General features: G+C 41.1%; 4 protein-coding genes and 4 long non-coding RNA genes across 13 annotated transcripts; 4 read left to right on the top strand and 4 right to left on the bottom strand.

Moving 5' to 3' along the window:
* Positions 1–3: 3 nt before the first annotated feature.
* On the top strand, positions 4–16,019 carry NUS1 (NUS1 dehydrodolichyl diphosphate synthase subunit; the record flags this gene model as incomplete). Its single annotated transcript, XM_057423595.1, has 5 exons — positions 4–364; positions 9,983–10,105; positions 10,947–11,099; positions 14,969–15,068; positions 15,787–16,019. Coding segments are annotated over 5 exons (828 nt in total), but the record flags the coding sequence as incomplete, so codon positions are not given.
* A 55,768-nt stretch (positions 16,020–71,787) lies between these two features.
* SLC35F1 (solute carrier family 35 member F1) lies at positions 71,788–309,196 on the top strand. The gene is made up of 8 exons (XM_057423596.1): positions 71,788–72,218; positions 209,517–209,692; positions 260,168–260,295; positions 273,564–273,723; positions 277,984–278,140; positions 282,215–282,267; positions 287,513–287,667; positions 307,645–309,196. Exons 1-8 carry the CDS (start codon positions 72,013–72,015, stop codon positions 307,867–307,869), a joined length of 1,260 nt encoding a protein of 419 aa, XP_057279579.1. The 5' UTR covers positions 71,788–72,012; the 3' UTR covers positions 307,870–309,196.
* Positions 305,792–307,819, bottom strand: LOC130606953 (uncharacterized). Its single transcript, XR_008974113.1, has 2 exons — positions 306,623–307,819; positions 305,792–306,000 (listed from the first exon to the last, which is right to left on the bottom strand). It is a non-coding gene; the product is annotated as an uncharacterized LOC130606953 (long non-coding RNA).
* A 3,142-nt stretch (positions 309,197–312,338) lies between the features above and the next one.
* LOC130606954 (uncharacterized) lies at positions 312,339–317,574 on the bottom strand. Its single transcript, XR_008974114.1, has 3 exons — positions 317,390–317,574; positions 315,995–316,030; positions 312,339–312,551 (listed from the first exon to the last, which is right to left on the bottom strand). It is a non-coding gene; the product is annotated as an uncharacterized LOC130606954 (long non-coding RNA).
* A 48,213-nt stretch (positions 317,575–365,787) lies between these two features.
* On the bottom strand, positions 365,788–505,116 carry CEP85L (centrosomal protein 85 like). 6 transcript variants are annotated; one of them, XM_057423606.1, is made up of 14 exons: positions 473,661–473,913; positions 456,866–457,031; positions 440,757–440,804; positions 430,149–430,803; positions 394,354–394,475; positions 381,601–381,718; positions 379,356–379,532; positions 377,051–377,203; positions 376,636–376,790; positions 374,933–375,050; positions 374,557–374,607; positions 369,113–369,220; positions 368,561–368,774; positions 365,788–367,126 (listed from the first exon to the last, which is right to left on the bottom strand). In XM_057423606.1, the coding sequence occupies exons 1-14, from the start codon at positions 473,707–473,709 to the stop codon at positions 366,963–366,965; spliced, it is 2,298 nt and encodes a 765-aa protein (XP_057279589.1). In that variant the 5' UTR covers positions 473,710–473,913; the 3' UTR covers positions 365,788–366,962. The 6 variants fall into 6 exon arrangements, with proteins under 6 accessions (XP_057279589.1, XP_057279591.1, XP_057279588.1 ...); XM_057423608.1 differs by lacking the exon at positions 473,661–473,913 and adding an exon at positions 469,936–470,085 and having other exon boundaries at positions 430,149–430,915; XM_057423605.1 differs by lacking the exons at positions 440,757–440,804; positions 473,661–473,913 and adding an exon at positions 504,990–505,116 and having other exon boundaries at positions 430,149–430,915; positions 456,870–457,031.
* PLN (phospholamban) lies at positions 411,523–419,655 on the top strand. Its single transcript, XM_057423610.1, has 3 exons — positions 411,523–411,672; positions 416,708–416,742; positions 419,319–419,655. Exon 3 carries the CDS (start codon positions 419,442–419,444, stop codon positions 419,598–419,600), a length of 159 nt encoding a protein of 52 aa, XP_057279593.1. The 5' UTR covers positions 411,523–411,672; positions 416,708–416,742; positions 419,319–419,441; the 3' UTR covers positions 419,601–419,655.
* Positions 505,117–532,119: 27,003 nt separating the features above from the next.
* Positions 532,120–533,527, top strand: LOC130606959 (uncharacterized). The gene is made up of 3 exons (XR_008974116.1): positions 532,120–532,158; positions 532,285–532,362; positions 532,951–533,527. It is a non-coding gene; the product is annotated as an uncharacterized LOC130606959 (long non-coding RNA).
* A 2,270-nt stretch (positions 533,528–535,797) lies between these two features.
* On the bottom strand, positions 535,798–538,181 carry LOC130606958 (uncharacterized). The gene is made up of 2 exons (XR_008974115.1): positions 537,598–538,181; positions 535,798–537,359 (listed from the first exon to the last, which is right to left on the bottom strand). It is a non-coding gene; the product is annotated as an uncharacterized LOC130606958 (long non-coding RNA).
* Positions 538,182–549,972: the final 11,791 nt, after the last annotated feature.

Raw genomic sequence — 549,972 nt, 5'->3', positions numbered from 1 at the left:
CACGCCGTGCTGCGCGCCCTGCTCTGCCTGCAGCGCGCGCTGCTCGCCTGCCTGCGCGGCCGCGCCGCCGCCGGACCCCGCGCGTGGCTGTGGCGCCGCGCGGCCTCCGCCGCGGCCTCCTGCGCGCTCCTCGCACCCGCCGGGGCCTTCGCCTTCCGCAAAGCCGGCGCGGCGCGGCGGCGGCCTCGAGGCGCGGCTCAGGGCCGGCAGCGGTGGCGCTCGGACGGGCGCGCCCTGCAGAAGCTACCGGTGCACATGGGGCTGGTGGTGACCGAGGAGGAGCCGAGCTACGCGGACATGGCCAGCCTGGTGGTGTGGTGCATGGCGGTGGGCATCTCCTATGTCAGCGTCTACGACCATAATGGTGAGCAGCGCTGGTGGTAGCGGGATGTCGTTCGGCGTGGTGCCCCGAGGTCCGGCGCGGGCGGTCCCCTCCCGGCAGGGACTCGTTACAGCACCGGTGTGAGGCCAGGGGCCAGCCCTGCCCCAGGGTCTTTCCGAGCCGGGTGCCAGCCTCGCTGTGGCAGCTCCCTGTGCGTCCCCTGAAGTTGCCTGACCTCTGAACAGTCTCTAGCCATAGTAAGCTAGGAGAATGTCTCTAGCGCCTTCCTGGCCCGACTCCTGGGCAGGGGGCAGGTCTTGGAGCCGGTCTAGGGTCTTATTCCCAGCCCTGGGCTGACAGGAACTGCTGGTATCTGAGAGTCGTGACATTGTACAGGCTGTTAGTAAGAACTTTAGGCTACGTACTTTTGGGAGCTGAGTTTATGGACTATGTCTGAACTGCCAGAAATGGTTGAATGACATTAGCCGTTTATTTTCGTGTACTCTTCCTCATGTGAACAAACAGGTAGCTAAACATAAGCACGTGTGTTCTGCATGCTGTCAATTTTGTAAAATTGAATTACATTGTCTGCATTTGGTATAATGACTGGTGCTATTTAATGTTTGAGTTTCTGAGCTGGTGCCTGTGAAAACTTTTTTTTTTTTTTTCATGTCTGCTGTGTGATTTTTATTCATTACTGGATCTCAGTTGTAAGACTGTTGAACTCACTCTTGCAGATACATTGATTCCACATCACTGAATATCTCAACTATAAGGTCAGGGTTTAGATTTAACATTCTGTGGAATAATCATGGTACAAATCTATCTTCCTAATTCCTGTGCTTTCCTGTTGAGGTGATGAGATCAACCATATTCAAGGTAGTCTTGGGTGAAACTTTCTACCCAGCTGTTGAGAGATGATCTGCGAGAGTACTCAAGCTGCCAAATCGGAAGTACGAATAATACATAAGATGGACTGTGTCCTGTTTCTGTCCTCTCGGAGGAGACAGCTTCAAGCTGAAGATCCCATGCTCTTGTTGTCAGTGGTGAGACTGCAGGAGACCAGTGTTTAGCTGTTTTGAGCTGCTTCTTATGGCTGTCTAGACATGACATGCACATTAGGTTAACTGCAAATTTATGCCAGGCTAGAGGTACAGTCTGCAATACTGTTCTAGTGCTCTTTCAGGAAAAACTCCACAGTGCATCCTATGTACGTAGGTGGAATCTGTTGTCATTAACTGTGCAAATGCATCTGAGATATGCAAGCCTTTCCTGGAGCTTAGGCATTAGTGATTTTATTTATTGTTTAAACCACTGCCTCTGCTAGTTCTGTTTCATATTTGTTCTTCATGTGAGATACAAGACTCAATTGGCTTGACTTTCACTAAATTCTCCAAGATCTTTTTTAAGAATCTAGGCTTAATACTAGTCCTTTAGCAGCTTAAACTGGCCATCTGTGCAGGGCTGTTGTGGTTCTTGGTTATGTTGTGTTTCAGTGAGAGAATACTTCCTCATTTGGAAGTCAAGGAATGTTATGCTAATATTTTATACCATCTCAGTGACACAGAAAACAGAGCCTTCTGAAAATCCATTCATGTGTTGATATTTTTTGCTCTCAACTTGGAAAGCATTAAGCCGGGTTAAGTGCTGCAGAGCAAAATTTAGTACCAAACAAGAGTGAGAGTTATCCTCATAGCCTGAAGAGAGAGATTTTTACCACACAGTTTCTGTCCAGCCTCAAATAAGCTCCCCGCAGCATTGCCTAATATGTTACGTATGCATGCTTAGTTCCTTTTTAGATCTCTGCATTTTGCTGCAGAAATCCTGAGCCATGCTTCTTGGTTGTCTTGGTTTTCAGCTTGTTTGCTGTGCAACCATTCAACGCAGAAGAGGGAGAAGGTACCAGTCAATGCTTAGGCAGCCACTGTCGCTGAGATCCTGTCTGGCATGGGGGAGCAGCTGCTGTAGTAGTGTCAGACATCGTTGTGTGTCTGCTTCTTCAGCGCGTGTTGAGGTCCTATCAGATCTAAGGCTGGCTGTTACAAGACTGTAAATATGATAACCAGAAATTACAAGGTTATGTCCTCTGAAGAGCAGTGGAACTGAAATAATGTTGCAGAACAATTGTCTTTGTTAGCAGTTTGGAAAGAAATATCTTGGAGATTATTTGCTGCTGTTCCTGTGTATTGTTACATTCATGCTAAATTTGCATGCTAAGAAGTTAACACCTTTGAAATCTGAAAATACAGCTGTGATCTTATGGCGTTAGTGTCAAAACATAATGCTTTTCAGTAGTGCATTCTTCTGTTAGTCCTTTGATACCAGAATAGGCTGGTTTAATTGCCAACTTGAATTCCAGTTTGTTGGAATGTAGTTGAAAAAGGCAAGGCAGTGCAGAGCAACTGAAGTGTTTTAAATCAGTGGCTTTTGTCAGACTTTCAGAGTTGATGAGAGTAGCCTGTCATTATGCATGCATGTTCTTCACAGGTGTTCAGTGAGTTATCTGGGAGAGTAGCCACAACTGCTTTTTTGTGCACTATGTTGTCATCTGAGCCTTTTAAATGGGTTTCGGAGGGTGAGCAAGTAGTCATTCATATTGCTTAAGTATATGCTTACTTCTGGTAATAGCAGGTATGTCACCTTTCTTTTGGTGCTAAGCTCTTTATGGTGTCTGGATTGACCATACAACACTTTCAGATAGAGCTGTCATTGAGTAGGATGTTGCAGTTGTTGTGAAATCCTGTTCTGAATAATAGTGATGTCTGGAACCTGCACTGGTTAGTGAGGGTGAATAAAGTCAGGTATAGCTTGCTCTTATCAGTAACAGAGGGTGAACCTTAATTATGTTGTGCACTTATTTTCATCTTCTCAGGTGGTGAGACTTACTTTTGCTCTGTTGAGCTGCTTCAGTAAGGTTCTGTGTTCTTACCATTTTACCAGCTATTGACTTGCCAAAGATACCTTGTGCCTGCTGGTGCTGGCTGTGGTAAAGAAGGAAGCAGTGTTCTGAATTGTTAGGTACACTTTAATTTGTTTTTTTTTTTTCATTGCTTACTTGTAGTACTGAGATTCTCCTCATTGCAACAGGAAACTTTGATTATAACAGTGGTCTTCCATGGTTGTGTTTTCTGAGGTGAATACTATTTTCTTGCAGAAGACTTGAATTAAAAATGTGTCCTTAATTGCCCTTTCTGTAGGAAGGGATGGAAGCATGAAGTTCTTTAAAGAAGCGTCAGATAGGCAGTGTATTTGTTTATAGTAGTTAATCTGTATATTTTATATTGGTCATTAAAAAAATGACTAAGAAGAAGGTTTCTTCTGTATTCTTCAGGGTCAAAATAAATAGCTGCATCCCCACTGACACTAGTATGTTAACAGCAGCTGCACCAGTAACCATAAGGGCAACTTGTGAGGAGTTATGCTAATTCTCATGGGCAGTTACAGACCCCAGTATGTTACAACTGTGTTGAAACATGATCAAGTATTTGGCTGTCTTATCTGAATTCATGATGCTCATTACACCAGAAGACTCAAGTAAAAAGGTCTTTGAAGAATGCAAGAGGACAGTTGGTAACTGTCTTGTATTGTAATGAATATATGGTGATATGAGTTGTAATGCTTAGACCTGAGATTTCCCCATCCTGCCCCAGCAGGTTTGGAAGCCTAAGGTGTCATGCTTCTACTGCTTATGATGTGTAGGGGCCATTTTCATTCTCCCAGTTCTCGTTGATAAGCAGCAGAACAAACACATAATAAACTTAATGATACAGTATGCACCATTAGGGTTAGTAAATCCAGATTGACTAAAAGATTAGGGTTTTGATCAAGGATTTATTTCTGTGGACTTCTGTATTGCCAGTACTGTTACTTGGTAGAAGTCCAGCCATGCTGGTTAAGACATTATCTCTGAGGAAATAATGCAGCCTTCTGTCAGTCAGAAGGCAGTGATTATGCAATTCTATAGTTGCATATAAAGTATCTCCTGGGGAGCAGCAACCTTTGCCCAGCATTACATATTTCAACTTGCTTCTGTTACTTTGTCACCCGAGAGCCTGCTTGAGTGTTACTTTTGTCCATCAATGAAGCTTTCCTGAAATAGTTTGTGACAAGTCTAGGGTGCTTTTGGAGAGCTTCTTGAATCTTGGCTTTTGAATACTTTGGGTTCCTGAATAGATGCTGTGGGTTGAAGGTTACTTAAAGCCCATAGTACAACTGGTTTACAAGTTCAGCTTTCTTTGTCCTGGGTTTGGTTTTCCAGAGCACTGCTTTACTCCTGACCAATTTTATCTTGGAAAAAACTTTGAAAGGATAGGGTACTATAGTAAGCAAAATAAATCATTTCATTGCCCCCAGTTGTACGCTTTTAGTCTTTTCCAAATTAGTTGGTAGTTTAGCCAGTCTGATCAATCCATAAAGCTTTCGGGGTGTGCAGTGTTTTCACTAGGGAGATAACATATATTGTGGTTTTGTGTCACACACATTTGTGAGTATCACGTAGCATCTGCTGTGGGCGGAAACCTCATGTACAACACCTGCATTTTAGTGTTGAGTTGAGAGGAGTCCTCAGACCACATTTATTAAAAGGGCTAATGCTAACCTGCTGAAGGTAACCTCCTTATGCATATGAGTAATGTGGAAGTAGTATCTCTTCTTTCAGTTGTTTCTGAGCAATTGTTCTCCTGGTACAGAATGTCCTTCCAAGAAGAAATGTGGGAGGAACAGGTCACCTATGAGATTATAAATTCTATCTTGAATTCTTCTTATTTGGTTAGTGCTAACTTAAGTGGCTTTAAGTGGTGAAACCTAAGTGACTTCGTCCACTTTCAAACTTGGTTTATGTTTTTTCTAGGCTCTTGGAATAGATAATCCTAGTACATTTTTCTAGCTCTCTGTATCCTGTGAGGTCCGGTGTAATGTTGTTCAACGTCTTTGGTGACATGGACAGTGGGATTGAGTGCACCCTCAGCAAGTTTGCCAATGACACCAAGCTGTGTGGTTTGGTTGACACGCTGGAGGGAAGGAATGCCATCCAGAGGGACCTCGACGCACTTGTGAGGTGGGCTGATGCTGACATTACGAAGTTTAACCATGCCACATGCAAGGTCCTACACCTGGGTCGGAGCAACCCCAGGCACAGCTACAGGTTGGGCAGAGGAGAGATTCAGAGCAGCCCTGCGGAGAAGGACTTGGGGGTGTTGGTTGATGAGAAACTGAACATGAGCCAGCTTCAGTGTGTGCTCGCAGCCCAGAAAGCCAACCGTATCCTGGGCTGCATCAAAAGGAGCATGACCAGCAGGTTGAAGGAGGTGATCCTGCCCCTCTACTTTGCTCTTGTGAGACCTCACTTGTAGTATTGTGCGCAGTTCTGGTGTCCTCAACATAAAAAGGACAGGGAATTGTTGGAACAAGTCCAGAGGAGGGCCACGAGGATGATCAGGGGGCTGGAGCACCTCCCGTATGAAGATAGGCTGAGGAAGATGGGGCTGTTCAGCTTGGAGAAGAGAAGACTGCGTGGAGACCTCATAGCAGCCTTCCAGTATCTGTAGGTGGCCTACAAGGATGCTGGGGATGGACTCTTCATTAGGGACTGTAGTGATAGAACAAGGGGTAATGGGTTAAAACTTAAACTTAAAAAGGGGAAGTTTAGATTGGATATAAGGAGGAAGTTCTTTACTGTGAGGGTGTGAGGCACTTGAATGGGTTTCCCAGGGAGGTTGTGAATGCTCCATCCCTGGCGGTGTTCAAGGGCAGGTTGGACAGAGCTTTGAGTGATATGGTTTAGTGTGAGATGTCCCTGCCCATGGCAGGGAGGTTGGAATTAGATGATCTTAAGGTCCTTTCCAACCCTAACTAATCTATGATTCTAATGATTCAACCCCCACTTTCCTTGTAATATCAACTAGCATGATCCAACAGGATGTGTTAAAACAGTTTCTTGCTGTACATTATTTCACTTGGTTTACAGTTTGATGTTTCTCAAACTGTTAATGCTTGGCTTTAAACAGACTTGTTGCCTTATGACTCTTCCCTTGTTGACACTGGGAGGGAGTTGAGAAAAAGGGAATAACTGAAATGCTATGGAGATGTGTTATTTCCTGAGCTTAACTTTGATTAAGTTGTTCCATTGTAAGGAAGAGCTGACTGTATTCTGCATATTTGCTAGGTTTTGCTGCTTTAAAAAGCAGAGCAAGCGAGAATGTTGAATGTTGAGATGCTCCCAAGGCATTAGCAGGTGGTGGCTGTGGCAGCCTGGCAGGCAAACAATTGGTTGACACCACCTGGTGTTTCTCTGTGCCAGTGTTCCCCTCACAGTGTGCAGTTCCTGGCAGTTTCGAGCCTTTCTTCTGCTGAACTTGCAGCCCCTTAATTACAGATTGCATTTGTCACCCTCTAGCCCTAAAGTGCTACAACACCACAGTTGACTGTGAAGGAGTATGGCTTGTAGCTGTTGTAAAACTGAGTAAAAGGCACGTGCCCTAGAGAAGATCCATGTAAATGGAGGGCTACTGTGGGAAGCTAAATCACTTGTGGTTTGCCTCAGTGTAATGGAGATTAATGATCAATAACAGGCTTGCAGTCTGTGTTGTAAAAACAAGAATTATCCCTGGAAACAGCTCACAAGTTCTCAGTGGTAAAAATTAAACCAGAAAAATACCAAAACCAAACACCCTGAAGTCCTATACTCTTGTTATAGGAATTATAGTGTTTAAATATGCAGAATTCTTAAAACTCTATTTGCTAGAATATACATATTTGCAACCCGCTTGTTGTGACTGAACAAAACTGCTTCTGCATTACAAAGCCAAAAATTGCTTCTAATGAGAAATAGTGTCAATTTCATGTTTTTGTTCTGTATTAGAAACACAGTACTAGGGCTGAAATTTTCCCCATTCAACAGCAAACAGCTGTTATATTGCTAAACTTCTAGACCTTCTGCCAAAAAAACTATCCATAATGTTAAAATCAGATTATGGACTTGCTTTCAACTTATGTGGAAGACTATGAACAAAATTGGAAGGTAGCGTTAAATAAAGATTTAAGTCTTGCTGCATGAGAACACCTGAATTCTGTTAGTGAATTGATCTCATCACACACTCTTCTTTACTTTATCATGTATAAATTAGCAAAAGCATCTTCCAGAAGTAACTTGGATATATTTTAAAAGTTTTAAAAAAATGCACCTTCTAGACAAATGGGGTTTTGAGATCCTGTAAGAGAAGGGAGTGTAAGTCTGAGACACAACTATGTAAAATCATTTTTAAAGTTAAATATTAATTTGGCCTGTGTACATTCCTTCCGGCAGGACTGTGTTTGCTATCACAAGCATTCATAAGAAAAGGACTCTTGTGCATTGAGCGAGGGGCAAAACACTGAAGGAGTAAAGTTCCCAAATGCTGTTTGTTTTAAATGAAAATCTCAGTTAGTTTGAATGTTTACAACTTTCTGATGTGCTTCAGGATCTCCTCTGCAGGAAAATTGTAGGTGTGTCAAGCTTGGCACATCAGTTGGAATTTCATTGAGGAGGTCTTTACAGGAAAGACATATTACAACTTTACAGTACAATTACAGTACTTTCCAGCTACTTTCCAGCTTGCGTTAAACTGTTGTTACAAGAGCAACGCAGGACCCTGGTTTTCAACAACTGAGGAGTTGAGTTGGATATATGAGTAGAAGGGAAATGCTCATGATATTCAGATAAATCTCAAGAACCCATCCAAAGTGTCTTCAATATCTGCTGTGTGCATTAAGAATCTTCACTTCAGAGCTGGACCAAGTCCTTTATCTGTTACCCTATTTTACTGAGCAGTAAGCACCTTAGTCTATTCTCTACCTGTTATCCTCAATGTCTTCATTTACTTGAGAGCTGGAGTGCAGATTCTTAGATCTGCTCTTCTGAACTTTGACAGGAATAGGCATCAATTTCTCATGAGAAAAAAAATGACATCATTAGGGTTGAGTGGGGAAGAAGAGAGCAGCTATCTTTTTTTCCATACTGGGAACCTCTCGTAGTTATGCCAACTCTCGTTCTGAATATTGAACATAGGTTGGTTTTTTTTTTTTTTCACATCTTGGAAGGTGGATGGAAGTCAAGTGACTCTTAGAGATGAGGCGCACGTAACCTTGTACGGATCTTGACTGAAGGTGGTGTGGGATTAGCAATTGCAGTAAATAGCTGTACTGCTGCTGACCTTAAGTGTAAGGAAAACAATCAGTGCTAACTGGAGCACTAAACAAACTTAACCAAGCAGAGTTGTATCAAGCAGTATTATTCAAAGCAGCATTCTCAATTTCCAGTATGTATGGATATACACTAGTAAGCAGGAACATAGCATAATGATTTAACTTCAGTTTAGACTTAGTATATTCTAACGCTCTTTTTGTATCAAGGTTGCTGCCTTACTGAGATTTACTGGTCTGTCAACATGTGAAATCAGTTATAAGCATCTCTAACACTTGTGTAATGAAGTATATTTTTTTGCAGAAAGTATCTAGGGTGGGAAGCACACCAGATGCTTTTCCACTTGTTAAAACCTCTAATGAAGCCTGTATAAAAACTCACCAGGCCTAAAAGGCTAGTGTGTAAATAAATGCATTGTGTCACTTCATGTTATAAACTAAATCCTAATGTGTTATGGTCTTAACCCAATACTTATACACTGTTTGATTGTTACTGATCTGGAAGCTGATCTGTTTGTTAGCATTTTCTCATCCCAGAATCAGGTTGAAGTGATGAGTCATAACCCTGATATAAAATGTATACAAGTTAGTGATTTTTATAAGGTTATTGTGTGGGCATTTTTAGACTGATCAACGGAAGTGCTTACCGTAGGATTTCTGAATGGAACTTAGGCTCTTGATAGCAAGCCTAGAATACAACATGATAAAAGCATTATCAGTTCCTAAGTAAATATGCCTAGCCATGCTTTTGCACTGGAAATATTTAAGCTGCTGAACTTAATTTTTCCTGTGTTTTTTTTGATTAGAAACAGTTTTACTCAAGGGCTAGAATTTATTTTAGAACAGGAAAACAAGTATGTTTGGTTAAGCAAATTTTCATAATTCCTGCACTCAAAATGTGCCTGCCATAAACATATGAGTATAAAAAGGCCTTGAAGACTGCATTAATTCCTTGGAATATACAGTTTATGAAATCCTTTTATTAGGAAATCCATGACATTTGCCATAGTGTAAGAGGGGATAGTTACTGTGGCCTGAAACACTGATTTAGTGGTGACGTGCTTTGTTAGCCTGCAGCCTTAGTGGTGTGGCAGTAAGTGGTAGCAGACCGAAGATGTAAATCTACAGGAGCACGGGTATTAAAGAAACTTGATGTTAATGTGACTTGGTCCTGTGGTGATAGGGTGTTGCTATCTCAAAGTATTGCAAGCATACTAAGGACAATGTACTATCCCTTATGCAATAGTAGCTTACTACTTAAATAAGGATAAAGAGGAACAAAAGCATGTGGGTTGTCTTTCCAAGGTCACTGGAAGTAGTCACGTGCAGTATCATTTGCTATGGATTCTTATCATACTTGTGAACTCCAGTTTGAAACCAGTACTGACTACCCTCATTCTTTTTCCTTCCTGCCTAGTGTCAGATTTATGTTGTAGCACTCCTATAAAGAGTTGGCTGACATGCAACTTTTTTTTTTTTGAGGTATTTTCAAGAGGAATAATTCAAGACTGATGGATGAAATCTTAAAACAGCAGCAAGAACTCTTAGGATTAGATTGCTCCAAATACACCGTGGAATTTGCAAATCAGGACAAAGTTGATCAAGGTAAGATGAGCTGCAAGGGGGAGATTGATATGACTTTAGCTTTATATAAAGCATAACTCTGCTTTTACTTAAAAAAATGCCTGTGTACAGTGACCTTTCCTTCAGTTTAGTAGGCTTCAGCTTCCTTGGTAAGTTTACCTCTTAGGTACCTTACTACATGATTTGAAGCACTGTCAGCTCTCGTATGTGAAGACTGTTACCTCACAATAGTGTAGACGATAAGATTGTTGCGTGATGTCCTCTGAAGTCAGATATAATTACACATTGAGTGAATTCTGGTACTGTTATCTGGTTCCTGGTGTCTCTGTAGTAATCTTATATCAATATTGTAATTCTTGCATCAATTTTGAAGTCTTGCTGAAAGATTCCTTGATCATGCTCAGGGAGGGCCTCAACTTAATCACTGTGTCACATGAATGTTCATGGTAGCTGTTCAAACACCTTCCTCTCTTAGGGTAGGGATTAGATCTTCTTTCCTTTCCCTGAAGTGCAAGTCTTTCCACACTACTTACCACCCCCAAAGTTTGTCTAGGCACCTTCCTCTCACTGCTTTGCCTGATGTCGTAAGAACAAATGCAAATTTCCCAGAAGACTACATTTCAAGACTGATATTAATTAAATGATCTTTCACAAGACTTCTCAAAATAGTTACCTTAAACTTGTGTTTTAGTAATACAGCAAACACACCTCATCCATCTCTTACAGAAATAGGTATCTGTGATTAGGTATATAATATGTGAAGTACACTGCAAATGGCTTTCACTCATATCCAATTAATGTCTAAAGCACACTCAATACAACCATATTTCTATTGCTTTTAAACTGTGTTTTGTACTTTCAGTTTTAAATTGCCAGTCTACATTGAAGGTACTGTCTCCAGAAGATGGAAAAGCAGACATAGTAAAAGCTGCTCAGAACTTTTGTCAGTTGGTAGCACAGCAGCAAAGAACATACACAGACCTGGATGTGAATGTGTTAGACAGCTTATTAAGTAGTAAGTATGACATGGTCTGGGGGAGGGAGGGGAAAGAGAATTTGATTCATAATGGATTTGGTTTCTAGTATATTTATTGCTTAGAATCTGTGTGTCATGATGCTTAGTCTGATTATTGCTTTGAGGCTTCTGCTGTTTCTTACTGGTTTACTCCCTTCTTGAGCTTTTCTTTTACACGTAAAATTGAAACATTAAGCTAAATTGTAGTCTCAGATTTTCAGAGTTGATAGCCTCTATGGGATGTTCTGTGATGAGCTTTCTGGGAAAAAAAAAAATACTGCTGGGGTCACCTGAAACTAGACAGTTAACTCATTTTAACTTCTTGCAAGTTAGCATGCTGCAGTCCTGGGTATGGGCAGAGTCTTTCTCAGATCTACTTACAGCAATTAAAGCTGTTGCCGCCTAACTATCACCCTGAGTGCAGATGACAGAGCACTTGCTCATCTTCTGTTGCTGTATAACCCACAGTAGTTTAATTATCTTCATCACTAATTCATGCAGATTAGTGATTCTGTACTGAAGCAAATGGCTAGGTGCAGTAGCTATGAAAGGGGCAGGGCTGCCTGATATCGCTTGCATCTGGGAGAAATAGTGTAGAACAAGCCTCTGTTACTCCAGTGGTGCTGTAGAGCTGTAATACTTGCTCAGCTTTCTTAGGTCGTCCATGCATGTTAATTGCAGCTGTAATTAGCTGGGGCAGGGTTCAGGTTTCAAACTGCACACTTCAGCTTGGATGTATGCAGGCACGTTACTGTAGCATGGCTCTCAATAATTGGATTTTTGAGAGTGTTATGTTGTTGTTTGGTTTTGGGGTTGTTTGGTTTGGTTTGGTTTTTGTTATCCCCAAGTAGGTGGTCAGTTGAATTGCTTGGCAGACTCGCCACTGTGGCAGTTTAGACACTTTAACACTTTAATCTTAATTTAAAACTGAATTGTGTGCCAGTTGTTAGCATACTGCATGATAGGCTCTCACTGTAATGGAGTTATTAAACATATTTAACAAAGCACGTGAAGAAGTGACTTAGACATCTATCCTGTTATATCCCAAAGGCAGTTTAACAAGAAATGACTAACTGCTGCTTTAAAACAGGTCACTGTTTTTGTAAAGAACTGGTGACAGTTGATACATGTGCATTTTGGTCAGTGGTGTTTAACTGGAGCTTCTCAAACACTTGTTCATGATCTTCTGTCTGTGCATGTAAGTGCCCAGATATAATGAAAGTATTGGGTGCAGTCTTAAATTGAGCAGATCTATTGTTGTGTGGGACACTTTGAAAACAGGCTGCTTAATCTGTGTGACTAATAACTAAGGGTAGTATCTGTAACTAGTACTGCTTATTAATTTGCTTGGTTTGAATTTTTAGGACAGTTGGGAGTAAAGAACAATCCTTTATAATGACTTAAACATCTGTGAGTTACTGATCTAAATTGAGAGCAAGTTCTTGAAAAGCAGTACTTGATAGATATTTTTAGGGTTTGTGTTTATAGTGACTTTATAGTTTCTGCGTTTTCACATACTGTCTCTACTTGCCATCTGCCTTCCCAATAAAGAACACGACTATCAATTACGGCTGTTCAGGTTGCCCTATAAAATTTATGTGGAGAAGGGTAGTGCTATCAGCTCTACAAATTCCTTTGTGTTGCCCTTGCAGAATTCCTGATCTAGAAGGGATTTTGCCAGATTCTTGTCCCTTGAGCGTCCAAGTCTTTTGGCCTTTTTTTTGGAGTCTGCTCCTAAATCCTTGTATCTTGTGTGGGCTAAACTTGAGCACTGTAACTCCAGCAATTCTGAGGGAGAGAGCTTCCACATGTGAAGTATGTGTAGTGGTAATTATGATTATGTAGAGAAATGGATGCAGAGTGGAAAGCACAGTACTGTGTTTTGAATAGGCTGTTTTAACAGTAATAATACTACAGTGTACATTTTCATTTTCCTTCAGATAGGAACCAGAAGGAAATGTTAGCATTAACTGGGCTCTCTGAAGGTCTTTTCCTGTTTGAAAAGCCATTGCAGTGTTGAAGATCCTGTCGCTGAACTGGCCAGCTGAGGAGTACTCAGCTACTGAATCAGCTGATGAGTAAAGCTGTCCACTGCCTCCAGAGCCCCCACTTCTAAGTATCCACTACTTCCCTGCAAAGCTCTTTCATACTAACATGCTAGCTTCTGAACACATAAGTAGCTTTTGCTTTAGAGGTTTGGTTTGTTTTTTGTTCTTTTTTTTAACTTTGAGACAAGATTTGGACTGTGGCACAAGGCACATGTATCTAAGTACTTCATACTTCCTTAGAAATGCAAGTGCTTGTGAAAATAACTTTACCTCTGGTAAAAGGATTACTATTGTGATGATTCAGTGGGGAGGAGGATGTGAACTTCTTGCAAATCCTGGATAGAATGAAATCTAATAGGGCTTTGGTTTCCTCTTCCGTTATTCCCGAAGTTTCTCCACGACTAAATTTAAACTTGTAAAAGGCTCTTGACTGGCTTGCATTTGTTTTTTGGTGTGATATTTTTTGTTGTTGGTTTGAGTTTTGGGGTTTTTTTTGTTTGGGTTTTTTGTTGTTTTTTTTTTTTTAAGCAAATGAGAAATAATTGAGAAATAATATCTGAAGCTCAGAGCAAATAGTATTAAATTCTATCTGCTAAAGGTAGGCATTATGCTGTGCAAGTACTCTTGCAATTCACTTGTAGATTTAGTGAATAATGGAAGGGGTGACAAGAAGTAGTAACATGCAATCATTATGACTACATGCAACATTGTAGCAAAGTAGGGTTACAGCTGCTGAAATGCTTTTCAGATGAGCTAGGTAGGCGCACAAAAACCAGCTTTTACTTTCCTGGGTCCCCTGGGGATACTATACTGGATTTCAAATGTCTCCCTAATCAACTAGGGCTAGAATTATCAGGGGAAGTTGGACATGACTGTTCTTTCTAAGCTTGTTGCCTGGCTGTCAGTTTTGGCCTTGAATGGCTCAGGCATGGCAGAAGCATGTGAAAAGAGAGACAGTATCACTGGGCCACTGATGGCCTTCAACCTTGAGTGGTCAGTAAGGTGCTCTCAGTAGTGGAATGACAGTGTCTGGGGTTTTGAGGTATGGGTAGTAGGAGTGTGGGCATCTAGGGAAGTCCTTCAGTGTTATCTAGCCCTGAGATGGGTAATGCTGCCTACTTAGTAACTGAGGGGGAAGAGGGAAACCATTGCCCTGTTTTTCCTCACTCATGTAACAAGACAGATGTTACCTGCAACAGTTTGTCTGAAATTTCATAGTGAAAGTTGTTTTTAAGATTGCCTGTCTAGCTTCTCACTGAGAAAGAGACAGCTCATCTGACAGGGTATTTTTTTGTACAACTTGTTTTCTTGATTGTCTGTGAAACCAAGCTTTTCTTCAGTGGAACCTCCATAAGGTTTTTTTGTGCTAATGGTCCTTCTACTCTGCTGCAATTACACATAGTTGAGTTAGGATTGTAATGGTTACAGGTCAGGGTACAGCATGTTCTACAATACTAAAATCAAGTTTGCCAAGACAAAACTAGAACAAGTCAGTTTAAACAGCAATGTTAAGGTTTGCTGTTACTCAAAACAATGTAACTGATCCTATCACTTCCCTTACCAAGTTTTTTAAAAGCACCTGACATAAAAACAGCAGTCCAGCTGGGCGTGCAGTGGCTGTCTAAGCTTTTGTTCAGTTGGTGCAAGACCAGTCTGTCCTCTTGGGCGTTTAACTGTTAACATGTCCTCAGGAGCTTCACTTGATTTAAATAAATAAATAAATAAATGCATTTAATGAAAAAGCAGATGCCTTAAGGTTTAGAATTAAAACAAGTCTTGTGGTTAATTAAGAAACCCAACTAATTTAACTTGATCTTACAGGTGCAAATGGATTTCCTGATCCTGATTTGGTCTTGAAGTTTGGTCCTGTGGACAGTACATTAGGATTTCTTCCGTGGCACATCAGACTGACAGAGATTATGTGAGTTACCTATAAATACTGCAAAAGAGGTGGGATTAATAATCTAACTAAACAAGTCTTTATGTGACTTACCTCATGGAAATAGCCACGAGGGGAGATAAGTCTAAACAAAGGTGCCTGGAGGTTGATCTGAGGGTGTTTAAAAATTGTTTAATTAAATCTGTCAAACTTTCATTGTTGTTCCTTCATCCATGATGAGGCAACAGCAGGCTTTATTTACTGTTCAGGTTTAAGGAACAACTTCTACCATTGTCTAGTCTTCGCAGTCCAGTCCTAGCTCTGTTGGTGTTCCTTATGTGGATTTTGAGTCACTTACAGTTTTCTAACAGGAACACGGGATATAAGGGAAATGGAATAATGTAAGATGACTGTGCCTCTGGGTTACTTTCCAATTTTAGCAATAAATGAACTGACTAGTGTTGCTGTATTTATTAAATCTGAGAACATTTATATGGCACTCAAACATCTGGGCAGATGTGTGCTTCTCCAGCTTTCTTAATAGCTTGAAGTGTCCTATGTGCTCTAATGGGTAAGCTTTGATTTAGAGCATGACGAGATACTAAAAGCTGGTTTAGTTACTCAAGTTGAGTGACAGCAACAGTGTTGAGAACAGCTTCAAAAGTTTACTTGGACAGTAGTTTGGTTTAGTTAGTGATATACCTGGCTGGCCATGGAATCATGTGGGGTAATAAAAGCTTATTTTAACTTGCCTTCTCAGTTCTTTGCCTTCCCACCTGAACATCAGCTATGAAGACTTTTTCTCTGCCCTCCGTCACTATGCAGCCTGTGAGCAGCGCTGGGGGAAGTGACTTCTGGCTGAGCACATGGAGTCATGCTTCCTGTGGGAAGGAATTGATGTCTGTTTACAAGCACCTGTGACCCATAAGTCTGGTTCATAGTCCTTTCTTAATTTATCAACAAATTCAATAAAGTGTCTTACCTTTCTAGAGAGTCTGTGTGAATGCGTGAGAATCTATGGGGAGGGGGAAATTCAGATTTCCCTAACGAAAAATACACTTCTTGCAAGGAAAGCTGTTCAGAGCTGAGTTACTCTCACTTTCATGACCAAAAGAATATATAAAAATTCAATCTGGTGAAATCTACAGGACAGTATAAAGAGAAGTTCCGTGCCCTGGAGGTCCTTAAATCCAAGGAAAAACTCTCATGTCAGCTTGTTTCTTTTTAAAGTAGGTGTCAAGTTCTAGAAATACTGAGAAGGCTTCATAAAAAAGGAATGGAAGCTTCTATGGTAAGTGGATTAGGTGATCCGTGTGGCACACTCCATCCTCATTTTGTTGCTGGTGGTTTGTTGTTGTTTTTTTTTCTTTAAGAGGTAAAATCAAAGTATTCCTACAGTCCTGAGTGAAACTTCTCATAGCATCAGGTCAGTTTTCCATAGGGAATAAGCACAAACAGTACTATGTACTGTTTGTATACCTATTTTCCCCATAAAATTCTCACCTAAGGTGACAAGCTGGCTCTGGCATCACTTGAAAATGCCAGAAAAAAACTGAAAATGGACCAGGTCCACTTCCATGGCTGATGCAACTTGCATGTTGTGCTCATATACCTGACAGGGGAGTCTGCTTAAGCCTTTTACTGGGTTTGTTCTCAACTGCACATTAGAAGTTTGAATCAGAATCTGCAGCAGACAAGATGAAGGTTCTCTACAGTATCTCTGAACTGAGATAACTAAATAGATTCATTAACTAAGAGGTCTTCATTGTGGAATGCCCTGTGTGAGTTACATTCCTATTGTTGGACGTAATTTGAAAGTCTTTATAGCAGTATTTGGACAAAGCAATATCTTGAGAGCTGTGTTGCTGAAGACAAACATTAATATTGCAGCCTTCTGCCCTGCAGGCTGTAGAACTATTGGACACTTCATTCTGGAAGTGTTTACTTTGTTTTTTCCACCTCTTCAAAATAAGTCTGGCTTTACCTCCTTAAGGATAGGCATGTCATTAGAAGGGAAAACTACTGCTTTTAAGAGGGAAGTGCCAGATTTTAAATGAATGCCTGCTTCATTGTGAAACAGTGTATTTTAACTGTTGTAGCTTGATGTAATGTTAAAAGCAGATTGCCTAAACTCTTAGCTGCAGTGTTTTGTCATACTAAAGTCAGATTGCAGTGACAGGAGAGGAGGACTACAATCTACTTTATCTTGTAAAAGAGAAAGGGATATTTAATCAATTAACTAATGGTTTTGACATCAGCTAACATTCCATATGAGCTGGAGCGCTCAGAGTACAGTTGGCTGCCTTTTGTGGTCTGGTCTCTGATGTTTTCCAGTTACCATATTGCAGAGAAGATGAACAATTGTGAAATGTTTCCTGGTTCTGTCATTGCTATAAGAAATTTTTCTCACTGAATCTTAACATTTTTGTGGGGAGTTGATAATCTGTTGGAATCTTGAGTATTAAGTATAAAATTTCACTTTATTTGCATTAAGTTTTAAGGTTGTGTTTAAATTACCACATGCAAGTTAGTGTGTCACTGAAGCAGTTCTGGTGCTGGCAGTAAAGATATAAAATGGGAAGAGTTTAGTTTAGTCCTCAAAATCAATCTATTTTTTATATTTGTATTAAACTGCCAAAGAATACCTCTCATACCTGAGCTCCCCTCAGTCCTCAGACTTCTGCATATCTCAACTAAAAAGACTTGACTTATACTGGAGACAGATCTCAAGGTTTAGGATTTGTCTATAGAGGGGTGCTTAATGAAACTGATTAGTTCAGCTGCATTTGATCCAATTTAATCAAATCTCCTATTATAGCTTGTTTAATTGTGATTGAAGTGTTCCTCCCAGAATTAATGTAGTTGAACTAATCTGTATTATCACTTAGTTGGGATTATTTTACTGTCCCTGTGTGGGCAGTCTTCAGCAATCTGTGCCAAATGCACTGTGCATAGCCACAACTTGATCTCTGAATGTATGTCATTGCAGTTAGTACCTCCCCGGCTTGTTCTGTGTGAAGGTCTGTGGTATAGCTGTGACATGCTGTATGGCTGTAGTCTCTGGGTACCTGTACATATTGTGTAAAACAAGTTTTTATGATTAGGGAATCAATTTATTGAACTTTATTATTGAAAGTTAAATCTGAATCTGTAAACCAAGAAATCAATAAAAGACTATAATCTTTCTACAGGCTATGGTGATGCATGAATACATTTCCAGGTTTGACTGGGGATATGTAGCCTTACTGATACTGCTACATCGCTCTGGGGAAGTAGTAGATCACTTCAAATGGTGTGTTCCTTTGTGCTGCTCCTTAATTGCTTTCTGTATTGCAAAAAAGTGGACAGTTTTTATCTACCACGTCCAACTTCTTAGAAGCTCTTATGAAATCTGTTCTAGTAAAGCATTTACTGTAAAGATACTTACACTATAGCCCAGGGAACTTGTTAAACTTGTTCCTGGCTACTGAAAAGCTTGCTTCCTCTCCCTGCTGCTGAGTCATGAACAACCTGGGCCTCCTGCCAGCTCTCCCCTTGGAGATGGGTTAAGTGAGGGTGTGGTATGGAAGAAACTTATGCAATTGGAGTGACACGTGGGTGCTAAGAATGACCTCTGTTGATGGGGGAAGGTGGTGTGCAGGCAAGCTTTGAAAAAGCATTGGGGGACATGGTAGGTAGCAAGCTGACCATGAAGGCCAGCATTCTCCCAGCTTGCATTAGGAACAGTGTTACTATCAGGTGAAGGGAGGTGAGCAATCCTTTCTCCTCAGATCTGGTAAGATAGTTGGAGCACTAGGTTCAGTTCTGGGCTTCCTTATCATCCTCGTGGCCCTCCTCTGGACTTGCTCCAACAGCTCCATGTCCTTATGTTGTGGCCCCCAGAGCTGAACGCACAGTACTCCAAGAGGGGTCTCAGAACAACAATAGGGGGGCAGAATCTCTCCTCCTTCCTTCCTTCCTTCCTTTTCTCTTTTTCTCCTTCCCCTCTAGTGCTGCTGGCATTCTGTTTCCTTAGATATGCAAGTTCCTGGTAGGAAAACTGTGGTGTTGCTGAAGGTAATTCTTTGGTATACTCTAGACCTTTCCAGAAATTTGTTACCATGTAACTTGGTGGACAGTCATGTAGGTGAACTTGTATGATGTTCTGTCAAATTATCTTATGCATAGTTTCACGCAGGCATTAGGCTGGCTCTTGGAAAGCTGTTTGGGTTCCTCTGGTGCATTTTGTGTTACTACTTGCACAGATACAACCCCCTTGTAAAAGTTAAAACAGTAGCTTCCAAACTGGAACTGAGTCTCCTACCTCATGGTTTTTGATGGAGGTGGTGATGGCTGCTCGCGGCAGTTGATTTGTAAGTTCAATACCAAAGAATACTACAACTGTGTGGTGGAAATTTCATCTTCACCTGCCCCAGTGTGAGAGCCCCTATTCACAGTAACTATTACTCTCTTAAGAAACAATTAAAGCTTCTACACCTTTCCTCCTCTTTTTTCCATTCCAGTTGTTGATGTTGAGTAAAGGAGCTGGATGAGATTCTGGAATAGTTGCTTTGCAGCAGGGAATTTGGGGACATAGTCAGTAACACAGCTGTAGCAGGAAATAGGTCTGCAAAGCAGTTGTTGAAATTACAGTGATTTTTAGAACTTCTTGTGAGGAACATGCGCTGAACAACTGTACAGCATAGCAGGCTGCACTGAGTGAAGACTTGTAAGCAAGTAGAATGTAATGGTCATTCTTTTTAGAGGAAAATAAGTGCGTTCTGAAATACTTCACAAAAATGGCAAGAAAAAATAATCTGTTGGTTGGATTTCCTGTATGTTTCCCTGAATTCACCTTGTGTGTGAAATCCTGTTTCTGAATAATCCCAGTTGCTCCGATTGAACATTTTCTGTCTTTACAATTGATTTAATGTTGCACTATTAATTGTATTTATTCATTGGCACTGACAGGTATATACACCTATAAAAAACCAAAGGGTACATGCTGGTAGTTCTGTCCTGCCTGCTGACCCCCATGTACTATCTGTCTTTCAGGACAGCTCTGCCCCGTGTCGCCAGCCAGGACTGTGCCGCCCAGCCAGCATCTTTGGCAGGAGGAATGCTGGGGACACGGGTACGGCTCTGCTCTGGCCTGCTGGCTGCCATCTTCTCCAGGGTCACAGCCTCTGCTGTGCTCTGCTTGTTGGGCACTTTCTTGGAAAGCAGCTTCAGCTCAGCAGTGAGGAAGAAACTGGACTGGAGCGTAAGGCTGAACCATAGCCCACCCTGTGCAAAACTGTCCAGCTAGTCTTGCTGTGAAGGTTACCACTCGTCCCAGTTTTCAGCACACCATGAATGAGTACAAACAACTTCTAGCTGTCTTTTAGGAGCTAAACTACTTTGGTAAGCTTGAAATGCTAAACCAAATGAATCAAAGGCCACGCTTTAAACCCCTACAGAACTTCTTTTCCTCAGATCTGCTACATTAAAAGGGAGAGAGGCTTGCAAGCCCTTCGTTTGCTGTATGGTTGCATTAAATGGTGCAAGACTTCCCTGAATTTTGTTGAATCACTGCTGGGAGCCATAGGATTATTCCTTAATTGCATCCAAACCAACTTTTTTAGATGATGAGTAATGTTATGTATTATGCAGAAGTATGCTCAACCTTAACTTTGAAGCACTTCACAAATTAATGTTTAATGAAACCGTTTGCCTTGAGGTTTTTGCTGTACTAACTGGCTGCCTATGAACACAAGCTAGGGCTCTTTCATCTCCCTGACAAGCCTTGCAGCTTTAATGCAGCATATTTTCTCTGACCCTGTGTAGCCAGTCAGTTTTCAGTGCTGTTGTTTTCTACATGCACCTCCCTGGTCTGCAGAAATACTGCCTTCCCCCCTCCCCAGAAAAACACAGCCGAGATTGCGGGAGCTGGGCCTGTTTAGTCCAGAGAAGACTGAGAGGGGATCTCATTGATGCATATGAATATCTCAAAGGTGCTGTGCCAAGAAGATGGTGCCCGACTTTTCAGTGGTGCCCAGGAGCAATGGCCATAAACTAAGATACGAGAAGTTTCGCCTCAACGTGAGGAAGAGCTTCTTTACACTGAGGGTAGCAGAGCACTGGAACAGGGTCCCCAGGGAAGCTGTGGAGTCTCCTCTGGAAATACTCAACCCCCCCCTAACGCATCCCTGTGTAACCTGCTCTAGGTGTCCCTGCCGTGGCAGGGGGGGTTGGACTAGATGATCTCTAGAGGTCCCTTCCAACCCTAACAAGTCTGTGACAACCCTAATGGATTGATCATATGGAAAACATGTTTTAGGGTAATGTTTATTGAACTAAACACGACTAGTACAACAGTTTTGTGATACAGCTCACGTTGTAAACATGTAGAAGCTGAGTAGCTGATAAACTGAAACAAAACTTTTTGTCTTGCTCTTTGGCTGCGGGTGCTTGTTGTAGTTTCTATGGAAAATTTCTCCAAGTCAACTCTCCACATTAAAAGCTTCTCATTAAGCTTTGAATTCTATAATTCTGCAGAAGCTGCCACTTTGTTGGCAGGGTGCTGAATATTTTTTGTGAGCACAAAGGTGGCTGAAAATGTCATTTTGAAGGGACTCTCTAAATCTGCGATGCAGTGACTTTTATTGTTAAACTGATGTCACAGGTCATTTCAGCAATATGCAATACTTAAAGTTGAAATCCAGGTAAAATGTGTCGCGACGAAGGAGTCACACTGTTGGAATCGGGAACCCAGGAGAGCATATTGGCATTATGGAAATAACAATACCTTACATAGAATTAAGCACTGTGCTGGCCTCAGTTCTTGGTAGTGCAGAGGCGCTGACAGAAAGCAGAGTAAGAGTGATGAGAATTACAGAGTTGCTGAAAAACATTGCTCAGGAGGAGGAGGAGGATAGCTGGAGCCTTCTAATCCAATCTCAGTCCTTTTCCAGCGCTCTGTCCCTGCAAACTCTCACTTGCAGAGCTGGGCTGCTATAATCCAGCGTCCCGAACTGCCAGCTTTCAGGTGTGAAAGCAAGCTCTGGAAGGTTTCAGAGATGAGGCCAAGTGTTTGCTGTGGGTACTGCCAGACCAAGGCTGCCACATGCTTCTGGGGTTGGAGAGGAAGCATCGAGGTGCGGGGAGCTGCCCTGGCAGGAACCCTTCCCCTTTGGACAGAAGTGGCTGCTGGTCCCCTGTATCTTTCAGAGCAGAACCTTGCATTTTCACAGACTCAACTTGCAAATGTTATGAGTAGTTTATATATTCAAAAGTGCTTTTAGCTGGTCAAAACATCTGTCATTTCCCTCACACACCAGCTGACAACCTGTGCAGCTGGGCTCAGCTCCTGTCACAGGAGTGCTGGCCAGCACTGGAGGGTAGGCTCAGCTCAGTGCCCAACCCGTTGCTTCACACCAGGGGCAGTGGCACAGGACTAGCGGGACTTTCCCCATGTTGTCTAGCAATACAAAGATCATTTCCTACCCTTATCCTCATTGCTGAAGCTCTGTTCCATCTGCAGGAGCCTCTCTGAGGGTAAATTGTGCAGGCATAAAACAGCATGTCTGATGATGATCATGGCCTTGCAGTTCTCTCCATGTATTTGCTTCTGACCATGTTTTATTTAGCTGGCTGACTATGGTAATCTCTATCCTTAACACCTGCAGCTTCCTCCAGCTCAAAGCAATTCCAGACACTCCTCCGAAGGTTGTGTTGACTTAGTTCTCTGTCTGCTTGTGCCCAAGAAGAAGCTGGGCACAGCCAGGCTGGCCCACCTCAAGGGGAAGGCTGAGGTGAGGGTGGTGCCTGCCAGTGTAGCACCAAGTTGCCCTTCATGCCTACTTCATGTCTCCCAGCTACGGCTCCCCTCCCGTAGCTGCCTATTGCTGAAGTGCCAAACCCCACTTCTGTGTGGGCAGGAAGCCTCTACCTGACCCTGCTCATGCTCCCGCGTGACTCAAACCCACTTGACAAGAGAATGTGCTGAGCACCAGCTTCTCCCTTGGAGGCCCCCCATCCTGCAGGGTCCCCCTGTGCAGGCAAAGGCAGGAGGGACGCTTCTCTCCACGCTCCCAACAGCAGCTGTGTGCCGCAGCTGCAGCCCTCACTTGAAGGCATTCAAGTTCTTGATCTCCAAATCAAGAAGTCTGTCCTCATCAAGGAGCGAGTTTTTTCCCCAAAATAAATTAAAATTGGCTCACTTTGAATGTGAGTGTGTCATTTATTCATAGTGGATCTTTAAAGTACGTGAAATATGTGGGAGGTGACAGCAATGCTGGAAGATGAGGTTTGGGGGGGGTATTTTCGATGGAAAAGATTTCTATTTATGCATCATCTCTAGTATGAATTTAACAGTGCACAGGAATGGGAGTAAGAAGATAAAACTTCTTAACACTGACACCAGCTCAGCTGCATTGCACACACTGATAGTGCAAATCGAATTGTGTAAAACCATCTGATTATTACCACAGCAGTTGTGCAATATAATAAGTTTAGTACTGCTGGGATTTATTGCCTCCTGCTCACCCTCATTTTACTGGTGGTGGCATTTAAATCCTAATACACTGAGACTGTGTTGTCCCAGTTTATCCTATGTTTTTATTGTGACCAGGGAAAATTAATCCAACTTTCCTCCATGAAAAGCAAGACCTGTGATTGTCACTGGAGGTGAGATTTGTTTTGCCTTCACAAGGCACGCACAGAGCTGAGAGCAACCATTGCAACTGTTGTTTGCACTGCATACAAGCCTGTGCAGCTTGTGAAGAAGGTTGCGGAGACCTGCAGGTACAAGAGACGGCAGCTTCCGGCCTGAGAGTCTGGCACTCACATTCAGAGACCTTGTTGACACTTCTGTTGGTATTGTGCTGGTGACCACAAACCTCAAATAAGCTTGCTGTTTGTTATCCTCTGTTCTTTTCAGCGTCTGTGAAAGTGCTGGTTTTCTAGGGGAACAGGGAAGTGGAAGGCGCTGCACACCAAGCTCCTCACAGTTGTTAGTTCCCTATGTATAGACTTAGAAGTAAATTAATTGTCTAAATAATCAGTGAAGCATCTGCTAAAGCTTTACTAAAAGTGATTATAAATGCCAGAGGCAGCGGACAGTAAAGTTGCAATGCCGGTTGTAATCCAGAAGCTATTTCAGTTCTTAAGGTGCTCTGACCCTGCTGAGAGGGCAGGTGTAACCTACAAGAGCAGAGTTATATATCAGAATATCTTCACAAGAAAGGAGTTATCAGCTCTGAAAAATAAATGTAAGCTTTCAGAAAGCTCCTTCATCATGTTTGCAGCCCTCAGTAGGCCACCAATGCATTACAGTAACAGCTCTGTTAAACTATGGGAGGCTAACTATCAGGACAAAGGGGGCACCCACCTCTGAGGCTCACTTATGTTTTATTCATAAAGTTAACTCTTTCTCCTAGTATATTAAGGAGGCAAAAGAGAAATGAAGGGCCTATGGGAGATGTGCCCCAGCTTTAAGACAGCGTTCTACACCATGTCTCAGATGTTGACATTCAGAGGTGGTGCTAAGCACAGCATGGACAGACATGGCACTAGCAGAGGGCAGGGTAAGGCTGCTCAGGCCCACTGCACTCATCACCCCGTCGGCCTCCTCAGCCCTTTTTGCAGTTCAGGCCCAGAAGGATCAATGGGAGTGCCCAGCCCTGCACCTGCAACTTGTCCTCTCTAGCTCCTCGCTAGGGCTCACCTGCAGGATCACTGGAGCATGGCGGTGGAGCAGTGTCTCCTCCTGACCTCTGGAAACGTGTGACAGGTCAGGTTTTGGTTCCTCAGTCGAAAAAGCCAAGCCTCCGCTAACCAAGGGCATGAAACAGGAGAAGCACAGATCCTCCCCGAACACACAAGGCGAATAGTCCTGAGGATGTGGTGTGCTTCAAAATGTGCAGAGCTCCCCAAAACCAAGCAGGCTGGTTTTCTGTATTGATTTATCACAAGCCTTTCTTTACATGATAACATGATTTGATTTTGTTATAGCATCTTAAAAAGCCCTGGAAATGTAGTGCAACTCTGTGTTTTGGCTATGCTAGGAGATCTTTTTTTCCTTGCAGTATGCAGCTAAAATGGTTCTTAGGAAGATGTAACTGCTATTTAGGCAAAGCTCACCCACTTAAAACATGCTGCAAAAATCCATCTGAGCCATCACAACCCCTGCTGCTCACTGTGTTGTCGTTTCTGGTACGGAGGCTAGATTTATCTATCTAGTCCAGCTTTTAGGAGCTGTGCCTATTCTAATCACAATTTCATATCACCTTCATGTTCATTCGTATTACTTTCAACAACAGTTGGTAAGTTCAACATCCCACTTGGTACAATGAATAGAAATAGGTCTGCTTGTAACAAAATTTATCTTGTTAGTTGTTTTTTTCACTGCCTTAAGAACAGAATCTCCTTCAGTATCAATACCTGGAAGTATATTAGATGTGGTTTTGGAGGAGAAAAATGTGAAAGAGAGTTATCATGCCTTTCCAGCCGAGTCCCATTTCCTCACACTGCATCCATAGTACTAACAGGGCAGCATAACTGCTTCGCACCTATTTCTATTAGCTAGGGACTGTGCCTGGTTTGAATTACTGTGTGAGAGCTCTACAGGGTGGTCACTGGTCCAGAAAAAAACAGTCAGATGGAGGAAGTGCCCAAATTCTGCTTGGACAAAGTAACCAGAAGGAAAAAGAGGGCATATTTGGGAAACCTGCATGGATAGCCCCAGTGTTACTGTGTCCTGAAAGACCAGCTCTTGGTTTGACCCGAGGAGAACATCTCCTCTTTAAATCTTTAGCATTTTGCTGATCAATGTGGAAGAATCAATTCTGCCTTCAATTACTGGTTTGCAAACAACTAAAAGCTAGAAAATACAGGTCATCAGGTCTTTTACAGTAAGACATCCACTACCAGGTAGCATCAGCTTTGACATTAAATCTGTGAATGGGAGACATAACCTACTCTTATTCATTTTTATTACACTTGTAATAAAGATGGCTCAGGCAAATCGAATCTCCATGGCCAGAATACATCATCTGACAACAGGCCCACGAGCGATCTATTATAACATTATTCTGACCTTAAATTGCTCACAATATGATTCCTCAGGGCATCATGTCAGCTTATCTTGATCATTACGCCTCTTGAATTGGGTATCAATTAAGTGTCATCTGATCTCCCTAATCTGTAGTATGCAGTTTATTTTAATGCAGGAAATAAAAACTGCAGCATGATTGTATCACTTCAATTTCCACTGTATACAAATACTGAATAAATACTGCTGCTTTGATGTGTTTAGAACAATACTTTCCAAAAATACATGCTTGTTTTCAGTGGCCTAGCCCAGTTCTCCAGGTGAAAAAAAAGCCACAGTTTCAATTGATGCAAAATTGCAGTATTCCTAAACAGTGTGATAACATGATCTTCTTTAATAATTTAGATTATCAGTTGAAGAAGATTATGTCTGAATGAAGAGTAAAAGGGTAAATTGTGCACCATGTGTTAAACAAAGCCTCAGCTTTCTAAGAAAGCATATTTGTGAATAAGGAATTGCTAATGTTGAAAGAGTTAATGTGAACATAGGGGGCACCAGCATCCATCTAAAAAGAAGAAAATCTAGGAAGGTTGTTGAAACAAATTGAACCATAGTATGCTGAGAATAAAGGAGCATTCAAAATGAAAATCTTAGGTTTAGATCTGTACCGTTTTTTTAACACACAGGATTCTGCAAACTACAAGTTCAGCCAGAAAAAGCATAAATGAGAAGATACAAATGTTTAGATGTGAAACTTTTGTTGTCTGACCTTAGGGAAGAAGCCAATGGCTGCAGAGCTACTGCTCTGGAGGGAGCTGGATCTCTGCAGAGGTGATTCTGAAGGTTACAGTATTGTTGGGCTGAAAGAAGCACAGAAGAAATCAAGAAAAGGAAAGAGCATCATATTGATTACAGATCATACTGGGCTTGGGGTTTTGTTTGGTTGGTTTGGTTTGGTTTTATTAGATATATATATATCTCTTTCTAACAAGAGTGGTGATGAAAGTTCACCTGGGGCTGTCCTGTGGGAACATGACATTACATGTGTGAGCTTAATTTAATAATCTCTAAGTTTTTGCAGTCCAGCTCTACTGTTCTAGGGGATAGTGCCCAGTCCCCAGACTATTAAAAAGTGAATCTGGATTCCTTTTCCTTTTATCTTTAAAGCTTCTTTTGTTGTTTGCAGGCTGAGAGAAGAAAGTCGCTTGCAAAGGGATGGGGCAGGTTTTCTAACATCAGAAACAAGGACAACAGAAGGACATCGTGTGCTGCAGAATCTGCAAGCTGCAAAAAACAAAAGTCAGTGATGTTAAAAGGGAAAAAAGGAGCGTGTTCAAAGCAAATTGCTCAGTAACATGTTTTTTTATCAACAAGTGACTGTGAATGGGGATGGATATAGGAAGATGTTAAGTTTGCAGGTAAGTCAGAAATTTAAATAACAAAGGAATGAATATTTTCTGACCAAACAGAAGCTGCAGGTGCACTACCCCCCACCTCCTCCTCATTCCCCGCAAATAAAGTGGAAGAAAAACCCAAAAGGCATTGTTTTTTCCATGACTAGTGCATAATACTTTTTTTGCATTCAGCGCAATGCTGAGCCGGCATCAAAAAACCTTCACTTGCAGAAATGACCTGCCAAGACCTGCTCATGCTCTCAGGGACCTCGCCTGGAATAAATACTGTTTTTTACAAAGTGCTGAGCATCTTCCTCAGGCCTTTTGGGACAGTGCACATTACTGACCACTTTTCAAACTTTGGTGCAGAGTCTTGGCTGTCCTTAACATAGCACCTTTACACTGCATTAGTGTTAGTAGCTAGTTCCCTTCTCCAAGGAGCTGTTAGCTTTGGATACTGCTACTACAGCTCTTATGGTTCAGTACTCAGCTAAGTGCACCTGAGCACTTTTGGTCAATGAAGGGTTACAATAGTAAAATATAGGGGAGAAATAAAAGATACGAGTGTAGCAGATTTCAAAGCTATGGAGAGAATATGCTGGCTCTACAAGGAAGCTTGGGAAATATCTGATATTCCTGGTTTTAAAAATAGAATTTCTAACGCTATGAATCAACAGTATGATAAAATCAAAAGGCTGCTGTGGGTATCAGGAGGATGGAGACTGTTGTTTTGGTGTCTCTCTATTGTAAAAGCAGAGTCAGAAATTCTGGGCTACTTTTCCTACAGAAAAAGGAAGCTGTGGGCCACTCCATGCAGGAAAAACTCCTCCTAGTCCAAAATGGTTTTCAGCTTTCAAAAGCATCCTTTTAGAAGAAAAAAAATCAACTTATTGGTAGTCAGATGCCAATAGAAGATACCCTTTGATTTTACAGCCATGACTTGTCCCCTAGCTGGGCATGTGTGCTGTGATTAGAGTACAGTGGCCTCCTAGGCCAGTTTTACCTCTGAGTCATACAAAGAGGGACAATTCTGTTGATCCTGGTGTACAGGGACTTGGTCTTCCTTACCTGGCCTAAGGTCATTGTGAAATTTAAAACATGCTTTTGAACAAAAATACCAGTTATTCCTTGGATGTTGTTTCTAATTCATTTGCACCAGGTTGGTGGTGATTTTGCTACACCAGTCTGCCTTTCTGATGCTCAGAATCATTCTACATGTGACTGTTCAGAACAGTCACCTGTACACTGTTTTGTCTATGTACCCACTCAGAAATACCCATACCAGCCCAGGTGGTGGTGGCACACAAATGTATCACTATTGTGGGTATGACCGAGAGAGAGCTGACAATGCCAAATGTCTGTAGGAGTTTGAAGAAGGAAAATCACAGAAGAAAAACCCATTGTGGTCTGTAAAATGCAAAGAAAACACCTCTAACTCAGGGGCTGAACACAAGTGGAGGCTGGCAGAATACCATATACTGTTACCCAGGCCTTATGCTCTTCCCTAGTCAGCTGCTGCAGTCTGCCACCAGAGGCAACATACTGCATGATCCTGGGTTTGACCCAGTAGGGCCATTCTCAGTTTCTTATTATAACAAACCTAGAAATCTCCTTAAGCCTATGAAACATTTGTCTTGAGAGATCTGGCATACAGTGCTGGCATACTTTGCCCCCCAAGAGCAACTCAAGCTGTAGCTTGCAGTCAGTAACATCCAGAAGGCTACTTCAGTATTTTATTCCACTAGGACAATCCTATTCCCAGTGAATAACCATTTGGTTAATGCCTTCTTTTCAAAAGTGTTTGTTGAGAGCACACTACATTTCCAGCATGGGATGAAAGCTTATTAGCCATTTCTTATTTTGACCATAGGAACTGAAATAAAAGCTTGTGCAAGAGATGGATGTTGGGTGGACAACAGCTAGATCGTTTGGGCTGGAGCAGGTACAGAATGGCCTCTTCAAAAATTGCTTCCCAGGTCCACACACACCTTCTGGAATTCTGATAAGACGAGGAATTTTTCATATAAAAAATAAAAAAGTAATATTGGTTGTGGCTGTTATCTGGGCTCCACTGTAAAAAAAAAAAAAAAAATCAATTTTAGCTCTATTTGAAATTATGTTCAAAAATTTATTAGTGTCTTTTTCCACTTGAACCTCTTGTACTGAGGCAACAGAGAAGGAAACTTAAAAAACCAAAGGAAGCCTTGAGCATTATTTAGGAAAGAGCAGCAGACAAAATTAATATCCGTGTACCTTAGACACTTGATTAGATTGTATTTCTTATGCTGTATAATTTTGCCTCTAAGCTCCCTTCCTCACCTTTCCTTCCATCTGCATAAGCAAAAACTTGGTATAAATGTTTCTAGGAAGTACAGCTCTGACAGATGTTCAAGTGATAAATATTTGCAGACAGGGTAGTTTGCAAAACCAGTGTCATTTTGTTGATATAGGATCTCTCTGTATTTATATTTTGTGCAAGCACATAACTCTGGGAAATAAATTTGTCTTAATCAAAGAAAAAGTAATTAAAAGGGTTGTAGCCGAAACTGCTGGTGTTGCTTCTGAATGTCACAAAATTGGGATTTCAAGCCAGGCACGCTGCTTTTCAAATGTACTCAGGATATACAAATTAATTGAAAATTATTTCTATGTTTGAAATTATATATGTAATGGAAAGCATGCACACTACTTTAACTTACCACAAAAACTAGCTAAGCAGAAAGGAGAAAAATTAGATAGCTAAAGCAATAAAACCACCAGCACTGAAAGAGATGAGAAGGCAAAAAGGACTGCCTTTTAAAGCCAAGAAACCTTAACAACAACTTGCACATAGAGAAAGTGCTGAAGGAAATACACACACGTATTAGGGATGGGATCACTGCTGTGGGGCACTTCCCGGTCACCCAAGCTGTAAATGATTCAAAAAAGAGGTTGCTTTTACTTTGTGGTTTTTTTTTCACTTTCTTCTTAAACTTACTCTCCAAAGAATGGGGTGTGGGGAGAGAAAGCAATCTCTCCCCAATTTCCTATAGGAAACTTGTGGTCTTCCTATAGGAAATAATTAATCCCTGCCTAGATGTTTTATTTTCATTGTTCCTCACCTTCCAGACTCCTGGCTCTAGATTAAGCAGGAGTGGTTTACACCAGCTAAGATTTGGGTGGAGAAAACTTACCTAAGATGCTGACTAAAACCTCCTGTGGGCATTATTCATCATGGAATATTTCTGTGCACTGGAACTGAAAAGGCAAGGAGCCTTCCTTTCCAACTTTTTAAGTTTTAAAACCCTCTCTTCCTTTGGGTCTAGTTTCTTAAGGAAAATCAATCACTGGTGGATTCATTCTGTGGTGAAAAGAAAATGTGTTCTTCACCTTTTCCTTGCCAAAGTGCTTGCATTTAGAAGTGTGCAAGGCCACACAGGCAGAAAACCATCGTGTCCACAAGAAAAGTGATCCTGCCTTTGCTGTGGAAAAGCTCCCCAGGTAATGAAAAGGTTTCCCAGGTAATGGAAATGAATTAAAACCACCTCAAAGGGATAGAAAACTCTGTATTCCCAGCTGCTTTATTACAGCAAACAGCACATTTCACACTCAACACATTGGAAATGCTGTGTGAAGTGTGGTGAGGATGATACCTGAACCCTCATCAGGCAGCTACCCAGCCTTCTTCCATCTGAAGCCTCAGGTGTGGAATGTGGGGAGCTGCAGTTCCCTCCTCGTGGGGCAGGAAGGAACAACCTCCCTCTTCCCAGGTTTGCTAGCCTCTGGCCCCATTGTTCCCACCAGGGGCCAGTGGCTTCTGAGGCTGTCCCACCTCACCCCAGGAACGCAGTGCTTTCCTCCCTCTCCCTTTCAGCCACCAGCCAGCTGCCCTTCTCAGTGCTAGTCCCATACACCTCTAATCCACAAGGCATTCCACAAGCTCTTTTCAACAAGCTGTCCCCAAGACCCATTTCAACAGCATGTCTTTGAGAAGGAAAAAGAGAAGTTCTCTTTTGTCTGGGAGCCTGCTGTTATATTAATGAAAGAGTCTATCTTGCTGTGCAGCTGCACGTAGGACAGAAGGCTGCACCCTCTGATGGGTATCTTAAGGAAAGGGGAAGAGTACTCACATCCCTTCCTTTAAGTAATGCTTTTTTCCAGACCTCCACTTACCCCATAGTCCTGAAGGTGCTGGGGAAATAAGAACATTGTATTAACAACATCTATGGCATGCCTGTTCTTACAGGTCGTACCCTATGCTGGGGCTGCACACATATACTTAGCCAATACTGAGCAGGGCTCATTTGGAGAGCTTTAAACTAGATTCGAAGGGGGATGGGGTTGTAGCTGGGCTTGCCCCAGTGGGGCAGCGCTCCAGAACTGATGAAGACTGGGAGGCCTCCTATAATCCTAGGGTGAAATCGGTGTGCTCAGCTCGCTCCCTGGAATGCCTGTGCACCAATGCGCGCAGCATGGGAAATAAGCAGGAGGAGTTGGAAACCTGTGTTAAGTCAGGAGACAATGATCTGGTGGCAATTACAGAGACGTGGTGGGACAGCTCACATGACTGGAACGTAGTCATGGAGGGCTATGTCCTTTTCAGGAAAGACAGGCCAGCCAGGAGGGGTGGTGGGGTTGCTCTTTATGTGCGGGAGGAACTACAGTGCACCGAGTTCTGTCCAGGGACAGATGACGAGCGAGTTGAGAGTCTGTGGGTGAGAATTAAGGGGCAGGCTGGCAGGGGCGATGCTGTTGTGGGTGTCTGTTACAGACCACCGGATCAGGGTGAGGAAGTTGACGAGGCCTTCTACAGGCAGCTGAGAGCGGCCTCACAGTCACAGGCCGTGGTCGTCATGGGGGATTTTAACTTCCCTGATGTTTGCTGGAAGGACCACTCGGCAACCCAGCCGCAGTCCAGGAGGTTCCTCCAGTGTATGGATGATAACTTCCTCCTGCAAATGGTGGATGAGCCGACCAGGAGAGGAGCGCTGCTGGATCTCATCCTCACTAACGAGGAGGGTCTGGTCGAAGCAGTAAGGGTTGAGGGCTGCCTTGGTTGCAGCGACCACGAGATGGTGGAGTTCAGGATCTTGTGTGGTAGGACCAGTAGAATAGCAAGTAGAATTGCAACCCTGGACTTTAGCAGGGCAAACTTTGGCCTTTTCAAGCAATTGCTAGGGGAAAACCCATGGGCAAGGCTGCCCGAAGGTAAAGGGGCCCAAGATAGTTGGTTGGCATTCAAGGATTGCTTTTTCCGAGCTCAAGATCAGAGCATCCTGACACGTAGGAAGTCAAGGAAGAGGGCCAGGAGACCTGTGTGGCTAAATAGGGAATTGCTGGGTGTGCTCAAGTGGAAGAGGAGAGTTTACAGGTCATGGAAGAAGGGGCTGGCCACTTGGGAGGAATATAAGGCTGCTGCTAGAGGATGTAGGAAGGCAGCTAGGATGACTAAGGCATCCTTAGAATTAAACCTGGCGAGAGGGGTCAAGGACAGCAAAAAGAGCTTTTTCAAATACATGGCGGACAAAACTAACACCAGAGGCAATGTAGGCCCACTGATGAACGGGATGGGTGCCCTGGTAACAGAAGATACAGAGATGGCAGAGTTACTGAATGCCTTCTTTGTCTCTGTCTACTCTGCCGCAGGCAGTCCTGAAGAGCCCTGTACCCCTGAGACCGCAGATGAAGTCAGGTCAACGGAGCAGTTTGCCTTAGTCGATGAGGAATGGGTTAGAGACCAGTTGAGCAATCTGGACATCCATAAATCCATGGGTCCAGATGGGATGCACCCGTGGGTGCTGAGGGAACTGGCGGAAGTCATTGCTAGACCACTCTCCATCATCTTTACCAAGTCTTGGGAAACGGGAGAGGTGCCTGAGGACTGGAGGAAAGCAAATGTCACTCCAGTCTTCAAAAAGGGCAAGAAGGAGGAGCCGGGTAACTATAGACCAGTCAGCCTCACCTCCGTCCCTGGGAAAGTGATGGAACACCTTATCCTTGGTGCCATCTTAAGGCATATCAAGGATAAGAGGGTTATGAGGGGCAGTCAACATGGCTTCACCAGGGGGAGATCATGTTTGACCAATCTCTTAGCCTTTTATGAGGAAATAACACGGTGGATGGATGATGGCAGAGCGGTGGATGTGGTCTACCTTGACTTCAGCAAAGCATTTGACACAGTCTCCCACAGCATCCTCACGGCTAAAATGAGGAAGTGTGGTCTGGATGATCAGGTAGTGAGGTGGACTGTGAACTGGCTGAAGGAGAGAAGCCAGAGAGTTGTAGTCTATGGGGCCGAGTCTAGTTGGAGGCCTGTAACTAGTGGAGTGCCTCAAGGGTCAGTACTGGGACCGGTATTATTTAATATATTCATCAATGATTTAGATGAGGGAATTGAGTGTACTATCAGCAAGTTTGCTGATGACACTAAGCTGGGAGGAGTGGCTGATACGCCAGAAGGCTGTGCTGCCATCCAGCGAGACCTGGACAGGCTGGAGAGTTGGGCAGGGAGTAACTTGATGAAATATAACAAGGGAAAGTGTCGAGTCCTGCATCTGGGCAGGAACAACCCCAGGTTCCAGTACAGGTTGGGGAACGACCTGTTAGGGAGCAGTGTAGGGGAGAGGGACCTGGGGGTCTTAGTGGACGACAGGATGACCATGAGCCAACACTGTGCCCTTGTGGCCAAGAAGGCCAATGGCATCCTGGGGTGTATTAGAAGGGCGGTGGTTAGTAGGTCGAGAGAGGTCCTCCTTCCCCTCTACTCTGCCCTGGTGAGACCGCATCTGGAATATTGTGTCCAGTTCTGGGCCCCTCAGTTCAAGAAGGACAGGGAGCTGCTGGAGAGAGTCCAGCGCATAGCAGCTAAGATGATTAAGGGAGTGGAGCATCTCCCTTATGAGGAAAGACTGAGGGAGCTGGGTCTCTATAGTTTGGAGAAGAGGAGACTGAGGGGTGACCTTACAAGTGTCTATAAATATATAAAGGGGGAGTGTCACGAGGATGGAGCCAGGCTCTACTCAGTGGCAAACAGTGATAGGACAAGGGGTAATGGGTACAAACTGGAACACAAGAGGTTCCACTTAAACTTGAGAAGAAACTTCTTCTCAGTGAGGGTGACGGAACACTGGAACAGGCTGCCCAGGGAGGTTGTGGAGTCTCCTTCCCTGGAGACATTCAAAACTCGTGGGGACACATTCCTGTGTAACATTATCTAGGTGTTCCTGCTCTGGCAGGGGGATTGGACTAGATGATCTTTTGAGGTCCCTTCCAATCTCTTGTATACTGTGACACTGTGATACTGTAAATTCCCCTCCTGCTCCCAGCCAACCTGAAGAAAGTCAAATATTTAAAATAAAAATTTGCCTTTTCTTAACTAACCTCAAACAACCCTGCTTAGTCTACTGAGGATGTAACATCTCTCCACTTATGGATGCCCATATCATATCCAACTTTCCTCCTATACTAAGACCTTAAACTTTTCTGGGCAGTAACCATCTCTTTTTGATGTGCCTATTTCATGGTTTGGTGCTTCTGGGCACTCCTATGGTCATGAAAATACATTTCTCCTAGCATGTCCCAGGTGGACAACTGAGTATATTGCTGTCTCTGCCACAACAAGTGTTCTACAAATCTGGCTCTTCTTGCTCCCCATCAGGCCCAGCATTGCCACACTGCTGCTGCTGTGCTCCCATGCTGTGCTCCCATGCTCCCTTCAGCTGCGCCCCATGGAGTGCAGATGGGACAAGGGATCCCTAAATACACAGTGCCATGGAGCAAAAGTGCTCTAATGCCTGAGAATCCCTGGGGGCTGACTGTACCTCGGAGTGTGCTGGCCCTTGCACATGTGAGGAGTACAGTCCTGCTTCAGTGCCCCTCTCTGCGATGCGGACATCAGTAACATTCTTAAGAACCAGCTGGCACCAAAGCACCTTCATGATTCCTTGGAGACCATCTTTCCTCTCTTTCCCTCTTGCTTAGGGCAGCTGGTGCTGTGATCCCTGAGGGAGCGGTCTGTGGCAACCAGGATTTCTTGTGGTGGAGCCTGGCAAAGCCAGTGCCAGTGTTCCAGCCTGCATTGCTTGGCTGCATGGTATTTCAGAGCAGGGGTGAGGGAGGCTGCATTCACTCTGGCCGGGGAAAAGTGGTCCAGAAGAAACAAAGAGAAGCTCTAAAAATTGATGGTGCAGTTTTGAAATCAGCACAAAAAGCAAGTTGCTGAGTAACGGAGATCAAGGTAAGAGTGTAATCTGAAGTGTTGTTTCAGCCTTTCCTGTAACAAAGAGAAACAACCTGTCAGTGCTGGCCAGGCATACTTAAATCACCTACACCTCAATGAAGCCAAAGCATGGAAAACATCCAGTGGGATGAAAAACACAACTGAAGATATTTATGTGTGCTCACATTTGGTTTGCAGGAACCTGCTCATGTGATGTTCCAACTCTTCAGAGCAACGGGTCTGCACGGCCATTTCCACCCACATGTGACACCACTGTTCAGTATCAAAATCACAAGGGCTTTTCACCCAAATCTTGGTTGGTACCTGCCTTGGATCTGTACCTCCTGCATGTTCCAAATGCCTTGCAGAAGCCTTGGTTCTTCTTTGGAAACATAGGCAAAAGGAGTGCAAGGGGGAGGATGCCTTGGATGGCAACCCGGTCCCATCTGCCCTGCGGTGCGCTGCCAGGTTACACTGGCCACTGCCTCAAACCCGCCCAGCTTTGGTGGAAAAGCAAGTTTGTCCCAGATTTTCCAGAAGATGGAGCTCAAGAGTCTCCCGTGTGAACAGCCTGGTCTGTGCCTGGGGAGTACGGGAGGATAGGCGTCACTCCTATGATCTGAATCATAGTTTTGTAGCAAAATATCGTCCAGAAAGAAAAAGAAGCACTGCCGCCCCCCAAGTGTGTCTAGGAATGATGCAGATATGGTGAATTTTAGTCTAACGTAATATGGAGTGATGACTCAAATATAAATGAAAGAGAGCTTGAGAGAGAAACAGAAGAAGGTGTAAACCAAGAAGATGCCAACTGCTGAAGTAGGAACTAAAACATTAAATACCATATTCTGGAGTATTTTTGTGATCTACACCCCCCTTATTTTTCTCACTGGCCAGAAAACTGTCTTTTCTGAGAAAAACACGGGGAAATAAGGAGGAGATACTTTTTCTTGGGTCTGAGCCCACCACCTGAAGTCTATTTCCAGAATGGCTTAAAACATCTTCCGAGTGTTGCAAAAGGAATGACAGAGGAGGCAGACTGAACCAACTCTTAAGGAGAGAACTGTAGGTGCACAAGTAGTCAGTGGGAATTTGCAGAGGTTAACAACTACAGCCGTGTGCACTCTGGGAAAAATCAAACCCATACCATACCTTGTGTGGGAAATCCATGCAGTAGCACCAAAATCCCTGGGTGTCCTATTAGTCAAACCACAAGATAACCATGAGAAAACAGTTGAAATGAAAATTATTAGCAGCTTGCTCTCTTAAGCAGTCCTGTTTAGGATCACCATAGAGTCTTCTAGGATAGTTTTTGAAAGAAAAAGATGAGGTAATTTCTCTTTCAGCATTGATAACAACTTCCTCTGAACCCAGTCAGATTTTTATATCATGTCCCAGTTGCCCAGTTCCATACTTACACATGCACATGCCAACCTAACTGAGATGATGTTGAAGTAAAGCAGTAAATATTTCTTTTTAAGAGTTATGGCATCCATATATTATATATATGTAAGGAGAAATTTCTTTAGCTTAACATTTAAATAGATCAAAGTAAAATTGAGCTAATAGAAGTTGGAGTGAATTCTGCTGCTAGAGAATACCTGAAGGCCAGACAGTAAGAAATTTGAAATCTCCCCGTGTTCATTTTGCAGCTGTGAAAAATACTAGATATATATAGCTATAAACAAACCCCATAATGCCGAACTGGCTGCTGTCACTGCCTGGGGTGAGGAAATTCCCAGACTTACTTCAATCCTGTTTCATTCCTGCTGCTAGACTGGGAGAACACAGAAGTCTCTGACAAGTCTGCCCTCATGGATTTCTTTCCTCCAATTCCTTCCTCCTTTGGGTTTTCCCATTATAAAAGACCTGTCTGTTTTCCTCCTTGAAGCCTTTTCAGACAACACTTTGGGGTACATCAGGAGATAGGCTGATGGCAAGGACATCTGAAGGGTCTACCACTGTGACCTGGCATGCTTGGGAGAAATCTGCTTACCAGCTTCTGCTGGAAAATCTCTGTGTGGTGGTCTGGGTTCCTGAGAGTTTAGGGCTTTTTTCTCACTTTTACTAGGACACTTCGAACATAGATGCCTAGAATTAAAGCCCAAGGTGAGCCAAGACACCTATATATTTAAGAAATTAGATGGAGAGGCCACTTTAATGAATGGAGCAAGAGAGATCTTCTCATCATGTAGTGTTGTTTGTGCAGGAAACACTAAAAATTGCACTTTATTAATAAGACTCTTTTTAGGCATGTGAATAACTCTTTGTTACATGCTTTTGAATATATACAAAATCTAAACATCTATGTATGTACGCTTGTACTTCGATGACTCACTAGCCTCTCCATTCAGTAACTGAATTAAATAAGAACAAGCCTCATAATAATAATTCTGGCAACTGAAACCTGAAGCCCCTTTCTCTAAAGGCCCTTTTTTTGCAAAGAAGGGTTTCATGCATTACACTGAGTCAAGTCCAAACCTTGCAATGAGGGAAAAACCCCAACACACACAAAAACCTGGGCATGTTTTGTTTGCTTGTTTGGAACCCACCACCTCAAGACACCTTAGGTAGATTGAATTTAGCTTTTTATCCCAACCACTGTCAAATAAACCAATTAAACAAAAAATCCAGGAATTAATTTTTCTGTATCTAACCCAGTAGCTGACTACAAGAGCATGACTCAGGCATGCCACAATCCCACTGTGTGATGGACTTCTCTTTTCAGCAATATCAATCATCTTCATAAAATCTTTTACTGGAAATTCCTGACAGCTTTGCAAGAATACCTTCGGGGTCTTAATATATATCTTTATGTAGAAGTAGCTAATGGGGTGGATGAAACAGGAGCCAGTTAGTTTATTGCAAAGAGGAGTGCAGGCACTGCTGCCACAGAACAAAAAGATGTCTGAGAGTAGGGACAGTGAATAGACCTGTGGAAGAGCTCCTTGCTCAAGGCTACATACAAAGAAAGCCCAAAGTATTGACTGAGACAACAAACCTTTAGACATAGCCAGAGGGCAGAGGCCCTTCTTTCCTGGTTAGAAATGTCCTTTTCCATGTTCTTAGAACTATTTTTATTATTGGACCTTTTATAAGCATCTGTTTGATGCAAAGGCAACTAAAGACAAATCAGTTTACTTTTACTTTCGTAGCAAATGGCTCTTAGTTGACTTTGCTATTACACTTTCTATTCAAAAATTAGTTTCATATGCAAGACTTTCACCAAACTTCTTAAATTGGCTGTTGGAGGCCAATTTCTGTGAGTTTATGCAAAGATCAGTTTGCAGAAGCAGACTATTCCCGAGCTACTGAATAAGCAGTGCACTTTCAGGAACACTGCGTAAAGATAAACAAGGCTGAGAGCAAGGAAAAGTCTGAGCAGGTTTTTCCCTGCTGAAAAGCAGCTGCTTTAGATAGGGTGGAAGGGGAAAAAAAGCCTAGAACAAAAGCATAATAAAATGGGATTTGGTAAATTCCTTTCTTGTAACTTAAGGATAAAGTGCATAAGACATATAAATCAATTATCACAGAAAATTAAAGCATTAGAATAAAATTAATCAGACACTGACAGTTTAGGAAATCAATTAAATGAAGGAACCTTTGCCTTTGTGTGGTTGGAAAATGATTTGTATCAAATATTTAGTAAGACACAAGCTCAGAATTCTACTCTAGTTGTGTGAAAATGCCCCATGCCCTACACCTGCAAACATAAATATATTGCTGAAGAGATCTGTTGACAATGGCAAACCAAATTCTGCCAGAAACTTGACCATCTTCACCTAACGCTAATGAAGAGTTTCCCATTGAACATACTTTTCCCTGTAAACCACAGGTTTAGGTTGTAGCTCAGCCACCAAAGCATTAATTATCTTCCTGAAAACTGGTTAATTAGACCTATTGGGGCAACTGTGCTTAGCTGGGTAAAGAAAAATTTGATTCATTGCTCTGTGTTAGCTTGTACCTGCAGGAGCTTGCAGTTAACTATGCCTTTCATGTAGCTAACGATAGTAAGGTCTGCTCTTTAAACACCTTTATTTATTTTCCTTTCTTATTTTCCTTTTTTTTTCAGTAAAACTCATGTGGTTTGGTTAATCCAGATCAATATTCTGCAATACCTTGGGGCGGACACATGCAGTAACCCTCCCCGCACAGTGGGCACAACAAGCTGTTCATGCGTGTGTTGTGCTCAGGGACACGGGGGTCAGAAGAACAATATCCTGCACTAAAAGTCTCTGAAACTACTTCAGATTTCCTGTTAGTGTGCTCAAGATGATAGATAGCTTCCTTCCTTTCAAAATTATGACCTATTTTTCTACTGTCACTGCAGAATGCATTATCATAAACCATAGTTTTCACATTTATTGCTCTGGACCACGGAATCATTATTTATAAGAATTATAAGGTTGTCTACATGTTTTATTTTCAGCATTAAACATGACTGAAGTTTAGAATGAGCTATTTTCCATTCTTTCATTATTTTGTAGGCCAGAAAAGCTCTGTGTAGGTGTTAAAATACAAGAGGTTTCACAGTATTCAAATTATAGCATTTTCCAAACTATTTCCAACATTAGGCTTTGAAATAAGGGAAAATAACACTTCACATGTATATACTTCTTTCCTTAAAAATTAATATCTGCTTGCAGGATGAAATAACTTCAGTATAGGTCTTCAGGTTGGAAGAGATCTGAATACTACAGCAGAGCAATAATTCTGTACTTTAGAAAACAACATATTTTGACAACGGAAGGGTGGCATTTAAACTATACATCTTCATACTCTTGAAGTATTCAAATAACCTCACCTCTGTCTGTTGCAAGGCCAAGCTCTTTTTCTCTCCCTCAGATATGTTTGCCTGTCATTCAGATTCATGTTCTTCCCTTGCAGGAAAAAGAGCTCTTCCACTGAATGACCTCTAGACTAGAGAAAACTTGGCTTGAAATTTGTCTTTATTTGCTGATATCTAATACTAAAAGAAAGCCTGAAGAATGAGTCTTGTTCTTTTCTTGGGAGGAAGTTGAGAAGGATATACCTAACTCATCCTGGGTAGAATTATAAAAACACACTCTACAACTATGGATCTTAACACTGCTAAAGGAATAAGGTCCCTCCATCAGGGGAGCAAAAGGGTGCTTTTGGTCTAGGTAGCATCACTAGCCTTGTCTTTTTATAAGCCTATCTGACACTTGCAACTAAGTAATTCAATAATTCTGAAGACAGACTTTCCACAGATAATCCCTAACTGATAAGACTGAGACCCTGGTACCTGACTGGAGAAGTGCTGAGAACTCATGTCTGCCAACATAATGGAGACAGATAAGCTGTGCTCTGGACACAGGAGAGCTTTACATATTGCTAAGAGTTCTGAGAAGTCACCTTTTAGACTTCTCAGACTGAGCACCCCAATTAATGTCCCTGTACATCAGTCTCTCAACAGTAAAACCTGACTATCCAACTCTTTTCCCTCACACCTCTGAAGTGCTCTGGAAAGATAACTTTCAAAATTATTGAGATTAACCACAGTGAATAAAATAGTAAATTGGGCTTAAAATGAATAAAGATTACTGTTTACTAAATAAAGCTGAGAGTTTCAACTGTTGTTCATGGGAATACTGCATATCCTACATAAAGCAACAGGATCTGTGGAAAAGAAGGTGTCCTGAAAAGTCCTGCTGTGGTGAGCTTCACATGTAGCCTTCACCCTGGCCACTCTTCCTTTCTTTGTGCTTTCCCTCACACCCTGTTGCTCTTCTAAGGTCACTCCTGTACATCCTGCTCTTGAAGCTGTCACTGCTGTGCTTGGCTTCACTTGTCCCTGGTAGTGTTCTTAAGAAAAAAAATTCATTTTCTCTAGTTCAGTGAGCACATTTTGAAGCAATGAGTCAAAGCTGGCTAGGAGGTTTCCTCTGCAGCTAAAGATGAAGTTTTGTATGGGTGGGATGTGGCATCTTTTGGAAATATCTGAATATCCATATACATGCTGGCTAGAGAAGGTGCTTACTAGCAAGTAGGTAGGTGAGACAATGTCTCTTCTCTGCCTTCAAGGTAAATTATGCTTGCCTGTAGAAGGAATAGGAGTAGGTGGGGTGTTTTCCTCCTAAATATTGTTTTTGTGGGTGAATAAGTGAAGGAAATGTCTCAAGATCAATTCTCTGGAGACAACACAAGAACAAGTTCAAACCAGCTGCTTCATCGTTGCTGTCAGGTACTTTTGGTCTTGGTTGTTGGTCAGCTCTATATTATGACCAGCTGAGAAAGGCAACATGTCACTGATAGGCTTGAGTTCACTTTTCTTTCACTGAGCATTCCCATGGCTCTGTTTTCTGTATGTTTCACCAGAAATCCATGGCTACAGAAAAGTCCCAGACTTACTCTGGTTTTACGAACCATGCCTCTCTTCACGGTCTACAGTTCTACACAGAGGCCACGAAGGTTTTTCATGGGACATTTAACAGATTCTTTCTCTGAGTATTTTGTAAAGTTTAAAAACATGTTCCCAAACTGTGGTTAAATAAAACAAATGGTCCTCCGAATGGATCCTGCACATTGCAGCACACTAATGAAAATACCACTTCTAATTGTTCTTGTGTGTGCCATACTTTGACAGCATGCTTTTCTGACAACAGACTTGTTTAGTTAAAGTTAACAGTCAAAGAGTACTAAAATATCTGGAGCTCTCAGACATGCTGTATTTATAAAATTTGAGAAACCTTTCAGATTTGTCTCCATTGGACAAAAGCTTGAGTAAATGCAATATATCAGTGCTAAGAAGAGTTCATATACTCCAAACCACAATCTGACATTTACTCTCATTTATTTTGAAATGCAAATGCATCTAGTTTATTCAGGATTCTTTTGCAGCTTACTGTCTTATTAGTGATCATGCTGATAACTTGAATTTCTGAAATGTTGTTGCTAAGCAATGCAACTTCAGGCATGTAATGAGGCTTTCCAGTGGCTACTTGAAGATGAAGAAAATTATCTCAGCTTCACAGGTTGTTTGATCATCAACCACATTATAATGCTTGGGTGATAAATAAGTTTTCAGCTTGCCCTCATTCTCCTGCAGATAATTTATTTTTGTATGGTGATTGAAGATCATACAGTATCAGGAAGAAAGCTGTATATTTTGGGATGCAAAGGCAGAACCAAAGAACTTGTGTAGCTCCTTTGTGTAACTTTCTATAAAAAGAAGATTCCTTCTTACAGCTCACTACTTGAGGAAAAAGTACAGGAGAACTGGGGTCCAAGGTTGTAGCAATGGGACCCCTCCCCACACAAGGCAATGGTGCCCCTTCACCCCATGCAGTGCAGATCTCCTGACCCTCCAGCTGTCACAGGAACAGGCAGCTGTGCTGAGATGTGTGATGCATCAAGTCTTCTCACATGGGCTTTGTCTTTGGGAAGAAAAAAACAAGCATCACACTGGGACAGGTTAAATTCCTCTGATGTGCCCCAGCCTGGTGCTGCCCAGTGCATAACAGCAGCTGACGCCTGGCAGAGCTTCTGTTACAGGCTTTCTGTAGTGCAGCAGTACCAGCTGGAGGCTGGCTATTCTTGAATCATCCTTTGATTGTTCTTCTTCATCACTGCAAAGTCCAGTCACTTAACCTACCGTCATGAATTTGCCATTCCCCTTTCTCTATGGGATCATCCTGGAGCACTTTTTTTCCCCTTTTCCCCTCTGTTGTAGATATGATAATACGTGCAGCTGAAGTATAAGGGAGCAATGTCCTGAACAGCTAAGCTAATGTCCTGATTTCAGGTGGGATAGAGTTGTGTTGGGATACTCTTATATGTGCAGTGCAAGGGAAAGCAGATGGAGCTTCCTCAGTCAGGCACACAACACCCCGACCTTGATCTCTCAATGCCTCAATCCTCCACCCATTAAAAAAGGCAGTATCTACAATACAGTGCAAATAAGCCAGTGCCTGAAGCAGTCAGAGGTAATAATGATGAAGGCTAAAGAAAAGGCCAGGGGAAAATAGACACATCTTTATTCAGAGCTGGTTTGAAAATTCTGCAGTAGACAAAGCGTGGGGCTGCAAGCTGCAGAAAAAAAAGGAAATAAAATAAAACGTTGGCCATCTGCTCAACAAGTGCCTTACCTTCTCTCATGTACCTCACAGGGCAGGGGACCAAGGGAGAAAGGTTGTCTAAGGCTGTGCTGTAACACAGTCATGCAAGTGGACTGAATTAAAGTTGTCCAAACAACTGCCACATTGCCTTTTCTTTCCAGTGCCTGGTTTTTGCTTCCTAATGTTTTTGAAGTAGCTGGGAGTTTTGTGTATGTCCATGGAATCAGTGTGCAGTGTCTTCCTTGAGAATGAGGACTTTTTATGCCTCCCACCTTGCAGCAGTAAAGATGGCTCCTACTACAGAGAGCTGCTTTTGCAAAACTACAGAGCAGTCTTGCACTGAGGAGTGAAAGTATAGTGTAAGACAGTGAAGTTCTCACCCTGAAGGACTTACATTTATATACCTTTTTTCCCTGAGCAGGTCAATGTTCACAGTGAGGCTGCAGTTTCAGAGAAGCCACCCACCCACCCACCCAAGATATATTTTTCTGTGGGTGAAGAAGAGATATTTTTCTGTCCTCATGAAGGAGGACAGTTTGTCTGTTTGACAATTAACAACTTAAGGATTTAGCCCTGAAAAATAGAGAACATTTTAAAGGTTGTGTTTTTGAGACTCTTTGATTTCATTTCTGGCCAAAAAGCCACTAAATCCGTACTTACAGTGTGTAGACACGAACCTAATCTAAACATCAGATTAATTTCCTTCTCTGTGGGCAAGCAAGCCTTAAAACACATGCAGCCAAACGTTTCTGTAATATTCAGTGTGCTGTTCTCATAACTGCTAAAAGTTTGAGCACCAGGAGAGATTTCTGCCCATTTTGCTCCTGCACATACTCTGGACACCTACTGACACTGCCAGTCAGTAGGTGCATCGTTTGCTGCATCTTGTTGGCAGTTGTAGCAAGCTATTTGTTGATGATACAAGGAAGACGAAAGCGTGTGGCAAAATGTAGGGTTGGGGGATGTTTCATTACTTTTAAGGAAGGAGAAGAAATTGGAAATTGCAAAAATGAACAAACAAACAAACAATAACAACAAAAAAGCTTAATTCAGAGCTGTTGTAAATTTGATATGCTTGGCCCCTCCATATGTGTCTGTCTGAGGCCCTGAAGCTCAAAGTCTGCATCGTGTCCATCCCAGCAACTGCATCAGAGAATCCAAACCAGAGCTGTAAACTCTAGACAAAAGCTAGCACCTGTTTTCTTGCTGCAGCAACAAGGGGTATTCTTGCTCCCATAAACCTGGCATGAAAGCACACAACCTTGCTTTCCTGTGCTGAGAGAGCCAGCTGAGGGCACAGGTGCTAAGCAGCTCCTGAGAAAATCACCCCCAGGTAAGCAGCACACGGCATATTTCAGCCCTGCAGCATCAGCACTGGCCAAGGAGCTCAGCGACTTTGATCCTTATAATGATTTTTGTCTTCTCGCTGCTGTTTGCTGGTGCAGGGGCAATCAGTTGTTATTGGTTTGTGCAGTTCCATTCCTCAATGGCACACATGGTTTGTGACTCTCTGGGAATGGATTTATTTTCTGTATCTGCAATAAAATGTTCTCAGTTAAGTCATTAATCTTTTAGCTGATGTTTAACCCTATACTGGCTCAGCATTTCAGCAGCTGTAATTCTCTGTGTGAAAAGGTTGACTAATTAAAATCTTCTATTTCAAGGCAATTAGGAGAAATATCTTCCCTAAAACAGAAATAGCACTGTAAAAAAAAAAAATAATATACAGCTAACATTCAGTCAGAATAAACTGATAATGTAATCAAAGATTCTTTCTAGCATGGCAGTTAAACATTGTGAACACTGCATAATGTTTCCATCTCTTAACAAGTTCATGAATACCTTAACCCCCAGCAGCTTGGCTAATTTCAGGATGCTAAGCTTGTTTGTCATGGTCTAAGTCACACATACACACACAAATGCAGGAAAAGACAATGCATTTTTTAAATAAAAATTTCCTTTCTATGTTGTTCTATGCTTTCTGTTTGTTTTTTACTCCCACTGCCAGCACCTCTGTGTGCTGCTCTGCCCAGGCAGCCTGGCCATGGGGAGCTCTGGCAGGTCTGTAAAGGAGATGGGGCAGAGAAGGTGATACTGGTAGGATGCTGTTGGCTCCCCAGGCTGAAGGCTACCCTGAGAACAACTACAGGGTTAATAGGGAGTGGAATATGCAGGGAGATGTAAGAGAGGAAGGAGCCTGAGGAAAAAAAAGGATCCTTAGCAGCCTGAGCACTGAGTTTAGCAATCTGTGTCCTGATACCACTGGCCCACACAAATGCTTCCTCTGCACCATATGGGAGGGAGCGACTTAAGTAGTTCAGGCAGGTCTTGCTGAGGGCTCCTCATTCATGGGGAAGCTGATCAAAGGAGTCAGGCAAACGGCTTCTAAACTTGGGGTGAACAAGAGGATTTGTGTTGCCTGTGTCACCTTCAAGGTCACCGATTTCATTACAAGGTCAAGCTCATGACAATGATCAGTCCTCACTGTGTGAATGACAAAGGCTGGGTGGAAGAAAGTTTAGCTTCTGGTCCCCTTGTGAACGGACAGAAATGCTTTTTAGCCATTGTAATTCAAGAATCTACAGTCAAGAAGGGGACAGTGCCTCTAGAAATAAGATTAACAGCTAGTGTGCTTCACAAGAGGGCTCAAGGATTGATTAATACACTGCGACTGCTTGGTAGCAGAGAAGTGCTACGTATCAACTTACCCAGGGAATTGCCAATGCTGCATGCGATTAGAGCATGAGTCCGCGACCCTCAGATACACATCTTGCTTGAAGTGTTACATGCTATTCCTTGTAACAGAGTGAATGCAGATGAAGATGTATGTAGGGCCAACCACCCAGGTGAGGGGGGTAGGGCCCTCAGCATTTAAACCAGCAAACCTTCAGCTAAGGAATAGTAATGTGTGCATATGTGTGTATTTCCTTTTGCATAGGTAATTGATAGCTCATTAACAGCCTATTAGGGTGAAAGCTCCTGGGATGAAGAGCTTATTCTCTGTTTTTATTTGAAAACCTAAACCAAATATAAGATAAAAACCCCAGTGTTAAAGTCTGCCATAGTTGACTGCTCTGTACCTGGGTCTTTTTCTGGCTTCCAACTATATGGTCACCTGACCTCAGGGAGATAGAGGAGTTTCCATCTCGACCATAGGTGATCCAGCTCTACTAGGCCCATAATGTTTTTGCAGTAGGCTTTTTACTGGTTTGCAGTATACTGTCCTCCTTGTCCCCCCATGGTCCCAGGATCTGCTCTTCGCAATGGCATAACATGGTCAAATTGTTTGCTTCTGGCTGAAAACCTGAGAGCTGGTAGAAAGCTTTTTTTTTTATTCAGTGAGTTAAATTCAATGTTTTCAAGTACATACATGAAGGGGAACCACTGTGTTCGCTGTTGTGTCAGGCTTGGGGAGGGTTAGAGACTAGGGAAACAGCAACCTGAACAGGAAGCACCTAGTCATGATACTGTCAGCAGGAGGATGCTCAGGGCTGACAGAGAGAAAATGCTGACCACAAGGCTGAATCCAAGAGCCTGCATCTCTTTGGCAGGTACCTTTATCTACAGGTCAGAGCTATGCAGTGTATGGATGCTTCACTGACATTATTAATATCCAAAGGGCTGAGCAAGGTCCTTATCTTTCAATAGCATAGTTACGCAGAGTTTGGCATAGTCGTCAAGGAAATGGACTTAAAGGATGCAAGTTACACCATGCCTTTATATGCACTAACCATTTTATCCTGGAATTACAACATCATAAGCTCTGAAACAACACAGGGTGAAGGACCCAAACCCAGCTTCCCCCTCTGTGACCTGCCAGTGTCCAAATGGTAGACTGTCACTATTCCCACTCTCTTCCTCTCACCAGAGCTCCAGGCATCTTGTCCACGAATGCAGTGCCTTCACAAGTACAGCTTTCCAAAGATATGGATTAATTCTGCTCCGTTATACATCTGACCAGCCAAGGTATCTCGTTTGAAATACATTTGACAAATAAACTAGAAAACAATGCTGCTTTTAGGTCAAAGCACTTACTTTGCTCTTATGTTTATTTTGCAGCAGATCAGGACTTAGGGAAAGACTGATCAAAGACGAAACAAAAATGTGTACCTTGAAATACGTCAGACCGAAGGTTTGTTTTTAACGAGTCTTGCAATAAAAAAGATCATCATGTCTTCCACTTTTCTAGCATGTAGTTCTTTTTCAAGACTTAGCATAAATAAACTCTGCATAAACAGATTTTTTTTTTTTTATTGGCACAGACTACGTCAGACAAACAAGACATTTAACAATTATGGGAAAATTATTCATTTCTTCTGACAACTTCCAAAATCAAAGGCATGTATTTTGGAATAATACATACTAACTAGCAAAATAATTTTAAAAGGTCTTTTATAAATGTTACCAAATTAAATATAACCTTCCATGCTGTTTCTGAAACATATATTTTTTTATCAGAGGCTCCCTGTGTTCAGTTTATTCCATTATGTTCCTTCTACATCATAGCAATGACAAATAAATAGTCAACAACTGGAAAGCACACATTTATGCAGGAGAAGTAGGTGCATCAACACTTTCTTCTGAGTGTTTAAATGGTCTTTATCATTGTATTTAGCAGACAACAGTAACTTCTCCTTCATAACTGGGGAAACTTAACAAAAGGCAAGCAGATGTCATTGCTACTTGATACCATAAAATATTTAAATGGAAACAGTGAGTTGCAAAGTCATGAAAATAATCTTCATCTTACAAAGAAAGGAAATGTTACTTTTCACAATTGGACCAAACCCAGTAAAACATGTATTCTGTGAGGAAATGTGACAGGGCAGAACGGGAAAGGTCAGTATGGACCACAGATCGCTTGGCATCATGAAAACAGTAGCATTGTGAGGGGGAAGCCTTAGCTGAGTCATGCACAACAGGCGTATTGGAGCCTGAGCAAGGCCCCAGAAAAAAGCCAGCAGTGGGCAGTTTCCAGCTGTTGGGCCTGACCAAGGCTGCATGTGCATGCAGATCTCAAGCTGCACCATCCTACACCTGTGTTACAGGACCAAGGGCAAGAAGTGCTCTTCCTCCCCAGAGACAGGTATTTCTTTTGAAACTGTGAAAGATAAATACAGAATTATTAATGATGAAGCCTTCAGCCTGCAGGAAAGGGTAAGGGCATCTACCTTAGAAGGCTAAATAGCCCTGGAGACTTCTAATGAAACAGATGTGGCTGCCCTGCAGCTGTGTACTAGTACCCAAGAGATAAGCAACACAGGTTTTTCATCTCAGCCCCTTCCAGCCTAAGAGCCTTTTTCCTGAAGCTCTCCTTCTGTTATACTGAGCACTGTTCTAATTTTCAATACAGATTTCATATTAAGCCCCATCTGAGATCATCACCAGCAAAAGCATGCTGAGTGCCTGGAATTGGGAAGAAATTTCCCTTTCGTCAGAAGTGATTCCACATCTATCCATTATTCAGCCATCTTCTCAGATCAGTTTTGATCCCAGGGAGAAACCAAATGAGACAGATCATCACTCTGATCAAGCATGGCAATTTTGACAGTCTTGCTAGTGATGTTAATTCTCTACAAATCACACAGATTTGTTTTTTAAAGGTATTTAGTGACCTAACTTGCACTGCAATAAACGTAAAGGTCTCTGAATAAATTCATATGCAAGAAATTCATATTAGAGAAAGAATTATTGTCTTTCTCACTTTAAGTGAAATCAAAGATCTAAAGTCTGCTAATGAGCAGTGATATCTTGAGTGTCAATTTAAATGGAAAAAAATTGCTTTCATTATGCGGATTTTGATGCTGGCCATGTCATGACACTGCTTCCTCCAGAGGATTAATTTAAGTCCAGTAAAGCAGAAAAGAATCCCCTTGAAAGTGATAAAGTGAACAAGAAGTGAAATTGATTTATGCAAAGGAAGAAAGTCCTGAAAGTGTTGTAGATTATGCAAATGGTTACAAAAAAAAAAAAAAAGAAACAGGACCAAGGTAATTTGAAATTTTGAAGGAAAAAAAATCAAATTACATTCCACAAGAACTAGTTACTCTTCAATTACAAAGCTTATTATTTGATTCTGTAAGTGGAATAAGTTAATAGTATCCTTAAAAGAAATACAGAATGAAATGCATATTAAAACGGGCCCCAGTCTTGCCTGGGACTAGACCTTTACCAACTCCGTTAACAGAAATGTTGAATAAGAACACCCATGTGCAGTTATTTTAAAATAGCATCACTGCCAGCTGGCAGACTGAACAGTGCTGCTTCAGAAAGTGCAGAAAGAGGAATCTGATTAGTATCTAGTACAAGGTGCAAGTTCAGGCTCATTAGCCAGCGGTGATGAAAGCATTAACGCTCTTCAAGGAGTGCATTTACTCTGAACACATTTGCTCATTAGGACGATGAAGGTCTCTTTCCTCACAGCGCATCTGAGCTGTGAAAGTGTCTAAGGAAACTCTCTGCTTTATCAGGAGCTTCACCTCCTCCTGCTGAAAACTGAAGGCAGGTCCCAGGGCACTGTGGCTGGGGATGGCACTGACTTCTGCAGCCCTGTTTTTCCCAAGGTGCCAGCTATATTTTCACTGTGGTACATAGAGAGAAACCAGCACTTCCAGGGTAAGAGTTATCTCTGACGAACTCAGTGAAAAAGCTCACTTTAGAAAGAGAAGACTCATTGACAAAGTGGGGTTTAGACAACCAGTTTGCAGGGAATTGTCCACATTATACTTGGGTGGATGAACTGCAGCCCTTTGCCTGGCACAGAGCCATTGTCTCTCTGGTACAGCCAGTGGTGCAGCGCGAATTATTTTGCTGTGACTCAAGTTGACATGTAAAGCCAACATGAATGGCATAATGGCAGCTTCCTATTGCATACAGCCATGGAGGTAGAAGGAATGATGGAAGTTATTTGAAGGTGGAGACATCAAACACTATTAGAGGCAGTCATGAGTTTCTTGAGAAAACAGCCTGATCTGTTGTAACAGAAATGCTACTGGTGACTGCACACATTTGAAAGATACTTTTGCCCCAAGATGCTTGCCATCTTTGAAGTAGAATCCAGCTGTACAGAAAAACAGTCAATTAATTGCTCATGGAACATGCCCTTGTTCCTGTCCTCACCCTCCTTCAAATAAGAGAATCTGCTTCTAGACCCAGCTTTGGCTGACTACCCTTTTCCTCCAGTCTTCCAGAAAAGAATTCAAAAGTTATCGGTGGAAGTGCACCTATAGAAAAGGCTCTTTCTTAAATCTCATTCTCAGCAAATATAACCAGAGCTACTGTGTTTGTTTTCCATCACATGTTGGAGTTGTTACACACATGGCAGAAGTACAAAACAAGGGAAATGTTCCATGTTCTCTCAAAACTACTTAAAATCTCTTCCCCCTCGACAGCCCTTCATTGTTCAGGGAAATGTGACATACTGACATGCCTTGAAAGCAGCATCAACACTTGTGCACAGCTTTGTTAGCCTGTGTGCAAGTATTTCTACAAAAACTTTAACTTGTGAAGAAGGCCAAGATATAGATACATTTGCTCAGTGAAAGTTTAGAGAAAAACAGAGAAGACTGCAGTCGATGCTCCAAGAACAAAGTGCTCTTTTTTTCTTAACCCCCTCTTTCACAGGCTTTCAATGTCCTTGATTACAAAATCTTCTCTTTAGACATTGATGAACTGCCAGCCATTGTGTTAATATTGGGAAGGGCTCTGTCCTCACTGGGTATGTCAATCTTTTTCATTGTGAGTTCCATTACACATGGCAGAAAAATATGTGGAGCAGAGAAAGATGCATATATATGTAACACAAAATCCCTCTAGTGTACCACACCAAAAAAGGGGAATTCTGATAACCAAGAAAATGATCCTATTTCCAATTGCACAATTGTACTTTTCATCCTTCTAATCTTCTATTAACTATGCATGGAATATATCAAGGCATTTTATTATTAATTAATTAATTCATCCTCACCGGCAGTATAGCTACAAAGATGGTCACTTCATAGGAATTGTCACAACAAGCAGCTATTCCAGTAAGAGATTTCTAATGAAAGGGAATTACACTGATTATTAATGAATGCCAAATGAATTCAAGTCCCATGGCAATGGTATGCCTAAAATAATACACAGGCCAAAAATACTAGCTATGGGAAATGGATGGTCTGATCAGCGTTGCATTGAAATGGACCTTCAAAAGAGTAATCACCCAGAATTGAGCCAATTTGACTTGAGAAAGCAATTATTTTGCTTATGTCATATGCACCTCTTAAAAGGTCTTCATGCTTCACAAATCCATTGTTTGTTTTTTTTCCTACCTTCTCAACAGGCAAATGCAAACAAAAAGAGGGCAAGAATTAAAAAGAGGGTTGCACATTCTGAAATGAGGAAGAAAGAGTGAAAGAGGAGTAACAGACACCCCAGGGACAGTGATTATTCCAAAATCACATGAAAAGAAAAGAAAGAAAGCACAGTATGGAGGAGGCTGGACATCCCCCAAAGCACCCCAGTGAAGCCTGAAGATAAATGCAATGTATTGTCTGCACAATGCCTTCTTATAAGGAAAATGATGCCTTTGTTTACCACCCTATGTTGTAGGCACTCAGAGAAGACAAAGGCAATGGAGACAAAACTATTAAAAGAGGTCACATAGCGTTTTGAACAGAAGAAATACTAGCTTTCTATTCTGGGAGGTAACTTATGGCACTGTAAAATTTGCATCACTCGCGTTGCTAGGCACTACTATTACTGTGAATCCTAAGGTATAGAAGTGAGTCAACAAAACTACAGAAACAATTTTGGCCAAAATAAAGCTGAAGTTGCTGGTACCCAGAATTCCTTCTTCAGCGTAAAATGAATTTCTGCTGCCTCTGTTCCTGTGCTGCAATGTGAAAGGCAAGCTGTTTTCACTGCTGAGCCTTCCCCTACGCAGGATGCACTGTTGGACTTCAAGTGCTAGGAGCCCTCCGTCTGCCCCACAAACTGCTGCCAAGAGAGCTTTAATGACCTGAAAGCAAAGTTAGAAGAAATTAAAAGGAAGTTTGCTGGAATGTAAACAGGGCAAAAACAGTCCCCATAACATAATTTTTTATTTTCACCTGTGGCCATGCTCCATTAGGCCTCCCTGAGGTAGACAAGGAGTAAGATGCATCCCTGCCCATGGGTCTCATCCCTCAAAGACACCTGCTTCTATTTATGTACTTCTTACAGTGGCAATGCCTCTTGAAGCATCTTGTGCTTCTTTCCAGGATACCCTCCCCATCCCTTGTCCTGCCCCAGGTCAGATGTTGCAGGTGGGCCAGCAGTGGGATGGGAGCAGGAACTGCTTCCTTACTGAGATTTATTTCTTGTAGTGGGGATTAAGAATGGCATAGGGACAAATAAATTTTAATTGCTATTTTCTCATGTGGTTCCTGTAAAGGGAGTGGGTTGCGTTGTTTTTCTGATAATGGATGTTCTAGTCCTCTCTACCAAAAAAGGCACCTAGAAGAAAACAGCCTAAATCAAAGGTGGGGAACTTGTTAGGGGAAGATTAATCTACTGCTTTAATTAGGCTCCATCTATCACCTGCACTTCAACTGAGCAAAGGCACACTGGGGACAGGACAGATTACTGTGGGGTTTAACATCATGGATAAATTCATTCTTGAAAAAATCCCTTGAAAACTCACTATCTCCTTTGTTTCCACTCCCAAGTTACTCATCCAGCAAGCCTACACGTGAAGAGGGCATACCTGTGGACACAGAGGCGCTGGGTGGATTATAGCGAAAACTGGCACCCAGTAAGTTAGATTGTTAAAGATGGCATTAATCTCTGTTGGTGGTGTAAGTATTCCCAGGTAAGAGTGTTGTGTCAGTAAACTTAATCTGCAATTAACAGACTGTGCATCCTTTGCTTCTGATGGCATTCACAATTTGGATTCTAATGGCTTATGAAATACAGGTAAGTTCCTCCCTTTTGTAGCAAAGGATATTTCCAGTTTGTCATTAATACTCAGTCTCTTTGAAGTTGTGGGATTTCAAAATCAAGCAGATGAGTGTCCTGCAAGAAAGCCTCATCTTCCCTTGGTTTCTTAATATGTGCTAACATTTTCTTTCATTTAATAGTGGTAGCTCATCCCTTCAGTATTACACGAGATGCCAAGAGGAATGCTTGTGACTGCTCAATAGCACTGCAAATCCAGCTGTCCCATGGGGGATCAGGTAGTTTTAAGTATTAGAAATACAGGAAATGTCAAGAATCTGAGCTTTCTGAAGCACATACAATATATGCCAGGACACGTAGCTAACCAATAATGATGGGTGAATACAATAAACCCTTCAGAAAGCACTATTGTACTGAAACACATTTTCATTTCCATCCAGCAGCAGCATCTTTTCTCACCTCCTAGCAGATAAACAAGACATCAGGATTACATTTTGGCGTCGTGTTGACCTGCTTCTCTGGTGTTTTGTGTAATGCCTAACAGGCTGGCATGGTTCATGCTACTGAAGGAACGGTGTGACCTTCCTCTTCTTCAGAGAAGCACAAGGCTAAGGCTAGGATCTGTTCATGGCTGTGTGCAGTCTCTGGGACTGCCTTTCACTATGCTCATCTTCTCCATAATGCATCCATCTCCTTTTGCACTTCATGGCACTATTAAAATAATCTGCTGATATGGACAGTAAGGTGAGAGACACAAGCCTGCAAGCTTCTTGGTCTTTACCAGTCCTTTGACATGGGGAGTTTTGTGTGGCTGCCACTGGCATTTTTGCAATATCAAGACTAAAAAAGCAATTCAAGTGCTAGAACAGAGGGAACTCATGCTGTTTCATGTACACAAAACATCTGCACAAGGATGAAAGCCATGGCACAAAACTTGCTACATAGCTTGGACCAGCAGCTGGAGACTGGTGTGACACTGCAACAGCTCAGGCAGCCCTACAGGGCTATGGTTAGGTCATGTGAATTGCACTCTCTGAATAAAACTTGGAAGAGACAAGATTTTGCAAACATAAAGCTGAAGATTTAATATTTCACTCATCATTGCTCTCTCTTGCTTTTCCCACATTTCACCTCATAATTTGAATTTGTTCCTCTGAGTATTTCCTGACTCAGTATCATTGGGGAGTACTGTGGGCAATCAAAGGCAAATTGAATATCTGCTTTGTGCGCGATAAAATCTTTTTGAAGAAAAAGATTAATTTGTATAAGGAGAAGGAAAACTAGACTAAGAATCTGATACTCCAGATGTCTGTTTCCCACTTACATTTAATAGACACCTTGCAGTTCTTCTACATATATTTAAATATGAATTTTATTTTAATAACATTTTTTAAACCATACTTTTATTAGTAACTTTTAAAAAATTAACTTCTTTTTGCCTCTTGTCAGTCTTTTATTGCTGAATATGAAATACTAGTAGTGATATTCTTAGAAGTGACTTATTTTCTGACGTCAGCAATTTATTTTTTCGTTGAGAAAAAACAGCTTTTCCATAGCTATTTCAGAAGCTTAAATTAACTAGGAGAAGGACCAGTGATTTTGCAAAATAAAGAGTCAGAAGGAAGTTAAAATGATGAAAGGAAGAGCGTAAGTAAGAAATAGAATGGAGAATGAAGGAAAGAAGTGAAAGTTAGGGGTGCAGTTTAGGCAATATTTATAAAAACCTCTGTTCTGTCACAGTCTTGTTTCTACCAAACGTTATTTTGACAGATAACAAAATTTAAGCAGGGTATGGAGGTCTGCCTTTAGCTCTTCTGTTCAGAAGTTATGCAACTTTTTCTTACAGAAAAGATAGAAATGTCAGCAATTCTATATTTGGGGAAAAATGAGAATTAACAAGGTGACTTGTCACAAGATCAGTCATCATTACCACTATCTTGCTTGTATTCCCCAAGCTGCTTCTGAGCTTTGTGTCCATTTTGTGATCAGCTCTCACAGAGATACAGTTTACTTCATGCGCAGGTAACTCAAACCTTCACAGACCTGTCCCTGTCCCTTCAGTATCCACCGACTGATGCCTTGTGCAGGAGCTGTATCATGCCACATGACATACCTGCTCCACAGGTGGGCATCACTGTTATTTTTAAGCATCCTCAAGAAAGATGGATAAACTGGAGGGGGTTCAGAGGAGAAGGAGTGAATGGGCAGAGAAAACATGAGCATGTCAGTGAGCTTGGCTGACCTGGGCTCATTTAGCAGCTGGGCTGTGCTAGCCAAAGGGCAACTACAGGCCAAGAGGAGCAGTTTCTCCCCATGGCTGGGCCTTTGCAAGACCATAGCTGGAGCACCAGTTTTGTCCCCCAGTACGAGAGGGAGACTGACAAAATGGAGAGGATCTGCTGTGACAGTTAGGGGTGACAAATAAGGAAAGGCTTAAGAGGACTGGATTTATTAGCCTTTTATTCGTTGTTAGAACTACACATTATCACAAGACAGATAGTTTAAAGGGGTGTTTAGAAGACTTTTAGATGGCTCTGTAACAGGCACACCTTGGAGTCTGAACTCTATCCTTTCCCTCTTGGTGTTGTGCAAAACTACCATAATGCACATGACCCACACTATAGACATGTTTACTGTTTGCACATGGAAATGCTACAAGATGAAGGTGGCTAGTTGCCATCATTTTATCACACTTGTATTGTCAAAGCTGGTTTTCATTGCTGCTTGGTGAGACAGCTGCTGCCAAAAGGGGATGAGCTGGAACCTGAGGGTGATCCTTGTGCAGGCCATGCCCCCACCAGTGGGTGTCATCCCACAGGTTCTGGCCTGAAGTAGGCAGAGATGATGGCTATAGGCATCAATTGGCAGAGATGATGGCTATAACAAGGTCTATCAACAACATCTGAGATGGAAAGTGAAGAAGGGCCAGAGGTTTCCAAGAGGAGCTAAAGGAGAGGAGGATGGAGGCCAGAACCAGAGACAAGGGTGTGACATACAACTGAGGGATCCAAACATACAACCAGCACTACACTGGGGCAGACACTGATGGCCCCTGACATCTATGTAGCTGACTGCTTGCGTAGCAGGGGGATGTATGAAAGCTGCTCAGTAGTTGCTCATAGTGCTGCATGGCTTCAGGCACACTAGCAGGAAAAAGAAAGCAGGTCTTTTCTCTCCCTCAAAGTTTTCTGGTGGATGAAAAATACAGGAACCTATTTTTGGAGGTGATCAGGTAATGAGAGTGGGCAACTCACTCCATTGTGCTCATTGCATGGGAAACAAGAAGTCTAAACCCTACCCTTAGCTCACCAGATAGCTAACCAAGAACATGCATACATGCTCACCATCTTGTTCATATTTAGCTTCAAAAAAATCCCTCCCCTTCAGATTTTGGGTAGGCTGCACTCAGCTCCATCTTTGTGCCCGTGGATGCACAGAAGCTGTGGATGCTCTTGGTGGCTGCCAAAACCTCACCTTGAGCAGTTGCTGCGCCCTCTTCCCTCTCTCTCCCTTCTTCCCTCCCTTCCTCAGCCCTTTCCAGCAGCGCAGTGTGTGTCTGGGTCTGAGGTCTGCCTTTAGAAAAACAAACCTGCTGGCTTGGACAGCGGGTAGGTAGGTACTTCCCAATGAATTATGAATCCCCTGCCCTTCCCTGGGACAGAGGCCATGCCTCAGCTACATCCAGAGCCCTGAGCATGGTTTGGGGATCAGTGGGGGCCATCTGGCACCATGGCTCAGTCCAGCTTTCCCGGAGCAGCAGGAAGGGGGTGGCATGGCCAAGCCTGCCTTTCCACCCCACTGTGTGCCAGCCAGAAATTAAGCCCTTTGTTGATTAAAATAAACAGAAACCCAGTGGTGGCAGGTCCTTTATTACAGGCTCTAGGCAAGAATCCCTTGTTTTCATGATCACATGGAAGCCTATGATAACAAAGTGGGGCAAACTGGGAAAATGCCTGCACAACCCTTTGATTAAGGCTATACAGCTACTCCTGCCCCCTCCCCACACTTCCTCTTGCTGCTCGCCTGAATTCATAGAGCTAATTGAAAGCAAGAGATAAAGGGCTTGTTATATATCTGAGCAAGAAAAAGTAAAATAATGACCTGGTTAAGCTAGGCTCAGGTACGCAGCTTCAAAGGAGTGAGGGTATCAATGTCTGGCTCTACCCAGCCAGGCTGGGAGACTCCTCCAGTAGCCAAGCCTGCTTTCAAAGGAGCCCCTAACACCTCTGAGATTCCAGAAAAGGGCAGGGGATTACATGAGACAGGAAAAGCTGACAGGATAAAGGTATATTTAAAAAATCAAATAAATTAATCAGGGAAACCAGACTGCAAGTGTGATAGCTTTCAGGTCTCCATACTGGACAAAAATGCCAGGTCTGCCTAAGCCCCAGCAAAGAAAGTTGAGTAACAATGTGTAAAGCACCTCTTACATTTTCGTAAGAACTGTCCAGTTTTTGGCAAAATAGATCATATTTTAATGTCATTTAGGCTGCTGTTTCTGGCTACCAGAAGGAGACCTTTATGTGTTCTAGTGCTGGCAACCCCACTTCCCAAATTCTGGGGTAAGAATAGCAGAATTTCATGAAGGAGGCATCTCCTAGCATCTTGGAGATAGAAGAAGAGAGAGGGGCTGCTTAGAGAGGCCTAGAGCAGAGAGATAAGCACAGCTAACCCAAAAGCACCAAAGGAAAGGATTTAAAGGTATCCTGGACTGACCTTGTATGTGTTCTGCCTAGGCCCTCCTGGATCCTGCAAAGACTGTCCTTATAATCCTACATTGTTGACTAAGTGATCATTTTTTTCCCTTATAAACCAGCCTGTAGTTCCTCCTAAATCCATCTTGCTGTCTCACAGATATTGCATTGACTTTTCATTCTTCACTCCCTGTGGCAGCCTACGGTTAGAAAAAACACTGTGGTGAGCTGGTCGCGCTTCAACAGCCCGCTCACAAATGTGCTCGTCAGTAATTAAATTAATATATTTTCAGACAAAGAAGAAAATGTTTTCAGCTGAGCAGTGAGCTAGCAGCGCTCTGCTTTCAGCGTAGTTTGAGACCACAAAGGCCACTGCAGGATCTGAACCCAGCACAGAGAAGAAGAAAAAAAAACCAACTGAATTTCCACAGTCTTCATTAATTTACTTTAGCCTGAATAATTCATGTAGTGCTTTTCTGCAGTATATTTTATCTGGAGACGCAAAGGCTCCTTAGAAAGTTGGGCAGTGTAATTATCTTTTTGCAGGTGAGGAAGCAGAGATAATCTCCCTACTCGAACATCAAGCAGCAGTCAGGTTTTTCCTGAAGCCGACACAAAGCCTCTTTCTACTGGAGTTTGTTCCGCAAGAAAACAAATCTGGGTCCATGCATTAGGAAAGTACCTCCAGAAATTTGGCTTCCAACCCTGAATGTGACACCAGTGGCAGCTACGGTTCTGCAAATGAGTTCACTTATTGACCTTAATAGTCAAGTATTTAATTTAGTGCCACTCTGTGTAAACTGAATGAGTGGAAATCTGAAAACCACAAGTGATGGGGGATCACAGCAGGTTTTCTGTGTGCCTTTGTAGTCTGATGGCACCAGATCTTTGGCAGTCCTTTCCCCAGCTGTGGTTTCATGACATGAGGTCTCCAACAGCAGCACTACCAGCAGAGTTGAGGGGCTGCTGCCCCACTCGCCACTGCTTGCCCAACTCCCCTCAGGCACCAGACTTTCATGCAAACTCAGTATGAAACTGGACGGCTTAAAAAATGACCCACAAAACCCATCCCTCCAGAAGCTCTGTTGATTCCTTCATCATGTTCACAGTGTTGTGGGAACAGCCATCCCCATACACTTCAGGTGGCAGTTTGTTTGAGTGGAGTGGTAGGAAAAGACAGGGCAGTGGGGAAAAGGAGGGGAGGCCATCAACACCTTGGGCTGTTACTGCTACCAAAGACCTTGTCTAACAAAGCTACAACTTCAGGGTCCAACTTTTAACAGCCCCTCCCTCCTTTGAAACAAAGTTTTCAATTAAATTGAGTTTACCCCTGCAGCATACCCAGATTTGGGCTTGAATTTACCAGTTCAAACTTTTGGAGCCCAGCTGGACTGAACTGTGCTCCACCTGTATTTTCTTAGCTGTTGTCAAGAGCCCTAATAGTTGAGCCAGTGCCATACCTATTGACTGGTGCAGGAGACAGTGCTCTCCAAATCCAAACTCATCATTTCTTATGCTCTGTAACCTCTTTGCTGTAAGGGGTGATGCCCACTCATGTAGCTTGCTGTTAGTCTTCTGTCAGCTCTAAACCCCTGACTTTTTGAGAGACTACTACAGTTAAACAGCAAATTACTGTAAGAGAGCTCTTAATATGTTTGAAGACTATTTCATGGTAAAGGAAAACAGTGAGAACCTTTCCCTTTTTATCATTCTAGGCAAAATCTTGGTAAAACTTTAAATGCATACCACATAAAACTCAAGCTGGCAGCAGCTGTTTGTGACCTTTGCTATGGCAGACAAAACCATCTGATCCTAAACTGCACATTGAAAAAAGGATAAAAGAAGCAAACAGGACACAACAAAAATGCCTGATAGGAGACGATGGAGAAAAGTGTCACACTACTATTGCAATAGTAGTGGCCAATAATTAGGAGTCTAACACTACCAAAATGTACTTATTTGTAGTGAACAATATAATGGGCAATCTTGAGGAAGCTCTGTGACATCAGTTCTGTGATAAAGAGAAGGAATTATTAAACACAGTCAGAGGATCGTGATACAATTGCAATACCAATGATCTCCTAGACCTCTCTTCTGCTTTTTATGCCTGTTTTACCAAATATTTTGCATTATTGTTGCTCAAACTCCCATCTTGTTTCTTTTGCTGTTGCTCATACTGTCAGTGTAGCAATTAGCTAGACAAGACAGGAGCTATTTGCCATGATGCGCTGCTTAGACATAAGGAAGACTCTGGAGAAAAAAGCAGAGTCAGAAATCAGACAGGAATAAGTGGACCAAATAAAATGAGACCCCTGAATTTTAGAGATTAAAAGAAGTAGCTGTATGAGAACTTTCTACAGAAGAAAATTCTGTTAGTAACACAGCTTCAGTGTCTGATGTGAGCCCCAGGGTGGTCTCAGTGCAGGCATATGCCAGCAATAATGACATGTCAACAAATCATCTTCATTGGAATGGAAGGGCTTGAAAATGATGTTTCCTTGGAGGTCACCTGTGGAATGGAAAGAAAGGATAATGAAGAGTTTTCCCATAAAGTCATTCTTTGATTGTAACCGATGAGCTCTACAGAACTGGGTTTGGTAAAAATTACACTGGTCCCAGCCATAAGCAAAACATTCTCCATGGAAAGGGCAGGGCTTCATAGGCTACACTTTTCTTCTATGAGTGCTTCAGACGGGTATCTCTGGTGGACATTTTGGTGTGTCCCAATACATCCCATGACACAGAAACTTGTAAATGACAGTCTACTTGGAAGTATTGCAGATAGGCAGCAAAGTCTAGGCCGGCCTAGAGGGTTTAGAAGACTCTAACTACAACTTAGGAAGTTCACACTAATTGTCTGAGCTCAGCTAACTGCCCAGGTGCCTAAACTGATACATGTTTTCACATAAAACTCATACACTGTATTATTCCACCTTCCCCAGGGTGGTATGCAACAGTGAAAGAAACCAAGTGGTTTAAAGCGGAAAGTGATTTAAACCAACAAATTTTACCTTGTGAAAGTGGACAGCTAAGAATATGCAACTATGAGTTATGCTGTCTCTGATCATAGGAAAGGGCTTTTTGCTTTCCTTAGAGGTGACCGTCTGTCAGAGGCAAGGGTTACAGAGGTATCGATAATGCACAAAGTTAACAATTCAGAGTAATGATGATTACTACACCCCACTGAACCATAAGGGAGATATCTTCACTCTGATTCATTTTCTTCTTCCAAGAGCACATCCAGCCATTTTCATATGTCTCCTTCTCCATGACATTATCAGCCACTCATCATCTTGAACTTGAAAGTCACCAGCCACCCCTTTTTTGTTACTTTAATCCAGTCAATGGATTGAAGTTGGCATACTGTAAAGCCTTGTCTCTATCAGAAAAGTGAGTCAGTTTAATTAAATTGATTTAAACTTATGTAAATTACTATGAAGCTGGTTTAACCCATGTTCATATTGATTTATCTTGCATCACTTCTGCTCCTGCCATGAATGACAATCATGCTTATTAACCAGTGCACTTGTCTAATACTGGCAAAGTCACAAGCAAGGAAAGAAAGTCAAAGCTTAGGTTTTCTTCCTTTGTTGGAGCAAACTGCAGGTTGTTGATACCATGTTGTGTGCTACAAAGAGCACATGAAATGGTGGAACAAGGGAAAGAAGGCAGCACAGAGGTAGTAGAAGCAGGCAAAACACACATAGCTGGACAGTGTTTGGGGAGTAGGAAAAAATCAGAGCAGTAATGATAGTCATAATCCTGTATTTTCCAACTCATAAGCACTGCTCATTTAGCTGTCATGTCTCATCATTATTTTTTCTTTACACAGTCAATTCCCTGTGCTGGAGAATCCTTTTAATCTACTGTGGAAGCATTCCAAAACACCATGAGAGACTTCTGAAGACTTCCCTGTGTCAGAAACGCCAGTGGTGATGACCGTCAAGCACATGGTAAGGCTTGGGAAAAAAAATATGGTTGGGCTTCCCCAGTATGCTCAGGGGGTCTCCGGGTTTCACGATGAAAGCCTGTGAAATTGTCACACTGGCATTATCTGGGTATGTTTTGTTGCTGTAATGTAGGTTTTAAACCCTCCAGACTTTTCAGAAAGCTGCTGCAGCTGCTTACACTGAAGTGCAACATAACCTTGCAGCTGGTAAGGGGCCTGCCAATATTTCTACCTTGTTCTATACACAGATTGCTGCTGCATTACCATTGAACGCATCTCCAGAGCTCATGTCCAGCTACTTGGTGTAAACACTTCCTCTGAATCCTGCAGCCTTGAAGTAGTTTGTGAAAGAAGAAGACATTGTCTCGTTCTGTCTGAAATCCAGGCCGTTGGGAAGGAGTGGCACATAGCTTGTGTTTTACTTGCACAATATTTTTAGTTTAAGTAAAATGACTGGAGTATATAATCTCTTGTGCTCATCTCCTCATACAGGGATGAACATCACCCATAGGGACTGCTAGTTCAGCAGGTGGTCCAGCAGGTGGAAATACCATAATCAATTATGATAGTATTCCTTGAATTACTTTCAGTTCAGCTTTTGTACATTGTTTGACATGAACTCACTGTGAGTGCACAAGTTACTGTGTTGACATGAAGCGTGGCTTGGATGTTCAGCTTTTTGAGACCCAGAATTTCCTCATCTGGAGAAAGTAAGTATCCTATGCACAGCTGTGACATTGACCACTTTCAGTATTTTGGAGAATGGAAGCATCAACTCTCTTTTTACCTGCAAAGCAGTAAACAGCTTGCGGTTTGTTTTTTCCTAGACCACAGTACTGAGCCTGCTTCTTGCATCAACCCCTCTGCTCTTCCTTGTAATTTCAAAAGCTCCTGAACAATTTCAGAGGGTCTCAAGCATGGGGATGGGTCCTGGTTTTGCATAAGAGATTTCCATTCTTCACTAAAAGTCTTTGATATAAAATTTGAATCATGTTTTGCCATTTCGTAGACTTTGAAAGGACACTCACCCTGCAGTAACTTTGGGCTTTTACTGGCCATTTTTCTTTCTGATAAATCCTTTGGATAGGTTGAGGTGAAGAGAGTTGAATCTGAATCTGTAGATGCTGTCTGTGCTTCTCCAAGGAAAGGGAGGACTCAGCAAGCAGAAGGACCAGCAGTATCTGGCAGGCTTTTCTTATGACAGTAGGCAGTAGTTTAAAGGATTAGCTGTCAGGCAATACATTTTAATGGGTACAAATCAGCCTTTAAGTCAAGCTGTGAAATGTTTTGCATCTATAGCACTCTTCTGGTACTTGGTCTCCAGTACTCCTGTGCTGAGCTACTGAGTCTGAAAAAGCTAAGAGGCAGTCCCAGTCATCGCAACTGGATTTAAACTCTGTTACCCAGGCCTTGCTTCCTTTTGAAGGATTTCATAGTATGTACAGGAGCACATTATGATGGGATTTACTAGCTTTTACTTCAACATAGGCATTACATCTGTCTGCTAAGTATTAGATATCCTTATTGCTGAGGACAGCTCTTGCTTCAGTTGGCATGGCAGTTAAATCTTTAAATACTCACCAGAATATGATAGGCATGTTTATTAATCCCAGTGTAGTATGGAGCAAATCTGGTTGCTTGTATATCAGGGCAAGCACATTCTTCATCCTATTCCTCTGCTCTTTGCCCTAAGTGCAGAGCAGGGCAGGGCTCCTGCTCTGCAGTTACATATAAACGTGCATAGGGATAAGAAGAAAGCCTGTGTTTGGCAGAGCAGTTTATGCACCTGCAACAAAAGGATGGAACCAGGTAAAATTTCTCCTAAGTCCTGCATCTGTTGTTTATCCTGGGAGCTAGTTGAACGGGATCTGAGAAAAAGTTAAAAGGAGCAAGTCAAAAGGAGCTAGCATCCCAGTCAGCAAAAAGAGCTGAATTTGGTCCAGTGCTTTCACCCACAGACTCTGATTTCCATATCTCTTTTTGAAATTCAGTGTTCATTCAGAGAAATCTTTATTAGCCATTAGCATATTCTCAGACTGTAAAACTTCCTGTAGAGGGTACTGTGGGACATGACTTCTTTGATCATCAAATCTAACCTCTGGAACCAAGCAGGATTAACCACTGAAATAATCCCACTTCCCATGTATCCATCTTTACCTTGAACACTCCTAATGATGCTGACATAATGAGCTCATTAGGTGATACCTTCCTAAGCATGAGTCGTTCTGTTAATCATGTCTGCTGTGGCTATTTCAGTAATTCAGAACTAAAATAATAAGAGTTGAAGAAAGCCTTGAACCTGATGGTAACTTCCTTAAATTGCCCAAAAGGCTGAACTATTTGCAAAGTGTGAGTAGTAGGTGTGACTCTATTGCCCCCCAAAGCAATGCTTTTCACCTTCATTTCTAAGTCCTTCAGAACACTAGCCTTTGGACTTGGTTCAACATCAATCCCTCCTCTGACTCCCTTGCAGAATTACAGTTGTCTTGCCAGTGAGGCCTGCAAAACAGAATGATACATGGAAAAAGATAACATGAAAAGACACTTTGCACTTGACAAGGAGAACGTGTTAGTATCTGGAGAACAGCCTTTACTTTTAAAAGATTAAAATATTTTGCAAAAATATGCCAGACATAAAGAATCACTGAAAACCAACAATAAATATGCCCAAATGGTGTTGCTCCTGAAGGAAGTATTCTAATTTTTGTCTGTTTTTATTAGCTGTGACCTCTATTAATGGATACCCTAAATGGTCAGTTGGTCATGGACACTTTCAATTCTTGACTGAGGCAATAACCCCAAGAGGTGCTCATCTCTCCAGTTCAGCAAGGAGAACTCTATTGCAAAAGAGCTGAATCTCTACTGTTTCTACCAATAAATTTGAGTAATTAAGAATTTCCTTTGGTCAAGCACTTTGTTGTTGCTTTACATTAATTTTATTTTCACTCTTGTACAATGCCATGTGGGAATAAGTTACTTTATACTCAGACTTTTGAGTTTTTCTGTAACTTTGTGCTGACAAAGTGAACAATAGTGAAAAGATTACTCTTCCTAGCTGTTTTGCCTTCCAGAGTTTTCTGACCTCACAGCTACACGTGCACAGCCTGTCAAAATACAACTCACCACAATGAACATCATAATTCATAGGACTGTGGGATAATTTTCCTTGAAAGGGAGCTCAGGACGTCTCTGGTCCAATCTCCTACCCATGGGAGGGTGAACCATGAGTTGAGACCAGCTGCCTCAGGGCTTTTTCCAGTTTGGTCTTGAAAACCTCTAAGGATGGAGACTTTCTATCCTTGGCAGTCTGTGCCATTGCTTGATGGAATTAATAAAGCAGCTGTGAGTTCTTGTAGCCTGTAACCTAAAGATGCTATGATTTGGTGTCTTCAGAGCATCATCGTACTAGAAAAAAAGCCTGTTTGTTCTTGTATATCCCAGACTTTAGGGCAGCCTCAAGGTGTAACCAACAGCTCCTGACAGTCCCAGGTGGCCCCAGGAAGTTAGAAATGATAGAAAGCCATTTTTTTTTTTTTTGCTTCCAACAGGATATTCTGCCTTCAATATAGCTGATCCAAGTACTGTACCAAAAAAAACCCACAGAAGGCCGCACAAAGGTCAGTTGTCTTCCTCCCCCTATAGAATTAATTAAGATGTTGTTGTGTTATCACAGATGTATGGATCAGCTCTGAGAAGGCAGCTCTGTGCAGCAGGAGCCAAGGCAGGTGGGACTAGAGGTACACAAGGCCAGAAAGTAAAACCATGAGAAGTCTGAATGAACATGAAAGGCAGTAGAGATGCAGATGTGGTCACACCAAATGGATGGACCATGCAGACAACATGAAGAGGGAAAAGCTGAACCTGTCAGCACTGCCACAGCTACTGCTTGAAAGCATGACCCTTCTGCTTCTGCCTCCTGCAGCCTGTCCATGACCAGGGACTTCTCCCCATAGTCAGATGCCACTCCCCATGGCCCCGGGACCCTGGAGAAGGACCGTGATGCTCTCACCCTTATCTGGGCTGGGATTGCCGTCCTTGGGGTCTTCTTTGCACCTCCAAGAGGTTTGATTTAGGTTTTGTTTCCTCTGGGAGCTTTGACAGCAGTAATTAGAAACCCAGAGACCTCTGAAAGTGAAGCGTTATTAACTAGGACAAAAGTCTTTCAATGAAATGTGTTATAATAACACTAAGGCATACAATATGTATGGCTGGGTTTCCCTAGAGTTTAGCACATTTGCTGTTTGGGAAGCCCCTTTAATTACTCCATAGGCTGTCTAATGGCTTTCCTGCCTGACAAAATGCACTCCTGTTCTTCTGATGTGAATTGCTTTAGATGTTGAAACCCTTTTTCTAAATGTAATTCTTGTCCAGCAAAACTGCTCTGTCACCCTGGAGTCTGGCAGTGTGTCTCTGTCCTCTCACCTCAAGAGAGTGATGGGCCAAGAGGACCTCAAGATCAACTTATGCAACCTCCTACACATTGCAGGCCTCTACATTTCACTGAGTTACCTCTGTATTGAAGCTGTGTGATGAAACTGGAGCAGTGAAATGGCTCTTATCCAAGGGCAACTTCCTTCTTGCAAACCTCTGCTTGGCAGACTGTTGGTTATCTCTTGCAAATGGACTAATAAACTACCTCTGCTGTGAAGTGTGTCTCCCTTCCCATTTTAGGAAGTCAGTTTCTAGTTATCCTTGGGCTAGCATGCCTAATTCACCATAAGGCACCTAGATATATGGATAGCTCTGCATGCAGGAGGGACAAGGGCAAGGCTTATTCCTAAGGCAGGGAAAAAGGCTCCTAGACAAAGAGAATGGCTAAGTCTACTGTGTTAGACCCGAAAAATGTTTCCCAAGTTGAGAGTCAAAGTGTGCCTCTGACCTGCTCCCTGGGTCCCAAGGCAGAGAAGAGCCCTCCTCTGCAGCCTGACCTTCCAGAGGCATCAGTCAGAGCAGTGCCCTTTTCACATGGCAGGCAAAGGGTTTCCCAAGTGTGGGCACGAGAGCTAGGGATGATGCAGGAGTGAACTAAGTCTGCAAGACTGAGTGTTTTCTGTAAACAGTATGGAGAAGTAAAGAAATAAACCAGTATTAGATTGTCATATTCCCTCTGGAAAGGACTTCTCAAGACTTGTTTCTTCAGTCTCAAGGGGAATTGGTTTGATTTTTCACATCTGTGTATCACGTTTTCTGATTGCTGAACAGTGAGAGGGGTACTGTTGAAAAGGGTTATTGTTGTTCCATAGAGGAACAGGGTTATTTTAAAAACTTTTTGTTTCTGGATAAGTAGAGGCACTTAAATCAGAGTGCACATAACTGACATTCAATTATGTAATGAGGATGGAGAGGAAGCACACAATAAAACAAATACAAGTAACTTTAAAGTGGAATATTGAAAAAAACAATTGGATTGAAAATGCTATTGGGCTGCGGAAAAAATAGCATCACATGATTATTACAAATTCATTTCTCTTTTGCTAGGATATTAGGGACTTCTTCACGCTTGCTTTTTTGGTATTGAATATTGACGAGGGAAATAACAGCCTGCCTCCCTGCAGCTTTCTGAGCTGATGAGCTGTTGTTGCTTTCTTTTGAGATTCAGCTTTCTTTCCAGCCTGAGGTTTTCAGTCTGTTAGTGACCTATGCTACAAGCAAGGCAGGAAAGTTAATACACTTCTTAATTAACCTCTGCAGGATTCATTTATTTTTACACAAATTAGGAGAAGGACAAGTATGAAACGCTTGCAACTGCCTAAAATCTGCTGGTGAAGGCATGGCTACTACGAACTCTGCTGAAAAGATAGCTGCAGCAGTGAAGCAAGTGAAATCTTGAAGAAGAGGCAATCATAAGTGAGACAGGAGCTCTCCCCATCCTCCTCCAGAGAAACTGAGCTGCTGCAGATGTTCTGGTTCTGAACTGCTTGTGAACCTTGTGCTAAGGCATTCATACTTGTTGCTCACCCCAGGTGATGGAAATGAATAAACTCTATTTAATTTTACCCTTTCTGTATTGTATAATGTACTTTTTTATATGAACTCAGCTGCTTGGATTCAGGCTCCAATGGTATTGCAATGTAATTCTCCCTGTCTCTTTGTGTGTGCATAAATATTCCCCTACAAGAGCAAAAATTATTACAATCAGTTGGTATATTCCCTCATGCAACTAACAAGAAATATAAAACATTTTTATGATGCATGAGAAAAATAGGCATTGTTGCCCACAACCTTCCTACCCCTCGTGAGACACAGCTGGGGTGCTTCTCCTTGCTTGTGCTACAAGGGAGTGAGGAGCCAGTGGGAGGACAGAAGTGGAGGCCAGTGGTATGAGGTTCAACAAAGCAAAGTGCTGTGTCCTGCACTTGGGCCACAACAACCCAACGCAATGCTACAGGTTCGGGAAGAGTGGCTGACCTGGGGGTATTGGTCAACAGCTGCTGAACATGGGCCAGTGGAGTGCCCAAGCAGACAAGAAGGCCAACAGCATCCTACTCTAGAAACAGCGCAGCCAGCAGGGCCAGGGCAGTGATTGTCCCCCTGTACTCAGCACTGGTGAGGCTGCACTTTGAATACAGTGCCTGGTTCTGGGCCCCTCACTGCAAGAAATACATTGAGATTCTGGAGCGTGTCCAAAGCAGGGCAATGAAGTCAAAGGATCTAGAGCACAAGTGTTATGAGGAAACGCTGAGGGAACTGGGGTTACGTAGCTGAAGAAAAGGAGGCTGGAGAGGAGGCTTCATCATGCTTTACAACTACCTGAAGCGAGGCTGTAGTGAGGCGGGTGTTGGTCTCTTCTCCCAGGTAATAAGCATTATGAGGAGAGGAAATGGCCTCATGTTGTGCCAGGGGAGGGTTAGACTGGATATTAGGAAAAAATTTCTTCACTGAAAAGGTTGCCAAGCACTGGAACAGGCTGCCTAGGGAAGTGGTGGATTCACCATCCCTGGAGAGAATCAGGCTGAGTGCTCAGACTGTGTGGGATACTGAGCAACTCGAACAGCATCTTGAGTAATTATTAAAATGTTAAAAAATGCTGCTCCCAATCAGTCACTGGTGATTGTATGATGCAGTCAACTGCTGATATTACTGAACAGAATACGTCCAGAATAATTGTTCCTCCCAGTAATTTTGTCTAATCATGGAAAAAAAACAGTGAGGATAAACTGCAACATTAAACACACGAAGCTATGGGATGGTGTAATGCTATACATGAGGTATGATATTGAGACAAAGTGAAAAGTAAACAATTTTATTGGACACAGCAAACGTTTGGCATCGTATTTATGATAGACCTGCGTGTGCAAGAAATCCACTTGTCACATCGGCAGCAGGGCTGTCTCCATGGCACGACAGTTTCCCTCCACATCGGTAAAAAGGGGGCTGCCAAATAAGGGGGCTATCCCGAGGACAGGAGCTCCCTAGAGCCCCCCAATATTTATCAGCAGACTGCAAAACTGGACTTCAGGTATGCATCCATTTGGTTCAATCAGGAGGAATAAAGCTACACAAATACTGTTCTGATCCACTCAACTGCCAGGTTAGTCTGAAATGGTCACTGAGCGCCCAGAAGCAAACACCCCTCTTACCCAACCGCTCTCACACTGGCACAGGGAGTATTTCCAGAATACTTGCAGTCATCATCCAGCTGCAGTCTGGAGAAACACCACGTTTAATGACAGGCATGGAAGTGTTAGCACATGGGTGCTGGAGGTACCTAGGACAGAGGTGAGCATGTGAGCTGAAGGTGCTGCGGCTGGACCCACGCAGTGAGGGCACACAGCAGTGATGGCTGCATGGAGCAGCCAGCCCTCCACCTATATCCTCGTAGTGCCCCAGCTGCAGACACGGTGGCTCTGGAGGCTCTGCCCCTTCCACTTCCAGGAGCTGTCAAGGAGAATGAAGCTCATCTCTCCTCTTAGGGAAATGTGGTTGCCATGGGGGGGAATAGGAGAGAGGAGAATCTTGTAGTAGCATAATCTGATTCAACTGAGGTTCGGTTCATGCTGAAAACAGCTGGAATTTTGCCCAGAAGAGAGAATGAACTTTGGAGGATTTCGAGTGATCAAGCCCCATCTTCAAAAGCATTCCTCTGGTACAGCAACATGCTCCACTGGATGTCGTCTGCAGACCTGTTAGACTGAGGCTGCTGAAGTACTCAGAGTAAACCGACATATTAAACATTAATACTGGCAAAAGGAATAGTTCCTATAAACAGACATCACCGACCTGAAATCTAGTCATAAAAAAAAAGGCAAAAGTAATTTTGAGTATTACATCCATCTGATTTCCCTGGGGGACACTCCACAGCTTTAGAACCACATTTCCCTGCCTTTTAAGAATGTTCCTCTCACCTTCACGGCTCTGTATGAGGTTCACACAAACAGGAATGTAGGGAAGGGGTCTTTCACAAAAATAAGTGTAGGGGGAACAATGGAATGGAAAAGGTGAAATTTTAAATTTATTTCACTTAAAGGACTTTGCAAAATTACCATGTAATAGGTTTCAAAGAGACACGGTCAATGTAAAAGATACAGACACTTTTCACCTCCTCCGAGCCCAGTTCAATTTTTAAAGTGAAATATCTTACTCTTTAGAATATGAAATATTATACCCACATTCAAACCACATCTTCTGAGAGACAGTCCCGTATTTGAAAGAGACTCACACAACACTCTGTTACAAGCTTCACCCTGGCATGAACTTGAAGTGCCCCATCCCTGAAGAAAATGCATGGAGCTCTGAACTTGGTGGCAGCCGCCATCCCTCCTGCGGTCCCTTACGGGCTTCCCTGGCAGTGTAAGAGCAGGGGTGGTGGCCCGGAGCATTTTTTATTGCCTTTTTCCAATTCACTGGAGCCAATGCAGGCCACACCACGTTTCAGAGGGCAGATGGGTGGCAGTTCCGAAGTGCTCGCACCTTCCCGGCCAGCCGAGGAGGAGGTGCCCTGTTGCCTGGCTGTAGGCAACAGTCAGTGGACTACCAAAAAACAACCCACCACAAAGTCTGCTAAACACCCCAGAGGAAAAACAGCGGCTATTTAATGAGGGAAAGTTTGGGGATAAGCAGCGCTATCCTGCCTTCCCTTTGCCGCCCCAGAGGGAGGGGACGGGACGGCGGCACCAGCCTGCCTGGAGGTACCCCCCATCCCGAATCCCCCCCTCCCGAATACCGCTCCTCCGGGGATCCCCCGAATCCCGACCGACCGCCAACACGCCGGGGAGCGCCCTGCGTTGGGGGGGCGGAGGAGCTGCCGCCGCCACCGGCGCCCCCTGGCGGTCTCCGCCGCGCTCGTCCGGCGGAGCCGCGGAGTGCAGGGGCGGGCGCCGCTACACACAGCTCCGAGGGGACTCCGCCGCCTCCGTGACGGGCCGGGCCGGGCCGGGTCGGGTCGGGTCGGGAGCCGTGCGCTGGGGGTGCGCGGGGCGGAGGCGAGCCGGGAACAAAGGAGATCGGGGCGGCGCAGCGGCGGCGGCTCCGCTGGGGGGAGGCACCGGCTGGCTGGGCGCTGGGGGTGTGGGGAGGAGGAGGAGGAGGAGGAGGGTCGCCAAACTGCTGCCACTTCGCCGACCGTGAGCGGCACTCGCTGGAGGCGGTGGCGGCAGCCCGCCCCTCGCTGCATGGCAGCCCAGTGAGGGAGGAGCGGGCGAGGGTCTGGCGCTGCCCGGAAGCCGAGGGAGCCAGCGCCGGCGGCAGCAGCGCCCCGCCGCCCTCCCGCCGGGATGCGCCCCGCTCTCCGCTGAGGCGCAGCCCCGCAGCGATGCTCTCCCCCGAGCGCCACCGCCACCACCGCCATCCCCCGCCGCCGCAGCCGCCGCCGTCGCCGCACCACCCGCCGCAGCCCAGCCATGTCGTGGCCACCATCGAGAACCTGCCGGCGGAGGGCGGCAGCGGCGGCGGCGGCAGGAGCGGCATCTCCGCGCCCTCCTCCAGCGTGCGCCAGAGGATCAGGAAAGTGTTGAACAGGTGAGGCCGGGATGTGCTCGGGCGGCTCTGCGCAGCTCTCCGCCCCGCCGCCGCTCGCCGCGGGGAGCGCAGGTCCCGGGGGCGGCCGTCGGGTGAGCCCGGCCCGGCCCGGCCCCTCGGCGGCGTGGGCACGAAGGCTCCGGCAGAGCGGCTCGCTCTGCTGCGCCGGGCGGGCAGCGCCTTTCCCCGCAGGAGCCGCGGAGGCAGGGGGCGGTGGCGCGGAGCCTCTCCCGGCCCATTGCTGCCTCCCAGGCGGCGGGGTGAGGGGCGGCTCCGGCCCGTTCCCTCCTTCCCCTCCGGGGCCGGTGCTGGTCGCACCTGTCCTGCCCGCAGGCACATCCCCACACCGGGGCCCCTGCGCCTCCCGCCTGTCTCGGCTTCCCTGCCCAGGGGCACGGCGGGGAGGAAGGACCACACGTAGCCGGTACCGCAGCCCGACCGGTGGTGGAGAGTTGGAACGGCGGCGCCGGGCGGGAGGGCGGCAGGGAAGGGGCGCCCCTCGTCCCGGCGGGGTCCGCCAGCAGCCGGGCTTTGCCCGGACCCGATCAGGTGTCGCGGGCAGCATGCTGTGGCTGCGGGAGCGGGCTGCCGGCGGGACTGTGGCTTGTCCCCTCGCCTGTGCGTGCGGCTCGGGATTGCCAGCGCAAAACGAGGGAAGCGCAAGGTGCTAGGGGTAAATAATCACCGAACGCACAAGGAAACACTGGAACCACCCTATTCAAATCCTTTACGCTCTTTGCCAGTTGATTCTTTTGCACTACATTTGATTAGGGCTGAGGTTTTTGCCATAAAACTTGTCTATCCAGAGCCTAACCGGTTGCACTTCTCCAAAAGGCGCTCCTGCCTGAAAAGCCGGCTGAAGCTATCCCTTTCTGCCCAGTGACTTTTATGTGCTGAATAGAGCGGTTGCAGGGTTATGGGCAGCAATGTGATGGTGCCTATCAGTGCCGGCCTCTTTGTCCCCAGTTTAGTATCAGACACATGTATTTATAAGCTAATAAGAAAAACGGCTGTTCTATCTGGATACACTAGTTTTGAAGGTGAATGTCTTTTACTCTTTCAAGCCTTTAAACATTAGGAAATTATGATTGTTACTATCTTTGTTATAGATACCTGAAGGTATTTGATTGTTCGCAGATCACTGCTGTTAGATGCAGCTAATTAACTGCAACCATTGTAGGAGGATCTTCAAACACATCAGTAAGGGAGGAAATATTTATCCTTTGTTATTCAAGCATGAGCAGGATCGAAAAGAAGTTTAAACAAGTAAGAGCTGCTTCAGCTCAGTTATACATTTCCTTATACATGCATGTTAGTAACTCTCACCATAGTCAAATTCACTCAATTCCTCAACCCAGCTGTCTTGTGTCATTTTGGCTGTCGTGTGCTTGCAAAATCCTGCTCTCCTTCTGCTTGGTCATCCTGAGGTGTGTGTCCATCCTGAAACAAGACACTAGAGGAAAGAAGTTTTCTCAGGGGCAGTAAGAAAGGGATTAAGATGTGGTGAGGGGATCAGATAAGAAGCAACATATACTCCTGTTCAGGGGTGGTAATAGTGAGGGAGCCATCAAGTTGACCATGGTCTTCATGGCTAGAAGATGTTGGATTAATTCATATAGGTCAAGCATTTACCATGCTTATGCATGTATATGATTCTCAGCCATAGAAAAGAGTCAAGTAAGTATTATTTTAGATAAATGATTGAAATGAGAATATAGAGTTTTTTGTTGTTTTTTTTTTTTTTTTTTAAGGGAGAAAGGATAGAAATTGGCTCCAGTGACCGAAGTTCAAATCTTTGTCTGTTTCACAAACTTGAATCTAGAAATGAGATCTCCCATTGCCCAGAAGAGCACCCTAATGAACAGGAGCCCTGTCACTTTTTCACAGAATCATAGAATGGTTTGGGTTGAGTTGGAAGGGACCTTAAAGATCATTGAGTTCCAGCCCCTCTGCCATAGGTGGGGACACCTCACACTAGACCAGGTTGTTCAAAGCCCCGTCCAGCCTGGCCTTGAGCACTGCCAAGGATGGGCAGCCACAGCCTCTCTGGGCAATCTGTGCCAGTGCCTCACCAATGTGACAGTAAAAGATTTCTTCCTAATATCTAATCTAAATCTACCCTCTGTCAGTTTAAAACCATTACTTCTTCTCCTACCACTACTAACTCTTATGAAAAGTCCCTCTCCAGATTTCTTACAGGCCCCCTTCAGGTACTAGAAGGCTGCTGTAAGATTTTCCTGGATCCTTCTCTTCTCCAGGCTGAACAAGCCTAAGTCTCTCAGCCTGTCTTCATAGAAGAGGTGCTCTGGCCCTCATGAACCTGTTCATGAACATGTTCTTTTCTCCTCTTCAGGCATGAAATGAAAGTCATTTTTTTCCAAATATATGTGATTTGTGGAGTGGGAGAAGACTTGTTACTGTGGTGTTTTAAAGCAGCCTTTTCCTTGTGTAAGAGAATCCTCAGCACATCCAGAAGTCTGTATCAGGGGAAATACTGCCTGAGTTAGGTTTCCTTTGTCTTTACATGGGATCTAATGATACAGCCCATGTAAGGTCATGGCTTTCATGCAATATTTCTGTTGATAGAGTGAAGTGACACAGTGAAATGGATGCTCACACAATGAAAATGTTTTCATCTTCTGTGGGAACAATAACATGCAAATGTGTAAGGGAAAGGAAGAAATATATGTGGTATATTCCTAAAGAAGCAGGAGCCCAGAACAAACTAAGCATTGGCTTCTTCAGTTAATGCTGTTCTGCTAGAATAGGGTAGCACTTTCTCCGTGCTATCTCTACCATTTTGTGCGCTATTTGCTTGAGACCCATTTGTGAAAGATCTCTGATTGACTCATTGGGTTGAGCTCTTGTACGTCTGTTTTCTGCTAGACAAAATGGGGGCTTCTCAGGAAGATGAACAAAACAAAAAGCTTGACAACAGAAACCTGCTTGTAGCTGGTGGAATCATAGAATGGTTTGGGTTGCAAGGGACCTTTAAGGGTCACTGAGTCCAGCCCCCCTGCAATGGGCAGGGATATCTTCAACTAGATCAGGTTGCTCAGAGCCACATCCAACCTAACCTTGAATGTTTCCAGGGATGGGGCACCCAGCGCTCTCTGGGCAACCTGTGCCAGTGTTTCACCACCCTCATTGTGAAAAATTTATTGCTTACATATATGTAGTCTAAACCTACCCTCATTTAGTTTAGAACTATTACCCTTTATCCTATCACAATGGGCCTTGCTAAAAAGCCTTTCCCCAGCGACAAGTCAGGGAGGAAATACGACAGCAGGAGAATGGGCACAGACGCTGGCAGAAACTGAGCATCATTTCTCTCTCACTTTATATGTAAGAGTTTGGTCATCCAGGCACTTCGTGATTCCTTAATTGCCTTCAGAGGCTTCTCTTAAAGTTGCTTTACAAGCTATGAAAGCGTATCTTAACTTCACCTCCCAACCTCTCCTCCCTGTTCACTCAATAGATCCTGAGGTAATAGAGAAACACTGGAACACCCCCCTCCACAGGGTATTTGAAAAGAGAACATACTGAAAGCAGAGCTGGTGGACTGTAACAGTCTGTTTCAGTGATCGCAGCAAACACTGAGCTCTGTGAAAAAGTTGGCCATGAGAGAAAAGTAAACCACAGAACTGAAGGGTCAGAATCATGGAGGACAGGAAATGCTTGATGAAATTGTGGGATTTACTGGAACAGTTTGGATATAAATCCTGAGCTGCCAGTGGTCCTGAAGGGGACCTGCTGCAACAGGAACAAGCTTCCTGTTATCCTTGAAGTCTGGGAAGGATGGCTTGGAATTGCTGTTGCGTTAAGAGGAAATGCAGATTACATACTGCAAATACGCTCCTGGACCTGTGATTCACACCCATGGTCCATGAATCCCAACTGCAGGGTGCTGCCTGGTACCTTCCTTGTCCCTGGCTGACCCTACCCTGCTACATTGCAAGGGAGAGAAAGAACAGTGTTGGCTGTTTGATTGCTTGCTTGCTTCCACACAGCCTCTGCAAAGACAAAATTGGACTCCACCAACTCTGCTTGCAGAGGACCACTTGATGAGCAGTGACTCACCTGCTCCTCATTGCCTCCCACCTATAGCAGGAAGCAAGAATAAAAGGAGAAAATCATGTGCTTTGGAGTTCTGCGATTCTCCGTGCCTCCACCCCAGCAGCTGCCTGTTTCAGAGGTACCTGTTGGTGGGTCAGCGCTTGTTCTGTGTCTGTCTCCCAGCACAGAAGGGATCTTGTGTCCCTTCCCTGCTCTCCCTAGCTGACCTGAAGGCTCAAGAGCACAGAATCACCTGTCAAATGTTGCCAGTGGCCCCTGAAGACTTCTGAAGCATGGATCTCTTGTTGGAAAGACTGGTCATCACCTCTGCAGAGGAACTGCGCAGAGAATAAACATTGCTGAAACACAGGGGGAACGGGTTGCCACATGATCTCTGTGGGGAATTCTTAAAAATTATTTATCTAAATGAGAGCCAGCCGATGACTGTGGACGTGGGCATGATCTCTTTAGTCCTAGGCATCAGGACAAGGAGGGGAAATGAAGTTTTTCCAAGGAAATAAGTTAATATGTTTGGATAGTGTAACAAAGTTATTTTACCTAAGTAAATGTGAATATTCTGGTAAACAAAAAATACCATAGCCTCACCAATGAACTCAGGTCTCCAAAGTAACATCTGAGGCTCTGCTATTGTGTTGCTTTCCCTGATGAGAAAGCTGGATGGCACATACAGTTTTCTGGGTTTACCCACTTCTATCTTATAGTACTTTCTTAAGGAATAAGATCTAGCCATGCCTTATCTTGCTGTTTCAAGGGTATCTTCATATGCTTCGTATTTTTCAGAAGTTTCCTAAAAATCACATCAGAATATTAGAGGCTTATTCAACTTGATATGAAAAAATGGAGTAAGAGTAATATGAAGCACTTAGTCCCATGCCATCTTTTAAATAGATTTGTAGTTGTCCTAGTGAATTGTGAAAGCTGTCTCTCGAGCAGTGTGAGTCTTTCTGTACTTCTTTGTTCACTTACTCACTTTATCCAATAAATTTCAGCCTTGTGCATAATGCCAGTGTATGCTCTAATTGCCACTTCTTTTCTTAGGAAAAGAAAGAAAAAAGAATGTTGCTAATAACTTTAATTCATTAAGCTAGGTAGGGATTTATTGAGCAAAATTATATGAAGAAAACCAGTTTAGATTCTTCTTGTCAGAAAGCCTGCTGTTTGAGTACAGTCTGTGTGAAACTTTTGCCTTTTTAATATGCTACAGGCCAAATTCATCCCTAATAATGGAGTTGAGGAAGAATTTGTCCCACTAGCTGACTAACTTTGAACTTGAATTGTGTGTCAAGGCTACTAAATTCAGAAATGAGAGCTGTTTGAATGACAGTGCAAGTATCAAAAGCTATAACCCTATGATTTTTTTCCTAATAACATGTATCCACATAGAAAATCAGGCAGAGGGAGTTTATATACTTAAAAAGAACCTGAAACTGAATAATAATGAAATTGAGGTAACGTATTTTGTTGCCCCAAAGCAATACCGTCTTTCAGTTGACTGATCAGAGAGGCAAACAAATCAAATAATTTATGGCATTTTTCCTTAATGAAAAGCAAGTCAAGGATCAAACATACCATTTTGGGAATCCAAAAAAAGAGTGAGTATTCATAACCTTCAGTTGCTTTGCTTTCTTCTTCAAAACAAAAGGATTGGCTTCCTTTGGGATTTTTATTCTCAAAAAGTATAAATAGCTTCTCAAAGTCCACCCAGAATAACAGTGACTGTAGAAGAATGAGTCTGAGCCCAATTCAGATAGCTGTAGCTCTCCTTTTAGGTAAAAATGCTCATAACATTCTGAAATAAATCAAAGAAAATGAGTTCATAGCATAGATCAAGCAACTAGGTTGTCTTTCTTGTGCCTGTTAGTACTATTCTTTTTGGTCGGGGAAGTGGGAAGGTCATATCTGCCCATAGGAAAGCATCCTAGCAGAGGATTTAGAACTCAACTGATGAAAAATTGTCCCCCTCACCTTGCTTTTGCTCCTGAGAATTTGCGTCTTAGGAGGTAGCAGCCTTGCTGGTCCTCGTCTGAAATAGTGATACTGTAAATGCACTGCAGTCTGAACCTGACAGCGGACATACTGATTGGGACTGGGAAGAGACTTTTCCTAGGAGGGTCAGTGTGGCAAGACGAAATATGTGGGTGTCTTCTGTCTACCTATGACATTCAGAAGGCTGGTACTTACTGGGTGTCTGTAAGTGGGAATTTTTGACACTGGCTGTGCCGTGGGCTTTGGGAAGGGGTTACTGCCTCTTGAACTAGGGGGTTTCAAAGGAGCAGCACTGTAAATGGCTCCATAGAGAAAGCTAGCGGAATGGACAGAGTGGCTCTTATGGAATGGACAGAGCAGCTTTAATGTGCTAATGAGGGGAAGGCCAGATGCCAGCACTGATCATAAGAACTCTTTGTGGCTCTGTCTCTTTAGAGATGGCTGGAGTCTCTGTCCTTATCGAGATTGTTTCTGCAGGCAGAGGCAAACACTGGGTCTATTAGTGAGGTGTTCCCTTCCTTAAAGTCAGCAGATAGCCTTACAGATCAGCACTTGAATACCAATTAGGGCTAATTACCAGGAAAGCTTAGGAAAAATAACTTATTAAAGAAGCTTAACTTTAAAAAAAACTACAAAAATTCACCCCCCAAACCCAACAACAAGAGAGTGCTCGTGCTCAAAGGCTTGTGAGCTGAGCTTAAACTCAGCCGAAATCACCTGTTGCAAGAATAGCAGTATGGGGACTTGTAAATTGCTACGACTGCAAAGTGTGTACGTATTGGTGGTTGTGAAATTCATGCTGTGAACCGCCTAACCTACCTGTCTCTGCTTATTTATATCTGTCATCTGTCCCTCTGGGATTTTTGCTGAAAACACACCAGTTTCAAAGCTTGTCTTTCAGCTTTCTCTGACTTGGTTTCTCTTGTGATTTAAGAAAGCATTCTTCAATAAATATTCACTCTCTGTCATTTTGTCCTAGAGGCACCAAGTGATTGAGTTAGCAGGTTTGACCCCCATGCATCACATTCTCCTCCTGGTGGCTGGAACTAAAGAGCAAGAGGAGGGAGAATCTGCATCCTGGCAGTGCTCCCTGAAAGCACCTGTGTGGCAATACCATGCCATACCTCTGCAGAGAGTGTGCCTGCTTTTTGGGATGTGCCATGGTACATGGCGCTAGCCAGATAATTTCCTAGACAGGGTGGATGACCCTTGGTCTCACAAGAAAGGTCTGTCCACAAATGACACCATTTGGGTGCCACCATAAGAAATTGTGACACTTATTAAGCCAGCCTTCTGTTTGCAGCTGATACAGTCATTTTCCCTTGGTGTGGTGGTCAGTTGCTTCCTTACACTGCCTTTTCCCATGGTGATGTGGAAGACAATGCTTCACCTTCAGGCAGGTCTGACCTGAGGCAGCCTGTAGGAACTTAGAGGCCTATAGTGAATCTTCTTGTTTGCTGTAACTTTTATTCCTGTCAGAACATGGAGATGAGTCAAAATCTTGGCAAGAAGGATTGGGTTTCTCAAGACTGCATGTTCAGCAGAGTTTCTTATGTCCAGACTAGATTTTTTTGGATGGAAAGCAAGTAAGACTTAATGGTAGTCTAGTGATGGGAACAACTTATGTTGGAGATCAGGTTTAACTGTGCTCTGCTTTGCATCCCTGAGGGCTGCTGCAAACACATGGACTGTGATGTCCTCTTGAGATGAAGAACCTCAAAGGTTGTGGTTCTGTCCTAATGCAAAATTTTGAAAATTGAAAGTTCGGGACAAGAAGATGCTTTTTTTGTTCAGCTCATCTCTCAAGGCATTTCCGGCTTCAAGGTGTTCATTTACAATAGCATGTTATGCTTGAAACAGATTGCTGCATCTCTAATACAGATAAATGAGGTAATTTCTTATCAGTAACACAACCATAATTATTACTTCCCAGGCCCTAATGTTAATAGCAACCTGTGAGCCAGTGTTAAGTGGTGACAAAATGAAACCAAAATTTGAAACATTTATAGTGATGGCCATTACTTAGCCCTCTCTGGTGGTCATTTGTCAAAGAAACTGTTGCACGTGTGTTCAGAAGCCTGCTTCACTGTCTGTTATTGGGCTGCATTGATTTTAAAATGGTGCTGTCTTCCGTGCCACATTCATTCTCATTACTTTTCTCATTTGGCAAATGTTTTGATGTGACCCGATGTGGAAATCAGTTAAGTGTGGATTAAATTTTTCACTATGAAGATGGAGAGGCCCTGGCACAGGTTGCCCAGAGAAGCTGTGCCTGCCCCATCCCTGGCAGTGTTTAAGGCCAGGTTGGACAGGGCTTTGAGCAACCTGGTCTAGGGAAAGGTGTCCCTGCCCATGGCAGGGGGGTTGGAACTAGACGATCTTTAATGTCCCTTCCAACCCAAACCAGTCTATGATAAATGTTTCCTGCCATTTGGTGAAATGGAGAGGAAGCCATCGGCAGTGTTGGAGGGAGATACCAGAATCTGTTCCTGCTTTGGTACTTCATCAACCTCAGTGAAGAGGAAGAGAGCTCCACAGCTCCACTCCTGGATATATCCCACCTAGTAACTAAAATCCAGATCTTTAATGTAGCCTTGGGGCTGCTAGCTCAGATGCTTTCAGTGGAAGGGGAAGTTTGGGGTATATTGGCTGAATGAGAGTGATGGCTACAATTTAGAAACCATGGAACTTATCTCTGCCTTTTACTGAAGAGAGGAGTTAGATGTCTAACTCTTGAAGTGGAGGCCTGACAGGAAGGGCCTAATAATTCAAGATGGATAAGGCATAAGCTGTACCCTATCGTATGCTTTCTTTTTTTCTTTTACCAGGGTGCAAGATTCTTCTGTGTGGATCTTTGCTTTCCCCCCCCTCTATGATGATCAGACAAATGTTGGAAAATACTTAATAAAATTAAATTAATTACCTTTTGGCTATCCTAAGTCCAGGTATTTTATGGAGCCACTGTGTTTTCAGTGGTTTCTGCAGCCTGATTTAGGCTTTTTACCTTCTGAAATCTGTTCTTACTGGAAGCTGAGTGCCATAATGAAACTGAGCATTTCTTTCCTGTTGCTCTTTTCCTTTTCTCTCTCTGCTACAGACATGAAATACTTTTGATTATGTTTTTGTTTTAACTCCCTGTTGCCAGTATATTGAGGTCTGTAGGGACTCTTCTGTATAAATTGAAAGTGAGGAAGGACAGCAAATAGCGAGTAGGTTGTGAAGAGTTGAGGAGGGAGCTGGGAAATATTTTCATGGGTATGGGATTTGATACTTGAAGGAAATAAAACTTTAATATTGTAGAGATGATTTTCATCAGGCTGCGTATGTGGCTTAAGTACCATCAGTCTCCAAGCTTCATCTAATGTGGTGGGGAAAGAGCCGGCACCCAATATATGTAATGATCAGACTCAAGTGCCTACTTTGCTGCATGACCTACCTGATGTGCACAGGTAACTTCCAGCTAGATTTGGATACCTGACCCCTCTGTTGAGTGCCTGGTGTGCTGAGGGGGCTGCTTTGTAGAAGAAACTACTATTTTTCTGGAATTTAGTGATCACCATTTGCAGAAGTGTGGTCCAGCTTGTCCAGAGCAGGCAACACCTGTGCTTAGCCCTGGAGACCTTGCTCTGTTGCCTTCTCTTCACGTTCTTCTACCAAAGGTGCTTTGCTTTGGTTTTAGCACTCACCAGCAGGTTTTTGACAGTATACTCTTTGTCCAGTTTGTGGTGGTGGTGGATATGGCATCTTTGAATCATAGAATCATAGAATCGTTAGGGTTGGAAAGGACCTTAAGATCATCTAGTTCCAACCCCCCTGCCATGGGCAGGGACACCCTACGCTAAATCATATCACCCAAGGCCTCGTCCAACCTGGCCTTGAACACTGCCAGGGATGGAGCATTCACAACCTCCCTGGGCAACCCATTCCAGTGCCTCACCACCCTAACAGGAAAGAATTTCCTTCTTATATCCAACCTAAACTTCCCCTGTTTAAGTTTTAACCCGTTACCCCTTGTCCTATCACTACAGTCCCTAATGAAGAGTCCCTCTCCAGTATCCCTATAGGCCCCCTTCAGATACCGGAAGGCTGCTATGAGGTCTCCACGCAGCCTTCTCTTCTCCAGGCTGAACAGCTCCAACATCCTCAGTCTGTCTTCATACAGGAGGTGCTCCAGTCCCCTGATCATCCTCATGGCCCTCTTCTGGACTTGTTCCAACAGTTCCCTGTCCTTTTTATGTTCAGGACACCAGAACTGCACACACAGTACTCCAGGTGAGTTCTCACAAGAGCAGAGTAGAGGGGCAGGATCACCTCCTTCGACCTGCTGGTCACGCTCCTTTTGATGCAGCCCAGGATACGGTTGGCTTTCTGGGCTACAAGCGCACACTGAAGCCAGCTCATGTTCATTTTCTCATTGACCAGCACCCCCAAGTCCTTCTCCTCAGGGCTGCTTTGAATCTCTTCTCTGCCCAACCTGTAGTTGTGCCTGGGATTGCTCTGACCCAGGTGCAGGACCTTGCACTTGGTATGGTTAAACCTCATGAGGTTGGCATCAGCCCACCTCACAAGTGCGTCGAGGTCCCTCTGGATGGCATTCCTTCTCTCCAGCGTATCAACTGAACCACACAGCTTGGTGTCATCGGCAAACTTGCTGAGGGCGCACTCAATCCCACTGTCCATGTCAGTGACGAAGATGTTGAACAAGACCGGTCCCACCAACGATCCCTGAGGGACACCACTCGTTACTGGTCTCCAGCCAGACATTGAGGCATTGACCACAACTCTTTGTGTGTGGCCATCCAGCCAGTTCTTTATCCACCGAGTGGTCCATCCATCAAATTGATGTCGCCCCAATTTAGAGACAAGGATGTCATGTGGGACAGTGTCGAATGCTTTGCACAAGTCCAGGTAGATGACATCAACTGCTCTACCCCTGTCCATCAGTTCTGTAGCCCCATCATAGAAGGCCAAGCCCCATCATAGAAGACCATTGAAGAGGTTCAATAGAATCCAGGACATTTGAGGACTTAATCTAGAAGCACAGGGGCAAGGTGGTATGGTGGTTGTCCTACCTGTCTGTGGAAGGGTTATGTCGCATCTATGTTAACCAAGTAAAAATTGTTTAAGACACCAAGTAATTCCTTAATAATTCACTTGAAAGAAGGACTCTGTGTCTGTGTGTGTAAGCATGTGAGATCTTTTAGGATGAACTGCAAGTTACCTAAATTTAGCATCCTGTTATAAATAAATAAATTCCAGCACATTCTAACTCATAGAAGAATTTCTGCTAAATTTGATGTCTGAAATTGTTCATACATATCGATTTGATAGGTATTACCATGTTAATGGAACTTAATCATTACTCTGCTAGATTAATTTATTAGATTTATTCCTACACTTTTAGAATGTATAGATGTATTGAGACATGAGCCTGCAAATCAATACCAATTTCTTTTCTCATTTATGAATCCTCTTACTAACATCCAAAATACTGTTACACTTTAGAGTATTTAGCTGCAATTTATTTTGAACCATACACTCCAACAATTGTGTCTTTCTTCTTTGTTCTCTCATGATTCTTTTTGACGTATGTGGGCTCTGTTTGAGCTAAATGCCATGCATCAAGCATCAAACGAGTCATGACCATACTCTAGTCACTGGGGCAACTTAGTGTTTGCGAGATTCAGGCTCTGAGACCAGACCTAATCTTTGAGATGTGTTTTGGCTGCTGTTCTGCATGGGAGGCCCAAAGCAAGAGAGGAAACAAAGGTAAAAATGCTATTTACAACTAAGTTGTCTACCAAATGTAGTGTATTTGCATGTTTTTCTTTGAGCAGTGGCCATGTGTGCATTATCCTTCGGAAGCAGTGGTGTTTGAGAGGTGGTAGCAAAGACCAGCCAGAATGAATAGCTGATGTGAGGCTTATTTGCTTGCTTCCAGAGCATAAGCGTCAGGCAGAAGCTATTGAAAGTTTGATGGGAAGTGAGGAAGGTGGAGGCTACAGCAACTATGGAGGAAGAAAGTGGTTTGGTCACTTTTGCCCATGCCAGCATTTCAAGACAGACAGCACTGATGGTAGGGAGAGATCAGTTTTCATGTGGTCCAAGCATGGGCATTTCTGTTCCCATCACGGCATCGGTAGTGCTTGTAGATGCCATCCTTCCTTCCTTTGGATGGACCAGAAATGTTCTGTAACTCTCAGGAAGAGAATTGCAGAGACCTCAGCCCAACCTCATCCAGAGCAGCTCATAAACATTTTGGTGAGAAATCTCCAGCAGCTGCAAGCGAGATAATGAGAGATAATGTTCCATCCAGAGGTCTGCGAGGTGAAGCTCCTTAAAACTAACTCTTCTCTGGCCAGCCTTTCTTTGTTGTTTTCCAGTAGAAGTTGCTCTATACACCCAGTATGCTGCTCATCTTACCACTTTTTGGTTTGTACTTACCTCTTGCTACTGTAGCTGCTGCTTGTGCACCACTGCAATTGCTGGGCATTAAAAGCTCAAGCCTGATAGACAAAAAACAACATGTACAAAAGGACCAGTCAGGTGAGAGAGGGAAACTGAGGGGAAAAACCTCACCCCCAAAACCATCATGATGCAGAAGTAGGCATTGGAATTAGAGAGATGGGGAGATGCCCTGTGAATACTGTCTGATTCAGCTGTGGGATTTGGGACGAAAGCCGGAGAGTTATGGTTTGTGGTGTGCTTGACTAAAAGTTACAGGAGACCTGGTGGACAAAGAGCAGCTCAACCAGCCCGTGGCAGTGAAGGGCAGGGAGGGGTGGGCCTTTTGCCTGTTTTGTTTTTGGAAGAAGCTTGTATTGCAGCAGCAGATAAAGGGAAGTACTGTGTTTTGAAGGACTTGGGAAGAAGTTACATACAGTAATAGATCCTGATTTATGGTCCAGGATTGGACACCAATTGGTTTTTCAGCCTTGGGCAAATCTCTCAACCTTCCAGGGACTGGTTCAGTACCTGTAAAATGGGGATAGTTAAACTTAACTACCTGAAAGAGTTGTTGATTAGTTAATGCTTATAAAATGCTATACAGTGCTATAAAATACAGCATAGTGCTCAGAAGCATCTGCTCTGCGGTTACTGTAGTGCTCCTCTGAAACTTTATGGGCAACCGTTTGCCAAGAAACAAAATGACTGATGCATGCAGTACGTGCAGGCTTTGGGAGACAAGGGGATGGCATCCTTTCAAAGGCATCTAACTTCCCTGAGGTACCTCGTGTCAGAATACAAGGGGAAGTTTCCTGAGCATACCTGCAGTGGTCTGGCACTGAAACTGGTGTCGGATGAGTCTGGGACTGCAGTAGGGGGCTCTGACCGGTGATAGAAGAGCACTTTGCTCCACTCCCAGTTGCTCATTCTTGTCCCTGTCTCCAGCCTTCTTCCCCTTTGTTGTGCTGGTGGAGGTGTTTGCATGGTGGCGTGGAGAATCATGTTGGTGGCTTGAAGCACAAGGGAAATAAAATGAAAAAAAGTTTCTGTTGCTGTTGGTTTGTATTTCCAGATGTATCTTCTCTCCAGTGGAGTTTATCATGTGGTGACAAAAACATGGACTAGCATGGAGAATAGGGTGATACAGGGGTGAGAACAAGCATGGAGAAAAAGCAGGGCTGAGGCTGCTGAATGCTTGCTGACACTGGAGATGATACCACAAACCATGTTACCCAAACACAGAAGATGCTGCCATCACAGGGGTTAGGAGGTGTGTTAGTGAGCTGACCTCCTTTCCTGCCTCCTGAGATATGTTATGCCGGTTTCACTGGAGATGTGTGTATGGCAGCATAAGAGGTGGTGAAGATGTGATGCTGGCTGGAGCTCACCATGTTGCGTACGAAACTGCCAACGAGGGGGAAGGAGCTGAAGATGTGCCAGAGATGAGCCTGTAATAATTTCTGAGGTTTGCATCTTGATGCTATTATTTGGGATACTTATGACATGAATGTATGGCACTATGTGAACAATGCACATACACACACGCATACTGATTTGGTTTAATAGGGGACTATTAAGAAAAGAACAAGTGTGCGTAGGAAACCATTTCCTAATCAGCCACTCCTGATTTAGTAACTGGAAGTTATTAGGAGAGGGTAGTGAGTTACCAGGTGCAAAGATTCACCCTTTCAGCCATTTCACAGGACTGGGTAAGATAAACCTGAGCAATATGTTTGCTCTTAAGTCACCGTTTCACAAACTGCCAAAAGGTCTCACTTCTGTCTCTTTGCTGCTCCTGGCCAAATTGCTGCTTTTGCTAAGCCAGGTCTGGTTCCTGTCACATCTCACAGTTGGCTCACTAAAACAGCAGAGAATTAACCTGGCTGAAAAAGGTTGTTGTTGTTGCTGGGTCTTTAGCTAGCTTTTGATTAGACTAGTGCCTGAACTGGAGAAAGGAAGGAGCCTGTGGGCAGGGAACAGGGAGCAACAGGGACAGAGGAGATGGAGAAAGCAGGGACTGGAAATAAATTGAAAAGAAGGAAGGGAAAATATCTCTTTCTATGTTTTTTGTCTCATCTGTACTGTAATAGCATGCCTGAGCTAACTGCGTGTTGCCAGGGTCTTTAGCTTCCTGCTGTCCTACCTTGTCCCTTGTTATAAACTTTAGTGCTGATGTTCCTGAGAAAAGTGGTGATGACCCCAGCTGAAACTGGTGGGTATCAGCAGTTGGTAAACAGCCAGCTGTAGCCAATTCCCCACTCAAATAGGGGTAAGTGATGTGATTGTAGAGAGGGAAAAGAGAAGGTGGTTTGGTATTTGATAGTATAGATCTGGATGGAGCTGGTGGAAAAAAAAAAAAATGCATGTTGTAGGTTTGAAGTCTGTAAGTACTTGCTGTGCTGTACTGTTGGAGGTGATGGTGGAGGTGTGATGCAGCCCTGAATGGATATGTCTTCCTTGTTGCACCTTCTGTTTGTTTGTTTTTAGGCTGGACTGAGTTCAGTGGGGATGGGCATTTCTGCAAAACCTTAATATATGTATGCTATGTGTTTCTGTTTTAGAAGATGGACTAGAAGTCTTATCCCTGGTACCATTTTTTCACAGTAACTGAAAGAGAAGTGTATGTTCAGCAGGTCTAAAATCACTGTACCCAGTGTGTGGCAGTGCCCTTGTGGGCTTTATGACTCACTTTTGTCTGGTGTGGTGTGCAGTAACTTTTCTGCTGCTGATGGTTAGAAAAACAGCAACTGATCAGCGATCACTGAACTGGTTCATCTAGCTTTCTGTGACAGCATGCTCTGTATTTCAGCTTTCTCCTATAATGCACACTGTGAATAGCTGATGTGATTTTTATTTGGCCAGTGTCACCTTGGAGATGTATTGCTGCTCCCTGGCCTTTATTTTTCTCTTCTTTCTTTACCTAGAGCCAGCAGTTAGGTGCTTGCTTTCCCAAAAGCCATCCTTAGACGGGGTGCTCTGATCAGTAATCCAATGGCTTCAGTTACTGAAAGAATTTCTTAAAAGAAAAACCTCCACCAATTTGGGCACTTTGGGAATGGTCACGCTAGGGCTCCTTCTGGGTAGAGAGATTGTACTGACATATAAAGATAGTTTTCTGTGAGTGTTTGTTTATTAGTCCTGCTTCCCAAATCAGTCCTGTATCATCCTAGCATACTGTTGTATTCTCTTGAGGGAGAATACAACATAGAGTCACAAGAACAGTTTGGGTTAGAAGGGATCTTCAAAGGTCATCTAGTCCACTGCCCCTGCAGTGAGCAGGGATATCTTGAACCAGATCAGGTTGCCCAAAACCACATCCAAGCCTGGTCTTGAATGTCTCCAGGGATGGTGCATCTACCACCTCTTTGGGCAACTTGTTCAAGTATTTTACCATGCTTATTGTAAAAAAATCTCTTCTTCAGATCTAGCCTGAATCTTCCCTCTTTTAGTTTAAAACCATTATCCCCTCATCCTATTGCAGCAGGCCCTGCTAAAAGTCTTTCCTTGTGCTGCCCAGCTCTAGTGTATCACTTCACAGCACCCTCTCCTCTCCTGCTGCAGGTAAAACTGTTGTATTTAGAGCACCAAAAGCACAGGCAGAGGTAAGGAGGAAAATAGGTATTGTAGAAAACAAAAAAGCATGAAAAGGTATGGTTGTATACTGTGCCTGGAGAGAAATAAAGAATTAACAAATCCAGACAGAGGATGTCTCTCATTGCTTAGTTCTTCATTATGTTCCTATTGAAAAAAGATGGAAGTGATAATAGAAATTCCAGATCAGGACTTAAAGCTTCTTTAGGTTGTGACTTTCTCTTCACAGAAAATTAAAATAAATAAAGTAGGACATTGCAGTTTATTCAGCTTTTAGCAACTGTGAGGTTGTACTGGAGTTTCTTGGCAAGTTATTTTCATGAGTGGTGGTAGACAACCACTTTCTGATCCCCAAGGTGGAATTTTAGGAGGTTTTGGTTTTGTGATTTGGGTCAGAGGACTGTGTTTCTGTCAGTACAAGCTGAATATGTCGCTGTGTACAGGTCTAGGTGTTAACACCAGTAGTTTTTTTGCAACAATACTAAAGGCAAGTTTGGCCATGGAACAACTGCGATACTTTCTTTTTGCCTTGAACTCTAAAAATTTCTCTGGTTTGCGGTTCCCCACTATCCTCTGGATTACTGCCCAGCACCAACTCAGATTGTTTGCTGGGGCTGGTCTTGTTTTAGGGAAGCTGAAACCATTGCCACATATCCTGCTCTCAGTTAAAGCTTTAACATTTGTAAATAAACACAGTCCAGGTTGGTATCTGTGGGCTAGTCAAGCAGTTGTGTTCAGACAGGGAAGGTCTCTATTACTAGAAGTACAGGCTATGTTGATTAAAAAAAAAAAAAACAAACACAAAACAAACCAAAAGTGCTACAGGACAATATAGAGCAGTTCCTGGTTTAATACCAAAATGAGTGAGCAGGAAGCCAGGGAATAAGCAGAAGCTTCTTTGTGGCAGGTAAATCCTGCCAGTGTTTGAATCCCTGTTGTTTGAACTGGGGAGATGCAACAGAACTAATATCTCTGCCTCATTTCATCTCTGTGTTTGAGTATGCTTCTGTGGCATAGACATAAATTGTCAAGAGGGAGGAAGGACCTATTACTTTGCCTTTTGTGTGATCGTAATGGATATGGCTTGACTTCAGGCAAGCAGAGACTGTCATGTGGCTTGCCATGAACTAGCTTGCATGTGTGGATATAATATAGAAACATTGGCTGTTCTTATAAGTGCAGTGGTGGTGATGTACTGAAAGTGATGGATCATCTCTTTTGTCTGAAAGACCTACTGTATGAGTGAAGAAGATATAGTAGCATTGCAGGAAAAAGTGACACATGAGTTCTTAACATGATTTTCTACTTGGATCCTCAAACACATGGTACCCCCAATTGTGTCTTCTTTACATGGCCAACATTTCTCCTTTCCTCATTCTCCCTGTACATGCAGCCTGGGTCCAAAGCCACAGCAGCACCACAGTTGGAAGATTTCCTGTAAAGGAAGGGGGAGTATGGGCAGAGTCTCCCATTCCCAGTGGAGAGGGTCTATTATGAATGATGAATTGTGCCCAGACAATGCAGCCCCTCGAGGAGCTCATGACCTTTTTGAGATGCTTGTGTGGGTAAGAGGGCACTCTGCAGTCCCTGTATCCCAGCCGAAGTGCGGGTAGTGTGATGCCCTGGTTGTCATAGCAATTAATCACTGCTTTTTTAAGGGCTGGTGTCGACTACAAATCCCTGTAAATTGCCCAGAACCTGGTTTAAGCTGCTCCTTAGGCACCTTTCTATTTAATTTACCCCAAAAGGTGGGATGGAGAGATGTTTGGGTTTTTTTTAACCCCAACTAGTCAAAAAAAAAAAAAAAAGGAAGCCAGAATAACTGTGGTACATGCTGTTGGACTGGCTTTCACCTTCCTGGGCTTGCTGAGACACAGGGAATTCCTGTGAAGAACAACTGCAACATGGGGGGAGGGTGTGTGTGTGCTGGCTTTCAGCTCAATGCATGTTGTCTTCACACGATTGTGTGTACCTGGAAATGTAAGAGACATTGTCTTTGAGAGGTATGCATGAATTTTTTATTGTTTGTTTTTTTTTTTCCCTTATTTTAGTTATTTATTCTTATTATGGGAAGATTTATACCAGACAGTTAATGTGTATGTCTCTGGCTTTTCTTTGTGCCTTAAAAAGAACAGCTGGGAATTACTGTTACAATGATGGAAATGAAAGCCAGCTGCAGCAAGATTGTACTTGGTATTTGTCTGTTTGCGTAAGTAATGGGTGAGAAATAGGCAATGTTTACTATATCTTTATTTCAGAAACCTGAATAGTAGTGAACACAAATACTTCTTAGAAGTCTTTCTGTAGGTTAAAGCCCTGTTCACGGGAAAGGCAGTCTTAATTTCCTCAGTACATTATTAGAAAATCTGCCCAGAAGTCTGAGAAGGTTTTTTTCCTCCTTCCTTAGAGGCACTGCAGTCTGTTGCCTTGAATATTGCTTCTCAGAGAGAAATCCCAACAAATCCACAACAAAACCAAATGCCATGAAGGAAAACAGGTTTAAAAGGTTAATTTATCAAATACACAATATTTTCTCTTAGCCTTAAGGACAGCTACAATTCAATATAGTCTTCTTTGTTTGTTTGTTTTTAATGAATGTCATCTCGATACATACACATTTGTATACACAACATATGTGTGTGGAAACTTGCAATTAATTTTACTGGAGATAACGGGTAAGATGTTGGCATTCCTTGGTATAACAAATCAGAATCAAATGTGATAAAATAGATTAAGTAACTTTGATTATCTGCAACGTTAATAGTTGTGCACACTCAGTGCATGCTATATATCCTGGGTTTGGGTGATTAGCTTAGTCCTGTTAGTCACAGACATGGGAATATACCTTTTATAGAACTATAGAAGCATAATATTGGCTTGCTGTATTTTAACAAGCATCTTGTAATACTGTTGATAATTAAACTGTGGTTGAAGAAACAGTCCTGCTTCATCTTACGTATGGCACTTCTCTACAATCTTTCAGGATTGGTCAAGCTGGAGCAACTAGAGGAGAAGTAATCCAAAAGGACACAACCCACATCTTGTGGCTTTGCGGCCATTACCTCTCCCCTATCAACGAGTTATAATCTGAAAGTGTGCAAGATTGCTGTTCAAGGACTGCAGGCTAAGCTCTTGTTTATTAAGTATGTATCCCCCAGGGTCAGCTTTCCTGTGTGGAAGCATAATAACCAGTTAAAGAAAGCATTCTTTTCCCTCCCTCCCTCCCTTCCTTCCTTTTCATGGGGCCTGTGGAAATTCCTTTACCAGGTCTGCGTTGTTCCTGGTCAGCAGAGACTCATCAAAGACACTGAGGCAGATGGTGTTTTTGGGGTGCTACCTGTTCTCTTTGCTAGTAGTCCTTGTAGCAGATACAAGTGGCAAAAGGTATCATTGTCCAGGTTTTGGAAGCCCGCTTTTAGCATCCAGATCAAGGGGGCTTAAAGGGGGTGGGAGATAGAGTGGGTTTCAATTCCTGCCATATTTATGGCGGCTCTTTATCCGGGATGGTTCTGATTACCCGTCAGAACAAGGATTTGAACTTGGGAATGCCCACATCCATGCTGCTGCCAGAACTACCAGGCTGGTTCCTTATTCTTCCCAACAAATGTTGTTGAAGCCCGTATTTTTCATTTGTTTGTTTGGTTTTTTTTCTTTTGTTTTGTATTGTGTCCCCCCCCATACAAGGTGGTGGTGTGTTCCCTCTCTCCCCCTTCCCTCCCGCTCCCCCCCCCCCCGTTTTATGCAATATAATATTGTGATGGTATTCTCGCTTTACTAAAAGTATTCCAGGCAGCCTTGTGTACATGAGCAGTGCCTGTCTTAAATACGTCTGTGGTTATATGGGTTCTGGTGTGGTGCAGAACCTGTATAACTGTATTGTATTCAGCAGTTGTCCTGAATTCTTGCAGAAGCCCTGAAAACTTCCTTTCATCCTTCTCCATCTGTGGCAGTGCTAGGACTCCCCTACGTGGAAATGGTGGGCCAGGTTCTAGGGGCTTTTTCTTAGGTGAAACTCCCCCAGATCCCAGTGGGACTGTGCAGAGAGGCTGGGAGGAGATAACCCTGATGTGATAGCATAAAGCTGAGGCTGCTCTCTTTAGTTACAGTATCTTGAAGCCCAGCAGAATGACATGTAACAGCTTCTTGCATTGATGGCAGAGGCGAAGAAGAAGCTTGCTCTTGTTTGAGAGTTGTAGATGCCATCCTGTGCTTTCCAGCCTGGTAGCTCCCAGCAGCTTTTGCAGCAGGGCAGCCAGCAGGGCCTGGTGTTTAGTGCATGCATGGGCTTCTCCAAAGTCAATGGGAAGACCTTGCTCACATCTCTTATACTAGAAAGCTACTTTGTGAGGTGCTTGCATGTTGAACGCAGTAGAGCTGATAGCTCCTAATTTTATGAAGATGTATGATAGGGGAAAACCAACTGGTATTATACGATAGAGCAGTAACCATGGTATGGTATGAGTGAGCTGGCAGCCGCTTGTTCCCGCAGTCTCTCGCCAGCTGAAGCTGAGATGTGCCAGGGATGGTGGAGAGCAGTGCAGCCTATGTGGCGGGAAGAGAGATCTCAGTCTTGTGTGTTGAGTGGTCCATACCTGAGTCTTCCGTGGTAAAAGCCCTGGGTCCTTACCATCTCTGGGCTGCCAGATGGCTGGCAGGAGCCACCATGGTGCTTGGCAGGAGCTGCTGCTGGCTGTGACCCTGCCTGCACCTTTCACATGGCATGGCTTTTGCACTGAGCTCTACGCATGATGCCTGCTCTGCGTGCCCTGGGGCCAGTGCTGAGGAGCAATTTTACTTTGCATTTGTCATTTCAGTGCTGTGTTTTTGTGAAGCAGTAGTTGGTTGTCCCTTTTCCTCTGTTCTTTGTGGCTGCTGTTCCCTTCACCCCCTCACCTGCAGCTTCCCTGTCTTTCTTCTCCCCAGCTTGGCTGCCTCTTTTTCTTGCCCTTCCCACAGAAGAAGATATTCTTAGGTAAGGGTCAGATGCTCAGGTCTCTTGGGGAAAGTAGTTAGTTTTGAGACTGAAATAGTACAGCTGCTTTTTTGGTGCCTGCTGGGAGGAGTTTGCTATCCTGTATCCTCTACCCCGACTCTGGCCTCTTGTGGAGGTGGTTGGCCCTGCTTAAACATGTGTGGGCTTGAAGGGGCTTTTAGAGCAGAAGTCATCTGGGTCTTTTTTTCCCATGGCTTTAATCTGTTCAGCATGTCTCACAGAAGCAAGATACCTGGTTAAAAATAAATGCAAACTTAGGTTAAGATTTGGTTTCTGTGGTTGAGATTTTTCAGTATGACAATAACCATTGGACTGGAAATGATTTATCGGTGGCAGCAGCTTTACTGTTGCAGTGTGCAGGGCTTCGGATTGCTCTTCTGGTGTCATGCACTCGAGGCTATGGATCTTCCAGCCACGAGAATTACATGAGGCACAATGTCCCCTCTAGTGGAAGAGCGGTTCTGATTTCACTTACACCCTTGTTAAGTTATTTTTAGCTGTCAAGATTAATGCTGTAATGGGATAATTACAGTGTAGTGGTATGAGCATAGAACAAAGCTTCTTTAGTTTTAGCCCACATTCTGACATGAAGTCCCTGCCTCTTCAGCTAGGCAATTCCTTGGTTTGCTTCTGGTTTTCCAACTAGGATGCAACACCAGCCCTACCATCAGGAGACTTGGACTGTTTAATGAAGAAGAAAAAAAGGGGAGAGGGGAAAGAGATTTATAAATGCTTCTAATGTGTATTGTAAGTACGAGGGAGAGGAGCAGCCACGATGAAGGAGAGTAAGAAACTATAGAGGCCATGTCACAGATATGGAAGTGTCTTTTCCGTATCTTGCTACAGCTCAAGAAAACATAGAAGGGCAATGTAATTTGGGTTCTGTTGACTTATATGTAATATTGGCACTGAGTTCTCGATTAGTTATATTTTGGTAATGCTTTCTTTCTTGCCAACAGAATAGTCTCTGTAAGTAAGTTGCCTCCTCATTTACTTGCATGACCTGATTATATACAGTTATCCCTTGACTGTTATGACTCTTAAAATTAATGTTGAGCTCAGCTGGGTAGGTATTCTAAGATTGCATCTGAAATACTTCCCTGTGTTGACTGACCACACAGATGCCCCACATTGGGATAAGCCGTTCTGCTGACAGCTTTGTTGTCTTCCTTCAGTTCTCTTACCATTGGAATTACTTGTCACAACAATATGAGTGGCCTTCAACACAGTGTTAAATAGACTACGCCTTCTTAACAGAAGAAAACTAAGAGTAAAATGTCGTATGAATGTAGTACTTCTAGAGCTTTTGCATCCTAAAGTTGACCTGGAACACTAATACCAAACCTGAGCAGAAGGTTTTTGTCCATCCCCAGATCCAAATGTGTCTGCAGCTGTATTTCTTTGCCTACTTTGCAGCTCATGTCCTTTGCATCACCTCCTCCATGTCCTCCTTAACACGAGGAAACTGCTGTTCCATATCTTGGCTCAGTGTCTCTGAGGCACTGGTATCTACTGCTTAAGCAACGGAACATGATCTTTTTTTTTCCCCCTTGTCAGAGGCAAAATAGCCATCTACAAATACGAGGTCTGGCTGTGGTATGATAGCCTAATAATATGTGCATTCATAAAGCCAGATAAGCAAAAATGTTTGAGATTCAGATTCCGGGGAACGCAAATCCACAGGTACTTGGACGATAGAGAACTGTTGACAAGCTAGCATTAACTGCAGTTAATGAGTCTGAAATTTCTGTCTTAAAAAAAGACTGGCTTCTGCATGGAAAATAAAGATCGATATAGAGTGTGTGTCAGTAAAACAGGTGTTTTCTTGTAAAGATTGTGGAGTTTTGCCCTGCAGAAGTAGGAAAAAAATCAACAATCGCATCTTGTGGTGTCTGAAGAAAGTGAAGAAATCACAGAGATTATAATCCTCAAGTGTTTCGGTGTTTGTGTAGGGTGTCATGACATAAGCATGAAAACCAGCTTCTATGCAAAATGTTCCTGTTCATTCTGGGCTGTAGCAATAATGTAACACAAGATGTGCCAACTTCCTAAGTAAAATATTACTGCTTCATGTGGCAACTTGAATTTTGCTGGCTGATTTAGGAAAAAAAATTAGCCCCAAAATGCACTGAGGGGACCTGTACGCTCCAGTACATCAAAGGGTGACTTAGCCCCCAAAAGCTCCCTAGGTCTTAATCAAATTTTCTCTTTTCTGTCTTTGCTAGACATTTTTGTGATACCATCTTTTTATGTTAAGTCCTACCTCTGTGTTATCTTGCAACATGCTCTTAGAAAAAAAGATTATATTAATTTTTGAGGTAGGAAGACTGAAGAATGTGAAAGAATGTGTACTAGCTAGCTTGCATGTGCTACTCATTTCCATTTTTAAATAAAAATCTTAGTCTTACTTTCTGTGCTGTAGCAGAAGGAGTTTGTGACTTCTCAAAGATACAATTGGGACTAATGGGATAGGTACAAAAGCTGGGTTATAGAAAACAGGACTTGATGAGATATCTGTTTGAATGTGAACTAACATTTCATGGAAAAAAAAGAGATCCTCCAAGGTAAATAACAGAAAGCTCTTTCAAATCCATGTGGAGGAAACAGTTCTTTGCTGATGGGAGGAAATGTCCTTTGTAGCTCTGATTTCCTTTTTTTTTTTTTTTTTAGCTCTTTGTCAAGGCTTCAATTTCAGAACTATCAAGGGAAGAGATGAAGGATTTGCATTCAGACCTAAGTCTTGTTATATCGCTATGATGTGCCTTTTTTTAATTGTTGCCCTTGGTGCAGGGCTGCAGCGTGTCACAAGCTTCCTCCCTGTGCATGGGCAGGTAGGAGACCCTGAGCAATGGTTTCTGGTTGTCCCCTCAATCCAAGCAGTGAAGGAGATCAGAGCAGCACCTCAGACCAGGCTGGTCACCCCCTGCGGGGGTTTCCCATGATGGGGAGCAGGGCAGCACTGCCCTTCTTGGTGGCTGCTGCTGGCTGGGAGAGCGTACATGAGAGCAGGCACAGCTATAGCTCCTGCTTCTTTGATGTGCTGCTGAGCTGCTTTGTGTGCTGCAGTCTTGTGGTCCTCTCCTTTGTGGCACCTAAACTGTGATTAAATCCTCAACGAGTGTCCCTTTGCTAGGCAACGGGGGAACAGCGCCTGGAATTTGCTCAGTTCATTGATAAAACTCGAGCCTGAAAGAATGATGATGCCTTTGTGTGAGTGCATCCAGGCCTCTGCAACAGGCTGGCTGATGCCAAATTCTGCTGCCCGAGCCCTCTGTCCCGTAATCCCAGCCGCTGGGCAGTTGCCTCTTGTAAAACCTCAAAGCAGGTCCCATCTCTTGTGTTAAAATAATGTATTGGCACAGAACGTTCCATGAACTTAGGGGCCCTGATGGCTTTTCCATAGAACTGGGGGCAGTTCTGAAAGCAGAAATGTAGCAGAGACCTGCTGCATGAGGAGGGGAAATAGCATTTTGCAGGCTGCTTTGAAAGATGAAACAAACAAAACAAGGGTGTTGTGTTATTTTTTATTTTGATTTTCTCCTCAAACATAATGCGAAGCAATGGCTATGTCCCGGTAGTCAAGCAATAAATAAACTGAGCGTGAAGTGAGTATGTCTCTGCCTACTGTCCTGAGAGCACATACTGCATCTGGAATAAATGGGTGAAATTTCATTGAGTTAGTGGAGTGGCAGCAGTTTGGGTACATTCTCCCTATTCATTATTTCTTTTAGAAGCCCCAGTCGCACTTTGAGGCTGTGAATGAGTGGAATTTTTCTTCTAAAGCAGATAATCCAACTGCTTGGTTATGAATGGGGAATGGCATGTCTTTCAAATTACCACACAAACTCCGAGCACATAATGATTTTCTGAGATTTACAAGTGGAACTGTTAAATTAGTTTGTGATTTAAAGTGAATTTTAAATTTTGCTCCTTTGGGAATTCTCAGGCTGCTTCCTTTCCATGGGCTAAGCAGAAAAATAATGCAGAGCTTGCACCTTCTTTTTTTTTTTCTTCCATTTCTTTTTGCTTTTTTCTTTGCTATAGTGCCTGAATGCATGATGCTTTGTTTGACCTTTAGCCTCCTGATGCTGGTGGATAGAGGCTTAAGAAGTTTTCCCCGTAGCTGTTTTTTTGCTGATGCAGATATAGAGCTGTTGCTTAGAGTAGGCATCTTCATACTGGAACAGAGGAAGAAAACTTCAGTTCCCCAAGGTTAGCCAAACTAAAAAATGCATAGAAGGAAAAAGAGGAGAAACTTATGCTCACTTCTGGGCTATCTCAAGATACCAAATGTAATGCAGCCATCAGTTGTCTGTCCTTTCTTCTTGTGCAAATGTTGTATTTTCCACCTAAGCAGCCTTGTCACAACTGGGCACCTGAGTTATAGCTGTGAGATGGAAAGTGCTGAAAAGTGAATAATTTCCCTGATAAATTGCCAGCGTGATTCCTTCCCCTCCGTCCCCAGTAATGTATTCTTTTAATCTCTGGGTTTGGGTACATGTTTTATTACCATATGTAAGTTTCTAAAACTTACACTAAATCTGGCCAGTGGGGAAGTCACAGATCCCACTTTTGTACCTTTCTGTGCTCTCTGTGTGACAGCTTAAGCAGCACTACGGCTTTTGCAAAATGAGGTTTAGACTCCCAAGTGATTTATGCTGCTTCTGCAGTTTTTGCTCCTAGACTTCAGTGATCACCAAATGTTGCCAGGTTTCATGGACATAGTGTTAAATCTGATAGTGAACCCATGTATAAAGAGTGGTTTATTAATCATAATGTAGATTGGGTTTTGTCTTGCTGGATGTTGGCCATCTCTAGATGGGGCCTTTGGTAATACATTGTTTCTTTGTGCTCAGTGGGTGAAGATAGGCCCTCCCAGAGTATTATCTTGTCCTGTCTTAAAATGGTTACTTGCCCTCTGAACAAGCTTTTCCCTCTTCACTGAAGAGTGGGAAGTGACCTGACAGGTAGTTTCTGATGGCTTAAATTCGTTGGGAGGAATTCCACTCCTAAATTAATACTAATAGATTGCCTTTTTGAACGCTACCTGATTGAGACTTGGTCTACCTCCTCCCCAACATACAAACAAGGAAAACCTATGTTATGCAACAGAGCACTTAAGTTAGATGAAAGTACACACACCTATCCGGAATGTTTGAGCGCTATCCAAAAAAAGTTTGTTGTAGAATATGGTTCCTTCTGTACTATTTGAATTGGAGAAGAACATGTTACTTGCTTTAGTAGGAATAGAGAAGGGTAGAATGATGCTGGCAAAAGCATAGGAAACCAGAATGCTGTTTTTGTAAAACCTTTTAATTGATTTTAATGTGTTGCTTTTAATAGCAGCACTTGGAAGTCTTTTAGTAAATAATCTCCTTGGTACAGACATTTATTTGGGGAAGAGACATCTCCATGAGAGATTTTTAAATGGCAGTGCTTTGTGCTATAGGTAAATCAACTAAATGGTGTTTTAAATACCCATCGATTTCCTTCTCCTAGCTCCTGTACTTCTGCTATATTTCATGCTGCCATGTTTTGTGATAATACTGCGCTGTTGTACAGCTAATACGGGCTTACTGCTCTGAACAGTTGCAAAAATAATCCCATGTTTTGCCTTGTACTTGAAGACAGCTTTGAAAACATCCTGATCTGGGTAGCACCAGGGCAGTTCTGCGCCATTCATGCTGATGAGTGAATAGTTGTGGAAAGCTGTCAAACCTATCCTTGCTGCTAATATGTAATGTGTTCTTTCCCCTTTCATTTCTCTCAGCTTTGGGTAATTTTAGGTGAGTGTCTGTGTTGTGGAAAAGCAGCAGTAAGTACTAGACCTACATAATTTAATAATTCTCGTAACTTAATGAAAGCTTCGTATCAGCAGAGCCCTTTAGATCTTTCAGAGATACCTGAACACTAAGTGGGTGTGAAGGCTGAGGAGCACCATCTACTTGTTTTATGAAAACTTGCTCTAATTTGGCCAAGTGTTACGCTTTCAAAAAACTCACAAATTACATACAGATGTCCTATAATACAGCTTGTGCTGGCAGCTCACCAGACTTCAGGTATTCCTCTAATAAGACACAGGTATATCTTCTACATTATTGAAGTAACCCTGCCATACAGCCACCTAACAGAGCATGAGAAAAGTGGCATCTTTCTCCTCTTTAGCTTTTCAAAATAATTGTTAATATTGGGAAAGAGGTAATAGTGAACATGGATAGTCCATCATAACCCATAGATACCATATCCCAAATTGCCTTCATTGTCAATATGATATTAATGTATCACTGCCATTTTACTGTTATCTATCAATTAAAAAACATCAAAATACCATCGATTGATATCAACATGTTTTTTTGATAGATGTCTGGCATCTATCTGTTGAGATGATAGAATCTTTTTCCTGGGAAATGTTTCCCATTCTCAAACCCCCTTAGTTCTGGCAGAGCATGGATCACTTAAGGATCAAGCCTGTAAATTAATGTTTTGAGAGTGTCATCTGCAACCCCCAGAAGTGTGTCTCCTACATGGAGTTTCAGGGCTCTGTAAATATGCTTCTGTCTTCAGGAACAAGACCCGAGTTTGGGAAATCTGACTTGGAACTGTGGTACCGTAAATGTCAGCATCAGAGTTGGAAAAGAAAAATACATTCAGATCTTCAGATTTCCTATGGACAAATAAAAGATATTTTTACTTTATTTTTTATTTAACAGTGAAGAATATAAAATCTCCCCTAGTGCAACAGTACCATCCTTTGGCCTGCTAATGGAAAGTCTAGAATCTTGCAAATAAGCAGCAAAGTCTCATAAAGAAGATGATTGCTGTACAACATAGCTAGATAAAATTAATTCAGCTTCTAGAAAAATAACGCACATATCTGTACCTCAGTGACTTTGCAGTAATTACCCTCAGCTACAGCCTGCGAAATCTTGGTTAAATCTTAATTGACATACTTGAGTATAAAACTGTAAATTTGGGAAAGGAAGGGCCTCCCTTGTCTTTAGCTGCAATAATGCAGCTAATTCTAATAAGGGTTTATCTCACCAAATACATTTAGCAAAAGATTTCTCTTATAGTTTAATGTCACAGAATCATAGAAGAGTTAGGGTTGGAAAGGACCTTAAGATCACCTAATTCCAACCTCCCTGCCATGGGCAGGGACACCTCACACTAAACCATATCATCCAAGGCTCTGTCCAACCTGCCCTTGAACACCGCCAGGGATGAAGCATTCACAACTTCCTTGGGGAACCCATTCCAGTGCCTCACCACCCCAACAGGAAAGAACTTCTTATATCCAATCTAAACTTCCCCTGTTTAAGTTTTAACCCGTTACCCTTGTCCTGTCACTACAGTCCCTAATGGAGAGTCCCTCCCCAGGATCCCTGTAGGCCCCCTTCAGACACTGCAAGGCTGCTATGAGGTCTCCACGCAGCCTTCTCTTCTCCAGGCTGAACAGCCCCGACTTCCTCAGCCTGTCCTCATACGGGAGGTGCTCCAGTCCCCTGATCATCCTTGTGGCCCTTCTCTGGACTTGTTCCAACAGTTCCCTGTCCTTTTTATGTTGAGGACACCAGAACTGCACACAATACTCCAAGTGAGGTCTCACAAGAGCAGAGTAGAGGGGCAGGATCACCTCCTTCTACCTGCTGGTCACTCTCCTTTTGATGCAGCCCAGGATACAGTTGGCTTTCTGGGCTGCAAGTGCACACTGAAGCCGGCTCATGTTAAGTTTCTCATCAACCAGCAAGATGCCTCTGCAAGAAAAAAGAATATAAAGCATATGATTGATAGATCAAGTTAATAAAATTAATTCTGTTTGTCAGTACAGGGAATGCGGGGTCTTCTGTTCTTTGACATTGTAGTGGCTCCAGATCACAGAATAGTAGAATGGTTGACAGCTGGTGAAAAAAGCATGGAGTTAGTCTCTGTAAACCTGAGATATGGGCTGGGAACAATTCTCCTTTTATGTCTAGAGAAATCCAGATTTCTGTGGCCTCTTTTAAGTACCAGTACAAGTTTTACAAGTGGGATTTTTCTTTACTCTTTGGCTTAAAGCCAAAAGACAGCCAACCACAAAACCAACAATGCTTAAAAAAACCAAACATTAAATTTAGTGAACGAGTTTAAAACCTCATTTATAGTTTTTGCAATGGTCCTGTAAAAGATAGTTGTTATCATACCCTCTAGAATATTTAAAGTAGCAGCTTCTGTTGTTATCAGAAGTGAACATTGTTTAGCCTTTAAGGAGGCTTTGCTGATGCCAACAGCTTTGGAAGAACATTCCCTTGGTTTGGGGTATTTCTCTAATGGGTCTTTGTTATGTGTTTTGAGGAAAGAGACATAACAGACTGTTTCTATGTTGTCCAAGTATCCTAAGTAAAAAGCTGTTATTTTTCAGGAAGGAGAACCATAACTCAGCCCACTTGTTGGCTCTTGTCCTCTGGATACAGATCATATGATGTAAAGTTTACTGAAAAGAAAGTTGTGTATTGAGAAGACATGTCTTTGAAGAGAATAACTAGTGAACTATAGACACCTGCATGTACTCAATAAATGACTAAACATGTCTCTTTATGCCTGCACACAAGTTTTGGGTACTGTAAAGATCACAAAGCAACCCTGTATAATCCAGTGTATCATTCTGGGGATCAGCATTCCACAGAGGAGGTTTTACAAGATGAAACTTGCTGCTGCTTCCATCTGGACTCCACATGCACATGCTCTGAAGTGCTTTCTCCAGACTTAGCTGTCCAAGTGGCCGCCAGGTGTGGCTTTGAACTTCCCCCCTGCTCTTCCTGTCTTTTGGTTTTGGTGCTTGTGAATCAGCATTCAAAGTTTAGGAGTTATGTGCTGCCAGGCTTCAGTGCTGGTGTCTGAGGTCCAGTTCCTGCAAACAAGATATCTCTGGTGGTTATTCAGGGGGGCTGTTGGTGCCTGGTACCTAGAGTGGGAGCTAGAACTTGATGCAGTGATGTGATAGAGCAAACGAGGGGGTGAGCACCTGCTGTACTGTTACAGGCAGCATCCCTAGCAAAAAGCAGTAATGTGTCTGAGTAGCCAGATCCTCTGTTAGACACAGGTGGGCTGTGGGTTATATTGAATTCTGAATCTGATTTATGCGTGCAATTTAAAATAACTTAGCTACAGCTGCCTTTTTTTAATCTTGAAAGGCTGCACAGGGGAACAGAGATTCTTTTTACTGAAGTTGGCATCACCCTTTTTTTTACTGCTTTCTACGTGATTTTCCACAACAACCATAGTGGTAGTTTCCAGCTGACTTTCACGTGAACTGGACAGAAGCAGGAAGAAATTCTGTCTCTGGCATTTATAGCTGATTTCTTGGCATGGGAAAATGAGAGACCATGCAGACCACAAACACAAGGCAGTATTTCTTGAGATGAGTTTGAACAGCAGCAGCATCTGATGAAGTGGAAAAAGGAGCTTTTCTGTTCCAAAGGTTTCATATTTTCTAGGGCAAGGCAGGAAGTGTTCTCTTCCAGAGGGAAAGGAAATCAGAGGGAGGCTGATGAAGTGGTATGCATGCTGACAGAGGAATAAAAGGCAAATAATACTTCTAAGAAATACATACCCAAAAGCATATTTTTTTGGAATTTTTATAGTAGGAGTGATTTGCTGTGGTTTTGATGCTATTAGAATGCGGTAGATGACGTCAAAACCATTTGTAATCTGAAAGGACAATTGTGTCCTCTTCCCCTCGTTGTTTGTTCCGATATTCAATTTTGTGCTTTGTAACAGAGAAGATAGACTTTGAGCTTTTTAAGCAAGGACCATGTGTGCAGGAAGCATTTGCCATATTGCAGTAGCTGTCAGTAATAAATAGAGTACTGCTAGAAACCTTTACGAACTGGATGCTTCTCTGCGTATCCAGTATCCTCCCACTAATCCCTTGTCCTGTGGGTTCTCCCAAGTTACGCTTTGCTGTGGCTGAAATAATGCAGAATGCCGTTACTTAGCATTAAAGTTACTGGGCACAGAGGTTGCTTGGTCTGTAGCTAATACAGGTCTTCAGGCTGCTACAGATCCCAAGGCGTCAGGATAGTCAGCCTGCGCCAATGGGGAATGGTGATTTATTGTAGTTGATACCTTTTCCAAATAGTTGGCCTTTTCATAAAGAATCTGTTTGCCTAGATATACCTCAGCATTGGCTCCCTGGTTTAGTAGCTAATTATAAAATGCCCTGCAGTTCACTTTCAAAGCAAGATGAAGTTAAAAGGGCTTTTATGTGTTATATGGGTGGTTTTTTTTTTGTGCAAGGTAAGAATTTAAAGCACTCTCAGCTTCAGGGGTGTCTGAAGGGACTTGCAGAGGCAGCACAGTCAGTGCTGTGGGGCAGGAAGCTGGGAAGGGGTGCAGGTCCCATTGTCCAGATAGGAGCCTGGGACAAGGTTTAAGTCAGTACCATGTTTTCCTTCTGCTTTTCAGACTTTGTTTGTTGTGATCATAATGCCACATTGATCAGCAGCAGCTTTTCCTCAGCTTCAGTGAGGTTTGGGTTGGGTGCAGTTTGATTTGCTTTGCTTGCACTGACTGTGTGGTAGGAAGATGTGATTCCTCACCCAGGGTGCAACCAGGAAAAGTTGCAAGTGCTGGATATCCTTTGTCAGGGTGCAAATAAGTAAGACTGGATCAGTCACTTAAGTTCTCAGTTTGTTGGAGAAAGCCACCTGCTGCGAGAAGCTTGTCCAGTGGTTGATGAGGAAACCCTTCCCTGGGGTCCTCCCTGCTCAGCAGAAGGGTGGACGCAACGTGGGGCATCGCGTTCAGTGAAATTTTCTTTCCGATGTTGTACCTTTTGGCTGTCTTGTGAACCGGTCTCGATGTGCTCTCCACACGCTCGTTTCCTGTCTCTGTGCCAGACTTTCTACCACTCCCTAGGTTCTCTGGTCCTTTCTAGCATGCTTCTTGACCACCTCACATCTTTGTGCTTGCTTTCACGCTCCTTTTAGTTAATGAATTTCTCATAATCTTGTTATTCTTACTCCTACACATCTCTTTGCTTTACCAAAACCAAGCTGTTTTAAGAATAATAACTTCTAAACAAAACCAATAGGCAATCAGTCTTTCTTTTGCATCTTTCATAATACAGATCTCCCATAATTGCACTGCATTTAAAATGTGCACAGTTATGCTAAAACTACACTTTCTGCATTTGAAGCATGTAGCTTATATCACTGCAGGTGAGAAAAATGACTTATATTTTCATTTGTCTGGGTGATAAATATAATCCCTGTCCATGTGGGAGCGTTCAGAGGTCACTAGAAGCAGCTAGAGCTGTCTCCCAGCCTGTGCTCCTCTGTCATATTAAGGAAGACTGATTATACTTTTAATCATTGGTATGAAGTGGGGTTAGTCAAGATTTTATTGTGTGTAATTTATGGGTTTGATGGAAAGCTTTCTGGAGGAGGTTCTCTCCGTATATGTGTAGAACTTCAATGAAGTTCTTTTTTGAGAGTACACACATACGCACAAAATTTACACCATTTTCCCTGTAACCGCAGGGAGGAAAATGAAAACAAGCTAGTATTGCTGAATGCAGCTTAAGGGCAACAGGACACATCTCAAAGTAATTACTGAAGCTGGATTTGGGCCAGGACTCCAAGCCGATAGTCTACCACAGCCACAAATTCTGTTTTTGTTTTTTTTTTAAGGATAGTAAGTGATCTGGAGATTTTTTTATATTTCTTTTATTTTGGAGGTGAGTGTTAGAAATAGGCGCAGACAGCTGTCACACGATCCAGTTTAGGAGAATGCTTGCATATCCAGCCAGCAAGGCATCCCTGCAGCTCGAGGTTTTTCCTATACATTTAAAAAAAAACCCAGCAACCTGTCAACAGCATATGAAAAGACGTCAGTTGCTTTAATCTCAGAACTGTCTTAAACTGTGCTTTAGGGAATATCTGCTAAAAATAATTGGTTTTCCCCCCTCAATACTCACTAAAGGGTTGCACAAACCACAATGCAAAACGCATTTACATTGATACCACTTCCTTGTGAACCTCTCATGTTATTTTAACCAAGTAGTGAAAATACTGTATTAGGTATGTGTTCTCATAGTTCCTTGAGTTTGACCTTTCCTTTTACTACCAAAGCATTTCATCGATGCATGTTTCAAATGTCAGTCAACTTTCTGTCAAAGGCTGTGGTGAAGAGGAAAAGCAACAGATTTTGCAAGAGTACATGTTTATACATCTTACATCTTGCAGTTATGGGAATTTATTCTATATGCTATATTTTAATTGTTCCTTTTTGTATTTTATATCTTATTTAAATGAAAAAAAACTGGAGAAATGCAGTGTGCATATAAATATATATGGAGAGAGACATAAAGTCAGTATTTGGTTACTTTTTAGCTCCTTCTCTCTGCAGTGGAGCCATCTTTTTACAGACTGACCTTTGCATTGCCTTGACTTTAAAAACAGTAAAAAGAGTCCTATGCTAGATCAAGCCTCAAGTTTTCAAATAAACTTTTCCAAGTCATCAATATCTTTTTGTCTGCTTATTTTTCTTTCTTTTTTCTTGTGTGTAGTACAGGTACAGTTTATTCTTTAGAAAGCAGCTAGTTCAAGTTTGAGGACTTGACTTGTCTTTGCTTTTCTTTCAGAAAGACTTGCTGACTTGCAGTCTCAGAGTACTGATATATTTGCAATTTTAGTCTGCAAGGTAAAATTGTTCCGTAACATCACATGTAGCTGCAAATTAACTTCTCTGTGACATAAATTTGCCTTGTTATGGCTTATCTCTGCAAATTTTAGGCCTAGCAATCATAGAGTGGCTTGAGTTGTAAGAGACCTGAAAGATCAGCTTGTTCCGCCCACCCTGACACATGCAGAACACCTTCCACTAGACCAGGTTGCTCCAAGCCCCATCCGACCTGACCTTGAACACTGCTAGGGATGGGGCAGCCACAGCTTCTCTGGGCAGCCTGTGCCAGTGTCTCAGCACCCTCACAGGGAAGAACTTCTTCCTAATATCTAATCTAGATCTGCTGTCTTTCAGTAATGCCATTGCCCCTTGTCCTGTCAAAAAATCCCTCTCCAGATTTCTTGTAGGCCCCTTATCCCTAAACTGATACAGCAAAGGCCTTAGATTTGGTGGGGAATGGTATGTTTCCCATCTTCATGTAATCTGAGAAATGGCATTATTAACTGCTTCAAGAATAAGTACCACGACAGCATATGTGTATTTTGGTTTTGTCTATATTTCATTTTACTGCTTCTTTTTACTACTAGCCATAGTACCAATGACTAATTCTGTAACTAGTGAAAAAAAAAACAGCAGAATGATGAATGTGGTATTCCGTAGTACAGTGAAATCCTACGCGTCTGGGTTTGAGGAGTACGTAGCAACTCCATCATAATAAGGGGCTATCCATTTACTTCTAGAAATGCAGATAAATCTTTCACGTTGCCACCACATCTGAGTAAGAATCACAGACCTTAAGGCTGTCCTTGACCTCCTCACCATGCTCTTCCAGTGAGTGCCTGTACTGTTTGAACTCGGTTCTGCTCCTTCGTCTTGAGCTGTGTTTGCCATAACTAGTACAGAGTGTGAAAAGGAAAAAAATGCAAAGTTAAAGGTTATTTCTAGCAAGCAGAGCTTCCACCAAGCTGGCAGTGTGTGGAGTGGAGAGGCTGCAGGTACAGTAGAGTGACTCCAGAGGCATTGGTGAGTTTGGTGAGGTCTGACACCTCTGCCTGTGATGGGGACCTGGTACTGACCCCTTTCTTTTGATCTGCTATATTCTGAGACTTGTTGCTGCCCTGTGGTGAGCCTGTCTTCCCCAGTGTGGTGTGGTTCTCCCCCACTTTGAGCAGTCTGGTCTAGTGGAGGGTGTCTGTGGTGGGGGTTGGAACGAAATGATCTTTAAGGTCCCTTCTAACCCAAACCATTATGTGATTCTGGTCATACAATCACATGCTGCAGATTCTCTGCCCAAGTAAGCAGGAGGAGTTGCTCAGGATGGTGTTGAGGTATTGTACTACAGCTTTGCTGCCCTGGTCCAGCAAACAAGGAAATTGCATGATGGCAGAGGAGTGTTTCAGCAGTTTGGGGTGTCAGAGGCTGCCTTGAAGAATGAGTCATACAGGCTTCAAAGTGGCAAGCATTCAAGCGCTTATGGATTTAGTGTTTTAGCTATTAATGCTAAATACAGGGTCAGGGTGGACATCCGTTGAGCTATCAAAACTTGCTGTTTACAGGCTAAGCTGCTGCTTAAGAATCTCCATGGAGAGAACTTTTAAAAAGAAAAGGTGGGGAGAGGGGGGAAATTCCTTCTGGCCATGGAAAGTTAGCTTAGGCAGTCAGTAATGAAGCACATTTGAAGTTTAAGAATTAACCATGGAGGTTAATTTCCTAACGGAAGGGAATTTCTGTGCTATTTGTGACATTATCTGGTTTTGAAAGATAATGAGCTTTTTATCCTTTGATGAAATTTTAATACTACTGTGAGTAGGCAGGTAAGCCTGTTACACTGTCAGATCTTCAGAACCTCTCTAGGCAACCTGGTCCAGTATTTGACCACTTCTGCAGTAAAAAAGTTGTCTTGTCTTGAGATGTTTCATGTGTTTCAGTAGTTGCCAACTGCCTCTTGTCTTGCCAGTGGGCACCAGTGAGAAGAATTGGTACCAGCTGGCCTCTAACTGCTTGCTGGTGGGGTTGTGCTATGCACACCGAATTAAATAAATGCTCTAGTCTTGCCTTTTAGTGGCGATTAAAATCAGTCTTGTCACTTAACCTTCTCCATCTCTTGCATTGTCAGGGCATGCTTACTCCATTTTAAAAGACTTCCATGTTGTCAAGCAGGTTACAGTGTTTCAGGGGCAGGCATGGAATGTTTGGATTCTGTGAAGGACTTGTCTGATACCTATTTCATCTTTTTACTTAGAAGTTGCTTAATTCCTTTAGAAAAAAGTATAGGAATGCTAACTTTAAGAATGGTTATTTGAAATGAGTCCTGTCTCTGAGTGCTGGGGTTGGTGTTTTTTTTCCTGTCAAAATGGTGGTTTAAGTTGCTTTTAATTCAGAGTTGAAGATTGATGTTAGGTGAAGGTAAATATTGTTGTACTGACACTGAGTAACACACCCTATGTGTGAACAGTCCCTTGGGTGGTTTTTTTTTGTGAGGTTCTCATTTGTTTTAAGCCAACTTACTACCCCACTAGATGTCACAGCATCCTGTTCAGCTGAACCTTAAAAACGTCCAGTATTGGGGGCTCCACCTGGGAAGATGATTCCAATGGCTGGTATTTCTCATTGCAAAAAATTTTCCTCTTGTGTCCAGTCAGAATCTCCCCCGGAGTAATTTTTGCTCATTACCTCTTATTTTTTTCCATGTGACTCCTTGTAAGAAAGGACTTGGTCATCTTTGTAGCTACCCTTTAATTAGTGGAACATGGTGATAAGGCTTTTACGTATTCTGCAGTGTATCAGAATCATGACATGGAGGCTGGTGGGCTCCAGCCTGTGAGGTGCTGGCACTTTGGTCTCCCCTCAGTAGAGCACTTTATTTTGTGCCAGGCTGGCTGTGCTTAGTAAGTAGCACATACTGCCATGCATTGCTAGAGAAGGGCTGGCATGCTCAGCACCCTGCTGTATCAAGCCCAAAGCAAGTGTTACATATTAGAGGGAGAGAAAAAAACCACATTTCACTCCAAAAATACTACCTTTTTGCAGGTCATACTTCTCTCTGTTCCTTTTCAGGTCTCTCTAGTAGTTGATATTATTCAGCAGTGGTAGATAGAGAGGCTTGCTGGACAAGTGCAATGCTTTTATAAAAAGGGGCATTCTGTGATTTTAGATTGCTCAAAGCTTTTTCTCTTCACTGTGCTTGGGGGGGGGGGGGGGAGGGAAGGGATTCTAAATGTACGAGGGCAGAAATAATTTCCCTTTTCTTTAACAATTGCACCCATGATGTCAGCTGCTGCCAGTAGTGTAGAGTGATAAATTGACATTGAACTTGAACAGAATTCATGGCGTGCTGGAGACAATAAGGACCTCTGAGGAAATAATTATTTTGCTGCCAGGAGCTCATGCATCTCAAATTGGTTGGTGCAGGGACTTTAGAGTAGCCTGCCTGCCTATTGACTGGAGTTGAGAGCTGATGCTGCCGGCTCTATGTTAGTGCAAGAACTTAGGCATTGTGGTTTGCTCACAGCGTGTCAGAAAAAAGAAGAGAGTGACAGAGGTCTGATGTTGACCGCTGTTGCTTGCTCGCAGGGAGAGACAGTGGGTATTGAAAACCAAGTTCAGTAATATGCTTTTCCTGTGAATATAGTGCTTTGGTACTTTCACAGTGGTACCGCAGATGCTGGGGTGTAGCACAGCTGCTGGAGAGTGGGAGGTTGCTCACATGTTGCAGCAGCTACAGTTTAATACACTGTTCATGTGGTTGATCAGTTTTGGGAGGGCAGAGTTCCTTGTATCAGGTGACCATTGTTACTGATTGGGGTCACGGTAATTCATTTTCCCATTAAAGTGGTCAATTTGCACTGTACCCAACACTTCTATTTATTTGTTTGTTTTGGGGGTGGCAGTTGTAACTTAAAAGCCTGATCAGACTGTTCTCCTCCCACCCTCACTGAAGTCAGTTTGAGGGTTGAGGGTATTCCATGACTACCTATAATTAAGCTCTTGCTTTTCATTAGAATGAAACATAAATGACAATCTGGCACTCAGTTCCTGTTGACTTTCACTGAGAGTCAGGCATCTTGGTGCCTTTTCTGCCTTTGGAAATTTCACTCTCTATTCAAAGGTCATGTTCTTGCAGAGAAACAATCTTTCAGTATGTATTTTGCTTTTCCTAAAACTATTACTACCTGTGAGGGGAAAAAAATGAAACAAAACCTCCCAATGTTTGTGGCTTTCTTATGTCTCAAAGAGATTTCTCAGATGACTTTTAACATCTTCAGTCAGGATCTGTTCATTTCCGTGGGTCATAAATTCTTGTAAAGTTGCAAATTAGTGTATCCCTACCTAAATAGCAAAACTAACCATATATGAGTTTGGTTTTTCGTAGAACCATAGAACAGTTTGGATTGGAAGGGACCTTCAAAAGTCATCTACTGCAACCCACCTGCCATGAGCAGGGGCGTCTTTAACTAGATCACTTCATTCCAAGATGCTGTTGTAGTTTGCATCACAGAGCATGGATCCTCAGATTCATCTTTCTTTCTCTCTCTCTAGCTATGCCTCTCAGCCCCTAATTTGAGCTTGGTTGTGTCTTAACAAACCTCCAAAATGTGGGATGTGCAAAATGAAATTTTCTTACATGAAAATCAACATATTGTGTCATCACACCTTCAGTAATAACTTTCACAGTTTTACAGTTCTGTATTTTTCTTGGGTATAATTTTCAACAATGAAATTGTCAGACATCAAGTGTAGTGTGAAGCGGCAGCTTGGACGATAAAGTTGATGTCATTAGTGAAATTAAGTTAAAAGCTATGCATGAACCACCAAACGAAGGGTTGCCTCTGATGATATCTATTATTTCAGTGTTTGTAGCTTTCCAGTGATTCATCTCTGGCTATGTATGGATTATTTGGTCTTATCAGTTACGCTGTTATGCTATTTAGGACTAATTTTTCGGTCCTATTGAAGCATGTAACAGTATAAAATGAAGTATAATAGGTATGTTCTGTGGCAGTTGAGGGCAGTATCTGGAGTGTTGGTAGTAAAGAAGAGCCTGCCAGTAAGGCTTGCACCAGGATAATGCTGTATATTTCATCTCTGACCTCTTTGAGGAGTTCCTTTCTTGCTTGGTGGTTTCAGAGAAAAGTCTGTGTTCAGTATCCTTCTTGTTTTCCTGCATGGCACTGGGGTCTTTAAATATGGAAGAGGTGTTTCAAAGTTTGTTACCTGTACTAATGATACAGGTAAATTAAAATGTGAAATAAAATAAGCTGCACATCGTGTGCAGTGAATTGGTTTGGCTAGCTGCTAGTGAGGCACCGTGGTGAACTTGACTGATGTAATGTAGAATTTGGTCTTGAAACTGAGGCATGAATGAAAAGTTTAATGTCTGAAATACCTTCACCCAAGAAAAGTGGCCCTAGTGCTCTTTTAAGAGAGTTTTGACCAATCACTGGGAAGGAAGGTTTTGATGGCACTTGTGCTTCAGGGCAGTACTTTGTGGCTAGAAAGTTTCAGTACCCTGTTTGTCCTACCCATTCTTTCAGCTGAAGCTACAGTTCACGTAAAAACTTTTAACTGCTGAAAAATTAAGTGCAAAAAATCCCAAATAGCATTTCCTGGGGAGCTCCAGTTATTGTTGTGGCAAAGGGCTTTGTCTTCAATCGGAAACTTACTGAGGTAGTTATTCCAGAGTAAATATTCAGATATAATTAGTCCAGGAAAAAAAATCACTTTTTGTAGAGCCTTTACTCTGAAATGAAAGCATATTTACAGTTTTGGCTATAAATTAATAACAGGGGGATTGATTTCGGAAAAAAATGACAGTGTTCCATAGTAATTATTGCAGATCAGATTTTCTGCTGAATTGCCAAGCAAATTGCCAAGTGCTAAAGCTTTCTATTGCTGATACAAATAAAGTGATCTCTTGGTATTGCTTGAAAGTCTAAGCAATAAGTAGTGCCTTGATTTTTTTTCTATATAAAGCTTTGTGCAAACACTCCGGTGTGAACTCAGAATAGGATAGTTTTAGTCACAATGGGATAATAGACAGAGGGAAAATACGGGCTTGAGTATTACGTATGTAACTTGAGTTGTTTAAGGAGTAGTTATAACCACTTCTCTTTTCCTTTCAGCAGTATCCCATGCAATGCCAAAGCCATAAAATGGGCCATAAAATAGAAAGGTGAAAGGGTTCCTTGTCCTATATAATTACTAGACCTTAGCTCCTGTTCACTTACTTCAATTGTAGGAACGCTTCGTCTCTGGTTCCCTGCACATATTCTTTAATGAATCGCTGGCATTTATATGGAAAACAAAAAAGGAGAACCCTACCCTTTAAAACTTCTATTTTCATTTAACTTGTGCTATTTACAGAGTTAAAAAATATGAAAATCCAGATCTGCTTTTTTTCTTCTCTGCCCTGTAATGAATGTCTGGGATGCAAGTCACTAACAGCACTGATACTGATAGGAAATTGTTTGTTAGTTTGACTGTCTCTGGTTCTCTGTTCTTTAGACTGTCTGAGATTAAATTTCTCTGGAGTCTCACTGGTGACAGCAATATAAAGAGTTTTTGCACACTCCATTGTACTGACCTATAATTGCTTACTGTGGCTGCGGGGTGTCTGAGAGAGCAGGGGCGGGCTTGCAGAGCCCAGTGTGGGGTTCTCATTTCTGTAGGGGAGAGAAAGCATGTGCTAACATTAAGTTCTTTTTTTTCAGCGTTACTTAATAACTAAAAAGTGAAAAGTGTTGGGGCTGGCAAGAGCCTCATCTGAGGCATGACTGTGCTGGAATGTAAAAAACTTGGAGAGGCACTGACCACATGTAAAGAGCTAACTCCTGACATCTGGCTCCTGCTCACTTCTCCTTTACCCCATCCTTGCATGGGAAATGTCTCCCTTGTTGCAGTGTTGTGGTCTTATTAAAAAGAACATGGGCTGATTAAAAACTCTGCAGCGTTTGGGGAAACTTGACCCAGAGGTTTTCTCTTTTTCCTACCCTGTTTCATGTAGCCTGTAAAGGCAAACTGGGTTTTTTGGTGGCTGTTGAAATTATCGCTTTGAGTTTAAAAGGCTCTTTAGCAATGAAGAATGCTGTAGGCTACCACTTGACAGAGTAGGCCCAAAATGAGAGAAGAAATCCTAGTGTCAGAGGGTTGTAGCAGGCAATAGCTCAAACAGGCTGAAGTACGCCTGCAAGCCAGTTTTATGAGCTCCCTTGATAACACAAGGGCAGCTGAAAACATGACATTCATGAAACATCAACTCCTTTGAATGGCTACCTCTGTAACCCCCACAGCACTAACTTAAAAGTTCACCAACCTCTTGAAAAGAGATGGACCAAAGGTCTAAACTTTTAAGTGCCAACCTAGCTAAATTACAGAAATTTGCTCTAATTGATGTAGCTGTAATTAATACAGCTGCAGTAGTGCTGTAATGAGTATCTTTCAGCTATGATTTGTGCTCTGGAAACCAAATACTGTGTAGTATAATTTTGTTTACATTGGATACTTTTAATTTAGCAGTTTGGGGGGGGGGGTGTTGCTGGTGATTTTTTTTTTGTTGTTTGTTGTTGTTTTGGTTTTGTTTTTTTTTTTAGTTTATGGTAGGAAGGAAGCCCTTTAAAGATCTTCTCAATTTTAAACAGCGTAATGGGATCTATTGCCTTCAGTAGAACCCCAGTTTTGGTGCCTTCCTAGGTTGAGCATAGGTTAGCTGTAGTGTTTGGGTAGACAGGCAGCAGACCTCTTGCATGCAATCAGAAGGTAATTGCTAGAGTGAATATCTACTGTAAATCTTTTACAGTGATGCTAGGGTGGCCGGAAACTAGATAGGGCTAACTTGCCATGTACAGTGTCCATAGATTTGGGGATAAATTTTCTGGTTCTTTGCCCTGTGCCATAGTGAAGGATGTCCAGTTAACACCTGTCCTTAAATGGTTCTGTAGTATGGCCACACCTCTTTTTTGGTATTTTATAGAGTCCTGCAGGGAACCACATGCCAAAATAAATAGAAGAATTGTAAACTCAAATGCCCTACTGCAAACACGGAGAGTTACAGTTTTGAACATCTGCAATAGAGGATTTTTCTAGCAACAAGTGAGAGGACAAGAGGAAATGGCCTCAAGCTGCACCAGGGGAGGTTTCGATTGGATATTAGGAACAATTTCTTCACTGAAAGGGCTGTCTTCACTGAACAGGCTGCCTAGGGAAGTGGTGGAGTCACCATCCCTGGAAGTATTTAAAAAACATGTAGATGTGGTGCTTAGGAACATGGTTTAGTGGTGGACTTGGCAGTGACAGGTTAACGGTTGGATTTTATGATCTGAAAGGTCTTTTCCAACATAAACACTCCATGATTCTATGATTCTTTGTCTTTTGCTGAGGCACCTAAGCATCAGATGTAGGATGCACACAGGATTTTAACTCTATACCGGCTGTGGTTAACATGGCATTATACTGTTGTCTGGAGATTTCTGTTTTGCTGGGTTCAGCCTGGTTGTTAGTAGAAAAAACATTTCCTACTCACTGTCAATTAGAAACTTTGTATTTGAACAGGGTTAGTATCATAGACTAATCAAGGAAAGTTTAAAGTACTAGCCTGTACTGGAGAGGGTCCTGACAACACTTTCTTTCCCCTGATGTCTGTCCTTCCTAATAAAAAAGTGTCCTAATTAACCATGCTTTTTCACTGTAAAGCATTTTCTTCATCAGCTACCTTGCCCTAGCATCACTTTTGCAGTGTTTGAGGTGTTTTTTTCCCCAAATAATGTTTTTCTATTTAGACCATATCTGTGGCTGAAGAAATCAGAAAACTGTGGTTGTGGTGGTGGTCTGATTCCTTGCTAGTACATGGGGGTGCTTCTGAGTTACTGTTTTGTCTAACCTAAAAAGATGTCAGTAGTTTCTGAAAGAGGGTTTTCATACTCTACTGCCATAAGATTTGAAAATAAGGAACTCTGTCGTATAACTCAATGAAAGTATTGAGATACAATTTATAATTAGCTTTTTTCCTGTAGCTGCCAGTGTAGATACTCATATGAGTCACATTTTTTAAATATAAGGCATAAATAGAATTAGAAAATTGCCATAGATGCTCAGCTTCCTTGCTTTCAGTAATGAAATAGTTTGTGTTTAATTTTTTTCTTCATTTTGGAGATGATCTATCAGAGTACAGTTTAAAGTGATTTTCTGGATGTTGAAGTGAAATTGCTGAAGCAGGTCAAAGGGTATTACAGAGACAGCAGAGTAATGAAAAATTCAGTTTCTTATTTTCTGATGAACTGTTATTCATCACAGGAGTCATCTCCAGGTATGTTCTTGCTCATTTTTGGGCATATCTTTTAGATTTGCCTAAGGTTCTAACTCAAAGACACAGTATTTTTTTCTTCATCCCCTGCCCTGGATGGCGTTAGTCCATGCTTCATTTCTGGTCAAATAACACAATAATGATGTGACTTGTTCTTCCGTAAAAACTTGTAGAAGTGCAACGAACATCTGTGCATAATGAATCCATTCATGCAAAGAAAGTGAAGTGACTTATTTATCACACTGGTTTTGCAAGAATTTCTCCTTTTCTACAGGCAGTTTCAGAAGTTTGCTGCCACTGAGGGCAGACCCCCTCATCCCATCCATCTAATGAGCAAGGTACAGGATAGATCCGCCTGAATTGTAGATGAACAGGTAAATGCTTGCACAGTGAAATAAAAGAAAGAAGGACAGTTTTTCTTTTTTTTTTTTTCCTTTTTTAATTTACTTGGTTTTTGTTGTTTTTTTTTTTTTGATATTGTTACATGCTGAATTCCTGCTGCATCCACAAAAGCACTGCCAGTGCCTCCTGGAGGACACAGCAGGTATAACTTGGGTTGAAGCGAAGACACCTACGTTGAGTATTGTGGTGTGTACTGAGTGCCAAAGTCAGTAAAGCTTGGAGAGCAGTGGTTCAGTTATTTACTAGTATGGGCTCAATTCAGTTGTCTAAACAGAGATGTATAGAGGTATTTGAGACACACTAGAGAATATGAGATGTCATTGTGGGTGTGTAGGTGCCATAGAGGATTGCAGGAGACCTGCTACATGTCCCTTTGGACGGGCAGCTGGGAGCTAGAACAGGTATTTATGTTATTATGAAATTAGACAGTTATGTATAACGAGTTGTCTATGTCCTATATTTGACAAGTGGATTGTACCTTAGATGTGGACTTAAACATAAATTGAATCACTCTCTAGGCTCCACTGATTGTATTGGCTAGGTCTGCATCAACTATAATCCTAAACTGTAGCTGGTACCTCTGTGGATACCTGCGCATGGTCACCTAAATGAGTCTTACTCCCTTTACAACATCTGTTCTACAGAACAATATATAGTGCAAAGGGTCAAGATGGACACATTTACATTGCCACCTACCTAATATTTTAATTTATACATCATAGAAGAAGGGCTTACTAATCAATTTGAAGTTGAGAAGAGACAGTAGTGGCAACTGAAGTTAGTGGAAGAGGGAATCTATGGATAGAAATTTATCTTCCAGAAAGATATAGGGCAGTGTTTGGATATGGCTTCAATGTGGTAGACCCAAGAGGGCAAGAACATGGAGAAGGTTTCTTGCATACTGACTGAGTGGTGGTAAAAGTGATCCGGGTGCAGTTAACTCTGTTAACACTGAGAATTCTGAATAGAAACAGGCTAAAATAGAAGCACAAAAAAGTAAATCCTGTTCACTCTGTCTTTGCAGCATCAATCTTTCTCATTTTAGTGACTTCCTGGTTTCAACAGTTTCTATAGAATTCCTTGCTGCTCTAGGGAAAACCTCTGTCTTGGTGTTACCTCTGATTCTCACCAGGCTTCCTACCAGCTTCCTGTTTGTCTTTTACTTTTGCCTGTCCTGTGGTCTGGAAGGTTTTGCCCCCAGGGCAGCACAGCCCATTGCTTTTGGGGAAGGAACAGCATCCTGCTCCCACCAGTGACTTCCACCCCCTGCAATGTACCACAGCTGGAAGCAAGTAGGCAGAGACCTTCCCTTTCTGCATCCCACTCAGCTAGAGCGGAACAGCCTTACAACATACCCCACAGAAAACCAAATAAATAAAATTGAAACTATTCATCCCAGACTTAAGTGGGTAAGAAGGAAATGGAGGAAGCAACAAAGTCATGGTGCTTTATAGAGAAGTGTAACAAGAATTGTTAGACAAGAGGCTGGCAGTGCAGTAGCACAAGGAGAGTAGATAGTGTGAATCATGATACTGTGTTGAATCTGGACTGTCAAATGTCATAAATCGGCTAAAGGGGATGGAGATTAAGTTGAAACCTCAAATTTGAAGAAATTGCTGGAGACTTCAATGAGCTCAAAAACCAGTAAAAGGGGCAGTTGTGAAATTGCTGGGAACAGCAGATCCAATGCGAGAAGTGAAATGTAGCTTTTTACTGTTGAATTTACCTTATAAATGACAGGAAGAAGGAATATGAGAAGCAGTGAAGAAGATAGATTGGGATCAAAGGTGGGGTTTTGGCAAAGGTAGGAGGTCCCAGTGGACTGGCACTTTAAATGCAGCTTCTTTGGATGTATCGAATCAGTGTGCTAATGCCTTCACTTAGTTGGCAGCAAAATTACTGGATTTAGGATTGTATTTCTCCACCAGTTGTTAACAAAAGCCCATTCCTGCTAAGTACCAGTACCTCTTATTGAAGTCAGTGTCTCAGGGGACTAGGCCCAGAAAGGACAAGGGAAAGGTGTCTTTCTGCTCGGACAGAGCTGCCTTCAAAGCACGGATGAATAGTACAAACCTCGGCACTTTCATAAGAGCTGAAGAAAATAATAATATAATATAAATAGAAATATAATAGAAATAATTTTCTTCTTGTTACATTGTTTGTTTTATCCACAGTTTGCATGAGGCTGTTAGATCTCGTATGGCAGAGGAGAATTTCTCTATCATAAAGAGCTTTGTTACTGTAGAATTTTGAACATGTAGGTAAATTGTTTAGTTTATGTTTGTGTGCTGCACTGAAAGTGGCTTTCCCAAATTCCATGGATGGATTTTGGGCAAACCGACAGTGAGTGGTGGTGTTATGAGAGCAAAATTTTAGTCAAAGGAAGCAGCACGAGTCACTTCTCAGCTATACTGTTCCTGTTAGCTTTACTGCACTGCTGTAGTACAGTGCACAAATGTAAAATGGACTGCAGTGAGACAGGAATGAAATCAAAATAATTTTCATTTTGGTATGCTGAGGAACATTTGGTGTGCAAATGTGCCAAGAAGCTAAGCTGGCTATGGCCTAGGGTTTTAGAAAAGAGCAGTGATTTTTAGATGCATTGGTTTTTACAATATATTAATGTCTGTCCCTGTTCTGTATTTCGAGGCAGACACCCAGAGCCACCAGTCACTTGGGAACTTCTAGGCACAAGGATAATATAGGCATTATTCCTTTATTCTGATTCTAGGGTCACAAAGGTTGTCTGCATCCTGATAATTCACACCAGAAATAGGAAGACTGGGTTAGAAAACTGCTTAAGGGGTTCACGTTTCATGAGATTGAGGCATTGGCGTTGTCAAACACTGATTTAAAGTTTTTCTATGTTTTCCTTCTGTGGCAGATGATTTCTCGAAAGAGCAATCAATTGCAAGTTCAGGCAGCATGGAAATAAGTATAAATAACTATGGAAGATTCTACTCTGCTACGCCAGCGTACTGCAAAATCAGCCATAACTTCTCTGTGTTCCAGTCACCCTTGGAAGGTTTTATTTCATCACCTTTCTGAGCTGAGAAACACTTCTTAATATAAGGAAAGTCAGATGGGAGGGGTAACACATGGTTTAAGGCTAGCAGAAGTGTTGAGGAATCATCAGTGTCGAGGTAGACACATCTCAGCTCATGTCTGGACTATTCCATGGAGTAAGTGCAGAGAATCTGGGATTGATGCATATCATGCAAAATGGGGAAGGAAAAAAAAATAAAAGGATTTTAATGAGTTGTTCCTTGAAAGTACTTTTATAGCCACTGAATTTAGAAGGTATCTTAAAATAGCTCATTTGTAGTTGTCTCTCCCTTGTCTGCATTTAGCAAGAAAACATCTCAGAATCTGAGAGCTCAAAACAAGAGCTAAGAACAAGGTCTGGCTATTGATTTTTGGCTGCGTAAACAGTGAGGGGGAAGCTTGAACTGCTCAGTTTCATTGACTTATTCTGTGTTAAAAAGCATATGCATACACATGCTCTATATGTTGATTGCAGGAGAATTACACAGAAAGGTGAGATCATATATGGCTCTGAACAGACTTATTACAAACCAGAAATCTTGAAGCATTCCAGAATCTTTGCTGAAATCTCTCAGCTGCAGTGTGACCAGGATGGGACATTTGGAACATTATTTAACTTTGATGTTGTAATAGCAACTGGAGGGTTCAGAAAAATAAGAGCTTATAGAACAAAACCAGACAAAACAGACCTATCTCAAAGAATTTACAGTATACATACATTTCTCAGGAAGAATAATACAAAATTTAGGTAATAATAATATGCCACAGAAAACTGCAGGATAGATTAGGGATATTATCAGTTACCTAGAGCACTGCAATAAAAAGTAATTTGATTGAAAAGTCTGATTTTTTTAAGAATGGATCACTCCTTTTATTGTAAAGACAGGAAAAAAGAAAATAGAACAAAGGGTCCTGCTCAGCCTAGCCTGGAGGATGCTCTGTGACACTGAGTGGGCATAAATAAGATGCAACGCTAACAATGGAGAGATTTTTCAGTATCTTTAAAAATACTAGTATAGCTTATCTAATTAGCCATGACTTGTATTTATAAGCCCTGTTTTTGAATCTATCTTAAGAGAACAACTTTTATTTATTCAGTTTCAAGTATTTAGTAAAATATTGTTTGAGAATAATAAAAGAGCAATCATCCTCAGTTGAAGTCTTGTAATTGCCTCGTGTATAATGGATTTAAGGGCACTTAGAATCTTTGTGCAATTTCTGTGCTATTTAGGGGTCAAATCTAGGGAAAAGTGTGTCAGAAGTCACTTGTAACTTGGGAATTTTTTTTCAGGAGACTAGGCAGTATATAATGATGGCAGTGTTGAATGGCCCTCTGCTTGGTATAATTGCTGAAGGCAGTTATCAGTAAATCCACACGTATAGAGTCTCTTTAGTGGCAAATTATATGTAATTCAATATTGATAGAGATGTATATTTACTTATGTTAGCTGTCTATCCTTGAGTTAAATATGCTATACTCTTAAGCGGTAAAACTCAAAGAAAGAAATTCTGTTGCATATTCATGAACTTCTGTGAGTTAAAACTCAAATGTAGTGCTTCTGATTTTCATACATTAAGGTCTATTTTTATACACTATCACCTCCCCGCTGCACCCCTGTCCTTCCAGTTCCCTGCAGCAAGGAAATAAGATTGTAAATGTAAATGGAGGTGAAGGCAAATATATAAATATTTGGTTAACTTTTTTTAACATTGGCTGATTCATCCATCAGTGACAAACTCAAATTGGAGAATGTGTACAAAAACACAAAACTTGACTTTTGGAGGACCTTATAGGATCACTGAAATATTATGTTGAAAGGGACCTCTGACAGTCCCTCCAATTGCCTGCTCAGACTGACTGAAAACCTGTATCAGGTGGTTCATGGCCTTATGCAGTTCAGGTCAAAAATATCTGCAAGAGTAGGAAATCCACTGCCTTTTGGGACAACCTGTTCCAGGGTTTGCCATCTGCAGTTCTTCACTGTTTAACAAGGAAGTTGCATAGTCTTCATTTTACTTTGAAATTAATCCACTGCTATTGAGAAAGTTGCTAAGGGCTTACTTCCAAACTGTGTTCCTTCTTCACTAGTAAATGACCTAAGGAATCATAGAATAGTTAGGGTTGGAAAGGACCTTAAGATCATCAAGTTCCAAACCCCCTGCCATGGGCAGGGACTCCTCACACTAAACCATGTCACCCAAGGCTTTGCCTAACCTGGCCTTGAACACCGCCAGGGATGAAGCATTCACAACTTCCTTGGGCAACCCATTCCAGTGCCTCACCACCCTTACAGTAAAGAACTTCTTCCTTATATCCAATCTAAACTTCCCCTGTTTAAGTTTTAACCTGTTACCCCTTGTCCTGTCACTACAGTCTCTAATGAACAGTCCCTCCCCAGCATCCCTATAGGCCCCCTTCAGATACTGGAAGGCTGCTGTGAGGTCTCCACGCAGCCTTCTCTTCTCCAGGCTGAACAGCCCCAACTTTCTCAGCCTGTCTTCATATGGGAGGTGCTCCAGTCCCCCGATCATCCTCGTGGCCCTTCTCTGGACTTGTTCCAACAGTTCCCTGTCCTTTTTATGTTGAGGACACTAGAACTGCACGCAATACTCCAAGTGAAGTCCTCACAAGAGGGGCAGGATCACCTCCTTCAACCTGCTGGTCACTCTCCTTTTGATGCAGCCCAAGATCAGAGTGCAGGTATGATAAATGTATTAATCTGCATGCACTGAATTTTATTACAGGCCACTTTGCAAAGAGGTTGTGGCAGCTGTTTGAGCAAGACTTTTGTTTGAGATGCAGAAAATAGCAGCAGCAGATGCAGGCGAGTGGTTGAAACATGCAGCTAGAGGGAATTCTCTCTGAACTGTTAACACCCCTTTTAAAGTTGTTTTACTTGACAAAGCCCTTTGTAGAGGTTTGCTGATTTAGTTCCTTGGCAAGAAGAGCCTAAGTGAGGAGAGCTGGTTTATGTCTGCACAAACTGACTTTCTTTGGAAAGTACTGATTCAACAGAACCACTGCACCCTGGGGAACACACTACTTCTAGCATCACTTTCCCCAGGAAAGGCTTTTGAAGTGCCAGATTGACTATCTGGTCAGAACAGATCTGTGAAGAACCAGGATATTCGTCTGTGGTGGATACTGCTGTGCAAGACAAATGAGAGGAATTATCCTCTTCAGGTTCCTGTCTCACCCATGAACTGCAGAGCAAGCCCAGATGCAAATCTTAGATGAGATGAACCCTTCTGCAGGGCTAATGTCAGAGAGATGCGATTCTTTTGTCATTTTAAAACAGTTGGTGTCTATTCCTTAAATCTTTTATGGATATAAATTGCTTTGGAAATCTATGTTCTAGTTATATGGAAAGGAAAGAAACTGATGCAATGAGCTTAAAAATTACGTGTTACGTAGAGTTCCCCCTCCCTAGGAAGGGCACAGCTGGACTTGGTTGCACATCTGTGCCATTAACCTGGCAAATGATCATTTGCACCCTGTTGAGCAGATCAGATCCCTGTCACTTAGCGAAGTATAACCACTTGTTCTGTTTTGAGCAAATCACTCATGTCGCAGCGTCTTGTCTGTTGCACTTCTGTGTTGAGTTTAGCCCAGTCAGTGGTTAGAAGCACAGAGGCCTTTTTTCCACTCAAGTTAAACTTGCAAACTTTCTAGTAATTGGTGGGTTTTTACATAAGCATTTTCTCAAACAAACCAGCAGCTCTTCACATAGATGACTGAGCCAATTTTATCTAGTACTGTTTAAATTCAATCCACAGCTAGGAGAGATTGAATATGATTTCTTAGGGATGAGTCATGGAATCATATAACTGTGCTCTCATGAATAAAGCAACTTGGATGGTTGTTTCATGTAGAACAAGGTCATGGAGCCCAAATGAGCTCTGGTGCTACTTTAAATTCATTCATGGGTTTCCGTGATCTTGCTGATCTTTTAGTCCTGACACCCCTGATGCCGAATCGGGTGAAAAGGTAGATTATCAATGAAAATTAGATATATTTTTTTTTGTTTGTGATTTAAGCTTTCCTTAGTGAAACAAACACAACACAGAAGACACTGTCTTGTGAAAAGTGTTTTGTGTTAGCGTGGACTTCTTTTATCACTCTCTACAGCCATGGTAGAGCTGGACATGTGGCCAATACACGTGTTTTCAGATCCTCACCCTTCCATCTCCTCCAAACATAAGATGCTGTGAGAATGGCTTCAAAGTCAAGAGGATTCAGAGCTACACCACAGAATCAATATGAAAGTATTGATGTGTACTATGAAAGTGTGTAATACGAAAGTATGGATGTGTGCACAACCCTTTATTTTGTTGCTCAGTATAGAATTAAAGCAACTAATTCCTGGAGTTACATCTTTTATCTAACCCAGCCTGTTCTTTTGGGAGCGTCCATCTTTCTCCAAACTTCTGCAGTGCAGTTATGTTCTTTAGAAACCATTTGTTCATTAGCGCAGCAGTAATCATGGAAATAGGTCACAGCCTCTTTGGAGTTAAGCTGTTATGTCCCTACAGAGAACAGCACTTAAATATCAATAGCGTAACCGGGAAAACTCGGCAGTTATTTCCCTGTTTTCTGCAATTCAATGAGGAGTTGTTCGATGCAGACCCCATTGCACTCCAGATGAATGGCGGTGATTGTGAGAAAATGATCTCCTATTAATGCAAGATGTCACACTGAGAACAAAGATTAGTTCTTACCACGATGGGATGAGCTCACTCTAATACCCAGTTTGGGAGACTTTGGTGCTTGTCCAGGTGCCAATTTTCCCATATATAACATACCAGAAGAAACTGTTAAAAATGCTGAACAGGGCAGCGTTGAACTGATTGGCTTCTGAATCCTAAGGTCATATTGGGTGAGATGTCATATAATTACCTTCTTGCATGCTATTTCTGAAGGAACTACCTCCCCTGTGAACAGCTTAAACTTTCAGGGTGCTAAGAAAATCACTTGTATTAAATTTATCATCACAAGTAAGAAAATGTAGGCCTGTTCTTGAGATCCCCCACTGTTTCAGTTTATGCTTGCATGAATGTCTAAAGTATGTCAGTTTAATTCAAACTAGCTTTGCCTCCAGTCTTTTTGTACTGAGGAATTTCACATCCCCATCCTGGGCTTTTGGTGTGCGGTCAATGAAACCCTGGGAAGATTTGCTGTGCCTTCCTTATACATTGTTCCTGTTCTTGCAGTGTCTCTTCTGTCAGAAGGGGAAGAACCAGAACATAAATGAGTGCTCTGTTTGATGAGCTATTATGGATGCTGTGATAACTGGAGATTTTGTATCATATATTAGGTCAAATTAGTTTAATTTATTTAAAAAAAATGAAACAAACTGAAAAACAGCAACAAAAACCTCCACCCCAAAAATATTCCAAACAAACAAAGCCCAAAACAAAACAAAAAAGACCTTGGACATTTAGAAATACTGAGATAGCCAGTAGGATTTCAAAACCCAATAATCCTGTCTGCATACTGTTTTCTCTCTTTGTTTCAGTAGTATTTCATGTTGGCTTCTCTATTTCATGAAGGTACCAATTCTCTTGGTCCATTATCTCTTTGGCACATAGCTGTCTTTTGTCCAAGATCTTCAAGAAGGCATTTGGAAAGTCAGGCAGCAAGGTCTTATAAAAAAAAAAAGAAAAGTGTATTGCTCATTACTCCAAAGGCACATCATCACCCCAAACCTTTTCCCTCATGATCTGATGTAGATGGCAAACAGAGAAAGGTCTGCTGGGTGCTCTCCCAGCATCCTGCACAAGATTGTCCTCCCTTTGTACCATGTTAGAATGCTTTCTGCAGGGAAGGCTGGGGAGTGCAGAAATATTTCTTACATTGTATATCCCACCAGAATAAAATGTGAACATTGTGTAAGCAATAGTATGAAAGGTCATTAAAATCTGACAGAAATAGCATAAAACTAGAAGGTTGTTTGGAAGACTTTTTTTTGCAGGGTGTGTACAAGATCCCAAGAGAGTAGAAAATGAACTCCCTAAAGAAAAAAGAAAATATTCAAAATAGCGTTGGAATTGCCAGGCTCTCATTCTTTAGGGAGCAGAATTTTTTATTCTGCAGGCTGCTTTGTAAAGACTAAAACATCCAAAATTTCTGATTTCAGTCATGAGTTTATTTTAGTGTATGCATGCGATGATGTAAATTAGGAGCAAAGTAAGAGAACTAGGCTGATGTGCCAGAAAAATGTAACATTTAAGCTAAAAACCAAAGTAACATTCTTTATACCAAGTAGAGGCCTGTAAAATTCCAGTCTAGATTTGCAGAAAATCAAAGACAGAGTCATTGGAGGTTCAGAAGCACTGTACTGGAACAATGTAGCACGTTATGAATAGGGTAACATAGATTCAGAAGCAGAGAAAAGGTGGCAAAGACATAAACATAAAATAAATCTAGTATTTACCTCAATTTTAATGGCAACTTTGAGTTACAATTTGTGTTTGCATTACTAAAGGTACACGGTAAATGAAATGCTATAATGAGTCTGGCTACATCACTAATTTCTGGAATATGCTTTTGCGTTCCCTGGAGGTTATTCTTTATTTTTCCTATCTTTCATTAACTCTGGATGCAGAATCTTTGTGGAATGTTATTGAGCTTTATCTCCGGAACTTTTCTGAAGATTTTGTAATTGTCACCTTTAATGCCATTGGAAAGATCATCAACAATGGTAGCTAACACCACAATAACCAGGAAATCATGAAAATGCGCAATATTGCTTTGTATCTCTTCTAGATACATGCCTGTTGTTCTTCTGAGGTGACATGGAAGGAATTTGACAGCTGCTGTGGTTCCAGCCCATACTTGTGATGCCTGGCAGTATAGCAGTGCCTCTTGAACAGGCAGATAAAACTCTTCCTAGAGCACGCACATACCCTCCCTTCTCAGTGTGCTGCAATGCTTCATGTGATAAACATAGCTTCTGGCTGCCACATCTCTTAGCAGCGGTAGGGCTCGGTGTGTTATCAGCTAATGAAATCCCTCTGATTTCATATGATTGTGAGCTCTTCTGGGGCACTCTTCCTTCAGTTACTACTGATTCTCAAATTCAGAGTATGTCAAAAGCCTAACTGTAAGTATAGAGGGCTTTTCTAAATAATAGTAATTTAAGCGATGCTTTGAACTCGTACTAATTACATTTCTATCGTTCATCAACAGTAGGCTTTTTTGTGTTAGTCCTAATGTGGAAGTGGTGTTATTTTAGCCCAGTGGTGTTACTTTAGTGCTCTTCTGTAGAAGGTACTCATTGACTGAAGTACTTGAAATCAGCTCTTTTTATGTTGTTTTGCTGAAGCTGTTGTAGTCAAAGAAATGAGACGTGAGCCACAGCAAGGAACAAGTGGCTACTTCCACTATGAAACTGAAGGCCAAGCACAATTTAAATGCAGAAGTAGGTAAATTAATGTGCTGAAGTCAGAGCTGACAGATGAAGAAGCATAAGTTACATGTAACTAAGTGGATATAAGTGGATCTGGCTGAGTCTGAAGGAGCAGAAATTATACCCCAAAAAAGAGGTCCTAATTACAGTAATGTAAGTGATGTTAGGACAGTTTTAAGCACTAATCATGGAGAACATTATCTTAGACAACAATATGTAGAGGTTACATACAGTTGCTGGGATAGAGCTACTTAGGAACGTATTTATCTTAGTCGCTTTTATTACTGAAACCTTCTTTCCTGTTTTCTTTATTTGGAGTGCTGCGTGCATGGTGTGCAGAAGATGTCTTGTGCATTCCCTGTGCCTCATCAACTTTGTCTTATGGATAACTTTCTTCTACACACATGCAGGATGCATGCTTAATGAATAGTAAGGGCTGCTGCTCTGCTTTCAGGCATTCTTGGGGCAGCAGCAGAGCACGATGTGTTGCTTCTCTCATGCTTTTTCCTTATCTCATGTCAACTTGACCTCCTGAGCCTTGCCGTTTCTGTGTTACGCACTAATATTGCAAGCATCTCAGCCAAGACAATATACAAGATAGTAGATAGTATCTAGGATTTTTTAAATTCAGGCAAATGATTTTACACACACAGTCTTAAGTGCTAAAGAGCCAGTGATGGAAGAGTTGAATTAGACTGTGGTCTTGCTTAGTGAGAGCCCATGAAACTGACAATACTGCACTGTCAGTACTTCTGTATTGACTGTGTGACCTTAATAGATCTTTTCAAGGCTTCGTATACAAGATGCTAGTTTTCTACCTCATGCAATTTTTTTTCTTGCTTTTCTCTACTTTTTTAATGTAATAATAGTGTATTTGGATGGGAAAAGTAGTTCTCTTTGTTTACATATGGCAGGTCAGGAATCAACGTTGTTGTTTCTGCCCCAGTGCTGTTCAGTTCTAGTTTATGCAGCATTACCTGAAACTCCTGTGTACATTAGTTGTTAATACAACTCATTTTCTCCACTTCATTGCTTGACTAAGTTCTTCTGCCTCATGACACCAGCCCTTGGTTAAGATTGGATTTGCTTGTAGTGGGGCAGTGAGCACTGAAGAGGTGGTTATGCCCAGACAAACACGTGCTTATCCATGGGTCACTGATGCGTTTCATTCGTTTGGCAAGATTTTGTTTTGGGTGAGTTTGGGGGATGGAGATTGTGCTTCAACTGCACTTCAATTGTGACAGCAAAGACAACAATAACCTTGGCAACTAATACGCTGAAATACCACTTAATCCTTGCTCATAAGTCAATAGGGCTTTGCCTAAGCAATAAATAATGAAGCCTCTCAGCATGTGAGTGGAGAAACTATGAAATGAATAGGTTGCTGTTGTTCAGATAAAATATTCATGCAGCAATTAACTGTGTGGCTGTGCAATCGAAATAAACTTGGTCAGGAATTTTCCATCAAGGGTTTCTTCTATCAGCAAATGTTGATTCACAGGAACCAAAATTGTGGGGGAAGGTTGACCTTTGAAGTGCCCCTTTTCAAATTGTCCATGTATCTATCTTTGACATTTTCTTTAACTAAAATGTTAAATGCTTCACAGAAAAATCTTTCATTAGGTAAAAGTCTATAAAAGCCTCCTGGTAAGGAAGGTAGTGATTGAAGTTAAGCTGGTGCAGAAGAAAATTTTACAGTGGGGTGAAGATATTTTGCCCATATTTACTGCCTCAGTTATTCTTTAGCTCCCTTTTTTGTTTTTATTTTGTGTTTAGACTGTTTTCCTGCATTTGGAAATGTTCTCGGTCATCTGTGGAGTCCTATTCCTCTGGCATTTCCTGTGGGTGTGTGTATACATACACACACGTATACAAAAGAGAAGTTACCATTGTAGTTTCAGTCATGTCATCTTGAAAGGTATTTTCAAGGCCAGAGAACAAGATGTTTCATCTTTGTCACTGTTGTACGCTCGTCCTGCCTTGTGAAGCTAATCCATCTGCTGCTTCCTGTTAGCATGTTGGTGTACGTTTCACTTTATTCCACTTAGTCTTTCTCTTTTAAGAATCTAATAGGAATGCAGTTCAGCCAAGCAGGGCATAGTAAACCTTGCAATGCTTTGCTGTATTCATTTGGCAAGCTCAGTCGAGGTTACAAGCGATCCAATATTCATGTGAAAGATTTGCCTCCTGCAGGAAAATCCGTAAAAATGTAGCCAAATGTTCTCAGAAGCCAGGGAAATAAAGCTGGGATCTTAGAGCAGCTAATTGGATCTTGTGCTATCCCTGTGGTTGGTTTTCCAGCAACTGTCAGAAGACCATAAGCGTTTTTGTATGTTTTGGATTTGCCTGTTTTTCCCTCTTGGATCCCTTTCTTGGCTTAAGAAACAGGGTCCAGAAGCTTTAGGAAAGAGTAATAGCTGCTACCTAAGTCGTTTCCATTTATTGTGCATTGAAGGCCTGTCAAGAAAGGATTTATCACTTTAAAAGTCGGTGCAAATAGAGACGAAGGAATCATTTCACTTTTGTAGGTAATAAGTGTTAAAAATAATTTGTGGCGATCGTAAGACTTGCAAGGATGATTGTGGTGTTGTGACAGATTTATTTATTTTTTTTTTTTTTAAAGGAAAGAAAAAGAAGAGAAAAGCTGGAGGTGTTCACTGAAATGGAAATCTTCAAAACCTGTTAGGTGAACCTTTCCAGTTGTGCTATTCAGATCCTACACAGCCTTCCATCTTGCTTCCAAGATACGTTAGCGTTGGAGGGGAAGACTGGAAGTGGTCTCTCACACCCTACCCTCTGTCCAGTCAGGGTCTCCTTGCTTTTGGGCTGTTTTCACTGTTCCCATGCCTGTGCATTGCTGGATGCCTGGAGGCTGCTGCTTCTGTTTTCAGGAGAGCCAGCAAAGGTTTCAGTAGTGTTCCCCCATTCTCTTCAAGGTTCAGAGGGTGGGAAGGTTTAGTTTACTTTGCTGGCCCAACTGGTTGGTAAGGTTGCTCTGTGTGTGGTTACTTTGGCTTCATGCTAGTGTAACTCTCAGGTTTGTAGCTGTGCAAGTCCTGTCCTTGCCATCTGAGGAGGTCCTTTCCTCCTCCCTGCACTGTGGACATTCAGTGCTTGTGTTAAACTTCTGTTTGCATGGAAAACTTTGAAACTGAGGGGTTTAGATCTCTGCTGAGGTGAATTCTGTTCTGTTTAATCCTTACCTGAGTTGTAATGTTACTTTGTGCAGTCAGGAGTAGTTTAACTAGGCCTCTGAATCTTTAGGGCTGTCTGCAGCAGTACCTCAAGCAAGATGCTGTAACAAAGGGTAGCTATCACTCTGTAGCATCCCTCATCCAAATGTACTGTTATATTGAATATATTTGCACTTGCAGCAGGAACCACAGCTTGAAAAGAGAAATTTAAGGAATGGCAACTATTAAGAAGGCAGAGGTGGGCAGGGCACTATTCTGGGGATGTCTTATTTCACAGAGTCAATTTTGTCGCAGCCCTTTCAATGTCAGAGGCTGCCCTTAAGGCCAAGTCAAACTTGGTAGGCTTTAATATAAGCAACAGCGCTGATCTGGAGCATGTTGGTTTGTGGTTGCACTCCTTTGAATGTGCAGGCAGCACTGGCTGTTGTTTCCCGTTTTCCGGCAGGGCTGGGTAGTGGAAAGGGAGGCTGCAAATATGCTGAAGAAACCCTGATAAATACCCCAGAGGAGGAAGAAGACCACTAGGCACTGTTTAAATATGGACTTTGGCATTCAGCTGTGCCTGCCTCAATAGCAGTACTTGTCCTCCTTTGCCTGGAGTGATACATCAGTTTGGTGCATGAGATTGCTGTGACATTAAGTTCATTGCAGATTTTTAATCTTATGCTGCAGATCTAAACCACATTTTTATGATTTTGCTTTTGAATGAAATTTGCTTTTTTTTTTGGTTGTTAGTTTTTGTGGTTTTTGGTGATTTTTCTGCCATTAAAATCACCTTATTGTTTTTGCAGTATGCTAGCTACAGGACTTGGAGTTTTGTCATTTTTAACAAAGATTTATTTTGTTTTATTCCATTTCATGCAGAAAGATGCCTATTTTGTCACTAAATCAAAGGCTGAAATGAAAATGAGAACTGGTGACTTCCACAACACACAAATCATAATTACAGTTTCCTTGATGATTGCTTGGACTTCCAATTAATAGAACATTTAAAAGGAGCACTGATGCCCATGAATAATGGAGTAAAGCATGCTAGAATTAGGCAAAAGGAGCATTTGTAGAATTTTAATGAGTTTTGAAGCAGCTTGTGGGTGTGTGAAATTTCTGTCTAATCTCTTTCTTTAAATGAAAAGTGACAGGTAGGTATTGTGTCACATAGCAGTGTCGCTCTGCTCCAAACAGTCCTTCAGTAGTCATCAATCCTGCATTAGGCAAAACCAGCCATCCAGGATGCAACCTTATTTTTCTGCAGGTATTAGAAAGGCCTGTTGGCTTCCCTCAGCTAAGTAGGATGTGACGTGGAGCAGCAGTTGCAGCAGCTCAGACTGGACTGCCATGGATTCAGGTATTAAGGTAATGAGATGATGATCCAGGAAGCTCACAGGTGGTTCTGGGTTCACAAGCTTCTGGGTGGTTTTCAGCCTGAGGGACCTAGATCTATTTTACAGGAGTGTAGCCTGACAACTGATAGTCCTTTACAGAGTAGGGCCACCCAACAGCCTGCAGAAGAGGCTGCTTCTGTAGCTTCATGGTTACAGATGTTTGTTTGGGATGGAGGAGCCAACATCCAGCTTCTTTTCTTGGTTCTGTCATTTCGCAAATTTCTCTGCTTTAACTTACACCTATTAAATGATCATGCTATGAATGCCAATCCAAAATACCTAGATAAAGGTTATCACAAAACAAAATGAATTAATCCGTGGCAAATGTAGTGCCACCTAGCTCAGATCTCTTCCCTTTCCTGTTGTGTGTTGGAGTTTCAAAGCCATCACTTACTCCCTTCAGCCCAAGTGAGAGACTTCTGTAAACACAGCTACTCAAGGTTTTTCTTCAGATAGATTTTAGTGTGCATTTATAGATGCTGCTTGTGAAGTAGTGAAAATGGGAAATCTGGAAAGCAAACGCCAGCATATGGAGCTAGCAAATGAAGATGGGAAAGATGAGCTAAATGTTGCTTCGGGGAGGTGGGATGTTAAGGGTTTGTCTTTTTAGTTTTACAACCTAGACTGCTTGAAGCTAATTTATACTCTTCAATCCAGTGACGTCTGTCTTCTATCTGTTTATTAAAAAGATGGTCACAGATTATCACAGTTTATGTAGATGGTTTCATATGGTTAATGCTTGGGAAGAAGGGGATAGCATATCTCTCCCAAAAAAATCCCTTGGCTCACAATCACTTTCCACATTTTCCTAAAGATACATTGAATGTTTTATCTGTTTTCTGTGTATTGGAGTATCTGACTTAGGTGCAAGATTACCAGAATCCATCATAAGGCCCTTTAATACTCTTAATGATACAGATAATATAAAGTGGTGGGCAAAGGAAGAAGAAAATACTTTTTTTTCTTTTTTTTTTTGGTTCTGATTATTGGGCCATCTTCACACATTTTCCTCGTCTTCTCAGAGTATCAGTAACGCTAATGCTGCTCTCTATTATTTTTTTATGGAAGTTTGTTTTATTTCTCTTAATTCCACTTAAGGAACAACTAGTTTCCTTTTTTAATAAAGGTGTTCTTCTCCAGCTGTTCTCAGTACAGAAAGCTAACAACATACTTTAGTAGGCCAAGTCAGAGGGCCATCAATGATTATGAAGAGGGTGGAACCAAAGTGAAAGAATTAAAGCAACAGTTGATCAGACTGGTTTAGTCAATTTTGTTTGTTTAGACTTGTCCTCTTTTTTTCTACCTACTTGGCATTCAAGCATTTTACTGTGCTGCTAGCAAAATGGTTCAAATTAATGCCACTGAAAAAGCATATAATACAATATCATTTCTTGGTAGTGGTTCAGAATTACTAAAAGGTTATAGTGTTAAATGCTTTTCAAATACTGGAAAACAAAATAAATTTGTTTCCAGTAATGGGACATAAAGTGAACTTGCAGGTTTCCCGGAGCTTTATTATCAAGTACTTTTATTGGCATAGCAAAGAAGAATGCATAGGTAGGCTTGAAAGTAGTTACCTCCCCTTATGTGTAGAGGATAATTGGGTCTCACATGAAGCTTAGATCTGTTATTGTATGCCTCTTCAAGTTTCATTAACATTGATAATATCTTAGCAAGCTTTCAATGAGTCACAGCATACGGATCTGCAAATCGTAATTTAGAAACAGATATCAATTTAAATCACAGGAATTTGATTCCAGCCACCACCCCTGCTGATAGCACTGTGCACCCATGAAAGCCGCACTTCGCGGGGCTGGCTCCTCCTTAGGAAGCATCATGGTGTGGCTGCCTGCAATCCTGTAGATGGGAAACACTTCGTGTGAAATGAAAGAAAAGCTCTGTTTGAAACACTGTGACTTGAGTCTATCACCTGTTCTTCAGGATTAGAAATCTGCTTGAGGCCATAGGAGGTTCAGTCACAAGAGTGGTTGCATTTTTGCAGCCATCCACAAGCTGTATTGAAGTTTATAGTTGGATTTCATTAACCACTGCTCAGTGCTGGATGGTTTCTAGCCGGTGAAAATATTAAATATAGTTCCAGAAAAATCTAATTTTCTCTAGTAAATTACCTGGAACTGCCTTGGGTAAAATTGATAGGCTTGGCACAAACTCCTCTAAGAAGGTTTGCCCATGGCTATTGTGGCCAAGACAGACTTCCCCTGAAGGAGACTCTGCTTCTTACAAAAAATAAACAATTCAAATCTACTGGAAAAGAGCCCAGATTGTTTATTCTTAGGCTGAAATGATGGTCTTTCATAAAAATCTGTAGACAATCTGCATATTCAACTGGGATTCACAATACAAGTGAGCAAATGCAAGTCCATATGTTTGTTGCAAACCCCTGAGGAATTACAAGAGGACTTTTGGTTTTGTTCTGCTAGTAGCAGTAGCTTTCCCAGGAATCTGACTCCTTTATAGGTTGTTTTGTTGGGTTTTGGGGGTTTTTTGTTTGGTTGGTTTCCCCACACAGGGTTTGCTGGCCTTGTGACAGTGGCAAGGCTCCTCCTTCCTGCCCAAGTCAAATAATGAGCGCTTACCATGAGCTCTTACACTTTCTGGTCTTGCTGTCACTCTCTTCACTTCGTTCTCAGAGTATGGACTGCTCTTCTAGTATCTAATTGTTGGATGGGATCTTTATAGACAGGATCTAATACATACTTGCTGGTTTTACACTCTCTCATGGGCAGCATTGCCAGTTGTGAAGCTTTTTGCAGATTCTTCAGCTTCTCTGCTGTTTCTGTTGTTCTTTGCACGTTGGTGGCCGTTCCTTCTTCTCCCCCTCCAAAACAGGGGCCATATGACTTCCAAAATTGCTTCCAGGTATTGGGAAATGAAACATCTCATTATAAAACTTACAACTGTATACCTGGGTGTTTCAGTGTACAAGAGAGAATGCCAAGCCATGCTACGTAACAAACCTTTCTTACCTTTACATTTAGTATGTGGCATTTTAGGTATCTTGAATTGAAAGCTGGGAAGGCTGACATTGTCTGCAGGCAGGCAGCTTTGGACCAAGCCTAATGAGAGACAGTAGCTGCTGTTAGCAGATAAGTATTTTGCAAAAAGCTGTAAGACTAAGTACAGCCCTCCATAAACTGGCACAGCCTACCTCCCATAGACTTAATGGGCTGGGAATGGTCTGGTCCTGTCCCATCTGCTTCTTCAATAGCTCAGGCTTTGAAATAAAATGACATCTCTTAAGTGGGCTGGGCACCAGGTGACAACAAAAATGGAATTTATCTGAAATAAGCTTGATTTTGTTTTTTCATTAGCCACTTAGATGCAGCAAATAGATTTGTTTTTTCTTGTGCAAGCCTAGAAAAATAGTTTATATACCATATTTTCAGTATAAATCATTAGCATTTCATGCTGTTCTAAAGCTACTGTATTCTCCTTCATCCTTATTGTTCTTTTAAAATGGATCCATCTGCTTCACATAGCCCTCATTCAATGCTTGATGTCCTCTTTGATCATAAACTATTGCTGTGGCACGTTTGCAAAGGATTATTTTTCAAATGGATTCTTAAATCAATTTCATGGGTACGTTGGAAATAAAAAGCAAATCATAGATAATAGATAAATTGGTTCCCACATGACTCTGTCAAGGATTTTATGGAAACATTGCTTACTTGATGATTCACTGGAAAAAAAAATTAACAAAAATAAGCAGCGTTGGTGTCAGTACTTGATCTGCCTCAAAACTGGTGTTACCTTCCCTTGGTCTTGATCTCTTATATGCTTACCTATTTGAGAATAGTGCCAATACAAGAAGGCATGCAGCAAAATTTGGATTCATAAATCTTCACACAGTCCAGGCTGTAGCCCTATTCTGTTGGTGGCTGAGCATTCACACTAAGGACTCTGGAATGCCCAGCGTTGGTCAAGGGTCAGAAATTAAGCTGTTTCTACAAGAAACAACTGCTGAAGCTGGACCCGCTCAGCCTCAACGCAGTAGTGATATTAAACTGTTAATGTAACACTGAGATGAAAAGGCAGATCACCAAACATCAAAAAGTGAAAGTTCCAGCAAGAGTATTAACATTGTCTTATTGTATGTATTGCATATATTACAGTATTTGTTAAATGGTGTAAAATGCTAAGCTTTATAATTAGAGAAAAGCAAGATGAAAAATATTAAATACTAGTAGTAAGATTGAATTAGTATTGCTAAGAGAACAGTTATTGAAAGTGTATTGGCATTTCTGACTTTTATGAGATTATATTAACACTTCCTTTTCTATTTAACTTCTAATCAGTAAAAAAACCCAAGTGTTCTCAATAATGTATTTGATGAGTAGAATATTGGAAAAAAAAACCAAACCCAACGTATCTCACTCCTTTTTAATTAACGTACATGTTTATCCCTGTTAATTAACATACGTGTTTATCCCTTTTTAATTAACGTATGTGTTTATCCCTGCTGTACATTCTCAAACTGCCATGTAATGATCCAAGCATTTGAAGGACATGAAATGCTTACCATGACTTAACTCTTTCCATCGTCCTGAATAGTTGGAGCAGTAATCAGATGATTTCAGACAGACTGACCATTTGAACTGTCATGTGGAGTTCCTAGGCTTTGCAGTCATTTCTCTCTTTCCACGATGAGTTCAGAGGATGGATCCATGACCTTGTGTTGCTGGGTGGTGCATAGGCCACACAAGACTCAGGATGTGGTAATAGGGGGATATGTCTGGACGCTTCAGTCACACAAGCCTGTAGCAAGATTAACAGGTTTGACTTTGAGGAAAAACCTCAGCATGACAAGCTTCATAAATCAGAAGATTTACAGTTAGGAAATATGGTTATATTTTCTTCACCAAGTGTTAAAGGGTTGAAAAGCCCCCCACCTCTTACCTGTGCAGTTTCGCTCTGCAGATAAAGAATACAATTCTGAGCAGAAACTAACCATGGAAATTTTTAAAGCTGAGACAGATTTCTTTTTGAAATTTGCCAGTGTGTGAGTAGGAGCGCCTAATGGAAATTGCTTTGTAAATGTCATACCTACTGAAAGTGATAGCGAATGTCTCACTTAAGTTTCATTCAAATTGTTATGGAGAAATTGAAAGAGGAGAAGATTAGTGATGAACCTGCTGGAACAGGAAACTTCCATTCACATGGTGCATCCAGAAGAAATAATTTTGAATTCACACTTTTCTCTGGCTGGACATGCACAGAGATTGTGGGACTGTTACCTGTTAAGTTATGGCACTTGCATTCCTTAAGCTTAAAATTGGTCAACATTCAGAAACTGCTTTACGTAAAAATGTGTGTAGATGTAGTTTTTGTCACATGCCTGAGAAAATCAGCCAAGTTGCTGGAATGTTCAGGAAAGCTGTGATAGAAATAGAGGTTATCTGCTAAAACTGATGGATTGTGGTGAAGGAGCATCAATGACAATTTAGAAGTGTGCTCTTCACTATTTGCGTATAGTTGGGGGTGTGTGTGCATGAAATAGGAAAAGTGTTGTAGTGAATTGAGAGGACAAAAAAAATAAATAGTAGAAATCAAGGTTCTGATCCTGCTAAGACTCCCAAACACTTTCTTCAATATAGTGTATATATGTCCATTACTATCTTAAAAGAATAAAAAAACTCCAAAGAAAATCTTTCCTACATCAAGAAAATGTGAAGTTTCCATGGTGAGGCACATGGGATCAGTCAACATCCACCATTAAGGCTGTGTAGAGTTGGTATCCAACTCATAAGATTGTTCCTTCCTAAGGTTTGAATTTTGTTTTGATGTTATTTATCATCTTTACAAGTGTTTCCTGTAGACAGAGCTAGAATTAGATAAGCATGTAAAAGACTTGAATAATATCTTTGCAATGCATTCTTTCTATTAGTGAGCCTGATGCGGAATTATTTTTCAGGTTAACAGTACAGTGCTAAAGCAAATGATACTGCTTGTCCTTGTTGTGAAATTTTGTCATTCTCATTCTAAGCAGCAGAGCAGTTCTAGTTTTGGCCTCCTTCAGGCAACAATTTTTTTCCCTCTGCCTTCTCATTCTCAAGGCCCATACATTACCAGGTAATTTTCTCATATATTGCATTCTAAGGCAGTACCAATTTTTCTTTGCATAAAATCGTATACTCTGCTGGTGGCAGATACACGCACTTATTACCTCCCGACTCCCACTAGCTAGGCACTTAAAATAACTTTTTTTGAGAGATCTTCTTGAAGGCTACAAGTACAACTTACATGTTTGGGTTTTTTTTTGGCCCTCATTACTGTATTGAGACTCCTTACCTATTTATCAAATTGTTTTGACGGATTGCCGTCAGAGAAGCATCCATAAAATGCCAAGTGTGATGGAAGTTGGCAAAGACAGCTGGTGCTGTGTTGGAGCCTGTGCTGCGCTGTTCAGCGTGAGGTGTCACAGAAATGGATTAAAGCAGCTTGTTTGTTGTGGGGGTTCAGCCAAGCAGGTGTGTGATGGATGGAAGGCTCCTCAGGAATCAAATCACTGATATGCATGGAGTCTTGCTACTGTTCTCACCACCCATGTTGTCAAGTGAAGGAAAAAATGTTTCACTGTAGTGCTTTGATGGAAAACCTATGCAGGGATCACTGTTTGGGTTGCTGAAGGTAGCTAAAAGTCAGGACAAATCTTCATGAAAGCAATATATGGGCATTGAAGCAAGAATTTTCATATGATGTGAGGTTACTTGACGTGTTCATAAAATCATATCATAGTGTTCATGTTTTCTGTGAGATTTAAAATACTCATTTGTTTGTTTGCCTGCCTGTCTTCTTGGGTCACTTTCTTCCCACTCCCTAGTCTCCCTTGAATTTAAAATTGGTGAAGCTGTGATTTATGTTTTCATGAAAATCTTGGATGATGCATTCATGTCTCCACTGGAGTCCGCCAGCAGACTCTTCAGCTGCCTGCAGACTGCAGAACAGCATTAAGAGATCCCAGGACCTCAGTATGTCTGTCTCCTTTGATGGAGATGGGAATTCAGGTGCTTTTAGAATGAAATTTCAGAGGCTGTAAGCAAAGTTTATCAGCAAGCTATTTTTCTTAGGACTGGGAGAAATACTGGCTGACAGCTCTTCTGCCCCAGCTGGTTGTCTGCATTTTAACAAGTCTCAAACCAGTAACACCTTGCTGACCCAAGATACAAACTTGCTTGTGGGTGATAGGAAAGAAGGCGGAAGATGGTGTTGATGAGCCTCATGGGTGGGGGTACCTGCCCTGGGCATAGGATGATAAGTTTTCATAATATGCTATTACACAGGAGAGTCAACAGGCACTGGTTAATTTGCTGATAAACTCTATCTTTCTGCTTACCAAATTTTCACTACCGGCATATGTTTTCCATTTTTCTGTGCCATACATTTCTGCCCACTATAAAAGACAGTATGTTCTGCCGCATTATGATGCTTGACACTTTTTTTCTCTGAGTTCCAGAAGCTCTTGTGCTTAAAATCTCAAGTAACCCATTAGCGAGTGACCATGCAGCTCAACTGAAAGCCTGGCAATTGACTCTGTTTATGAAGGTCTGAATAAAAGGCTGTCAAATGCTTCTAAAACTTCTAAACATTGAGATTGTTGGTTTGTATCTGAGTCAGTGTCCTGTCTGTCACTAACAAATTCACCGCAGCGCCACCCTCTTGACCCAGACTTTGCAAGTTGCAGAAGTGACTCATGCTCCTGTATAGGTCAGAAGCAGATTTCTGGGTCACTCTTGCAATGGTACTGGTTGAGTGCGTTAACTTCATTGTGTCCTCGATAGCTCCTATATTCCGTGGCACAAAAATACTGAAGTTGCAGTTTCACAACGGTGTTTATTCTACACTTCATTTCTCTAATGTGCAGCAGACTAATTCTGTCCATCTTGTGTTTACCAGATGGGGCTGTAAACGATTGACCAGAGTTCTTGAATGATGTTTCAGCGCTTTCGTTTTAGAGTCTCTGGGGGCTGTTGCTGCCTGTATGAGCTCTATGAAGCTCAGTTCTGTAGCCACCCTTGTACACTGCAGAAGTGTGAGAGAAGCTGCGTGATGGAGGTGTCTGGAAACAGAGCCAGCAGCTTCCTCATGCACCACATCTGCAGAAGAGCCAAACTCTGCATTTGTGCTTCATTTTCTGTCTTCTCTTTCGCTTTTCTGTTTCTGCTAGAAGGTGCTATTAAGCAACTGCTTTGCTAGAGATTTAAATTACTGGTGATGAAGAGTTGCACCTAAGTAGGCGTGATAATGTTTGCTGATATGTAACATTAGATGGTTTTCCTTATAGCTTCTCTGATGTCGGTGATTGCTTTTAAACTATATTCTTTACTAAATTTACCCTTTCCTGTTAGCACTGACACATATGCAGGACAGGATCTGTGCTGCTTGTTCCTGACTGGGATACAGTAATTGCAGACAGCAGAGGATGAAAAGGGCTCTTTATTGGCTGCCCTAGCTGCCCTAAAAACTGTGCCAGCAGCATTTTATTGGTGGGATTAAATGTCAGGTACCCTGCTTTAGACCTGACTCCTTCTGTGTTTTGATGAATGCATGTACTTTCCCAGCATACAATAAAAGAGTGCCTGAAGTACACCAGTGCTTTAAAAGCTAATACTTGAAACAGTCTGTGGCATCATGAGGCTTTTGTCATCTTTCCCATATAGCCCACCTCACCTGAAAGAATTGCTGCCTTAGAGCAGATTCTGAGCATATGTAAGAAATTAGCTTGAGCTCTACAAAACCAAGCCATGTGTTCTCTGCACAGAACATTTGCAATAAAAAACAAGTTATGAGAATAAATAACTTCACCTGTCTCTTGAGCACAGTGACTTTGTACTAATTTTCATATAAGCAGTGGCAAAGAAAGCTGTGAAAATGCAGTCTTCTGAGATGTGAGCATAAGCTATAGGGCAGAGATTCAGGGTTTAGGATTGAGATTGTGATTTCCCTCTCCTCCACGTTACTAATTCCAGATGCTACTACTCAAAGCGGACCCATCAGGAAATGTATTCTTCCCTTTCCAATAGGAGATGGGCTCTGATGGTTGGTGTGCACTCCCACCCCAAAGATCCCTTGATTTCTCCTCTCCTGTCCCCTAACATGTATTTCTCCACTGTAGAGAAATAAAGATGTGCTTGTATTTCTGGTACTCAGATGAGAGCATAAATCTCAAGGATTGCTTTAGTTCCACGCTTGATGGTGTGAACTTCTGTCAGTCTGCAGTGCGGATACTGTAATTGCAGAGACACAGAATTACATCATTTTTCCAAGCGCTGTCTTGAAAAAAATGTGCTTCCTTATCTTGTTCATGCTGTATTTCTGTTAGATTCATTAGAAGAGCTGCAGGGAGAGGGTATAATGCCCTAGTGACCTTTTCACTCTTCTCATGAGGGCCTCTTCTGAAGAATTGATATCAGTGACTGATCTTGCTCTGCTCTGTACCTTGCTTTGTCGTGGATGTGGGATGACGGTTTAGGTCTCTCACAGCTAGACGCTATGGGAAGAAGGGTTTTCCAAGGCAGGCAGGTATTTAAACAGGGTTATAGGTATAAACTGTAACCCTGTTACTGGTGCAGATAACTTGATATATAAATTGTAGGGTCAAAACAGCCCAGTTGAGCTTTTGTCACCAGATCCTTCTCAGGTATAATAGCTGCTGGTGCAACAGTTTGCACTTGCAGCTTACCAGTGGTCCAGAGTGGTGGGTGAAAAATGTGTCTGCAAGAGAGACCATGCTTTTCAAAATGTGACTTAGCGGTTGTCTGAAGAGATCGGTAAGGAAGGTGTTTGGTATGCTTTTCTAATGGTACAAAGGTATATCAATTCATTGCTTGAATTAAATAAGCTGTAGCCAAATACAAACTGTTAGGCACGCAAGATTCAGTTTTGGGTTTTTTTTTTTGGTAGGTTTTAAAGGAGTTTTGAGTGCATTAATGTAAATTGCTATGAAGCAGCTGATTATTTTGCAGACTATTACATAATGAATTAGTATGCCTATTTTTTCCTGTGATTATGTCATTAATGTCTGCATGCCATTAGCAAATTATGGAGTCCAGTTAACAAATACATTTACACATTAGAAACCTGACCATGGCAATTTGCATTTGTTCATCATCTGATTTTACTGAGCTGTTGTGTATTGAGATGTACCCATGGCATTGCTAGAATCAGTCAGGCATTACACACATTTAATGGAGAAGAGTATTAACAACCCTGGTATGACACATCTCTTGGAAAGTCAGCATCATCCTCTAAGTCTTATGGATGAACAAGGGAAGGAAGAATAAATTTGACCATCTTTAAAAGCTATATAAAACAAATGAGATGTTACTGACTGTATTAATTCATTCTTCTCTGCGTAGTCTGTATAGCTTCCATCTAGGAATGTGTCCTGAAAGAATAATGTTTATCTGTTGGTTTAGATTCTGTGTTTTTTTTTTTAATAAAAGAAAATTAACACCTTTAAGAAGAGGTGCCCAATTCAGAACCCTCCTGGACATGTTCCTGTGTAACCTGTTCTAGGTGGCCCTGCTTTGGCAGGAGGGTTGGACTGGATGATCACCAAAGGTCCCTTCCAATTCTAACGTTTCGGTGATTCTGTGATTATATGCTGTTATTACTTTCAGGAATATTTTTGTCATGCCCTTCTTAGAGTCTTTGGTTGATTGTCTGGTATGCCAGTCTGTAATGTCTGTGGAAATACTGTGTGACAGGTTAGTCAGGTGGTAGATGACTTAAAGTTGCTTTGTGCATTGGGGTAGATTGCAGGCTCATGTAATTCAGTACCACTCCACTGAAACCATTGCTGTGCTATGGCCTTTTGGGGCTTTTTTACATATCATGGCTCGTGACAAATCTAGTTGATATTACCTAATGGCTTAAATTTTAAGATCTTGTTTAAGCTAGTTTTAACTACTAGGGTGTATTTTTTTGACCAGGTAGGCTGAAGTGTTCCTATCTAACTGCCTCTGTCTGCAGGACTTATTTCTGGGATAAGAGGGAGTTCCTGGGAGAGGAATACATGCTTGCTTTACTTCTACAAAATCTGTATCATGAAGGGAAAAATGGAAGACCCGAGATACTACAGACCAGTCAGTCTCACTTCTGTGAGCTGGCAGTGTGCCCTCGCAGCCCAGAAAGCCAACCGTATCCTGGGCTGCATCAGAAGAAGCATGACCAGCAGGTTCAGGGAGGTGATCCTGCCCCTCCACTCTGCTCTTGTGAGACCTCACTTGGAGTATTGTGTGCAGTTCTGGTGTCCTCAACATAGAAAGGACATGGAACTGTTGGAACAAGTCCAGAGGAGGGCCACGAGGATGATCAGGGGACTGAAGCACCTCCCATATGAAGACAGGCTGAGAAAGTTGGGGCTGTTCAGCCTGGAGAAGAGAAGGGTGCGTGGAGACCTCATAGCAGCCTTCCAGTATCTGAAGGGGGCCTATGGGGATGCTGAGGAGGGACTCTCCATTAAGGACTGTAGTGACAGGACAAGGGGTAACGGTTTAAAACTTAAACAGGGGAAGTTTCGATTGGATATAAGGAAGAAGTTCTTTACTGTGAGGGTGGTGAGGTGCTGGAATAGGTTGCCCAGGGAAGTTGTGAATGCTTCATCCCTGGCGGTGTTCAAGGGCAGGTTGCGCAGAGCCTTGGGTGAGGTGGTTTAGTGTGAGGTGTCCCTGCCCACGGCAGGGGGTTGGAACTTGATGATCCTAAGGTCCTTTCCAACCCTAACAGTTCTATGATTCTATACAGCTATATCTTAGAATAGATTTAGAAAAGAACCCCAAACTTCACAGTTACTGAAAATTCTTGTAATTCTAGGGTCTGGGCTAGAAACTTGAAGCTGTGCAAGGATATCACACATGCACACAATTTTTTAAAGTAATACTCTGTGAATAATTACTTTTTGGTGTGAATTAGCTTACCCAAGTGTGAAAAAAAGTCAGGTCAGAAATGGAATACTGTTTTATTTCCTTGGCAAGCTGGATAAGAAAATGGCTTTGGATAAATGTTTAATTTAACCTGCCGTGCTTTAGCTGTCATGTTTTTAATGTTGGAAAGAATAGTAAAATTTATTTTCTTTTACAGTTTTTGAAAAGCCCTTGCAAATTTAACAAGTATTTGTTGCTCAGGCACATTCGCTATGTTGCCTTCTACAGGTAGTGCTAAGCAGATGCTATGGTGTGGTGTCTGGCAGGCTCACTTGTGAGTAACAGGTGGGCTCTTCTTTCTGTAGATCTCCAACTCAGCAACACACAGAGCTTATTTTTAGAAGCTTCTAAAAATGATAAGCAGTAGGGGACTTTTTCTCCTGCATTTTTAGAAGACGCTAGTGTTTACATGGTCCAGGTGGTAGCACCGCTGTCCAAAGGCTCCTGCATTGTTGCCTGTGGCTTGAACTCCTGGCTAAGTTCTAAAGGAAAGTGGGCTATGAAACGTGATAGCAACAGCTTCTTTAACTCTCCAGACCACTCAGGGCAGCAGCCTGAAGCAGCGCACCGGCTAATACCAATGGGCTATTGTACAGAGCCATGCAGGCAGCTGCTGGGCAGCACAGAGGCATCAACAGCGGTGCCCACCTGAAGCAGAGTTGTGCTCTGCTGCTGAGGCTCTAGCCTCCGTTTTGAGTCTGGTCCAGCCTTGGTTTCTCTGTGCTGTCTTTCCATACTGCAGCGATAGCTGTTGATGTACTGTTTGCTATGGACACATGGAGCAATGGAACTTGGGAAAATAGATTGCTAACTGATAAAATTTATCATTTATGGTTAAACAACACATACTGGAACACTGGCAAAGAGCACACTAGTGTTTGTATTCTTTATAGGCACTGAAGGTGATCCGATCCAGGGTATTACAAATTAGTGTGTCCCATCTCAGTAACCAGCAAACTGATTAAACTGAAAAAGATTTAAAAAAATACGGCTATCAAGCAGCTGGAAAATCGTGCTAAGATGAGGTCAGAATAGCATGACTTCTGCAAAGGGAGCCTGATTTATCTTCTTGAACTGTTTTAATGTAGCAATAGAGGAGCAAATAAAGGTAAATGGTTGGTACAGTTTATGAAAATAAGAGAGGGTCAATGAAGCATAGAGCTGTTATAGTAGATAGCAGAACAAAAAGGAGTGAAGGCAATTATACCAGCAGTGATAAGGCTGTAATTGATGCAGAACAGCAGCTACTTTGCTTGAAATCTCGTTAAGACTTTCAGGTTCTTCCTTATTCCTAGAAATTATAACAATTATTAACAGTGGTCATAGTATAAAAAAAAACAACCCTCTGAAAACTGTAAGAGGAAGTCTATTTAAAGAAAAATTCCTAACATTTGTGAATAGAAGCACACAGATACTCAGAGTGAAATTTTGAACTCTGTCCCTCTATTCCACTCCAGCGAGACCCCACCAAAGTACTCAGTTCAATTCTGGCTACTCTCCCTTCCCCCCCCCAAACATAAGAAGGATGGATATGTTGGAGTGAGTCAGAGAAGGGCCGTGAAGATGACCAGAGAGATGGACACCTCTCCTATGGAGATAGGCTGGGAGAGTTAGGCTTGTTCAGCCTGGAGAAGAGAAGGCTCCAGGGAGACTTTAGAGCAGCTTCCAGTGCCTAAAGGGGGACTAGAAAAGAAAGCTGGAGAGAGACTTTTTACAAGAGCATGTAAGGATAGAATAAGGAGGAATGTCTTTAAACTGAAAAAGGGTAGATTTAGATTAGGTATTAGCAAAAAAATCTTTTTTGCTATGAGGGTAATGAAGCGCTGGCACAGGTTGCCCAGAGAAGTTGTGGCTGCCCCATCCCTGGCAGTGTTCAAGGCCAGGCTGGATGGGGCCTAGAGCAACCCGGTCTAGTGGAAAGTGTCCTTACCCATGGCAGGGCTGGAGCTGGATGATATTTAATGTCCCTTGCAACCCAAGCCAGTCTATGATTCTCAAATAGGGTAGTAGCAATAGGGTGCTATTTCTGCATTTATACCTGTGAACTCTTTTTTTTTTTAATCCCAGAGGATCCATTAATGAAAAGATTATGATTACATGCTTGTAATTCTGGAAAGTAAGGGATTTATGTAAGTACATGTGTGCAAGAGCACTGGATTGTGAAATATCTCATTAAATAGAATATACCTTTACAAGGGTCACTAATTCAGTATTTTACATGCTGGATGTTAATTTAACTTAGCAAAAATTCTTAGTTTGAAAAGATTTGCCACAACTCTAAAGCTGCCATCTAAGCACTCTAAGATATATATATGCCATGAGGTCTTACGCAGGTCCTCTGCGTAAAGGAAGTCAAGGTTTGATGGATATATCATCATCTTTCTACAGCTCAGCTAAATTACTAATTACAAAGCTAAGCTGAAATCCAAAGTCAGATTTTGGTTTGAAAAATGGGAGGGAAGATTGTCCAATGCAACTTTGCCTCTAAGCGGTGTATACCAAGCGATCTGTTGTCAATCTAAATGAAGATCATTGATCATACTGTTATTGTTCGAAATTGAGAATTTTTGTACACCCACAGAAAAAGGTCTTCAAATACTCTGGGGTTCCCTTCCTCTTGGATATTTGTCAAATGCATTGCATCTGGTAAATCTCCTTACAAATTACTGGTTTGAATTACATCCTAGTGCATACCCAGCTTTTTCCCCCAGTAACTTCTCCTGCAGCATCATGATGCAAATAATGTCACAGCATTGCTGCTGTGCAGAGGAAGTCTAGTGTCTTGTTTGATCCCTTCAAGATGAAATAGATACCCCACCCCCAGCCCCCTGAGACTGATGGATGGAGTTGATTTACTTTCATCTGCAGCCAAGGCTCCTTTTCCCCAGTTCTCACTTGCTAGAAACAGCAGCTGTTGGAATGAAGTTTTGGCTTTTACTCTGAAATGGTGTGGTAAAAATGTGAGATACAGGTGTGTTATGCTCTGTTTTCCTTTTGCTTTGCCTGGCTGCCACTGCTTGAGAAATTTTGTGCACTCATTAGAGGCATAACATGATGTTGACAGAGTATTTGCTGGTGAAAAAAACCCCTCCTGGTAAGATTTCACTCTAAAGAAGATCTTAATATGTGACCAATACACTTTGATGTCTCATCATCTGGCATTGGTATTCCTACAGAAGCATGATCTTGCAGTACAAGCAGAGATACCTTTCTATTGCTGCTGCAGTCAAGTGCTACAACTTTAATTTTACAAAATTGAAAATGAGTTTACTTAAATACTCTCAGTTAAAACCCATTTCTGATATAAACCCACTGAATTCTGACTGAGGACTGTATCTGATCACAGTAATATTTGGTTCACTATTCTCTAATCTGCAGCTTGTAAACTGGTTGTCTTCCTGGGACGGGGATGTATGGTTCATGGTGTATAACTGAAGTTAATGTTTATATTGAGTTTAGTGATTTAAGTACAGTTAAATCTCTTTATTAATGCTTATTAGTAGTTGTCCTGGGTTCAGCAGTAGCAGTCATGTTTCTCTTCCTTGGTAGCTGGTGCAGTGCAGTGTTTTGACTTTCGGCTCGGGAACAGAGCTGATAGAGATGTTTTGGTTTGGCCAAGGACTTTGTGAGCCTCATGCTCTGCCAGGGAGGAGGGGAAGCTGGGAGGAAGCAGAGACAGGACACCTGACCCAAACTGACCAAAGAGCTATTCCATACCACAGCACGTCATGCCCAGGATGTAACTGGGAGTTAGCCGGAAGGGCTGGGAGACTGCAGCGTTGGAGGAGGTATCGGTCGGTGCTTGGTTGGGCTTGGGGGGCGAGTTATCGGTCGGCTGGTGCTGAGGTGTTGTATTCTCTCCCTTGTTATTTCCTTTATCATTATTATCACTGGTGGTAGCAGTAGTGATTTGTGTTATACCTTAGTTACTAAACTGTTCTTATCTCAACCCGTGGGAGTTGCATTCTTTTCGATTCTCCTCTCCGTCCCTCTGAGAGCAGGGGGAGGGCAAGAAAGGGGGGGAAGTGAGAGAACGAATTACCTGACTGGGTTTAAACCACGACAGTAGTCTACATGATTGTGTTTTCATTTCTAGCTAACAGAGAAAGAACATTTGGTTAATTACGTGGTGAAAGCAAGAATGCCTCTTTTTACCCTAATTACAGCTATTTGCAACAATGGCTGGTGTTTTTATAATTCACAACAGGAACAAATGATGGAGAAAAAACCTATATAAAGCAGTTTAGACAATTAGCATGTATCTCAATATTACCTTAATTCGTGGAACTCTCTTCTGCAGCTTCATGGGACAACATAATTAAAACCAAGTCAAGTCAGCTTACTATGCTCTGCACAATATCCGTGTATGCAAATGAAATAGCACCAGATCTTCCAGTCTTCAGTCAGTTCTCAGCTGATCATAAGGACCTTGGAATTTCTCCTTGGCCTTTTCAGTGCAGACATTACGTTCAAAGACTGCCTGGCACAACTTTTTCTGTTTGGAGCAGGGTTTTCTTCCCCCTCTGTGTTAAGAAGTAGTGTGGAGCATTTTGGCAAAGCTGCTGACTCAATTAAGAAATGCTGTCAGTCTTGCCTTTCTTTTTGAAGAGACAAATTGGTACTTATAAAACTGGGAGCAAAACCAATATAACGTGTTACTGAATGTTAAATTTTCTGTCTGAAGATTTATTAAGTGTTCAGAAGCGTTTTGCTTTCGTTCTGAATATTAAAGGGATAATTGTATTTGTGGAGTTGCCTGTGTTTGAGCTACAAATCACCGAGTGGTTTTATTCAGGCCAGGTAATTGTGTCGCTTTGATTGATTGCATATTTAAGGCAAAAGAGTGGTTTTTAATCCAGGCTGAATGTTTTAGTCAGTTTGCTCTTCTTGATTAAAAGTGCCTCATGGTGACATATTGTCAGGAGGTTGTTTTTGTTTTTTTTTCACAATCTTGGCTAGTAAAATATCACAAAGTAATAACACTTCAATATTTTGTCTGCTTCTTTCCATGGGAAATGTATTGGGAAGATTGCATGCCCTCCTAAAATGGCCCAAGGGGAAACCTAGAGATGTGTCTGTGTGCAATTATATAAATACACAATATACCCCTTTTCGGAGGGGTATGTTTGCATATACTTTGAACAGAAACATCCCTGGCAGCCTATCAGTTGCAGGCTATGGCATAGCCCTGCTGCCATACAGCAGCTGGTGGGAGTCTCAGGCTGTGCCAATGGAGGGTGTCACTACCACTGAATTCACCAAGTCTTGCTTTCAGCACAAGTTTTTACCTTCTTCACACAAGTAACTCTCCTTTTGTCTTCCACGTTAATCTGGATGTGTGCACTCACTTTCCTGGCTGCCACGTAACATACGATTGTGATTAGGCGCTAGCTTTGGCTGGGGAAGTTGCATCATTAGGAGAAAGACGTGGGAGGTTTCTGTGTTGCTTTCTTAAGCTGGTGGCGTCAGAGCATCACAAATCCTGCTGTGACCATGGGAAGGCCCAAGTACTAACTGATCTCATCGTTTGCAGAGCTTGAGGCCTCAGCCTTTCACATTGCAAGGCTGTAGTAAGTGTATGAGATTATGGTGAGGGTGGGAGTTATTGCAGCAGATACAGGACAGAGCAAATGAATGTGTAACTGCAAAAGCCCAGCAGTGGATAATAGAAGTTGAGCAGAGGACTGAACAAACGACCACTATGTAAAAAATGCCACATTTGGAAAAAGGGAGCAGTGTGAACAAATGCTGATGTTAAAAATAAGTGGTTAGAGCAGGCAGTCTTAGGGAGATGCTGATGACCCTGGACAGACTGAACCTCCCCCATTTGAATAGTATATTGTGCTGTCGTAACTGCTGTAGCCAGCCAGTGTGCTAGGCAGCAATGGGAAGGAGTTTTCTTTAGCAGGCTCTTGCAAGGGATGGAAATTGAGTGATAAATTTCAATGGCCAGGCACTAGTGTTTTCAAATTATGCTTTCTGGCCAATGATCTGTGCACAATTTCTATTCCTGGCTTCAGCAGTCATCATCCGTAAGCATTTTTATACCAATATAAATACAGAATGATGGTAGTGCTTCACCTGCGCTCTTGTAGTTCAAATGACAGGCCCGCAAGCATAGAAGAGATGAAAGTAACTGACGAGTGCAGCTGGCTGGTGATACAGACGTTAGCCTCCAGGCTTTGAACACGATGTTGATCTGCAGAAAGATAGCAGCGTGATGTGGGAGAAAGGTGCAAGAAGAATAAGGCCCAAGATCTTACGAGCTGCAGTCTAGAGCCTTTGTATCAATAGCTAGGAGAAGCGATTTCAATGTGTCTGCCTCAGCTTCTCCAGATGTAGAGTGGAAACTGAAAAAATATTTTGTGTGATGAGGCACTCCCCTTCCTGTGGAGAGGAGGAGACTTTTAATACATATATTAAATATTAGTTTGGTCATAAACATGTTTCTCTTGTGCTGTGAGCCTTCCCTACTATCCAAGAATTGAGTGTTTGAGGAGATTAAATAGCAGTTCTTCTCATTATTCAACAAGTTTGATATTTCATGTCTTCCCATTGCTGGAGTTCATTTTATTTCATACAGATGGATTTAGCAATAATGTGGTAATTACATTTTCTGGTGATTAACATTGCCCTGGTGTAAAATATAAGAGCCACAGCCTCCGAAAGCACTGTCTTCTGAAGTCATCTTATCACATGGCCCATTGGCAGAGGCAAATGAAGTTAAGTAATTTAATTAGCTATGATTAGCATTTAAAGCCATCTTCCCAGAAACCGATGAAGAGGTTCACAATTCATCCTGTATTATTTTACATAAGGCTTTAACAATATTAGGGGAAGGCAGTCTAGTTCAGGGGCGTAGTAATTCAATTTGTCTTTCTGCTCTGAATTCCTGGTTTAAACCAGTAAGTAACAAAGATGGTTGTTGTTAGGCAGCTGGTAAAGGTCTGGTGGCGAGTGAGTAGGTGACAGCAGTCCAGTTGCTCCAGGACAGCTGCATAAATGACAGAAAACATTGCCATGGCTGGTGCTGAACTGCCACCTTGGTTGTCAGAAGCAGCGTTTGCCCTGGCCAGCCTGGTGCCTCTGGCTGGTGTCAAAACGTCCCAGGAGACGGTGTGGGAAAGGCTGCTTTCCTTCTGCTCCCCTTGTTTGGGCTGCAGCTAAACACAAGTCTGGTTCTAGCATTGCAAGTTTTGGCCTCTTCAAAACTGCTTAATTCACTTAGGAAAGCAAACACCCTCCATCCCACCCCATCTCAACTTTAAAGGATATGCCAATTGGGCATGCAGCAAAAGCCATTTACAGTTGGAATAAAGCAGGACCTGGGGTGGCAGTGCCAGGCCCAGCTCCTTTTGAAACCCCGGGAAGGCTGCCATAGCATGGGTACCCTTTTGTGCGTTTACATACGTGCCAACTGGGTGAGTGCAGGCAAGTCTTAATGGCACACAGAGCAAATGTCAGCTAAATAGGCTTTCTTAATAAGTAATGTCATGTTGGCTACAGTACAGCTGTGCTGCATTGTGATCCAGTGGTTTCCAGCTCTGCTCTCTGCCATCCATCCCAGCCAGGTGCTGAGGCATCCCTGCCTGCCCTGGTGTCCCCCTCTAACCAGGGGCAGATCTGCACACCCTGTCAAAAACACTCAGCTGCCTCAGCAAAATTGCCTCCAGAAAGCCTGTTTTCACTGTTTTCAACCAGGCCTATTACCTGACCTGAATGGCACCTTGATTTTTAGGTTTAAATGCACCAACTACTAGAAAAAAATAAGGTCAAACCATACTTTAATTCTGTTGGGATTTGTCACCCAGAGAAAATACCATCAGTAGAGATGCTGGTCAAGGTGTTCATGAACTTTTTTAAAGCATTAGTGGAAAATCCATTATTCTTAATGCTATTTTTGACTTGCAGCCCTTCATACAGCAGGGAAATAAAGCAAGCTGCTTCTGCTTCTTCCTTTTTTTGAGAGAGAGAGTTTTCCAGCCCTTTGCACCAGCTCTGGCTTTTGTTCATTTCTCTTCCAGTATGGGGATACTGGGGACGGTGCATGTTGTAGCACAGATGGACACTTGGCATATGGGTCACGCCAGTGAGAATTAAGAGGGGGAGTGAAGCGTAGACATGTTTATCTTGACCACCTCAGTGAGAGCTGCTGTTTGGATTTGTTTATACCCTGATGGATTGGCAGCAGTGCATGGTACAAAGCCTTTCTCTAATTTCCCTTGCCTATAGGAGAGGGGTTGTCCCTTTTTAACAGCCCCAGAGCCGTTTTTGTAATCCAATACACCTGCCTGAAAACACCTTTTCAGTAGCTGTGTGCCTTATTTTTGTAAAGACTGTAAGTATCTTTAATAGCTGATGTGCAAAATGTGCCATTTGTCTTTGTAATAATGCTTTCTTTTTTAATCGCGTTCCCTCTTTGCTATTTTTCTGCCAGCCCTTGGCAATGTTTCATAGCTCAAAGTGAAAGAACAGCCTCTTAAAATAGACTGTAATCCTCAGCTATCGTTTGATCAGTTTTAATTTAATTTCACTGCAATGAAAATACAATGGGAGGCTGAACTCCAGCATATGCAATTCAAGGAAAATTCACTGTCAACATTACTGAATCTGCAACCAATCTTTCAAAACAGAATGGGGGTCTAAGCCCAGCAGCTCTTTACAGTGTGGTCTGCACCTCTGCAATTAGCAGCGCAAGTACGAGGCATACTTTTCAAAGTTTTTCTCAAGTCATCTCTAAATTTTGAGTGGATGCCTTTTGGGATGCTTCTGTGAAATGCCTTGGGTCTGCCTCACTGATGGGCTGCCTGCCTTTCATTTTCATTTAACAGCAGCGCTCTTTGTCCCCGAGCCTGTTTATCAACAGGCTTTGAGAACTTCATCAAAAACTTAGCACTTGTGGGCTTTGGGTGCAGCTATAACTCAGAGATCTCTGATTATCAGGACTGCTTTGCTTTTTTCTTCTCTTTCCTAGCTCTGTGTAGGAGGGGAAAAAAAGCCTTATTCTCCCCCAGACTGCAGATACTTTACCTTGTCTAGCTCCTCTGATTTTCAACAGCACAGTAGTCGTGACTGCTCTGTCTCTGATCTACTTGTTCACCATCCAGCTTCAGCCTGTCTGTTACTCTGTCAGGATTCAAACAGTTTCTCTCTTCTCACAGGAATTATTTTTGGAACTTTTAAAATACTGTGTCCATAATACAGCATTCCTGTGCAGCTGCAGCCATCTTCCTGTGTCGGGAGGATGACTTGGAGGAAGGGAGAGAGGCTACAACCTTCCTAACGAAGCTGATACAGTGCTGCCTTTGTATCTGGCCCCTATTCATGCATGACTGTGGCGTAAGAGAACAGTCCAAAACTAGTCTTGCTCTTGGGCCTGGTCCAAGACCTTCCTGGAGGTGACAGGGAGGTCTTGGGGGGAAGGATTCTTCACTAGTAACCTGTACTCAGCCCCATTTTACAAGCAGTTAAAGCTTTTGCCAAAAGATGCAGGGGTTAGTGCTTGGAGTTGATGATGCTTATTAGTTAAGCTTGAAAGTAGTCCCTGAGTAAGATGAATGGTGGCAAGGCACATGCTATTTCCATCTTTCTTTGTTTTTCTTGCTTTTTGTATAGCTTCAGCCAGAGACGCAAAGATGAGGTCAGACACTCAAGAAAACTATTTGTTCTTGTGAACTCACCAGTGGTCAGTATGTCAGCCTGGGAAAGTGTCCCTGTTCCAGCTGGTCTGAAAGCCCTACCATGCCTGGAAATTCTGAAGATGCTTCTGCTGCCTCCAGTCTGCATAACAGTGGGATTTATCTTGGCAGTCACCAGGTAGACCTAGAAACATTCCTTCATCTTTTTCAGCTGGCCATAGCAGCAGGCCAGGTACAAGGACTGCTTGTGCCATTTCCCCACTTGTTAATATCCTGAGTTTCTTTGTTAAGCATCCATTCGTGCCTTGATTCACGAATAGAAATTAATCATCTCTCCGCCAAAGGCAGATACAACAATAGTGTTGATCCATTTAAGTAATATCTTTTGGTCCTCATATGATTTTATTTTGGGTTATATAATATGTGTGTGTGTGTGTGTGTGTGTGTGTGTGTGTGTGTGTGTGTGTGTGTGTGTAGGTATATATATATGTATGCAGGTTTTGCAGGATACTGTTTGTGTGACTGATCATTGTTCCTGAGCAGTTAAGAGGTTGGGGCGAAAGAGAATGGAAATCAGTTTTCTAGAACAGAGGGCAGAAGAGATAGTGTTCTTGGTGAGATAGCAGGGTTCAAAAAGATAGCTTGAAAAAAGGGTTGATTGCAGAAAATTGATTGCAAGCATTTGTGATCCCCTAGTACCATGCAGGCTATTGCAGTGTGTGGATCCAGTTGACATTTCTCTCAGCAGACCAGGGGCACCCACAGGTCTGTTGACAGCTGAAGTTCCCAGTTCAGAGGAGCTGATCAATGGGTCCTAGCGCCCTGTCTGTAAAACTGTGATAAATCAGGGCGTGCAAGCCCAAGTGGGTTATGTGTGCCACAAGCCTGCAGTTAACACTTTAATTTTCATTAATTTATAGAAGGACCTGGAAGTAAAATTTACTGTGGGATGAGATTTACTTTCATGAATTATGCTTGACTCCAGCCAAAAAGTACCTGTGACAAGAAGATGCTTATCAGCCTTAGAGAAATGTCATAACACTGGAGGAATATAGGATTCAAAGGTTATGGCCCCAATGTGCTCCCCTCTCTCAGAAGGCTACATAAGTATTCACTTAACTAAGCTTGCACTGACATTCTTTTCACTTCAGAGAGATTTAAGCACATGCTGGAATAATTTCCTGAACTCATACTGTCCAGATGCACAAAGGAGAAGAATCAAAAATTTAAGATAAGCAGTTCTTTATTAGTGCTGGTTGATTCTTGATAAGTATTTCTAATGTCAGGTCATTGGTACTACTTCAAAGGTAAATTTAATGTCTGTACGTGTAGCGTGCATAGTCTACAAACCTGTCCCATGCTTGCAAAATCGGAAAGAATTGCTCTTTCATCTACTTGCCCAATCCATTTGTGAACTGTCAAATCAACCAACAGCTATTAAAGCATCACCGGTTGCTCCATTGGGAAAGCATGGCTGAAGGGTGTTTGTCTCTTAAAATTCAAAGAACACACAGAATTTGTATTTATTTGCCACCAGTATGGAGTTGGCCTAGTTTGTAGGGAGAAGGCTGATGTTATCAGCGACCAGTTTTTCCATTTCAAAGGGGAGTGTAAGTATGTGCTTGGAATCTGCCTCTGCTCCAGACTGGCTGGAGGCTTCATCATCTATGCGTCAATTGGAATTGTTAATGCGTAGCAATTAGATTTAATTAAGGGAAGCTGCTGATAGCTTAGACATGCTGGCAGCCCTTCTGTTAACTTTTTTTTTAGGGGACTGGGCTGTGAACCTGTTGGTATGTTTTGGTTGGAGCTGTGTTTCTGTTTTCATTAACTGCTTTTTTGAAATGGGTTTACTTCTTTCCAACCAAGAGCTCATGTGCAGTCAAAATTAGTTACAGGCTTGCTCAAGTTATAATGTGTTGTGTTTCCTCTTTCTGTGCAACAATCATGGATTTGTCAGCCCTGTTCTGGCGAAACGGGAGTTTCCCATCCACAGCAACTGTCATGCATCCTGTTCCTGACAAATCTTTTGTGCATCTGCTGCCTCCATACCTTCCTCACTGTGTGGCTCATTCAGCCTTCCCACTTGCTATTTGTCCTCTGTTTCCATGACTGATTTTAGGTGGATGTCACTTCCTTGCTTGTGTGCTGGCTGCCAGGGTGGACAGCCATTGCCTGCTGTCAGCGGGAGAGCCTGTGCTGAGATCACCTGTGGACTGCGTGGGGGTCACTGCCAGGGGTGTGGGCTCATTCTGGGGAAACAGCATGTAGGGGGTGCACAAAACTTACTGTGGGATGTCTGGGGAGAGTACCAAAAGTGGGAAAAGGGAGTGACTGGGAGAGAAACCAGCATGGAAAACTAGAGGAAGAGGATTTAAAGGGGTCTGGTCACATGTAAACAAGGGGTGGTTAGTGCTTGTATCTGGACAGGCTGTAAATGCTGTGTGTCTTTGAGTTAGTACTGTATTCATGGGCTGGATCAATGTGTGTGGCTGCACACAGATATATCTATACACTGCGTGAATATGTGCACCCTTGCCTTATTGGGAAGACCTGCTCAGCCTGGCTTCTGCCTGGGTGTGGGGACACAGATATTCAGCAGCCTCCCCTTTATTGGGCTCCAGATTCGGCAAGCCTTGACAGCACCACGACCACCTGTGCTGCCCTCATAGAGGCCAGGAGCTTTGGCTGTGTTATAAGAATGCTGTTCGTGGCTGTCTAGTTACACTGAGATAGGATCGGATCTACCTGGGATCTCTGAATTTCTGCCTCACAGAGGTTTTCTCTGCTTCGGGGAAAACATTAGGTTTTACTTGTACAGAAATCAGAGGTAAATAATGTTTTTCAGTTATCAGAAACAAATCAGTACTTACATGTTTTTTTTCACATACCTGGTTCTTGTCATTGCTTAACTTGGCCTGGTTAGAAAGAATCACTTCTTGAATCACTTATTTTCTGTCTGTCTTGTTTCACAGGCATTTAAGTAGCCCTTTCCCATCCTATTGTTTATCACATTTGGATGCTCAATTCTTACAGGTTGCACAAATTGCTCATATCAGCTGTTAAGCTGCACCGCTTAACCATGTGCTTCATCACCAGCAAAAAGAGAATTATATTGGACATCTCCAGATGTTCTCATTTAAAAAAAGTGATGTATCTATATTTTCTTTAAAACTTGTGACTGAGACTGTTGTGGCCTTTCCAGATACTGGAGTAGCTTGAAGCAAATTTGTCTGCTGTATGTTGCACCAGCTTTCCTTTCTGTAGAGCCAAAAAGCTTTGTTAGTGTTAACGCTGTAAGGAGTAGTTACAGGATGCTTATGTGTGCATTCAGGCTCCACAGCTCCTATGGGAGGTGTGACTGCATGTTGATAGAAGGTCCTGCCACTGTTGTCATTATCATCTATGGTGCCAATAGGGAAGAACTTAGATCTTGTCAACCTGTCAAAGAACACGTGGGTACCATTTTGAAAACACTGGAGGCTATCACAGCATATATTCCGTGAAAGCCGCAGCCTCAAACCTCATAGCCTTAATCTTCCAGTATGTATTGTAGGATTAAAAATGCCCTGTGCACCAGGTATGAAATACCTTAATCTGTCTGTTTCTTCCTACCATCCATCTCTGAGGTCCTCTTCTTGGGTCTCATAAAGGTCATATACAATACTGTGAGTGGTTGTTTTATCATAAAAGGTAGGTATTTATCATCAGCCTTAGCATTTCCCATTTCTCCATTTATCTTTCAGTGTGTTAAAAGAACATTCCACCAATATTCTTCAGATGCTTACTCACCATCTTCTTGTCTAAGAAATAAGAAGAAACCACATGCAAGAAAACACAACTCTTAATACCACCATGGAACTTTTCTATGGAAGAAGACAGTCCAGACATCGTAAAAAGCTTGGCTTTATGGTTGTTTTCAGACTATCCCAAATTAATATTAGTAAACCTTTCACTTGTAGTTTGTCAAAATAACCCTTTCTATGCTGAACTCTGGGATATGTGTGCGTGTGGATAAGAAGTGAAGAGTAGGTATGTGGGTCCGTCTGTGCAACCCCATTAATAACCTTCTTCATGTCTCCCATGAAGATCTCCATGAAGATGTTTCTGATCTACAAGGACAGCTGCTATGGGATAGTGATGCACATGTCTGTGCACCAAAACCCCTATAGCGTAGCAGTTAATCACTGCACCAAAGGATGCAGTCTGACCAGGTGCTCAGTGCTTATTTCCAAAGGCTGCAATGCTGCAGGGCTGGACAGGTGGAAGGCAAGAGGAGCAGTATGACAGAGCTCATGATGGGCTAGTGCATTGGTCACGTGGGTCACAGATTTTGCTGTGAATCACGTATCGTGCAGTAGATCTGCAGCATGTTTCAGCTGTAGATGATTCCATGTAATTGTTTTATGACTTAGTAAATAGTAAAAAATTTTATTTCTAACTGGTGACTTATTTAATTCCTGATTGCAACAAAAGTTATGCTGATAATCCTAAATGTCTGCAAACAGATAGTTTTTAAGAAAAGCAAATAGACCATAGGAGTCTCCTCCTTGTCTGAGTTCCTAGATTATCTTTACAAAAAAAATAAATTATTTGTGTAATTTATAATATTCACAAGTTGCTTGTAATTATTAGAAGCAAAACTAGCCATTAGAAATAGAAGCTTGGCATTGTAATTCGGTGGATGATTTTTATCCGAGTTCCTGAAATTAGCGGAATAATAGCATGTTACAAGCGTGATTTTTTTTTCTTTTAACCTATATACATCAGTTTTATTCAGAAAGTCTATTAAATTGAATGTAATAGCATGCATTTATCAATGCAGATACGTCTGTCAAGCACACACGTTCACTAAGTTGTCCTGGTCATGATGGAAACCTGTGTATTTCAGATATCCCACCAGAGGTTATTCAAACGTATCTCAGTATGGGAGGTTTGCAAATATTGACAAAATCTCTGTGAAAAATTATGAGAGGCTAATTCTTCAAAGCTATGCTACATGTGAACAATGATAGACCTCCAGGGCCAGAAAACCTTTCATCTGAATTTTACCACTTCTTTAAGGAGGTTTTAGTAGGCTCTTGAAGGATGTTGATGCTGTTTAGTTATGGCAGGAACTTCCTTGGGCTGTAGCAGAAGAAACTAGCGATGTTTTCCCTGCTGTTGAACAAAACTTTACCTTTGCACTTGTTATGGACCTGTATTATAGCAGAATTGTGATATATAAAGGTTTCTACAATTAATTTAGTGAGATAGTTGCAGACTCTGCTTTCACTTTATACACTGAGATACACTTAGTTCACTTGCAGGGCTTTGCTTCTGTCTGGAATAAAGAAAACATTGGACAGAAGAGATTTACAGAAACACATGAGAAAACAGTTCCATGTGTCTGTTCTTTAATGGAACTCCAAGGCTTTGCTAACATTTGTATCCAAAGTAATCCTGGATTGTCAGGAAGTGAGAATATTGGGTATGCGTTATGTCAGTCAGGTGGGCTAGCAAGAAGATATTCCAGACTCTGAAAAGTCATTTCTCCAAGACATTATGGGCTAAAATAAGTAACGCGTAAGGTACATATGAATGTAAATTTTAAGCAGCCCTGAAGACCTGTATGATTTGGTTGTCAGGTGGCTACAGTAAATGAAATATGAGGGGAAATGTGCAATCTCTTGTTGGGAAGGCTGATTGGGCTTGAAATGGATGTTTTGCCAATAGTTTGCATGTTTCTAACGTATCTTCTGAGCATTCCAGATTAAAGCCTGTCAGTAATAGCACAAGGCTAGAATTCATGGGAAATTTAAAAACAAAACATTAGGAAATACAGAAGCCTAGTTTATAGCCATTAAGCAGCTTGGTCTAATCTTTCCAAGTATTATGGGTTTCTATCACTCTGCCAGCTCAAAGCAACAGCAAGTCAACCCAACACTGAATTTTGGTGATCTTTAGTGTAAATCTAGAGATTTGTTTGTTTCTATTCTGCCAGTTACTGTAAATAATCCTCATTTAATCAAATTGCACATCGAGTCTTGAGATTAGGGGAAACCATTATATGAAAGCTGAGTAAATACCTGTTCTCTGAAAATCCTTTTCTACTTGGTTTGTGCTACATCTCATCAGCTGCTTTCTAGGGTAGGGATGTATATGTTTATCTATATAGAGAGAAAGCACTTGAACAGCGGTCTTAAACTAGCTACTGAGGTTTTAAATGACTACATTTAGATGTTACAAAGGTAAGATGGATCCCACCCATTTAGAGACATCAGAGTTAACTTGAACTGGCAGTTCTTCTGTACACTTACTACGTTCAAGAAGGTGGCTATGCCTCTCAACTTGGAAAAGTTACTTTATAAATTAGCCATAGTTGAAGAGGTAAACCTCTGATTGGAAAAGAAAGCAAAAAAATAACTATGAACCTTTTTAGATTAATTTCTTGACAAAATAGCCTGTTCATGTTGGGATGGAGAAAGAATTTCTTACAGTTGTAGTTAACATGATAAAAGTTAATTGCTGCAATAAACATGATGTCTCTCTCCAGTCAAGTAAATAAACATACATGTAGATTGAATGAGTATAAATGCTAATGAAATTCTAATGAAAGAAGAGATTGTGTATATTCCTGCTTTGACATTATTAAATTGTAGAAAAAATTAAGATGGGGATTCAAAATCATATTACAAGTTGCATATAATCAAGTAACACAAAAAGTACTTCTGTGGTTGTTTACACAATGTATTCTGTCTTATGGGTACTTTTAAAAATACTCCCTGCATCTTGCGCTGTCCAGGTGCACAATACTTCTCTTTTAATTTTAATTTTAGTATTTAAGAGTTGCTAAATTATCTTTGGGCAGTTATGGGCTCCATTACAGTTAAACTCCAGCACTTTTAAAGTGAAAAAGTTATTTAGTGAAAAGAAGCTCTGTAGGCCTAGGCCCCAAAGCTGGAATTTTGGAAGTTGTAACTGTGTTTTTACAAAAAAAAACACCCCACAGTATAAAATGCCAGAGGGCAACCCAGCTCGATGCTAAACTTCTCCAGAAAGTGAAAGCCCCTCTGTCAAACATGAATTAGTGCAATCTTTAAAGGTATGCTACAAACGTTTCTAGTTTACTTTAGGGATCAGATTAAGCCAGACTATATATATTTGTAGTGCATTACAAATGTTTGGGGAGAGTTCTGACTTGCTTTTTCAAAGATGTCAAATAGCTTCAGTTAATTGGCAGTCATTTAATTTGAAATAAAAAAAAAGAAAATCCCCAAAGAGTGAACAGGAATATCTCTAAAGCAAAAAGACTTAACTGTGAGAACGTGCACTAATAAAATCCCCAGAAGATGTTATCTGCAAAAAAGGAACGCCTGGGAGAAACTTCCCCAGGGTGATAAGTCATGTTTGGTACTCAGTTAAGTGCTCTAGCATTTCATCAGGATTTCCGTTGGTTTTATGGAAGAAAGGAACCTCTAGAGAGAGAGAACAACAAAACTGTCTTGGAATATTTATCTTTTTTGTCTTTTGGAAAAAGCATTCACACTAGTGCTGACTGCCCTAACCCTGTCTGTGCATAGAAGAAGGGAAGGATTTGCTCAGTCCCTGTTGCCCCAGTCTCAGATCCCTGTTTCTGTCACATTTTGAATTTTTGGACTGCTAGGGACAAACTGAAAACAGTATGGCCAATAAGAAGTGTGTGTCTATAAGATGTGCTTAAATGGTTACCAAGTCATATGGTTTGTACAGGGATGGGATTAACTGTAATGCAGTTATGCAAGAATGGCTTTGAGTGGAGCTGGTTATAGCTTCCAGATGATCCTCAAGTGACATATTTACATTGTATGGGAAAGAGAGATGTTGGGTGAAACTAAGGCTCATGGGCAGGGAAGCGAGCTGAAAAGGAATCATTTGCATCCAGAAGAGTTTCCAAGTGGTTTTGTTTTGGTCAAGTCAGACAGCGTTTCCCTGGCATTTTGTCTGGCAGAGAATGATAGTACACATTCATATTGATGAATGGAATAGAAGGAAGAGAAAAGTCAGGACCCCGATATGCTTGTGAGGGTCTTCATACTGAGCACTCACTTCAAAAAGTGGGATGTAACTGATAAAGAGAGGCCATGGGAAATGGGAAGGGGTTGTCTTTCAGAGGTTACATTTGGAAAGATGGAGTATGTGCTGAGATTCATCCCCTAGAGAGACAAGCCCCAAGAAAGAAATCTGTGCAGCCACCACCTCGCATCTGAGTTTCAGGTTGATTGCCTTTATAACTTTTGCTGCTTTTCCTTTTTTATTGTAGCTGTTTCCCATTTTATAGTCAATTGCCTAAGCTGTACTTGGCTATATTTGAGATGATCAATCTTAAATGTCATCTCATAATAACTCCTCTCAAGGCAGAGGGCACTCAGGTGGCAGTGAATATATTTACAGAGGTATGCCAGGTACCTGGAAAGCACTTCACCTGGAGTTTGGCAAGGTTTAAAGGTCTTCCTCTTGCATGAGTATACTATCAAGCTTTTAATGTGCTTTACGAATGTAAGGTCAAAGCCTCTGTTCCCACTGCAAAGCCATAGCTGTGCAGCCAGCATGGTCTGGCTGTGGAGCTGCAGAAGGGAGGTGCTAGGAGCAGTGACCCTCGCAAGGATGCAGGTGCAGATGAGAGGAGGCAACCATTACTGAGATGTCAGCTAGTTGGCCTTGAGTGGAAAGATGTCAGAGCAAACTGTACACCTAAGAAAAGATGTGACTTTATTTGTCCCTTCAAAACAGAAAGCCTGAGGATTCATTTTCTTCCAGGTTGCTTCTCTGCAGGTTATTTCCCTCATCTCTGAGGTACAGGAGATGAGCTACATCCAGAAACACTGCTCACCCAGCTCCTCCCTTTACCATACTTCTAATAAGTAGAAGAAAGAAGCAACTTGTCGTGGTTTAAACCCAGTCAGGTAACTTGTTCACTCACTCCCCCCCTTCTTTCCCTCCCCCTACTCCCGGGGGGACGGAGAGGAGAATCGAAAAGAATGAAACTCCCACGGGTTGAGATAAGAACAGTTTAATAACTAAGGTATAACAGAGATCACTACTGCTACCACCAATGATAATAATGATAAAGGAAATAACAAGGGAAGAGAATACAACACCTCAGCACCAGCCGACCAATAACTCGCCCCCCTCAGCCCAACCAAGCACCAACCGATACCTCCTCCAACCCTGCAGTCTCCCAGCCCTTCCGGGTAACTCCCAGTTACATCCTGGGCATGACGTGCTGTGGTATGGAATACCTCTTTGGTCAGTTTGGGTCAGGTGTCCTGTCTCTGCTTCCTCCCAGCTTCCCCTCCTCCCTGGCAGAGCATGAGGCTCACAAAGTCCTTGCCCAAACCAAAACATCATTGTTATCAGCTCTGTTCCCAGGCTGAAAGTCAAAACACTGCACTGCACCAGCTACCAAGAAGGAGAAAAATGACTGCTGCTGCTGAACCCAGGACACAACTGTAGACAATAATTTTATTTAGAAGTATTTTTTTTTCAAGCTGATAATCCAGTTCTTTCCCTATAGTTATTGCTTTGAGAGGTTTTGTCTCTACACATAAGTGGTTCTGGCTTTAAAAAAAAGGTTGCAATTTATTCCTTTGCATTGTGATTACAAATTAAGTTCATCACAGTAATATATACTGTGGATATGTGATTAAATGTGAGTTCAGCTACACTGCCACAGAAATATGTTTCGTATGTTTTAGCATACAAAAAGGGGTAACCCACATTTGTGTAATTATATCTGCAGCAGAGAAATTTTACAAGTTGAACCCAGCACAAAGAATATGTATAGACAATATTGCACTTGACCTTGAAATATGAAGACATATTTTCATGTTATGAGAAATCAAGCTGGAGAAAAAGGTCTGAATGTCACCAGGCAAAAGGACTTTAACAAATGAAACCATACATAAAATTTGTTGGTGTATTATTTCATGGTTGGGACGTTGCTCTTTCTTCCTGCCTTGCTGTCAGCTGGCTTGGTATACTTTTGGTCTGATTAATAGTGGCACCCTTTCTAATCAGACAGTCATTACTGGTGGAGGCTCGCTAGGATATCTAGGAAAGAAAATTTGCAGTTGCTGTCTGAACTTCTAGGAGCAGGGATTGTATGGTGTAGGATGGAGAAAAAGTCATCTGCTGATGCTTGATTCAACAGACAGTATTTGTTGGTCTGTCCCATGATATGGCTGTGCTGGCTTCCCATTTCACTGCTCTGACAACTGGATGGGAAGTATCTACAGAGAGTGATGGGAAACGTAGGAAATATTTTGAATTGTCTTGATATCCTGAACATATAATTTTATGATATACAGAACTTTTGGTCAGAGCTCAGACCGGGGTGGCAATGTTTATACTAGTTTACAGGGGAAATTTTTATCCTTATTCCTTATGGGTATTTTAACTTCCATTTTATAGTTCCTGTTTGTCCCACAGACCCCCATAAACTTTGCAGGCAGTCTTGCATGGCTTGCCAGCTTTCCAAGTGCTCTGATGGGACTTAAAAGTCTTTTGATTTTATTGTAGGAATGTGTGTTTATAGTGAGTGGCAGAGGGACATTTCGGGAGTGGGTTGCAACTTAACATCTACACCAGTAACTAAGCTGCCAGATAATTATTACTTGTTTTCTGCAATGATTTATACTTCCTATGGCTCTGTCACAGAGCAAGATCTGATCTGGGTTTAGTCGAGAAGAATTAAAGGGGATCTGGGCTGCATGTTCTGTGCTGGGAAGAAAAATCCTACACAAAGCAAATGATCCGACTGACAAAGGATTAGCTCAGGGAACCATTTGCTTTAGAGCCTATCTGAAGCATCCTGAATTGGCCACAAAGATTTTTATTTTTTTATAACTTAATTAAAAAAAAAAAAAAAAGAACAGTGACTGATTTCTGCAGTGCCTTGGGGCTTCTTTTAATTTCTGATATGAAAATGTTCATTTTCAAAAGTGAAAAGTGTGAAGCAAGATTATGAGCCATCTTTTGAATGGGGCTGTACGCTAAGTACAATGTTACTGCCCATTTTCCTCCTCAAGTTCCTAACTGTACATGTCAGCATCATCACTCTTCCCCAGCCTCTGGGAAGCTGTACATTTCAGCCCAGTATGATCAAGTCAGTGAAACAAGTCCAATTTGAATTGGAGGGAAAAGATGTATTCTGCTTCTTAAGCCAACTTGCCCAGAACATGTTGATGGTGTGTCTTTCTATTTTGTTATTAATGACAGAAGTATATAAGCTCTTCTATGAATGGGTAGCTATTCATGTGTACTCCTCTGCCCATTGGAAAAAGAATGAGCAATATGAGTAAAGGCTTTTCTGTATTCTTGCAAGACTGGATTCCAGACAGTGTTATGCCGGGCCAAACCATTGAAATAAATTGTGATTCCCAATGATGGGAAAATTGTAAATATCCATGTGGGGAAATGTGATGCATCCAAATGAGTCAGTAAAAGCAAGTATTTAACAAGAAGAGTGGGAAGTGTCACTGTTCAAAAGTATCTCTAAATATACATAGAATGCAAATTTGGAGGAAATATTTTTCTTGTTGGCATGAAAAACATTTGGGCTGTTTACAAATTTAAGTGGGGAATCACAGGCTTTATATGTGGTAAACTAGGTGGTAAATCTTCACAAATTTGTCTGTAGGAATAGCTTCCCTCTGTGTTTTTTCCTTCTACTAGGCCTTTGTAAACGTGTGCACAAGCCAAGAAACCATTTCCCATAGTCTCTCTGTCCAGTTTTTTGCCTTTATGACAGATTGTCATCCATTTACTGCCATGAGCCAATATTTCAGCTTATCAGAAGTTAAGTATCAGGTTAGTTTTCCACATCCATCCTTCTAAGTTTAATTTGTGAATACTTACTTTTAATGAGTATAAATTAGGTATAAATAGCATTAACTAAAATACTGCCAGTAAAGAAGTGACATCCCAGCTTAGATTTGTGCTGCTTCATGGTCCTGGCCTGCAGTGCTGAACTGCTGCATTCAAGTTAGAAAAGGAAGGGCTCATTCTCAAATCAGAATCAGTTCAGCTTCAGTCTGCAGCTGTAGTTATTTGAAACCAGATGCTTTCACTAGCTCTGCTTCACAACACTGGCCTTGTGGGTAAACACCAGTATCATAGTGTCAGAAATTACATGGAAAACCGAGCTGGTGGCTTAGGCAGCAGTTCCCTGCTCTGATTTTTTTATTTTTTTTTTTCCTTTGGGATTCAGCCAGGTTGAGGAACTCCCATTGCCTGGCTTTCCCTTTTCAATGAGGAGGAATGTCCACTCTTCACAACCCTGGCTGCAGGTGGCTGTCCCTTACCTATGGTAGTTGCATCATTTCTTACCCATGTCCTTGACCAGAACACTAAACTAAACCCTGTTTGGTGTGTGCTGTGGATCAACCAGGGCAGGTCCCATGGCGGCAGGATGGCGGTGGAGGAGATATGGATAGCAAAGTGTTTGTGCCAGAAGCTATTATCCCAGTTAATGAAAGAAAACTTTTTCTTTCTGAAGGGTGTGCGTGCAAGTGAGAAGCTAGAGCAGGATGATTGATCTGCCTGGTCATCTAGGCTTTGTGGTCATTAGGGGTGGTGGAGGTTGGGCAGTTCTAGAAGAGAACAGATAATGGCTTAAAGCAGCTTATGCAGCACCAGAGACACTGACTGCAGCAGGGCAACTGGGCGGAACAAAGGCATAAGACAGCATCCCTCTCTGACTGACAGGGAGCAAAAGAAAACTTGGAGGAAAAAGGGGTGTTCAGAATCTATTTTTAATATTTTAGGGAGGGTATTTTAAGATAAGGAATGTGAGTGGTGAAGAAAGAGGACGTAATGCGAATAAAGCAAAAAGGAAGTAAGATGTCTATGCAGAAAATCTATTTTTATGAATAACGTAGGCAAGAATTAGAAAGGCCATAAGGTCACAGAAGTCGCATTTGGAAATAAAAACGTGAGCAGTGAGGGGAAGAGAGAGTAGATTTTAGGCATATAGGAATGAGCAGTAAATAGAAGACAGGGATGTGTGGAGCAACTGGAACTGAAGTGGCTGTGGAGGTTGGAACCTGCTTTTGTGGTAAAGAATGAGGAGGTAAAAAGGGAGTATCTGTACTCTTCCACAGTGGAAGCACCCCAGAGCATTTTGCACATGCTCTCCAAGCTGGGCCTCCTCTTGGGAGATACAACACTTGTTTCCTCAGGCTTTTCAGTCAGCTGTTTTTGCACTGTATGGAATTAAATGGGATGAGGGAGGTTTTTTGATGCCAGGTGTTGATGTTGAAGCCCAGCACCAGTTTGAAAGTGTTCACTTTGTAGTGAGTTGAAATTACAGAGCCTGAAAATACTCCTTTTGATACAGAAAAGTAACTGAAGTCTTATTTAATCAAACACCACCAGAAGAGGTTTCATTACACTGGCTGAAATACAGTCAGTTTAGAACTGGCTCAACATTTACTCTCTCAGGATATTTATCATTAGCACCAATAGTAATTTGGATTCTCTGTTGGATCATAGAATGGGCTACTGAAAGTTAGTTTCAGCAACATAATAATAATAGAGAAATAATTGCTTGAACCCCCATTAAGTGGAAATGTAATGCTCCCTTCATGAAAAATTTAGTCATTAATTTTATGCTGGTATTTTTTTAATGTTATTAAACTGTACACTGGAGACAGTGGTCCCATAAACCACATTTTTCCAGTAGGAGCTGTATGAGTGAGATGACTGCATCCCAGTATGTATTAGAAAGAGTAATGAAAATGTTAAACTGACTGATGCTATAATTAGGTGTGCGAATAACACCAACAGGAAAACTCTGGCTAATAGAGTATGTGTGTTTGTGTGGATGTATGTACATTTATAATATATATTAATTTGTATATTTGGTTGGTTGCATGAAGCTTTTAAAGTCTAATTAGGGGATTTTCTAAATATTATTATAATCTAGGTATGTACTTGAGTATTGTGGTGAACTGAGGTCTGTATACGGACATGCATTTCTTCTTTACACAGCGGCATACTGATTCGGAGAAAACTCCAGGAACAAAGTTGCCAACAGAGTTTTCAAGCTGGCAAGCAGGTATTCTTTATTGTGGCACCGGGAGACAGAGGGGATAGCTCCTCCTAATGTGTGTCTCTCAATTGCCACACAAGCCGTCCTTTTATAGCCTCTGGGCATACATACATATTCATGAGGCTACGTATGGATTACATAATTTGCCAGAAAGTTCCCCGCATGTGTACAGAATTGTGGTGCTGGTCTCTGAGGGTCGTTTACTTCCTCCAATGATCTTCAACACTTCTGGCAGCCTTTGAAGCACACGCAGTAGATGCTCATACCAGTTTAATTGGTTCGTTAGCACCAGAGACATAATAATCCTCCTATCTTCCTACTTATCAGTTAGTTTAACTGTAGCCCACCCTGGACACCTGCGGTTCCCAGATACTCCTTATCCCTGTGTCCCGTTCTTCTAGGCTGTTTTTCTTAAACTATGTCACAACTATAATGATTTATCCTGTGAGAATTCTCAGTATGTTCTCTAGCTGTACTCTATTTTTTTCTCAATGTATCATGCACCTCAGTAATTTTCCATTGCTACTGTTACAAAGCCATCAAACCTAACATTACTTAAAGCTAATTCTAAAGGTTTCCATATTCCGTTTTGTGATTTTGTGCCCCCATGTTTCAATACTTACCCAGAATAAAATAGCTGCATTGCATTTCATAGGGCGTAAGTGGAAATTTGTTCTACAATGTATATTGGGTTTGATGGCATAAATTATTTTTTTTTTTTGTCTGAGTGAATATACTTCTATATGAGTCTTGGTAGATCATTTAAAGGGATTTCTAGTTCAGTTTTGACCCGTGCAATTAGAAGAGGCAGAGATATGCTTCTGCACTGACCTGGGTTCAGAGGAGCACTGATAGATGATGTCTGGGAATTTTAAAGCTCTAAGTTGGATTTCATTGATGTTATCAGATGTCAGGTTTTTTATTTGGTAGGGTTGTTTTTTACATTGTCACTCTTTCCTTTCTTTTAGGTGAAATAGTTATACAAAAAGTCTCTTCAAGGTCAGTAGCCTAGAAGGCTTCTTTTTAAGGTATTTTCACTTAAATAGTGATAGAAAAAGAAGTAAGAGATATCTATAAGGATATTAACAAAAAGAAAACTGTAGTACAGACAGTCCTTGGAGAAGTAAGCCTAGGCTCTAAATGGATCAATCAGTGAATAAAATTGCAGTGAGTGCTAGAATTGTCAAAGCTGTTGTTACAGTAACTTGGAAGTCTTGTTGAAACTGCAGGCACTGCATTGTAGCTTGTAAAACTGGTCTCGCTCAAAAATGTTTTTATGAAGACACGGTATGTTGACCTATGACCTGGCCACCATGTCTCACCTTAGAGGACCACGCTCTTTTGAGTCTTGCTCATACCAGGGCTGTTATTTATGTTGCAGAATCTATATGCAACCATTAGAACATGATTCTTTATTGTGAGGAGCTTAGATACAAACAGGAAGTTCTTTACTGTGAGGGTGGTGAGGCACTGGAACAGGCTGCCCAAAGAAGTGGTAAATGCTCCATCCCTGGCAGTGCTCAAGGCCAGGGGGACAGAGCCTTGAGCAACATGGTCTAGTGTGAGGTGTCCCTGCCCATGACGGGAATTGTAGCTAGATGTATTAAGATCCTTTCCTACCCTAACCATTCTATGATTCCATGATTCCAAACGTGCATATCCCTATGTATTGTGCCCTTGCTGGACTACAAAACGTTATGAAGTAGAATAAACCAGATACCCACTGGAGGGAGCTATCAAAGTCTATGCTGGTTTTCCTTCTGATGGAAAATGGCTTTTCTGGTCCTAATTAAGCTGTTAGAAACTGAGCCAGCTTTGAAATACCACAGAAGTGCGTGCAGCATATGCTGATGCTTGTTCTATGTATGAAATGGTGATTAAGAAGTTGGGAAGGTCTTCAGTTTTGCCTATGTTCCTAATCATTTCCATGCTTAAAATGTAAGTCTGTAGCCAAAGGTTTATACAAAGTCTACCACTTGGTCTTTGCAGCATTTTTTTTTTTCTCAAATGGAGCTGATCTGCTGTTACCAGCATGGAGCTGATCTGCTGTTACCAGCATTTGTGGTATATTGACTAAAAGCATTGCCACGCAGTGAAACACAGACTTCTGTAAGAGTGGGTTACGTTACAAAAGGCACTCTGTGTCTGGGATAGTCAGAACAGCACTGATACACTGCCACTGGAAACTTTGGGTTAAATCAGTTTTGAGCTCTGGAAGTATGAGAGCGTGTTTGGTTTGGTAGTGCTTGTTTTCAAGCAGGCTGTTAACAGAATTCTTAAAACATTTGCTTGTATGCATTTGTCTGGAGACACTGTTATGGTCAGGAAGCTTCAGGTTTGCATGTACTGTGATTGTGTTGCTCCTGGGCCATGTGAGCCAGCCTGGTGTGATCTGCAGCTGCCTGCAAACCGCTTTGGAGAGGGGTTCACCAACAAAAAATCCTTATTCTAGCTTACTAAAACATTTTGTAGAAATGTAATGATGGTAATTAGATTTGTAGAAATAAACTACTCAAATAATTCCTTGAGATTCAGTGAGCTCACGTAAGCTGTAATGTTTGGATACATTATACTGTAGTATTTTTTATAAAATAAATACTGAAAAAATATCCAAATGAAACACTCTTGTGGATTCAGAACTGACTATTTTGCAGTTATTTGCTGTGTGAAAATTCTGAGCTTTCAAAATTTCTAAATCTCACCATTTTCTGGGGAATAAATATGCTTCTTGTTGACCAACTGCAGTTATTCACTGACTATGTTAGTCAAGCATTGAAAAAAGGAAAAGCAGTAGATAGGCTGGACTGCATGATCATAAACAGCATCCCTTCTCCACCTTCAGTATTTTTTCTATAATATATACATACTTTAATTATTTAACAGATATATTGGGTATGCATAGACTACTTAAGTGTGCTAAGCATTAGCTTGAGTGTGAACTGTTGCACTTATCTCTGCTGCATCTGTAAACTGTTTATCTGATTAGCAAAAAAATTATAATTTAGCAACAACTTTTGTGTGAATTGGTTTTTCTGAAGGATCCTCATTTGGTAGCTCTTTCCTGCTCAGCAGAAGACTTAAACATGGACTTAACCGTAGTCATTCACTTGAATTTAATAACAATGAATGCTGGTAGATACTGCTGGTACTTCCTTGAGGATCTACGGTTATACCATAGAGCCACCATGTATTGGTGACTTGATACACAACAGTCCTTGTTCTATTACTAACCAAAGAATATTTTCTTATTCTTGATAATTTGTAATAATAGTCTCAGTGATTTAAAGAAATAGTAGTTGTACCGAAACATGGTATGGATACCTGAACATTTGGTGTAGAAACAAGAGTAAAACCAAGAGTAAAGTTTGGTTTATAAAGAAAACTAATTTTCTTTAAAAAAAAAAAGAGAGAGAAAAGTGGACAGCGTTTATTAGTGGGATATTTGCCATGACAGACAATATACCAAATCTCTTACATCTCTCTCCAGCCTCTGCCAGGATTTGTCAAAATTATTGGCAGATGTTAATTACATATTTTTTTGAGCATCCTAAATCAGATGAGTGAGTATGCTACTGCTTGTCTCATCTCTTGAGTCAATGTAATACATTTATTTATTTTAGATACTTGCTGTAACAGATAGCTTTTCAACTTGTCTGACAGAATGAAAATTAAAAGTTTTAATACCAGACAGGAAAGCAATCACTCCATACCCCTACACATAAGTAGAAAATGTTCTGCAGTTTATAACTTGCCATAATTTGAGAGATATATTTACGGTAATCTTTTTGTAGGGGGTGAGTTACACTCCATATGTATTGCTACTTTTATTTTTTTTCCTTGATATATTCAGCCATTTCTTCCTTTAATTTGTGTAGGTTTTTTGTTTTGTTTTAACAAGGCTGAAGAAATTGTAGACACCCCACCCCCCACCCCCTCCCCCAAATTAATAGAGGACAAAAGGACCACTGTACCTGAAATTATGTTTCACTCATTCTTTGTAATTGAGCTGGTCTCTAATTGATTGTGCCAGTTATTTGGTGTGGCAAAGAAGCAAAGTAATTGCTGAGCTCTCACAGAGCAAAGTGAAAGAGGAAATGCCATTATATTGTCAGACTGATGCCACTCATTTTGTGGCAGGTCCACAGTCTGGAGGTTCTGAGGTCTGGATTCATCTCTTTTTGTGAAGTTTGAATTAAAGATTTTACATGAAGGCTCAAAGCAATGACCCACCAAACTTGTCACCCTGATTTTGGGTATAACTCATAATTTGGATGCTTGGTGTTAGAAATACTGTAGAATAAGAAAAGCCATGTTGTTCTAGTAGCTATTGTTTCTCTCACTTTGTTTTATTTAAGAATATTTTCCTACTAGCATTCATAGTTTCCTTTGCTGCCTTTTTTCTATGCATTAAAAAAAGCCCACTACATGCATTCCTGCAGGCTGCTTTGTATTTTTAACTAATCCCTTGTTTATGGCCTGAATGTCAGATGGGTGTGCACACACAGTTCACCTACCAAACAAGTGATAGCTTTCATGGAGTGACACTTCTGTATGTAGTTTTACTTACATGGGAGAGTTTGTATAAACCTCATTTACGGAATTATTTAGCTGGCAGCAAGTCATAGCTGATAAACTTGCAACAGGAATACTTGACACCAGCTATGCAAAATATGCTAATCTACAAAATAAACAAATAACCCCCATGTAAAAGCTTTACTAATCGTCAGGAAAAAAAATACCAATTACACAGTGCAGAGTGCAAATGTAAACCCTGTTGTGACAGCATGGAGGCTTCATGTATATACCACTAATGGAAGTTGTTGCATAGCTCCAGGCTGGTGTGGGCTGGAAGCAGTGACCTAGTACTGTCTCCAGCTGCTCCTGCCATGCCTCTCATCGCAGGCTGTCCTTGTTGGTGAGGTGGCCAAATATGTGCCTCATCACAGCCAACTTCTTTGCTCCAGCATGTGACTGCTGGCTCCAGTGGGCTCAGGAGGGAAGGGGGAAGCTCAGGGGGTCCCCACTGGTGGAAGCTGTGTGCAGGCTCTGGGGGAGAAATGCAGTGGCAGGGGGAGTAACCAATTACACTGGGTTGAGGAAGCGCTGTGGGCAACATGGGGAGTGGCAGCCACACTGGGTGTGATAACCAACAAGGCTCGTTTCCCCACCGGCAGCACAGAGCTGGGTTGTGTGGCTGCTCACGTCTGGACTAACGTGGCTGTATGCATGATGCTGATCCCTCAGCCTCTGGGACTGTCCTTCTTTCCACTATAGAGACCTACCCAGTGGCTGCCCAAGTGAGGGTATACTTTAAAATTCACACAACAACAACAGTAATCAAGACTCTTCAGCTGGCAAGTGGAAATAAAACGCAAAAAACCAAAACAGAACTGCAGATTACCATTGCCACGAAAGTACCTTTTAAAAACTCATTGTTTGCGAAGGAAACCGCCGACACGACTATTTATCGTAGTTGAATCTTTTGTAACAGCTTCAGCTCTGACAGCCCTTGTGGTTAATTGATTCAGACCTCAAGGAAGACCTCAATTTAGACTCTGAGGCTGTTTTCTGTTTCATGCGGCTTAGTGTGCTTCTGTCAGAGAGTCCTTAATTTTATTTGCTTGGCTTTTGGAAGCCAGTAAAATCTGCTGTAGGAACAGAATTTGCGAATCAGCTCACTTGGCAGAGTGAACATAAAAAACTCATGCAAGTGTGCAAATGTTCAGGGCTGATGCTGGGATGCTGCGGTATTTTTTGGCCTAGCCATGTTTTCTGACCTGTCCACAAACTAGGAACTTAGATTGTGTGGGGAGGTGAAATGTAGAAGGCAGGGCTTAGGGTGTCTAAAAGTGCCCCCTTCAGCCAGGGCTCACACACTGCAGCAGGTGGAGGAATGGGACCAGGCCTCCAAGTACCAGTGGCACTGTAACTCTCAGCTGTATGCGACTGTTTCCAGTGAGCTACAGTGAAGATTATTAATAAGATGTTGCATAACCTTCAGCTAGTAGTGAACATGCTCCACCAATGACTGACAAGCATAAGATATGGAGATGCGCGTGGTTTAGCGTATCTTTCTGGAACAGGTTTGTGCAAAAGAGTCCAGCAGACTGGATCAGAGTGGAGGGTGTGCTGGAAGGTGTCTGGGATTGCTGTATGACATCTGTGAGAAGCTGCCATGTCTGGGTCACGTTAAATGTCCTTCAGGAAATTGGTTTTGAGGACAAGAAACTGATGTTCCTCCATGTTCTGTGTATCTGTCCCCAGAATAAAAGGAAAACAGGGTGGGAAGAGATCATGTACTGCAGAGGTTCCCAATGCCTCATCTGCCTTTTGGAGTCACTAGCAGAAATAGCAGCTCCTCCTTATCCCATACAGCTGCTTTGAAATGGGGGGAGTGTCACTGTTTGGGGATGCTTTCTGTTGCCTTTAATCTTAAAAACCTTGAATGATGAAGATTCTCTAGCCTTCCTAGGAAATCTCTTCAGCTGCCTCTCCTTGCTTATCACCAGAAAGTTTTGCTGTTGAAGGAAAGTGGAGATGTGCCCAGAGGGAAGAGGAGGGGGTGCCTGGCTGTGGGACCTGTGAAGGTGGTTCCTGAGGAGACGACTAGGAGCTTAAGCAGGCAATAGGAGGTTGAGAAACTGAGGCTGGCCATGGAACCTCTATGCAGGGTTGAATTGATTTGTGATTAGGTGGTCACACCGCTGTTGTTGACAATACTGTGACTATTTTTACCCATCCTCTCTCCTTTACCTCCATGTTAATCTCTTTACCTGTATCTGGCTTCAGCAATGGCAGGGGAGAGAGCCAGGAAGCCTGCTCAATGGGATTCAGTCTGGTGGTGAATGCAGGTGACTGCTGCTGAAGTCCATGCTCTGTCAGCTTTGCCATACCCAACCTACAGCAAAATCGCACTTTAGTCTCTTTTCCCCAATTTCCGTGCTATAAAATAATGATAGTCCTGCCCTAACTGATGGGAGCTTTGCTAGGTTAAGCGTGTTGAACTTCCAAGCCAGTGGTAATGAGGAACTTCTAACAGGTGGAGTGTGGCTGCCTGAGAAAAGGCAATGGCTGTTTGGCTGCTAAAAACAGTCTGTGCAGTGGCATCTAGTGCACAGCAGGAAGAATTACAGACGTCCAGTGACCCTCCTGCTGAGCTGGGTGTCACAGAAGGACCACAAGCTGCCTTTTGGGGAAGCTCTGGGGCTAGGACCCTGCTTCTTCCTTTCTTCTCTGTTCTCCAGAGTGGAGCAGGGGACCACAAGTTTTAGGCTAGTTAGGAGCACCAGCAGCCGCTGTTGTGCTTTTGTCTGTGAGCACTCAGTCATCCAAATGGAGGGTTTTGATGTGATTAAAGAAAAAAAAAAAAAGGTCATCTCGGATCATCTAGTTCAGGCATTTATAGAGGAGAAGGGTGGTGATCAGTGTTCCTGGTGGCCGGAGCTGCTGATGGGATAAAGAAGTTGTAGGTACTTTGACTGACAGGGGGTGTCTGGGCATGCAGAATCTCAGCCACAGCAGTTGCACATGCTTATCTCTGTCCCTCCTTGAACTGAAATGCACTGAGTGCCAAACAGGCACGTCACAGCGTCTGACCTGACTGTACTCAAAATCCAGTGCAATGCCAGACTCTAGTCTTGTGTAAACTGCCAGAGATGGTATCTCCCTTCTGTTCTTTTTTGGTGGGCAGGAAATAGCTGATGAAGTATTCAGACTTCTTTACTCTCCATTACTCTCTTAGCTTTCAAAACACAGCTTTATCTACCAAGCTATTGAACACCTCTGGTCCTTTCACACTGTTCTACAAACCCATTTCTCGACCACCCTAATATACATGGCCTTTCTTCCTTTCTGACAGGAGTAAAGGAGTGGAGCCTAAGCTGAATATTGCTTTAAAACAGTTATTTCCTTGGGCTGCAATATTTAGTTAAGACTCTATTGTTTCAAGACAGAGAATGCTCTAAAGAAGATTACCCACATCTGTTTCTCTTGGCTGTGCACATCTCATTCATCTGATCTGGATGATCCATGGAAAATTTAATAAAAGGGGGATGTGTTTTTTTGGGGGAAGTGTCTCTTCATCCATGCTGGGTGAGATGTACTTGAAGGCAGGCTTTGCTTCTGGAAGCAGGGATCAGACCCAGATTATTCTGTTTCTTTGTCCTTGTATTAAATGGTTATTAAAAAAATGGGGTTTATGGTAAATAATGGGTTTCTTGTGAGGTCTTTGTAATCCCTTTGGCTATCATCAGATTGGGTTTTGCAATAGCAATGCTGTAAGAAATTACTTATGAAATGGAAATATATTTAGTGATACTAGCTGCACAGTTGAAATGAGTGTGTAGTAGAAAAAACATTTAAATGACACTATGGTTGTGAATTGAAGCTTGTTTGGTTTTTTTTTAAAGCTCTGCTTGAGATCACAGGTAAAATCTTTTAATTTCTCAGGCAGAAAATAGCGACAGCTCTGCAAGAGGACCTTGCAGAGCAGTTAGCAATAGCTCTTGGACAAATTGTTTTCAGAGCCTGCACAACTCCAGTTCACAGTTACCATTACTATTTGAAGCCTGTCCTTGGAGCATCTGCTGCTGCCTGTACATTGCTTTTGTCTGCAGTTAACTAGAATAAGAAAATTAAGTGGTGCTGGATGCTAAATTCATTATGTGTGAAACTTCCCACTGCCTCTGAGTGTAAGCACCAGTTACTTCACATATTCTACACCTCCTTTCCTGTTGTTGCATCTACCAAAGGAAAGTTCTTTATAACCAAGTAAGATTAAGTAAGTTTTCATCGTTTAAAAAAAAAAAAATCAAATTAAACAAAGCACTGTTCTTTAGTTAAAGAATAACCCATTCATCATTTCAACAAGGAAGTGGTCCACTTGTAGTTATTTTTTATTCTGTCCATCTCAGCCATTAGCAAATCTGAGAAGGGCAGATATAAGATGGGGTACAGTGTGCACTGCGCCATCAGGGTAAAGCCCAGACAGAGCAGAAAGGGAGGTGCTCACTGAGCTGTGGAACAGGAGAGGCTGTGTGGCAGGGAGTCTGAGGGGGTGTGAGAAGACCCCCTTTTGGATAGTAAAATGCAAATATATTGTGCTAATGAATCTGCATTGCCTAATGATCTCTAGGTTTGCTTTATAGTGGCTTCATACTTGGCTATTTTGAACCCTTTTCATAGACTTATAGAACGGTTTGGGTTGGAAAAGACCTTAAGATCATCTAGTTCCTACTGCCCTGCCACAGGCAGGGATGCCTCACAGAGAACCATGTCCAGCCTGGCCTTGAACATTGCCAGGGATTGAGCATTTACCACTTCTTTGGGCAACCTGTCCTAGTGCCTCACCATCCCACAGTAAAGAACTTCTTCCTTATATCTAACCTGGACTTCCACTGTTTAAGGTTAAACCCATTATCCCTCATCCTATAGCTAGAGTCTCTGATGAAGAGCCCCTTTCCTGCGTCATAGACCTCTTCCTTTTGTAAAGGCAGTGTGGGTATTAGGGTAGAAGAAATGGCTGTTTGAATAGCCCCTGAAAAAAAGAAATAGTGAGAGAAGTGTTTAGAAAGACCATTTCTCTGATTCCTTTGAAATTAATTTCTGTGCCTGGAAATTATGATTTGAACTGTAAGAGGATTGCAGATTACAGTGTTGTCCATTTATACAATGCAAGTCCAAATCAAAGCCTACTAAAATCTGGGCAGATGCTTGATTACAGTTATAATTTCATACAGAGAACCAAATTCTCTGTTAGCATAATCTGATGCTTCTTCAGTGTTGTTGGGTAAGTAATGCCATTTATGTTCTGCATAATTTGGTCCGTAACTGATAAGATTATCCCCTGACTTTTGTTTGTGAAAACTTGGAGGAAGTTACAGCCATGTGGAGACAATATAAAGGGGAGGAGAGCCAGTGTTTTTGAACAGACTGTATTCACACTCATGGGGCAAAGGTAGAGATCAAGAGCTAGCAGAGTAGCACTGGGCAGAGGGCTCATCTGTTCCTAAGGAGAGCTCCAACAAGGTGGGACCTGAGATGGTTCCTGGTTGCCATCAGAGTAACATAAAGGCACTAGAAACAAAATAGACCCTAGTCACAAATTTGCTGCAGCTGTTGTGTGGACAGAGTTAAGAATAAGAGGCATCACCATCATGAATTTTGCTGACCCATGGAATGTTGCTGTGAGAGCAAAACAGCACAGCAGCTTGACTCATTGTTTGGGTAGGATGGTAGGGCAGGGCAGAAGCATAGTTGATGCAGTTCTACTGTTCATTATACCAGCAATGCATATTGTTCACCATATGCTGTCGAAAGCAAGGTTCAGCCGCTGTATCTCAGTGAGAAAACCACAGAATCCTAACATGCAGTGGCATAAGAGGCATTCTATTAGAAATGTGCCAGTGCCCATCATAACCACCCAATAGCTGTGCTGTTGCCTGTGGTTTCTTTGTTGTTGTCTACTTGACTGATGGCACCTGACAAGGGCAATGCAGCTACAAATATCATGGCTTTTAGTGTGTCTGTTAGCAGTCTGCTGTGATTCTCGGGACCAATGTGTCCAGTCAGTTAGGATTAATACTCTTTCAGAAGCCCAGGGTGTTTCCTTCCTAGTTCATCTTTACTTCTTTGTCCTCTTGTTAGACATTGTATTCCTGCTGTTTTCTGTCAGTTGGTGACTACTGGTTTTTCTATGCTGTACATGATACCCTGTCTTCTGTTGGGCACTGGTATAGTGCAATCAATTGATTCAGGGTCCATAGCTTAGTAGCTTATAAGTAGGGCTATTGTCCGTCAGTGGGGCTGTGCTGTTGCCACAAGCTCAAGTAGTGGAAGGGCACCACAATACATTTATAAGGCTTTTCTTGATTCTTTTCCTCCAATTTTCCCTTTCTTTTTCTTTCCTGTAAATGCTGTTGAGGATGTTGGATGCTTGGATGCCTTTCATCCTTCTTCCTCCTTTTCTTTTCCCTTACTTTATGCCCTGGGAGAAGATAAAATTACCAAATAAAAAGTAATAATGCATTCCATGTATTTGGGCCTGCATATATTGCTAACTCATGTAATATGGAAACAATGAAAATGTTTTTTTCTCAGGATTCGCTTGAAACAAGCCTTAGTTTGTTTAGAGCTGCTTGGGGTTTCCTTCAATCTGTAGCTATTTGATTAAACTGTTTTTAGTCCACATGCTGCAGATGACCAGTTTAGTGGCTTTCATTCAGGTATGTTTGGCCAACTCTTACTGTATTTGAAAAAGAGTTTTGCTTCCTGAATTCTAATGAATGTATAATTTTTTTGCCATAGTATGAAAATTATTCCTATAATAATATCAAGTGGTATTTTTTGTTTATTTACTTCATTTCATTAGAAATCAGGGCCCTCCCCCATGCCTGCCTGCACACCAGCTCATCAGACATTTCTGCAGTGTTGACTGCTGTAGCTTGCTTTGACTGTGAGATCTTGAAAAGGAATGTCTCTTGGGTGTTCTGGGGCTGTTTTGTTTTGTTTTCCTGGCTAGTCTGAATGCCCGAGTACAATCTGGCTCCTCGTCATGATATTTTATCTTGGTGTTGACAAGTGCCATCTTCTATGCTATTGCAAGATTTTTCTTTGGGGGATGCAGTGAGTAGATGAGGCTGTCAAGCTGCAACTGCCAGAGCTGCTTGTAGATACAGTAGCTGCCCACCAGGAGGGGGAAGAAAGTGGGTCCCTTTTCACTGCACGCCTGTATAGCATAACCAGAGAAATAAATAGAGGGCTGTTTTTTTGAAGCCCTTTCTGAATAGTGGCAATGTGTACTGGCCATGAATCTTAGGGCCCCAGAGGGTTTGGGCTTTAGAAATTTAACAGTAGCTGTGTTTAAAAAGTGATGAAACCTCTTGTAATGTAAAACTGGAAGTAGGGAAGAATTTCTGAAAAATAGCTGCTTTCAGGAGAAACTGAAGTGGTGGAGAGGAGCCAAGGTTTTGTATGAGAACAAACGTGATACAATTTTGGTCTGAGAAGACATAGTGGCTTTGCTTTCCTATTGTTGGTGGTTTTTTCAGTTAGAAAATAAAGGGCCAGTGACAAGTGCCTGTTCGTTGTGGTTACCTGTGTAGTGGTGTTCTTTAGGGTTACTTAATGACTGCACTCTGAAAATGAGTGCAGCTTATGGACCGAGACCGATATCTGCTCCCCACAAGTAACAGAGGTCAGGACATAACACTCCAGGCCTTTCCTGCCTGCCCACCTCTTCGCTTTCTTAAGCAAAACCACTCTGGGTTTCCTGTCAGCATGAGTTGGCAAAAATGAATGTTTCTCTCCTGATTCCTTTTACCTAAAGTTGTGTTATTGCCTGTAGACCCACCACAGGCTGCCTACCTGCCCTCTGAATGGGCTATCCCAGGTGCCCCAGGGCTGCAGCCAGACCCCTGCAGCACTTCCATGTAGCAATAGCCCACTGAAAAACATGCTTGGCAGTATGCAGGTGTGTGTGTAACTCCTGTTCGGCACCCACATGCCTCCCACCATCTTTATTTTGTCATTGCCCAAAGTAGATCCAAGCCTAGCTACCCTTCTTTACACAGTTGAAAATAATTCAGGGATGAAGAAACTGGGTTGTTGGCTGCGAGCTGTGATGCTGTGCCCATAGCACCCATAGTATTGTCTAGTGCTGAAACTGCAACAACCCCACTGTTACAGACAATGTGGGAAGACAGGGGTGAAACTCCAAGGAAAGATTAACTGAAGCAGTGTGTCTTGTGAAGCTTCACATCATTAATATTGTTTACTTCCCATTGTTAATACTTTAGCTGAAATGGTTGGAGTTTAAAACTTGATTATTGACCGCTGTGATGCCTTCAGTCTCATCACCCAATTTGCGACTTTCTAGGGAGCTTCTCTGGGAAGGTGCAAGCAGAAGATTTCTGCAGCAATTTCTCAAATGTTAAGCTGAGCACAACTGAAAAGCAGGCCACCTGTTGCCTCTTATGAAGGTGTTGACCCAGGCATCTCTAACCCATTGCGAAGGTATACCATGCAAACCTTCCAGTCTTCTTTCTTTTTTCTATGTCTAGTAGTTTCATTTTCTTAATAATAGCACAGGAAATTCAGACAATATCTCTGGACAATTGCAGCACTTTTTGGATAGTTAAAGTTTAATATCTGATCCTGCCATTTATGGTATGATACTGATACCCGTGAGTATACTTCTGATATGTCTTATTGCTTGATTATATCAGCTGTGACTCAGCCAAAAGAAGCAGTAGAACAGACATAGACTTAATTCTTAATTTAGATAGATAAAGGACTAGAGAAAAGCATAAGGTTGGTGCTCAGCTTCTTCTAAAGCTAGCTGGTCACTCACAGATAACTAAAGGGCAGAGACTGTAAAATGACAATTTAAAAGTGAGTTAAATGAGGCTACTATGCACAGTTGTCAGAATGCTAGATTTTTAAAGTTAAATCTTCTTCCCTATCGAGTATATTTCAAACTGCAGATTTTTTTTTTTCATAGTTAAGTATAGTGGTCTGGATGTACAAATAGGATTTATTGTGTAATATACCAAGTATACAAGACAGAATTTAAGATCTCGATACTTGGTTCTTCTGTTACATTATTGTTCCATGTTATCGCTTAAGTCTTCATGTCTAAGCTCATAGAAAATACATTATTTTGAAGGCTGGGTAGTAAAAAAGCGGTTCAGTTTCCTGGAATGCGTCAGGTTGAGATACGTATTTAGAAAGGAGAAAAAAATATTTGTTTTTGGTAAGAGCAGTGCAGTACATGCAGTGCTACCTGCAGAGAGGAAGGGTTATAATGATCACATTAAAAGGAATATCAAATATGGTTTATAACCTATATAACCCCATGTATGACTGAAATTTTAATGTACCTAAGTGAATACCCTAGTCTCCTATCACTGTAAACTCTCTCTTCAAGTTTTCCCTATGTGTGCCTTTAATTGCTGTATTATGCCGCAGCCTCTACTATGGCATAGTAGAAGCCCATGTCCAGGAAAGGAAGTGCAGGAATGCTGATGAGGATTGTACTCTAGTCTTTCACATCGTACATGTGTGCTCTGACCTTTGACATTTCGACTTGAAGGTGCAACTAGTAAATAGGGATTACCTAAGTGCAGAACTCAGGTTGCCTAGAAAGCTTTGAAGATGAACAAGGAGGTGGGACGTGATGTTGAACTTCACATAAACAGGGTGGGATGTGGACTAGGACATAAAGTAGTTTGAATAAGAGCATTCACTTTTGGCTAATCCTGCTTCTTAGACGTACAAATATCACTCCTTAGGCCTGATCTGGAGGTCCTACAGCATCCTTACTGCATACATTGTCATCTTAAAGTATCCGACCCAAAGGATTTCTCCCAAGACCCTCAGCTGCCCTGACTGCCTACTGAGACAATTACTTCTACTTTGCTAGTGCCCAGGGTAGATCTAATGAGCAACGTCTGCCCCACTGTGACGGCAGAGCCTTTACAGCTTAACGCAGAGTTTCAATGCTTGTTAATAGGACAGGTCACCAGGGAAGTTGTGCTCCCTTGTTACAGAAGAAAAAAAAACTGATTTTCTTCTAACTTTACGTTTAAAGGGAATGGATGGCACCAGAGACACAAAGACTGTCCTTCTTAGCAAATGGGGAATTTGACATGGAGTGTTTCTTTCAAATAGTCTATGCAGCAAGTGTACACTTGCTGAAGTCCAGATTCACATGTGAGTCCTTCAGAGCACACGCACATTTGAAGCACATGACAGAAGTATCATTATGTTCCTCTATTCTGTGCTTAGGGTATAAATGGTGTCTCCCAAGGCTGATTACTATGTCAACAAAAGTAAGAAAGTACAATATTCAAGTTGGTTGAAGTTGAAATAATGTACCTGCAATAATGGTACTCCTGTAATGGAGTGGATCACTTGCATGTGAAGCCTAACAACCTGGCCCTACAGTGTTACAGTTTATAAATTGTGGGAAAAAAAAAGCCAGCTGTGTAGGAGCTGTGCTATCTGCCAACAAAAGTACACCCTTGCTGTCCATTGAAATCCACCCCTGCACTGCTCTGAGGGTGCCCTAGAAAAGAATATATTTTCAGTGTGTGAACTGCACATAACACATATCACAATCATTTTTGCCAGAGTATGAAATTAGTAACATTTTTTCTAGAAATAGTTCTTTTAAGGTGAAATTTTCAAACCATAGTTTGGGCTATTGGCATGTTTCTACTAAGAGTTACTTTTTTTTCTATATTTAGTAGTTTGTTTTTTCCTTTTCTGGTCCCAGTGTGAAAGGACATTCATGTTGGTCTTTTTAATAATGAGATTTGGACTGCAAAACAGGGGAAAATAAATTGGATTTACATGTAGTGTACATATAGAAATGCATAAACACACATATATATTGTATTCGATATCAAGCAGAGAAACATGACCAAACAAATCTGGAGATTGTAAAAGATTGGGAAGTAACCCCACAACAATATTAGCAGAGAGATTATATTAGTGTAAGGGAGAAAACTTGATAAATAATAGTCAACAAAGCAGAACTTAATTTTATTGATAGCACATGCAAGTATTTGTTCATGTCTCCAAGGCTTTGAGTACAGAATTTTCAAGCAGCCAAGCTGACAGTAGCTGATAGTGGAGAAAGCAGGTAAGCTGAGGAGTAAAAAGGTAGGAACAAGTAGGAAACTAGTGGTGGTATAGCTGACAAAATTTCTTTATGTGGACTTCTCAAAACAGTGTCCCTGTGCAACATGTATGGAATGGTTGTAGGAAGATGGGAGCATTGACAGTCAAGTTTATTAATAAACTCTTGTGATCACTCATCAAGTACGGGTGGTTTTGCAGACTATTTCAAAGCATGCTGTCTGATACTGGCAAATTATCAAAGGAGAGCTTCTGTATGCGGTAAGATTCTAGAGCAAATCCTCATCCTACATACTTCACGCCTCCTCCAGGGCAGAACATATGACAGGAGAAGCCTTTCAGGGACTGCGTGCATCTTTCTCTAGGGATGGTTTAACATGTTTCTTTCATCCTAAAGTGCTGAACAAATAAAACTGTGTGTAGGAAAACCAACCTCCTAGATAAAGGCAATGAAGCATGAAGAGAAACCCTATTCCTCAGATTTATTGAGGATCAAATGTAGATATCTTTCTTTATGTCAGATAATGCATTCCCATTCTCTTTGAGCAATCATGATAGAATAAATGTTTCCAAATAGAAGTCATAATGCCAAGCGCTATGCAATGCTGTCAGTAGCCTGACTGAATCTGGCTCTCATATTTAAATATAACATGGTTTGGAAGCATATGCTTGATTTAATATACAAACCATTTGTATCAAGATAAATGGTGAGGTTAAGCTAACCATCAATGATAGCAAAGATTCCATAGAAAGTATTTCCCTCCTTTTTGCATTTAACATTATCCACTGTTTTCCACATTTCTTTTTCATTTTTAAGTGTATGCATATGAATGTACAATGAATTGCTGTGTAGTGTTTTGCTCTATGCGTATTTTAAGAACTTAAAAAATAGATGTGCTACTGCACCCTGCTGCATTTTCTGTGCTGTCTCTAACACTTCTGGGAATTCATCTTGCACTTCTGTAAAAGAGATTTACTGTTCCCACTAGGACCTCTGAGAAAAAGAGAGATTCCATTTTAAAGCAGGTTCTTCACACAGTGAATAAAGCTCTAAGGAACTGCAGAGCCAATAGAAGGGTCTCCTACTTCCCCTTTTCAATGCCAGGCAGTGATATTATTTTTTTTTTATTTGGTGTCACATCCACAACAAAATTAGGCTGCAACAGTGTCTTATAATAAAATAATAGTCAAATTTGTTTTGTAAGTGCAATTTTCCTCCAGTCTCCTCCTTTTTTTTCCCCTCTCCTGTACATAGGAATTGAAGTACAACAATACTAGAACATAAACTGTTACTATTTGATGGGTATCAAGAATCACACACAGCAAAGATTAAAGTAGCCTGGCAGCTTTGCTCCTGCTCTCTGGTTATGCTAGATATACTGGCATTAAAGATTCAATAAAGGGAGAACAGCCAAGATTCATTGGTTTGCATAAGTAGGGGCGCCTTAGTGCCACCTTTTAGGGAGTTAGACCAGTTCCTCCTCTGTTACTGAAGAAGACACAGGGGCTAAGGCAGGCAGGAATGTTGTCCTGGGTTCAGCAGTAGCACTCATGTTTCTCCTTCGTGGTAGCTGGTGCAGTGCAGTGTTTTGACTTCCAGCCTGTGAACAGTGCTGGTGATACCGATGTTTTCGGTTGTTGCTAAGTGGTGTTTACCCTGACCAAGGACTTTGTGAGGCTCATGCTCTGCGAGGGAGGAGGGGAAGCTGGGAGGAAGCAGAGACAGGACACCTGACCCAAGCTAGCTAAAGAGGTATTCCATACCACAGCACATCATGCCCAGGATGTAACTGGGAGTTAGCCGGAAGGGCTGGTAGACTGTGGGGTTGGAGGAGGTATGGGTCGGTGCTTGGTTGGGCTGGGGGGGCGAGTTATCGGTTGGCTGGTGGTGAGGTGTTGTATTCTCTTCCCTTGTTATTTCCTTTATCATTGTTATCATTGGTGGTAGCAGTAGTGATTTGTGTTATACCTTAGTTACTAAACTGTTCTTATCTCAACCCGTGGGAGTTGCATTCTTTTCGATTCTCCTCTCTGTCCCTCCAGGAGTAGGGGGAGGGAAAGAAGGGGGGGAGTGAGTGAACGAGTTACCTGACTGGGTTTAAACCACGACAAATGTCCTGTCCTGCATTGCAGCTGAATTCCCCTACCGTTTCCATTATGCATAGCTGGACGTTTTCTTTCTTACCTGGTTTTGTAGTGCTCCCCAGAGCTGTTCAGTAGCCACAGGGTTTCACATTGAAGCTGGCTAATGTGAATGGTTTTTAATAAGTGATGAATACTTACGTATGTTTCCATGGGCTGTTGCTGGAAGTATTTTGTGTTCCAATGGATTAAAAAATAACTATGCGGGCCTTAGTAATAGGGTGATCTGGTGGTTAAAAAAAAAAAGATGCGTATGCTGGTCAAATGCTGTAGGGGATGGGGAGACCTGGAGCTTCCTGGCACGTCTGTGGATGTTGGTGAAACAGGGATTTTGGAAAAGCCAGAACAGCAGGCCAGGCTGCAAGTCCCAGAGCCATACCCACCTTCTGGGAGCTGCACCACATCTCACACAGGCTTTTGGAAAGTGACTCAGAAAAGACCCAAAAGAAAGGCTCAGAGAATTGGGGTTGTTCAGCCTGAAGAATACTCCAGGGAAACCTTGTTGTGGCCTTTCAGTACCTAAAAGGGAACTATAAGAAAGATGGGAAGAGACTTTTTAGCAGGGCCTGTTGCAATAAGACAAGGGGTAATGGTTTTAAACTAAATCAGGGCGGATTCAGGCTGGGTGTGAAGAAAAAATTTTTTTACAATGAGCATGGTAAAACACTGGAACAGGACGCACTATCCCTGGAGTTATTCAAGGCCAGGCTGGATGTGATGCTGGGCAACCTGATCTAGTTGAAGATGTTTTGTCCCTTCCAACCCAAATTATTATATGATACAATTCAATACATTCAGCTTAATTTTTGCCTAGACTCAAGAACTGTGGAAATTCATAGTATAACTAAAGTGATCTTACTAAAAATCTGTGGGAGTGTGAAATATCATTAAAAGGTGAAAAAAGGGGAAGAAGATTTTTCCTTATTTCATATCATATGTTTGCTGATATATGCTGGAAGGGAAAAGCCATAGGGAGAAAAGATGGTAACCAACAAAGGGCTAAACAGCAGGAAATAAATAGTGGGGAAATCTTTGGTCTACCAGAGGTGGGCAAGATCCAAAATCAGGTGAATCTAGGTAAATGCAAATTAGATCTTGGGCACATCTTTTGAACAGTGAAAACAATCAGATACTGATACAGTTCATGGCAGTTATAAATTATTATCATTGGAAATTTAAAATTCAAGACTGGATTTTTTTTTTCCTTAAACTAAAACCTTTACATATGTAATACTGTATTTTTATACAGTATTATCCACTTGGTACAGATAGCTCTATTCAGCTCTTGCTGAAACCTCTGCATTTCTTTTTAGGAATCTTGTATCTTCAAAAATGAGTCACTTTTTCTAATTACTGGTAATTAATACTTCTGGTAAATGAATGGCATGTCTGATTATTTTTTGTTTCTTTGCATGCTTCTTTTTCCAGAAATGTTTAGGAGAGATGTAATGCATTCATTAGCAAGAAGTTAACATTCATTTAACATAATTACCACCCTTTTTCCTCAGTGGAAAGATTCCCTTTTCAGACCGTGATTTGATGAGCAGATCACAACATGGGAAAATTCACTTTGGTGAGGCAGAAGAAGGGTGCTAAGAATTGCCTGAGGAGGGGATGCCAGAGCTTAGCATCAACCAGGGAGAAAATGGGGGGGAACACTATATGCAAATACTTCTCTCTCTTAAACATTAAAATGTCAAAGGGAATTTCATCTGGTAAAATCACCAAGAACAAAAGGAAAACCTATAGTTTTGCTCACTGAAATATTGCTGTGTTCCACACAAAGAGCTATTGTTGCTCCCCAAAAGGAGAGGGCTTTATGGCTGAGTAGGATTCACATCATGCAGGGAGTGTTTTGGTTTCATTTGCTAATTCAAGTTGCCAACTGCCAGTGTCCTCAAAAGTCTGTTCACTTTTTCTGAGGTGGTCTAGAGCATCCATTAAAAAAGCTAAACAGAGGAAGCCTAGGCACCATTCAAATCACACTTGAAAAGTCCAGCTGGGTTATAGACTTTGTGCATGCAGGTGGGTTTCACTCACTGTTGCTGCTAATTCATTCAGGACATGGTTAATTAATTGTCTTTTCCATTATGTCTGGTAAGTCTCTTCATGTTTGCTTTTAGTTATACACCCAGTGTCAAGAGGAAAGGCAGTAACACGTTGCTTGTCCTTAGAAAGCATGGGTCACGTCCCCTTTTCACGGTGATGCTCATGAAGTGGAGGGTAATGTTCCTGAATTAAAAAAGGGCTTGGAGCAGATAACCCCACGGGACAGGGATGTACCCAGTCAGGCTTCATCCTCCTCTGGTGCTAAAGGTTGTTACTGAAATGGATGAAGCACAGATGACTGAGTTCCCATTTCATCACATGCATTTTAATATCCTTTCGTAGTTCTTGCTGCCTTCATTTTCAGCACCCCTTTTCTAGGATAAAGATATAATGTTTGTTAAACTTGTCCTGCAGGCATATCTCTTTTCATTATCTTTGTTCAGCTCAGGGCTGATAGAAATGGCACACTTATTACAAACGGAGCACGAAATATAGCAGGAAGTAATGGCTGAGGAAGGCCTATCAACCCAGATGGCAGTGACAAATCCTATGTATGTATATGTAGACTTTCATGTAGCTGAGAGTATTTAGAGGGGATATTTGCTTCCTGGGACAGCTGAAATCAGGAATATAAATAATTCTAATTACATTCCAAATGACAGTATTATGAGACTTGCATGGGCACAGTTTGGTTCATTTCCTTGCTATTTTTTTTCCACCATTTACTGCTAGCCTTGTATACCCTTGTAGCCGTCACAGTTCTTAAAAAAGGAGGGGAATAAAGAAGCTTTTTTCTTTTCTCTTCCCATCAGCTAAACTTCCCATAGAAGCTGAACAACGTCCTCTTTATCAAGTTTATGGGTTTCCACATCTTGGCATACTATTTCTTTCCTTTAGTGCATGCCAGCAAGCTGAACTAAGAGTGATGAAAAGTAGACAATAAGATGTGTATAGGGCCATACTTACTTCCATCAAGAGCATTTATTTACGTAAGGCAAGTGGGATATATGTTGCGTTTTGAACATGAACAACATGTGTTTTGAAAGATGACACATTTCTTAACATTTTTGTACTTGAAGAAATTGATAATATTCATAGAAACCTGAGTGAAAGAAAACTGCTGTTAGTCTCTTGAGCCATTTTAGAGCAAATACGGAGTCCAGCCCTGCATCTTACCCATAGTGCAGCTTTGACTTGCATGTCTGGGGAATGTAGTGCTTAGACCTAGCTGTTGCGTAAATATGGACTCGATAGGCTTTTGCATTATTCACGCTAAATAAGTACTGCTGGATCGTGGAAAAGCCACTGAGAAATCAAACACTCTCAGCTAACAGTCTGAGTGGTTTTAAATTCCCATTGATTTATGGGAGGGTATGGCAAGCAGTGTCCTGTGACATCAGGCACTGTATTTGGTTCTAGTAGAGTGAATTGGCTGGAGCTTCTACATGAAAAGCAGCAGTAGGACAAGTTGTGGCTTGGCAGGTTTGGACTGGACATTAGGGAAAGCTTCTTTGCCAGGAGAGTACTGTAGTACAGGAACTAGTTATCTAGGGAAGTTACAGATTATTTATCCATGGGGGTTTTTAAGTCTAGGATAAGTAAAGCCAGTCTGATCTGCTGGTGGTGATAGTCCTGTTGTGAGCAGGAGGTTGGATTAGGCGCCCTCCAGAGATCCCCTTGAATCAACATTTCTATGATTCTGTGGCTTTCTCAGTAAAAATATATGAACTATGCTCTTGGCTTTACTATATACGCTTTCTCAAAGTATAAGCCATTATTTTTACAGGAGAAGTAAACCAGAATCAACACGTATTTTTTGTTTGATAAAGTGCCAGCCTTTTTTACTAGTGAAGATAAGGTTTATTCCTTTGGATCACTAAAGAGCAATACAACTGTTATTTCAGTGAAGCAGGAGGGTGAATGATTTTAATTTGAATCCAGCTGTTGTTACAGTGAATTTCAAATGGTAATGCAGGCCATAATAAGGAGCTAAAAACCTGTGATTCAATAGTCAGTATTGATTTCTCTCTTACTGATTTCAGGGAAATCAAGATTTCATTCTGTGGCATGAAGAGCCTCACAAGGACTTTCCAGCAATTAATTTCTTTTTAAGTCCTCCTTTGATGACACAAACAGCATTTTAAAATTAATTATGCTGGTTCTTTGGTCAAAGATGATTTTTTTTTCCATTTGTAATAGATTAGAAGAAGTATAGACTTCTTGCATGTTCAGGTGCAAAAGAAAATGAGTCTTTTATTACCAGAACAGATCAATTAGACTCATGTAACTCTAATAAGCTATCTCACAGTTGTAGCAGTCTTTACCTGCTGTGGGGAATTATTAAAAAAGTGTTATTCTTCCCTATCATGAAAAATTTCACAGTGTAAAAGCTCATTCCTCACTGATCAGTATAGCAAAGTATTCATCCCTATGCAAATTGTGTTTGGAAAACAATATACAGTCCATATAGTGAAAGATCAGGACAAATGAGTAACAGTGGAACTAAATTTGACTTGAAGACTTGAAGGTTGAAAGTTTCTTGATATTTAGTGGAGCTGAGAAATTTTTACTTGCATTTGTTGTTTGTTTTTTTTTACGTGCATTACTTGCACTTTGAACGGATTTCTCTGATTGAGCACAAACATTCTCTAGATGTTTTTTGGGTATTCTTTGAGTACCTCTTTTTAGTTTTCCTGACAAGTACTTCAATGTATTTCTTAAAAGAACACCCAAAATGCTCCTCCTTCCCATAAGTTGTGCTTTCATGATTAGATTAAAAAATTTAACAAAAAAAAAGACTTAAAATGGATGACCAGTGAAAGAAAAGGAAAGCACATGGAAATTTACATGCTGCAAAGGCCAAACACTGTTGAAAGTATGTGAGGGGTGGCAAGGCAGAAAACAGGAGGAAAACTGATTTTGCTTTGCTTGGGAGTTGATGGTGGTGTCCTGTAGGGAACATAGAAGTTGTTTTCTGATTTTGTTTCAAGAGAAACATTAGAAAAGTAGAAGGATTTTACTAGGTGGTGTACTGTATGGCAATGATTAAATACTTTCTGCTCCAGCAGTAATTAAGGAAGATATAAAACCGAAGGTGGATGCTTGTAAGTGAGCAAGCTAATGCAGTCTGCATCCATAAGAGCACTCTATGCTACTAATGCTGGTTTGCAGTAGGGAGGTTCCAGAGAAGAGTAGGTAAGCTGGTGTTGTACTGGTTTGTTAAGGGCCTAACAGGTGATCCAGATATTCATTGTCCTGTCACCTTGCTACTGATCTGAAATGGTAGCACAACTGGGATCTGATTAATCAAATATCAAGGAAAGGTTAAAATAATTAGTTCTAATCAATGTGGATTTATAGTTAATACCTTTTGTCAAAATAGCTTCATGCTCTTTTTTGAGGTGGTTGCTAGTTTAAGGATGGTCTTGAAGTTGCGTATTCAAATCTCAGTCTTTTCAACTTGGTGTTACACGATTTTTTGATTAAGGAAGTCATATGATCCAAAATCTAAATCATGCATACATTAAATGGTTTTTAAACCAGCTTAATGGCAATTTCTAAACCTAAATGTGTTACTTGAACAAACAGGATGATGAATTGCATGCTATTTTACAATATTTTCAGTGGATATGGAAGAAATCAGAAAATCATTCCACATAAAATTTGCAGATGATGCAAAATTAAAGAGAGTGATAATAGTTAACAAGTTACTGTACAGAGTGGTCTGTCCTGATTGCTGTGTACAAAATGAAAGAAAGCAGTAGGAGTTTCTATGAAGCCAAATAAAAGAATTATATAGCAATAAATGTGGGCCATGCTGATAGGATTGTTGGCTCTACAACAGAATCACAGAATCAAGTATGTTGAAAAAGACCTTTAAGATCATCAAGTCCAACTGTTACCCCAGGGACTGCCAAGACCAACACTAAACCATGTCACTAAAGGCAAACTGATCTCCCCTTATGGCTGTCCCTCATAATCTCCACTCACAGTCACCCCTCACCTGCCCCCCATAGTGGTCCACACTGCATAGCGGCCGCCTTTACCTCTCATGGCCACCCCTCACCCAGTTGCTGCCCTTGATCTCCCGTCATGATTTTCCCTCATGGCCACCCATCCTTTCCCCTCATGATCTTCTCTCATGGCTGCTCCTCCTCTACCCTTATGATCTTCCCTCACCACCACTATTCACCCCTCATAGCCACCTCTCATCTCCCCTCACAGTTTCCCCTCACGGCTGCTCTTTTCCCCTCATGGCCACCCTTCCTTTCCCCTCATGATCTTACCTCATGGCTGCCCCTCCTCTCTCCTCATGATCTTCCTTCATGACTGCCCCTCCTCTCCCCTCATGATCTCCCCCTCATGGTCATCCCTTTTTTCTCCTCACTGTCTTCCCTCATGGCCTCCCTCCTCTCTCCTCACGATCTTCTCTCATGGCCACACCTTGCATCTGCACACTATATCCACTCATGTCCACCCTTTCTTTCCCCTCATGATCTCCCTTTATGTCCGCTCCTCCTCTCCCATCACGATCTCCCCTCATGGCCGCTCCCCCTCTCCCCTCATGATCTTCCCTTATGATTTCCAGTCATGGCTGCCCCTTCTTTCCCCTCATGATCTCCCCTCATGGCTGCCCCTCCTTTCCCTCACAATCTCCCCTCATGGCTGTCCCTCCTCTCCCCTCGTGGTCTCCAATAATGACCACCACTCCTTTCCAGTCACGATTTTCCCTCATGGCCTTCCCTCTTCTCCCCTCATGATCTTTTCTCATGGCCACCTCTTATCTCCCCTCAAGACTGCTATTCACCCCTCATGGCCACCCCTTGTCTCCCCTCACAGTTTCCCCTCCTGGCTGCTCTTCTTCTCCCCTCATGATCTCCCTTCATGACCACCCCTCCTTTCCCCTCCTGATCCCACACAACTGCCCCTCCTCCCTCATGGCCACCCTTCGTCTCCCCTGCTGATCTTCTGTTATGGCCACCTGTTTTGGGAAGCAGTAAGAGTTGAGACATTGCATGTGGATTTAGCAGGGCATAACCGCCTACTGTGAGTGTGTGGTGCATAAGGGATAATGAGATTTTTTGCTATGTGAACAAGGGAATCTTGAGGAGAGATACTACACTGGCGCACAGTGTGACTGGCTTGGGGACAGTGTGTCCCATTCTGTTCAAGATTGAAGAATAGTGATAAACTAGACAAGTTTACTAGAAGATCCACATGAGCCCTAATAGGAAGAATGCTTATAGGGGACGACTGCATTGAAGAAACTCAGCCTGTTTAATTAAACAGAAATAAGACTAGAGGATGACTTGGTAGAGTTTTGCATATGTTAAGCAAAAAATGGTAATAGAGCATCAGGAAGCAGTGGTAAATTGAAAGCTGATTCTAGACAAAATCCACCTAGAAATAATAGATGCAGATTTTTAATAGGTAATTAATCTCTGGAGCAACTTGTCAAGTCTCTCTGTTGCTGGACGTTTTTAGGGCAACATTGAATGCCTCTATAAAATATGTACTCTGATTCAAACAGGAATTAATTCAGAGAGGTCTCATGGCCTGTGTTATGCTGGAGGTGAAACTAAACGGTCATGTGGATCCTTGCTGACATTTTAGCTTATTATATCTATGTTCATGTGTTGGAACTTACACACGGCTCAAAGTAGTCAAGTGCAAAAAAAGAAAAAGGATAGAATAAGTACCTGCAATAATTACACTCATTTTAGGTTTCATTTTATATCTGTTAACTGTCACTGTAGCAGACAGTTTCACAGGAAAAACCTTTGTTTGAAAAAAAGGTGTAGCTTCCCAACCAGAAGCAGCTTAGCCATTATGCCAGATCGCACTGAGCACAACTGGTTATGTGGCCAGCCAGCCCCTGGTACCTCATAAAGCTTTTCAGAGAAACTGATTTTCCTGCAGTGTATTTTGAGCTATATTCAGATTTTTCAGCTGAACTTGAAGTTTATAGCTAGGGTTTTTTTTTCCTTTTTTTTCTAACTTCTTTTTGTATAATAGCTGACAAAAATCAAAATATTGTGGTAGAAAGTTGAAACTATAAAAATTCATGCGATAAATAAGGTTCAATAAGCATTTCTTCAAGCAGCTTAATTAGGAATTTGACAGGTTCCCATGTCCTGAAGTCAAATAAAAGATGGATATCTTTCTGAAAGAGGCTTTTGTTCAAGACGTGCTGATTTCAATCCTGAATTTGTTCTGTAGAGTGTTAACCCAGAGTTAGATTGCATGAATGGATTGTTTCCGTTTTAAAGTCAATATCATGGCATGAAAAGTACCGAGCTGTGTATTTTTCTAAATACCTTGTGCTACTCAGGTTAGCTGTTTAATGTGAAGCTACCTGAATACTAGCATTGGGATCAGTAAAGGAATTCAAACAGGCAAATACTAAACTTGTTAAGGAAGTGACAGGAATTATGAAAAAATAATGTTAGGATAATTTGAAGGTTGCATTTGGTCTTACCTACATCTATGCTGTGATGGTTTACTCTTCTCAAAAGGGATTTTAGGATTAAATATTACATTGTGTTTGTAAAGTTAGTGCAGGAGGAGAGTTTGAGAAGACTTAGTAGCCAGGTAACAGTGAAAACCTACTGCAGTATGAAAATATGGAAATGTTACTTCTTGGTATAGATGCAAGTTAACTGATATATGAAAAATTTTATTCTTTGTGTGTTTCTTCTCAAATTGTGATTCCTGTGTACTTTTAATATGAAATTATGCCTGACATTTGTTTTCTTGATAATGAAATAGAAGTGCACTTACCCTTACAATTTGCATTGCCACTTTCTCTAGGGATTTCTCAATGACAAGAAAAATGCTTGGCTGCTGAGGCTTTCAAGCCTGACTCAGATTTCTCTTTAAAGAGTCTGGTTTTCTCTGTGTCCTTTAAAAATGGATCGAAGTAAGAAACAGAGACACAGCACCAGGTTCACCTTCAGTGAGACTGGACAGGCCATCTTTGAATTTTGTCAGTGTGAATTTCTCCTGCGAGTTACATTCTAACCTCAGTACCTGTGTATTTGTAAGGAAGAAAATTACATAAAAAGCCCTATTGGTGGTCAGAAGGAATCTTTTAATATCATCTAGTTCAACCCCCATGCAATGAGCAGGGACATGTTCAACTAGATCAGGTTGCTCAGAGGCCCGTCCACCTTGACTTTGAATTTCTCCAGGAATGGTGCATCCACTACGTCTGTGGGCAACCTGTTCTAATGTTTCTACACCCTCAGTTGTAAAAAATTTCTTCTTTGTAGTCTGAATCTACCCTCTTTTAGTTTAAAACCATTACCCCTCATCCTGTTGCAACAAGCCAATTTTCTGCAAACAGGTTCACCAAGGAAGGGGTTTGCTTTTAAAACACATATTCTGAATTTCATTCAGTTCCTTTCATGAAACACCAGGAGAAAAATGGAAGAGATTAAAAGAATGGACAAAATAGAAGGCTTGAGCTGAACTGGTATAATTTTTAAATGCCTGATGAGTTTCATCCAGTTTCCTCAGAACTGTTTCTTCAGTCAGGAGCAGGAAGGAAATGGGTTTGTAAGACTCAGCCTAAGCTGTGTCAGCAAAACCTTAGAAGAAGGAAGGCATAAAGCTTCAGGAAACTGAAGATCAATATAATTGGTCAATGAAAGCATTTTTATTACAAAGAACCAAAAGCTGTCACACAACAAAAAGTTCACTGAAAATGGAAACAAGAAAAGTTTAAGGCTTTAGCTTTTCCAGGTAACTGTGAAATATAAACCGTAGTTACAAAGACAATATAATACATTTATCTTTGAAGGATGAGAAAGCCTTGTCCACAGGGAGTTAAGAGGTGTGGAACCACTGACACTGGTGGGCACCTTCTGCTGAGTTTTCTTGTGGAAACCATTTTTGCGTTGCCTCTCAGTTTCTAGTCTGTTTCTTAGGGAAAGGAAGGCTTTCTGATAGGTGCTCATTTAATGTATGAGAGTCCTTTCCCTGAGATTTTATGACTTCAACAGACACAACAGTCATTACTGGAGAGGAAATAGAGGCAGGGAGAGACAAAAATATCCATGGCAGTTCTGTCGTAGCTCTGGGAATAGAACTTAGTGAAAAAATCCCACAGTTAAACCTTTGCCTGTTTTTTTCTGATCCCCACTGCAAGCATAAGACCTTTGGACCAAGGACCATACTTTCCATCCCACAAACCAGGCTGGACTACAGGAGTGTTGCTTCTGTCCAGCCTTGCAAAAATAGACGCAATAGAAAGCCGAACAAGCTCACCAGGGAAGTCAGAAGATGCAGGGTTGCTTTTCTTCTTAACTGTTTGACACTGTTATGATACAAGTTCAGCAGGAAGTGGGGCCTTAGCATGGTTGCTGCTACACCTTCCAAGTTCCTGATGTTGGACGAAGGCAGAGGGAGGGCAGAAGTGTCTCAAGGTGAGACTTCTTTGCACCTGTGGTTGTGCGAGGCTTGCTGGTGTTCCCCCACATCCATCCACAACAAAGTCTCCCCCACCCCTGTGGCGGGCTGACCTTGCCTGGCTGCTCTCCACCAAGCTGCTCTCTCACTCCGCCCTCCTCAGCAGGACTGGGGGATAAAGTAAGATGAAAAATTATGGGGTTGAGATAAAGGTACTTTATCCCAACTGGACCCAGTATGACCCCCAAAGACGCAAGAGGTTGTTCTCATTTTAGCAATTTCTTTCCCTTTTCACAGCAGTGGCAATTCCCAGCCATTCTCAATTCCAGACACTCCTGAAATACAGCAGTGCACCCTCCCAGCTGAGTAGTTCAGTGGTGCCCTAAACATCCATTAGACTAACCCAGAGATTAAGCAAGCAATTTAGCAGAGATTAAACAGCAATTATTTTGATGTTTCTCATCTCTCCCTATGCTCGGTCAGCAGCCGTCAGCACCCCAAGGCATCCCATCTCCATGTTTGGCCATGAATTATTTTGAGTAGGTGGTGCAGTGAAATTTGTAGATGTATTATTGTGTAAATCTCATGTTCTTTTTTTGCTCGGAATATCATATGTATAGAGCTGTAAAAACATTGACCTTTGGGGAAGGTTTGTGTTGAAATTAATATTACTTTTGTTATTTCTTCCTTCTTGAAGTCTTGTTTGAGGAAAGAAATGAAATTTAGACTCCCATAAATAGTTTGCTCCACAGCGTAAATCAGATTTTTAATTCTGGGTCCATTGTGCCACAAATGCTCTTTCTTGAACTGAAATACTCTTCTTGAAGGAGTGGTTTCTGAAGCCAGAGCTCTTGAACTAGGAGACAATAAATTGATGATGTAATGACTCTTCCTAATCTCTAATTTCCATAGTTTTATGAATTTTGGTATAGCATGTTTCATTAATATTATACACAAAAATGATTTGCAGGCAAATTAAGTGGTTGACACAGGTACTAAATAATAAAAACAGATAAATTCAAGCACACGATTAATTACAAGATAAATCTCTCTCATCTGGACCCATGATCTCTCTCAAGTATGCCTGCATATGCATAATCTTATTAGTCAAGCGTTTCTATGTATACCGTAATATGATACTGGTGATATTCCTCACCTCACTAGTTGTATAGTACACACAGGTGAAGTGTGAAACTTCCCAACAGTGTAAACTGAAAACCAGGAGATAATAGTATCTGGTTCTCAGATTGCTCTTACGTTTGAAGGGCATGTACTACCTACTCTTGCATATGAGGCCTTCTCTGATACCACCCTGTCCTGGGTTCAGCAGTAGCAGTCATTTTTCTCCTCCTTGGTAGCTGGTGCAGTGCAGTGTTTTGACTTTCGGCCTGGGAACAGAGCTGATAACAATGATGTTTTGGTTTGGCCAAGGACTTTGTGAGCCTCATGCTCTGCCAGGGAGGAGGGGAAGCTGGGAGGAAGCAGAGACAGGACACCTGACCCAAGCTAGCCAAAGAGGTATTCCATACCACAGCATGTCATGCCCAGGGTGTAACTGGGAGTTACCTGGAAGGGCTGAGACTGCAGGGTTGGAAGAGGTATTGGTTGGTGCTTGGTTGGGCTGGGGGGGGGGGGGGCAAGTTATCAGTTGACTGGTGCTGAGGTGTTGTGTTCTCTTCCCTTGTTATTTCCTTTATCATTATTATTATTGGTGGTAGCAGTAGTGATTTGTGTTATACCTTAGTTACTAAACTGTTCTTATCTCAACCCGTGGGAGTTGCATTCTTGTCAGTTCTCCTCTCTGTCCCTCCGGGAGTAGGGGAAGGGCAAGAAGGGGGGAAGTGAGTGAACGAGTTGTCTCTCTGGTTTTAAACCATGACACACCCTCATACCTGCTGGAAAGGCAGCACAGCTAAACACACACAGTCCAAGAGGCTCCTGCAAAACATTGATGATATTAAGATGCATGCAGTAAGGAAGCTGTAACAGCAATGTGACATGATTGTGGAAGCATGCTCCCAGCTCACGACGAGCCCCATTTCAGCCTCAGGTCACCAGTGGTGGAAGCTCCCAAAGAAGTTGCATCTGCTTAACTCAACAAAAACGTGGAACTGTGTGTTCAAACTGGGCTTTGTAAAGAAAAACATTTGACTTATACAGAAAAATTTAATTACAATTGAGTTAAATTTTAATTTAATCTGTAAGTAAACTAAGTAAGGAATTTAAAAGCTAATTTATTTTTTTATATCTCTGAAGTGTTTAGGTGCCTTACAGCCCTTTATGGTCCTTGTCAGATAATCCCTTCCACACATAAATTAACAAGTGCATGTTGCTCAAAAGCAACATGTAAGATGCCTACAATCATGTCATAGTATGGCCTACATAAATATAATCCCTTAACCCAGCGTGTGTGCTGTATATGATAGGTATATCATTTGATTCACTCTTGTGTCTTACGAGAAAATTTCTGTCTTTTCTCCATTTGTGTTTCTTCTTTCTAGAAGGAAAATAAAAATCAATGGAAAATGAAATTTATATTGTTACAGTGAAATCCTATTTAATGGCTAACTTAAGTTCTGAAAGGCAAGGAAATAAGAGCTAAGGCTGGGATTTCATCCTTCAGTGATAACTACAGCCTTAGACACATTTCAGAGGGGTGATTTTTGGAGAACAAAAGCTATTGAATAACACAGAAATTCTTCCTCCTTTTTTTTTATGCTAACGGTGGGTTTATGCATGTATTTTTTAACAGTAGCTGTGTAAAGCTTTAAACCAGAGCTTCTCAAATGTCATGTGTGCACAGAAAATGATTTAATCCCTGATTTTTCCTCACACTTTTCATTTCAACTGTCAGACTGACCCCCTGCTCTCTTTGCTCCAAGCATAGATCTAAACTGTGCTGGGAGAGGAAATAAAACAAGCTTAACATCTGCAGGTTCTGACCACACTTGTATATGGCTGGGAGGCAAAAGATCCTCTGCTGAAGAAAAGCAGCTGATCAGTAAGGAAGCCTCCCTGTGCCTCAATGGACTTTTTATTCTGTTTTTGAGAAGCTGTCATTTGGAGAGATGCTGGAGCTGGAGTATCATCCTGCATGGCTATCTTCAAAGGAGACAAGCTTCTTCAGAGGGCAGTTTCAGCATGTGTAGGTAGCTCTCTAATCTGTGCACATGAAGGTGAACCAATACAAGTGCCACCCGTGAGGCACTACACATAGAGCAACCCAAGGGATAATACAGGAGTGCTGTTTTCCAGTACCAGTAATGGGGAGGTTGGTACATCTGAAGGCTAAGGAAAGAACAGAGCTATGCCTCCTCTGTACCCACCACCATCAGGAGGGTAGTGTGGTGCTGATTAACTTCACAGCATAAACTGGGAAAGCATCATGAGGCTGATCTCATGTACTGCAGCTGGACATTGATTCCATGTTCTCCTGGTTCAGGAGTGCATTTTGGCCTGTCATCACACTTTGTACGGGAAGGAGATGGCGTATCAGCCACATACACTGAGGAGACCCTCAATCACCTGGTTATAGCCACTTGTCACCTTTCTGTGACTCCATAGTTCAGTGCTGGGAAGGCAAAATTATACCCAAATCTCACTAAGAAAATCTATTGAGTTTTCTTTTCTTGCCTATCTGAAATATAGATGCCAATATTGTGAAGAAATTGCAGTAAAGCAAGTTGGGAGTCAGGGAGCATAGGCAGATCAGTGCTATGTCAAAATGTCAGACTCAGATGATCTCCTGCAACAGGACCTTTCTTCACAAGTTTCATTTTACTTTGAGTCATGATGCTCATCCTTTAGGTCATTGGTGGCTTTGGTCATACATTTAGCACTGCATCAGGATCCTATAGGCCTGTCCTGACCTTCTAAATATCTGCAGCTGATACCTTCCCAAATCACTTTCCTTTTTTTTTTTTTTCTTCTTATTTCAAGCACTATATTAAACCAGCAAAAATGAGATCAGTGCCCTTATGTTTTTTCAGCTGAGCTTGTTCCATCATTGTGTATCAGGTCTTTAGTAAATTTATAGCACTGACAGAGGTAGTCACACTTTCACTGAATTGAAAGGAAGAGAGGAAGGATGGAGCCTAAGAGTAGGGCAGTAAGACAGAGCCATCACACTCATACCTAAAAATGAACTTCGTGTTGCAGATAGTTGGAATTTTCAGTTAGCAGGAAGTGAATTGTCTTTTGTTGTAATTTATGCTCAAAATACTGGTTTTAGCTGTATGGAATAGAAATTTAAAGGTGCTGGAGTTTGGACCTCCTGTGTAGTTTTGGCTGGGTAATGGCTATCGTTGTGTGATGAGCAAAGAGCAAAAGCAAGGAGAGGGGGAAGCACCTGTACTCCACATCCCTTTGAGGAGGCTGCCTTCCTGCACGTATGTTGCTGTATCACAGAAGTAGAGGGGCAGAGAGGATCTGTGAAGGCACATACAGGGTTATCACTGGGCACCCAGTATCAGTTCTGGGCACTCGAAGTGCCTTAGAGGTACCTTGTTTTAGAAGGGACCGGTAGCAGAAATAGAAGAAAACACAATACCTTTGAAGTCCTGTAAGCAGGGCCCTCAAAATTGATCCAGCTGAGTTCTACTGAAAACCCTTATTGCTGTAGTCCCCAGGTAGTTACCTACATAAGCCAGGAATTCACTCTCCAGCTGTGTCTCCACAGTTTCACTGGAGCACAGAGTTCTCTTCCAGAAGGGGGTAACCAGCTCTGTGAAACAGCCAAACCTTTAAATTGTTTGCCTAAGTGGCTTCAGTGGTCTCGTTCTGAGGACTCAAACCCACATATTCTACGTCATGTAGTGTATTAATCACCAGGTTAATGGTAGATCTGATGTGGATGATTTCTGTTCCTCCTTAATGAAGTTGTGCCACCATGAAACTAAATATGCAGGCTTCACAGGAAAGAAGAGGGTGGAGAAAGATACCCAAAATGGGAAATCCCTGTCCTCCATTCATTCAGGAACTGCTGGGCAAAAAAAAAGGCATAAAAATTTAATGTCCTTACATTTGTCATAATATCCATGAACAAGCAACTTTAAAGCATCACTTCTGCCTGAGGGGTTGCAGAATGAGGCAGCAGCAACACTAACCCACAGTGGGAAACAGTGAAGGAAGGTCAGGGCCTTGATGAGTCAAAATCAGAATGAGCCACAAGCACATGAGCATCTCTCCTTTGAAGTAGCTCGAGATTTGGGAAAGTGTGCAGCAGATTAGTGCCATCCATGGTGAAATGCTAATGTGGATATCCTTTGTCTTTCTGTACAAGGGGTTCAATTAAAGGGGCTATATGCAGGGGCCAACTTCAGGACTATTTTTTTTAATGTTTCTTTTATGTGTTCTAAGCATGTAGATGATAGCTGGAGCTTACTGTAAAGAAGATTCAAATTTATGGGAATTGCACATGCCTACCTGGGGAGAAAACATGGCCCACTGAAGCAGGGATTTTTCATTTCTTCTCTGTTTCAGTCTTTCTTACAGTAGTTGGGTTGTGAAGCTTTCTTTAGAGATACAGAGTTAGTTTTAGTCAAGCAAAAGATTTTTCAAAATCCAAGCAGATCAATTTGATTTTTAAACTTTTACATTAGATATTAAATGTTCTCTAGAATGAACATTCACTGTTATTTAATATCTGTATTTTGCAGATGTGCTCATATAAAAAAAAATAATTCTACATCTTGTAATAATTGAACTAGTAGCTTTAGTTCTCCAAAAGCCAGCCATGATCATCATAGATGCACCTTTGTACTTTCAATAGTCATACCTGTAGCCTTTTAACTTCTAATTTTACTTTGGAAACAAATAAATTATAATTGTTTTAGATGCCCAGTTGTGGATGCACAGCCAGTGCTCAGAAGGGTGTATGCTTAGAGTTATGCATTTTACAGGGACATAAATCCAAAACAACTTTTGCAATTTTTAGTATCATCAGGAATAAATCTGAAATCATCCATCATACCATCATACTGACTCACATAAATACCATTTTCTAGGAACACTGCCTATTTCCCAAGCCCCTGAGTCTTGTTTCTGATACCACTGAATTAAGTTACAGTAGCATCTATTACTTGAGGAATCTTGAGTCGTTTAAACTTGTTTTCCATCACAGCATTCAGTCAGAATTGGCATATCAGTAGCAGGGGTATCGCAGGAGCTGTGATGCTTTCCACATCCTTTATCAGATGTCTCTCAATAGCTGTAAGATTTGGTCCATAAAACCTCATCAGTTTAAACTGTATTAGTACTGTACAGTAATGGCAAGAGAGCAATAAGAAATGATGTTGCACTTCGTAGGGCACTAGTGAGCCATTTTTCTTGATGCTGGGAATCATCCAGATCTATTACTATACGCTCTCAGCTCCTCTGAGAAAACTGGGAGCTAATGATGATCTTAACTGACCTGAAACTTTTAAAACTGTTTCTCATATTATCTAAAGATATTCATCACTGTATTTATAATGTACCGAGCCTCAGGCATAAAAACCACTGCAAGTGAGATGAACTAATGAAATTTGACAGAGAACTTTGTTTTCTCCGAGACAGAGAGCTGACAGTCCTTCCGCATCCCAGGTTCTTCCAACAACTGAAAGCTCAAGCTGGTGCATTGGAACAGAATAAGAAAAAAATATCTATTTTGTGAAAAGACATCTATTGTATACTTTATTCTTGAGTTATAAAAATAAAAGTGAACAGCAGCCCAATGACTGTCTAGCTTTCATAGGCTAAAATGTATTTTCAGCAGCTGTCATATTTCATAAGGAGCTCTAGCCTGAGAAATTACAGCTCACTCTTAATGCATCCTGGAATCCCTTATTCTGTTTCTAAGACTGTAAGTATCCCTTTTTGAATTAATTTCTGGAAAACTGTGGAAGAAGAGATACTTGTTTGAAAGTACTGTGTTCCTCAATTAGGGTTTCTAACTAGTTTTGTAAGCTCACATATGGAAGTTAATTCTGCAATTTATTATTCCAGTCTAGATCAAATCTTTAGATCTAGGAGCCCTAATTTCTTTAGTCATAGCTGGGTAGAGAGTGACTATTTATAAAAATTTATGGGCTGCAGCTGGCTTCAGTCAGTTTATATGGCCAAAATGACCTGAAATACAATTATTTTATTGCATGGTCATCTGTAACTATATTTTTGATTCCATCAGAAATATTGGAATATTTTCAGTCTATCTGGTGCTCCCTGGTAAGCTGTCAAGAACTGTATATGGAGAGACCTTCACTCTCAAAGAGAAAAAGCCTGTGGTGCTCCAAGTCCTGTGAATTGTAGCTGAAAAAGCACTGAGAAATAGCTGGTTAGAAGGCAGCTGGTTGTTTCAAAACAGGCATGTTTTTAGGATAAACTTCCTTTTTTTGTCTTTGTTTGCTCGCTGGTAGGATGAAGCTGACTTTTAGGAAGTTACACCAACACTTCCCCACCCCTCCAATTTACCTGTAATGATTTATCACTGGACTCCATCAAGATAATAGCGTGGAAATTTTGTCACTACACTTTCCTTTGCTATTTTTTAATGTATTTATTTAAGTGCCTTAAAAGGTGCCTTCTTTGCACTTATAATCAGTGCAACGAATTGTCTCAGCACTATATACTTATACGTTAAGTGCAGAGGTGTGTTTTATCTGTTTAAGAATAGTCTTTAAAAAATTCCAGTTCCTTTCATATTAAAGACTTGTAAACCACAAGTATTCGTGAGCATGTGTGTGTGAAGCCTGGGTAAAAGCTTATAAATGAAACCCATTTCAAGAATTGCTGTAATCAGCAATATACGAGAGCTAGGAAATTTTTTAGGTAAGATCTCATCTTAAATACTCCTCCAGAGACTCCCAAGACTTGCTGAATATGATTCTGCTTTGTTTTCGTCCAAAGCCAGCAATCTCTGCTGGTCCCTCAAGCTGTCACTTAAAAGTAGCAGAGCCTGAGTCAGCCACAGCTTTGAGGCAGATGTACCTAGGCCTTGAATTTTCGTGAGCTCCCCAAAAAGCTTTTAAATTCAAGCCCAGCTGTACTGGAATAGAAATTAGAACCTTAATGCTTTAAAAAGAAAATGCTCAAAGCAACTTGGAAAGCCAGAAGGTGAAGGATAAGAAATGCACACAGCTCTCCCATTGGCCAGTGTGACCTTCCAGTCAGGATGGTGACTGCTGAGGCTTCTCCAGCTCTCGGGAAGCACCAGTCACATGGCCAAGTCTGGCTGTCCCTTCTCTGCTTCTCAGGGCCATTCATCCCTGGGATGCTGTGTGAACTGAAGTCCTTGGCTTTGCGCAGTGTCCCTCTTCTGCCTACTCAGGCCTTGATGTCCCCACAACCTTCTCTCTGGGGCCATTGAAGGAGACCACAACTCCACTTCCCTCCTTTGGGACTCATCCAAGTCAGTGACATGTTTTGGAGACATCATGGATAACTGGGACATGCCAGTACAGCTTATACCATGTAATAGGGAGCTTCACTCCAATGAGAAAAATATCTGTAAAGTTTAGTTCAGGGCTGCAGTGTGAGAAAGGAGGCAGTGGGGAGCTGGGGAGTTGGCAAGAGAGGGTGATGAGAACAAGAAGGTCCAGAGCTCTTCTCTTCTCCCCAAGTTAAGGCATAAAGACTTTTAAATGCAGTAAGAAGAAATTAATTTTGTACTTCTGGCATACCTGGAAGGGCTCAAAGCCCTTAATATTTGAGGTTCTGACATGTGTGCTATTCCTGCTTTTCCTATGGTAATGTGTGTTAAACATCTTTCTTGGTAGGTGTTTAAGATAGATTTCACATCTACCTTTAAATTTTTAAATAAACCTGACTGGATTCTTACAGGGGTGTAACTTCAGCTCACTTTGAATCAAAGTAAAGTTTTTAAGACCTTGTTTTATTTTTCCTTGTGCTTTTATAGAAACACACTAAACTGCACTCAAGTGAAGAAGCTTGGCAAACCCACAGTGCTGTGACAGACATCATCAACTTCACTATGTTTAGTGATTACATAGCAGTAATCAGTCTCTAAATGAAGTGTATCTTTTCTTTCTCTTTTTTAAATACAAGCTTGGAACATTTGGAGCTATAACTTTGTATAGCAGTTCATTACCATCACAGAGAAAGCATGGTCCTGCCTGCAGGCCCATAGCAGTGCTATGGAGAAGGCTTTACAGATGTGTTCCTCTAGTGAAATCTCAACTCAGGAAACAGACTGCTAATCTCTCATCTGCTGGAGCCTGTAGCATGCTGAAGGATTAGGATGCCTCATGCTGGAGATAAAATGTAGCCATAGCCTCTGTTCTTTATCATCTGAGATACTCTTTAATTGATGCAGTGGGGACCTATCAGTGGAAAGAGACCAAATAAAGTGCAAAATAGAGGATAGAAGGCAATTAAGTTAAAAAAAAAGTGACATGGAGAGTACTTTAAAACAGGATTTAGTGTCAGAAGAAAACAAGCCTGTATGTTTAAATCACTTGGCCACTGGCAGCATGTTACTTATTCTCAAGCATTCAGCAGCTGTAATTGTGCAGCCTCCTCTGAATGTTGCACTGTGTTGATTCTGTGTTCTGAATGGTGTTTCATTGTTGAGGGTGGGGGGCATGGAACTGAACTAATAGTCAAAGCTAAATGTTTAGCTTTATCGAAAGTAATTACAGGGGAACCTGAAGATAGCTGTTTAGTACTTCATATCACAGCAGCGTGTATGTGCTGAGAACCAAGCAGTAGCTTCAGAGTTCTTTGATATAAGAATGTCAGAAATTTAGTGGCATTACTGTGTCTGATAAACAAGGAGAAATGCAAGTGACAGAAATTTCCATATGCCTGAAGGAGTAAGTAAAAATGATGCACAGCAGCTACCAGCCCAGGCATTTTAACAGAATGAAATGGCTCCCAGTGCGAAAGTGAGACTTTGTCATCTGGCTCCACTTCTAAAGAGGCAATAAAGAAGTATTGTTTAATTTCTTTTAGGATATCATGAAAAACCATGATAGATGCCTAGCAGTGTAACACCTGGAGGTCTAGAGCTAATTCTGACCTACTTCTTACTTCAAAATACTCATCTGACGTAATAGGAAGCATTGGACAAATTAACTAGCAAGTTTGGCTGCAGTGGGATGAATTTGATTGATTCCAATGTAGGATTTTAATTGAAGCAAAAGAATTCAAAGAGCAGGCCTTAAACTGATATTTTGCAGAAGAATGTCTTCTATTTGCTCTGTATTAGTGAATGACTGTCAACAGCATGAGAGGAAACGACCTCGAGTTGTGCCAGGGGAGGTTCAGACTGGATATTAGGAAAAGTTTCCTCACCAAGAGAACAAGCTGTCCAGGGAAGTGGTTGAGTCACCATCCTTGGAGGTAGACATGTAGATGTGGTGCTTAGTGACATGGTTTAGTGGTGGACTTGGCAGTGCTAGGTTAATTGTTGGACTTGATCTTAAAGTCTTTTGCAACATAAACTATTCTGTGCATTCATGAGACTGAAGTTTAGAGAGAAGCTGAAGATTCCTATTTTAACTTGGCTTTCAAAGTCATTGTTGATCTTAGTAAGGGAAAGTGGGATTTATGAAGAATTGCTTTATTTGATTTAAATAGAATACAAGTAGAGAAATAGAATAGCATTCACCTAAAGAGAAATTTGACTCTGAAAGTCAGAAAACCTCACTTTTATGAAGCTTTTTGTGAGACTTTTTTATGTTCTGTTTGAAGGCCCTCAACCATACAGCTTTTCTTCAAAATAGGAATGAATGTTGCAGCCTCAGTGAATGAATGTACTACTGAATACAGCATGATAGACCAAAGGCTTAGGGAATAAATCATACTTTGTGCCAGTCTTTGAGTAGTGAAGGGTATGAAAACCAACAAGGAAAGTGTTGTAGATAGGAGCTATGTTGCATGCTTCAATGGTATTACGGTATTTAGGAAAGATACTCAGTGCTGGAGATGACAGCAGTGAGTTAGTTGCTTTTTATTGTGTACAAAGGAAGTAGTAGGTTTTCCACAGATATTGAAAACTTCTTTTAAATGTTTTCTTGCTGCTTTTTCTTGAAAAAGAATGGATATGTTATTATTCTTATCCAGGTATTAAGGGCTCAGGAGCTAAGACTCTTGTATTATTAGATCATTGTTGGCAGGAAAAACAAAACACAGATAAGGCTATCAGGCATTTTCTGTACAATTCAGGCATCTTACATTAGTTATTAAAGTTATCCAAGCAGTGTATTCTTTGCTGCTGACTTTGTCACTAATTAAAAAAGAAAAAAAAAATCATTTAAGATTTTTTTCTACATTTTCTGCTTGGAGAGAGCTGAGTTGTTCTCTTCCATTCACCCAAGGCAACTATCAGCATTTTACTGATCTTCTGCTTTGGTTTCTCTTATCTGTTCATTTCATCCATTTTCTTTGGTAGTCATTATTGTCTGTTGCAGTCAACACTGATGAGAGAAGGGGAGCATACCAAATCTCCTTTGCCATTACATATCATTCATGTCTGTAGTGGACATATCTTTAGTAATGGCAGGGTATTTTAACGTGGACATTGAACAATTTTAGGAATAACCATACTGTATAAAATGTATCTTCTTTCCTTGAAGTCTGAGTACTTCATGGACGTTTGAATTAGTTCTGCTTAAGCATCTAATGTATGCTACTCTTTGCACTGACTAGATAAGAATAAAAGATGGCTCTTTTTATGTCATACATCATCTGTGAACCGTTTAACTAAGTTCTGACTGGAGGAGAAATAGAACTGCTTGATTTCAGAATGAGTTTTTTTACACAATTAAAAATACCAAATGTGTGCAAAAATCAGAGACAAGAAGTACGTATTCAATATCATTTATGCAGTCATTGTTTTGAAAGCTGGTGGCATTGACAGTACTGCTGGCACCGGTCTTCCACAAAGTAATTTTCTGCATTTTTTGTATTCTATTGTTATCCAAAGCACAATTCAAGCTACAGGGGTTATACTTTGATCCATATCCAGCCTTTATCTACATACTTGAAGGTGTTCAGGTTCATAGTTGTGATTCTTGTTGATGTCTGTTTTTACTGAACTCCTACTTACCCTTTGTCTTCATTGATGACTTGAGTAAGACAACAGTGAATGGAATTTTTGACATTTTGCAATTGGTCGAAGACACAGAAAACTGTTGTAAATGACTTCATAGGAAGAAGACCATAAAGTTTGAATTGCCTTGAATTACATTCTTATTTGTATGTTTAGGAAATGTAAAATACAGAAGCTGAGGACAGCCTATATATGTAAGGCTGTAGACAGCTGCTTGAACTCTTTAGGAAAACTGCCGCTTTTATATGTGGTGACTTGCCAAAGAATCAACTATAAAAAGTATGTCCAATTTATAAATTGCAAAATGGCAATGACAGAATGAAAATGTACTTCAAAGAGAGCTGTAGTTATCATACAGAGCCTTGGAAAATTACCTGGTGTTTTTCATTGTTTGTTGATTAGATTTTTAATACATAGGTCAATACTGCCTGGTTAGGCCTGGTGACACACCAAACAGCTGAGATAAAAACATTATGCCCTTTATAAGATCTCGTCAAACTTTCCACCAGTCTGAAAAAAATGTAATGATTAGTGATGTCCAACAGCTAGCTGTCACACGGAGCATGGAATGTATTATTGCAAAAATCCCTTCACGAGTGAGGATGCATTTAGCTTTCTGTAAGTCTAAGTAGGATCCAAGATTCTTCTCTCCAGAACAGGTGCAGTCCCACAATGGTTGTAATACAACATTTGCTCATGGGCATAGCTGAGATACAGAAAACAGCTAATAACTATTTACATCCCATGTAAAGTAGGCAACATATTTAGAGATACAGATTTGCAAACATTTAGTTTACTAATGAAATAAACCTACAAAAGCTGCAGTAGGTAAGAAGGCAGCCCTGCGTGAAACTTTATTGCAGGAGAAAGACATAGGAAACACCATCCAACTAAATGAATAGCTGTAAGCATGTTTACAAGATTAATATGTGGATTTAAATTTCAATCACTATTCAGATTTCCTATTCCATGTCAACAGTATAGCAGGTAACAGCAGGAACTGAGGATATATAGTTTTAGCAACATTTGCATCATAGTGTCAGATATCATCTCCGTTGAGTGTGTTTGTTTCCCATGGTTATGTTTCACAGTAGAGTGAGTAATGTGAAAGGGGAGGCAGCAGTTGTGGAGTTTTACTTGCTATTTATCCAGCAGCCTCCCATCAAAACATGGGGTTTTAGCACAATAAAGTTTGTTCTCTTACTGTCTGTGTTAGGCTGTTTGTCAGTGAGATATGTTAGCTGAACATAACTACCCAGCCTCCTGTGTTTTACAGTGTGTGGTTGAATCATGCCATGACTGACACCAACACACATCAGTGGGAGGATTGTTTATGGAAAAAGTGAAAATAGATTTGACACTTGAGTTTACCAGGAAAGTCATTGCGAGAGCACAGATGCTCATCATTGCCGAATATGCGCAGCCGAGGTCAGGGAAATGTGTCAGGGAAAGCAAAGCAGCCTTGAAGCATTTTTTTTTAACCATCTGGCAGAGGAGAACACACATAAAATACAGTTACAGCTGAGCAGAGTGTGCTCCCTTTCCTCTCCTCTCTTGGGATTGCCTAATCCCCTTTCCTCTTACTAGGCTTTAATGAGACATTGCAGAGTGTGCTCCTCTCCCACCTTCCCTTCTCCTTCAGTGGTTTCCCCAGGGATCTGCAGCCCCTCTTTTCTGGGGGCTGGTGACCGCAATAGCAGCAGCTGGCAGGGCTTCGGCTAGATGTCCCCTTTAGATGTCCTCTTGCTTTCCCTTGCAGTCGTGCTTGCTCCTCTTCCAGGCCAGCAATTTTGCATATCATTCTTCTGCATGAGACAACGTAGCTCTGAAGCAGGCCTGGTCAGCATGAAAGTACTGACACATGGGGAACCTGGATAACCTCTTAAGTTATTTAAAAATACACATATTTATGTGCTGTGGGTGTAGGAAATCTATGACAAAAATTGGAAAAAGAGTATTGCTTGGACTGAATTGGGTGGCGTGGTTAGATAATAAATCTGTGAGAAGAGTAAAAAAGATAAAGGTAGTTGGAAGTGAAAAGGGCTTTCAGATACAGCGGGTTCTTGCATAAAGAGATGAAAACTATAGGAAGACAGAACATGCAGGAAAGGAGCAACTATTGGAGACCTGTGGGAAGAGAGAGGGGGAACACTGTAAGAAGGGAATGCAGAGGAGACTGGAGATTGAAGTCAAGAAAAGCATATCAAAGCAAGAAACCAAACCAGGGATACATTTTTCAGAAACAGAAGGAGTTGGGAAAGGAGAAAGTGGAACCTCCCGCTCCTGGCAAAAAGAATAGGAACTAAGCAGTAACAAAGTTGAAAAGATACATACAGTATCACAGTAGGTGGAAAGAATAGTTTCTATGATGAAATGGAAATGAAATGAGGGGAAGGAAGTTATAAGATAAATTCATGTTGATAGTAAAATAAAATGAAATCCTTTCTCTGCTTTTTCTCTGTGGCTACTAAGGCCTGGAAGAGCTGTGATTACTGCTCTGTCTGAATGATTGTCCTGGGTCTTTCTGTTAGAGAAGATGCTTGAAGGAAGCAGTGCTGTATTTTGGTTGATTTAAACTATCATTTGTCCTTTGTGAAATGTGAAATTAAATGGTAGAGATGTACCATCTTCTGTTGTTTAATATGTGAATAAAAGTTAGTGTGTTTGGGTAATGTTTAAGCTCATGACAAGAGCACAAATAATGGAAATGTTATGTCGGCTACACCCAACAGCTCCCTCATTGAGTGAAACATAGTGTTTCTTCCTGTGTCTTAGCACTATTGAGCACGATTCCTGGAGGAGGATGAGTGTTTCTTCCTTGGCAAGGAGGCTGAGTGTTTTATGTCTGTGTTTTTCTCATTCATTTTAGGGATCTCTTGCTGTCTGTGGCACTTGGCCAAGTACTCTCCCTCCTTATCTGTGGCATTGGTCTCACAAGCAAGTATTTGTCAGAAGATTTCCATGCCAACACACCTGTTTTTCAGAGCTTCCTCAATTATATTCTTCTGTTCTTGGTCTACACAACAACACTAGCTGTCAGACAAGGTAAGTGCATCTCTGAAATTATTTTGTGGAAAACAGCACACAATGTAATTTATACTCATATCCCATTAACATGTGCTACATGTTTACCTGGTAATACATATCTGATTAATTGAAAAAAAAACCCCAACAAATGTTCATCAGCAAAGAATGAATCCGTAGATGATGGGGATAGTGATGCAACCTGAAAGGAAAAAGAAACATCAGTACTTTTGACTTTCTAACTGTTCTTATGGGAATGTTCCTCCTATACCTACCAGTGACACCAGAACCACACACGCAGGGTTCATTTTGGATTTCACTGCATGCCTTGCTGGGAAATACTAATATGCTTTACATCTTGTGTAGGTTAAGGAGATCACAGATGCAAACAAAGAAGAGCTTGTTAGTTGTAGTTTCTGGTTACAGCCATTCAGTAGTTCACCTGTTGTTAGAAAAAAATAGTCAATTTTTAGTTGTTGGGAAGTAGGAGATGAAGGGAGGGAATTTGGGGTGTCATCTCCCTGAGGTGCTATGTGGGCAGAGCAGCTCTACAGCCGCCACTGCTTTGCAACAGGCTTTGTGTAACCAGCCTGACCTCCAAAGTGACAAAAGCATTATAGTACACTTTGAAACTGCTTGACAGTCTATGTATAATACAGGGGGATTGTACCTTTCCCGCCTATCCCTCCCTTCTTTGAGATTTCATGTCTAGATAAGGTGTGGGTGGTGAACATGTTTAAATACGTTTCTTACCCATTCATTTTTAGTAATGGTTTTATTTATTCACCTTCACAGAACGCATGGATTAGAAGCAAAATAAAAGAACAAAAATATTGTGTGCTTTCCTCACTTGGCTCTCCTGACATAAGTAGGGAAGGGCTCTATGGAGGAGAAGAACCACAAAATGTATTAGGCCATGATGTATTTATCAGCTTAGTGAGAGGTTCACACTTTCTTACGGGAACAAACATTTTGGATTGTTCTTTGATGTTACATTTTTTAATGATTTGAGAACCCTAAAGCTTAAGTTCCTCACTCATGGTCCAGTCTGTGATACAATACTGTAAAGTGATCCAAAACAGCAAGGACTTAATTTCCATGCAAACAATGAACAGTCAAAAATATACCACTGTGCTCCAGTACAAAGCACTTAAATGTATTACAACTTAAGTTTCATATACCTTGGTCTCCATTGACATTTTTCGGAAGCAATGAAGTTCAGTCTGTGGAGGAAATGTCAGCTCTTACATAAGGAGAGGTTGTTCAGGCAGTGTTTTGCTGTCTTGGGATTTTAGTTTTGGGGGGGGGGAGGGGGGAACATCACCATATGCTTTGCTCTGCAAGAGGTTTAAAACTTGTATTAGTAGCATCTTTCTGGAGAACTGGATTTAAAAATAATTCTTCTGAGTGTAGGATTGCCTAGATGTTCCCAAGTTCTGTCCCAGAAATGTCCTTCTCAGGATTGATTTTGAAGCTGTGGAAGGCAAGTTCCTGTGACTTTTAAATAGATTTTACTTTTTTGTAACTGCTAGCTTGTGAGAGGATATAAGGGCCAGCATACTGCTGTGCATTACAGGGGTTTATTTAGAATAATGTTTGACATCTGATATAGATTGACATTTCAAAAATGCTATGAAGTGTCCTGTTTTACACATATAAAAATATATATGAAAACTGTACTTTATAAATAATTTTCTGACTGTTTAAAAATACAGTGGTGGACTAAAGAGAGGTTGTCAGAGCTAGTGTCAGAGCTTTCTGTTGTGTCAGTAAGATATATCTAGGAAGCAAATGGGGAAAGTGTTAGGGATACGTGCAAAATACTTTCTGGACAAGTGAGGAAGGTTGGGGAAGGTGTTTGAATGGGCCTGTGGTTGAATACTGACCTTACAAGCAACCACAGCACAATATAAAGCTTGCCAATGAAATACTCTGGAAAAGAAGCTGTCAGAAAAAGAAAGATGGTTTGGTAAGGAAAAAAAAAAGGGGGGGAGAAAAGAAAAATCCAGAGCAAAACCGGCTACTGAAGCGATGAAAGCAGTGATCCAGGCACTCAGCATAACATTGCTGCTGGATTCTATAGCATTACACAGCCAGCTCATTTACTTGGCGTTTAATATTGCCAAGTGATTGAGCCTGACATTGTCTTTTTGCTTGTGTATTTATTCAAATTCATTATCTGTGTTTGTTCCACTAAGGCTTTTCTAGCAGTTCTAGTCATTTGGCATCGCTAGCAGATGGAAATCACATAATAATGCTATTAATTTTATATGGGATAATTCTGTTCTGAGTGCTGAGAGCATCAGAAGCGCTTTTTTTTTTTTTCAAGTGTGGTTCTTGTACCCTGTGTGCAAGATTTAAGATTCTTTAAATTATCCTCTTTCTCCTTTAGAAATCAAACCATCATAAGCTGGCTTGTAGTCAAAAATAGCTGAATCCTTTTGTCTTTTTCTTTGCTTTCTTCTTAATCTCTGGGTTTTTTTTCAGAAATGTACTGGCTTAGGAGGTGTCACTTGAGATAGCAGAAAAAACACCCTTAATTCACTGTAGAACTGAAAACTATAATTTTCTGAGACATAAGGAACTCCCCTTTCTCTAGAGGCTTCTACCAAATTTTGATTTACTGTGGATCTCCTTTGACTTATCTTCCCTTGCTGTTCATCTCACCCCATATAAGCTCCCTGAATGATAACAAAAAGGTAGAATTTGCAGTGGTCTCTGAAAATCACCATTAGCAGATGATTAAAGCTCCTGATTCTTAAGCTCTCCTGACTAAAGCCTTCTGCAGTGAATGCCCAATTTCCAGCACCTAAAATTAGTCCATGGGAACCAGCAGCTTCCACTACATTTTTATATTGTGGATCAAGATGCTTTTACTAAAATAATTTTATCACAGTCCTTTACTGGGTGCAAAGATTAGCACTACCACTATGTAACAAATCTACATGTCATCAGTCAGTGTAGGACATGCACAAGTCCTGCTAGTGCCAGAATCTGTGAGTACTGTTAAGCTTCATTCCCATGTCCTGTAGTTCTAAATGTGGAATCAGTTTGAAGACAGTAAAAGTGCGGAAGTGATAAAGGAGGAAAGATCTGTTCTTGTGAGATTTTCATATAAGCCTTAAAATGTAGGTGCTACTCAGGTAAAGGGCATGAAAAGGAAAAGAATTTGGACAAACTGAGATTTTTCTGGTGCAAAATCCAACCACATTTTCTATCAGTCAGTTGAATTCTAAAGTTTCCGTTAATTTGTGAATTCGGTATCTAGGAAACTTTCTCTTTTGTCCTGGATATTTTTAATGCTAATTTTGATTTCCTTTGTTATATGTAAATTTAAGGTGAACTTACTGTTTACCCAAAGAGGTGAGTGCAGAGGTTCTTTAGTTAGGCATGCGCACACCCAGGCATGCATATAGATGCCAGTAGCCACTTACCTATAAAGACTATCCACTAGAGCTTCCAGGCCAGTGCTCATTAATACACCAGTGCTGACGTCTGAATATAATTCATTAGGGGTTTTTTGTATGAGAACAGTGCTACAAAATTAATGTCACTACTGCAGCATTATAAGGCATTGAACGTCATTATGTTTTATCTGGCTGATATGCCAAAAATTTAATAGCTAATAAGGATCCCCTCAGTTCTTTCTCTTGAGGTAACTTCCTCTCATGCCTGTTGTTTTCACAGCCAAAACCTGTATTTGTCCATGGTAACACCTCTGAGTTGAGAAGAAGATTTTAACACTTATTATCACAGCTCAGTCCCCTCATCAACAGAGGATGCTGGTTAACAAAAGCTTATCAGGACGCTTTCAGTTGCCTGTTATTACTCATTGAGGAAAAGAAAAACCTTGGCTTCCAGGAAGAAAAGCCTCCTATCAGTGAAATGGAGCTATGGGAAGTAGAGCTGGTAGAGATTAGTTTTAACACCTTAAAAAGCATTAAGTGGGAAATTGTCCACAGTGGACCAGAAGGTGTTAATTATTGGTAGTCAACATGGGTGCAAGCATCAACAGCTTGCCACCAAAAATGAATTACGTCTAAAAGACACCTCACATATGCTACGAATGAAAACAACGCATCTACTAGACATCATTAAAGGGAAAAAAATATGAAATTGCTATTTTTTTGTTATTCTGGAAAACCAGAAATGAAGGAGCAGTAGAAATGTCTTTTGAACAGAAGGGAACCATAAATCCTTAAGGGACAGATTCTGTGCAAGCAGGGCTCCACATTGGCAACTGTTCCCTTAATTTTACTGTAACAAGTTACCGAGTATTTTCAGCCCACCATTACTGAGGGCTGGAAATAATTTGCTAGTTCAGAAAAGTTTTTTTGAATCTGTCTGGATGAATTCTGCTTCTAAGCTAAGTGATGAGGTTGTAGCATATGTCAGTGGAAATATGGTTTTCCTTAGAGTAACTGAAATGTCTTCGTTTTGACATGTAATCAAATGTGATCTGTGCCCCTGAGTCAGCCAGAGAATCCTGTAGGACTATTAAGGATTGAAGTCCTTTTACTGGAATATTATTTTTTATGGTTTTTTGTCTAGGATTGTTTTATGACATTGGTATCGCACTCATATATAAATTCCTGATTTATTTGCTATTCAAATACGTATCTTCATTTATATGCATGACCCCCCACTCCAAATATCCTTCCTACTTACTCAAAATCGACTAAGTGAGGCTTCTTGAAGGAAAGTGAAGCATTATATAGGAGTTTTTATATAGGAGTAAATTTATTGAATGATCAGAAGGGTAAATTTTTACTCAGTTTTATTCCACTAGCAATGTTATATTGGCACAAACCAGTACTACACAGTTAACTTAGGTAGACATACCAGAATTTATTCACTATTAACACCTTTTTTTTGTCAAGTGCCCATGAGAATATGCCTAGGAAAGAAAGACAGTACATGATTTAAGGTAATCATGCTGTATTAGATATCATGTACTTTGGGCAATATGTGTTGTACCATTGACATAAAGTGTCTTCTGAAAAGGCATTGATCCCATCAGCATATTCAGTGAGAAGCCTCCAGGAATATGACACTTTCTCTTCACTGAGGATGACAGGGTGTTATTTTGATTAGAAAAGATGCATTTCATCATTGTTTGATTTCCTAAATAGTCTTATGCCTCTGCTGTACAACAAAGAGCTTGGTTATCCCTTCAGTGGTGTACATAACCTGCATAAGCTGCAGCCAGGCAGCCTTATGGCCTTCTCTGCCTGTGACAGAAGTGGTCCTCAGTCCCTCAAGGTGACCACATGCTGGCCTGCAAATGCATGGCAGATGTTGCAAAGAACAACAGCATTCCACTTGAAGCATGGGGGAAGGCACATCAAGGTGGCCCAGATCCTTTCAAGGGGCCAGGCTAACCCTGGGTTGTAAAAATGCAACAAAGCAGAAGCATAGCTTGGGACCAGTGAAAAATAATGACGTTCAGGTCTTTGGTATTCTCATAACAGCACTGCAGAGTCTCCCTGCTGTGTGGTGCTTTGCAGTCTGCAGTGCACTTTCTCCTAATTGCTCTGGGCTTCTAATTAGAGATGCCAATCTGTGTGGAATATGTTTATTATGAAAATGGTGAGCCAAACAGTCCTTTTGTCTGGGTTTTGAAGCGCCCTTTTCATATTCAGAGGGAATTCTGTGCTTTAGGAGAAATGAAACTAGAATGCTGGATATTTATATGCGCTTCAAATTGCAGGGATCTTTCTGTAACATGCAATATTCTGGTTTGGATAGCATGCTCACAGGAGCAAGAATTATGACGTGTTATGTGTTCAGGATTTGCCTATCAGATCATGGGCACCGCAGCAAACTAGCTAGAAAAAGACAGTATGACCAGAGCCAGATTCCTGTTAGGTGCCATCTACATAATCACTGTGTTTGTGTTTGCATGTTTGCATTTTCCCTCTACTTTAAATCGAGTTTTAAAAATTCCCTGCTCTAAAATGCTGAATGCTGCTGTGCTCTATACTGCATGAACCTTTATTACTTTACTCCGTAGGTGGTTACAGTTCAGTGAGGTGTTAAACTTCTCCTGTGTGTATAGTTTCAACACAGGACCTTGGGATCTTCTTCTTTATGACAGTTTCCCAAACCCATAGAATTTCTCTTCCCAGTCCAGTGAAGTCTTCTCACATTCTTAGTCATAATACAGAAACAGGTGAAATTTCTACAGGGTACAATTTATTCCACATAGCTGGTAGGAAGACAGGGTGAAAATCTGGTAGACCATATTGGTGATACAAAGGCAGGGTTAAAACCCACAGACTTGACCTTTCTCTTTTGTTTTGTTCTGTTTTGCTATTCCTAGTGGAGAGGTTGGGTGGGGTATTTTAATCCTATGGGGTTTTCGCTGTCATCTGTCCTTGTTACACTTAACCAGCAGACACATGCTTTCTGCTTTGGCCGCGCTGCTCCTCTCCACACACACAAGGGACCAGGCATCTCAGGGCATCCCAGGGCTTAGTCAGTTTTCGTTTTCATCAGGTGCGTTTGCTTTGCCAGCTGCACAAATAAACATTTATGGAGAGAAATCCTGGCCCCAAACATAGTGAAAATACATTGGCAGGCAAAGACTGAAAGGAAGCCTCAGTCCTTTCTTTGTATGTGTTTTCATTTCTCAGTTCTGTGCTCCTGAGTGTTAGGTCAGACATCTGCTGTCCAAACCCACAGCAATAGTCCTGTGTTAGGAAATATCTGTCCTTTTAATCCTGGTCAAAGCAGCACAGTCATTGCATCATATCATTGGAATAAATGATGTGCATCCCACAGCACATACAAACTGAAAATTGGAAAGTACTGTTCCTTTAGGATGCAGGGGGCAGCAGTTAAGCATGAGCTCTGTGTGTCGTGGTTTAATGATGCAAACACTAATACACTCATGATGACCCCAAAGGAGTAACGGCCAGGCGTAATCAAGCATCCATGCTGTAGCATTCTCTGTAGTAGCATCTCATGATCCCTGATGCAACTCATTCAGTCCAGAGGTGCCTCTTGTTTTGCTAGGTTTCAAAATAGCTTTGCTGCTCAAAGAAGTATCCTTTGTGCCATCAGAGACAAAAGCTGCAAAAGGGCATCAAGTGAAAAGATTGGAGCACCTAATTTTTTTTGGTCACGTTTCTGGCTGCCAGGTTTATGTCCTTACCCGGTTTCTTCTAGAAACAGATTCAGATTTGCACCATGGTTCAAAGACTGGTGCATGTTTTATGAGAGAAAACCTTACAGGCACTAAGTGTAATGAGCATAAAAAGGCTGCCAAGCTTTAGGCTGGCTGAAGCTGTGGGGGACGAACCATATTTGCATCAAGATGCTGCATCATCACTGTGAGGCAATGTCTGTGCTGAATATACTACTTGAAAATAAGTCAGTTTTACCCTGGAGGTAGATCTACATACAGTTTAGGAACACTTAGCCAGATGTGGCCATTCCATGCCAGTAAGCCCATAAATAGAAACTACAGATGCAATAAAATGGAGGTCATGCAGTTATTCAGCTCACAGCTGCAACATCACAGGTAGCGAGTGGAATTTAGCAAAATCAAAAAATCATCACAGTGTGCTGTTTTATACTGTGATGCTTTTCTTGGTGATTCCAGCACCCAAATCTGAGACTTGGGTCAAATAGGCAACACATATTTGCAAGCATGTATGTTTGGATCAGCATTTAGATTTTTGTTGCTGACCCCAGGAAACTCCCTCCTCTGACAATTTTCCAGGAGCCATACCAGCCCTTCAAACCCCTGAGTAATCTGAACACAAGTCTGTGAGTACCTGTTTGGGAAGATAAACCTCATTACTAGGAGGATGAGTAGGCAGGCTCAGGGAAACTCTGAGGATGTACAGTTTGAATACTCGAGCATGTTGCTGCTTGATCTGCATCCCCATCTCTGCAGCTGCCATTATGTATTTGTACCACACATTCAGGTAGGGGCATAGATGTTGCAGGTAAAAGAATCAAGTCTTTTAAACGTGGAGAGGCAGGCGTTGTATGGTACAGCCCTGGAAGTGCTCAGATACCATGGCAGTGAGCATATACTGAGCTTTGTAATTTGGTCCACGGTATCAGAGTGTTGCACAGGGGTGAATGTGGCTCTCAGTAATTTTATTTGAAGGTAAAGCCGCTCCCTATCTAGCCCATATTGCCTCACAGTCTGTCAAATAATAAATTGTCTCTTAAGGGTGTGAGCTGAATCACAAGCAGTTGATTTTCTGTAGAATTAAAGGATAACTGTCCTTTGTAGTATTAGTATACGAGTCTGATTCATCTTAATACATAAACATCTCAAGTGCTGTTTACAAAAGCAACCATCCCTTCCCACCACAATGAGGAAAGTTAATGTTTCTGATAAAATAGCGTACCCTTGATCCTACAGCTGTATGCAGAGTACCAGGGTTGTCTCTGCCACTTCATGCAGTATCAGTATTTGCCTGTGACTTATTGAATACTTAAACATTCATCAATTCAAGCAGCTAGCCAGGGTAGCAAGATCCACATTCAGCGCACGTAGCTCCAACATTCATACGGGAAATTTGAAATGTGGCTACAAGATGATAACTGTATTGCCTGAAGGAGGTAAGTCCCACTCTGTCAGAATGGTGCTTTGTATGTAATTAGTGTAAAAATTCAGAGGAATAGAGTTTATCCTTGTGATCGCCTTTCTCATTAAAAAAAGAATCATAATGAAAGAACAAAGTGGTTCCTGCAGTGAATTGGATTGCCTTCTGAAGTTTTCACTAAATTAAGGACTCGCCAGCATCCCATTTTGCAGACCCCAGTTGTAAACTGTACACAAGACTTGCAGCACAGTCCTTTTCGAAGGCTTGGAAGTACAGTATATTTCTCTCACATGGGAAATATCCCACCTCTCCATTTTCTTTTTTGTATTTCATTAGTTTCTGTTAACAACGTATGGGGACAGAGGAAAGAGCAAAGAGAAGTATGTGATGTTTCAGGTAACTCACAGCCACAGCTTATAAAGTAAGCTATAAAACTTACTCTAAGTAAACCACCTTTTCTAAAATACACTCTATGAGACAACATGAATCAAGGAAATAAAAAGTTATGCTAGTAGGAAAAAACTCTGCTTTCAACTTACTCTTTTGGCTCACACTTAATACCAAGCTGTAACACAAGCAGTAAGTTTCTCTTCCTTCATCTCCCTTATTACCAGGTAATAATTATTGTTACAATTAAATACATCTTTAAGGCAAAAATATACAAATGTCCTGTAAGGTTTTCCACCATTTTGTAAGCATATTTTTTCTATTTAGCTGAGCTGTTAGCCATTGGCATATGGTTACTTTGAACTCCTGTTGCATTTCTGGATGATAGTGCTATAATACTAATCACAGCTTCATCTGAAGAAATGTGTACAAATTTAGTACTCTGTATGCAAGCTGCAGTTGTGCTGTATGCTCTCCCTTCTTGTAAGATCCAAGCACAGACAGGAGCAGCAAGTCACTTCTGGAAGATGCTCAGAATTCAGGGTCCTGGGGAATCACCTCTTGACTTAGGTCTCCCTTTGGCTGCAGCTTTCCTTCACAAACACCGGGGATGCTTTAGAGCCAGGTTGCTACTCAATAGAGTAGCTCAGGATCATTAGCAACCAGCTCTGTTAGAACTTATCCCTACATCAGCTTCCCTGAATTAACATTAGAGAAAAGGAGAAGGATAACATATGCCGTCTAGCAGCCTCCTCCATTTCTTGCACACATTTCCCTGATGGGAGAAGGAATTTTTGATGGAAGGTGGGAGCTTTGCTGACAGCAGTAGTGAGCGCTCCGAATATAAGGAGAGGGAGAGACCACGTGCATGTCTCACAAGAACACTTATCCTTTAGTTTTCAGTTATATGACAGCAACAGTCAGTTCATAGGGATATTTTTGTAACTGATGCAGAAATATAGCAAGTGAGGTTTCAAAGAAAAATTATGCATTTGTACCTTTTCTGAGTTAAAATATTCATGACTTTGCTTCTGTGCAGTTACTAGAATGTTTAAGCAGTGTCATTTATCTTTGCTTCTCTGATTATCTGTCTGTGATCTGATACTTTGTTTTGTTTAATTCTAAAGGAGGTTTTAATATCTCAGGGTAGAGGTGGGCTATTACTGCTTTTATAAAATGGATCTGCACTGATTTCCACCATTGATGATATAAGTGAAGGAGTTGCCGTAATTTATGATATATAGGTATGCTATAAATAATCAACTAATGTATATATGATACATAATCTCATATATCTATTATATATATATCTATCATGATTAATCAATCATATTTTAACCATAAATTAGGATATGCTGTTTGTTTTCATTGGTATTTGAAATCTTTGGTTTGAACATGTTCTTGAATGTCCTATTAAGATTTCAGCTGCTTGGTGTTCAAGAGGGACAACTACTTAGTGCCCTTATTTCCTATGTTTGTCATGTAAGACGTTTGGCTCCATTTTAAGGGATCTGTAGTGGTTTGCCCTAGTGTGAGTGATCCTGAGAGTGTGTACATGCACACATAGTTAATTATATACGTGCACACACACACATATATATGCACATATCCAAAAAACCCTATCTATTATCAGTAGAATTTATTTTTAGTATTATTTTATATTGCTTATCATCTCAAGATCCCAGTGAACTTCTGGTGTTCCTGAGCTAGGCTTCATGCTTATTCAGGCAGGAGTACGATAACAGGCAGGCCATGGTGTTACGAGGAACATCTCATGTCCACTCACAGCTTTTATAACAGTTCAAAGAGCTAAAATGCCATGAAGGGGACAGAAGCTTGCAAGTAACAAGGTTTTCCAAGCAAACCAAGTTGACAGTGAGCTCTTCCCAAGCAAATCCTGAATGCATGGACGCTGATGAAGGATCTTGTGGAGTCTTTTGCAACAGCATACTAAAACTGTGCATTAAATTTTGTGTTAAAAGATGTCTTGTGTTAAGAATTGTGTTCCAGAGCTGAAGAGAGCAGCAAAAACATTTGAAGGACTTTAGTAAATTTCTGATGCCTTCATCACTGAGGCAGAATTGATGTTGTAGAAATGTTTGCTGCGATCTGCTCCCTCCTAAAGAAGAATGGACTTGACCGTGGAGCTAGTCAGCCAGCAGTCACTGGGTTGCAATCACTGGTTTGAGCGCTTTCTTAGAAAACCATCTGGCTGAGGGGGTGGCAGGTTGGCAGGAGTTGAAGTTACAGGGGCAGCTTCACAGTCAGAAGTCTGAGTGAGAAACACATTTTTAAGTAGAGGCTGGCTATGGTGCACACCTGAATGCTGGTACGCAAGGGACCACAGCATGTCAGGTGGGCAAGGTGGCGCATGTGCTTGTTAAGGGACAAGCACATTGTACCAACAAGTACATGCCTGGGTATTTTAGCTCCTGTTCAGATGATAATGTGGTTGGTATATATCACTATCACATCCCAGGTGACGTGGTGTTTTCTCTTCCTACAGCAGATTGCCTCTCTCTGTGGGAAAGTGCCTTATTGAGGATGTATGGGGAAAGTTACTGAGCTGAAGAAAGACTAAAACTTTACTTAACCTTTCTCTCCACACTGCAGCTCTAACACTGAAATTGCATGGATAATGCTACTTCAAAATCCTTGTGGATCTGCAGTGTGTGATGGTCTGAGATCTGCATGCACAAAACTGCTTGCTTTTTCTCTGGTGAATGGGGTATTAGAAATGTGGCAATCCAGTCACTTTTAATTTAGTGAGGATTTTGAATGTGTTTGTTGTCTTCAATTGTTATTTGCTTAGTAAATACAAAATAGTCTTTATCAGAATAATATTTTTCTGAAGCATGAAGGGAAATGAAACTCATGAAAAAGAAATTAGGGTTCTTTAAAGGATATGGGATACTGCAGAAAAGAAATGTGATAGTGTTTCAAGGTGAGGGAATTCAAGACGTAGCTCAGAACAGCCTGCTTTTAAGAAGACAAATGACTGTGGTATTTATGATGACATTTATTTTTTTTTCTAATACTATAACGACTGCTGAAGAGGATCCATTTTCCAAATAGAGATCACACTCACCAAGATATTTTCATAATGCAAACCACTGAGATAAATATAAGATACAAGGTAACACAGAAGTTTGGACATGTCTACATAACTACTTCTTGCTGCTTATGTTTGTCTTTCCATTAACAGAAACACATGATTGTAAGGAAGAGCTCCTAGAATGTCTGTGAAAGAATTGCACCATTACTATGCCTTTATGGCCTTAATGTTAGAAACATTTCTAGCAGGGCTGACAGAATCACTTCTAGCAGGGCTGACTTATTTCATACGTGGATTGTATTTCAGTGTCTCTATCTCTAAGGATAGTATCCATGCCTAAAGCTGCGTAAAGACATGTAATCTTTATGGAGCATTGATTTTTATTTAAAATCATCTAGATGTAAAAACAATCTTTATTTAAAAGCAAGGTGCTTGTTTCATTTCTCAAGCAGTAAAGACAGTGATAGCCCTCTCCATGGAAAAAGGAGGAGGGTCTAAAATGTAGAGGTACTGTGTCGACATACTTGTATGGAAAAGCACAGAATGCTTGGTTTCAGTATTTGTTTGATTGAATCATAGAATGGTTTGGGTTGGAAGAGACCTTAAACATCATTGAGTTCCAACCCCGCTGACATGGACAGGGACACTTTCCACTAGACCAGGTTGCTCAAAGTCCTGTCCAACCTGCCTTGAGCAGCCAGGGACGGGACATCCACAGCTTCTCCAAGCAACCTGTTCCAGTGTCTCACCACCCTCACAGTAAAGAACTTCATCCTAATACCTAATCTAAATCTGTCCTCTTTCAGTTTAAAGCCCATTTCTGAGCAAGTCTACACAACAAACATTTAAGTGCACATTTAAAAGTAGGTGCACCTAAGTCCTGGGTTAAAGTGAAATAAACACAAGCCAAATGACACAAGAAAAAAAAAAAATCACATATTTCAGTTTTAAGCAGGATGTTTCTTTCTAAAAGTTTCACAATTGCCTTCAATTTCTGTTACATGTGCACTTGATAGTATAGCAGCAACTCATTCCTAATTGGAAGATGCTTACTGCAGATTGTCAGGTTCTATCAACTTGCCTTCTCAGTTTTCACAGAAGACTCATTTTTTTAGTCCTTGCTAATGTATTTCATATTTTGTCAGTAGTGTGACGAAATGTCATCTCCTTATTTCTTAATATTTTGAACAGTAGAATAAAAATGGAAATTCATTGTCACCTGTCTGTCATATTTGGTGCAGAGGCATTCCTTCTCATGCATTTGATGAGGCTTGTGTTTATTTCCCTGATTTCCACTAATCCTGCATAGGTGGGGGAACAGTCTATTTTCTGTTAATTATAATATTAAGAGATAATCTCCTTTACTATATTTCTTTAAAAAAATAGGTCTATCATAGTATTAATATTTCCCACTGATGCTTTTGCTTTGTACTGTCTTGATCTCTGTTTAATATGTTTTATGGATTTAATCTGTTATGTACTGAAGAGTATTTAATGGACTTGATGGGTTATTGGTTACAGATGTAAGCAACACTGAAAAGAAGCAGAATTTTTCATTAAAACCCAGGTGTTAAGAGAGAAATTATTGACAGGTCTGAAAAGATGTAGAATTAAGAAGTAGCAAGTAATAGGATCAATAGCACTGATGTTTGTCATTGCCTTTTGCAGTCTTACAGACAAAGCTTCATATTTGTTAGTTGGAACTAATGAGTTGTAGAAGCCAAAATATATCTATATCAAACAGTTTTGAGCAAATCATTGATGGTGATTTTCAACCGAGAATCATATCCCATATCAACAGTTTAGCTGCAAAGTAGCATTGAAGAGTGAAACATTCCCTTTCATGGAATTTAGTAATCTAATTTCGTCATTACAAGTTATTTTTGTTACCTATTAACATTGCTAACTTCAAAACAAGGACTATAATTGTTTTAATAGATACACTGACAATAAGAATTTCAGAGCTTTAAATGATTGCAAGAAGGGTTTTTTTTCTTCACTTTCTTCCAAAATTCTATCACTGATGGTTATATGGTCATAAAAAGTAAAAAAAAAATTGAAAGTTAAACTTGCAGAGAACATTATGCAACCCAGCTGAACCACTGCATCAGCAATCACCAACTAGTTTCAAGAACCAATATCAGAAAAATACCTTTTATAGATAATACATAGATACAGGAAATCATCTTGCAAGGGGATTGATTAGGTGATTTATATTTCTGTAAATCTTTGGCCAAACACAAACAGTGCTTCATCTCAAAGGAGGATATCATCTAGTAGGTAAGGAAAATAGAACATGAGAAATTGAGTTTGATGAGACTTCAGGGAGACATGGTCAGAGAAGGAGTTTTTAGGACAGTTGTCAGACATCAACAAGGTTGGAAAGCTCAGGAAATGCAAATATTTGCTCTGGAGACTGCCCTTGCATCACAGGAGCATCCTTAACTTGCTATGCCCTAAGCACCAGGCTGACAGGTTTGTGACAGTCATCCCTGGCTGGGTTATACAGTCACAAAACAGGTATCCCACAGACTGTGGTCAGCATTTTCTTTTAAATAAAGAAAACACAGAAGTGTTTCCACCAGTACTGTCCAAGTCCTTCCCCAAGACCTGCCTAGGTCATTCTTCCCCTCTACTAGTCAAGTGTTCCCAGCATGGGAAAGCAATACTCAATTAGCTGTATGTCACCATGAGGAAGATATGAAATCTGACTGCTGGAACTCTGCTTTTGCTGGTTTGGTTGACAAAAAGACTGTGAGGAAACTGCTATAGAAACGGACTGCAGACAGGGGCACAAAAGTGGACTAGTTCCTCAAGGACACTTCCCAGAGTACTGATCTCTGTTTTCCCAATTCAGAATAGCACCAGAATCACAAAGTGACATTGGTCAGTGTTCATCTGTTGTAAATGCTGGCACTCTTTCCAGTAGTGAAATGGCCAAGAGGAACAGAAAGGGTAGTGATTCCAACATGTGGAAGTAGAAATCTGATTCTATGATGTGTCTGTGCTTACCTCTGTCAGACCTAACAACTGGGCACAGGCTGATACCTTATGCTCTGGATGTCAGAATTTGCTGATGGCACAGTCTCCAGATGGTTACATGGTGGCTGGCTGTTTGGACAGTCAGGATTGGGTTTTATGTTATTAAAAAGCAGACCATCCCTATCCAAACTGAAAATTTGTGGGTGGTTTTGGCAGTAGCTCAGTTTGAGGACAAGAGCTGATGGCACTCCTTTCTAACTCCCTGACTCCCTAAGGGAATAGTTGTACAGAGAAAAATTGTCTTTTGACCCTGTCCAGTTCCAGCTGAAAAGACAAAATGAAATTGAGGCTGAGATAGAGGTGGCCATGAGTTTAAACATGGGATCTAGGTTTAGGGTTTGGACTGGACCAAAAGTGAAGTACAGCAGAAAGTGATTTATTATCTTACGTTCAGAACATAAATACAATATGGTCTTCATAGAATCACAGAATAGCCTTCTGGGCAATTTTTGAGATTACATACAAAGAAATCTGTAAAGGGTTTGCCTGAACAGACAAACAGACACATAAAACAAGAAAACAAAGTTGTAATAAGCAGTGGGAACTGAGACCAAAACATTGATGTAGGCTTGCAGAAAGCTGAGTGAGTCAGTATGCCTGGAGAGCAGCAGTTCTCATCCTCTGCTTAATTTGGAAGCCTTGTGTTGCATCTGTGATCAGAGGAATTCCCTGTTGATTCCATTTTCCCCCATCATACCAAAATGCTGCTTGTCCCTACTATCAGTGACATCCAAAGCTTTCTTTCTCATTTCTCATGTTCTGATTTCCTTTTTTCTGAGTCCTTTCAGTAGTGTTAGGCTTCACTCCCTGCTTCCCTGCCTTATCCTATAAGCCTTTTTGTAATTTACTGTGAATATTGCCTTAAGATGGAAAATGCTTCTCAACTGATCATATAGCTGAAATTATCCTCAAATGATGCATTTGATTCTGAGTGAGACTGTCTACTCCATGTTTAACATATCAGGAATAATTTTTATTCTAACACATTTTCATATGGATGCAACTTGTTTACTGTTTTTAGGAGGGGAAATGAACATCAGAGCAGCTATAGCAGGTTGTACAAGGCACGCTGTTATCAAAAGAGATGATACAGTAAGGCCAAATTCTGAGGCAATTTATCAGGGGCTTTTAAGGAATCATAGCATGGAGGAGAGCAAGAGAAAAAGGAAAAGAACCTCCATTTTAGAACATAATGTTTCTTTGTTACAAAGGTGCTTTTTCACTATACCAATAATGGATCACATCCACATCTGAAATACAGACAGACGTTGAATGACATTTCACAAGGATTTGATTTATGTTTAAGCTGTAATGAGAATTTCTCAAGAAAATGAATTTTGAGAAAACAGACTATTTTGAAGTCAGGCATTTTACTAATGTAGAAGATACAGAGCTTTTGAGCTCTCTGTATCTCTGTCTTTTTGAACTATAATAAATATAAATACAGAGATTTGACGATTAAACCTTATATCACAAATATTGGTCCATTTAAGTCTGAGCAGGATAACCTTTTCATAGCTGCTGCCATGGTAGTAAAATTAATGAAGTTACGTTTGAAAGGTATGCCCCTTGTGGTTAGAGTTCAGTCAAGCAGAGTTAGGGAATTTTCAGTGTCAGTGCTGTACAGGGCAGGTTCCTGCAAGGCAGTAAATCACATCAAAAACACACAGCGTATCTGCCTGTCCACCTGTCCATTACTGTAGCACCTGAGTGCCTTTAAAAGCTATTTTATTTTAGACTCCTTATATTCAAATATATTACAAAATGCATTTAAAATAGCAAAATTCTGTTTCTAGCTTTTGTTCTGTGTGTTACAGTGAACAAGTTGTTTAAAGTATAATCTTATTCTTGTTTGTCTGCTGTGGACTGGAAAAGAAAATCAGCAGAGGCAATGAAGTGAACTGCCAAAGACTGTGTTTTGTAAGTAAAGTAATGTTGCCAACTTTTATAGAACAAATTTGTAATTTAAAGAGATTCATGATAATAAACATGTCTGTTTTTTTCTTAAAACCCTCATTTAGTTTTGTAAGCTGAGTGCATCTCCTCTGAGTTTTATAAGAAGTAAAGAAGCATGTTTCTTACATGTTGGCAAAGAAAAGTGTTCAAACATGGAATCACAATTTATTTTTTTTTTTAATCTCAGAAAATAATGTGGTTCTTTAAGGTCTCTCTAAAATTTTTAATAAGATATCTCATTCAAAGAAATTTTTGAATGCTTGTGGTTGGCTGTACTGAGAGCAGTACTTGCCTGAATGATTGTTCAGTAGTTTGCCGCTCCAAAGCGGAGACTACATTTGCCTGTGCTCTTCTCGGCCCAAGCATGAGAAAATAGTGTCAGACCAGAGAAAAGACTGAACAATGCTATTGGTATTTTACCCATGCCCACTGATCTATTACCCCATACCCATTAGTTTGCCCTCTGATCCAAGCTTTTAGAAATATAATGGACTGCACAGCCTCCACTGAGTGCAGAGGAGTCCCCTGAAAAAGCACACAACCTGCTCCATCTGCTTGTAAAGGAAAGAAAGCCTACTGGCATCAAGTACAGAATATGAAGGAGGACAAGGTGCTATTTGCCACTTTTGATGGTTATCTTGTAGAACAAACTCTTAGGAACATACTGAAGCAGTTCTGTTTTCCTACATGACTGTTATGAGTTGCTTGGTACTCCAGCTGGAATCCAGTATCAAGAAGCCCCTGTGGGTTTGCAGCCTTCGTCTTGCGAAGAGTAATGTGGATGCAGATATGCACTGAATGACATGCACTTCCCCTCCAATTTAAAAGATCCCTTTCAGTCTTTGGTGGCCTGATGCCCCAGCAATGGCCCCAGTTGTTCATTTCTAAAGCCAGCTGTAATGACTTTACCATCTCACCCTCCCATTCAGCAACAGTATGTGGCAATGTGTTCCTTCCAGTAACAGTTGAATCCTCATTTCCTGATTCTGGATCATCACCATCAATATTTTTCTGCCTGGCCTTGGCAGACTGCCTTGGCAGCTCCTCATTCCCTGCTGTTCCCAGTTGCCTTGTTAAATCCATCATATTAAAAAGCTCAGTTGTTGCGATAACATGGAAGAAAAGCCACCTGATCAAGAGGCACTCCCATGTTTCCATTTTACACTTTTCTGCTTGGTTCAAATGCCCCATTGGCAACTACAGGTAGCTTGTTAGAAGGTTGTTTTCCCTACTGATGAAAAAGCAACTATCCATTTTTTGTAGGTTTGTTTTGATACAGAAGGTAGAACAGTGTTGAATGAACTCAGAGCCTTCTTTCTTAACCATATAGAAATTTTGAGATTCAGTTCCATGATATTTTGCTTTCACCTGCCTACTTTTACTCAAGAAGCTGAAATAATCTCAAGGAAGATTTTTTGATTTGCTGAAACCACATAGCATCATTTTGTGATTTCCAAATTTATCTGTAATATGGCCTAGAACGTATGAAGTATTCAACAAAGCAGTATCATTAAAGGTGGTGTATATCCTGCCTAAATGAATCTTCTGCCATTTCTGAGTCTAGATAAAAGTAGGGTCAAGTCTATTAATAAGAACAAAATCACAGAGTAGGAGATTAGAGAGTTTTTAATTTTCCAGTTGAATATCTCTTGATGTCTGACAGGGTTGGGCACAGCTGAAGTAATGCTGCTGGGATTTCAAATGACTGTAGAAATGAGAAAAAACTTTTGGTCTTTTCCCTCTCTAAACAGGAATCCAGAGTGATAGCGTGTTTTACTGTAGCTGCAGGATTAGACATGACTTAAGTTGGCACTTCAGCTGGGTGGGAATGTTTCTATATCCTATTGTCTTCACTAATTGTTTATGAATTTGAGTGAAAATAGAGCACATGGAGGTGGCTTTTGTAATGCTTCCTTTAGACAAAGCCGGTGTCATGGTATGGTAGTAATAATATTGAAATTTATACCACCCATAAACCTTTTATAGCTGTGTAATTAGTTGGGCTATTAATGCTACCCAAGCTTAGCCTTGTTTTATTGCTGTGAACACAGCTTGTAATCACATAAATGATAATAAGTAATAATGCTTAAGGGCACTGTGTAAACCCAAGCATTTTAGTCTCTCAAGTGAGTGCTCTTTGTGAACAAAAGTAGGGGTCCTACAGCTTTTCATCTCCTGTGGGTACTTAACTTCCATGCTGTCCTTAGAGGGTTCTCTAATGGAAAACAAGGTTGTAAAACTCCTATTTTTCTCTCACTTCTCTAATCTGATTCCACTGTGCTAATGCAGGTGCAAATTAGGCAATAAATGGCAACAAAGAGCTGGATTCAAAGAGTTTGGGGACTGTTTCTGTAAATCAAAGGTGTGCTGCTTCTTACAGTGTTAAGGTGCTCTCAATAACAGATTATTCAAATCAGTTTCTTATTGTCTTGTGTTTCATGCTGGTTTATAGAATTAATATTAGTTTATGAACAATATTTTGGAGAAGGAAAAGACTCAACCTGTTTGTAATTTGTACCTTCATGAGTAAAAAGAAGAAATGCCCCACAGTTAAGGAAAGCGTAGTCCACTTGGCAATTCAACATGTTTCTAGGCTGCTTCTGTGTCCTGTAGAAAGGAGTCTGGATGGCTATTCCTGTTGGGTATCACTCTCCATCTCTAGCATCCTTCTCAGTGGGCCTGCACTACTATCTAATGATGTTCCTTGCTGTTTTTGGATCTCTAGTGTAAGTCAGCTGGTGCAGCATCAATTCTGTTGTTTAACTCTAGTGAGATTGGGGTTCACAAAACCAAAATGGGATATTTCCTTTTAGTGTTAATAGCCAAAAGAAGGATTCATTGTGCTAGTGAGCAGGTATTTGAAAGGTGTGAAATAGGCGAGGAGCTAACTGCAAGCAAATTGGTCAGTACTCATCATCCCACCAGAATTAAATTAAATTTAATGAAGCAGCCTGGACTTACTGCATATTGGTCTTGGGCATTCTTCCCAAATTAAGAATCTAAATACTTTAGGGAGGAAAAAGAAGTCACTACTGATGACTCAATTTGAAAGGAAATTAAAGGCATGTTTTAAACAAAATGAAATGTGAGAGGCAGAAAATGACCCAATCTATTACACCAACCTTGATATCACTCCCTGCTGTGGCAGGGCAGTAGTGCCCTCCCCCCCCAGCTTTTGTATGAGCCCTGTAAGGGCAGGGCAGGGCTGAGCCACAGTTTCAGAGGGTGCTTTCTGCATCCCTACCCTAGGGGACAAGAGCTGCCTTCCACCCCCCCACCCCCTCCTCCACCCCCCTTCCCGAGGGGCCAAGGGAAGGGCTCCCCTGCTCCCTGGGAGCTGGCTGGCTGCTGGCATCTCCAGTCTGCTCCACTCTGGGGTCACTTTTAGTTGAGGGGTGGAAATGAAACAGCCAAACTAAGCTCCCATGGAGTCTCCCTAAGCACCCATGGTCTTTTCTGCTCTTCTTCACAGCTCAGGGTGAGATGGCCTTAAGCAGCAAACTCATGTTTAGGGAGTATATTTGATTTATCCACACTGAGGAGATTGTCTCTTAAAACCTAAGCAATTTCTAGTAATCTTTGTTTAATGCTTTTGAGCTAAAGCCGTAATTGCCAGTAGCAGCCCAGTTCTAGCTAGTTCACTGGAAATTTCAGCAATGAGAACTTCCCTTAAGCTTTTATTGAAGGAAAGTTAGGAAGCAGAAGAAACAAGCAGTTGACTTTCATCTTTGGCTGTTTATTTAACAGTTTCCGACACAGTCCTCTCAGGACTGCTTCTAAATCTACCAGAAAAAAAACCTCAGATCTGTGTGAGAGTTCAATTTCTGTTATATTTAAGAGCACCATCTTTACAGTATTTTGCATAATGTTGTGATAAATATTAATATCAAAGAACATAGTCACTGCCCTTTATAGATTTCTGACTTCTGAGGTTATTGCTTAGTTGCATCAATACTTTCATAACACTCCATGTGCCTGATATCTTCTATTCTTAAGGGCCTTTTAGAACCTCCCAGTCAGTTCTTTAATTTTGTGTGGGTATGTGAAACTAGTGATACATGTTTCTTAAGAGCATCATCTCTAGTTGGATCAAAAAATTAGAAAACTGTATTTAAAACATAAATATATTTGACCATGATGCAACTAGTTTTCTTAACATCATAATCAGTATTATCACAACAAAATTTGTAAGGGGGAGTTGAACTTTTGACTTCAGTGCATTTGCTGAATGATTACAGTTAGCACCATTTCTTCCTCTGCCATGGTGTCTACTGTTCAGGCTCTTTCAGTGCTTGTGGATTTAAGGAGATTTTATTTGACAGCTTGGATAAAGATCAGATTTTGGCCTTCATTTCTATTACCTAGAGCTTCCTAGCTCTTACAGAGTATTGGTTCTGTACTGGATGAAGGGTTAAGTCCCCTGTTGTTGTCAAGCTTAATATAGTCCTGCTTTTTGGCTCTTACATGGGACCATTTAATTTTAAAGCAATTTTTACTGTTTCTCAAGAAAAAGCCTATTCTTGAATCACAGAGTACTCTGCTGCTTGGAAAATAGGGCAGAAATTTTCTCATTTTGAATCAAGCTCCAAAAGCTTTAATATTTTTAAATTGTTTACTTTTCTGTACAATTTCTAGTTCATTACAACCTAAGCATCATAAATTGGCCTCATGCTAAGACATCTTGTAGCTGCTCAGGGCCTCCTGATGTAGCCAATACCATAATTGCTTTTAGGGTTAGGGTTAGGGTTCCTGGTGCACTCTAACAAAGCAGTCAACCAATTGTGGTTGAGAGAGAGACAGTCAGTTATGTCCACGCACTTGTTAGGTGGTGCAGTTGCTCTCACCTGAGAGACAAAAATGTAGTGGAGGAGAGATTAAATGAAGAGCAAAATAGATGTCCTGTTTGAATTTTCCAAGACAAAATGCTTATTAAAACCAGATATGTTTCTCAGACAGGTATTCCATGAAGCCTGTTGACATAAGTGCACCAGCTGCGGTATATTTACAAATAGGCAGGGACAGACTCCAAAAAACAGTTACTCTTGACTTAAGGTTCATCCATATTTGCATTGCAAAAAATATTCTGAAACTTTCCTTCAGCATTATTAGTGGTTTGCAGTTTGGCAGCTTCTTTTTGGAGTTTGGTTGTAGAATGGCTACTTAATATACTATGAATTTTTATGAGCACAGAGAAGAAAGCATTTTCTGTTTGTCTGTGTAGTGGATCCTTGGACATACTTAACTCAGCTGGGCATAAAATTCTGTGGGTAGGTTTCCATTCACAGATGTCCCATCAGTTAAGGCTCTCTGAGACGAAAGCAATAAAAATTGCTATCCTCATTTAAAATTTAGATCATTGGCATCTAAGAAATATTGCCCAACAGCAGATACATACCAAAATTTTTTAAAAGTGCATTTGTTTTTATAATAGATATCAGAAGTGCTTGTTTGACCAAGAAAATGGAACTATCCTATTCAAAAATAGATTATTATGTCATAATCTAACAGACAGGGAATATGTATGAACGTATGAATAGCAGACAGGGGATAATATGAATATACTTCAGGCAAGTATGTCTGAAATGCAAAGACGCCCATTCAAATAATGCTGTGAAACACTTTGACTTCTGTCTTAGTGCAGATTTATATAATGTGGTTGTATAAGTAGATCATTCACAATATGGTTCTTCACATCATGAGTGATAAGTCACATAACACCATACAAGCAAAGCAGTGTTCAATAAGGGAGCATTAAGGCATTTGGAGGACAGGAAGATGATGCCTTCCTTTCAGGATAAGCTGTCCCACATCAAATTCAGTATTGCAGTATCTTTTCTGTTGCTTGCAACTTTCCTTCCCACATGAAATCTTGGATCAGTTAAGGTTATTCTTATCAGGAAGAAGCTTCATCTTCTGTTTTGATATATGTGTGAGTGGGATCCTGCAATTTAGAAGCAGGAAAGACAGTCTCAAGACTGTGTCCAGGCCTGGCTTTGCATATCCTTTACCAAATGCAGCCTTCATCTTGTAGTGGTAGGTCCTTTAATCACCTGTTCAGCAAAGAAACTGTCCCTTTGAGGTAAGAAAATAAAAAGGCCTTAGATTTGTTTGTTTAACATTCTTACTAAAATGATCATTTATTGATACTAGTTTTGTGCAGCTTCTCTGTCCACAGAGATTACTCAGAGCTTTGACTTACTCATGTTCATCATAGAGGTGATGACAGTTTTCCTATAAGGATTGTTTTTTCCATTGGGCAACAAATCGTCTTGACCCTTGATTTAAGAATCACCTTCAGCCAACCCCCTTTTTTTTTGTAGTTAACACTAATTACAAGAACAATTTGCACATACTGATTTTTGGAGGCTGAGTTACTTCTGTTCACCTCTTTAATTTACTTCTGTGTGCTTGAGTACAATCAGTTGTGACTAGAAACAATTCAAATGAAAAATTGCACTTGAAGATATAAGCAGGTGTTGCCTTAAATAGCAGTTCCTTCATCTCCATCTGGTGAAAACCGAAATTGCTTTTGCAGCTGTATAGGAGAAGTAGTATTTTATATATCTGGTTGGTTTGTATTGTTTGTTAGATTACATTTCAAATTTTATTTATATACATATAAATTGTTTTTCACTTCTCTATATTTCATTGAGCTCTTTACTTAAAATTTGAATTGAAGAACAAATTGGAATTTCACTTTGCCTCAGTTCAAAGGTATTTGGGTTTGAATAGAGTTTTTTTTCCCAAAAAAAAGTTCTTACCATACAGAAAGTTTATTGATACTATCGTGATCATTCCCAATGCTCCCAAAGGTCATGATTTCTAGAAGGCAGTGCTTATTTCTGTTTCTCTTACAAACTTCAGGGTATAATTCATTTATTCAGTAACTCTTATTTATAGCCTGGGGAAACATGATTTATATTTCTGTTGTGTTTATGGTACCAGATTTGTCAGTCTTTACTTTTCAAATACGATGCAGCTGACCTTAAAAAAATAATAATCAAACAAACAAATGAAAAACCCTGAATTCTAAGAATAATACTTTCCAGATGCCTTTTGGCTGATGGCAAGTTTTAACTTCTAGAATACATGTAATCCATACTTTCAAGTTTTGCTGTGTGAAGTGAGTGCTTGGGTTCAGGTTTTAATGGAGATTCCAATAGAAGCAAGTTGAATTGATGGCAGAAACTGTATGCTGAGGAAAATAGCAAATACTGTAAGTAGAACTGAGGGATGGTTTTGTTCATGCAGTGTTTTACAAAGAAAATATTGGTCAGCAGCAGTGAAATGTATTAGGAATTTGTTATTTTTCTCAAGTGTTTCACACTGTAATTCCTTAGAAGTCCAAGAATACACTTTCAATATTTTTCAAAATGAAACTATTTTTTTCTTAAATGTGACAGACATTATTTTTTTAAATAGTTTACATGTATTTTAAAACACTTGATGAAAACAATCAAAGCACTTTAAGTAACGTTTTCCTCAATTGCAGATACCCTCAAGACCATTTTCCTGACATTAGAATTTTTTGTGTCTTAAATACAAATTCTTTTTTTGTTCTTGTCTAAGGTTGCTCACATATTTTTTTAGAAGAAACTGTTCATTGCCTTATTTAAATCACGAGATACATCAAAATGGTGAAACTTCAGAGTGCAGTTTCAAAGCAAAATATTTGTTTTCTAAGCCTTTTGCATTGCAATATGTTGTGTCCCTGCCCATGGCAGGGGGGGTTGGAACTGGATGATCTTTAAGATCCTTTCTAACGCAAACCATTCTATGATTTTTACGTAAATATAAATTGCAAGCAGGTTCTTTGAAGTCATATGCTGTGAAGCCATGCATGATATAGTACCACATGTCCTTGGGTTACATACTTAACAATGGACTAAAGCATGAATTATTTAAGTTCTTATCACTTCTCAGTGATTATTTACAGAATTCAGCACTAACACACTTCTTTATTTCCTACAAGAGGAAATGCTACAAGGCTGCTGTACCATAGAGGTTTCTAAGGCAGCTGATGGTTAAAGCAGCGCACATACTGAATTCTCTATTCAAGTTTTCAGTAACTTTTAGCACTGATAACAAACACACCTATCTGTGAAGATTTTGCCGGTTACTGCTTTTCTTTTTATTGTTAGGGGTTTGGGTTTTTTCTTGTTTTCCAAGCTCCTGTCTTTCAGAAGTGATGGCTGACACTTCAAGCATCTAATCTGGACCTTGTAAGGCTGATTCTGAGAGAACAAGTGTCTCTTGGGGTCACAGTTGCAGAACCAATCCTCACTTCTCTCTGGCGAACAAAGCTGTGCCAGTGACTCTCTTTCATTGAGCAGCAGGTTTGCTGAAAGTTCACTAAAAATCTCACTGATCAATCCGTTACCTCCCTTTCCTGACACAAGCCCTTAAAAAGACTTTTTCCACCCCTCAGCCCTCCCCCCTTCACTTTATCCATCTGCCTGCTTCATTTATCTCCTCTTACTGGGCAGCCAACTTTTAATTTCTTTAGGATACATGTCAGTTATTAACAGTCATACTAACCAGAGACAGTTACTGAATCTTCATCCCTGCTGTGGGCTGTGATATTCTTGTGTTTCATTGTCATTACAAAAGCTCCAAGGTTTTGATTCAGCAGTAATGACAAACTATAATGGAAACCTAGATATATATTTTTTTAAGCTTATGCAGAGGGAAGTTTTGTTACTATTCTCACTGCTTACAGAAGGATTTAAGTTTAGGACTTCAGGACAGGTAGGAATTAAATACACACTTAACCTAATTTAGCTACAGTGGTTTGTATGAGCTGAGAATTGGGTGTTTTGTGGTGTTTACAGGAGATCTGTTGCAAGCAATCAGCATCACAGGCCCAAGAGCACTGAAGTTGTTGCAGCTCTGTTTGTCAGTGGACTGGTGATTACAGTTATCTGGAAGCATTATTCCAGCTAAAACAGCCAAGAAGTCACTGGCCAACAGATAGTATGAGCTTACTGGTAGGAATACAAGGATAGATTAAATGAGTATAAGAAATGTAGGAATTTCTCTAATGAAAAGGGGGAAGGATGGCAATGTAAAGATGAAATAAGAATGATTTTAACTCTACAAGGAAGGCTCAGCATGAACCGTGAATGTACAGTGACATGCCCAGATACTTCACTGACTTACTGATTTCTTTAAATTTTGTCTGTGATTAATTGGAATCTTATTTCTGTGTTACAAGGTCCTTGAAGCAAGCCCTGCGTAAACACACTCATCAGACAATGGCACTGTCTTTGTCTTCCTCCCAGCAATCACTGGCAGCAAATCAAATAAGCCTCATCAGACCTACCTCCATACTCTGCAGTACTGTTTCTTCTGGTATTTTAATCATTTTCATGTCTATTTTGCAAATTATGGTCTTGAAGTTTAAAAAACATGCCAGTTTAGTGTTAAAATGAAAAAGTGAGCTTTAAGATCATAAATGTTAGAAAGCAGAAAGCAACTAAAGAGCATTGTGCTCAACAATTATGAGCAATAGTTAATTATGTTTATTCTTACTATTGCAAGGAGTCCCCATTGTGATTTTAAAGGAATGGAAATGGTGAATCCTTCTTTTTCACATGTATGACCTACAGAAGTTCAGCAGTGTTGGATCTACAGTAGGAGTAAAGCTTGCTCTTTAATATGTGTTTACATCAGTTGTACTTCACTCATGCAAACTCTGACTGCCAAGTGCTAGAGTCCTAAATTCTAAAAAGTAATCTGATAACATTACTCTTCCCTTAAATCATCTCTACTCCATGCTCAGCACATTGACATATGTTCCAAACTGTTGTAAGAAAGTAGAAGCAGGTGCACACTGTTTGAACATCAGTATTTCATCAGTTTAAACTACATGCTTTCTAGATTACTTGTGAGACTAAATAGGAGGTCTAGATGCCAGACTCAGTTGACCATCTGTGGGCTAACTGCTGCAAACTAGTGCATTCTTTCATAAGCAAAATGCTGGCCAAGCTATTGCTTCAGTCAGCTATGGCAGCAGAGCAAATAAAAAGATGGTCCTTAAGCATTTTGCTTATTTAGAGGTCTCTGTGTTCAGTCTGTCAGATGCACATGTGCTCTGGATGAGGCACAGAGAGAGGGAACAGCAACCAGGAGAAGTGAATGATATCACTGAGAGGTATACTTTTATTCTCTGCCAGAGTCAGTCGAAAGTGCTGTCAATAACAAGCACCATAGGAGAGTAATGACTGCAGAAGACCTGTCTCCCACAGTGAGATGCTGCAAAGTCTGAATGCCAATCAGACCCCTCCTCTTCTGGCTGTGCAGCAAAAAAAAATCCCTTTGTTTTATGCATGTGTGGCTGATTGAAGCTATTGTTGTTTAGCCTACCTCCCTTTGCTCTGTGGCTCATGTGGGGAAAAGCAAGAGTTGAATTGGGGCTTTCTCTCCTCTGAGAACAGCTATGAAGGAAATCGGTCCCATTCCCAATTAAAGACTGCAGTCCCACATGAGGCCAACTTAGCTGTTGCTTTTCATAGCATTCCATGTTGGGAATAACAAGGAGATGGAGAGAAAAACTGCACAGTAGCTTTTTGATCTCACTGCTTATGTTTAATGCAAGATATATATAAGGTTTTTCTAATTTCAGAAACCTAGCAGATTTAGGGTATCAGAATTGATGATATTCTGTCATTATGGGCTGCAGAACAGACTAAATGCTCACACAGAGTATAGAGATGCTCTGCTAGGGGAAGCTTGGTCTGGGCAGCAGCTGGCAGACAAGAAGTCAGTCTGCTGAACAATTTAATACAGGTTAAGGAGACATAGCACTGAGCAGAACAGAATCTGTGGATAAATTACATTAGTCCTTAGCTGCAAAACAGGTCTCTGGTTCTGTTGTTTGTCTTGATGGAGACCAGCAAAAAAGCCTATCTCTGTGTCAGGCTTGCTTCTGCACTTCAGTTACATGGGCTTACGGTGCCACTGTTGTCAGGTAAGCAGATAGACGGTTGTAATTTTCTATAGAGAAATAGAGCAAGTGTGTGGAGGTCCACTCAGAAAATCAGAGCTGAATCAGGCTGGCTGCTGGCTGCTGGCCTGATGTGAAGGTGTTTCAGCTAGTGCTCTCTAGTCTCTACCTCTCTAGCCAATACCTCTCAAAAGAAAACTTGTTTGTTTTTATTTCTCCTTTGCTTTGCTGCTGTCACATCCCAAAATAGGTGGGAATGTTGCCTTGGCCCCTGAGTGACAGCAGGGATGACAGTAATGCAGGTGGCCCTGTTTGGGCAGCAACCAGGTTACGGTACTATTTGCCGAAGGATGATGTATCCTATGGCACAGTCTTTGCAGTGAGAGTCGCCCTCTTGTGAAGGCAGTGTCGCAAATGTTTTCCTAGTTAGTGGTCCCCACCATGTGTTAGAATACTGTACTCATAGCTTCACATCATTGTAAGCATGCCACAGCCCTTCTCATCCCTGTTGTCTTTTCCTACGTTGAGAGATCAGTCCTGCGTCTCCCACATGTCCCTTATAGGGGCCTCCCAAAGAAAGGAAGTTCACTCTCCATCAGAGAGGGACTAGGAACAGTCTGGCACCATCTGCTGTGGAGTTATCACTGAGACCTTCCAGTTGAAGTTCAGGTCCTGCACTCAGGCTTGTTTTGTTTGTTTTTTCCATCTTCTTGTATTGGTGGCCAAAATGTTCTTTAATTGACCTGCAAGTATTTGACCTGACTCTTATTTTTTTTAATGCTTTCACAACCCACATCAATAGCTATTTCTGAAGGCTTTGTTCTCACCATTCTGGTGTGCAGATGAGATGTAGTAACATATACGAAGCTTGACATACTTGTTTGTGAGAGCCTTGTCTGAAAAAGTAACAAATTCTGTATTATGCCTATGGTAAACTTGTTAGAAAACAATTAGCCCTTGAAATGATCATGTTAGGAAGGATATAATGAAAACTAATCTTTCTTTCATGATTTGGATCTCTTACATATGGATTTATGAAGTTGCAATGTATGCCATGCTGGTAATTACTGTATTGGAGACAACACCTTGCTGATTTCTGTTCAGCATCAAGTCTATTTTCATAGGGCTGTCCAGAGTAAAGAAAGTTAACAGTAACCCATCAACAGGGTCCCTTTTCTCGTGATTTTTTTTTCTACAGCTTCTTAATAATTTACGGCTAAGAATGCACCATGAGATCACAAAATCCTGTAGTTATCACCATCAGCAGGCATTATTGTAGTTTTACTGCTGGCTATAGCTATCCAGGTTTCACTCTGCTTGAGCAGTTTCCCCACCATGGGGTAAGTCAGTGTGAGCGTATAACTTCTGCAGGAAGCTGATCTCCCTACAGGCCCATGATCTGTGTCTATCACTAGCTTCTTAAAGAACTTATGAAACTATTACCCCAGTAAAATACAGAGTAACAAATTAGCATGAACCATCAAGAAGAAATAAACCAACCTTAAAAGGGGAATGAAGATCAAATAGAAAAATACAAAATGGCAATATGTTCAGAAAACCAAAACAAATTAGATGGAACACAAATCACTTTTATCTGCTGTTGAGCTTAAAGGGAAGTTGATTTTTTTATTTTTTTTTGGTGTAGCAGTATAAGACTTTTGCTTCCTGCACAGTAACTTGTAAGCCTGGCTGTTCCATGCACAGTACCTTCTATTTTGTGTTTTAGAGTTGTAATAGTACTAAAATCTGGCTTAATGTTTGACTTCAGTATAGGTGAGAGGCTTCAATCAGTTGTGAAATTCAGCTGCCTCATATTCAGTATTAGCAAGCTCCTGTTATTAGTTAAATGTTGCTATTTCCTTCCTACACAGTAAGCTCTTCAGAGATGTACAAGAAAATCCACACCTGCCCTCCAGGTAAACTGCGCTCTTAAATGAGTTCTGATGCTTTGGTACTTCTGAGCTGTCAAACAGCTCAGGACAGAGCACCATGCTGCAATCAGTGCTGGGCACTACCTCACCCAGTGGCCTTCTGCTGAGCCAGTGTCACTTCACCTGGCTTACCATCCATTCAGGAAGGGTGATTTCAATTACTGGGACCTGAAAGACTGACATGCAGGGGCTTTTCACTGAGTGAAAGGGAGTGGCCCCAGAGTCTGAATGTGGTCCTGCTTTTTATTTTCCTATTATCACAGAATTGTACTTAGGAAGAAAAAAATGAACATGGTACAGGAATCTGTCAGGAGAATAAAGACAATTTCTCTGTGACTGGCTAGACTTAGAGTTCATCTATCCTTCAGTTACTGTATTCTGGGATCACATTTCATCAGCTCATCTCAATTCAGCAAGCCATTTAAGTATGTACTTAAGCTTAAGTCAGGAGTTCAGGCTTCAGTTGTATTCTGGAGTGCTTAAAGTACGGTTGACAGAAATAGGATTCATGTGCAGAGGTGGCATTTCTGTGTATTTTAATCACATTTGTCATCTATGTATGTAGGTATGTATGTTCATACATATGGGTCCCCAGGTCAAAATATCACTCAAAAGTTTAGCTGCCACCTCAGCTGAGGCCTGTACTTTTAACTCTTTAATTCAATATTAACTCCTTCAGAGTTAATTACTCCAAGATTTCTCCTTTCCTCATTCTTTTTTTCATGTTTGTTTTTAACATTAAATTGTTACCTCTTTCTTTCTTAGCTCTTTCCAAATGCATTCTGTTTATGAAGAGGAAATTTTTCCATGTGCTTTCATTAATTTTGACCTACTGTTACTTCAAGTTGACTTCTCTAATGAGACAATCCATCCGATGGACCTCAGTAGCATTAACTGTTCTCTTCATTAACACCTTTAACTGCAGGTGTTCCGGGTAGGTGTGCCAGTCTGAGGTATTGAATTACCTGTCAGTTCTCAACTATTTGGTTCACATAGCTCTTAATCAGAATTACTGTCTTCTTTCAAAGACTGGGTAATGCACTTGGAATTATAGGATCTGTGCTCCTGGCTGTTGAGTTTCATTATCTAATGGCCGCATCTTGCTTCAAGGTGGTCCAGTTCAACTGTGAGTGGTTCTACTGTTCCTGTTCCTGTTCAAGCTCTTCCTGCTTCTCAACCACTCAACCAGCAAGAGCTGGTGAGACCCTAGAGCTTCAGCGCAAGCACTGTGACCTTTCCATGCTGTGTCTCTTCATCTGTACCATTACTAGAGGCACGAGCCTCTAGGAGGCTATACTATATGTGTGCAACATGAGAGGTGACTTAAGAAGCCTGCCTAGAGATACAAGCTTACGAAAGGTGGACAGTTGGAAATATTATTATCATCTGTTTTACAGACGGGAATTTGAATTGATTTGTGTATGATTACACTGTCTCTTGCAGAGACAGAAAAACCCTCTGTTTTTCTCTCAGATTAATATTTAATAAAGTGACTAACAATATTAATTTAATATAACCAACAGTCCTGGCTACCATTTGCAGTGCTGGTGATTTTCCAGGATAAACATTACTTCTCCTACAGGCTGACACTCCCTTCAGCTAGCCATTCTGCCTAGGCTGCTGAAAACCTGGTAGTTATGAGCTGTTCTTGGCTTTACTTACCTAGGCTGTTGGTGGACTTCTGGCACTGATGAGAGTACAATATTGCATTACCAATCTGCTGGGCACTCTAGTTCCTTCAGCCTTTCAGCTTTGATTAACAGGAGTAATTAATCGTACAACTGATGAGGCTTGTGGTGACTAAGCCTGCAGCAGTTAGGGGAGCAGCATGTAGATGCTGGGGAGCCAACTGTGAAGAAAGAAAGAGAACAGAAGAAAGAAGCCATGTCCAAAAGGACTTTTGTTCCTTTGAAGTGACCTTTCAGAGCAGGTTCTTTACTTTTTCATTTCCTTTATTTTGTTCTTTTTCCTATTTGTTCTGAAAAGAGTTGAGCCCTCCTTGTAAAGCAATTCATATGTAAAAAGTTTTCACATTGGGATTCTTCTGATAAGGTCTGCAGAGGGGACTTATTTACACTGACAGGTTGGCAGCCAGACAACTTCTCCATTTTCTAAATGAAAAGAAAGTAGCAGCAGGACATCTCCTACCCTCTGCCTTTCAGCACTGGAAGAGAACCAAAATCTGGCCAACAGCAGTCTGGGGAAGCCAGCTATTTAGAAGCTGCAGAAATACGTGGACACTGGGAATGTAATATACGGTTTGCTTGCTGTGAGAACCAACGCAGACAATTGACATTTGGGTTGGTGATTTTCTGGGATGGGGGATGGGAAGCTTGACCTAGCAGATGCAATTCATTTGCCCTTTTTTTTTTTTTTTTTTTTTTTAGCACAACAGTTCCAAATGTGAAATAATTTAAATGTATTTGTAATTCTTGGTTGTAAAAGAAAAGGCAAGCATAAAGACCAGATCATTTTCTCCACTGTTCAGTTTTATATTCTAGCATGTAACCACTGTGGGGTCACTTTCTCATTTCCTTCAAACATACTTGTGGAGAAAGACGATGAAGGTGCCTCAAAAGCCTAGCTCCCTCCCATATCTCTGTGGTATGAGTGTCAGGTTAAGAGCACTAAGGTGAGGAACCCTTAGTCCTGTGTTAGCAGTATGATGACTTCCTCCGTATTTATCCATATACAGTAACATACATGTGCTATGTATTTTAATCCAGGACACATTTGCAGCCGTATCAGGGCAACAGAAGAAAGTAATCTCTTTATTCCTGCCTTTGCCCTCAGTTAGTCTGTCAAGCACCAGTAAAATTACTTTGTAAGCTACTACCTAGGTACAGGATATAACATACTGAAAAAGAGCATGCACCTTTAGCTGCCATGGGTGACATCCCATGTTGAATGCTTTAGCATATGGAAGCCTCTGAAGTAAGACCCACTTCTGCCTGGATGAGTTTTAAGTGTGATTTTTAGCTGCCATTAAACTTGGTATTCCTCTTAATGATGTTAGAGCATTGAGAAGTTACTTGGTTATGGAATCATTAGCTGCATTGCAAAATGTTCTCGAAGTGGAAAAAGTTTTAGTGTGGAGATGATAACTGCCATCGTTGCTTGTATATGTACCTAATTCAACTTTATCTTCCAGTCATTCATGGGTAGAATACTGCTGATGCTACTTGCAAATATGTCGCTGCTTCTTATCTGCATACTTGACTGTTTGTACACTTGTCTTAATGGCCAAGGTCTCTGTTGAATCTAGATCTCTTGCCACTGCCCTGCTTTCCTGCTCAGCACACGCACCTGGCAGTTCTGCTCCACTCCTTGCTATTGCAGGTCTTTGTGAGATCTCACATTCTTGAAAGATGGAGAGCTGATACCTGTGGTGTTTGTGTGGTCTTAAAAATCAGATAAATGAGTAAAGTGCCCTGTAGAAGGTCACAAGTTACTTCTTGTTTGCCCAAATGGCACTGAAGACTAGTAGCAGTAAAAATAACTAATACCCATGTCCAAGCGCAGTGTTTCTGTGGTGCCAGTAAAAGCTGGCACTTTAATTTTGCAGATTTAGCTAGATTAATGGCCTGTTGCCTTTCACTCAATCTTTATTAAATATACTGGTGTGCATTTTATAAACATGTTTTATAGTAGTTCCAGTAATGGTAAAGTAAGTTTGTTTTCCATAAAACAGAAAGGAAAGCTGTTTACTGTCTTCTGTATAGTTTCTAGGTTATTTATCTTGAGAGAAGTGAATGTCAGACATATGCCCATATGCCTAGCCCATATGCCTAAAACAGTACCATTTTCGACCGAATTAATTTATAGTGCCTAAACAACCTCGCACTGGTGATACCCACAACATGAGCTCACCTGCCTAACGCAAGCAGATCACAAATGTGTCTAACGGTTCAGGTGAACATTTCTCAGAGGGGACACGTGTCATGATGAGTTCATGCTGCTAAATTGGATCCATACATGGGTGTAAATCCCTGTGGGAAAACATGACCTGGGATCTTATCTGGTCCAATTGCCAGTTTTCTCTTTTTTAGGTGATAATAAACTGAGCATTATAAATATGATTGACATCTGAGACCCAGTAAATAGTGCCTACAACAGCTTTCACACCACCTCTGAAGGAAACAGAAGGAAGGTCCTTTCAGTATTGGAGAGGGAGGTTTTGGTCAAGGCAACTGGAGAGGGAAGACTGAAAACTTGAAGATCAGTGTTTCTGTAACAATTTTACATTAGGAAAACAGTGATGCTGCAAGCTACAAGAAAAAAGCAATTGCTAGGAAAAAAAAAGAGATATGGTATCTTTAAGGCCTATAGTAAAGTTATCAGATTAAAAAGTCAAGTATTGCTGCATAAGTCCTTATTATCCAGTGTCAAGCTCAATAGTGAGTGAATCACTGCATAAGAGATGATGAACTACTTAAACTTTGACTAATGCTCTAGGAATAATAAAGTTTATGAGAATTTTATGTACAGAAGTTTTTTTAGAGCAATATCACTGCGGTTTTTTAAAAGATGTTATTAAAGGAAGCTAACACACTCATCACAATCCTTTTTTTCTTTAAATATGACTCTTGTGGTTAGAGCTAACTGTGTCCCTCTAAAGAGCAGCTAAGCTGTAGTAGTAGCTTGTCTATAAATTACAGAAGTTCATTGAAATTGCACCTTGATGCTCAGGCTGGTGGTTAACAAGGTACATTGGAGGTGAAACAGTAAGGGATAGCAATATTTGGGAGTATTTCTGCCTCATATTGGAGTGCTAGATATGGAGACGGACAAGAAACAGCTTAGTCTGGCGGTCTAAGATGCTCGTCTGGTGGATGAGACACAAGAGCTGCCTTGCTTGTCAAAGGAGGAGGAATTAAACATGCATACTGTTTATGAGAAAAGGATACTGTGAGTAGCTGAGTCATTTGACCCCTGCTGGCTGGAAACTTTATCATTTTAATTGATTTTTGAAAAGAGCCCTGAATTGCTGTCAAGTGTCAGAGAAGAGAGGATCAGCTGCATAGCAGTGAGGGGAGGAAAGAGGGATACGGGAAGAAGTGGCAGCTGGCAGCCCTGGCAGAGTAAAGTGCATGAAGTATGGTCTGTCTCTGCGTTCTACTTCTGGGCTGCACCAACTGTGTTACAGGAACGAGTGCTATTGCAGGAGGACAGAAAAGGACCAGATGTGAAGGCACCCTCAGCATTATGTGTGTGGAGAGCTCCCTGAGCAGTAACATGCCTGTGCTAACCCATATGTGCATGCACACAGAAGTATATACGCACTCATTCCTCCCTGTCTGCCAGCTGCAGCTACTCAGATGAACACCAGCCAAGAGAAGAAACAGCTCTGTTACAGCTAGTCTTGAGAGGAAAAGACAAAAGCATAAACTAAATGATTCCAAGCCAAGAGTTGAGACTTAGAATTACAGAAATACTGAAATTGAAGCAGGTTGTGCTTGTTTTCTTTGGGTGAGTAACTGTGTCCCTATTGCTCTTATTTGTGTGTGTACACATATAGCATGTAGAGGATCAAACAAGTAATCACATCATATGGGGCATAATCTGCAGTTGCCATTAATACCAACTAGTGCTCAGCATAATTCCTGCTATCTTTTGTGGGAGGGCAAAACAATCTGTTCTGGTACTATATTAGAGGTGACTAGGACGAAAATAAATCTTTGCATGAAACCATGTGCATATGCAGTATGAACCAGGCCAGGAGGTATTCATTGCTTTTAGACCTCTGAATGAGAAGCTTGGTGGCTGCTTTCCCCTTTCAGGAGCAAGGGGAGATTCTGCTTTTCTTGTAGAAGCTGGATGCTGCTGGCCCTGCATTTTTTTTCTGACTGAGGAAGGTAATTTTGCCACAGTTGTGAGCATGACCTTAAGGACATGCCTGCTCCTGACCCAGAAGGAAAAATGTCTGGCTCCAGGCTGGTGTCACTCGCTGAGGGGAGGCATGGTGGAAGGTGCTAGTCTGAATTGCATCAGGCTGACTGCAACAGCAGCCATGTGAATATAGGATACATTGGTATTTGAATCTAGTAATTGAAATAGGTTGGAAAAGCAAAAGTAAAGTTGCAGTGGGCATGCAGGGCAAAAAGTACAAAGAGGGGAAGTGGTATGAACAGGAAAATGAAGGAAAGTGTATAATCATTTTGAGGGATATTTTGCATTTGAATTCTTGAATTTCCCAGAATGCAAATCAAACCAACACTTGGAAACATCAGTGTGTGTGTTTCCAGCTCACAAAATACTCTGATTGAAAGAGCTGTTAAAGGCCTGTTGGTATCAAACCCTCTTTCCAGAAAGTGTCTTTTCTAATTCTAATAAATCTTAATTATTTACCTATCACTGTATTTGCAGTAAGTAAGGTTATATATGATATCACAGAGTAAGATGATAACAAATAATACTGTGACTGATGCCCTTCCTGCCCAGGCAGAGCCATCCACATTAGCCCTTTACTCTGACATAGGACTGCACATTTCAAGGCAGGTTTGAAGCAGGAGCTGAGAATGTACAGCCACATCTCAGAATATACTCATTGTGCCTAGTGATTATTTGCAATATTATTTTATTTCATATTTGTTTATTTTGATACCTCATAGGGGAAGCTTATGCTCTTTTTTAAATCAAAGTTTCTCTATTTAGTCTTTGTTTTATTAAAAAAGGATCATGTGATAAAAATAGTATTCCAACTATTAGGTTGATGGTACCATGAATCAATCAGTTCACATTGCTTCTCCTAAAAGTATGTAAATAATAAAACCATGAAAAATTAATTAACTAAAAAAAAGTGAAATCTCAAACTTGTAAAACAAATATTTTTAATGCAGAAATTTTTATATTTTCTCCTCACTGGAGTTGTCATTGAATTTTCATTAAAATTCTCATTTTGTCTAAGCAAATTTTATTGCTTTTTTGACTGGTGAAATTTATGCAGAAGTCTGAATCCCAGGAATATTTTTTTCAACTTTCCTTATTTGCAAATTATATAAACTGGTAGGTAATTCTAAATGCAATAATTTATTTTGAAGCAGGATTTTTTTTTTAGAGAAGATGTGTAAGACAGATCACAGCAGACATGAATAGTTACTATGGATCTGGGGCTGAAAAATAGAAAGAGAGTTTGTCAGGAGTGCTCTGTAGTCTTTTGCTGTCACAACATGAGAAAGAACTGATGGTTTCTATTTTTGAACTAAAAATGGCTTGTTACTAATTCCTGTCTAGAAATCAAAGCCATATAAATCATATGTCTGAAACTAAATTGAATTGTAATTAATCCCATAAACAGGCCTAATCACCCCATTGGTGTTGTCTTCTAGCTCACTTAGGGGTGGCAAAGGTCTTTTATGATCCATATTGCCAGGCTGAAATGACTGAAGATATGTGTGTGTGTGTTATTGCTTATGCATGGGAGATGATTAAAAGCATAATGATAAGCTGATCCATTCCATGAGACTGTGAAAGGCTTTTTGTGGTTTTCCATGAAAGTCTGGAGAGCAAGAGAGAGAAACAGAACAGGAGAATGAAATAAAAAGAAGGGATTTTTGAACTCCTACTAGTGCACTTGAGACTGCAACTAGCTACAGCACTTGCTTGGGGATTGATAGAGATCTCATGATCAGCCTATAAATCTCAGGGGCTCACAAGTTTATACTTCCTACATAAGCCTAATGTGACTGCCAGCAAAGTACGCCTTATTATGCAGGTATTGCATGTATGGTTTTAACAGGTGAATGCATATGTCCAAGCACAATAGTTATGTCTAAATGCTACTTTCATTTTCTTCCTTTGCCATCTGTCTGGCATGCTGAATTTTATGCCATCAAATATTAATTGCCTCTTGGGAGTTTCTCACTAGAAGAGCTCAGCTTGGTGCTTGCAACTAGAAACTGACAACTGTGTGAACATCCCAAAGGATTTAATTCACTTGGGCTGCCCTGCATAAATTTCCCCTGAAACCTGTGCTCACGTTGCACAGCTTGTCTTACTGTTGGAGGGCTGAGCCTTCACAGCAGGAATATGTTTTACAGTTTATAGATCTGCTGTAGAGGATGTGAGCTGGAGATACCCAGTGCTGCTTCCACACCACAGAGAGCCCAAACTCTCTGCTGTTGTGCGCTTCATGTGCACTACCACACTGGACAAAGCAGGTGTAACTCATCCTTATCCAGGTTGCACTCACTGGGCACAAGACAGCAGAAAATCAAGGTCATAATTTAAAAAAAATCTGGCTATGTATTTAAGTATCACAGAATGGGGAAAGGTACTTGATGTTCAGAGGGGGCTTCATTCTTGTGTGCTGGGGTTGCAGAACCCTTGGCTTTCTCATCTATAGTTCAGGGATCAGTGGCAGGTACTACCTCTTTTTCCCATCAAATTCATGTTTAGGTTCATCATCTGTGAATTGGCTTCCATTAAAAAAAAGGTAAAAAATCCATCCAGTTTATCTTTAAAACCAGTGGGTTTTATTGATGCTAGATGCCACCCAGTGTTTTATGAGAATTATTATATTAACTGAATTTCCTGAAAGCTTATTATTTCACTTCTCTCACAGTCTGGGGCTGTTTTACTGTTACTAACAATTTCATACTTATCCATCATGGCCTTTATGATGAAGTACACTGAGGTAACATCTCTTCTCTGAGAAGGTTGTACAGCCTGCTCAGGCTTTCTGACTGCCTCACCTTTTGTGGTATACCTTCATTCTGCCTGTGCTGATGAGGTTTCTGAGAGGTGGGATTGCCAACGTGACCCCTACTCTGGGGATGGTTTCCTTCCCCTGAAGTATTGTTCCGATGCATTGTTCAGCATTGGATGCATCAATACAACACTCTCACATATAAAATACCAAAATGCTCTCTCTTTCTGTGCTTTGCAGCCTTCAGTGCTCTGTCACTTCCCAGCAGCTTGTGCTAGGAAGGTGCATTGACTCCCTTTTCTCATGCGCTGAACAATTGTTGCATGACTGAACTGCCCCCGGGCTTCAGCTGTGGAATAGGAGAAAGGGAGAAAAATGATGACTCTCTCTCAACTGGATTGATTAAATTATCAAAGAATGTCAGTAGTGTTTGAGTCAGATACATATGCTTGAGAGCATAGGATGATGCACTCCTGGACAAAATGATAGGTGGCAGAATAGTAAAGGTTTTGTTGGTGTAACTAACCAGCTGGATGTGCAAGGAGGCATCCTGTTGTTGTAATACATGGTTGTAATTCACACATTAATGGTTGGATACCTCATCAGTTGATGGGATTTCTGCTTGGCTGTTAATTGCACATGATGCAAGTTTCTCCTATTCTAAGCCTGCTGCTTCACATTATAGAGCTTTATGTTGCAGTTATCAGGCAGAATATCTTCCTAACACATTAGTATTTCTTATCCTAAAAAAGGACTTGGGCATATTTCTAAATAGGTGTAAGGTCTTCTTAATGTTGCAGAAAGGCTACAGTGTCAGTTGCTGTTAAAGCACAGGCAACATGGCAAGATAAATGACAGTGACGTATTCAGCATTTTTCTTATAAATCAGAATGCCTGTAAAGGAAATACTTGCCTAGAATAAGGTTGCTTATTCTGAGTATCACTTCTTTTTTATTCCTGGAGATTTTTTGAGCTTTGTGGCAATCAGCTTGGACCAGGAGAGGAGCGGTCACTCCTCACAGCTGGTCTGTCAAGTCTGCATACCTCTCAGTAGTGTTTTCAGATAGATGTTGAGTCGGTGAGGAGGAGTGTGCCCTGCTGAGCACTATATGACTCAGTACCACATGTTACCAGAGAGTTTACAGAAAGTGACAGTTTCAGAGATGACAAGTACCAAGTGCTGATTGTTTTAGAAGGGATCTTAATACATCATTGCAATCTACTTGCATTTATCCTGAAGCCAAAATGGGGGTGTTGACCACTTCTTTCAGTGGCTGCCTCCCTCACTGATCTCTTCGTGCCCTCCCAGGACTCAAAGCTCTACGGGAACTGGACCCGAGTGGGCACCAAACTGCCCCTGCTTATGTGCTGGTTCCAGATTCTGCCTCTAGCACCAGCTCATCCTAAAACCACACTTGGCTTTTCCAAGAGATTCACAGTTCAGCTTCACACTGGCTGAATTAATGGAGTTTCTCTATTACACTAATGCAGTGAGTAGTAAGTGTCACGTTCATCTTTCACTGATTAAGTAGCAGCACAGTGGCATTAGCTTTCCTGCTACGTGATACCTGAGGATCCATACTATACTGCTTTATTGTGTATATTTGACGAGATCCTGGATTTCTCTATCATACTTTTATTGACTATCGCCTTCTACCATGGAAAGATAAGGCATGTTAAATTAATTACGTTTTCAGTACCTTAAGCATGTGCACAACCTCCAGTCATCAGTAGCACTAGATGCGTATTTCAGGTTATACACCTACTGAATATCTCCCAGTTTGTACATCTCACTGCAGGTAATTTTTGCCAGACTTTTAGGGGACTGCAGACCTCCAGCATGGTAGCATAGCATCTAACTGCTTACTAGTCCCACTCTCAATCTCCTCATTATTTCAGTTGCACAGCTACAATAATCAGATTCTATATTTTTCAGGCTTCATAAACTAGCTTAAGACTACACTAAGCAGGGACACAAAATTTCCTTTATTTATAGATCTTGGTTGTCACTTTGTACGGCAGTCTTTATTTTGCTCAAAAATGAGACCAGGTGAGGTTCAATCCCTGCTACGAAGCTGATTTGACCGATTTACTGAAGCTAAGCTGGTACAAACTGAGCATTTAATTAACTTTTAATGTTCTATGTAGAGCAAAACAATGTCTGAACTGCATTGGATCATCTTGCATAGCTCTCTACCTTTCTGGGTACAAGTGCACTTATGGGCTAGTCCTGACAACTGTGCTTGTGAAAACCGCAAAAATACAGGAAGATGTAGTACTGACAAGGAAAATGTACTACTGACCGTACATGTACTAGAGGTGCTTCATAAACCTGTAAGCTGTCTTGTTACAGTTTGAATCATGGAGAAAATGTGTTGTAACATTCAGAAATGCTACGGATGTGACTTCATTGTAAGGTTTTTCTAGCCCAGTTCTGCCAGCTCAGGAGGAGAGAAGTGCATGCCCTATGGGTACCCTGAATGGAGGGCTGCTCTTCAGCATTCCTGTTGTCTTCCAGATTGCTTGCTCTGTTATGTAGATACATGGATGTGTAATGCTGTTTATCTGATAATGACATTGCTACATTTCCAAAGATCACATTGAGACCCCGTTGTTTTAGGTACACAACAGGTATGCAACGAAATACCACCTGTTCCAAAAACTTGTCATCCAAAAAAAATAACTGGCCTGATTTCTATCTTAACTGTCATTCTGGGTGACTCATTCAGGATTATGTGATAACGAATCCCCAGCATCTTCAGCAGAATTGCCTATAAATGTCAACTTGACCCCGTACCTTTATGATGCCTTGTTCCTATTAATTAGCATAGTTTTGTGATTTTTTTTTTTATGCTTTTAGTGACATACGTCAGTTGTATTTGCAAAGGATATAAACAGGGAGGGGGATTAAGTACTTTTGATTATTATAGATGCAACACTGAGATTTCTGGTGTGCGTGACTCTGATAGTATCATGAAATAGGCAAATTATTGAATACACCAGCTCTGAGTGTTACTTGAAGCCACTCTGTTTCATGTATTTCTATGTGCTCATGCCTGCATTTTCTCCTTTCTTTACTGGGTTCATTCATGCCTTTTGGAATTACTGCCATGCATAAAACAAGGTGCTCATGCTGTGGCCAACAATGAAGGAGCCACAATGGGTTGGTGTGTCTTACATGCTTCTCTTGAGCCTCTGCAGCTGGTCACCTTGGAGACAAGTGTCCTGGGCAGGCCCCACAATTGCTTTAATCAAGCGGCAGCTCCCACATTTTCTGCTTCATGTGTTATTAGTGGCATTTCTTGAATAATCTGTGGTTGTTCCAGACTGAGGCTTTTACTATAAGCCATGATGGCAACATGTTCCCAAAACTTGTATATTCCTCAAGGGATAATATTTAATTTGGAAGTTTATCAAGCCTTATTCCAGTTCACCAACAGCGGTGTGAGGAAAGTCCCAGAAGGGGAATCACTCTGCTAGTTTTTTCCCATGGCTGCTACCACAAATAGATACTCCGAGAGGACTTAGCACATATTTGCAGCCTCTTAACACAGAAGAATAGGAAATCCCTCTAGAGATCATGAAGCGTCTGTAAAGCTATAATGATTTTGAGCCAGCCAGCCCTCATCTATTTTGAACTCTTTGGCTCTCCTCTTGGCCCTGGGCAATGATGTGAAATAATGCTGGGTATTAGGATTTTATGTATTATTGGTTAACACTGTTGACTCCAGAAGTTTTAATTCTGCCAGCAGTGCTTCTTTAGCATCAGCTTCCCATCTTATTCTACTTAAAACAGCCCTTTTAAATGTTAGTTTAGTTGTTGCTAAGCTAACAGAAATCGTCACAGTATTGGAGTGCTTGTGTGTGCCTTTAGGGCTCATAACACAAAATACAACACTCCCATTTTCATTTATTCACCAGTAGCCTCTTTCCTCTTAATAGTTCTGTCCTCTTAGTCATCAGCAGACAGATTTCTTTATTAGATATCTTTAGGTTTCATAGCTTGTAAAAGGCAGGTTCTCCTTCATGTTTACTGCATGTTGCGTACAGTCCTTGCTCATATGTCAGCACCTGCTACTAGGTAGTTGGTGAGTCCCAGAACTGGTGTCACCTGATCTCTTAGGAATTTATGTCTCTTATTGAATGAGCTGGTGCCTAAGAATATGCAGAGTCCAGGCTCTGGTATCTAACTGGGTTTACCGTCAAGCTTATACTTAGTGTCAGTGATGTTAGGTTTTCTTTCTTCTGTTCAGTCACCTATTCACAGTAAACCTTAGGAGCAAATATCTTTGCACTCTATCAGATTAGTTTTAAATTGGATCAATATGTTCAAACATTACTGATGGAAAGCAGAGAAAGATACACGCTCCTTAATTTACTTATTCTCTTCTTACTTTTTTCTAAAGGCAAGGCTAGAAATTCAGTTTCAGCTGGATCTGCTTGATCTCTGGGTGGTTAATAGTAACAACAATCTGCATCATGGGGTGGGGTTTTTTGTTGTTGTTTTATTTGAGGGGTTTTGTGGGGTTGTTTTTTTTTTGGTTGGTTGTTTTTTGGTTTGTTTTCACTGTCTCAGGCAAATCTTGTGCTTTGGGAAATAAACTGTATAGGGATCAGAAGTAATAATTCATTGTTCATATCTGTATGGTGGGGGAAAAAATGTCACAGAGTGAGTAGGTGCCTAAACCAACTTTAGTTGTAATCAGTTGATGAAAGGGAAAAGAAAAGCTCATGGACCCTAACTTATTCCTTGGCCTTAAACAATGAATATTATTTCTTTAAGATTATTTGATTTTAGGTAAGTCTTGTGAATATGATTAACATGCTCAAGATTATCCAGCAGGATAAAATATTCATGCAAATTTCAGATTTATAAATGATGTGCAGAGATACATACGGATTTATTTAATTTCACTTAATACCCTGATAAATTTGAAAATGAGATTTTTTTTCTTCTCAAAATCTTTCTTTGCAGTGCTGTAAGTAGCTTCATAGCAGATAAAATAGGATAAACAATGAAAAAAAGGGTCTAACTGCGGAGTTCATGGAGTAAAACGATAGGTTTATTTTAGAACAGCAGAGAATATTGTTTCTTTTGGAAGGACTAACCTATAACGATGATCTCTTCCAACTACTTGTTTTGAAGTAGTTGTGCATGAAAGGGAGCCAGATTGAATCCCAAAAGCTGACAGACTACAGTATTAGCTCAAGAGGCAACTTAAATCTGACAGTACGTAGATCAGAAATTAATTTTGAAAATTTAATGCATGAAGACAAAAGGACGTAGTTGAATCTCAGACTCAAGGGAAGACTTTGGCTTCTCAGTGTGGTCCTGTCCTGCATTACGGAGGTGTAAGTGCTTCTCCCAGGACACAATCTGCCATTTCAGGAAAGGTGTTTGCCTAAATTTAGGCTGGGAGATAACTTAAATGAAAACTGTACAAGAAATATCAGTGGTTTTTATCTTGGCATTTTAAAGGGCTGGGAGTTTAGATGTCTGGTTTTCAAAATAGTGTTGTTCAGAGCTTTCTTCAGGTTTCTAACAGTACTTGTCATCGTCTGTTTCTCGCAGTAATCTCTGGCAGTAATATACAGCGCTGTGTCTGCCACCAAAGGAAAAACTGTATGTAATCAAGTGAACAGCCAGGTAGAGAGAAACTGAGGCATCAACAAAATCACTGACTACTTTATTGTTTTAGTTTTAGTTGCAATTTACTCATAAAAGTAAATTGTATGACCAGTAATCTCATGAAATAAGAAGACGTCTGAAGGTTATCAGATCTTACCACAGAGCTTAGGCTGGATCAAAATCAAGGCACGAGAAATTAATCCTTTCATGCTATTTGAAAATGCACGTTCAAGTTCCTAGATCTGACTTCAGCTATTATGATTTACATCCAGAATCGAGCCAGATTCATCTGCAAAATCTCTAAAAGGAATTAAGAAGTCTAAATACCTCAGATAAGCTTGTGATTTAGTAACTGGAAAGCATGTCCTGTTAATGGTCTAAGCATATTATAGAAAGGAGGAGGCTCAAAATTACAAAAGTAGCAGACAGAGGGGTTATAAGCCTTACCTTCAATTTGTGCTACTCCTGTGGTAATCTGGAGATCAGAGGTTATATAAAATACCTTTTTCCAGAATGCCAGCCAAATAAATGTTAGTAGGATAACTCCTAAATTGAAAGGGGTTAGTTTTAGATTAGATACAAGGAAGAAGTTCTTTACTGTGAGGGTGGTGAGACACTGGCTCAGGTTGACCAGAAAAGTTGTGGCTGCCCCATCCCTGGCAGTGTTCAGGTCCAGGTTGGATGGGGCTTTGAGCAACCTGGTCTAGTGGAAGGTATCTCTGCCCATAGCAGGAGGTTGGAACTGGATGATCTTTAAGGTCCTTTCCAAACCAAATCATTCTGTGATTCTGTGATAGGTAGACGTTCAAACACTATGGAGTTGAAACAGACAAGAGTAAGAACCCCTTCAAAACTGAAAAATTCTGTTGATTGAGACTGTTAAATAAGATTTACTTCCTAGAAAGTTGAAAATACATTGCCATGACATAGCTCACCACCAGTGAGGTGTGTAGCCAGCTCACATCCTGTGAGTTGTCCTTGTGTGGGTCCACTGTTACTCAGTTCTCACCTCCTACAGGACTAACATTAATTTGGTCACAGATCACTCAGGACATGGTATGAAAACTGATCTGAAAACCCAGAGCCTTTGTTTCCGGTCAGTTGTTTGCTCTGGCTCACTGTGCAGCCCCAAAAACAACAATGCTGGCGAAGGACAAGCAGCAGGACCACATGGCCAGCAGCTGGAAGGCACTTGGCAGCAGTGACTCTGAACTGTTTGCAGCATGTCTGTGGGTTGCACAGTTTTCCCACCACAGGAGAGGAAGCAGAAAGGAGGTCTGGTTAAGATCAGGTTGGATAAAATCAGATGTTTTGAGGAGGCAGAAGGAGCTGAGTTTATCTAGTCTAGCCAAAGATTTACTGAAAACATGGTATAGAGCAAAAGCAGTGCAGCCTATAAGCAGTCATTCATAAGGTGAACACAGTATATTCAGGTGTTTTGTGAAGCCAGACTGGAGGAGCGTTCCTGTAGGAGAATATTTTCTCTATTGCATAAATAATTAAACAGTGATGTTGTTTTGCCTTTAGGCAACAGTATTACCATAAAGTATTTATCAGTAATACAAGCAGATATGAGGAAATAAGAAGGGTCAGAAGGTTTGGGCCAGAAGATTTCTAGTCACACAGAAGAGGGACAGGTCTCTTGAGCTTTGTGGAGAGCTGAAAGCTTTCTATCACAGGTTTTAAGTCCCCTGAACCAGAAACTTGGCCAAGCAGGAGATAAGCAAAGTTTTCTGTTTCTGCCATGGGAGCCTCTTGGCATAGTAATACAGAGAAGATTTTTGTTACCCCTACATGTTATTGCCCCATTTGACTGCCTCCTTCTGCTTCTCCTGTGCAGGGTCTGGAGGACTACAAAGTCTGTAGAGAAGCAACACTGGTACTGGTGTAGTTCTGTGTCTGCAAAGTTTGCTACAATGGGTGAAAATGGAAAAGAAACAATTATCGTATAATTGTGTTTTGTAACTGAGTTTCAAAGGAAATGATAATAAGTAAATTCTGGTATAATTTTAATCTTCTGTGAGACTATTGCTTCTTTACCATGTAGCACTTGACTTTAGCACTTCTATTGGTAGGGGAAGGACCAGTGTGCCCAGCAGCCCTCCCTCTCCTCGCTGCCTTCCCCTAGCAAAACTCGTGCACACATTTAGATCTCTTCATCCAAGCTCTGTAAAACAGAAGGAAAGCACAGCTCCTTTAATGATCTGGATCTAAATAGCAAGTTGTTGTCTGAATGAAAAGAGAGAGACTGCAGGGGCTGAAAGAGAAGCAATATGCTTATTTTCAGGTCTATCAGTGCTATTATTCTGCCTGTATCCCAAGCCCATACACAAAAAATTGGGAATATGCTGTCTTAATAGCTGTTGTTGGGTTTTTTTATTGTACCTCTGCAGCTGTGCAGGTGAATGTGAAAAGGGTTTTTCACATTTATATATGTATTTCTGGTAGGCACTGCACAGCCAAAGCCTCTTTTAATTTTCTCTCTAATTTATTTTTAATTTTGTAACCCCCCAAGGGTAAATCCTTATTATATGATGTAGAACCATCTCTTCTATAAAGCAGCTTATTTGTTGATTTCTAATTTCAGCCAGCTGAGGCAAAGCTGTAGCTTTCTTCCAAACACTGAGAGCTCCTCTGTATATATAACTGTCAAGTGTGTCTTGGTGCAAAATCAGTAAAAAATGTAAAAACCTGAACCTATCCTTCTAGAAAGGGCAAAGAGGGGGATTCATATTTCTCTGTGTTAACAGCATGCTAGATTTCTGAATCTTAAAATATTCTTAATACGCAATTTGCTTTTAAATCTGCATTACATTTGGTTTAGACTGAATAGGAAGGCTTATATTTTCAAAAGCTTGAGAAGTTAGGGGTTTGTTTTTTGAAGGGGATATCCACCAAAAGATAGCAGTGTCTGAAGATGGTAATACTCTGTGCACTCATATAAATGCATGTTCACCGACATTAGTATGTGCTTTGGCTCCCTGGAAATGTTTTCTTTAAGCTAACCTGCACACTTTATGGTTTGATATTTGTTTATATGACTGGCTGGTAGCCTTACTCAGAGTCCTATTGAGATAATAACAAAAACACATGATCTGATGTAATCCATCTTCCCTTTGCATTTAGTGGGAGTGGTATTTATTTTCAAAATGCTGGTTATCTTGTCCTAAACAATTAATCTGAAAGATGTTAGGAGAAAAAAGGTTTAAAAATGCCTTACCAGCTATTTCAGGTGTAGGCATCTGCATTCAGTCCATTTGGCCTACGATGCTTACAACTCAGACGACTTGCGTAGTTAGTTTGCTTTGAGTTGTCATCAAAGGAAATAAAAAACCACCACAAACAACAGATTGTCTCTTTTTGTTTTGTTCTTAATTAAGTGTGATTTTTTTCCCCCACTTTGTTTTTATGCAAAGGTGATGTTTCTATTCAGGATGTAGACTTTTGAATAAAGCTCTTGATTCCTGTTTTTTATTTTAGTCTTCGCAAGTTAAGTCAAGGCTTTCCCCTTGTCTAGGTATGACCAGCAGGTTGAAGGAGGTGATCCTGCCCCTCTACTCTGCTCTCGTGAGACCTCACTTGGAGTATTGTGTGCAGTTCTGGTGTTCTCAACATAAAAAGGGCATGGAACTGTTGGAACAAGTCCAGAGGAGGGCCACGAGGATGATCAGGGGCTGGAGCACCTCCCGTATGAAGACAGGCTGAGAAGGCTGGGGCTGTTCATCTTGGAGAAGAGAAGGGTGCGTGGAGACCTCATAGCAGCCTTCCAGTATCTGAAGGGGGCCTACAAGGATGCCTGCATAAATCTATTTTGGCATTGCTTTTTGCTCTGCCCAGCCTTCTCAGCTGAAACTGATCTTCTGCAGTTTGGAATATCTCAGAGCTGTTAATCAAAGATAAAATAGTGCTTGCCAAATATTTTTCTTCTGTCATTAGCAAAGAATGGATGGAGAAAGCAAAAGAGAGAACCCCATACATCAGTTAAAATTGTGGATTTCGTTTCCATCTCTGGAAACTCTGGCTTTACTTGCTAGCCAGAGGTCATGGCCGTACATTTGTTTTTAAAGCAAACTTGTTTGGCCACGTCTGAGCCGTACAGTGATCTGTGGTTGGAAACTGAAGCTGGAGAAAGATAGTGCTAACAAACCAAAGGCACCAAAAGAGTCCTTGATGTATGTCAATAGTCCTTGCTCAGGCAACCTAATGTCTGTACATTTCTTGAGCTTGCTGTTACTTTCTGCTTTGTAGGTACCCCCAAGATCCTACTGTAACAAAATCAGGTAGGATTTTCACTACTGAGATAGAGACTAGAGTTTGATGTCTGAAATCTTTTAAACTTTCTCTTTACAATTAAAAAAAAAATTCCTCTGAAATGTTGACCATGTTATTAGATTGAACTGCTGGTTTCCAGTTGGTGTTTTAAAGGTGTTATCTGTGCAGCATTAAAATTAGAGATATAGTTTCAGTACCTCAAAAGGATCTGTGTGGTTTACACTGGTTTTAGTAGGAATTAGGACATCCAATCTCAAATGCTTTTTTGAAAATACCTCCCTAAATGTGTCAAGACAAAAGATCTAAAATATTTCTGCATGCTCAAATCATCATAAAAAATATGTAAATGCAGCCATAATTAATATCCAAAGGGTGGAATTTTCTTTTTCATGAGTTCTGCTGTAAGTTGGTGGTAACAGTAAAGTTTGTTATGGTTGAATGCACCGACTTCTTATTTAGGGTCTTAAATAGCCCGCTCACCACATTATTTCTGCTATTTCTCTGCTGCTTATTGAGAAAGAAAGAGAGAGGGGAGGGAAGGAAGGAAAGCTTTTTAGCATTTACGGTTTTGCACTCAGTGTCATTCTCACTTTAACAAATAATTAGGTTGTTGCCTAATAATATCCCACTGGAAGCGTATTTGTGTAAGCACCTGTTAATGAACAAACATCAAATGATTCGGATTTTCTGTTTAGGTAAATCCTAATTCAAGTCACTCAGTGGGGCCAAGATTTAACATGTAAGATTTCTGAATCAGCTTCTGAAGTAATTACCTATTTTTCTACATCTTACAAGTTCTGAGATACTCCTGTACTATAGGGAGCCTGCCGTTTCTAGTAGTATGGAAGCTCCTATATCACCAGGTCTGTTTGAACCAGAGAGCAAACACTCTTGTGATGAAGGAAAATGATGAGAGAGAATTGAGAAGCCTGAGTAAGTTTTAGTGGCAATTGACAATAACGTTCCTTTTCTTCTTCACCATTAGTTTTGATGATCCCAGGAGCTTAGAACGGCTGCAGCAACATGAACAAATCTGAAAATAGTGGGTTTTTTTTTAAACTTAAAGATGGTTCAAATTCCATTTCTGATACTTCGGCGGTACAGGTCAGCCCTACTTGGATTCCTGTTTAGGCTCCAGTTGTACTGCATTCAGCCACAGTTGGTATGTCCAACCCCTTTCCCAGTGGGGTCTCATCATGTCTGGAGCTTACTGTAATGCAAATAAGTAACAGTCTGCCCACCCTCACTAATGAGCTGGTTTCTTTTGAACAGAGAACAGTAATAATTCCTAGCATGAGGAATGCTTTGACCTTTTGAAGGTTGCAGGTTTGATCTGCAGGCTGTATTGTACTGTCAGTCTTCATGGTGGAAATTAAGTACTTGGGTGATTGACATGGCCCCCATAGAACGTAGCACACATGCCTCCCTCAGAAATCGATCCTGGTAGCAGAACAATCTGTCACGGAGAATCTGTCTCAGTACAACCTTTCTCTAAACAAGTCTGATAGTTTGAACCTCTCGGATCAAAACCATCCTTGGAACATGGTTATTGTCCTAGAGGATAATAACCATCTTTGGAACAGGATCTGTAATCTGACCAAAGGTGATGCTGTAATATTCCATCATATTTGCAAATACTACAATCTGCCACTCTGGAAAAACCCTCCTGTGTCATGTGTGATACAGCATTCGTCAGTGTGTATGGAAAGTATAAATGTATGTAATAATTTGCTCTATTCTTTAGCATTTCATATGTGTATATATAAAACTAAGAACATATTTACAGTAATCCCAAACTGCACTTGTTTTTCCCAGTGTTGTTTACATCTTAAGTGAAGAGTCAGTCTGACCCTCATGTATTACTTCACCAAGCTGGCTTTTTTAATGTCTGCAAGACAAATAGGGCATGTTAGTCTTCACGTCCTTGCAGTATCTCTTTGTTTATGGTGCTATTGAAATGCATATTGTAAATGCAAGAGATGTGCTAGATAACTTTTCTTGACAGGCGGATATTTTGTGCATTGAAACCTAACTCTTACATAATTCTTCTTGTTTCTTACCACAGGAGAAGAAAACTTGCTGGCAATTTTGAAAAGGAGATGGTGGAAGTACATGATTCTGGGAATAATAGATATAGAAGCCAATTACTTGGTAGTCAAAGCTTATCAATACACCACTCTTACTAGTGTACAGGTAAGAACTCAAAGGATTCTCCCTTTTGAGGTAAGATAATAAGGTCACTGGTGCAGTGTCCATTTGCTGTGGTGCACTAACAGTTAGTTACTATGTCTTCTGTATACCTTTTAATGCTGTTTTATAAAACACATTTTTTAATATTGGACCATTTTTATTACTCAGTGTTTTCCAAACTGTACAAAAACATACTGGCTTTCATTTTATTTTCCTGTGCTAAACTATTAATGATCACATTTTTAGCATTATCTACTTAATTTGGTCCTTTAAGGAAATATTTTCATATGGGCTGGAATGTTTTTCTCACTTTATATTGTACTTGAGGAAAATATAATGACTTCTTTTAGGATTCCGTAATTAGATCTGAGTGCAAATGTTGTGTGGTGGGTTGACCCTGAGTAGAAGCCAGGTGCCCACCAGAGCTGCTCTGTCACTCCTCCCCTGGACAGGAGAGAGAGAGTGTCATGAAAGACTTGAGATAAGGACAAGGAGAGATTACTCACCAGTTACCGTCAAGTGCAAAACAAACTCATCTTAGGGAAATCAGCTCAATTTGTTACCAATCAAATCAGAGAAGGGCAATGAGAAACAAACCGAAATCTTAAAAACACCTTTCCCTCACCCCTCTTTTCTTCCTGGGCTCAACTTCACTCCCAAATTCTCCTCTCTACCAGTGGCACAGGGGTACAGGGAATGAGGGCTGTGGTCACACATCTCTGCTGCTCCTTCCTCCTTGTGGTAAGGACTCCTCCCACTCTTCCGCTGCTCCAGGATGGGGTCCCTCCCACAGGAGACATTCCTCCATGAAATTCTCCAACGTGAGCCTTTCCCACAGGCTGCAGTTCTTCGTGAGCTGCTGCAGTTCTTCGTGAGCTGCTCCAGTGTGGGTCCCTTCCATGGGTGCAGTCCTTCAGGAACAGGCTGCTCCAACGTGGATTCCATTGAGGGGTCAAACTTGCTCCAGTATGGGCTTCTCTCTCCACAGGGCCACAGGTTCTGCCAGGAGCCTGCTCCAGCGTGGGCTTCCGATGGGGTCACAGCCTCCTTCAGGCATCTCCCTGCTCTGGCGTGGGGTCCTCCATGGGCTGCAGGTAGAGACCTGCTTCACCATGGACCTCCATGGGCTGCAGGGGCACAGCTGCCTCACCATGGGCTGCACCACAGGCTGCAGGGGAATTTCTGCTCTGGCATCTCGAGCACTTCCTGCCCTCCTGCACTGACCTTGGGGTCTGCAGGGCTGTTTCTCTTGCATATTCTTACTCTGGGTGCAATTCCTGTTGCATGGTAGCTATTGCCTCTTCTTAACTGTGTTATCCCAGAGGCGCTACCACCATTGCTGATGGGCTTGGCCTTGGCCGGTGGTGGGTCCATCTTAGAGCTGTCTGGCATTGGCTTTGATGGACACAGGGGGAGGCTTCTAGCAGCTTCTCACAGAAGCCAACCTGTAGCCCCCCCCCCCCAAACCCTTGCCATGCAAACCCAATTCAGGCTTTTAGAAATCCATAATTATATCTGAGTGCAAAAATTGTCATTAAGTAAAATGAATGTAGTTATGATGAAGAATTCTTACTTTAATGCTACGTGTTAGGTGGTTTATGTTATATAACAGCTTAACTTCAGCTGTCAAAAAGTGTACTCTCCCTTAAAAAATTATACATGCAGTGAACCAAAGCTAGGGTAGCGATTTCTGCAAAGATCCAACCTGTATATTTTAAATACAAACACAAAAGAATCAGGCTTCTTCCAATTTAAGCAGAGAAGTGAATAATAGAGACATTTTCAAGAGCCTGGAAAATGTCTGCCTTGGGAAAACATTGCATACTTCATTGCTACTTGTTGTAAAGCAAACCTACTCCCTTTTTACATTGTCTCTACATAGCTAGGCAGCACTGCATCGTGTTCAGTTTATTTTACACCCTATTTTCCTGAAGTTTGTATTAGAGCGAGTAAAACAGAGAAGCATCAGTCAGTGTTCTGCAGAAACAAAGCTAATTTAGGTTTTTATCACTTCCATAGCTGAAATGTGATACTGGAAAATATTGAGCTTGTTTAGCTGAATAAGAAGCAAAAATAAAAGAAAAGTATGAATTCAAGGAATCTGAGTATGAGGTTTATGCTAAATATTCACAAATGCTTCTGCCATCAGAATGTTGTTTTGAGAATTCTGATATGTGCCCAGACAATGTAATATTGCTTTTTAACACTTTTTCAAATCAGATTACTCAGTATAAAGTAAAGCATAAATCCACTAAGTCTCACACTGTCTGATTTTATAGCTATTAAAAGCCTCAAAGAGAAAAGCAAAAGCTGATTTGCTGCTTTTGTATGTTCACTCATAGCAGGTAGAAATAGCAGACTGAGCAAGACAATGCAGGTCGTTAAATCCCATCTCCTACAGCCACCAGCAAGCACATATCAGAGGTTTGTTTGGCCAGACCCATGAAACTCCAATTCCAGAAGATGTTCTTCTGCAATGAACATAGCCATTAGTGTGAGCAATCAAAGCCTACAGTGTGAGGAGGAAGCAGGCAGGAGAGTTCAACAGCATTACCTGTGTCTTGGCAGGGAATTTGTTAGCTGAAATGAACCTCAGTCTCTTTTCATATTGAGAGAGAGGAAGGGTGGAACAGAACTGTCATAGGGCATTGACAGCATCATGTCCATTTTAGACCTCTTCCACATAAAGGTTACAACAGAGTTTGGGTCTCTTTCTTATGTAGCTTGAAAGAAGGAAGAGGTGGAAGCTCAAATGCTTGCTTTCAGGAGTATCTCATTTTCCCACAGTTGTCCTGGATTGCTTGGATATACATGGAGTGACTGGGAATACCTATTGCATTTTAAATTCAATTCATGCCTTAGTTTGAATAAGCTTCTAAACATAGACAAGCACAAAGATATGGTGAGAATGGGATGAGTATGAGGTAATCCATTAAGATGTTGAATCAAATGACACTTTTTATGAAATGTAGCCAAACACCACCATATTTAACAATGAAACCGAAAAAGCTCGGGGGATTATTCAGCCTTAAGCAGCATTGGTCAAAGTGTGTTATTGTATGAAAGGAAGACTGAATCATAGAACTGTAGAATAGTTAGGGTTGGAAAGAACCTTAAGATCACTTAGTTCCAACCCCCCTGCCGGGGAAATGGAAAGTAAAAGATGGAAGAGAGAAAGACTTTCCTAGAATCTGATTTCTGAAGAATCTGACGGGACCAATCTCTCAAGCATTTTCTGAAAGGCCTGGTCCTGCAAGAGCACTACCTGTGAGGCCATAAGTGCACGCTGACACTTAATAAGGAGAGTTCAAATCCTTTCAGAACTGAGACCTGAGAATCCATTGCTGCCTACCACAAATCAGCATGGATTTGACTGAAGGCTGTGGGAGCTGTCCCAGTGTATGCATTGGCTGAGAATCAAGTCAATTTAGTAGGATATTATTCTCAACAGGCTTTACACCAAGGCATTTTTGATGGGGAAAATGTAAGATGTTTCAGAATTTTCACTTCAGTAAATGAGAAATCTTGCAGTATTTTTATGGTGGTGGCACATGGACCATTTCAGTAGGAAATCACGTTTACAGCATATATATTTTTTTCCACATGATATCTGCTCCATCATGCAAAACTAATATGCAAGTGTGTTGGGTTTGTGGTGCTTTTAGGCAAAAAACATTAAGTTGCTCCCAGCAAAAAGCTGAAGTTTAACTGTAAAAATATACCTTTATTGCAATTGATTTGCTCTTCTGCTTTCACAAAAAAGCTCCAGGGATTCAGCAGCTTTAAAATCTTAGGACTGTTGAAGTTTCTAGTTTAAACTCCATCCGTTTTCTTTTTTTAATGGACATTATCTCATTATGATTCCAGGAAAAGATGGAGAATGGTGCCCAACTTTTCCCCACTGTTTCACACTCTATCTTTCATATACTTTCCTTTAAAATTCCCTTTTGGTTTGGGTCTGGGAAAACAGAATTTTTTAATAAACCTTCCTATATGTCTTTCACTGGGTGCTTTCAGAACCACAGTGAATGAGGACACAGAGGCATAAATCAGAGGTTAATATGGTACTTTTTCTTTTGGACGTGCTTTTGATTATTTCAAATCCTTGTGGACTCTATAATTACTGTCTGAGAATGTGGTGCTCAGCTCCATCGTAAGATGAAATCAAAGTACTGTGAAGCCTAAAACTTGTGATTTTCCCTGAAAAAAATAAAAAGGAAACAAACTGAAAGACCTCCCATATAAACTAGGTGACGTAAAAATTACATTGAAAACCAATGCAGTGTTTATGTTTCAGGCATCAAGGTGTAGGCTAATTGCTAAGGATAAAATCCAAGTTAGCCTTAGGTACCTGCAGTGCAGCCTGGGGGCAACTAGATTTAACAGAACAATCCAAGAAACCACATCTGCTTGTCTACATATCTAGAATGTTGTAGACATCTAATTTTCCTGGTTCTATGTATATTAACCTGCTGCTCAGAGCACAATCCAGGGACATGAGAACATGTGTTTCAGCCTCTCAGGTTGCTCCTTCTTTGGTAGCTTTAAGTTCTGGTTCTTTGCCTGCCCAGAGCGCTTCTGTATTGAAGAAGACAAATGCCTAAATACCTGCCTCCAATTTAAATTTCAAAAGCCACATATTCCTACATCAGAGTACCCCAAGGAACTCAGTTTGTTAGCTATGATCTTAGGATGCCTCAAGTGCTTACAAAAAGCCTGCAGTGCTCTCCAAATTGCAAGGATGGAGCCACCTTTTACATGAAGTCATACCCGTGAAAACAGTAGCCCAAAGAAAGGGCTTGAGTTAGCTCCACCTTAGCTGTGGGGATTGAAACTCAGGCTTCCCACAGCCATGAAAATGCTCAGGCTAGTAAGTGAAGACTGTTCTCGAGAGGGTACATTTGAAAAGTGAGTATATGCCAGGTAAAAGGCACAGTAGTTTGTGGATGGATCAATTTGATATTCAAAACCATGTATTTCAAGAAGTGCCAGAAGTGCAAGAGGTCAGTCACACTTCATGCTCTGACACATGTCCCAATTCCCAGATGGCAAAAAACTCACAAAATTCTCTTTAGTTTCTCTTTGGTGCATTAATATGACTTTGTAATGTAATGTAATGTAGATTTTACAGCCTTCTTGCACATCAGTTCTAGCAGGTGCAGAAAGTACATTAAACACCCTTGTGTGTACACCAGCGCCTGATCCCATGGACTATATGCTTAACTTTCAGGACTGCCTGTGGTAATACTTTCCATATTAATGCAAATGGTTTTTAAAACAACCCTGATGCAGAGCTGTGGAAGATTTAATAAATATTCAATAAGGGCATCTTAACCACGGTTAGGGACACGTTCTACACAGCAGATAAAATCAGAGGGAATTTAAAGATTGCAAAATTTTTGCTGTTATTTAGATCTAGACGTTTGATTTCTTTAAAACTATGTTATGACTTCCCTGTACAGCATTTACAATGTACCACACACGTACACCACACACGTACATTCTACCAAGTCCATAACGTCTTCCCATTAAGCCTATTATGATGCTAACATTTATAAGCTTTGCTGCTAGTTAAGTGCTTTCTCATTGTACGAAGCTGTATTATGAGGCAGACTGCCCTCTCCTTTCTCCCTTAGTGTCCCATTAATTAGCTCTCCTTGCTGCAATCCACTGTTCTACTACCTCCATATTACACTGTTGTGTTGCACTCTCCAGAGGAAATACTATCCTTTTTCTGTGTTATACCACATAAAAATGGGACTATTTCTGCAGAGCCTTGCATAGTGGTACTGTAGAATATGCATACGATGTCACTAGTAAGGCACTGTCCGAGAGAGAGCTGTGTTCCCAAATAGTGATTTATCTGGTAATTGATGCTTTGAGCAATCAAGCCTTTGATTGGCATGATGAAAACAAAGTTAGTAAAAGCTAGGATTTATAGACACCAGGAGACAGACAGTAAAGACTACAATGCCAATGTTTTCATCTGCTCTTATATCACTGTGACGCTCGGCAGTACATCATACTTCCAATTACCTCTGGCAGTTTTCGTACCTCAACAACTGCCACTGGAAAAGGAAAGGAGTCAGCAGTAAGTGCTTATTATAGGAGTGCTGGATGGCAATACATTTTGCTTTGTGCTCAGTCCCTATGGACTAATATACGTTGAAGCAGAAGTTTTGAGATAATTTTGAAGCAAATCTGGTAGGTGAGGAGCAGGGGATGTGCAGTACTGAAGTTGTTGATCCACCGTTTCCAGTGCCCACTGAAGTGGGCAATATCTCAAAAACAGAGATAAATTTTACTCCTTCCCTTCCTCTCCCCAATCCTATGCATGTAAAATTGACCATAGTTTCCTGTTTTGCTTCAGGGTGGTGAGAGAATAGTGTAATGTTAAGGTTTGCAGATAGATCAGCGTTGTGCACAAGTCTTGCATACCATACATTTATACTGTAGGAGTCTGTGGGGTGTATCTTGCATCTGGTTAAGTATCACACTTCGAGTTGGTGTTCTGTCTTTTAACTGTGTAACACATCTGTGGTTCGCAAACCAGCCCCTCAGTATGCTCAGTCTCTGTACGTGTTTTTGGAGTCAACTGAGCTCTCTGTATCCAGAGCTCCTGCCTCTAATGGTAAAATTCACCCTGAGCCAAACTTTTTGCTAATGAAAATACGCAAAATCTCATTAAAGTCAGTGGACCATTACAACAGCAGAGATTTTGGTGTTCTCTGCTTATTTCACATATTCTTACTGGTGAAATGCAGAAGCAGAGGTTTTTCTGCAGGAGACATCCATAATTTTTCCTGGCCAGGAGAGAAGGGAGAAGTTTCTAATAAGTAACCTTGAGAAAATGGTCTTCAAAGCTCATATCCAGCCATCTTACTTAGAGAGAAGCAAACAGAAAATAGTTCTGCAGAAACATGTGGCTGCTGGCAGAGCTGTCTGCTGTCTTAGGGTGATCTGTTTCTGACAGTAGTATGTAAAATCGGAGGAAGAAGGCAATTATAGGAAAGGCCATTTCAGTGGTCAGTTTGCTGGTAGATCTTACAAGTATTTGAGCAGACCTTGCATAAGCACAGCTGCAGTGCATGTAATAAGAGGAGAGGATGAAGAGTTGTGTCCTAAGGAAGGTTTTTGTCAAGAGCCAATGTGATTACTCATGTTGGTAGTAAAGCATGTCCATGTGTAGAGTTGAGAGCAGAGGAGCTGTGTGTTGGATGTGACCGCCACCTTTCATTTAACGTAACTTCAGGAAGTTGGTGAATTCCTTGTATGTACAGAGAAAGCTGGAGCTGTGATAATCCCCATCTCAGGTGTTGGTGCATGCAAATAATTGGTAGGGGAAGGTCTTTCAATAGTAAAAATTTTGAACAGGTTTCTGTGTTTGCAGGGAAAATCCTGAGAACAGATGAAAGGAATGATGGGAACAGTTATAGAACCATTGGTCCTGTGGCCCTAAGAAAAAAACATAGAGGTATTTTGAGCAAAATACTGTTTTAAAGAGGCTTCAGACTGGGAGCAGCCTTCTGGCTTTGTTTCCTTCATGTCATGGAAATTAAATATTTTCCTGGTTTTTTTTTTTCCCTAAACAAATGACATCACTAACTGATTCTTTCACCAATCTCCCTACCCAGAACACCATGTATTTTGGCTGAATGAAAAAAGTAATAGTTTTTAAATCAGTTTAATGATTATATAAAAACCATGCAAAAAAGTAAGTGTTGATGAAACAGTGAATAGAAACATGAAAGGTAAAAACAATGCTCCCTTTTTATTTGACTTGCTTGAAATAACTGTCAGAAATGCTGCCAGCATCCACACCTTCCCTGCAGAAGGTTTCAGTCACAGGGTAGAGTAATTGCCACACAGTTCCCGTGGCAGCCAGCAGCCAGCTCTGTGAGGGTTCACATCATGGCTGCTTTTGTACAGTTGAGTCAAGTGTATGTGGTATTGTGAAGGTAGTGTGAAAATTGGAACAGAAAGCCCTCAAATAGGCAGCAAACCCTTTCTTCCTTTGAAAAACAAACTAAATGTCAGAAGGTGTGTCTCTTACTGGATATAACACTTGCTGTTGTATTAAACTTACCACATTGCATGCTGAAATTCAGTATCCATCACATGTACTTGACCATGCAACACTGGATGAATGCGACAGATATTACTGATCCTTCTGCTATGGAAAGCAGGCTGAGTAGAGGGTGCAGCTGATTCTCTGTATGATTTGCTGGAGGGCAGCACTAATGAGAAACCCCTAATGTGAAAAAAGGGGCTTATAACTGGGAGAAAAAAAAAAATCCAATGAATCCTTAAAAAGGGAAATTCAGTTCAGCTGCTCCCATAGGGAGTTTGCTGCCCAGCTTTTTTTTTTTTTTTTTTTGGTATTACTTCAGATCAGCAGTTCAACCTCTGTATTACAGACCTTCCTTTTAAAGCTTTCCAGCTCTCCTTCCCATTGACTAACAGAACATTCTTGCTATAGATGTGCAAACGCATACTGAATTTGTGAGATCAGAGACTGGATATTCACTGGTAGCAAGAGAGTCCCTGCCCAGGGAGGGGAGTTGGAACTTGATGATCTTAAGGTCCTTTCCAACCCTAACTATTCTGTGATTCTATGATTCTGTGATTCTATAATAAAGTCAATGTAATTTAACAAACAAGTCATTGGAGGAAATACATTTCTACATTGTGTATCATCAACAGACTTAAATGCAGTGTGATATTTTTTAGAGTCAAATAATAATCTTCATTTCCTACAATAGCACAGCATTTTTATAACAGAAAGGAGTTTCTGTGATACATGAATAGATTATCTATTTTTTTATCCTGCCTTATAAAGGAGCACAATTTAGAGCTGTAACTGCAGAAAACCACAGACAAACACAGTAGCTCATTAATTTAACATAATGACAGGGTTGTCAAGGTCAGAAGGAAAATATCAAAGGTGATTCTTGGGGAAATACTGGTAGACAACTTACCTTTATGTACTATCAATGAAATTCAAGCTAAGCATAATTTACCTTTGTTATTGTAAAAGCTTTATAGTGAGAAAAATGACAATTAGGTATAATGGGTTTTTATAAATAGCTGAAATAACTAATAACAAACAAAAGAAATAAAAGGAAAAAAAAAAAAAAGCCCGACTGCAAATCACAATCTCACGTCTTTTGTCTGTAGAATGTATGCACATTTTTCTTCCTACTAGGCAGATTATCTCAGGAAAAAAAGAAAGTCAGGGGGAATTTTGTCCTAAAGAAATTAAATGTAAAGCAATAACTGAAAAATGCATAAGCAAGATATACTAAGTTATCTTATTGCTTATATTGTAGCAACCTAATTTATTTCCTTATATCCCATTGTGTAATTATAGGTCTAAACTAAGCACAGTTCAAGAACTGTATAACGTCAGTGAATATTACCTACATTTAATATTTATATCTATTGATGTTACAGTATTCCAAATAGCAATTTGTGGATTAGACCTTGGACTACCAGCCCCAAAAGGGCGTTTTCCAGCTGCTGTCAGTGTCGCTTGTTTGTGACAGGTTCTGTTCATGCATCCCTTCATGTTAGCACTAAAAGACACATCTTCACGTACTTGAAAGCACAGGTATGTTTAAATATTTATGGAATGAGAGGAATTTTAAAAATCTTCCACTGAAAAACTGTGAGAATCTGCATCTTGAAGGACACATGCTGCAGGTACAAACAATCTAAAACTGGCTATTGAAATCACACTAGGACTCTAATATATCTCATATTCACAATAAAATCTTCTTTTTATGGGCTTTGTCTGGAGTAAGTAAAGCATCCCTCGACAGAACTCCTGTCCCACAAAGAACATACAGAGTAATGTCTTGTGTGTAAAGATGAGTCAGGGTTTCCAGATGTTAGATGTTAAAAGTGTTCACTGAGTCAGTTTGTGTTTCTTGAGAGACAGCAGTTAGTGGCTGAAAGGTGACGTCTTCATACTTTTAAATACGTTCTTAAACACTCTTTTCATGAGTGACCAGAGCTCCTGATTTTGCAAAATCAAATCATCCAGTGATGGTTAAGGTTCACTTGCCTTTGCTTAGAAAAGAACTGGAAAGATGCATGCGGCTGCTTACTGTCTGACTTATGAGTGGTTTCTTAAAACACCTCTGTGCTTAACTGTTGGTAAGGCTTTCTGCTCTGTTTTGTGCAGCGTCGTCTTTGAGGTGGTATGTAATGCATGTATGGGAAAGAGGGTGCTCAAATCTTAGGTACTCGCCTGAGGAAGGCAATGGCAGACTGTGCAGTACTTCTGGCTCATCCTGCTTTACTCATTTTCAGCTTTGAATCAAGGGTAAGGGTGCTGCTTCTCTTCTCCAGTACAAAGTTAATAGAGTTGGTATAATCTGCTGGTTACTGGTGACTCCAGGAAGACAGTGGAAGGGAAACCATGTGCACTGAGCCAAGTGGCTCTTACTGGTGATAGATTTTGTTTGCCTTCTCCAAGAAGATACAAGTGCCTGCTCATGTACTTCTCCACCTTGTTTTGGTGCCAACTGCTGGTGAAGTTAGACTCGTAGAATGGGCTAGCTTGGAAGTGACTTCCAAAGATCATCTGGTCCAACCTTTGCTTGGAAAGATGAGATTATTTAGCACCCTGTCAGATCACATCTTGGTGATGTGGAAACTCTGGTGATGGGGACTCTACCACATCCCTAGGGAGTTTATTCCAATGATTGATTGTTCCTAGTGTAAAAAATTTATTTCTTACATCAAGATGAAACCTTCCTCAGTGTACCCATTTCTCCTTGTCTTCCCCATGAAGGCTCCTAGTGATGAAAGAGCCTTCGTCTTCTCATAACCACTCTTTAAGTAGTGGAAAACAATGATAAGGTGAGAAAACTGTTATTTAAGCTCACCTGTTCGGTGCTGCACAGTAGGGGAATGGGATGGAGGTATTTACACTGTTAGGGATAACTGTCAGCAGTGTAAGGAGTAACTCCCCCCCTGCTGTTTGGTACCACCTTCCCTCCATCTTCAGCACAGAGGATGGGTGCTCTGTCTTCCAGTGCAGCTGATGAAGAGCACACATCCAGCATTATGACACGAGCTGTGGATTGAGAGGGGTGGTGTTAAGTTTTGTCCACATCCCATAGGTTACACTGAAGAGTGAGCTTCCCTCAGATGTGCCATCTATTGCCTGTGCATGCTGGGGCTGCACTAGTAAAGTGCTGAAATCCACAGCAAATGAGAAATGTGCAGAGGATGTTATCCTTGCAGCAGTGACCATCTGTTCTGGCTAGATTGGCCCTGTCCCTCCTTGCAATGCCAGGAGAAGGCCATGTGCCACCTCGCCTGCACCATATGCCTGGGATTTAATGAGTATGCCCAGGAGTCCTGCCATCATCTCTCCCTGCCCCAGGAGACAGCTGCTGCCAGCCGTATGGCTTCTGAATTTGTTCTTGTGTCTTGTGTATGCATGGTTTTGCAAAGGCTAGTTGCTATTAGATGTGTTATATGCCGTACACATTACAGGCTTTTCAGGGGCAGAACAGATGTCCTGTGCAGATGAAGGATCTTGTGGCAGTTCTGTCAGACCTTCTCCCTTTTCACTTTTGGTCTGTGAATGATGGCATTTTGAGGACTGCTGAAGGAAGATTTCACTGTAAAGAGGCCTGTCCATGCCTTTTATATTATTAGCTCTCATCTTAAAAACAGAACTTGCTTTTGGCATGGATCTTTCCCATTTGTAATTTCCTTCATCTGTTCTGCAGCTCTTCAGAGCTGCTTGAGCCTCCCAAGAGCAGCATGGTCCCGCTGCAGAACTGGTTCTCTTCTGAAGGCTTTTGCCACTCACTGTCTGGAGAATCTTTGAAATGGGTGGCTTTCCACTGCACACTCTTGTTTTTCAAACAAAGTTTCAGGCAATTTTTCCTCTGTCCAAAAATTGGCTTTTATATTTTTGCAGATCCCCCAAATTTAATATTTGTTACATAGGTATCTCACATGTAAATAATAATTTTCTAAGCACTGGAATTCTGGAATTCTTCATATCATTCAAAAATCTTGTTCTCTTCAGACAATGTGTGAACAGACAAAGAAGTTAAAAGGGATGCGGTCATTATTTGATACCATTTAGTGTGCTTAGTGGTGAATCGCATTGAGAGAGCAAGTCACAGGTAATAGGCTCAAAAAGAAGAGAAACCAAATTGCATCATCGAAAATCAAGGTAGCAACATCTGGGGCAGTTTTCCAGAACTATGAACATAGTCTTCTCCTTTGGCTATTCCAGACATTTTCATTAGGAAAAAGATGCAATCCTATAGCTCTAGTTCCTGCTGTACAGTTGGCATTGAACAGCAGTGTGCCCTGCACAATTCATTAAATCCTATTGTTAGTCCACAAAATCACAACTCCTAATTATCTGTATCCTTTTTAGGAAGTAAGATTAAAGTCAAGTTTCTTTGGATGTTTCTTACCCATGATTTTTGTTTCCTGGTAACATACTGGTAGTTTCTGAAACATCTTTTAATTTTAAAGTCTCAAGGACCTCTCACAAATATTTGGTGCTTTTCTTTTTTATCACGGGTTCTCTGGGTTTATTGATGAGTGCCTCTTTATAAAACCCAAAACCACAAACCACAATTAAAGACTGTTTCATAATACTTTGAGAAATCTCTTTCCTAGAGTCTATTGGCAAGAAGATTTTGCTTCTTGTACTGCAGGCAATGTGTTGTTTTGTTTTTTTTTTCCTTCAGAGGCATATGGGGCTATATTTTCAAGGAGTTAACAGTCCCTCCCCACAGGGGGCAGATTTTCCATAAATATTCTACATGCAGAACCTTCTTGATTTCTGGTCAACTTGCACATTATGAACATTCCTGCTATTTGGGTGTGAAATTACTGAATTAAAGCATATGTCTAAACTGCAGGAAAACTGCCCTCAGTCTTTGTCTGTTAATCACCAGAGGTGAGGACCAGATGGAGTGGTGTGGCTCTCTTTTGGCCCAGGTTTTCTTCCCATGGATTTGAAATATGCCTCTGAATCCAAGAGTAAAGCAGTGCTTTTGAGTGTTACTGCAGAGCAACAGGTCTCCTGAATTTGTGGAATGGTCATGAACAGAATAGCCCTGCCCTGTCTGATGGATGATACAATCCTTGAATATACTTTCTCTCTGGTAGAAAATGCCGTTACTAACTAATAAAACCCTGCTCCTCTCTGCTGGAATCTATCCTAGTATTTTAAGCAAAGTGTTAGCAGGTTGATTTGTTGGTGTTTATCCTCTCTTTCTTGACAGCTCCTAGACTGTTTTGTCATCCCAGTGGTGATACTGCTCTCCTGGTTTTTCTTACTGGTACGATACAAGGCAGTACATTTCATTGGGATTGTGGTCTGCATTCTGGGCATGGGCTGCATGGCAGGAGCAGATGTCCTCGTTGGGAGACAGCAAGGAGCAGGTAAGTAAGGATGGTTGGGTTGTATGACCAAGCACTGTTCAGAGAAAACATTGACCAGACTGGAACAAAAAAAAAAAGGGGGGGGGGGGAAATCGGCAAGAAAGCCTGTGCCTTCATGGATCCAAAGCAGTATTTGAAGTTCCTTCTTTGTCAGGAGGGACAGAGAACAAAAGTGGGTCAACACTTAAAAGTCAGCACTGCTGCAAATGGACTTCATGAGCTCTGTGTCTTCAACACAGGTCATCCTCTGTTCAGGCAGGGGGGACAAGCTAAATACTTGTAGTTTTATTCTGTTTTGGCTTAGTTGTTTGACTGCAAATCTCAGTTGCTTCCTTTCCAAATTGGCTACATCTTTGAGTCATAAGCACCTCTTTTGTCTACTGTGTACCCTAAATTCTCCTCAACTTTGCTCTGTTTTTTGTACAGAGGCAGGGTCACTAGGTAGATGCTAAGAGACACTGAACCTGCATGCTGACTGTACCAATTGGGTTTTGCAAGCAGTCCCAGAATAAAAGGTTGGGATTTGCCTCTGTCATTGTTGAAGAGAACCTTCTTGTGTGTAAAATATTCTTTTTTTTATGTGCAGCATCATATGAATAATGTGTGTGTAGCTTTTAATGCAGACTAGAGTTAGATTTCATTGAGCAACTTTCCCTGTCAGATTGATTTCTCTAGTGCCAACCCAAATGATGTGGGAAGGCTGGAAATTCTTTTCAAAGATTGTCAATTAGGCACAGTTTTCATTCTTAATTAAAAGCACTGAATTGTGAGCTGCGCATAATACACCGGGATTTAAAATTCTTGACTCAGCTTTCTGAATACAAATGCAAGTGCTGTAAGAACTGCATTTGCCAGGATGCTACTAAATAAAACAAGGGAGTTTGTGGCAGTACTCACATATCTCCCTGCCCCCTTTTATCCCTGTCCTTTATCCTGAAAGGGGACTTTCAGTTCATTGGTCTCCTCCAGAAATAATCCTGCCCCAGCTAAAAAGGAAAGAATATACTCTCTACTGTGAAATCAGCCAGCCAAAGCTGCATTCGGAATGACTGATTTCAGAGAAACTGGGATTTCAACCCTGGGTTCCAGAGGAAACATCCTGTGCTCAGTAATCTAGAGAGTAACATGGTAGGGCAGGTGAGTTCTGGATCAGCAGCAGTGTGTGGACCAATGGACCTCAGCAAACAAGGAACAGATTGAAGAACACTGACACTTTGCCATCAAAGTGCAATAATTAGGTATTATTTTCCATATATTGGTTACTAAAGCACAGGTATAGCTGTTAGGTAAATTTGCCCAAAAAAATCTGTTAACATACATTATTGCCTTTTAATTCAGACCTACACATGAAAAACTGTATCCATGCTTATCACTATGTGGAGAGACTGCAACTTTCTTTAAGTGGCAAAATAGTGTTATTAATGTTGTCCTTAGCAAAGTAAAATAGATCAGCTGGTATAATTTATCTGAAAGGGTAAAACTGTACATTAAAAATCTGTGGTAGCTTACCTCATTTTATTGTATCCTGACTGATGTTTTACACATTATTCAATAAGAAAAGCAATTACTTTGTGCTCTGTGACCTTACGTGTCCAGTATACCTTAAAATAACACTTTCCTCAAATAATACCATTGGTACTTGTGCTCCTGTAATGCACAGGGGTCTAAAATACAGAGGTCTGAGTGTTCCATCCAGATTTTGCAAAGCACTTCGTAGCTCTTGCTTACCACAGTCTCTGAAAAACAGTCCCTTCAGTCCTGTTAATAGGTATATTAGCGTATGTTTTGTCTAAGATGAGACACATTGAGTCTGATATTTTGATATTATGATAATTACAAGGAAAAGCAAAGAGAAACACCTCATAATGTTGGGTTTTAAGGTAAAAATGTGGCAAAGTGGCCAAGTGAGAGTATGAAAAGCAATCATGTCAGAACATAGTTCACATTGAAATTATTTATGCTACACTATAGTCCACAAAACATTAACTCCTCTCTGGACTGTATGAATTCTGCTTCCAGAGAACATTAAAAATGCTAATAATGATTAATGCAAGATGTGTTTTGCCAAGCTATGCCTTGTGTTTCTTCACAAGAATGACCTACACCATTAAATTGGTCAAGTGCAACTGTATTAACCTTAAAGTCTTTAAAATGCCTCTAGTCAGTCCTTAGCAATGTAGACACATGTAGATCTTGCATCCATGAAAATACGTTTGTTAGGATATGTCAGGTTTGGGGGAAAGTTCCGAAGTCAGCCCCTTGAGGAACAAAGAAAAGACATTTGACAAGCAGGATGCTAGGAACTTTTAGTAAAGAAACCAAAAATATAAAACATTTTTATACCAGTATATAAAGTTTTGATACACTGACTTCCTGAGTACCATATATTGCTCTAGTCACTGCATCTCAAAAAGAAATGACCAGAAAATAAGCCCATAGAAGCAATAGAGAAAAGTGAAAAAGCTATTCAAGGGCCTAAAATGGTTTCAGGGTGAAGAGACGATAAGCAGACTGTGACCTTTTATCTCTCAGAAAAGGCAACAAAGAGAATAAGATAAAGGTACACGAAGTTTTCACTGGTATGGAGAAGGTCAATAAAGACTGATTCTTAAATATTTCTCATAATCAGGAAATTATGGGATCACCAATATAATTTTGAGGTACCAGGCTTAAAAGCTGAACACATGAAATCCTTTTTAATGATAGACTAAAAATATACAGACTTCACACAAATTAGTGAAGAGTGCCTCAATTTCTGTGAAGTTTAATGGTTTAATGCAACTTCGTTTAATGGTTTAATGCAACTTCCATCTTAGAAAAGTCCTAATCTGCTGAGAACTGGCTGATAAATATCTCCCTGTGTTTCCCTATTTCTTTATGCTTTCTTCAGCCACCCTGTGCTGCCAGAGGAGGGTTCTGTGTTAGGCAGACCCATGCTTTGACCAGATCTTGGCTTCCTCTTCTGGGAGAGCCCTGGAGGTTGAGGCTTACACTCTGATCATGAGTGTGCTTTGGAGAGGGCCATCACGGTGTGGTGCTTGGGGCCATCCCATTTCTATGAAAATGCTCAGCCTCTGAGCTTTGTTTCACAGATGTAAAAGGATGATATTTTTGTCTCAGCAGTTCAGCACATCCAAGCTGTAAGGTCAAAAGCTTTTTCAGCATTACTTCCCCAAAGTGTCAGTGAGCAGCTGTAATAAATACCAAATGAGTGAGCTCAGTGAGGGATGATTGGAGCCTCTTTTGGAACATCAAATGCATCAGGGATAGGAAGAGGTTTTGTGAAGTGCTGATGCTTATTTTAAATTAAGGGCATCTTCTGAGGCTGACTGCAAAAGCAGGCTAAAAGGAAAATAGCTACCAAATCTTAAAAAGATAAATTGTCAAATATAAACATGCTGTCAGTCGAGGTACATGTGAAACAGAAATTCAGTGGGAGACTGGATGAGTACGTGAAAGAGAAATCTAGTGATGTTTGATAAATACATAGAAGCCACATCTCCTCTGAGCTTAAAAATGGTGAAGACTAAAACATCATTAGTGGGGGTATTTTAAACTTTACCTCATTCCTATTTGTCCCTAAACAACTTACACTTTTCTGGCTCTTATAGCCGTTTTTAGAGACAGGATACCGGGTAAATGAACCCTTGGTCTACCCTCTTATAACTGTACTTATTTTCATGAGTTTCTTTTCACTGGAAATTTCAGCACTGTAGCTTGGAATGAAAACTGAAGGCTTAAAAGAACACCATAAGGAAAAATGTTGTAAAGGTCATTTTGAACCAAATGGAATGTTAAGCTTCCATTTTTATTTACTTCAGTGTGTATTTTACAAATCCATAATAACAAAAAAGGCAGGAACTCGATAAATCAAGAGGTATTTTTAAGGAATAAAAGTTTTTTTGCTCTATATAGGTGAGTCACATTCTACCTGCAAAAAGAAAATAATAGTAGTAAAATAAAAAAGAGTAGTCACTGAAATGTGCCACTTGGTTTCTATATTTTTTTACAAATTTTTCAGGTTCTTTCACATTCTCTTATCTACAGCAAGAATGATGCTTTCCCTTCACTTCTGCTAGATTTTGCTGGGGTATTGAATGACAGCTGGTGAATTGATAGGACATTTGCATTCAGTTTATAACCCAGATATGTGCTACTTAATGACTGAGGATTGAAATCTCCAGCAAAGATTTTGCAATGGTTCTAGACAACACATGGTTGTTTTGAGGCATTCTGATTTTTTCCCCTGTTTATTCCTAGGTGAAAATAAACTGATAGGAGATCTCTTAGTACTGGGTGGAGCAACACTCTACGGCATCTCAAACGTTTGTGAAGAGTATATCGTCCGAAATCTGAGTCGAGTGGAATTCTTGGGCATGATCGGACTCTTTGGCTCTTTCTTCAGTGGAATTCAGCTGTAAGTGAGCAGGTTTGAGCCCCAAGGTCATTCAAATAAGAGCAGATTTACCCTCCTATGAGGTGCTGTAACCCTCTCTTTGAAGGTAGCCATAACCTGTGGAGAATAAGTGTCCTGTAATTCCGAAATTTTCATTAGTTTTCATATTTCTGATTGATGGATTTGAATAATAACACAAATTTCTACATAAGTACTCTAATTCAAGGACTGGTGTCATTGAGTAGTCACATGTGGCAGGAGGAATAGAAGATACATCCTACCGTCTTGTTTATGGAGGACAAGTAGATACTTCACATGTTGGTCTGATCTGTGAATAACAAAATACACAGCTCTCTCTTTCATAGTTCTAAAAAGTCATTTAGATTTCTAAACAGGTAGAAAATATGTCCAGTCAGAAGGCATTTTACTAATTGGCTTGTTCTGTGTAACTACATTATGATATGGCAGAAATAATTAAAATGCCTTTAAGAAACAGGCCTTTTCACTTCAAAATGCTTAGTACTCAGGTGATTGTCGCAGAGATTCCAGGAACCGCTGAGACCTGTCTATACTGACACGTAACTAATGAGCAACTCACCTGCAAGCCTAACAGTTAAAAGGTAGTTCCCAGTGCTGTAATGCTGTGACTGATGAAAGTATAGCAAATGTCACCATGCAAGATTGCCACATTTTATGCAGATCTCTCACTGGTTCTTGTCATACAGAATAACTTTTGATTATTAGTCAAAACCAAGTTGCTCCTCTGCATATCTGAGCTATTCAGCTTCTAAGAACAGAGACTGATCAAAACAATGGCCCACCAATTCCCACTTGGTTCCATGTAGCCATTCAACACTTCCTTACTTTTACCTATAATGGAGAGCAGATGTCACATAGTTATGTGTTCACAGTTGTTTAATCTAACTAAATATATCAGTTGTTTGAAAGAGAATCCAGCTCCCCATGTTAAAATAGCAGACTCTTTCTCTGAAACACTACTGGCCATTTTGATGCAACATAGAACCTTTAGGTCCTATAAACTGAAGTAGTCTAGGGAAGGAATGTCTCAGAAACAGGGCCATTTCCCAGCATGCTAGACACAGCAAAGTTTGGTTAGCATCCACAAAGTGATTGAGGATGGGGAAGATGTGTGCTAGTATCACTGGAGGTTGAAGTCTTATGTTTACAGGGAACAGTACAATTCTGAAGAAGGGAAAGCATCAAAAAGTATGTAGGGCTATGCTGCTTGTATGAAACACAAAACAATACCCACAGGTGAATGTCCCTTTTATTGACACGCACTGATCTCAAAATATATAATTGCAAAAAGCTGTGGTATTTGCCTTTTATTCCATGTATATTTACGAATATCTGCATACGAGTGGGTGGTTTATGATAGTTCGTGCTTCAACCCTAGTACAGGGTTATGTCTCCATGAAGACTTTCAAGTAGGCTGTTGTTTCCTGGACCAGTTTAGCAAGAGTGCTTAATATTAGACCGTAAGGCAAAATAAACCCAGTTAATGCCTGTTGGACAGCAAATGAAGGGCTAAGGTGTCAGGGCAAACAGTGGAGGAAGGAGTTGGCTAACTACCCAGGCATGGTGGAAAGAGAAGTTTAGTGGGTTGAATGTGATTAAAGCAGGGAAGAACTGTATATTAAAAAAGAGTAGAAATTAGTTGACTGGATTTGGGGATATAGCAACTACCTAGCAAATGGAAATGATGCTGTCTGATGGAATCACATAATCTTAGAATAACCTACTTTGTAATGGATCCCTGAAGGTAATCTGGTTCAAGCTACTACTCAACTAAAAGCTAACTTCAAAGTTACATCAGGTTTCTCAGGAACTTGTGCATTTGACTTCTTAATATCTCAAAGAACTGAAATTCCAGTCCTGCTGGGCAACCTGTTCAAGTGTTTGACCAATATTTTTTTCCTTATAACTAATCAGAGTTTCCCAAATTGCAACGTGGGTCCATTGTCATCCATCCTATCTTTTCAGTAACTACCCATAAAGTAAAGATAGCAGATTTACCGTTTCACCTGCCTTTCCCTTGGCTTAGCCTTCTCTTCTTCACACTTAACAAACCCTGCTGTTTCAGCATCTCCTCTTACATCATGTGCTCCAGCTGCCTGACCATTGTGATGGCACTCTGCTTTACTCTCTCCAATTTGTCAATGTCTGTCTTATTCTGGGCAGCCCAAAACTGGTTACAGTACTCCAGCTGCTGTCTCGCAAATCATGTCCTTCAACTTGCTGTCCAGACTCTTACTAACACAGCCCAGGATGCTGTAGGCCTTCTCTGCTCCAAGGACACGTTACTGACTCATGTTCAGGTTGATGTCCACCAGGACTCCAGGGTTTATTTCTAAAAAGCAGCTTTCTGTACAGTCAGCTCCCAGCCTGTGTTGTTGAATAGGATTATTCCTAGGTACAGGCATTCATGTTTGCTTTTATTGAACCCCACAAGGTTTCTCTTGGCCCTTTTCTTCAGACTACCTTGTGGGTAGTCCACCCATCTAGTCCATGCTTCTTTAATCTCTAAGGATCTTTCGTGAAATCATGCTGGAAGCTTTTCTAAAGTCCAGGGAGGTTGTATCTCATCCTCTCAGTCATTCCCTCCCCTTTATTTACTGAGCCAGTCATAGAAGGCAGTTAGCTTGGTCAGGTACAGTTTACTTTTGAGAAGTCTGTGTTGGCTGTTTCCAGTCATATCTTCTTCATTTCATGCAAAGTCGTCTGATGAGATTTGCTCCGTAATCTTCCCAAAGGTTAGCATAAGGCTGGCCAGGCTATAGTTTTTGCTCCTTTTGAAACTGGATGTTGCATTTGTCTCTTTTCAGTCATCAGGGACCTACTCCAATCACCACAACCTTTCAAAGATCATTGTGGTTCCAATTCTACAGTGAATTGCTCTTACTCTTCTTTATTTCACAGAGCATAATGAATCACAGACTATACTGTATTATTTTATATCTCTTTTGTATCAGATAAGCAATGTTCCTACGTTTAAGTTATAACAAAACTTGTTTGCCAGAAGAAGAGACGTTGCAGTATGTTTTCAGGAATTGCTGATAAAAGAGACGTATATGCCTTCCGCATCAAAGACACTTACAATTTAGTTATTTTTCATACAAAATAATATTATTATTCTGTACACAGTATTAGATTCACCACAAATCAGCATCAAGCAAATTAAAATTTCCAGTATGCAACTCTGTAGACTGTATTAATCTGGAAAGCACTGAGTTCCTGCAGTTTTACCATTAGACTTGGTCTTCCACATGCCATCTTCTGTACTTTGTTTTTCAGTCTGAGTAATTACATGTTTTATACTTGTTTAAAATGATGTCCAGACTAGCATGCAGAGTTGTGCACAGCAGGAGTTACCTGGAAACCACAGATCAGAGAAAGTGATTAGCTGAGTGAAGACCTAGATCACGAGATACCGTATCTCCAAGGGTCTATTTGCCTGTATTGGGAAGAGCTGACTTGTTACCACCTTAGAATTTTCTGGATCTGGGATTTTGATGTGAACGTATAATGCAAGACTTGCAAGATGTTGAAAGTGGACTTTTGTGGTTTGGCCTATCCTTTGCTTTGTTTCCTGACTTTCATTGCTGTGACTATTCGATCTCTCTCAGTGTGTAACAAGTAACAGTATTCTCACCAAAGCCAGCCTGTAATATCTATTTATGTGACACAGCAGAGCTGCTCTGAAGGGTGAATAACTCAGACAGATACATTATTAATTATTGAAGTTCAAAACCTTTCAGAATATTAAGTCAGAAGAGTACATGAGGATTGTACATATAGGGGGATAGGCCCTTTGGGCAGGTATAGAGAGTTGGAAATAAACCTGTGGAAGTTTTATTCTATCACATCTGATTACTGCCCTGAAGATCTTTCAAATACACAGGCACAGGGATAATGACAGAGTGGATTAGCAAAGTCTGATTGCATTTGGTTCCTACTGAGATTTTTTTGTAATAAGGTTATTTATGTTGTTTTGTCCAGCATTTGAATTGAATGAGTGGAAGTAATTTAACTTCAGTTCTCTTCCATCAAATTTTGCCTTCTCTTCTCTTATAGTGCAATCATGGAACACAAAGAGCTGTTGAAAGTTCCCTGGGATTGGCAAATAGGTAAGAAAACACTTCACTTCACTGCAGATAGTTGCTGAAGGAGGCATGGAGACATCCATCATTTGGGGAAGCAGGCACAGAGTTTCACAGGAACCGATGTTTGTCACTTTTCCACCAGTTACTGCCAAAGGTTGAACCACATGCCTCATCACTGTTCTAAAATGATATGTCCTCCCACTGCCATCCTATGCCTTCCTTGCACCATTAGGTTAAGCATATGTATGCCGTAAGATAATTATGCAGAGAGCTGTGAAGTTAAACAATAATAAGGGTTCCAGTTCTAAGATTCAGTGCAACACATGGGACAAGTAAACGAGGTAGTCACTAAGAGCCAAACCTTTTTCAATGAATGTCAAAGAAAGAAAATGGAACCTAACAAAAAACCTAAAAAAGTACTTCCATTGCATATTATAGCCTCATAAACTCATTTCCAAGGGGAGCATTTCTGTATGCAAATGGTTAATTGCTTTCCAAGTAGTTTCAGTGGAATATAGCAGATGTGTCTTTTAGACAAGTTTAGGCAGCATTGTGCACAATGAAGCTCTTAGAATGTTCTGCTATGCAGTGGATTGAATTTTCCCATTTCAGTTTGGAAGCTGAGTTTATGATCTAAGACTCCCTTCTTATTAGTCCTACAAATTACTTGCTTTAAAAGCAAATCAGCATTTAGGACAGTCCTTATAATCACTTTTTTACTATTTATAACAATGGAAAAAAATAAAAGAATACTCATGGTATAGGGCTTATGTACTTAGCAGAGGATTCAAGCCTTGGTAAAACCTTGACAATAGTTTGTTACCTAGTTTCAGAAAGAGCATCAAAATGACACCTCAGAAGGCAACTTGTTACGTGGGGAATCCCTGAGGACAGGAGATACATGTTCTTTTCTTTAAATTTATTTCACAATTTCCTCTCATTGTCATAACCCTTAATAAAAACAGTGCATCTTTCACAAAACACTGCACCTAGAAGTCTTGGAGATTTGATGGTTGAGCTATAAAACTAAATGACAAATCAATTTAAAGTATCCATGGAGAAACACACTCAACTGTGTACTATAAGTGTATTGGCCGTCTTTAATCTGAGATAATTAGCATAATTGCATCAGTGTTTATTTATACTTCATGATAAGGAGCTCAGGGACATAATTAATCTGGTACTGATGGAAGTAGCAGTGGTCATAGTGAATTAATCTGCTATTCACGTAAACTTCCATGGGAGTTCTGTTGTTACTCAGTATCAGTTAAATGTACAATTAAACTAAAGTCTTACTTGTTCCGTGATGCCATTAAAATGTCACTGAAAGTTAGTCACTAATTCTGAAGAGTCCCTATGCTTTATAAGGAGGAGATCATCTTGGCAAGAGCATCATAGATATGTACTTGTTTTGTTAGAGCAATAACTGGATATGTAATGTAGTTGAATATGGATGAAATGGTGACAATTATGTGCGGTTGTGTGTTCTTCCCTGGCTTCCACTGCACTTGGTGTGCTTTCCATTGCATTGGCAGTGATACGAGGTTGTCAGTAGTGACTGACAGATCTATGTCAGGGTGTTCACAGCCTTGTCCTGAATAGTTATCCACTATGATAGACTCAAACCTGCAGTCCAGCAAAGTTAAATCATCAGCCTTCTGAATGGTAAAGTCACTACCTAATAAACAGACAACCTAATAAATAACTCAAGGTGGCCTGTTGCCATCTGCCATAATTGTGCTATTAAGAATGGATGAGCTACCTTTCAACTGATGTAAAATGCAAATTATTTTTTAATATAGTGATCTAAAGCTGATCTGTTATGTCTGTCATGTTTAAAACAGGCTGTGGCCCTCCTGGTTTTAATTTTTGAAATTCCTCTGATATATAGCATAATCTTCACACTTAGTATAAATCAGGGTAGCTCTGTTTGAAACCTTGAAGGTTTAAGTGTTAATACTTGCTGCCAACCTGACTGAAAGGAGAATGATTATACTGCTCTGAGTGGTTTCATATGAGACCATGACGTGTTTTGTAGAGTGATAGGTGAAATAAGAGCAAATAAACTAACATCAGTTTTATTTAAGAGAAAAGGCAGTTTGAATCTCCAAGGAAGTGTCCCTTTTTACAGGGCTGTTGAATATTTCTGGATGGTCTTTATTTGAAGAAGACAGTGAAAAATCATAACTGATTCTGTTTTATCCCGATGTAATGATAGCTTTTGGAGTAAAAATGTGAAAGCTAAAACATGCGACATTCAACCAGCATGCTCAGGAACTAAACAAAAGTTCCCAAGGCAGGTTAATTTTGGTGGTACTTGGGCTACTTTAGAGCAGTCCCTGCAGGCAGATCCTGCCCATCTGTGTGGAGATGCCTGGTTTTAAGTGGGGAAATACTGAGGGTCTGGGGCTTGTTCAGCCTGCAGAAGAGAAGTCTTTGAGGAGTTACCTACAAAGCAGTTATCAAAAGGACAGACAAGGTCTTCACAGCAGGGCATGGCAGGAGGATGAGGGACAACAGGTGGAAGCCAAAATGAGAGATTCAGACTGAATAAGAGGAAAATCTTTACCTTGAGGACAGGCAGGCAGTAGAGCAGCTTGCTCCGAGAGGTCTTGTAGTCTTCATCCTCAGAGGTTTCAAGACCAGGCTGAGCAAAGTCTTGAGAAATTTGTTCTGATGTTACAGCTGAGCCTGATTTGAGCAGGGTTTGAGCTATGGCTTCCTTCCAGCCTGAATCACCGCACCTTTTTCTAAGTGCCCAATACAGACACTTGTGAGACATTCACACCCAACCAAGCAAAATTGGTGACCTTACCTACTAGGGTGAGCACTGACAGACAAGGCGGGATTCCTTCCACCAACTTTAGATGCCTGGGATGTAGACATCTTACTTAAATTAATAGTCTCCCTTTACATCAGCAGCGATAAACAGGCATGATACAAATCATACTATGCTAAAGCTGGCGTCTAAAAGAGACTGGACAGTCTGCACCCTAAAATTTCCCAATCGCTTCATTGACCACCAATCCTCAGTATGTGTCCAGAGTTGCGTGTAACGAATCCCACTCATAGCTGCCTTTATGCCCATTAAGCCAGTTCAGGACAATGCCAGGACATCTGAAAGGAGACAGTTATGCATTATGAGCCTCTCAGCATTTAAGACAGACCAGCTGATCAGCAGGTCATTACAAAAGCACCTCCTAACTTACCACGTTGCTTCTGTTCAGTGTCTGAGCACTGAGTCACTTGATACCAGTGACTCAGTGCCTGGGTAGACAGGCCCCAGCACCTGGAACTGCAGCAGTAGTAACAATTCCCAAGGCTGCCACTTGCAGTTCTCAAGGAAGCTGACGCTCCAAGCCTTTGACTTCAAACATATTTTAAGTCTGAAAACTGGCTGTCTAAGAAGCATTATCTGAAAATCATATGTTGCATTCCAGTTTGCTGTTGTCACCACTAAATGCTGTCCAGCTGGCGGATGTTACATGTAATTTAAGATGTAAATGAATGACACTTTATATTCACCCCTGACAGGACAGCTATGGTTTAAGCAATTTTCCACTGGAACTGAAATGCCCTTTGGAAAAGCAGCCCATGAAGTGCATGTAGTTGGCTGGCAAATAATGTGAACATCAAGGCAGTACCATGAAATTATACTGTTGGTTGAGAGGGCAACCCAGCAGAGCGCTTGAACATATGTGTTAAAACCAGGCTAACAGGAGCTCTGTGGACCAGCTGGTGGTTTGCAGACTGTACTTTGAGAATGCTGACTTTGGGTCCAAAAGGTCTTTTGTGCCTGATCTGTTCTTGATTTAAGCCTGGAAGAAAAGCTGACTTAATGCTCATGTATGCAGGCAATTTTTCATTTATCAAAACTACGCTCCATTTGATGCAATTGTTTGCCTACTACAGAAGAACTGCAGATTTTGCATAAAGCAACTGTTTCAAGCACTGCCAAAGACTGATTCTGTTGTTACCCATATACATTGTACACCTGAAAAAATTGCTACCTGTTAGTAAAAGCAGTTCTTATATTATCCACATTCTGAATATAAATATAAATTCAAATGCTTTATCATGCCGTAACAATTGATACGTAGACACTTGAACACTGACATTTTGTGTCTGTTGTGTTTTTTTCAGATGAATGTACACTTCAGATGCTTCTAAGGGACTTAAGCTGTTACAGCTGATTTTGTCTTTTAGATACCTTTTCTAAAGAGTTTTTAACTAAGTGGATCTTCAAGCAGATACAAATCATATGGGCTTTTTTTTGTTTCTTTTCCCTTCTAATCCCTTTCAGGACTTTAGCAATCAGATTTTCTGCAACTTTTAGTCGATAACAACATGCTCTGAAGAGTCAGAGTGAATCTAAATTTAGGTTTGTGCACATATCAGCTGGGAATTCCGCAGCATACAGCAGCCTAAGAAATATCATTTGCATGAGAGCAGATGAGTGGAGTGTTTGCTGGTTTCTTAACTTCATATTGATTAATTTGCCTTGGGATTTATCAAGTAATAACTGAAGCAATGAATTCTTTCCCAGTAAGTTATTTAGGTTTTTAAATGAAATTAGATTTCTGCTGTAATGTATTTTTATTATATTAGTGTCTAACAATCTAATTTGTGTGAGGCAGTCTGTAAACATGTAACAAGAAAGACTCTCAGCTCTGGAAAGCTTTATTAAGGAAGGCAGACAAAACCAGATAGAGGAATAGAGGTGCAAAACTGTGAAGTGATTTGTCAGGTTTGGTGGCAAAATAGAACTAGGACCTCTGTCATTTGAGTGCTGTCCTCATGCATCCATCCATTGGCTCATTAATTTGTCTGCACATACTTTTGAATTCAATTTTTGGGTCCGTTCCCAGAAAATATTATGTGCTCCATCCAACTCAGCTGAACACAGTCGGTGTTGTGGACACTCATCTCTTTCAGGGACTAGATTTGACATGTCTGAATGCATAGTTTCATTCAAATTTATGCTGGAAATGAGGTATTCACTAGTAGTGAAAAACACCAATTTAAAACTGCACTGCTGTTATGGAGAGCATAGAGAAAGGACTTCGTGTCCACTGCTGACATGGTTTTCACTATTTTTCTTACAAAATTAGAATTATGTTCTTAGTCTCTCTCTCTATATGTGTCTTAATAATTTGAATCCGTGTTTCTTTGAAAATGCATTATTCAAAAACACAGCCTTCTTCCTACCAACACAAGTCATCTCTATAGGCTGTGAAGGGTCACTCTGCTTCTTGTTTCTCTTCTGCAGGCTTGTTGTATGTTGGCTTCAGTGCCTGTATGTTTGGCCTCTACAGCTTTATGCCAGTGGTCATAAAGAAAACTAGTGCTACTGCCGTCAACCTCTCCCTACTCACAGCTGACCTGTACAGCCTCTTCTGTGGATTATTCCTCTTCCACTACAAGGTATGTGGAAATGACAGATGCATTTGGGTAATAGCAGTATGCCTGAAGAAATGTCAATGCAGAACAATGAAACAAAAGAAGCCTCCAAGATCTGTTGGATCTGCATGGTAAAAGTGCAGATTTCTTTTATACTTGAGGTTTCCCACACCAAAATGAATTTTATTTTATGATTCCCATTTTTTAAAGAGGGCTTATTTGGTCTTATTGATGTGAATTTTGAGTACCTGTTCATCAGCAACTGTATCACTAATTTTATTTTACTTATCAGAGGTAACTTTCAACTGCTGTGACCAGACCCAGGGTGGCAGCATGAAGGCAAGGACTCTTCTAAAAATCCCATAGGATTTTTTTTTTTTTTCCTGAGAACAAGGGACATGCTGAATTCTGAAATATAACTCATAATTATCCATGAATTGCACCTTTCCTGTCAACCAAACCACTGGCTTTCCTGTTAGTGTAAATGCCAAATTGTGCAGCAGATTTGTGTTGAACTTTTACCTCTTAGGTGTTCTAATATCTAAAACATCTGGCACACATTTTGTCTCCAATTAAAAGAAATGGCACTTCATTATTCACAAGTATCCCCCGAGTGTCCATTGCATGCAAGTAGCATCAGGATGCTGGAGGCGATTGGTTTACACCATCAGTTGTTCATAACAGGGAGGTTACTTGATAGATAAAATGGTGGTCCAGAGAAGTGTTAGGTAAAGGAAAGCCTTAAAATTCTGAGTATCTCACCAACTGAAATCAGACTTTGTGATAGTAATGGTACCTGAGTGAATCTGAATAAGACAATGAAAGTTCAAAGCTTCAGAGTTCAATACAAAATTAATTTTTTTCACTATTGCCTTTTGTTTTGTTTTTATGGCTTTAAGAATTTTGCAGAGGCAGGAAAAGCAAGTATAGAAACAAAAATTTGACTGACAAAACCATATAGAGGTTGTCTGCTGCTTCATGGGTCTCTCATGGTGATTTGATTCCTTGTTCTTTCTGCCTGACACTTCGAACCCAAAGTGTTTGACATTAGGTATTAGCTGAATATTGTTTTCTCCTGTTAATAATTTCATTTGATACCCATAGCAAAATATTTTTAGCTGTGCTAGTTCACTGTTTCTAAGAAAAATGGCTATATTACACTGTGAAAGACAGGCAAATCTAATTCTGAAAACGGTGGTGGTGGTGGTGTTCTAGCAAAGTCAAACTCTGTTAGAGGGAGAGACTCAAAGGCAGTGGGGGTTGGACAGCTTTGTGCTCAGCATTTCCCATACCTAACAAAAACGGCAATTTAGAAAACCCAAACCTTAAAATTCAGGCCAGAAGAGAAGACACAGAATAGGCAGGTTTTCTGATTGAAAGCAAGGTTTCATCATCTGTCTTGATAACTGGTTGAGTTCCACCTCTGAAGTAGCTGGTGGTCTCCTCTGCCACTTACTCATCTAATTAGAAAACTGAAGATCTTTCTGCCATGGTTAATGTATGTGTCATGCAGTCTTCTTCATGAACTCTTATCAAACTCTTACTTCAATACACGATGACTACATCAGTTACAAACCTTCTTATTTTCAGCATAAATTTACTTGTGGCTTTTGGTCCACTCATTTTTGTGCCAGGAGTATCCCTCAGCATAAAGAATGCCCCTGTCTCCTTAGCATTTTACTCCATTGACGCACCAATAGGCAGCAGTTGTATCCTCTCCACGCCCCTAGTTCACTAATCAGAGCAAACCCTTCTCTGCACCTATCTGGTTGTATTTCATCGTTCCTGAGGTAGTTTCTTCAACTCTAGGAGCAGGAAAGGTCCCTCCAGCACCTGGCGCAATGCTCTTGTCTCTCCATTTCTCCAGGAAGCCTGTTACCCCAGAGTAAAACTATATTTACATTTTTCATCACTGCTTTTCCTTCATGGTTTGTACTCACTGTGCAATTCATATAACTCACGTGAGCCTCCCCTTTGTTCTTCCCAGCTGAAGCGCTGATACAGAAAAGACTTCTGTCAGGACTTTGTGAAAGGGACTTCACCTGAAATGTAGTATCAAATTCTCAAGCTGTCGGCATCTCCTTTCATACAGTTTCGATTGCAGAAGAAAGAGAGGCTATATTCAGAGATGATCGAGATTTAAAAACCCACTTAGTTATGTGGTTCCTTCTTTAGTTGCCATGTTTTTATCCTTAGACAGGTTACCTCCTCCTTTTCTTTCTGGTTTACTATCAGGTATCATTTCATGTGAGGAAGTAGAACTGTGAAATGTGCAACTTGCAGTCAGTAATGAAGTCTATCCCTAAATGCTCTAAATTCCCCTCCTAAGACTCTGTACACTTGCTTGTTTTCCAGTTTCTAAAAAACAGTGGCGTTCCCAGCTCAGCTGTGCATCTCCTTTAGGCACACAGCTCTTTCTGCTTATTGCTGCTCTGGCCAATGTGCACAGCCCCACTTCGCTGGGAAGCAAATGGCTTTATGTTGAATTAGGATCAACTGAGTGGTTTAGTACCCCTTGAAGAATACAGTTTTATGAGTCTTTCAAGAAACAGTTATTATTTTTTCCCTGTGCTGCTACCTTTATCACCAGGTGGGTTTATTGCACCTATAACAGGAAATCTGTGAAAATCCATAGAAAATGCAAGAAATTACTTTAACTGGGCTTTAGAGCCTCTGAAACCAAACTGGGAAAAGACTGTGCTTGAAGTGTTTGGATTTGCTAGCATTTAATTTTTTTATCATACAGACTTGCAGCGTCATGACATGCAGGACAATGAGTTTATATTTATATTCTTACCGCATATGCAGGTATCTTTGTAGTGCAGTGTACATTTCCCAGGCCCACAGAAGCTAGAAATACAGCATGTTAACTTGGCAGGTATACAGTTAACATATAATTCAAGATGTTAACTGTTCAAGCTTTTATTGCATTTAAATGGAATGATTTATGACTTTCAGTTGGAGGTAGATGACTAAATTGTAGTGCATCATTCTTAAAATTATCTGCATCCCCCAAATAAAAGCTCTCTTTTTAGTTCTTCTGTAATCAGTAGCTGACTCCAGATACCCCAGTGAATGAAGGAATGTGTCTGGCCTCTTTGGTGGCTGAATATTTGCAGCTGCTGTAGGATTTAAGTATAAACCTCCATATCTTCAATTCTTTGTTAATATTCTCACCGTATTGATATATTTTATAGAGGTTTGATATTCAAAACTTTCCTAACTAACTGTTTTCTTTTCACCTTCTTCTTAGCACAATTAAATTATCTTCTGCTTTGAGAAACAAACTTACTATTATTGTTATTGTTGATGTTGTTGTTATTATTATTATTGCTGCTGTTATCCTCTACATTCATCTTCAACTCCTGTCTTTCAGACTCATCTTTTGTTTTGATTTGCCCTGGTTTCTTGGTTTCTGTGAACTTCAGTGTTCCCAGGAGTACTAAAGCCAGTCTGCATAGGGTTCTTTCCCACCCTACACAAGCAGGAGGGAATCCACAGTGCCCTCCCCTGGTGTGGGAAATGAGTCTGCAGAGAAGACCCAAGGGGCTGCTTTGCTGGATGGGTTTCATCCATGCTTTTTGCCTATAGACATGGTGGTAAACAGCTTTGGAACGAGAAGGATGCCTTATAAGTGTGACATATGCTGTGTAGAGGGATGTCTCAGCGTAGCACGGAAGAAATTTCATGTTCTGAGTAACAGGACTGGCCTTGCCCTGTCAGAGACTGCAATAGCTGTTCTTTGTCATGCATATGCTGACACCAGTGGTGGTGAGAAACTCAGGGCCAGTTCTCTGAGTGTATGGTTTGACACTTCTGTACAACTTCAGTTGGTTTTTGCCTATGGCATGTTCCTTTTTTCGTTTTAGTTTCAGTCTTGGCTTCATTTTTATGTGAATTTTTAAAGTTCATACTTTTCATTGGCAAGCTGTATGTTGTGCTTTAGTCATTCTAAGCAAATTGGGTTCTCACTAAATAATCTAAGCAGTTTATTTTAAGTTTTCCACCAGCTAGAGCATGCATACTGATGGTGTTCTGCACCAGCAGGTCGAGTCACACTGTATTATATCATTACCTAACAAGCCAAGCACAATCAATTATGTTCTGCCTTGGCACATTCATTCATTATTTTATCCAAGATGAGCTATAAAAATTCAGAATTTCTGGTTATAGTAGCAATTTCTAAGTGGAGAAAACATATATTTTGTAATAAATCAAGGAAGTCTCATAACTTGATTTAGACTCATGCAGAGTATCTGTTCAAAAGACTTGGATACACAGCCAAACATGATACTCAAAACCTTTCAGCACCAGGAATCTGAAATTATACTAGCTGAAGCCCTACTTGCTGATACTGACGCTTCTAAAAATGACTTTTCAATGCTAATTCTAACAGCAGAGTCCCTCCAGTGGAAGGGAGCAGATAACAGCCTTCTGACTACATCAAGGAACAGGCCATGAAGGAGACTGGATTTCAGCATAATGGAGAAGAGAGGGTACAAGTTGGAGGCAATAGTTTCCAATTTAATTTTTGCCAGCACAGATCCTAAGCAATGTCCATGAATTGGGGATTTATGTGAGCTTCACTGAGAAACAATGGTACAACATTATTTCTAGTAGAGCAGGCAGTGCAAGCTGAACTGTAAAAATATATTTTTTACATTATTACTTCCTCAGTCATAAGATTTTGGATATTTTCCTGATGAAACTTGATATGCAAGCTGCTTGACCCATAAACTCTGTTTGAATGGAATTTAATCTCACTGGGCTTTTATCCTAGTAAAGGCTTCTAAGCTTTTGATAATGAAGGTAAATCATATTACTAGTTAATTCTTTATGCCATTGCTAATGTTCAGAAACCGATCTGTATGTTTCTCTTTCTTTTCCAGCATACTAAATTTCCTACAGTGGGACTCCCTCTCAACAACTGTGTTCCCATGAAGCTGTACTGTCCATATGCCTTTCATCTAACTGGCATTTTAAAGTGCTCTTTTTCATATTTCTTTACATTTATTTCTTTTATTTATCTGCATTTCTTCCTTCATATTATAATAATAAATTAGAAAATAGTTAGCTGTGTATGTTTAAAGATCTGCCTTGAGGTGGAAATGAGTTAGGTCTGTCTTTGGTCATACTTGAATGTATATTGCTCTGATAGAAAGGGCCACATCCACTCACCCTTTGTCTGAGGGTGCAGGATGCTGTACAACAAAAAAGCTATGAAGTAAATGATGAGAAATAGTAGAAGCTGGAAAATTAGATTACTCCTACCAAGATGTTGCACAGTCTGGCAGTAGATTTTTAACAAAACAGCACAGATATGGCAGCTTTGTGAAAATATTTCATTGTTGAAAGGATATCTCTTCCTTTCACAGTGTTATCTTGCAATAGATTCGTTAGTTACAAAGCATGAATAGTGAAACATTGATACTTACTGTTTTGAAGCTGTCAGAAAGAGAATAAAGGATGTGGCATTCATACTGCAAAAGTTATGATGAAAGCTTAAATTTCAATTTTATTTTTTCAGACACTAGCTCATCATAAATGTCAAGTTCCATAGATTGTTTTAATGGCTCTTAGCTTGGGATTTTTATTTTGTCTCATGTTAAAAGACAGCTCACACCAGAGCTGGTTGGGAGTTTTATAGCAAAATTCATTTTTGTTGGAAACGGCTAATTATCAAAAGAAATTCTAAGTGGAAATAATCCTGTTTTCAGGATGCTCCCAAGGAAACAGAAGCTGGCATTTCTCAGACCTTGACTGTTGTTTTGCCCTCTCATCTAAGAGATTGCAGCAGTGCACATTTTCCAACATTTTCAGACAGGTATTCTAGAACTGGAAGATCTGTGGCACAGAAAACACAAGTTATGCAGGTCATGAATACTGGAAGGTGGAGAACAAATCTCAGTTCTGTATTAGGCAGCCTAGAACCCCAAGAAGGAGCTTTTAAGGCTTCCAGGCATCCGGCATGGAGATAATCCTGTCAGTTGCAGTCAGCAGTTGCCAGAGTTTCCAGTAGGCAATACCATTTGGTTTCCTAGCCAGGAACTAGTTCATAATTACAGCAAGGAGCTTATCTACCTAACTGTCCATGGGTTTATATTCTCTAACTATGTAATTTAGATTTCTTAATATTCGTAGTGAATGCCTGGTTGATAAGGTTTACTGACAGCACCACTGTTCTGTGCTTTGCTACTCAACACCTGGTTGTCAACTCAGAGTATGGTTTTAGGTTTTTTGTATGAATGCTTAGATAGTCATAATATTTCTTTTCTTTCTCCACTTTTCCCCCCTTTATATTGTGTGTAATGTTTGAATCAAATCTTTTTATGTCTCAGTATCACATCTTCCTGCAGAGCTTAAGTATTAAAATGTTAAAAGATTTCTTAGCGATTTCAAAAGAGCTTTTCAATTTGATGTATTTCTACTCTTTTTAAAAACATGCATAAGGTAGGTATGCAAGTACATTTTCATTTGTAGAAAATGTGTTTGAGGCCAGTTGAAACTCATGTAATCATTGAATAGAACCAATTTCAGACTGAAGTAGTTTATACTGACAATCCAACCAGCTAGGGGGAAAAAAAAAAGCCCTACTACATGACTGAGTTCTGCCTTTCATCATATGGGATAGCAAATTGCCTAGTGGATATTGACTACTCAAAAGAAAACATGAAATGAAAAAAGAATGTAAATGTTAACTGTAGCAAAAAGATGTGTAAAATCAGCTCATTCACAGACAGTCCCCAGAGAAAGAAAAGAGACAGTATATCTGCCTGTGTAATCTATTTAAATTGATTCTCAGACTTGCTTGCAATGAACCACTTACGTGCTCTGACCCACAAGACACTAGGAAAGTGGTTTACTTACCTTATAGTGAGAAGTTGTTATTTTTCAATCAAAATCATAAACAAAAGTTTTAAGTCCTAGCATAGAGTCTATTAGTTTTCTCTAATATTTTATGCAAAATAAAGAGGAACCACAGGATTACAGATTTCCATCCTTGACATTTCTAAATACAGACAATGTTATGCTGAGGTTCAGTATTGCTTTCAGTTATTATAAAATACTCTTTCTATATACTAATATATATAATATTATGATAATAAATATATAATATACAATATATAATTAATATAAAATAAATAAATCTAATAGAATATGCACTATAATAATAATAAATATAAAATACTAATAAGAAATAAAAAGAATTGTCTTCAGAGAATGATTTGAACATGGATAAAAAAATAAGAATATGCTTTGACTACTTGAAAAAGGTAATTCACATCACTGTCATGAGACTTGAATTTTTAACACCTTGCAGAATGCTGAGTCCATCATCCCTAAGTCTTCACTGCTTTTTTCACAGGAGTAGGTAAGGGAGAGCGATGTTTAAGGAACAAGGGAGAAATAGGTTTCTCACTAGTGAGAAATGGTTAGGGAATTGTATTTCAGGATACTGTTTTATTTTGTATGTAGTTTGAAGTCTTCTGCCCACAGACAGAAGAGGTGATCCCACTAGTCTCTTCTGTCCCCACCTCTGCCCCCAGGCTCAACAATGATCCAGACATGGGCACTATAGCGACCAAAGGGAGGCAATGGCATTGTACTGGTGGAACATGCAATGGTAACCTTACATTTAGCATAAGGCCTCCATCCATCGTTTTCATTTGGAGTTAATATTTGGATATTATTAACTTGAAGAAATGCAAGAAGGCAGGTATGGTAACAATGGCCTTTGAGAACTTGGAGACAAATAACAGTCAACACACATTACCTTGTTTGAATTAGTTTTTCATTTCAATATGAGGAAAAAGTTATTCAGAGATCTCTTAAATATACCACAGAGTACATGATGAAGTTTAATTCTTAGACTCTGAAGGAAGTAAATAGTGTTTTGGATAAAGTAGTGAAGAGTCATGGGAAAGGTAAAAGTGAGCTTATAATTCCTACCCAATATGAAAACAGACATATTAACAGAAATCTTCCTGTTATTGGAAATAATTAACTCTTGGATGATAAATCTTCAACAAAACCATATGGGTCTTAAAGATGCTGTTGAGCAGGGGCTGAAAAGAGAAATTTGGGAGAGTGGAGCAAGAGAAATGCGTAACAACAGAGAACAATAAAATGGTTTGAATGAAGTGCAGAAAGCAAAAAATATTGTAACAAATACTGCCTTTTTCATCATTATAAGAAAAAGTGCAGACAAAAAAAAAACATAACAGATATGCTATTAAATAAGCTGGATCTTATCACAACAGACTTTTTCTAAATGATACTCAGTGAATATGAAAACAAAGACCAGGAGGCTCAGTTTCATAATTATTTGTGGGGAAATATTAAAAAGTAAATGAGGACTTCAGCATTCCGGAGTCAAGCATACTTTTAAAGACAAGTGAGTACAATGAATCTGTCGAGCTACATACCTCAGCAGTAATTTGCAACCCAATGGAGACAACAAAAAAAAAAGTAATGAATTAGCAAAGCAGCAGCTGCATTCAAAAGCTTAAATAAGGCTCAGTTACTGTGCATCTACAAAGATTTTCAAAATATGATCCTTCAAGTTGAATGCTATTTCTATCTTAGCATATGGAAACAAAGCCTGGAAGTTCCCCAGAGATGCGGAAAGTAAATGGTAGGGTTAAATGCAATAGCTGCATTGTAAATTTGGAGATTTCTCACAGTGTTGAGTAAGTCCTTGTTTCCAGAAAAGAAGAGAATATTTAGGAAGTGTCTTAAGAATTGTGCCTTGCCATCCACATGGTCTATGAGCCACCATAAAGAAAAATAAAATTGGAAATTAATTAATTTCTCTGTTTTGATTAACTAACTGGATTGAAGTGCTTACTCCAGTTGTGCCTTCTAGCAGCCAAATTAATGAATGTTACAGACATGAAGGGTTAAAGCATCCAAATTACCTCTTATTTCCTACCAAAAAGAAAGAATGGGCCAACACGCAGACATAATGTCAGTCAGAAGTCATCGCTTCTACATGCTTTCAATCTAAGTAGTAAGATATTTTATTAACCGCTAGAACATCTTCAAAAAGCATCTTCTTTGTGCCTAAACTCCCACTTCCCACTAAACTGTAAGCTTTCAAACCCATAATATGGGATAGGTGCTTGTCATCAGAACTGCTGCTAAGCAACTTAATTAACTGGACTAAACTTCTGGAATTATTTCCACTACTGGCATGTGTTAAGTTTAGCAAGCAAGAGTATCTGCTCCTTCAGGTGTTCCAAGGGATCATAATCAGTCTGAAGGAGATTTAAAATAGATCAAAGGATCTAAAGTAATATGGATTTTGTATCTTAAGTACAAGAGCAGAAGTTGTAGGGGAGAGTTCCAGATGCAACTGGGCAAATCACCTTTTTAAAAAAATAGCTAGAAATAAGTAGAAAACAGTGAGTACAAACTAATCACAAAAGAAAACTGACACTATCCAGGTGAAAAGGAAAAGAAGTAATTGCTGTAAAAGATGAACCAAGCTTGGCAACGAAGGTGACAGTGAAACAAACAGCTAAAAGTTATTTTTGTATATGAAGAAATACTTTCACTATGGAAAGACAGCAGAGACTAAAGTTAAACAACCTTTAGTTTGGAACCAAAATGAAATCAGGACTTTTGGTCATATTCAGGAAGAACAAGAGTTAAATAGGAAAGCAATGCACAGTAGTTAATAGAAATATAAATTACTAAGTCAGAAGTAGAAACAGAACACAATAATCTGAGTTCTTTCAAGCGTGGGAATATAGACAGTTGGAAGAGTTGTATATGAAGTAGGCAATAAACTAAAATCAGAAGTGGACACCAGGGAGAAATAATTAGGCATATGGAGAGAAATGGAAAATTGGATAAAATGCGACCTGGTACACATGAAGGTGAATAATCCAATCTAAATCTTGTGTCTGATAATTTAACAATTTTTTGTAGACAAAAGGCAAATGTAGATCTAATCTGTAAGGCTTTTATACAATGCAGTGTAGAAAATTATCAATTAAACTAAGGAACAGGATTAGCACTGTAATGATAGGAAGCTAGGTGAGAAACTTGTTAATGAGGATAAAGGACAAGGCAACATGCTGAGAGAGAAACAGCTTGCTTGAAGGACCTCTTCGCTGATGGAAGTCACAAAGAGTTGGTCTGAACATTCGCCTTGTATAGTGAAATGCAATGAAGCACAAAGTGCAAGGTAATGTCAGTGGCAACAGAGGAGAGGAATTTAAGCACAATTGTGGCAAAGCTGTTTCCAAATGCGACAATCTAGGTGTTTCTAGCATTGATAGAGAGGTGCTAATGCCATAGAACAGGACAACTTACCATATAAGAACAGCATTTTTTCACTGTAGCTACACACTTTTTTTTGGTCAAGTTCAAGAGGGCCAAACAGAGCTTTTTGTCTTACCTGCCGCAAAGCCTTGACAGAATGAGTTTGTGTCTGCTAAGAATGTATTGAATGTGCAAATCCTAAAAAATGCTTGTTGTATATAGCATAGCTTTGATTTCTGATGAACTGGGAGGGACTATGGTACCTCAACATATATAAATTGAATTGTAAATTCACAGGAATGAAAGCAAAATTATTCGAGCTAAAGATGTAAGAATATGTGGGTGGAATCTGAGAATGCGTACATTTAGAAATTAGGAGGGTTTTTTGGCTATTTTAGCAGAGAGGCTCCAGAGCAGACTTCGAATAGATTAGAGGGGAGTGGACAAAAGCCCTTATAATGCTTGCAGGAGGGCAGGGGGTATTTGCTAGGTGGAATATGTGATCTGACTACGTGGTAAGGAGGGGGTGGGGTTGGATTCAGTGGCTTAGGACACGCTCTCTGTTATGGCTTCCTTGTGTGCCTGACTTGTGAGTTGACTCAGTTGAGAGCTCTTGGAACTCCTGAAGTTTGGCCTCATGTTGCTGGCAGCAAACATGCTAGACTATGGAGAACCCCAGTGTGAAACAGCTGCATCACGCTCCCTTCAGACAGCTTACAAAGTCACTCATGGTAAGGGTAACTGCAGCTGTGTATTCCTCATTTCTCAGGGTAGGAGTGCTCCCTGTTTTATGGCTGAGAGAAAACAATTACATTCTGGAAGACTGCTGTAGGAATATATTGTTAGATTCAGCAGGAAAGCATAAATAATCCAAGATGGATCAATTATTGTACCTTGGTTTTGAGCACACTGAACACAATTAGCCACATACACATTATTTGAGAATCAAGTAGAGCAGACAACTGCTACTATATTAAATACTTGCACACAAAACCAGAAGGACATGGAGCAACTGGGAGCCGATAGGGCAAACCAGCAAAAAATATTGAAAGCTGAAAGTGGAGAGGGTAAATTGATTTTATTTTTATAATCTCTTCTATTGTGTTCCTCCTTTTTAAGAATATTTAAAAGGATAACTGCTTTACCACTCTCTTGCCAAGTGATTGGTATGAAATAACCAGAAAAGTTAACCAGAAATAACCTCGTCCCACAGTAAGGATGCTCACAGGAAATTAGAGCAGTGTAATATGAGTGTTTTAACTTCACATAAAAATCTCTGTCTTATGTAGGTAAGATTAAAACAGATTGCAGGATTCATTCTACCTTGCACTTTTTAATTAGATAGACTGCTGGTACCACAGGGGTACTGAACATGGGCTCATTTTGCCTCTACATCTGATGGCAGAGGCAACAAAGGAAAACAGAAGACAAAGCAGCATTCCCATCTCTCCTGGCACCTAGGAAATGAAGATAAGGCTTTTCACACAAATATGTTGCCCTAACAGGCACGTATTTAGAAAGGACAATTATGATTTTTTTTCTAATGGTATCTTTTGAGACGCGTGAAATCATGCAGATTTGTTGTAAAACCAGTATTTGCCTTACAGCTCAGAGATTTTTCTCCAAATGCTATCAGTTTTTTATTCCACCAATGAACTCTAGGAGTACTATGAAGCTTCACAAATTTTAACAATATGTGGTGACAGTTTTCTGGTAACCACCTCATTTTTCTCCTATATAGGTAACCTCATCATTTGAGAGGTTAGGACTTTCCCATTGACCACTGTCTTACCAGTTGAACTGTGCCCATCAGCAAATACCATGCAAGGACTAAAATAGAGGGTGCTGCTGTATGACAGAAGGCATGGACCACTATCTTTTACCTACAGTAAAATATGAACGCACTAGGACAAAAATCCTAGATACTCAACTGGAAAATACAGAAAATGTGCCATATAATTACTTTACATCACGATTTCTATGCAACATTTGTGATTCAGCGTAAGTCATAGTAATAGCATTTCATCTGAGTTAGAGCATGCTGAGGATGCAAGCAGGCAGAAGGAATTGAGAAGTATGGCCTTTCTCTCATGCATGAAATGACAGAGAGAAAACTTCCTTTAGCTTCTTTGTTTTCACTAAATGACACTGAGGCCAATGTCAGGTTTTCACTGCCATTGAAGCAAGGCAGATGCTTCTTGCTTTGGGTTCTGACCGGCATAAGTAACAATGATGTGTTGAGACATGCCTGCAGTGCAAGCCTCCTTCATCCAGTGAAAATTTTCTATGTGACTGCCAATGGGCAGGAAAGAAAAGAAAAAAGATGTGGAAGAACTAGCTACAAATTTCACCTTGAATCCCAGCTGCGTTGGGAGGGCCAGATAGGAGCTTAAGTCATCACTTAAGATTGTATCTTCACAGTTTTCTTTGGAAATAGATGGAGGTTGTTAAAGTGTGAAGGTGATGCCATCCTGCCTGTAGCGTACAGACTCACTGCCCAGAAATTATCATTGTTACTGAAGCTGTCCAGTGCCCCTTGGTACCCTTCTCAGCAGGGGAACAACACTCAAGCATTCAAGGTTCTGCAGTTGGAGAGCTGGGAAGGCATGCTAAACCGTATCCTCAGTGGTTTGGGTCCCTTCAGAGATCTCTAGATTAAAGATCTGAGAGATATAACAGGATGTATAAAGGTTCTGGTGGATGAGTTTTATCTGTTCAAATGCAGTCTGGAAAACTCAGCAGCTTTTCTGGTGTTTGGTTCTATTTGGGTTTTACAGAATGGCTGCCCTAATTTCTGTTTATGACAAAGATGTATCATCACCTGCCTAGAGCTTAGTTCTGCAGTCCACTTGGGAAAATGTCTGCCTATTCCTAGGAAATGTTCTGCCCGTTAACTCCCACCTGGGATGAGTGATCAGCCAAAGGTCAGGTCTTTGTCTCTCATCCCTGAAAGCAGACAGAAGTAACTGAGGCTGAACCAGAAGATTGTTCTCCTGATAAAAAGCAGGGCAGACCCTGAATCCTGAAGGGACATCTTCCTCAAAGGCTGGGACAAAACCAGTTTGTCATAGTTTCAGTAAATCACAATCCCAGCCTAAGATAATTTTGTCCAGATCCTCATGGGTCTGAGCCGAGGGAGTTACCAGAGCATGATGAGCTATGACTAGGATGCTGGCTCCCATTTCTATTGATAAAATAATATGTTTGTAATATCCAGCTACACAAGTGAAAGCACTGTGCAAATCCGTAGCTCTCAGAGCCCTCACCCTTCCTGGTACTGCTGCTGACTGGAGAGTGTATGCATCCCACAGCACAGCTTCTGGGCTTGGTCACAGTGAACTTCATTTGCTATACCAGAGGCGAAAATAGAAAAGAGTGTGAAAAGAAGCTGAGTCTTGCAATCAGTTCATCAAACTGAGTGGAAATATCTGTGTGCTGTACAAAAGATAATGACAGAAATTTGGTTTTAACTCCCTTCGCTCATCCTGCCCAGGTACTCATGTGTGAAATTACCCAGGGGGAAGAGGTATAAGTCAGTGCAGGAACCCCTACTGGCCTTATCTTTGATGGGCTGCGCAGCATATGCTACAAACTGAATTAGTTCAGAAAACAGAGAAGTTCATCAGACTGTACAGACCCACTGATGGCAGTAGGAAGGTGATAGGAACAGCCTGCCTGGAGAGCATGGGGAGTGTCAGCAGAAATATGGAACTAAGTGAATTTCACCTGATACGTACATTTTGTTCCTCTTCATCGGTGTAATTCTGAGGAGATCACTTCTCTGTAATATTTAAAATTTGAATTAATAGACCTGATTTTTTTTTTTTTTTTTGTTAAAATGTGGAGAATTTCTAGACAAGGTTAAGGGAGAAGGTAGTTAATTCATTTCATGACAATTCTAAATTTTCATTAGTCCTATAACAAAAAAAAATTAATTTTGAAGTCTTAAAAAGCACAGTTGGTTTCTGTAGGCTAGGGGCTGGGCTTCATGTTACCGACCAAGAGATGCACTCTGTGGCTGCTGTTGTCAAATACAACTAGAATTGGAGCACTGCAGCTCCAGTAGTCTGCTCCTGTAGACTATTTTCAGTTCAATGGACCGTGTAAAAAAGAATTTGCATTTTCATAACCATTGTAATAATGGTCATGATCATGATAGCTGAGTGATAAACCAAAATTAGCAAAACACTGAGTTTCTTTGTCGGTGTGGGCTTTTCTGCAGACTCGCATCTGTCTCTTTTTGTCACTTTGAATATTGTTTTGCCCTAGTGTCAGTGGTAATGTGGATGTGGACATCTGTGACAGTCAGAACTAGTTGTCTGCAAATTCCCTCTGCAGCAGGCAATGGTCAGTGCAGCATTTCCTAGCTGTGATAACAGTAATTCCTCTATGCCCTTTCCCCAGGCTTTCCCTTCTAAATTCCTGACCTGTGTACTGAAGCACGACTCTCTCTCTCAAGACCCAGGCATGAATTTACTGCTTTCTGAACAGCTTTTCTTTCTTTTTCCTTCTATCCTTACAGTCTTATCACTGTTCAAGATGATGAAATCAAATACTCTTTGCTCCCCATCAAGAAGTTTCTTTTGCACCCACCTTCTCAGGTGGATTACTTTAAAGCATAAGAATATCAAGTGGAAATAGTAGAAGTGTTTTAGCCTAGTGGTTTGATGATGTACGAAATACAAGTTTTCAATGGAGATATAATAAGAAGTAGAGGACAAGAACTAGTGGGAAGTCAGTTTTGAAAAGTTGAATAATTCATTCTAGATTTTTAAAATTGTAAGCATTCAGATGCCTACATATTCATCTTTACTTTAGGCATCTTGTGGTGCTTGACTTCCAGAATGCACAATCTTGATCCACTTGCAACAAAAATGCTGTGTATAAACTAAATTTCAAATGAGTTTTGTAAACTTCATTCACAATTGTATCTAGCATTGTTGTAAGGTATTTCATTAAAAATTAAAAAAAAAAAAAAACAGATAAAAAACCACAACAAGCCACTGCAGATATGTTTGGTTTCTGCTCTTTTTTAATGTAAAAGATTTTGTGCATGGATAATAGAAAATCAAAATGATTTCACCATGTATTTAGTGTGGTCAACTAGACCTTACTGCAGCAGTGGTTTTCTGGCAGGGTTCTGCAGGAGCAAGCCGCCTGCTCCTGCAACTAAAAGTTACCAGATGCCATTAGCTCTTCTGCTAAGCCTGACTGGCGAATACATTCAAGTACTGGGTCCCTAAAGAATGTCTTTTAGATAAATACCAGAAACATCCACTCACCTAGAATCAGTGCGGGTTTTGATACACTGAACAAGTCCTTGTTACAGATGTTATCTTGTTGCATTTGTCTAGGTTTTGCTTTGTTTATCTTCAAACTGACAGGCACCTAAAATTGGCTTGTTATACACCTAAAATTAATGGTAGTTTAGTGTAAGCTATTTTCACAGCAGGTAGTAACATGTCTAGAGAAGAGATGGTTTTTATGTTTTCCTAATTTTTTAATGTTTGTAAATATTATTGTGTGTTCCATATTGAATACTTCCAGTTGGGAAAGCATTTATAGACACCCAGATAGCAGAGTGGAGAATCCATCGTGAGATGTGTAGGGCCGATTTAACTGCTTGATTTGACTACTCCATAAGTTTTGTCAGATGCCTTTCACATCAGTGATGAAATCTGAAATGTTATGGTAACTGGGACACTTACTTAGGTTTTCTCTGCAAAAGGAAGTCTCTGCCTTCTCCTTAGAGGATGATATCCCTATTTCCCATTTTTATTCTGTAATCCCATCTTTATTCAGTAACAAACTGTTACTGTCTCTTTTAAATGGAGAAGAAACTGAGGGTTATCTAAAATCATTTTGATTCACAGAAAGAATTCATAGGCTGATAAACAGTCCCAGGACCTGGGAGTGTTAGATCATTGGTTTAATCATAAATCACATAGTCTCTCAAGAAACTGTATGATAAGCAAGAGAGTTGGGCTTATTCACCCTGGAGAAGAGAAGGCTCAGGAAGACCTTAAAGAAGCCTTCCAGCATCTAAAGGGGCCCTATAAGGAAGGAGAGGGACTTTTTACAATGGCATGTAGTGACAGGACAAGGGATAATGGCTTTATGATGATAGAAGGGAGATTTAGGTTAGATATTGGGAAGAAATTCTTTACTGTGAGGATGGAGAGGCCCTGGCACAGGTTGCCCAGAGAAGCTGTGGCTGCCCCATCACTGGCAGTGTTCAAGGCCAGGTTCGATGGGGCTTTGAGTAACCTGGTCTAGTAGAGGATGTCCCTGCCCATGGTAGGGGGGTTGGAACCAGATGAACTTTAATGTCCCTTCCAACTCAAACTGTTCTATGATTCTTTGATGTACATATGTACCTATCTATATAGCTATGGGATCTATAGTAAAATTATTTAATGATACAAAAATATGAGTTATTATTTGGTTGCCTACTGTAGGGTGTGTGAGACCCTTTAGCTTATCTGAGCTGAACAACTTCTACCCATGCTACTGTTTGAACAGCTTAGAGTTACCCTGTTTAACATGGAGGGAAGTGGGATTTGGAGAGATGTACAGATTTGGATATTTTGAAAACATCTTTTCTTAGAGGAAATATGATTTGTTGAAAGTAAGAAACAAGTCAGAAAAATGAAGCACAATATTATTCTTAAGTAGCTTTTTCGCCAAAGAAAGGAATTGCACACTTCCCGAGATCCTGCAGTTTGATACTGCAGTTTTGTGCAGGGTAGCAATTAAAAACTGATCTTCCCTTGCTCAGTTTCTTAGGAATAGCTCTTTCTGCTGGTTTTGAATGTCTCTCTCTTGCTGTCTCTTAATAGTGAATCTTACCAGGTCAACCCTTCAAAATGTACATGTAGACATAGCAGTACAGTGTGCCTGTAAACCTTACCTTCAATAAACTGTGAAGATTTCAGCTAGAGGCCAAGGAACACAGTACAGTGAACAACAGTTTTTGTATTTGATGAACTAAGTCTGCATCCTCCCATCACACTGCGGGCTTCACTGCCATACTAATAGGAGGAAAATACCCATTGATTTCAAGGGGCTTTGAGTCAATCTGACAGAGTATTGAGAAAACCCAGAGATCTCTCATATACCTACAGTATGTACTCCTGTATTAACCTTACTAGCAGCCCTTCTACACCAGTGCTGCGGAGAGCTGCTAGAGAAAACAATTCAGCCTTAACCTTGTTTCTGAAGAAGCTAAAGATGGAATTGTTGTAGGACTTGCTATAGGATGCAGGTCTCTGCACTAGCTGTGCATAGATACCAAAGACAAATGATTCACAGGCCTTTGTTTAGATTTCCCCCGGCTTTGTCCAAATCCTTTCTCCCAGGCTGGAGAGCTGCCACTATGGGGGACACTGCCATGGAAGGAATATTACCAGGCAAAAGAGCCCACTGGCAGGAAGCCCCAGAGAGGAATGAGAAGTATGGCCAGGAGGAAGGATATATGGTAGAGCTGGAGCCATGAACTAAAGCAAAGTGAATTGGTTTTGGCTAGGCAGCTACTAGAGCAAGAAAGAAGAGCACATTTAGCTGCTGAAAGCCCCACAGATTCCTCACAGCAGGACACAAGGCAATCACAAATCTGGCTGGCACTCTGGTTATACAGTAAAGCAAAGCCAACTGGCTGTTCAGGGTGAGAAATTCAGGCATAAGGTGGGAAAGAGGGACAGTGGGAAACTAGGGAACTAGTTCCTGGCTTGGGAGACTAGATGCAGTTGGCTTCTGAGTTTTGCTATGGCTTAGTCAAATCCACTGTTGCCAAGTGGTACACAAGTTCACATGCGAAGAGGAAATGGGGAGGAAAGTGCTGAGAGCAAAATTGAACTGAAAATGGGGACAAAAAAAAACCTGGAAAATGCTTTGAAATTATTGACTTGGGTTTGATTGCCACAGGGGGGAGATCTAAGCCTAAACAGGCCTTTCAGGGCAGTGTCATGTGGGAGGAATTCAGCAGAAGCAGGGTGAGGTTCCACACTGTCTTTGTGCCTGATGGGACAGCTGGATGGTTATTACATCAAATCATACTGCCAGATGACACGTGAAGACCTAGTGACACTCCTGGAAAAAAGCAATTAAGAGCTGATAAAAAGCAGCACTCTTCCTACCCTGCAATCATGACACAATTTAAACTTTCCCCATTACTATACTAGCTGTGGGAAACAGAACCACATACAGATATATCACCATGGGTTCCATATCCAGTGTAACACCATGGGTTCTATGTCCAAAGCTTTTAAAGATACTGTGGATTCTGTAAAAAAGCCAAACGCTTCCTTTTGTAGGTTATTAAATGACAACAAATTAGCATCACTAAAAAGTTAGCTTTTTAAGTAAAGTTTTAAGTAAAATTTGCTTTCTCCACCATGATTATTTCTTTAAATACAAAAAGCAGAATTGCTAAAAGCTTCCAAGATAATACAGTCCACCCAGTCTATCCATTTTGTGCCATGCTAAAGTGATCCAGAAGAAATACATGGAGCATCCATCAAAGCATAGTCATTTAGGATTGAAAAACAGACTTGCAGATACCTTCATTTAAAATAGTGAGGTACTTCATGAAGCAGCTAGTAACAGGTTGCAGCTGGTTGTTGATTTTCAAGTACAGATCCCTGATAGTTGCAGAATACAGACACGTTTTAAACTCCCACTGAATACAAATCAGTTCTATATCCCTACCAACCTGTTGGTGAAGCAATTTGTCCTTCATGGCTTCTCACACACAGCATGCAAGAAGAAATAACTTTTCGTCTGTGATCAGGAAACAAGTCAAATGGTCTTTAAAGCTGTTTATGTGTCCCCCATAGAAGGAACCCAGTATTGAAAGATAATATACAGTGGTCTGTGCTTTTGAAATCCTGCCTTTGCCTTTACTTTTATCTTCAAGAACTAACGTACTGCCAGAAACGTTATTTGTGTTGTATTTTTAGTCCAGGCACAATGAGTCTGTACATGTCAGAAAATTCCGGCTGACCTCTGATCCAGTGAAGCTGTGTGCCAATATATGTGTACTTGAGCTTTTGGTTAACTGCCATCCATATATACTTTCAAATCTCTTGAGGTCAGCCTACAGCATATTTCACAGCTGAAATTCATCCTGTCCAAACTCACATTAAATCTTCTAGCATCTGCTTTCTTTTTACAAGCCAGAGAACCTGCCTTTATGAAAATAGGGGTTTTTTTTAAGTATATAGGTTTTCAATGCTTGTTTAATTGTTTATTTAATTATATTCTTATATTACCAACAGCATGTTACACTTCACAGACATGTGGTTTAGGGGTGATCAACTTCAGATTTGTCTACTACCTGTCAGACAACTGTAGATAATAGTACCCCACACTGGAGCTAGAGAAACTTGAAATCAGATAAATAGTTGGCAGAGAAGTAGTTTTGTCTAAAAGCATGACAAAATTGGCTTTGGATCTGTGACCAGAATCCAGCTTTCCCAAGTCCCATCTACTTAGTATGCCTGGGCCATGGCAAGGCATTGATTATCTGTTGGTTATGGAAGACAGGAGAGTTGATGGGAGCAAAACAACTTTCAGAGAGACATTCCCATAAAAAGTCATCATTGCTGTGGTAGGGGGTTTGTTCTTTGCAGTGCATTCCAAAACAAGAATCTGTGTGTACCTCTGCTTGTGGGCCTTCGTGAGCTCAAGATAACTGGTGCTGTGTCTAATGACTCTCTTCTTATTTCTGCTTAGTTTTCAGGACTTTACTTGTTGTCATTCTTCACCATCCTTGTTGGGCTGGTGCTCTACTCCTCCACATCCACCTATGTAGCCCAGGATCCTCGGGTGTACAAGCAGTTTCGAAACCCTTCAGGACCTGTTGTAGACCTGCCAGCGACTGGCCAGCTGGAGCCTTCAGTAACATACACCAGCCTGGGGCAGGAGACAGAAGAGGAGCCTCATGTTAGAGTTGCTTAAACGCAGGGCCGTTGATCACCTACTGATGATTCAGTGGAGCTCGTATATCCGCTATCTCTGTATTGTACATAGAGAAAGGTATTTACCAGGTGCAGTTACACCGGTGAGCTGCAAGGTAGCAAATAAGGAAAGCTCATAAAAATACAAATTACTTATTCCAGAGTGTTCATTGCAAGGAGATGCCAGTCCCTCATTTATGATGTGAGCAGCATGTTTGCAATACAAACTGCTGTATATGAATCAGTTAATGTCAAAATGCCTGTGAAAGATACTCGGTATCTAAGATGAAATTACATAAAGAAGTTCACAGAAGGGTGTTTCTGCACCCACTGAGCGATATTATGTCTAAGCCACACCAGTTGTGGAAAAGCCGCCTTTTTACAGCAAATACACTTGTGCAGTCCACTGTTAATTTCTCTCTAAGAGTTGTTTGCATAAAGTAGATGGGTTAGTCAGGGTAGCAACAGCCTGACACACTTTTACTAGCTCCTTGGATCTGGTGAAGAAAAGACAATTAATTCATCTGTAGTATCTGTCTAGTTGACCTTTCTAGGTAATCTGTTCCATGAATCCAGAGAAGGGACAACTTACAATATCTGTCTCTATTCTAGGAATAGGTATAAGGCGAGCATTTTAGCCTTTCTATATTTGCAGAAGTGAAGTACGCAAGCATTGACCTCTCTGTGAACCATGGCAGATTTCCTAGCAGCTGAGGTTCTGCATGAGGTGATGGGGAGTTAGTTTCTCTGTAGTCGTGACTTAACACGGATTTCTTACTTTTTAAACTTTAATCTGTAAAGAGAAAAACACATTTTCTAGTTTCCTATGTATTGTACCTCTCCATGGTAAGATGACAAACCATGTGGATCAGGGCACTCATTTTAGATACTCAGTGCATCGAGGGCACTTTCTGCTGTTCCAGTTTGCTGAATCTCCTGTGGTTCACTATTCTAACAATTGCTATTTAGAAATGTGTCTGCTTTTTTTTACCAAAACCCACAAATTGTAAAAATCAGGAAGATTAAGGAAGGAATTCATGAGCTGAAAGTGTGGACCATCTGCTGGTGTTGCTGCAGTAGCTCAAAGGCAGTCATACCAGCAGGGTGCAGCCAGTTATTTTTCACCAACTACAAAACTAGCAGAAGAATTCACCAGTTTACTTACATTCCTGGAGACATGTGAAAATTGTAACGGTGTGCTCCACAACTGTACTTCTACCCCAAGAGCCTTATCAGAATGGGGGATATCAGTCACCACCACAAAGGATCCATCTCTGCCTGTATGTTTGCTCTTCCGAGAGCTCAATAAAAGGAAATTATTATTTCAATATCCATCACTTATTTGCAATTTAAAATTAAGGAAGGAAGGAAAGGTGATCTTAGGTCTAACACATAGGAGAGGGATCCAGGAGAGCTCAGTTTTGTTCACAGATCTGCCACATCTCTGCATGATCCTTGGGCATGACTTACCTTCTGTGTGGCTGTTTCCCAATCTCTATAGATGGGAATAATCATATTTTACCTACCTCACAGGGGTGCTATGGGACCAAGTTATTTTAAGCTGCTTCGGGATCTTCAGAAGGAAGGAGTTTAAGTACACAATAGCACTGTAAAAGTGTGTATACATTCATTGTATTTGAAAATTGAGTTTATGACAGGGTTGATGAATATTTAGCTTATGGGCATAGAAGATGAATTTGATTTGAATGCTGTTCTGCTGAAGAAGCCTGTCTGAAGTGAAAATGTAGGGCTTCACGTTTGAAAAATACAACTTACCTATTTCTGTTTTAAAAAGAAAATCAAGCTATCTGTACTCTGGAGATTAGAAAGGCCACACAGTTCAACCAAGCAGGATCAATTTCTGCTGAGGTAACATTCATCTTTTATAGTCCTGTTCTGCTTTAATATAGAAGGGACTTCCCTGAAGCAGACTAGGAGAAGTATGTATGCATAATATACAAGAAGTGGCAAATGCCAGAATGCTATTGAACAGCAGAAGTATGTTGTATCTTACTGTCACTGTGGAGGAGAAGAGGAGATTTCTGTCCCACTGTGTTTAGGCTGCCTGACACCATCCTGCTGCAGCTGAGGGAAGGGTCTGCAGCATTCACAAACTGTGCCCAAAACTGACCCAAAAGCTTCAGTTAAGATGGCTTGGATTTAAACAAATACATGACTTTTTTCCACCCAACCTTCTGTTTATTTAATCTTTTTAGCGCTGATGTTTCTAAGCTTTTTTCTCTTAAATCATGGAGGATTCAAATCAAATAAAGCTTCCTATAGAGAAACAAGAGTCCATGTTTTGGGGATGCTAAGAAAGTCTAAATCGTGCAGGATTTAAAAAAAAAAAAATAAAAACACACGAGAAACATTAAGGTCCATAGGGTAAAGTCCAGGTGGGCAGTGCATAGTGAGGTGAAGCCCTGATGCACAGGGGCCAGCAAGCATCCTCCAGTCAAGCCTGGCAGAGCTTCGACTTGAGGTGGGTTTTGCACATTTCCCAGGAGCAGGGGTTCTGGTTACAACCACTATGGCTCCCTCAGGTACTCAGAACCACACTGATGGGAACCTGTCGTTTCAGTCTTTTTTGCTACCTTTATACCAATTAAATACCTTTCTCTGAATGTTTGTCCCTGTGTTGGTCTGAGAACCTTGAGGATTGTGTGTGTGTGTGTTTCATGTTTACAGTTCCTTCCTTTTGCATAATTGTTTTGGTTTATTCCATTATTAGTATTTATTTTTAAGCCAAATGTTTGTGGTCCTTCTGCCTCCCCCTCCTCATTTTTCTGACCCTAACTTGTAGATGTTTGTTAGAGTCTTCTCAGAAACAGCAGGGCAGGAGGCATCTGCCGACCAGGTCACTGGGCTGGGAGTTTCTACTTAGAAGGGTTTGTGATCCACAAGTGGCTGAGAGGTGCCATCTGAAGCAATTTTTACAGGCTATCTTCAAAGGCTCTGTTGTACGGAAAGAAGTTACGAATGATTCGGTGTGTACTCTGCACCCAGCCAGCATCCCCTGTGATACTCATGCAGGAGGAGTCTGATGTGCAAAGTGGGGCTGCTACACTGTCTGTGTCTCCTGTTGAACAAGGTGGATACTTGAGTTAGCACCAGTGTGCTCGTGCTGGATGAACTGTAAAAGGAAAACGGTAGTAGAGCTTTACCAGTGACTGTGTTGACTGAAAAACTGAGGTCTAGTAAAGGAAAACATTACTTCTACCTGCTTGTTTTCTGCAGTTCAAGACCTGTGTGCACCAGCAAAGGTTCTGCTATCTAACCGGCAGCTATCTACTCTCTGTGTCACGTAGGACGTCTCTATCTCTGTATAGCTCCTTGCCTGAACAAACTGAAACTCTTGTTATACTGCTGGCCTTGAGCAGCCTTTGGCAAGACTGATGTAATTTTCTGCTACTGGATGAAAATCTTCACTGGGAGACAGACCTTGTCTTTGTTCCAGCTATAAAGTTTTGAAACACACAACGATAGACCAAGCAATTGAAGATTTTGCACCACTGTGTCATAAGAAGTTTCAATGTATAGTGTAGAGATTGCTAACTTGTGCTATTAACACTTTGACAAGCGTGTAGTAACGTTTTCTTTCCTTTTTTTTTTAACCGTTTAGTATTCCTGAGCTAGCTACAAATACAAATTTTACCCCATGGGTAGGATTTTATTGTTAAATGCCATAATAAAGCACACTAATCTTGACAACGCAGATGGAAATATGAATCAAAACCAAAACTGAGCAAACAGAATCCCAACCCCAAGTCCTGCATCAAAAAGCTGAACAAACCTTTCTCCATTTTTATATTTGCATGCACCTATATGGACTGGCTGTGGCAATGTAATGCCTGTATAATGTTTTCAAATAAAAAAAAATAAATGCTTTATGAAAGCAGGGTTATTGGTTTCCTTGCCTGTTTCCTTTGTATTTTCTTAGCCTGAAACAATTTTTCTGATGGTAAATCTTACTGCAGGACATAATCTTTTGCTGCGTTGAGGATTTCTTTTTGTTGTGATGCGGTTCACCTACAACTCCATCCAAGATGTCTTGGCATTGCTGCCATTAGGCACCGTCAGGTATCTTGTCTGGCCTCCAGTTGCTGTTCCAGAAGGCTAAGAGGTTTCCTGTGCAGGATAACAGGTCTCCTGTGCACCCTCTGTTGTAAACTGCCATTCCCCTATGGCTAGCTCAGGTATCCTGATATTTGTTGGTCTCATTTGGACACAAAAGCACTCCCCCCACTGCCTTACAGAAATGATTAATCCATCTAGAATTAATGTGGGGCAATGCATGTGTATGATGTTAAAGGGCTTATCTGGCAGAGGTTATTGAGTGTCTACGGCTGCCTTGCCCAGCCCTCCCTTCTGGCTGCCCTGCCCTGCACTGCAGCACTCTTCACAGCAGAGTCCTGAAACAGAGACAAAACTTAGATACTGGGGGGGGGGGGGGGGGGGGATTGTCAGGAGGCGCAGAACTGAGGAAAGGAAGAAAATGAGACTTTGGCTCATTTGAAGTCCAGATGGGAAGAAAGGAAAGGAAGATCCTAAGTGTGAGAGCAAGGGATTTTGTGAACATGCATTCACCTCTAAGAGTGTTTGCCAGCACACCCATTTGCCCATCTCTCCTTGCCTGATGTCTCTCGAGAAGTTTCTCATTGGTATTTCTCACATACTTCATTGCTGAAAGTGAAAAAAGGGAACAGAGACTGGTGAGCTCATTTCTAGCCTTCCTCTGCACCATAATTGCGTGCAGCCCCTGACATTACAAAGCCAGCAGTGCTGCACAAATGGGCTGGTTTATGTCTGATTTTCCAGTGGGAATGTTTCCTAAGCTATCAAGAGCTCCAGAAACTGAGTTGGTGTGCATGGCTTTGTCATCCTAACAGTTGGATTTGTATTTTCCTCTGAATCTGCTCAGGAGTCTCTCTGGCATTACAAAAATCTCCTTCTGTTGCCTGGCTGGAATTCAGCATGGGTGCTTGAGTCATATGAATAGTAATTGCTTGGAATTACTCTAAAAATACATCATAAATAGGCATTAATGGATCCTTCTGTGCTTAAATCAAACATGTTTCAACACTGAAGGACACTCAATCAGCTTAAACCTACCCATCTCCCTTTTGTTTTTTGTTTATTTAGAGCTAGTTCTCCAAAAAATTACAAATCCGAAGCTGAATGTTTAACAGCAATATGCTATGGCATACAAATAAGAAAGTGATGCTTTTTTACAGTCTCAAGAACTGTTTTGTTAAGTCTGCTCCACCATTTTAAGACGAAAAAAATGCACCAAACCTTTGCAAAAGGGAACACTTATGCAGCCATAGACGGGTTTCACAGCAGTTGCAATGTGGGTACCAAATGTTAACAACACAGCAGTGATGATGATATTGGAATAAGAGTGTTGGCCATGTCATCATCCTCCTCCAATTTTAAGTGCAGGGTCATGGACTGACTGTGGTACTTAATAATAAAAAATCCTGCTATATGGAGGACATTAGTTCCATAGGGCTGGGATCACTAACCAGCGATTAGTTGCCACCAACAGGAGACAAAACCCCACAAATTGACTACAGAAAGGCAGTTGTAACCCTCAGACATTGTTACTTGCATTGCAGCTGCTATTTTAGTTTCAGTAAAAAGCCCACAGTGTTTCTGCAGGCCACATTGCTGGCACGGAGCAGCCACCACAGCCTTGGAAAACACCATAGGTGCCCTGTGGTCTCATCAGGTCCCTGCTGGGTGAAGGGAGGAACCACTGCACTGCCTGTCACTCCCATTTCCCTTGGCAAGCAGGACCCCCTGCTACCACTGCTACTGTACAGCAACCAGGTGGAAGAAAAAAATTTGGCTCAGAGTAACTCTTGAGGCTCAGAATTAAATGATTAAATGTCAGCACTCTGTGCAGTCCTTTCTGTTGTAAAAGTGCACATTTGCTATTATTTAGAGGCTTTTTTTTTTTTTTTCTTAGAAGTTCCATTTTTAATTGAAAATTTTGTATTGAGTTCCTCTGGTATTCATGAGGTTAGAATTTGCCCCTCTATGCATAGTCTTATGTTGGCAGAATCTCTGTAAGAGTACAGGTAATCATATATGCTATCCAAATATTTTTAAATCAAGACTAGGTAGAGCTGATTTTAGTGGATTTCTAGATTTTATACTACTTAGGTTCTGATTTATAACCTTCATCTATAGTTAAGTTTTTGTGCCTCCTTATTATGTACAATGCCCTCAGGCAATTGCCCAGTGCTACCCTGATCTCAATGCATTATTAATTCCTTACTGGCAAAAAATACATTATTTATACTTACTATTGCATTTTACTCCCCATGTCTCAACAGCAGTGGACTCATCCAATCTGAACATAACTACAAAGCTGTCCATATGAAATCTTCCCCTCCTTGCCAAGTGAAATACAGACTTGCTTGTCAAGAACAAAGTATTTGACTTACCATGGATAAGTAAAGGACTTTTTTTATTCGCACACCTTACCAAAGCAGACAGATAACGAACATGTGCTGAGTTTACGTGATCACTGAGCTCTGAAACACTATGTGATTCAACTTAAAATGCTAGAGACGCTTTGCATACAAAATAGCTTGGACTTTTACAGGTGCAGAATGCCTGTGAGCCCACAGATCAATGTTATGTGAGGTCACACATATTTAACTTCACACTGACTATAGTGGCCACTGTCACAGAAGCCTGGCTTTTTCCCACATCCATAGGAAACAGGCAATCGGCGTATGCATATTCTTAAAATGACTACTTGCCTAAATGAGCTTCCTAAGTGAGAAGGGGGAGGGGAATGGGCTAATCACGACAACAATCTGAAAAGTCTCATTACGTGACTCCCTCTGAGCTTCATCTTGAATTATCTGATGTAGTTCTTGGCATTAAACAACTTTGCAGATGGTAAATAGGTCACACATGTATGCAACCAGGGGAGTGTATTTCAGAAGTCTTTATGTCCCCACACTTCCTCTGTGAGCCTACACTTTAATTAAAAGAGAGTACCCACGAAACAGGATGACAACATTAGTCCTGAACTGTTGCAGTTCAGCACTTCCACCCTTCAGCCTCGCTCAGCAAGCTTTATTTAATGAGCAAGTTGATGAGGAACATTAGCACTGCAGGCCCTGCTTTGACATTGCATCCTAGGAGCACACCACCTCCTGTGGTAGGGTGCACCATGCAAGTGGGCCACACTGGCCAGCAAAGCATTTGAAAACCCAAAATTTTATCTTTAGTTTAGTCTTGAGCCTTAATACAACAAAAACCAAAAGGAAACGGTTTTAAAGTGGAACAGGCATGTATTGAATGAAACGAAGAGGATAGCACCTAGCTTCCTCATCTGACAAACTTTTTCCCCAAGTCAATCACCATCCGCCTATTTCCACATGGCAAAGACAACTGCTAAGCTCATCTTCTCTGCCCTTTTGCTCCAAGTTAGTCACGCTACCTTTTGCAGCTCTGTCCTAAATGAATTCACACACATCCTCAAGACCCTTAGCTGTCCTGTCTCTCCCTCACAGTCTGCCACCATGGTGTGGGTCCTCTGCCTGCTCTGTGACCCCTCAAACAAACATCTTTCTGCCTTCTTGCTTGTGTAGTCCAGCCAAATGGGCTTTTGGCCATGGAATATTTGAATAGGAGCTTTTGATATCTATATGAATGTCAAATTCCAGCCCTGCTCCATTGCAACTGGAGGGGTTTTTTTTGGAAGGGGGATGTGTGTGTGATTGAATTTATAATGCCCCTCCTTCCAATCTACCTTATGGTATGCAACCAGTCATAAGAGATTCAAAATACTCATGTCCTTTTGCCTGCCATTTGACCTACAGTGAAGGTGAAAACTTGTTTGCTAAAGCTGTCTCTGACTTTTAAGTTAAGAGGGTTGGCTGGTGAAGGATGATCTATGGGTATCCTTGAAGTCACTGACAAGTCAGTAACAAAGGAAGCTGTACACATTTGGACTAAGCAACTGATGGTAACCTAGGTTAACCTTTCCTGATTGAAAATACAAGCATAAAAATCAAAATGCTTCTCCACCTTGTAATTACTATAATTATTTACAGAGATTACATTGACAATCCATTCACTGGCTGCTTCTTCCCACATCTCACCTGCAGCTTGTGTTTTCCTCTCCAGCCTCTATGCAGCTGGTCATATAAAGGAAAATCTTAATTCTATTAATTACAAGAAAAGGCAGCATTTATCCAAGGTATAACTGTGCTTGAAAGCTCACAACTTCTTTTTCTCCTTGTACAAGTGACTCCTTTGAGCCATATTTGGTGCAAACATGAACTGTGGCTGAGCTGGTGTTTGTCATGGCAGGCTGGGAGCAGGACTGTGGATACTCAGCCCCCAAACCTAAATCTTCACTTCTACCTCAGACCTCAACTAATGAGAGAGGGTGCGGAGACAGACGCAGCTGAGCTTTTTTTATTTCCCCTGGGTGAGGGAGGGAAGGACATGTGCTCAGGACAGAGAGAGAAACCTTGGGCTGCTACAGCTGCTTGATTTCAAATTGTGTCTAGACACAGGGCCATGCTCAGCACAGCCAGCAGCCTGGCACCTTCCACAGGTTTACTTTAGCTGGAATTACTGCTGTAAGCTGCTGAGCTAAAGAAAGTAATTGCAGCAGCTGCACTAGCAACGGCTTGTCTCCACTGCTGTGGAAAGGGAAACATCACTGCCAGCTATAGCACAGGTATTCTAACATGACAAGGGAATACTGATGGACTTTGCTTTGAGCGTGCCTCATGAAATATCAGGGAGAGGCCACATGTTCATTAGAAAAACAGCAGCATTCCCACTTTAACTTGTGCATTTTCCTTGTGAGTTTGCCATGCTTTTTGCCCACACATGGCACCAGGAGATCTTTTCCACGTTGGTGTTGGAGACTTAAGGTAAAATGCAGATACAGAAAGGCTAAAAAAAAAAATCTTTGGCAGCCCAAGACACTTTCAGTCACATGAAATTCAGTCCTGCACCTCCTTTGCATAGTAAGCATTCCAGGCAAGAAGGCATCTGCAAGGCCAGGTCCAGACTCCTGCAGCTCCTTGTGATGGTGAGGTACCTTTACAGTCATGAAAGGTAAAGGCACGGCAGTGGGGAAGAGAGGCAAGTGGTGATTATGGGCAGAGGGGGAGAGGGGTCTCTTGGGATGGAAAAGGTCGTAGGATGAACATGAATTGTGAAGGAAAGAAAGGCTGGGGGCAGAGGGGATCTTGTCTGGGGACATACTTAAGAGGCTGAAGAGGGGTGGTAGAGAAGTTCATCATCCTGCCTGCTATGAACACTGAAAAATCTGAGGGTCTAGCTCTCCCCTTGACCAGCAGTGGCTGCAGGGGAAACGTGCTCTGTCCTCATCCTCACCTCCTCCTGTCACAGGAGCATCTGCTCCTTGCTTCAGGCAGCTGTCTCTTGATTTTATAAAGCGGAGAGTCTCTTCCACACCACAATGTCACTTCTGTTGACTTCTACTAACACTAGAAAGTAGGGAGTTCTACTCTTACCTGTTCCAACTGGCTTTTACGGGTGCTATGGCATGGCCTGCCTTACCACATGGCAGTGCTTTGCCTGCGGGGCTCCCATATGCATACATACCATACCTTCTTCTGAAATCAAGGTGGAAATAGAAATGAGCTGCATGTGTAGGTGGCTCCTCTTTAGAAGCTGTATCTTAAACTGCTTGCGTTGGATGTGTGCATACCAAAAAACGTTGCCAAAGTCAGAAGAAAAATTGCTCAAACAAGAATGACAGTGTGGCAAGGGACTTTGTCCTCGTTGTCAGACGAGGTATATTCTTGTTGCCCTGCTTTTTGGCATTTTTTTCCTACCAATGGCCCCCACCTCAAGCTAACTCCTAAAAATGTGTGTCGATGTATGAGGAAATATTGTTGCTGTACTAGGTGTTTGTATGATGACCTCTGGAGAGAGGTCATCTTTGTGAACCTGTGAGATGGCCAGTATGTCTGAGCAGAGGGAAAATAACCCACCCTAGTCTGCTATTTTTCATTTCACATTGTTGATACTGCCTGTCTTCTGACTGTTCTTTGCACAAGCTGAATGACAACTGGGGAGTGTGTTTGAGGTACTGTAAGAGTAGTGCCTGGAGTTTGCCACTGACACTTTAATGAGAAGTGATGGTTACTTTCTGTTAGTTATTTCAAAATATTTTGTTTGGAAGAATTTTAAGACTTCTAAAATAACTCAGTGTTGTTAGCAGCAGTTCTGGACAAAAACAACTCCCAGATCTTATGTTCAGTGTTTCCCCTCCTGCGTATCTCCTTACTTTGCTTGCAACAGAGCTAGGAAATAAAGGTGTCACTTCTTTCATTGCTCATACTGCAGGAAGAAGGAATAATGAGTGGAGAGAAATAAAGGGAGAAAAAACTGTTTTGGCTCTGTGGGCCTCTTGTGTGACAGTTTCATCTCTGTAACTGCAGGTTCATAAGGCAGGAAAGCTATGACTACCCTGTGCTCTTCGTCTCCCTAGGCCTAGTGGTGTGCCAGAGTCATTAATAGCAGAGCCAAAGGGGTCCATTTTGATTCACCATAAAGAAAAAAAAGCGAAGCAGCACCTATGAGAGCACGCTGAACAGAAGCTGGCAACCACTGACCAAGACCTTTTTGAATCTGTAAATGTCACTCATGCATTTTGAAGAAGTAACACAGCTAAAATGCTTGGGCATTCTGACTTCTATGAAATGAAAGGTGTGGTGCTCAGGAAATAAACCAGATGGTCACATCATCAATTGACAAGTGCAGAAGGAATGATCCCCAAATGGAGGATGTCTATGCAGAATTGCCCTCAGATTGAAATAGCACCTGCTAGGGATCAAAGCACATCTTCTGTGAGAGCTGCTGTACTTCTGAGGCAAAGCCATCAATCCACAGCCCCAGTGAATAGATTTTTCTGTAAGGACCTTTCAATTGCAGCTGGTCATCTAAGCCTGGCCTTTGCATGTACAAAGTTGATTTTCACTTTAGCAGTTTAACATGCAACTATTTGTAATTATATTACCTAGACACAAGCAAAACTCTTTTCAGCCTGCTGAGGATGTAACAGGTGATGCTCATTTGCATACTGGAGGTATTTGTGCTACCCAGTAGTGCTTCAAAAGAAAGAATATTTTACTTGTCTCTTACAAAGTCTAAGACTTTGACTTGTCACCTGGAGAAACATGCTACTTATCGCTAGATCTGAATGTTTCTATGTGCTTGCAAAGCTATATGTAAGAGCTTGTATACAGCATAGCTGTACACACAATATTGCTCCATATATCTTGTGGGTGACACGTGTACTATGCCCATTTGGCTTTCATACTTTCTTCCTACTGAAGCAAGTGATCAGTGCTAATTCTGAGTGATGGCAGAGCTAAGTCTTGTTTCTGGGTCTTGCCACGGTGATGATTTAATAATTTAACCTGCCATGATTTTATATCCTTTTTTTTTCTTTTTCTGCTGTATTTACATCGCTGCTCTGAATATCCTTGGGATAGAAGAGCTCTTGAGGGAGCCTCAAGTCCTCGACAGGACCTGCCCAGGAGCCGGCAGCTCAGCTGACGGGAGCGAGCAGCTGACACACAGGGGGCGGAGCCAGGAGCAGTGGCACCAGCCCTGAGCGGTTAAAAACCTGCCCCAGGGAGCGCAGTGAGGCAGTTACAGAGCGGGGTGGTGAGCACCCGTTGTATGAGCAGGGCCCGGTCTGGGAGCTCTGCTCTGGCTGCCCCGGCGGCGGCCAGGGTATGCACCAGACAGAGCCGGTGAGAGGGGAGGCTGCAGTGCAGAGCTCGGGGTGTAGAGAGTGCCTGAACTGGTCTGATGAGGGGAGGGTGCACAATGGGCAGGGCTGCACTCGGTGCTCCCTGGTGGAGGTCCTCCTGCAGCAGGGGCCTGGGAATGTCAGGGAAGCTGGGAAAGCTGGGAATTACTGACAAAAAAAAAAAAAAAACCCCAAAACAAAAATACAAAAGAAAAAAAAGGAGGAAAAGGACAGCTAAAAGCAAGGGGCTTCCCCCTAAATCCCCTGTCCCCACGCAGAACCGCTTTGCTGTCCTGCAGGGGGCTCATGAGGAAACGCATTCCCGCCAGAAACAACCGGCTGATGCCCTGGTAAAGAAGATCTCTACTGGTGCTGCCAGGAAAAAGCAGCGGGTCGTAGTAGTAGGGGACTCTACACTGAAAGGGACAGAAGTACCCGTCTGCCGGCCAGACCCCGTCTCAAGGGAGGTGTGTTGCCTACCAGGGGCATGGATCAGGGATGTGGCAGAGAGGCTGCCTGCTCTAGTAAGTCCCACTGACTGTTACCCACTTCCAGTGATCCACGTGGGTGCTAGGGATATAGATAGTAGTAGCCTGGGGAACATAAAGAAGGACTACAGAGCCCTGAGAGAGCTGTTTAGGGGCTCTGGAGCGCAGATATTCTTTTCATCAATTCTCCAGGGTGCAGGGGAGGACCCTAAAAAGGCTAGGAGGATCACCCAGGTTAATAAATGGTTGAAAGGGTCGCGCCATAGTCAGGGGTTTAGGTGTCTTGAACACGGGACCCAAGCTTGTAGGCCGGGTCTAGTGGGGGCTGGTGGAGCTGGTCTGATAAAGAAGGGAAAGAGCAGTTTTGGTAGGAGGCTTGCCAGACTGGTCAAGGAGGCTTTAAACTAGATGTGTGGGGGGAGGGGGGCATCATTCCATCCCAACACACCCAGTCAGTTGCCAGAACCTATAATAAATGGTCGGAGCAATGTAGAGATATCCCAGCCACTCCAGCCAATGAGTCGGCTTCATGTGGAGCTCGACTCAAATGCCTCTATACAAATGCCCGGAGCATGGGGAACAAAGAAGAGGAATTAGGGATGTGTGCACATCTACGGGGTATGATATAATGGGAATCACAGAAACCTGGTGGGATGGCTCCTATCACTGGAATGCTGGAATGGAAGGTTACAGGCTCTTTAGGAAAGACAGGCCTGGCAGGCAGGGAGGGGGAGTTGCCCTTTATGTTAGGGATAGGCTGGAGAGTATGGAACTCTGTCTGGGGACAGGTGAGCAGTCCACAGAGAGTTTGTGGGTCAGGGTTAAAGGGAATATAGCTATTGGAGATATTACTGTGGGGATCTGTTACAGACCACCTGATCAAGGAGAACCTCCAGATGAAGCACTCTGTAGACAGTCAGGAAAAGCCTCACACTTGCAGGCCCTTGTTCTCATGGGTGACTTCAACCACCCTGACATCTGTTGGAAGGACGGTACGGCCCAGCACAAGCAATCCAGGAGGTTCCTCGATTGTGTAGAAGACAACTTCCTTCTGCAAGTAATAGAGGAGCTGACAAGGAGAGGTGCCATGCTTAACCTCGTGCTCGCCAACAGGGCAGGGCTCGTTGGACGTGTGATGCTCCAGGGCAGCCTTGGATGCAGCGATCATGAGATGCTCGAATTTGAGATCCTCAGGACAGTGAGAAGAGCGTGCAGCAAGTTCATTGCCCTGGACTTCAAAAGAGCAGACTTTGGCCTCTTCAGGAACCTGCTTCGGAAAGTTCCATGGGATACAGCCCTAGAGGGCAGAGGGGCCCAAGACTGTTGGTTGATATTCAAGGATCACCTGCTGCAAGCTCAGGAGTGTTGCATCCCAAGGAATTGCAGCAGGGGGGCCAGGAGACCTCCATGGATGGATAAGGAGCTGCTGAGGAAAATTCAAATGAAAAAAGAGGCTTATAAAAGGTGGAGGCAAGGACAGGTGGCATGAGAAGAGTACAGGGATGTTGTGCAGGAAGCTAGGGACCAGGTTAGGAAAGCTAAGGCCCAGTTAGAATTAAACTTGATTAGGGATATTAAAGATAACAGGAAGGGATTCTACAGGTACATAGCAAATAAAAAACAGACTAGGGAGAATGTAGGCACCCTAAGGTAGCTCTTAGGAGAACTGGCTACACAGGATTTGGAGAAGGCTGAGGTTCTGAATGACTTCTTTGCCTCGGTCTTCACTGGCAAAGGCTCTGACCAAACCACACAAGTCTTGGAAGGCAGATGCAGGGACTGTGAGAATGAAGACCTCTGGCCCACTGTAGGAGAGGATCTGGTTTGAGACCATCTTAAAAATCTGAACGTGCACAAGTCCATGCGTCCTGATGAGATCCATGTGCAGGTCCTGAAGGAGCTGGCGAATGAAGTTGCTAAGCCACTGGCCATCATATTTGAGAAATCATGGCAGTCAGGTGAAGTTCCCGATGACTGGAAAAAGGGAAATATAACCCCCATTTTCAAGAAGGGGAAAATGGATGACCCGGGGAATTACAGACCAGTCAGTCTCACCTCTGTGCCTGGCAAAATCTTGGAGCAGATTCTCCTGGAAGGCATGCTAAGGCACATGAAAAACAACAAGGTGCTTGGTGACAGCCAGCATGGCTTCACTAAGGGGAAATCCTGCCTGACCCATTTGGTGGCTTTCTATGATGGGGCTACCGAACTGATGGACGGGGGTAGAGCAGTTGATGTCATCTACCCGGACTTGGGTAAAGTGTTCAACACTGTCCCACATGACATCCTTGTCTCTAAACTGGAGAGACATCAATTTGATGGATGGACCACTCGGTGGATAAAGAACTGGCTGGATGGCTGCACACAAAGAGTTGTGGTCAATGGCTCAATGTCCGGCTGGAGACCAGTAATAAGTGGCGTCCCTCAGGGATCGGTGTTGGGACCAGTCTTGTTTAACATCTTTGTTGGTGACATGGACAGTGGGATTGAGTGCGCCCTCAGCAAGTTTGCCGATGACACCAAGCTGTGTGGTTCGGTTGATACGCTGGAGGGAAGGAATGCCATCCAGAGGGAGCTTGACGCACTTGTGAGGTGGGCTGGTGCCAACCTTATGAAGTTTAATTAAGACAAGTGCAAGGTCCTACACCTGGTTTGGAGCAATCCCAGGCACAGCTACAGGTTGGGCAAAGAAGAGATTCAGAGCAGCCCTGTGGAGAAGGACCTGGGGGTGTTGGTCGATGAGAAAATGAACATGAGCTGGCTTCAGTGTGTGCTTGCAGCCCAGAAAACCAACCGTATCCTGGGCTGCATCAAAAGGAGTGTGAGGAGGAGGTCAAAGGAGGTGATCCTGCCCCTCTACTCTGCTCTTGTGAGACCTCACCTGGAGTATTGTGTGCAGTTCTGGTGTCCTCAACATAAAAAGGACATGGAACTGTTGGAACAAGTCCAGAGAAGGGCCATGAGGATGATCAGGGGACTGGAGCACCTCCCGTATGAAGACAGGCTGAGGAAGTTGGGGCTGTTGAGCCTGGAGAAGAGAAGGGTGCGTGGATACCCCATAGCAGCCTTCCAGTATCTGAAGGGGGCCTATAGGGATGCTGGGGAGGGACTCTTCATCAGGACTGTAGTGATAGGACAAGGGGTAACAGGTTAAAACTTAAAGAGGGTAAGTTTAGGTTGGATATAAGGAGGAAATTCTTTCCTGTTGGGGTGGTGAGGCACTGGAATAGGTTGCCCAGGGAGGTTGTGAATGCTCCGTCCCTGGCAGTGTTCAAGGCCAGGTTGGATGAGGCCTTGGGTGATACGGTTTAGTGTGAGGTGTCCCTGCCCATGGCAGGGGGGTTGGAACTAGATGATCTTAAGGTCCTTTCCAACCCTAACGATTCTATGATTCTATAAATACTTAAAAGCCTTAAAGGACACAACTGAAAATGACAAAGGAATTAAGTATTTGAAACACATTTGTCCTTCTCACATTTTATATGGCATAGCTGTTGTGTTTAATGCCATAAGCGCTGGATTGCTCTTACTGAAGTTTCTACTTTTATCCCCAGTGAATGGGTGGTGTTTGATGTGTTGTATTTGAAAATATGAGGAACCTAATAGATTTTGCATTTAAGCAGAGAAGAGGACTGCTGCAAATATAGATTATTCTTGAAATGCATTCCTCCCGTAAGCTGTTAGCTTCTCATTTTGGATGCCACCCTCCAATCTCCATCCCCTGATGATGCCTTCAGGCATTTGTGCATATGGAACAACTTCTGCAGAAAGCTGTTTGATAACAGACAGCTGCAAATTCTGACCTTTTCTGGAGGTGCATTGTGCAAATGCTGGCTAGGCAGCAGCTAATCCCTTTGCCTTCTGCCCAGCTGCCAGATCTTGCTGAAGCTTCAGGATGGCTCCTGCCCAGCCCTTGGGAAGATCTTCATGAACACGTTTGATCCTGCACTTTCTGTCTTCATTCAAACTGGCAATAACTTTGAGATTATACAGCAAGTCTCTTTGGCAATCACATGCTCCACTGAGATCTCGAAACTTGTCATTCTTCTGGTTTGCCTCTTCTCAGCTTCACAACTGAATGCTCTTAATTGTGCCACCTCCAGCTCTCTTCTAAGTCTTGAAGAGTTTAATTCCTTGGTTGCTTTCTCTCTTCATTCTGCATCTTATACATGAGTAAACTTGTTCATACACCATCTGCCAGGTGAATGCTAATGACTCCCAAACCTTCCTCTCAAGTTCAGATCAGCCCTCTCTGGCCGGACTAAACTGTCTGCAGCTCTCTGACATCATTTTGTGGGGGACAGTGTGGCTTAAGCCTTGTTCAGCCCTTTCCCATCGGATCTGCTCATCTCTGTTCTTAATTAGATTGAACTCTAGTCCTGAAGCTGCTCCTTTCGATGGGTGTGCAGTCCTGAAGAAATGCTGCTGCTCATCCAGGTTTTAATTAAAGTCGTTTCTCCTTAAAGGTTGTTCTCTGGGCACAGCGCTTAGGAGATCAATTCCACTTCTGTTCTGCTTCTGCTGCAGATAAGGAGGGGGAAAAGTAATTAGCACAAGTGTCTCCAGCAGTAGAAGCTCCTCATTATTTTATCACTGAAGTGTGCATTCAGCTGGCATCAGGCAAGTGGATGTTGTTTTGGGGTTCTTTTTAAAGGTTTTCTCAGTATAAGGAAACTAGTTACTTCTTTCATTTCAGATAGAGCAGTCCTCAAGTACCTGAAATCTTGTAGTAAATTCATGTAAGAGAAGTCTGTGTAAGACCTTACAGAAGGTAAGGAGATACCTTAAGCCGCTGCCACCAGTCACACTCACTGTCTCATAGACTGTAATCATTCACACCCATCACAAGCCATCCAAGATCAGCAGCAAACAACACCAAGAACTATGATTTCATCTTCCAAGTCCTCAACACATCTGTCAGGAGAGAAAATTCATTTCTGAACAGACTTGATGTGAGGACTCAACCGTTACCATGGGACAAGCTTTTGCCTCTGAACTGTACTTATGTTGTTTTCTACTAATCTTTGGAGCAGTTCCTGTCCATTGCCTTTACTTCTTTGTTTTGGTTATGGTTCTGGCTGTAACTTGACTTCTGGTTGGATGACAGGGGCGGGAATGGCACATGTGATGTAGTCTTGTTGCCATCCTCCTGTTTACATCTAGATGAGAAGACCTGCACCCTGACAACAACACATTCCTCCCTGTGATTCCTGTCCCCTCATGTATTCAGTTATCGAGTGCTATCTGCTATTGTTTTAACCCTTAATTTTCTGCTGGTGCACTCACACACAGGCAGACACATTCAGACAAATCGTGCTGTTTCTATACCTACAGTCTACTGCAAAGTAGAGCTAAATTTTTCAATATGATGGTTTATTTTGGTCATTTGGACTTTTGCTAATATGAATATTTAATACCACAGGACATAAACCAGATGTACAGGCTTTCAGTTCTGTTTTGGGTTTTACATGACTGGCTTATATTTCCCCTATTGTGAGGGCCTATAAAAAAATCTCAGGATGGCAACACAAACGTTAAACAAGTCACCGTGGCCAAGAGACTGAAAATGCCAGAAGTTCTTTCTACAGCACAAATAATTCTAGCATCTGTTTCATAATTTTCCAGTTCAAGTGCTTTTTTCCTGAAGTAAAAAAGCAGAGGGACACTGGTGATTTTATGCAGATAGCTAATTTGGAAAATGAAGTGATTAGTATCCTTTGGCAGAAGGTCAGCTGCATCTGTGTTGATGAAGTAGCTGCTCAATACTGACTGAGCCCCCGAGAGTCTGCCTGAGGAAGAGGACTGTAGTTTTAGTGATGATCAGAGGGTGGATTCCCTGTGAGTCGCCTTTATGGCTCTCCCAAAGCTTACACTGTTTCAAATAGGTGACGTATTTGTCATCAAAAGAGTATATGATAGGTGTTCATGTGTGGAAGAAGAGAGAGATGTTCATTATCCAGTGTCCTGTGCTGTGCAGCATTACTTCCCCATTCCCTCCAGTGAAATAACTCTGGTTCTGAGCTTATTTTCCACAATTAGCAAAACCAATTTTGATAGAAAAAAATGTACAGTTTCTCTTTCCAACCCAACTTTCTTATGCTATCTTTTTGCAAGTTGACAATACAGTCTTTCCCTCAAATCCAATACTTTTATTATTGTTCTGCAGGTATGAAGAGCACTGATTAAAAGACCATTTAGACTCCTCCTTCCTGTATGTCTTAGTTCTAAACCTCCCAAGGTCTTGAATTTTGTCTACATGAGTTTTAAGGCCTGATTTTTTTTCTCCTTACTAAAATGCAACCTTGAAGTTCCAGCTACTAACACAAGCCCCAAATTCAGAGAAACATTAAAAGCAAGAGTAGTTAAGGTCTCTTTTGTCACAAGTTCTTTCCACCTTTGCTTTATCCCACCAGTTTAAAGCTTTCTCTGCTCCTATCTACTAGGCTGGGTTTTGGCTTAACAATGAAAAAATATCTTACAGTTCTATTGACCAGTTTTGGAGTCTATGTATGTAAGAAATAGACTGTAATCCCAACAGCAATAGCACATCTTTCACCTAGTTCAAAACAAAAGTCATTAATTCAGGAAATCTTTCCATGTTTACCTCTCTCCCCAGAACTCTCTATTTCTGCTTGGTCTATCTGCAGCATTGACTGCTGCAGTCTATGGGGTGGGGAAGAAACTGGAAATTGCCATGATGTGGCTGTAATTACATTACTGTTTGTCTAGTTCCTACAACAGCATTTGAGATTATAAATCCTTGCAGTTACTGCATCAAAAACACCTTTCCTGCTCGTGCTACACAAAGGAATTGGCAACAGCTTTCAGTTCCCTTACTTTAATATCTGTTCATCTTCTTACCTGACCATGGGAAAATGTGTAGATTGAGAACACTGCTGTGGGTTAATGAAAGCCTTCTGTAAACCTCTGTCCATCAGCTGGAACATTTTCAAATTGTCTGTGGATTAAAGGCAGGCAAGTGAGGGTTAGATGTGAGTTTGTGTTTCACTGGTTACCATGCAGTGGCTGTGATGGGACCATTCTTCACTATGCGATCAAATGGTGGCTTTTCATCTGTTTTGGTTTTGTTGTTGAATATTTTTGTTTTGATGTCAAAATCATATGGCTTGTAATCCACCATTCATTTTAAGCTAACATAGGGCTACAATGGAGATTACAAATGCCAACAAGATGTGGTACTTGTAAGAGAGAAATGCTTGTGCTGAATCTGAAGTTTTCTTTCTCCATGGAGATTACATTGCTATGTAGATTTTCAGTTTTTCTAATGTTTTGGTTATTAGAACATTGTGGCCTGCAGTGAAAACTCACACTGAAATTGAATTTCAGCATTTAACTTTTCGTTTACAATTATTCAAACAACAGATTTATTCCTTAAGAAATTTCTGAATGAGTGCCTTAGTGCCTTATAGATACGACTGGTTTTAATAGAAATGCCATAGAAAACTGAAAGACTTTGGTGCAGAATATTTTTGTAGTGAAGTAAGTAGCTAGAGCCTTTCTGACAATTGTCATTTAGATGTGAGTCAAAAAAAAAATTGTTTTCCTAACTGATTTTGAAATTTAAGTGTGTAAGAAAGCCTCAGGAAAACACAGCAGATCTTGAAAGCAAGGTCTTTTGCATTTCTATGAGATGCAGCATCTATCATCTGATTTTTATCTTGGCTGTCATGGGATAAGGCTAGGAGTATATCTTTTATACAAAAGGATATGTATATACACGCGTATCTCTCCTCTTCATTTATGCAAAGGTATGAAGTAGCTAACTACATGGATATATACTCAACATGTGCACTTTAAAGACCACATTACTGTTCATGAAGGGGCAGAGACATAATGAAGAGCCAATAACAGGAGGTGGGAGGTAAGAATAAAAATGCAGGAGACAGAAGGGAATTAGCAGTGGAAGGTGGAAGGAGGATCCATCTGACCTGGAAGCCAGAATTGCTGTGTTTGCTTGTGTGCCCTACCCACACATCAAATGATGTAAGCTCGGAGATGTACCAGTCCTCTCTGGTTATGGTTTCCACACAATTTACTTCAACAGGTCCCCAGTCACAGTGAATGGAGTCCACAAAACATAGCATAATCCAAGTAAGAGAAAGAGCTGAACATAACATACAAGGCAGAAGTTGTAGCTACATGCATGCTGCTGTTAGGAAGAAGGCTCTGATGTGTGCTCTGGGAGCAGTGGCAGTAGCTAGGACATCACATCTGTTTCCTGAACTGTTCAAAGTAATTCTTGCTAAATGCTTGTGCTCTTTTAATTAATGATGCTTGTGGCTTGCTGAAGAGCTCAATGACTGCAGCATAAAAATAGGGTGTTACTGGAGCTGTCTGCTTGACTTTATTAAATAAAGATTAATTTATCCTATGTATATAGAGTACATTGCAGGGTTATGTAAGGCTACGGTCCTGAGTTAGAGTTTTTGACAGTCTCCTTAAATAACAACTTGTCATAGCCATCAGTGTCAGATTTCTACAGTGCATATTCAGGACAATTGATCAACTGTCTTTTGCTGATACGATACACACAGGACCTCTCAAGCTGAGGGTTGAACTGCTACCTGCAGTCTTATATTACATGCACAATGAAGCATATAAGACCACTGAACACCTTTTGTACAATCCTCACGTTTGTCTTCTATCTTCTTTTCCAGTACACACATTTCAGTTTTGAGGTTTATTTAGTTTCACTCCATAATGGCAGCTACATCTTTCAGAGAGTAAAAATTTGCTGTTCAGTTTCAGACTGTGAGAAAAACAAGGGAGAAAAAAAAAGGTCTTCTCTGTGAGCAGAATTCACTTTGATATAATAATAATAGTAATAGTAATAAAAGTAATAGTAGTAATAATAATAATATCTGAAAGATTTTTTTACTTCCTCAGATGTCTGCTGTATTGTGTGATTAAGCAGAGTTCAGCCGGTGCTAGTTTATGTACAGATGCACCAAGCCTAGCCTTTGATCTCTGACTTCCAAAGAATTGGCTCCAGCAAATCTGAGTAATTGCAGGAAGGGTCAGAAGTCTTCAGAAACTGTCAGGAATGTCTGAAATGTGGAAAGATTGGGTTTGGCAAAAAAAGAAGCTTTATACAAGTAGGTGAAATAGCACTATCTGTCCATAACTGTGAGTTTTCTTGAGTGTCTGGAAGGCTTGACTGTCAAGTGGGGAGAGATATTCTGAAATCAGTTATATTAAACTAATTAACAAAAAAAATAGCCTGCAGGTAAAGTTTTAATTATTACTTATCAAATTAGAATGGCTATGACAAAGCATGATGAGAAAGCTGCGTTGCCTGAGGTGTTTAAAACAACGTAAGAAAAAATGTCAAAAATAAAAATAAAGATGATAAGAAAATCTCTTTGGTTAGAGCACACTGTCAATAGCCTACCAGGTGCTTGTTGTCCCTCATTTCCAAAAGTGGCGTTTGGCAATAATAACATTTGTTACTCAGGAAGCAGTTCTTCCTATGCTAACTAATGCTGTATAAAAATATCAGAAGCTTCGGAAAATTCTTTGCTACTCTGCTAACAGTTAAATTGATATGAGGTGTTTAGACTGTCTTCACTGGAAGTGGTATTCCTTGGGGCTCAGCTGAGCAGGTCTCAAGAGCCTCAAGACAGTTTCCACAATGGAGGTGGGTACTTTCTGTTTAAATTTATCTCCAGGGCTGACTCACTGAAAATTTCAGTTACTAATTTTCTGGTTTAGATTTGAGTGAGGGTTATTGCAGTCACATCAAATGGAAATTACAGCTGCTAATCACATTATGTTCAGTGCTGTTTATCCCAAGATTATGGCTGTCAAAATAGATATTACAGTGTTAGATTTTGTAGAAGCTGTCTCTAACAGTTGTGGTGTGCATTAGCAAACAATAAAGAGCTCAGAGTTCTGCTCCCTGGTTGGGTAGCGTCTTATGGCAAAATTGCAAAACCTCATGAGAAGTCAGCACTGAGCCATGATTTTCAGATTATGTGCATGATGTTCACTATAATTCATACCCTAATACAATATTTGCCTTCCTGTATTAGTAATGCCACATCACTGCTGCCTGAACTTTACCAATTTGGAAAACTCCTGCAGTTTATTGAGGTTAATTATTGCCATCAATAAAAAAGACATAGACCCTAGTGACCATCTGTTCAATATGTAGAGCTGCTTCTGGATCTATACACCTGAGTCCCTTCATTCCAGACTCTTCAAACTGGAAATAAACCAGTGGCTGATCTAATGGGACTAAAAGCCTAAGTATCCTACTCAAGATGTCTGGCAAGATGTCTTTTTTCAGTGCAAGCAAACAAAATTGATCTTTAGCCCATAAAAGTACTTTCTTTGCCTTCTCAGCTCTACAGTCAGTGTTCAAATGGAAGTGTGCAATTTATGATCTTACTCAATATGTACCCTAGTTTCTTGGAAACAGCTTTGAGATGGAGTTCATTATGTTTGTTTACACTCTGTAATTCTTATCAATGTGGTATCAGTCTATGACAGCCTTTTCAAAGGCTGCATAAAGAAGATTTGAGAGGGGGAATGCTGAAAAACCCGAGGCAAAACAAACACAAAGCTGTAGATGACCCCATTTGAGTCAGCATGGCTTATCTTCCTGTGAGCTCTCTCACTCCAGAGAACGTGCAACTTCTTTTCCTCCCATTCAACATCTACAGACTTGGTCTTTACGTATTATTTTAGAGGACTTCCATAAAATGCATGTCACCAAAATGTCAAAGGAGCCAATGAAAGGTGAGCTGTAAGTCAGCACATTCCAAAACAACCCAGCAAAAAGCAGCACAATTGTGCTCAGTTTCCCACACTGTATGGATGTCGGAAAAGATAACAAGCAAACCAGTCGGGGAGAGATTACTGTCACTCATCCTAGTCATGGGAGAGTTGTTTGCTTGTTTGCTATTTAATCTATGAATGGATAGATGCTTTTTGTGACTATGCCATTCACTGCCTGGGGACTTTGCTTGGAAGCTGAGAAAGGTGTTGCCTTTTTTAATATTAGAAATTTAGAAATCAAACTAGCCCTTTAAATTTAGGGAAAAACCCGATCAACTGGTATCATGCTCTCTTTGACAATAAAGCAGGGGTTGTATGCATCATCAGCACTGGCATTTGGGATTCCTAAAGCTGTTTCCATACTGTTTGTTTAGTCTTTCATAATCACATATTGGGCATCTGCAGACAATCTGCCCTTGATAAATAACAGTCAGTAGGCAGAAGGTTGTCTGCAAAGAATCTCAAATGCGATGTTCAGTATTTGTAACTGAAATAACAAGTGAGGTCAATTTCTAAGAGAAACCAAACAAAAAGGACGGGGAGCTTAGCAAGAGAGATTAAATGAGGGACATGAGGGCTAGTTTGTGACCAGTTACAGAGCAGAGGGCTTTCTGGTTTGTGACCTGCAGATGCTATTTATGGATGCCAGCATCTCTGCTTTATTTCTCTGTGGACCGAGTGCCTGGACTGTGAAAGACGTTGCATAAACCTTCTGCTGTGAGTGGGGACAGTAGATGATTTCAGGTTCAGACAGGGTAAAAAAATGAAATATAACCAGAGCAGCAAGTAAAGCAGAGGTTTCAACACAGAAGTGTTCATCCTTGTCCTGGGGAGCCAGTACAAAGTGTTTTCTTTCTCCATTTAGAAATGTAACTTCAAAAGGCTGACAAACACATACTGGGCTCCTTTCCTCAAGGAGGTAAGAGTCCCTCTGGGTGCCATGATATCTTGCCAGTACTCCCCTGCCTTGTAGGTGGACTTGAAAAGCACTACTGAAACTAAGAAACTTCTGATAACCTAATGGCAACCACAGTGTTATCATATAGTACTGCCCTGAGGGACTTTCCCTTCCAGGACATAGGTTGGAGTGCCACAGACAAAACTCAGAGACTTGTCTTTATGGCACACTTCCTCTTTCAGCCAAGGCAAATATCGGCCTAGTTTTCTCTTATCTGCCTTCTCAGAAACATACCAAGGTGTTCTTTTCTTCTCTCAGTGATTTGCTTCCAGACAGAATAAGCCTTAGCATGAGCCAGGTCTCAGGGTAATAGCACAGGAGCTGTTCTGCACAGACTCTCTAGCACGGGGTTTTGACAGGGAGGGATGGCTTCTGGGGCTTTTTTTGGTTGTAATTATCAGCTGGGTGAGCTTGTATAAACCCTGCTATTGTACCACTTGGATTAAATACAAATGCAAACCACCTGCTGTTCTGCAGCCTGAAGTGTGAAGATCACTCTGGCTTTTGTCATCCAGTGTTCAAAGTGAGAGAGGGTGTCACTGTGACTTCTGAAGGACTCACAGCCAGACGTGGTGACAGTGGCACCCTCTGAGTCATTCCTCTATTTGAAACAAGCTGTGTTGTGGCTTATTTTGGAATGATGTGGAGTTGCTTGCCCTCAGAGAGTGTGATTCAGGCCTGTCAGGAAAGTTCTCCTCCACATGAAAATTTATCTAATACTGAGTCTCCACTGCTTATCATCTCTGTTTTCTTAGAGAGTAATTTTTTAGTGTCTGTAGTCCATCAGCTGAATATCTGCTAACAAGTAGCGCAGGTTCAGATCTTTATGTTTGCCTAAGGCTGAGTGCATTGAGTAAAAGGGATCTTTAATTACTGGCAACTGGTTGAAATATAGGCTCTCACTATAGCTTACTGATAAAAGCCTGATTCAGTTTCATCTGGAGCTCTTCTGTATCACCAGCTCACATGTGAGGGAATCTCTACTCATGTGAAAAGTCCTAAAGAGTTTCCTTTTCTTCATGGTCACAGGTGGGCTGATGCCCACATTTAAGAGCTGGTTACCCAGTGGGCAACACATCTGCAGTATAAAGATCTCAGGTCTCTAGATGCTGACATGCACAGGCCGCTTATCTCTCAAACTGTGCATGTCAAAGCAGTTGTTATTTGGTGAGAAAAGTCATGTTTTGGTTTTATCTATTAGTCTCCCAAGAAAGCTATCTGATAACAGGGCTAAATTCAGAAGAGTCCATGGCTGTGCTGTTCTTAACATTCCCTTTTTACAGATCACCAGCAGAAAATAAGGAAGGGGAAAAAAAAAAACAAACGCAGAAGCGATTTCACAGGCAAACGCTATTCCCAGAGCCTGTGAATTAATCGGTAAAAGGATGATTTTGTTCCAAGCATTGATAAGTTGTCATTATAATTCTAAAAGCATTTCAACAGCCTTTCACCAGTTATATCTTTGAGAGTCTTGTGACTTGTTCATTGGAATAACTGTACCACGTGTGCAGCTGTTCTGCTTTTACAAGATAACAAGGCATCAAAAGATGCCAGGCACCGTGCCAGATAATGAAGCCATTAGAGCAAGGCGACCACAGCACTTCTGCCTAAACACCTCTGTTTGTTCTAAAATCATCAAATGGTCACAGCGGTGAGCAGATCTGCCTCCTGTGAGGGATACCTCTGCCAAAAGCGTCATCTTGAACTATGCTGAGATGTGTGACCCTGAAGTTAGAGGGAACCATTAACTAACTCTAGTGGTGAAAGAAGAACATTAAACAATTTCAGGTCAGGCTCAAGTGGACTAATATGGGTGGAAAAATAGGTGTTCATATTATTAACGATATGACTACAAACAGGAGGTTATAAGAGGGCATTTTCCACTGCTTCAGTGGTACATTAGACCTTGCTTTTTTTGCATTTTGCTGGCTTTTAGAATAAATGCAGATACTTCAGCCTGCTGCCAGCAAAGCATTAACTGCCAGCTTCTGCAGTCAGCTCTCTTTAGTCTGAATGGGTTTTTCATCCTTATTCTCTTCCCCTCCAATTCCAAGTAAATATTTGGTGAGTGAATTTATATGCTATAATTCAGTATTGGAAATAATTATTTACATTTATTAACAGAGAGGATAATGTGGTTGACCTGGGGTTTTTTTTTCCCCTTTTTTTTTAAATCTGCAAAGGGTATCCCAAATCCAGCTTATTCTGGGGCACTTTAAAGGCCAGGTAAATGTAAAATTTTGTGACATGGGAGAAGGAGAACTGGGGATGCAAATACCAGCTTGTTTGTGTGCGTTAAAAGAGAATGAGAAATAAAGCCTGTAGTCAACCTCAACCTCAAAGCAATCCTTTACTGAGACAATAAAGCTTGCGGGAAAGAAGCACCCTTTCCAGAGCAAGAAAATGTAACAGATCTTAAAAAACATAGAACTACAGAATAGTTTGAGTTGCAAGGGATTTTAATGATTGTGTACTTCCAACCCACCTAAAATTCACAGGAACACCTTCCACTAGAACACAGGAACACCTTCCACCAATGCACAGTAACACCTTCCACCAGGTTGCTCCAAGCCCCATCCAACCTGGCCTTGAACACTGCCAGAGGTGAGGCTGCCACAGCTTTTCTGGAGAACCTGTTCCAGTGCTGCACCACTCTTCTCATAGTGAAGAATTTCTTCCCAAGGTCTAATCTAAATCTACCCTCTTTCAGTTTAAAGCCATCCCCCATTGTTTTATCCCTACTTGCTCTTATAAAAAGGCCATTTCCAACTTTCTTGTAGGCCCCCTCTAGGTACTGGAGTATCTCCTTGTCTTTACTTTCTTCCTACTTTGCATTACTTTGCTTCAGTCCTGCTCCATGTTACACAGCTGCATAGAAGTACAAAACAGCTATAAAAAATGAATTTATTAAGTCAGTGGTTTCATCTTACTTATCTCTGTGAAATGTGTGTACAGCTACCCCTGCACACAGTGATATATTCATAGACTACATGAATAAAGTTACACTTGAGAGAAAAAATTGATTTTGAGTTCAGTAGCTGGGGCTGGCACCTGGCCTCCTGACTGAGAGGGTTTGTTGCTGTGCTTGCACGGTGTTAGTGTAGGTGATATTACTGACACAGGGTTGGGCTACTCAGATTATCTCAGTATGAAAATTTTAAATTGGTATAACTGAAAAACATAATGCAGTAGCTCATGGCTTTTGCATTTAGTTTAGAGCTTTAATTTTAGGTTTATGAGCTCTTCACAGAGTTGAGCGGGTTTTTAAGATCAATTTTCTGGGTCTCCAGTTTTAAACTCTGCTTTAAATTCACTTGTGAGTGAAATTAATTGCATATTCCCTGCTTAGCCCAAGCAGATCAAACTTGTTGGGCTTCTTTGTGAGTGGGCAGATGTTGCCTTGAGTGCAGATGATAGGACCCAGCATCCCACCACAGGCATCATGACTTCTATTTAAAGAGACAGTGTGCCATTGCCAAAGCCATTCCTTAACTTTCATAAGATGGGGTTTATAAGACATGTAAGCCTTTGTGCACTTTTTGGGTGGCAGAGAAGAAGAATGGCCTTGCCCAGAGCTGCCATCTACCCTTGGGGAGTGCAGAGTGAGGGGCTCTTTCTGCCTTGCCCCATGCTGGTCCCCTTGTCCCAGCATTCCCAAAGGAATGTAAAATAAACCTGCTGCAATGGTTGCTTGTTCACAGAGCACATGTTTGCCTGTCTCTCGTAGCCTGTGAAGATTTTGCACGCAGACAATACAGATCAAAGAAATCAAAATTACTGCTTGTGATGATCACTCCCCAACAACTCTGACACAAACATCAGTTGTATTCAAGCTGAAAGAGAATATTATAAACATTTTCAGCTTCTACATCCCCAGAAAGTAGCGTTCACTACACTCAAAAGACTGCTGATTGCCCTCCTTTAGGAGCTAATGTTCTCCAAAAGGGACTGCAAGGACATGAATGGAAAGCCAACTGCAGTAGGTCTGTTGTTTCAACGTGTGTATCCTGGCTTTGAAATCCAGGTTAGCTAAAGACTCGTGTTGATTGACGTATTTCCTGCATATGCAAATATTAGTTTATGTGTTGGGGTTTCCATTCACAAAAAATGCTCAGTTTTGGGGCCAGTGTGGGGTGGCCTCCTGGGAAGACTGCTCTCCTTGTGGTGCCTCAGAAGCAGGTAGCCAGCTCATATTCCTGCGCAAGGTATCTTCTGACAGTTACCCATGGTGGTTCGGAGGGGCTCAGCTGGAATAGTAACAAAATCACAATAACTTGCTACTTTCAGCCTGAAAATTCAAGACACCCTCTTCCCCTAAACATCCCAACAAGTGGAGAAGATCAGACTGGTGCTAAGGAGGGGCTGGCAATAAAGAGGGTAAACATTAAAGACTTGGCGCTCTTTTAAGGGATAATAATGCATCTGATCAGCCTCTTTATTATAAAGAGATCATCCTACAATTTGAGTTTGTGCGTGTGTTTCAAAACACAGCAACGTTAAAATTAGTGTGCAAGAATGTAAACACTACACAAACATTAAATAATGGCGAGAGCAGCAGAATGAGAGACCACCACTGTCTGTTCACAATGGCTTCCCTGAAATAGGGAGCCAAAAAAACAACAAAAAGCTTGTGTTCATGCAGCTGCCTTGTATATGAAAAAGGATGAAACAACAACCATCTGTTTCAGTGCTGAGCAAACCCTACAATACTTCTATCTTCTTTAATCTGTCTTTACTTGGAAACAGGATACGTATTTCTGATACAGGAGTGAACTGTGAATGAGGCAGGGATATGGCACAGCAATAGCTGTAGATGTTCCCAAGGCATGTCAGGTTCCAATTCAGTTTAAATTGAGGCATGGGAGGATCAAGAAGTCCACTGTGCACAGGTAGCTTGTGGCTAACATCTTGCATTGAGAGATGCAGATGCTGGGCTCAGAGCATAACTGTGTAATCACCAGCAGGATGGTGGAGCAGCTCTGTTAACAGCTGGTGCTGGGGACAGCGGGAGCTTAACTACATTGCTCGTGTGCATAAAGGAAGAGGTGATTTCTAATTGTGAAATTCCCATGAAAATCATGTTCTTGTATTGCTGAGCAGTGTCTTATACCACCATGTGCATAGGGAAGCTAACAAAGGAAGGATACATATTCGCTAACACAGCTTGACTGTTACCATATTACCTAAATGACACTACTTGCTGTGCTTTCTAAATGTTGCTCCATTTTCTGAGAGCTTTAAAGGAAGTGTGTGGGTGGCTGATCAGCATGATTTTTTTTGTTTTTTTTTTAATGTGAAATGATGCTGTCATTTACCAAATAAAAAAGAATGATCTTTCAAAAGGTGATGATCCTCCCCATTTCTGCTTTGCTTAGGTTTTGTTTTAAAAATAATGAAACAGATGCATGAGTTGAGGTGTCGAGTGTATAGGTTATCCAGTATGTTCCTGCTTACTGTGGTTTATCTAAAACCATCCAGTATTCATGCTAACAGAAAGCTATTAAAATCTAAGTTTCTTCATGGCCTTACTCATGAAACAAACTAAGGGTTCAGATTAGCTTGTACCACAAAACATTGTAAATACCAGATGCTGCCAGTGCTGTCAGAGTGGTTGACAATACACTCTGACAATACAGGCTTTCATGCAGTCATGGACTTAATTATGTACTTCAGGTTAAGCCTGTGAGTTATCCTGCCTCTTAATTATCAAGTCCTTAAACATCTGAATGGTCACAGAGACTAGGTTAACCTTTTCCATCTTCCCTAGTAGTATCTTATAATTAGTTACGGTGCTGTTCAGAATTCTTTTTCCTCTCTGATCTTCGAGAAGAGATACCTACCTTCCCCTGAGAAAATCTTGATTTAAGGACAAAAGAAGTACTGCTGCCGGGGTGGCAATTGTTAGAGACACGTAACATCACAGATGTGGCCAATGTTCTTAAGCCATGAAATAATACAGATTCTTTTCATATTACCCACAAGTCTGCTATTTCTAATCACTGATGCAGTGTCTCTTCTAAGAAAGCAAATTGCACAGTCAAGACCAGGAGGGGAAGCTCACCCAGTCTCATATCCACTGTATTTTGGGTAGGAGCCACCTCCACATCCTCTAAGTGCTCAAACGGAGCAACATAGGAAAAGGAGGTATGTTTGAAAAATGAATATTGAGAAACCAGGCTGACAGAGAAAAATACCACAGCCCTCACTGTGTCTGCCAGCCTGTTGTACTTGCGACAAACCTCTCGTATTTGATGCCAATTTAATTTAAAAGACCTTGAGACTTCGTGTCAGCTAGAATCTCTGTCCCTGGCACCAGTGCCAAATTTGGCAGTGGATCACCATCACTGCAATACTGTGAATTCTGAACTAAAGCTTCTGTTTCCTTGCCAGCAGTGAAGGGAAGAAACTGAGAGGTCAGATACAATGTAACCTCCTCAAGAAGGAGGACTCTGAATTAAATTGAAGGTACACTTATTAAATCACATTTTCCATCCCATTTTTAAGTGATCAGTACTGTTGGTAGACTGGCTACAGAAACTCCATGACTGTAGCTCCTTAGAGTACAAGAAATACAAACCAGCAAGTACTGCGTGATAGAATATGATAAAAGATTCAGAAAAGAGATTAGAAAAAAGAGACATCTGAAAAGAGATTAAAAAAAAGAAACACCCAGTCACATTCTCTACCAATATAGACAACAGCGCAAGAATCAAAGATAAAAGTAAATTTAAAGAACTAGTAGTTTTCTCATAACTATGTCTTTAATTGCAGTGTACATGACAACCTGTGAATACTGCTAAGCACAGGTTGAAAATACAGAATACTGAATGATCAGCATGTGAAGTAAAATGTGACTTTTCAATTACATGTCATTGACAGTAGCTCAGGTTCCTCACTGTTGCATTTGAAAGCATTTCCCCCAAAAAAAGAATGTGTGTTAGGATGGTAAATGCTCTTCTTGGGGTCCACGAGCAAGCCCAGCTGTGACAGAAGAGGATCTGCTCACAAAATAACAAAAGGGGGAGAAGATTTCAGCATCCCCTGCGTTGTCTTCATTTCTCTGTAAGTATCTTTGCTCATAGAAGTATACACTGAAGCTTATTAAATTTGAAAATTGCAAAGATCTCATCGGTTACCTGACTGATAACCATCCTGGTTCTGGTTGGTCTCAGATCTTACTTCCTAACCATACTGGTTGTCCAGGTCTATGTGAAACCAGGAAGGTTTTTACAAACAGCAGCAAATTAATCAATCAGACCTGTGAGTGTTTATTATCAAGCATTGTCTTTTAGGCTATGACCAAGAGAGCAAGAAATGGTTTAATGGAATGGAGGAGGATTTCTGTCATAAAACAGCCTGTGCCTTCCCAGTGATTTATTGCCTAGTCGATCTGTGAACAGAGCTTTCTAGAGCCTGAAATTCTGATTTTGTTCTACCCTGTAAGGCCAGATTCCTGTTCACTGCCTGATCTCCCAAATTATATCTAATGAGGCATTAGATTTTGATGTAGACTTACCCTTATACAAAGCTATATGGTCCTTTTAATGTGTGACAAAAAGAAGAATCTTTGTCAATAACTCGACCTGATGTCCAGTCCTAGCTCACACTGAAACAATAACCTGCCCCCCTCCTTCCACCTCTCTTTACTCTTACTCAGAAAAACAGAAAGCAAACCCCTCTTATGGAAAGAGGAAAATCAGAAGAGCTTTCTGAAAAGGACTCTCTGAACCAGGCAGCTCCTCTCCACAAACACTGGAGAATTACATTTATAGCACTGCTGACTTCTGCTTTTAACTTCTTGACCCTCTCTCCTTGTGGAGTTTCTTCCCTGTGCAGGAGCTCGGGACTATGTTGTGTCTCACATACTGATTTAATCTGTTAGTCATCACTTGGGATCCAACATGCTAGGAAAGTAGAATAGCATTTTTATTACTGCTTTAAACATGTATATGCAGCTAAACCATTTTTCTCTTGCTGTGGTTGTTTTAGCTTCCAGATATTGCTAAGGAAACTGCTTCTCTTTATTTGAAACAAAACAGTGCTTTGATTGTTCAGGCACAAGCGTCAAGGCTAGGTTCAATGTACTGGTTCTTTTTAAGGCCTACAATATGAACTTGTTCAGCCAAGAAGCATGCTATTTGTCTTTTGAAACCCAAACAAGTTCTGTGTGTAAAGGAGGTTTCATTTCACCTCATTACTGGCAGGATTTTTTATGAATTTTTAGAAATTGAAAAATTTTTTGTTTAGTGGGTGCAAGATGCCAACCCTTTGAAGTAGAATCAATCTTTATTTAATTCTTTATTGCGTTGGGTAGATTGCAAAACTAACTATGGAAATGGACTGTTCCAAATAATGTGTAAATATATATATATATCAATCAAAATCTGTCTAGACTACAGCTAGCTTCTGGACACAGGAACTTCATGTTGAAATACCTTCAGATTTCAAGGTAACTTTTTGTTTTCTTCTTAGTGCAGACCTGGCCTCATTCCATTGTTTTGATTAACACAGAATCAGAAAGGACACACATTCCATCAGCCTCAAAGATGAGATTTCCATCAATCCTACAGATTAGGCTAAATCTGTCAACTGACATTGTAAGAAAGTGGTATCTCATATCACGCAACTATTATGCACAATCTCCTAGCAGCACCTCTTACAAAACTTTTTTGCATGACAGCGCAAATCACTGGAGTGAATGTTAACTGCATGCTCAAAATGGTGTTGTTTGGGCAGTCATGTGTACAAACAAGACCTGAATAAAGAGCTGTTGAGTTTAAAAGCTCTGTGATTTGTACTGTTATTGCTCCTAGAACACCTTCACTGGGAGGTCTTTGGAAAGTGATACTTAGGTGGTGATACACCCTAACAGGTTGTCAGTCCTAAAGCATCTGTGGATTTTAACATCACCAGGTAGATTTGGTTTGATTTATTCTTAGAGAAGGTTAAGTGTGATGGCATGGGGTTCATCTCCTGGTACCAGAGAGGGTCAAGAGAACCCTTAAACCCAAAGCTCAAGACTGAGGACAATTCCTGTTGGCTGATGTCCTGGTCTGTGTGCTTTCTATTGAACTTGTGCCAGCAACGGCTTCTCTTCTGAACCACAGTGTGTTAGTTAAGATGATCCATGCTGCTCATACCTGCACTCAGCTGTCACAAAGAAGTGCAATGACATTTACCTGTCAGATACGGGCTGCTGATCTGCTTGAGGTCATAGCAGTGACAACATTTCTGCCATGCTAGACCAACTCTCAGAAGCACTGAGAGACTTTGCTCCAGGCACTGGTTAGACCTTAACTAACCACCAGTTTTTCTGTGTGTCTTGGGTTCAGCTGTTACACAACAGGTTTTGAAGTGTTCTTTCAACATCCTTCATGATTTTTCAGTGGTTCTTATGCAAGTCTGAAGTCCTACTATTCATATTCCTTGTCCCAGGAACTCTGAGCACTGCTTGTGTTTGGGTGACATCTTCTGGATAAGGTTGCCATTGGAAGGAATAATAAATGCACCCAATCTTCTAGCCTTCTTTGTGATTATTTCTGATCCATTTTGGAAAAAAGTGCTCATGTAGCCAGTTCCAGGGATTAGCATCCTATATGAAACTCAGTAACGGGTTTGAGGCTCCAGAGTGAAAAGATGAAAATGGATTTGATTAAAAATGCAGACAGAAACTGCTTACATGTTGTTTCATATATGGATTCAATAAGAGCTTTTGTCTTTCACTTGGATAATATATTTCTTTAATTGCACTTAGACATTTCTCTATTCTTCCTGTTAGGACAGGTCTGTACTGTTTTCTGTTGACTAGAGTGATTAAAAGAAAAGAAAGGCCGTTCTTGGCCAGACCAAAGACACTTACAACCGAGTTTTCTGCCATCAGCAGCAGATGCCTAGAGGAGACAATAAGGTCAAGGTAAGCCAGGAGCAACAATTTCCAAAACGCATTTTTAGCCACCGGCAGAAATGCCATGGGGGAGCTCTGAGCTAGTGGTGGTGACTTATATAGAATAGGTTGTGATGGACTTTTCTTTGATGAAATTTTCCAGCTCCTATTTTGAGCCTCAAGAAATGTCTCATCATCCATAACATTGTTCAACAAGTTTATCATCTTCTCTTCATGCTGTGTGGCAGTCAAGGTCTTAACCTTGGTTTTGTTTTGAACTTGACACTCGCTAGCGTCACTTGATGCCCCATTTACTTGTATTGGAAAGGATGTAAAATACCCCTACTTGTTTCTTCTGTGACACTTGCAGTTTTATAGACAATACAGTTTTGTGGGGATTTGGTATTCTTTTGTTAGACTGAAGAGTCTTAGTGACTTTAGTTTTTGCTCACCTGAAAGCAGCTCCATGCATCTGCTGACCTTCTAAGAAACTTACCCATTTTTCCTTTACCATCGCTAAGACAGTGGAACTTCCTACAGCACTCAGGGTACAGAGGTATGCAGGGTTTACAGCTTTACATCTGTGTTTGTACCTTGTTCCAAGTGACTTCTCCTTCTCTTTTCTCCTTCTCCTTCTTCCTTCTCCTTCTCCTCCTGTGAGGTCTGACTCTACTCTGTAAATGACTCTCTTCAATTCTGCCCCATTTCCAATCCTCTAACAAGCTGTCAGTCTATGTGAGACCATTTCCATTCACCAGCAGGGCACCAGAGTCCCTTAAGAACCCATGGAGACTTTGAGAAGGCTTTTTGGAAAAACAGGCTCTGTCCCAGGGACGTTTCTGGGACAAGGAGGTCTGGGTTGAGTGACAATACATGAGCATAGCTTCCCTTTGCAAAACCCAGGCTGGGTCTTCTACAAACTGCTGCAGTGGCTCAGCAGTGCTCTTTTTCACAGCACTGAACATTGATGTTGCCAGTTGGGAATCCCTGGTGTGCAGTGGCCAACCTCCCTGGCATCTCTTAGGAATACTGTCATCACATTTCCACCTTCCCTTTCCCTCTGATGCCAGGTGAGAGGGAGCACACCACTGGCAGCAGTTCAGCTGTTTTATTTTGGAGTTCTTTGAGAACTCCAGAGTGAACACAATTGGGTCCTGGCTTTTTGCTACTGCTTGTTCTGTCCATTTACCTCCCCTTTACTTTGTCCAGTATTCCCTAATTTTATTTCCAATTCTGCATCTGGAAAGAGAACCTCTGTATCTTCTACTAAAAAAAGGGTGGATGGACAAGAGTGAGCAGGTTCAGCACCAGAACTTCTTCAAGCTACTTAATGGTACTTGCAGAGATTCACTTAGGCATTTGACCATGTATTTTCCCTAGGAAATTCTTTCACATATGGGTCAACTGCATATCTTTTAGATGCTAACCTGAATGTGTTCAAAAAGGTATTGGTCTGGGTTCTTTAAATACACTTTACAAGTTGTTCCTTGCACATTTTTGGCCTGTAGACTACCAGAGTTTGCAGTCCTCATTAGAAGGACACCATGGGCTTTTTGTTTGTTCATAAGGGTATTTTCTTGCTTTTAGTAATACTTTTAGCTTGGCACACAGCCATGCTGATTTCCTTTCAAAGTTCCTCATTTTTCCCATCGTTTAGAATCATAGAATCACAGAATCATAGAATCGTTAGGGTTGGAAAGGACCTTAAGATCATCTAGTTCCAACCCCCCTGCCATGGGCAGGGACACCTCACACTAAACCATATCACCCAAGGCCTCGTCCAACCTGGCCTTGAACACTGCCAGGGATGGAGCATTCACAACCTCCCTGGGAAACCCATTCCAGTGTCTCACCACCCCAACAGGAAAGAATTTCCTCCTTATATCCAATCTAAACTTACCCTCTTTAAGTTTTAACCCATTACCCCTTGTCCTATCACCACAGTCCTGATGAAGAGTCCCTCCCCAGCATCCCTATAGGCCCCCTTCAGATACTGGAAGGCTGCTATGAGGTCTCCACGCAGCTTTCTCTTCTCCAGGCTGAACAGCCCCAACTTCCTCAGCCTATCTTCATACAGGAGGTGCTCCAGTCCCCTGATCATCCTCCTGGCCCTCCTCTGGACTTGTTCCAACAGTTCCATGTCCTTTTTATGTTGAGGACACCAGAACTGCACACAATACTCCAGGTGAGGTCTCACAAGAGCAGAGTAGAGGGGCAGGATCACCTCCTTTGACCTCCTCGTCACACTCCTTTTGATGCAGCCCAGGATACGGTTGGTTTTCTGGGCTGCAAGCACACACTGAAGCCAGCTCATGTTCATTTTCTCATTGACCAACACCCCCAGGTCCTTCTCCACAGGGCTGCTCTGAATCTCTTCTTTGCCCAACCTGTAGCTGTGCCTGGGATTGCTCCGACCCAGGTGTAGGACCTTGCACTTGTCTTAGTTAAACTTCATAAGGTTGGCACCAGCCCACCTCACAAGTGCGTCAAGCTCCCTCTGGATGGCATTCCTTCCCTCCAGTGTATCAACCGAACCACACAGCTTGGTGTCATCGGCAAACTTGCTGAGGGCACACTCAATCCCACTGTCCATGTCACCAACAAAGATGTTAAACAAGACTGGTCCCAACACTGATACCCGAGGGACACCACTCGTTACTGGTCTCCCGCTGGACATTGAGCCATTGACCACAACTCTTTGTGTGCAGCCATCCAGCCAGTTCTTTATCCACTGAGTGGTCCATCCATCAAATTGATGTCTCTCCAATTTAGAGACAAGGATGTCGTGTGGGACAGTGTCGAACGCTTTGGACAAGTCCAGGTAGATGACATCAACTGCTCTACCCCTGTCCATCAGTTCTGTAGCCCCATCATAGAAGGCCACCAAATAGGTCAGGCAGGATTTCCCCTTAGTGAAGCCATGCTGGCTGTCACCAAGCACCTTGTTGTTTTTCATGTGCCTTAGCATGCCTTCCAGGAGAATCTGCTCCAAGATTTTGCCAGGCACAGAGGTGAGACTGACTGGTCTGTAGTTTCCTGGGTCATCCATTTTCTCCTTCTTGAAAATGGGGGTTATATTTCCCTTTTTCCAGTCATTGGGAACTTCACCTGACTGCCATGATTTCTCAAATATGATACCCAGCGGCTTGGCAACTTCATTCACCAGTTCTTTCAGGACCCACGCATGGATTTCATCAGGACCCATGGACTTGTGTACATTCAGGTTTTTAAGATGGTCTCGAACCAGATACTCTCCTACAGTGGGCCAGAGGTCTTCATTCTCACAGTCCCTGCACCTGCCTTCCAAGACTTGTGTGGTTTGGTCAGAGCCTTTGCCAGTGAAGACCAAGGCAAAGAAGTCATTAAGAACCTCAGCCTTCTCCAAATCCTGTGCAGCTAGTTCTCCCAAGAGCTTCCTGAAGGGGCCTATGTTGTCCCCAGTCTGTTTTTTATTTGCTATGTACCTGTAGAATCCCTTCCTGTTATCTTTAACATCCCTAATCAAGTTTAATTCTAACTGGGCCTTAGCTTTCCTAACCTGGTCCCTAGCTTCCCGCACAACATCCCTGTACTCTTCCCAGGCCACCTGTCCTTGCTTCCACTTTTTATAAGCCTCTTTTTTCATTTGAATTTTCCTCAGCAGCTCCTTATCCATCCAAGGAGGTCTCCTGGCCCTCCTGCTGCACTTCCTTCTGGTTGGGATGCAACACTCCTGAGCTTGTAGCAGGTTATCCTTGAATATCAACCAACAGTCTTGGGCCCCTCTGCCCTCTAGGGCTGTATCCCATGGAACTTTCCGAAGCAGGTTCCTGAAGAGGCCAAAGTCTGCTCTTTTGAAGTCCAGGGCAATGAACTTGCTGCACGCTCTTCTCACTGTCCTGAGGATCTCAAATTCGAGCATCTCATGATCGCTGCATCCAAGGCTGCCCTGGAGCGTCACATTTCCAATGAGCTCTTCCCTGTTGGTGAGCACGAGGTTAAGCATGGCACCTCTCCTTGTCAGCTCCTCTATTACTTGCAGAACGAAGTTGTCTTCTAAGCAATCGAGGAACCTCCTGGATTGCTTGTGCCGGGCCGTACCGTCCTTCCAACAGATGTCAGGGTGGTTGAAGTCACCCATGAGAAACAAGGGCCTGAGAGCGTGAGGCTGTTCCTGTCTACAGAGTGCTTCATCTGGAGGTTCTCCTTGATCAGGTGGTCTGTAACAGATCCCCACAGTAATGTCTCCAATAGCTATATTCCCTTTAACCCTGACCCACAAACTCTCTGTGGACTGCTCACCTGTCCCCAGACAGAGTTCCATACTCTCCAGCCTATCCCTAACATAAAGGGCAACTCCCCCTCCCTGCCTGCCAGGCCTGTCTTTTCTAAATAGCCTGTAACCTTCCATTCCAACACTCCAGTCACAGGAGCTATCCCACCATGTTTCTGTAATGCCTATTATATCATACCCTCGTAGATGTGCACACATCACTAATTCCTCTTGTTTGTTCCCCATGCCACGGGCATTTGTATAGAGGCATCTGAGCTGAGCTCCAAATAAAGCCAGCTCATTGGGTGGAGCGGGGGGGATATCTCTACATTGCTCAGAGCATTTATTATAGGTGTTGGCAACTGACGGGGTGTGTTGGAATGGAATGATGCCCCCCTCCCCCCACACATCTAGTTTAAAGCCTCCTTGACCAGTCTGGCAAGCCTCCTGCCAAAACTGCTCTTTCCCTTCTTTATCAGACCAGCTCCACCAGCCCCCACTAGACCTGGCCTGCTAACTTGGCTCCTGTGTTCAAGACACCCAAACCCCTGACTATGGCACCACCCTTTTAACCATTTATTAACCTGGGTGATCCTCCTAGCCTTTTTAGGGTCCTCCCCTGTACCCTGGAGAATTGACAAAAAGAATATCTGAGCTCCAGAGCCCCTAAACAGCTCCCCCAGGGCTCTGTAGTCCTTCTTTATGCTCCCCAGGCTACTACTATCTATATCCCTAGCACCCACATGTATCACCAGAAGTGGGTAACAGTCAGTGGGACTAGAGCAGGCAGCCTCTCTGCCACATCCCTGATGTGTGCCCCCGGTAGGCAACACACCTCCCTTGAGACAGGGTCAGGCCGACAGACAAGTGCTTCTGTCCCTTTCAGTGTAGAGTCCCCTACTACTACGACCCGCTGCTTTTTCCTGGCAGCACCAGTAGAGATCTTCTTTACCAGGGCATCAGCCGGCTGTTTCTGGCACGAGTGCGTTTCCTCATGAGCCCCCTGCAGGACAGCAAAGCGGTTCTGCGTTGGGACAACAGATTTATGGGGAAGCCCCTTGCTTTAGGTTGTCCTTTTCCTTCTTTTTTTTTTTTGTTGGTTTTTGTTTTTTTTTTTGTTGTTGTTGTTGTTTTTTTTGTCACTAATTCCCAGCTTCCCAGGTTAACGGCCTCCTTCTTTCCTTCATGAGGTAGAGGGGAAGCTTGAGGCCCCTGCACAGTCTGGGCCTGGAGCAAGCATTCCTGCTTCCTCTCCGCTTCCCTGACATCTCGCAGCCTATTAACAGCATCCCGCAGCTCAGCCCCTGCTGCAGGAGGACCTCCACCAGGGAGCACCGAGCGCAGCCCTGCCCATTGCGCACCCCCTCCTCACCAGACCAGTGCAGGCACTCTCTGCACCCCGAGCTCTGCACTGCAGCCTCCCCTCTCATCGGCTCTGTCTGGTGCATACCCTGGCCACCGCCGGGGCAGCCAGAGCAGAGCTCCCGGACCGGGCCCTGCTCATACAGCGAGCACCCGCCACGCCCAACCTGCCCCCACCCGCCCTGATCGTCGCGCTCCCTGGGGCAGGTTTTTACCCAATCAGGGCTGGTGCCGCTGCTCCTGGCTCCGCCCCCTGTGAGTCAGCTGCTCGCTCCCGTCAGCTGAGCTGCCGGCTCCTGGGCAGGTCCTGTCGAGGACTCGAGGCTCCCTCGGTGGCTCTTGTCGCTCTGGGTTGAGGCTCCTGGACGCTGATCTGCCCCCGCTCCGGTGTTGAAGGCGTCCTCTCTCGAGCTGCTCACTTCAGCAATTGACCATGTTGTGATTTTTGATTTGCTCCATTCTCCCCAAGTGGCCAATCTAAATTGTCTCAATGCCCCTCTAAAGGTTTAACGCAGTTACGCCGTCTACCTTGTTTCTTAACAAAATTTCCTCTATGGGTGAATGTCTGAATACTAATCCTTTAAATTAAGCAAAATAAGAACAGTATTGCCTTTCATCTGTGGTTTTGATTTTAACTCTGCCACTGATCTCCTTACCACCTTGGAAGGTTGCATGTGTCTCCAAATACAAATTTAGCCTTGCTTCTCTATCTGCTTCTGTAACTGTCTTTGAGAGAGTGCAGGAATACTGCTTCAGTGCACCAGATGTCTATGGTGGACTGTTTCAAGAGGAACTAAGTAAGCATTGAGCTCAGACTTCTGTCATGGCTCATGGGAAAGCTCTCATTTTTATGAGATCCAACACTGGACCGACTTTCAAGCACTTTGGAAACCTCTCATATTCAAAGTGCTTGAAGTACCCCTTGTACGGGTCCTATCATTTGTCAGTCCCTAAATGTATTTTGAAAACATATTTGACCAAACTCTATTGTAGCGATTTCTCCCCTTCTACTGCCATCGCTCCAGCATTCCCATTTGCCCTTTGCGTGCTTTTTCCCAGACAACCTATTTTGCAATGGGGGCCTTCTGGGGCAGTCGTGCCTCCAAAACATTTTCATTACAAGCAACCCAGCACTTGGAAAGGAAGCACCCAAGCTGCTGTTGATATGCCTTTAGCAAGGTTAAAATAGCATTCAGAGAAGAAAAACACCTATGTTGTTGCTCACAAGCAAGTTGCGAGTAAGCTCGGATCTGAATACACAGAACATTAAAGCCTTCACTTCATAGAGAAGGCAAGGTGGGTCACTGTTAAGCACTCAGCTATCTTGCACTGCAAGTGAGCCTGGGTACTTGTAATGAAATACAGAACATAGTGCACATCCACAACACCATCACCTGGGAGAAAAGTGTTCACACCAAAGTGACTCTTATCTTCAGTGGGAGGGAAAAAGAAATGTCCTGACATAAGAAAGGTAATTAATTTTGATATTGGAAAAGGAGTTGCTAAAACCAAGTTTCTAATACTGCCTGCCAGAAAAGCTCAGGGCTGGCAGTGGTTGAGTAGAGATGAAGGAGCTTTATCTAATTTTTAAAAGATTTATCATTATTTTCATTTCCTGCAAGGTTTTGTTTGCAGGCAAGGTTGGGGTATAGAGAGACATCTATTAGTTCTTAGCATTTTCCTTGCCCTGATAAGACTCAGTTTCAATGCAAAGAAGGTTGTTCCAGTCCAGATCATGCTGAATAACTGTCTACATAAAGTCAAATCTGTATTTTCTTCCCACCTGTGCCACTAATGAACATCACCGAGGTCACAAGAACCAGCAGGCTGAGCCTGGACAAAGGCTATCATGAGGGCAGAAGATTCAAGCCTCAAGAAGCTCTACATTTTATACCACCTGGCACACTGCTAACCATCTGCCTGCCAACATCTGGAGCTGTGTCACCAATTTTCCAGTTGGCTTCAGCACCTAAAAGAGAAATTGCTGTCCTCTTTCGAGCAGCGGTTGCTAAAGGTATTGTGCAGATGCTACAGCTCATTGGATGCAAGGTCCAACCATCTCATCCCTGCCCTAATGAAATCTGGAAACTTCTGCCACTCTCTCTCAGGGAGACAGAGTACGCCAGCTAGAAGGTTTCTCTGTTAAAAGTCCTGTAACTTGATCAGCTTCTGGTAGAAGAATGTAATGATTTTCTTTTGGGAAGATGGATGTCTGCTCTGCAGGTGGCTCAGCACCACTCCCTTCCAGAGGCTGTGAGCGCCTGCCGGAGCTCTCACTTTTCTGAAGGCTGATAGTGACATTTCAAATTTAATCATAATTTAAAACCTCAGTAGGAACCAATTTCATATCTCATCTAAATCAAGCTAAGTAAATAGGCTTAGACCCTGATCTATTTCCTGCCTTTCAGATGCCAAAAAAAGAGTCCCAGAAGTTTTGAAGTGGAACTTGAAGAATTACACCACACTTCTGCTATGAGATGTGAATGTCTCATTAGTCAGAGATCAGCACCTGACAGACATAGGTGGTGTTAGGTGGGAAGCCTACAACAGCATTTCCATTGTTCTTGTTTAGTATTTTAGCACTGTAACAGTTCCACTCACAAGCTCTCCGTGGCATAGCAGGTTGCTTCATGGAGGTTGGGATTGCTGTTGCCTGCTTGCTCCATCCCTGTTTTCACAAAAAGGGACTGGGAGCATTAGGTCAAGTAGACAGCCCACTTGTAGGGCACATTTTTAGTATTTTCCAACACTTTATTAGCTTATTGCAGTCTGATAGCTTAATATTGAACAATGTGGATCCTACAATTTTTCAGCTGAGGATTTCTGTATAACTTACTTAAGGGTTGTTTTTCCTCTTTTGATTCCATCCTCAAAGTCCTTTTCATGGGCACCAGGCAATGTTCTAAATTTCAGCACAGGTCACGCCTTTTGACCTACATCTCTAATGCTATGTGACAAAGGATTATTTCCCATCTGGGCAGTATTCCTCACAAAATACTCCGAACATCAGTGCAAGTGCTTTTTTCAGCTAGGTAGGGGAGGTGGTTTCATGGTGGTTAATGCAGTAGGGATGCACTAAGCAACAGCTAAGGAATTCATCCTCTGCCCTTACCGTATATGATGAACACTTCTGTCATAATCCCATTTTTTTACTGTCTTGTCTCTTTGGTGTATTCACTCTTTACCTGGGAGCTGCCATAACTAGGTTTCCACAGTAACTTACAAGGGAAGCTGCAGTGGGGACTCCAAGGCCTACAGTGATTTAAACTGTACTGGGTTAGAGACGTTATGGTTAGTTTCCTTCAATGTGGTTCAGTGCTGTATCAGATAAGGTGCAAGAACCTGCACTGAAGAAACCCAAAACCATTTTAGATGCTGGCCTTAAAACAAGAAAGAAGACTATTAGCTATAACCATATAGATAATACAGAATGATGCAACATCCGAATGGACTATGACTTTTGTATAGGTACTCAAGCATCTTTAAATTTTTCGTCAGGAATCTCTGAATTGTGTCACAAGTTGTTGGTTTGGTTTTTTTTTTAATTAAACGTTATTGTGCATGCATAATTAGCATTATATATGTGTACATATCTGTGTATTTATATAGCATATTAATACATAATACTACTTAATAATTACTTAATAATACTACTACATAGTTACACTTGTAAATCACATGTAAATTGTATATAAATGTGAACTGCATATGCCAGATTTTTTTATCCTTATCTGCAGTGAACTCTTGAAAAGCTGATATCGAGTGAGTCAGACACTTAAATCTTTTGGTGTAATGGGTTAAAAAACCAAAATAATCTGCTGTTTCTGGTTCTCTTTATAATGGGAAGTTCATTTAAAATGACTCCATCTCACCAAGTTGCTGATGTCCCAAACATTGTTTCAGCTCTGGTGTGTTTTTTTCTGAGGCTATTGCAAATGTTTGAGGTCTTAAAGTCATTGCTACAATTGTGCCCCATGTAAAAAAGTCTGTTAAAGGAGCAATTTATGTTGTTCTGAAAGAGGTACAGTTTAAACTGAGTACATCTGACAAGTCCTGCTGTTAGTAGCGATTAATTTCTCATGTTTTGATGTGGCAATTTTATCACTTATAAGCTTAAGTGCTGGTAGATTTTGAGGTCTCCAGAGCCTGTGTGCTTTTTGTCAAACAAATTGTTCTGTAAGAAAGGCATCGTTGTGTGAGTGAAAGAGAAACTCATTAGTTTAGCCAAGATGTTTTGCTGAGATTTGCATTTCAATTACATTGAGGCAAAGAGGTTTAAAACTAATGGATTTTTAGATGGCTTTTTTGACCATGGTTGTGGAATCCAGAGGGACTGGACTCAGACCTATCAAGATACACTTACTAGTTTGAAGCTCCTCTCTCCATTGATTTTAAATGTGGATGCTGCCCAGGGAATGTGTGTAATCCATGGAAAAACGTGGGAGCTCCTGAAGGCTGTGAGGAGTGATGGAAAGCCTCATATTAGGGGCATAATTGTCCCCACTGGCCATAGAGGGAGTGACATGAACCTGCTTAATCTGAAGCTGTGGTTTCTCAGATGCCTTCCACTAACCTTGTCCTAGCTATGGAAGTAGATCTGACCAGTTGCCTGGCTGGAGGCCTCACAATGTCTGTCTGTTAAGTGTCTTTAGATTAGCTCCATAGCTGGGACACAAGGGCTTGGCATTATGCATTTTTCTCTCTTTCCTCCTCCACCGTGATAACCTACAAGTATGTGCCAGAGTGCTTGCTTTGGACTTGGAAAATCTGGGTTACAGCTTCTCTTTGACTCTGATGGAGTTTGACTCCATCATGACCCTGGTTTCCCAGGTGAACTAGTGGTTAGGTAAGATCAGGAGGAGCTGTGGGTATGGTGCAGGAGACAAGGTTTTCCAGGTCCAGAAGGGGAGCTGGCATTGGGGTGGCTGTCTCTGCACTCAGCTGCTGCAGGAGAGCAACCACAAACCCCATCCCTACCTGCAGGATTATTCAAGTGGTGGCTGAAAACAGAAATGTCCATCACGGCTGTGAAGCACAAATGAATTATGTTTTGTCAATGAGTTACAGGGTGAAGGCTTAGGTACTTGGTGTGAAGCCGTTTGTACTCCTGTTTGATTTTTCTTTTAGCAAGAAGAAAAATATATTGTGAAATAATATGTAAATGTCAATGCTATCATAATAACTTCTACGGTTATGTAGGAATTGCTCTTTGTAGTGACAGCCATGCTTAGCATGTGAAATATTTTATGAGCACCTTGAATGAAATGGGCTGAGTGTCTGCCAGGTTATAGACATCTCCATTGCTCTGAATTTCAATGATATGTCAGGGGAAGGAAAAAGAATAAAACTTCATGCGTATTTTAGAGGAGAAATTTGGGTCATCCTGCACAAATGTTGAATTTTATTCTTTTTTACTCTGAGAGAGCAGAGCACTGTGCTCGCCCCCATGGGAGGAACAGCTTCCTGCCTTTCACCATCCCTCTGTATCCTCTGCCTCACCAAAAGGGTCAAAAACTCAGTGAGGGAGAAGCGGTGTTCACTATAAAATCGTGTATGTGTTATGCATACAGGTGACAAGCTGCTTCTGTTCCCTTCTCCACACCCCCTCCTGGAAACGAAAAGAGAAGGCAGTGTGTGCTCATGGCCAGGTACACTGTCTCCTGGAGAGCAGTGGTGGTTCGGTCAGGGACCTGGGCTCTGCCCCTCAGCCCAAGGAGGGCAGGAAGGCTGGGACAAGGTAGGGGGGGAGCAGGGCAGCATGAGCAGCTGTGCAAGCCCCCAGTGGAGTGCCCAGCTCCTGCCCTCCCAGGGTCACCTATGTGGCCTTCTTTCTAAATCTTTGTCTTTGGGATTTTAATGGAAAAGAGATTTAACCCTTCCAGGAACAGGAGTGACCCCTTTTCTTTTGCTTCCCTGCACAACTTGCTTTGGAGAGCAGGTTTATAAATAGCCTACTATAACTAAATGTGAATTTTTTTCAGTAGGTCCCTGAACATCCCTTCAAAAAGAGCTGCGAGCCAGGGGGTGAGATGGATGGTGATTGGTGCCAAACATCTCTAGTAGCTCCTGTACTTCCTTACGGAGAAGTGAAATGTGACCGTTCTCCTCTGAACAAGAACCTAAGTTTTGGTAAAATGTGTAAACCTCGTGTGTCTCCCATCTCCAGCCAAGAGAAATCCCCAGCAGGAGCAGGGCAGGTTTTCTTAAGTGCTGATTTGGTGTCACCATGAAGAAGCTGTAGCTGTGTGTTTCCCCCCGTTCAAGCCAGTGCCAAACACCAGTGGGAGCCTGGGAGTGGCACAGGGTTCTGGCCTCCTGCACCCATGTTTGCCATCAGGGAAAACTGTTTTGCAGCTGTAGTTATGGAGATGAATTAGGACCCAAAGATGGGTTTAAACACTTTTTTTTTTGTCTTTGCAAGAGAAACAGCACAGCTAACGGAGGAACCTAATTCCTTACTCCATTAATAATGTAGCCCATGTGCCCATTGCAAAGGTGAATGTTGCTGGCAATTACATAGTGACTGGTGATAAATCACTAATAAAGACAAATGTTCATCCAAGACAAACGGTAATCCAAGCCCTCCTTTTCTTGCTGTAGGGTCCAGGCATCTGAACAGTTCTGTTGGGTATTCAGAGAAAATTACAGAGCAGAAATGAAGCCTGAAGGCTGCAGAAAGAGTCTTACTATTATTATTCCCAAAGATGTGTCTACAGCCATGTCTATGCTGACAATGAAAAGGAGACCAGAAATCCATCTCTTCTCCTGAAGGCTGTACTGTGAGCATGCCTATGCTGTTCAGGGTTCACCCCTGTTGATGCTATGAAATGAAACTTGGGAATAAAGCCGGCAACTGAGCCAAAAGGCTGAGCCTTGCTTGTTTTTTACATGGGAGGACGCTTGGTGCTACCAGCATTAGAATAGTTGCTGAGTCTTAAAGACTTCATAGTAATTTCTCCAGGTTTTCTTTTACAATAACTTGCTATTTCACTTGCAGAATAAGTTTTCTTCTTCCTGCTCAGTATTTGCATGCCCTTACCATTGTAACTCGCGATGGTACAAGTGTAGTCCATGGTGAGGACAGACTCCTTGCTGGGCAGCTCAGTGATGAGTGCCATCACTGAATGCTGAACCAAAAGCATTCAAAAGTAAACCTCTGAAGATGTGGGCCATCACTATATTAGCTAGTAAGTCTTTCTGTAGCTGTGCTCCTCAAGGCTGTCCCTCTGTAAAGGAGAGTCTGTTACTTGAATGGAGCCCATGTTGCTTTCAGCCAGAGACAAATGGATGTTTTTAAAATGGACTGTGCCACCTTTTGCCTCTGTACCTGCAAAGGGTTGTGCTGTTGAATCTGCCTTTGAAGAAGGTCAGACACATTATTCATTAGCTAGCAAATGTCAAGTGGATGGAAGAGCAATTGATGGGACAAGAAAAAGGTGCAGGCAAGCAGGATGCACAGGAATTTAAGTCAGGATCAGCTTCAACCCTTGCTTTGGTTTGTCTGTGTAAGATATGGGCAACAAGAGCTCTCCCAGGGCCCTTCCACTCTTTGGCTCAAGGCAAACTGAGTGAAGTATCCCTTCTGCTGTCCCCTTAGCTGCTGCAGCTCAGTAGAGGCAATGAACATGCTGAGGTGCACCCCCAGTGCATGAGGTATAACCAAGGAGGATCTGCAGGAGGTGAGACACTGGATGTGCACTCAAGCTTTGCTGCGCTCCCTTGTGTAACAACGGTGATGAGTGAGTGGAGGGTTGTTAACACTTAGGAAAAGCTTTGTAAGTGATAATGAAAATCTTTGAGTCAAGGCTGAGAGTATTTTTACGGTGGCTGTTGGAGTCAGATGAGTGGTGCCAGTTGCATGTACCTTGGGACAAGCCCCTGTTGAACATAGTGCAGCAAGGCCTCACCTGCATCTGGGAGCATTTGCTTCAATTGAATCAGCAGCCAGTTACATGGGGAGTGTAGGAAATGTAGCTTATAGCAGGAAGAGAGTTATTCCTTTGCCACAGCTAAAGACTGGTCCCTAAAATGGGGTTAGATACGCAGATAGAAGGACCTCCTGATAGGCTCCCATGGGAGCGTGGTTAAGACTGTAGTTAAGATCCCATGCTGCTGACATTCAGGTGCAAAGCAAGGGAACAAAGTCGACTGCTATTTTCTTTATAATCTGACAGAACGTAAGAGCACTATAAATACACCACTTGTGATCGACGCAATCTGGAGTTGCACTTAAACTGATCTTGTACATTTTGTCCTGTGTGTTTTGTCTCATCAGTGCTGCAAATCTCTGTTTGTTTGTGAAACTACATTATTTCTGTAATTCTGGTTTTCCTTCTCCTGGTTGGAAATGAGAGCATAATCTGTTGGCTGTTTGTCAAGGGATCAAATAGCTGTGCCTGAGCCTGAGCTTTTGAAGTTTTTCATAATAGTTTTGAGCTCGTTTTCCATTTAACTTCGCACATGCACAGCCTGAAGCACCAACAGGCTGCTGAACATATGAGCATGGGTCTTTCAATTAGGAGAATTAAAGCATGGACTAATGCTGATGTGCAACAGCCATCACTCCCATGGTGGTGCTCACCACCCAGGTCCAGGCCTGAAGTGGTGAGCAGCACCAGGAGAGGCTGGAAGGGGGGCTACCAGCACTGCAGAATGGGAACGAAAAGCACCAGGGACCAGGAAGGAAGCGGTGCTGGGAGCTGCTGCTGTGTAAATTCAGGGCCAGATAGACTGAGACAGAGACCAGCAAAGGAGGCATCAGCTGCCTGCAGCGCTACAAACAGCCCTGTGATGTTGAATGATGCTCTCCCGTGGCACTCACTTCCCAAGGGATCACTTCCCAAAAAAGCCAGATGCCTGAGCGATGTGCTAGCTTTTTCCACTCTCTTGATCATCCGTGAGGCAGCAACACTGCTGCAATATACAGGCACAGCGTGACAATCTCCAAACAGTGGCCAGCAGAACCTACCATGGGGAATCCAGCAAACCCAGAGAATCCAGCAATTAACAAATTGCTCTGGTACTTGATGAAACAAAACTTGCTTTCTGTGCTAGCTCTACAGGAGAGAAAAGAGTTCATGTCTTCCTGCAGTAGTACCTGTGGATCCAGGGAAATCATGCTGTATGTAAATGAAATGATAACTTTTTGGCTGAATTTGACTCTCTGGGTACTAATTAGTAAGCTTTTAAAAGCTTGGGCTTTGGGGATTAGTTTTCTTTTCCCTATTGTAAATGGATTTAGTTTTGTGCAGTTCAACTAATCTCAGTTCTGGGAGCAAGACAGTATTCCTGGGTTATTGACTGCCACAGGGTGGTATGGGATTCAAGACAGAGGATGCAGTATCCCAGTTTTGTGGGTACACTGAAAACCACTCATTATTTTAGCACACAATCTCATGTGTGAATGCTGATTAGAGGAGATTCTGTTCAGTTCTTGTGGAAATTTTCATCCAGAGGTGTCAAGGGGCTTGTCAAAGGAGCCTGGGTAATCTCCACTTGACACACACATACACAGAGGCACCGAGATGAGCGACTTGCCCAGAGCTGTCCAGCTCACTCTAAACAGAACAGGCAGCACCACATTTGGGCATTTTGTGCCTATTTTCCAGGCCGTGGTGCCTCTGAAACACGTTTCAGGCATGCCACAGATGCAAGGGTGACATCTTCTTGTCCGTTTGTTTGAAGAAGAAAGAAATTCTTCACTGTGCACTGAAACAATCCAAAATGCATTTAGAAGTCAGATTTAGAATGTCTAAGTGCAGGGCTAATTAATGTATTTTTATTAGAAGGTCAGTTCATGTAATAATTAAACAGAACCTGTGTTGTGCTGTGCATTAATGTGCATATAAAGAACAGGACTATGGTGCTGTGAGATTTTTGGGAATTCTTTCTGGGCATCTGTGTGCAGCCCTAAACCTAACACATAGAAGATGTCACTGCTGCTGCTTCTGACTGCCTCTCCATGAAACCACCTTTATATCCCCATTTCAACCACTTGAGACTGAATGGCCACAGAAATGGTTTGTCTCCAGACACCCACAGCAGAGCTAAGCTTTGACTGCTTGCCTCTGGTGCAACCCATCTGTCACTAGGTGAAGGCCTTTCCCTATTCCTTTTCTCCTGCTGTGGACCTCCCAGCTCCTCTACTCTCGCCCGCTCTGTGTTTGGGTGTCTATCCTGACTCCCCATTCCTTGCCACACGGTGCGAAGCCCTTCTCGCAGACTGCTGTAGGTGACCACGGAGAAATGTTAGGCTAAGCACTAACAGCATGCAAATAATGCAAGCCCTGCAGGGAACCAAGCTGCAAAGTGGGCTCTGGGTGCATATATGTGCATAGATGGCCTTCTCAACCATGTTCAAGCTATAGCCCAAACATCAGCCTGTAAATGGGGCTGTAAATAGCAGCAAGGACACAAGACTGCTTTCAGCAGGACACAAATCATTTCCTTCTTTCAAACCCACACCAGCCCTGCTGATGGATGCAGTACACCAGATCCCCTTACAGGGAAACGACAGTAGCATCCTTTTTTTTTCTTTTTTGACAATTAAGAAAAGTCCTCAGTTAAAATTGCTGATTTCTCTTTGGCAGAGGAAGCGTTTCTGCTTTGGACTCCAGAGCTGCTGTAGAGTTTAATTCCCAAATGAGGTATTCTAAGGACAAAGTCTCAGTTTGTTTATGCAGGCAGGGATCAGTGATGAGCCTTGAGAAGGTCAATGTGAAGTTTAGCCAATGACTTGGGGTTAATTTTCTTAAAAAAGGATCCGTTTTGTATTTATTCTTACATTCCCAGTGTATTTTGGAGTCAGGCTGTACACACTCAGTTTTCAGCTGCTTGGGACCCCCATGCTGTTAGCTGCTCTCTCAGCCCTTTGGGGTAGTTTGTGTGCTGACCTTCATAGCCACTGCAGCTGCACTTTGGGGAATATTTGGGACTTTTTGAAAATGCCAGCACTTTCAGAAAAGTTTTCTTTTTAAATTGGTGCAAGATCTAGCTGTTTTCTGCTCCTCTTACCTCCAAGACACAGATGGATGTCCGAGATGCTAGGGCCTGAGCAGATCATATCTTTTGTGTAAATGACTTCCACACCATGTTGGGCCATGCCCAACTCGAGGAAGGCTGTTAACCTGCCCTGCATGACTGTTTTCACCACTGCACACAATCTGGGCTGCCTCCATGCTCATAGCCACCTGGCCAGCAGCAAACCTGGGCTCTGAGGCTGGCACTGGTCAGGAGCAGGATACACTCACTCACTGGCTCTTCATGGCAGTAATTAATTTTTATAAATGAGGGCAAGGGAAAGGCTGTTAGAAACAGATTGATTAGAATTGGCTTTTAATTAAAAATTTTCAAACCATAATTTAAACTTTAAAAATCCTATTACTTATCTTTGCAATTTCATAGGCACTGAGGCAGTGGGCAATAATGTAACTAATGATCTGATTGTCACTGGCTTGTATAATGAAGCATGTCTGGGGGTTGACCAGATTATGACATCAATCAAACCCCTTTGCAGCATTCCCTCCTACTGCAGAGCTCCCTGCAGGGCTGTGTTTGCCTGCACCAGCTCCCTCCCAGCTGTAACCTTTATTTTCTCTCCCCAGAGCTCCTATGAGGGGAGCAAAAGGCAGGCTGTGAATGATGATCCTCTGGTCATTGTTATGATACTTCAGAGACTATTTTTCTGGGAGGTGGCTGGTTAGTAGTTTTAACCTGCCAGTAAATCATATTTATCATACCAGAGTTACCGACCTAAGAAGGGTCCAGAAACAGCGTCCTGCCACCCCAGCTCTGGCACAAAGAGGACAGCAAGGTGTTGTCTGGATTAATGGAAGGGTGATGGCCATCGACATGCTGTGGCATAGCTGAGCTTCGAGAAGAGAAAGCTTGGTTTGAAGATTCCATGGGAGGAGGCTGAACTGAATAAAGATTTGGGTGGCTGTGCTCAAGGCTCGAGCCCCACAAGGGTGCCTGAGTGGGGCTTTCACAGACTGGAGCAGTGTGCAAGTGTCATGCTCCAGAACCTGCCTCACAGCTTGGTTTTGTGTGCACTAAGACAGAGGGTCTTCAACAGTACATCCTGTCCTGCTGCATGGCTGCCCCACTGCTCCAGACTTGCCACACACACCAGCATTGCTTTTGGGCCACATTAAAACACCAGGCTCAAATGTACCAACACAAGACCAGCTTCTTGAACAGCTCAAATGTCTGCACACTGGGGAAAGACGGTTCATCTAGAAAAGTTCATGTCATCACCCACTCTGATCACTGGGTTCCCCCTCAGGTTAACTGCGAATGAATTTGGCATTGTCGGATTTAGCCACTATGAGATCAAAAATAGTAGGAGGTTAGAAAATATATCAGCCCATTAAGTCCCATTGCCCAAACTGCCTTAGAAAGGCATACTGACTTGCTCTCGTGAACAGACAGGTCTAAGCAGACAGCCCCAAGCCCAGCTGTAATGCACCTGATCCCTGTGCTTAGAAACATAAACCCAAACTTTAAAAGAAAGTCTGAAAGTGATTGCAGAGTCCTGGGAAATAATTTGGTAAATTAATGGAAATGGATATTATTACAGAGATATAATGAGTCCTTGCTCCAATTACTGCATTAGCTTAAAGATCTCAGCCAAATCATTTTCTACAATATGTCTGCTCCACAACAGGCCTCAAATACCAGCCATGAAAAAAAGAATAACAATTAATTTGTCATCAAAGATCAATAGAAAATGTTTTAACCTATTCAAATGCAGTTATTAAAGAGGGGATTTTTTTCTTTAAGTCATTGCAATTGATAAGGATAAAGAACTGTTGCCTCATTAGAGAAAGCGGTCACTTGCAGATGCAGACATTTTTAACTACTTTCCTCTGCTGGCTCAGTACAACAGCCTTGGGAACAGGTAAAAGGCTGTTGTGGCCTCACACTCTGTTTCCTCCAGTGTGTTTTAACATACGAGTGATAAGGTTTAAGCCTTCTGTGATTGAAGCAACTGGCTGCAGCACCTGTCTCACAGCTAGCCCACATCCTTAATGAGCTGCGTCTTGCTGGTGCTGGAAAGGGCAAGACAGGTTCTTGAGAAACCAGGAAAATCTGGCTCCTGGCTCAGCCCACTCTGGAGCACCGTGACTGGAGCCATCTCCTGATCCCGGGAGGAAGAGCTCAGCCCTTGGAGCAGGGGCAGTGGGGAACCAGACCTGCACCGGGCCAGGGTATGGCTGGGCCCTCACCCCAGTGCCAGCTGACAAAAGCACTGCTCTGCAGTACCCTCCAGTTTGGCACCTGAGGCCACCAGAAAGCTCAATACAACCCATTTGGTGGGGGGGGGAGGAAGGGGGGTGGCATCTCTGGGCAGCCAGGAACTACCTGTATTCTCAGTTTTAGTGTAAATGAGACAAGCTTTTTTGATTCTATTTGGTTCCGCCTTGAGGAGTTTTCAGTTAGAAAAGTCTCTTACCACAACCTCCAGTGTTACAATTCACTTGCTCAGCAATAGATACCGTTTTTCTCAACCAGAACATGACAACGGTTTCCTTTTTCCTTCCTCCAGGCAAATGCTTTCACAGGTACATACACCAGTAAATCAGCCTTCTTGTCTATTAATACCTCTGGGTTGTGTTCTTCAGGGGAGCTGCCAAACTGCTCATGAAAGTTCCATGAAGCATTAGCTGAACCTATCGGGTTCCTCACAAACTGAGCAGGCTTCAACTCCAGGACTTGAGGCATGCCTTTACCTCAATGGAATTCACACCTGTACACCATGAAAAGAAAAAGAAAAGCAATAGCTGCCCCCAGAGGGGGCTTAACTCACACTAAGTAGGAAGAGAAATATGCATGTACCAAAGTGTAATTAAACATCACTGTTAACAGTATACGCTTTCCTTTGCCACTTGGCCCTTCTCCAAGTATACTGAACCCATTCATTTACAAAACAAACGACCCAGTGCTGTTAGCACATCCTGCAGTTGCTTAATTTACATAATGTAGGCTATCTGCTGCAGATTTAGCTGTTGCAAGTTGTCCTCATTCAAGATGCAGTGGTGTTATGTGCAGTGTTCGTGCTCAACATTTCACTTTCATCCACATTTGGAGTTGTATTTTGTTTGTGGCATAAAGGCAACAGAACATTTTCTACCACTACTATTGTTAGCAGTGCTTTAATCATGATACTTTGAAACCCAAACCTGACTTTGGGCAGTTCACAAAAGGTCACCCTCAGAAATCTTACGGAAAGTTGGCATGTGTGCAACCCTTTACATACATTTATGCGGGGCACAGAATGTTTTTAATTGAGTTAGAAGCCCATCTTTCAATGTTCAGTCACAAGCCTGGAGAAAAGCAAGTGATCTCTACCATATATAATGCATTAGCTAATTGGAATGAACTTCCCTGTGTCTTTGAAAAGACTACATAGTGTCAACTTTTGTGCTCTGCATGATGTAGTACAGATGGGGACAAGGGGAACACCACTCTACACGCAAAGCTCCTTCAGCACTCAATGCTTCAAACAAGCTCTATCTACACTCTCTCACAAGCAGCTGTCAGAAGAAACCACTCTGGGGTGACCCCACTTCACTTGGCATTTGTGAAGCCTCCTGTCACATTGATTACAACCCCTAACCTCTGACTTTTCCTCAGACTGTGCTAATTTGACAAGGGAGGGAAATCAATGTTGCTTGGTTGTGTTGGACTATACTGACCTGCAGTACTTCATGCAGCAGGGATTTCTGACTGCCTTAACTACTGCTCAGTCTGACCAGCCATCTGCTTGTGCTAACTGAAAAGCAATAATTAAAAACACATGTCCTTTCTGATCACCAGTTTTCTTCCTGGTACCAGACCCACTGCTGGTTTCAATTCACCATCCAATTTTATTTCTTGCCCTGTGTGACTGGCTTTGGGGCTGCCATGTTATTCCAAAGCTGACGAATCTTTCATCAGCTTTGCTTTCATAACACTTCTACTGATTATGCTGTGCCAAACTAGTCTTTTAAAAACTCCTACCTGCAACATCTTTAATCAGCAACCAAAATGGATAACAGGTACAACTCCCTATAAAAGCATCAGGGACCTTACAAGGACCTCTGCTCTAAAACCCTTTCATTACACTGAAACAGTAGTTTTGCTCCCAAGACTTTCTGAAGATCTTTCATGATTACTTTCTTGTCTCCTGCCCTTAAGTCCAGCTTTGGTCACTTCTGTCACATGCCAGCTATTGGACAAATGAGAAACATGAAGAAATCAGTTTTGTAACAAAATTTATTTTTTCTCTGTGGATATAAATCCCAAACATCAACAAACAAATTCCAGTGGAAAAATACCAGTCATCAACAATGAAAACTTTTATTATTATTTAATAAATAGAACTTTGGCATTCAAAATTCTAGCTGTAAACCCTACTTTAAAAAAAATTACAAAAAGAGGCAAGAACAACAAGCCTAAAGCTGAGCCAGCCAGTGGCTCCTTTACTTTTTACAATGAACACATTGTGATTAAGTCATGACAACTCTATTTACATATTGAGGTATTCTGAGCGGTTCACAAACTGAACCCAATTTACAAAACTACCAGTCTTCAGGGACTGATCCAATACATATGTCAGCTGTGCTTTTAAAAGATAGCTCCAGATGCTCCTCCCCACTGAACTAATGATACACTGCAATTTATATAAGCAAAATGAACACATTATGGTTGGAGTTTCCTGCTCACGCTGCATACTGCAACCAGCCTAACATTCAAAGTGTACACCTAGTACCCAGTTTAAGTACTTCTGTTTCTAGACATCATGCGAGAGTTCTGACTACAAAAGCTTATGAACAAAATATCGGCAGGTAAGAAGAAAACAAGGTGCAGTCATCAGCATCCTAATAACTCCTCTAAAGTTCAAGGGAATATACACTTCAGGCAAAAAAAGGCACAAAGGTATGCAGCTGTGGAATTAATATTGCTAATGAGCTATGAGAAGAAGTCATTCCTTTAGATAATGACCACTGATTTGTTTGCAGTCTAAGAATGCAGATTAGTTCAGATGATGTTTTTCCCACTCATGACAGAACTTCTCAGATCAATGAGAAGAGCCCAATTATAGTTCCAGCTCCACCTGCATAACATCACTGATGAGGACAAGGAAAACTGGAGCAAATTATGCCCCTGCAGAGAGACTGCAGCTTGCCGTTGCTGCCTGTGCTAGGACAGCAGGTCACAGAGAAAGGGGTTTGCTTCTTTTCCTTGTGCTCTTACCCTGCAAGGGAAATGTCAACCCTCCCCTGCCTTCATTTCAAACAAAAGGTGGGCAACAAGAGCAAAGGAAGGAAACCTTTGTAAGTGAAATGGACGAAATTTCAGCTCTTATAATGACTTCATGGCCACCAGCAGTTTCAAATGCTGGAGCCCGAGTGCATAGTTACAGCAATCTCCACAATTTCACACAACTATCACACTACAAAGCTGCAGAGCAGGGGCGAGCAACCTAAATCACACTTACACAACTGAGCCGCGTTACTTCTATACTATATAGTAAATACATAGCATCACCTATAGCTTGTCTGAAGACAGTTACTTTCCAAGCCTTTTTCAAAATACATTCTTGAATACAGTAGTTACTGTAAATATCTTTTAAAGGATTGTATAAATTCAATCTGAAACTATGCAGAATATTACTGTACAAATTTGCTGACAGCCAGAAGAGTACAGTATGCATTCATGAGCAGTTGGTTTTCAGCCCTTGAGATTGTCTAATAGCTACAGCAAGAAGTTGTCATGACTAAATCTAAGCAATTCCAATGTTAACTTTCGTTAATCAACTCTGTATTAAATACGCTGAATGAGACCACACACACTACATTTTAACCAACAACCATGCATATCTTAGACAAAGTTTATTCCATTTAGAGGCATCCATAAACTGATGCAGATATAATAATTGCTACTACTACAACAGGCCAAATTTTAAGAAATCAAAGGAAAATAGTGGATCACTGTAGACAGTCAGTTGGTAGTCTGCATCTTTGGCTCATACATCCATCCTTTCTCTCCCTACTTTAATTTGACTGAGGCAGATGAACTCAGGGTTTTTTAAAATCAAGTGCTTTAAGGTCAACATAAATATTACAGGGTTCATAATAAAAATATGACAGTGCAAGATTAGAGCACTGTAATAAAAGTATTACAACTAAAATGGGTCCTCCTTTCTGAGGGACTTTCCAACTAATACTTGAAGAGCATAAAAGCTCCTGAAGTGCTTTGCAAATCTAAAATTACTGATCTCAACTCTGCAGTACAGTATCACCATTTAAGTGGAGGGACGATGGAGGCACACCAGCCAAGGTACCATCTTAAAAGCTCAAAGGGACTCAAAAAAACTCGTGCTCCTCCCTAACTGCTCTGTTAAACTCATTATTTCCACCAAATTTACTAAAATACGTTGCTTGTTAATTTTTATAGGTACAGCATTTCCATGTAAGGAAACAATAACATGCAACTTGGGTGTTGCCTCTCTCCCTAACACTTCTAGTTTATTCTCTGAAATGCTATTGTTGAATTCTGATATGAGACAGGTATCATGAACTGGAGACTATAATGTCACTGCAGGGCCACCACCACCAATGAACTACACCTAAGGAACGAGCCGAGGCCCTACTCACAAAAGCCGGTACTGTTAGAGGCACAGGAAACTGTACAAGCCCATTTGTGCAAAGAAAGATCCTTGTTTTCAGTTTTGCACTCTAGTATAAAAGCACACCTTCAAACCTACAGAAAGAGCACAGAAATTTAAAATAAGATGGCCTGGGTTTCTTTTACCCTGAAGTAGACACACTAGGCAATTTCACTTGAGATTTCATCTAGATGCTGTTTTACTGCTCACAGGCGCTGAACCAGTCACATTAATCTATCTGAAAATACCCTGTAGCAATAACATAAATAACAACACTTTTTTTTTTTTCACAAATTAGTCCATGTTTCAGGATAGAGAAAACTGTCAAATAAATAAGTCCATATAGCTAAAAAATCAAATCACTAAATTATAAAAACAACATTAACTGTTCAACAATGAAAAGAAAGCAAAACATCACCAAGTTAAAACTGGTAGCCGGTCTACACTGCTATGCCTTTTTTTTTTTTTCCTGTTAACACAAATATAATCAGAAAACTGAAGATATTAACACTTCTGCCATAAAAATCTTGCCCTAGAATTTTCTTGGTTCTAATTGCTAAACATTCTAAGAGATTTCTGCCATTATCCACACTATGGGTCAGTTGACTGACTTGAAACTTAGTCATTTGAAACTTTCTTTTAATACCACATTATGTAGCTGATGCTCATACACAGTGTGATCTGAGAGTGGTTTTGCTCTTTGCAGGTATTTGTTTCCTTCAGTTAAATACTATTTTACACCATGCATAACTTGCAGCAACGTTTCAGGAAATCAGAAGCCTTAATGTCATCTGTCGCAGAGGAGTGAAACAGCACTGCCAAGTGACACTCACTGAATAAACTATGGAATATGATCTTAATTGTTTAAATATAATTGCTTCCTACATAAATGGAGAAATAAAGAATTCCCAGACAATGTGGGAAATTTTGCAGTCCTCAGATAACCGAATACTTAATACTGCTAAGTGGGAACATTCTGTCTTGAGCCCTAATTTTGCCAAGTGCCAAACATTCGTTTTGTAGCTGTGGTAAAAAAAAAGGTTTGAGGTGGTTCACAACCACCTGAGAGGCCTTCAGGGATGGAACACAGACCACCCATATTTTAAAAGTGAGATGACCTAAGGGAAAAGTAAGTATGGTACAAACACCAAAAAGTACAGTGGGTGTTTTCCCCAACAGCCACATACTATGCTGAATTTTCATGCCTTCCAACTTCTCTGGGTTTGTCACAGACTTCACATTATCAAAACTTCTTACAGCAATGTGAAAGTGCTTAAAACAATTTGAAAGCACTATATCTTATGGACTTCATTTGCATAAAGGAATTAAAACTTGGGTCTTCTGCTTTTGGACAAACAAGCTAGACATCCATTCCTAAAACCAACATCTTCCCTGTATCAAATTTTTTATGCAACTTGAAGAGCAACTACATTTTGTAGTGCTCCAAGATTGTTCCAACTGCAGTTCCTAGAGTGAAGTGCAGCTGCAGAAGACTCTGGCTTCCCCACACACAGCTACAGGTCCTTTGATACTCTCCTCTCAGAACACAGATAATCCCATACAAACCTTTGATGAAGGAAAGGACTGAGAGTAGCAGCAGCAGGGCTGTTTTGATGCTCCGATTCCAGAAATAAGGTAAATTAATAAAATGAACCCTAATGAAGGAAACAGTGTCCAACTGAATCATTCTTCACAGCTTGTTCCTACATTCAGTAGTTTGGAGAAAAGGTTTCTTGTAGTTTGTACCACTCTGTTCAAACAATGACTCTCCCCTCCCCAGCAGATTCTGGAGATTAAATACGCACAGTCCTCAGACAGATGCACATGAGGCGTTATTTGCAGTCTTCCAATATGGCTCCTTAATAGAAATGCAAAGACCTGTCACACAGCAGCATTTAATAAGTCATTTACTACTAGATGAAATGTTGTCATTGAGTGATGCAATTGTCCCCCATATCCTGAGCATAACGGTCCGACATTATAGTCCTTAATTCATCAATATCTTTTCGTAATTGACAAACATCCAAGAGCTTCTTTGAAAGAGTTTCTGTGCTGTGGTAATTTTCATTCTCTTCAGCTGAACAGCTCAGTGCTACGAGAAACAACACCCAAGGTTAAAGCTGTAGTAACTGTACTCGGTGAATGCTTCAACTAGTCAGTCCCCTTTGACATAAGGGGTAGGCCACTTTAATTACATCAAGACAAACCGGGCTTTAGTATGATGAAAAAGCCAATAAAACATGGTACCATGTGAACTTGTAAGTCAATTCAGAGCCCATCAGTGCTCCTCTGAAAGACACTTTTCTGAAGTCTGATGGATCTCAACAGCAGTGAAAAAAATGGGTAGAACTGCCATTTCCTGTGTAACATTATCTAGGTGTTCCTGCTCCGGCAGGGGGATTGGACTAGATGATCTTTCGAGGTCCCTTCCAATCTCTAACATACTGTGATACTGTGATTTCATAGAAATCTTGGAGGTTACTAACGCCGGTTAGAAAAGAGGGATAGGAGGGCTTTGGAAATGAGGCCATGTAAGATGATGACAGCACTACAGACATGTTGCAAACTATTCTTCCTGCTGGCTGACAATGGCTTCAGGGACTTTGAGATGGGCATATGCTGTACTCCTCAGTACTTTAGGGGGCTACAGTGCAGATGAGTAAGTCTATGTGGTATGTAGTAGCTCTTGTGGCAGAGGACACTGTACTTTTACATTTCTACCTTGCTGATAGATTCACTGCTGAACTGGACCATCTGGTTAATTCTAATTAACATTCAGAAACAACAGAATATGATACGTTCAGGTTAACACCATGTAATTGTCTATTAAGCTTCTTAAAAGAAAAGACCCAACAAAGTCACTATGCTGAAGCTTTGTCTGACTGGTATGCTTCTCATTTCCTTGGTTAAGTTTAACAGCTTAGTAAGTGCTGAATACAAGATGTGCCATTAATAGTACTGGAGATGGAGTTGCCTGGCACTAAACTTATCTAACACACATAGACACCCCTACCCCAAACTAGACATGAACATGTTCCAACAGTGGATGTATATTCCTATCACTTGACCCCAAAGGCTTTGAAAAAAAACAAACCCACATGATATAGCCACAACATGCTTCACCTCAAGCATAATGAGTTGATAGAGCAGAACGCATTTGACAAAAAAGCATCCATTAGCCCTCAGGTGACTGCAGTGTGTCTCAGGAGGGAGGGATGGACACCTGGCTACATGCCATTCTTTTCTAATGGGTGAACATATCCATGACTGGGCCATATGAAGAGCCAGCTACCAGCTCTCCTGACTTGGCAAGGACCTCTGTAGTTATATGCATTTAATGGCCCAGGTGCCCTGTAAGCCCAGCTTTTCTAGAGTGCTCCAGGCATACAGTTCACACCCAGCTGCTCCAGTTGCATTAAAGGGGGACACTGGCCTGTCCAGCTGGCAAGTTCAAGCACTACTCAGCTAAACTGTTATTCCTTTGTGTCAAAACACTATTAAGCACTGGAATGCCAACATCACTTACATCTGATTCCCAGCAGTAAGGAAAGGTTAGGCTCCTTGCCCTGAGCTCTCTGGGTAAGAATACTGCACAGTGCTTTCAAGTCAAATAAACAATTGGACATTTCCTTGAACAACTGGTCTGCGATAGGCATCTTCTCAGATACTGGTTGCCTGGACTGCTCTATCTGCCGCACCTGCTCCTTCAGGCAGGCGTTTTCTTCCATCAGTCTTTGGTTCTTCAAGAAAAGTAAATGGGAAAAAGGGGAAAGTTAGTCTGCACCATAAGTTTTCTGTTCCAAACCACACAAAAAATAAATATTTAATTTCTATGCATGTAATCCATATTTCTGTACCCCTTCAAAGAATGGCAGATAGACAGCTTTTACATGGCTATTTCATGTTACCATTGCTTGAAATTCTCACTTCTTAAGGTTACATCTGCATGGTAGACACTGCAGCACAGTTAAGTATGTAATTAAGCTCATAAAGCCCTACCATGGGATTTTATAACCATTCTACAAGGCACTTCCCAGCTGCTGTGGTGAGGGGTTGGGTTACTGGAGTTTTTACTTACTTCAGAGAGAGCTTTATTTAACTGCTCTATATTCCTTTCTTTTTCTTCAAGCTCATTTGTCATCTTCTGAACAATCAGCTTTTCTTGCAGAAGCTTCTCTTGCATAGACTAAAATGAATCAAAACACAGGTAATGATTTTAAATTTTTGTACTTTATATCAAGCACTGACAAAAAAGCATCCATAGTAAATTTGTATGCTTCATGTATTTATTGTTTTGTATTAATTCTTATTTTTTTATTTTCTATCATGTTGCACCTAGTAATAGTCAGATGGACCCTGCCATCTCTCTGCAGACTAACACAGCTATTCCAAGTGTCAGCAAAACCCTTTAAATAAGTAACATCTGTTTAGAAACAAGACAACTGTATGTGTGCAAAATCTTACTCTAATATGGAATGCATGAAGTCTAAAATAACCATGCAATATTGTTTAACAAAAAAATTTCCTTTGAAATAAACAGCAGATTGATGACAGCTAAACTTCACTGTGCAATTCCAGCTTTGGAACTGGAGATTTTATTTTGCCTCTCATTTCAACACAGACTATGGCAGGACTTCCTTCAACCTTTTGTAATACAGAATTCACCTTCTAAACAGCTGAGAAGAAAGCCTTTGACAGTTGATACACAGCAGCAGCATCTTTAAAAACATTCACATACAAGATAAAAGAGTCTACACAACTCTGTTGAAAAAACAACTGCAGACAAAAAAGTAACTTATTTGTAGTTTACAGTGTCATTTTTAACAGATACAATAATTACTATTTAAGTAATGTAAACAGCAAATTTCTAGGATGCTGTTGTACTTAAGTATTGGAGCTTTCCATGACTGACTTCCAGACCAGTCACAAGCAGCAACAAATGAACAAGCACTGCAGCATGGCATCAACTGCTGTCAATTCCACAGTTTTCGCCTAGAGAGCTGAAACCAAGAAATCATGAGATATTTCCAAAGTAGATTTTCTTTTGGGGTGAATTCAGCATGGCCACAGGTGTCTGCTGTTAAAAGCACTCGCATTTATTTCTCTAGTGGCTTTTAGATCAATATATATGTCTTTCAAGGTCATCTGGCAAAATGTAGAAAGAGGAATAGTCAAACCATCTTATCTGAATATTAATAACAATGAATAGTGATTATATAAACTCCTGAGGCTTTAAAACAGAGGTATCTTTTCAGATTTCATGAAGAAAAAAACCCTCTTTTGTTGTTAATGTTATTGCTCACAAATCCAACGTTGTGCTAGCACAGTGCATACAAAGTGTCCTCTCCGTCTCTAACTCAGCACATTGATATGTAAAACCTGTTGCCCAATCTCAATTATAAGATACAAATCCGATCCCATCACACTCAAAATACAGCTGAAGCACTGGTAACAACAGTGTACACCCTGGCACAGTTTTGATTGTAACCCTCCAAAGAGTGAAACCATAGACCATAATGAGGGGAGGAAAAGAAGCATTTCATAAACCAATTTATGGAATGACACTGTCCCAGAAGAATGTTTTCTGTTTTTTTGTTTTTTCCCTTGAATATTTGTAGGAACAATCCTAAAAGTTCTTCCAAAGCAGACAGCTCTCCCATGGGGAATTCTAGATGGTAGCTTAAATAAAATGCTATAGAAAGATCAAAGTAACTCTTTAGTAAAAAGTATGTTTAAATTACTGCACCATGACTCTGTAACTTTAATCAGAGACAGAAAAAAAAAACCAAGCTCCCCTCTTGACAGAACTACAACAAACTTTGTCGATCAATGCTGGTTTGGGGGTCTTAGGAAAACTATTTAGCTTTGGAAAATATGTGGAATTTATTCTTGCGGGAGTTGTTCCTAAGATTTATAAAGAATAGAACTTTCAGGTACCAGTACTGAGGACTGTATTGTCTATGTACAGGCCTGCCCTTTACCATGTTTGTGGCCTAGAGGGTGGATGAGAAGCTATGTAATTGATTTGCCAGCTGGAAGAATTAGAACTGTCAAGAGGCAAGGCAGGACTAATTCAGAGCAGAGTTTTTCATGGCCTTCCCACTCACGGGAGGTGTGCAGCCTTGACAGAATTTCCCAATGCATTCACTACTGCACATTCAATGCTGCACTGCACAAACAGTGAGAAAAAAAAAGTACTTTCTTTTCCAGTTCTGCAACGAGTACGACAATGGTGCTAAAATATACTCACTTAATACACAGTACCCCCCCCTCTTTTCATATAAATAATAAGAATCAGCAGGCAGAAGCCAGAAACAACTACTTGTTTTAAAGAAACATATGACCTGCTTCTCAGTTCATCCACACCGCACCCCTCAAAAGGAAGAGCTGAAGTAATGTGCATCCTAAAGATAAGCGGTGTGAGAAAGCACAGGTTCACACTCCAACTGGAGGACGGGGAGGAAGAAAGAAGGCCCAGAACTACGTCAAAGGAAACACCCTGGGCAGGGAGAGGGCAGGAAGTAGCTCTACTTCAGGCATTTCCTTTGTTGTCCTTGCAGATGAGCAGAACCTGTAAGTGGTGTTGAACAGTCTTTAGTTTTTTAAAATTATCTACTAACAAAAATGGCCACACTAGTTCAGACTGAAGGTCCCTCTAGTTCTGTCTGTGGCACTGAATGATTAGGAAGGAAAACAGGGCAACACAAGTGCCCAAAACACCCTCCCAGCTTACAAGTATCCTCAAAATTTTAAGTCTTTGATGAACAGCACATTCAGGGACACCCAGAGCCCCAGTTACAATCCATGCCTTAGTACTAGCACTTACACATCTAATGTTCATGTCAACACCAGACATTATAGGTTTGACTGTGCAGCCTTCCTGAGGATGGGCTCAGGTTGGGAAGACAGGCTCAGAAATATTACCTCCTCTAGTGTATTTTCAGAACTACACCTGTCATTAAATTTACATCACTTGCAAACTACTCCAAAACCAAGCAGAGCATTCCTAATTATGTGCACATGTTCAGCTCATGAGTTGCACTTTTTAACAGGAACTATTAGATGTGGAAATCACTGTTTATTTCTAAAAGATAACCTAGCATCTATCATTCTCTGCTACCCTAATTTTAAGCGCATGTGCTTACCAGCCTGGCTGAGCCCACAGTGCTATGACCTCCCAGTTGCTCATAGTATTACAAGTCCTTTGTACTTCACCCTTAATTTTTCCATATGCTTTCCAAAGTTACAGTTTGGTGGCATTACCCCCAGCCTGACACAGTTTGGGTTTATTGTGGCTGAAGGATTGACAGATGTACTTTGGGTAACACAGACATCGTTTAATCTGATTTATTTCCACTGTCTTTTATTTTGTACCAAAAAAATGTTTATTTTGTGATATTGAAATTAATGGTGTAAATACAGGTTTTTTTTGAACACCACTGCAATCTATAGTTTTTCTTTTTCTGAAGATGCCCTATATATGCAACCACAATTACGAGCAAATAGAAACTAGCATTGCTTCATACGCTGCTGTCTGAAACAGAACTTGTTTCCAGCCTGCAAGTTAAAAACAGTGAACTAACATTCTCAAGCATAAGTTTATAATGTGGCAGAAGACGACAGGGAATAAAATGAGATCTGAGCTGAAGATAAATTGTACTTCTCTGCTGATACAGGATTTCAGTTTCTAATGACTTAATTTTCAATGCTTCCCAAGGAATAAACATGGAAGGCCAGGGAGGTCAAGGATTCAAAGAAGCTGCTGTAGTCTACAAGTAATTTGAGGGCTAACATCATTTTCAAATCTTATTTTCTGTCCTTATACAAAATACCTCAGAAGAAAAAAAATAAAAGAAAGTTCTGGGGAACAGAACACTATTCACAGACTGTCACAACTATTCAGCATTTCCTACTCTCAGCTCCCCAAAGTCACTTCAGACTAAGCACACAAAACAGCTAACTGTATAAATGTGCACAAAGATCACTAGTTTCAAGATGAAGGTGATGGTTAGAAAAAGATCAGAAAGGTTAGGAAAAAATTTAGATTCGTGATAATACATTTAGGCAAGTTGTGCATATTTCTTAAAAGCATATTTCTAATAAACATATACACACAGTATATATGTCAATAATCTTTATTTTTGCATGTAACAGGCTTCTCCATGAAAACATCAGTTTGATAAATTGTATTCTTCAAACCTAAAGAAGCTTAAATGATCGATTTTGCTTTTCAGTTAACTGGTGTATGCTATGCTACAACTTAAATTCCCCTACTACTTCTCTAAAAATGTATTTAATACATTAATTTCATCAAACAAAAATATGATTGTTGAAGGAATCAGGCCTGCTATTTACCTGCATGGTAGAGAATGGAAGCAATTTAATTGTAGAAGGCAACTTACTTTCAACAGCTACAAATAAGCAAACTTGGCGCTAGTGTGCAAACAAGAAAGCACATTCATTTAGTGAGTGTTATGCAAGCTGTTTTGGGTATCTTGATTATCTGGATACTAGCTCCACAGAATGCTCCTTTCCACTTTGGAAGGAGCAGGCATTCGGCTGGGTGGTTACTACCATTTTGCTGTTCTTCCAACGCTAACCTACTCAGCCAAAGCAGAAGCACCTTCTTCATTCTCAAGGGACAACCCTGTAACTTCAGTCCCTTTGGAGGGCAAGGAAGCAAAAAGTGTGGAGACAAATGCCAATCTAGAAGTATGCAGAAACTAGAGTTTACTGAATTTGGCTTCAGTATTGGCTGAAAACAGATGCTTGGTGTTTTAAATGCTCAGCTTTTTCAAAAGCAAGTCATACCTTCTTAGCTATAACCTGCATAATGTTTCCTTTTCTCCACAACAAACACTGGTCACTAAGTAACTCTGAAGTCTCAGGAGCCCAAGGTGTTAATCTGATCCACAGAGCTGCAACTGACTCCTAGCTGACAACCTCTGCTGTTTTGAAAAATCCTTGGCTCCAAGCTAGGTGCCCAAGATCTGCCAAGAGAGTTAAGATATCTGAGTGAGTGATGTGTCAGAAACCAGTTGAACAGGGACTTTCTTAAATGATGTGTAATGCAAAGTGGTACAGTTTAGAAAGGTACCTGTCTCTACCACGGGCTCAACAGTGAAGCTCCTAATCAATATCACCTTTTGTACTTTGGATATCATCTGAACCCCAAAGCTGGATAAGAGGCTTTACTGTTACTTACAGAAACAGTCCTCACATTTGAAACAGGCAGTTCTGATACGATATCCACTAGACCAGCAGAATAAGGATACTACATAGCAACAGTTTTTCACTTTATCAGGAGCACCAGAAGTACTAAACCATACAAACATCAGTGCCCACCACATTATGAGCCTGTAAGAAAACACGTCAATTACAGGCCGTAAGATTAAGTTCTTGGAATTTCTACCTTTGTCTCCTATTTGGGAAGATATTTGGTGAAATTCACACTTCAGTAATGTTATCTTTACAAACTGAAAATGTACAAAAGTAAACAACAGAATATACACTGTTCCTTACCTGCATGTCTAAAATCAGTCCAGCTATCTGATTTTGTTGATTGTCTATGACCTAGAATATAAAAGTGAGTAATGTAAAAGGCTGGAATCTCTAAATACTTTTTTGTTTGTTTGTTTAATCAGCTTACAGGTGTGTAGCCATAGATTTTAATGGAATATTTGAAAATGTAAATGACAGGAGAGTTTAACTCTGTCAGAACAGGAAATTCATGCAAAATAAATGCAGTGTACAGAAACAGACAGACACTGAAAAGAAATCTGAATTAGCAACAGATGTGTAATTCTTTAGTGAGAAATTTATTTCTAAAGTAAAAAAAAAAAAAGAAATAAAGAACTCAAGGTTAAAGATGCCAACAATGGATTACTTGCAGACTAACCTTACTGGCTTTCTCATTCTTTTCTTTGAGACATTCATTCTCACTCTGAAGCTGTTTTGTGTCCAACATGGGAAGGCGAATACCATCTTCCAGGCATTTTTCTACTTTTTGTTGTAAGCTGTCATTTAACATGAAAGAAAAATTAAGTGTGCTGAGAGAAACGAGGAGAGCTGTGTATTCTAGGGAAAAATTAGACAGTTGCACCATCTTCCAACCAGAACTGTTAAACCACACCTAGCAGAATCCAGACTTACAGAAGAGCAAACCAACAGTGGATGAATGATTGAAAAATCCTGAACTACTGAAGTGTCTGTGGCACCGTCAGGAATAGATTCATGCAGGAAAGGTTTTATAGGCCAGATTTTGTGCTACATCTCCCAAAAGGCACAGCTCCATCAGTTCAGTGTAGAAAAAGAAAGCAGACAGAAGCAAAGAAACTTTGTGGTTTTCATGGCTGCTCTGCGCTACTTTGGGAGGCAAGACAGCACCAGCATAGATCAATGGAATCTTCAAACCTCCCAAACTTACAGGTGCTTTAAAACCAGACTCTCTTAAAGGGGCATACACAACTCAAAACGGAGTCCAGAATGAGATGTTGCACTGACTACCGGTGGCCTATGCTTCAAGCCCCCTGTGACTTTTAAGAGGGAGCATTAAGAGCTGGCCGCTCTTGCCAGCTGCTCCCACACAAGGGAGCATAATCTTCAGACCCTCTGCAGTTTAACTCAAGCTCCTAGGTGTAGCTAGAGCCTTTGCCTGCTCACCTTGTCTCAGAAAGGAAATACATTTTATAAGTGTTTATCTTGCTGTTTAATTTAGAAACCAGAGGCCACCTCAGCTATTTGTTGGCTTTCAGAAAGATCGAAATGATCCCCCTCTAGATTATGAAGGCATGGAGAAAAAAGGTCTTTCATTGGTAAGAGGGAAACAATGTGTCAACAATTTGGTTGGCAAGGTGTCCCAACCAGCTTTCCTTTCATCATGGAAACACTTTCAGTCTCTTGTGGCATGCACCTTTAACCAATGGAGGGAGGGGGAACTGTAGTAACACACACATAAATTACTAAAAGTGACTCTCTCCTTCTTCTCCCTTCACCCTCTAAAAACGTTAAGAGTTTAAGTAGCTCCCCTGATCTAAAATGTCTCCATGCCTCATCTGAAATCTTCTCATGGATATCTGTCCCATTTCTTTTGCAGTTATGGAAGTCCAATGGCAGCAGATCAGCTACATCTGATTCTCCCTGTAAACACCCGCATCCTCAGTGAAAAGGTAAGAAACAGCTACAATTTATTTAAATCTTTGACCCTTCCCTGATACACCTGTCAGCTATTTCCAGGGAGCTTTTCCACAGCTGTGACAGGATTAGTTATCAAATAGGAGTGCTGACAGCCCCTATGCAATGCCCCTTTGCTGCACATGTTTATTCCATCCTTTATTTGGCAGCAGGGATGCCACTGCAGTGGTGTTCCACATCTTTAAAGAAAGGTAGAGAAGAGTGTCTAAGTCAGCCTCTTTCTTCTCTGTGGTATTACTTGCAACTTGACAAAAATAAAAATCTTGTTGAATTTTTTACCGCGTTACACTGTCATTCTGCATAGCAATACCTGAAAAATCACTAGCATTGTAACAGATTAAGAGCGCAAATAACATCAGGTAGGAAAGTTCATTTGTTCCCAGGCACAGGCCAAGCAGCTGTTCATACCTCTGTACTGTTGTGACCAGCTCTTTTTCTTTTTTCTTCTGACACACCAGTTGCAATTCTCTCTCTCTGCACTGTGATCGAGCCTCTCCAAGCTTCTTTTCTAACTCAGTCATTGTTTCTTGAAGTTGCTTGTTCTTCTCTTCTAGAATTTGCAGCTAACATAGGTTACATTAGTTAGACATGATGCCACATTTGCAGAAGGCCTTACAGCAGGCCACAGCCTTGCAGTTACCTTCTATATGATCTTAGGCCCATTTCTGAGCATGAGAAACCCTAGTAGCTACAAGTGCTTTCTAAAACATTGAAATACCTCTCTTCCTAAACAGAGGGAAAAATATGTTAAAACAGTAATGTTTGATAACAGATACTAGGCAGCTTAATTGTATTTTTAAAAAGTATACCAAAATCCCTTTACCTGTTTAGACTGCCCTTCTATATCATCCAGCGTTGGCAGGTCCGCCAGGTATTTTTCTAAGGTTTCAATCCGTTTCTGTTTTTCTTTGTTTTGCTCAGACTCCTTCTGGCATTTTTTTTTCAGGCTATTAATGTATCGGTCTCTAGTTTTAAGCTAGAAGAAATGAAGAGTACATATTTTACGATTACAGTGAAAAATAAACCTGCTTTGGAAGCAGAGCCTGGTCATTCTTCAAGAATTGTACTCTCAGCTGCATGAAAGGGTTGGTTACTACAGAAAACAAAACCAAACAATGATTAATCCCAGCAGCTCCAAGTCATAGATGCACGTGTAACCTCAAACCACAGTTGCTTCACCTCTCTCCAGAGCACTCCACCTGCCTTGTAAACTGAAAACACAATTCAACAATTAAAAATATTCTTAATTTTTCCACCAATGGAGACATTCATATGCAACAAATGGTCAGGAAATATTTTAGTCCATCCTCTTCCTCTGGCCTAGGAAAACAAAAGACAGGGACCAAGAACTTCACCCAACAAGAACTGGAGCCAAAAACCTGACTTTGATGCAGTCTGACAACTACATCAGAGGACATCAGAACAGTGGCTTTTTTAACACCTTTCCTACGTAAATCTTAACTGTCCACCAGCCTGCAAAAGGTTTTTTATATTGTGTTATCTTTGCCTGCATTCCTGGTACTTACTTTGCTTTATTACCTAAGTCAAAAATGTGGAAGGCAGGGGAGAAAAGAGTATTTTCCAGTCATAATGAAATTTAATGAGAAACAGTATCTTTATTGCTTGACTAAGGTGTAGTAATTCACAGATAACAAACACTTGTCACTGTAGTAAGCGCTAAGTGTACTTTTATTTCAGTGCTTCAGACATCCATCTCACTGAGAAACAAATGTATGACACTGTCAATGTCAGAGCTCACTAACAGAGCCTAATGAAAAGTTTAACTCCGTAATATGTGGAATTTTTTTCCAGAGATAGCCTTCTAGGTGGGGCCCAAAACTCAGGACTGCCAAAAGGCTGGGAATCTTTATACCTTTTATTTTATCAAGACCTCAAAACTGAACTTAAGGCAGTGATATAAATACACACACATAAGACAATGTTGCACGGTCAGAATTGCCAGGAGTCTGACAGTTAGCTAAGTGAATCCTTTCTCTGTTTCTCACATACCACTAAGGATGACAAGCTGACCAGTCAGAATACTCCAGTAACTGTGTGACAAGATTACATGGTTTCCAAATCTTCTTGTCCTGCATACACAGCATAGGGAATTTCCTCATCTGCAACTTCTCTCCTTCTAATAGCTACCGTGTTTGCCTTGGATTCCTCCCACCCTCTCTAAATCCCCAGCATCACCCCTAGAACTCTTTCCACCTTCTGCTGAGATGAAAAAAAATTGTTGCCTTTTTTTTTTCCTTGCTGTTCACTCTTGCTGACTCTCATGAGGGGAAAACAAGCTTTGGATTTTGTTGTTTTGTTTGTTTGAACTTCCTCCTCCATACACAGGCAGCTGTGTGTTAGACGTCACTTCATTGCTCCTACCCCTGGCACCTACATTAATATAAATACAAGCCCAGTAGTAAGGCCCAGTGATGAAAGAAGAGAGAGTAACAGTGACAATGTATCCCTAGACCACTTAATGGAACCACTTGGTCGATAGCATATTCTTGCTTGCAATAAAGGCAGGTTGTCAGACATTCAAAACTTCCACTGGATATTGCTTCAGCCTCCAAAAAAAAACCCTTGTCAACAGAGTTCTAAGAACACAGCTATCTAAGCCCCTTCCTTCTATGAGACTAAAGTCTACTTTGCATATCCTAGCAAAGCTACAAGAGAATTGCTCCTGCTGAGTAGGCACATAAAGGCTGGTAAGTGCATCTCAAATCATGAGAGCCACATCTACAAACCATGTTAAAAATAGGGATTTAATTTTCATACTTTCTATGTTTTTAAACAATATTTACTGTAATTATACTTCAAGCTACATGAATTCTTAGAGCTGAGCAGCTTTTCTTCAAGGCAAGTTTAACTGATACCTGGTTAAAACAGTCAGCATGATTGCTATTTCATCTTGTATCACTTTTTGGAATACATTAACTACAAGCTCAGATTTATCCATTGCCAACACCTACAATCACCATCTATCAATTTTTTGATACAGGTAGTTTATCTACCATTTGAAAATAGCTCAGCAATGCACATACTAAGTTGCTTTCTAGCAAAACAAAACATACACTGCTTTAACAGTGTTCTAACAAAAGGAAATTTGGAACATGAAAGACACTTACTTTCTCCTCCATCTTCTTTTTGTCCTCACTGGATTTGTTTGAAATTAGTTTTATAAATTCACTGAGTTGTAATTCCGTATTTCCAGATGCTACAAACTTTCGCTCAAGCTCCTCAAGGTAGGATGCTGATCTTTCTGAAACATGAGACTGCAGCGGTGCACTCTCATACTGTGGTTGCTTATGAAAAGAAAGAAAATAATCACACAAATGAACACACACAAATCACCATATAATTGAGCAGCACAGCAGAACACAGTCCTGCACTTTTTTTTCCCACTGCCAGGAAGGGTGGGGTTTGATTTTCAAACAGTGAAACACATGGGTAACAGCATGTATTTCAGGGACCTGGAGCAAAAATTACGAAATAAGAAAAAAAAAAGAATCTGGACACATTTACATTCACAACACATGGAAATGAACAGTGTGGGGCCACTTTCCGCCTCAGATTTCTGGAACAGATGTGACTTTTTCAAAATGAACCCCTTGAAAAACCAAACAAAGTCTTTTCAAAACAAATCACTGCCATTGCATTATCATACCATACCCTAGGAAGAAAAACACTCTATAAAATGGCTATGAATATATTAAAGTAAAAGATACTCCAATCTCAAGATCTTTCAAAAGCAGAACATTAATAGTAGTCAAACCCTAGAGCTATCACATCTGAGGTGCAGAATGGTGCAGGGACAAACCTGAGGCTACAGCTATCAGAAGGCAGGCCTCCTACCTTCTGCCCTGTATACCAAACCCCTCCTCCCTTTCCATTTCACGAAGTTCAAAATTACTCTTCCACCTCCACTGCCCACAGAAGAGGACAAAATGGAAATCAGCTGCATGTAGGATTAAAAAGGAGATGCATCCCATTAGGCCTTCAGTTTCAAGATTCTTTAAGTAACATAAATTGGTATCTTTAAAGAAGTTATAGACAGTATTTTTAACTAGTAAAATTCCTCCAGCAAAGCATTAAAAGAGATTAAAACCTCCATTAAAGGAGATTTGCATTTGTAAGCTAATCTTACAGGAGACACACAAATCAAACAGAAATCCTATTACATTATAAACTTTTAAACTCTTTGAACTACGGAAGATGAATGTATCTGCTGCTTATTTGAAGTCTACTACAGTATACTAAGATATGTAAACTAAAATTTCAGTTTCTGCAGTATTCCCCCCCCCCCCCCCAAACCTTTATCTTGACAGAATTTTGAAGCATTTTCTAAAAAAAAAAGACTTCCAAAAGCACCAAAAGCCACATTCCTATATAACTAAAAATGTTTCTAGGTACCTAACTTCACACTGAGGCTTCACTGAAATTTCTCTCCTGTCTCACACAAACCAGATTTTCACCTGATGCACAGCTGTGCTACTCCAAGGACATAATTAATGTCACGCTGAAGTATGCTAGCTGAGATCCTGGTGCAGCATTTTTGACAGAAAAAGATACGGTAATAAAATGGGGAAAAAAAGATATTTCTCTGCATACCTGCCTCTAACATTCTCTTTTTGCCCTGCCTTTTAGATATGTCAAGGTTTGGAGATGGAAAGTGTGTACGAAAACAGAGTAGCAGCCACAGTCCTAAAATCTGCATTTCACAGTTAGCCTATGCTAACCATAAAAAATGCTTTACACTTTCTGTTATTTGCACTAGTTAGGTAAAAAGCGGGACAGGTATGCCCAAAATACCACCACACATTCCCTTTCAGAGTAAGTGTTCCCTAGAAATACTAATCCATATTCTTTTTAGGCATCTTGTGCAAAGTTATTCCACCAGTCTGCCTTCTCACAAGCTTCTCAATAGACTTCCATCTAGTCTACTGATACAGCCTAACCACTCCTTTGGATAGTAACTCCTTCTCCTCTTCAGAAAACTTTTTATCAATTGTTTTAAATAATCCTCCTTTCAAATTACTTTATCACCTAATATCTCCCTGTATAACTGTGCTACATGCACTCTGTTAAATCCTTATTTGTACAGTGTCACAATCCCTCATTCTTACCCCATTTTTATCAGATTTCAAAACAAGTGTGTACAAAACGTTAACATAACTTAGATTTCTGTGAATGTAAGGTAAACTACAACACTCAGGAGTATTCTCCTCCATACAATTTATGGCTGTACAATTACACAGCCATCAATAATAAAAAACCCTCCACATTCTGGCCTGCAGTAAGTTGTGAACATGATTTTAGGTGTCAGTTACTGGGCAATGAAAAGCTTTGCTGAAAGAAAAATACCCATTCTACCTGCAAATTAGTCATGTAAGGTTCTTCGCAGTTCACAAGATGGCTCAGTCTTGCATGTTGAGCTCGTAATTCATTCTCCCTTATCTTCTGATGCAAATTGTTAATTTGCTGCTTTTGCCTGTAATACAGAGATTTTGTTTGAAAAGAAAAAGAATGGAACAGAGATTAAAAAGACATAGATCTTAAGACTACTGTAACAATGTACAGTATTCTTAAGAATACTGTAACAATGCTATTTGACTATCCTGGGTCTACATTACTGTGAGCATTTTCCCATCAGAGCCAGACAGCAACTAGTCTAGTTTACCACTAGAACTGGAATCTCATCAGGTTATGAGCTATTAAACTACAGTTGCCATGTAACTTTCACTTAAGTACACCCCAGAGAACCAGTACTCAATTGGCAATAATAAGCAAATCTTGCAGATTTGAAAGCTTTATCAATTTTGTGGGAGGCTTTAGTTGTCATTTGCTCATAGGGCCAGAAGTGTAAACACGAAAAAGTACAGAGAAAACAGAATGAAAACAGAAACCCCTCACACCTTCATTTTACTTGGATTTCTGTTTAACCACTCTCTTGCCAGAGCTGACTTTTGACACAGGTTTAAAAGGTTTCTAAATCAAGGGGAACAAAATGTCATTATATAAGATAGTCAACACAGCTTCCCAGGAAAATCTTTCTTTTTGCTTTGCTTAAGATTTTCTCAAACAACTGCTTTATACAAGATGCACCATACCCCTACGGTAAAATACCATACTGCGTACTAAACCAAAATTAACCTCTTACAGCAATCACTTGGCCAGTGTGCAGCAGAAACAGTATCACTACTACTTCACTATTTAATTATATCACAAATTATATCACTATTTAAATCATGACTGCATTTGAACTAGCATGACTGCAGGGCAAATACAAGCCAGGTCTCAGCCCATGCCCAAATCAGAGAGCCCTGTGAGGTGCGCTGTACTCTCTGTAGAGCAACAGGTACCTCAGTAACTGATTCCAGACTGGAGTTGTCAGCACCCATCAGAAACACACAGAGCAACTTTCTTAATGAACTTAGAACGAATTCTGTGCACTCCTTTACTTTCCCTTTTTCCTTCTTGTTTTATACTAGGATGTATTTACAGGCAAGCATGCAAACTGTTTCTCAAAGCATCATCTCTAAGCATGCAGTATGATTGGCTTTTATGGAAATAATGATGCTGAACCAAAATGAGAAAACCCAATCTTAAGAGGAGATAAACAGCAAATACAGGTTAACTTCAAGGGAAAAGAACTGCCTGTGCACACACTGGAAAAGCAAATCCTCCTGAAGTAGAGAAAAAGACCAAAAGTCAGTTTGCTTTTTTTAAAAAATTTGGGGAGGACCATGTTGAGGAAGAACATCTTGGAAATACCATGAATATACAGAACACATATTATACAATCTATAAACAAACACAAAAGATGTATTAGTTGAAAAGACACCGTTCCAATATCTAGATGAAACAAGCTTGTACAAATGTAAAAGGAGTATCTAACACTGAAAGTCTGTACAGTTTTGGTTTGTGTCCCTATGGTGGCACTACAAACAAAAAGCTGCAAACTTACTTTGGAAGAAACAGAATTGCAGATTATGTAAAAGAATATGCTCTTAACTTATAACAGATCTTATATGAGCTCAATAATTTGTATATTTGTATGTGAAAAGAGAAAACCTTTATGACCTTTGTGCATGCTTGGTCACAGATATCAAAATTATTTAGTGAGTTGTCTTAACCTATGAACAGAAGTAATTTTCATTTTTTTATCACCTTATTACTTACTAGACAGATCTATTAAAATACCCTTGCCCCATGTGCTTTAAAATCACTTATCCATCTGTCACTTATCCCTTGAAGGCACTAAGTGATTTTCTGTTTGTGGCTGATTGTAACTCAGCAGTACCTTCCTTCACTTCAATAGCTTGAACTAAACGCCACAGCCTGGAGTAAATGTTTCAGAGTATTTCTGAACTTCCAGTGTAGTTTGAACTACATTACCATATTTCCTTTCATAATCCTTTTCCTACCCTACCAAATCCCTGCAGGAAAAAAGGTGAGACAAATTAATCCGTGATGAAACAGAGCTGCTCTAGCACAGAGTGTAACCAGCTTGCCTCTTTTCACTCTGCAAAGCATGAAACTCTCCACTGTTACAAAACCCTGCCAACAAAACACACCACAGAAATATTTTAAGGCTGTGTAGATCCCACACAATACTTCTTCACATAACTGCCTCTCTGAAAATACCATTAACCTCATGGCACCCAGGAACAAAAATTCTGAAAACAGCCCAGCAGTCACAAGCAGAACAGAAGATAAACACCATAGAAACATATTTACTATTTACATACAATCTCATAAGTCTTTGGAGACTTCATACCAGATGCATTTTATCACTGATGTTCTCATATGCTAAGACAGTTTTAATCCTCTGTTAGCCCACTGCTGTTACTATTAATCCACTGCATAACCACAGGCTGTGAGCTCTATTTAAAGGGAATGTGGAAAGTTCAAATGGCTCTCACAAACACAGCTCACGTATTACAGCAGGAACACTATCCCCAGAAGCCTCCCTAGCACCAGTCAATCATCCCAACACTTTCAAAAAAAAACCTAAAACAACCAACCTTCAGCATTTAGGTGCTTTCAAGATTCTGCTCAGATACATGGCAACTGCCCCTCTGAGTAGGCCAAAGCCAGATATAAATGATCCTGAAACTGAGGTATTTTACCTTCTAGACAGGTATACTCTCATGAGAATGATGCTCTCACTTTGTATGTTTCTACATGCAGTGTTTATAACCTCATATGCATCCTTTGTGTTCACAGAGGGCCAGAGTAGAGCAAACTGAAATTCTCTAACTGCTGTGACCAGAGTCTCCTCCACTCTTCCCTTTCTCTGCTGCTAGCATCACCAAGTCTCCCCAGGGGCTCAAGAAGATTAAAAAAACCCTAGATTAACTCCCCCACCACCACCTTCCCTCCCTCTGACACTGGTGTTATGCAGCTGCACTTACACTGCACCTACCCTTTTTCCTGTAACTCAACACAGGAATTTCCAATCACCCAGTCTTACATACAGGACTGATGTCTTCAGACATTGAGTTCCTCAATCTTTTGTGATTCCAGAAGCCATCTGCATACAAGTGGGCACAGGCTGCAGCCAGAGCTCAAGATATGGGAAAATCTGACAGAAGCCCAACCTTGAGATTTGCATTTACAGAAACCAGACTGTAGCTCACACAACCAGGTTCAGTGAAATTACTGTGCCTAGGTACCACAGAAATTGCTCTCCTTCGCAAATCTTTTTTCCACGAATGTTACAATTCTATATTGATGGCAAAGTAAGAGTTATTGGCATATTATGTAAATGTCATGGCACTTCTCACATGGCTTCATTCAACTACTTTGTTCAAAGAGAAAACACTCTTTTACTTCAAATGTCTGCCTTGACACAACTCTAGCTCTTCCCCTCAGGCATAAAGAGAAAAGGAGGCGATACCCTTCTCTAACATCATCAGCCAATCAAAGGGATGTAGAAGGTGGAGAAAACTGTTAACAAAAAAGTCACAAAAGGCAGGAAACATAGAATAGAAACACAGAATAGTTAGGGTTGGAAAGGACCTTAAGATCATCTAGTTCCAATCCCCCTTGCCATGGGCAGGGACACCTCACACTAAACCATGTCACCCAAGGCTTCATCCAACCTGGCCTTGAACACCACCAGGGATGGAGCATTCACAACCTCCCTGGGAAACCCATTCCAGTGCCTCACCACCCTAACAGGAAAGAATTTCCTCCTTATATCCAATCTAAACTTACCCTCTTTAAGTTTTAACGTGTTACCCCATGTCCTATCACTACAGTCCCTAATGAAGAGTCCCTCCCCAGCATCCCTATAGGCCCCCCTCAGATACTGGAAGGCGGCTATGCTCCACGCAGCTTTCTCTTCTCCAGGCCAAACAGCCCCAACTTTCTCAGCCTATCTTCATTTTCATGAAAAACATCTTTTTGGGAGGGATACTTACAAGTATTCCTTATTTAAATTGATGTTTCAGAGGAACATGTCATGAAAAGTGTACAGACTTAACTCCTCCCTGCGCTGCTCCCAGATACATTCTTTTCCAGGGAATGCAGCTGAAGTGACAGGTTATCCAACATACTTGACTTAAGTGGAGGCTACTTGCTCTATGGTCCCCTATAGGCAGCTCTTTTGTCTCAATTCCCACGTTAGTCATTTACATTCTAGCTAAGTTATTTACACAAAACCCTACACATAGGGTTACAAAGTAACAACTTTGGCTTCCAGTTGTTGTAAAACACACACACCTTTTGTTCTCTTTTCTTCTGTTTCCTCAAACATTCATTATTTTTGCAAACAAAATTTCAAGGCTCAGCTGTGTTTCACTACTGCAGATCAATGATACTTTGTAAAGGAAGGAAAAGTTAAAGACCTGTCATGGCGGATGGTACAATTCTCTTGCCTTTCCCAGCATTACCAGCTATTATCCCTACAGGAACTGTTGGCAGTAGAGAACAGGCCACCTGATGAAGATGTTGAATCTGAGTAATTATTTTTATGGTGTTTAAGGAGAGCAGTTCCCCTTATCTGACTTCCTGCCTGCCACAGATACTTCCATTCCCACACAGTAATTTGTGCTGAGCCCAACAATTTAAATCAAACCGAAGCATGTCAATCATCAGGAAGCTGCTAAAAGCCCACACTCAAAAGACTGAAAGCAATGAAGTGACATATGTCAGCACAGTTCTGACAGGTCTCTGCCAGTGTCCTGCTGACGAAAGCAAAAGCCCTTGATCCTGAATGCCACTGTGTTTGGGGAGAAAGTAAATTCTGAGCATCAAGTGTACAAAAAGGGTGGTTCACTAAATCTAGCTCAAACTTCTATCTTTCTGATGCTAACGGAAGGGGGGACAAAAGTCAATCCCAGAATACTTTCAACCAATTACACATCTAAGGAAAAAAACACTTTCTGAGCCTTTGCAAACTGCAAAAAAAGAGCCCATCAACTATCCCATTTTCTTGTAATGAGCATTAGTTGTGCCCTAACACTAAGTAACTGTTTCTAGCTTGCCTAAATCCAGGTCTGTAAATAAGGAGCTCACTTGCAGTTGGTATATGCAGATGACAAGAAGAAAATGCACTAACACTGTGCTGCCCTGTCTGTTTGCAGAGAGGCTGTTGGCATCCCTTCTGGGTCCTGGCACTCTCAGCACCTCACTGGCTAATGGATTCATGCTCCCTGGCAATCCCTGGCCCTTGTGGGGCTGGAAGGGAGGGAGCAGAGTGAGGAGTTACTGAGGTTGAAGAAGCTCTAGGATAAAAATCAGGGACAGGCTTGTGGTAATATGTGGACCTGTTAGAGTGAGTCCAGAGGAGGGCCACAAAGATGCTCAGAGCACTGGAGCACCTCTCCTATGAAGACAAGCTGAGATAGTTGGGATTTTTCAGTCTGGAGACAAAAAGACTCAGGGAAGACTTTGTAACAGTTTTCCAGTACCTAAAGGGGGCTTACAGGAAACATGGAGAGGGACTTTCTACAAAGGCATGTAGTGACAGAATCAGGGGGAATGGCTTTAAACTGAAAGAGGGGAGATTCAGATTAGATATGGAACGAATTCTTCCCTATGAGGGTGGTAAGACACTGGAACACATGGTCCAGAGAAGCTGTGGCTGCCCCATCCCTGGCAGTGTCCAAGGCCAAGTTGGACAGGGCTTTGAGCAATCTGGTCTAGTGTGAGGTGTCCCAGCCTGCAGCAGGGGATTGGAACTAGATAATCTTTAACATCCCTTCCAACCCAAACCATTCTATGATGATTCTATGAATATGAACAATGCTAGCTCAGAGTAAAACTGTGGGGCTGGTCCCTAGAGCTGGGGCCCTGCAATAATGCTGAAGAGACAAGAGCCCAGGCAACAACACTGCTGTGGCTCTCCTTCCCCTCCCTGGACATTGTGGGTACCATGCAGCCAAGCTGCCATCACTAGAACAGGGACTTCTGCCGCGGCCCTCCCCAGCAGTGCTATGCAATCCAGAGATCTGGTGCTCTTCTGCACATCAGTCAAGGGAGAAAGGCAAGCCAAATAATGGCCTCAGTGATAAGTGCACCACCTTATCAGGACATTTGTATTTAAAGGTCAGACTCAGAAAACTCTTAAAGGCAGGCTAGGGAGTGACAAAAAAAAGGCTTTGCATATGTGTTTCAATTACGTGTCTGCTAAATTTGTAGTCTCTGCCCACAAACAGCGAGGGGCTGCTTCTGCTGGTGCATATTCCCTGTGCCACTATTTGCAGACAAACATGGCAGCCAAGCTTCCCTCATCCTGGATGACTGTGACTCTACTTACAAAACTGGCTAGAATCCAGAGGAAAACCACTGGTGCCACTTCACAATAACTGGATCCATTTAAACGAGTAAAAAAAGAAGCTACAGCCGTTAAGAGTAAAGTATCAATGGGGGAGGCAGATGTTGATTTTGATTCATTTGTAGTTCTGTCCTTGAGCTCAAAAAATCCCCTTTGAAAGCTCTCAATGTACAAGCCTGTCTTCAGAGACCAGCATCAATAATAAATAAACTGCTTAATATACAAACTGCTTCTCTGTATGTCTCAAAAATAATAGTAGGACATAACTGACATTCACATAATTTTCTCATATTCACACAGGACAAGCCAACTGTGGACACATGCTTACAGACACTCATACATGCATTCATCTGGAAATAACTTACATTTTCTTCAACCTGGCATTAACTCATCTATTCTCCATAAACTCATCTTGCCCCTCACTTACTCTAACATGAAAAAGCCTTTAGAAATCCATGTCTGTCAGAGAAACACTTCCTCCCCTCAACTTTTAAGAGATTTAAATTACTGTAAATCTAGGTGCCCCACTACACTACATAGTCCCGCTACTACTAAATCCCTTTATCTTCTATAGATAGACCTGTATAGGTCTAGTATCTACAAAGACTTCAGGAACATTAGAACAGCATTTTCCCCAGCACTAAAGAAGGAACACTAGTGACTTCATAACAAACCAAATGACAATCGATGCTTACCTTAAAAAATTATGAGTTAGTGAGAAGGAGCTGCTTTATATAAAAACGCCTGAGCAGATTTCCTCAGAATTGGGATGGAAAGTAGAATGTAATATAGATCCTTCTGTATTGCAATTTATTCCACATGGCAGCTGGAGATATGCTGCTTTGTTTCGTTGCTTAAGAAGCTGGACACTAACTTTTATATCCCTTTGTTCTAAAGGCATGATCCCTTGGGACCACAAGTCTAAACGTGCAGAGTACTGACAGGGAAAGAGATCAGTAGTAAAAAAAGTCCTAAAAACAATGGGAATATGTTTTTCATAATTTGGAAGACAATGCCAAAGAACTCCAATACCAGCAAAGCTCTTGAGAAAAGATGATCTCAAACTTCCTATGCAATAACATCTGTTTTAAGAGCCTGCAGTTCAAAGTGAACACTACCTTTCCACCAGTAACAACTTAAGAGGGGAACACTACCTCTGAGAGTCAAGAAGTGATTTTTTTCTGTTTCAGCTGCTATTTTTAAATGACTTTTCCGAATTGATGGAAGTTTGAAATGCTAGCCTGACCCATGGGAGGTAGCTAGTGCTGAATCAAGGCAGGCAAAAGCACAGTCAGCAACAGTATGCTGTGGGCTACTTTGTCAAGGGGGTGTGTGGCATGAGTGGGACACACTGTCTGCTCAGAGGACTGCACCCTCCCTTCCCATGGTGGGAAGTTTTCCACTTCTGCAGTCTCCCAATAAGATGAATACAGAGTAAGCCTTGCACCTCCCTGCTGTTCTCAGCTCTGCCAAATATCAGAACTTTCTAAAAGCATTTTTATCTACAGAACAGAAAAGAGCTTGGCACCAGTTCCACAGACAAAGATCTGGGATTACAGCTGACCAACCAGAGGGAGGCCTGGACTGGCCAGTTTGGACACTGCAGGCAGGGAAGGTTCACTAATCAGCTGGAGAGGTCTCAAGGAAGATGAAAGCCAACAGAGGTCTAGAAAACATGACCTAGGAGGAAAGACTAAGTCATATTAGAAAAAGTTTTCAAAGTTTTAGCTAATAAATCACCAAACTGTCCAACCCAGAAAGGCAGAATATTAACTACTGCAGAGAGCAATTAGCACTGACATCTACCAGGAGTGACACTACTACGCAGCATGTTCTCCCTAGGGCCTGGCATACAGGTCCTTTGTAGCCCTACATCCTCTCATTAGTGCCAAGTTTAAGGTTATTATGTGAAAATGAATGTTGACAAATTCCATTTCATGACAAAACTATGCAGTACCAAATCTTCCTGAAAGTTTACCAGCCCAAGATACAAAAGCTTCAATCACAAGTTACCTGGGTGATGGGTAGTGTCAGAAAAAGATAAATGTACCCTTTCCAGGCTTATTGCAAGCAAAGAACATTTTACACATAGCAAGGCACTCTGAGAAGGTTCCTCACAGCCCTACTCCCTGAACAGGACTCACAGTTATATATGCATATGCTCAGACCCTTGGTGGAATACAGCTTCAAAGCCTTCTCAAAAATCACTCAAGTGGATATATGAAAGCTGATTATCTTAACAGACCATCCCAAATTAAAAAAAAAAATATAGCTTTACACTATCAGTAACATGAGCACTATTAGAGCACATACAGTTTGATGTCAGTGACTTAAGTCAGGACAGTTTGACACAAGGCAAGGAAAACCTAATTCTCTTGCCCTGGTGAAAACAAGCACAGTTCACCTATGGATGGAAAGCTAATGATTTAGCAACTGTTTTAAGAATGCAAATGTTATTATGCCCTGAGGAATGGCAGCCACTCACTAGAATTATACTTCTGTATCTACCTTTCTTTAAAAAGCTGTTCAAATGCCCTTAAGCTGTCTGGAAGAGAACAGCACTCAGCTCCACATGCACAAGCCTGGACTGCATGCAGCGTTATTCTCAGCAGCTTATGTCATATGTTCAGATATTTGGCATTTATTCATGTACCCCCTACACACGGTTCCTGCCAAACAAACAGCGCCAGGACCACACTAGAGACATTCACAGTGGCTGGCCAGCCTCAAGAGACGTTCACAATTGTACCAAACACTGTAATTTCACGGTCGTGAATGTACTGAACAGAGGAGCCACACAAAGAATTAAAATGTGATGCTGTAATTTTCTAAACCAATACAAGCACTGTTGGCTCCCTCTGGTGCTAAATATACTGTAGTGTTACATACGAACCACCAGAGAAGTAAGGCAAGGATATAATCCAATTATTTTGTACAGTAGGTGACAGACATTCTAGTAATAAGTGTTACAGCAGCAGATTTCCTCCTGCAGGTAAAATCCGTAAGTCCTTATTCACAGCCTGTACCAATAGTGCTTATCTGGAGAATATAAGACACACACCTTGAAGAACTGATCCCATACACACACTGATAGTGACCCCATACACACACATACCAGGCTCCCTTCCTCATGCCACATTCTAGCTTCCTAAAAGTAGTTTCCACCTTGTTTTTTACAAGCAGACTTAAAAACCATCCTCAGGCTATAATTCATTAGATTGGCTGTGATTCCTACAGCAGTTTTAAAAAGCTAACCCAAACCCACTTTTAAAACCACCCATTTATGCTACTCTGTACATTTTAAATATGCATTTGCTATGCTGGACAGACAACACAACACAAATCTTTTTAACTAACCTATTATTAAATCTGCTGTTCAACAAAGTGTATACAATAAAAATCAAGTCACTTGTAGTCAGAGAAGCAAATGGCTGTTTGCGTTTTTTAAATATTCTATTCACAGCTTTGACCTTCCAGTGACACACCAAAGTACCCAAGAATGATGACTTGCATTGTAAGCATTATTCCTTGAATCGTTGCATCGTTTTTAACAACTATCTGAAACTTGCTTGCAGCTGTTCCAAACTGCTACATTTCTGATGCAAAGCAAGGATGTTTAAAAATCTAGTCCGGAAGGGCTGGATTTTTGTTGCTTTTATATCATTGAGTGGGAAGAAAGGAAGCAGGCAGCAGGTTTCTTTTTCCTTCCCTGGCACCTCCTCCCTTTCTCAACAAGATAAAGGTAGAAAAGTTTAAGGATACTGCCCCATACGGAGCTCCCTTTGCTTACTTATCAGCAGATTTAAGCACTGCCATGCAGAACAAGGTGTGTGGTTGGATTTTAATCTCCTCCACCTCCTGGATTAGCAGCACCCCACTGTAATTCCCAACAGAAGAGAGTTTAAGCTTAAAAAAAATGGTAATGTCCCTGTGGTTGAAAAGTGAGGATGGTGACAAGGGCAAGAGAAAGGTGTTCTTCGTATGCTTGTTTTCATCCAGCTGTTCCTTGTACCCGTCAGCAGCAAACAGCTGGGACTGGAGCATCATGTGGGCTGCTAACCTGCTCCAACAGCTTCCAGACAGCTTCTGTCTAGCCACAAATAAACAAGTCTTGTAGGCATCCTCCAGTTACCGGTTTGTAAATTCACCATGGGATATGGCTACACCTTTTAAAACTCCATGAAAACCACAGGTACGAAAGGGTCTTCTCGGCAAACAGCTACTACCAAACCTCAGTCAACGGAAGAATTCCTCCTCCGCTTCCTGAAAGCATAAATTCTATAATTTAACTACCACCATATTGAATCCTAATTAACCACACTTTAGCAAACTTGATATTTTTATTTTAAGTCACCATAAATTCAAATTCTGAAAAGAAGTTTATAAGCACAGTAAGACCAGGAGCTGGAAGACCTAGATTTACTCTCAAACATCATCTTGACTCTCAGTGCAAAGCCTGTGTCCCCAGATGTTAAATATGGGTAATATCAAATTTTCCCCTTCATTTACCTTGAAGAAAGGTAGTATTCACAGTTAACTTTTATTAATATCCATCTAGTAAATGTAACGCCATCACTTTATAATGGGGTTCTGTTTGTAGGATTTTGAGCAGCAGCAATGTACTGCTTTCTCCATGAGTGAAACCAAAATTATTTTGTCATAGAAAACACTATCTCCTGTTAAAATTAAAAATTATCTCTTTAAATATGAAACATTGTTTTATACTAATTTTAAATAATACAAATCATGTATTTCATGTGATTTTATTTAACTCTAAAATAGTAACTTCTAAGGCAAATGTTTTTCCTAAATGGAGACTCCATATTAAAAAAGAGCTTTTTCTGTGATGTATTACTATATAACATTATTATAATTTACAACATGATTAACTGTGACACCAAGTGTATTTAAAGGAAATGCCTGTAACATCACTAAGTGGTCTTCGTTTTGCTTCAGTAGCTTCTAGGGGGTATTCTGCCTTTTCAGAGAAATGAAAAGGAATCATCTCAACCAACTTCTGGTCAGAAATCCAGAAAGTACAATATTCATTATTGTTAAGTTACACAAATGTATTACTTGTACATAAAAAGAAGCAGCACACTGCCGGTGGATATCAAGAAATAGCTTTTCTTCCTCAACACGGACAGTATTGTGTAATGTTAGCAGGCAACTACGTTATAAGCTGTCACTTCAGAAACTTCACCATTGAATGTAAGCATCTTTCCAGTGTGAAAAGAATAATGTGAACTGCCTCTGTAGCTGCCACTGGATAACAAGCCTTCATACAGAGTGCAGAGGATTATATGCTCTGCAGAGACACCAAAGACTGCTGCTAGCCATCACGGGCAACATATTTCCAAATGCTGCTCACAGCTTGGGCCCCGAGAGGTGAGCTGCAGGTTATACAGCATTAATATTGATACAGCAAGCCTGAAAAAAAACACTGTAATTTAGATAGCCTTTAAGCAGCTGATCAAAAGGCTCTGACGGGGGAGATCGAAGCAACAGTTAAAGGATATTTCCATTTTAACTGCTCATCTGCTTGGAAGATCACCACCTCTCCAAGAGGGCTGGCAGAGTGCGATGGCGTGCCCATGCCACAGGTCCTGCAGCTTGTACCTTTGTGTACCATCTTCAGCTGCAGAGGCAGATAAACGCACACTAAACGCCCCATCGAATTGAGTAAGCTGATGCCAAGCATCATCGCTACATTGCCAGCAGAGTTACTGAACAGATTACTAGGGGACAGAAACACCTTAAACTGCTGCATTTCCTTGCTCTGTCACAATAGAGGAAGGAAAAGATCTTGCACAAACATAATCCTCCCGATCCCAAAGTAAATTATGCCCAAAATGTCCACCCATTAAAAGAAAGGAACCGGTACATGAAGTATAAAACATTCATAATGAATGCCTGACATTCCTGTGATCAACACACACCTGCTTTACACAGCTCTCCTCATGCTGTAGAGCAAACTATCAATAAGAGGACGCAACTATTTCAAGATCAACCACTCTTCCCTCAGCCACAAGCCAAGACTTTATTATTGAAACACAGACTGAGCCAAATGACACTTATGTCAAATATATAAGCACCCTTCTTAAATGTCCTACAAGCAAACTCAAGCCCTTTATTAAAAGCACATTTTCTGGGTTAAGGCCTCATTTTATCCAAACATCAAGAATTCCTACAAGGATTAGCTCTCACGTATTTTTGTACAAATACATGGACCGGAACCTAACAACTTTACTGAGTAAGCACCTCTCCTGCAAGTCAGTTTCTACATCATAGCTTTTACATCATCTAATCAGTGCAGCAGGAGCTCTGAGCAGGTTACTCACCGATCAATCACAATCTCCTTCTGTCTTAGCAGACCCTCTTTAATTTTCATTAGAGATTCCCAGTTGCTGAAGTCCTGATAGCTGGTAGCTGGGTAACTCTGACGAGATGTTCCACTTGGAACCTGCATAAAATAATTGTAAAATTAGCCTCCTAAACAACAGAGGTAAATAATATCCTAGATACCTATCTGGGCATTTAGATGCGGCATTTAGATTCTGACACAACAAGCGGTTTGTTGTTTCAGAAACCTGACAACTGTTTTTCAGTTTAATTCAGATTTGCTTTATGTAAAACAATCTTATTTATAAAAAAGTTTCTTGAAACAAACTTCAGCCCAGTGCCAGTGATTTAAACATTTTTTTTTTTTTTGTAATCATTTTACATAGTTACAACAAACATCACAAAAATGTTCAGATCCTGCTGCAGTTCTTGTAAGCACTGCAAACAAGTTGGCTTGATAGCTTTAGACCTGCTGGCAGCTGCAGACAGCTGTTAACGTTCACTTGCTTGACTCCCACCTGTAACTTTAGCATATAGAAAAAAAGAAATTCCCCTTGATGTGTGTACATTTAAAGTACAGAATATGGGAATACAGTTCTGGTTAAATTCTGTTTCCAACAATAAACGTTTCACAAGTAACAGGTTTCAGGCTTTCCGTTCATCTTCACAAAAGCCAGGCTATGTGCCTTACAACGGATGGAGGACTACAGTTGAACTTAATATGAACCAACAACATTATGGTTCGGAAGAAAAGTAAACAACTAACTAGGACGTTTTATCCAGAAAATTTTTATACTCAAACATAAAAAGTCTTACAAATATTTGTATCAGGAATCCACATAAGGGAAAGTTTTAGTTTGAACTTTCGTGATCAGAATGAGGGATCCCAGCATTAGCTACCACGAAGTATCACCATCCTCCACCAGTTTTTTTAATCCTGAAGAAAAGATTTATCTTTTTATTCTCTGGGAGGCACCCTGGCCTATCTTGCCTTTTTAAGTTTTTGGGAGAAAACAGAAGGAAAAAGGTGAAAAATAAAATATCCCTTTTTTATTATTTTAAATAGATTTTAGGCTGTTTGTACTTGTACTGCTCTAAAATGTTTTAAATTTAATTTGAAATTACAATAAACTGTATTAAGACCAAGACATATCATCAGCAATTAAGGTAAACAACTGTCAAGCAGCCCATGCTTCTTCCTGTGAATTTTAATACTGAATGGAGAGAATTCATTGCATAAAAGCCCCAAACCATAATGTGCTGGTCAGGAACCACTACTAAAATGGACCAAAACACATTTTCCATCTTTTCATCATAACTTAGAATCAGAGACAAAATGACATGACTTGCTAGTTTTAAAATCTTTCAAGACTGTCACACACACACTCCTCTTCCCCTAATCTTGGGATAAACAGTGCATTTGAGGAAAAGTAAAATAATATTAAAGGGAAATTTTATCTTTAAGTGGTTCACTGATTTATAAAATCATAGAATGGTTTGGGTTGGAAGGGACCTTAAGATCATCTAGTTCCAATCCCCCTGCCACGGGCAGGGACACCTCACACTAAACTATGGCACCCAAGGCTCTGCCCAACCTGGCCTTGAACACCACCAGGGACGGAGCATTCACAACTTCCCTGGGCAACCCATTCCAGTGCCTCACCATCCTTAGAGTAAAGAACTTCTTCCTTATATCCAATCTAAACTTCCCCTCTTTAAGTTTGAACACATTGCCCCTTGTCCTGTCGCTACAGTCCCTAATGAAGAGTCCCTCCCCAGCATCCCTATAGGCCCCCTTCAGATACTGGAAGGCTGCTATGAGGTCTCCATGCAGCTTTCTCTTCTCCATGCTGAACAGCCCCAACTTTCTCAGCCTATCTTCAAATGGGAGGTGCTCCAGTCCCCTGGAGATCATCCTCGTGGCCCTCCTCTGGACTTGTTCCAACAGTTCCATGTCCTTCTTATGCTGAGGACACCAGAACTGCACACAATACTCCAGGTGAGGTCCCATGAGTGCAGAGCAGAGGGGCAGGATCACCTCCTTCGACCTGCTGGTCACGTTTCTTTTGATGCAGCCCAGGATACGGTTGGCTTTCTGGGCTGCAAGCACAGGCTGCTGGCTCATATGACTACGGTTAATATTCCTTGTTCCATACTCATTCATAATTACATCCCCCAAGCAACAAGACTAACAGAAAGCATTTGAAAATTCTCTCAAATATGGTGCCTAAAGAAAAGCACCTATAGAACTGCTTACTGCAAGCACATTCTAGGTTTGAAAGTTTTGTGGGAATAAAATTTGTAGCATCTGCAATGTCTGGTAAGTCAGTTCATTAAACTCATGGTTGTTCAAGGAAGTTATGTTAAAGATGGCACTGTGCTCTACTAGGAGGCAAGGAATAGCGAAGCTAAGTGCTGCCTGGATTAAGATCTACTCGTTTGTGATGGAGGTAACAGCTGTCTTGCTTCATCTTTCATGCACAGTGACCAATATTACCATTAAAAAAATCATAATTCGGTGGCATCACCTTAGCTCCTTTTTGTTTGGGCAACCATCTAATAAGACTTAGGAAAGATACCAAGTCATGACTCTTCCTGTAAGTAAGACCTGTGTGGAGTCTTTAAGGATCAATTAATCTAAATTTAACCTTGCCTGGGTCACTCAATCCAGACCAGATAAACTTCAAAGTTGTGTCTGGTGCTTACAGAATACTTTAGGATAGTCACATATTTTTTTTGTATTACAGTTATCCACATGACTGGCTGAATTAATAGACACCAGCTCAAAACTATTTCAGTGAAAGCCTCTTAGTCACAGATGCCATGTCATGCAATATAAAGTGACAACATCAGGAACTATCACTGTACACTATGTCATGATTTTTTTTCCTTTGCTTCTCCCACTACAGTGCTGAAGAATGCTTTTCTATATCCCCCTCAACAGCATTACACCACAGCCAAAAAAAAAAAAGATAAACAGTCCTTAATGCAGTTGTGATTAGATAAGTTTCAGAGCCAGAAATTCCATCTCTACCCAAAAGAAACATCCCACAAGAGTCTGACATGATAAACGAGAAATATATGGCTTTATAAAGCAAATCAACCCTTTTAGGGTGAATTTTGTCTTTAAACTACAGAAACGAAGAGATTAAACACAACTATTTAAGTATGAACCCATCTTAACTGGAATTCTAGAAGTTACCAGTGGTTCTCTAGCAAAATTCTTCAAAGGAAGCCCCTTACTTCAATCTAGCACCTTTGCAAACTTAATAGTTTGCCCTAAAATTAGAAAGAAACTCTTCAACTTTGGTACAATAAGTGCTTATACATGAAGCCAATTAAACATTAAAGCTGCTGAAAACCAAGGCAAGAAGTTTTGCAAATTTAAGAACAGACTAGTATTTTGTCCATTAAATGCTACTAGTGGTGTTGGTTTGGTTTTTAACTTATTATAGAAGGCCTCCTTAGCTGATTGAGGTGCTTTTGGCTTTGGAATATAGCTAACCTTATGGAGTATATACATATGTAACAACAAATAGAATATTTTGTATTATAACTGTGTGCTTCAATTTGTCACTCTGAACAGATGAAAACAAGAACAAAAAAAATTGTTTCTGATATCATGTTTCAGCCAATTAAATAAAAAAAAAAGCTAAAATTACTTCTTAGCACTTCCAAGAATTACAAGACACTTGACTCATTTATGAGCACGTGGTGTTGACTACTCCAAACAGCTTTCTAACTGCTTTGAATGGTGTGGCAACATACAAGTGGTCCATTTACACTCAAGTATTTTCTCTCCCAAGTACACAAACCAAATAATGAGAGCAAGCTACACTTTTAGGACTAATATACAGAAAGCCATACACAACTTAAAGTCCTCAACTTGAATTCTCCACAGCTACAAAGCAAAATACCAGCCTGAAAACAGCACTCTTTTCCATCTGCCCTATAAAATACAACTATTTTTGTCACCTGGCACCTTTTCCAAGAGTTATCAGCCTACTGTTCAGTTAAAACAGTATCCTTTGCACAGTGGCGTCCAAAGGTCCACACTAGCTCGTTTTTTGACAAGGGCTTGGCCTTGACTTTCACAACCTGGCAAGCCTTCAAGTCACTGCTGAGGCACAGCTAGCTGCTGGGGGAAAAAATATATTAAGAAAATCTTTCCTATGTTAGCCTATATGCAAATATTTATTACCAGAACACATATTACTGACTGATTCCATCATGTTTCTTAACAGTGGGAAAATAATTTGTCTCTGGACAATGACATTTGAATAAGTTAGGCCAATCATGGCTGCGGCTTTACTTGTGCTAATCAAAATAATCTCCTCCAAACATGCTTGTCGTTTCAGCCTAAAGCAGTTCAGTGTCTCAGCACAGAGTAGCACAGCACTCCCTGTAGCGTGCTGTATTACGAAGTAAAGGTGTAGTCCAAAAATGACAAAGTAAGAGCTAATCTCACAGAATCGTGGAATTATAGAATCACAGAATGGTTGAGACTGGAAGGGACCTTAAAGCTCATCTAGCTCCAAGCCTCCTGCCATGGGCAGAAACACCTTCCACTAGACCAGGTTGCTCAAAAGCAGCAATGGATTTTAACGTTTTTTTTTCCTTGAAAGTTGCAGTTTAAATAATTTAGCACTATCTCTACTACAGCTGTAAAGTTTTCACAGCCCATTACTAACAGCGAGGAGAGCAACAAAAGTTACGCAAAGTAAATGATCCCTTTCGGCCAACTGCCTGTGCTGCCCTGCTATCATTAACCCCCCTCTGCAGGTATCATTCCTCTCTCTCTCTGCATTTTACAGGCATTCAGTATTCAGGAGAGAGAGAGTTCCTTAGCAGCAGCTAATCCAAAGCAAAAAAATTGCACAACCAACGTCAGCAAGAGCACAAAGGGTTCCTTTTATTCATCTGACAGTGGAGGAAAGGAATAGGAGTGTTTGTATAGAAGTGTCTTCACAGGTTGTGCCTCAGGGACACAGCACTTGCCCTACCACCTCACTGAGCAATGAGGGAGAAAGAAGAGGTGGATGTGGCATCAGCAAGCCCAAATGGAGTATTATCACAGAGAAGCCTCTTGCTCTTTGCTTCCCTGTGATGGGAAAAGGATTAGATCTGTAAAGGCAGAGCAGACATCCTTGATGAACTCTGCAGCTGCTCCCTTCCCTGGGTAAGGAAAGAAGGGTTTACCCATTGCTTCCTTCCCACCCAGATTTCCTCCTAACATCAGGCCAAGTGATTCAGTTCAACAGCAACGTTAATTCAGACAACCCCGAGGACCATCCATCTTCTTGCCAGCAAAACAAGACAGGGCTAGGGGCTCTCATGCAGGAAAGCTGAGAGGAGGCTGCAACCATGGAATCAGGCCTTAATTGCAAATCACTTTAAAAGGAAGGCAAGGAATCATTTCTACAGAAAGTGCCTACTAGAAAGAACAACCACAAAGCAGCACCACAACAGATTCCCAGATGGGTAAAAACAAGGCAATGGACAGAGACAAAAAATCCTGACTTGGGGTATCTGTATTTCACCACCACCTACCTACCACTCCACTCTGTTCCGCTGCTGCCATTTAGGGAAGACAGTGTTTCTGCTCAGCAGGATATAACCACTGCAATTCTTGGCAGCAATACCTAGGCTGCATCACATTTTGCTGTACTTACACAAATCTCCACCAGTCATGAGGGAGAGAACATTTAATCATGCCCTTGGACCCTTATTCCAGCCATTGGTACACGTGGCAATCTTTAGGGAATTTTTAAATGGAGGACATAATTAAAATCAAAATTGAGCCATCATTGAGTTGTGAGGTACTGATTAATAAAGTTGAATCACAGAGAGGTCAGCTCTGCCAACCGAAGTGGTGAAATCTAGCACAGAAAATACATAAATAAATAAAATGAGTAAGGCTTGGAAAAAAACATCCCTAACACATACTTTACACAGACAAGCAACCTGCAAATTAATATAAGAGGGATCACAACTAACAGGGGGAATAAACTTGATAGGAGTTCACAATTTAACCTGCCTGAAAATCAGCTTAATGCAAGTCTGAATTGCCCATGTACAATATGTCGCATCATGGAGAAAGTGGGTGAAGAAAAAACAGTGACTTTAAATAGCTCTGAAATACATCCAGCTGGAAAAACATGTTTGGTTCTGGCCTTGTACTACCAGAAAGTCACTGAAATAGTGGAACATGTTCAAGGAAGAACAACTCTAAAGATTAAAAACCTTAGAGTGATAAGTAAAGAGCTAAATACCACAAAGGCTAAAGAGACATGAAATCTGCCAACAAATACTTTGTTTCCTAGGCTGAAAGTTCACACAAACCAAGGTTGATGGAAGAACAATATGACAATTTGGGGTACAAGTATGGGAGGAAAAAGATAAAAACACCAAAAAAACCCCAAGGAAATTAAAAACTGGGAGAAAAGTAGCATCTCACAAACAATTGAAAGAAGATTCAGATTTTAGGATCTACACTGAATAAAGTTTAGGAACTGAAGGGCAAGCCAGTCCTTGATGATGCATCAGGACTTCTCAGTGTTAGTGTTAAATTATGCTGTGCCCAAGTACATGTGACTAAGGATAGAACTGTCAATCACAGTTATGCTCAAACTTCACAGATTGAAAACCAAGATCAAAACTCATTCAAGAAACTGTTCACTTTAAAAATATATAGCTGCACTTCTACTGAATGAATGCTACACAAAAGATTTCCACAGAATAAGCAGCCAGCATGACAGACACACAAACCGTTATCCCAGTTTGCTGTATCCTAAATTAGTGTTGGGAATTTGGAACCTCAAAATTGGCAAACACTACAACAAATAAAGGACAATTCCCACTCCCCCACACCTGCTGTTTTCATGCAGGGTTTTTGCTATTGTAAGAATCAGACCCATTCAGTTTTGCAATATCATACAGGTCTTTACAAAGCAAGCACATGAAACCCTTTGCTAGTGCACTAACCTGCTCCTTCTCCTCTTTGCAGCGTTTAAAACTATGATAATGAGTTGTTCTGTTCTGCAAGGTGGGGGGCAACATTCCTCTCTTTGGTTAGATGGAATCGTATTATTGCATTTGTTTTATGACTTTTTAAAGCTTTTCCAATTAAAAAAAATGCTAATGCTGACTATTTACAGACAATACTACCATTTTTAGAAAGTAGAAAGCTTTAAAAAAGGAAAACAATAAACAGTAATGGCATTAAAATGCTTCCTAAAAGCAGCACTCCCTCTACCCACTACACTTCTACAAGAATGTTGAAGCCTCCTTCACAAATGAAATCCCCATTGCACAGAAGGCATTACATGCTTTATTAAGAGACCTCACAAATTTGACCCACATAAGCCAGGGAAGAATTTGACTGTCTTACAAGTTACCAGGTTTTGTACATTTTCTCCTTCCCCAGCACTGTTTATACTGCAGCTGAGGCTTCTGAACTTTATCAAGGTCAGGTTTGATAACCACAGCAAGAGACGAAGACATGATCCCTTAGCACAATAGCTTACAGATGAATTAAGAGCAAAGCATAGCAGCTACATGGTTGCTGGGATACTAAGAGAGATGGGAGAAAACAAATGCTACGGTCAGGTATAGAATTCACCATGCAGGGGAAGAAAATAATAACTTTTAAAAAAGCAAGCAGAGATTTGCTACTGATGGCATAGTTACAGGGATTTGATAGCAAACACATGGTCACTTAACCATGGCATTTCTATGAAAATTTACATTGCTATTAAAGGGGCGGGGGGCTGTTCTCCTGCCATTTCTCACCACTTCAAACATCTATACCTTTCAGTTCCCTCCCGACAGCCCTAGTCCTACACTCTCCCGTCATCCCATACTCGAGGGTTATTTGTATCTGGGACAGGCTCCTACCAGATTCATTGTACAAGACCCTGTGAAATCTAGCGCTGGCACACATTGTTAAGTGGAAAAGCAGCATACAAGACAACACGTTTTACAGTGGCACATCTTTGTGCTGGATTAGTACAAACACACAACTGCAAGCTGAATTATCTCAACTCCAGACAGTGCCAAACCCTCCATGAGTTTGCAGACTGGATATTTTCTAAGCTTCTGAAAAAAATACTACTACGCAGTTGCTGTGACACTGTCAAGTGTCCTGGTATTTAGATATGCAATCAGGTGGAACTTCCACATGAAGGTGACATGAGAGAATGAAAACAAAAACCTCCTGCACTTTCTTTTGAAATATCCTGCCTGTGCTGGTTATCTGAATTACAAGTGCATACACAGGACCAGCAGCACAGTCCTGGCTTATAGTCAGAGACTAAATGTGAAAGATCTGTACGTGCTCAAAATCCGCATCTAGCGGAGGTTTCTGAATAAAACAGGAATTTAACAGGGCATTAGTAAGGGAAGTGAATTGGAATGCTGGCCACTGCTTAACTAGCAAGGTTTCATTCCCTGCAGCACCCTTGATGGTATTGTGCAAAAGCCTCAAACAATTAACTATGAAGTCAATATATTAACTCTGGAGAGACTCTGCAAGACATCCTTAGGGATGCACGTTGCTACTGTACGAGTCAAGGATAGTCTCATTACAAGAGGCTGCAGCCACTCAGCAGTCCTTCATGACCGTCTCGTCTCTGGCACCTTACTCTACTATGCTCTTAAAGGGTGAAACTGGCACTCCCAGAGCTGCACGCTAGATTATACACCCTCCTCTGCTTATCTTCGTATGAACAATGACACTACTCTTGCTTTTATGTGATGTTATAACATTCCTTTATACTCCACACAACACCAACATTATTTTTGTCAGAAATCCTTTCCATTTATATTCTGGCAAATGTTATGAACACAAAACACTTCTACATGCCACTTAATATGATGTTAAAAGCAACAGTGCCTGGAATTTTCCACTGATAACAACTGGGTGTTTCCTAAGTATAGAAGCACTTGTTTTATTAAGTGTTCATTTTATCTTCCCATTACATTTAAATTCAAATGTTTGTTACTAAAAAAAATTAACATAAATGTGGAGATGAAAGGGAGCTTCCACAAGGAGAACAACTGTAACATCACCCCCCTTTTTATAAGCTTTTAGTGAAAGCTTCACTGTTAAACTGATTTTATTTTTTTGTTTCCTGTTCTGGCATAGAAAGCAGCATGACCAAAACTAACTCCAGTTACTCAGATATCACAAAAACACCACTGGTTTAAGTCCTGTACAAATGCAGGACATACATTATTCACTACAAAAATTTATGAGCTGTACAAACAAGGCAGAAATAGATTTAAAAAAAATGAATACTTGGGAAGACAAGAGAAGGAACAAATCAACCATGAATGAAAGTGCCCCTAAAACTGAAATATCTCAAGCATTGCATTCGGGCATCTTCAACCAAGTTCTGATAATTTATAAAAATTTACACTGCTAATATCTACAAATACCAGCATACTAAGGGCTAGTGTTGGTTGCTCGTTCACTACTTATTACTCCTGCTCAAGGCCAAAAAAAAGAGTGAATGGAAAAAGTGCCCTAGAAAGAAAACAAAAAGGTTTCTCTTTTTTACGAGCCTGCACAAACTCTGCAAGGATGAGCAGAGCTGGTCGTCAGTCTTGCACAGAAACCGCCCGCAGCCCTTCTGAACCATAAGGATAAGGAAAAGAGAGTGCCACTTTGGTGATTACTGGGGGGAGGGAGGGAATGCTTGCTGTGCAGTAATTGGAAAAAAAAAAAGATTTAAGAGAGACTAATAAGCACAGAGCATCAGATCTTCTTATCAAAACATGCAAACACACTTAAAGAGAGAGAAGTCACTCTGAGCTTAGTGTGAAGCAGTAGTACACATTTGGGGGAAAATGACGCTCTGCATTTTATCAAGGATCCCAACTTTTCAAATGGAAGATCTGTAGATTCTGTGAAGGGTGTTGGTCGCTGAATCAGAAACCTGAGCCTCAATTCTGCTTCTGTTTGTGTCAACTTTTCATGACTAAAAGAAACACGAGCCATGAGTGCAATATTCATCACATTTAACTGAACTTCAAAAACAAACAAAACACTCCCACAAAATTAAAGCAGAAATGTTCAAAATACTTATATGACAACAAACCCAAGTATTCACACAAACTCACAAAGGCACACTTGGTGTAAAAAATGACAATCCACAACTGGTCTCTAAGGGCACTTGCCAAAAGAAAGGAGCCTAGCCAAATTACTGGAACCTGCACATGCCAAGTTTTGAAGATGCAACTTCTGTACATGTTATAACTGACAGCACATGGAGAAGGAACGATTAGGTAATATACTGTTTTCCCACTCTCTTTTAGACTGATAAACCAAAATAGTAAGCAGACATAAAGACACACGCCCCCAACAATGCCACTCCCAACCTTTGCTCTCTAGCTCTCATTACCATGAACACAGATTAAAAAAGTAAAAAAGGACAAGGATATTCTATAAACAGCAGTGGGGGATTTTGTAAAGCCACCTTTACAGCATCACATGTATCATATATCACCATGTAAACAATAATTATTTTGGAAAAAATAGTAATTTTAAACTCACATGGAGACACCATGTATCTACATGACTTTCTAAATTTCAGAGGGAATTAGAGGCTTTGCGCCTCTGACAAATCAGGTCCTGGAATCTCAAAAGTCAGACATTTGAAAATCCCAGCCTGAAACCTCCGTGCCACTGAGGAACAGAAGAAAGGCAGCCAGTTTAACACTGGACTGTCTGTAAAACTGAGCATCACACAAGCACGGAAGATAGTCACACAATTTGTGTGTGGAGTAAGTGACAGATATTTAAACTGTTTGGCTTCGATCCAGACTATGAACCTTTCCCACTTGAGTTTATGAGGGGTACTTGAAATGCACTTGTCTCTAACAAAAGTAGCAGTATGATGTAAGGCTGCATTTGAACATCTGTGTCACTGTGTGAAAGTGTTTTCCTTCCTTAGGAGATAAACTGGGGGAAGTCCTAGCACCTTCTTAATATAAGCAGAAAGAGTAGAAAAAGTTCACACGAAAAATAAATGTCGCTTCCATCACCAGCAATTAGTACTTGTCACTTGTAGGTCTCAAAGTACCTTGAAAAGAAACTAGCCTTATAATTCCCATTCTACAGAAAGGAAAACTGAGACAAGAGAAAAGACAATTTGCCCAAGGCTCTCAAAAGAGCATTAAATCACAACAGATTCTCTAGCACGGAAACCATTTCATAAGCAAAATACTTGTTTTAACAGAAACAAATGAGATTATCCCCACCTAAAGAAATATAAACATGTGTTGAATGAAGTTTTTGATTGAATTATGAAGTAAAACAAGGCCTTATCCACCCAGAACATCCTTGGAGCCAAAATGGAGATGAAGCTTCATGTTCTCTTTGGGAGGATCTGAATCTATTTTTCAGCATGCTAGAAAACGTCACACACCACACACAGAGGCAGGTCTCCTGGTGCTCCAGCTGGAGACTCCTTTTTGTGGCCAGTACTAAGAGAACGAGAGGGGAAGATGATTCCCAAAGTAGTGATGTGCCACTTCGCTAGAAGTGGGGCATCTGCAGCAAACCATTCCTTGTATACTAATAGTGCATCCGTAATACCAAACATTTGGAAAAAACTATAAGCTGGTTCAGTAACAACTAGTTAAAAGCTGTATGTACATCTCTATGTAGTTTCTTTGCTACTCAGAGACGGTTTAAACCAGAGGAGTAGATCAACGTTACTGTTTTTGCACATTCTACAATAGAATAAAGAAAAATACAAAGTTTTGTACCTCCAATTCTCAAGTAATAATGTTTAGGATCCTAATTTTCTGGAATGCTAAGAGCAGAAAAAAAAATCTTAAAGGATTTTTTTCCTACATACGTTAACTGTAAAACAGCACTTAATTTCTGAAGAAGCAAAAGATATTCTGTTATTTAAATAAACTTCAGTGATTTCTGATGAAGATAAAAAACAAGCAAAAAAAAAACCCCTTAGAGTTTTCACTATGAATGGCATGAACAAAGAAAGGAAGTGATAGATAGCTGACATACACCATGGGAATTGCGCTAGTCTTATTTATAGCCACTCCATAGAAATGAAGAAAAAAAAACCCCAGCAAACAAAGGGCAGGGCAATAGGTGTGAGTAGTAAGTCGAAGAAGACACCACTCTAATGCAAACCAAGAGAATGACAGGTGTTCCTGGTCCACATTTCCCATCTGCTCATCTTTAAGTAGGACCAATTGAAAATTAGCATAAAAACTTTAAATATCTGATCTAAGCAATCTCCATGCTGATACGAATGAAGATCCCAGTGAGGAAAGCCGTCGAGGCCACTCGCCTAGCAGCTCCCCCTCCACACTACATGAGGACAGTCACTGCAATACCCTGCATGAGAGAACCTTTCAGCTTCTAAATGCTGCGAATGTGTTCATCATTTTGCTAATTTCCATGCATTCCTTTAGCATTCTTTTCATGCATTCCTTTCAGTACAACCTTCAGGTGATAATAAGTAGCAGCTAAGTCTAAACCCCAATTGTTTCTCCCCATCCTGCAGTTACTGTTTTAATGGAGATAATCCAGCACCACCACTTGGCAACTGGAACATGGTCTCCCAACTTTATCTCTCCTTCATATGCCTTTGTCCCACTGTTCATCCATCACTCATAGCATGTCAAATAACACAACTAATCTCTGTGCTTCCTAGAACAGTTTATCTCAATGACACTCAACACAGTTTCTTAGGTATAAGGATCTCAGCGCACCACCTAAAGCACATTGTTCAGCTTAACCAACTGAGGACATCAGTAAACACCAAAATACAGTTCTCCCAGGCATTTCAGAGAAATAAAATTTCCATTGCAATGAAGATCAAACTTTTATCATGTTGCTATTTTGAAGACACTTTGTACCACTGCAGTTAATTGTTACTATTCAATTATTTGACCTTCATTAATCTAGCAAAAAAAGTACACTTCATTGATATGAAAGCAACCAGGGATTTGAAACAGCATGGTTTTCTGTGCTGTCAATATTTTGCTTCAAAATAAAAAGGCTACATAGGTCAAGTCTCTGCTGTGTTGGCTCCAAGTGAAATAAGCGCTCCCTGCGGGGGTATGGGAAGAGGAAGGGTAAGGTGGATTTTCAGAGGAAGAGCCAGGCAAAATCTCTTATTTCTCTGCTTCTCTCCTAACATGGGGTCAAAGCACCAAAGACAAAAAAACAGGCGTTACACACTCCTGAGCCCCGTGATCGACTTTAATGGTTTAAAGTTCATGCCAGTAACAGCAACTGAAACGAAAACATTCAAGAAGACCTTTCTGAAAACATCTTTGCTTAGTAACAAATCAGATGACTAGTCCTGCCAGAGCCTTCAGCACTCCCAAAATGAGAAACATTTCAGCCCCAGCTGTACAGTTTTCCATTAATTTATTTAGTACAGGTTTTTAAATCACTTTGCAATGGTATGCTTCACAAGTTGCACCTTCAAAAAGTAAGTTCTCCTTGTTTATAGTAAAGAACAGAATGTGAAGATCAAACTAATTTAATGATTGTCCAATGCTTAGGAAAAGTAAACACTTCTTGTCCCAGAGGAGAATAACATGATGCAAAACCTAGATTTCTCAGCAGAGCTCTGTCCTGTAACACTAACAGAGATTTCAAGTCTCACTATACAAGGAGGAAAATCTTCAGCCTTAGAAAGACAATTTCATCCACATACATCCAAAAACTGCTGAGATTCCAGATATGAGAATCAATGAAGTCAAATAACCATCAAAGGAGGCATGAGGCAAAACATGCAAACATGAGCCAAATCTATTAAATTCAAGTAAAAAACCTCAAAGTGATAAAAAAAAATGTTGCTATCTCTGAATTGATTAGGCTACCTCCTTATCTGGTATAAATGTGGAATGCTGTTGACAGCAGCTGAAAATAACTGCTTTTCCTGTACTTTCTTTCAGAAGGAAGAAAAAACTGCTCTCTCCCTTTAGGTTGTGTTAGACCTGTAGTACAAATGCACAATTAGTTAGAGTCTTTTACCCTAGCAGAGATTGACAAAAAGCATCTTGTAAGCCACATTTGCTGACACCTGGATGGCTAAAAGCAATTACACCTGCTGCAGGAAACATCTTGCAATCAGACCAGAAAAATTCTGGTTACACAAGGGGAAATTCTCATTTTAATGTTCAGCTTCAATACCAAAACGTGTTATTCTGGCCCACATACACAAACTGATGCATGTCTGCGGGAGCATCCATTTCTCCCTTCTCTTCATTTTCAGTTACTTTTAAACCAAACATGTGCAACCCAAGAACCTCAGCAGTGTAGTGTCACAGTAATATATTCAGTATGAGAGAAAACTGCAGCAGCACGATGAAATTATGCACTAGCCTGACTTCTCAGACGTACTGCTGATTTTTTTTTACCTGTGTGTTACAATTGTGCTTGGATTATGGTTCATTTCTATGCAGGGTCACAGATTACCAACAGACCAGATACAGACATCTCAAACTCTACACAGATTATAGAGGTGCCCAGTGTCTACAGCTGGAAATTTAAAAACTGGTATATGAAAGACAAGCATAGTCCAGTGTGAAGAGGATTTTTACCGTTATTTAAATAAAGGACTTGGTATGCTGCGATATAACTCACTTCTTTTTGGACATCATCCCAAATATCATCCAGATCTCTAAATAAATTTATAAGAAACATGCTCTCGTGGCAGATTTCTAATCCCACTGGAGAGAGCCCAGATCATCTCCATTTAGGGGCAAGCAAGCAACAGCTGCACATTTTTGTTTCCCAGAACAAAATAAAGCAGACCAGAACCTCCAACAGAGATTCTGTTTAGAAAGCTTCTCCTTCTGATATACAGGGGTGTCTGGACCCATTCACGCAGGGGGTGAATCAAACAATACAGCATGTGCTCGTATATCCTGTCTGTACCTGTCAGACTGACATGTCCCATAAGCAACTTTGTCATCTGCCTCAGAATTCCACCAAACTCCCCATGAGTTACATGAAGGAGTGATACTAAACTGGAAAACTGTTCTCCAGGGAGGGTACCCAAAACAAGCTTGTTGTCAGAGAAACAACATCAATACAAGGTCTACAACATCCGCATGGTCTGAACTTGCACATGCTACTGCTATTTAACAAATGTATTTTCTATCTTACAATTTCTTACTGGAGTTAGACATTTACTGAAGGCATGTATTATATTTCTGATGACATAGTGCTATTTTTATTGATTTCCTTGCATATTTAAGCACCATTCTTTAAAAAGATGACCAAGCTGTGACTGTGTCAGCAGCTCACAAACAAAACCAGCATTCTTTTTAGGCTTCTTCTTCCTAAAAAGCTCTAACATGATGTTTCAGTCCAATTCACTGAAAAAAAAAGCTGATAATTTGGGGTGAAGTAATTAAATAACACGATCATTTTACAGAGACTTGGTAAAAGGGAGAAACCTGCATCACAGCTACTGCAGTGCTGGGAGTTAGACTTCAATAACAAAGTACAGAAGTGAATTTGAATAGTACAAGTTTCATATTGCATCTTTAAAAGAAACAAACAATGCCATGATAGCAGTACTTTTGCTGGATGACAGCATGCAATAAAAATGTGAAGCTTCCCTTGCAAAAAGCCCAACTACAGTTTGCTTGACTGTGAGAGATTTATAATGTTAACAATGCCACTATAAGTAAATTATGAAACCATTTTCACTGGTAAAGAACTATCACTCCTCACTGTGGAGATTTTCAATTAACTTTCAACTGAAATATGTGACCCAATATTTCTGGGTTTGATATTAAAAGATAACAGAAAGGCAGATTTATTATACTAAAACTGAGTTGCCAACTTCAACTCTGTTACTATCACTTTTCCAGAAGAGCTAAATCTTATTTACAAAAATAAAAATAGAGCTCAATTTGGAATAAGGTGGTACATCATATCCAAGGTCTTTTTGCCTCTGGTTTGAAGCATGTATCACAGCAAGGCCTAAAGGGAATGAAAAAACCCAAAAACCCCAATAAATTAGAAAAAGAAGCCACCATGTCTGGTTTCCTGCTCAAAGCCAAGCACTAATCTATGCTAAATAATTATTGTCAAAAATAGACCTGTAAGTGTTCAGAGTTAGGCTGAGCTTCTGTACTTTTGACTCCAATTTCCCAAAGAAAAAGAGGCATGTGCTGTCAGTTGCCTCCACATGCAAAGCCTTACGCTGAATGCTTGCACACTCAACAGTTCAGTCCTTTCACATTCAGTAAATCCTCTACTTCCTGGATTCACAAAACCTACCCCGTATACGCACTGTGGTGTCATTTGTCATTTCCCAGCACAGGATAACATACATAAGATAACCTGGGAAGTAGCATCCAACTGCTGCTCCTGTCCGAACTAGCAGAACAGGTTCTTAAGAAATCACTTGGAGAGTTTCCAGCCACAAAAAAAGAAAAATAGGGGGGGAGTAAGGGGGAAGAGCAGGCTTGGGCTTTAAAGGAAAAGTAAATACTTCAAGTTATATAGGAATGGTAAGTTTATCTCTGTAATTTATCACTGGATTTTATTTGGAGAAAAAAAAAATCCCCTAACCCACAGATCAACTGAAAGGTTGGAAGAGACTTGAAATACAGAATTATTTCAGTTCAAGCATTGTGAGAAGAAAGATTATACTGGAAAACGCACATCATACACTAAACTGAATACCAGCTGTGTAACAGGATTATCAGAACTATGTATACGGGAAATATAGTTTAAGAAACCCCCTGTACAAAAGAAGATCATTCCAAGTAGAAAAAAAAAACACAACACATGAATTGTGATCACCTACACTAGAGAGTAGGTTTTCAATGATGAAGAAACACTGCTGTAGCAGAGGTAACATGTCCAAAGGAGCCCCCTGAAAAAATTCCTATTTATGATCCTGTTAAAGAAAAGGCATGGTGTGAACAAGCAGCTCCCTTTGCTACCCCACTGGAGCACACCACTTCCCAGATTCCTTAATTCTGTGCCTGAGCAGGTGGTCTCCTTGGCACACAGCTCCCTTCAAGGAGGGACAATATTACCCATGTTTAATACATTATTACTGTGAACACGTTTAAAGGAGCAACTGCCTCTGCCAGCAGGCAGAAACAGAACCAATCACAACTTGCAAGCTGCTGAATGACACCGACAGTCCTGCCTCTGAAACTTTTGTTATTTTTCCCCCCTCAGCCTACTTCAATTGTTCCCACAACTTGGTCACAGACTCAGAGAAGTTGCCAGAGATCTACAGATACTTCCCACAGCTTGGAACAGGCTTCGCTGTGCTTCACTAGCAGTCACACCAGAGGTAAGGAACCTCTCTTCTTTCATGCTTTTCGTTCTTTCAGCAAGGCACTGTAGCTGTACTTTTGTACAAAAATGCCTGTACTTAAGGGCAGGTTACAATTGGTTATCAAAAATATAGAAATGTGGGCACTGCAGCTCCGAGTCAAAACTGTAGTGCTGCGGAGACATATATTAGCAACAACAAAGGCAACTGAGACTTTTCTACATGCTTGTGGGACACCAGCTTTCCTTGGGTAGATGATTCACACAAGTAGCATTACACTAGAAGGTGAGAAGCTTTTAACATGTTCCTCAGACCTTCGTGTCTCCTTTTAAATTTATCAAGTTTTGGGTTTGAGGTTGTGTGATTTGGGGTTATGGGGCTGTTTTGGCTTTTTTTTTTTGCGTTGGTTTTGGGTGGGGTTGTGGGGTTTTTTTTTGGCTTTGTTTTTTTTCTTTGCCTTGTTGGTTTGGTTTGGGGTGTTTATTTTTTTTTTTCCCTTGTTTGGTGGGGTTTTTGTTTAGTGTTTTTTTTTATTTATTATTATTCTTGGTTTTAAATACAAAATACACAAAGAGAGTAACTCAAAGTTTTATAGAAACACTTTTGTTTCCCCAAAGCTGCCCAAGCACAGCCCAGCAAAGGTAAAGCTCTTTCACCACATTTAATGCATAAGACCAGTTTTCTGATCTAACACATCAAGAGAGAAAACATTTTTTGCTGTATGATGAAAAAGTACCCTTAATTTAAAAATGTAAGCAGTGTATAGCAGTACTGGAACAGAAATTATGTCACGTTCAAGCATGCATTGAATTGCTTGAATTGCAGTTCAAACTACATTTTTGCTGTGAATGTTTTTAAAGGCTTATTTTCTCTTGTTGGTCATTGTAACTGCCAAACTTGTCATAGAATGCTTCTAGTAACAGAGAAATAATTTATCTAAGATTTGTAACATGAACTTAATTTCAAATGCAAAGTAATTTTTTTCAACTAATGGAAGCATGTACACACTATGCAACAAAATATAACCCCAGTTTTAATATCACTGGAGTGCATCTCAAACAGAAATATGTCACATAAAGAAAATTTTAATATGTAGATATACAGATATTTTTAAAAGGATTATGATTCATGAATATGTCGGTTTTCAAGGAATTCCTCCTCCATACAAACATGTTCCCCCTTCTATCAATTCACACCTTACTAGTTACGTCCGCTTAAGGTTCTGGTTTTAGAAAAGTCAGATTTAATATAGACCTTAATTGTGGGAGGCATGTTTTCCCTGTTACTGAACAGCCATACCTAATTCCATTTCCTATTAATGACTGGTAGGCATCAGGCAAAAACACATGCAGGTGCTTGGGCTTGTGCTCAGCAGCCTTGTGCCAGTTTTGAATAGACAAGTACTGGAAGTTCTGGACATCCTGTTACTCCCAAGGCAAACAATCTATTACCAAGTTTTCTAGAAGCTGTTTCCAGTAGGCAGAAGTACCACTTCAGACCTCCCAGTGCCTTCAAACCAATGCCTACAATGAGCAAGATGATCCTGAGAGATAGACAGATTCTTTTCAGGGTTAGTGTTACACAAAATATATTTTCCAGTGAAGAGAGAGGTTACTCTGCCCCACAGAGCATCCTTCTCTCCTAACACAAACAGTGCCTACACACACCTTTGAAAATACGTAGTTTATGTGTACACACACAGATTGAACATACATAGAAACTTGACTCCTGCAGGCAGCCCTTTACTGGACTGCACTGATAGCTGCAGGAGGTTAGACGCCTGTTCACCTGAATTCTGTTCTGCCACAGAGTTAGGTAATTTAAAGAAGACAACAGCGTGGCTCAGCTGTTAAGTTAAACCTAAAAAATTCACACTGATAACATCCCGTATCACAGGAATCCAAATGCTGAGTAACAACAGTCGACAGTCCTGACAGAAGCATGTGCTACATAGCAGGTGGTATTACAAATCAGATGTGAAATACCCCATTTAATTCACAGCAAGTAACAGTTTTCTGCCTTTTTTTTTGCCACTCATTTGTCATGACAACTATGTTACCTGCATTTAGAGATCTGGATTTACATATACACCACATTTCTATTTTTAAAAGTTGCATTTATTTCTTATCCTTGGAATACATTAGGAATATAGTGTCTTCACTGGACAATACGGAACTCACTAAAATCAGGCTGTAATCAGCTTGAAGGTGATTGTCACTGACTTTTTTCAGACTACAAACAAGAAAAATGGGAAATAACTACACAGCTACAAGAGCAGCTTTTTATTTGCTTTAAGAATAATTTGATTTAGGAATAGAAAAGTACCCCAACTGACGAAACAAATTCCACAGGAAAGTAATGTTATGTTCCCTAACAACAAGGTGTTAGGCACCTGGTGCATCTAGAGGTGGAAGGAGTTAATTTCATAAAAGAAAGTTACTTTTTAAAAGCTAAATCATACCAACAGATGGGAAAAACATGGTTATTTAATGTCTTATTTTGATGAGGGGAATTGATGAGTATGGAGGCTGAAGCACCTGCTCAAGATCCCACTGCCTGGTCCTGCAGCAGTTGCAGGGAATTTAACCCAGTTGAAAACTAGCCCAAAGCATTAGCTTCCAGCTACTCTAACGAACCAGCACACAGACAAAAGTCTTGGTTATCCATGAGGTATGTGGATAACTTCCAAAAAGAAAGATACCAAGCCTGGTGTGTTCAACTCTTCACTGGTGTAATTCCTTGGTATCTACACCTGCCACATTCTCATGGACTTGAAATACAGATAAAGGTTCTTACTGGTGATCTTATTTCTAGGACACTGAAAACAGCAAAGCTAGTCAAAAGGAAGACTGTAAAAGTAATGGATTAATGAGATAGGGAGGAGAAAAACAACTTTAAGTGTGAGCCTTCCCTTGTCCTCTCCCAAACATGAAAAGTACTGACACTTCAGTAGAAAAGAGACTTTAAAACATAAAGGTAAAAAGGAGAAAAAACTGAGTTTGCTTTTCCTGCTACCAGCACTTGCCAAACTCCGAGACTAATTGTTGCTTCTTGCCCCATCCCAAGGAAGCGCTTTCTGCAGATGACTGAGAAAATGACATTATACAGTACAAGACACTAACTCTTCAATGACTTAATGTACTCCAGCTGCAGTCTTCTTTCCTTTACACAGTTATTTGGGTTTTTTTCTATACTTCCATGCTCTTCCTCTGCTCATCTTTTTATACTTTCCTTCCTCAGCCTGTCCTCTCCTGCACTAGTGTCTGCACTCTTGCCCTCACCCAACTATTGAATTTGTTAATATCCTTAATACCCTTCTTCACTGACACAACTGCCTAGGGCAACTCTCAGCCTAGCATGAGAATAAGCAACAGAATTCTGTACCCCTAGCATAGGTAAATACAAAATCCAGCTGCTGGGGTAAATCCTAGCAAGTCACCTCCATAATTCTTGGGGTTTCTTTGTAAAAAGAACAAAACTAAAAAATTATGACATATCTTTATAAATCACTTCTGTACTTGAAAACCTGTAAGCAACTTCTGTTTTATCACTGGGAACTTTCACTGACTGAAGTGACAGCAGTGAGACCTTCTAGAGGTCTCAAGTTAATTAACACTTCCTGCTTCACTCTTTTCCCACTTCTCATCTTCCTCACCCCCCCTAAAAAAAATGAGATTTTTCAGACCTGAAGGTCTCAACCACAGTGACTCCACACTGCCAATGATGAGGTATATTACACCAAGGTTCAAAACAAAGCAATGCAACTTAGAGTAAGACACATACATGAACACAGGACAGTCACCAATGCCTACACATCAACTGCAGATGCTGTGCCCAGGCAAAGCTTTAGAACTCTGCAATGTCCTCTTTGGGGGCCATACAATCTACAGACAATGGTGACAAGGGTCTTCAGGTTCAACAGCATTTAGCCCTGCATGCAGAGTTCCTTTTTGTTCGTCACTATATACTCAAATCTTTAAACTTACCTCCTCTGAACACGAAGAAGATTCCCTTCCTATTTAGGAGTATCACACTGCTCGCAAATTGCTATAGAAATTTCTTAGGCCAGGTAATTTTTGGTAACAGTTTTAAACACAACCAGGGATCATGTAACTTGATGGTATGCTTTGCATCACTGCATTGTGGTTATTAACACATTTATTTTCAATGGATGAAGCTGAATTACTGGGGTTTGGGAACATCTCATTTTAAAATCTATGGGATAGACTGTTACACAATAATACTTTTTAACAATGCCCTTTCAGGGCTTCACTTGGTTGTATAGAACAGCAACAAATCAAGTGTGTCAAACCTCTTCCATTCCACTGATATCACTGCTGCATTTAGTAAACATATGACAGGAAACAATCTGTGTCCCAAATGGCTGTGGCATTTCCAAAGGAGACAAATTTATCCTGTGTGACTTTCAATGGAGTCAATGTAGTTGCACCAGGAACGAGGGTGGCCCACAGTTTTCTCTCTGGTCACATACCTCCTCACACTGTGAAGGACACCCAGGAACAAAGATAAAAATAACCTAATACAAATCAGGGAAACAGTCACACGTCAGGGAAGGAGGACACAACAATTGTGATCCGTGACTCACTCTAGGGCACCAGGTGTAGAGGACTCCTTACATGGAAACAGACTTTGTCAGCCCCATGATCTCTACCTGCAGATTCACACTGCGCGTAAGACTAGCCTTTCACATCCACTAACAAACTGGATTGAACGCATAGCTACATAGCAGTGCGGCCAACAGTTTCTTCTATGCAATACTTAGTCTTGTCACACATGAGTAACACAACTTTAAAGAAAGGTCAAATATAGTTTGCCCTTTCACTGCACTTTTAAGAAGGGGTACATAAATAATACTTCCTAACAGTGACCTAAAACACAGTCAGGGGACTAAACAAGGGAGAAGAGCTACTATTTGTGGCAATGATCAGCCTTTATTTCTGTGTAATTATTTTTCAGACTGTCCATTTTGACCTTGGTAGCCACCCATATGCAGCTCTATTACTGAATCTGTTTCTCTTTATGCGTACTTTAGGTGGGTGACAGCGCCATGGAAGATTAACAAGGAAGGTATGTGTTTATTAGTTAAAGCCATGTGCTTGTAACAACAAACTTTTTGTAATACAGACACAGAATTTGCTTCCTTTGCTTACGAGAAAACAAATCCCCCAGACAGGCTGAGTAGGTAAAACAACAGGCAGGCATTTCAAAATACCTATATGAGCTTTTAAATCAAGAAAACCAAGTTACTCCATTTTGACTTTTCCTCATCTCTTCCCTACACCACTTTCTAGCTGTAAAAGGTATATACTTTAAATTACACTACCTTTCTTTTTTTAAGATCCTTTTGTATTGCTTGTCTGGTCATGTATGTCCAAACAGATAATGCCGGCTCAGCTCAACTGAGCCTTCTGACTTACTGCCTGCTCCCTCAGCAACATCTCTCACCCATTCTAAAGGGAAGAGTATTTTTTCCCCCTCACAGAGAGATCTCACTATTTCTCCTCACCTGTCTTGGCCTTGCATCTGCAATGCCCAATCGGCTAATACTGTTTTTTCTGGAAGTACTTCAGAGACCCAGGTCCTTCCCCCTTGAAACATCCAAGTGAAACAGGCAGCAATGTAGCAGTGCAGGTGCCAGCACGTGTGCACTTAAATCTAATGCAGCACACAGAAATGGACTTATTGTGCATATATGCTGGGAAAAACTTGTGCTGTTCCAATCCTTACAAGGCCCCAAGAAGTCAGGAAGAAGACAGATACGTTTCTGTCACAGGTCACACACTGCCAGAAGACCACAGGTTGCATACACCCTGCATTAAAAAAGATGATGCAACAAGTTTTGTTGAAGTAATCCACAAGAAATACTGTTCTCTGTGCAGTGTCTGTCACACAAGCTGGTTACACAAACTTTTATGTACTACTGTAAATGCATTAGTGGTTCATCTAACATGCCTTGTCTAGAAAAAGATAAACAGCCTAATGCACCCCTGCCCGTCATGGGCTGGGAGAACAAATGTACTTTCAGCCAAGCCACCTGAGAATTCCTGTGCATGTTTTGCTTTTACTGCACTTGGGGCAGACAGTGACAATCAAAAAGCTAAGCAGAATACTTGGCAAGCACTTTAACTGCTTAAACAGACAAAACCAGGCACAGCATAAAGTCAAACAAAGCTGAAAAATTATAGTCACTACAAAAGTAAGTTCTTGGTTTGTGTCTTACTCATAATAAAGTTAAGATCAATTATAGCTCAAAACATGGTTACAAAATCTGAAGTTCAGTTTTAGGAGGAGATGTCATCACATGGAATCCTCTAAAGTTATTAAAATATCCATGTGTAATCTGGTTTCCTTTGAAAGCCTCTTTTTAAATACAACACTGGCACTGGCAGCACATAGATTGTGCTCATACAGTACTATTTGACCCTACAGGCCTACATGGAAGGACAGAAAAAGAAGAGTCTGAAAGACGCTTCTGTTTTACTTTAAGGTTTTTCCATTTTAGCTACATCTAAAGACAAATTCGTGGACAACACAGTATCCGATTCAGTCATGCTTATCATGTTATTTGGGCAGCAGATACCTGACAAGGAGAAGCCTGGGAAAGAGATGATCACAATATAAATTTACAAAACATTCATAGAATCACAGAATAGCTTAAGTGCAGGTTTAGGAGCAAGGTTTGGGAGAGACATGTCTCAACATCATCTGGAAAACCAAATTTTCATATTGTGGCAGCACCTACAGATTCCACCTCACTATAAACTAAGCATGCATATGTCCAAGCCAGCCTCTTGTCACAGAAAGTTCATACAGAAGGGTTTTACACTGCAACTACTCTTTGACAATTTTAAGATTACTAACACCCCATGCTTCATCTGCATTTAAGATATACTTAAAATAAAACAATTCAGAGGCAAAGTTATATACAAGTTTTATTTTGCTCCTCATGGCAGCGCTCTGCCTTTGCACCTACATTTAGTAACACACTGTCCTAGATGTGTATTACAAAATACACATTAGTCCTTCCTCCGTTGTGTCTGTTGAGAAATGTATTACTAAAAATTCCCTATAAAAATGATGCACTAGCTTTTAATTACACGCCATAAAGAATTTTTATTTGGAATGCAAATGCTTCAACAAGATTTCCTGCCCCAACACCTTCCAAAATAAGGTACTGGTAAATCAGATTATCTGCCCAGGTCAATAATAGCCAGCAGTAATATCCAGATCTCCTTGCTGAAATATCTGTGACTCTAGCCATTTCATCAGGCTTTCATCTATGCTTGAACAAATGAAGTGGAGGTGGGAGGGAAATCAGCCATGGCCTTTTTATAAACTGTAAAGGATGAAATGGTCAGGACCTATATCAATGATGTGGGTAAAACTCACATATCCACAACTTCCATTTTACAATTCCCCAGCAGTGTTAAGAAGCAGGTGTTCCATAGTCTTCAGGAGAAGCAGCACAATACAGCACAGACCTAAACTTAAAAAATAAAATTATAAAAAAAAACTGTTTTAATCTAAAAACATGGTAAAGGTAATATATTAATTTCAGGATTTTTAGAGCTTTAAAACAATCTCTATTTGTACTGATCAAAACACTTCTGTATTTCTAACTCTTCACTTTCCTGCTTTCCCAGCTCCACAAAGGCTCTCTAAAACAAAAAGAGAAGATAATAGGCACTTTGCACTGTTCCTGACAACTTTTCCTCTTTCCTGCCCTCTTAAAACCTCTGATTTGTGCCCTCTGCTTTCTTGTTGCCATGGAGAAGGTCCAATACATAACCCGCTCTGCTCTGAGGAGAGCCTCAACTATTGAGGTGAACCCACAAGCACGCCAAAGGCTCCAAGAGCTCTTTGTGAATTTCTGCCTGATTTTAATTTGCCTCTTGCTGATCTGTATCATTGTGATGCTCCTCTGAAGTTCCAGCACTTCTCTGCACTGTCCTCTAAGAGAGTCGCCCCCAGAGGGAAGACACCCAATGCAAAGATCCTCTTGTGAGAGGGGCTAGCACCTGGACTAGAGCTGTATGCCAACTATCGCACTGTCTCTTACTACTTGCTACATGTATTAAAAACATACTACTTCTGTAAAGATGTTTAGAGCCTGTTGTTACAAAGCTGTGCATGACCTTATGTCTCAAGAGATGTCTTTTCTGAATGGGGTAAAGTACCTGCTCTTCATGGAGTTGGTAAGTTCCTCAATGTTTCAGCTACATCCCACAGATAGGAACTTCACTTCTGTGGCGAGCAGAGTGTTTTCAGGTTTCTCTGAAAGTCCTTAACTTGGTGGGGTTCCAAATTTGACCTGTGTCTGCCAGAAAAACATTTACAGGCACACAGCCCTCAATGCATCCTAGGGAAGTTTCTGCTCTGCTTACTCCAAGATGCTGTATCTCTCCATTATCAACTGAAGGCATTCAAATTGGTTTAGTGTTTTTTTTTTTTAAGGAAATATGAAAATAAACCAAAAATCTCTTCTAACCCTGAAATAAAATCGCATTTCATATGCTTTCCTCCCTGTTTAAGGGATCTTTTATATATATAGTCTTGTATGTGTGTATATATATAACCCACACACCTGGATTTGAGAAAGAAGGAAGAAAAAAAAATAAAAAGGCATCTTCATTTACAGTATTTTTCACTCGATACATCCTTACAGAACTAAGTGACATCTGAAAAGTTCTTTCATTGTGTTTTGCAGAAAAAAAATGAGACCTCCACACTGGTATCAAAGATTCAATTTTCTATAGTCATTTAACTGACATGACAGTTGGCATAACCCAGAAATAATTCTCAAGAGTTTTTAATATTTGGTCTCAGACACCTTTATTATGGCCTGCTATAACTTAACAATTTCCTTAACTTGAAGCTACAGAGAACTTGGTATTTGCCAATGTCACACAAGGTAGCTTGTAGCTGGTATGGTAATGAGGAAGGTCTAGGTCAACCTTACTAATGTATTGAAGTGTATCATTCAAGTAACACCACCACCTACACCTGCAAACGCTTCTTGGGGAAAAAAAGGCAAGTATTTCCCTAAAATAAATCATACATATAAACAGTTAAGCACAGGACATAAAGCATTGCAGAAGTATATTTTCAACATATAAACCACAGCCTACACGCATAAAAGATGAAGTTTCTACTCCAACAGTTTTCAGTAACAAGACTGGGCAGCAGACTTTTAACCCTCCTATAAGTTGCTGGTATTAAGCTAAATTCCTAGAAAATTTATACAGTTTCCTATTTTCAAGAAAGTTCAAGGTAGAGGGCAAAGAGAAATCCAGTTTTTAAACAGGCATCTTTCTATACCATTCTGCGTAAGCAACCCTAGTGATAAATACAGAAATTAAAACAAGTTTACCTTAATCTTGCATTCTGACTTTAAAACTTAATATTCCATGAGTGGAGGTTGATGCTGAACACCTAAGCAGGAAGGGAAGAAGTGTTTGGAAAAAACCTCTGTATTTGATGGAATGCAAGTAAGGCCAGTGGCAATGCGCTTCCTCTTTGGTGAACAAAATGTTCAGTGACCAGACTTCTGAAATAAGGTTAATTACTAGAGGAAATTAGTTAGCTACTCTAAGAGGATTAGGGCAAGTGCTGATGAGATGGCAACACACATCCCCACTTGCAAATTAGTATATGACGATTGCAGATTCAAACTGTCAAAATAATCTTAATTTCCCTTTCATTCATTCTGACCACTCTCCCAAATGCATGAGATTTTAGCAATCGCAGTTTCCTATTAATTCTTCTTCTTAAGGAAAGCCACAAACAGCACACTTTGGGGTGGGAAGGAAACAGAAAAATATAAAGCTACCTTCTTATGTTTTTTACATCTGTGTTTTTGTGATGGATAGGGTTTCCAGTTTTAGTTTGTTGTGGAGGTGTTTCAAGAAACTATTTATAGTACTGAAAGTTTCCTGAAGAAAAAAGGTGTTAGAGTAAAATATCAGTATATACATTCTGAGGACACGCTGGGATTATTTGTTTCATAAATCAGTAATACACAAAAATCAAAGTAAAATATTGCCAGGAAAATAAAACTCCCATTCCTCTCTCATAAAAAAACCACCAGCTTCCTCATAGGTAGCTGAAAGGCCATTATTTATTAAAAAAAACAAAACATAAACCAACAATTAACAACTAAGAACAAAACCAAAGTATAAATAAACTGGAAACCCTACTGTTCTACAGCAATGCAAGTAAATTGCAGGTACTGCATAGTTCATTTGTGCTTCAGGATTATGCTGATCACAAAATCTGCTACCATCCTCACTACCATCCTCTATCTCTTCAACTGAAGCCAGAGATTACAAACATAAAACCTTTTGTATATAGTACAGTCTTCTTTGTATAATTATATGGGTGTTAAAACTAACATCTACTGTATTTTTATTTATTAAAATGACTGCTTGAAAATATATTGTGTGAAATAAGATGCTTAAATACAATTCCATTTAGAAGCATTCTATCATCTACTTAAAGTTATGTAAAAAAGAGCCAATCATCATCCAGCTTTACAATTCTTGATGCTTCTGTTTATTCTGTTTTGGTTTTCAACAGTAATCTTGCCTAATTTGCGATGTCCAAATCACTTACACATAATTCATAGTAACCAGTGCACATGAGAGCCTAATGAATTTAATGTAAGTGTAATGAAAATGTTCACTACTTTTATGAGCTGTAATAAAAATTCCAAACACAGCATGTAGTTTGGATTAAGTTTTCAATTCTCTGTTCCACTCTACCCAAGGCTAAATTTATCTTATATCCTGACAGTAAATAAAGACAGCCAAAGAGGCAACAATCTGGTATTACTCTTCGTCAAAAAAATAAAAAAACCCAAAAAACCACAAAAGACAAACTTCAGTGGCTATTTTACTCTGGAAAAGAGCCAAATCAGGAACAAGATTATGCTGGTTATAAAGATGTGTCAGCCATTCTTCAGCAAAAACTGCTACATCTACCCATTTTTCTCTAGGTGAAGACATAACCCATTTCAGCATTGAAATTTTGCTCTAACCAACCCCAGCCAGAGTGAGGCATTTTAGAGGGCAGCAGGTGCTTGCCGTTCTTAATTTTGCTGCACCAATTCACCAACAACTGCACTTCCGAGCAGAAGAAGCGAACCACTCAGTGGAAAGACAAGTGTAAAATAGGCCTAAACAAAATTATTCACAAAACCTGCACAAAATATTTGCCCCCCCCCGCATAAAGATCTTTAATGCAAGTTTTGCTACAACTGCACACAGAGCAACAGTCACATCAGACACACACACTCATGCCAAAATGTACTTTACCTATATCTTCTCCGCCAAAATTAGAGAGGAATAACAAAAGCAGTCATTTAGGGTGTATTCTTGCTCATATCAAGAGGCATATTGCTATACTATAGATTACAGGACAGATGCCTGTATTCGTATGGCTATTAATAAACAGCATCTGTCAGAATACAACTAGAAAATATTTGTTAAGCCCAACAAGATCCAGGTATCTTTTATTTCACCACAAATGTAGTTTTTCCTTTTCATTTTAGCTAGATGTTAAAAACAGGGTGGTAGAAAAAAAGAATCTGTTTTAGTTGTGGAAGGATACAGGCAAAGCCTCTTGCTCATTGCAAGGCCTAAACCAGAGCAATTTATAAATAAGGATTCCTTCAAACCTGCTGCTCATCTCAGCAAGAGCCCTGGTAACATAAATTATTTAAACCAGACCCTAGATTTACTGTAATATCAGACAGTTCAGTCAAACAGATTGCTTTCTAAGCCCACTGTATTGTAAGATACAAGAATACAGAAGTACAATAATTTTTTAATAAAATATAAAACTATAAAACACTGCCCTCTTGTGGCATTTCCTAAAACTTCAGCTGGTTATTAAAAGGACATTTTGGCAACATTTCATTGTTAGGGCTGAGCAATCCTATTCGTTGCTTTAATTTTTATCTATTTTTTCTATACATAAAACACAATTGCTAAGTTATTAATACTATTTTAAAATAAGCTATTGTGTATATGCTATTAAAAGCACGAAGGATGCAGCCTCTGCCAGCCCAATCTAGATTCTTAAGGCATTTGCAAAGTTGCAATTAATCCCAAACAGCACACTGCTGGCAAAACATCACCCACTGCACTGCATGATGCCAAACCCTAGAAGGGTAGGAAACACTCCTATTAAAAGCAGGACTTTTTGCACAGATGAGGAAGTTGAGTGGTTTTTGCACCTACAGAGAACTTTTAGAAGCAAATTTTCAACAGTCCATTGCTGAAACAAGTAGGTGTTGAGAACAGCTATTCTTTTTGAAAAATCACATAGGCCTGCAAAGATGAAAGCTATCATTAACTTTGTTTTTCTTTCAAGGCATTTGGAAAATTAGACTTGAAGGAACATCCACATTCCTTTGCTGGGGGGGAGGGGGAAACAGTTACTGTAAAACTTTTTTCTTAAGTGGTAGAAATTAAAACCAAGCAAACAGCAGAGGACACAATGAAATTAAGTGTGATTCTACACTGCTTACTACTGCAGGAACAACCCAAATCTACCATCAAGAGTCTGCAGCAAGCACAAGAGCGCAGACTGATGCACATCATGGATCTTGCTAACAACAGAGGTGTCAACCTGCTGCTCAATTTTCTGCTTATTGTCTTGGTTCTGGTGCTTGCATTTATCCTTGTGAAGCTGATGTGAACCTCTGTGAAGTTCTGCTTCAAGTCTTGCTTTGCAATGATAATATAGACACTTCAAACTATCTGAATACAAATATGCAAATCCTGCAGAAAATGAATACATGACAAAGTATCCACATGCCTATTTTATCAAAAAGCAATCCTAAAAATTGTCCACCATCATCTGCTTGCCACTGAGTAAAGAAAGCATCTAGAGCCTTGCTGAGTACCTGAAGAAATCCAAGTATGTGTCAGTTACCGTAGTTTTCTCACTGCTACAGCCGACTTGTATTTAAAGATATGCAAAAGATATGCAGCCTTCAAAGAACATCATTTCTGCAAGAAGGGACAGCAGAAGTCGATTTTTTTAAATGGAGTTTCTGTATGGGAAATGACACAGAAACAGCAGGAAGGCAGAATGAAACACCTACACTGGGTTGACAGCACGCACCAAGTTATCTGTGGAGAGCAAAAGCACAGATGCTATAGAGGGAAACAAGGATATCCATGAAAAGCAGCTTCCAGCAACTGACATGGGGATAAGTTAAGTTTAAATATGAAAACATAATTATTTTACCTCTTTTGACCACCTACAGCTCACAGCAACACCTTAAAAGCCAGAAGACATTAGTGTTATCCAACAGTATCAAAAAGAAGCAGCAGTCAAAACAACTGGAAAGTAAACTACCATTAGCAAGGGTTATCATAACTCCCTAGAAGCCCTTAACACTGACCTGCACTCAAGCAATAGGTGCATCTGCATGAACCCAGGAAGTGTCCTACAGCCTCAATAAGCCAGACTTACCACTCAAGCACACGTCAAGTGGGCAGTGTGGGAGCCCTCAAGCCATATTTGACACACCACTTGTTACCTGCCAGTGCAATCATCCAGTCCATAGCTTGTCCTCACTTTCAGCATGCAACATAAGCTTCTTACATGGCCTTCTATGGCCCTTCACAGGATGCAGTTTCCCCACAGCTCCTTGGAAGGACAGTGACCAAGAGCTCACTTCTGCTAGAATTATTTGCCCAGAAGGCAGGCAGCTCTATACACTTGATACACTCTGGGAAAGAAGGTGGCCAGAAGTACATTTTACATATTACACTGGAGCCAAACAAGCACCTCTCTTTCCCAAGGACAACATGGGAACAGATACCAACGCATATGTATTGTACAGTGAATTTAATGCCATACATACACACATTAACAGTCTTTTGTACACATGCAAATGAGGTCGACGTTGCTCATGGTGCGGGGAAGCCCCAGTTTCCAGCTTTTTATTGCCAACAGCACATCCCCAATTCAGCACATCCACTGTTGATCCAGCACTTCTCAGAATCCCAAGTATATTACAGAGCTGATTGACTCCTGTTCATCCGCAGGATTTCCAGATTACTGGATATTGTGGGTGGTTCAGTGATCTGGAAGAGACTCATCTACGTTGGAGCTACAAGAAGACTTCTATGAAACAGCAGTATGCCTAGCAAAACACAGCTTATACCAGTCCTACCCCTAACAGGCATCCACATTCCGCTCTATGCTACCTGCTCCAAAGCTTACACAGCATTAGTGTGCTGGTTTGGGCTGGAAACACAGTTTTCAGACAAATCCAAAACCTAGTCCCATACTAGCTACTGTGAGGAAAATTAAATTCAGCCCATTCAAACCAGCACAATTAGCTAGGCCAGCATGGACAGTTAAAAGCTTTTCTCCCATCTGCTCTATGTGCAATAAACATTTAAAACAGCTTCTGCAAACTACATTATCTATAACTTTTTAATATTGACATAGCAATATCAGTTCCTGCCTGTTTGCATTTAAAGCAGAAAACTTTGCATAGCTACATCACTGAAAGCACTTTACTAAATACTCTGATAATCTTGAAATATTCTACTTTAAAAAAAATATATACAAGGGATATACGTCCTAACAGTTACAGAGTTATCTATCACTTTGGAAGATTTCTGCTGATGCTTGACATACATGGCTTGAAGCATACCAGAACCACACAAACTGACATGAAGCCAACTCTCATCTAAAGAATAAAAAATGTTTTCCTAACAAAATGGCTATTCACTGATACTCAGCTCAGGACTGTACAAAGCTTATTTGTCTGTAGGCATAGTCGAAGGTTTCCCTATCTTAAGGAAACCACTGTGACAATTTAATAGCTAAAATGAGATAAATGAGGTAGTCCTGACAAAAACCAAGTCATACATTCCTTTTTACTACTACTGTCATCAACAATCATGTATTCCCAGATCCAAAACTACATACAAAGGAAGCATGTAAGAAACCCTGCTGCTAGCATGCAGAAAGAAGAATATACAACCCCAGCAGCCTCCTCTCAACCATCAATGAAGTCAACAACTGCTGAAATATGTCGCTCAAACCGAAATACGCATTTTCTTAAGATGACATATAAAACTGGCAAGGTTATCAGCTAACTAGTGCCAAGTCTCTTTCTGCAATCAAGCATGGTCCAAGTTGGGCTTCCCATCATCTGCTAGCACTGACTCCAGACTAAGCCCACATACACAATGTAACAAACAGAATCCCAGTTGTTGGACTACCAACTTCACAACCAACAGAAGAGCTTAATTGTGGCTCGCAGTGAAGAAGTTCACTCCACTAAGCAAAGGTGATAACTGCTCATGTTAAAAAGTTTTATCTTGCTGAAAAGTACGGTTTATCAACATGTGACACAGGAAAAATGTTGACATGAATAATTTTCAGTTAACTGTCAGGACCATAAGAAAAACTAGCTTTCGGCTGATATCAGAATAAACTTTTCTGTGGCAACAATAGCATTTGAAGAAGATTTTACCTTTTTCTTTCAAGTAAGGTTTCACAACTTTTGTTCTGCAGTGTTTAGGTGTATGCATGAAGTTTACTTCTGTTTTGAAATGAAGATTGTTGTAGTATCTCTATATCTCTCACTGCATTAAAATTCGATTTCCAGTAACTTTTATATACACGGTGTGTATATATTTACCCCCACATACATTAACAAAGCAGTATTTTCCTCATGAAAGAAAAAATAGTAAACCACATACCTTAAAGGAAAAAGATGCACTTAAGCAATTTCCATCTATTTGCTCTGCTAAATTCTGACACAAGTTAGCACACCATGAAGAAATCATACAGATACCCCATACAATGGAAAAGTGATGCCTACAACATTGTACAGAGCTAGTGAGTAGATCTGTGACCTTCTGAAACCTTTCTTCTTACTGTATTATCTCCCACAATTTTAAAAGCATGCTTTCTTTTTAAACCCAACTTGTGGACTAGCACACAGTATTTACCTAGGTGCATTCAGATAATGAGCTAGATAACAGGATCTGGCCTTGAGAAATGCCTTTAAAAAGACTGTGCATTTTCATATATCTAGATTTGTACAGCCTCCCAGTTCAGTAAATGGGAACCGCTGTTGTGCGTTATCTGAGAGTTTAAAAAAGTAAATAAGGTATCACAATGGTCATGCCTGCTGAAAGATCAGCCATATACTGAGAATAAATAATTAAGTGTATGCTAAAATATAAATTGTGTATGGTAAAATATAAAATAGTCCATGGGAATTATTTTACTGTCAAAATCTGCTCCTAGGAAACACATAGGAGAATGCTTATCTTCAAAAAGCATACATTAAATAGTACACATTAGCTAGGGAAAACGATTTTCATATACAACTCCATGATACTGCACAACAACCACAGACCAGATTCCATCTGGAAGTCTATTTCCAAAGGTACAAACATCACACCCACAGTGGAATGATGCACCTTCTCTGAAGAGGTGTTCCACCTGCTAAGGCCACCTGAAGCCTCCTCCACACCCCTTGTGTCCTTAATCACTGTCACAGTCCCTGGGGGCCCCCCTCACATTCAAGTGGGAAGTCAGGGTAAGCAGAGCAAAGGCCACAGATTCAAGGACTTCCCCCGTTTTCCAGGGCTGACCAAACAGCCGACAGCTTCCTAAACCAGGGCTAGATGGATCCTGTAATATATATAATTGCTACCGATACAGATACAAAAATAACAAGAAAAAAAAAAAAGTGTTTAGGCAAAACTTCATGCTTTAGTCTTACAAACCTGAAAAGCACCTTTTATTTTATGAATTCAGCCAAAAACATAACTAATGCTTGTGCTCCCTCTGTTGGCTCTGCCCTTAAAACACAGCTCAGTATCAATGCCTGCATGCACAAAAGTTTTTAAATAACCACCATAACGTATACAGGGCTTCAGCCATTTCAAACATGAAACTTTGCCTTCATACAAGAAAGAGACACTGTATTTAATAATAATCAACAGTGAAAAAGTCCTTGCCAGACATCAAAAAAGCTGCGAGTTGTTGTGACTTAACCAAAAATAAGTTCCTAGAACACCCATCCCAAACAAAAGGTCCATACGAAATGATGAAGAGACATTTACCTAAACTAAGGAAGGCCATCTAAAGCTTCCATTTTCTGACAAGCACTTGGAGGTTTACATCCTAACCCCTCCTGTGCTCCTTGACACCACTGGTAGCTGTGAGTTGCCAAGAGCCCACTGGCAGTGCCCCGATCCAGCCTCGGTAATAAGCCAGTTTCTGTCACATTTGCTCTGAAAGAGCCCCATCAGCCTCTGCCTCTACATGGGGAATTTTTCAACACTGAATCTTCAAAAAGCTTAAAGAAAGATGAGGGGGTTTTGTAGTGGTAAGGGTAATGGAATGGGTGGCTCCCTGGAACAGTATCAGGTCTTTAGAGAGCTTTTTTAAGGATTACTGTAATTTTGGCCAAATTAGTTGGCTTTTTTTTTTATAAAATAAAAAACACAGATCACCATTAAGAGCAAAATTAGACCTGAAGAACCTCTACACTTGTCCATCTTTCCTTCTATATACAATGAAGGAAGCAACAAAATTTAAGTAAAGCTCTTAGTAAATTACTTCATATATCTTCAGGCTAGAGAAAACAAGTAGTTTACACACAGAGCTAGATTATCTCTGCTCACATAATATCCTAGCTATTGTAATCTGCTTGGGAAGTTTTGGGCAAACCAAGTTTACCTAACACAGGTACATCGCAACATTTAGATTTTAAATACTGCCTTCCTTCATAAGGTATCTTTTGCTGTTAAGGGAAGAGCTGGAAACAAAGACTGTAAATTGTCACATTAGAAAGGGTTCCATCTCTCAAAACCACATACTTGGTATTTTCTACATGAAAATACTTCAAGTATGACACACAATACTTACATATATTATTTTAGGCAATCACATTAACTGACTACCATTAGTTGATTCTAATTAGTTAAAAACATGCAGTAATTTCAAATGGAATTCAATATCACTATGCCTAGCACTTAATCTGAATATTCACCCTTGCAGCACACAGGAGACCCTATTATTTTGCTGACTGAAACATGCATCATCTTTGTAAAGCTACTCAGATAAAAAAAAAAAAAAAAAATCACATTCCTCCCCTGCTTCCCTACAACACTGTGACCAAAGACTCTCTTAAGAACTACTGAAAATGTTATTTGATGGACCTCTTATTGTGTCCAGCTTCACAAAAAGAGATGCTAGTCTCATGCAGATATGGCACAACAAACAGAATAAACCATAAGTGGATGCCAAAAAAAACCCTGACATTCAGGCAATATTGAGAAACAGCAGCAGCATCCCTAATCAAAGTTTAAAACATTATCACTTGGTTAAAAGGACTTCCTTTCCTATTTCATTAGAACCTGCCTGATGTTATTTCTTCGGGATGCCACATGGTGGCAGCGAACACCAAGCTTTAGCCTTACCTGCACAGGCTGCTCGCCTCCGGTTCTAAAATCTTCAAGCTGCTGCACGTGCCATGCAGCTACGCCGTAGGGCTCCTCCGCAGTCCTGCACTCCAGGGGATTTGCACGTAACTGCTCTTTCAGCCACATTTGAGTCCTCACTGCTGGCTGTATGGGAGCTCCACTCACAGTCTGTTGTCCTAGAGTTGCATATCTCTGTCCAAAAGCTTCGCTGCTGGCTGCCATAGGTTTGCTTTCAGGTAAGGCACTGTAGGTCAAGTCTAAGGCATGTCTCCTGCTTGAGGAATCTGAAAAATCGTCTTTGCTGCATGTTTCAAATTTGTATTTGCAGTCCAGTAGAGAAGATCGTTTTTTCCCTGTTTCTTTGTCCTCAATTTTTAGCAACTCCATGCTATCATGCAAACAACTTGGCCCGTTTGTCCTTAATTGTGGTGACACAGATTTGTCTGTACTAGCCCTGGAGTCCACTGAATGACTACTACTGCCATCTTGGCTGAAGGTATTTGGTGAGCTGAGTTTAGACAAGGAAGACCATCTTCTCACAGGTTTTGCATCTTTCATGTCAAGAGAATTGTCCAGGGCACCCTGATTTCTGCCACCTCCTGACCGTACAAAGCTTGTACTCCATTTTGAACCATCAGACTTGAAAGCTTCCCTGTGTTTGGAAAATGAAGATCTGGCATTAGACGGCATCACATGGGCAGTAGGAATAGAAACCAGTGACCGGCTGGGCTTAAATGAGGATGTACCACTTGAAGTTGAATGATCTGCGAAGAAAGATTTACCACATTAAGTACAACACAGAACTCATACTAACACCACTGCCCAGAGGGCAAAACATCAAATTCAAGGCGAAATGCAGAAAAAGAAAGTAACAGGTTTCTTGACAAAATAAGATCTTCTAAACCATTCAAGATTATGAGAATGGAAACATTAAGTGGGAGATTTTCAAATTTATTTTGCTCAGACACCATCATTACAAAAACAAAACTGCAGTAAGCAGTGGCAACAGCAGCTCCCCACATAATATTAGGTAGCTTCTATATCACAAATGGTAGAAGTATCACAATTCACGAGTCCCAGGACTGATTCCTCTTACATCTCCCCTCTTCTCATTTTCTAAAGGAAAAAAATAAAAAAATGAAAAAAAAATAAATCACTAAATGCACTTTAAAATGGCAGTGCTGGAAACAAGCCAGTTTAATGATGGCATCTCAGACATAACTCTTCATCTCTTTTGAATCTCACCGATTCAGAATATACTTCCTGTACTGGTTTTGGCAGGAACAGAGTTAACTTCCTTCACTGTAGCTAGTACAGGGCTATGCTTTGGGTTTATGCTAGAAACAGTGTTGATAACACAGGGATGTTCTAGTTACTGCTGAGCAGGGCTTAGACAGACCTTTTCTGCCTGTCACCCACCCCACCAGCAAGGAGGCTGAGGGTGCAGCACAAGTAGCTGGGAGGGGACACAGCTGGGACAGATGACCCCAACTGACCAAAGGGATATTCCATACCATATGGTGTCATGCTCAGCATATAAAGCTGGGGGAAGGTTGGTGGAGAGGGCACTGCTTGGGGACTGGCTGGGTATTAATCAGCTGGTGGTGAGCAACTGTAATCATTTGCATAATTCATCTTTCTTGGGTTTAATTTCTCTTTTTTTTTTTCCTTTCATCTACCCCCAGTTGCTAAACTGGTCTTATCTCAACACACTAGTTTTTTCTTGCTTATAATTCCAACTCTCTCCTCCATCCCACTTGGGGGGAGGCAGGAGAGAGTGAGCTGCCATGTGGTGCCACTTAGTTGTCAACTGGGCTTAAAGCACAACACTTCCCCCAGGTGATTTACTAAAAAACAAGACAAAAATTTCATGTTCCATTTAGGTTATGTGTTATTTGCAGACCAAATACAACAGCACTCAGAAACCATATGTAGCATGATTTATTATATGTATCCCAAGCTCAAATATCAGGAACAGAGAAATCTGTGAGGCAATATTCAGGAGGGGATGGAAAAGCAAAAATGAGAGAGGTAAAACAGAGGTTACTGAGGACTGTCTGAGAGCTCTCATATACCCAGTGACATGTGCTGAGCATCACAGGCTCTGGACAACCAGAAATAAACACCTAATCCTCTCATTAGAGGATCAGCTCTCACTGAGTCACGCGGCTACATCTCAGCAAGCTCATATTGCTCATTTAGGTTCATGGCAGACAGTATGAAATTGCTTTGATTAAAAAATTCAGGTAGGAAAAAGAAGAGAGCTTCCAATGGTGCAACCACTTTTTAAAATGGCAGCACTTCTTTTTCTACACATCCAAATAAAGATCCTCTACCTCAACTTTAGCATTTCTCCCTATTTGGGACCAGACTTTCTCACTCCTTGCACTTGCAGGACAACAGAAAATAAGGAAAAAAAATGCATTATTGTCCACAAAAAATTACAAGAGTTCCTTGACTGGTACCTGTCTATTACATACTTGTCTTCCAGCTCCAAAGGAGCCAGGGTTCCTAAGAAGGTAGAAATTCTTGCAGAAGCCTTCCTGCCTCATATTGAGTCCCTGTTCCACCATGTACACTCCCATTTCAAGGGACAAGCTGACACCACATTGTCTCTTGCCCCTACCTAGCCACCTACTTTCATAGTAGCTACAGCACACAACCATCTCTCCAAGACTTCAAACTGCCAGAACTGGTTGAAATGGACCAACATAACTTAAGACAGGGTACTGATGATGGCCATAAAATACAAACATGATGCTCACATCAGAGAAAAAGAAATGGAGAGTAGAATACTACCAGCTTTTTGCTTGATGGATCATGTTGCTAATAACTGCGAGGTACCATTTTTATATGTGGTCTTGAAACTAGAATTGAAACCAGTAATTACAAATATATGATCTCCTTCACCATTTTTGTTAGAGTACAGAGTTATTCATATGCTAACTCTGTTAGACTTTTATTTTTCCTGATTCTACTGTAAATTTAAGCCCCGAGTTAGATTTAAACTTCTTTTCTTCCCGATTCCAAACTCTTCAAGCAGATTTAAACTTGGAATGCCACGTACATCCAACTACAGCTGATGGAAGCAATTTTGGCTTCAAGTCCTCCTAATTAGTCTTCCTACTAATGCTCACTGAAATATATGAGAAAATTCACACTTCTTCTCAGAGCATATTGCTTCAGTCTGCCTTGACTGCAGTCTCAGCTGGAAAAAGAGCTAGTCTGCACTCTGAAACATCTCACAGCATAAAAAGCATAAAATTCCGAAATTTCACTGACAACAGGAAAGAATACAGAAAGTACCCTGGAAGTTGAAAGACATTACTTCTGTAGTCACAGAAATAACCTCCATCTGACCAAAGAATACTTTAACCAAGAAGCAGATTTTCCCTTCCATTTAGCCAGGGAATGCCTAGTTCAGGATTAAAAGTGCTCTCCTCTCAGCATCACATAGTCATTGAGCTAGTGTATGAGGATTACATTCTTAAACATAGCTTGTGTGAATCCAGACTCTTTCAATGCTTGAGACTGCTCTAATCACTGAAAACTTAAAAGAATTGTAGAATGGTTAAAGTTGGAAAGGATAACCTTAAAGCTCATCTAGTTCCAACCCCCCTGCCGTGGGCAGGCAGTTGAAACCTCTACTAGACCAGGTTGCTCCAAGCTGTGTCCAACCTGGCCTTGAACACTGCCAGGGATCAGGCACCTGCAGCTTCCCTGGGCTTCCCTTCCTAATGTCTAATCTAAATCTACCCTCTGTCAGTTTAAAGCCATTGCCCCTTCTCCTATCACTACATGTCCTTGTAAAAAGTCCCTCTCCAACTTTCTTGCATGTCCCCTTTAGGAACTGGAAGCTGCTCTAAAGTCTTCCCTGAGCCTTCCCCAGGTTGAACCCCAGCTCTCTCAGCTGGTCTTCATAGGAGAGTTGCTCCCGCCCTCTGATCACCCTCATGGCCCTCCTCTAGACTCAACTGAGCAGGTCCACATCCCTCTTATGTTGTGGGCCCCTTAGGCTGAACACAGTACTCGTGGTGGGGTCTCATAAGAGTGGAGCAGAGTGGTAGAAAAGGATAAGCAAAAAGACATAGCTGGTTACTACTGGCTTTTCTTTGAACAGCATCAAGATTGTATGTCAAATTTTGCTTTCCAGTTATCCCAATAACTTGGGGGGGGGGGGGAAGGTGGGCACACCACCACAAAACTCCCTAGAGCACTTTTCTAGTAGTCATGACACTTTAATATCTCCTTCAATACTTCCCAAACCACATAAATGAGAATTGAAAAAATATATTTATAAAACACACTACAAGATTTCTACCACATAATAGCAGCAGACAGAATAATGGCTTTCTCACAGTGTTGTGTTACATTTCTGAACTATTTCATTACTGCATATCTGGCATAGAAAATAATGTAATAGAATAAGTTTTGGTCGTAATAAAAGCTAATTGCAGGAAGACAGCACAGCAGACACTTTAAGGGAGAGAAGAAAGAAAGCTTCCAATATAAAGTTAATGAACACCTACTCATTTACTTTTCCTGTGTTACGCTTTTTAAAAAACAGTAGAAGGAACTATGTTTTTATCATAACTAGAAGAAAATTTCTGAATCCATCTCTCAGGCCAGATACATAACACCACCACTCAGCTTCTTAAAATCTTTATCTCTTGTCCAGCAGTCAGTCATAACACATAAGAGATGGAGAAGGTTCACTGTAACCCTGAATAACTTCTTCAGCTGCAAAATGCAACTAAGTCTACAAGATACACTTCTGTATGTGACCAATTCTTCATTGCTCCCAATAAGATACTATCAAACAAGAGCAGAGCAATCAGGTAATACAGTTACCCAATACAAATCAAAATGCATATGATACATATGTTTATGTGATGCATGTGTATCTAATGCCACTGAAAACAGAGAACCCTCCTTGTGTGAAGGACTTTGAAGTTTGATATTTTATCCAGGGTATAATTAGAAAGCCCTGGCCAAGGAGAAAAACACCAGTATTAAAAACAGCTGACCTTCTCTTTCTGCCCTCCCACAACATTGACATAGATTACTCCAATCCAGGAAAATATGCTGAATTGTTCTTAATAATCAAGCAGAAGATAAACTGGGGAAGTCAAGCCTCTATTATACAAGTTCAAGGCCTTGAATTTGGCTGTAGTTTAGTGTACTAAAGTTCTTACATTTATTACAGGATGCCAGTTCTTCTGAATGCTTCTCTGGACTGCTCTGTAACTATGAACTATGAACTGAACGGACCCCAGCAACAAGCCAGAATTCCAGAATCCAACGTACAGTTTGCTGAACAGGCCATGAGTCTTCATTCTACCACACAAACGTCGTCGATTCCCAGAAACCTTCTCCAAAACAGCTATTTTCAACAACAGAAGGGTCTAACTCTCCTGGGAGTTACTGGAAAAACAAAGACCATGATGACATGGCATGACAGCAGTATTTATGCTACACATACTACCTACTTACAAATTGAAATAGCCTTAATGCAGCAGAGATAATCAGAGGAGGCGAGAAATCTCAGAATGGAGAGGCAAGAGGCCAGCCCTAGCAAAAAAGCCCTTAAGACACTGACTCATCAACTTCTGGAAGCAAAAGCATGCCTCTCCAGAATGCAGTAGCAGCCACAGAACTGCTCGGGTTTGCTTGGCTTCTTTTATTTACTTTTTTTTTTTTGACTGTCTAGAAATCTTCACCATCCTTTTTAAAAGCCCTGTTCATACTACTTCAAGTTTACTATATTGAAATATGAGGAAAGAAAGAGAAAAAAAGTCCAAGTCCCCAACATATCACATAGACACTAGAGTACAGCCATCCTGCTTAGGGGATCTTAACATAACTGATATTTTAAGATTTAATACAAAACAGTGCTGCCTACTAGTACTTCTGTGAAGCGACAATTTGCCCAGCGATATTTAGGCTAATAATACTCAGATGGGGAATCCATAACTCCAGAAGAGAAACATCTTCAAGCAAATTTAATAACTTCCTACTCTGGGTCAAATTAGCTCACTTACATGAAGCCCATATATTCAGAAGATGATTTAACAAGGGACTGTAAAAAAGAGAAGCACTGTATAGAGGTGGGATGCTGCCACTCCAGAACGAAGTCAGGTCTCAGTCCTGTGCAACAGGGACAGCTTTCAAAAGCAGCAGGTGAAACATGCTTTACAGGAAAAAATTAGCAGAGAAAAATAAGTACAGCAGAGTCAACTGCTACAAGATTTTCTTTTCCGTACTGTATTCAACTACTACAGATGTCCATGGTTAGAGAAATGTGGAAGTACAGATTCACTAAAAGCTCACAAGGCAAATAAAACTAAAGCAGGAAAGTTTTCACAAACGCTAACTGATCAGCGACTAAAGTAAATAGCAGATAAGCCCAAGAGCAAATCTTTACTGCATATCGTTTGCTGCGAACAAATTATTTATCACTGCTATTGGTCCAAGCTTGCAATGGCCACCTGCTAAATTAATCTACAAAGAGTAACCAAACTTAAATAAAATCCCTTTAGATGAGAAAATTGTGCATGTTAAGATAGAAATACATCTTTAAAAAATGAACTTTTTTTACCAGAATACAACAAAACCTTTGATTTATGCATTTTACCTCCTTATCCCAAGGATATCACATGCCCACAGTCACCTGTAATTGTGATTTTTAGAAATACAAAATAATAAAGGATATTCCGAACAATCTTTTTCAAAGTTAAAGTTTCACAGCAGTAACTGAGACACACATGAAGAGATAACCCACCTTCAATGCTTTCTGTTTGTATACCTCTCTGCCTACCTATCAGCTCTTCATCACTCTGCTTTGGTGTTATTACTACTTCCACACATATACAGTATCTGATACGTGTGCTACAGAATGTTCATAAGCCGCTGTACGAGTGTATGTGTGCTGTATGGCACTCAACTGCCCACCACAAAGTAGTAAAAAATAAACTATGTATAAATATGGATGTTTTATTTAAGAGCAAAAACTGGGGAAACGAGAAACTTTGTAGCCTGCAGCGTCTATCCTTCTGTTCAGCCATCTAGAGCTATTTTTAAGAAATAGTTATATAACTAAGTAGACCAATTTTTAGATTAACAGGTTCTACTTTCCCCTCACAAATAAGAGGATAAAGCAGTATTCCAGAACAGCAGCCACGTAATCAGGCAACTTCATTTTGCTGAAATGAAAGGATGAGTGAAAACTTATACTGCCACAGGGAATTTTTTTTTTCCTTTGTGGTTGGTTGTTTCTTTTTTTTTTTTTGAAAGTCTCAATCTTAAACTTGCATTTGCCTTTTTATGAAGGCCATCTAAAGCTTCCAATTCCATTTTCCAACAAGCACTTAACAGTGAAGACACGCAGAAATCAAATATCCCCCTAGGACCTTCATTAAAAATAACGGCTCCGGGGGGGGGGGGGATACTACATCTGTTAAAATTTCTGTCCTCCTTCCTTTCTGAATCTGCAAGATACCCAGCCCACAGATACCATCTATTTCAGCAGCTTGAACTCCCTCTTGCTCACATTACTTGTTTCATCCCCAGCTAGGGATAAGTCCCAAAAATTGAGAGTAAGTTGGCCCACCAAACAGAAATCCAGCCCTGCCCTCCAAAGCGGGTGAAATGCTAGGTATTTTCATTCTGCACCAAGACAGACGGAACTATACTTTCTCAGGCTCCAAAGGAAACTTTCTTGTATTATCCCAACTCTCTAACTTACTCCAGGTACCATCACCACCAGGAGCATTCCCAGACTAGCCAACCTGATGCCTTTCAGCAGCAGAACCACCTCATTTAAAACATGAAGGAAAAAGAAGGTGCAGTGCATATGAGGAGACACACACAAGGAACACTCCAACTTGAGGGACCAGAGCAAAACCTGAGGGCTCTCACAGAGCACTATCATTCCATGTAGTTACAACTTTGTTGCTCACTGAGGTGTGTATCAACCACTTAAATTTTATTCATAAGTAAAGGCAGAAACAGAGCCTGCAATTTGATGTCAAATAACTTTAGAAGGTTAAATCCCACTATCCTCTTCCAAGGAGACTGGAGTTCCTGCCTATGTTTTTGAGACCATTATCCATTAGTGAAAGTTTAATCTCTGCTCTTACTAAGATGGTCTTTAGCTTAATGATATATTTAGATTCATCTAGTATGCATTCTGCTCACCAGCAAGCAGTAGATCTCCATCTTGGTTCATAGCCCAAGACCAGCTCTAACAGGAGCAGCAGCTTTCAGCTTTATGGAAGGCTATGTGCAAGTGTGGACAAGAGGACACACCTTCATCTTTATTTTCTCGTCCAATCTCATACTTCAACACCATTTCTTCTATGGGTTTCCCCCAGTTGAGCCTTACATAGTCACCATCCTCCTAGTTTACCTCTACATTCTCACTTTGGGAGCCTCAGCCCGGAAGTCATAATCACAGTGTAGAATCATTTAGGTTGGAAAAGACCCTTAAGATAATTGAATCCAACTGTTAACCTAACATTGACAAATCCACCACTAAACGATGTCCCTAAGCACCACATCTACATGTGTTTTAAATACCTCCAGGGGTTGTGATTCAGCCACTTCCCTGGGCAGCCTGTTCCAGCATCTGATAGCCCTTTAAAGGGTGACCCTTCCAAGCATCACACAGGCTTGCCTACAGTAAGAGCACATGCGTATGAGCTTTTACTCTGATGGAAAAAGAAATCCTTTCACAGGCAGAAGCAGGTGCTGTACATAGGCACAAGAGTGAGGCTGCCACTGGTCCAGAGAGGCAGGAGGTTACTCCTTGATGACTCTCCTATTACTTCATAGCAAGACTGTCTGTTTCCTTCCTTCTGCTGCAGACGAAGGTCAGGCCAGGTCGTCAAACACAGCCAGTTTGCTGCTGCTACGTACCACTTGTAAGTGGTTCATGTACCACAAGCGATTTACTTAATAAACTTTGGGAATGCCTACATCAAGCAGTAATGCCTTTCAAGGGTCAGGAATCATCCCTAGGAATCCTGAAAAATTCAGCTGCTGCCTCAAGAATAATTTAGCTCACTGGGAAAGTCTCCTCTCTTTAGATACTGACCCCCAAATGGTAACAATAGTATTGTAACAGTAGCTTATATTCAACTGGAATAGCTCTGCTGAGGACCTAGAAGTCTTTGTCTATGTAATTACTAAGACTTGGGAGAAGACAAGATAATAAAAAGCAAAAAAATACAAACAAACCAAACAAAAAAAAAAACAACTAAAACCAGATAAACATACCCCCCCCCCCCCGGGTAAAAGACACACAACAAAAGCAAGAAATAAAAGAGCAAAGTACAATATTGCAGAAGTAGATCTAGCTTCTTATTTTCTAGCTTTTACATTCTTTGCTTTGTTACCCTTCATTTACTATACAAGACACTCTTCTTCCACTAAGGTTTCTTGAGCACTTTAGGTCTTCAACCAATCAACAGCCTACTCCATATGTAGGTCACCATCTGGAAGCCAGTTCATGTCATGAAGATTAACCTTAAACTGGATTCGAGCATAGCTCTATATCCTACAAAAGTCATCACTTTTTGTACTTCAAAAATTAAGCATCATTATTTCCCAAATAAAGAGGAGGCAAAATGTTGCACCAACTACCCTTAAGTCACTTAGTAAACCTTCCCTGTTTCCTCCCACTAATACCTACACTGAGCAATACTGACTACCCTGGTATATTGTATGTATTTCAAACTTTGCCAATTCAAGAAGAAATAAAATGGGGGGAAGGGAGGGTAAGACCCACCTGGAATTCTCAGAGATTTTCTACAGCAACCAAAAACTTGACATGTGCCAAAGGAATTCGACAATCCTGTTACTAACAGAAACATTTCTGAAAGCAACAGCAGCAAGAAGAAGATATGAAAAAGTTACTGAATTCCATCCTACTAAACTGATGACAATATAGTAAACAGATGTGGAAAACTCTCAGTTTTCCTACATCATCTGGCTTTTACCCTTTTGACTCTAGCTTCTAGGATTGTTTTCAGACACACCTTGAAGCCATGATACCAAGACTGATAATAACTGAATGTTGCTCAATTTCTAACACATCATGTCTCTACAGCATGCAGAGGGATTCACATTTTCCTAATGCCCACAAACAACCCTCACTCCAAGACCTCCATCTTCCCCACACATACTGAAGGACTTAATTTCACTTTTTTTGGAGGACAGTTGATAGTTTGAGCAAATGTGAATAAATACAGTAGTAAAATTAGGAGTGTTATTTCAGAGGCTATATTTAGAACTAAATCTCACACTCTTAGGAGGATTTCTGTACTGTAACAAACAAGGCTGCTCCCCTCACCCCCACAAGGGAACTATGCTTCCTTAGATGTCTGCTATCAAAGAAGCTACAAAAGATAACATTAAAGCTGGGGGGGGGGAACCCCCAAACTCATGCATGTTACCACATGAATAATGTAACTGAAGTTTTTCTGACGTTTTCCTGGAATATATATGCAGACCTTAATGCTTAACAGCTCTTCTTTACCTCCTAGTAGTCTGTCTATAAAGTAATGATGATTATATACTAATCATCTGAATATGTATGTTACTTACTTTAGAAGTATTCTGAAAATTGAGGGCCATTTGTGTCCTTTGGAAAGGCTGCCGGAAAGATCAGATTTTAACTATAACCCACATTTAAACAAACAGATGCCAAATTAGGAGAGAAACACTAAACAGCTGGCACAGCCTTTTATCCCAGCTTTTCCTAATGAAAATATTCAGATTTGGAAGAATTTCTAAAAAAAAACCAAACCATTAGGAACAGTTTATTATATCTTCAGTATTTCATTGGCAATTTATTTCTAAATGTTATTGTTTCTTCCCCACTGCCTCTGCAAAAGGGAATAGTGCCCTGACATTACTATAATTTAGAAAATGTTATAATTGGCACACTAATGACATGAAAGTGACAAATCCAACTACACCAGAGGAGTAAGAGAATGTTAAGTCATTAATTATGACAAATGCTTTAAAAGAATGTTTCTCACCCTCAAAGACCAAAAGTTCCTCTGCCAACTTATACATATATTTATATATTTTGGGCACCATTTGGTCCATCAAACCCATCCTCCCTGTCATGAAACACAATGCTTGCTGTAAATGATATAAACAGTCTCAGCTTGAAAGACTTGATCCACTGTAGAGAACAGAACTGTAACCAAACTCCAACTTGCTCATTTGAGATACCTTGAATGACTACAGAAATTAAAGCATACTAAAGCATTCAAAACAAAAAGACAACACCACACATCCTTCCTTGGTAAAGTTTTGGGGGTTGATCACCATAATTCTAGAAATCAGTTTGGCATCAAAATTCCCAAAAGTGTCATTTCCTTAGCACCTAAATGGGATGCTAGTGCCATGCCAATATGCTTCCCTGAGTATCCAGTGAATGTCCAGCAGTACTAGCACAGCCTCCATGTTTAAACTTATCATATGACATAAGAATTGCAGTCTTATTTTAAGTGCTAGTACCTGTAATGCTATCCAGTCTTCTGAGCACTAACTCTTACAGTAAAACAGAAGAGGGTTTCAAACAGAGGTTTACAAACACCTAACAAGCTTCAACACAATCAGAATGACATTTTTTTCAAAGAGTTTAGTAATGACTTCTCTCTGCACTCCATGAAAATTAGAAGACTGAGAGTCTATATGTCCATTTTATTTTCCCATGTGCAGTTATGGGTACAGAGCCAGAGGTGGGAGAGCAGAGAATGTTTCAATTACTGCCTTTGATAGTGGAAAGAATTCAGTGCTTATAAATTAATTTCCAGTTGTTGGCTCATGTTATTTGAATATTTACAGTACTCATTGCTATGGTATCCAAGCACATTAGCAGTGCCTTGACCCATGCAAAACAATATAAAACTGTTCTTCTCCATGCTCTAAACTATTAAGAAACACCTCAGCTGTGGTATTGCTAGCACAGCATGCGCCAGAAATTCAAACAGAACTCTTTAAAAGCTCAACTCAATTTCAGATCTTACTTTTTGATCAAAACTAGCAGGGAACAAAGCATATAATAAAAGCTGTTACAGGAGAAAACAGTCAGACCTGCTCTGAAATAAAGTCAGCTCCATAACCACTAGGCTCAGAGAGCCTGAACTTTCTTACAGCAAGTATTTAAATTTAAAAAAAGTTACATTTGTCTAATGATGTTAATAACTGAAGTCATCTCTCACCCCTGAGAAACAAGAGAGCACCATTTTGCACAATACAATATTTAGTGTGCTCTTCAGTCTTACTTAATAGCACCAGTAAATCCCTAACATAGCAAATTGTAAAGGCATTCAGCCCACAGCCGAGCTACCAGCATGAAATATGAAACCTTGCGAAGGGTAGCAATTTCAGCAGCTACATACAGATAACCACATCATCACTTAAGCGGTAGAAGGCTATTGTTGCACTTCAGCATTCAGGAGAGAGGTTGATATAAATGATTTTTGATAAATCAGAGCTACCATGCTTCACATCCATAAAATATTTTTTATAATCAACCACAGCTAAATTTCCTTTTGCATCTTGTTGCAGCATTTGCATGCAGATTAGGCACAATTACAATATTGAAGTGAAAACAGAACTATATCAATAATGTAATTATAAAGACTGAATGCAAGAACAGCTTCTTAACAGAAACCCCAAATACTTTATGCTATCTTTCTGTACATTTTTTATTTTTCTTTAGATTTCAATTTTTATTCTCACTTATTATAGGCCAAAAAGATTAATTACATTAGAAAACCAAGCATGCTAACCTGTGTTTTATGTATCTACACACATAAAAACTCATATATAATACATTAATTGAACTATGTAAGTGTAAATAAGCACAGATAAAGTATCTATAGAAGTACACATAAAATATGAATTAACCAGACTCACAAATCATCAAGTATCAGAGGGAAAAAAAAAAATCCACACTTCTCCAAGACTGATATATGACCTCTGAAATACAGAACACCACCACGTGTGTCACACTCTCCATCAAATTCCACACCTACCTCCCAACAGCTGGGATAACATCCACTCATGCAAGCAACTCTGATTAATGTTCTTCAACTTTTACAGTAAATTTATACAGCAATTAAGTAAATTACTCCTATGAGAGGATAGTACTCCCAGAGCCATACAGACATGAACTTTTGGCAGTATGTCACCTTATATTAATTCTACTGGATTATGTTACCTGCCAGAACTAAAGTAAATATTCATATATATTCATGCCTACTCTCAAATTCCTATTTTACTGCAAAATTCCAGAATTATTTATTTAAGACCTTCTGATTTTTTTCACATTCCTCATCCTTTTCCAAAATATTCCATCTCTATTTCCATTAAGGATTACATAAATTTTAGTTTCCACTAAAAAATTAAACTCACGGGTAAACACAAAACCTTCATTTTTTTTCCTGTTTACTCATTATGTCTCTCTCTCTATATATATATCACACCTTTGTATCCTGCAAGAGTTTGATTACATTACTTCATGATATTAAGTCTTAAGATACAGAAAAGCAGTGCAACTCTCCCAGACCTCATTTTACAAAGGAAAACATGAAAAAGAAAAAAAAAAATCAGTAAGAAAAGTATGAAAGTATTACTGCACCATCTCATTTTCTAAAAGCAGAAACCCCACCAGTATAGATCAATGTCATTTTTTCTCTAATTTATATCATGTATTATTCTTTTTACGCCAAAAGATGATTTTCAAAACCCAAGTTCTACAAGAATTGAGCCATTAGTAACATCAGAAGTTATGACAAAGATCATAAAATAGGAACTCTGGCCAGAACTAACCATTCACTACTTTTTTTTTTAAAGGAACTGACACTGAAAGAATAGAATAGTAACAAACTGAAATAGTTGTGTATGTAAATATAACCCAGTTGAATATCCTGTACTTAAGTCTTCTACCATAGCCCTCCTCAACATCAAAGCATAAGATCATTTGAACATCCAGTGGAGGCAAGAGAAAGGTCTGAATGCAGGAAGCATACCTATGCTGTGGGCTACTTCAAGTAGGTTTAGTTTTCCTTCTCTTCTCTCTCGACCTCATTTGGGAAGAGAAGATGGGGTAGTAACAAGACCTGACGAGGAACAGTGAAGCTGGTGTGACCCTGATGGGTACTGCAAGGAGAAAGTAACATATGATCAAGTTCAGACCACATTTCACTGAGTCAGCATGCTTCCAGTACAGAAGCCATGAATCACTTCACTTAGGATTTTTTAGAAGCTATATTAAACAGATATCAAAGCAACCTACAGAAAAAGTGTTTTCTTCACAAGGGAATTTTTCCATCGCAAGTATTTTTTTCCTCCTAGCTTAGATAAGGTAAGAGTTTTCTTCCACAAGCAGTATTACTCAACAGAACAAACTTTTCCAGTGTAACTCACAAACTTACAGAAAACCAATGATTTCCAAGTCCTCGTTGTCCATCAAACCTGCAAACAGCTTGGCTTTCCATCCAGTTCCAATCCATAATGATCTTTCACGGATCTATGACATCAGATTCACATAAGCATGAAAATAACCACATTTGGGGGACAGATCTTTGTACTCTGAAGACTAATGTTTTTTTGTTTTATTATAAGTTATCTTCCCAAGATGGAAAATAGCTACACTCTATACCAACAGCACCTGCATATACATAAGGTCATACAGCATTTAAACATCCTAATTCACAGCTTAGTACCTATTCAAGTTAATTTTAGATCATGACATTTAGATATCTACACAAACCACTAGTGTGCATTACACACATTTGACACAGTAATAAATAAAGTCTGATTTTAAAATTATCCTATTAAATGACTTTAAAATTATCCCATTAAAACACAACGATAAATATTATACTAGACAATCTTCTACCTGCATGCTTCCTTTACTAAATATCTGCACCATGAACTTGTGAGTTCTCAGTTTATTACTGCCAAAAGTAAAAAAAAGGAAAAAAAAAAGAAAAAGAATCTCAGCACATCTCATTTGAATTCTTAATAGTGTTCAAAATATTTTTAGTCTTCTTTTACCTATTAAAATTTCTTTAACATGTGAGGAGAGCCACAACTATTGATTCTGGGTGCCCCTTTCTATGCACTCTCTATGTATTTTTAGCTAATTTTTTAAGCTGAGCTCATTAGAATTAAGATCTTGCCATCACTGTCAAAAGCAGAGCGCATACAGACAGCTGACACAGTACATAAAGAGTACTTCTAACCATACCACTTCTCAAAGGAAAAACTTACTTCCAAAAACATCTCCCACTCAGTTAAAAGTCTATTTCTTTAGAATTTCTATATAAAAGACAGAACAATAAACTGCAATCCTGTCCAGAATCTCTAGCTGCTCCTATAATAAAACTTGTAAATGGTAAAACTGAAAACCTCCTGCCACTTTTTAGAAAATGCCATTGCTTATATCAGCCTAATAAAGATTGTCCTATTTTTGAAAATGCAAGATATTTTTAGCCTTTGACAGTGATGGGCTAACCCTTGCTGTAAAAGAATGTGCCACTAAGAATTTACCATAGTTCATACAATTTAAGAAACATGCACAGGACGTTGAGTCTTCTGATTCAAAGATGAACATCAAGAATTAAAATCATCCAATATGCTGAAGAACAACAGAACTGTACTTCAAAGATACATCATAATTATACATACATATATATTATGAAACAAAGTTTATCTCTCTCTCTCTCTCTCTCTCTCTCTCTCTCTATATATATATATATATATATATATATATATATACACACACACAGACTTGCAAGTAGTATTGGAAGAGGTTACCCAAAGAGGCTGAGGAACCTGTCAAGGTTTTTTCAAGGATCAGCAAGACAAAATCATGGCTGACTTGATCTGTGCTGGTGATGGTCCTGCTCTGATTCTGAGGGCTGGAATCTTTGATCTCCAGCAGTCTTTCCCAAACAACATTTCTGTGATTTGTCAGCATTAAAATATCCAGTGCAAATTCTCCCAAGGAAAACAAAACTATTCTTAATTTTGCATTTTAAGAAAAAAAGAGTCTAAATTATGTGCTTCTTATTTTCAGATGAGCTAGACTCTGGCATTTAAATTATCAACCATCAAGTGAGTTACAAGGAGCCAGCCTAAACCCACATGCAGTCAGTGCCAGGTGTGCCATACATTTAAGGGGTTATAGTCATGTCACAGCTACATTATTATCTAGCAATATGAGAGCAAAATTGGGTTTTTTCACTTCCATCCCTTTTTCAGAACCATACTGTCAAGGAGGATATGTTGTGATCTCAAAATGGGAATGTGATTTCTGGGGAAAGAAAATTCATCCAATTTGTTAGCAGCACAACACCCTTACAAACTTTGTTTGATGCTGTGACAGGAGCGGGAAAAAATAAAAAAATCCACCCAGTCATTTCAAGGAACAAAAAATGTATTGGAATGTAGAGACAATCAGCAAGGAGGAAAATGCTAGTTTATGTTTATGTCATCCATAAATGTAACTGATTATTAACACCTGCCAAGTACATTTTACCACTTTTTCTATGCCAAGGATTAAGTATATGGAGGAGGAGCAGCATGGGGAACAGTGCACAGAAGAGGATGCAATTCTTGAACGCCAGAGGAATACCAGACATACACTAAACATGAAGAAATTGACCTAAGATGAGGAAAGTTACTCCTGTATCTTTTACAAGAACCCTTGAGTTCCTAATAATCTGACAGAATCCAACCACTAGCAGCATCTTTGGTCTAGTCCTCCATCACAACACTCATTCCAGTTTCCAAAACCAGATCAGTTTCCCTTAGAACTACACCAATTCTGCATGAAGCTAAAGAAAAAAATAATTCAAACCCAACCTACAATTCTCCTTATTAGCCAAAGACTAAAATATCATCTTTATGTTAAGTCTTTGCATTAGAAAGAATAAAACACATCACATTTTTTCTTGCTAATCACCTTTTTCCCTCTCAGACGACACGTAATTTTATTCTTACATGTATACCTAAACTGCCTTTTGAATTTCTTTTTCCCTGATCTTGCAAGTTAATAGCCAGTTTTAAAACAATGAACACACATAAACAGAAGGTATTCTTTCAATCTGTGCAAGTAACACTTCCAACCAGGAATGCCGCAAAGTGTTTTTCTGCAGAAAAAGCTTGAATTATCACTAAAAAGCTAATCATTATATATCAGTTGTACTTGTTTTCATAAGCAGAATGAGGCATCAATTTTTCAGCCAATTACACAGGAAAACTACAAGAACATAAAATTGCAGTGGAAGAGTTATCTTTAATGGAAACTTTTCCCCTCCAACAATTTCAAAGTAGTCAACAGGTGAGAAAACACTTTAAGATGCTTATTATCAATAGAGGGTACTAAAATAAACCATCAAACCTTCCCAAAGACTCCGTGTGGTCACTTCAGGAGAGGATTTGCTATAACTGTGGTGGTGGGGAACAGCAGTTCACAGTAAAGAGAAGAGCTGTGGAGTTTGCCTGGGGGTTGTAGAAGAGCAAAATAAAAACTTACCAACTGCCAGCAACAGGAAAAAAGCAAAACAAAGCAAACTGAAGCTGAATCAAGACAAGCTTCCTCTCACAGGAACCAGAATTCTGCCATCCACAGGATGAGGCTCAACTTCTACCTTCTAAGTAAATATCACTCTGGACAAAAGTAAGTCCAGGATCTATACCCAGACAAAAAGGATCTAAATTTAAGCCAAATTTTAAGTGCAATAAAAAGAAAGTCACAGGCAGAAAACTGAGGAGTTTGAAGAGCAGCAGGCAAGATTTATTGTACAAATACAAATATATATTAAACCCCCCACATTTTAAAATCTACCCTTCTGAACTTCAAACGTTCTTTTTTCAGTATCACTGATCAGTCACCACAACACGAGGCAAGAAAAGGTTTTTTTTATTGAGACATACCCTAACGTTTTCTGGCTTAAACCTGCAGCATATTCAGATGTCCTATCTGCAGGATAGTGCGTTTGCTCTTTAATTGGGAAATTAGATGTGAAAAGAGTTTCTCTCAAATGAAAAAAGGGAGAAACAGACAAAGGTCCCAACTTGCCCTGCAATCAAAAGGCTATTGCACTGCCACATTTCAATGACCATCCTGAAGCCAGAAGGGAACACAGGGCTTCCAGTTTTTAAGCTTTTATATTTTCTCCTGGCAGTACCAACACTACAGATACTGTCTAGACCTTAACAGAGCCGCAAGAAAACAAATCCTAAGCAACAAGTTTATTTCAGCCCAGTTCCAAATTCACTGCAGCTCTCAATTCAAATACCACATCACAACAGGTCACGTGGCGCTACCTGGCACATCCAAATGAACACAGTAAACAGTTTATATGGCACTGGCAAAAACTGGAGAAAGGACTTGTCTGAGTTTTGTGTAACCAAGACCATTCTTCAGACTACATACAGACTTCTTCCAGGTTATTTTAAAATAGCATCTACAATATTATCTTTTGTACACAGCTATAAAACTACATTTCAAATGGAGGAACATCTCATGAGATGTTCTCACCTCCAATCTCCTGACTGTATTTCATACCAGTTCCTCTGAAACAGATTTTGAACCTTCTTTCACCTCATCTCTAAAACCTTGCTAATGGTAAGAACAAAGAACAGCAAAATTACAACCTAACAAAGAAATTAAATTTGCTTATACACTTCTGCACTGGAACATCTTTTTTTTCTTCCATTAAGACCCAAAATGAGGGCCTCGATACAGTTTAGCGGTGGTTTTGGCAGTCCTGGGCTAATGGTTGGACTTCATCTTGAAGGTCTTTTCCAACCTAGTTGATTCTGGGATTCTATGATTAATACACTTCAGCACCCAGTCATCTTTCTATTTCCTTCTTGTATTTACTATGAATTAATGCCATTACCTTTACACTTGCTGGAAATACAGAAGAACTGTAAACCTGGGTAGGTCAGCTATTACAAGTATGTAAGTGTACCTAAAGAATGACACAAATCCTCAAGTTCCAAAACCATGAGCACAGGGGCAAGCATTCTTTCAGGGTTGTTTGGTTTTTCCCCCTTACCAGTGCCCGCAATTCAAACTGTTTCATTCCACCCAAAATCTAGGCTAGCTTGTCAGACTTGTCATTTCCTGCCTGTTTCTCACTTTCTCAAACCAACACTTCATTCCCCTAACTTGAACAAAGACAGTGATGAAGGAAATGAGAAGGGAGTAAATACGCTTCATGTAAGAGCGGTCTCTGTATGTTGTTTCTCACTGCTGCCTTTATATTGCTAAAACTGATGTAAAAAGTCTTACTTAACACAGAAGCTCATAGGACCACAAGTGAGGCCCTGAAAACGGCTCTCTTTAATAAGGAGCTTTTACATTCTACTTGAAAGGGTTTTTTACTAAAATTGCTTATCAGTACACTGAAATCACAGCTAAAATAAAGGATGACATTAAACACACTAACTGGACTTGACACTAAGGGGAAAAAAAAGCATTCTTTGAGAATATTTTAAGGTAGAAACAGGTCTGTTGAATAAAGACTAAAGCAAGCATAAGACCTCCAGAAATAGGTGGTGCTGTTGTAAAACTGTTAATTTAAAAAAAAAAAAAGAAAGAGGGATTTACAAACCTTTGGGGGTGGATACAATCAGTCTGGCCTGACAGGTCCCAAGCCAGAACTCCAGGCAGCAGCAACAGGTCTTTTCTCACTCTGCAGCAGGCTATAAGCAACTCACTGCCTACATGCAAAGTGACTACAGTCTACCACAAAGCATACTACTTTGTCTGTAATGAAAAGGATTAAAAAGGAGGCCAGTGATTTTTTCAGATAAGGCTACAAATGCTACTTGAATATGTACACTAAATATTGGGTAGCTATAGAACGTTCCCAGTATTCATACAAAGCTAGTTTAAGGCTCAAAACATTCCTCTCTTTTACTGTTTTGAAACTGATCTCACTTCTGTTTGATTCACAAGATCCCAAGTTACAGAGCTGCTGAATGCAGGCCCAAGAGTTTTCTTTGATGTAGCAGTAGTAAGGAAAAGTGCAAAGTCCTTCATGAAATCTCTCAAAGATGTAAAATGCTTGGTATACTCAGGTCTCATGATTGTAGCCTAAATATACACAAGATTATTCTATGAGGCTCTTTGTTATCCCATCAGAATGTCAGATATCCACGACACTCCAAAAAAACGTAGATTACAGGACATATTAAAAACAGATCCCCAAGATTTCATCTGAGCATGACACAAATGATATGGAATAAGGGGCAGAGACTGCACTGGGTTTATAACTGGGACAGTTAATTTTTTTTCACAGCAGCCCCTATAGTGCTGTGTTTTACACTGGTGAGCAAAACCAATGTTGGTAACATACCAGTATCTTAGCTATTACTGAAGAGTACTTACACAGCATCAAAGCCCCTATCACCCCACCAAGGGGGTGCATAAGGGGTTGGGAGAGGACACAGCTGGGACAGCTGACCTGAAATACCAAAGAGATTCCATACTATATATATAACTGGGGCAGGTTTTTTCCAAAGTATTTGCTGCTCAGAGGCTGGCTGGACACAGGTCTGCTGGTGGTGCTTATGCATCGCTTGATTTCCACCCCCCCCTTCCTTTCACTTATTAAACTTGTCTTTATCTCAGCCCAGGGGCTTGGGGGTTTTCCCTGGTTTTGCTCTTCTGACCCTCTCCCCCATCCCTCTGGTGAAAGGGTCAGTTTGTCAGATTGCATGGGGGCTTACCTGTCAGCAGGGGACAAGCCCTCACACCTTCTAAACCCCATTAATTCCAATATAAACTCCAACATGGCTTCCAAAATAGATATGATAGAAATAACTTTTTGCACAGTAGCAAAGTGAATGCTGCCAAATCCTAAGTAATCACAATTTCTTTTCACCGAGTTATTTCTTATTAGACCAGAAGTCATCTTCCTAAAAACCAAGCACTGATGTTAGCTGACAGCAAAATTGACCAAATTCACCAAGTTCACTAGACAAAGTACTATTAGCTAGCTGGAGAAACATCCTGCTAGTATTGTTTGATGTGAGACAATCTGAGCATGTGCACACCCCGAGCTTGTTTCGACAGAGAGGCTATTGCAAAAGAAGGCAAAGTATGAGTTAAGGCAGCATCTCTTTCTCTTTGCAGAACATTCAAATGTGGAAGCAGTGAGTGCCTTTAGTTTAGCTCAAGCTGATTTTAAATTCAGAGTACACAGGTTCACAGAGGGAGTATACCATTCTCATTTGAAGCAACTTCTCCATGCCTTATTTTAGTGGAAATTTATTAGCACCATTTTTCCCCTATCCACTAAATCCTGGAAACAAGTTACTAGAATTCTGAAAGAACCCAGGTTTAAATTTTGTCCAAATCCTATAAAAAAAAACCCTCAGAAAATAAAAACCCAAGTTCCAAACAATATTTCTATTCCATTCATGCATAAATAGACATTTCATTCTAGCAAGGGATGACAATACCTCTTCTACAAAGAAGAGAATCTAATATAGGCCTAAGTGAAGTGCACATTCCTGATTGTCAGAATAGATAATAGCCAAGTAACACAATAAGGCTGACTCAGAGAGGGCTGGACACAGCTCCACAAAGTGAGATCTGGCAAGCAGGGAGGAAGGAAACCAAGGAAGAATGCCTCAAACACAACTATTTTCTACCCTCCAAATAACCAACCTACTTCAAACTTAAGCAAGTACTTGCCAGGATCCAAAGGCACAGAAATTTATCTCAACTCGATTAAGCTCAGGGATTTCTCCAAAAATCTGTCATCATCTAAAATTCCAGAGTACAGCAGACAATGCACACAAACTACATTTCCAGCTCACAAGATCTAGGATCCTTGTGCTATTTTACCTTTCTGACATCAAAACTAGAAGTGCAAACTTGATTTGCCTGTACACATTCTCAATCACATTATCTTTAGCGACATGCTAAACAAAAGAATCCCCCCAAGATATTCATAGATAGGTTTTGTCTCCTGAAATTCAATTCTGCCTTTCACTACATTCATTAGCTCCATTTATTAACTTTTCTCTTTTCCTTCAGCAAAAAGAAAAAATACCCAAACAAGTGTCAAAATACCATGATTGAGACCTGCTGGAAGTGCTTGAAACAGCAAAATCAAGTAACTTTGGAGCTGGCTGTACTGGGTTCCCTGGTGTACCAAGAAACGCTACAATTAAACTGAACTAATTAGAATTTTTTTTAAATCTGTCAAAAAGGTAACATATTTGGTTCAAACTAGAGACAAGAGACCGCTCTGGGTCCCATAACACTAAAACATTCAGTTAGGAGTTCCAGGGAAGACTAAACTACACAAAATGCAGTGACAATGTATCAGCATGCTATACCTAGCTCCCTATACACAAGTGGTGGCTCAGGGGGCAACTCCTCTCCCCGAGGCAGCCTCTATACAAAGCTATGGAACAGGGTTTTATATTGTAAACAGACCACACTTATTCAGGTTTCTAAACAAAGAGACACAATTACCCATCCATCCTACATCAACATTTCTACCGGGGTGGAATGGTAGGGGTGGCGGTGTTAATCAAGAAGGGTTTTTTAAACATTAAACTAGTGGAACATCAACTCCCCAGTAAAAAGAGTAGTAACTCTGAGCCTCTGCATCCCCTCTCTTTTCCAAGAAAGCAATATTCTATGAATTGTCATGTCTATTAATTTGCAACCCAAAATGGTTAAATAAAGAATAGTATTTAATAGTCAGGGATAAATATCTGCTTTACAAGGAACTTCCGACTGCATAGCAAGCTTATATCTGACAGTGGAAAAGATTTTGGCTGCCAAAGTCATGAGTCCTGTAACTTGTCATATCAGTGCCAAGCTCTTATCCCTCCTGTCCAAAAGGCAAAACTTAGAATCTGTGCAGGAGGAAAAGCTCTGCTGGGGTTTACAGACTATATGATTTCTGATAAGAACCAGATTTTCTAATTAGGTAACCCAAATAAAAGCAGTTTCAAAAAAATATGAAAATATGAACTTCATGTTTCTTATGAAAAAAGAAAAGAAATGGTTATGCAGAGACTGATGACAACTGGCACAAGAGTTACACTGGTTATTAAACTCTGTTACCACTGATGGAGAATAGGAAACATGATGCTTTGTGAATGCACGGCATATTTACATACTGTATCCCACACCTTTTCCTAATAGGCACTATAAATTCTAAGAGAAGCACTTTAATCTAGACCATGCATTTAATGTAGAGAATGAGAGAAGTCATAATTTAGACGTTTACCACAGTCTGCTCCCGTTTGAAAGTCTAAGTTGCCTGAAGACACAAGCTCCCATAGCTCAAAGTTTTCACAACTTTATACCCTCACTTTTTCATTACAAGAGAGGCTTTCTTTCCTAACACCCACCTGTCCCTAACCTTGTTTCCTCTTTTAGCTTCAGGTCTGAAGTAGTAACAACAAATCTTTTGGTCAAAGCCTGAAGTTCAAGAGACAACCTAAACCTACAGGACTACACACATTACAGCTGTCTGATGTTGGGAGCCATCTTTTGTCCCAGTAACCATAAGCCATAAATGTTATGTCTGCCAGTTTTAGAGTTGCCAGGAAAACAAGAACAAGCCCATTCAGATAGTCTTTACTGATTGTTGATCAGCTGCCCATCACCAACTAAAACCTTCTCTTCTACACAACTTATCCTGAACACAAACCTCCTATTTTACCAGAAATGCAGGAAGTTTAACAGTTTCATAGAGCTCTACATTACACTTCCTCCATATTTCTAAACAGAGAATGAGATTTTTCTGAAGACTTAGTTACAACCAATGCCCAAGCATAAACTCTTCTGCCAGACTTGCACAGGACAAGCTGAAAACACTAGTAACAGAGCTGAGTTACAGATAAAGGTAACTTTAAAAAGAAAAGAACTTAGAAGAATCTGGCAAAACCCATACTAAAATCTCTTCCTCTTGCTCCATACAGAATACAGTGTTTATTTTTATCTCACTCTAAAGCTGACCTGAATCCAGAACCACTTACCAACAGGAAACAAACAGACAAAAAAGCAACCACATTAACTTTAGTTTACACAGACATAAAATGCTTTTTTATCCTTACATTAAGAGCACTCTAAATTAAAATATTTAGACTTACTCTACCCAAACAAACATCCCTGCATTTACAGTTTCTAAATTTCTCTCCTCAGTTTCCCCCAGTGCACATCAACATTGCTCAACTTCAACAATGGAACCCCACTAGTTATTTTATTTCCTGATTTTCCTACCTTTGCACAATACAACATATGACAACCAACTGAAGACATTTTAACAGAAAATCTTCCTCTTGTCTTTGTTAACGCCCATCTCCTCTCCAAACCATGCAAGTTCAAGCCTAACACAACAGCTACTTGGCCCTATTTTTTAGGCCCTGCAGTTTCAGAAAGAACATGTGCTCATGAAATGAAGGATGAGATTAATTTGAAGAAACATTTAACATACAAAGAAAACAAGTAAAATGGATTTTAAATGCATCTGAGCTCAATTCCCTGCACTAGTAACTACACATCTGCACAAATGAATTCACCTGCACTTCCAGAACTAAGGCAGATGTTAATTCTAAAAGTAAGGCTTAGATTTTTTGTAGCCATGATAGAAAGGAAATAGCAAGGCCATGTTTCCATCTCTAAGCATTGTTAAAAATTGTAATGATCTGCTGACTTGTGAAAAAAATTCCCCTCCAAAAAATCCCCAATGGCTTCTTCCCAAGCACCAAACTGAGAACAGATGGCCAGCATCAAGTCTGCAATTACCAGTGGGGCCTGGCAGTCCCACAAATCACAATGATACTCTTTTTGTGGATGTGGGGACAGCATGAGAGACGCAGACAAGCAGGTATCATAGGCAAATGCACTTTCCACTAAAAATGTACAGACACATTCCATTTCTAAATCTGCCACATGCTCCTTCCGTTAACTTTCGATTTACATTTAGGTTTCCCTCCCCTTTTTTCTTCAACATTTTATTTTCTGCTACTGGAAGTTTTACAAACAAGGTGGCAGGAAATTGGTAACAGTAAAGATACAACAGAACTGACCACTGTCAATCATCACCAGAGGCATAAACTTCATGAACTACCTGTTGTTGCAACTTTTCCCTTCTTTTGCTTTGACAAACCCTAAATGTAGCTCGTAACAATGATCTATGAAAAGCATGCAAATCAGAGTTAAGTAGTAACAACTGCCTATCAAACTTGTGATTGTACTCCTGTGCCATCCCCCTCTCTCCCTGTCCCCAGGAACAGCTGGTCTGTTCTCTTAGCCAGGACAACATCTGATGAGGAGGTGCTGTTTCATTTCCTCTCCCACTCCTCAAATGGGGAAGCCCTCAAAGGGGGGATGGGAGAGCATGTTTTTAATTCAAATTCTGCATCTTAAAATAGCATTGTGCAACACATGGGCGAATCTGATTGTAAATATATATATATACACACACACACATATACATCATGAGAGCTTTATTCCCCCTGCATCTCAATGCAGAAAATTTATTGCTTTTTTCTTTAATATCAATTTACTATTTCAGTTTTACATCCAAGAATTTGAGTACTTGAGTAAAATTTTTATTTTGCTAAAGCTGATAAAGATTTAGAAATTAAAGGAAACAGCAAGCAAGCTATGAGGCATCTCCTGTGGAGTTCCTTTTCAACTGACAGATGCAGCAGGAAGAGCATGGAAAGGATTTCTTCATGTGCACAGAGGCCTGACATACTTAACTCTTCAGGCATCATGAACCTCTCTTCAGGAATTCTCAGCCCCCCTGTAGTGACTTCTGTCCCTTACATTAATTCAGCATTCCTTACTTGATTTCTATTAATTTCTCTTTTCTTCTTCAACTACCCCTTTTGGAAAATTTACCAGGCATAGAAAGACGATACAGAAAAATACACCACAGTCCTCCTGTCATCACCTTAGTCTGGAAAATCTTAGTGGGAAATAAGGCTGTGCAAAAAGAACCTCAAGCCTTACTACTGTCTAGTGTTTCTCATTCTGGCTTAATTCAGTGACACATTCCATAGGAAGGGTGCCAATGTTACGGAGATGATGCTATCCTAGAGGCTGAAACCCTCCCTGATATGATCAGCTTTGAGTAATCATGATTTACTCCAAAACAAGTTTCAACAATCTATAGATACTGCTAATTCTCCTTAAAGATCTTTGACTCTGTGTCAAATGCCATGCCATAAAACGCAAACACCTCCCACCAGAAGAAGTGAGAAGGCAACACACCCATTTTCCTCCCAACCACAATGAGCAAACTTTCTTTCCTGACACACACAATACATGCCAGAAAGCACTGTCCTTTCATCAACTCTCTCAAAAGTTGTTCTGCTTTTACCACTTGTTTATCAACTGCTCTAGTACAGGATATTACTTCTCTGTACAAATCTGGCACTTTTTGTAACTGCGATTATCAAAAGATCCAACACAAATACCGGCTTTGTGGCAGAGATGCAAGTTAATACATACAACTCATGCAGAAGTAAATTAATTAAACCTCACCAAAACAATTACTTGGTCCAGCCAGGAACACAAAGAATTGTATGCGCTCAACAGGTTTGCAAAAGTACTGTTATTTTGGGAAACGTACCTTTAAAACATTTTGGATTGTTTCTCTCTCGGAAACATCCAAAACAGTGTCAACTCACCTTCCACACTATCAGAACAGGAGGTACCAATCCCAGTGTCACCGCTGTCGGAAGCTATACTGTGTCTTCTGACAGGATTGCTTTGACTGCTTGATGAAATAGTTGTGGACTGCCACAGGGATTCAGTACCAGGTAACCATCCCACTGAGGAATAATCTGAGCCTATAAAGAAGGAAGCCAGAAGTCTGTCATTATGGATACAATACAGAAATCAACAATAAAATAGCGGTCAAAATGAAAACTGAATCTTAGGTTTCATAGTTCAGGTTGGAGCCAGACTGTGCCAATGTTTTGGGTTGAGATTTTTTGTAGGCTTGGGGGGGGAGGTGGGGTGTGAGGTGCTGGTGTTTGGTTGTTTTTTGTTGTTGGAGAGGGGAGCTGTGTATGCTGTGGGCTTCGGCTGGCTGGTTGGTTTGGTGTTTGATTGGTTTTGTTTTGTTGTTTTTAATTAAAATCCTTTTTGCTAGGGTGGAAGCTTCCAAAAAAAAAAATCCAGTAAATACATTTTTGCTATTAAAAAAATATGACCTCCAAACTGTTCTTGCACTAACTTTAACAGGACACTTAACACAATTCCTATTCTAAAACTGATTCTCAACTCACAGCAGAATTTTGCATTGCAAGTGTTTAAATACAGTCAGAGATGAATGAATTTTTGGAGAGAAAGCAGTTGAAGATTTGGCCAGTGAAATGCAGTCATGCCCAACTATGCATAAACCACATGACCTAAGTGGTTAAATGAAGGAGCAATTGCATCATTAACACCGATATCTAAAGTCATTCATAATGTTTCACTGTTATCTGTAGTTTTCAGTTATTAAAAGACAGACTACCAACTCAAGCAGGAACACAGTGGCTGCACACATGCTATCTTTGTGATACATCTATCCATCCAATGATTTAATTTGGGTTATTTTATTTTAAACAATCATTAAATTATTAAATTGTAAAGCACAATTTAGAGCAGCAAACAGTTCCTCTGTTCAAGGAATTTTTGAGGATGTGTGGCCTACTTTATAGTCAGTCTCAAGGGAAAAGACATCACAGAGTACAACCCCAAGGGGCCATCACAATCTCCAATAGCCAATATCTAAAGCTGAGCATTCCTTATAGGCAGAATACCACTCATCACATTCACACTCCAAGCCAGCAGAGCCACATAAAGCACCTTGGTAAAAATGCACAGCCTGCTCCTTATTTTATATATAACCACATACATACACCCCCTCTAGCAGTTAGCTTTGCATAACACTTTCAGCAGGAAATGACTCATGAAGAAGTATCAGTGCACATACAATGTCCCTTATGCTACATGAGGTTATTTTTAGGTCATTTCAACATTTTCAGCAACATCCATCCAAAGTTGTAACAGCAATTTGCCTCTGCAATGACATCTGCAGATCATAGCTATTTCCAGCTGTACTTGTTTCCCAATAAATTTAATGGTTTAGAAAAGGATGTAAAAATGAACACATCTGTATATCTATAACTCACACATATATATGTATACATACTCCCCATATAGCAGCCAAATCACTACACCTACTAGCCAGAGTGATAGCAGCTGCTCACCAAACCACTTGTAAATTGAAGAATACAGTATATAATTCCTTACTGTATGCACTATTTAAATGTAGCATGACATCTAACAGACCCTACTTTCTGTAAGTAGGTTCTTGGAGGTCTTAAGTGTGCCTGTCCATCTCATTTGTCTGAACTTCATTCTCCTTTGAGGTTACTGCCTCTTCTTCCCTTTAACATATTTTCCTATCTTTTCTTGGTCTTTAAAATCATTTGATCCTCCTTCCCCTTCATTCCACTTTAGTCATAGCTTGTGCAATGTATTTCCTTGTCTTCCTTAAACTTTTTGCTTTTCCTCCCCAAAAGTAACTTAACTCTTCATTATTCCATTGAGTAGCTTTCAAATCCAAGGATAAGGCAGTAGAAAAGGAGACCAGGAGAGCCAGACATGAACACAACTGCCTGTGGTTCACCCATGGCTCACCAGTCACACCCTGTAAGGATGTCCCAGAAATCCTAACTGAATACCACTCCAGGTGTCATTCTTCATACCATCCTCTCTGTCATCATCTAACATACTGAAACACAATAGTTTCACATACAGGTAATGGAAACTGGGACACTTCATCTCCTACCATCCAGCACATTTTTCACTAAACACTCTGGCTGCTTTGGGAATCATCCATTCCTCTAAATAGGCCTATTTTCCACAAGACTTCCACCTTCATACTTCTAAAGCTGCACCTAGGTATTCCAGCAAGAGTGAAGTTGACTTATGGGAGCCCAAACTAATTAAGCCAGAGACAGTTCTTATTCAGGAGACATTTAAAATACATTTATAGAAGATAAATTTAGTTTCATTTACCCTTCATGATAATGTTCGCCACAAAATGATTCTTTAGTGACATTTCGGGTTTTATGGCATTAAAAGAGTGTTAAAAGAAATACATCAGATATGCTACCACTAGGGCAAATTAAATCAACACAGCATTAAGTGCAAAACTCTTCAGATCTCTTGGTTAGACAAATGCTCAGTATGTAAACCTATAACCATTCATATGCAGTCCCTGAGAAAGGAGAGATACTTTCCACTGTGGTGAAACTTTGAGCAGCAAAAGGTAAAAATACCACAGAACAAGAGCAATTTACATAGGAAAGGCTGTTCAGAGGTCATTTACTCTAACCCCCTGCTCAAAGCAAGGCTCATTAGATCAGACTGCTAAAGGCCCCATCCAGCTGAGTCTTCAACACCTCCAGGGACACAAATTCCACAACCTCTCTGCACAGCTTGTTCCAGCATTTAACCATCCTCTGTGCAAAGAAGATTCTCCTAATATCTCATCAGAGCCTCTCAAGTTCTAAACATATTGCTGCAATATATCCCAAAAGATGCAACAATACAGGACTACTAGACCCAATAAAAACGATTAACATACCAGAGGGGGCAGACATTCATCCCCATTGGGATCTCTACAAGTACTGTAAACAGAGGAAATTAAAAAAAAAAAAAAAAAAAATCACAAAAACCACACTATAATGTATTCTCAATTATACACCTACATGCAGCCAGCTTAGCAATATCCCAAGCTCCACATGTGGTGCTGAAGCACAGGTCCAGGAGGACTTGCTGGCACAATAGAGAATTAATGCAACACTACCTGAAGCAACTTTGCACTCAGGCACATCTCAGCATTTCAGAGTTAACTCATGAACATTGATTCCTAAGCTGGCAGGCCTGACGAGGTAAGTGCTGGTACACATCCATAGCTACACAGGTCACCATGAGGCCATCAAGAGTTTGTTAGCTTTGGCTCAGCACAGGCCTGCCAGATCCCACCTGGCTCCCCAAGGAAATACTCAAGTCTCTGGCCTCCAGAAGGGTCTCTTCACTCAGGTGCCCCCTCTCACTGCCCCTTGTAATCCACAGCTGGTTGTGTGCAGCAGGAGCACACCTACGGTGATGTCACTAGGATCACACCTTTCCCTCAAAGCCATCCTGTACACAGAGGCATGGAGGGGGGCTGGGATGGGGTGAAATGGCCCAATTTTCTTCCTTACTGGGCTTCTACTGCTCAGGAGTGGCCTCTGCATTTAAAAGGGATATGTCCCAAGAAAGAGAACTGGTTTCAGATATAAACAGATAAACAGTACGTGCTTTTTGGCCTATTTTAGACATGCCATCAGAACATGGTTGCATACAATCACCTCAAGACACACTTTTCTCCTTGCCTCCTATAGAAGCCCTGATGTTAAACATGCTGCTTTGCTGGTTGGGGGTTTATGGCTGGATGTTTTGGGGTTTGGTTGGTTTGGTTTTTTTAGATAGCTAAAGGCATATCTGAGGAGTCTACAACTTTTAATGTTTCATTGTGCATCCGCACAGCTTTACCTTGCAGACATAATGGTGATTTTTCACAAAAGCCATTACAAAAATAAACTGTCTACATGAAAACAAGCTTTTCAAAGCTAACTGAACCCACTCTTGTAACAGGCCAAAAGGCCAACTAAAAGCAACAAGACAGAAGAAATGGACTCAATAATTACCACCCAACAGTAAGTCATATGTACAAAATTCGTATTGCCAGAGAGCAAACCCCCTTCTCCATTGCTGAGGGAAGACAATTACACAAACTGCAGTGAGGAAACTTAACCCATAAAACAAGACCTGATAGACCCCATTAGTCCAAGTCATTATTTAATAATTCATTTACTAGTTTCATTATTTGAAACTGCCCACCCAAGCTAAATCCTGAAATATCACCAATAGCTGTGCACCTTGTTCTATGCTCCCCGATCTCCTTTTCAACGGCTCTCTGTAAATATACAGACTTTCACAGAGCAAACAGCCTACACTAAAAGAATCAAGCGTGAAAAGATACACAGGAGCCCCTACACCGCTCAGCTAGCACACCTGCTGTACCCTGCGGCTCTAACCTCAAATCTGCCAATCAACAGCTATTGTCCATCTGCCCAAAACACAGAGTGGGGCAAGAAAAGCAAAGATTTCTGATAGATATTTGTGCTGATCAACTGTATACTGCCATCTGACTAGGATCATTCCTTACTGGGTCAGGAAAATCTACCCTTCAAGGGACTTAATAGAAAAGAAAGAAGTTTCATTGTATCTGGCTGTAACTTTCAATGACAAAAATGACAAATAAAATACATCCAAGATCTTAAATCTCAGGAGGAGCCTTGTTTATACAAACAGTTGACTGTGTCCTTGGATGTGGCCAGTTAAGTATATTGGCATAGTGCTGTGTTTCCAGCCTAGGTATTTAAAACAGACCAGTTAACAATTATGTATGTAAAGTGCAGGAAGTAGATTACTTATTAAAAGAGAACAGTAGTTGAAATTCACTCCACAAAAACATGTATCTTTTTCTGTGTATTACAGAAAATAATGTTTTGCTGTCAGCTACTGCTGGCAGAAAGGCACATAGTTAATTCTGAATCATTACCACTCTAATTTCAGTGGCATGCACAGATCCCACATGACATACAAAAATAATAGACACCACTGTCTTTATATTTGGTTCCCAAAATACCTCTAACATGCTTTCAGGTGCGAAGTATTATTTTAAGTGACAGCTATGATACTGTTATTTTACCTAGACACTGAATGAAAAGCAATAGCAAAAGTGGGTTTCACAGCAGATACATCCTAACTTAAGTATCCTGACAGTCACACCATGATTGACATAAATTGTGACCAGAAGTGAATCACCCGTGACAGCTAGTGTAAATTTATACAGTCAAATGATGCTGCTACTAACAAACCTGACAACTATGCAAAGCTCATTCCAGCCCAAAGATATGACCAGGCTGTACAATAATATTTCATGCCACAATGGCATTGAAGACTGCCTGAGGCTCTTTCCAAGGAAAAAGTCCTTTCAACCTGCACTGCCAAAGTTACTTGGCTCAGCCTCACCATCAACAGCTTTACCAAAACCCCTACTAGTTACGCTAGCAGATCCTACAATAGTGTTTTGAAAGAAGACAACTCACTTTAAATCGATTCCCCCATGCCTACTCATGCAGTCCCCTGATGCTGCTGAGCTTTTGCAGTTGCAATTTCTCCCTTCCCCAGCCCCCAAACAAATCCTTCAAGGTTTTCAGCCTCTCTTCTGCACTCTCTCCCTCTCCAATCTGGCTAAATAACCATAATCTCTTCAAAAGGGAAGAGTCTACAAACAAACCCACAAACGGTCTCTCAGCAAACTATTTGCCATATTGTAGCAGTAAACATACTTTAGCTGGAAAACCATTTTAGGTTTACTAATCATAGCTGCGAGATCATTACTGCTGAAAGATTAAATAAAACCTTACTTTGATGCATGTTTCATGCACAACAATTCTTTGCTGATAATTAAGCTTTTTTTTTTTTTCAACTGCAGAAAGATGACACAAATAGTGAGAAAAGGAAATGGAGGCAGGGGAACTTAAAACGCAAAACATCCTTTCCAAAAAGTAGATGTCACACCAACATATTTATATAGCAGGGTTCTTTTTAAAAAAAAGGTGATGGTCAGCTGATGGAATGGTGCAACAGCAAGCTCCTTCAACAGAAGGTGAGGCAAAAACTTTAGCTGGATTCATTCAATCTGATATCCTGACTGAATAAAAAGAACCAGGCACATGAATGTTCCTTGCAGACACAGACAAAAAAAAAAAAACACTTACATGATCAAATAAATACTCCTGAAATAATGCTAAAGAACTGGCATCCAACCCTAACACCTAGACAGACATTTGCTAGATGCATTCCATCCCTGTGATCCTCCTGCAAAACAAGTTGCAACTTAATACACATGCCCAACACAAGTTCCAGGTTTACAATGCAACGTCTTCTCTGCTGAGATGAGCAGTACACTGGTAAGAGAGGGTTTCTGGTGCTTTAAGGAAGGCAGCCAGGTAACAGTTTTGGGGCCCTTTTCAACAAACACTCTGGAGGTGGTGAAATTTCAGGAAGTTCTAGCAGATGGCCATGAACTGACATACCAGAAGGTCCTAGTCCCTCGTCTCACATGAATGCAGCAGAGTAGGTGGATGATACAGCTTAATCACAGTGCAAACAGGAGCAGGGCAAACTGGGATGAAATGACAGCCCTAACTACTGAATTTTTACATTTCAGTTTCTCAATTGCACTTTATAGCATCAGATAGCTAAAGTATGATTCATCCAGAGGACTCTCATCCTTTATTAGCATGCTATCTTGACAGAGCCTGCAAGCTAGTTAACTAAGTTCTCTTCATTTTTCAGTTGGAAACTGATTAGAGAAATCCTAAATATGAAGAAAGATAAAAATGTTCAGATATAGAGAGGCAATGAAAGAAGAAAAGGCATGCAAGAGTTTAAGCAGAAGAATATTAAGACAGACCAATATTTTTATTTATACAGCCTGGTAACATACTGCCTGGTATACAAAGGCCATACAAAGAATTCACTTATGGGGAGGGGAAAAATCTTGAAACATTAGAGGAGAAAAAAAAGAAGAGAAACCCGAAGAGGAAATTCCTAAAAATACAATCCTCTAAGTAAACATATGCCTCATTGGCAGTATCAATTAGATGAACCCGACTATGGTCTTATTTTAAGGAATATAAACTTCTGCTCCAACTTCTTCACAATGATAAATTTTAAGTAAATAGTGTCACAAAACCTCAGACTTCTTTTGCCTCTGCAATTTCCTAATAACAGTTAAACTATTTTGGTTCCACATCCCCCAGAAGTGGCTAAATATATCATTTCTCTCCATGATAATTATAGGTATAAAACCTTTGTTTTCCATACAAAACACTACTTCAGTGTGAACTTTCGTAAGTTGCAATTTCTTACAACTTTACAACAAGTTACAAGGTTTCTCATGCAAGGAAGAACGGGAGAAGGAGAGCTAAGAAGAATAAATACATCAGTTTGACAGATGAGCTTTAGAAAACCTTGCCATGGCAGTTGAGGACATAATCAGCTAGCTTGCTCTCTCTCAACCCCCACCCCCAAGCCCATAGAAAGTAAGAGGTGCCCAGCTCTGTCTTTCCATCAGAGTCCAGCTGGCTACCTAACACCCCCAGCTAAAATGGGTTTGAGTTGAGAATGCTATTTGACATTAGAGCTAATCAGATCTAGTGGTCAGCTGCTATGCAGAGGCTGGTCACCCCTCTCAGACACATACTCACTGCTGCCTCCCCAGCATAAGCCCTGCCACTCCAGTCCTCACAGAAAGCAGTTCAGGAACAAACTGTTCCCGCTTGCAAGAATGGTTATCTGCTAATTTGATTTCTTAAACTGGCTCAGCAAGGGGTCAGACTAGAAGCATTGCCAAGGAGGGAGTGGGAACATACAGGCATACTTCTGATGCCTAGCAGCAACCAGCTAGTAACTAGGCTTATCCCTACTGCCAAATCACACATTAAGGCAGATTCTAAACTGGAGTGAGATAGGCATAAATCTCTGCTGGCTTTGCTGCAGAGAACAAAATCTGTTCAACACAGCATTCTGCTAGCTAAGTAAGTAGCAAAATCCTCAGACTGACACAATATCTAATAATGGACTCACTTTCCTGATCTCCATTCTACAAAGTATGCAAAACAAACTCAAATCTGTAACACACTTCACAATTTTTATACAAGACAGAACTTCGCTGTAGTTATTTAATGTCAGGCTAACAATGAAATACCTACCCTTGTCAGGAAAGAAAGAAGTCTGCCTTTATTGCATCACTGACAGAAGCAAGACCAGGCATTCAGTCCAATTGTTGATGGCACTCCTGTGAGCTTTCTGCTTCCAGACAGAGCATTTGCATAAAACAGAACTTCAAAATACAAACTGCAGATGTTTATTATTTCACATTTGGCACGCAGACTACATATATTACCTCATGCCTGCTATGCTGGCTTGCCTGTTTGTCTTTGGAGTCAATGTACTATTCACCCCACAGAAACACAAAAATATATTCTTAGTTTCCATTCACTTCCATAGAGTAACTGCAGAGAAGAAGGCTACCTTTTAAACTTGGAAAGTTTATCACTTACAATATGAGGAGGTGAACCTCTAGGAAAATAAATATATTAAGTTATGCTTAAAGATAATATAAACTTCAAACAGCAGGCCCTGAGGACATGCAGTCAGTTCCTAGTCTGTTAAAAAGCTGTGTACCTGTAGGTGACCAGCTGAATCCTCCTACCAAAAAAAAAAAAAAGCTAATATTCACAGATTACCATCTAGGTTTATAGCCCTTCTTGCAGTTACGTTTTACTGGTATTCAAAACCTGGTAAGTTGTGTTTTTTTTCCCTCCAAACTCTCTCATTCCAACATTTTTTCTTACACAATTACCTCTGTCCTCCCTCTTTCTTTTTAAAGAGTTAATTCAAGCTCCCCTAAGCATGGGGGAAAATGAAGTAATCATAGCTGCTAGAATGCATCAAAAAATTCTACATTGTTTAAGCAGTTCCCACATGTACCAAAGTGGATCAAATAAAGGAGTCTAGCAGTCTTTTTTATTTCAAAGTACATGATTTCTCCCCTCCTTGTAATCAGGTATCAGATCTGAAGACATCCTTGATGCTAAAATAAATGAAGACAAACATCACACACACACAAAAAAAATAATCACCGAAATATTTCGCTCATGTATAACAATGACAGAATTTTTTCCACCATTTTTCAGAGGTCTAATGTGCATTATTACACAAAACAGAACCTACTTTAATACAGATGCACCAGAGACTGAGCACCCAGACTATAGTTTGAGTACATGCTAACAAACAGAAGTATGCACATCATGTAAGGGAGTTCCCATATTGTTACGTTTGGGTTAAGTGGCTTCACTCAAGTCGTATGGGGATTTTTCTTACGGTCTTTCAGTGCACATGTCACAGGACAACTTCTCCCTAACCTCAGCTTCAGCTCACGCATATTCAATATAAGGAAAGACAGTACTCTGGAATTTAAAAAGAGCAATAGCTTAAAGAAAGAAGAAAAAAAAATCCCTCACACTGTACACCACCAACCCTACCTAGGATACTCCCAGTTCAAACCAGTACTTCTTGTGTTTCCATCAGCACACCTACATCAGTTTTAAACCAAAACTTGGCATTACAATAATTCCACTGACCACACAAAGCCCTTGTTGCATCAGTTTGGTATTTCAGATGATTAAGTGAACAGAAAGATGTTGAGATTGCAAATGTTGGCTTTGTTTTCTGTGAAATCTCTTTTGCTAGAGTGATAAAGGTTTAACTAATAGTATTTTCAATGCCTTTTAGTGCCTCTAGCTGGGTCACTATACTCCCACTTTGTTTTCTTACTACCCACAGAACCATGGGGCTTTTGCTCTGTGCTGGTCACTAAACTTTGATACAAAGCATTAATTTTCAATTATAAGAACATCTCCAAAGAATTGCCAAAACTTATAAATAGCTTTGCTGTACAGCAGGCATTCAGGAGAGAAAATACCATCTTTTAAAGAAATACTGAAAAAAAATGCCTAAAAAAAAAAGCCTTATTTATTCAGAAACATTTGAAAAAGCCACTTTTCACACCATCTGGAAACTATGCTACAAAAGGAGTAAAGCAGACATTAAAAACATAAGTATACCTTATAAGGAATCTCAGATGTGACTCCAGGATGATTCAAGACATTTCTTGTCCAAGTACTACATCAAAGGTCTCTTAACATATTAAGAAGTCATCATTTGCTTTTCTACTCACGTTTGGTAAGTCTACTTCAGGTACTTTAATGAATAAAGCATGACTTCTCCTTGACACTACTGGCACCGCTCTTCTTCAGCAAGACTGAGATAGTCTCCTCCTACCTCTCCAGTCATTACCCATTACTCTGGACCTGTTTAAACCTGTACGCAAGGCCACTAATTGGTGGAAGCTACACTGTCCAATGGAATTAATGTCACTTTTTCCTGATCCTCTCTCTTAATCTTCCTTGGCCTTCACAGTACGTCTGTGGATTAGCTATATACTTCCTGATGTCATCAGGAGTGGTAAAGCAAGATTCCACCAGATTTTTCCACTATCCAGGAGATAGCTGAAGAGTCAGCCCATTTGACTCCAGGTATTCCGCACCCACCCAACACTTTCCTGCAGCAGTGTCTCACACCAGGGTCAGGCACCTGTAAATCTCTTCTTCAGTATTTATTTAACATTAGTATTCTCCTGGACAAGCATCCTCAATTAGCTTGCCATAAGGCTGAGCAAGTGCTAGAGTGAGCCCATGGGAATTGATAAGGATACGTGAACAGGGGTACTCAGAAGGGTGGGAGTAACTATCCACTAGATAATCTTCACCACGAAATGAAATCATGCCCTGCAACCCACCCACATAAGCTCTTCCCTTCTGCCTGAAGGGAGAGTTTCCCTGTCACATCCTTCCACATTTTAGGGACTATCAATACCTTGAAAGAAAAAAGAAAAAAAACCCAATAAAATCTCAGTACTTGCCTTTCTTTTACAGAGGGCCATCTGAGTCTCAAAAAAACAGAAAAGAACCCAAGGAAAACAAGGAGAGAAAGATGCAGTGCCACTTACAGGATGCCTGGCCGCAGAGAAGAAGGTCACTTGAGCAAAGCTGTGCAATCAATAGGATGTTCAAGCACAGGCAACCAAGCCAGATGCTGCAGAGAACAGTGCCCAGGGAAAGCTCACATGCTCAGGGGTGATTCCACAGGGGTCAGCAGTTTCAGGGCACATGAGGGAAGATGCATCAGGACTAACACAAACCTAAGCACACTTGTGAGTATATTTACACAAGTTATTCTCAGCTGCATGTCCTCCTCCTGTTCCCCAGCTATCCACCTGAGCCTCTGAAGCTGATCTGCAGTGTCGCATGTATCACATTTAGAACCTCAAGTTGCAGTAGTCAGCAAGAAAACTCTCATGTGGGAGCCCAAGACAGAAACCAGAACCTTATTACACTTCAGTACACTGAAACACTGCCTGGGAGCAATGATGGGGGGGAAGTATGAGAAACAGGCCTGCAAGCCCAGATGTGAGAGCAGGAGAGGAGAAGGAGCTATGGGCACCTGAGCCAAGATTCCCTGTCAGCCCCTAGAGAGACAAGGCTGGAGCAGGGGAACAGCATAGAGGAAGGAGCAGAGAGGAGCTGCCATGGGCGGACCAGAGGATCAAGTCTGCTTTGCCCATGACAGTATCTGGTAAATCATCTCCCTTTCTTCATCTCTTTTCCACCTTATTTTCTCTACAGTCTTGCTGAGGGGCAACAAGCGGCTGGGTGGGCATTTGGTAGCCAGCCAAGGTTAACCCACTGCATCAGTCAGCTGGAAAAAGACCCTTTGTGAATCACACAGCAAATACACTGAACATGTTTTAAAGCTAATCGCAAACGCAACGAGACTGTTTTATTGTCAGTGTACAATTTCAAGACACATTTGGGCATCTGAGAGACTACTAACAACTACAACCAAGTCAGCACTTTGTCAATTCCCATGCTGGCTATTTTTTGGCTGTTAGTTTAACTCTTCAACTCTTAAACCACAGGCAAGTTATATGACAAGAACAAGCGTCCAAAGAATACAAAAGGCAAAGTTTATACTGAACAAATGTAGTACCATCCCTCTTTTCCTTAACTAACCTGTCTATAACAAACAGGCTCCACTTCCAACAATGATAGATAATCACCTCTGGCTACAACCTCAAGTTATGCAAGATCTGTTTGATTTAGGAGGCTTTCAGTTATTCTTACCACCATGCATTATTGATATGTTTGGCAACTTCTCCGTATTTTGAAACACAGGGGTTCTTAACAAGTATTAAATGTGTGGTTAAAATCTGAGCATAAATAATTTGCAACCTTAATAAGCAATATTTGCTGGACATAAATCCTAGGTGTTCTTTGGAGAAACTCCAGGTGCTCTTACCCTAACTAGCACATCTTTCACCACTATTCACTACTGCACACAATGGCTCAGACTGCTTTTTACTATGTACTTTTTCTGCACCCCGCTTAAAATCAAAGCATTGTTCTCAAAAATCATTAAACTTACTACTTCCTTTTAATTAAAAAGTTTTACAAGCACAAAATTACCGAAACCACATGTCTATACTCAGTCAGCAAATGTTTAACATACAAGAGATCAGAACAATTGATAACCTCTAAGACCAACAATTTAACACACTCTTACATCTACCACACTTTTCTTGATAAGCAATTAAGGCATTCATCTTTTATATGCATTAAAAAGAGTGGATATTATGCCCATAAAAGTGAGCTGCCTGGAGGGAAGGGGCGGGGGGAAAAATAGGCATGGCTTTTGAAGAGAAGTAATTAACTCCTGCTCACTAGCACTAAAACACAGAATGTCATTCACATCACTGTGATCTGCAGAAGATAGCAAAGGACACTCCAGCAGCCAGTCTTGCAGATGCAAGATTTTTAGGCTCAGGCAATCAATCTTCATTGTGCACCATATACATAAGTGTGCATACATATACATACACACACACACTTGTAACTGGCAAGCAATTTGAAGTCTACCCTTGGTAAGGGTAACTAACTCACCATTTTTTACCTTGCCTAGCCTGAAAATATAAACCTGCCTTCTCAAGATGTCCCAAGAGCTAGCACATTCCCTGCTGCAGACCAACAGCAGACCAATAAACCTTGTCACAGATAAAACCACTGGATTTCTGTCCTCCTCCACCCCAAAGGATGAAGAAGTGTGTCATCAGCCCCACCTCCCCACCTGTGCTGTGAAGCTGCACATCCAGCCTATGGGTACTCAAAGGAGGCAGCATCCTGTGGGCCTTACAGTGTGTTGTGATCTTACTGTTGCTAGCACTTTGACTGTGACACCATTACAGAACCCTTCAGATCCATATGTGCCATGTTCACTGCTAACAAGGGTTAAGTATGAGAACACAGGGGTCTTCTGGGATTTGCCAGAGGAACAAATCACATTGCAAGGGCTCTAGGAGCAGAGGGATACAGGCTATTTTTATGGAATGTCAATCACATCATTTTGAGCACCTTACTTCTAGTTTTCACCACTTCTGACTTTTGTCACCTAAACATCTATTACCAGCCAAATTTCAGTAGTAGCCAACTATTGCTAACACTGGATGGTGGAGAGAAGCTTGACTGAAGGTGGTACAGTTTACTGAAAGTAATATTTATTATTCCATTTTAAAGCATGTTTGTTTCACTTTCCCCAGGCATTCATTTGACACATACAGCCTGAATGGATGACTGCATGCCCTAGAGGGACAACACATCTAGGTGAACACTTTCATAGTCTTAAAAAAGTCATTAGCCAACTGTGCATCTTAAATGATGGTCTAGGTGAATAAGCAAAGGGACTTACATGCTGTATGCCCTTCACTGCAGTTATTTAAATTCCTGTAGCGCAGTGAGCAGCTGTTGTCTTTACAGAGGTATAAACTATGCTGCAAGGTTTTTATAAACCATTTATGTACAAAATGACTGAAAGACTAAATCAATCGTATACATTCCAAAACCAGCAATTTAGTTTTCTGGAACAGATACTTAGACTGTAAAAAGCTGAACTTACTAATAAAGTTTGCTGCCCCTGCAAAATAAGTCATTAAATCGCTGCAGGATTCAAACAAGACTTATCTTGGGGTTTAGTTTTGTTCTGTTTTTTTTTCCCCCCCCCGAGAAAGCACTCCTATTGAATAGAAAAGAACAAACAATTTGGAAATGTCAGGAAGGAATAAAAATGAAGGCCACAAATACTCCCTAAGAAGTGTTCCTGCTTATTACCTTTTAAGAAACTTTAAGAAAATCAGAATTAATCTGCATCTGTTACTGAAAATCTAGTAACTCTTCAGTAGACACCTAGGTTTGTAAGGGGATTGCAAGATTTTCAACAAAACATAGGACTTCTAGATACCCATATCCATAGACAACTAGAACACAACTAGCAAAACAGAATGCCTTTTGGTAATAAACACAGCTTAATAAGAATTAACAAGTCACTAACTGTTATGCTCCCATGCCAATATTTAAAAGACAATCAGAATCCATAGCAAGTAGTTGCCGTTAAAGAATGAAACTTATCTTGGCAAATTAAGACTTCCTTCATCTTGAAAAATAAATGCCTAAACTTCTGCCTTCTACTAAGAGGCTACCGTTCTGCAACAAAATACTTTTCCCATGGACAGCTTCCTCTTACAGAAGAAAAAAAAGAAAACCACACCAAAAACCTAATCCAGCAATAATGTAACAGCCAAGATCTTAGTAGCCATCATCCCTTCATTAAAAACCTGCATGGAGCTAATTAACTTCCTCTTCTTTAGAGGGATTATGGACCTCTTGAAACAGCTTCTTGACTCTTTCAAAGTAAGGCTGATGAAGGAAGGGACTGAAATATATGTTGGAAATTATAATGCACAGATCATATCTCAAGCCTAAACATTTATCTACTTGCTTTCTAATTAACCACCACCTTCTGTTACTCCGTTTTATCTCTGAGATATTTCTCCAAATTTTGCTACTTTACACTTCTACTGGTTACAGATAAAGTGTTGAACTTCATATTAACCCTGAGTATTTAAAAGAAAGATTATGGGGGAGGAAAGAAAAGCAATACCCAAAATTAATTCTCAAATCTTAAAGACAATTCTGACAAACAAACCCAAGCGAAACATCTATCCAATAACTGACCAGAATTGCTGACAAATTCAGCATGGTACTAACCCCCTTTATTTCATCCCAAGCAAAAGGGATGTGTCATGAATGCCACAATCCAAAGTTTTCTGAAACAAATGAAAAATGAACACCAACAATCTTTTCAACAGTTTGAAGCTAGTGCCAGTGCACACTTGTGATACAACACTTCTGATATTCCTGCCCCAGACACAAATAATCGAGAACTAGAGCACCCTGAATTGCTGCAGCTTACACCAAATTAACTGAAATCTCTGCACCTAATGTTCAGAACACCCAGCATCTCTGCAAGCTGGTGCACAAAGATAATGTCACTCCATTCTTTTGTGGAAGCACTGAAAAAATAACAGAACAAAACAATTAAAAACCCCAACAAGAAACACTTCAACAAGGCAAACGTGTTATACATAGGAATTCACAATAGTACAGACAAAAAGGAACAACGTCGTCTTTCACATTAAAGGGACGAAACATTAGACTACTTGTAGAGATTCAGGCAGCTGCTGAGAACGTCTTAGCAGCTCTTGTATTTGCAAGAAAAACCCTGTTAGTTGAAAGCAAAACAATCCTGCCATTTAAATAAGTGAACTGTACAAGCATAAAACAGCCTCTTTTGTAATCCCAAAATTAAAACATGAATCCAAATTTCTTAAGGAAAAAAAGGGTATTACTCCAACAGCACTACTTTGAACTTGTAACAACAAGCCAAACCACAGACCTTCACCAGTGATCGATTAGCTTCAGTAAGTTAAAATACCACAAAGTATCTGCAGGAAAGAACTCTGCCAGAGTAAAAGCAGGTGATGCAGATAATAACATTTCCAAATCCTCAACAGGGCATCCCAGACAATTGGTACCCAGTCTTACCCTCCTAAAAGTAATGCTCATGCTGTTGTGCAATCAATCCACCAGTTCTCCTCTGGCAGTTCTGACAGAGCCTTTACGGCAGGGATCAGCCCCTCGCTTACAGATCCATGTCTCCTCAGTAACAACCTAACTCCAAGCATAACATTTCAATGTCTTCCTGCAAACCTGCAGGAACTACGCTCTAATTAACGCTAAGACAGAAAAGGGGGAGGGAATAAAAAAAAAAAAAAGGCTTTATCTATTGCAGTTTAAAAACGAGACGCATAAAGCAAAGCACGCTTCCAGCCCCTGCCTAAAGCTACACTAACAAAACGGAGAGAGGAAAAATAAAACCCAAACAAGGAAACGGATTATAGAGGTTAAGCTCAGCTTTTACCCTCCGCTGCGAGGTCCAGCTAAGCAAACACCGAACCCTCGGACGGACGGACGGCCTGTTCCCGGCCGGGACCCGGGCGGCGGCGGCAGCAGTCCGGCCCCCGCGCCCTCTCCGGGAGGCCCCACCGCCACGTCCCCCTCATGGAGCCAGCGGGGGCCGTAACGCTTCCCGCCCGTGCGAGGAGGAAGCCGCTTCCTCACACGTTTCTGAGGGGAGCCGGGCTGCGGCTAGAGGAAACGGCGCGGCCCGCCCGCGCCACCGCCGTTGCCCCAGTGCGACGGGATCCTTGTACGTCCTCTCAGTCCCATCCCTTCCCGCCCCGCCGGGACGCAAGGGAGGCGGCGGGGCCGCGGGGCTCTACTTACCCGCCTTGTAGCCGCGCAAGCCGAGCTGGGGGTGCAACCCGCCCCACATGGTGCCGCGCCGGGCTGGGGGGGGGGGGGAGGAGGGGGGGGCGCAGTTCTTCGGCAGCGGCAGCAGCGGCGGTGCGGAGCTGCGCGCTCTCCCGCGGCCCCGGCGCAGATGGCCGGCGGAGGCGGCCGCTCCCGCTGCCGAGGAAGGTTAGCGGGGCGCCGCCGGCGCGGTGGGGGCTGCTGCCTGCCCCAGAAACGCCGCAGCCATGGTCGGGCCGCGACGGCTGAGGGCCGTGAAACCCAACGGCCCCCTCGCAGGAGACAAAACTTGCTCTACTGCGCTGCCACCGCCTGCCTCTCGAGGGGGGCGGAGACAGGGGCGGGAGCCCCGCAAAATGCTGCTGCCGCTGCTAGGGGACAGGCCGCTTACATAACCCAGCCCACGAGGAGGGGGCCGGGGCGGGGGGCTAATCGGCCCAGCCTTGCCCAGCCTCCAGACCACGGCCCCACGGTGGGCGGTGGGGCGGTCACGGGCCCTCGCTCAGGCCCGGTGGGGCTGTAGGTGTGGTTTGTCCACTTACTCGTCCGCGCTCCCCCAGGGCTGTCCAGCGGGACCCCAGCCTCCAGCCCGCCGGATCGGGGAAGGGACCCGTTAGTAACGGCGTGTAACTGTCATCAGGGAAACGCCTAATGGAAGGCACTTCATTTGGTATAATTGGTAAGGAAAAGTGAGATGCCTTACTCCAGAATTATGGCATTTGAGGTTCACAAGGCAAGTAGGTTACAGACTTAACAGAGTTCATAAAGCAAGAATTTACCAGTACTTTCTTTTAGTAAGAAAATGAAGTGGAAAGAAAGAAGTATCATAACATTAATTTCAGTGATCAGTTCCACCAAAATATCCTCAGTGCCATCAGGAGGCCTCCAGCCACAGAACTGGAAACAAAATGCTCCCGTCAGCGATAATTCAAACACAGAAAGAGGCTCCCCCCTCCCCTTACCACAAGCGGCTTTGAGTTTGGTCCAAGTACTTCAAGTGATACTCTGCAATAGCAGCCTTCATGTTACTGTTGTTTGCAATGCAGCCCAATGGTCCCCATTCTAAACTGACTTCTGAACAAGTGTACCCTGACTCAATCAGCAATCCACATTATCAGACAAAAACACGAAGAGGAGAAAATAACTTGGACAGCTTCCAGCTTCACTGTAACTATACAAAAATTACAGAAGCCATCACCACCAAGATACAAAAAGCGGTGCATTGCAGAGTGTGATGGACATGACAACTTAGGGAGGTGAGGTGAAACAGGAGCAGTTCTGTGTTCATGTGGAAATCTTCACAATCAATAAATTCGTATTCAAACTCTTCCTGCTGACCCAATGCATTTTTAATTGGTAGCTGATGATCACAGAATAGCTTTTATCTCCTTGGAAAGTTATATGTTGTGTTTCAGCACAGGTCATATTTTATTTATGCCTAGGTATTCAGAATGTACTCTGTAAAAAGACAGGCCGCAGAAGTACTTGCATGAGCAAGTAGAAATGCTGTACATTGTTATGTTGTCCTCTCTTTTATCCATATAAAGCCCTTACATGCTCACTGAAGACCTGACACAATGTAAATTCCTCACCAGCTTGTTTTAACTATGCAGCGTAGCTGTCACTAGGTGTTTTGTAGGTGAGTTGTAGAAATACAGGCTTTTAGAAGTTAGTAAATCCTGAACAAAAAAACAAATACTAAAACTCCTGGAGATCCCATCAAAACCTTCAGGCTGTTGCTAGAGGTCCTTTGAATGATAATAGTTTACATTTTACTGTTTTACAGTAAAAGACCAGGAATCTAGATTAGTGTTGATAACACCTCAATGAAGCTGTCCAGCCTGAAGTCAGCTTCAATGTTGAACAATGATTGTGAGAGAGAGCATGGTAGGTAAACATCAATATAAGAACAGAAAGAGCTAAAGTACATTGCAAAACAGTCAAGACCAAGACGTACGTAAACAGGCTAGTTCAAGACCTGTTTAAAGTAGCTGTCTGTGTGTAACATTTGTGGCATACTGTTTGTTGGATAAGCATATGCACTTTGCATATTTACACGGGGACACGGTGAGCTGTGAGGAAGCTGGATATCAAGAAGGTGAAGCCGTTTAGCAGCAGGTGAGGAGCTGCTGAGCTCTGGAGTTTGTGATGCTTCCCTGTAATGAAGCTGCAAGCATCTAAAGGCGTATCATGACCCCAGAAAGCGGCATGTCTGGAAAGAGTGTGATAGCAGCTCTTCCATCTCCTAGTAAATGTCACTGCAGTGTTTTTATGTACCTCAGTATTACATGTTCATGGAAGCTTTACAATTTCCTATGTAACTCCTCATGAATAATACCACAGAGGAAAAAAAAACAAAACACACAAATGGGTAAAAAAGCCAAGATGAGTGTGGCAGAGCATACGAAAGCTGTGTGGCTGAATCACCTCTGACAGCAACACCATGTCTCCTAAGGTGTCCCTGCTGGGGCATCTGTGCTTTGACAGTGCTGCTGCTCAGAGCAGAAAAAAACCCAAACAGATTTAAGCGGTCAGATGAGAGAACCAAAGACACATTCATCCTCTTGTCCCACCTACAAGGCTCCACTGTTCAGGGGTGGTGGGTAGTAACTGGCTCCAGCCCATTCTCTGTCCATTTGTCCCGCTGCACCTAGTACAGCCAAGCTACACTAAGATGAGTCACATTGGCTTATCACCTCTTACATAGAATCATAGAATCATAGAATAGTTAGGGTTGGAAAGGACCTTAAGATCATCTAATTCCAACCCCCCTGCTGTGGGCAGGGACACCTTACACTAAATTAGGTTAAGAATCAGGAGTGTAGCAGTCTGTGTTCCAGAGTCTGGGACTGTTCCAGTCTGTGCGCTGCTCAAGAGGGGTGTAAAGGTCTTGATACTCCTAGAGAAGGGAAGAATGGTATGAGAGAAAAGTCCTGTAACTTTACACGTGAATCAATGTTAAGTGGAAACAGCCCACATCCCCAGGTAATTACTGGGAGCTGTGATGCTCCAGACAAGGAATGGACTCAAGTTCTTATTGTCTGAAAAGTTTTCTCCTCACCTCTTTCTTCTGACACGTACTCCACCCTCTTGGCAGAATCAACGAAGAAAAATAACAATTGAAAGTAACAGTTTAAGTAAGCACTGGCACTAGGCAGATGCTGTCTCATTAAGGTCAGTTGCAGCACATCTTACCCAAGGGCTTGTGGTCTATTTCCAGGTTCAGAAATCACATTTTTTTTCCTCCCAAGTAAAAACATGATGCTCTAAATAGAATTAAGCGGAAGCATAACCTCTGAAAACCGCATTTTTCTGTGAATAAAGCCAGAAATGTGTTCAATATTCATTCTATGCACTTGCTTTTTCGTTTAATAGAATTAAAAGATTAGTAAAAAAAGCTTCAAATGTTAAATAGCTAAACATTGTTCTAAGAGAATGCAGACTATTTCCCCTATCTAATTAAGAAATCAAGCATGTGTGCATTCTGTCAAAAAAGCAACAGTGGTATTTCTGTAAGCACATCTATATTGCAAATAACTTTGAAATTAAAATCACAAATTCTCAGTTCTTGAGTTGTTTCACTGAGTACAGAAATCTTTTTCCTCTACCCACAACTTTTCCAGTTGAACACTGTGTCCTAGCAAAGCCTTTGAGAAGCCTTTGAGAAATTCCTCCCGTTTTGAAAAAAAAAAAAAAGTAACTATGGATGTTACAAAGCAAGATGCTAAACAGCATCGGGTGGCACTATAATTAAGAGCAGATTGGCTTCCCTAATAAACTGCATCCCTTCTGGTAGGGGCAGGTTGGCCTACAGAACACTGAAATGTTCCACTAAAAGTACATCGTGTGCATTGTGCACAACATTAACAATAAACTGTGTCACCTAAGGGCTGCCAAGCAGGTACCATGAAATAACGCGGTGCATGCAGCATGGGGTTTTTTTGCCTACTCTACAAGGTAATGAAAGCTCACATCTTTCACAAAGGAACACAAATTGATACTGATTTGAATCGCTTTGTGCCATGTTTTCAGTAATAGCTTATACCATGGGACTAAATCAAACCAAGCAGCTTGTTGTTACCATAGCTATGGTTTATTACCAGTCCCTGAAATTTCAGGTTCTTCTTAATGTTCCAGATTTCAGAATTGGATTTTCACCTGAAAAATTATTGACATAATTGCTAGAAGACCTTTGGGAGTCAAAGGTTTCACATGGCTCCTTATAGGTGGGTAGATCAAACACTTTTTTGTGTGTCATATGATTTTAAAACAAGTCTAGGGGATTTAGATCAACTCTGTGTCAGCAACTCTGATACCACAGGAAGCAGAATATATGCAGGGGTGGGATCCAGTGACATCTAACCAGCAGCTTATGGAGAGAACCAGGAATTTCCCAGGTATGTTTTTCTCAAGGGGAAATTTTTGAGTTCTGGTGTTCTACCTTCCCTTCTCTGAATACCCTTCTCTCCCAAAGGCAGTGGGAAAGAAGGGGAAATATATATACTTTGGAAGGAGATAGCGAGAATGTATTAAAACCCATGGGCTGGCAACACGCCTTTTCCTTCCAGGGTCAGCTCCTGAAAAGTTTATGTGCCTGTACCAGAGCAGCTAGCCTCTTCCTCTAACCCTGATGGGACTCACTAACATATCCAGCTTCCTTGCAAGACATTATGCTTCCACTAAAGAGTTCCGCTAAAGTTTTTGAAAAATTGCTTCTCCTACTCACATTGTATGACTTTTTTACAGTCTTTGTGGTTCTCTTGTTCTTGATCCCACTTCAGTCACCTTTATGTTCTGTGAACACACTATCTGATTTTAGGAACACCCAGTATTATTATGCTTTTTTTCCCTGTAGGTTGAAGACAAAAGGAAATAGCAAGCTGTAAATTCTCTTAAGAGAGAGGACTGAGACCTCTTGGTGATGTTTTACATATATTATGACATTGAAACATCTGATGAAGGCCATGTCTGGGACTTGTTGCAGATTAGAAACTTCTTTGTAATATTTAATAAAAAATGATAATTTCGTGCTTGATAGCATTTGTTGGTATTCTTCAGAGAAAACCCACCAAATTAAGAAAATGAAGGCACAAAATAACCGCTACCAGTCATCAGACCAGGCAGGCACACTTCAGTTTCAAAATGTCTATATCAAAACCCTTTCATTTCGGGATTATCAAAATACTGAGCATTTTGCATTTTCTTTACTTTCCTAAAATTTATGGTAAAACCTAAGAAGCCTCAGCAGTGCTGTAGTTCAGGTTTTCTATCTGACTGCCACTGGCCATGCTTGAGTTTTTACAGTTGGCCTTTTATTTCAAGGCAGTCTTGTCTGACTCTGTGTTACACACAAACGAGTGCGGAAGGGTAAAGCACTGAATGATATCGGTATACAATAATTTGTAGGTTTTTTTAAGCTTCTGTATGTAGGTTAAACTCCACCTCAGATGTGAAGTAACCGCCATATTAGAAGCACAAAACAGCCTTTAGCCTGACGTGTTTAAAACCTACTTGCTTTGAAGGTTAATCAAAAAGCATTCCCCTTGTATGCTGTCACTGAAACAAAGGATCAGACCATACAGTGAGGATCCCTGTTCTATGTCTACCTCAGCCCAGAAAGGTGTAAATGCTGTTTTCCTCTTGCAACTAACATTCCCAGTGAATTATGTAACTTTCGAGAAACACGGAATTCAAAATTACAACAAATGTATACAGGAAGGCCAAACACACTAGAGCACAAACCAGCCAGCAATGCAACATTGTCTGAATACTTGGAAATGGAAATTTCTTCCAAGTGACCATCACTATCTTCTTATAGCCTGAAATATGTAGTTTGTTTACTCCAAGTCAGAAATACAAGCTACGAACATTACCAGTCAGAAAATTATCTGGTCACTTGTTTTTGAGCCAAACCCAGTATTGCTGCAAAGGGATGAAATTTCAGTAAAGTCAGTGGAGTTATGCCAGTGCTCAGTTTAGTCAGCTCAATGCTGTCATATGCCCATATATAAAAGTTGGATGGAAAAATTTATTTCATACTTTTAACTATAAATACAATTCAATTCAGGAAGCTCCCCACCCCATTTTTTTCCCAATTCTACAAAAATTACTGACATCAATTCTAAAATAATTCACAACTATATACTGTAATCATGGATCAGTATCCTACTGAAAGCTATACTACTCTGTTTTCTCTTAGCAATCCATGACTAAAATGATGTGGCATTCTATGCTGTTAAAATAAAATCCAGTTTAAAGGGAAACTTTTAGACCCACCCAGCACACCCCCTGCAGATGTTTCAGAAACAGCCCTGCTCCCTGTGCAATACATGAGGGCCAGCAGCCATCAGTTGTGGCACTGCTGGGAACTTCCCAGTGTGCAGGACAGGCAGGTTTAGAAAACTCTCTGGTTTTGTTATCCCTGAGACTGCCAAGCACCATTTGCTTGTATCTTGTGTTTCATATCCCTCAGGCTTTTTAACAACATTCTCACATTAAACTAATAAACATATATATTAGCACACACTTTTTTAGACAAACCCAGTTCACCCAAGACAATAGAAAATGACTGAAATGCAAAAAATGGACTGTACTAGTTTGTACTGACCACAGTGCCCATCAGAATTGTTTCACGGGATGTCAGGGTTAGTATATGACATATGTATGAAACCACCACAGTATCCTTAGACTGTTTTTGCTTTTGACTTAAAAGTAACACAGACAAGATTGTTTATTAAAAGTAACTTTGAAACTCTGGCTTGGCTGTAAGATCATTCTCTAGCATTCTACTTTTAACATATTGCTTGAGTGATGAAGTTTATCTGGGAGGCATTTTAGTAAATATGCAACCTGATGTTTGGTCACAGAGAAAACAGGAAACTGAGCTTCTAAACGAGCATGTAACTTTAAATGTACATAAATAAAAGAAACATAGAAGTTTAAGTTTTGCTGCTTAAATTGTTGGGTATTGTCCCACCAATTTAGGAATCCCATGGTTTAAGACTTGCACATCATGTAGTGCACTGTTGTACCGTTCTTATACCTCAAATAAGAATATATGGTTAAACCAATTAAAATTAAATTGAAGAATCATAATTCTAGTTTTCTGGTTCATGCAGGGCAGTACAATACAAATATGCTCTATACTTCGGTAATTTAGTTCTTAGTGTTACTGTTTTCTGTGCCAAGCATCAGAAGGTCAATCCAGAACATGGGAACACCCCCCTAGCTTCTGAAGGAAGGATGGTTGCCATCTCTTCACAAGGTAAGTATCAAATGAAATGCATTAATGGTAAGAGATAGTCTGTTCAGAACTAGCTGTATCCCCAAAGTGAAAATCAAGAACAAAAAATAACTGAAACAGTACATAACAAGCAGTTCAGGAAGCTGAAATGGACAGTTACAAATTACATTAAGAAAGTGCAAGGGGCAGTCATACACAACACTCCCATCTGTATACTACTCCAGTAAATGCTCCATGAAGTCAGTTCATTCATGGAAGCCCTTGCTCAAAGACACTACTGAGCTTACATTACATGAGCATTTCACAATGTTGGCCCTGCTGGAACACATCCCCAGCAGTCACCATGACAAGATCTTTACTTATCACAGCCACTGCAGTTAAAAGACAGAACAAAAAAATAAGACATGAAAAGGAAGCAGACAGCTGTAATAAAGGCTCTTTAAATACATGCAAATATTACTTGTCTCTCACTTCTCTGTTTGAAGATAATTGCTGCAAGGATAAGCTCACAAAATTTGGATTAAAGCCATGAGAAAACTGTGTATTTTGCATTGTATTAAGGATAGAACTCAAGAACTAATTTAAAAAATGATAAATTAGATGGCATATTCCAAAACACATTTGCTGCAGTTATATGTTACTGTTCTCAAACGTTACTGATATGCAAGAACACAGAAGTTTAAAGCATGCAAATGTGACCTCTGAAAGGTGACTCTAATAGACCTCCAAGGTAATCTGAAAGATCTAAACCCCAGAAGTATGTAACAAACTCTAAAAGCAGAACATAATCAAACAGTAATATCTAATCAGTGCTCCATATCCTCGAGCTTATGTATTTCAGTTTAAGTAAACCATTCTTCCTTGCACAGAGATAAGAAACCTGAGCTGTGTGAAACAAAAACTACCAACCATTTTACTTGAGTCTATATTTAGCATTTGCTGCGCTGTGTTTTAGTTGCTGAAACTGCCTCTAGAGAAGCATTAAAAATTCACTGCAAAAAATGTTTTTTTTTTCATCATGTCATCATGAGGCACATTGAATGTTTAAAACAAAGCTTCACCTTGAAAGATTTACACATCAATTCTGAAGCACAAGAAGGTTCTAAAATTCATATGAATTATCAACATTTTGTTTCCTTCAGATAACGCTCATGAAGGTCACCATCATGAACAAGACATGACCTATTGCTAATTCAAATCTGGATGAACACAGATGAAAATATTGGCAGATTAGTTCCTTTTTTAACAAAAGAAGGTAAGTTAGTAAATACAGTAATTTTCATTGGGTTAGCACATCAATTTGTGATCAGAGTTGGACCAAACATATCCAGCTGTCTAGTTTGAGAGGCTATGAATTATGTTTCCTTATTTCCTTATCTAATAAAGTCTAATTTTTCCTCACTGGGTTTTTTAACATAATCTTTCATATGATTTTCAAATACAGTTTTACATTAAGTATATATAGGTACTTAAACCGGGCCATATGGTAAGAGGCTAGTTTACTAAAGACTCATTCACTTAAGATGTAAGCAAGCAGTCACTGAAATGGACTTTCTTGCAGAACCCTGATCAACCATATCTATAGCTGCAAGGATTTCCCACAGAAATCGTTTTCATTATGCAAGCAGTGACTGCAATATAGGGATTTACTGCCTCTGGATCTCACCCACTTCAAGCATTTCCACAGCGCACAGCATAGGGTTCATACAGCAGGGCCTCCCTGTCTGGTGACTATTCCATGCAGAGCAGAACAATACAAACTTACAAGCTCCCTGAAGCACTGTGGTTGGATTTACAAAAAAAAAAAAAAAGAGACAAGAGTTATTGGTTCAGTGCAGAAGAGGACAAGGGCTCTGGTCTGTGCACCTGCAGGGTACCCAAACTTGCAAAAGCTTGAGAAGTAGTTGACTGACTGAACCTCAGTATTGACTCCAGTGATTGTATGCAGGACCAGTAAGCATGTGAGGACTGTATGAAAAATTATCCAATCAGTTGTAGCACTTAATCACACAGTTTACCATCTCAGAAGAACACAGTTTCAAAAGAACTCAGGGTCAGGTTTTCCCAAGCCCTTGTTGCCCATGTGGGAACAAAATTATATATAATATTATTATATTATTATTTTGTAAAATACACTTGAAAGACAGTGTGACTGTTTGGCAAAGAACAAAAAGCCAGATTTCTGAATGTGCTCTTCCCCCACCCACCCTTATCAGCTCTATTTTTAAATACAAAGCTAGCTCCATAGAATTTCCTGAGATTTGACAGTTGGTCACAGTGTTACTGATTTAACAGAAGAGTGGCAGACTTGGATGGGCTTCCTGCTCAGCAAAAATAGAGAGAGACCTGCCCCAGTAAACGTATCACAGTGTTAGGAAGCAGCATTTGCTGGATGAGGAATGAGTGTGATGCAGGTCTGTCCCCATTCAATGTACAACACAAATCCTTTCATCAAATTTCAGCTTCAGTGCAGGCACAGCTTCAGTCCTGTTCAACTACTGCAAGTGAGTAAGCAGCTCATTTAGTGGGTTGTTAGTATCTGCAGAAGTAACTGGCAAATGCATCATAAGAGTTATTCATGATAGTATGTATGTGTGTGTATACGTGTCTGGTGAGGCTTTCAAAGAGATGGTGCAATATATCTGTCTCTCCAGGCCTTCGTGATATATAGCCTCTCCTCAAAGTCTTACACTGTTATTCCACCTTATATTTTCAGACATCACTTCCAAACCGGTGGGAGTGAATCCTGTTGTGGCCCTTTCAAAGATGACAAAAACTGGTTACACAACAGCCCAGGGCTCTCCAGTTTTAATGCTTTCCTGTTAGACAATGCCAAATGTACTTGCTACCCACAGAATTGTGTATTCATAACCTAGTAAGCTGGGGTTTTGCTAAAAATTGACTTTGCTGCAACAATGATGTCATTATTACTCAGCAGTTGCAAGACTATCATTTAAATTATAATCCTTTAAAATATACAGGGAGAATCCAAACAGTTCAATTACTTCTATGCTGTGCCTAGCTATCAGAAAAAAAAAAAGTGAAAAAGATAAATGAAAAATTAATGCATTTTTTTTAAAAATTCTGTTTTCATAATACTGTTAAATTCTATTTCCTGAACACTTTAATACTACAGAGCTGGCTAAAAAAGAATCCTTATACTAGAAAAGAGGTTTTTATTAGAGACAGCTTTAGTTTTTCAAACGCTGTAGGTTTTTCTGGCTGGCAGAGTATCAGCTTGCCTGGTGAAAACCATTTTCCCTTGGAAAGAAGAGATGGGTATAGGATGTACTCAAGAAAAGACAATTCCTCTTGGCTGACCTAAGCAGAAGTATTGACTTATGTCTCTGAAAGGAGTTCTTTATTACAGCAGGGTAAGCTGTTCAGCAGCTATACAGATGGGCTGTCTTCTGTTGTGGGTTGTTTTTTTGGTTTGGGATTTTTTTTTGTTTTGCTATGTTGTTTGGGGTTTGGTTGTTTGGTTTGCTTTCTTTGTTTTTCCCAGAAAAAGGAAAGGAAGTTGAAATTAGCAACAAGTTCATAACAGATTTTGAAACCTTAGCAGATGGTAATGAAGAGCATCATGGGCAATATAGTAAAGAGGGTGATTTTCCACATCTGCAGAATTGGAATGATGGGAATTAAGACGACAATTCTGAAATAACATTAACTTCCAGACCACAATTAAAGCATAGTTAGCTTTTCAGAAATAAGAAACAGGCTCCTGGTAGGAGGCCGTGGATTTTCATTCGCCTCTCAAACAGCATGAAGTGTGCTGTTGGATCTCACTAAGTCAATACAGTTTGGTTCTCACAGTCAAATACAATTTTCTGAATGCTACAAAGAAACATATGTCTGTACTCTGAAGTAGTGCCTTTTCAGAAATATGTCAGTGTCAGCTTCTAGAGTCTTCATGTCTTCCTCAAAAACTCTTCAGCTCAGAAACTGTTCAAGCTGTCTTTGATGTAAAAGTTTTAGACAGACAAATAAGTGGATGGATGAGTCTTTTCAATGCTTACTTTCATGCAGTATGGGCAGTCAGAACTGAAATCCATTTTGGGGGTTCAATCCTGTTCCAAATCAAGCTGATGACTGGTTTGCTACAGTCACATAGGGTCAAAAGACCCATCAGCAAGATATACATTTTTAGATCATTTAGATCTTAAGAGTGTTTCAGAAAGCAGCAAACAAAACGTAAATGTTATTTGTCCCCTCCACAAGAATGTAGTGATTTTTAGAAAGAGAACAACAAACAGAATGAGAGGAAAAAATAAAGGAGAGAAAGAGGAAAAAAAACTCTGATAATGTGGTTTTGGAGACACAATTCCTTCATCTTGGGGAGGGGAGAAGAAAGCTTGGAGAGCAGCATTATTTCCTCTTTGGAATAATTTATAAAATTGGATATGCATATCATTCACATACATAAAACTGCAAGTGAAAGCAGCCTGGAGACCACTAACCAGTAAACTGTAGAGCCTCCACAAGGCTCAGCTGTTCCTGTCCTTCAGAACACATCCTTGCTCAGTGCTTTGCAGTCTGCTTACAAGCTGAGGTCTTTTTTGTCACAGTAAATAGACAAAGAGAAATTCAAACCAAGCAGCTAGCCCTGCTCACTGGCTATACATAGGGGTTTCTAGCAGAGAGGAAAAACAATCCCAGCTAGTCTGAAAGCAAAAGGGCATTGCTTAATAACAATTATTTCCCTCCTCCAATTTGCATTGTCCTTACCCTTCCTTGTATGTGGATCATTGTTAAATGAGAGGACACAATAGAAAGCCACAGTAGAAATATAATGGACACATTCCCTTCTGGGCATTAATATAATCAATCAAGCAGCCACTTCAGTTACCTTGTTCGTGATCTGTCCTTGTTTCCATTAGGAAGGTTTGCAATTCCACTTACAGATTTCCCCTCCAGTGAAATAGTGTTCAAGCACAATTACGTATTTCCAAGTGGCAAGAAAGTACCACATGTTAACATTTTCTCAAGACATAGATGCTGCAAGTGAAAATCATGCTTTGGCTCTCTGCATGCTTCTATCTGGCTTAATTAACTGATCAGCAATTATCTCAGCTAAAATGATTCTCAGTAAAAGGGGAGGAGGAAGCTGCTTTATCAGAACTGGATGAAGCTTTTTACTTAGCTACTACCCAAGCAAGATGCAAGTAGAAATGGAAGAGGATTTTGCCTCAGCTAGATGGGTTTTGAATTTTTGGAGGCTGAAAGCAGGATTCAGAATAAAACCTGATACCTCAACTGCATCAACTGCATTGAGAAAAGTTCAGACATAGTTTTGGGGGGGTTGTTTAGGCCACTGTAGAGAAAAAGAACCACTGTAAAACTGGGAGCCGAATCTACATGCAAATTCAAATATTTGTTACAATCTCCTAAAGTACTTTAGATGTAGCCAAATGTAACAAGCCAAAATGACCTTGAAAAGGAAGAATCATTAACATTTGCCCCATTGTCTTAGGTTGTATTTTTTTCCAGTGGCTGCACATGAGTTCAGTCATAAAACCTGATCTTTTACCTGCCTCTACTACTTGGTGGTAGCACTACACATCCCAGTATCCCCATCTGTCTAGTGCATTTGCCAGTACACAAGAACTCATGTTTCTGTGCTCCAGCTGGTGGAGTATACAGAATAAAGTTTTCCACGGTAATCCGGTCAAGAAAACATGCCCCCTTTTTCTTAATGTAACGATGCAACATTGAAAGTACTGAACCACAGTGAACCAAACACGTAGCAGCATTTATTGTTTAAACACATTTAAAACAAAGATCTTAAAGTGTTTTACAAGAATAAACTATGCTTCATAATCATCTCACTGGACTTTTACAGTGTCCATCACAAGGATTTTCCATCTACGGATTATTTTTAGTTCAGCTAGGTAAACTAAGGCATGCAGGCTGAGAGTGTATCCACTGAGCATGGTCAATTAGTTCAAATTCTGTTTAAATTTTTCACAATTTATGACCTGATGCTTGCATAGATCTCCAGTGAAACTATGATGGTTTATTCACATCGTCCTATAGATGAGCAGAGTCCCATGTGTTTACTCAGTGTAGGGCTGACTTCAGTAGACTAGCACATATTAGCAAACTGAAAAGGAATGCAGCAGCCCATCTCTTATAAACACCAGTTGGCTATTTAAGCCTGGAGTGCACTAGAAATAGACTTATATCTCACAAACACCACCAAATGTCAGAGCATATCATTTATTCATTGCACACTATATTATTTCCAAATCGGATTTTATGTGTCGCTTACTATATAAAGCTGGAGAAATATTCTCATACACATGAAACACTTCTGCACTAAGGAATTATACCACTTTTAAATCAATTACAGACAATGCAGTGAAGGTCAAACTACAGGACAGAAGATTCAGATTTTGATTTGGGTCTTGCTACTGATTCAGTGACTGACCTCAAACACATTCCCCAGGGTTTGTTTTCAACATTGTCTTGCACTGAGACTTTGCTCGCTCTACTTTCCTTTGTCTTATACCATCTTCTGTTTCTGTCTCTCACATCTCCTGCTTGCTTAAACACGACTCCTGGAATATTGTCTGCTCCAAGCTGGATAAAAACAAACAGCCTAATGTCTCCTAATGTTCACGCAACCCCTGTTCACGCAGGTGAAAACCATGTGCAGTCAGGCTTGTAGTCTGCAAATCTTCCTTCAAACGCTGCCTTCTTTTGGCCACATAAGGACCATAATCGGTTTTAGTGCCTAGACACGTAAAGATGATTCAAATAAAAAGAAAAGTAACATTTGATGCAGGCAGACAATGAAGCCTTAGGATACAACCTTATCTAAGCAATCTATTTTGAATTGCCAGTATGAGACATATTTTGGACTGTACAGTTTAGCACACAGAGGCTGTGCTCTGATCTTTTATGCCTCCTCCTCTGGTTAAGCTAGGTTTCACACCGACAGCAGAGCTATTGTGTGCATGACATTTACTGCTGGAAATGGATGCTGTGTCTTACAATGAATGGAAAATCTGAGCACTAGTAATGAAAAGATATCTTCACAGTGTTCCTCAGTCTTATTAGTCATTCAACATAGAAAAAATATTTCAGCACAGAGGAAACACGCTGGGTGAACGTCCGTGTTCTCAGCTCCAACTGAAGAAAGAAAAACCTTGCTATAAAACAGAGTATGGGTACTGAATATGACAGGTTCCAGATTTTCAGGGCACTCAAGTGAAAACCTTCCTGACAGCAAAGTCCCAGCAATCCAGCTGGAGCTTACTTGAGAAACATGCAGCCAAGTGCAGGGTCCTGCACCTGGGTCGGGGCAGTGTCATCTGACCGGAAGCTCCCCAGCTTTTTATAACCTCACTTGAGAATGGTGTTCATGGTCTATGTCTGATTTGGTCCCAAGGGGCCAACATAGGCAGGCACAGCTTTAAGGCGTTGCATCCACTTACTATTTCACCAGGTTTTATATCACAGACTTCACCAGAAAATGTGTTTCTGTCTGTCTTGATCAGTGTCCTCTGTAGAGAGACAGCAAATCCTTTTCCAGCTGATGCACCATGCAGCCTTTTAAAAAGTAATTCACAGACCACTTCACATTCCAAATGCCACTGCAAGAGACTGAAGTCAATTCCAGACTATGGCTGCTGCAGACTCCCTCATGGTTTGACAAATTGTCGTGGTTTAAGCCCAGCCAGACAACTCGTTCACTCACTGTCCCCCCTTCTTGCCCTCCCCCTGCTCCCAGAGGGACGGAGAAGAGAATTGACAAGAATGCAACTCCCACGGGTTGAGATAAGAACAGTTTAGTAACTAAGGTATAACACAAATCACTACTGCTACCACCAATAATAATAATGATAAAGGAAATAACAAGGGAAGAGAATACAACACCTCACCACCAGCCGACCGATAACTTGCCCCCCCCAGTCCAACCAAGCACCGACCGATACCTCCTCCAACCCTGCAGTCCTAGACCTTCTGTGTAAGCCTCAGTTACATCCTGAGCATGACGTGCTGTGGTACGGAATACCTCTTTGGCTAGCTTGGGTCAGGTGTCCTGTCTCTGCTTCCTCCCAGCTTCCCCTCCTCCCTGGCAGAGCATGAGGCTCAGAAAGTCCTTGGTCAAACTAAAACATCATCGCTATCAGCTCTGTTCCCAAGCTGAAAGTCAAAACACTGCACTGCACCAGCTACCAAGGAGGAGAAAAATGACCGCTACTGCTGAACCCAGGACACAAGTGCATAGGAGTCCACAGCAATTTTCCTTGCAGTGGATTTGTAGGTAACCATCTGAGGACATACAGAAGATGAAGTCACTTAAAACTAACTTGGATTACTCACAAAAGAATGTAATACATTGGATTTCTAATCTAGAACTCACACCTCTTTCAAGCCAGAGGCCAAATAAAGAGCTTGGCCAAGGAACAAGATGGTTGTTGTAATCTCCCTGCCCTTAGCCATGCAGTGAGAGTGACACTCTTCTGACTTAAGTGTTGTGTAATGATCTCTTGCATATCATTCTTCATGCAATTAGGTTGAAAGCTGCTGCCTAAAAGACATGTTGAGCATTTTTGCCCTGTATGTTCTCATTTTCTTCATATTGAAAAATAGAGAATACAACCAACCAGTTAAGGTGACACTCAAAGTTTTGCTTTTTTTGCAGTACCATCTATTATAAATGCTACTTGCAGCATCTCTATTTAACTTCATCATTGCTGGCAATGTAGATTAAAAAAGAAGTCATGTTTTAGCTGTTTGCAGATTCTTAAAGAATGTAATTATTTGGTTAGAGAAAACATATCTAAAAACTTTTCTGCATGGTTTCAAGTTATCAGGGAAGGAAAGAGAACGATTTAGTGATTTTTTTTTATTTTTTTATTTTTTCAGCTCTTAAAGAAGACTTAATTTAAGCAGAAGCTGTCAAGGATTTGACTTCCAGAAATTGTTACTGTATTTCTTTTATGAAAATCTTTTCTTTCTTTTACAGCATTATTACAGTTTACCACTACATATAAGCTTTTTGTCAGGCAAAAGTTTTCTGGTAAATCATGGTGAAGTATGGCTTTGACTCTTAAACAATATTTACATTCTTTCATCACATTTTTACTAAATAGATTTTAGTAGTCACCTAGCAGTGTGTTTACTACACAGTGCAAAAACAGTGCACAAAACCATTACTGCATGGAAATGTTTTTGTGGGAGAGTTAAAGCTGTAGTAGCTGGGCAACAGAGCAACAGAGTGCAAGGCACTTGGCAAGCTTTTATATTGGACAAGCAAGAAAATGCGGTTATCTGAAAGAAGTAATTTAGTGTACATAAACCAAAATATTTACACAAGCCCAAATCTAATGAAGGCGCTTGCTTCATGAAGCATGTTTATATCAGTTCTAGTATACTAATAAACACAAAAGGATGCACATGAACATAAAGCCAGACAAACACATTTACAGATCAGGTTCCAGGTCACCGAATAAAAAATGTTGCCATTGACACAAAGTCACTGGTCTATAAAGAGAGAAGTATAAAATCTGAGTTTGATGGCCAGCAGACATGGCATTATTTTGTGAAACCCATTGTATCACATGACCTTACATCAATGTTGCCATGTCTGTAAGATAACAACTGCTCAACAGATTCCAGACTCATATGTTTTTACCCTTAGAACTTACCGAAAGGACACACAGGAATATTAATGGGAAGCCTTTTTGGATGGTGCACTTTATTCACTTAACTATCTGTCATGTACAGCATGAGTAGACAGCTGCAGTGCAACTCCCCAGGACACTACAGGGAGGGAGAGAGATCCATCAGGCACAATTACATCAGCTGGTCTGCAGAGCATAAACAAGAGAGTCAGCAGGGCCCAGTTTATCTTCCCTTATACCATCATGATGCCTTTTGATGGAAACCAGCTGCTCTGGTCACGTTCTTCACACTATACACAGCCTTGCCACCAGAACATGCAGACAAGACCCAAATGTCTAATGGTTTCAGAATTTATTTTGTTTCATACGATGTATGATTGACATTCTTATAATTAAAACAAAGGATCACTATCAACAAATTTCTCACTCAGATGTCTACATGAAATGTAAATTCATTTCCACAACCGACATCGGCACTGCCAGTACAGCATTAAGCCTAGTAAAATAAGATTGTTTAAAATTTATCTGCCTGTTTCACAATGTGAATACATCTCTAATGACACTCCATCGCTATTTATTCAGAAACTTGTCCAATATAAATTCTCTTGTCTTGTTTTACCAGAGGAATCACTGCATATACCTCATATCCACAATCACTGGGTAATTCATAATGACAGTTTATCACGTAACTGATAGAGAAAGCATTGCATGCATGGGACTAGACTAAGCTAAGAGAAGACAAGTACGAATGTTACACCACCCATTCCTAGATTGGCATTATTAGTGCACTTACGCATGTGTAGCATCAGCAGGATAACTTTCCTTTTTTTCCCTGGGGGGAATAAATCGAGATCAATTCAGATGTGGCCTTGTTCTCCGTGGAGATCGGTAGATAAGTGCAGTTGCTTCATGTCCTGTCTGGCCACCCCTGGAGCTGGGATGGCCTGGCAGTATGCTGAGCCGGTAGGTGACAGGCCTGCATGTCATCGTGAAGTCAACTCTGAGCCAGGCTGCCTCCCCACTTGCTTCTTTGCTGAACTTGAAAACAGGACATCTTGCTGCAGAAAGCCTGTATTCCAGTGCACCCAGTGGTCTTCTACAGGGTAGGTCTGCCAGAAAGTGTACAAGCACTGCTTCTGGCACCTGGCAGGGAGCTTCTGTGATGTAGCAAGGTGGCCAGCCAAAACAGGTGCAAGCTTTATGCTCAGAGCATCAGGCTTCTTGAGGGGAGCCATACTCTGCCCAGGCCAGGAAATGCCTAGGAACACTGTCCTTTGTTCCTGAGGCAGCGCAGCTGCACCTTGACTTCTCAACCAGACTTGCTCAAAAAGTCACTATCACACTAAATTTTCCCAGGAGGAAGGGAATTTTTTTATTTATAGCAAGATAGCAAAACATAGAAGAGATTTTATGTGGACACATTTATGATAATTTTTCTGGAGCACTCACAAAAGCTGTTGCATTTGGCAATGAATTTAACAGTCATTTGTGTTGTTCAACTTTTTAGCTTCAAATACCCCTCCTAAATTAATTAGCTGTATCATGTTATCTGACTGCTCCATGATGCTTCTGCAGGAAAAATGACTGCAGGTTTGTGCACCTCCCATATTTACACACTGTAAAAATCATCATTAGCAAAGAAACAGGAAAACCCACCCCTTTGAATTTTGCACGGCCTAATGCATCTCTAAAACAAGAGCACTGAGCAAACCCTTCCTGACATTTTATCTTTTACTCCCAGAGCCATGTTCTGTGTCCCAGCTTAGTCCCAGATGCTGAAAGTGCCCTGGCTCTGGAAGCAGGCAGCAGGTGCAGTCTTCTCAGCATTAGTAAGGCCCTATAGGCCCCATCTGCAAAAAGACACACTGGAATCCCAAGAAAGATGCAGTGGTTCAGATGAGCTATGTTTGCCTTCCACCAGAAGATTTCTGGTTTCTTTCCCCTCTTCTCTATTTTCCATCACTCCTCTTCGTACTGAAACAGCTTGAGGCTTGGGATAAAAATGCAGGGACTTCTATGAAAGTGCTGACCCAGACCTGCACATAAGCTTTGTGAATCCAGATGTGATTCTATTTTATTATTTCTGATTCTTATTCTCTGTTGAAGTCTCACCTTTAGTGGATTCTTCATAAGCTATTATACAGAAGTGCAGGATTTGTTTTACAGGTTCAAATCAAATTTCACTCTCAGCTGCTTCAAAAAATGGATAGACTACTTGTGCTGAAAATCTTCTCCTCCTGCTGCCTTTGCTTCCCCAGCATAGCCAACGGCACACTTATATCCTGAAGCAAAGGGCTCTACTGATTTCCTCTGTGCAATCTGAGATGGTGAAAGTGCTCTGTTATGTAAGTGCCCAAACTCAACAAACCCAGGGATCTAAACTACCTCAAAAGAAACTTGACAAACCATGCTCTTCTTGAGAGCTGCTCTCATCTCATTGTAATTATAGACCAGTCAGCCTTACCTCCATCCCTGGAAAGGTGATGGAACAACTTATTCTTGACACCATCTCTAGGCATATCAAGGATGAGGGGGTCATTAAGAGCAGCCAACATGGCTTTACCAAGGGGAAGTCATGTTTGACCAACCTTATAGCCTTCTGTGAGCAAGTGACTAGGTGGATGGATGATGGTAGAGTGGTAGATGTGCTTTTTCTTGATTTCAGTAAGTCATTTGATACCGTCTCCCACAGCATCCTCATAGATAAGCTAAGGAAGTGTGGGCTTGATGATCAGGTAGTGAGGTGGATCAAGAACTGGTTGAAAGGAAGAAGGCAGAGAGTTGTGGTCAATGGGGCAGAATCTAGCTGGAGGTCTGTGACTAGTGGAGTCCCTCAGGGGTCGGTGCTGGGACCAGTGCTGTTTAATATTTTCATCAACGACCTGGATGAGGGAACTGAATGTACCCTCAGCAAGTTTGCTGATGATACTGAACTGGGGGGAGTGGCTGACACACCAGAGGGCTGTGTTGCCATTCAGCGAGACCTGGACAGGCTGGAGAGCTGGGAGGAGAGGAACTTGATGAAATTCAACAAGGGCAAGTGTAGAGTCTTGCATCTGGGGAAGAACAACCCCATGTATCAGTACAGGTTGGGGGCTGACCTGCTGGACAGCAGTGAAGGGGAAAAGGACCTGGGGATCCTGGTGGATAGGAGGACGACCATGAGCCAGCAATGTGCCCTTGTGGCCAAGAAGGCCAAAGGCATCCTAAGGTACATTAGAAAGGATGTGGTTAGTAGGTCAAGAGAGGTTCTCCTCCCCCTCTCCTCTGCCTTGGTGAGGCTGCATCTGGAATATTGTGTTCAGTTCTGGGCCCCTCAGTTCAAGAAAGACAGGGAATTGCTTGAAAGAGTCCAGCGCAGAGCAACTAAGATGATTAAGGGAATGGAAAATCTCTCTTATGAGGAGAAGCTGAGGGAGCTGGGACTCTTTAGCTTGGAGAAGAGGAGACTGAGGGGTGACCTCATCAGTGTTTACAAATATGTAAAGGGTGAGTGTCAGAATGATGGAGCTAGGTTTTTTTCAGTGATGTCCAGTGATAGGACAAGAGGCAATGGGTGTAAACTGGAGCATAGGAGGTTCCATGTGAACATCGGGAAAAATTTCTTTACTGTGAGAGTGACAGAGCACTGGAACAGGTTGCTCAGGGGGGTTGTGGAGTCTCCTACGTTGGAGATATTCAAGGCCCGCCTGGACAAGTTCCTGTGTGATGTACTCTAGGCTACCCTGCTCTTGCAGGAGGGTTGGACTAGATGATCTTTTGAGGTCCCTTCCAACCCTTAGGATTCTGTGATTCTGTGATTCATTCTACAATGGTTTTATGGCTTTGCCTACAGATCACGAAAATAGATAATGGGTCAAGAAGACAAACACAACTATAAAGACAGCAAGGCTATACTTTAAAATCCTGTTCTAAAACATCCTACATACAAAACTAGCCACTGTAATCTCTACATAAAGTATTCTCTAGTTTTACAAATTGCTGTAGAAACACTAGAAAACATTTTGTATATAAAATAATATTAAACTTTTCACTTTTTGTCCTATGGGTATTATTTTATGCTTTGGCATATCGAGTCTTTCCTTTAAAATTGCTCTATGGAAGTTCCAAACAAACGTGTAATATCTGCACAGCTAAAATCATGAAGCCATATTCTGCACACACTTACTCTACTGTAAATCCAAAGTACCTCTGCTGGCCTCATTTGATTTATAAAGAAATACAAAAATTGTCCTGTACTTCCACTGATTAAGCTTCATTTACTTATGACCTTTCCTGAGCACAAAGACATTTTAGACAGCATTACATAAGCTTTTTGCTAGCAACAATACGTGACTTTAGTTAAAAGCCAATGATGACAACAATTAGTTTCTCTTTCCTCAATCTTCTTTAATATTGCTGGAACAAAAAGAAAAGAGGTTTCCTTTTTGGAAAGCTCTACCTTATTATCTTGGTTTCTGATCCTGTTCTCTAGCTCAAAGTATCACAAAACGTACATCTGGAAGAAACTTCCTCAGTGACATAGTTTATCCCCCTGCAAAATATCATGATATTTCTTTATTTAACATTATTTTCTCCAGCATCCTCTCAATGTCCTGAGCCATCCAGCTTCTAGCACTTCTCAGGAAATTGGTCTACATTCTTGCCATGATCGCAGACAGAGTTTGCTGACCTTGGGACTGTAAAATAACAGCCTAGTCCTAGTATCCAACGTGCTTAGAAAAAAGCACGTCATTCTGAATGGAACAAAAAAACCCCTCAAACCCTAAACCATGACCAGGCCCTTGACATGTACCTGAGACAATACTACCAAACACCTCTGGAATTTCATTGCTTTGCCCTACCCCAAATGTTTTCCCTTAGAAAAGCACTCTCCATAACCTCCGTCATGGAGCAGTACATCCCTCTCACAGCTTCACCTGGTGATATTAGAGCCTGATACAATATTCCTAACACAAAAAGTGGCTCCAGAAACCCTGTGAAAAGACCAATTTCTCTGATGTTGTGATGATCTTGTAATGATACCAAACGGAGTGTCATTCTGTCTACTGTGCTTCTAGGGAGCTAGCATTATTTACAAGTAATGTTCTTTTAAAACTATCTGATCCTTAATAAGAGAATTTCATGATTGTAAGGCTATAGAGAAATAAATGGCCTTTTAAAAATGAACTCAAAATGTGGCACTTGATTAATGATAGAGCAGTCAAGTGTCGCTTACCAGACTCAAATGATAATATTCAAGCTCTTTCTGTCTTTTTCCAGGACAAAATAAATTCTGCTACTGCAAGTCCATGTGTGTTACATACTGTGTGTTTTTACCCCTTCACCTCAGCATTTGCTTTTACCAACCTATTTAATTTGGACTTGGCATTTATACACCACAGGAAACTATTGATACATGGAACATCCCTTTTCACATACATGATGTCCTAATTAAACACAGAGTTAATTACCTCTGCCTTTATAACTGAATTAATTCCTACTATTTAACATTTATCTCCGTTCCATGTCCAATACAGGGAACTCTTTGAGGTGCTTGTTCATCACATTAAAACTGCTCCCCTCAATGATGCCTCCAAGTGATGACTCTCTCATAGCTCGAGGAAGGAGGGACTGGCTGTCTCCACAGCAGCATTCTTGGCTTTTGCAAATAGCTCTGCAAGTACAGGAGCTTGGGCTAAACAGGAATAGACTGAAGGAAGATGCTTCCATCTCATCACTTGTCTTCACAGTTACTTCCTCAAGTCCCAGTGGTGTGAGCCAAAAGCTCCCAGACACACAGGAAGCAAACAGGACTTAGGAAATATAAAAGGCAGATTCTTCCAGCCAGACACAAAATAGTGCTTGAAATACCAGTGGGAGAACTGTACCCGAGCTGTGACAGGCTGGCAAGTATAAGAAATAGCCACAACCATTCTCTGAGAAATAAAAGACTCAACCTGGGCCTATGTATGTCTCCATTTAACAGCTTACAAATGAAGGGTTTTCTTTACCTCATCTGAAAGTGTGCTTACAGTGACACAATCAATTTAGAATCACAGTATCATAGACATGGAATTATTTAAGGTGGAAAAGACTTTTAAGATCCTTGAGTACACCTAACGCTGCCAAGTCTACCAATGGAAATTTATTCTGGTTATTCTGCTTCTATTACAGAACTATTTAGATGCTCCAGCTGCAGTTGATGTCTAATCATATAGGAATTACAAGCACAAGCAAATAAGCCTCATCCATGCGGAGAAGTGATGCTGGTTTAAGTCACGTTCGGCCTACAGTGAATAAGGCAGTGTGCAGTAGCTACAATGTGAATTTGCAGCTAACCTGTACTAGGCTTTGATATGGTCACTGTGAAAGCAGAGTAAGTTGACACAATATTTACTGCATACTAAGGATATCCATAAAGAATAGGGTACAGAGTAACTAAGGAACTATATTCACACCCTGGCTAAGTATTCACTTATTTCTTCCACACGCCAATGTACAACCTAAATCAGAAGCCATAAGAGTTGGTGCAAACCATGTCTCCTTTTGTGCTTCAGCAAAATTAAAAGCCAAAAGCAGATATAGGTTAAGGCAGGAACAGGAGAGGAAGGTTGTGTACCCCAGCAATTTATATGAAGATCAGCTCTCAGCTTTTCCCCAACCCAACCACTTCATCCCGCAATCTTCTGCTCCAAAGTTCAGTGTCCTACCCCATGGCTCAGGTGTCCAGCCCTGCTCCTCAGTTTGGTCACCCACTTTCCTGCTTTTTCAGGGTTTACTGCAGCCCAGTGACGGCCCCAGCCATGGCCCGGCAAAGCAGCCTGTTTCCTGTGTGCCTCCTGGCTTTCCCCAAGCTGCCCCATGATCATCACAGATAGACAAACAAAGGAGTTTCCAGTTTAGTGAACTTCATTATCTTTGATTTAAGGCTTGTCAAAGGCTTTTTCCTCCTGATGTAGCTAATGGGAAATTACAGGAAATTATCAGTTAAACCTGAGGAAAGTCTGAGTGGACATTTGGCCTGGCTGGAGACGCAGATATAGTGAACAGCCAGAACAGTCCTGGAAAACATTGCCACATTTGAGCATGCTCCTCAAAGTTTTCATAATGCTATTTTCTCCCAGATTTTAATTCATGATATGCAGTTTTCCACATGTCCCCAAGCCGCAGCCATGGGATCTCACTAGTTCCTGGCCCTGTGGGAGCAGGGTGGGAGGAGTGCCCTGGGCTGAGATGGAGACTCCCATGTGGGTGTTACCCATCATTTGGCCTCCAGCCTGGGATGTATGCCCATCCTGATGCCAGTGCCAGGCCCTCATGACATCCGCTCTGCTTCCCAGGCTTAAAAGCAAGGGAATAAAAGGAGAATAAAAGCCTTGTGAGTTTTCCAAAGCAGAATTTTCTGTTACCCTGTGTCTGTATAACCTTTTGACTGGGGCCAGAGGGGTAGCTCCAGCAGGAATACCAATGCAGGGTTACTCGTCCTCACCATCTCCAGCAATACTACTCTGCAGAGATGTGTTTCTTTCAGAAGTGTAAAAAAGATTTCCAAAACAAAGCATCAAAATACACATTGCTATTCTCACTTGGATACTGTGCAAAAGAACTAACCAAAAGCTTTTTAAATAATATAATAATGTAGTAAAATCATACTACTATGTTTTAGAAATATCTGTTCAAAACTGTAAGAAATAGCTGCCAGAAATATTCAGACACATACCAGCAGTTCTGTCATTTGGGCTCTGTCGTGGTTTAAAACCAGGCAGAGCTCCTTCACTCACTGTCCCCCCCTCTTCTTTCCCTCCCCCTACTCCCTAAGAGACAGAGAAGAGAATCGAAAAGAATGCAACTCCCACGGGTTGAGATAAGAACAGTTTAATAACTAAGGTATAACACAAATCACTACTGCTACCACCAATAATAACAATGATAAAGGAAATAACAAGGGAAGAGAATATAACACCTCAGCATCAGCCGACCGATAACTTGTCCCCCCTAGCCCAACCAAGCACTGACCGATACCTCCTCCAACCCTGCAGGCTCAGCCCTTCTGGGTAACTCCCAGTTACATCCTGGGCATGATGTGCTGTGGTATGGAATACCTCTTTGGCTAGCTTGGGTCAGGTGTCCTGTCTCTGCTTCCTCCCGGCTTCCCCTCCTCCCTGGCACAGCATGAGGCTCACAAAGTAAGTCCTTGGCCAAACTAAAACATTGCTATCAGTTCTGTTCTCAAGCCGAAAGTCAAAACACTGCACTGCACCAGCTACCAAGGAGAAAAATGACTGCTACTGCTGAACCCAGGACAGGCACATATTTCATGAGTGTTTTTGAGACTAACTCTTTTATTTTTTTTCTGCTCTGTTTCTCTCATGAGCCTGGCTGTTATTTCACTGTGACCTACCCTTCTTTGGTCAATCACATCCTCTTCTCAGCTTCCTCCTCGCTCTACTTGTGTATCCTCTTCTGAGGTCATGCCTTCACCGTATCATCATCTGCCTTGCCTGGGTGTTTGCTTAGAGGAGAAGCTTCCTTTGCTGTGAGACCTCTGCACTGGGGGTCCCCTCCATTCCCTTCTACTCCCCTCCATGGTGCTGCCCCTCAGCTTTGCCCAGGAGCTTTGGAAGGCTGAATTAATGAGCATGGACAGCATTTGAAAGGTCTAAGGTGGCTTACATAAGGTGGAAACATGCACTTTCACAGGATCAAAGCCACCTCCTGGCCTGGAAGCAAAGCTCTTTTAGGAAAATTTTTGAGCCTAGCTGCTTATAATCCTTTGTTTTGTAAATTCGAGTAAAACCAAATTCTGTTATGTGAAACTGTAACACCCTCCTCATCACATCAGCTTTGAATTACATGCTAAGAGCTCCAATTGCAACCACTTGAGTGACAAGATGGGACTGGCTACAAGAGTCAGCTGGCGGCAGTACAAGAGCTATTTTGGTTGCTGGAAGCAGCTAAGTCACGTTAGCGAAGGGGCTGTCCAAACCTCTTGTCTTTGCTGCTCAGCAGAGCGCCCTCGGCAAGGCAGGACTCTGCCCCATGCCAGGGCTCCCACTGCAGATCCAGCTGGGGGCTCCCGGGGCTCCTCTGTTGGGCTGTCTTCCTTGAGGGGGCCCCCTACTGCCATCCTGGCCACTGCTGCTGCCGTGTGTTCCATAGGAACCTTCTGCAGTGCCAGGGATGAAAAAAGTGTTATGAGAGAAAAGTGTCTTCAAATAATGCAATTGCTCACACCCACTCCCAAAAAAGGGAAATATTTATAAACAGTTCTGCTTTATTTATATAGTTGCCATGGCTCTGCTCTGTCAGACTCCATCTGTGCTCTCCCTGAGACCATCCTTCTTACACTGCACTTACTCTCTGCCTGTAATTTTTCAGAGACTGAGCGTAATTTCATTCATAGACTGAACAAACTGCAAGCATGAAGAAATGTCATTCATCAAAGACAACACATTAGCTGATTTATTATTACATCCCATACAAGAGAGGGATAAAAAAATGGATAAAAAGCAATGGTGGCAGAAAAGACTCTATGTCTCCCCATCTTGAGGTGCTGCTGTGTCAAGTAATGCTTCCTGCTGGAACTTGGTTGTGGGTGATGAGGCTACTGTGTAGAGGGTCAGAAGAGGTCAGCCTATTTCCCTGACTGTTCAGCTGAGGGACAGTGTTATGTCCCACAAGAATCAGTCTGGTCCTGTGCACAAGAAGCTTTCACATCTTGGCCTTATTCTTGCACATGTCATGCATTTTAGGTGCAGGGTAGCACTTCTACCCACTCTTCAAACACCCTTTCTACTGTCATGCAGGAAACAGTGGCTATGGTGCAGAGTGTTTCCTGAAGATTAATGGCTGGATAGAAGCAAATGGTGGTCCATAAGTAAGGTGAAGGATATTAAATCCAAACAGTCAATAAATCCTTAGGAAATGCCCTGACCTCTGTTGGTTACTGCTATTAAAAATGTGGGAAAAAAAATCCCACGCATTTTTTCTGTATGACATAGACATACCACCACTGGTATGCACAGAATATATATTAGCAAATCTTTTGGCTCTCTCTCTATACTGTGGTCATTATAACTTGCTATTTTGAGGGAAAGATGTGCGTATGTGCTGGGAGGAGTGGGGGAAGGAAACCATTATTGCTTTGAAAACCACAATCAGAAATGAAGGCTCAGTTTTTCATGCCCTAAAATGTCTTCACGTCCCTATACCATCAGTTTCTTAATTCTCACTGTTGTTTAAAACTTTAGGCTCCCACCCTCTGAGCCATTTACTTTATCCCTTCCCTTGTGTAACTCCTATCATTTTTGTCTCAAAGGGTTCACCAGAATATGACTGCATGGTGTTTGTGTGACATATGCGTGTGTGCAGAGGAGGAAATGAGAACAGAAATGCGTCATCAGCATTTGAAAAGGTTGGTATGGTAATAACTAGCAGCAACCAGCTCTGAATGTATATGGTGACAGACAAAATGGGTAAACAAGGTGAATACCTTAAAAGGCAGGTAGTAGCTACATCTACTTTCTTCTTAGCACTGTTAGTGAGATCTTTGCCATACAACCTTCTCTCCCTCTGTATTTCATTGCTGTATGAGCTCCTCCTACCAATCTGCTTTATGGACATTTTATTGACATGCTTTTAAGAATCTCTCAGGAAGGACTTCGGCTCATGTGAGGGCTAATAAGATTTCAATACCCTGTGTCCTTGTCCCTCACAAGACACTGCTGCAGAAACTATTTCTAGGAGTGCTTTCAGAGGGGACACCATGATACTGGCCATAAATCTGAGGGCAGCAGATGGAAAAAAATAAAACTAAGCAATACAAATTAAATAAACAAGGCAGAAGAATATTTTAACAAATGCTATCCTGCCATACACAAGTCACCAGTATTTTAAAGGTAAGGCTATTGTATTCCCATCAGAGTCAGCAGTAGGTGCACTAATCTTTGGATAAGATCCTCTGCTTTCTGGAAGACTGTTGAGAAGGAGATGGAGGCATGAGCAGTGCCTGAAGTGACTCAGAGGATGATGAAGGCACTGTGCGGTCCAGCCCCAATTTAGGTACTGATGCTGCACACTGGAAAATATCTTCTCTTTAAAAGCTCTGGTAGCAACATTTTAGATTCAAGGCAAATGCTAGGTCTGTATTATTAGAGCAACTTCAGCTACAGGGCCAGGGAGAGCTGTGAGATTCACAGGTCTGGTCCAGTCATTCGTAGGTGGAACTAAATGGCAACACATGCTACTCCTTGTGTCCTTTCCACTAATCCTCTTCCCTGCTCTCTCAACACTCTTCACAAATACTAAGTTCACTGACACCAAAGTTTGCTTTTTTGCATGGTATTTCATGGATTTAGTCCATACCTCCCCACAGTTTTGTAAACTACAGGCTGAAAGTTGTTAATCTCTCTCTCTGTAAAGACCTTGCATAAGCTAAGACCCTCTCCACTGAGCAGTCCCTCATGATTTTCTTCAACCATTGCTATCCTCTGTGATCAGGCTGCCTTTGCGCAGAAGGTGTTATGCCCATCAGCCATGCCACTGTCTTGTGTAACTCTTGTCATTTCCATTGCAGGCCACTGTTTTTGCCATGCCTTCTACACACTGACCGGCAATTCACCAGTCTGGTGAAGCTGTTGACTTTACTCTTCAAATTTATTTTCTCTGTGTTTGCAAAACAAATCCTGTTGTGACCCCTGCCGTGGGCAGGAATACCACCCACTAGACCAGGTTGCTCAAAGCCCCATCCAACCTGGTCTTGCAAGAGTCAAGGGGGTTTAGGAGAATACTCTGCTTATCAACTCCAAACTTCACTGACTCATAACAAAAACGTTAAACAAGCCTCAACCCAGCACAACTAAAACTTCAAAGAGAAGTTTTCTAACTTATAAAATAAATAAAGGTTTTTGCTCTGTATATTATTGCCCTGTATAAATTCTTTGCAGAAACATCTAGTTCAGAATAAGCATGAGTTATGAAAGGTACAATGAAAGATCTAATCTTAACTTACATTCCCTATGACAAAAAAAATTGTGAAATAGAGGAGCACTGGGCAAACAGACAAGAACAGAATCATATGGCAAAACAAATGCATTATTTATTATTCAGTAGGGCTTCTGTAATACAATTCTGTACATTGACTTATTTATGAAGTGCAGTAAGAAAAGAGCTGAATTTGTGTGTGAAGAAAATAGGGGTTTATATTCAGCTAATATGGTAGCTAAAATTGAAACTAACAACGTAAGCCAAAAAGATGCCATAATGTTCTTAGCCACTACTTGGGAAATACTAAAGGAAATACAATGAGGCAAATGAAGGAAGGTGCATATAGTAATTGTGAAAGATGACACCTAGCTTCTGGTTTCTCAGGCTAACAAAGAGTTTTTGCATTACAGGCAGCAGAAATGAACTCATCCTCCTCCTGAGCATTCACGGCAAACCATTCACATCACTGCCAGCCGTGGTACTGAAAGAGATTTGGGATGGCACCACCACAATAATCCTTTGAAATAAAATTTACCACCAGGCAGCAGGAAGATGATTCAGAATGGAAGATCCTGTTCTCCACACTTGTCTGGCCATGACACCCTGCTGGCATCATCAGTCATGATACCCATGAGCACCAAGTCTAATGGTACTCTCTCTGACTTGAAGCCTTTTGCAGAGTCACAAGAGACAATGGAGACAACATGAATAGCGATACTGGAAAATACCCTTTCTCACCCTCTCTTTTCTTTAATTCAGAGTCAGGGTGTCGGTACAGTATCTGGGACTCTCCCAGGGAGCAGCTTTCTGGCTTCCCACTGTCTGGCATTAAATTTCCAGTTCTTCAGCTGAAGTACGTAAGATTGCCCAGCACAGTTCACTGAAATACAGTGCAGTGCCCAAGGGCTGTACATTTCTATGTCAGATATGGAAATTAGTCCCCATTTATTACGGCTACTGTCATAAGTCTCTGGATCCTGCGATTCCTCACACAAACTACAGGGATCTTTCTGGGTTTTCACACATCTCTTCCTATTCAGCTAATGACGTTTAAACTTAGTGTAAGTGTATAGAGGAGCATTCTAGTTTGCTCTACCATAAGCGGAATGACAATGAGAGGAAACCTGAAGTATCACTGATGAGCATGCAGCTAAATAATTTATTTTCTCCAGTACCCATTTCATACACTAAAACATAATGGTTTTGCTTTTTTTTTTTCATTTACAACTTTTCAAGTTAGTAGCTTTCTTTTCTTCTCTAAATCTCACTTTTTCCAGAAATGACAACAGAAACATAGAATCATAGTTTGGGTTGGAAGGGACCTTCAAAAGTCGTCTAGTCCAACATGCTGAACTTAACTGAAACTGGAACTTAAAAATTCGTAAGATGTATTAAAGAAATGAAAACTTTCATGGTGAGTGGAGACAAGAGTTGTTGCAGGTGGTTTACCAGTTTTAAAGAGCAGTGCTATCAATGGTTTCCAAACGTTCAGGCACAGAGGAAAACTCAGAGTGCAAAGAACACGCTGAGGCTCTCTGCTCCTCTGTGGCCTGAAAAGAACAGCCCCTACGGCTTGCTCTGTATTGGCTTAATTCCCACATTACCAGCAAAACAACTGCCTAGCAACCCAGCTTTTCCCACAACATTTCCTCACAAATGTTGTGTGTCCAGAAGAAAAGTATAGCACCTATTCTCTCTGGATAATCTCCTTTTTTGAGAGCTACATTTAGCACTCCATATACACTGGAGCTCTAACTAGCAAGGCAAGTGCTGTCATGACAGACAGTGCGGGCAAAGTCAAAGCAGTCCTGTCTGTGCTGCAAGCTGCGCAGCAGCGCAGTGCACCCTGAACAGGTTATCTATCTGTGCATCAGACAGATAGCAAACTTGCTGTGTCCCTCCACCATATTTCCCCTAACAAAGGCAGGAAGCCACAGCTTTTAGCAAAAAGGTACAGACATCCTTCCTATTGAAAACCCTGCTCTGTGAGCTGTGAGAAAGCTCTCTAGCACACACTTCACAACCATCAGGATAGTCCAGCTGACGACATAAATAATTCAGTACTTTAAAAAAAAAAATGCTAGTTTGAGCACATGAAATTGTTTTTTTAGTTACTGCTTTTAAGGAACATTTACTGTCATACAGTAGATTTACTAGTAGTTATATTTTCTTATCTGACATCCCAGCTGCAGCAGTATCTTGCAACTGAATATTTAAGTTACTTTCCTCACAGTTTCAGCACTAGTAAAAGAAAGAATTGCCATGACCTTCTGCAGCTGTTTCTGAGCTGAGAGGACTGCAGAATACCCAAATTTCCCCATCTGTTATCTGGAAGCACAAACCTTCTCACCCCTCCAAAAGATAGCACCCTTTGAGAAGCACAGTAAATAAGCTCTATCTGGCATAATTAAGACAGAACTCTTAGTCAAACATGCAGAAATTAAGGAAGCAACTTACTTGCCGTCTTCATAACTTCCTCAGGAACATTGTCTTTTCAAATGAGTGCAACAGGAAATTGTGGTAATTACGGGTAAGCTATGTGTTTGCAGCTCAAACCACCCGCTGCAAAGTGCAAAGGCAGTCAGCACTGGATTGGTAAGCAACAACTACAGCCGCCTCCCCTTCTTCTTGTACTTTGCACGTAAATCTTAAACAGGCTCCATGTGGAGAGAAGTGGCTTTAACAAAGATCCACATGAAATATATCAGCAAAAAGGCTTTATTATTCATGACAGCTCTATGCTCAGAAGTTACCTCTGTGAAGTGCTCTGAGACCTACAGGTGAAAAGCATCCTAGGTGTACTATCATTTATTACTGATTTTATCTGGACAGGTGTTCACTGACTTTCTTAAAGGCAATACTGACCTTTTACTTCTTTGTCACACAGGGATGATCTTGGACGCCTCTTGTCCTGTTTCCCGTGGCAATGTGGGAGAAAGGGTACTGAGAAGAGAGTTGCACACTCATGGGTTGAGGAGGTCCAAAGACAGCTCCACATGCTTTTGCTTTCTGAGTTGAGACAGAACGTTGTCTGTAGTGAATCAGGACCCTGCTCCTATCTTCTTCTTACAAGAGGGTTTCATAGTAGGACAGACAGCTAGCTGAAACCATGCCAGTATCCCACAGCCTTAAAGACAGGAACTACAATCTCTTCTTTGTTTCTGAATTAGCATCTGACAGATGCAGAAAACTGCAATTAATATCCAGTTCACAGAAGTATGTATGTAAGACTGTGAACTCATGGAAAAGCTCTGATAACATCAGATATTGCAGGCAGTTTGGCATGTCTTTAATAACTAGACTGCCTCAACAAGGTTTATACTTTCAAATCTACATTTTTGTGAAGAACAGTTTAGTACCCACTGGGTGGTTAGAAAAGGTAGAGGCTAACAGCAGAGCAATGAAATATTCATGCAAGTGGATGAAATCCTGATAACTAAGTTGGAGCTGCAAGAACAAATTCTCACTTCTGTGACACCTGACAACTCTTGCAGGATGGTTGGTACAGACAGCAGAATTACCAAAATGAGCAGTTGTATAGGATTGCTGTAGGGCAGACCTAGCCTATAGAACCTGTGTTTCTGGGCACAAGTCAAAAAAACTTGCAGAATGCCTTTAGGATCAGTCTGACTGCAGGGTTAGTGATTAGGGAAAAGTATTTATTTGTATGCTGAGTCAGCTCCACGACATAGACTCCAGGAGGCCCTGCTTATGCAGCTACGTGGCAGGCTATGAAATCATTGGAGATGCACATGCAAAGGGAAACATCTGTGCCACCAGCTAAAGCAAGTTAGCAATGCGCTCTTGCTTAACACAACTAAAAGGGCATAGAGATTCCCTGAAGGAGAAGTTTTCCCTAGCTTCAGTGAAATGCATCTGGTTTCTTTGCATTTTTTCCCATTAAACACATTCAGTCTTTTACCGCTGCATGTGCAGATGATCTGAACAGCAGTGTCTGGAAAAGCACTTCTGTGGAATACCTGCCTGCACCAAATGCACCCGCCATGCGGGTCATTTGATACACCAGGTAACTTTGCCACTCTCTGAAGGACCTGCAAACATAGACAAAAAGCAGCACTTTCACCTTCTCCTCCTCCACCCCACTACCTCCACTACTGTCTTATCAGCAGATAAATGCACCAGATGATTTGACAAGAATGGTGGATATTAGTAGCTGAAGTGAAAAGGCTGTCCCCTGACAAGTCAGACATTTCTGCAGTCGATCCAGAAGTCCTTTTGCTCTTGAGTTTCATATTCTGTTTCCTCTCTGGGTTCTTCTTATTGCCTTAACCCTCTTACTGTTTCCTTTTCAAGTGACTCTTCACCTTACGGTTCCTTAACTTCCCTCTTACTCCTAGAATCATGGAATTACAGAACAGTTTGGGTCAGAAGGGACCTCTAAAGGTCATCTAGTCCAATTTCCCCAGCAATCTTCAACCAGATCAGGTTGCTTAGAGCCCCATTCAACCTGACCATTTCTCTTTCTTCAGTTTAACATTGTGAACTCCTCCACAGAAGCTCACCCAGCTGTCCTGCCCTCTCTCCCTTAGCCCACCACTCTAGCCAAGGATCACCAATTATTCAGAGCAGTACGGCATGCATGCAACTGAACAGCAGTATGAGAGGAGAAAGAGGACCCAGCTGCTACATGCTTCACAAAAGAATGCATATGTTGCAATACCTGGCTCTTAAGTGACCAGCTTTCTATTTAACTTCACAGCCCTAACTCTTGCATGGGGTTAACAGCTAAAAGGGAGAGGCACCTGAAGGTTACTAGGGAGGAATGCTTTTAGCCCAAGCTCTGTGAGGGGCTCAAATGCAGATTCTGGTGGTTGCTTGTCTGACAAGCTGCTGGTAAGATTCCTTTGAAACACAGGGTATTACACGTTAAGCTCTTCACTGCATCCAAGCACTTCCATCCTCTCTACACTCACAGACATGAACTCTGTCCTGAAACTAGACACCCGTTGTTGTGGTTTAAACCCAGCCAGCCAGCTCATTCACTCACTCCCCCGCTTCTTGCCCTCCCCCTGCTCCCGGAGGGATGGAGAGGAAAATCAAAAAGAATGCAACTCCCATGGATTGAGATAAGAACAGTTTAGTAACTAAGGAAATAACAAGGGAAGAGAATACAACACCTCACCACCAGCCGACCGATAACTTGCCCCCCCCAGCCTGACCAAGCTCCGACCGATACCTCCTCCAAACCTGCAGTCCACCAGCCCTTCCAGGTAACTCCCAGTTACATCCTGGGCATGACGTGCTGTGGTACGGAATACCTCTTTGGCTAGCTTGGGTCAGGTGTCCTGTCTCTGCTTCCTCCTGGCTTCCCCTCCTCCCTGGCAGAGCATGAGGCTCACAAAGTCCTTGGCCAAACTAAAACATCATTGTTATCAGTTCTGTTCTCAAGCCGAAAGTCAAAACACTGCACTGCACCAGCTACCAAGGAGGAGAAAAATGATTGCTACTGCTGAACCCAGAACACCTGTGCAGTGCTTCTTTACACACATTATTGCAGGTGCCACCTTCAGAAGACCTCCAGTTCTTAATAATCCACTACTTGAACCAGTATATGGAAGATTCAGATTCCATTTTTACCTCCTTATAGAGCATTGCAAACATGTGTTTTCCTATCTAGATGCTCTACCAGATTATGAAACAAGATATTGCTGGCCTTAAGTGCATATTAAAATTTTCATTTGAAAAGTCACATACAACTTCCCTGGAAGCAGTTCAGTTCACAGGGAAAAGAAGCGAACACAGTCCTGAGGAGCTACCAACTTTGACTTCAGCATGGGATGGGGTTCTCTTGGTTCCCTGCGTTGAAAGTATTGCTCTTTGCATTGACTGTTTACACATTTACATTGAGTTTTCTTGGACTTGACTTTTGAGCATTCACCTAGGTTTTGGGAAGCCCATTTATTGATAAGATTCTTAACGTCAAGTATTTGGGGCTTACAAAGATGCTGGGGAGGGACTATTCATTAGGACTGTAGTGATAGGACAAGGGGTAATGGGTTAAAACTTAAACAGGGGAAGTTTAGATTGGATATAAGAAAGAAGTTCTTTACTGTGAGGGCGGTGAGGCACTGGAATGGGTTGCCCAAAGAAGTTGTGAATGCTCCATCCCTGGCAGTGCTCAAGGCCAGGCTGAACAGAGCCTTGGGTAAAAGGTTTAGTGTGAGGTGTCCCGGCCCATGACAGGGGAGTTGGAACTAGATGATCTTAAGGTCATTTCCAACCCTAACTATCCTATGATTCGATGATTCACAAGAGTAGACAGAAGAACCTGTGTCTTCTTTCCCTCTGCCAATCTAGACAAGTGGTCTAGTCATGAAGTTATTGTCTTTCTCTAACTATTTAATAAAAGTCTTCCATTTTGCAATAAAAAAAGATTAAAGCTGCCTCATCCTATAGCATTATGTAGCTAATTTCAGCAGTCATCATAGAGGTGAGTTCAAAAAGTCATGAACACAAGAACTTCCGCAAGTGTTTGAACTACTGTTTAATGGGGAAAATGTCTCATACGTTGAACCTGATTCACTGAGTACTGAATGTTTCTAGTCGTACCAATAAGCTCAGTAGACATTTGCTTAAAATGAAGATCTCACTGTAGCTTAGCTACATACACTAGGTAGCAACAGACTGTACACAAAACATGCACTTAACTCCTGAGGGACCTTCACTGCTGGAAAGTTGGCACACAGAAACTCCCATTTGCACTGTGCAGAAGCACTTCAGGGGTTCTGAAGATAAGAATTTTTAACTCAGATGCTCAAGTCTTTGTTTTACTGATGTAATACTCTTGAAGCTAAATGAAACATTGAAATCTTTTTCCTTGCTGGGAGATATATCTCCTCATGGGATTAAATGGGGTTTACCCACTGCCATTTACTCTTGGGACCCAGTCAAATGTTGAGACAAATATTGAACTTGCTACCACTGATTGTGTTTGGGTAACACTAGGCCATTAGTTGCCAATTGGCAAATCCCTCCACTGCATTGATGCAATTATTTTCACTTGGTGAGACACCTTGCTGTCCTTACCCAAAGATAACTGCGAATACAGCCATTTTCTCTGTGGAACAGATTCTTGCAGTTTTCAGAATTATCAGATCTGCTAAACCAGATCTGTAATGTAGGTCTGTAATTTATGTCTGAAAATGAAGACTGTAGAGGTTCACTGAGTGGAGACACAAATACCTGTAGGGTAAATAATTACTCTAAAGAGTCTGTTTTGATAAGCACTGCCTGAAACAAAACCAAACCACAGCAATTCATATTATAATTGTGGTTCTCTGGAGCTGATAGTACCATCAATAGTAAACAGATGTTTATGCAAGTTTATTTTTTGAATGAATAAGGAATTGTTTTGGAGTTCAGCCTTTCAGTTATGCAAAGCTCTTTCTTCACGTTAGCTATTCTCATTAATGGGCACATTCCTGAGCAACATTTTAAAAATATGGTTATTGCTTCTTACTTTGTTTCTTTAATTCAAACCATGTGGCTTCACTGTGTGGGAAGAAACAAGGATAAGTTTAAAATCAAGCACTAGTGTTGAATCCTCCTCTTTTTTAAAAAGGGAAGCATTTTCATTTCAAAGTGCCCTTTTTAAGGAAGAACTTCTGAAGAATATCTGAATCACAGAAATGTTTCAGGGCTGCTCCTCCTCCACTCCTTGTAAAGATTTGCTCCCCACAGTATACTTGCTAGTTCTTTGCAAAGTGTTATGTCTGAAATCAATACTAGACACTTCCTTTTCAAATTCAGAATTGATTTTAGCCAGTTAAATGACAACATCCAAACAATTTCTTGTCATCTTTTCAGAAAATATATTAACACAGCTGGAAATAATTACTCATTCAGCAGGGATACCCATGGTGCATCTGACAGGAAAAAAAAAAAAAAGAAAATGAAAACCAGAAAGACTGTTCCTGATCCACTACATTGATTAAGAGCATTGTAAAGGAATGGTTGGCAGTCTAAGGTGAGTTTTAGAAATGTGGCCATACTGACATTGTGCTGCAAATGTGCACAATACAAACAAAATTAATCCAATTTATTTTATTTACCTCAGCAAGAACACAAAACCTGAAATCCCTGTCAGACTGCTGTATTTCTAGCATCTCTGGCTGTGGTCTTACATGGCTGAAACTCCTCTCAGCACTCAAGGCAATTACCTAACCACAAAGAACATTCATTTCACTTTGCCAGTTCTGTTTCTGTTTATCTTGACCTTATGAGGCCTGTGCACAAGTTCAAAATCCACTGCCTTAAAATGTGTCTTTACACAGAAAGCGGACAGGAAGAGTCACACTTCTGTGGTTTGCTCTTTGCAGACTTTCAGCTAAGCTCACTGTTTTCACTGACATCATAAGTTTCTGTGTTTTCCTGAATTCCTTGAGACCTACAGAAACAACACAAGAGAGGAGGAACAGCCATTGTTCCTATTCCACATTGTGTATGATGAAAAAATTCTTACTTTGGCTTTTTCACTTACAATTTATAGAAACCAGTGCAAGTCACGGCATTCCCCAAGTTTCCTGAAGTTTTCCCAAACTCCACTTGAAAGACATCTTATGTTGGTTGTGCACAGTCTGTAAAAACTCACTGAAAGTTCAGGTATCAAATTGATTTTACAAGTTTGGCCACCCAACCCTGCGTTTCTTCCTATATGTAAACCTAGAATGTCTGACTCAGTAAAAGGAGCTCCTCTTTAGTGGGAGACAAACATAGAACCTAAAAATGTATAGTAATAATTTAGAAAAGGCACATTTTAAGCAGCACTGGCTCATTCATCTGATTTTTCTTTTTTTTTTTTTTTCACACGTATGGGTCCCCTTAAAGACTTCTGAAAGGGTATTGCATTCATTCAGTAAATGTAACATTAGGAGTTGACATCAAATTTGTTTCATCATGCAAATCCGGTTTAGTTAATGGCAAACTAAGCGTTACTGGTAAGACATATCTAGGTTCTGGAATTTTTTTACAGTGCAGGACACCCCATGAAAATATACATAGAATTTATTATCATATGCATAAAAACTTCTTTCTAGGAAATGCAGAATTTAATGTGAACAGCTTAGCCTCTGGTTAAATCATCTCTCAATGCACTTCTTTTGTCAGAACATAGGTCACTGAAGAGCCATACCGTAAATGTTTACATATTTACAGGCATAGAGAATCTAAACACTAAGACTTATTTCAAACCTTAAAACTTGTATTTTATATTTCTAAACCCAGATATATTCTATATTTCTCTTTATATGGCTTTTGAAGAATTAGGACTTCAGATACCTTTTTGCCAGTTAACAGTATCAGATAAGATTTTTGTCCCCTAAATTTTACACTAATAAACTACTACGATGTTTCTCCTGCTGTCTTTTGTAGCAGTTTCTCAGTCACATTCTCCTAATCACCATTTCCTTAGATTTTATTCAGCATTGATACTACTGCTTCAGAACTGTGCAAGTTATTTTGAGTACTAAAAGTTGATCACACCAAGGAGTTAAAGCTCACATCACTGTAATTCTCGCATTAATAGCCTGCCTCCTTCAACCCCTACCTCAGTGACAGTAATTTCTGATTTTTAAATCACCTTGCATTTCAAACTCGTTAAAATATGCTTTCAATGAAGTGAAAGTTATTAATTAAAGTTATTAATTAAAGTGACAGAAGTTTTAGTAATAATAACCAACATGAAATGACTGCATAAATTGCTATGCATACGCATGATCCTGCAATAACAATGATGAAGCAATTAACTTACTTAGAAAGCAGACTTGCTTCACACTGAAGCAGCTTCTCTCTGCCAGTACCTCAGCATACGTATGGTATGCCAGTACTGTCCACTGCATTAGTTTTGTGTAAGAGACTGGCTTTTGAAATAATGATTTCCCTGCTATAAATGGATACCTGTCTAGACCAACTTCCTCTGGGCCTGCCAGTTGATATTTTCAATGTAGAAATAATTCAGAAAGAAAGAAACACGGGGTGTTGTGCCTCCACTGATAATCTATCACTAATACTTTGTTGTAGGGTCTTTGCAACTGCTGGGAAAGGATTCACATTGGGAGTGCATGAACTGACTGTTGTCTTGGAGCCAATGTGGTTTTTTTTTTTTTACCAACTGTAAGCTGTTGATGGAATGAATAAACAAAGAATTACAATAACTGACTGTTTAAGTGTTATTCCAACCTTTTATTTCTGGAGAATTCACTGGGAGAATTAAAATCAATTGTTAAGCAATGGTCCAACAAAAAAAAATAGAAAGTGCAGGATAGGGAAACAGTAAGAAATGTGGCATGTGCAATTGCTTAGAGACAGGCACTCTGTTGCCTGAGGGCAACAAAGTCTTAAAAGCCTAATTATAGATACACAGAAAGACAGGAAAATTTACTACTTTCTGCACCCTGGGTGTTATCTGTTACAGACTGCCTGATCAAGAAGAACCTGTGGATGAAGCACTCTATAGACAGATAGGAACAGCCTCATGCTCACAGGCGCTTGTTCTCATGGGCGACTTCAACCACCCTGACATCTGTTGGAAGGACGGTACGGCCCGGCACAAGCTGGGAACCAGGAGGTTCCTCGATTGTGTGGAAGACAACTTCCTTCTGCAAGTAATAGAGGAGCCAACAAGGAGAGGTGCCATTCTTGACCTCATGCTCACCAACAGGGAAGGGCTCGTTGGAAATGTGATGCTCCAGGGCAGCCTTGGATGCAGCGATCATGAGATGCTCGAATTTGAGATCCTCAGGACAGTGAGAAGAGCATGCAGCAAGCTCACTGCCCTGGACTTCAAAAGAGCAGACTTTGGCCTCTTCAGGAACCTACTTAGTAAGGTTTCATGGGATATAGCCCTAGAGGGCAGGGGGGCTCAAGACTGTTGGTTGATATTCAAGGATCACCTGCTACAAGCTCAGGAGTGTTGCATCCCAACCAGAAGGAAGTGCAGAAGGAGGGCCAGGAGACCTCCTTGGATGGATAAGGAGCTCCTGAGGAAAATTCAAATGAAAAAAGAGTCTTATAAAAGGTGGAAGCAAGGACAGACAGGGATGTTGGCTGGGAAGCTAGGAACCAGGTTAGGAAAGCTGAGGCCCAGTTAGAATTAAACTTGGCTAGGGGTATTAAGGATAACAGGAAGGGATTCTACAGGTACATAACAAATAAAAAACAGACTAGGGAGAATGTAGGCCCCCTCAGGAAGCTCTCAGGAGAACTGGCTACACAGGATGTGGAGAAGGCTGAGGTTCTTAACAACTTCTTTGCTTTGATCTTCACTGGCAAAGTCTCTGACGGCACCACCCAAGTCTTGGAAGGTAGACGCAGGAACTGTGAGAATGAAGACCTCAGGCCCACTGTAGGAGACGATCTGGTTCGACACCATCTTAAAAACCTGAATGTGCACAACTCCATGGGTCCTGATGAAATCAGTCTGTGGGTCCTGAAGGAGCTGGCAAAAGAAGTTGCTAAGCCGCTAGCCATCATATTTGAGAAATCATGGCAGTCAGGTGAAGTTCCCAACGACTGGAAAAAGGGAAATATAACCCCCATTTTCAAGAAGGGGAAAATGGATGACCCAGGGAATTACAGACCAGTCTGTCTCACCTCTGTGCCTGGCAAAATCTTGGAGCGGATTCTCCTGGAAGGCATGCTAAGGCACATGAAAAACAACAAGGTGCTTGGTGACAGCCAGCATGGCTTCACTAAGGGGAAATCCTGCCTGACCAATTTGGTGGCCTTCTATGATGGGGCTACAGAACTGATGGACGGGGGTAGAGCAGTTGATGTCATCTACCTGGACTTGTGCAAAGCGTTTGACACTGTCCCACACGACATCCTTGTCTCTAAATTGTGGAGAGACATCAATTTGATGGATGGACCACTCGGTGGATAAAGAACTGGCTGGATGTCCACGCACAAAGAGTTGTGGTCAATGGCTCAATGTCCAGCTGGAGACCAGTAATGAGTGGTCTCCCTCAGGGATCAATGTTGGGACCGGTCTTGTTTAACATCTTTGTCACTGACATGGACAGTGGGATTGAGTGCACCCTCAGCAAGTTTGCCGATGACACCAAGCTGTGTGGAGGGAAGGAATGCCATCCAGAGGGACCTTGACACACTTGTGAGGTGGGCTGATGCCAACCTTATGAATTTTAACCCTGACAAGTGCAAGGTCCTACACCTGGGTTGGAGCAATCCCAGGCACAGCTACAGGTTGGGCAAAGAAGAGATTCAGAGCAGCCCTGTGGAGAAGGACTTGGGGGTGTTGGTTGATGAGAAAATGAACATGAGCTGGCTTCAGTGTGCACTTGCAGCCCAGAAAGCCAACCATATCCTGGGCTGCATCAAAAGGAACGTGACCAGCACGTTGAAGGAGGTGATCCTGCCCCTCTACTCTGCTCTTGTGAGACCTCACCTGGAGTATTGTGTGCAGTTCTGATGTCCTCAACATAAAAAGGACAGGGAACTGTTGGAACAAGTCCAGAGAAGGGCCAGGAGGATGATCAGGGGACTGGAGCACCTCCTGTATGAAGACAGGCTGAGAAAGTTGGGACTGTTCAGCCCGGAGAAGAGAAGGGTGCGTGGAGACCTCATAGCAGCCTTCCAGTATCTGAAGGGGGCCTATAGGGACGCTGGGGAAGGACTCTTCATTAGGGACTGTAGTGACATGACAAGGGGTAATGGGTTAAAACTTAAAGAGGGGAAGTTTAGGTTGGATATAAGGAGGAAATTCTTTCCTGTTAGGGTGGTGAGGCACTGGAATGGGTTTCCCAGGGAGGTTGTGAATGCTCCATTCCTGGCAGTGTTCAAGACCAGGTTGGACGAAGCCTTGGGTGAGGTGGTTTAGTGTGAGGTGTCCCTGCCCATGGCAGGGGGGTTGGAACTTGATGATCTTAAGGTCCTTTCCAACCCTAACTATTCTATGATTCTATGATTCTATTCTATTAAATGGACATTTACTTTTACGTTTTAGTAGTTGTAGTTCATTGTAATGTTAAACCCTCTAGCCTGGTTCAATGGGACCAGGGCTGGAGACTGTACATTTACACATTTTTAGTCCATGATTTGAGTTGCATGTCCTATAGCAGGGTCCGCATGAAACAGTGGAGTACAAGCCTTCCAAGAAACAGTGCAAGTGCAGCAGTGACCACACCTGAGCTGGCTTTGTGACAAATAACTACATGCAATACATCACTTCTCCTGTCCTGAGTGATTACTGTTAACAGATGGAACCCAAAGTCATGGACTAAATTAACTCTGGGGACATTTTAAAGACGTTTTACAGGGGTGGTCCATAGCCTAAGGGAATGATATCTGTGTATTGTATCAAAGGATGGGAAGAGGAGTGGTAGTTAATAAGGATGCACTGAATAATATGGGACCTGATCGTGGTATGGAATAAGGGGTGGAGAATGCACTGGGTTTGGTTGGGTTAGAGTTAATTTTCTTTATAGTAGGTAGTATGTGGCTATGGTTTGGATTTGTGCTGGAGACAGTGTTGATAACACAGGGATGCTTTTGGTATTGCTGAGCAGGGCTTACACAGAATTGAGGCCTTTTCTTTCTCTCACTCCACCCCACCAGCAAACAGGCTGTGGTGGGTAAGAAGTTGGGAAGGGACACAGCTGGGACAGCTGATCTCAACTGACCGCAGGATATCCCATACCATATGGCATCATGCTCAGTGTATAAAGCTGGAGATAGAAGAAAGGGAGGCATGTTCAGAGTGATGGGATTTTTCTTCCCAAGTAACCATTACGCATGATGGAGCTCTGCTTTCCTGGAGATGGCTGAGCACCTGCCTGCCCATGGGAAGTGGTGAATGAATTCTTGTTTTGCTTTGATTCCATGCATGGCAATATTCAGTTGGCGTTCCAAACAGACCGATTTCTATGTTATGCATTAGGCCAAGGAATACCACCAGGATAAAATGCAAATAACTTTTAGAGTCACACATTGTTATACTCCTTTCAACATCTGGATTAATAGTCAGATGACAAAACCCCCACATCTAACAGCTGTAAATGTCATACTTACTGCTTCATGAATCATCTGAGTGTGAGGACCTTCTCTGTAAACAATTTTACTAGCAGTATTATAAGTAAAATAATATCATTTGGGAATTCTTGTTCTGCACTCATAAAGATTTGGTCTGAAAAGATCTGTGAAACAAACTTACCAGAGATGATTTATCAGGGCAGTGATAAAAGCTGTGACAGGAATCAGGTCTGCTGGTCCCCTTCCTTGTTTGTTTCCTAGAGCACGTGAATGGAAAGATTTATTACCAAAGATGTTTGCTTGTAGAGCAATTACTGTCACTTCAAGAACTGGTAAATGAATGTTTACAGCTTCTTCTTTAATGATCTCTTTATAGTACTATACTCTTTATTCCCTTTTAGACCTCTACAGAAGAACTGATTATTTTTTTTTAAACTGACAAAATCCATTAATTACATAGATTTTAATATAAACAGTAATAGATAGATAAATACTAATACTTCCAAATGTTCTGAAAAGATAAGCTGCAATACCATGCTTTAGTACCGATACAACGCTCAGCAAGTACACACATCATTACAATGACAAACAGCGCTGACTCTTTTAGAAAATATACCAGCTGTTTAAAATGCACCATCTTTGTGCTACAGAAAATAGTTCAATCTGCATGACACAAATGAAAAAGAAAATTACCTCCAGAGGATCTGGTAGCAATTGACCAGTTCTGGAGTAACTTAACCTAAGAATTGTACACAGAAGCTTGGTTGCAAGCCTGAACAGAAAAACAGAGAGGAAGAGACAGAGGAAGAGAAATGAAGAAAGAAAGGAGACATTATCAGATAAAAGTGGTCGCCATAACCCATGTCTTTGAAGGTAGGAAACACGGGAGCCAGACAAGAAAACAACCAAAAAGAAACCATAAGCCAAAGGCTGTGCTTATAAAACAGGCAGAAATATCAGTTTGGAGCTTGTATTTCTGGGTGTTGCATCTGCCAGGCTCTACCCAGCAGGTGCCCATGACTCCACTGCAGAGCATGGGTCAGCAGAGGCACAGCAGCACAGCTGGCAGGATTACTTGTGATGTCAGGCCCAGCAACAATTCTGAAACAGCTTCCTTTGTACTTACTCTTGCAGCTCAGGGTCTTGTGTTTCAGTTCCACTTAAATATTAAGTGAGGGATTTCACTGAAACTACTGAAACTACTTTCAGGCATGAGGGTAGCAGGATTTACCGTGAACAGTCTGGAAAGACTAAAACGACATTTGTTTTGTTTAATTTAAAAAGCTGTTAGTATTCTCAGTTCCAAGAAAACTAAAGTGATGGCAAGAAATGTGATTGTGCAGATTGCCTGAGCTGGTGTTAATTACTTTTTAATCACTGAAAGTTAAATTAGGCTTGAAATATACATTATTTATTTCTTGTCTGGGGTGTCCAAAGGCAGTGTAACAAGCTAACAGATATTGAATTACAATTACAAGAATACATAATTATTTCAATTTTAGAGACTCTATGAAGGACATGATGGCTGTTCAATACAGAATGTGTCCAAGTTACAGCACAGTTTATTTAACCAAAACAGTAAAATAGAAAATGGTGTAAAATATTATCCTTTTATCCTAACTTATTTTGTTTATTGCTTTTTGTTAGTAGCTACCCTGGAGGGGCTGTTTACATGTTTCCAAGCATTGCAAAGATTTATGCTTCTGCCACTTTTACAGTCTGATGGACTTTTGTGACAATCATCAGGAAAAGACATCGTTAAGTCTTTGGGTACTGATGACTAGGGCTTAAGAAGCTTCAGGTAGCACAGCTTGTGTGAAGGCATTCTGCTCCGTAGCACTTCCATGGTGATAGACCTTTCTGGAGTACATGGGTGCCTGGTATTTATAAAATGGATCCCATTTTTAGTAACATAATAGGTCTCTTTCTAACGGCATTAGATTTATTAACTTTTGAGGAACAACAACAGCAACCTGCATCTGCTTTCACAAAAGTCAAAGTCAGTTTTAATGCCAGGTACAGAAAGTGGATTGGTCAGACCTAAGTATTTCTTAAACCTTTCATTACAGTAGTCAAACAAAGCTCAGAACAAAAGAGAGATTCAGAAGTACAGTTTTCAGTGTTGTATGTTCTTCAGAGACTGAGAAAATAGAAAGAGATTCTGTAACTGCTCCCAAGAACAATGCCCTCTGACATTGCCTTTCATTCAGCCTAAAAAAAAGTCAACCCTACACTGTCCTACAACATACAAACATTCCCTGCCATATGCTTTTCTTGAAGTTCCTCTGTCCTATCATAGTTTGAGTTATAATAGAAAAACATTAGTTATCCACTAAGGAGTCAAACCTTCACAGGTTAGGAAGGTATTCTGATAAAGTATGGATGTTTACTAGAGCTTTATTCACATTGCTAGGGCCATCTGAGGTGTTCAAATGAGTCTGCTCCTTTAAAATGGAAGTTTGGCTTTACTCTGTCCCCTGCTTTGCATCTTATTTTTAATGGTGCTATTTTCTGGTTAAAATGAAATAGTTTGACCTATTCTTTGCCAAAAAAAAAAAAATAAAATGGAATCGCCCTTAAAAATTCATTTTTTATTCAAGACTGAAAGCCCAGAGTTTCAAGAATTCTCTTGAAACTTCAGGTTGGGATGGACTCATTTCTCCTCTTCACCAGAAACCTGAAGAAAAATCTTCAGTGAGCTGGGCAGTTTGTGAAATGGGACCTGACCTGCAATGGCTAAGAAATGTCCATCATCTTTTGGAGCACCGAAGTGTCCATCATCTTTTTGAGCACCAAAATGTCAGAGCCACTGTGAGATGAACTAAAGCACTACCTACTCTGACAAATCCCTCTACAGTCACTGCAAAGCCCAGCAGAGCACAGATTAATATCTAGGAATTCTGCAAGTTTTATGGTCAATATTGATCTAACGATTTAACAAAATATAAAGACTTCTGAATGCCTCATTAGAGGGTACAAGTGAATTCTCAGAATAGGTAAATAGGAAACACTGCTATATAGGGGATACAATATCGAAATAACTCCAGTGTTAAACTGCATCTGAAAAAAAAAACAAAACTAACTGCAAAGAGACACAAAGTGAAAAAAAAAACCAAAATAAACCAGTATTGTACCTTTTTTTTTTTTAGAAGTTTCTAACTGCTGACCTTGAACCTCACTGAAGATGAGTGAAAGACAAGAAAGGAAACTTTGTTTAAACAAATATAAGCCTGATTTGCAGTCCATTTGTTGACAGCACCGTAACACTGTCTGGCAAACAGCTACCAATCTGGGTAAGAAATCTGTTCGATTAAAGTGGAAAGATGGCTACAGATGGAAGTGGCTGCGTGGAGGAGCCCAGCCAGTCAGTGACAGCATTGCTTTCCTCAGGAGCTCCAAAGTTGGAAACAAATCGATGAGGCCAAAATTTTATTTTGCTTCAAAGCATGTCAGGATTTCAGCCATCTGCGCCCCACTGTTCTCTCAAGAGACAGCAACCTTTGACATGCCAGCTTCTGCTAAAGAAGAGGAGTGGCTAATTGGATTCCAAATCCATTAATACTAATCTTTTCACTGAAGTGACAGCGAGCGTGATCTGTCATCTTTGCTTCCCCTGCTGCTTTACATGGCTGTGTAAAACTGGAGCACAGAGTTGGCTGCTGCAGCTCACACTTCACTGGAGTGATCTTCAAAAGGCTCTGCACAACCTGAACTAATAAGCCGAGGGATGTAGAAATCTCTGGCCAAAATCAGCCTCATAGGGAAAGTTTACTTACAGGTAAGTCCACCCTCTGGTGCTTTGGAAGGAGTCACACATATTTACATGGGAGATGAATTTGGAGTACAGTTTTAAAGTTCCTTTACGAGCACTATTTAGTAAAATCCATAGTAATGAAAAGCAGTTAATTTTTTTTCCTGTATAGGGATAAGCAGATTTTATAAATGAGGATGAGCAAGTTTTGTAAATGAGGCTGTAAAAATACACTTGTTCCTCAGATAAAAAAGATGAGAGTGATATAACGTGTATTGTAACTTTAATCCTTTAATGACTCAACCACATATTGACAATTAGATCATGAAGCTGAATTTTTTTCTTCCCTTCAATTTAATGAGACAGAGCAACAAGGGTTACACTGAAAGCATTTCTGAGCTCAGATTATTCAAGGCAAGTGCTGCAGGTAATCTGCTCCCACAGAAATCACTCCTGTTCTTTGATTTTCTCCTCCAACTCATCAGCGAAGCACAGTTCACTGCTAGCTATCATCCTAAACATAGGGAAAAAGTGTTGGAAAGGAGAAAAGATGCTATAATAGCGCAAGATCTACAGGCAAAATGCAGGAAACTGAGTAGGGTGTTTTAATAACCCATACATTTTGGTTACAGAACTCACAGATAGGTCTCACTGAAACATGCATGTTGCAACAAAACTTTCCAGCATTTGGTTTTAATTCCTTACAGATATAAGAATGGATTTTTAAGAGGACATATCACTAACAACTGTCACACCTGGAGAGGTTACACTCTGCAAACTCCTTTATGTAAATCATTACTGCTCTGGCATACTTGAAACAAGTAAAAAAGTGCGAACAAATGAAAGGGTTCATTTGAATATGAATAAAAGTCTTGGAAGTTTTGGAAGTCTTGGAAGGCAGACACAGGGACTGTGAGAAAGAAGACCTCAGGCCCACTGTAGGAGACGATCTGGTTCGACACCATCTTAAAAACCTGAATGTGCACAACTCCATGGGTCCTGATGAAATCAGTCTGTGGGTCCTGAAGGAGCTGGCAAAAGAAGTTGCTAAGCCGCTAGCCATCATATTTGAGAAATCATGGCAGTCAGGTGAAGTTCCCGATGACTGGAAAAAGGGAAATATAACCCCCATTTTCAAGAAGGGGAAAATGGATGACCCAGGGAATTACAGACCAGTCAGTCTCACCTCTGTGCCTGGCAAAATCTTGGAGCGGATTCTCCTGGAAGGCATGCTAAGGCACATGAAAAACAACAAGGTGCTTGGTGACAGCCAGCATGGCTTCACTAAGGGGAAATCCTGCCTGACCAATTTGGTGGCCTTCTATGATGGGGCTACAGAACTGATGGACGGGGGTAGAGCAGTTAATGTCATCTACCTGGACTTGTGCAAAGCGTTCGACAATGTCCCACACGACATCCTTGTCTCTAAATTGTGGAGACATCAATTTGATGGATGGACCACTCGGTGGATAAAGAACTGGCTGGATGCCCGCACACAGAGAGTTGTGGTCAATGGCTCAATGTCCAGCTGGAGACCAGTAATGAGTGGTGTCCCTCAGGGATCAGTGTTGGGACCGGTCTTGTTCAACATCTATGTCACTGACATGGACAGTGGGATTGAGTGCGCCCTCAGCAAGTTTGCCGATGACACCAAGCTGTGTGGAGGGAAGGAATGCCATCCAGAGGGACCTTGACACACTTGTGAGGTGGGCTGATGCCAACCTTATGAATTTTAACCCTGACAAGTGCAAGGTCCTACACCTGGGTTGGAGCAATCCCAGGCACAGCTACAGGTTGGGCAAAGAAGAGATTCAGAGCAGCCCTGCGGAGAAGGACTTGGGGGTGTTGGTTGATGAGAAAATGAACATGAGCTGGCTTCAGTGTGCACTTGCAGCCCAGAAAGCCAACCATATCCTGGGCTGCATCAAAAGGAACATGACCAGCACGTTGAAGGAGGTGATCCTGCCCCTCTACTCTGCTCTTGTGAGACCTCACCTGGAGTATTGTGTGCAGTTCTGATGTCCTCAACATAAAAAGGACATGGAACTGTTGAAACAAGTCCAGAGGAGGGCCAGGAGGATGATCAGGGGACTGGAGCACCTCCTGTGTGAAGTCAGGCAGAGAAAGTTGGGGCTGTTCAGCCTGGAGAAGGGAAAGCTGCCTGGAGACCTCATAGCAGCCTTCCAGTATCTGAAGGGGGCCTATAGGGACGCTGGGGAAGGACTCTTCATTAGGGACTGTAGTGACATGACAAGGGGTAATGGGTTAAAACTTAAAGAGGGGAAGTTTAGGTTGGATATAAGGAGGAAATTCTTTCCTGTTCGGGTGGTGAGGCACTGGAATGGGTTTCCCAGGGAGGTTGTGAATGCTCCATCCCTGGCAGTGTTCAAGACCAGGTTGGACGAAGCCTTGGGTGAGGTGGTTTAGTGTGAGGTGTCCCTGCCCATGGCAGGGGGGTTGGAACTTGATGAGGTCCTTTCCAACCCTAACTATTCTATGATTCTAAAAGAGAAAGAAAGGAGAAGAGGGGGGTATAGCCACCACAGAAACCATACGCCAATGATACAAATTCGTGTCACTGTTCATATCCATTGGAACATGGATAGATGAGCCTGTATGTAACATGTCAGCAGCCACCCACATTCTGTCTCCACTGAGGTTTCTGCTGTGACTATGCCCTGAGTTGTAAGAGGTGACATCAACTATGAGGAAATACCTAACAAGGACAAGAATTGAGGTTACTCAGACAAACCTTCAATGAGGACAGCATGAAAGCCAACTGCTACAGCAAAAAGCTTTGTTTCTTGTTCATTATTGGACAGCATAGCCCAGCACGTATTTAAACTTTGCTACATACCTGGGGTATTCAGTTACTAAAAAGAGCTTGATTGCTTCTTGCATTTGGCTCTTAATTCCATCAGTCTCAGTTACAATTTCCCTGGCTGAGTAATCCTAATGACTTCGAAGGCAGTTAAGTGGAAGATAAATTTCAATTAGTAGGTAAAAACTTTAAGGTAAGCTGTGGTAGGGCATATCTTTTTCCAGTCTGAACTACTCATACAAATTACTATCTAGATCTGTTCAGTGTACAATGAAGATGAAAGAACCCACACAGGCAGACAATTTCTAGCCACCACCTACCATAAAACAATTATCTTCCACACCTTCCCAAGGTGTTAGCATAGAGCTGAACTGGGGGAAAGAAATGTGAAAATGTATCCTTCCTTAATGTGTTGCTGTCATTTCTAACTGGGCTGGTAAGTTCTAGTATGGGTTTCTAGCTCTAAATACATGAGAGGGTAGCAAAATGAACACAAGTTATTATACATAATGGGTACAGTTTCATGTGAAAGAATTGTTAGTTGGGATGATTGGGATGTTACAAAAGTCAGTTTATTTCTCTTGTTGCATTATACAAAGGGGCAGCATGTGAAAAAGAAAACAGATGATTCAGAAATGATAAAATAATTTGAGAAGCTAAGCAACTGAACAATATTTAGTTGCTAAAGCAGACAAGGATTGATTTTTGTATCTGTCTTGTAGATGCTTGATTCCAATTCAGTCACCTTACCTGAAATCTTGCTTTAACAAATCTTTTCTTTATGTTATCATTAAATTTCTCTTGTGTTAGGAGAGAAAGACACACTGGAGTCAAAAGAACAAACTGTTAAGCTATGCAATAATAGCATTCCACAGCATGGGGTGTTTACAGATACCCTGAGATATAATTACAAGACCCACACAAGAACTTTCTCAGAAGCTGGTGTAGGCCAGTGAGAGTGTTAATTAAATCCAGTATGAGGCCTTAGTACCAGAAATTCCAATTGACAGGCACAAAACATTGCTACTTTCCCAGGGGAGCCAACTGCTGATACACACTGTTCAGTTTCAGGCAGACCCTAAATCACGACAGCATCATTAACAATTACAGGATAATACCTTGGTCTCCTCATGCTTTAGAACACAGTACAGCCTCTAATTCTGGGTATGGAGAGAACTTCTAAAGATTATTTCATCACAGATCAGAATGAGTTTTGGTTTTGTTCTTGACTAATGCACTATTTCAACACACCCCCCCCCCCCCCCACACCCCCTATCTTCTTTTATTCATGCTGGTCACAGAGTTGATCACTGAACATATGCATGATACCGACTCCATTCTGTGGTGTAAAACCAAAGGTAGAAGTTAAGTATATAGGTCAAGAGACGGTGAGCCAGTGATAAGCATTTGCAAAGGGAGGCTCAAAGTGGATGAAGGAACATACAAAAGCTTCCACCTGTGCTGGAGAGCCACACATGCCACACTGCAGGAAGTAACTCCATGAAGAACTCCGCGGAGAAAAATCTTCAGTGTACTGAAGAAGGTGAATTGACAGAGTTGCTTCTCTTCCTTTTCCTCCTCTCAGATAAATAACCCACAGGGAATGTACAAAACAGACTGTATTTGAATGAAGGCTTCTGTGTCCTGGCCCAGGGAGTGATCAAAAAAGTAACAGGAGCTCTAAAAAAGGCATATGCTTAGAAACCACAACACCTGAACAGATGCTGTGCTGTTAAAGTTCACCAGATAAAGTAGGTTTTATTTTCTACAGCATCTCTTTAAATACAGTAACAAGAAGTCAGCAGGTTCATGGGTACATACCCACTGCGATGTTTTGCTGAACATTAATAACTCCACAGTGCTAGGTTCCAGCAACGTGGGCCAAACCAAACATAAAACAGTTTTTGATTTAAATCCCACACGTAACCTTTGGGAATTACATTGAAACTTCCTGTTTTCTCTGCTACCTACCATACACTTCACAGCCTACAAATGCTAACAAGTGAAGAACTTTCAGACAATCATACTTGGAAGGAAACCAAGGAGCTGGAAAACAGCTTCAGAGTATCACAAATGGCTTGAAAATTCTGTCTGTGAAATACGGGCAGGGAAAGGGGCTTGTGAAAAGAAAACCATTCATCCCAGATTCCTTTTCAATGTGACCGTACCAAACAAGCAAGGTCCTCACTCTGAACTTCAACACTGTGCTGCACTCCAGCAGGCTCCTGTCTCTTCACAGCCATCTCCATCAAACTGTGGAGAAACAGAAACGTTCTGAGATTTTAAACAAAGGGGGAAACAAACGTTTCACTGAACAGTTATACTTCTCCATGTACAAATACTCACTTTGACTGGGCTTCAGCTGCTGCACGTTGTCTGTTACTTTCCTTGCCTCTGAATCAGCACAGGAGAAGGAGAGCCTGAAGTGCTGGGGTGGCCACTTGAAAATTACCATTATTGATTTTCTAAAGAGTAGATTTCCACTTTATTGAAAACTATGATAACGTCTAACAAAACCTTTGGTGAGCAGCTGGCTGCTATTTCATGTCAATCCGGAGTCAGTAATGACAGACAGCGAAATCTTGAACAATTTAGTGCTTCTTCATGTACAAAAATTCAATTTGACTGGGCTTCAGAGGCTGCTACTTTGCTGTGCGATAGGTCCTGATGGCTGTGAGGAAAAAAAAGCCTTGCTGACATCCTCGTGACTGCAGCCATGCAATCAGCCTAAAAGCTGGACCACTTTTTTCTTTATTTCCTTACTTCGAGCAAGGAGAAAGAAAATTTTTAGTAGCACTGAAAAATTACACAGTCTAACAAGCACTTTAAGAAGGCTTTGGTCTGAAAAATAATAATTGTCACCTTTCCCTGCAGTATCTAAACCTCAGAAGTATCTTTAAATCTGCTCCACTTTTTGGGGCCCTAATTCAGCAAAAATCTAGGACATTCATTTTAACCTATTTTCTATTATTAGGAACAAATCAGTTTGCAGTAATAGTAGATAATAGAGACTGATGCTGTCATAATAGGAGATACAACATACAGACATTAATTGCAATAAAAACAGGTGCACAGAAATCTTGTGTACAGGTTCTGGGAAACAGATGGTCATTATACCATTTCAAATAAATGCAAAAAAAAATTAGGGAGAACTTTTTTCCACATATCATGTTTCTTATCCATGGTCTAAAGTTTCTTTTAATCTCAAGATTAAAGCGTCACAAGTCCCGCAGCAAACCTGCTCTACCATGGGCCCCTCTCTCCACAGGGTTACAGGTCCTGCTAGAAGCCTGCTCCAAAGCTGGTTTCCCATGGGGTTACAGCCTCCTTCAGGCATTCCCCAGCTCTGGTGTCCAATCCTCCATGGGAATCTCTGCTCCTGCACCTGAAGCACCTTTTCCCCTCCTGCACTGACCCTGGTGTCTGCAGGGTTGTTTCTTTCACGTATTCTCACTCCTTTATTTGGCTGCAGTTGCTGTTTTACAGTAAGTTTTCTTCCTTCTTAAATACATTATCCCAGAGGCACTACCACTACGCTGACGGGCTTGGCCTTGGCCAGCAGTGGGTCCCTCTTGGAACTATCTGGCATCGGGCCTGGTGGAGGCCTCCAGCAGCTTGTCATAGAAGCCACCCTGTAGCCCCCCCCCTACCAAAACGTTGCCATGCAAACCCAGAGATCGCAGAGATTCCAAATGCAAGGGATTTCTCAAAGTGGTGATTAACAAGGCCAACACAGAGTCCATATTTAAAAATGCTGTCAAATATATTATTGACAAAAGCAGGTCTATGGTTTTATAATGAATATTATCCAATTGTTAATTCCTACAAACACTACAAGAGTAGGGGGCTGGAAGTCCTGATTCCTACCTCCACCCCACCATAATCATTCTCACATCACTTTACTTGGGCAGGAAGTAAGTGCAGTCTCATTTCTACTCTACTCGGACTTTCCAGCGGACTATTGCTGGTATGAGCCAGGCCCACACCTCCAAAGCAATTAGGTAATCACCAAATGATGGCATTTAAGCCTAAGCCAAGTAAGTTTATGTGCTTGATGTGCTATCTAGTGTTAGAACTTCCTTGCCTGCACAGCACAGCTGCATGTGCATGCAATAGTTACAATACCTGTTTTCTTATGCATGTACATCTCTCACAGGAATCAAAGATCTGATTGATGGATCCCCTCAACCGGCACATGAAGTACTCTGACTATTGCTGCTGGTGACCAAGGGTCTCAGGTATTCAAATCTCATCATCTTAATCACCTTTACATCCTGCTTCTCCCACTCCTGTAGCCACCCTTAACTCCTCATGCTGCCAGTTCCACATTATAGTTGTGTGCCCTTCTCACTTTTAGCGTCTACATGTGCTCAAGGACAAATTAGTGAATGGGAAATCCACCAAATATTATCAAATATGCAGAAAGGCTGGGAAGCAGCTAGGGAGAAGCATCACAGACATTTGACTTGCTGCTATGGTCTTCCATCAGCTACTTCTTCCTTTTACACCAAGCTATCTATCTTTACTAAATAAATAGTTACTCAACTAGTAGGACTCTACACCTGCCAGTCTCTTTCACACAGCAGGCTTCAGTTCCTGATAATTCTGATTGCCCTGGAGCACCCTGAAGCTGGCTATCACAACACCAGGGATGCTTGGCACTTGCTCTTTGACCTTCTGCTGCATTTCCTCATTAGTCTTGCTCCAGGATTCACACTTGGTCTGGTCCATGCTTGAGAACTCAAGAACTTCTCATCTGCTTCTCTCCAGAGGACTACCTCCAGTTCATTTGCTTCCTGTCACAGCAGGACTCTCTTCTGGACTAAGCAGCATCCATTTGGGGTCCTGCCCTTTCTAGTCTTTCCATAGCATCTTAGCCTCTGTCCCTACGTGCTGAAGCAAGCACTCAGTGCAACTGGGATCTCTCGCTACTGCCTCAGGACCTTGTTGCTCTTGTTGATATCTCACAACACTTTCCCTTCCAGTTTCCTTCAGCACCTACCCATTCTGTAATGCCCTGGCTCAGCTCAATGATACACAAAACGTGGGCTAGATAGACCTTCAGTCAGACTATTACTGCTTTAATACGTATCTGTCTTGACCCTTCCATGTTCCTTCATCTTTTTCCCCAGAAACCTGCATACTCGCAAGAAGTTAAAACAAGTAAGCGTATAGAAATTCTGGTGTTTGCTTTCCTCGGTGTCTCACAGCACATCTGCTAAAAGTTAACTTTCTCTTCGGCACTCCTATAACCCCTTCTGGAAGTAGTGCTTGTGTTGGGGATCCAGTTGGCTGCCCTTCTGCAGAAGGAAGAGGTGTGTGCCAAGAAGCATGGTCGGGCAAGGCCAAAACCCTCCCTCCTAAGCCTCTTTTATCACTGCTGAGGGCTCCAACAAGGGCCATGCCCATGTGATCAGGAGCTCTGAATGCAGTGGCATTGCAGGAGGTGGAGCCCAGAACTCTGCAGGGAAACACCGGGCTGCCAGAGGCTGCTCTGACATCTCTCTCACAAGTAAATCACCAGTCCACAGGATCTGAGAGATTCATGACCTGCTCATATAAAGTCAACCATCTTTGCTCTTCTTAGGCATAAAATAAAATCTTTTTCATAATAACACTGATATAACAGTTTCTGAAACTTTTTTCTATAAGCCCTTGAAGGGAGAATAAAGTTGCATGTTAACCTATTTCACAAACCTGAAATCTCAGTACTGTTAACCAGGGAGCCTCTGATGGGATTATAATGCAGCTCAGTTAGGAAAGGTATATTTTCTTCACTACTAGTGAAAAGACAAGTGAGTAGTTAATGTTTTACTAGTATAAACAATTTAACATATTTCCCTGATTTTTGGTAAAGCTACAGGAAGAAACAAGAACAAACTGACTGATTTCGGGCAGGTTTGTCTGGAACAACATGTGGATGCTGCATTGTTGTCTGCAGACCTGCTGTTCCTACCTGGACAATCTCTTCACCAGCCTGACCGAATTACAATACAGCCCTACCACAGTATTCACAGTTCTATGAAGGGTTGGTTTTTTTTTTGTTTTCTTTTGGGGACTTTTTTTTTAAAGGCATAAAAAAAAAATTAAATGACTTTTTTAAGATTGCCCCCCAGGCTAAATCCACACCACAAGCATTACTATAACTGTATCTTCTGCAGACATATCTAACCTAGCATTAAATGTTGCCAGCAGCCTTGGGTCAGCATCATAGATGTGCAAAGCCCCACACTGATAGTATTCTCCAAAATCAGTGGCAGCACTAAGGGTGAAACTGTTAGGCTATCTTTGCTAGTAAATAAAACAGTCTAGACACTTTTTTGTAGCCTGAAGCAATGCAACATGGCCCGGCACATGTACACAAAGCTAAACTGTTCTCTTTTGCCTCCAGACATGATGGTCTTATCTGAACCACCCATTAGGAAAGGTCTGTGGCATACAATCCTTTTTCTTTCCTGCAATACCGCTAGCTGGCATGGACAAAATCCATGCCATGGAGCATTGTAACCATTTAACAAGACGCATGATTGCAGGTCAGTGCCCTGGTCCTGTTCTGCTTTCTAGTAGAGACATAGACTATGGGTAATGGCCTTCTAAAGCCTTTTAAAAGGCTCTCTGGGGCCACGCCAGCTTATCTGTTTCAGTTGCTTACCCCAGTGCATCCTCAGGCCTTGCCAGAGAAAAACAGCACTGCTCTGCACCTCATTTACAAATAGGTAAAAAAATAGGTAAAAGGCTTCTTTGCCTGGAAACATCGAGCCATGGACATTTCTAACGTAACACAGCACATTAGCCATGTCAAACAACCAAAGAACTATATTAGAAAACAAAACAAAACTAATAACCATGGCTGCCTAATTTGTGTCAGGATTTGGAAATGAGAAGGAACTGGGAGAGGTAAATGGGATAATTTGGGGGAAAAGTCCCCAGTGGATCCTGGGGTGAGGATGTGTTGTGGTTTAAGTCCAACAGGCAACTAAACATGCAGCTGCTCACTCACTCCCCCTGCCTCTAGTGGGATGAGGAGAAGACCCAGAATAAAGGTACGTGTGGGTTGTGAAAACAGTTTAATAGTTGAAATAAAGTAAAATAACAGTAAGAAGAACAACAACAATAATAAAAGGGGGGGAACAATAAACAAAAAAATCCCTGCAAAAACCCTAAGAGATGCACAATATGATTGCTCACCACCCACTGACTGATGCTGAGCCAGTCCCTGAGCAGTGGTCAGCAGCTCTTGGCCAATTCTCCCCAGTTCCTATACCAAGTATGACGTGCTCTGGTACGGAATACCTCTTCGGCTAGTTTGGATCAGGTGTCCTGTCTCTGCTCTCTCCCAGCTTCTTGTGCCCCTCCTCACTGGCAGAGCATGAGACTGAACAGTCCTTGATCAGGGTAAGTGCTACTGAGCAACAACTAAAACATCGATGTGTTATCAGCACTGTTCTCAGACTGAAGCCAAAACATGGCACTGCACCAGATACTAGGAAGGAAATTAACTCTGTCCCAGCTGAAACCAGGACAGGATGTCCTGTCATAATGATGAGCTCCATCAGAGACATCCCCATTCACCTCTTCCTTCCAGGGATATGGCAGGGGCCTCCCCAGCTGGTTTGTTAAACCCAGCCATGTTTAACAAAGGCATATTCCTTCTCTGTGATATTAGGCAATGTTGGTTTTGGAAAAACACACTAACGTTGTGCATATGTTTTTATCACCATTTGCAATAGCATAGTCCTATAAACTGTAAAAAGTTAAAAACAAAACAAATGAAAATCTGAAATATTTCTGAAATTTCAGCTTTCTGTGATTCTCCAGACCAGAAATAAGTATGGATAAAATACAGTTCTCTCATTCTCCTGGTTTTATTGCTAACATATGCATTGCAGACTGGATCCAACACTCACTGAATTTAAAAGGAAATTCAACACAAAGGAAATGGCCTCAGTGTCCTAAGTAATGACATGCACATTTTGAAAACCTCAACATCTATGAGCTTTAGGCTTCTTTGACTTAGTGCTTAAAAATAGTGAGAACAATAATAGAGAAACTATGTGCCTAATTACATTTATTAAGGGTCAGCTCAGTTTTGAATCTACCTTTTGATTTCAGTTGGAAAAAGCTGCACAATTCAATTAGGATTTGATGATACCAGCACCGATGCCACGGGCACAACCCATATCCCCTCAGGAAGAGCAATTCCTTCTCCACTGAAAGGCCTGATGCACATTAGCGCAATGGTTTATGGGCTACTAAAAGCTTTTAAATTACATGTTTCCAGGCTAAGAGGGTATGCGGGGGAAGAAAATAAGAAAAGCAAAAATCAGAAAATACTCCATCTGAAGTATATGGAACACCAGCTTCAATCTGAATTAAACTTCCTGCTGCCCTGGTATCCTACAGATAGTTGTTCATGCCACAGGGATCTCTGACCACTAACGAAAGCCAGCACATACCTCCACAGCCTCTCAGCCTTCCCATTTGTTCTCTGCAAATTTGGTCCTCTTCATTGCCTTGTTTTCTCTGCTCCTTACACTCCACATCCCAAGCAGCCCTTCAGCTGCCAGCCAGTCCACAGGCACACACAACCTGACCTCACCACTGGGAGATGGCAGCCACTTTTGTGAGGAGAAGACTCACGACCGTGCACTGGACAGCCATTTTGTGGGTACCAGCTCCACAGGTGTTGGCCTGAGATGGCAGCCATTTTATCTCACGGAAACTGGGCAAATGGCCACACACCCTTCTGTCCTCCTCACGGTTTGAAACCCAGAGGATCAACTGTAAGAAAGGGAACCAAAGACAAGTGAGGTGAGTTGTTTAAAATAATGGAGGCACTCTCCTTTGTGGAGGAAACTGTGCCCACATCTCCCAGCGTTTCCCTAGCTTCAGCCATTGCCTCATTTACCCTGACCAGGCTGAGGCGAGTGCGATGGCAGCACCTCAGCCGGGCAGTGGAAGCCAGCAGGGCTGGGGACACTGGGGGCCAGAAAGTGAGCCGGGGGTGTGCACAGAGGTGCATTTGGAGACAAGGGGCTACCACTCTGTGTGTGTGTGTGTGTGCGTGGGCCGAGCATGAAGCCCACATTTGTCACATGCTGAGGTCAGGCTGTGGGAACGTAAAAGAAGTGGAACCAGATCAAAAGTGGGGTTTGTGCTGTTTGTTTCTCTCTCAGATCTCAGCTTTTGAAGTATATGTCAGACAGAGCGTGCTGCAGAATAGGAGTACTGGAGATTACGCAGCTGCAAATGAAGTAAGAATCAGGCATGAAGCTCTGATTTACCTTTTTAAACACTTAAGTTAGACTCTGAATGGTGGAAGCAGGAAAGAGGGAAAAGTTACAGAAAAAAGCCTTATCGTAAGAGCACCTTGATTTTTAAGGAAGAGAATATTCCTTTGGGTGGGCATGACATGACAGAGTGAATCTGAAGAACAGATCCCTGAAATTAGGCTTGCTGAAAAGTACTTGTAGAGGAAATTCAGCTGTGGTTTGAGAGCACAAGGCCTTCTAGGAATTAATCTGATCTCCCATCTCTGCTTGGCATTATGTCAGAAGGAAAGGAGCTCAGAGGTGAGCTTTAAGCTGAAGGTATCAGATGGAGGTTTTGCTTCTCTGTCCCCTGTGAGACTTAGGAAAGCACCATATTTATAAGCAGTAGTTTTTGACACAACTTGAACATATTAAAAATGCACAAATAAATCTGAATCTATCTGTTTAGTAACTATTCTTCACAGTGTGACAAATAATGTTTCAATATTTGCATACCCAGGCATAGTAAACTTCTTAAAAAATAAGCCTAAAGCATTATTTTTGCACCTACATCAATGTCTTGCTTTTCAGATATCCAAGGTGCCCAGCCATCATCACTGACTCCAGAGGAAGCTCTTGGAAGCAGATCAAAAAAGAGGAGGGGAAGAAGGGATCACAACAGATTGTGGAGCCAGATCCTGCTTTCTGATTACTTGGGCCCAACACAGCCACAACACACCCAGGATTTTGTAATGGGAATCTCCAAAATGAACAAATGGCTTCCAGCTCTCTTGTCTGTATAGCAGAGAATACAAAAATCAAGCAGCCAGCAGCAAACAAACATTTACTTCTTTCTTGGCTGCAAAATGAATGATGACACATTCTTCTGCATCTGGGGCCTGATGCAGCAGGAACAGAGATGTGAAGGAGTACATCATGACAGTAATTCTTTGGCAGAACAAGGAGTTATATCAAGGGCAATGCCACACTGTTTCAGAAGGGTGTTCATCCCACACACAACTATCTGGACCCTTGTGCACACAGAGCAGCTGCTGAAGAACTGCACAGCAGTTCCTTTTCCTCTGAAGCTTGCTCCTATTATGTCTCTTTCACCTCCAAGAGAGAGAAAAAGCCCCCATAGGACTGCATATTTTAGTGGCATGACATGACCAGGAGCTAAATGCCATATGTTTTCTGTCTTACTTGTAAGAATAAATGTTGAAGGCAGCAGACATGGGTTGTTACATGTTCCTGAGGCTTTTAAGCTTCAGGAAATTAATTAAATAAATATATAAAATAAAGCCAAAAGGGATTGCTAAGCATGGTTTTGCTTTCCACACTTCACTTTCTACCACTGGGCCACTGAAGCCTGGAATCCACTTCTCCACAGAGGGGAAAGGTTTAAGCACCGTGAGCAAGAGACAGACAGCGATTATTTTTCCCATGTTAACCAAAATAAAGCATACTTGCTAGATGTCACTTGTGAGGGCAATAGCATATACATGTCACCCTTCACACCTCAAATGAGACGAATACCTGTTAGATTAGCACTTCAGTGTTATCACAAGCAACAAAGTGGCATCAGAATCTGCAGCCATTCTTTAATGAGTTTGAACAGTGAGGGAAGAGCAGGTGCTGCTGGTAGAGGTGATGGCTTAGAACTCATATAACCTTCATTTGGGGCTGGCTGACTTGACCAGAAGTTGAAACATATGGCCATTTATAGGTATAGGTTTAACATAATGGAAAAAGCATTGCTCGTTTACTGAGCTGCTGAAAGAGTTTGCATGTGGAAATTTGGGAAGATACACATGCAATAATTCCTATTCTTTTTTTTTTTTTTTCTGGAAAAGCTGAAGGGAAGTATTATAAATAAATGTTATGAAAAAATATGCCAACTGCTGCATTAAAATGTAATTTGAAATGAAACACATAAAAATTATTTTAGAATGTTAGGGGATTGTGAGAGAGAAAGACAGGAATTCCTAACAAACGGGAATGAAAACACGGTTCTACCAGAGATAAAGCGCCATCTGGCACCCCAGAAAGAAAACCAGATTTTGGAGCTCCCTCTGCTGGACGCAGTTACTTTGGGTTTGCTTTTCCTCTGCACATCTCGCACAGAAACTTCCAAAAAACGACCACCTTTTCAGCAATAAACTGCACCATTTCCCGTGAACAAGTGATATCAAGGAAGAAGAGATTTTATTTCCTCTACATAAGAAAAGAAAATGCATGTAAACCAGTACTGCTTGCTCTACAACTGGAAAAAAAAATCACAAGTGGGATTTGAAGGTTGACTGTGCTACTGGTGGGATTTCTTTCGCTATATTTTCTCTCTTTTTTTGAGCAGGGAATTCACACTTAACAAAGCTTCCCCTGCCCTTTGTTCTCTTTTTTCTCGCTACCAAATCAACGGGGAATCAATAAATTACTGTTTAAAAAAATAAAAGAGGACATTCTCAATAACACTGCAGCAGGAACAAGCCTTAGAGGCAGTGCTATTATACTCATGACACACATGCAGCAAAGCTGACACAGTTATGATAAATTCACATCAAAAAATGTATCTGTTGGTGTAGTTGGGCAGTGCCCCAAATGTCTGGTTTAGTTCCTGGTGCCCAGCAAGACTGACATTTTGGGGTGGGAGCTTGGAGCATGTCAGAAGTGTGTCAGTTCAGGCAGGGTGCCGTTTTAAACAGTCATCTTAGGATGGGACAAAGCATGCTGTGGAAGGAGATTGCTTTCTTTACCGACCATAAAATGCATTTAAATGCCTTCCTCAAAGGGGTCTTTTGTCAGTTTTTATCACCTCTGCTCCTTTATTCTTCCAGCCTTTTGTCTGCCTACAGGCAAGACCTCTGGCTTCAGCTACTCCAATGTATCAGCTGCTCTGCTATAGTACAATCATTTAGCTCAGCGACTGCCTAACCAGGCTAGTGTGGAACATACTTGGCACAGCTTGTTGGCAAGCCTGGACACACAGGACTTCACAGACATGAAAAAGCAAAAATAAGACCTGTTTATTGTCCCAGATCCAGCACTCATAAGTTTTATATAGACATTTATATACATATATATGTAGGCATTCCATTCATATATAATGGCTACAAACTCACAGTAAAATAGGTAAGAAGTGAAAGACCACTCCTGGGGATATGTGTGTCTCTGCCTTCAGGAGGCTGAGATATGGCAGTGAAAAGAGCTATGTGAAAAGAAGTGATGGAGGTTGTGAGGTCAGCACTGAAAAAAGTTAAAAATGAGAATGGGGCCACTGAAAATGAATCAAAGGTGGGAGAGCAAAGGAGGCAGGAAGGCTTAACATCACAGACTGGGGAGAAGACACCACTGTAGGAACAAAGGAAGACCGCTACCACATCTTACAATCCTTTCTCTGAGAACTCCCCCCTCACCCCCTGCATCAATCAACACAGAAAGGAAGATGAGAAGTCACTTTTACTGCTTTTTCCAGACAGGCAAAGGAAGTGTCTGATGCTTTATACCTTCTTGTTATTTCTCATCTTTTATTCCCGTAAGCACAAGCCTTCCACTTTTAACATTAGGTTTAAATACTTTGCTGAAAATCTTGAACTCTATATAATAAATTTTGGCCATTGACATTATTCACTGCTATATTGTGAATATCGTTCAAGATGTTATATTGTAAATATTGTCCAAGATGTAAGTATACCAGCAGGGCTAACTCAATGCCAGCAGTGGCACGGTTGCTACAAATCGAGAGAGAGCTGCTTAAATCAATACAGTACTAAACAGACCACATTCCACTTTAATAATTACATTAGACTGTGGAATTTAGAATGTTATTTTAGTGACATTGGCTCTTTGAATATGAGATCATGTCTGATAACTTCATTCAACTTTATTTAGTTTACTCTGTTCAAGAAGAGTCATAATAGGGATGTAGTCTCCAGGACAGCTGTTAAGAGACTAGTATTTATTTCCTGGGTACTGTTACTTGACAGAGGATAGTCTTACAGAAGGGTAATACCAATGTTTAAGGTTAGGGGTTGGTGTGCATTAATTCTAGGAGTTTCATCCTTTTATCCTCCCTCCCTCTTTAAGTATCAAATGCAAATGAAATACACAGTTATTAAAAATACCAGGTTGAGAATTAATCACAAGGAAAGAGATCTAATAAGGAGAACAGGATAGATAAAGTGAATAAAAAGAGATTATTCTTCTCTTTATTCAGTACTGGGGCTTGATGGCATGCAGATCAACAATTGCTTCATGTCTTCAGGGTACTGTTTTCATGGCTGCTGAACTGGGTCTGTCCTTGGGATCCCCTTGGATACAGCTGGTGGCTGCAGCTGCCAGCAGCTGCCTGAGCAGACTATGGCTTGAGCAAGGCCAGGAGCAAGCCCTGAGGAACAGAGGGCTGCTGTTCTCAAACAAGTGTGTTTTTATCTAACCTCCTGTCCCCAGATTGCGTTTCCAACATACAAGCATGGCTCAGAGAGTTTTGCTTGGAAAGTATATTTTTTGCTGTTGCTGCCACTTCCTTTGTTGCATGACCATTTCCATCACACATAGCTTCAGCAGTTACTTTGCCATGTTCCATCGAACCTGTGGGTGGGACAGCACAGGAAATGATCTGGAGCTTTAACTGATGGCCCTGCCTTTAAACCTATCCAGGTGTCTGTGTATGCATCTGTATTCTCCTCCTTTGCTGATCCACCCTTCCTTTTTTAATTTTTTGGGGAGGAGAGGGATATTCTTCAGAGAGGCCATGGCATAGGGAGGATGCATTATTTTCAAGCTCTGCTGCTGCTGTTAGCTGCGCAAACTCCTAAGAGATCAGCTGAGGCCCTCACTGTTTATATCTGAAATGTGCCAGGAGGCAGATAGAGCTTGCACAGTTCAATGACAGATGCTGTTGTTATCATGTCTGGGGGTACATTCCTGGTGGTCATATTAAACAACAACAGCTAAAGTTGATTTCTTTCTTATCATCAGTTCCCTTTCTGTTCTGTAGACACCTGGAAGAAAAGGGCACCTACTTGATCACGAGGTATTTACTGATGAAAATAAGGATTATACTCAAAACAGTGTGACTATATGTGTGACAATAGGTGACAACAGCTCTTTTAGGAAGTTGATATGCTGATATTTCAGCAGCTTCTGTTTGATTACAAGTCTTGAGAGACTACACTGTATGCAACATACATCGGAAGAAAACATAACAAAGAGTTCACCTTAGGCAGGTTATTAGCTTACATGGAATGGAGATGGTATCTGCTGTTATCTTCATTTTGGCAGTGTTTGCTTTCACACCAGCACTTTAAGAAACATCCAGTTCCAAGAAGCAGGAAGAATATAGAGAAAAACATTTATTTTTACTCCAACCATATTTTTACATCAACTTTCCAGTGCCTATTGTTTGAGTAAGCATAAACTTCACAATGCCATCTGAAAATAATCCCATAGACACTGTTTACTACCAAGAAATAAATCCATCTATTTAGTGCAGGAAAAGCACATCAACTGTTATTCTTACTGGTGGGATCAATAAGAAGAATACTAAAGTTAGCTGGTTTTGAGGTATTTTTCCTTTCCAGTCTTTTTCTCACAAGTTCTCCCCTGTTCTCTCCCCAGAACATCACCAGCTTTATCACCAGAATGTTCTGCAAACTTAACCAAAAATGAAAGCATAACCTTTTCACATCCCAAGATATTATGGGCTGAAGTGAAAGAAACAGGTTGCCCATGACCTTCCCTTACAATATTATGAACCAGAAGGTTCCTAGTGGAGTCACTGGGTTATCAGACTTCAGGCATACTGGGGAGGAAAATCCAGTCACTGTTAAGTGTCAAACTCATCTCTCCCAAAAGAAAAAGTAATGGTGGATGTGTCAGCTACTGCATAAGAATAAGGGTAATCTTAAAGATTAGCATATGTAATCAAGATGTCACTTTATGAGGGAGTGTGCTAATCCCTGTGTTGCAAGAGGGGTGCATAACTTCCTCTATTGGAAGAAAGGTGAGCTGGTGCACTGTTGCACATACTGATAACCTAAAAGCCTAAAGACACACTTAAGGCTGTATATCCCAGTTGCAAAGAGGATGTGTTTAGGCTCTGGGCCAGGTACACTCTACAGCACTCCTGATTTCACAGCTGAGTCCCTGCCAGAAGCTTGCAGTACTCCCTTCTGGGGTGTGCACCCAGATTTTTCCCAGGGAAGTAAGCACATGGCCTAGGGAAATGGGATGACATGTTAAAGTCTAAACAGGACAAAGATGGGATACCTTTGAGACGTGTGCCTAGACTCAAGACCTAGGAAGTGCTTCCATGCACCATTAATTTAGACACAGCTGAAGGTACTTAATGCATGCAAATTCATGTTGCATGCACTTCAAAAATGTTCTTTCACATTACTTATTTGATGACTTACCCAGGCAGTTGCTGAACAAGCCATTTAAATGCCTGCAGAATATCCACTCTGGAAGCCATCCTTTTCTTCAGCTTTTACTTGGCCTTATAATTTAGATAATACAATAAAACTGTAATTCTGTCTGCCATTTCATTTTCTGCATGCTTTTAAGTACACTGCTTTCGATTAATTTAAAGCCCAGTGTCTCTGCTCCTGTTTTGTCCTTGCAAACAGACATTCCAGATCCAGAAACAGTTAAATTTAGTAAACATGTAATGCTCATCTCCTGTATAATTTAAACTGACACACTGACCTAATTAGCTTTTTGGCATCACAAACACTCTCAACCTAGGGAGGATGGAGGTTCTGTGGCAGTAATAGGAACCAGATATTTCTTGTATTGTAAGCATCTCAAATAGGACACTTAAGAGACTCCAACAATGGCAGTTTGGATGAAGAAGTAAGATTAAATTGAACTAAAAGTCTATAAGCAATATCAATTTAGGAACCTGAATCATGAAACAAATATCTTTACTTAGTTGAGGTTAACTGATACAAGTTCAGCATGGTAGGAGTAAAAGTAAAGATCCTCTCGTTTTCTTTGGTTTTTGTGGTTTTGTTTTTTAACAGCTGTATGATGTTTAAAGGCCTCAAATTTCTTAGCATATTAGATAAACGTTTTATAGAATTTATATTCTAAAATTACTTAGAGTTCTGAAGTTACCTGTGCATCATTTATCAACTTCTAATAACAAAGCCCTTTGGAAACATAATATTAACTTAGATATATGGGGAATTTATAAAGCACTTCATTTTACTTATGTTCACAAAAGAAACCATGCTATCTCGAGTCCTGTACAGTGAGTGGAAACAGTTCCTTGACACACAATTATTCAGTGAGTGGATAATGAACCGTTTAAAAACTGCAACTTGTGTCTCTTTACTTTGTATGAGGCACACAGCTGGCAAATACACAGCACAATGAGACAGAAGACCTGTAGCTATATCACCACTGGCTTACCTCTGTGACTATAGACACCTGTGACATGTGTCCTTTCTGCCCTCATCATAGCGCCAGAGGAAGGGAATGTCGGGAGCGACCTCAGTGATGCACTGTTCTGTCCCAGGACAGGCTAGTGTTTCATTATATTTGTTTAATTTGCCTTTAAGACCTTCAATGATGAAGCTTCCCCAGTCTCTCTACAGTCCCTGCCTGCTGCACTCTGAGCTCAGAGCACCTGCACGAAGCTTTGCTAAGGTACTTGTTGGTGGGCAGGTCTGCAGTATCCCCAGGCTTTCTCCTGGGTGTGATGTCAAGCTGTCTGGAACCCGTGCTGAAGTGCTGGTCAGGCCCTGCTCCTGCTTGCGGCTTCACCTATTGTCTGAATTTGGAAGGGGTTTAGTAAATGCATGTGATACAAGGAAGTTAGCAGTAGCACTCAAATGATCAGAGAAACAGAAGAGAGAGAAATCTTCAAAATGTCTTTCTAGCAGATACTTGTAATTACTGGTATTACAGTACTGGTCAAAGCTGTTTGCTTGTTTACAATTCAGGAAGATTGGTGTGTTGCTGTCAGTAAAACAGAATGAGAATAAAACACTTTTGCCTGCTTCACAGAGAGAGAAAATGTCTCTCACAATGATACTCAAGAAAGTTTTCAAGAGTGTTCATCTCAAACCCGGTTTGCTACCAATTAAGCTAATGTTAATCAGCTTAATGCTCATGCTAATACATAAGCATATTACTGAGGAAAGGATGAGAGGTACGAGTCATCCCTGCCTTGGACACTGCTGACAAGCAGCTTTCAATTGTGCTGCTGTCAGTGATAATACACTGTGCTGAGAGGGTATTTAATTTCTCTCCAGTTTCTTTTGCTGAAAGAAATAATTGAAGGTAGAAGCAGTCCATGACTACATTTAGCCAAAAAGATCTGGAGAGCACCTGAGCAGCTCATTCCACAACTGCGCTGGTTTTCAGTCTGGGATTTTGACAGTGAAATGATTTCCAGTAACATTTCCCTTTGGCCAGGGCAGCTTCTCACCCTGAGCTGAGGAAGGTGTAATGCCAAAAGGCTCTGCTTCTGTGTGAGTCCTTGCTGGGGAGGAGTGCTGAGGCATATTAAGTTTGCTGCCTGGCCATGAAAAAAGTACTCCGTAGCTGACTCCATGTTCCATGTCCCTTCAGTGTCCTGGCACCCATCATTTTGGAACTTAGTCTAAAAATAAGAAAACATGTTGTGACCCAGGCCAGGGCACTCTGTTGAGAGATCATATGTCTTAGCTTGGAAAAGAGCATTTAATATCACAGTCTGGCACTTCACTGTGGCTTCCTGTTAAGTGCAATGGATCCAGGTAAAAAGGTCAAGAGTGCTGACATGTAATATATTAAGAAAGAGCTTAGCAAATCATTTGATGAGTGGAGGATCTAACGAGCATACTATTATTATTTTCTCCAACAAACAGTGACGGTACAAAGGCCTTTTAACTTACAATTTAAACGTGCCAGGAGAGTACTCCTACCCAAAGAAATGGGACATAATGTTGCAGTTGTGATTCCTGGGATCAGAGGGGGAGCAGTGCAGCCAGCCACTGTGTTCAGTAACTGACGACTATTTTTCGCAGTCGGTTCCTAAGGACGTTTCTTTCTGCAGGGAAAAAAAAAAAAAAAAAAAGAAAAAAAGAAAAAAAAAAGAAAAAAAATTTAGAGCTCCCTCTGCTGGTCCTACATCAGGTTTCACTCACAACGGCCTGCTCTTCTCTCCGACTGCTCATTGTCACTTAACTCATTTAACGGGATGTTGTACATAGAAGGTTTTACACTGCTTATTAGAGCATGTGTCTCTGATAGTTGATATTGCATTGGAGAAAAATCTGTCATTTCTCTAACAAGGAGAGAAAATGTTTCCTCTTCTAAATCTAGTTTCATGCATAGTGCATGCGTGGAAGCATTTAATGGAAGCATATGCCCCTATTGCTCCTTTCTTCCCTGAACTCCTAATAGGTGTGCACTCGTGTTCTGTGACTACTTTAACATACCTGTCAGTCTGCCTTACTAAGTACAGACAAAGTAAACCAAGGAGAAGACACTGTGAAAATGCTGCGTGAGACAGTGCAAGCACACACCACCAAGAAACTAGGTTTTATACACCTTCATACAGCTTATTTAATTAAGTATTATGTGGTCTAAAACTTCCCTCACTTTCATGCAAAGTATTTCCTTCTTGCCATGTATGTAAATGGCACTACAGAGTTTCAGAGTTAGTTACACTAAGCTGTAACCAGGCTGTCCTGGGTTCAGCAGTAGCAGTCATTTTTTTCTCCTTCTTAGGTGCAGTTCTGTGGTTTTGACTTTCGGCCTGGGAACAGCACTGATAACACCAATGCTTTTAGTTACTGCTCAGATGTTTAGTCTGACCAAGGACTTTGTGAGCCTCATGCTCTGCCAGGGAGGAGGGGACGCCGTGAGGAAGCAGAGACAGGACACCTGACCCAAACTGACCAAAGAGGTATTCCATACCACAGCACATCATGCCCAGGATGTAAACTGAGAGTTACCCGGAAGGGCTGGTTCACTGCTTGGTCAGGATCGGTATCAGCGGGTGGTATTGTATTCTCTTCCCTTGTTATTTCCCTTATCATTATTATTATTGGTGGTAGCAGCAGTGATTTGTGTTTTACCTGTTACTGGGCTGTTCTTATCTCAACCCGTAGGAGTTACATTCTTTCGACTGGGGGCAGAGGGAAGAAAGGGGGAGAGTGAGCGAGAGGGCTGCGTGGCTCTGATTTACAAGCCTGAGCTTAAACCACGACACAGGCTGAATGTGCCACACAACACAATCACATGGGTACTTCAGGTGCACGTGTAAAAAAACCAACCAAACAAATGAGAGAAAACGCAGACGTCAGAAAGAGCTTATGCTCAAGGTACTGCTCAAGTGTCTTTGTCTTCATTACAAAGGGAGCTCAGGGGTTGGGGGTGGGTATCAATTTTCTCACTTATAACTTTAGGGCTGTTAATCCAAATTATCAGAGATTAAAATGAACCTCTCCATTTTGATAGGCAGCAGCTTATCACCTGTTGCCTTGCACCAGGCATGCTATCCACATGTGAGTTTGCAGAATAGCTCCAAAGTGCATGGGATCAAATCTGAGGCTCAAGCCCTTCTGGGGCATACTTTTGCTATGCATGCAACAACCCTCCCTGCAAAAATCAGTTTTCTACTCTGACCTTTTTTTTTTTTTGTGATTAATACAAAATAGTTTTAAAGGATAAAATTTCATTATGCTCAAGTATTTTCTGAACAGATTCAAATGGTCTGAAAATAGATTATAGAACTTTTCTTGTTTTCTTATAGTTAAGCCATTGTTTTTTGCAGTTAAGCAGCAATAAATTCCAACTAACCTGCGGTCTGCACATCAAATTGTAGCCTATAAAAAAATTTAACAGGGGAGGTATACAGCCCTCAATGAGCCTGTCAAAAACTAATGGGAGAGCCATAATGTAATTACAGGAACAGCTGATTAAATCAAGATAGCATTTAACAGGAGAACATAATTTCAAATCTAATGATTATGTTAGATTATATCATCATTCCAGTGACATCACTGAGAGGTGGTTGGATATGGAACTTTAACTTTCAACTTTTGAACAATTTAATTTATACTTTTAAATCACTAATACAGGGGGAAAACCCCGCTTATATTTTCTGTGTGCATTTTCTCATCGACCAGCACCCCCAAGTCCTTCTCCACAGGGCTGCTCTGAATCTCTTCTTTGCCCAACCTGTAGCTGTGCCTGGGATTGCTATCTTCCTAATATTTTGTGGTATATTTAAAATTAGTTTGGCGTGGGTCTTTGTTATTTATTTAAACAGGGCAAAGATCTTTCAGTGGTGCTGTTATCTCTAGCTATATAGTGGGGCAGAGCTGATGGTCACAAATATTCAGAAAGTGTAAACCAGACACCATAAAAAGTATTCTTTTAAGAAAAAAGTTAACTTGCCGTAGCTGAGGGGTGTGTGTGTGTGTGTTATCCTACCTCTAAATACAAAAGCAGACTCTTTCAGCTTTTCCTGTAGTTTTAGCTATCATGTTTAATAGTTCTGAAGTTTCCCATGGCCATAACTGGCTAAGATGAAAGCCAAGGCTGCTTGCCTAAGTATAGTATCTGTGAGAAAACAGTTCCAGCTGCAGCAAGGCTTCCATGCTATAGTCCTCAGCACACATCTGTCCCCACCTGCTTACTTGACAGCACAGGGTGGGTCCAAATCCAGGGGCTGGGCTGGAACACATGACATTGCTTCTGCTGATGTGTGAGTGACTATGTCAGCTGGCATCCCCCACCGCTTTGGGTTCCTCTCCACTGTGGGATCCTCACCCTGATGAATTTTAGAGCTGTTAGTGGGTACTGTTCTCTCCTAACAGTTAGCCTTCTGTTTCTGAGATCAATCTGTAACCTGAAAGACCTCTTAAAAAATGATTGTTCTAGTGCACAGACACCTTTGCTGTCAAAGATGGATATTTTTACACCTCCACATCTCCATGAAACAGGGAATTAGAATAAAGCTGCTGTCCTACTAGTAGTGCAGAGTGCAAGTGAAGCTGCATGCTTCCTTGAACTTAATCATTGCTTTCAGTCTACTGCTACGTGCTAGAAGCACAACTGCAGGTGCAGCTGCTCAAATTGCTGTCTCTCTCACGCTGAAGGTCTGCAGGTGTTGCTTCTCTTCTGTGGGATGTTTTGTTCTGACAGATGAACGATGCCTTGTGGCAAGTAGGTGCCCTGAATAGAGAAGCAAAACACTTCAGAACGAAGGCAAGTAACATTTAGGGAAATATGGGGGGTGCTCACCTAGCATTTGGCACTGAAAATGAACAATATAAGCATGCTGCTGAACATGGAAGACGACTACATCTGGGAACATGCAGCTCCCACTGTTCTTCACCCCTGCCTTCAGTTGCCAGGGAGTACAGAATTATAATAATGTTGACAGTAGCATCAAAGGGATTTATATCATTGTATCTGCTCTTCAGATGTCAGACACCTTGCGAGGGATCACAGTCATGTAGGCTTTACTTCTATGAGCTTTTCCATTGATGACTTTAGTGACACATACACTTCTTTCCTTGCCTTTTTATATAACCTTATTGTAACTATCTCATGATTACATTGCTTCAAAAGCTGTCTCTTCTTAAATTGCATTGCAATCATCCATTTTATTTGTACAATAGTATTTGATTACACAATATGCATTTGTTATGTATATATTATGGTGTATATACAGTTACACAATTGTACATATAGTTCTTACGTGTGCAATCGTAATTACACGTATTTGCTCAATAATAAAACTTGGTAAGAAACATTTTTTCAGTTTTTTTCTAAAATAGCTGTGCTCTTTACTCAGAAAAGGACAGCGTTACTCCTCGGAACTATTAACAATCTTCCGTCTAACAGGAAGGAAAGTATTGATAACCAAAGGCATACCAGATACCTAAGGGAGATGACATAATTAGCATTCATTATTAATGAAGCTATTGCCTCATTCTCATGAAATACAGAGCACTTAATACTCTGTTTACCTCATCTTCTCATCAACAAATACGTTCCCTCTAGAATGTGATGTTACACATCCCCACCTGGGAGATCTGTTCACATGGCATCCATTAATTAGAAGTCTCAGTTCAGTTTACATTGACTTTGCCTTGCCTTTGGCTTTAGTTTACTTGGGTTTGTAATCCTAGTGCACATCACAGTATGATATTTAACACATTAATCTTCATATCTGACAAGAATCATGACATAAAAACTACTGTCCAGAGAATAATAGGAGCAGCGAGCAAATTTTAGGTGTTTTTTTTTTTCTGCTTACTAGTTATTTAGAATGAAATGCAGCATATAAACTGGAGTAAGACTAGCTGGCATTGAGCATAAGGATATGCTAGCAGAGCACCTCATACACAGGGCATGTACTCCCTTTTACAGTTCATCTTCTGCCACATTTTGTGTCATATCAAAACTTTTCATAATGCTGGGAAGAACTGGAGGCTGGTTTTGTAAGATGTTTACAGGCAAGAGATTCCTATTACGGGTTGTTTTACAAGTTTAAGAACTAGGTATCCCAGAAGGGCCTTAAATAACATAATATTAATTTATATAAATATATGTAAATAACAGACCAGAGTTGCTGAAAAAGAAGGTGACAAAGGTCTGGGAGGAAGGGGAGGAGGTGAGTAGGTTCACCAAAGGGAGGGTAAGGAAGCAATGGCAGCAGTTGCAGGCCATGTCTGATAAAGCATTGCCAATGTTTCCCAGCAAGACTGGACTGGAAGAAGGTTGCAAACCACAGTTTTGTACTTGTAACTGCTGTAAGATCCTGAAAGGTAACAAATACTCACATATCCTGCAGTCTTTAGGAACCATTTCAAGTGATCCCGAAGGATAAGAAATTATCATTAAGTGTAACTTAGTAGTGTAGCTGTTTAAGTCAAAGAGGTCAAAAACATTATAAGAACTCTGGATAGAAAATCAGCCTTTCTTTCTACTGCCTTTTAATTCCAGGGAAGTTTTACATAAATGTCTATGAATTGCACTGTCTTAAATGTCACTTTTGCAGTGATGCCTGCAATGAACAGGTGACCAATACTAGATTGCTGTATGTAGCATGCTGAGACTCATCTGCAAGTGAGGTAATCCATAAATGCAGAGATGAATAAAGGTGAAAATAAAAAATACTAAAAAGATTTTTTTAAAATAAAGGAATTTCAAAATAAATCAATAGTAATAATAATAATAAACCCCAAAACAAGCCAACAGGTAAAGGCCCCAGTAGAGATCTGGAAATAGCCTGTGGCTGTATAACCAGGAACAGCTTTTAATTTGTCTTCAGCTTTCAAAGTCTGCTGTCCATAGCATCAAACTTGGAAAATGAGCCCTGTGCATGGTCAATAGCCTGTTTCTGTAAATGGGAAGTAGAGAGGAAGACTCCCAAGGAGTCTCTTCCAGCAGGACTTTTCAGCTATGAAAGAAGTGAGAAGACAGGCCACCAGAGGGTTCTATAAAACAACCAGGGATGTACGTAACAGAGAATGATTACTCACAGCTCCCCCTTCCCATGTACTGGCAAACAGGGAGTGATGCAGGCACTGAGCAGCGCTACCTCATGACTGTCTAGAATATTTTACCTAGGCTCCTAATTCAGAGGAGCACAGGTCTCACTTAAGTCTGGTCTCATTTCAGCCAAGGGTGTGCCTTCTCCAGCAAAAATGTCATTCAGGAGGATTAAAAGAATTATGATGAAGCATTATTTCTTACAGACAAATATAATTAAATGATATAAAAATAAAATTAAATTATTGGGTTTCTTGCTTTCCACCTCCCTTTGACTCGTCAGCATGTCTGCATGGGCCATCCAGTAGAACACTACCATGGGACAATGACAGCAAAACTGTGATCTTGTCCCATGCTGAATTGACAAAATTTGGTTTCAACCAAGGCAGTGGAGTCTGGCCACTGAACATCTAACAACATTGTGCTCACAAAGAAGGACCTGATCAACGTGCTGCTAGAACCAGTGGCTTCAAGGTTTGGTTCAACTGGGTTTTCAGACAGTAACATTTATATTTACCTTTAATGAACAACACTCATAAAGATAAAACACAGCTTAACAAGATAGTGTACTCAACAGTAATAATTGGCTTGATATATATTTGTATACAGTCACCCTGAGAAGTCACATTGGACAGGTTTTTATAAGATCATAAACTCAAGAGAGGCAAGTTAATGGCTCTGTGCCTGGCCAGGAAGGCAGCCTGGCAGGAAGTGACTTAACTGCTCACTGGACTGCACAAATCATCTGCAGAGGAAATTAATCTGTAGGTTAGCCCAGAAGACTCTCACTGCCAGAATGGATTAAATCCTCCTATCACTGGGCTATTCTAGCACTCCAAAACCACTTAAGCATGTGATTATTTGCAGGGGAAGTTGGCTTAAAAGGCAAACGAAGTTAGCAATGTTTCCTGCCAAGGCACTGATAAATGGGTTCTGTAGCAATGGCAACGGTGAGGGAGAGAGTAAATCAGCAGCAGGTGTAATTTTCTTATTACTGTGTGCTTCCCATTTATCTTGAATGCTCTGAATTCATGCTATGAATCAGAAGCAATACCAATACCACAACAGTAGTATTTCAACTGGTCTGGTAAAGAAAGACCTCAGCAGTATGCTCTTCCAAATTTATTCTTTGGTTGCTTACCTAACACACTCAGGTCACCAGGACCTCTTTGCAGGCAATTTGAAAGGACAACAGTGCTTTTTTCTTTTTTCCTGTTAATGATACCTAAAACATATAGAAGTGTGTCCTGGGTTCAGCAGTAGCAGTCATGTTTTTCCTTTGTGTTAGCTGGTGCAGTGCTGTGTTTTGACTTCTAGCTTGAGAACAGTGTTGGTGAAGCCGATGTTGTCGGTTGTTGCTAAGTGATGTTTACCCTGACCAAGGACTCTGTGAGGCTCATGCTCTGCCAGGGAGGAGGGGAAGCTGTGAGGAAGCAGAGACGGGGCGCCTGACCCGGGCTAGCCGGGGAGGTATTCCATACCACAGCACGTCATGCCCGGGGTGGGGGGTAACGGGGAGTTACCCGGAAGGACAGGGGCTTCCGGGTGGAACTCGCTTTCTTGGCCGGTGGTATCGTATTCTCTTCCCTTGTTATTTTCCCTTATCATTGTTTTAGCTGATAGTAGCGGTGGTGATTTGTTGCTGGACTGTTCTTGTCTCAACCCGTAGGAGTTGCACTCTCTCGATCCTCCTCCCCGTTCCTCCGGGAGCGGGGAAGGGGAGAGCCCCGGTGCGGGGGGTGGGGGAGAGACGGACACGGACCTCGATTGTTGTCAGCTCGGCACCACTCACTGGGAGTGAGTGAACAAGTTACCTGACTGGGTTTAAACCACGACAAAGTGGCAGATAGCAACCCAGCCATGCTCTTTCCAGGGCTGCAAAGCTCTGCAGACAAAACTCCTTCGCTGATCTGGAAAAGTCTCCTTGGCATTATCAAACTTGTCCTGATGAGCTCAAAACTATTGTTTTGAAGGGTGCAAGATTGACTTGTAATTTAGTAAAGAGAGGTGCTAGAATGTGGGAGGTCTTCAGTTCTCAGATGTTCTCAGCAAGAACAGGTTTGAACCTGTATCACTTTCTTGTTTCCTCCACCCCCAGAACACATGGTATCTTAAGTGAGATCACTCACTACCATTTCTTCTTGAAGGGGCCATTTCACAACCAAGAATATGAGAGAAATTAAGTCAGAAGAGCAAAATTATAATTACACTGCACCTTACATGTCTCATTGATTTAAGTTGCAGCTGTTAAGTACTCAGGATATCTGCAAATCAGGCCTTGAAATGGCAAGCATTAAAGACTGAACGTACAAAGTTTGCACTTACTAGTTGTCCTGGGTTTAGCAGTAGTAGTCAGTTTTTCTCCTTCTTGGCAGCTGGGGCAGCACTCTGTTTTGACTTCAGCCTGGAAACAGTGCCGATAATACCGACGTTTTCAGTTGTTGCTAAGCAATGTTTACCCTGACCAAGGACTTTGTGAGGCTCATGCTCTGCCAGGGAGGAGGGGAAGCCGGGAGGAAGCAGAGACAGGACACCTGACCCAGGCTAGCCAAAGAAGTATTCCATACCACAGCACGTCATGACCAGGATGTAACTGGGAGTTACCCAGAAGGACATGGGCTTCTGGGTCGGACTCATTTCTCTGCGGCTAGTATTGTAGTCTCTTCCCTTGTTATTTTCTCTTATTGGTGGTGGTGGTGGTGGTAGCGGTGGTGATTTGTGTTGTACGTTGGTTGCCTGACTGTTCTTGTCTCAACCCGTGGGAGTTGCACTCTTTCAATTCTCCTTCCCATCCCTTTGGGAGCGGGGAAGGGGAGAGCCCGGGGAGGGGGGGGGGATGTGCACAAATCAAGAGAGAATCAAATATTCTTTGTGCTAGCAAGCCACTCAAAGGATTTACTGTGCTGTAAGGAATCACTTCATTCTCTGTTTACCTTTCAGGTAATAACAACAATATTCTGTGGAGAATTCAAATACAGAAGAAACATACCAGGCAAGTCACTGGAAGAAATGTAAGGCTTACCCTTCTCTGTAAACATGTAATGCATTAGCAAATTAATTTTCCATTAGCAAATGAATGACATAGAATGCAGCATGCTACAGAAGATGAAC

The sequence above is a fragment of the Pezoporus wallicus genome, unplaced genomic scaffold (assembly GCF_028554395.1).
Source record: "Pezoporus wallicus isolate ANWC-B61680 ecotype Strahan unplaced genomic scaffold, APGP_CSIRO_Pwel_v1 contig_8806, whole genome shotgun sequence".
NCBI lineage: Eukaryota > Metazoa > Chordata > Aves > Psittaciformes > Psittacidae > Pezoporus > Pezoporus wallicus.
This window is presented reverse-complemented; position numbering and strand designations above follow the sequence as displayed.

Coding starts and splice junctions, on each gene's coding strand:
- SLC35F1 (XM_057423596.1), top strand. CDS start 72,013: ATGCTCTCCCCCGAGCGCCACCGCCACCACCGCCATCCCCCGCCGCCG. Junction 209,693..260,167: donor AACACTAGCTGTCAGACAAG/GTAAGTGCATCT, acceptor TTCTTACCACAG/GAGAAGAAAACTTGCTGGCA. Junction 287,668..307,644: donor TATTCCTCTTCCACTACAAG/GTATGTGGAAAT, acceptor ATTTCTGCTTAG/TTTTCAGGACTTTACTTGTT.
- PLN (XM_057423610.1), top strand. CDS start 419,442: ATGGAGAAGGTCCAATACATAACCCGCTCTGCTCTGAGGAGAGCCTCA.
- CEP85L (XM_057423604.1), bottom strand. CDS start 473,709: ATGTGGGGCGGGTTGCACCCCCAGCTCGGCTTGCGCGGCTACAAGGCG. Junction 369,221..374,556: donor GACTGATTTTAGACATGCAG/GTAAGGAACAGT, acceptor GATTCATTTTAG/TCTATGCAAGAGAAGCTTCT. Junction 368,775..369,112: donor TAAATAAAGCTCTCTCTGAA/GTAAGTAAAAAC, acceptor CTTTTCTTGAAG/AACCAAAGACTGATGGAAGA.